Source organism: Labrus bergylta, chromosome 8 (assembly GCF_963930695.1).
Source record: "Labrus bergylta chromosome 8, fLabBer1.1, whole genome shotgun sequence".
Classification (NCBI taxonomy): Eukaryota; Metazoa; Chordata; class Actinopteri; order Labriformes; family Labridae; genus Labrus; species Labrus bergylta.
The window spans coordinates 9,879,027-10,452,047 of record NC_089202.1 but is presented as its reverse complement, the minus strand read 5'-3'; the positions used below and the strand labels follow the sequence as shown (position 1 = coordinate 10,452,047).

The 573,021-nt window shown below is 39.7% G+C and overlaps 31 protein-coding genes, 1 long non-coding RNA gene and 1 pseudogene across 74 annotated transcripts; 19 read left to right on the top strand and 14 right to left on the bottom strand.

Annotated features, from left to right (window-relative positions):
• The first annotated feature begins 14,769 nt into the window (after positions 1-14,769).
• On the top strand, positions 14,770-55,323 carry nphs1 (NPHS1 adhesion molecule, nephrin). 3 transcript variants are annotated; one of them, XM_065958356.1, is made up of 31 exons: positions 14,770-14,874; positions 16,253-16,286; positions 18,235-18,328; positions 21,441-21,635; positions 24,894-25,016; positions 30,360-30,482; positions 31,218-31,299; positions 34,112-34,215; positions 35,965-36,086; positions 36,304-36,475; positions 37,792-37,949; positions 38,905-39,046; positions 39,418-39,542; positions 39,695-39,863; positions 40,054-40,183; positions 40,389-40,561; positions 41,309-41,449; positions 42,004-42,144; positions 43,875-43,996; positions 44,613-44,772; positions 46,007-46,163; positions 46,555-46,706; positions 49,680-49,791; positions 49,879-50,060; positions 50,180-50,230; positions 50,555-50,677; positions 51,221-51,269; positions 51,829-51,961; positions 53,490-53,571; positions 53,991-54,151; positions 54,945-55,323. In XM_065958356.1, the coding sequence occupies exons 3-31, from the start codon at positions 18,265-18,267 to the stop codon at positions 55,035-55,037; spliced, it is 3,741 nt and encodes a 1,246-aa protein (XP_065814428.1). In that variant the 5' UTR covers positions 14,770-14,874; positions 16,253-16,286; positions 18,235-18,264; the 3' UTR covers positions 55,038-55,323. The 3 variants fall into 3 exon arrangements, with proteins under 3 accessions (XP_065814428.1, XP_065814430.1, XP_065814429.1); XM_065958358.1 differs by having other exon boundaries at positions 14,771-14,874; positions 54,948-55,323; XM_065958357.1 differs by lacking the exon at positions 14,770-14,874 and having other exon boundaries at positions 16,205-16,286.
• A 4,707-nt stretch (positions 55,324-60,030) lies between these two features.
• Positions 60,031-68,117, top strand: fxyd5 (FXYD domain containing ion transport regulator 5). Of its 4 annotated transcripts, none has more exons than XM_020637321.3 (11): positions 60,031-60,193; positions 60,286-60,363; positions 61,976-62,021; positions 63,117-63,206; positions 64,477-64,602; positions 64,688-64,738; positions 65,356-65,403; positions 65,808-65,837; positions 65,920-65,994; positions 67,221-67,266; positions 67,721-68,117. In XM_020637321.3, the coding sequence occupies exons 1-11, from the start codon at positions 60,116-60,118 to the stop codon at positions 67,743-67,745; spliced, it is 693 nt and encodes a 230-aa protein (XP_020492977.1). In that variant the 5' UTR covers positions 60,031-60,115; the 3' UTR covers positions 67,746-68,117. The 4 variants fall into 4 exon arrangements, with proteins under 4 accessions (XP_020492977.1, XP_020492978.1, XP_020492976.1 ...); XM_020637322.3 differs by having other exon boundaries at positions 60,035-60,193; positions 61,979-62,021; positions 64,474-64,602; XM_020637320.3 differs by having other exon boundaries at positions 60,040-60,193; positions 64,474-64,602.
• A 547-nt stretch (positions 68,118-68,664) lies between these two features.
• si:dkey-262k9.2 (uncharacterized) lies at positions 68,665-81,562 on the bottom strand. 6 transcript variants are annotated; one of them, XM_065957643.1, is made up of 9 exons: positions 81,354-81,562; positions 79,959-80,004; positions 75,920-75,977; positions 75,491-75,526; positions 74,658-74,690; positions 73,149-73,220; positions 72,966-73,034; positions 72,708-72,750; positions 68,665-71,444 (listed from the first exon to the last, which is right to left on the bottom strand). In XM_065957643.1, the coding sequence occupies exons 1-9, from the start codon at positions 81,545-81,547 to the stop codon at positions 71,384-71,386; spliced, it is 612 nt and encodes a 203-aa protein (XP_065813715.1). In that variant the 5' UTR covers positions 81,548-81,562; the 3' UTR covers positions 68,665-71,383. The 6 variants fall into 6 exon arrangements, with proteins under 6 accessions (XP_065813715.1, XP_065813716.1, XP_065813720.1 ...); XM_065957644.1 differs by having other exon boundaries at positions 75,920-75,974; XM_065957648.1 differs by lacking the exon at positions 79,959-80,004 and having other exon boundaries at positions 75,920-75,974; positions 81,354-81,484.
• A 2,720-nt stretch (positions 81,563-84,282) lies between these two features.
• Positions 84,283-99,453, top strand: LOC109986603 (IgGFc-binding protein). Its single transcript, XM_065957875.1, has 22 exons — positions 84,283-84,312; positions 84,421-84,500; positions 84,858-84,982; positions 85,579-85,878; positions 86,400-86,638; positions 88,772-89,348; positions 89,569-90,152; positions 90,302-90,869; positions 91,297-91,868; positions 91,989-92,550; positions 92,650-92,849; positions 93,028-93,163; positions 93,241-93,572; positions 93,664-94,234; positions 94,317-94,909; positions 94,997-95,564; positions 96,373-96,917; positions 96,999-97,551; positions 97,632-97,831; positions 98,550-98,924; positions 99,024-99,295; positions 99,374-99,453. Exons 1-22 carry the CDS (start codon positions 84,283-84,285, stop codon positions 99,387-99,389), a joined length of 7,998 nt encoding a protein of 2,665 aa, XP_065813947.1. The 3' UTR covers positions 99,390-99,453.
• Positions 99,454-112,650: 13,197 nt separating this feature from the next.
• On the top strand, positions 112,651-120,699 carry LOC109986695 (FXYD domain-containing ion transport regulator 6). Of its 5 annotated transcripts, none has more exons than XM_065958108.1 (10): positions 112,651-112,893; positions 114,862-114,918; positions 115,072-115,098; positions 116,665-116,688; positions 116,915-116,938; positions 117,904-117,978; positions 119,717-119,753; positions 119,850-119,887; positions 120,331-120,367; positions 120,453-120,699. In XM_065958108.1, exons 2-9 carry the CDS (start codon positions 114,867-114,869, stop codon positions 120,333-120,335), a joined length of 282 nt encoding a protein of 93 aa, XP_065814180.1. In that variant the 5' UTR covers positions 112,651-112,893; positions 114,862-114,866; the 3' UTR covers positions 120,336-120,367; positions 120,453-120,699. The 5 variants fall into 5 exon arrangements, with proteins under 5 accessions (XP_065814180.1, XP_020493113.1, XP_065814178.1 ...); XM_065958106.1 differs by lacking the exon at positions 112,651-112,893 and adding an exon at positions 113,777-113,846; XM_020637457.3 differs by lacking the exon at positions 115,072-115,098 and having other exon boundaries at positions 112,653-112,893.
• Positions 120,700-121,356: 657 nt separating this feature from the next.
• On the top strand, positions 121,357-123,832 carry LOC109986696 (uncharacterized). The gene is made up of 4 exons (XR_002278080.2): positions 121,357-121,515; positions 122,350-122,385; positions 123,354-123,391; positions 123,484-123,832. It is a non-coding gene; the product is annotated as an uncharacterized lncRNA (long non-coding RNA).
• Positions 123,833-124,083: 251 nt separating this feature from the next.
• Positions 124,084-133,262, bottom strand: LOC109986694 (NF-kappa-B inhibitor delta). The gene is made up of 12 exons (XM_020637456.3): positions 133,122-133,262; positions 130,297-130,433; positions 130,165-130,198; positions 129,307-129,491; positions 128,995-129,173; positions 127,906-128,011; positions 127,015-127,161; positions 126,850-126,901; positions 126,350-126,507; positions 125,932-126,048; positions 125,622-125,786; positions 124,084-125,522 (listed from the first exon to the last, which is right to left on the bottom strand). The coding sequence occupies exons 1-12, from the start codon at positions 133,135-133,137 to the stop codon at positions 125,451-125,453; spliced, it is 1,368 nt and encodes a 455-aa protein (XP_020493112.1). The 5' UTR covers positions 133,138-133,262; the 3' UTR covers positions 124,084-125,450.
• A 3,397-nt stretch (positions 133,263-136,659) lies between these two features.
• hcst (hematopoietic cell signal transducer) lies at positions 136,660-139,832 on the top strand. Its single transcript, XM_065957874.1, has 7 exons — positions 136,660-136,689; positions 136,775-136,921; positions 138,048-138,077; positions 138,484-138,559; positions 138,755-138,775; positions 138,928-139,062; positions 139,549-139,832. The coding sequence occupies exons 1-7, from the start codon at positions 136,660-136,662 to the stop codon at positions 139,590-139,592; spliced, it is 483 nt and encodes a 160-aa protein (XP_065813946.1). The 3' UTR covers positions 139,593-139,832.
• Positions 139,833-141,803: 1,971 nt separating this feature from the next.
• tyrobp (transmembrane immune signaling adaptor TYROBP) lies at positions 141,804-143,228 on the top strand. Its single transcript, XM_020637444.3, has 5 exons — positions 141,804-142,049; positions 142,135-142,155; positions 142,265-142,408; positions 142,493-142,560; positions 142,678-143,228. The coding sequence occupies exons 1-5, from the start codon at positions 142,013-142,015 to the stop codon at positions 142,732-142,734; spliced, it is 327 nt and encodes a 108-aa protein (XP_020493100.1). The 5' UTR covers positions 141,804-142,012; the 3' UTR covers positions 142,735-143,228.
• Positions 143,229-143,253: 25 nt separating this feature from the next.
• Positions 143,254-146,497, bottom strand: LOC136179764 (uncharacterized). The gene is made up of 10 exons (XM_065957536.1): positions 145,745-146,497; positions 145,574-145,629; positions 145,400-145,432; positions 145,215-145,262; positions 144,983-145,030; positions 144,756-144,812; positions 144,096-144,542; positions 143,952-143,990; positions 143,767-143,835; positions 143,254-143,542 (listed from the first exon to the last, which is right to left on the bottom strand). The coding sequence occupies exons 1-9, from the start codon at positions 145,759-145,761 to the stop codon at positions 143,777-143,779; spliced, it is 804 nt and encodes a 267-aa protein (XP_065813608.1). The 5' UTR covers positions 145,762-146,497; the 3' UTR covers positions 143,254-143,542; positions 143,767-143,776.
• A 129-nt stretch (positions 146,498-146,626) lies between these two features.
• LOC109986668 (casein kinase II subunit alpha) lies at positions 146,627-154,643 on the top strand. 2 transcript variants are annotated; one of them, XM_020637415.3, is made up of 15 exons: positions 146,628-146,717; positions 147,415-147,506; positions 147,836-147,912; positions 148,076-148,204; positions 148,295-148,406; positions 148,514-148,615; positions 148,722-148,772; positions 148,887-148,946; positions 149,091-149,174; positions 149,301-149,411; positions 149,563-149,664; positions 152,483-152,583; positions 152,691-152,839; positions 152,994-153,083; positions 153,793-154,643. In XM_020637415.3, the coding sequence occupies exons 4-15, from the start codon at positions 148,104-148,106 to the stop codon at positions 153,906-153,908; spliced, it is 1,179 nt and encodes a 392-aa protein (XP_020493071.1). In that variant the 5' UTR covers positions 146,628-146,717; positions 147,415-147,506; positions 147,836-147,912; positions 148,076-148,103; the 3' UTR covers positions 153,909-154,643. The 2 variants fall into 2 exon arrangements, with proteins under 2 accessions (XP_065813605.1, XP_020493071.1); XM_065957533.1 differs by lacking the exon at positions 147,836-147,912 and having other exon boundaries at positions 146,627-146,717.
• A 1,134-nt stretch (positions 154,644-155,777) lies between these two features.
• LOC109986593 (serum paraoxonase/arylesterase 2) lies at positions 155,778-160,915 on the top strand. Its single transcript, XM_020637301.3, has 9 exons — positions 155,778-155,935; positions 156,098-156,168; positions 156,256-156,311; positions 156,996-157,158; positions 157,694-157,820; positions 158,719-158,922; positions 159,028-159,109; positions 159,203-159,331; positions 159,419-160,915. Exons 1-9 carry the CDS (start codon positions 155,859-155,861, stop codon positions 159,578-159,580), a joined length of 1,071 nt encoding a protein of 356 aa, XP_020492957.2. The 5' UTR covers positions 155,778-155,858; the 3' UTR covers positions 159,581-160,915.
• Positions 160,916-161,461: 546 nt separating this feature from the next.
• On the top strand, positions 161,462-165,577 carry LOC109986595 (serum paraoxonase/arylesterase 2). 2 transcript variants are annotated; one of them, XM_020637302.3, is made up of 9 exons: positions 161,462-161,608; positions 161,841-161,908; positions 162,159-162,214; positions 162,422-162,587; positions 163,569-163,692; positions 163,784-163,981; positions 164,087-164,168; positions 164,841-164,969; positions 165,057-165,577. In XM_020637302.3, the coding sequence occupies exons 1-9, from the start codon at positions 161,526-161,528 to the stop codon at positions 165,216-165,218; spliced, it is 1,068 nt and encodes a 355-aa protein (XP_020492958.2). In that variant the 5' UTR covers positions 161,462-161,525; the 3' UTR covers positions 165,219-165,577. The 2 variants fall into 2 exon arrangements, with proteins under 2 accessions (XP_020492958.2, XP_065813606.1); XM_065957534.1 differs by lacking the exon at positions 161,462-161,608 and adding an exon at positions 161,627-161,734.
• On the bottom strand, positions 165,574-169,119 carry LOC109986594 (potassium channel subfamily K member 5-like; annotated as a pseudogene).
• Positions 169,120-172,554: 3,435 nt separating this feature from the next.
• Positions 172,555-204,956, top strand: LOC109986625 (uncharacterized). Of its 14 annotated transcripts, none has more exons than XM_065957530.1 (33): positions 172,555-172,625; positions 182,282-183,744; positions 184,522-184,806; positions 184,905-185,009; positions 185,114-185,232; positions 186,353-186,571; positions 186,806-186,893; positions 187,173-187,325; positions 187,950-188,047; positions 188,433-188,611; positions 188,710-188,826; positions 189,472-189,702; positions 190,013-190,132; positions 190,266-191,081; positions 191,364-191,621; positions 191,724-191,948; positions 192,091-192,309; positions 192,396-192,638; positions 192,770-192,964; positions 193,067-193,300; positions 193,435-193,605; positions 193,697-193,903; positions 194,124-194,315; positions 194,902-195,107; positions 195,417-195,485; positions 195,614-195,658; positions 196,297-196,359; positions 197,711-197,890; positions 201,240-201,635; positions 202,177-202,299; positions 202,521-202,637; positions 202,720-202,800; positions 203,190-204,956. In XM_065957530.1, exons 2-33 carry the CDS (start codon positions 182,290-182,292, stop codon positions 203,217-203,219), a joined length of 7,239 nt encoding a protein of 2,412 aa, XP_065813602.1. In that variant the 5' UTR covers positions 172,555-172,625; positions 182,282-182,289; the 3' UTR covers positions 203,220-204,956. The 14 variants fall into 14 exon arrangements, with proteins under 14 accessions (XP_065813602.1, XP_065813601.1, XP_065813600.1 ...); XM_065957529.1 differs by lacking the exon at positions 172,555-172,625 and adding an exon at positions 174,841-174,983; XM_065957528.1 differs by lacking the exon at positions 172,555-172,625 and adding an exon at positions 175,699-175,859.
• Positions 204,957-205,020: 64 nt separating this feature from the next.
• On the bottom strand, positions 205,021-208,398 carry LOC109986627 (casein kinase II subunit beta). Its single transcript, XM_020637349.3, has 7 exons — positions 208,263-208,398; positions 207,771-207,846; positions 206,890-206,992; positions 206,687-206,802; positions 206,526-206,601; positions 206,229-206,418; positions 205,021-205,905 (listed from the first exon to the last, which is right to left on the bottom strand). The coding sequence occupies exons 2-7, from the start codon at positions 207,840-207,842 to the stop codon at positions 205,815-205,817; spliced, it is 648 nt and encodes a 215-aa protein (XP_020493005.1). The 5' UTR covers positions 207,843-207,846; positions 208,263-208,398; the 3' UTR covers positions 205,021-205,814.
• A 359-nt stretch (positions 208,399-208,757) lies between these two features.
• On the bottom strand, positions 208,758-210,087 carry LOC109986628 (allograft inflammatory factor 1-like). Its single transcript, XM_020637351.3, has 6 exons — positions 209,985-210,087; positions 209,780-209,841; positions 209,643-209,709; positions 209,500-209,541; positions 209,245-209,410; positions 208,758-208,973 (listed from the first exon to the last, which is right to left on the bottom strand). Exons 1-6 carry the CDS (start codon positions 209,998-210,000, stop codon positions 208,886-208,888), a joined length of 441 nt encoding a protein of 146 aa, XP_020493007.1. The 5' UTR covers positions 210,001-210,087; the 3' UTR covers positions 208,758-208,885.
• An 884-nt stretch (positions 210,088-210,971) lies between these two features.
• On the top strand, positions 210,972-213,300 carry LOC109986677 (junctional adhesion molecule-like). Of its 2 annotated transcripts, XM_020637427.3 has the most exons (8): positions 210,972-211,081; positions 211,370-211,699; positions 211,789-212,058; positions 212,149-212,181; positions 212,291-212,473; positions 212,558-212,608; positions 212,719-212,778; positions 212,865-213,300. In XM_020637427.3, the coding sequence occupies exons 1-8, from the start codon at positions 211,006-211,008 to the stop codon at positions 212,873-212,875; spliced, it is 1,014 nt and encodes a 337-aa protein (XP_020493083.3). In that variant the 5' UTR covers positions 210,972-211,005; the 3' UTR covers positions 212,876-213,300. The 2 variants fall into 2 exon arrangements, with proteins under 2 accessions (XP_020493083.3, XP_029133787.2); XM_029277954.2 differs by having other exon boundaries at positions 212,291-212,608.
• Positions 213,100-215,677, bottom strand: LOC109986678 (uncharacterized). Of its 2 annotated transcripts, XM_020637428.3 has the most exons (8): positions 215,436-215,677; positions 214,903-215,175; positions 214,516-214,800; positions 214,153-214,425; positions 213,798-214,061; positions 213,592-213,696; positions 213,482-213,507; positions 213,100-213,386 (listed from the first exon to the last, which is right to left on the bottom strand). In XM_020637428.3, the coding sequence occupies exons 1-8, from the start codon at positions 215,506-215,508 to the stop codon at positions 213,264-213,266; spliced, it is 1,422 nt and encodes a 473-aa protein (XP_020493084.3). In that variant the 5' UTR covers positions 215,509-215,677; the 3' UTR covers positions 213,100-213,263. The 2 variants fall into 2 exon arrangements, with proteins under 2 accessions (XP_020493084.3, XP_065814357.1); XM_065958285.1 differs by having other exon boundaries at positions 214,153-214,800.
• A 134-nt stretch (positions 215,678-215,811) lies between these two features.
• Positions 215,812-220,413, bottom strand: cyp21a2 (cytochrome P450, family 21, subfamily A, polypeptide 2). The gene is made up of 12 exons (XM_029277958.2): positions 220,282-220,413; positions 219,891-220,082; positions 219,674-219,763; positions 219,360-219,514; positions 219,102-219,197; positions 218,802-218,912; positions 218,619-218,705; positions 218,300-218,383; positions 218,026-218,139; positions 217,772-217,938; positions 216,256-216,359; positions 215,812-216,161 (listed from the first exon to the last, which is right to left on the bottom strand). The coding sequence occupies exons 1-12, from the start codon at positions 220,400-220,402 to the stop codon at positions 215,908-215,910; spliced, it is 1,575 nt and encodes a 524-aa protein (XP_029133791.2). The 5' UTR covers positions 220,403-220,413; the 3' UTR covers positions 215,812-215,907.
• A 339-nt stretch (positions 220,414-220,752) lies between these two features.
• On the bottom strand, positions 220,753-228,450 carry tnxba (tenascin XBa). The gene is made up of 15 exons (XM_029277960.2): positions 228,294-228,450; positions 225,957-226,951; positions 225,154-225,285; positions 223,854-225,065; positions 223,609-223,731; positions 223,348-223,491; positions 223,127-223,246; positions 222,891-223,046; positions 222,687-222,799; positions 222,456-222,588; positions 222,219-222,370; positions 222,023-222,119; positions 221,769-221,930; positions 221,512-221,675; positions 220,753-221,249 (listed from the first exon to the last, which is right to left on the bottom strand). Exons 2-15 carry the CDS (start codon positions 226,822-226,824, stop codon positions 221,151-221,153), a joined length of 3,675 nt encoding a protein of 1,224 aa, XP_029133793.2. The 5' UTR covers positions 226,825-226,951; positions 228,294-228,450; the 3' UTR covers positions 220,753-221,150.
• Positions 228,451-231,975: 3,525 nt separating this feature from the next.
• Positions 231,976-246,210, bottom strand: c4b (complement C4B (Chido/Rodgers blood group)). Its single transcript, XM_020637424.3, has 41 exons — positions 246,101-246,210; positions 245,629-245,818; positions 245,350-245,527; positions 245,181-245,251; positions 244,998-245,086; positions 244,821-244,903; positions 244,644-244,731; positions 244,212-244,335; positions 243,962-244,106; positions 243,408-243,520; positions 243,175-243,327; positions 242,902-243,069; positions 242,618-242,809; positions 242,179-242,322; positions 241,973-242,096; positions 240,754-240,825; positions 240,431-240,643; positions 240,194-240,308; positions 239,845-239,915; positions 239,607-239,746; positions 239,316-239,531; positions 239,002-239,053; positions 238,783-238,872; positions 238,485-238,691; positions 237,804-237,882; positions 237,457-237,649; positions 237,268-237,363; positions 236,369-236,531; positions 235,865-236,058; positions 235,573-235,731; positions 235,416-235,475; positions 235,258-235,348; positions 235,010-235,172; positions 234,805-234,895; positions 233,614-233,688; positions 233,435-233,537; positions 233,244-233,333; positions 233,017-233,118; positions 232,806-232,889; positions 232,557-232,689; positions 231,976-232,442 (listed from the first exon to the last, which is right to left on the bottom strand). Exons 1-41 carry the CDS (start codon positions 246,169-246,171, stop codon positions 232,301-232,303), a joined length of 5,127 nt encoding a protein of 1,708 aa, XP_020493080.2. The 5' UTR covers positions 246,172-246,210; the 3' UTR covers positions 231,976-232,300.
• Positions 246,211-250,593: 4,383 nt separating this feature from the next.
• Positions 250,594-253,902, bottom strand: LOC136179829 (macrophage mannose receptor 1). The gene is made up of 5 exons (XM_065958000.1): positions 253,733-253,902; positions 253,155-253,514; positions 252,713-253,051; positions 252,118-252,567; positions 250,594-252,027 (listed from the first exon to the last, which is right to left on the bottom strand). Exons 1-5 carry the CDS (start codon positions 253,794-253,796, stop codon positions 251,666-251,668), a joined length of 1,575 nt encoding a protein of 524 aa, XP_065814072.1. The 5' UTR covers positions 253,797-253,902; the 3' UTR covers positions 250,594-251,665.
• Positions 253,903-255,198: 1,296 nt separating this feature from the next.
• On the top strand, positions 255,199-262,636 carry rxrbb (retinoid x receptor, beta b). 4 transcript variants are annotated; one of them, XM_020637355.3, is made up of 12 exons: positions 255,199-255,365; positions 256,450-256,643; positions 256,879-257,032; positions 257,249-257,428; positions 257,855-257,908; positions 259,149-259,309; positions 259,454-259,583; positions 260,166-260,292; positions 260,400-260,441; positions 260,526-260,617; positions 260,728-260,833; positions 260,954-262,636. In XM_020637355.3, the coding sequence occupies exons 2-12, from the start codon at positions 256,503-256,505 to the stop codon at positions 261,099-261,101; spliced, it is 1,335 nt and encodes a 444-aa protein (XP_020493011.1). In that variant the 5' UTR covers positions 255,199-255,365; positions 256,450-256,502; the 3' UTR covers positions 261,102-262,636. The 4 variants fall into 4 exon arrangements, with proteins under 4 accessions (XP_020493011.1, XP_020493014.1, XP_020493013.1 ...); XM_020637357.3 differs by having other exon boundaries at positions 255,203-255,356; XM_020637356.3 differs by lacking the exon at positions 255,199-255,365 and adding an exon at positions 255,420-255,591.
• A 104-nt stretch (positions 262,637-262,740) lies between these two features.
• On the bottom strand, positions 262,741-348,747 carry fhod3b (formin homology 2 domain containing 3b). Of its 3 annotated transcripts, XM_029277967.2 has the most exons (27): positions 348,499-348,747; positions 342,124-342,233; positions 335,370-335,434; positions 299,044-299,111; positions 297,739-297,844; positions 284,545-284,639; positions 283,523-283,634; positions 282,589-282,683; positions 281,926-282,069; positions 281,559-281,806; positions 278,607-278,669; positions 277,993-278,103; positions 277,720-277,854; positions 277,263-277,313; positions 276,293-276,483; positions 274,855-275,394; positions 273,869-274,770; positions 272,505-272,663; positions 271,597-271,779; positions 270,944-271,063; positions 269,881-270,042; positions 269,573-269,763; positions 268,917-269,109; positions 267,972-267,995; positions 266,562-266,748; positions 265,311-265,472; positions 262,741-265,165 (listed from the first exon to the last, which is right to left on the bottom strand). In XM_029277967.2, exons 1-27 carry the CDS (start codon positions 348,661-348,663, stop codon positions 265,083-265,085), a joined length of 4,665 nt encoding a protein of 1,554 aa, XP_029133800.2. In that variant the 5' UTR covers positions 348,664-348,747; the 3' UTR covers positions 262,741-265,082. The 3 variants fall into 3 exon arrangements, with proteins under 3 accessions (XP_029133800.2, XP_065814069.1, XP_065814068.1); XM_065957997.1 differs by lacking the exon at positions 278,607-278,669; XM_065957996.1 differs by lacking the exon at positions 267,972-267,995 and having other exon boundaries at positions 348,499-348,746.
• A 1,716-nt stretch (positions 348,748-350,463) lies between these two features.
• slc6a19b (solute carrier family 6 member 19b) lies at positions 350,464-356,173 on the top strand. Its single transcript, XM_020637465.3, has 12 exons — positions 350,464-350,775; positions 351,570-351,710; positions 351,783-351,920; positions 352,024-352,205; positions 352,290-352,400; positions 352,527-352,639; positions 352,737-352,865; positions 352,973-353,129; positions 353,253-353,457; positions 353,534-353,693; positions 354,062-354,224; positions 354,356-356,173. Exons 1-12 carry the CDS (start codon positions 350,577-350,579, stop codon positions 354,548-354,550), a joined length of 1,893 nt encoding a protein of 630 aa, XP_020493121.2. The 5' UTR covers positions 350,464-350,576; the 3' UTR covers positions 354,551-356,173.
• A 2,921-nt stretch (positions 356,174-359,094) lies between these two features.
• On the top strand, positions 359,095-364,841 carry si:ch211-254p10.2 (solute carrier family 40 member 1). Its single transcript, XM_065957998.1, has 9 exons — positions 359,095-359,323; positions 359,652-359,757; positions 359,863-359,930; positions 360,078-360,237; positions 360,554-360,669; positions 360,859-360,985; positions 361,204-361,476; positions 362,366-363,046; positions 363,298-364,841. Exons 2-9 carry the CDS (start codon positions 359,655-359,657, stop codon positions 363,555-363,557), a joined length of 1,788 nt encoding a protein of 595 aa, XP_065814070.1. The 5' UTR covers positions 359,095-359,323; positions 359,652-359,654; the 3' UTR covers positions 363,558-364,841.
• Positions 364,842-369,235: 4,394 nt separating this feature from the next.
• Positions 369,236-390,895, top strand: LOC109986613 (rap guanine nucleotide exchange factor 5). The gene is made up of 18 exons (XM_020637325.3): positions 369,236-369,686; positions 375,424-375,563; positions 376,270-376,370; positions 380,947-381,025; positions 381,263-381,407; positions 381,499-381,596; positions 384,609-384,639; positions 384,841-384,919; positions 385,938-386,075; positions 386,727-386,824; positions 387,124-387,246; positions 387,390-387,568; positions 387,814-387,904; positions 387,999-388,049; positions 388,345-388,432; positions 388,605-388,669; positions 388,773-388,827; positions 389,276-390,895. Exons 1-18 carry the CDS (start codon positions 369,507-369,509, stop codon positions 389,392-389,394), a joined length of 1,860 nt encoding a protein of 619 aa, XP_020492981.1. The 5' UTR covers positions 369,236-369,506; the 3' UTR covers positions 389,395-390,895.
• A 152-nt stretch (positions 390,896-391,047) lies between these two features.
• On the bottom strand, positions 391,048-430,506 carry si:dkey-233k19.3 (dynein axonemal heavy chain 11). Its single transcript, XM_029277968.2, has 82 exons — positions 430,291-430,506; positions 429,972-430,115; positions 429,659-429,852; positions 429,380-429,569; positions 429,173-429,272; positions 428,839-429,050; positions 428,441-428,662; positions 428,175-428,339; positions 427,940-428,056; positions 427,685-427,822; positions 427,480-427,595; positions 427,210-427,396; positions 426,941-427,045; positions 426,400-426,795; positions 425,681-426,013; positions 425,072-425,326; positions 424,816-424,985; positions 424,513-424,735; positions 424,263-424,379; positions 424,064-424,150; positions 423,811-423,969; positions 423,540-423,623; positions 423,253-423,411; positions 423,025-423,147; positions 422,393-422,515; positions 421,606-421,830; positions 421,430-421,521; positions 421,215-421,341; positions 420,959-421,111; positions 420,637-420,870; positions 419,425-419,556; positions 418,804-418,964; positions 418,532-418,688; positions 418,296-418,441; positions 418,103-418,219; positions 417,882-418,020; positions 417,562-417,654; positions 417,280-417,474; positions 417,130-417,207; positions 416,911-417,043; positions 416,663-416,790; positions 416,237-416,385; positions 415,885-416,035; positions 415,655-415,786; positions 414,977-415,150; positions 414,179-414,383; positions 413,315-413,480; positions 413,080-413,182; positions 412,098-412,337; positions 411,858-412,019; positions 411,550-411,743; positions 411,070-411,232; positions 410,773-410,896; positions 410,456-410,598; positions 409,371-409,532; positions 407,880-408,113; positions 407,551-407,697; positions 407,323-407,436; positions 407,096-407,239; positions 406,132-406,314; positions 405,908-406,009; positions 405,677-405,811; positions 404,176-404,349; positions 403,776-404,011; positions 403,519-403,641; positions 400,829-401,033; positions 400,543-400,707; positions 400,191-400,331; positions 399,792-399,962; positions 399,244-399,366; positions 398,921-399,114; positions 398,697-398,845; positions 398,489-398,616; positions 397,634-397,861; positions 397,337-397,528; positions 396,198-396,326; positions 394,725-394,967; positions 394,252-394,434; positions 394,053-394,168; positions 393,732-393,844; positions 393,500-393,640; positions 391,048-393,392 (listed from the first exon to the last, which is right to left on the bottom strand). Exons 1-82 carry the CDS (start codon positions 430,504-430,506, stop codon positions 393,145-393,147), a joined length of 13,374 nt encoding a protein of 4,457 aa, XP_029133801.2. The 3' UTR covers positions 391,048-393,144.
• Positions 430,507-477,228: 46,722 nt separating this feature from the next.
• On the top strand, positions 477,229-482,293 carry sp8b (sp8 transcription factor b). 3 transcript variants are annotated; one of them, XM_065958292.1, is made up of 2 exons: positions 477,229-477,321; positions 479,943-482,293. In XM_065958292.1, the coding sequence occupies exon 2, from the start codon at positions 479,976-479,978 to the stop codon at positions 481,281-481,283; it is 1,308 nt and encodes a 435-aa protein (XP_065814364.1). In that variant the 5' UTR covers positions 477,229-477,321; positions 479,943-479,975; the 3' UTR covers positions 481,284-482,293. The 3 variants fall into 3 exon arrangements, with proteins under 3 accessions (XP_065814364.1, XP_020493075.1, XP_020493076.1); XM_020637419.3 differs by lacking the exon at positions 477,229-477,321 and adding an exon at positions 479,335-479,468; XM_020637420.3 differs by lacking the exon at positions 477,229-477,321 and adding an exon at positions 479,554-479,739.
• Positions 482,294-487,943: 5,650 nt separating this feature from the next.
• macc1 (MET transcriptional regulator MACC1) lies at positions 487,944-495,711 on the top strand. The gene is made up of 5 exons (XM_020637336.3): positions 487,944-488,081; positions 490,190-490,311; positions 490,412-492,459; positions 493,669-493,857; positions 493,989-495,711. The coding sequence occupies exons 2-5, from the start codon at positions 490,197-490,199 to the stop codon at positions 494,190-494,192; spliced, it is 2,556 nt and encodes an 851-aa protein (XP_020492992.2). The 5' UTR covers positions 487,944-488,081; positions 490,190-490,196; the 3' UTR covers positions 494,193-495,711.
• A 15,078-nt stretch (positions 495,712-510,789) lies between these two features.
• On the top strand, positions 510,790-512,183 carry twist1b (twist family bHLH transcription factor 1b). 2 transcript variants are annotated; one of them, XM_020637434.3, is made up of 2 exons: positions 510,790-511,369; positions 511,653-512,183. In XM_020637434.3, the coding sequence occupies exons 1-2, from the start codon at positions 510,956-510,958 to the stop codon at positions 511,689-511,691; spliced, it is 453 nt and encodes a 150-aa protein (XP_020493090.1). In that variant the 5' UTR covers positions 510,790-510,955; the 3' UTR covers positions 511,692-512,183. The 2 variants fall into 2 exon arrangements, with proteins under 2 accessions (XP_020493090.1, XP_020493089.1); XM_020637433.3 differs by having other exon boundaries at positions 510,791-511,488.
• Positions 512,184-535,925: 23,742 nt separating this feature from the next.
• hdac9b (histone deacetylase 9b) lies at positions 535,926-572,110 on the bottom strand. 4 transcript variants are annotated; one of them, XM_065958031.1, is made up of 11 exons: positions 572,056-572,110; positions 553,027-553,268; positions 552,522-552,699; positions 549,112-549,235; positions 548,859-548,980; positions 543,165-543,296; positions 542,702-542,817; positions 541,260-541,382; positions 540,478-540,655; positions 540,126-540,340; positions 535,926-537,890 (listed from the first exon to the last, which is right to left on the bottom strand). In XM_065958031.1, coding segments are annotated over exons 1-11 (1,770 nt in total). In that variant the 5' UTR covers positions 572,057-572,110; the 3' UTR covers positions 535,926-537,551. The 4 variants fall into 4 exon arrangements, with proteins under 4 accessions (XP_065814103.1, XP_020493064.1, XP_065814104.1 ...); XM_020637408.3 differs by lacking the exon at positions 572,056-572,110 and adding an exon at positions 560,032-560,536; XM_065958032.1 differs by lacking the exon at positions 572,056-572,110 and adding an exon at positions 559,774-560,025.
• Between the last annotated feature and the right edge of the window lie 911 nt (positions 572,111-573,021).

Sequence of the window (573,021 nt, the reverse complement as noted above, 5' to 3'; positions counted from 1 at the left end):
AAAGGGGTTTCTTTATCTGATTCAATTGCTGCAAATCCCTGAATACTCTGGAGGTTTTGTGTATCACAAACTCCCATGAGGTTATGCAAAAGGGAAAACCACAAGTGGAAGTATGTATTTCTTTGTTTTAATTATGAATGTATATGTTTATGTGTGTGTGTGTGTGTGTGTGTGTGTGTGTGTGTGTGTGTGTGTGTGTGTGTGTGTGTGTGTGTGTGTGTGTGTGTGTGTGTGTGTGTGTGTGTGTGTGTCTTTATGAGGGTATTTTATATGTAAATGTGACTTTATGCATGCAATACACCTGTATACAATGCTTACATATTGATATAGTATATAATGGATTTCTGTGTTGGGGTGTTTGTATTAATGCAAATGTTTGTGTGTGTTTGTGTGTGTGCTTCAGGCAGCGGAGAATGACTGCGCTGAGGAGAAAGAAGAAGCGGAGGAGAGGTATAAGACAGAGACTGTGAGTAAACAACCTGCAATAGCTACAGCTCGTGTCAGTCTTCCTGCCTCGCCTCCACTGCTGCTGTGCCTTCCTCCTTTACTTTCCATCCTCTGCACTTAAACAAACACACGCAGCGATTGTGCTGCCAAGTTACTGAAAAACTTCCGGGCTTCTGCAGCTCTGCTCAGCTTTTTGTGCCTAAATTGATAATTGAATTGACTATCGCCATGTAATCAATTAGGGTGTTCATCCCCGGCTCTGAATCAAACAGTTAATTGGCTTGTGCCACAGAGAGGCTGAGGCGTAGAGCAGACTGGTGCAGGAGGGACTGTTGGATTACTACAGATGGGCTCTCAGTCCTATTTGCATTGTGTCTGACTTTAAGTCCTTGATTGCCTTTCCTGGTTTAGAAATTGCCTGGGTGCGAGCAGCACACAGGTTGTGATAGGGCCTTGGAGACAGATTCTGCCTGTTTAAGTGAAGAGGGCAAGGATACATATAGAGCCGGCACAGCGGGTTATCGCTCGGCTTTGATCACAATCTTTCAGACAGATGCATGCAGGTTTCTCTTCCATTAAACACCCTTTGTTACTTTTTACCCAATGTCCGGAAAAATTCTTTGCCACCTGCAGTCAGCAGTGCTTTGTCTGAGCACACAGAGAGCAAAGCATTTCAAGTCCAAACAACCCTGCGGTATTGATCCACCCCACACCTTATTCCATTTTGTCCTCTAAAACATGCCTTTTCACTCGGTTGACTTCTATTCAAAGCTATCCAGTGAGACCTGTGTCAATGGGGAAGCTTGACTTCATTCCATAGCTCTGGAAGCCCCCTGAGGGTTAAGCATAGGCTGCTAGACCATGACAGGCAGGGGGCTAATAGGCCGGATAGGATTGGATAAAAGAAGTGGGGGGGTTGTTGCAAAAAAAGTTTTAAGACCAGGACACAGCCATCTGCTTTTGTGGTGATGAGCATCAAAGCCTGAAGGAGCCCTGTTGGGTCCCTCTTTCAGATGGCCGTCCTACATATGGGCTTCATATTTCACCAGGACAGACAGCCGGCAAGGACCATTGGGCCACAGCCGAGGCCGCTATTCTGTCTCCCTGCATGGTTTCCAGCCTTTGAGAAGAGCAGCAAGATTACTTTTATTTCTCCTGAGAAATGTGGCTAATAAATGACCAGGCTTGACCCAGAGGAGTCGGGCCTGCTAACCCACCTCACTCAATGGAGGTATGGGGAAAGAGGGGCTCTGTGGGCATGTTACTGTTGAGAAAAGTGTACAAGAAATGGGTCAGCGCATGGCTGCAACGACTTGCTCCCAGGGTGATTAATTATTGAAGTGACTAATACTACATTTGCCTGGCAGCACCAGGCGCTTCAGTCCACATTGGTGGCACCATAACAATAATCAGCCCTGCTGCATCTTTTATAGCTATCTACCCCTCTTCACTCCTCTCAGCCTCCCTGACTTCCCTTTTATTTCATCTCTTCTTGTTATTTTGCCCTCATGTACTATATGTCTCTTCTGTCTCTCCCACTTGACGAACACAGGCTAATTGTGCCTTTTCACTCATTCTCCCCATCTCTGTCCCTCCCTTCCGCTGCATATTTAAGGCCCCTTCTCTTTTTTCCTCTCTGTCAGTAGCGTAGCCTCTATCTATAAGTGTGCTCCTTGTTGAGAAATGTGAAGGCCAGACTATATAATATCAGTGCTGATGGAAACCAGTCACTTATGTCTAACTCTGCTTTTCTTTTGCCTTTTGTAAGACTTTGCCTGCCTCAAGGTAGCATATGGCATTCTCTCAGACTGCTGGACTCATTGGCCTCCCACACAACACAGTGCATCCATCTCTCCCTCACTCACAGCTCCTTTATGGGCTCTCCAACAGTTATTTTCTCCCGTACCCCCTCTCCCCTGATACTGTGCAGAGCCCCATCCCTCCACATTCTATTTCACACAGCCACACTTCAGTGACGTTCACTGCAGAGATGGCTCAGGTCTGGCAGTTGGTGAGAGGAGGGCGGTCGAGACTGGAAGGCACAGTCATTAGTTAAATATTAGCCAGACTGTGCTCTATTCCCCCATCATCCAAGGGAGGGGTGCAGGAGTCATACCCTTCCAAAAACAATGGGCCATAAGGGGATGGCTTTATGCCCTAATGCTCAGATATATTGTGGATGCACACGCGCACACACACACACACGCGCACACGCACACACACGCACACACACACACACACACACACACACATATATATATATACAGACAAAGCTACCTTCCTTTCAACACCATACAGATGGTGTTGTCTTTGTTATATCTTGTACATGAGGTACAGTACACCACATCCCCTGAGATCGGTAAACCTCACCAATGGTTCAAGCAGAAGGTGTTACAACAATGAAGGTAGGGCCACAAAAAACAATAGACAAGGCCCACAATTATACAACAAAAAAAAGAAAACATGACCTAACATATAGTGAATACGTGTTGTGCCTGCAGATGTAAGGGTGAATGTTAGGTCCCCCTGTAAATTTGGAAAGACGGGTACACACAGTGAAAGCTGTTTAATTAGGTGCCCATTTATTGTTGTCTTACAACTGAGGACAAAGGGGAGGAGAATGTAGAAAAAATAATTTACTGCCAGGCAAAATGTTTTAAAAAGTTTTAAGCAGGGGGAGGTGTATTCGTTTCTTGGGTATTTCTGACATTGGGCAGCGTTATCTTTATGCAAGATGTGATGACACTGTGTGTGTTGTGTGTGTGTGTGTGTGTGTGTGTGTGTGTGTGTGTGTGTGTGTGTGTGTGTGTGTGTGTGTCTATCTCCAAGGCATGGAGTATGGTGTGTGAGAGCCACAAGGCGTAAGCATGTGGTGCACAGGATTCATGCTGTTTGTGTGGTAAAGGGTGTGTTGAATTCATGCTGTGAGACTCGGAGATCATCTCTGCTCTGCCCAGGAAGCCTCTGGTCAGAAAACAGCTCTCAGCACACTTCTTCCCTACCACTCCTACATCCTCTTCTTGCGTCCCTGTCTATTGTTTCCCTTCAGATGGGAAGAAAACAACATTTGAAAACATTAAATTAACCTTTCTTATGTTGATATTTTCAATACAACATCAAAATAAGGTGCAGGAAAAAAGTAAAGGTAGTGGTTATCATGTCTGTAAAATGTATATCAGCCTTATGTTCTGAACCAGAACTCGAACAGGATTTCCATTTCAGCTGCCTTTTGTATTTATGTACTGTAACCTCAATATAATGTCCATCATGTGGTACTCCACTCTTTAGTTAACTAAAAGCAGACGGTGCTGAAATTGGAAACAGTCTGAAACATAACTCAGTTGTCCAAAGTCAATGCTTTCTTTCTGGCAGCACCTGAGCAGTCCCCTCATGTAGTTTTCAATCTTTTTATTTTCTTTATGACAAGTGGGGGCAGGTAGTTGAGGTTGGGTTTTTTAGCTGGTGACAAAACAGGCCACTTACATTTGGCAGCTTTCAGACCCAAAGTGCGCAATACATACACTTCTGAAGGCACCAACTGTTACTGAGTGCAAGCCGACACGACTGTACAACAATACACTTGATCCACTTAAAAACACTTGTCAAAAGACCAGCAAGCTATGACCAATCCACATTATGATGGATGGATGGATAGATAAATAGATGATAGATAGATAGATAGATAGATAGATAGATAGATAGATAGATAGATAACCCATATGTTTCCAGCTTTGCTCTTTATCATTCCCTAGCATCCCCAGCAGTGTACTGGGCAGGCACAGGTGTGAGCAATTAGTTGGATTCAGTAATGTACTCGGCTGCTCTCAGCTCCTCGCTCTCTTGAGTCCCAGACGAGGTCCATTGGGCAGGCAACAGTGCAATTAGTTCAATTTGGTAGCGTTGATTCATCCAGTAGCAGCCCCTAATGCATATTCTCAGTACAATAAAACACAGCACTATGAAATAGCCGTAATCCTCACTGTGGTACCAAAGTTCTGCTTTGTATTGAATATATCCACTGTGTCAGACTAAAATACACTCAGTATGCAACCCATTTTTGTTGTTGTTTCAAGCTTTGGAGTTTCTAGAATTACAGATATCTGTCTCTGTTACAGCTCATATGTGGGCTTCAAAACCACCTTATATTGGTGGCTCAGTTTACAGTTATTGATTACCAAAGTGAAAACATGATTAAATCAATACACGTTTTAATTTAAACCCATTAGCTTGCTTTTGCAAGGAGACTTATGATTGTTAATTCATTATGTAGCTAACAATTTGTTTTGAGATCAAGATATATGTTTAATGAACAGTTTGAGAAAACGACGAGAGTTAGATGAAACCAATCTCTGTGAAATTTTAGCACAGCAGATGTTAGCTTAGTTTAGAAAAACTAGTCGTCTCTGGACAAATGCTAAAAAAAATATGCTCCTACTAGCCTTCTTAGAGTTAACTATTTATAACTTATTATAATATTATAACTTATTGTCTAAGCTGTACAAAAACTGTAGTAAAGGAACAACAATGTTGTGTTTTGTTTTTGCTTGCGTCAACCAAACACCCTGCTGGTTAGCTCGATGGGCTTCATTTTATTGCATTACATAAAATATATTTTTTTTTTCTGGCCTCAACTGAGCTAACTTTCTCCATGCTTCGTGTCTTCATGCTAAATTAAGCTAAACTAAGCTAACTGCCTTCTCTTTGTGGCTTCATATAATCAGATATGAGACACGTACTCTTGCAAAAAAAATCATAAACATTTTCCATAAATATCCAATTGTACAAATAAACTTAAAAATATAAAGTCAAAGTCTTCTTTATTGTCAATTTTTGCCATCCATACTGGACATACAGAAACATCAATATACAGTATATTCCCACATTGGTCATATTGACATTCCGGTCAATAGCCTATTATCATATCTGTTGAAATATTTGGTATGTGGTTGTTTAGTAGTCTACAATATCCCCCAGCCAGACTGTGAAGATTAAAGCATGTAGCATGTGAGTCAAATGGGCGATGCTAATACATACTGTAGCACACTTGCCCTATTCACAGTAATTGAGGTTCAATCCCTGCTCCATATGGCATAGATTTGCCATGCAGACATGCACTCTCAATAACATTTTCATTCATGTTCTTAACCCTTTAATCAATTAGACTATGGATTGCATGAGTATGTCAGCTGGTAGCACTCAGTTTCCCCCCCCCCCCCCCCTTCAGTTTCTCACTTACACACACAGGAAGATCCTTCGACTGGATACTGTCTGCAAAGTCCCACAAATTAAATCACAATAATGCACAGATTAAGAAGTGTAAACTTAAAATGGGTAGCTGATATTGTTTATTGAGAGAGTGGACAGAAATCTGCACTTTCCTTGCCATATGTGGCCTGTTAACATAAACCAACACTTGAGGCTAGAACTGTCTGTAAATAGACCCTAGCCACCCACCCAGCACATCCCCTACTCTCTACCTTAGAGCTCAGGCATGAAAAGCCTGTAATGTTCTTTACCGTTTGCTCAGTTAATGCAGCCTGCACACTCATTTAAATAACCTTGATTACTTTATTTCACCGTGTGTGTATGTGTGTATTTGTCTGTGTAAGTAGGTGTATTTTTTCTTGTGTGGGAGAGTAGAGAGAGAGAGAGTGAAAGAGGCAGGTTACAGTGGTAATATGGTGTTACCAGGCACTTATAAATGTTTTTGTCGATTATGACAGGGTGTGCAGCCTGCCTTATTTGTTATTATATCATAAAGTCTGTGTTTGTTACGATAAGGCTTATAATGAATGGCACTGTTCAAGTGCTGAATTGAGGAATGTGCACAGGCGGAACAGCAATGATTGCCCATTCAGGTTTCCCACCCTGTTTTCTTAAAGGGGGGTTGTTGGGGAGTTATGGAAGGTTCTCAGGACTGATTCTCATTATAATTAAAAAAATGTCCAACCATCCATGTGCGGTTTGTTTCTTTATCTGTTCAGCATTGGAAGGGAACCATTGCGTGTCCGTGCTTGTTATTCTAACTTCATAGTGCTGTGCTTCAACAGTTCACAGCAGCAAAGTAAAAATCGAAACAACAAAACATTAATCAAAAGTTTTCAGTCAAAAAAACGATTTATTTGTGGTCCAGTTTGAAAGAATTCACACTCCCCTCTGCAGGGCCAAGATGCAATCAGAGGTTCTGTTTGTTTGTATATTTGGATCTCCATTAGCTTTAGCATAGTGAGAAGATATTCTTCCTGGGGTCCCCAAATACAGACTTTTAATCAAACTATACGTTATATTTCACATTTGAATCCCCTTTGGATATTCAGTGTACCTTTGAAAAGAGATCACTCAGATGTTGTTTAGGATTGCAGCTTTAATCAGCTCACTCTCCTTTGTCTTTGCTGGTTTTCTCACACTTTTGCAATTAAGCAAGAATTTCTTTTGAAGTTGATTGCCCCCTTCCCTCTCATAGCTTTTGTCTGTAGTTATTCAAATGAGAGCACAGCGACCTGGCATACCACCCTGCATTGTTCATGCTGAGTTTATACTACTGCTATAGAGCATAAACAAAGACTGTTTAATTAGGTGCCTTGCACTTTATTAGTCCTTAACTCATACTTAACACACATGCATGCATACACAAACACACACACCAGCATCCCTCTCGTATACACACACACACACAACACTGCCTGTATTACAGTCTTGAATAATGAGGCTCTTGCTTGGCTTGAATAAAGAATAGTTAAACTGCAATGAGGGCCGACTTTTGTGTGTGCATGCACTTGGGTTGGTGTATCTTTTTGGATGCTGACAAAGGGGAAGAGCTTGTTAGGAAAAATGTTTTCTTGGCTGCAAAACAGCAGCTTTTTGCTAACTGGTCTTTTTTTTTGTGGAGATAACAAAGAAAAGCTGAAAAATGCAACATTTAATATCTTAAACTGGGGAAACTTCCTCCATCTTTAAACATATGCAGGCACATGTGCTGTCATCCATCGTCTAAACTGCTCGCTTTTCTCTAACTTAGCTCCCTCCTTTGTCCCTTTGACAACTCTGGCCTGGTAGACTCTTTAGGGCTGGTCACCATGGAGATCCACCCCTCAAGTGGTGTGGGAGTGGTGCGGGTCAGGAGAGGTCAAACCGAGGGACTGTTTTGGCAAACGGAGCACGCTTCATTAGGCCTTTTGGCTTGGGGTTCATTAAAACTGCAGGAGAGGACATTCCAGGAGACTCTATTAACCAAGCTGTGCAGTGTAACACTGTCAGGCCAACAGCTTTTAAACATCTTGTGTTAAACCGCCATATCCCTGACCCCCCCCCCCCCCCCCACACACACACACACACGCACAAACACAAAGGCACAAAACATGCTTGCACACACACAAAAACAAGTGTAGAGTCCTCACACACACGCACAAACCCACACACTCTCACCAATCCCTGCGTCTTTGCCTGCCACACTCTACACCCCGTGCCCTCCCTCACACAATGGCCTCCATCTGTTGGCCCGTTCAACTTTCCCTGACAATCCTCTGGGGTTTGTGATCCCGCCTGCAGGTGGAGGGAACCTCAGTCGCCCTGCCATTGCTCCTGTGTCACCTAAAAATCAAAAAAAAGATACTCAGAAGGAGGGCAGAATAAGGTCAGAATTTTTGGGAGAACACTTGAAAGAAGGAAAAAAATATACATATGAGGGATGAAGTGTCAAAGAGGTAGGGTTAGATGATTAGGGCAGAATGACAGGGTGGGAGAAAGTTGTATGGGTGGTTCAAAAAAAGTGATGAAAGGCCACAGGGAAGAATAAAATTAAAGCATATTCTCTGACAACCCCTACCACTTCATATATTTAATCTTTTTATGGAGCACATGCCAGGTAATGCAGCTGAAATGGCTTAGAGAATCCTATCAGATTGAGCCACATGATATACAGAAAGTAAATCAAAACACTTTTGTTTGATCAAAATGCAGCCCTTTAGAGCAAGCTGTCAGATCAGTGCTTTTGGCTGTCCGCTGCATAAGCAGGTATAACTGGATTATACTCGTGTTTCGGTTGGCAAGCCTTATCATGTAGGTTCCACGGTTGGTCAGTTCAAACTGGGCAGATTACAGTTTGCAGAGAAGAGGGTTTAGCCTCGTTTGGAGCTCTGATATGTTAATTAAAATGGATTTTCTCAGAATGGAACAGGCAGCATGGAAAACTCCACCTTCCCAAACGCCAGAAGCCCATCTGTCGGCAGAGGTGTATCTGGGCCTGATTGTGTGTTTTTAATGTCTGTGTGCGCTTATATTTCTAGTCCTGTGGGAACCATGTTAGAGCGTGTTTTTGATCATTTTGGCTGGTGATCAGTTTTTTTTTACAAGAAGATAGTGTACAAACAACAAGACTCTACAGAATGCCCTTTTTCTCTGCATCATAGATTTTTATATGTAGTTTAAAAATGTGTCATAAACATATTTTATATGCATCTCACATCATTCAACATCATTTCTGAAATCTTTTCACGCATCTAGTCATCTGCACTGCAGTGCGTTGTGCTTATGGTCAACTTTGGCCTGCAGCAGGAAATGTGTATACGTCAATCTGCAGTGGCCTATTGACGTTTTTCCCTTGTAGCTCAAAGCCAGCGGAGCTGAAATAAAAGTCGGTCAGTTTTGTGAGATGGCAGACGATAAAATATGAGGCACACTAGCAGGAGACAAAAGTCTCCTCTTGCAGGTACAGGGATCTATGGATGGACAGTTTCTGAGATATGTTGTGGTATTTATAGCTTACTGAGTTTTTTATTTATAGTTTACTGAGATTTAAAAGAGACTATAAATCTCAACTGTTACTTTATGTGAAGAGCAAGAATTGACACTTTAGTTGTAGCTACAGTAATAGCATGTAGCATACGCAAAGTGAGGCTAGCTGATGAACAGAATATACCACATCTCTCAAAGAACATGTTGGGTCTTACTTAAACACCGTCTGCAACTCATTCTCACTAAATATTTTTAAAAGCCAAATTCTTACTTTTTGCTGCAGTGAAGGCACAGCCGCATTTTGAATAAAATAACAGGTTGATAAGTAGACTATGGCTATGCCCTGGACAATGATGCTGAATTTAAGCTCAGTTCAAGAAATATTGTCTATTCAATGCATTATGTGCACTGAATATAGAAGTGGACTACACTGTAGCTTTGTCTTGGGTGTCAGGGCGAGGTGAGGAAACTCCTCCAGGAGGAACCTCACTTGAAAATAATCAAAAATAATGTAAACTATATTTGAATCATTGAGTCACTGCCTGACCTGACCTTTGGTAATAAAAAACCCTCTCTCCTGAGGTAAAAATAAATACAGTGCAGTGAAAGTGAGGTGAGGAGGACCAGAATTTAAAAGCAGGAGTGGTGTGAGTTATGGTAATTGTTGGTAGAAGACAGAACCCAGTCACTGTACAAGCACAAACATATGTGTGGGAGTTTAACTTGTTTGTGTGTGTGTTTGTGTCCAGTGTATTTGTGGACAGCAGAAGATATACTATAGCACAAAGGTTTTATTATGAAAGTGCCCTTTCATTGCCTAATAGCTTTTTGTTAACGGCTTGCTTTGGATCTATTCAATATTGTTTCTTTCCATGCCTTGTTTTTTGCCCTCATTTTAAGCTCGCCCAGATTTAGCTCAGTTTCATCCTCTAATCCGTCTGTTTTGTTAGTGACACTGGGAGAACAGCCTGGGCTGCGTGGCTCAGCCTGCCTGTCAAAGCCTATAACATCTCTCACCAGGATCAGGTTATTGCCTGAGCTCTGTGTATCTTTATATTGAATTGCTTGTGATAGGAGGCTCTGGTGCTGTGCGCATAAATGTGTATGTGCCTCCATGTACATATGTTTGTGCGTGTATTTATAGCACATGGTAGATGAGGTGGCTCTGAATTAGTGAATGGGACGCACAAGAGTGACTACAACAATTGACTTTTCTGACCTCAAATTTCAATATTGTCCCTTCACGTCTCTGCAGTTTCCTCCTCCCCACCAGCCACCGTGTTCTCTGCTTTCACTCGCCATTCGTCCATCACCACAGCCGGGGGTGATAGATGGGGCGGCAGAGACGATGAGCGTTAAAGTTTGTGGGCCGTGGACAGACAGTTCGGCATGAATATCAGCGGTGCAGAGTAAGCGCTGGGAATTGGATGAGCGAGGGAGGCGTCAGCACTTTCCCTCCCATGCATTTTCACTCATCCGGATTGAGTCTTATTATGTGACCCAGCCTCTCTTCCCTCAGTGACCTAATAATATTGTCTCAGCGATCCTGTCCAGCCTCTGACCTCATGACTTCACACAAGAATCTGTTTTGACAAAGAGTTCCACTTTCTCTCAGAAGCCTGATACTTAGCTTTTGGCTTTTTTTGCCCTGATGTGATCACATGCACGTACAGCAACTTTAACACATTTCATTTTTCCTTCCATCTAAATGTTACCGCAATCCAATACAGCCATCAGTGAGATGTAATGCTTTTATTAGTACGATGAAGATGTTATCTCAGTAAATCTCCTCATGTGGTTCTTTACCAAGACAAAGATCAGTTTAAAACCTCATCAACAAGCCCTCGCTTGATTGGCTGACAGTGTTTGTATGCTGTTAACAGTGGAATCAACGTTGCAATATCAGTGAATTAACATGGTTATGTTGGAGCTTGTTAGGCAGCTGAGGTAAATGGGGGAGATTTGGGAAATAATCCCTCCCCAATCTGGACAACACAGCTGGTTGTCTCAAGCCCCTCCATCCATCCCAACACACACACGCATTCACATTTGCACACATATACACACAAACACACAAAAGCAGCTCGGAAGTCTATGTTGCTGCCAAAATGTACTGGGACACAGGGTTGGGGAGTGAAAGGGAATTGGAAAGAGTGTGTTCGTGTGTTTAATTGGGTTTTTCCAAATCCGTCTTTACCCTGAAACATGTCCCTCCACATGCTCCCGTATCGCTCGGTGTGCAGGTCACTCAAAGCAAAGAAACTTTAGTATATTTTTGTTCAAACCTGCCCTCTGTGAGACACGTTTCATGTCACTGTTCAGACTTCAACAGACTTGTGACGAACGCCTTGTTGAAGGGGATTAAACAACTATCTTTGCTGTCAGACTTTAGGAAGTCCTCTTATCTCTGTTTGCTCCCATTATTTTAGCAATGCTTGTAATTGTCCTTTCTGGTTTGTGGTGATGCATTCTCCCAATCTGCTGCTGCTGCTGCTGCTGCCTGTTAAATCTGCTGTGATGGTGTTGGTGGTGGACTTGGGAGCCAGATTGGCCTGAGTAAAAAAATAAAAAAAACATGTTGACCTTGTCTACAGATTTAGAACACAGAAGCATCACTGATATGGCAGCTGAACAGTGGCAGGCAACAGAAGCCAGGGTTCCAATCAGATCATCAGGTCAGACGGCTGTAGTTAATGCTCAGGCTCAGAGTGTGGATGCTTTACTCTCCAGCTCCAGCCACAGAGACAATTTTGCAGGTCTTCATTGGGGCCTTGAGAAGTCTTGAAAGGTTTATAGGCCATTTTTTCCATTTAACTAACCGCTTCATAAAAGCTGTGGGCGCTGAGCAAATTAGATCCTTCTCTTTTGGTGGGTTTGCATAGGGGTTACAGATTTTATTTATTTATTTTTATTACATGTTATTAATCCCAAGGGAAATTGCACTTTACACTCTGTTGTTGTGAGACATGCTTCATACACACATACACCCGAAAGCAGAGATAGGACCTATAGAAGTGCGTATGAACATGAATTTAAATTAGCATTCTTGCTAACTCGGACATGATACATGATGTACTTTTATACTGATGACAAAGAGACATTGAATATCACTGAAAGTATTGACCAGCCTATAGAATCTTATGTATGGTGACTGCCATGGGCAAACACTTTGGAGTAGCCTGAAAGATTTCCTTAAGGAGTACAACAAATACAAAAATACTCAAATCCAATTCAGGACAAACCCAAAAACATGCTGCAAATAAAGACTTAGGCCTGGAAAACCTATGTTGTGACAACTTGTCATAACTGGATAGAAAGGGATTTTCTGTTGATTTGTATTCTTGGATAATTTTGCTTTGAATTGTTTGTGTTGGTAGCGCTTTCATTGGGTGCATTTTTTAATGATTGTATGTGTTTTTTGAATGGGCAGCATTTCTTATCTTTCAAAATGAATCTGTCATGTTTTGCCCGTGTTGGCCAACATATTTAGTTACTGACTCCAAGCCTTCATATCCATTCTCTTATAGAACATGAGTGACGGCAGCGATACAAATGCTATGAAGTCTCCTACCTCATGCACCTTCAGAATAAATACTGTACAGATCAAAACACATGCATATACATTCAAAAATGTAGCGTGCAGTCTCAATCCATTCCTGTTTTCCCAAAATCAATCTCCTGGACATGACCCCATCTTTCCCTCTTCCACATATTGTGTTGCTTTCCACTGTGTTGCTTATTGCTTTCTTTGATTAATCTTCCTCCTTGCTTTCCATTCCGCACTGGTCTGAGTCAGTAGACTTCCTGTTGGTTTTCAAAACAACTCTTCATGTCAGCCTTCCTTCCTCCCTCCCTCCCATCTGCCCACCTTCCCCTGATCCTCCCTCTTATTCTATTCATCACTCTGCAGCCCATTTTACAGTATCTCTCTGTCTCCTTCCTCCATCCGTTTCTCTCGCTCCATTACCTTACCCGTTCGTGTCCCCTTCATCTCACCCTCTGCCTGTCCAGCCTTCCTGACATGAATTCTTTTCACCCTCTTTCCGTATTTCCCTCCTCTTTCCTGCATTCCTCCCCTCGCCATTCATCTTCAGGTCCTCTGTCCATCTCCCTCCCTCCCTCCCTCACCTCCTCTCTGTCAGGCCCCATCCCTCTCCCTCCTCTTCCTTCGTCTGGCAGCGGAGCGGCTCCACTCTTGCTGACAGTGCTATTTGTGTGAACTGAGTGCTGAGCTTCACAGCCCCCTCGCCTCCCATTGCCCCCCTCCTCCTCTCCCCTCTTCCCTCACAGCCTCTCCCTCTCTACCTCCACCTCCCTCCTTCCTTTCCTCCCGCCTCCCACCTACATACCCCTCCAGGCGGGGGAATTAACCTTCCAGCCCTGGGCTGCTGGGCTTAATGACTGTCTGTGGGGCCAGCCCCGACTACACAACCCAGCTGCTAACATCTGGGCCACACACACTTGCACTACCTGTACAAGCACACAAAGACACACAAATGCTACTAGCAGAACAGTTCTACACACAAAATGTCCTTGAATTCGTGTCACTATGAGTGTACCGTTTTCATTCCTCAGTCATCTTTATTTTCACTCTTTATTGCCTGCTGCACAAATGTACGAGATTCTGTCCATTACTTCAGTCATATAATTGCATTGGTGACCCATAGTGGGACAAAAGATGCAGCTGTATAATTGCATTTGTGTTTATACTGAGCAAATAGCCTGCACCTATGGTGCACGGCGAGCCACAGCACTATGTGTGCCGGACTATCAGCAGATCAAATGAAAAATACATGCACAGGGAAAATAAACGTGACCTTTAAGTCTGCTTGGTAGAGAAGCTTTCAATATGTTCCACTGAGCAAATTGTCGTATTCTCCAGCCACCATTCAGTTGGAAGTATATAATTGACAAAGAGGGACAGAGAGGAGAGATGCAATATTCAGGGGGAAAAAAATCAAATATTCCAGCGTGAAAGTGAATTCTTCGGCCTGTCTCTGTCTCTATCTCTGCAGCTGAGCAGATCACCCCAGGAGTATTCAGTATAGGAAATACAGTTATGGGGATACTCTTTACTCTATTCATAATGTATGAGCATAAATGTTACAAACTAGCGTCTGTGAAGACGTCCATGTTGCATCTGTGTCTTTGAGGGCTGCACTGCTCCTTCCAACCCAGCACAGTGAAATGCTAAATAATGGGATCCATGAATACTCCCCAGAAAGGCAGAATAGACGGAAAGAAACTGCAGGCATGTTCCTCTGCTCTTCGAGGCGCCTCACTGCAACTTTATTAAGCTTTTATTGTTATTTCATTCAAATCTGCTGAAACAAAGTTTTTAAACGGCCACTTTTTTTTGCAGTGTCGCTCTATTCGAAATTCTTATAATCTAAGTCAGCCATGACTGTTTTGTTGTTGTTTTGTTGTTGTTTTGTTGTTGTTTTTTCTCAGGTGACCCCCTTGTAACAGCTGCCACCAACACTTTTCATATTCTCACCTTCCCTCATTCTTCCGTCTTTGCTTCTTTCTCTCTCCCTCTCTTTATGTTTGTCTCTGTCTCAGACTAAGGAGTGAGAGAAAGGGGGAGTCCCATTGGCATTCTTTAACATCTCCGTTGCTGCACTTGTGTTCAGAGAGCCATCTGTAGATCAGGAAGACAAAAAGACGCTCCTGTGCCTCGGCGTCACTCAACAGGTAAGCACAGCTCTCTTTCCTCTCATGCAAATCCACACACCTATTCAAAGATTCCTGGCTTTTTCTCTTCTTCGGTTTTTTTTGTTTTTTTTTGAAAAGGAGATACCCCCTCTCTCTCTCTCTGTGTCTGTCTGCCTCACTCTCTTTCTCTGTGTGCGCACCCTAGGCAGGCAGATGTGCTTGAGTCGGTGGAGGTTGAAAGGAGGTTTTTTTGCCTCGATGTCTCTCAACTTTATCCTGAGGAGAGCAGGAGTGCGAGTGTGTGCAGCGAAGTCAGAGTAATCCAGTAAACTTGGAACACTTTGGAGCTGCAGAAGAGAGGAGACAAAGCACACAAACACCCACGCTGAGTTTCTCCGAGTGCCTTATATTTGAACCGGACATGTCACTGTCAAACTGCTGAACTGCACGACCAAGCTTAGACTGTATGATTAAGTCTCTCCTCCAGGCTGAGAGCTTTTCTGTCCAGCCTGGGTTTAATCAAAATGCTTAAAGAATATGATGTTTTAATGCTCAATCAATGATTGGGTGGTGATTAGATCCTGTTGATAATCTAATCTCCGTCTCTTAGAAAGCCTCTTTATCAGCATTTCAGTGTTAAAGCTGTAATGGCTCAAAACGCAGCTTCTGTAAGATCCAGTAATTGGACCCACAGGCAACTGGTGAGAATGGAAAGAAGTAAGCTTGGTATTAAGATGTAGGACCACATCTGAATTGGATGGCTGCACGGCAGTTGAAACTTCATTTTCTGCACATTGACTGATTTCACGGGGTTTCACGTTAAATTGGCCCTGGATTGAGCGTATTGAGTCGTTTGATGATGTTATGAAAGACGGCATTAAAAAATCTACCTGTTGGGGTCACGCTGAATGGTTCAGCTACCTCAAATGCCCTTGCGGGGAGAGTGGCAGCCTTGTCTGTGAAAGCGAATCAAATTTCAAATCAAACTTTCTCATTTGCATTTGTAAGGAGCTGGTAAAGAACAGGGTCACAAAAAAAAACCTGTGGCCATGAGTGCTGCTGTAGTAAGATATGGGTCTTTTGTACATTTGAAGACAAATTAAATCTCTTTTCAGCCTCCCCATTTATTTAATGTTACATTCTATTAACTGTTAAATGACGAATCTGTGTAATCTGCAAAAGCGCTACATTATCCCAGATTTTTCACTCAAAGAAAACAAACATTTTTGGTAAATCAACATCCATGTGATTGGCTGTTGGTGTAAAGCAATTAAGGCTGTTGTTTGACTAGGTAATGGGAATGTGGGAGGTCAGACAGGCGGTGTCTGCCTTCATTAAGGGCACAGATGAAAATGGTGACTCATGAGTCCAGCCACAACCTCTTGTGTGTTGACCAAACACTTCTCTTCCTCTTCAGGGAATACCTGCTGTTTGGACTCAAAATCCCAAAGGTGAGATGACATTCTTTTACCTTTTTTTTTTTTTTTTTGTGTTGATGTAGTGTAGATAAATGAAAGGAATCTGAAAGAATTACTGTGACTTCTTTAATGCATATGAAGAAAAAAATGTCTGCATAAGGCAGGCGGGCTTCAATGTCAGTCTTAGTGTAACCGATGTGAGGCTTTAAAGGAGACAGAGATAAAGAGAAGGAGATCACTTTTAACCTAAGTCAAGAATTTCTATTTATTGAAGAGGGGAGTAATTGCCCTTGTGTGTTCAAAGAGTATAGATGTTTTGAGAGTGGAAAAAAAAATAATTGCGTGAGTTAATTCTTATCAAAGCCTGTTGGAGTGCAACTAATCGACTGAGGGGAGATGCGTCAAATAGCTGTTGCATTCAGTTCATTTTGTCTATTCAGATGAGAAAATATTTAGTTTTCAATTAAATAAATCACTATTATTTGTTCCACTCCTGCAGCAGATAAATTGAAGTGATTACACACTGACTTGAAAATCCACAGAGGGCTCTTCCAGGTCAAATAAAAGAGAGTATTGGACGCAATGTGGCACAGAGCCACAGCACGGCCTACAGACTGAATCCCAGACTGTCCCTGAGATTGACTTATAACAAGAGTATAGCACTATCTCTATGGAGGATTACACGTTTATACTCCACTGTAACTTATCTGAACAAACAAATTCACATTGGTTATTGAGATTCATTTATTGTGACATTCTTATAAGACCATGTCTTTTAACACCTCAACAAGTCATAAGGCTTTTACACCCGAATATGAGGTCTTCTTCTCTACTGACTCTAATGTTCAGGAATAACTCACAGAATTGTTATCCCAAATAGAATATGCTACTTTCAGGAACTTTTCAAACTTGCACAAATCTCAGGGGAGCCCACTATATTGTCAAGTGTGCATAAGGCACCAACATTACAGTATCTAAAGTACAGAATGAGACGCTGTCAAAACACCTCTCTGCATGTCAATTGTTTTAAAAATATTTTGAATAAATGTCTGCTGTTTTGTTGTCTTTACCACGTAATAGTTTACAGTTTTCCATGAAGCCACTGGTTTCCATCCATTCAATTGGATTTTGGGAATGGACTCATTGAGACGTGGCTCTCTTTTGTTGAGGAAAATATATTTCTATTTCATGCTTTCTGACTGCTAGAGGCAGTTCTTAACACTGTATAATATCTGTCTCGTGGCCGCACAGGTAGAGTATTTAATATCAACAAAGTCACATGTGACATGAGAGACGTTCCTACAGAATCTTCTCGCCAAGACTCTGAGTGACAGAGAACACTAGCGGTCATCCACAATTCATAGAACCGGAGTTACATACGTAACTCTCGATTTGTAGTTTCTCAGGGTTTACAGGAGCTCATTCTCCTTCAGCTACTCCTAAATGATTGTAGTTAAGAAAAGACAGAAGAAAACAATAGTGTATTCATTACAACATGAAAGACAAAAAGTATCCCAAAAATGTAACATATGTGTCACAAAGCTACTCGGCCTGCTTTGTAAAATTGATTTAGTAAAGAAATACATTTAATATGCATTAAAGCATTTTAAAGTGACCTCTCTTGGGTTTTCATTGCATGCTAATAAACTAATGATGGACTGCTTAATCTACATACAGTATAATCTATATTGGTAGATTTATTGATTGGAAAATTCTGCTTTAATGGAGGTAATCATCTGCTTTTAAGAAGCTACTGAGCCTTTGAGATTGAATTCTTAAGTTCATGGTAAACATAATTTAAAACAAGAAAAACAAGCATATAAGACTTATTTTAATTTGATACTTCTTCTGTACTCCAGCATGAAGTCAAATGTCTATAAAAGCACATGCCCTCTGTAGTCATCATTTAGGTGACATTAGGTTTATTCTTTGTGTTTCTTTCACCGGGGTTTCCTTTTTTTTTGTTCTTTGCTTGTTCCAGGATTGTGGAAGGTCGGGTGTCAGCGGTGAAATGGACTTCTTGTCAGCATGGATTATGTCTCCTTCAACTCTACCCTTTCTGTGCCTCATCTGGAGTAAGAGAATCAAATGTCACAATGAAGCTATCTTTTCAGTAACTGTGCCCCGTTCAAGGCCCATCTGTGTTGTGTGGAACCTTGAGTTTATTGAAGCTTTATTTAAATGTTTACTATGACCTAACGGCTGCTTTTGTGTACCTGCACCATTCTCCTGTACCTGGCTCTTTCTCAAGTCCTAAAGGTTAACAAAGTAGCGTGTGATGTTAATGTGAGTCAGTTAAAATAACCTGGTTAATCTCATTACAACCTTTAAATCTTATACGAGGAGATCTTGTTTAACTGGGTGTACTGCAGCATCAATGAGCTAACTGTTGCATCTACTTATCTTCATCTACCAACCCCCCCCCACTTCAATCTTTCAGCGTCTGGGTATATCAGATGTTAGATAGCAAATCAAAGCTGTTAACAGAACCAAATATGAACAGTGTTTATGATAGGGGGAAAAACAGCTACATCTCTTCACTGTTTTATGTCGTTTAATATGTTCCCAGTGAACACAACCTAAGCTGCAAAGAAATATTTTCTTAAACCATTTATTCATGCTACCAGGGGAGTACAGTCCCAGGGTATAAGTGTTTGATGTAAATAATTTAATCCAAACACTGCCTCAAATGTTTTAAAGCCAATAGGGTTACTGCTCGTGACCATGGTGCCTTTTTACCACCAGGTTGTTGTTTGGCTGTTTACTTCAAGGTAAATCTTTCCAGTGTAAGCGGTATGATGCTGTGCGTTATCCTTGACAGCATATTTCCCTCCTATTTTTTTCCCTCTGGCATCAGATTTAAAAAAATGAACAACACCGAGATCTTTTCAATTCTGCTCCTGAATAATTCACTGGCTTTAATCCTAGAATGAAATTAGAGGAATATAGTGGACAAAATTAGTCGACATTTAATCATTTGTGTTTCTTCTTAATGACCGAAGAAGATGTTTCTTTAAACAAGCTGACATGAACCAGTACCTTTAAATAACCCAGGTTCATAAGTGTGCCAGCTAATGCTACTGTTAATAATGAATGTAAGAGTGAGGCTTCACAATCATTGCATACGAATGTTATGTCGACGTCCACTCTTGAATAAAGAATGGAAATCACTGTGACAGGTCGTAGCAGAGAGGCATGCAGGTGTGATTAATGACATTAATTAATGATGGCTGTGTTCCATTTTGGTGTTGCAGACTTGCACCTTGATATTGTGTATGCTTGCTTACCTTACTGGCTAACTGGGGCACTGAAATGGAACGTAGCAGTCATTGGTGTTCTTACTTAAACTTGTGCAATAAAAAGTCTGCACTGAAATCAGTCAGTTTGTTCAAATATTCATGCTGACTGCCTTTCCTCAAAGCAGTAGAAATGTATATTTTCATTTCATCTGTTGGTGAAATGATTGTCATGTGAAAGGATATGATCCAAGTGATAAACTCACAGGAAACAACCACCTGTCTCCAGAAACTATCTGACTTTTACTGGCCAAAAACCAGGAATATATACGAGTTATGAGTGGCAAAAGGAAGGATGATTCAGCAGTATGAGGCATTGACATCATCATTTAGCAGCCTTACTGAGCGAGGAGGGTGGTGAAAAGGGAGCACAAGCAGGAAGCAACAAAAACCTGAGTTTTAAAAAGTACTCTCTCTGGGGCGCTGGTGGACTAACGGTTAGTTTGCTCGCCCATGTACAGAGGCTGTAGTCCTCGAGGCGGGCGGTACAGGTTAGAGTCCAGCCTGTGGATCCTTTCCCCCATGTCATTCCCTACTCTCTCTGTCCCTGATTTCCGACTTTATCCACTATCCTATCTCGACAATAAAGGCATGAATCTTTAAAAAGCAATATGTTCTCTCAGTCATGCTAAAATGAAGGCCTATAGAAGCACAAGTTGTAATTAAGTCAATAAACAGACTCATTAACAGCTATACATTAATATATAATTCTGCAAACATTAGCAAACCCTGTTAGCTTTTAACATAAAACCCCTGGATGTAAAAAAAATGTGAGGGTTTGATTCTTGCTTGTATAAGCATGTTGTAGTAGGAAGCGTGTGTTATTCATTTAAAGGTTACATACTCTCTTTTTTAGGACACTAAAGCCTATCACTGGATATTTATATGGTGTTCTTTTTTATTTTCTTATCTCACAATCCTACATTTCAGCAGCCCCCCGTAGATCACTGTTGGGTATTCATTTATGTAAACTGTATGCAAATGTGCTCCTGTGTTTGGTTGTTTGTATGCATCCACTGTAATGGCCAATCTTGCCCTTCATTTTTGACGTGAGGTGACTGGTTCAGCCTTGATCTGAGAGCTCTGCCTCTCACTCATGTTGTCAGGCGCAACAGAGCATGCACTTCACAAACAACTTGGTCATTGCTTCAATGAAGGTCAAGATTCAAACAGCCGAGTGGAGTCAGCCAGGCTTCTCTGTGGGGCATTGTTTAAACAAGATCCTCACTTAGATATTAGGCTTTAATTGGAGTATGCAGTTGGTTGCATTTGGCTCCTTGAACTGAATTTATTCATAAACCCCCATGTATAATAATCATATAATCCTAGCCCCAATATTAGAGGCTCAGGGGTGGTCTGCTGTAAGGTTACCTTTCTGAGTCAAGTGCACCGCACCACAGAATGTCACCTAGAGCCTGGTTAAAGCATGGCCGACCCCACCTATGAAAAACAAGGGGGATTAAAGTGATAATCATTACTCTTCCCAGGAGGAATTAGCTGGTGGGACATCGACATTGAAGAAAAACCGCAGGTGAACGAGGTCTCTGATACCCCATGTTTTTTCCTCCTCCCAATACCCTATCTGCAAGGCAGAGGGGGGGATTTAATTCGCAGTAATTACTTTATTGACTCATTTTCAGGGCCGTATCACTACAGCTTCCCATCAATAAAACATATGCCAGGATGAATAATGTGGCCAGACTCCATGGGGTGCCCTCTCAGACCAAAGACCACAAGACTGTTTCCCTGTGGTGTATGTTTATGTCATGCTCCCACTACTCCCTTTTAATTCCTCTGCAGACATACTCATCTCTTGTTCCCCCCCCCCCAAACGCTTTACATTTGATCCCTTGACACCCTTCTCACTCCTCTTCTCCCGTTATATCTCCAGGCACGCAGGCCCAGCAGGCCTTCAGGTCTGAGCCCCGGAACCTGACCGTGCGGATGGGAGCCACAGCTGTGCTGAGGTGTGAGGTGCTGCGGGCCTCAGGGACTGTGCAGTGGGTGAAAGATGGCCTCCTCCTGGGACCTCAGAGAAGCCTGCCAGGCTTTCCACGCTACAGCATGATTGGAAACCCCAAGAGAGGTAAACAGTGACACTCATGGAATAAGGTCTGTGGCCACCTGGGTTTTGATGGAACTTTTGAAGCAAAATAAATAAACACGTTTGATACAATTATCACAAAAAAACATTCTTCAGAATGTATCTTCATAACTTGCCCTATAGTAGAGTTAGAATTGCTTTTATGGGTTTAGCAGAGAATAAAAAAATCACTAAAATATGATCGATCAGAGTGAGAGTGTAGATCATAAAACACTGGCATAATGACAGTTTAACCAGTAATTGAGCTTAAACATGCTGAAAGAATTTAAAAGGACAAAGGAGAATGTTATGAGACATAATTATGTTCTGCTAACAAAAGATTTTACCTATAGATTTCTTTATTTTCCTCAGACATATAGGCCATATGGTTAACAGTAATTACAGAGTGCTGGTGTCACTTCGGGAAATGTTGAATATACAGCATGTCGGCTACTCTAAAAGTAAATGAGATGATGTTGATGCTATGACTTCAAAGTGCTGTAATAAAGCAACACAGGCAGTTCGAGAATCTTATGGCACACACATTCTCTCCATAGAGGGAGCATCTGGGACAGACGAGGTGATGTGATCGTCAACACCCTCACACATAACCCCCCCCCCCTGCTGTCACTCACATGTTAAGAAGATAAAAAAAAAAGATATTAAAGCAACAGAGTGTCAGCAAATCAGTGAAATGTGGCAGGGAATAAAGTGTGTTGCAGAATCTGCACCACAGTCTATAAAAAGTAATAGCCAATTAGAAGGCAATCCCGTGTAAGGGAAGAGCATCTGTTCCTGATCAGCCTTCTACGAGACAAGCCGCTTTTCACTGTTGCACAGTGTGGGAGACCACCAGCAACACATTAACCCCTCAAAGATGCAAAGATGCCCACACAGTGTGCATGCTAGCTTATGCCCGGTGTTTACATAAAACTTTGGAAAACAACACAGTGAAATGTTGTTTGTCAGCTGATAAGTTGTCAGTGAGCAAATAAAATTTCATGAAGCATGAGAGCAGATCAAAGGTTAATAAAACCTTTTTACATGAACAACAAAATAAAAATATATACAGCATATGCATGAACAGAAGGGAAACAAACGCACACAAGCTGCCAAGCCCTGAAACATGCACTCATGAATAAAGTACCCATCAGTACAGGTACACTTTACTGGGAGAAGAAATTGCAGACCGCACACTGATGTATGCAATCACTTTACACTGCACAAAAAGAGCAAAATCATTTAAGATGACTCTTGACTGCACTTGATACTCCACCACTTTTCACTGATTGTAACCATCAGCAATGCTTAAAAAAAGGGAGATTTCACTCATTCACACAAAACACAGGGGAGTCAGGCGCTGATTCCAGCAGGTATTTATAGTCACCTCATCAGTTTACCCGACAAAGAGCGATACAAAAACATGTAGGTGACAAGCAATTGTGTGCGACAATGTGAATTGTAAAGACACACAGACAATTGAATAAAACGGCTTTGTTCAAGGCACACAACATTAAGCCAGTGTTTATTTATTTTCAGTGATTGGTCCTCGATGTGTTGTTTAATTTAGATCATGGAATGCAGCCAGTTAATCAAGTAAAATGAACACTTTGGTCACATTACTACACATCCTCTGAAAGTGTTGAATAAAGTGAATATCAACTGACTAATAAAACATTCTAAAAAATGTAATCCATAATTGTCCATAAGTATTGAAGAAAAGCTTCCTGTTCGTGTTATGATATCTTTGCAAATGAGGTTATCTATTTGAATGAATCTATGAAACATGATAAAGACCTGTCAGTAGGTTGACACCTGTCTTCACATTGTGAAGATAATTCTATTCTTAATATGAAGCCTGTAGAGCATTCCTTGTGCTTTGAATCACTTTGTACCAGCTGTAATAAGGTAGCTCTGTACACAACACTTTAAGGATTTCTGAATGGGTGCTTGACCTTGTCAACAGTCTCAAACTGTGGAAACAACTTCTCTGACATGCCTCCAGTTTTATTATCGTTTTTATTTTAGATCAACAAGGAGGACCTAATGTTCATATTAGTGGCTAACGGAAACATTGTAAAACATTGTCCAAGAATCTGCACCAATTATTATTCTCTCCATTTGTCTCAAACTTCGCCTAATAACAATGTGCATTTTCAGCACTTAGACCAATACAAAAATGCAGATTCACAGAGAGGACAACATACTGTGCCTAATTGCTATATAGATGTACTCTATATCTCAACATTTGGAAGGCCCTTGCTGAAATAAATACACAGTAATGGACAAAGAGGCAAATCATGAAGCAGCCATCCACCATCTCCCCTACCATAAATACACACTCTCTGCAGCTTGATTGCACTATTTGTGAGTAATTTCAGGAAAGAGGAATATGATTAATAACTTCAATGTCTCTCTCTCTCTCTGCACTCAATGATAACTTAGATGTGAAAATTGCTTCTGGTTGGTGTTAATTATCTTGCCAGCTTAGTTGACACGTGCATTTTTAGGCCTGGGTGCTTGTCAGACCAAGATACTATTTTGCACATGTTAGTAGGCTGTGAGCCAGAGAATCAGGAGCTCGAGAACCAACACTGAACATCATCTAATCCCCATAGGTTATGGCAGTGCATCAAACAAATCACGGCCCTGTTGGCATGCCAGACTATCAGAAGAGAGATAGAGAGGGAAGGACTGTGTCTGGCGTCAATTAATAGACAGTTTATTCAGTCTGTGTTGTGAATCTGGGATTGGATTTCATTTACCGTACAGGAAATTCATTCTGAAACAAAATGTCTCTGCAAGGGCGATAGACAACCACTTGCATGTCAATGAAAATGCCTGCAGCAGGAGGTTCTCAGCAAGTGAGATGTTTTCATTTTACACAAATACAAAAATAGTCCATTTATCATCAAATCAAACAGCCAAACACCAGAACTAGAGAATATTACCTTGTTGAATTGAAATGCCAGAATGTCATTGTACAAATTGCTTTTATTGTTAATTTTTCTATTTCCCAAGTTGAAAATTGCCTCTAAATCAGACACTCTAAAATCAACAAAGGAGAAATAGAGCCTGCAGGAGGTACTTATCGATACACATGCAACAACTCAGAACAGAGAGAGTTTTAATAAGTGGGCTGTAAGGAAAAATTAAAACCTTCTTCTTGATAATTACTCAGAAGTATTTACTGAGCACATCTCACTATAATGACATAATGTGTATCAAAAACAATTACAACTCTTGCTCTCTTTACTCCAGGGCAGAATCACCTTCAGATCGAAAAGGCTCAACTGGAAGATGAAGCCTTCTATGAATGTCAAGCAGGACAATCGGAAAGCAGTCTGGCCATCATTTCCAACACGGCCTTGGTCAACGTGTTAAGTGAGCAAAACCCCACAGTTTGCAAACAGAGGGGATGAAGGAGCTTTCAATAAAGTTAAATAAAGTTAAAAAAATGAACAACCTCAGTACTCCTGTAACATACACAACCTTTTGACCGGTAATCAGCATATAAAGAGCTGTTACATATTCATTTCTATTGATAAAAAAACTGTCATTTGCTTAAGATGACGTATTTGCATCCGAAAGCGCCAACACTTCAATTTCGAAACTAAATTTAAAGAGTCCTAGTTACGGTTGAGCTAAGCGCTTTCCTTCAAGCCCAAATCACATTTGAATCAAGTGTGAAGCATGAAGAAAGTCCCAATTTTTCCAACTTTTCAAACAAAATGTATTTCTTATGTCGTCCCTACATGTTCCAATAGGTCTGTGGCTTTAACCAGCAGCTGCACAATATAAAGTATAAGCAGAGCTTGGATTCCCTGGCAGCCTCAGGGTGATCCATGTCTCTCCCTTGCACAGGAATATATTATAACACAAGTGATTGAAAAGTTCTTACTCAGACATGCTGGAATAGATGTAATTGTGCGACTACATTAGACCACCTGTTGTCACTCTGTTGCACTGGCTATCTCTCTCTCTCTCCCTGTCCCTCTTCCTTGTGGGAGCAAGCCCATATGTGGCAAGGAAAGGACTCTAAAGAACCTTTCTTCTCCAGGCGCACTTCAACAACCCCCCCTCCTGTCTCTCTCTCTCTATTCCTCGCTTTAAGGCTTTCTCTTTGGTGACCATGGAGAGGGGAGGTTGCCGTGGCGATCCTTGCGGCCAGACTCCTCTGGGAAGAGAGCAGGTTTTTCTGACATCAATGAGGCAGTGGGAGGGATGGCGGGCGGTGTGGGATGGGAGGAAGCACAGACCACTGACGTCTCCCTTTTATTGGCTATGTTCTCCTCTGTGCTGCAGCAGCCTCATGTCCTACAGCAGGCCTACACCTGCAGCCACAGCAGGCTCGACTCCCACATTTATTACCTCTTCAATGCCAACAGCATGTGCGCCCACATACACAAAGTCAACACAATTGCTTCTGGCTTTGTTGAAAAGGTCAAAATGTGTGGGAATTCTGCTCGTGTTGCATCAGGGGTTGCTGGTATTTGTATTTGCTGTGACTGAAACCAACTGCTGCCCCATGTTCCTGACATGCTCAGATCCGAATCCTCTTAGCCGGTGTGTTTGTTCAGTATCTTGGGAACACTTCCCAGCTGTTGTCTGTTGAAGACGGACAGTTGCAGGTGTACTGTTGCAAAGGGCAGCAAAGAGTGGAAGCCGCTGACTTAAAAAGCACTCCACAGCCTTGGTCCTAAAGGGTCATTTGTTCCAGTCCACCAACCCAACTGATTTAAAATATGTGACTAATCCGGGCTTTATAACGAGCTGATGAATTCAATCTTCTGTTAGTGCTGATCTGGGAATGGAAACCGTGCATCCTTTTGAAGAGTACTGCCTCTGATGAGTTCCCTGCGGACTTCTCCATCACTGAACTACAGCTCCCAGGGCCCCACACCCCCCCTGGCCACTCAACCATGGATGTAGCCCATCAAGCCCTGCATCAAATCAAAACACCATAAAACTCTTTATGAGGAGATGCGGCAGGGGGAGAGGGGAGGTATGTGAAAACAAAACAGAGATTGCTGGTCAAATAATTGGATTCTCAGGTCAGAGGGAGTGCTATCATGACCGGCTAATTCAAGATGGATCACCACAGGCAGGGAGTAACAGGGATGGAGGCACAAAATGTCAATAAGCCCCATCCATGGGCTTACAAAGAGATGTTTTCAAGACATTTCCATTGGTGCTACATAACTCCTGTGTGTTTTTGCCTTCCTGCAGAGCTTAGATAGGGGATTACTGCAATAGGCAGATCAAGTGGCAGTGAGTAATCCATGACAATAACAACCTCTACTCTCTCTGCTGGAGCCCCCCTCCTCTGCCTAAAACTTACTCCGCACTGTGCCCGTCACATACCTGACACATCCTGTGTCTCGGTTTATACCATTAGCCTTAGCATTTAATCCTATTAATGAACAACTCTCTCCCTCACCGCAGTGCGTGCCCGTACAGATGCCCCCTGCTAATGTTCAAAACAGTCATCTGATGTGTTCTGGTTTTAGACTGCGTTACTCATTCAGTCGGGTCTTACAGAGGTAGGTATGTGCGCGCCTGTGCCTATGTGTGTAAGCTTATTACCAGCATTGGTTGGAGGTTAGAGGACATTTTAGGAAACAGAGCTCTGGTGAGGTTTTTTTGCGGTAGCTAATGAGTTTAGCACTTGAAGAGTATATAATGAGCCTTCATTTTGTGATTCCCTGTTATGAATAATGGAACAACTTATAAATGGGGGCACAAGCAACATAGAACACGGCGACTTTCTTCATCTTCATTCAGCAAAAGTTCTGACAGTTGCCCGAGCTACAACCCCCATCCGAGGACAATGTGTTATATACAGTAGTAAGACAGCGTGTGTATAACAGTGCCACACAGTGCCAGACCAGTATGACAGTATCAGTGAGTTAACAAAGGAGGCTCGGCTAAATAGTAAAAGGAGACACTAAAGGGACAAATTAAATAGTCTTTCTCTTCATAAATAGGAATGTATCTGTTATATAATGGACCCCCCAAAAAAAGGAGAAACAGTAGTAATGGGTCAGGGAGGAGTATTTGTGTGTTGGCAGGTTAGGGTGTGAGGGTGAGGGAGGGGGTGTTGCGCCACTTCTCCCCCAGGGCAGAGGAGACGCAGGCGGGAAGAGGGAGACAAAGAGGAAGGGAGAGCTGACAAAAAAAAAACTCTTTTAGAGGCTTTCATCGCCAGAGATCACACACCTGAGACCTGCAATGTGTGTCTCTCTGTGTGTGTGTGTGTGTGTGTGTGTGTGTGTGTGTGTGTGTGAGGGAGCGTGTCAGTTTTTTATGCACATCTGAGTGTAAAAATACATCCCTGTGCATGCTCATGTGCCTATTTTGGACTCTCGCTTATCTCTTTCTTCCATAGATAAAACTGATAAGTCTGTCTGCTGTTGAGAAGTCTGATCTTCTGGTCTGTTTAATTTCTTAATTCGTCATAATAAGCTTTTTAGAGACTATCATATCCTCTGGGCCTTTTGCAATCATTTCCAGAGAGTCAGCTTGGTATCACATGTTGGACTGCACACACACTGGCGCTTGTTTTTGAGAGTGAAGCGAGATGAATGTAGCCTGTCTGCACATTCACTCACTCGCCTGTGTGTTTGTGCGTGCAAATCTGCACGCACTGTATAGACTTGAGTTTATCTCAGGGTGTTTGCGAGCAAAGGAGAAAAAGCGAGTGTGTGCATCTGTATGTGAATGAGAGAGAAAGCGAGATAGGTGGAAAGAGCTGCTTATGCATATTGATGTGTGTCTGCTAATCTGCTTCTTATCTGTTTTATCCATCCATCCATCTGTATTTGTCTAATGAATCGAATTTTGCGGCTCACTGTTTCACGAATGAACGGCAGGAGCGAGTCCTTGCATGCTTGTCTGTTTTGTGTTCATATACAGTATGTTCCTAATAAGAGAGATAGGGCTACAAATGAGAGGGAAACGGAGAGAGATAGAAGGCAAAATGAAAAAATCCGACAGCCAAGTAGACAAAGGAGGGGCAGAAAGAGTTAATTAAGGGAACGGCTTGTTTGCTGTCTGTTCCTTGCTCTGAGTGCATGTCTAGTAAATTGAATAGAATGTGTGTTTCCGTTGTTGTCCGCTTGTGCTATCACATTTGTACAAATGTGTGTGTGCGTCTAAGTTCATCCTGAGCGGGCTGATTGGGTCACATGGTTTTCAGATGTGATGGATGGCAGGTTGTAATTCCCAGTCTGAGATGTAACACACCTTCCCCCGCACTTCTGCAGTTTAACTGCAGTGGTCAAGAAGGATGGCGCAGTGGGGAGAGAGGGCTGCTAGAGAGGGATGATGGAGTGAACGAGAGATAAAAGGAACAGGCCAGCATGAGCGAGCGAGGGAAAAATTAGATACCTGCCTGCCTCATTTGCGAACATATCATTATTCTTATTTTAGGATTTGTTAGGCTGCCAGACGCTCCCCAAGCACAACAAGTGGTGCGTCTCTGTGAGTCGTGCGGGCCCAAGTAGATTGAGAGTGCCGGGGCTGTCAATAGATGCATGGCCCAGTCATCTTCTCAGGGAAGAGTGGGGGGAAAAAAACAAACAAATGCATCTCATTATTGCAGCGCGCGCCTCTGCAGTGCTCTGGGTAACCCATCACAGTCCACACAGATTCAATTGCTTCTTTTAAATCAGTTTGAAGCTGCAGCCACATCTCATCTGTCTCAATAGAAGACTGGAGCCAATGGGCGACTCTGCACACAGCAATAGCTCCTCCTAGTGGTCGGGGATTGTTTGTTTTGTGCCAAAGAGATGGAGAGGAGCTGTATGGCTGGCTGCTTTGGCTGCTTGTGGTCCAGCTGTTTACCCAAACATTAGCGGATTTATCTCAGAATTCAGCAGCAGCTATCTTGGTGCCCCTGCTCCCTTCTGCAGCTTGTCTCACACTCACTTTCAATTCTTGCCAGATCTCTTTTCTTCTGTGCCAGTCTTTCATGTCTTCCTCCACATGTAACCATCTCGCAAACATGTATCCATCCTGTTCTTTCCAGCTCCCCGTTCTGTATCTGTGCTCAGGCAGCCTTTGCACTTGATCTTTGATGAAAGACAAACAACCTGAACGGTAACCATAGTTTCTGATTCTTTGGGCTCACTCACTTGCTGAAGGCTGGCACAATACACGACCAGGTTTCTGTAGTTTGTGTGTACATGATTGAACCGACAGTCTACGTAAAGAGTGGTTCAGAAATCTCTTTGATGATTAGTTGGTGACAGATTTCTCCAGTTACTGCCAAACAGTTTCAAGTCCCTTGTGTTTTTTTTCCTGGAATTCCTATTTATGGTCAGATAAAAGGATTGTGGAGTAGAACAGTGGAGAAGTGAAGACGGCTTTGATCAGTCCAGAAAGCACATATTTAGCTTGGGGCTGATCTGAGAAGAAAAGTGTTTGGTGTTTGCTATGATAGATTAGCACTGGATCGGTTTCATCACTATTTCATCCCTGAATTCTCTTCTTGTCCACAATTTGTATTCTAACTCAACAGAACATCAAACCTCACTGTTGTAAATCACTCAAACGCTGACAGCATGACGTTCCAGTCACTCCCAAATCTTACAGGGGCCTATTATCATATCATTGCATAAACTAATATCCATCTGTGAGAGAGACTGCTTCCACTAACCCAAAATTAGTTTGATGAATATGAGAGGTGATTAATCTGAAACGTGAGCTGTTTCTTTTATTCCTCAGTTCCTCCTTCCAGGCCATATTTTGAGGTGGACATGGCAACACCTTGGGTGGCAGGCAAAAAGTACACTTTCACCTGTATAGCGCCTGACGCAAAGCCTGCAGCTGAAATCACACTTTATAAAGGTGAGTCACCCTTCACGTGTACACAATGTGACAGAGATGGTCAGCCTGACAGAATAGATACAAAGGGCAACAGACCTTTCTGAAATCCCACATCCTGGGCTCTCCATAGGTCAAAACCTGAATATTTAAACATGAAAACATTGCCGAGGATGAAATGAAAGTTCAGTAAAGATTGCTTGTTTCATAGTCTTCGAGCAGCAGATTTGAAATGAGCAGACTCTGTGTGGGAGGAAATAGCCTGAGCATTTGAATTTCCAATTTCCACCGACTTTACAATTGCGTGTACTGTGAATGCATCACAAGTTCCAAGTTGTTTACAAAAACAAACTGCAATTTCCTCATTTCCCGTTTTTTTTTGCCTTGTGCCGACCAGTCACACCTATTATACTGTATGTTTGTGAAGTAGAGAAGAGGAGATGTTGTACTCTTTGTCCTGGTGTCAGTTTGTCTTCAGGTTTGAGATATACAGAATACGCTTGTTAAAATGTGCATCTTTATTTTGTTGAGCAAGTCGTGATTTTGTTGTGGTGGTACGTTATCTCAGCACTGATTTGATATCATTTGAAAAGTAGCTGTAGAAGAAGGACACAACCAAACATAGACATATTTATCGTATTCCTGTATTTACCATTCCATGTCAGAATAACGCTGATGTTATTGTTTCACCTGTACACATTTACACTTTGTATTCTCCCTTTTTTTTTTTTGGTGCCTTCCCCCCATTGTGTCTTTCAGATGGAGTCAAGCTGACAGGTGCAGAGTCGTTCACTGTGTCTGGCTCAAAGGATAAGCTCCTGAACACGCATGCTGAAGTAACGTATGTGTTCGCCCGCCTGCCAGACTCATTCTCCTCACCCAACCAGCTCAATCTCTCCAAGTCTGTCTTTGTTACTTGTTTCCCTTGTTTTCACCCCACTCTTATTTTCTCCCTCTGTCTTGGTGAGCACAATGAATTTCGGCACACAGCGAACTGTTACTTGGCACTGTGCGATTGAATTAGCTTCTGTCAAATGCACAAAATTACATTCCAGTAGCGAGACCGATCGGATCCTCGCCGGTTTGCCAGGTGCCTATATATTAAACAGGGCCATAGATTACTTTAATCCTGCTTGTCTCCACTGTGTCAAAGATAATAACCCCTTGTCATATCCTGAGATAACACTGGTACTGAGGAGCTGCAACATTGTTCAGCTCTATTGCAGAGCAGCCAAGGTCTTAAGCAATATTGATGCTTCTTCCTCATATTCACACTGAGCGTACACAGCAGTGGGCCGTGTGTGATTGTAACGGTTGACATTGTGCTGTAATTTGATATAGAAGACAAACTGAAAGGCTCAGAATAAATTTACTACATTGCAGGGACTAGTGGATCTTTCTATGATCATTATGTAGAGCTTTTCTTGAATTATTGTCAAATGGCCCATGCAAGTGACCTGACACAGTGATGGAGGGCAATTAGATACATTTGCTCAAGTACTGTATGAGCAAGAAATTCACGTTCTTGTCTTGATATCCCCTGTAAAGAGTATTTTTTTAACGCTTACCAACTTCCTCAACAGACTCAGCCTGGTGACTTTATACGACCTACAATAGCAATATTCTTTTAATGCCTCACAGTGTGCTGCTTTATTGAGCCTTTATTTACATTTTCCAAGGCAAAGTTTCACAGTGAGTGGTAGGTTAGCTTTATAAAGGAAAGCATTAGAAGGTTATTCTTTAGAGAACTCTACAAATGTATGTGCAGGACTAGATGAACAAAGAAACAAGATTCAGGACCTTGACCACAGGGTCCAATAAAAACAACACAAATGAAAGTACCGGTACTATATACTTCAACTCAACTAGGCTACTTTTACACTACATTTTTCATTCAGCTACATTAGCTTCTATTATTTCAAATTAAATTGGGTTTTAAGGTTTTGAAGGTTCCCCTTTAAAAAGACTAATTGTCTATTATGTGTTCCTGCTCTCATTGCAAATCGCTATAAGCTGTTTGCACTTCCACAAAGGACACGCTCCAATATTCTTGATGTTTATTGTAAAAAAAACTGTTCAAGGACTAGAGCAGGGGTGGGCAACTGGCGGCCCAGGGGTCACATGCGGCCCCCATCAACCCTCAATGTGGCCCTCAGGTCAATTTTTTACATATCAATTAATTGGAAACATGAAGAAAACATGACAAAATCTGCTATGAAATAATGAAAACCAGAAGTATGTCCATAATAATATTTGATCACTGGTATATGTTGAGTTATATTTGAGACATAATTGACTGTAATCGTTTTTGTATTCTACAATTTGGCCCCCTGGCAGTGAGAGTTAAATGAATGTGCTGTGACCGAAGTTGCCCATCCCTGGACTAGAGGGTAAGTCAAAAAATATGCTATTGATCTTTATGGCAGTGCAGTAGCAGCTAGCCTGAATTGTCTTTAAAGTAGTTGAAGTTAAGATCAATATGATTAGATCGTAGCGGTGGTTGACGTGTAGCTGGAGTTAGCTAGCAGCAGCTTAGAGTTAGCTTAGCCGGAGCTACAGGTTAGCCTTAGAGAGGTGACAGAAGAATTGGGAATACCACTCTCTGACTTAATTCTATGGTGTAATAATGACAATCCAACTTGACAGATTTTAGTATGAATTTGCTACTCGTACTAAAACAGTAAAACAGTGAAGAGAAGGGAAGTCTGTGGGCTACAGTAAGAGAAGCATGTTACATGTGTCACTCTCTTTGTGTATATCACAACTTAAAATAGGCAGACATCTCCTTTTGGAACTTTACGCAATTACAATTTTAACAAATTCAACAGATTCTTTCCAAGCCCAACACAGTTTCGGCAGATGGCCATTCAACATGAGTCTGTTTTTTTTCCAAATTTCTACCACTTAAAGGAAGTTTTTCCTTGCCAATGTAACAGGCATTACGTCTTAAGACATTCATTTTGTTTCCTCAACAGCGCAATATTGCCTTAAAGCGTTGCGAAATTGCAAGAGCGCACAGCACAAAGGTACAGAGGTAGCTCCACATACACACACAGTCAGACATGTACATACACAGCGTTGCACTCCCCTGCTGGCTCCTCTGATCCCGTCTCGCCCCTGTGACGATTCTGTTGCTACCTCTGCAGACGGTACAGAGGGATCACTTCGTCCCCCCATTAAGACTCCACGACATTTATATTGAAGGCAGAACATCATTTGGACATAAGTATCACACCTTGAAACGGCAGTCGGCTAGTGAGGCTTTATCCAGGAAAATGAAAACTGAGGCCTTCATGTAATACATTGCCTTGTCGGACACTGACTTCTTTGCATCGGTAATAGGCATCAAAGATAACTATCGAGATTTAGTCAATCATTTTGCTGATTCTCGTTTAAATTTGTAGGTCAGATGGAAGTGTATACATTTGATTACAGTCTGATTAATAACTAGCTATAAACTCCTCAAATGAGCTTTAAGTACGACTTTACCTGCTGGACTTTTAATATAACATATTGTTACTTTTATGTTAGTAAGTAAAGGAGCTAAACAATTCACTAACTAGACATAATGTGGTGTTTTGAGCCTTAGTACTTTATATGGCTCATGTCTTTCATCCTTCTTGTTTCTTCTGTCTTTCCGTTTCCTCTCACAGGGTCACCGCTCTGAGCTCTGACAACGGGAGGCAGCTGGCATGTCAGGCAGGGAACCCCGCCCTTTTCCGGCCCGTGGAGACCACGGTGACCATGAGCGTGTACTGTGAGTGTCTCAGCCTGTTTCAGAACTGACAGTCAACACACCGGCTGTTTGAAAAACACCTCTGTGTTCAAACACACTCAACCACAAAGGAACCAAACCTTGGGCCCAAGGGTATCCGGCCTTGTGAACTCAGTCTGTGTTAGCGGCCCAAGGAGAAACATTCAACCTGAAGGCAAACTCACACCTACTTGTAGACAACACGAGTGTGGCTGCCTCCAGTTCACAAGGCTGACTCTGGTGGGCTGAGATTGATATGACTAAAGAAGGACGCTGTTTTCTTACTGTAAAACTACATAGCATTGTCCGCAGTAGTGGGTGTATAATAGAATCATACACAAACTCTTGCAATTCATTTTAAAATAGTTTGACTCAGATTCATTGTTTTATTCAGTAATCTTACAATAATTTGCACCCTAAGTCTTATTTCCCTGATGTTAAAGAAAACACACCCTTCATTAGACCAACAGAGATGGATTATCATCCTCAGCAAGGCTTCAAGTGCTGATTAATTTTTTAGCAATATTATAATAACTAATAAAAGAAGCTATGGCCACCTCAGTTAATAATGATGAATCTTGCAAAACTAAACCCAGCAACTTTTGTGCTCATCAGCTCAAATTAAATTTAGAATCCACTGAGGCAGGAGGGGCGGCAGTGTCTGTTGCTTTTTTCTTGTCTTTTATTATCACAAACCACATGACTTTATATAATACAACTGTTTCTGTGGCATACAAAGATGCACTGACTAACTCTCGATGCATTTGCCATTTTCTTTCCCCTTTTTTGCGACGCAACTGTGAAAGTCCTTTTTTTTTTAATGCACAAACAGTATGAAACTGCAGCTACTGTTTACCACAGTCGGTTTAGTATTTTCTACAGTGTTGATCAGTAAAAGTAATTGATTGTTTCAGGCAGAGAGTCTTCCCACCTGCTTCTCCCAGGCTTAAATCATGCTGTTGATTAAAGTGGAGCAGGGCTGCTGACACATTTAGCAGCAAGCGCTCCCTCCAGATCAGCTGCCGTATTATCCACAGGCTGACTAGACACCTAAATGTTGCCGCTATCTATACTCCTCCGCTGCTGCTGTTTTAACAGTCACCAATAACTGTGAGCTCTAATCCCTTTTCCTCTCTACCTCTGTCTTCTGTATTAAACAACATGGGCTCTGTGCTGAGTGCTAATGTTGCAGAACTCAGGACCACCGCTGCAGTCTTACTCAGCATGCAAGCCTATCAAAGCCAGCGCGGTGGCCATTTTCAGCCAGCCAGATTGTTAGCAAGGTGGCAATTTGTCACACTGGCCCAGGGTCTGCAGCCTGCTCTCTGAAACTGATTGCAGCAATAACAAAGGCCTGCTCCTCCTCTATTTACTGCATGTATTTAATGCAAAGAGGCTCAAATTTATTCACATTTCACATTGCCTTATTACTGTTTGAACATCTGTTATTTTGCTTTATGAACTGCACCCAGCTCAGTGCTCCTTTAATGCTTAATGCTTTCATCAGATCTGAACCTCTTATCCCACAGTCGTGTTGAGTGTACCCAATTTACTGGCTCCATCTGAAAAAATAGTGATGCTACCTACTCAATTGCCCAGAGTGTTCTCATTGCAGTGCTGTTTCTCTTTTATGTTATCCAATTGATGGTCATTCTGTCTCCCTGTCTTACCGCTATCCCTTCTCTTCCCTCACCTCTTTCTCTTCCCCTTTGTAAGAGTCCGTTTTTATTTTTGTCTCCCATTTCCCGGCAGTCCCACCTCAGCCTCCAGCCATTGTAGGTCTGTCGAGAGAGGAAGTCAAAGCGGGGAGAACGCTCATGCTGGAGTGTGTGTCTCATGGTGGAAACCCCCTAGCCAATCTCCACTGGACCAAGGTAAAATCTTCTGCACCATCTGTTAAGGAGGCTTTGTAGAACACTATCACACTGAAAAGTCTATTTTAGTTTGAGGACTTGCAGTGTAAGTGTCCCACTGTTTTAAGCTTATGTACTTCATTGCCTGCACCATATGGGACCGTGCAACTATTTAGACATTCTCTTGACGTTGCTTTTTTTTTTTTTAAGAAGATACAAAAGTTCATCTGTTTGTTAGAATGGGGAAGTTTTGTCCACGACTTGGGAGGAGGATTTCGTTGCACGAAAGTCCAGCAGTTTCCTGAACCTGAAGATCGGCCCCGTGGATAACCAGGCTGTTCTGTGCTGTGAGAGCGTCAATCTTGTTTCCCTATCGCCCCTGTCTGTCAGCCGTAGAATCACTGTGCTATGTGAGTGAAAATAAAGCTTAATACAGTGCACAGCTCTGGAAAACACACACACACACACACACACACACACACACACACACACACACACACACACACACACACACACACACACACACACACACACACACACACACACAAAGCCCTGGCAGGTCTGGCAGCACTGGATTATTAAGAATATGGACATGATGCAGAGGAATATAATAAGAGTCTTACCTCTAAAACCAATTCTTTTGCTGTCCCAGCATATTTTCCAATGCTAATATCATTAATGAAACTAATGGTTATTATGGCTGCGGCCCATATTTCCAACCGCCTCCAGATTAAAATCGTTGCATGCTCTTTCATAGCTGCTACACTTATTCAGCTGAATTGCTTCAATGCACAATCCTGAGGCGGTTAAGCCTTCACTCTGTGCGACTGTAACGCCCATGGTTAATAGATTATACTCTTCTCTCTGAATTTAAAATGTTTGTTTCAGCAACAATAAAACAAATACAGAATTAATATTCAGCAGCTGTGGAGCGTTGAGTCTAACAATAGCCTGATTTCCACTACAGAGCCAGACAATGTAAGTCAGAGCTTTAAATGCTGCAGGATTGGCACACCTATTTTATGCAAATATTCTCTGAATTAGGACAGGTCCTTGCAGAAATTTCTCGCTGATATAGAGGTGGCTGAAGATGCTCTTGTGCCCCCTCTTCTCCGCCCAAAGCCCCAAACAGGCCCCGGTGCCTTGCCTTCCAGTCATCCATTCAAGGATGTTGAAATGGCACTGCTGACTGTCTGACAGTGCTCTATGGTCTGGTAGAGGCTTGAGGGCACAGAATACATCTCACTGGTGTAATATGAATCCGCCTTTTTTTACCTAAAGGCACCAGTGTAATTTCAACATTCTTTGTGTGTGACATGCATGAATTCATCCTCTTCTGTGTCTCATGAGGGACAGACACAAAAACGTATAACATTTACATACATGACCCCTCCTTCCACATGTCTGCCAGCTCGATCCCCAGTCTTTGTATCCCCCGGAAGGCTTTATGCGGCTGCGTCACTTCGCCCGCAGCTATTGTACCCCATCTCCCCCCTGTGGTTAACACGAGGCAGACTTTTGAAACCACGTTGAAAACCTCCAGAGAAAACAAGTTGCCACTCAAAGTGATTTTCCTTCACACTCTGTGTTTCACATCCAGAAATAGTTACGCTGCCACTCTGATCAGAATAGGTAGCTGTTGAATGAACTATTCTTGGGTTGATATATTTTACTGACTTGTCTTTTCTCCGTTACCCCCCCCCCCCCCTGTGTCTGTGTACATCAGTTGAGCCCACAGAGGTGACACTGTTGGGTTCCTCCACAGCCATAGAGGGGCAGGTCTTGAGTCTGTGCTGCATCGCATCATCCAGTAATCCCCCTGTGCAGATCCGCTGGTGGCTGGGCTACAAAGAGCTCAACACTACTTCTGTCACCGTGGAGGAGGTGAGACTGCGTGGCATATTATTACTGCGGCATAAAGTTTAAATCTATCTATCTAAGCAGGTGGATAAAAACTTTGTCAGCGATACAGAGTGCACAAAAAGTTAGAATTTGGGATCATGCTGGTCAGTTTTTAGAGTCTGCAGAAAAGGTTATATATTTGCCTCTTCTGTTGAAACCCTGAAAAAGGCATGAAAGATCAAGTGTAAAAGCTTTGCCCTGAAGTCAAGCTTGTCTTCTGGGAAGCAACAAAAAACTTTAAAATGCCTGCCATCAAATTAAAATAAACTCCAATATGAAATGTGACCTTATGTGAACCTTTCGGAGATGAAAGAAAACAAAACACATGACCATGAGCAGCCTCTGAATAGGCCTGCTGCTGCTTTTTTTTTTTTTGCAAATGAATTAGCAGCTGATTCCAAAAAGAGTATTCTGCTGCTCTTCTCCTCTTTTGTGTTTGTTAATAAGATCAAAGTGAATAAAAGCTGACACAGAAGATGAGCGTTATTAAACAAGCTCTTTATTCATCTGGCAGCAGCGTTTTCATTTGATCTTACACGAGGCACTCGCCATGCTGTGTGTGCGCTTTAATGCATCAGAAACAGTGTGAGGTTAATGAAGACTGACGCTCCTGTCCACTGTCTTTGTTAGTCTTTCTGACTGCAGCTTTTACAGTAATCACCACAATAATGGCTTTAATAACCAGATGTGCTGCATAGGCATGACCACTATCAGGCAGGTGCAAAATGATGCTTTGCTCAATTTATAACAGAGAGTCAGATGAATATGCTGATTTATCACAGACCATGCACGACATCAGTTATTACAGCAGCTAATTTGCCATCTGTATTCACCGAGACTAACCAGCGTAGGGTTTTTATCTCCCCCTCTCTCTGTCTTCTTGGACCACAAACGTCTGTCCCCGAACTGGACTGATATGTGTGCTTTCTGTCTGCAGGGAGACCATGGTGGGATGACAACCATGTCTAACATGACTCACCAGGTCTCCAGGGAGGAGGATGGGCTCAAACTCACCTGTGAGGCTTTCAACAAGGGCACACACTTCTCCAAGACCCAGGTCACCACAGTCAGTGTCTATTGTGAGTGAGCTCCAATCTAGTTTCTTGAAACTTTTGTATTATCTAATAAACACAACCTGCATCTATGATAAACATGGAGAAGAGAATTATATTCAGTTCTTTTATCACATTAATCATTCTTCAGGAGGAGTCAGCTGCAATTATAATGCTGTTAAGAAATGCAAAAAGGCAATAGCTCTTAACAAAAACAATCTTTAAAAAAAAAATGTTTTCCAGGTCTGCTTTTCCTTTTTTAAGCAAGTGACTATTCATTAAATACAAACTAAACAGCAGGTCTACTTAACATGCAGGAGACCTGTGTAGCCACCAACATTAACTTAATGCACATGTGTATATCCCATTTCAAATCCTTGATGGTCCTTTTTCAACAGACCCCCCTCAAAAGATTTGGCTAGATGCTCCACCTCAAGATGTCCCTCTTCGTTCAGGGACCACAGTCCGTCTCACCTGCTTCGCGACTGGAGGGAATCCCACCGGATCTTTGACCTGGTTCAAGGTTAGTGTGTACTGTGTATGTTTTCTTATGTCTTTGTGTGTGTGTGTTTGTGTGTGTGTGGGTGGCAGGGGGGTGGTGGTGGGGTGGGGGGGGGGGGGTGTATACCTAAGCGAGTACAATTCTCAGAGTAATTTCTGTCCTTCATGTTTCAGGATGGAAAGGTTGTATCAGATGCACTGAGTCAGACGTCCTTTGATCGGGGTGTCGCTCGCGAGCTGGTTTTGGTCTTGACGGCCAGTGACAATATGGCTACCTACCGCTGTGACGCAAGAAATGAAGCAAAGGAGGCCATCTCTGCCTACACTAAGCTCATGGTTCAGTGTGAGTTAGACACCTCGAACTCATAAACACAGTCTGATTTTCATTCCACTTAACTGGAAGTCAACTAAAATGCAAAATATCAGCTAACTGAACTAATCGTTCATACAGATTCTCAGACACATCATACCCTTCCTCTTTACACTGTCTGTTGGATTAAGATGATGTCTCCTGTTACACCGTTGTTCTCCAGTTCCAGCACTAAGTGTCACGATCACCATCAAACAAAAGGAGCTACGTCGGGGTCAACTGCTGAATCTGGAGTGTCAGTCTGGAAGCAGTAACCCACAGGCTAGCGTCTCCTGGAGCTTGGGCGCCCTCAGGTTTGGCATCACGTTATATGGAAAGACCCATAGAAGGAAAACATACATCTTTAAGGGGGCCCGTTTCCTTAAAAGCTTTTTATTGCTGATTTGTGGTCTGAATTACTGAAGTTTATCCTGTTAAATATGACAATATGCATGAGTTCTTTGTGAACTAGAACTACAACCCCCCCTATTTACTGGATTTTGCTGACATGTGTCCCAGGTTCAAGGGAGAGGAGCAGCCGCCAAAGAAGGCTCAGTATGGTGGTGTGTCAGTGCGCAGTTCTCTATCCCTCAATCTGACTTCACAGCACCACAACCAGAGGATCATTTGCCAGGCCTACAGCTCCGTGCTAGCGGAGGGCCCTAACACATTCTTCAAACTTAATGTGCTTTGTAAGTAGAGCGGGAATTGTTTGTAAATGTTTTTTTTTTTTCTTGGTTTCTTTTTTCCTTCTTTCTTCTTGGCGGCTGACCAAGCGATGTGGTTTGCATAAATCTTAAATGATGCGTAACGATGATCAATGATGGGGGCACATTGAAGCTGCTTTACTGGTGTACTTTTTGAACAGAAACGTCAGAGTATTGAATGTGAATGTGTGCGTGTATTCTGTTTACTGGAAACCTTTGTTGTGATTTGTGGGTCTGTTGAGCTCTGCGGCACTGTGTCCTAATTGTGCATTTGCTTTGCTGCATGGCCATGTTTGTCTTTGATGCCGTTTCACAGGCAGCAGCCAGCCCATGCTTCAAAGCTTGGTGCTGTGTACGAGCATGAAGGAATGTCACTGTGTGTTTGTATGGAGCTGCAGTTGGACAACAGCACTGTCACTCGTTGTTTTAATGCCTGTCCCTCTCCCTCCCGCGCTGTATTACTCGTTGTATCGTCGTATGTACCCGTTGTTGAAGTACGTGAAGTTGGTTGGATCTGGAATAATTGGTGGGATGTTGACTTTCTACTGGTTTGACTCTCATAAGTGTCTCTTACAGCTTTCATGCTCAACATGTTTTGTGTCTTTGTGATCTTCCTCACTGATTCTTGACATTCTATCGGCCTGAGTTTGTGTTTGCACTTCTGTTCATGTTTCCTTTTCTGGTGTTCATCCAACAAACTGCAGCTGTGTTCATGTGCTGCTTGTGTGTTAGACCCACCAGAGTTCAGCCCGGAGCAGCCAACGCAGGTCCAGGTGGTGGAGGACGACGTGGCAACCATCCCACTGCTGGTCTCAGCTAACCCCGAGGAGGTCTCCTGCATTTGGCTGCATCGCAGGGAGAAGCTGGTCAAAGGTGATCTGGGGCGATGTGATGGCTATATAAACCAGGTCCTAGTTGAGCTGAGCCAGCAAGTAAGCACTCAGCTCTGCCATTCAGGGCCTGAATAAAACATGGCAGGTTAGCCAGCATGGGACCCTGCCAAATGTGATTCTCATTATGGCTCTAATGTATGCAGTCTAAATGAGGATTGCTGTCTCTCTGAATACAACACAACGCTTCTAAAGCTGGCTTCTCCTCCAGGCCCATGTCATCAGGGTTCTGCTGCACCCACTCTCTTTCTCTCTAAGCTCCATCATACGCAGCCCCCACCATTAAACCACTGTGTACTTAATGCGGAAACCCACCTATTACATTTTGAGTGCTGTGGTACAGGAGGTGTCGCTCACACAGCCTATTGTTGGCTTGATGTGGGAATCCAGCCAGGCCAATCAATAATGCAGGATTAGATGTCACTTGGAGACCGGTGGCCAGAGGACATGCGGTTGATGAGCGTGTAATGAATACTTAATTTACCATTAGTTTGGATGCTTGTGTGTCTCTTTGTGTGTTTCCATGTTTTTGTAAAGAGGGGGACCTGCGCTTCCACTGGTCAGACGACAACTCGCTGGAGATTGAGAATGTGACGAGAAAAAATGCCGGAGTTTACACTGTAAGGTGCACAAATGATGAGGGTGTCAGCCAAATCTCCATCACGCTGGATGTTCAGTGTAAGAACCTGCAAACAGAGAACAGAGGAGCACATATACACAACCTAAAACCAACACTGATGTTAAGAATTGATCAGAAACACCGCTCAAGAGCTTTGTGTTGCATGGCTAAGGCTTTGTTCTCTATAATCATGAAAACAAAGTAAATTATATATTTGACCAAAAGTAAAAAAATTGAATAACAATATTGTAGATCAGACTCATTTAATTGGTGCCCAGTGAGAAAAATTCAGCCCTTTAATGATCTCAATCTGGCTCTTTGATCATTTAGTGTAGAAGAACCTATTTTATTTAAACGATTGAACTTCATAGATTGTTTAACTGGGGTGGGGGGAATGAATAAAAATTATTTAAAATGCAACATTGTGTTTGTTCAAACAACAACACACGTCTACATCTTCTACAAGATTGAAAGACACATTGTTTAGAACAATGTAAATGCCTTTGTCTCTGCATTTCACAATTTGTCCACTTTTGGTGTATCTGAAAAAAAGAATCACCTAGGCTTCCCTAGACTATGTTATGTATTTTAAGGACTCATAGTTGATCATTTTTTCATGGGTTGTGTTTTTTTTTAACCTTTTAAAAGGATTTTGATCATTAACAATAGGACTAAATACATGTAACCCAGAGCACCTATCAGAGGACAAATGGAGTAACCAACAAATAAACACATAAATTAAGAATTATAAGATGGTTTATTTTAACAACCCCTTTATGATTTACTGTCAAAACATGTCACTTTTGCAGTTATACCTGCAGCTCAGGCCACATCATCTAAATCGGTAGGCTTCTAATACCACTTTTTTGTACTTATATAAATCTGGCTTGAAGTCAGAGCCATCAGTGCTTTCACACTCACTGTCACTCCCAAACACCAACATTGACTTTCAGCTCCTGCACAGCAAACATGCCTCATTCATTAGGCCTCCATACAAGGCCGAATACCCCAACAGCTGCCCCAGGCCCAGCCTGGAGCACCAGGCCTGCTGCTCCGATACTGATGATTTAATAATAGAAGTGTTGAAAATGTAGGTCTGCCCGTTCCTCTAAAGCCCATGGTACATGCCTAATGGATTCTGTCGTCCTGATCTGACTGGGCTTGACAGTTGTAGATATTCATTATGTATGGAGTATTGTAGTAGCTTTTATGGGTGGCGGTGTAGCCCACTTAACACTGTCGGTCTTGGTTAGCAGGCCATCATGGGTGGATCCCAGCGAACACCAGAGCTATGAGTCTCTGTAGTGTTTTCCACCACTGTTCTTCAAGTGTGAACATAGGTTTAGACAAGTAGGCACTAATGGCCTTAATGTTGCAAGTACATGGCACCCACGGGAAGAATAAAAAGCTTGTGAGGTAGAGGCTGATAAAAACAAAAAAAAGAGCAGTGCAGTCAGGAAGGAGAGATGATGTAATCAAGCGAGGGAGGGTTGGTCAGCCTGTAATAGTTCATTTGAGGATATGGGGGGGCCTTTTGGGTCACATGACCAATTCTTGGTTTGCAGAAGCATCTGTAATCCACAAACGTATAGACAAGTTAATGGCCTTGAATGTGAAACGCAGAGGCCAATTTAGAAAGGGTCATGAACAAGTTCAAAAACAAACAAGTTTCAAAGTAATTATATAGCAATGCAGCAAGGTTGTTTAATGGATTGGCAAATGATTTGACCCAGGTTGGCATGGTAACCTTTGGTCCTGCCTTAACCGCTTCCCGTTTTCTTGCTCTCAGATGCTCCCAGTGTTAAAGCAGAGAAAGACCCTGTGATCGTGAACCTTGGGGAAACAGCAGACCTGATATGTGTGGCAGATGCCAACCCCATTATTTCCGGCATGTTCTCTTGGAAATTCAGGGTGAGGACTTAAATATACACACACAAATACACACACACAAACAGGAACACAGCCATCTCCTGAATTATATTTCCTTTATCCGGCTCTTCCTTTCTATTATTTTACCCGTTCTTACCGTTTATCACTGGCCTTTCTAAATGCACAGACGCACCATATTTCACTGGCTCTAACTATCCTTCCACCCCACCTCTTCCTGCTCCACACTCAGCCCAAATCCAGAAAAATAGCTTTCATTACTGCTGCGTGACTAAAGGGCACATTTGTCAATGTGGCGTGGTCTCTGTATCTACTGATGCCTTCGCCGGTGTAACCCACCCCCCAGCAGTATTGTGTGTCCCACTTTCAACCAGCACTGCCCCCCTCCTTTTCCTCCTTTCCTCCCAGCTCTACAACCCATTGGCATTATCTTTGTTTGTCCTTAGAGCTCGTTCCACCAACTCCCTCCCGATCCCCACCTCAAGCCCTGATTGTTTCCTGCTTAGCTGTCTACCTGTCTTGCTCTCCGACAGCCCCCTCCCCCTTTCCCTCCTCAAGTCCTTACCATTAAAGAAGGGGGCTGTGAATTGAGGGATAGCTGCTGTCTGCCGCTTATCCCCCCTCACTCTGTCTTCCACAGGGGGAAGGGGAGGTAGAGACGGGAGAAGAGACCCAGGAAGACGAATCTGGCCTTTTGACCATCCATGATGTGACACGAGCTCATGCTGGTTTTTACCGGTGCACAGCTAATAACGGTATAGCCTCCCCTGCTGCTGTGGATGTGCAGCTGATAGTGCAATGTGAGTTTGTTGGATTTATACCATAGACTGTATAAAAATGGACGTAGTCACTGTGATATCACACATTGGTATCTAAAGAGACTTTATAAAACCCAACAATAGCCGTTGCCATAATGGAAATGCTATCTCCACCTAACTTTGGATCAGTCTAGTAACAGGCAGAGCTGGGCACACGACCGTTAATCCATTAACAGTTAAATGTCATCAAAAAATTTTAAATTCATTTAAATTTTTTTTTTTTTTTTTTTTTTTTACTTAAAAAAAAATATTTTTGGAACAGTTAACTAAATTTTACAGTTTGTTTCCGTTAACGTAATTATTTGGGCTGACACGTCTGTATCATGTAATGCCGGCCACGGAGAAGAGAGAAAGAAAATCACGCTTCTTCTCAAGCTCTCATTGGCTATAGTAGTCTAGGAAGAGTGAATGGAAGGTCCTGAATGGTCAAAATTAGTTGTCAGCTGAAAGGTCAGAGAGCATGCAGTAGTGCAGCGTAAACAGCAGAAGACACAGACACATGTTATGAAGAGATTTCTGAGTCATTGTGCTCTCTTTAGAACTAGGATCTGTTGACATTTTAAAAAGCTGATGTTCATTTTACCTTCAGTTAAATATTAATGGAATGAACTCAGTACCTGATATTTTAGTTAAAATCTTTGTTAACGAATTGAAGGTAAACAGAGTTACATTATTAATTAACTGCCCACCTCTGGTAGCAGTCAAACAGTTGGAGTCAAAGAGGGCCTTAAGCCTTGTGTCAAACAGCAATAACCTGCCTGTGAGTCAAATTAGACATTCCCTTTATTATGCAAATGTGTGCAAAACTCTTGATTTTTAAACATGAGTTTTAAAAAGTTATGTCTTTTCAGTGTACAGTGTGTACAAATAAGGAAGTGAGATACAGTAATCAGACTGTAACTGTTTTTTGTACCAGATCGTAAACATGTTTAATTCAGCTTAAAAATGGGCTTTCTAACACGGCTGTCAAAGGAGTTGGAGTAAGCTTCAAGTAGACAGTCGAGGAACGGCACTCTTTTTTTAGCACCTCTTCATTGGCTTCATTCTTCAAAACTGCAGGTTCCTGTTTGATTTATGCTTAGACATGCATGGAGAGTTACCTGTGGGAACATGCACTTGTTTTTCGTACTTGTCAATAAATACACATGTACTTTTACTGATGTGTTGTGTCTACTTTCTGCATGATTAACCTCCATGCCCATCTTGTCTCGTGTAGTCAAACCAGTGCTGCAGAAAGGAGCCCAGTGGAGGAAGGTAGCAAGCAGAGGTGACGGCACAACCACAGCTGAACTAGTGTGTCAGGCAGAAGGTATTCCACGGGTTGAATTCTCTTGGGAGAAAAATGGTGTACGCATGGATTTTGCTAATCCCAGGTCAGAAAAAAAAGGTTTTCCTAGTTTAAATTCCCTTTTGTTCCATGCTTTTTACAATAACTTTCAGTGCTACTGTCAGCATTTGGTTACAGATTGATGAATCCACACAATTAAATTAGGGTTTACCCCAATATAATATATTCTATTGCCATTTCCTGCTATTTCACCATTAAATCCAGATTAAGTGCATTTTATTCTCTGCTTCTCACTATGCAAATACCTGTTTAATGCTTCTTTGATGTGTGAAATTGGGTGACTTAGTGCGATCTGCAGGACATCACAATCCTTGCAGTCTCCTTGCTCAGGATTTATCTCTCTTTCTGTGTGTGTGTGTGTGTGTGTGTGTTTTCGTGTGCTAATGTGTGTTTGTGTGCCTATGTGTATGCTGCAGGTATGAGGAGCGGACTGTGAGGGAGGGCTTCTTCCACACCAGCACAGTTCTAGTCGTGAATGTGAGTGCGGCTCTGGACTATGCAGTCTTCAGCTGCACTGCTCACAACTCACTCGGGGAAGACAAGCTAGACATCCAGCTCGTCAGCACAAGTACTGTATCTAAGTACAATTTTGTTGATTGTGTGTAGGGCTATGTTTCTCTGGCTGAGGATCTTTTTTATTTATTTATCTATACATGCTTTTTCAATGTCACTCAAAAAAATACGTGCGTCTCTGAAACTTAAACTCAAGACTTAAGTAGCAATGCAGTTTCTGATAAATCTGTGGGTGTTTTTATGATGCATTCTGCTTCAGATGTCTAAGTTTTCTTATTTAAAATAGGAATATTTGATCCTTAAGTTATCTCTGAAAACACCAAACTTGTTTCAAATGACATACAGCTCCAGACTCAGGCATGGAGGTCAGGTATTTTAGGGTTTTTTCCAAGCCCCTTACCTAAACTATTCATATCACATCTTCTGATATGTTCCTGACAAGATACTGGCATGGAGGCCGGCCTGTCCACCATCCAATGCCTGTAGGTCAGCAAGATGCCTGGCAGAGAAAATACACACAGCCAGCATCCTGGCCGGTGTCTAATCCACAAAAGTTTACCCTTGTGTTTCCCCGATGATAAGATACATGGAGAGATGGTTGGACTCGTCTGTCTGGTCAGGGTCATAGATGATGTTTATCCATTGGGTCATTGGCTTCCTCCATGATATTTACATTTAAAAAACTTCATTGTAGAATAGTTTGACACGAAGGAGAGGTTACAGAGTAGTTCATGACCCATAGACACATCACTTTTGTGTCCAGTGTTATGAGCAAAAGCACATCAAAGATGAGCAAAAAGCATTTATAGTACAAAGCTACCAAGGCTAAAATAAAACTGAATGGATCAAGTGGCTGTTATGTCAACTTGTCTCTTATAATACCAAGCATCTGAATCTAAAGCTCTGCTTGCCCAGTCTGCAAAAAGAAAAAACACCAAAGTCAAGCCTCTTAGTGATGAATCACCCAGAATGAGCAAACTAAACCAGAACCACTTGATAAGTGTAGCTAGCCCCTTAGTGTCCATCTTTGCAAAGTGTGTGAGTAATTGCATGCTAAAGCAACACAATAAATCGTACAATCTTCTACTTTAGGCCCTTGTTCCCTCAGTATCTATTTGAGTCTTTCTACCCTCTAGTGGTAAAAAAAACAAAAAACTAATGCAGCTTTAAATCAGTGGCAAATGATCAAAGTCAGTTGTTAGGGCACACAACATGTCGGGATTATGCATATCACGTACTTGGCAGTGGTGCACAAAATTTTCCTTTGGTTTAAATTTGGCAGCATCTCAGAATAATTGTGTCTGTGGTGCTTTGTCCAAGGTTTTATCAGCCTTTTACAGCAATGTAACAATAGTGTGGGAGTGCCATTGAACATGCAGGAAACTGGAGAGAGTTGTTGCTTCTGAGTGTCGGCCCTTTAAGGAACTTATTCCAGCGCTTTATCTCTACCTTATCATTTAGCCCTTAGCACTACTTCACTTCTCCCTTAGATAATGCTGCAGTGATACGCTTTGCTCTCTCCGGCGTGCTTAGACTTCTCTGCCTCAAAGTGTATCCTTCCACCACTATCAACACAGTTCAGCTCTCAGCAAAGGCCCACAGCCATCATTGGGCATATTAAATGTTTACTATAAAAAGCATAAAATACAATCCAATATTGGCCCTGTTTTTCCTCAGTTGTTTTTTTCAGCGCTGTGAATATTCATAATTAATCTGACGCAGTGATAATAAATTTTATATGCTTCCTTATCATTTGAGAGCCCAAGAGGAAGAGAGTTTTTTTTTCTCTGCTTGGTGCTTTTTGGATTTGGAGGAGACTAGATCCAAATAAGGCTGACCTCTTTGCCCCAGAATCTTATGACTGGAGCTGATAGTGGGAATTATTTACTCTGCAAACTGGGCTGCAGCCCGGAGCCAAAGACGAGAAGAGCATCCCCTTCTCATGTTGCTCCTCAAATATCTCTCCTCCTCCTCCTCCTCTCCTTCACTATCTCTCCCTCTGCCCCCAAAACCACCCTTCTTCTCCTTTTTTTCCATGCTCTAAATGCAAAATAATCCACTTTCCCTCCACTACCCTGACTGAAGAAGTGCCTCATGTCAGACTGAAGGCCTGGTTAGTCTGCTTTGATCTTTGTCCACAATATTGATAGTAATCAAAAGGCTTCTTCCTTCATTGCACGACTCTGGATGCGTAGATTGGACAAATTGCAACAATCAACCGGAGCTCTGCTCCGTCTGTGTTTTTTTGATCATTCATACAAACAACAAAGCTCAACCTTTAGAAAACACAGATCAAGAGTGATGCACTGTTAAAAAATGCAAAGCTCTTGCTGTCAAAACGATGTTCTGCGGAAGTCTGTGGAAACTGAGAGAATAGATCAACTGTGTAAAAACCTAGAGGCTGCAAGCTCATAGACAAGTTAGGACCATGTTGAACATTTGTCCTTCCTGTATTTTATTATTTCTCGTCAGCAGTTATGATCCTTTAATATCATTATATCTTCCAGTCTTAAAATACTGTAGTTCTTATAAATATGAGATCAGTGCCACAGCCTGAAATCATTAAGTTGGAGTAAATCTACTAAATGCTTTAAGTTCAACAGTAAATACTTGTCCTTTTGATACAGATATACCCTATGAGAATAATTGTGTTTACAACTCAACTGTGTGATCAATGGGAAAGTAAGAATATCTTCAATTGCTTTATTTCTATTTCTATCGAGTAGAACATCAGCTCTGCACTTACTTTTAGTCATATTGTATCTATTTATAACCACAGCAAGGCAAAGAGGCTGTAGGGAAGAAACAATCCTAAAGGACAACAGAACCTCGTGTGTTATTTTTTACTCTGCAGATACAAAAAAAAAAACGACTATCTCTTTTTCCCAGCACCTCGTTGCATTGTCAAATAGCCACCTGATGAGGAGCAGAATCTTAGTTTGTTTTTTTCTTCAGTTTACAATAACACACATGTCCTCCTTCCTTTCGAGTCCATTTACTTTTTCCACATTCTGTTTTTCACCCTCAGATCACCCAGATCCTCCTTCATTGTTTCGCCGAGTCAGTGTCACCCACGACTCAGTCACTCTGGAGTGGATCCCCGGCTTCAATGGCGGCTTGCGGCAGAGATTTCGTATAAGGTGAGACTTCAAGACAAGAACACTGGTTGAAGAATGACAGCCTTTAAAAATAAGACACTACTTGACAGCATTTGTTTTGGCTGACAGATATTGTTGGGATCGGTCTGCCAGCTTTCTGTACATGGACGTCTTTCCTCCCAGTGCTACCATCTTCACTGTCACTAACCTGCAGCCTGTCACCACCTATAACTTCTCTGTCAATGCCCTCAATGCAATGGGAGAGAGTGGCTATGCTGACAATAATGCAGTTCTGACCGTCACCACCAAGGGTCAGTTTGGAGTAACCCCTGCTTGACATTGAAATTAATCTACTGTGCAAACTTCACATAATCTAGAATAAATTAAATATTATGCTCAGTACGTTTTCCTCTTTTTTTTTTCTCTACAGAGAGGACAGAAGAAGAAAAACTTCCACCAGACGATGACTCAGTCTCACCAAGTAAGTCTTTTTATCACAACTCCCTGAAAAAGCTCTTAAGGGCAGTTGGAAATTGCTGTTTGCACAGCAGCTAGCTTCATTTGGCTAAATCATGTTAATGTATGCACCTCCAAGGCTGTTAATGTTTGCACTACGAGAGTAGTGGTTGTCATGGCAGCCACCCTTTACTTTTTCCCCTCTGCTAGTCTTTAATCAATAAAGACAATTGAGAGAGCGGTTAGGTCTGTCTCAGTCAGTTTTTATCTTTCCCAATTTCCATATTACTTAATCTTTAACTTTCATTGGTATGCATTGAGCTGATGTTTCTGCTGCTGTGTGAACCAGGTGCACGAGGACTGCCGGCCTACTTGACTGTAGTTTTCACAGTGGTGTTTGGAGTCCTGCTGGTCTTAAACTCATTGGGTTGCTACTTTGGATTGAGGTGGAAAAGGAGGCGAGGACAGACAGGTAACCGGAATAATCTCTCATCCATGTATGTGAAAGTATTTCTGCCATCACACTTTGTCACCGTAATGTCCTGATTTTTTAACTAAACCCTAAAAATGACTGACCCATGATGCAATTGTCAGCACAGACACTCACTCTCTTTTCTTTTCTTCTCTCCATGTCCTTTTTTCTATCCTGTCTCCTCTTCCACTGTTCATTCTTTAAGCCTCTACCTCCTGCCACATTCATCCTTCAAAGCTGTCACTTCTGTCTTTTATCCATATCTTTTATCTCATTTACAGGTTTGATGTCCTTCTTCTGTCTCTTCCTATTTGCCCTTCAGTTTGACTGTCAGGTTCTTCTTTGTCTATGTCTCTTTGTCTCTTTTTTTTTCTTCATTTCTCACCTTCCCCTCTTTATACAGATTTCAACAGCTTTCATTCTTACTCTCTGGCCCTTTTACTGCTCTGATCAATTTTGGCCCTCATGAGATGATTCACCCCTCTTCAGTTCTAATTTCTTAACAGTAAGCCTCTTTCCTCCTGTTTCTGTCCCCCCCTGCAGGGGATGGAGGAGGCAGTGTGCTAGATGTGAAGAAGAATGAAGAAGAGGGGTAAGTTAAGACCCTGCAGTATAAGTAATAAAGGAACACACATCCAATCCACTCTAAGAAGTCTGAGGCCTGATCCATTGGCTGACCCAGCTACTAAAACAGCCAAGCAGGCAAAAGGAGCCTCAGTCAATATCCATTTATATTAGTGTCATCAAACTTCCAGCTGAACCCTGAAATACAACATATAATACATTATGAAGAACTCTTTTTTGCAGAGCAAATGTCATATTTGTGCCAAGTGTTTTATATTTTAGTTTTTTTTACATTTTTTTATATTGCAAAAAAACAAAGAATCCATTGGTGTGACTCCTTGATGACGGGCCGTTGCCCAAAAAAGTTGGTTTTCAGGTCTACATGAACAAGCTCGAGCAAAAAGGTATCTCAATTGTTTGGAAAAACATTTATTTGATTGTACAGGTTGATATTCTAAACTTTATTTTGAAGTTAATTGAGTTTGAGTTTAAGCAAAACCTTAAAACATGACTCTTTGGAGTTTTTTCTTGTGATTTAATGTCTAAAATGTGTAAATCAGATGAAATAATCTGATTTCTTCATGCAGGTCCAGTCAGTCAACTGTAAGCAACTCCAATAAATATGAGAGCAGAGAAAAGATCAACGCTGCTGCCCAGCGCACCCTCCTCATCGACTCTGGATCTGAAACGGAGAGCAATGTGTACGAGAGCTACGCAGCAGTGAGTACAGGAGACATAAGGAAGTTGGGGATTAGAAAGACAAAAAACAATATTAGAGGAAATCTGCACAGAAGCCGGGAAGGCAGGGTAAACAGATGAGTGGAGAAAGGAGGTTAGACAAGGGCTAAAGGGATCTGACAGAAAAGGAAGCGGAGAATTCAGCTAGAACAAGGAAAATGGATAGATAAACTAATGAAACCTTGAGCTGTGCATAGAGATGGAACACCAATCAATACCTCACTGTTAGCATTCGAAGTACACATCGATCCCAGCGAAATCATAATTTTGTTGTTAAAACAGGCCGACGAGGAATTGGACCTTAAAGAAAACTGTTGAGTGAGTCAGAAAGAAACAGAAACAGCTCTGTGCTGTCAGGATGTGGTATAATGAAAACTCTAATCCCCACAGAGGCAGGCTTTATCTCTCCCCTGATTTAAAATACCAAATACCTGAAAGGCTTGGTTCAGGAAAATTACCCCAGAAATATATTTCTCATTTACCTGTGGTGATATTTAGCCTTGGGTGGTAAGAGTATTTTTGGTTGTATTTGCTCCAAATATCTGCCCTTGAGATTTCTGCCTATGCTGGAAAATAATGAGGGTGGTCCTAACAGTATTGAAAATAGCAACGTATCCCATTACTGTAAATATTCCACAGACTTCCCTTTCCATAAAGGACTGTATTTTATGTCTTCTTAAAATTATCACAAGCAGGTCTTTCACCTGTGATCTGTTTGAGAGGTGCAGGAATCCCTCTAAACTCTTAACAAATTTGATTTATGAAGCAGAGAAATTCAAGCCAAACTTAAATAAATGGTTGAATTTTCTAGAGAAGTGACTCCTAAAGCGTCAATCGCACCCTCCTGGTGGACCCTAAAGGTACTTTAGATTGGGCCGCAAAAGGTCATTTACAAACAATTCACAACAAATGTGTATCTTTTACAGTAAATCTCCTGTTTTCATGTCTGAAATCGCTGCTGCAGGTCAGCCTGACGCCTAAACAGTCTTTTTTCAACACAACTCCCACAGAAAAGAAAGCATGACAAGATTTTTGTACAAAACAAAACAAATGAAATTCTTACACATGTACAGCTCAGCAATGACCTCTTTCTCCGTAGGGGTCGCCCAAAATGGACACAGACTAAAAGTTCCTCAAAGGAGCTTTAACTTTAACAAATTATTATTTGCACACATGTTGTTGCTTAGAAATGTTAACTATGTAAAAGTAACCTTTGGCCCACTTCACATAGACTTTTCTGTTAATGTCATCAAAGTATATTGGAAACTACTACATCTCATCAGAGTTGGTGATCAGAGTTGGATGGTTATAGGATTGGGTGTGTCCCAGAATATTTTAGGATCTGCCTGTAGAATTCTTAGATTTGGGAGTGGTTTTCCTAGAAGTAAGTTAAAAAAAAGTGAAACTTCTAAAAATTACCTGCAACCTCCTGCACAGAAATGTCAGACATGTGATAAAGTCATTTTCATGACACTGATCAGATACTGTCGCCTTTGTTCTTGAATTTCAGGAAAGTGCCCATTATTATTATTACCCCGCTGGTGACTACAGGCCGCCTCTCAGTCCTCACACAGAGGAAACACGTAGGCTTGGTAAGACACAAAAACACTTAAGAGTAAACAAGGTTATAGTGCACAAGCTCATGATGCAGTTTGGGCCAATCTATCAATCAGCTCTATCTGTCCTTGTTTGAACATGTGGTAAACAACTTGGGGCAACGGGAATATTTTCTTATTTACAAAGTTGACTAAGTGCTTTGACAGAAAATGAAGATGCAGAAATCCAAATATAACAATAGAAACCCAAACAATAGGCAAACAGACGAAGTACAGCACAAAGGTTACAGTTAACATTAAGTTAAAGCAAGATGATATTGACATCTTCAATCTTGATTCATTATTTAATGACTTAATTAGTAAATATTCACGCACATTTTATTGTGAATTACAGCATATTTATTTGTCGTTTTATTACACTTTTTGTGTTTTTGTGTTTCCCTTCACTCTTTAAGATGTTACCCACCCTGACAATCAAAGCCATTTGTATGAAGAAGTAAGAGACACGGGTCTGTACCAGGAAGTCCTGGCTTCCTCTCCTCCTTCCCATCAATCCTTATTTGACCACAGACTTCCCTACCAAAGAAACGAGTGGCGACCCCCCACCTACCCTCAGGTCTGTTAGGCAAAGATGTTTTTTTAACTTAAAACATATCTGAAAAAAAGTGGGATCGTCTTATAAGTGAGGTCTAGACTTTGAAAATGCCACATGAATAGACGGAGCCACCTATCTGTATAGTGATTGTACCCACACATGACGGACCCCAGCTGTCATTCTCAGCTGCAGTGCCAGGGGGAGACACGGTGATCGTCTGGAACAAACTGGCTCAAAAGAGGGTCAAGTTAACCAACAACTGAGTTGGAGTCATGGTGCCAATTTTAAGATAATGGTTTTCAATGCAGCAGAGTCATTAAAAAACTGTCAGGCAGCCAAGAAATATCATGTTAATCAGAGTAATATCTGAAAATTGTGGGCCTAAAAAAAGAAGAGAAATCCATGATTCTGAAGTCTACTAGAAATGACTGAATGATGAATTTAATCAAACTAAATGTGACAATTCAATCTAAAGATATTTAAAAAAAAACTTGTATGAAATCACCGCTATGATCTCAGTGCACGTAATTAAATGTCTGCATTATGTTTTCTGTTCCCAGGATGTTATTTTCCACTTTTTTGTTGACATTGTGATTCCGCTAAACTTCGCATAGCATTGATTTTAAGGAAATGATTCTCATTATAGTATCGTATAGCGAACTCTGTTGTTTTGTCCGACACCTTCGCGTTGTTCTTTTTGCTGCATATGTGAACAGCCAGGTCAGGAGAACTTTAGGAGCAGTCCTCCTCAAATGATCTAGATACTTCCAGGAGTGCATATGTGTAAACAACTTACGATTCATCTGTCCCTCAGCAGGGTGCCGAGAGAACAAGAGACTTCATGGATGTTCAGCGGCCGCAGAGAGACTCTGATCTTCCTTTTGATCTACGAGGTGAACTAGTGTAGAATGAGAAGGTCAGCATAAATAAACGCACTGTGACAGCACCAGTGACTCAACGCTAGTCACTGGGGACAGTGTTGTAAAGCAAACACTGAATATGGGGTTATTTAGAAAATGCAGTTAGTTAACTTGAAGGAAAGAAGGAGGTTGTTGATATCACTCAATATTGTCTCTCACTTTGAGCTCTGACTGTCTGTATAGTAAACATGAAACAGTGTTACTTAAAGGACTGAGCTGACCTGCAGAATGATTTTGTACATCAAAATAAAAGTGTGGAAGTGATTATTCTGAAAAAAAAAAGCCTCAGTATCTTTCATTAAAGACTGTCACAGAACGCTACAGTATGCTACTTCAGTTTAAACAGGCTGCTCCTTCCCCGCTGCCACCAGCTGTTTTTCTACTCCCTCTCAGATCTTACTTCATCCTCCTCCTCCCTTTGTCCATGCTTTGTTCCTTCACCTTTACCCTCTTTCTTGGAGCCAAGTCATGGTCACTACCCACAGCCCCCTCCTTCTTTGTCCTGCAGGTAGACATGAATCACTCAGTTAGAGGCAAAGATGGACTGACATCGCTGTGGTTTGCACTGGGGCAGAGGAAGCACAGACTCGTGGTGCCACCCAAGCAGATATCATCCCTTTTTGACCCCTTCAATGTCAATGTGTTTTCAACATGTAACCAGTTGAGTACCTGACAGCAGTGTCCTGTTCCTCCCCTGTGTTATACAAAGAGTTTCAGACCTCACAGTGAGTCCGTGAGAATCCCTACAATGGGATTGTACTGAGTGGTATTTAGCACCGGTTATGTCTCCAGGAGGTAAAGCCATATCTAGGGCCTGACTCTAATCCTGTTTTCTCTCGGATTGAAGTTCAGCTCACAGCATCAGTGAGAGAGAGGAACCATGGAGGGAATTTGTCTCACTGAGGGTGGACAGTCTAAGATAGAGAAGGGAAGAGAGGGGTTAGGCTAAGCTGCAACTGTGGCTACAGCAACATAAAAATCCACTCAATTTTCTTGGGTTTTCACTTTGGAACAAATTGTAGAGGCAGGAAAACCAGACTTTTCAAAACTGAAGTTGCTATTCACAAACATCAAATTTATATCCACAGATTATGAAATGAGGGGGGAGGGGAGGGCAATGAAATAGTTTGTTTACTTTTTCGGTTTATTAGATAGGACAGCTGCTGAAGAGAGACAGGAAATGCCGGGAGGAGAGAGAGAGGGATGACATGCCAAAAAGGGCTGAGGTCGGATTCGAACCCACAGCTGCAGCCCCCAACAACCGCCAGGCTAACCAGGCTAGCACCCCTGGATTAACTTTTTGAAAAAAATCACCAAAAGTCTAATAATATGTGATTCATGAATACAGAGAAAAAATTAACCTTAGTTTAAAGAAGACTAAAAGTCTGTAGCCATGCTAGCAGCTCTGTGAAGCACCGTAGTGTTTTAAGCTAAATGCTAACATCTGAATGCTAACATACATTTGGTGTAGGGTGACTTTATTTTTTTTTATAACTCCCGAACATATGGATGAGCTTAAACATTCACCATAGGCACTTTCATTCAGATGGATCAGAGTTATTTCAGTGCTTACAGTAGCAAAACGCTGAGTACACCTTTCAGCAACATGTACAGTGTGAATGAGCCACAGAAAGCTTGACCTCTTCAGAGAGACAACTTATTTGTTAGCATGCAGTACATGTTTTAACCGACCTGATGGTGGCGCTGGACAAAAAAAGTCAGATGTGCAAAAAAAAAAAGTCCGGAAGATTCACTCTGAGAGGGATTGAAATAATTTCACAAATTTAATCCACGCAATGGCTGCAAAAATATTTCAGTCTAGATTAGAGTAGTGCCACTGCCATACATAGAGCTGCATTAATAACAGGTAAAATCATTTTTTCAAGCCTTGTGTTCGTGGCCTGGTTAAACAAATGTAAAGAAACTAAACAGCAGATATAGTGGTATATATTAAAGACAAGTTTATGTGCAAATGAGCGGAAAACTATATTTCAAGAAGAGATATTTAAAACTCTTGACTCAGGCCACTGTGACTCAGTCATCTGTCCAACATTTAACATCTTTTCATTGGTTCATTTTAAGTTCTCCAATTGATCTGCCAGCTACAGTGTATACAGTACAGATGAGAAATAGATGGTTAGGATGTGTATTATACTAACGGGCAGTGTGCTCTATGTAATTGTGAAACTTTGTCTTTTGTTCTTTACCGTGCAGAGATCAGACAGTTCCTCAAATTTGTACGAACTAAAATTCTTTTAGGTTCCTTCATGGTGTACACAAACAGTAACTGGTCTCACACTGCGCCGCCATGCGTGCACATTGTTTCTGCTCCCAGCTTCTGTTTTCCCCTTTAGTACAATTCGTCACATCAGTCTCATCAGCACAAACACACACACACACACACACACAAACACACACACACACACACACACACACACACACACACACACACACACACACACACACACACACAGATAGCTTAGTACAGTCAACACATACTGTACAAGACAACACTGAATAATCTTCATTTATTGTTCCTCTAGACTTTTATTTGATAAATAGAATCTGATCTGCTTCATGAGTGGTTGTCCAGCTGTACAACATAACTCCACTCTTTTTTTCCCCTATCATTTCCATGATATTATCTTTATTGAAATATTCCCATACAGATCATGATAGGTGATATTTAAATCTTGTCTAGTTTGTTTTTGTCAACACATTTTTCCAACCTACAAAATGTGTTTCCTCAATAAGGCCTGACTGCCTGGATGGAGATTAATCTCAGTGTTTCACAGAGCGGCGTTCCCTCAATTAGGCTCGCTATTCTCCATCATGAGCTGTCAAGGTATGTTTGTCTCATTACTGAACAGTTGTTTAAGTTCCTGTCAGGCTTACTGCTGTGTTCATAGCAAAAGCCTGTTCATGAAGCATCATTTGGGCTCAGGTGGGAACAGTAATCTGCAAAACTGAAGCCTTGACAGCTCAATACTGCGTGTCAACTTCTATTTTTCTTCCCCTCGTGAACATTTTGATATGTTGTGTTGGAAAGGATTCTCATGGGAGCTCAAACATACAAGCTGCATGAGTGCACAATTAAGTCAAAAGAGAAACAAATAAGAGACTTTAATTACCTCAGCTCCAGGAATGTTTGCACATTATCTGCCTGAATGTTGAGTTTAGTAGTTTTATTGTTTGAAAAACAGAAAAACAAATATAAAAGTGAATCATACTCCCTTGTCACTTTTAACAGGTCGTGCCACCTGTGGGGAGCTAACTCACATTTGTATTCAAACTTCTTCGAGCCCTGCCGTTGCTCTTATTATTCTGATTTTTTTTTAGATTGAACTAAATAGAAATCAAATAAAAGCTACCACAAGTTTCTGCAAATTAGAACATTGTTATACTGGCAGTTATTATGCTCTGCTCTCCTGTTGTCTGTAATGAGGAAGTAGTTTGCCCTCCGATGTGGATGAAAGACTACAACTAAAGAAATGACAAAAACAAAAAAGTCAGTCCATGAGAGATAATGATGAAGTAAAAACACTATTAGTTGTTCATTTTCATGAGGGCAGAGCTGAAAGACAATGAATACTAAAAAGAGCATGTGCCCCCCCCTACATAGAACATGATGTCTATGTATACAAGGGAGACTCCTTTTTAAATTTAAAAAGGTTAAACTTGAACCCGAGCCGCTCAATTACAATTACAACTATTTTTTATTATGAAAAAGTTATTTTCAATGCCGCTGAGACCAGTTCAGTGTTAGACCATGAAACACAGCAAAGGTTTACCACAGATATATTGCATTTAACTGTTGCATTTGCATTTAACTGAAAGAAGGCAGGAACGAGGAACCCACTACCTAACAAGTAAAGTACAAGATCAGGATAGCAATAAGACATACCCCTTTGACCACAGGGGGCGCCAAAACTGACTCAAAGGGAAAGTTCCTTACAGGAGTTTTAAAAAACTTTTAAAAAAATATATCAATTCAAGATAGCTTTTGGCGTTATGGAAAACAATTTAAATCCAGGCAAGCATTACTCTCCTGGTATCTTTTCCTACAGGTAAACAGTCACCACATTTGTGTTTTTTATTTTGTGTCTACATCTACATTTTTTTACTGGAGTCAAAGATATTATATTAAGATACAAGTCGATCATTATTAGTCACTCAAAATGTAACAGGTACTACCCCCATATTGATGAACGAAAGGATAAGATGCTTGACGGAATTATTTATATTTTAAAACCTCGTAAAATCTGAACATTTTACTTTCGTGAGTACCAAGTTGTTGTTTTTTTAAGGAAACCATAGAAATGTGAGTTACAACAGGCTGATCCAAAAGCATCCCAAGCACTCTGGACAAAGACTGTCCTCTTGACCCAGCTTGTAAGCATGAATTGCCGTCTTTGTCTGCTTTCACAGTCTGCGTTTGTGTTTCTGGGTTGTGTAATGCTGTTGGGTCACAATCACACACACACACACACACACACACACACACACACACACACACACACAACACACACAAATCAATCCTGCAACCTTGAATCAAAAGTTGAAAAATCTGATGAACAAAAATGTCAATTCAGCAGCCTGGCTATGTTTGCTTGGCTGCAAAAACGTTTTTCTGTCATCCTATAAAAAGGAAGAATTTTGAAGCAAAAACATAAAAGTTTGAAAGTGTACTCCTGATACAGTATTGCCTCTTTGGCTTTAAATACCAAGCGGTTTGGTATCTGAAGTGTCCACTACAGGCACACATATACTCAAACTACATCAATATCTGTTTTTAAAGGATAGTTAATAAAACACTTTGAAGGAAGTCATATCATTCAAACTTCCACCAGCATGTACTGCATTTTGTAGTGACAATAAACACTGCATATACATGACTTCTCATAACACACACGTCACTTATGTCTGGTGTGTAAGACAGCAGTATAGAAAAAGATTAAAGATGGATCCGAGGACAAAGATAGTAAGCTAGACAGGATGACAGACAGGCAAACACACAGGAACAATAAAAGATGGTAAACTGCGGGGGATAAAGACATAAAACAGTATGACGAGCCACCATGCTGAGAACTGCAGAAGCCAAAGAGCAAGAAGAAGGAGGAGGACATGTCATGAGAAAGAGTGGGTGAGTGAGAGACTGAAACAGTTCAGACAATTGAATGAGGAAGTAGAGGTTGTGAGCACATGGGTGTGGTTGTTTAGCCGTGACTCCATCAGCCTTTCAGATACAGGAAAGCAGCGAGGATGATGAGGATGAGGATGAATCTGTGGACTCCACACAGGATGGATACTAAGGTAAGTGTAATTGCCTAGAAAGGATGGATGGACTAAATATCAGAGGGGCTGAGGGGTGTTTTAGGTGAAAGGGAATGGAAAAAAAAAAAGATTGATGGAGGATGACAGACAAACGGATGAACAGACAGACAGAGAGTGAGTGAGAGTGCTAGATGTGACAAACGGGCAGGCGGGTCAGGCTAGAGGAAGGGGAGAGACGCCTGTACAGCCCAGGGGAAACAGGCCTCGTCTTGACATATGCTCTGGAGTGAAATGAAGATTGGCATGACCTGCTAATCTGAGCTGTCACAGCTCATGACGGCCACAGACGCTCACCTGTCACGCTGCTCCCAGCCCGGAGGACGAGCTGCCACCAGGATAGGTCAAAGATCTAGAATCATTTTGTGCTGAGGGACGATTCAAACTGAGCCACTGGCCCAGACTTCCATCTGTCACTCCACCCGCATCGGCTATACCTGCCTGCCAGTTGTTCTCTAGATTGTATTGCTATAAAATAACAATACACAACAGCGGACACGTTTTTGCCTGCTTTTGTTTGTCTATAATGTTTTGTTTCAAGCTAGGGGCGATATGTTGTGAGGGGGAGGAAAGAGCATGTTTTTCCACTGATTCAGAAAAGGCTGCTCACCAGTTCAGCATTTCCATTATGCAGAAAAAGAATTGTTTTGACACATCCGCCAATGCCGTTTTTTAATTGGTGACAGAAGCAAACTTGTGAAAAAATAAAGACAAAGTTTGATCAACAGTGCCATAAAGTTGAACACAGACACGTGTGGGAGGATTGCAGACACAATATGCGGCCTCGATCACTCATTTTTGACAAATGTATAAAAATAAAAAATAAAAGAAATGTTGGTTATGATGTGTGTATATCATACAGTTTGACATCTAAAGTAAGAATCTGTTGTGTGTCATGCTGGATGAGGAGTGTGGGTGATGTTGTCTGTGCACTTTAGAAAGGAGAAGTAGCCATGTTGTGCCAAATAACAAACTACAACTTCCTCTGGTGGTGGTTTTTGGGCTGTACAAAATGTTCCAGAGTCAACGGTTCTTTGTGTCAATCCTCTTAGCTAACTTTAAATAATCATCAAGTGTATGTTTACCTTGTGTTCATGGCCTAGTTTTTAAACAAATTTAAAAACAACTCAACAGCACCTATAGTGGTATATATTAAAGACATGTTTGTGTGCAAATGAGCAGAAATTTTGCCTGGAAGTTTTGTATCAATTTTGTTCAAATTCTGTGCAGCAGATGCACATTTATATTTATTTGTGCACATTTATATGAACTGGCTTCATTTACTCAATCACTTGTCAAATCTGTATTTATTTATTTATGTATTGTATAGCTTAGATAAAGTAACTAACAGTACAAAACATAACACTAGTCTTGAAAAAAGACTATTGTGCGCACATCCATGCAAATTGCATATTGGTGCAGGACATAAAAGGTTTAAACTGCAGACAAAAGGGACAGGTCCGCACTGTATCTTAACCTCTAAACCACTATGTGACTGTGTTAAAAGTGCAAAAGTTATAATACTATTCTGGTTTGGACTACCTGCACTGTTTTGTCTCCTTCCAACTGAAAATGTTTTTTTTGTTTCTCTCAGAAGTATTTGGCTTCCTTAACCATTCTCCTGTTTGTAATGTTAAAAGGTAAGTTTCATAAAATCCTACTGGCACTGAATTGGCTCACGTGGAACTCACATTTGAATTGAAAACCCTAAAATTTTAAGGTTAAATTGTAGCTCAATGGTTGTTAACTTAGAGTAAAAAATCCTAAAGTCACGAAACTGCCTCACAATCTCACTTACACAGCTAAAGCTAATCTATATTAGCCTGCATTATCCCCTTTCAGCTACTGTGATGAACTAAGTAAGGCTGTAGCTGAAAAACTGCAGACTTTAGACAAACTATGCTATTTCATGTCTTATGTATTCATTTGTTAATTTCTCAAGAAATGATGTGTACACGTGTACACGTGTTTCATTTCTCAGTATGAGTAATTCTTGAATTATGAAATATGTGGAATTCCCCTTTAAATAGAAGAATTTCCATGTGTTAGAAAGAGCAATATGCTGAATTTGTATCAGTACCACATTAAAGTAACTTCTACCAAGCATACTTCGTGATTTAGGGACTTTGATCTCCACGCGTACATAAAGAAAAAGGTGTTAACACCTCTCACTCAGCTGCTGCATATTTCAGTGAATGTCCAGTGAACTCAATCTTAGTCCAGATAAGGGATTAGCTCACACTAAAACACCTTAGACCTCAACCATTGAGTGTATCTGCTGTAGATCATCACACCCTTTGTCAAGAGCCTTCAATGGGTTCATTAAAGTCGTGTTAGCCCAAGAAAGTGGAGGTTTGGTAGAGCTGCAGCATTAATTGGAAGGTGCTGAGTGAGTAAACAGACAACGGCCCCACTGTCCCGCAGACTTGCACAACAATCACGCTCTGTTGTAGCCAGAGGTTTCGTAAGAGCTGCTTCTTTGTAACTGTGCCGCACTGCCCCACTCACAGGACTGTTACTGTGACATGCTCTCAAAGCATCTGCAGGCCTCTCTCCCCTGCAAGGCCAAACACTTTCTCAAGGAATACATCACAGCATTGTTTGTGCGATTCACAGGAATACACAACACTGTCCTTTGTTCTTCCTCTAAAGTGGACTGTATCGAGGCCTCTCTTTGAGGCTCCATCTAAGTTGGTTCTTAGTGATTAAAATGTGTTTTTTCTTTCCTCTTGCAGTGACGAGGGCTCAGCCTTTCACACTGGCAGATCAAATGGGGTCTGTGAGCAGCAACACATCAACAATGCCCACTGAGCCCACTCCCACTGGTACAGTACATGTGGCTATTTTGAGAAATTTCACTTTGAAATCTCTCCTGTCTCTAGACTGGTTCAGTTTTAAAAGTAACTATTCATATTCAGAAATGCAAGGAGTTGTAAACTACTTTCATTTCAAACTTCATTAAACAATATTTAAGTATAAAAACATTGCAGACATGTTCCTCACAGAAATGTTGTACAAGGGAAATATTAATTCAACTGTACTTTTTGAAAATACATCTTTCATAGATGACTTTTGAGACGTATTGCCTCTATTGATAAAACTGCTAAACAGACAGGAAATTTGCGAGGAATGAACTGAGGGTAGACATGCATCGATGACTGTAACCTCTGTACATGAGGCACCTGTTCTACCAACTTGGCTAAACTGGCGCTTCAAAAAATGAAACATTCAAAAATCGAGGGTTGGGGCATACACGTTATTAATGTAAAGCTGAACAACTATAAGAATATGTAAAACAAGAAAACAAAATGTATTCCTCTTTTAAAAAGAGCTCCTCAAACAGTTTTGTTACTTTTGTCAGTTTTTATTAGTTTTAGCATTGATGTATTGTTTATTTTCACACTTAAACCGGATAAAATGGGCGACCTGTGGCACTGACAGCAGGGCTGGCATGATGTTTGTGGGTCCACGCACACAAATTAATTTAATAAATTTATGTCTAATTTGTAAAAATACATTTATTGGCAATTAAAACCATTTCAATTGAGACAATAGTGCAGCAGTTTTTGCTTTGACATTTTTATGTAAAAAGCTAAGTTTTTAGTATCAGCTGAAAGTGCCAACTACCGTTAGCATGTTCAAAACAGACAGAATAGTTGATTTGTACTCAAGTCCCGCCTATGATTAGGCAAATAGCCAATCATAGATTTAGATTTTGGGATGGCACCTGGGGTCAATCAGAATTCAAGGGGGGCCCATTACACTCCTGGCCACCCCTCTGGACACACCCCTGCAGGTCAATTGAAGGATGCCTTTTACCATATTACTTCTATGAATATGAAATTTACAATACAGTATCAACAAGCTAACAATGAATTCTGAATTAAAGTTATCATGTTCAAAATGCATAAAGACTAACAGTGCCTAACACTTAATCTTAACATTGTGTTAATTGTACACCATATGTTCTCTTTTTCTGACTCTAATAATAAGTAGTTATATAGTTGTATAAATATATTTTTTTATAACTTCAAAAACAACTCTTGTGTTTAATATTCTGAGAGATACAGGTTTGTTGGCCTCTCTTTCTAGCAGGAGGAAGAGTGATCGGAAGATATACCAGAGACTCTGACTCAACCGTGGAAGTTTCGTCTGCTGAACAAACCACAACCATCAACGTCACACGCAACAGCAACATGACAGAAATCAAGACTTCATCAGGTAGTCTGGTTCTGTGAATGCTGTCAGTACAAAACATCATTTCAATTGAACTTCATGTGATTTATTAATGTTTCTGTTCCTGAAGCTCCAAGAGAGGGAACAACAAAACTACAAACTAAGGTCACGCCTACTAAAGGTAACTGTCTCGCCGTCTTCCACCCTACTTTTAGCTCCCAGTTGGTGGAGCAATTTAGTCTGGCTGGTTGATAGACTGTGTATATGGCCATAACTCAAACCAATATTAAAGGCTTACAGTTAGTGTCCTCACCAAGGATGCAGGAAGCTTTAAAGCTAATTATGAGGTAATTACAAAATGCTAAACTACCTGACATTGTGCAGATATACAGAGGAGTGTGTCTGCTGTACTTTCCAGCACAGGAGAAAGAGAGAGAGAAGAGAGAGAGTGCAGATAAGCCTTAAAAAATGTCAGCCAAAATTTCCTCTGAGAGTCATTCCACTGAAATACTCAGAAATTCAATTAAAATAGAGTTAACTAAAGGGATGCAGCTGGAATTTTATGAGAAGTAATTATGGATTGTCCTATGTGGCAAAGATAAGGACTCAATATTTCCCAGAAAAAAAAATGGTCCTAATATTTAAATCATGCATTTGTATTATAAATATCTGTATTATACATATATGAGTATCAAACATTTGATGAATGATTTCTTGTGATGAAATAAAGGTTGAATGAATAAGGACAGAAAATCCTGAAAATAAAAGAAACTAATGTTTTTTTCTCTGTTTTTTCAGCTTCCAGAGTGACAGCCTCCCCAACCGCAACTGAGAAAACCAAACGAGGTGAGAAACATTTGTACTATTCCATAGTTACCTTAAATGCCACAGGCGTTGCCGGTTTATTGTTATCTCGAGACAAACTGACAGAATCACAATCCCCTGTCTTCCATACAAAACCCTTGGCAGAGTGGTAGAACAGAGCATGTTGCTTCCCCTCTTTTGCGACAGATTAATGCTTGATTGTACCTTGTGCACGAGAAGATAAGAAATTTGTCCTCATGCTGTGCTGGCTCACCAAAGATATGGTTTTGATCAGCAGCATGTCAGAAAGGCCCGTAGATCTGTCATGCTATCTGTGACTGTTGTTCCCCCGTGGTCCCAGCTTCTTTTTTCTTCCTGTAGAGGCTTCCTGTGCTCAACAGTCAAACATAATTCAATAATTTTCTTCCTGCTTCTGCTTCTTGTAGATCCAAAGTGGGATCAAGATTTCACCTATGGTAAGAAGCTACACTGACAGTGTTTTTATATGCCATTATCAATTTGTTGTGTCTCCAGTTGATTTCAGTTGTATATGTTTAGATTACAAGTCCCTGCGCATTGCTGGACTGTCCATCGCAGCAGTGCTTTTTATCGTGGGCATCATGGTGATCTGCTGTAAGTATGACCCTTATAATAGGGTCCTACATTTGACCCTAACCCTAAACACTTTTGTTTTGTACAATGCTTTGTTCAACACTGTAATGTTTAACTGGCCTCCTCACTCAGATTTAGAGGCACTTTATTGTTTTCACAGGGAAATTAGAGTTGCAACATATAATTTAAAGCAACAATATGTCACTTTTCCATCTGTAAATAGTTGTTTCAAATGTTGATTTAATAGTACAAGAACTTTCAACAGGGAGTATGGCGTCTCTCACATGTCGACAGCGCGGCCCAATCGCCCGTTCACAGCAGTGTAATGTAATGTAACTTTAGCCGTGGGCCGAGGTCATCTCATGTACAGCTTTAAAGAACTAGTTCATACACATGCCAAAAAAGCATGTTAGCCTGTCTTTGTTCAGTTTGATATCATGGTTGGTGCTAAGAGGAAAAGGAGGTTGATGTGTGAAAATAAGAAGAGTGACAGAGCAAGAAGCAGAGTGTACATCCCTGCAGATATTATGCATAACCGATTGTGACACAACGTTGGGCTGTATCATTACTGGTGTCATCATTGTCTCAGGCTGAAGGCACTTACAGCATCATAGTTGCACAAAATGTGGTAATATTTGGCTACTGTACCTTGTCAGTCGACATGGTTGTTTCTTCTTCTTCTCAGAAGATTTTTGCAGGCTTCGACAACTTCTGCTTGTCAACAGATACATGTTCTCTAAGAGGGGCATAGGCGTGACTTCACTGTGTGTCTTACATGTGAGTGCAGTTGCACCCAGAGACCTTCGGTGGGTGCCAAAACGCACCAAACCAAATTACTACATATTATTGCGTTAAGTTGCAGAGAGAGAGAAGAGAGAAAGAGAGATACACATAATAAAATTCAGTTTAGATTTACATAGACATACATTTACTTTATTGATCCCAAACTGGGAAATTGTGGTGAAAAGACAATTAAAGCTCTCACTTAGCTCAAGTGCTTTAAAGTAAAAAATGCCTATAATGATATAACAGTGCTATGTTATTGGTTGTGCATGTAGCTCTGAAGAAAAACTGCACGTTAGCTTGAATAGTTAAAGCACATTGCACTCATATTAAGTGAACAGATTGAATAGTAGCAGTAATGGTTCTGTATTGCTCAACATGAAATAGTTGAGAAGGGTCAGATATGTATTCCTGATTGTGTCTGACTTGCAGCAGGAGAAGTTAAACTCTTTGCTCTTTTGTAGGTGGCAAAGTCTGTCGGCTACCCAAGTGTAAAACCAAGTCATCCAAGTAAGTTTATAAAGCTTTTTTTTTTTTTTATAATTCCAGTGAATGTTCTTTGCATATATGCATTGTTTTCGCAATGCATGATTAGCACACGGATGTTTAATTTAAAACAATGAAAGCTGACAAAGTGATGTTTGACTGAATCACAGTCCATGCTCATGAAGGTTAGCTGGGCTTATTTCATGCTGTTGACAAACTTCAGCTGAGTGAGTTGAGCAATTCATTGAATACAGGCTACTGGATGATGTATGGCAAACAATCAGTCACTTCAGACATATAATAGCTCAACAGAATGCTGACTAAAACCTCTGTGATGAATAATAAATCAAAAAGATTATTATGGCGCTATTTGTTGGCCGAAAGCATAACAGATCGACTGTAACCAACGCTGTGCTATATTTGTTTCTGATAAATAAAAATGTGATTTATTCTTTAATTTATTCTGTTTATTTTACAGGTCATATCGAGTGGTACAGGGATAAAGAGAGAGAGAGTGTGTGCACATTGATAAAAACACAGAGCTGCAAGGAAGCAACCAGGAGTCAAGAGAAAAACACTGGAGCAACACCTGGCTGTGTGTGCTCAAAGACTGTCAGCTGCTTAGATACAGTTTCAATCCATGCATCATACTGACGAGTGAGGAAAGTTGAGCCATCACCTGCTTTATCTTTGTCAAATGTTATTTCTGTACTTGGCAAAAGTTCACCAAAGAAGTCAAGTTATTATTTATCTTGGCAAATAATGAAGAGATGATTCATATTTTAATCACACCCTCAACTTAGAGGAAGGTTTGTTTCTACTCAACAGAGACAGTGTCCCACAGCCAAGCTTATTATTAAAGTTTATGAAGAACATTGTCTGATTTTGACTTGTTTGGCACAACACTCGAGTTTTGATATGTTTTGAAAAGTAAAACTGGGTTAGGTACTTTTCTTGATACATACTGTACGCTCTTTACACTTTCAATATCAACATAAAAACAACAAGTTTGGTAAGTGGTAACTAAGGCTGCATTCACACTGCAAACAGAAGTGACCTGAATTTGACTTTTTTGTGACTCAGATTTATTTTTTTTACAACAGTGTGAACAAGACATGTGATATTCAATCAGATCTTTTCAAACCAGATTTTGGCCACTTTCATACAAGGATTCACACCGGAGTCTGATACAGGCCACATTTAGAAGCAATGTGAACAGCCAAACAAACAAAAAAAAAATCAGATCTGAGCCAAAAATCACAATCTAGCATTATGACTTGGAATATGAATGAAACCCAAGCCTCTTTGTGACGTTATGCTTGTTAGTGAGTGTTAGTAAACCCCGAGATTAAACAAGATCCACTGGTGCATTATCATTACATCCAGATGGCTTTTAAATGATGCAGACCGGGAGAAAACATGCAAATTTTACAACAAATTTAATGACACAAATAACAATTCAGAGTTCAGCACACCTACATACTTAACAGCAGTATCCTAACATTTAAATTCAGGAGACAGCAAATGTGCAGACAGAATGGAATGCATGACATACAATGACCTTCTGCCATTGTTTTTCCTGTGAGAAGTACATTCATGTTTTAGACACTTTGTTAATAATTACATCATTACCACCACTCAATGTATTTGGCAAAAAAAGTATGAATTAGTCTGGATACACAACTGCACATAAACACAAGAACTTAACATAAGGTCCAAGCTTTTTTGTTTTGTATTTGCTGCAATTAGACGCAAAAATACGAAAATCTTATAGAAAATACAATTTTTGCAAATAACATGACTTCAGCCCGCCACATATTTGAACTGAGCAGAGGAGAGAAGACCTCACCCCTATAATTCAACAGTTATATAAAAAGAACATTTAGCCAAATGCATTAGTTTGACCATAACAAGTGACAAGGCACATGATAGCTCAGTACACATTTTAAACAACACATTATATATAACAAAAGAAATGAGGACAATTGGAAAAGGTCATGTATTGTTTTAAGGGCCGTGTCTCTAAAAGCCCAACACACTGTAACTTAATAATATATCTAAAACAGGATATTTTGACCAGTTTATGCAGCTTTAACAAAAAGAAAAACTTTGATGCAACAACAGAAAAGTATTTTTGTAATAACGGTTTGATTAATATGATGTTTTCTCTTTCCATGTGCTTTCTTAAGTTGAAGTGTGTTGAGCTTTTGGGGCCACCATACTTTAGCCTGGACAGAGACAAGAGTCAGCTAATTTTAAAGTGACAAATAAAATAACCATTGCAAATACTCTACTTTGAGAAGGGGGGGGGGGGGGGGGGGGGGGGGGTAAAGGTTTAATTTGCTGCATTTACATTAGTAGTGTCAAAGCAGAAAGGGGTTACAGGAGGAAATACTTTTTTTAACTTGAGGCTGTACAGTAAGTATGACCTTAACACTAGGTTTTTCATTTTGACCCTAACTCAATACTTGGAGCTACACGAAACTAAAAACATTTTGGATTTTTCTGTGGACGATTGCACAACTTTGTTAACTTTCTGAATGGACAAAAAGTTTAAAAAAAAATACTCAGCTGCGTTTAAATGACCATGCACTGTGGTTTGTTTGCCTTTGAGAAACAGTATATATAGATAAATACAAAAAATAGTAGACAGGAAAGACTTAAAAAAACCTGAAATGTTTTGTACTGCAAATTTTGTTTAATTGTCCTCACTTTGAAATGCTGACGCACACTGAAGGATTACAAACTGTACACACAGTGCTCAAATAGAACAGTAAAAAACACAAACAATGACATGTGCTACTGAATTGTGCTAAATAAACTGGAATACATCTTTTTATAGACTTAAGCACTGACATATAACCACTGTGCACCCTGATGAAGACATGACTTCACAACTGCTTTTTGCTCTCAAGTCTATCTGGAAGGAAAGCCTGCCCACAGTGACAATATTAGCTGCAAGATTTAGTGGAAGAGCAAAGTGTGATTGTGCTATGACAAATCCAGTGTTTAACCCCATGTTACCATTCCCAGTGCTACTAACTCCATTATAAGTGCTGCTCAAAGAGCCACAAATGAAATACGGTCATGTCAAACAGGGGCATGTCCTCTTCCCCTTTCCCCATTACCACACAAACTTCCTCACTCTGCAACAAATAAAGCAACCGGTGCCTTTGGAGAGCTCTCTTCTATACAACATGATTGATTTCCATTGACATAAAAACAGAGAACCACCATGCTTTTAGAAATTAAACAAAAGGCATGTATTTTCTCAATCATCCCCAACACTTATTTTCATTCGTGAGATTTTATCCAGCTTCTTTCAAAGAGTGTCTGAGGCATTAATCTAACTCTCTACAGCATTCAGAAAGCTATTTACAATCTGCAAGACTTAAGTGAAAGCCTTTCAAAACGAAAAAGAGGGGGGGGGGGAAGAAAACATCATCACTCATGGCGGTCGATTAATTTGCTGCTTCGCCTAGAATATGTTCAAACTGGTTATTTCAACTCGATTCTTATTTTCCTGAGGTTCAGCAGAGGGGGAACAGGCTTTTTATCTTCTTATAACACTGCCTCCTGTCAGTCCTAATGGGCCAGGAACAGAAGATGTCAGACGAGTGAATAGGAGAATGAAGTGAGTACTGGGCTGGCTTAGTGTGTGGATTAGCATGATTTGTCTCACTCATCGACTGTTTCACACACAGGTCTGTTCCACTCGCACCAAATCAAACGCAAATTCACTGCATAGCTGGTGGGAATAATTTCTTGTTTCAGGTAGTAAAAGAAGGGGGAGCTGTGGCTGTGCTAAATTATCCCTTTTAACAAAAGAAGCTTTAAGCCATATTCACTGGCTTTGATTTGGATTCCTCAAATAGAATCCAATTAGAAGGTTTGAATGCTTTCCAAATGTCCCGGGCTAAACTGTGTATGTGGAGCAGAAACGGCAGGGACAGAGAAGTAAAGTATGCAAGAGTGAAACACATATTGCAAATGTACTCATAGGAGTTTGTGTAGGAGTAAAGAGTGAACTGGAATGGTAAGCAGGCATTTGTGCATAGAAGTCAAACTGTCCTGAGTCCAAGAGTAGGAGGTGACACAGCCCTGTGCTGTGCTCTTTTCTTGTTCATGAGTCATAGGACTGCTACTCCGCCAGGAACGGAACAGCTCTTTTCTGGTCCTGCTCTGTAGGCACGGAGTAGATACTGAAGAGAGAGAGGGAGGACAGGAAAAAGGAGAAGAGGGGAGGTGGTACGGGGGTACGGGGGTACGGGGGTACAGGGGTGAGACAGGGCAAAAGCAGAAGTATGTCATCTTCCAGATATTTTTAGGTTGTTTCTCAGTTTGTTCGCAGAAAGAGAATAGAAACATCCCCACATGTCTGAATCCAGGAAAAAGCATGTCTGCCTCATGCTGCGGGGCTCTGACAGGTGCACGGCGACTGCATCACCTCAAAACACAGCTCATCCCCAGGTGGGACTTATAAACATGGCAAGGCACTGTTGATCCAACAAGCTAGAGGTTGCTGTGTGATTAAGCCTCTTTTCAGCAGAGCGATCAGTCAGCACCAAACACTGCCAGAGTTGACTGCAGCCCCAGGAGGCAGCTGGTAATCCTGCAGAGGAATTTAACCCTCGCAGACTGTCTTGGGTGTCTGCTCCACAAAGGCAGTTCTGCTGCTGCTGCTCAGAGATCTCAGGGGACTAATTTGAACTCGGTAACCCCTCTGACCCAGTCTGCGGGTCGTGTAATACTGCACCCCAGAACAAATGAAAGTGATTACTGTGTAGAAAGCCTTCCTACAGCAACGTGAGGTTAATAAGCCAAGTGTGGTTGTAAAACTGGTTAAGGCTGTTCTGCCGTCTGATTGCTGCTGGCAGATAGTTGTCATGACGCCAGGATCATTGTTTACAGGATAGTGTTATTTCTGAGTAGAGTTGTGTATTCACGCCTCAGTTTATGAGGTAAGCTTTGGTACAGGCTGGGTCCTGTCGCGTTCCGTCATACAAACATAGTGGCTCTGTCTAACTGTCTTAAGGCTATTGTTTGATGTGGAGATAGAGTGGTTAGAGTTTGGGTGTATTCAGAGGTGCTGCTGGAGGGCCTCAGGCTGAGATACTAATTGCTCTACAAGTCCAGACAGGCTCAAATGGGTGGATACTGGTTGCGTTCTGTCACCCGGTTGTTTTTCTCTGGTTTTGCTTTTGAAGAGTTTGATGACGTAGAACAAATTGGGAAAGCAGCAGAAAAAGCTGTTACCCATTAGACTGGTTCTGTCACCTGCATGCTGACTTATCTTAAATCAGGCCATCTGTCAGACATAGATGCAGTGTGTACAGAGGACATATGACAATGATAAAAGTGTAGTTTTGTTTAATGTGAAAATAAGACTGCCCAAAAAGCTATTTATAGATTTTTAAAGGTCATCTTTAAATATAAACATAAAATCTAAGGAAATATTAACTTACCCTTGCTCCCGATATTGCATTTTGCGTCTTACTAACATTATAGCTGCAAGAAAAGACAAGAGAAAAGGTCACACAGCTACACAAGAGAAACATTTCCATATACTGAGGTATTAACAGCTTTAAGAGGCACACAGGGAAAACAGCGATTCAGGCCAACACTGAAAGGCATTACAGCCGTACATTTGTCAACTGTAAGAATGAAAGTCGGGCATCATTTCACTTATGATGACATTTGGTCAATTTGGCCTCAATACTTACTGACGATTGCTGCGACTGAAAGAGTCAACACGGTCACAGCTGTGATGACGATGATCAGGGTGAACTTATCTGAAGGAAACACAAAATGAAAGTATATTTAACAACAAGGGATAAATTATGAATCCATTTTTTAAATGGAATAAGACATTGAAACATCCACTGTTTACCATGAATTGTACTTACTGTCTTCTGATGTCTCATCCACACCTGTAGTTTTATCTGCATTTGAGCCAGAGGGATGTTCCCACAAAACACCTGAAATCATTGACCAAATAGAGAACAATACAAGAGTTAATAAAACAGCCAACTTCATAAAGGCTTATTTTTTTCCTCTTATAAGACAATTATAACAAGTCATGCTTGTTTCAGGGGAACTGTACATTTCAAACTTTTTATGTCGTTCTTCTTTACAGTGAAGTAAAAAATAGCACAACAAGTCTATAAAACTTCTGAAGTCATTTCCTTTTATGGCCAAAAATAAGTTAGGAAAAAATGGATAGTAATCTCATGTCTGAAAGGTAAATAAGAAGCTACAGCCAGCAGCATAGCTTAGTTTAACATAAAGTGTGGAGACAGAAGGTGACAGCTAGCCTGTCTCTGCCCCAAGGTTACAAAAGCTGCCAACAAACATCTCAGTTTATTATTATTTTTATTATTTCAAGATTTTTCAAGGCATTTATGCCTTCCTGAGAAAGGTAAAGCTAAAGAGACACAGGAAAGGCAGGTGCAAGGAGAGGGGATGACACATCGCAAAGGGCCTGAGTTAGAACCGCATCGAGGCTGCTGTGAAAATGTTAAAGCAGAGGTATCTTATCATTTTTAACTCACTGTATGATTTTAACAGAGAGCAAATGACTAACTTTTCCTCGCAAACAAAAGTCACCACATGTAAACCAGATGTCAATACTTTTTACAATTTGCAAATACTATAGATTAAACAAACAATGCTAAATAACACTAACTAGCCTCTGGCTGTGGCTTCATATTTACTCTGTATACATAAGCGTTGTACACATCCTCTTAAATAAGAGGAAAGCAAAAGCCTGAATGTGTGTCCAAATGTGGTCCTATGTCTTGAGGTCATGCAGGCTATTGTTTCCACGTGTGTGTTGCTTGAATTATTCAGAATTTACTTGAGAAATTAAAAATGATTCCAAAATGAAATGAGGTAATAGGCCCATGTTTCTAAAGAAGTGGAGACGGTTAAGGCTTCAGAAGAATTGTTTGTATTTGCAGAGAAAAGCTGACTATAGCTGCAGCTTTGTTTTAAACAGATCTGTAATTCTATCAAATGTCCATCAAAGTGAAGATGAGGAGTGACTGGGGAGGGGAGGAGAGAGAATGAGAATGCCAATGTCAATTAGCTGACCGGCAGGATGGCAGAGATGTCGACATGTTCGCTGGCCTTTCAGCAGGTTCTAAAGGACCCCTCCAGGGAGCTAATTGATTCCATTCAGGGCTTAATGGTTGAAAGAGGGAGAGCCAACTGGGGCCACAGGCCTTCACATATCTCAGAGGACCAGAGCACCCTGTATACAATGCTGACTTACTGACAACAATTAAGAGGCCATAACCTTCACATACTCTCCTCTACACGGGTGCCTTTACAGTGTTTGTGGGTGTGAGGCTGAAGAAAGTAGAAAACCTTTCTGCCCTCCAATCTACTCTTGGGAACCGAGGCAATAAACTCACCAGCTCTCCCAATGAGATCCTCATCATCCACACCTGAGAGAGAAGCAGAAAGAAGATGATTGTAAAGACCATATAGAAATGCATGCTTCTCAGAGTGAGCATCTTCAAATGATAACAGTGAGAGAGTTCATCTTCTGTACAATAGTCTTGTTACAGCAAACACTTTTAATCTTTCAGCAGCACTATAGATTGAGGGGTTTGTGAAGTCGGTTTAGGACCACAAGGTCTGGGTTAAAAAATAAAGCTATAAAAAGGAATAAATATTGCATACACAAAACAAAACAAAAGTTGTAGGCATTAAACAAGCAAGAAACCAAAACCTGCATCAACATGTGGCCTAATGTGTGAGTACGTATTGAATCAAATCTAAGGATGTGAAAACTACAAAGTGAGAAATAGGAGATTTTGAGTGGGTGGTTATATCAAACCAAACAGCGTTGTTGTGTAATACGAGTTGAATTGAGCAGATAAAACACCAAAAACATTTTTGTTTCTTGTCCAGCAGGCTGCATTATTAATCTACATCGTGTTTTGAAGTTATTCTATTTGACTTTGAATTTAGTTTGGAGAGAAATATTTGTTCATGTCACAAATATGACTGTTGACAGCTGTTGATTTCTTCATACACTGCCTTAAGAAACCCACTGAGGCTGAGCTCACCCAAAGTTAAAACAAGGAGGAAATATTAGAACTGATAACAGTACAAGAAACAAGTCTAAACAAGCAAGCTCTGTAGAAATAAATCAGAGTGGTAACTCCTTTAAAAACAAATTACTAATGAAATCTTAACATGGTTAAAAGGATTAAAAAAGGCTTGTATCTGTATTACATACCAAAATCGCCTGATCCCTCTGTCACTTCTGAAACAGCTGCAAGAAAAAACAGAAATGAAATCCAATCACAACACTCAACATAGATTTTAAAAGGTCAATATTCAACACAGGTGCAGTGCAAAAACGGTTTCAGTGTTGCTCAAGTAGAGTCTACTGCTGCTTTTTCTGGTATCCTCTACCAAGAAAGAATGGAAACAAAAAAACTGCTGCTAATTTCACTGTTTTACTTTCATGTTATTCTTATATGAGCAGAGACTTCCTGTTTCACTGAAGCCCCTTCTTCTTTAGGTAGCTGTATAATTCAAAGGGGGGTGCATATATTAATCTGCAGATACGTAGGTAGGTGAGGGAAGAGATGCTGGCTCCGGGACGCATAGACCCTGATTAGATGTTTATCACCTGAAAGCGTCACAGATGATGTGAACGTACCAGTAGCAGCTGGCAGCAGCAGACACAGGAACAGCAATCGCATCATCTTCAAATGCTGCTGGGGGGAGAAGGAAACCAAGTTAAAAATATCTGCTATTAATATTCTGCCATTGATGTGTGAAAAATCTTGGTGTTTTGGTTCAGAGATAGGGTGTGATGATAAGTAGGGGTGCTGTCTATTATTGGGGCTTGTCTGGCGCTTTTTGAGTTTCAGGATCACACATTGCTAGTCAGTGGAAAACTAAGAATTCCAAGCCAACAAAGTTGAAAACTGTGCATGCAAATGTAGATTGTAATCTGAGGTGGGTGTTGGTAAAAGGGTCAGTGGAAGACAACCTTATTTCCCATAGTGCTCAGCAGAAACTAGTGTTCTGAGAAGTCTGTCACAGTCAGCTTGCCGCAAGTGTCTATTCGACATTTTCCCTTCCCTTTGCAAAAGCCCTGCTGCTATGCCAGGTGTGAAGCATCAAAAAGTGTCTGATGACTTCCACTGGCAAAACAAAAAGGGATCAAATTAATCATATCAATTGGTTTTGTCCATTGTTTCCTGCCTAACCATATTTTTCTTGTTCTATTAAAGAAACTAATTAACTATTAACTATTCTTGAACTGTTTAAGAAAAGGTGCGTTTAAACACTGACATATCTTTCATTTTGATCCTATCACAAGAATTTATTGATAATCTTTGTGTGCCCTTGTTGTAAATGAGTAATCTCATTCTACTTCCTCGTGGCAAAAGTCCCAAAAACAAACCCAACCTCTGCACTTCACATCACCACCAAACTAATGTGAAACACAGATGTCCCTTGCCTGCTAAACAAAGTGCCAGCTGTATCCAACACAATAAAGTATGAATGGTGGTATTTTTAAGTGGGAAAGCATGGGAATGACCTCTTCTCCGGTCCAGGTCCCGGATGAAACCTCTTTGGTCAGATTTAGCCACTGAGGCAGGCATGGGATCAGGAACCAGTTGCTGTATTGCCCCATGTGCCAAAAGTTATACTGTAAGTGCCTCTTCATTGTTCGCCATGCCTATTGTGTTCATGTTTCCTCTGTAACAAATGACTACGTAGAAAGAACCTAGGTGACCTGCATTGTTGAGATGCAGATTATAAAACTAAGGAACAGCAGCAAGGTGCTTCACACCCACAGTACACCTTCAAACAGAGGTAGAAAATGAAGGTTTACTGCTCATAAGTACTTTTAGGAAGTGGATAATATTCTCTAAATGTCAAGTAGGTTCCATTACAGTATGGTAAACAGAGGTGAAAGGGAGGTATAGGCATAAAGAGAGGAGACAGAAGGTCATAAGCATCAGCTCTTCTTTAAAAAAAAAAGTTTTTGACATTTTAAGAAACGACCTTTGGTATCAAGAATGACTCCAAAAGATCTCATCCATAAATGCTGCTATAATATCCCAAAACTATTTCCTGCGAGACAAATGTCCACCCTGTTGGGCCACATTGAAATGTGTGCAATCCAGTCCACAACAAGATTATCTTCATGCTAAATTAGCAGCACAGCATTAAGAACCATTTCTGTTGATTATATTGGAAAAAGATGTTAATCACACAACTGAGGCTGATTGGAGAGGGAGTGTAGTGTGGGCTGTTGGCCTCTTGAATAGTTGCAGTAAATCTCCAAACACAAACAACCTTAGAAGCTGCAAATAAAATCCCCTTCTGTATCCAATTTGCTTTTCAAAGTCGCTTTGGGTGAAATAATAAGCCGATCCAATTTGGAAATATTTATCAACCCAGTCTGCTGCCTCTGTATCAAAACCAGTCCTGACGCCTGTATTATTTTTCAAATTGGGTAATATATTCTTGTACATTTGAATGCCAATTGAATTTACTCTTTAATATCAGACCCAATTTGCGACATATAAAAATAACCAGTGGCTTGCTTATAAAGCAGACATGCTGGCTGCCTTCTGGCATGAGATGCAAAGATCACAGAGGAGGGTATAAGTAGAAAATCTACAAATCATCACATAACACTGGAGTGTGGTGCTGCAATAAAGGCATACACTGTGCTGTAGCTGCAGGGCGAACGTGTCTTGTTTTTGTTCCATCATCCCAAATGTAGTTTTCCACTAACAGGATTAACTCTGAACCTCATACCTGTCTGTCCAGGCCAGCCCAAGATACACTTAAATCTTGTTCACCAGGCTTAATTTTGATTGATGAACAATTTCCACTGCTTGCAACTCATCCAATGCAATCTAGACCAAAAACACACCACACACACACACACACACACACACACACACACACACACACACACACACACACACACACACACACACACACACACACACACACACACACACACACACACACACACACACACACACACACACACAAAAGAGAGAGATTCCTTTCATGTGCATGAACAGAACTACATGCAGAGATGCACAATATCTCTTTCTTATCTGCCCGCACTGATAACAATCCCCTGCTCAACCACTGTGCACAACTTTGACACCAGTGATAATAACAACTAAAGTGCAAAGATATTAGAATTACTCTGGCCTGAAGAGTTCAGAGTAAAACATTTATAAGTAAAAACAAATGAGAGAAGAGATGACAGCAAATAAAAACTTTGATTATTGTGAAGATGTGTCACAGTTAAAACCAACCTGCTGCATAAAGAATGAGCCCGATGACAAGGGAAAATACTGAGCAAGAGAGGAAAAATTCCCCCAGATCATTTCTTAGACATTGCCATTCAATTTTACAGAAGTGGTAGCTTCAGTGAGGAGAGAAAACATTCTTATTGAAATGTTTACTTAACTCTGGCATCTCTACAGGAGCAGTCTTTTTTTTTCTCCCCCTTTAACATTAACATAACACTGCTCTGCCACTCGAGCATATAAACGTAACAAAGAAACTACAGTTAAAATGAAAATTAAAACAAAACCCACACTACCTTAGTTGGTGCCAAGCAAAACAGGGAAACATCCAGCATCAAGATACAGTGATTCTGAGAGGGGGATCAATTATTTCCAATGCAAATGTAGTGTGGATGACTTGTTGAGCATCAGGCCAATAAGGCAGACAGTAAAAAATAAATAAAAAGAGGATTTGAGAGTGTGGCTGCATATGACACATGTCAGAGACTCATATCCTGTATTTGCCTGCCTCTCTCTCTCTCTCTCTCTCTCTCTCACACACACACACACAAGAATGACCAAATATGTTTCTTCAGGGTGACTTAAACAGCAACAAACAGACTCAGGACAAACAGGACTCAGGCACGTACACCTTGCGGTTTCCTTTTTTATCAGATGGAGACAAAGCCGTTCTTCTCTGTTTTGTTAACAACATTATCACAAGACCTATCCCAGTCTCATAGAGGGGGTGTGCGGTTTAATCTGTAGGACATGCAACCTCATTACTCCTAGAGACACTGAAGTGCAGAAAGTCAAAAAGTAAAATAAAATAAAAAGCTAAGATGAGATAAGGTGCCCCCCCCCCCTCCCTGCTTCACCTCTGACATAGCCAGGGCAAGCAGTTTGAATTAAAAACAGCACTTTGTTATTCATTTGCAGCCTAATATGTAGGTCGAAAAGGCACACTGAATAGTCTGGTAATCTTACACACACACACAAGCAGGAAGTGAGATAAGGTTTGCCGCAGTAAGCCAAGTCATGATATATTTTTTTTTAAAAACACCCACACGTTCTGTAACGTGCTTCCTGAAGGAAGGAGTCTGCACATTTGAATGGATGAAATCAAGTGATTGTCACATTGACTCACTGTATAAAAAAAAAACACTGCGGTTGTTTAAGGGTGAAAACTTCCTCCATGAGTTACACTAGAAGAGGGATTAAAAAAAAACAACTCGTACTTGGTGAGGAAGCCAGAGAGGCTGAGAAAATGAAATATGGAGGGAAAAGCACTTCAGGCTGATGCTCATATGGTATAGTTTGAGTCTTTAAATATACAAAAGCAAAGTATTGGTAGCACTGAACTGACCATTACTACTGTCACAACATTTAGGCTACTCTGTGAGTGAATATTGAATAATTTCCTACCCTTGAGAGTCTTTCTTCGTGAATGTCAGCCGACGAGTTGAGTCTTCTGCAGTGCCGACAAGTTAACAGGAAAATAAGTTTGTTGCTGTGTGAGCTGAATTTAGGGCAATTTTATTCTTACCAATACTACCAGGGGATTCACAGTCACGTATTTGCCTGAGACTTCGGAAACTACCCCTGTGCGTCTGCTAAGAAGTGAAGTGACAGCAGTTTCCTGAAAACTAGGTTCATGCGCATCTTAGAACAACTATGAAAATGAATAACAATAATGTAAAGCAGCAGCCTAGGCAACGCTTTACCGTAAGAAAAAAATAAATAGGAGCCTAATTATTGGAGAATATTCAATTTGAAAAGGACCAGAAGTTGGCAATTAATAGTATTTCAATAATACATTTTACAAGTTAAATGACCCGCTAGAAGGTATATAGCCTATTCATTACTGATACATATCATCAGGCAGTTTCAGAAAATGAGTCGAGAAGGGATGACGTCAAAAGGTAGCCGGCTGTTTGACATGACAGTTAGCGCTTAATCAGACACAGGTGTAATAAAAGACCACCTTTACCAGCTACCAGTCGTCGCTGTTCATTTGCTGCTATTTGATGGTTTCCGGTTTCCCAGGCATGCAAATACAAAAAGTTTTAATTGTTGGGTGAATAGACTCAAAATAGGCTTTTCTTTTTGCAACGTAGTCATGCAGCATGTACTGCTGCTGCAGGTGTGCCTCTTGATTCTTGGTAAGTGGCATTGTCTTTTGACATTTTTTTTTTTTTTTTACGAGTTTAAATTAGATTCAAAGGTCATTATTTGCACAAACCTTACTGGTGTGTCAGCCAGTCTCAAATCTGGAACACATTTGGATTAGCATGAGGTTATTCCTTTATCACCTGCAGCACTCAAGTCTCAACAGTTCTGCTTTCTACTTTAAGAAGTTCTATTTGTCTACTTTTGAGTGATGAATGGGGTGTGGTGGCTGTGTGTCAGACCCTAGAACAACATGAGATACTTATTTGTGTACTGTTGAAGAGAATTATGGGGTTAAGAAATCACGATTTCTGTGTTGTTGTTTTTTCCCACATTAGGATGTGTTTAGAAGGTATCATTGTATTTTAAAAATAAGCAGTTCATACTACATAAACCATCAATGCTTTAGCCATGAGTTTAAAAAAAAAAAAAAAAAAATTACTTTCCTCTCCAGACACACCAGTCATGTTAGGCCTACATATTTGGTTTATCAAATAAAATAAATGGTCTCTTTCATATTAACGTTTGCTATGCTGTCAAAAATAAATAGGCTGCATATGGTGTAACCACAGAGTTGATCTACATGAGAACAAAATGCATTATTCAGTAACCTCTTAATCATTTAGGAAATTGTCTGAAAGCTGCACTTACATTTCAAAGAGCTGTTGTTGAGAGTTGTTTCTGTACACTGCTGCTAAGTCGTTGCTCCCACGCCAGAGATCCTTGTTATCTTGGAAACTGCCAGCGTAAGGGTGCACAGTTAACACAGGTGAACTCAGACTGGAACCAGGAACTCTGTTCTTCATTGGCTGCTGAGCTTGTTGAAATATGACACCACCAATCATATCTGTTACACAAGAGTACTTCTTGAGCACACTGAGGCATTATCCCAGTACTCGCAGTAGAAAGATGTAATCACAACAGTGCAGGTGTGTTGTTTTTCATGTTGGCAGAGAAGTTGATATGTATTTTATAAATCAAGCTATTGTTCACACCCAATGTGTTTTTCTGCACTTATCATGTGGGAGCCTCATAAAATATTTAACTCAACTTTACATTCTCCTCTGTAGGCCTGGCTTGGGCCACGCCGGGTACAAAGTTCCTGATGATGTTTCCTCCTCATTATGGCCCAACATTAAATCTCACCCATCAAGTGACCGTCACAGCCACTGGATATTGGACCTCAGTCACTGTACAGGTTCTGGAAAGCAGCTTCATGCAACAAATCTTGCTCTCTGCAAGACAATCAAAGACTATTCACCTCCTGCCACCTGTGGGAATGATCAGCGATCACTCCTCCCACCTCCTCAGTGTGACGTCTGCATGGCCAGTAACAGTCATTGCCTCATTCTGTACCCCCTCTGGATGTGACCACAGTCTTCTTCATGATGTGTATTCCTGGGGGACACACTACTACCCCATCACTCCTCACTTCCCCAATGAGAATGCTGTTAGCCAAATGGTGATCACAAGCTCAGACCATGAGACATCAGTTGAGATCTTCCTCTCGGGGGAAGTGCTCTTCAAAAGCAATGTGCACCCCAGAGGAAGTGTCCTAAAGTTGCATTTAGGTGCACTGCAGAGTGTTTACATCCAGAGTAACTCCAGCCTCTCTGGCTCAGAGTTAAACTCCCAGAAAGCTGTAGGTGTTGTGGTTGGTTTTACCTGCTTTAAAGACACATTGGGGCATTGCCTGTATGGCTTTGCTGAACTGAAACCTGTGTCTCACTGGAGTTTTGATTACATTGTGCCACCTTTGCTAAACACAGGAATGAACTACAGTCTCCTGTTGGCAATGGCAGCTTTCAACTCTCCACTTGATGTCACCACCAGCACCAGGCAAACCAACCTGTATCTTGTTGGTGGTGATATGACGGTCATTCCAGTTGATACATCAGATAAAATCCAGATTACGAGTGACAGCCCTCTTCAGCTTGTTTACTTCAGACATTACATCGAACAGCGTCCTTCAACTCTAACAGTCCTGTCATCTGTTGATGATATCTGCTGGACTGATCATATGTTTGATTCTGGTGATATCAGTGAGCTGCAAGATAGCAGTTCCCACACACGACATTTAAAGTCTGGGTTTAAAGTTTCCCACAAGCCAAACTTTAATCAGCTTCCTGAAAATGCAGAGTCCAGTTCTCTTCACACGGACACAGATGTGGGACACTATCTGAGTATCATGGACAGACAGCTTTACCCAGCCGCGTGTGAGACTGGTATGTTTTCAGGCTTTATTATTACATTACATGTTGAGATTTATAATTTGGTGTCTGTATTTGTGGAATTCAAACTTTGAGAATCAATGTCCAGCTATAAGACAAGTTGATGTTTAGAATAACTTGCAAAAACACGTGTGTGTGTGTGTGTGTGTGTGTGTGTATGTATATAAAGTCTTATAGAGAAACTGCACCCACAACTCAAGACCTGGTACTGTCTTCTTAGGCATCAAGCAGTGAGTGTCATTTATAGATTTTCTTTAAATGTCTCACAAATTGAGTCCTTAAACCACAGATTTTCCTTCACTACATCTGTTAGGTGGGGGTTGTTTCTGTTTGTATAAATCCAATGAAGAAATCGTGAAACAGACTGGAGATTATAACACCATTTAATTGGCCGAGGTCAGACAACTTCATCAAACAAGCATGCTTCCAAATCACTTGACTGACAAAGTAACAGTGTTCACAGTGCTGCTTATATTCTGTCAAAAAGGTGCAACCCACAAATTCCTTTCTATTTGGGTGCATCACCATAAACAATGAAGATGACATGACACTGATTTGTATACGTATCAGATGTAGACTCTGTCTAGCAAACAGTTGCTGACAACATATAGTTGGCTCCTCTCCATATATAGATCTGCTACTACTTAGGTGCTTCGCTCATAGAAGGTTACAGCTTCAGACACCTAAAGGTAGGAGTGTTGACACGTGGTAGACAGACTTGAATAATACATTTCACGAAGTTACCAAGATTAATGAATTTCATGAAAATTCGTACTAACAACATCATATAAGTATCTTAAGTAATATTTGTGTAGCATCATTATTAACAAATTGCAGTCTATCATCATCTTGTCGTTTGACCATGTTTGTGCAGTGCCCAGAGGTGTACAATGAGCCCTGAAGAGAGGCATATTTATTCCATCTGTATGCATACTAAACCTGCATGAGAGAATGTTTGGTTGTGCATTCATCTTTCAGCATTGTCTGTAAATTGTGAAACATTTGCATGTAAATGTGTACTAATTCTCTCTCTCGCCCTCTCAGCTGCTGCTCCTTGTGCAGAGGTGCACTGTGGTTCCAAACAGGAGTGCTTAATGGAAGATGGAAAACCAGTCTGTTCTTTGCAAACTAAAATATGCTCAGCATGGGAGGACTCTTATTATCGCACCTTTAATGGAAGAGATTTTGTCCTACAGGGAAACTGTAACTACACTTTAGTTCAGACCACCTGTCCAGGCTTAAATGCTTCTATTCCACTTCAGATTAATATAGCTCGAGCATATTTGAACAGTGCAACTGATTCCACCATCCACTCAGTGCAGATAAGAATCCAGGGCTTTAATATCTCCATGGTTAAAGGAGACAAAAATCATGTCAGGGTGAGTTGTTTTGAGCATATTTCGATTAAATTTGCACGTTATGTAGCTATCAAATTGCTCTTTGCAGACGGAGAATTTCATTGTCTGTTCTTGTTTTTAAACTCTCAGATTAACGGACAGAAGAGGAACCTGCCCCTTCTCCTGGGAGATGGATCCCTTTACTTTCATCCAAGTGGTTCCAGTGTTGTGTTAGAAACCACCTTTGGCCTGACTTTATATTATGACTGGAGACACCATGTCCAGGTTGAAGTTGGCACAGAGCTGTATGGGAAACTGTGTGGTTTGTGTGGAAATGCTAATCACACTGATGGGGACCAAACTGTGGATTTAACCCTCCCGTGGGTGGTGAACGGTGACACTGGCTCGTGCATTGAGGATTGTGGTGGTGATGGTGCCTCATGTCCAGTGTGCACTCAAAGCCGAACCAAATCTTTTCCTGGCACTAAAGGCAACTCGTTCATGACAGGGTGCACGCTGCTGCAGTGGATGGATGGACCTTTTGCCAGTTGTCACTCTTCTATTGATCCTGAGCCATTTGTTCGTAGTTGTGAGAACAACCTGTGTATCACTAATGCTGCCACTTCAGTGTGCAAGATCTATACAGACTATGCCACCACGTGCCAGAGGCTTGGGGCAAGGGTCCATAACTGGAGGACCATGGCAGAGTGCTGTGAGTTTTATCAAGACTTTTTGTATTTTAAATGAATATGTATTATTGAGCTCCCATTGGGAAAAAATTTACTTTTTTTTTCAGCACATCACATGTTGGATTGAGGAAAAATGTCATAAAAAGTAACTGACACTTAATGATATGAATTAAGATGGATTTAAAGAAAAGGTCAAATATTTATTTATACATGGTTAGCGCAATTAACTACACTTAAAATATTGGAAAGTAGTATTGCATAGTATCTAAACTTGCATGAGAATATCTGTGGTAGTGTTTTGTGTATAAATAAAAATGGTCATCTTGTTGACCAAAATAAATCAAATCTATAGATGATGAAATGTGAAACTGTTAGTTTCATATGAATGACACAACTGTTTTTTTTTTTGTTTTTTTTTTATTTTTTTTAATAGCCATGGCATGTCCTCTGAACAGTCATTACGAGGTCTGTGGTTCTGCATGTCCTGCTACCTGTGCTGACCCAGAAACACATCGTAACTGTACCCTGCACTGTGTGGAATCATGCCAATGCAACAGAGGGTTTCTACTGAGTGGTGGTAAGTGTGTACCACATGGCGAGTGTGGTTGTCTTCACCAAGGCTCATACTATCTCCCCAAAGAGAAATTCTGGGTAGATGAACAGTGCCAGGAGGAATGTGTCTGCCAGCCGAACTCCAAAACCGTGACGTGTGCACAGTCTCAGTGCCGGGACGCCACAATGTGCGAAGTTCTGAATGGAGTCCTGGACTGTCACATGGACAGGCCTGGCTGCGTTCATGATGGTGTTTACCATGAAGTCTATGAAGACTTCTACCCTGATGAGTCCTGTCAGAGTCACTGTGTCTGTGTCGGCCACGACATCGTGCAGTGCACCAACAGATGTCCAAAGGGAACGGAATGTACAGTCAGGGATGGCCAAAGGGCATGTTATACATCGCAGCCTCCTCAGTGTACAGTCATGGGTGGCAGACACTTCAGGAGCTATGATGGCCATAATTTTGACTTTAACCCCGGGAGATGCGCTTATGTTCTGTCTCACGCTTGTGATGAGGAAAAGTCTGCTCTTGATGTTATTTTACAGCATGGAAATCTGTACCTAATGCTCTATAGTGTGACCATTTCCTTGGAGATGGAGCACTTGGGAAAAGTTAAGGTAAGCAGTTACTCACACAACAACATAAACACAATTTGTCACTGTGGGTCATTGTCATTTTTATTTTCCAGGTTGATGGTGTTTTGAAAGGTCTTCCTGTCCAGCTTGATCACATAGTGGTACTGCAGTCTGGCCTTCTGACTCATGTTGTTGTAGACACTGGGGTTGTCATCACTTACGGAGGGCCTAACCTGATACATGTAGTGATTCCTGCCTCCAATAGAAAAATGTGTGGCTTGTGTGGAAACATCTCTGCTCTTGATACAGATGACAAACACAGCCCTGATGGAAGCCCAGCCAGTGATGTTTCCATATTTGCATCATCCTGGATGCTCTCACCATCTGGAACAAACTGCTCTCAAGAGTGTGAGCTGTGTTCTGTGTGCAACTCTAGCATGGCAACCGAATTTGCCTCTGATAACTTCTGCGGCGTGCTGCTGGCTTCTGCAGGATCATTTAGTGGATGTCACTCCACTGTGGACCCAAAGCCATTCTTTAAGAACTGTGTGAGCGACTTATGTATGTCAAATGGGAATGAAGGAACCTTTTGCCGTAGTTTGAGTGAGTACACTTTTGCATGCCAGGAGGCTGGAGCTGAGGTTAAACCATGGAGGGGTGAGAGGTGCTGTGAGTATAAATCATGACACTCAAACATTTACATGTGTTGTTTTTATTTGGATTTCATGCACTGGCACATCACAATAGACATGCAAGTCTGCACAGAAGCTACTGTTGAACTTTTGGAACTCTGGCAGGCTCTATATGGGGGAAGTTTCCAGATTGATGTAATGTTTTTTTGGCCTTTGTACAGTATATGAATCTTTTTTTTTTTTTTTTTGTCTTTCCCCACAGCGCTCTTATGCCCTGAAAACTCTTACTACAATATATGTGTCAGTGCGTGCCCTCAGTCCTGTGTTACTTTATCCGATTTCCCCTGCCCCTGGGCCTGTTATGAAGGATGTCAATGTGACTCTGGGTACATGCAGAGTGGAAATGGCTGCATTAAAGCTGAGGAATGTGGCTGCTTCTTCCATGGGCAATATTATGAGGCGAGTTGCAACAGATGTTTTGCTCATACCTTTTCCTTTAAAATGGCAACAAATGTGTTTTTTGTTTTTGTTTTTTTCAATCTAGTGAAACTATCCTTTCAGTAAGTGATCGCACCAGAAAAAACAGCTTTGTTTGCCTTGTTGTAAACTTTTCTTTGTTAGGGTGTGTTTTTTAATGACAAATCTGCATGTGATCTCATTGCACATTCAGTTGTAAACAAGTTGCAACGGTTGAGCTAAGTGAGTGACATGCCCAAGTTAATCCATTCACTGGTCAGAACATGACTCATTAATATGTTGGCAAATTGAATATGCCTCACCTGTACTTGTGGCATGACTAATAAGAAAATCCTGTGCCTTTGTGTCTCTGGGTTGTTTGTGTGCATTGCCCAACTGTTCCCAAACACTGACTCACTTTCTGTCTGTAGATTGGAGAGAGATTGTGGGCTGAGGGATGCTCTGAGCACTGTCACTGCTCTGCCACCGCCACCATGTTCTGTGAGCCTGCCTCATGCCCTGAGGGAGAAAGCTGCACCCTTAACAATACTTGGGGCTGTGCAGGGAAAGGTAGGCTAAGCTGGTTCTGCTGCTTTAGGTGACACTTCTTCACAGGTTATCTGTTGATGTCAAATGAAAATTCATGTCAAACTGTATGTGTCACTTTGTATTTATGTGGTTGCAAAACAACCCTGACAGCAAAACATAGGTTTTTATTTTAGTGTCCTGTCATTTTACCTTAAATGCAGTTAAATCCTTATCCTGTTTTGAATAGTTGATTATGTACTTTAAAATCTCCTCTCTGCCTAGGGGTTTTAGCAGGATTTAGCTGCTTGTCAGTCATAAGTAATAAGCCTGTGATATAATGTGGCCTGTCACAAATAATTGAACCTGTTTCAAGATTTGATCCAATTCAAATTCACTACTACAGAAATGTACCTCTTAAATACGCATATCAGACTTCTTTATGCAGTATATTGATTTATTTCCTTTTGTTCCTAAATTTATTTGCAGCTGTCTTTTCATAAAGGGTGTTGTGTCTGCATGTTATTTGTGGCTTTGAGCTACATTGCCATTAATCTTATGCTTTTCTTTTTTTCAGCTAAAAGTGATGATAAAATATGTACAAATGAAGCTACTTGTGGAGGCCAGAGCCAACCTGTGCAAACTCAGTGTTTGGTACTGGGAGGTGCTCACTATTACACTTTTGATGGAAAGATGTTTGAATTTCAAGGAAACTGTACCTACACTCTGATGCAAGTTATGAATGACACCACTGGCAAGGATGCATTTTGGGTCGGCATACAAAAAGACAGAACCCCGAATGACGCCTCCTCTATTAAAGCTATTCATGTCAAAGTTGCTAAACACAGTGTTGTAATCTACAGAGGGGAAAGAGGCCATGTTTGGGTAAGTGTGCCACATCCTTATTATCCTTACCTTGTTGTCAGACTTGCTATAACATTCTTTATTAAAAAAGAGTTGATAATACTTAAGTTGTTTTTTTTTGGTTTTTTTTGCTTTGCCATCTACAGTAGATACACTGAAACAACAAGAATTAAGCACAAAATAATGTGTTCATCCTCTCTACAGATCAATGGAGAGAAAAAACTATTACCCTTGAATCTACAGTTTGGATCCATAAACATTGCCCAGAGTGGTTTCTTTGTTGTTGTGGATACAAGTCTGGGCATTCAAGTTAAGTATGACTGCTCTCATTTTGCCACTATCTTCCTCCCTAATACCACCGCAGTCAATGGTTTGTGTGGGAATAATAATGGCATTGAAGAGGATGATCTCAGGAGCCCTCAGGGTAAGGCTGTGGATGCTACCACCTTTGGCTGGCACTGGAGAGTTCCTGATCAGGAAGCCTGGTGTACAGCAGACTGTGGAGATGCTTGTCCACGGTGCTCTGCTGAACAGCTGCAGGAGAAAAATGTAGCAAGGCAGTGGATCTCTTTCCATGAATACATTTGGTCCCCACAAAATCCATTCTACCTGTGCAGAGACATTGTTAACTACACCAAGATCTCCACAGCCGTGAGCATATTTGACCTGTGCTCTAGTGATGACCCTCAAAAGACCCTGTGCCACATCTTCGAGGCATATGCTGCAGCCTGCCAAAATGCCCATATTGAGGTCGGGGAGTGGAGGAAAAGCACCAACTGCTGTAAGCTTTGTTTTCTGTTACTGATAACTTGCTTTCTTGTTTGATTTTTACGATGTGTAGAACAACAATGCTTTAACAGAACTTTAAGAACCCTTAATCTTAATGAAAAGTTACTAACTACACATGTGCGTCACACCAAATCCCTCTAGATTATATCTGCTGCATCAAGAATGTTTGTGAAGTTTCCTTAACATGGTTACTGATTTTTCTCTCCTATCAGCGATATCATGCCCTCTGAATAGTCATTTTGAGTCCTGTGGCACAGCCTGCCCCGCCACCTGTGAAGCCCGTCTAAATTCAAACCTCTGCACCCTGGCCTGTGTAGAGACCTGCCAGTGTGACTCAGGATTCGTCCTGGATGGTGACATCTGTGTCCCGTTGTCCCAGTGTGGCTGCAATCACAATGGCTACCATTACCACAGAAACCAGACCTTTTGGGCTGATGAGAGATGCACTGAAAAATGTTTCTGTGACCCCCACACCCACCAGACACAGTGCCATGTGGATTCTTGTGGCCCTGATGAATCCTGCACTCTTGAAAATGGAGTCAGAAGCTGCATATTTCACCCGCAGCAGACATGCATTTACAGCGGTCATCACATACTGACCTTTGACCAGCATGACTATGATTTGCATGGCACCTGTCAGTACCAGGTACTTGGCATGTGTGGAAACAAGCAGGGTCTACATGCCGTTCAGGTTCATGTGCAGACAGATGGACACCTGGAGTCAGCACTTCATGTTCTGGTCAATGTGAGCGGTGTACTTGTAGCGCTAAACAGCAAAAACATGGAGAGCTTAGAGGTAAGTGCTTATGAATGTTTCAAAAGTGCATTTTTACCCTGTTATAGGTCATAAATGCTGTAATAATTAAACCACACTTCACAAAGTTTACTATGGCGAATGTGTTACTGTATGCTGTGTTTCAAATGTAATGTTGGCACCCCCTACAGGTTGATGGTGTCATAAAGAACATGCCCTATCACCTGGGCCCTACTGCACTGGCTTTCTCTCTGGGGATGCACACTTACATCTACACAGATGTGGGCTTTGAATTCAGCCTCAGCACAGAAGGCGTAGTTAACATTCAACTGTCCAGTAGATATGCTAATGCTGTGTGTGGCCTGTGTGGTAACTTCAACTCTGATCCTGCTGATGATCTCACAGCAAGTGGTGCAGAAGAGCATCTCAGTCATGAGCATTTTGGAAGAGCTTGGAGGAGTGGGCAGAATCCCTGGTGTGTGGACGACTGTCTGGGAGGAAGTTGTCCAAAATGTTCAACTGAGCGTCTGGCCCACTTCTCTGACCCAGAGGCTTGCGGGAAGATTCTGGAAGTTAATGGACCATTTAGACATTGTCATGGCAAAGTGAACCCCTCCATCTTTTACAAGCGCTGTGTCAGTGACCTGTGTCTTCACGGAGGTCTCCAGCCTGCACTGTGTCACTCCTTGGCAGTGTATACTTCTGTCTGCCTCTCCCACAGAGCTACAGTTTATGCCTGGAGGAGTCCTGGATTCTGCAGTGAGTGTTAATGTGCTCCCAGCCACTGTTGTGCTAGTGAATTACATTAATATCCTCTACAATTGTAACTGTGCTGTTTGGAGTTCAGCATCATTGCACACCAAATGAAATATGGAGTTTGGAGATGCTATTTCATGTTTAGATTGTTGATATCGATCATGTTACATTGGGAAAAGAGGCTAGAGTTTATTTGCATACAAATCAGATTAATGCCTGTAGGTGCTTGATGTAAAGTTTATCTACTGCAAGCTAAGATGTTAAGTATAAATTCTACAGTATGCTTTGACTCATTGGTATTGAGGCCACAACCTTTAAGGTGCTATTGTACCACTAGATGGTACTAATGCATCACTGGTCAACCTTAACCTTTACAGTATTGTCCTGTCTTCCTTTCCTAAATAACTGATGTCTCTCTGTTTCTCTACAGACTCTCCCTGTCTCTCCAGCAGCAGTTACAACATGAGTTCTGCCTCTGTTCACCTCTGCCTCGGCTTGCAGAATAACACGGTAGAGATGCCTCTGAACACGGGGGAGAATTGCCTCTGTGAAGCAGGTTTAGTTCACAGTGGCAGCCAGTGCGTCTCTGCAGAAAACTGTGGCTGCTTTCACCAGGGAGAATATCTCCAGGCAGGACAGGAGGTGTCAACATGCGAAAAAATCTGTCGATGCAATGCTGGGGGACGCATGACTTGTCGTAATACTTTTTGTGGGAAGGATGAGGAGTGTAAGCTTCTTCGGGGCGTTCAAGGTTGCTACCCCAAACCCAAACTGGCACGCTGCTCTGTTGATGGGTCCCAATACACCACGTTTGATGGACGGGCATTTGAATTTCATGGTTCATGTAACTACACCCTGGTGCAGACGTGTGCTCTCAAGAAGCTGGATGTGAAGCCGGTTTTCATAGCTGCGCTGCAAAACCATAGCAAGGGAAGGCAAATCTCCTTGCAAGTCAATAAAATGTATTTTGAGATATCAGCAGCTTTTCCTGGAAATATTCTGGTAATTTATGTAATGATTTCACAACCTTCAACATGATTTATTGTTCATTGTTTAGTCATTTTTCACAGTATACACAAACTGTACTGTATATTGTGTTTAAAAATGATTTATTTCATCTAGGTAAATGGAGTCAATGAGAACCTGCCGTTCTCCCAAAGCAATTTCACCGTGCACCAAAAAAATGGATGGATAACCATGAAGATACCTCAGTCAGTTGAACTGATTTCAGACCTTAAAAACCACATTCTGGTCAAGATCCCAAACATTTACCACCAGACAACTTGTGGCCTTTGTGGAAACTATAATGACAATCCCTCAGATGACCTGCAGCTGCCTGATGGATCTGTGATCTTTGAACCTGAGGTGTTTGGGCCCTCTTGGAAGCTACTTGATAATAAGACATCCTGCAGCAACGTATGTGACGGCACCTGTCAGCGCTGTCGGTCACCTATGCCAGAGTACACCTCTGACCTGTACTGCGGTCTTCTGACTCATCCCAAGGGACCCTTCTCTTCTTGTCAACATTTAGTGGGGCCACAGAAATTCTACTCGCTCTGCATGAAAAATCTCTGCATTTCACAGGGGCAACACTGGGCCCTGTGTGATGCACTGTGGGACTATGAGGCAGCCTGCAAAGAGGCTGGAGCGATGGTTGACCTCTGGACAAACACAACAAGCTGTGGTGAGTCTCTACCCGCTCAGTGAAATGTTTCAAACAATGAAGTGCTTTAAATGATTAGTAAGAGTGAGTAAGACAGACTTGTGCATTTTTATTTTGCAGCTCACCAATGTCCTCAATTCAGCCACTACAGTCAGTGTGCCAATGTCTGCTCGTCACTGTGCCCTGAGATAAGCCAGGCAGTTCAGTGCCCTGGAGACTGTGAGAAAGGTTGCCAGTGTAATTTTGGACACCTTTATGATGGCAATGCCTGTGTACCAGCAGAGCAGTGTGGATGCATACAGGACGGGAGGAGGTTTAAGGTAAGGTCATGATAAAACACTGTTCTGTGTCCAGGCCAGTTAGAAAATGTTCATTTAGCAAGTTTTGCACTTTTACTTACAACTTTTTTTTTCTGGTGGTAAGCTTGAAGTTTTACCTCTTCAGTAGCAATCCAATATTTTTAATTGGCTTCTTTCATGTCATTGTTTCTAATTCCAGGCTGCTGAGAGCAAACTGCTACATAACTGTGCTGTTAACTGCACCTGTGGGCCTCCTCTAGTATGTGAGCAGTACTCATGTCCTCCACTGCACAAATGTGTTGTTTCAAATGGAGTCATGGGTTGCCACAAAGATGGTGAGCATTTAAATACATTAATAATGAATTATTTGACATGTTGCTCATAGTAAAGTGAATGTATTTTCCTTTTACAGAACAAACCTCAGATCCATGTGAGGGAAAATGTGATGAAAAGGAGAAATGTTACCTGAACAATGGTGTTCCTGTTTGTGAGAGCCTTGGGGGTCTGTGTTGGACCTGGGGAGGCCAGAACTACCATACCTTTGATCGCCTAGACTACAACTTTCAGGGTACTTGCACATATCTGCTTGCAGCCAGCAAAGGGGGAGCGAGTGGGCAGACACCCTTTCGTGTGTCCAAGAAGAATCTCTGCAACAGCAGTAGTGCTGCACCTTCTACAGAGGTGGTCACTGTACAAGCTTATGGGTTCAACATCAAGCTTGGTGGCAAAAATGGAAGCGTAAATGTAAGTGAAGGCTGGTGTCTGAATGACCAAGTTGCTCAGTATTGGTCTTATCGCTTACAATTGTCCTTATTCATTTTTTTTTTTTTCTCAGGTAAATGGCCAAGTGAAATATGTTCCTGTTAACCTGCTGCAGGGTAAGATCCAAGTCTCTCACAAAGGTACAGCTCAGCTGAAGACTGACTTTGGCTTGCATGTTGTCTTTGGTGGGAACTCCACTGTTGTGGTTACACTGAGCCCATGCTACAAGGGCCAAGTCTATGGTCTGTGTGGCAACTTTAACGGTGATCATCAAGATGACATGCCTGTAACCATGCCTGGTTCCCCTCCTTCTAACTCAAATGCTGAGTTTGCTCAGGCTTACCGGCTCTCCGATGGAGACGACACCTGTTCCACTGGCTGTAAGCGGGAACCTAGAGTCACCATCCCTGCAGATTCTGTTTCTGAAGTTGCTGCTAGTAACAGGAGACTGTGTGAAGTGCTTAAGGATAAGAGGGGTCCAAAGGCCTACTGTCATAGTCTGATTGCCCCTGATTCCTTCTATGAAAGCTGCTTAAGCATCCTCATGCAAAATGGAACGTTGCAAGCTGCTCTTGACCAGGCAATATCTTCATATTCCATCATTTGTGAAGCATCCAGTGATGGCTACTACAGTGACATAGTTGGTAAGTAGTTGTGTTGAAGGATTTTTTTGTTTTTTGTTTTTTTGTATGGGATCTCTAAATTAGAGAAACAATGTCATTTCAGATGTGCACTGTCCACCAAACAGTCATTATAAGACCTGTGGCACAGCCTGTCCTCCTTCCTGCGAGTATAATACCATCGCCTGTACAATGGCCTGTGTTATGGGCTGCTTCTGTGACCCTGGGTTTATCACGAGTCCGACTGGCTGCGTGCGTCCACATCAGTGTGGCTGTACTGAGTCCACAGGCAAATACCACAGCCTCAACTCAACTTACTGGACCCCAGACAACTGTGGTCAGCTCTGTACATGTGGACCAGCTACTGGAGAGGTCCACTGCCAACCAGCCCACTGCCCGAGAGGAATGGTCTGCAAGCAGCTACATCGCAAGAAAATGTGTCAGCCTGAGAAACCCATGAACTGCACAATGGTTACAGGGATGCATTTTACAAGCTTTGATGGACATCATTTTGATTACAGAGACAGTTGTTCATACTCTTTGGTTCAAACTAAGTCTAATGTGACAGAACTTACACCGTTCACCATCACTATCTCTGATGCCATTTGTCACAAAAGGCTTTTTAATAGCCTCAACTTAAGTCTCTCTGTCTATGATTTGGAGGTTGTGGTGGGAAAGCATGACCCAGGAAAGATTTTTGTAAGTACTGTTTAATCTCTTAACTTCAGTCTTACAAATCAACAACTATAAAAGCATTTTAATGTGTTCTGTTCTTTTCATTGGCAGGTTGATGGACTTCATGAGCCCTTGCCATACTCCCACCCCACAGGCCATGTTAATGCCTACCGCACACCTTCATCACTTGTCATTCACACCGATGTGGGCCTACAGGTGGTCGTCTACAACTCCGGCACTCTTATGGTTATTCTTTCCAGGAGCTATGCCTCATCCGTCTCTGGTCTTTGTGCAAATGCAAACTCTGACCCTAAAGATGACCTGATGATGCCTGATGAAGAGCAAGCCCAAAATATACTGGAGTTTGTCCACAGCTGGAGGTCTCGGGGAGCCGAGGCCTGCAGGGACGACTGTTTCTCCAGACTGAAGCATTGTCCTGCTGAGACGCTGAAGCTGTTTGAAGGCAGCGATTTCTGTGGGGTGTTGTTGAATGAGCTTGGGCCCTTTGCAGACTGTTCCTCAGTTTTAAATCCCAAGCATTACTTTCACAGTTGTGTAGTAGATGTCTGCTCTTATAGCGCACACTACTCTGCACTCTGCAGCTCCATTGCATCTTATGCAGCTGCCTGCCAAGCAGCTCGGCTACCAGTGAGGCATTGGAGAAGTGACACTTTCTGTCGTGAGTACATGGTTTAATCTGTGTTTTCATCTGTGACATTGTATTTAGCTTTAACTGCTCACAGCTGATTAGTGTCCAGCCTCAGACTTAAGACATTTGATGTGTGATACTTAAAATGTCTGTCCGTGTTCAGGACTGTTCCACTGTGAAATTGGCAATTACTTGAGAGCTCACGTGTTTACTGAGGCTTTAATGAACATTTTATACTAGGCAGTAATCATGCAAACTTTGTGTAAGGGGAAAATCCCGACAAATGGACCATAGTCCATAATTTTAACAAGGATGGGAAGGTCCCTTGCTAGTTTAGTTGGAAGGGGCAATTGAACAAAGTACAGGGCGCTGCAGTGTCACTGGTTAGATTTTAAACCCTTTCCCTAGATGGGTGCTCAATGTCTCCTTCATGTAGCCTGCCATGCAGAGAAAGAAAGCACCTACCTGAAACATGGCAACACACCGTAAATGAAAAGAGGCTTAGAAGAGGAGAGAAGTACTGTGCAGTTGTTCAAATGTGTGTTTTTTTTATAAATGTATCAAATTAACAAACATTACAACCTCCTTAAATGGCCACAGCTACAAAAATGAATCAGGTTGCCCAAGTTTTTTTTTTTTTTCATTATTTAAAAAATGTTGAGTATAAGATGATTAACTCGATATTTTAACCATGAAGGTCAATATGTTGAATGGGTTTTGGATGAAAATATTCCTATTGAAGCTTGAGTATGAATTGAATGCTTAATATTTTAGATCCTCAAAAAAAAGTCTTGTTATTCAGTGAAATTGTTGACTTATTTACTTGCTCTCCCTCTAGGTATGTCATGCCCCAAAAACAGCCACTATGAGCTGTGTGGACCTCGATGCCCTGATGGGTGCCATGGACTGTCCTCTCCAGCAAACTGTAGCGGAGGTTGTGAGGAAGGATGCCAGTGTGACCACGGCTACGTCTTGAGTGATGGTCAGTGTGTGCTGGTTTCTGACTGCGAATGCATGCATGAGGGACACCATCACCCCGCTGGTCCCTTCGTGGAAAACTGCCAAAAGTGTAACTGTGAAAGAGGACTGCTCACCTGCGTTGCCATCGAGGACTGTTTTGTAGAGAAGGGCCCTGCCTTGCAGTATGGTGTGTGCCAAGTGTTTGCTGGTTTTGGCTACATTACATTCGATGGTGTTATTCTGCCTCACCATGGAGCTTGCACATATCTATTGTCAGCTGTCTCCTCTAAGGCTACTCCAGACTACACTCTTCTAATAAGCTTCAAAAATGAAAGCAGTGGAAACTTCACAATCAGCAAACTAGTATTTGATATGCTTTCTCTTGAGGTGTCTATTGACCCTGAAACTCTATGGAAAATACAGGTAAGTGCTGCATGTTGTACACATTTAAGTGTTGGAGAAAAGTTAGATCAGATCTTTTCAGCTTTAACTTTTACTGTTTAGGTTAATAAAGAAGAGCGCAGCGTCCCTTTTGACAATGGTGAACTTCAAACATACCAAGATGGCAACAGACTGATTATCAAAACGCGATCCGGGTTGGAAATGTCCTTGTCCTCTACGCAATACCTCAGGTTAACTGTACCCCAGGTATATGATGGCACAGCTTCAGGCCTCTGTGGGAACTTCAATGGGGACGAGTATGATGACATGGAACTGAGAAATGGTCGTCTCACCAGCAGCTTTGCGGCGCTCTTGCACAGTTGGGCAGAGTTGGCTCCTGAAGGACACTGCACCGACACCTGTGGGAGAGAGTGTAATGAGTGCAGCCCGTCCCCACATGACAGCAATGTCTGCGATGTCCTGTTGATCATTGGTGTTGAATTCAGCCAATGCTTGAACAGCAGTGTTGACTGGGAGATTTACACGCAAATGTGCATAAGGGCAGTTTGTGCTGGGGCAGGAGACAGGGCCTTATGTCTCACACTGGAAGCACTTTTTTCAGCCTGTCAAGCTGAAGGAATACCAGTAGGACCATGGAGAGAGAATACTCCATGTAGTAAGTGAATCATTTTAATCACAGCTTTAATCAGGACTATGAGATGCAATCTGAAGTACATTTTTTTTTTCTGCCCACAGCTCTTGACTGTCCTGACCGCAGTAGCCCAAGTGTCTGTGTTGAGGCCAGTTCCAGTTCATGCCCTGCTTTGCTCCAGCCTGGTTTTCCAGCAACCAGCTGTTCAGAAGGCTGCCAGTGCCATCACCATAATGTGTTTGATGGGGGAAAGTGTGTGCCTTACAGTCAGTGTGGGTGTCTTCTTGGTGATAGATATATAGAGGTAAATATTAAACCTTACCACTGACAAAGAAACAGTTCCCTTGAGAACAAACCTGGCATTTATTATCTACAGTGAGGGGGGTCTTCTAGATCCTTTACTTAAAATATTTTACATACCTTTTTTTAAGTTATTGCAGGATCTCGAAAGTGCACTTTATTATTTAATATTACTTTTGCATTCATGTTATAGATTGCATTTACTTCTGAAGTTTCTTTAACTTACCTTAAAAATATTTGAGTGCATCTATTGTGTTTGGTTGTACTATGAATTCATGTGCTAATTATCCACATCAATTGATCATACGCTTAAGTGACGCTATGCTCATAAATCAGAAGTCCAGGGTTAAGATTTTGTGTTTATCAAGTTTCTTATGTCAAACAGTTGCTCCAAGCATCAAGTCATAATTTATGAAGATGGTTAAAATAAGTTTTAGTAGACAGGAAAGGATTTAAGGTTTTTCTTGAATATGCTGTTGGGTGGTTTATTTTTTTACAAACTATAATTTTGTAGTGTTTGTGAAATCTAAAATTGTGAAATAACTTAAGCTGTCAGATTAATGTAATAGAGTAAAATACTTACCCTCATAAATGAAGTGAGGTACAAAAAGAGGAGAGACTCAAGCACATGTGTTTTTTTTTATTGCAGCACTTAATGTCTGTCAAAGCTCACAGATGGTTTTCAAAGCGACTTTCTAATCTTCTCTCTCTCCACCCCTCAGGCTGATGAGCTCCTCTACACAGAGGACTGCACCCAGATATGTAGGTGTCACCCTCTCAGTGGGGTGCTTTGTAAGGATGCAGGCTGTGATTCAGAGCAGCAATGTACTCTGAGGAATGGCTCTTGGAGCTGTCGGGATAGACCTGAAGTTTGTGAGCTCAGGAACAGCCTCCAGGTGTCCACCCTCAGTAGTCAGCAGCTAATCCTGGAGCCCAGCGTAGCTTACAGTCTGATGTCTCTGTGCAATGAAGCCAGTGCGCAGTGGTTCAGTGTGATGTCCTACTATGGACCTTGTAATGGCAGCTCCAGATCAGTCAGTGTGTTTCAAATCCTCCTGCACGGATCATCAATCACCATTCAGGATGGTACAGTAAAGGTATAACTCTGTTAAAGGTTTTGATGGTAACAAACTAAAAGTCATTTTGAAACCTTGTATGTTTGTGTGAATTTACCATCCTGCTGTCGTGCCCCACAGGTGAATGGACAGTTGGTGTCCCTCCCTCACATTTTGCCATTCGGGTTCTCTCTGAAATCAGGAATGAGCCAGGACAAGTCAGAGGTCACTGTGATTCTGAGCAGAGATGCTAGGATGGAGAAAGAGCTGGACGTTGAGATTGGTGTTACCATGGTGACAATAAAGGCTCCTCTTTGGTGCTCAGAAAAATTGTGTGGTCTATGTGGAAACTTGAACGACCTCCACGCTCTCAGTTCGGTCAGGTCATGGGCCCTCTCTGACTTTCCAGGCTGGTGAGTAATGTTCTCCGCAACAACAGAACTGTGTCTGTCTGTTAAACATTTTATAATGAGTGTTTTCTCTCCTCACAGTGGCTTCACCGGTTGATTGCTGTCTGTTTTGATTTTTCTGTTGATATGTATTGTTTTAAATACAAAACAATTTAAACAACTCTGTAGTGGCTTCATTGAAACTCTGGCTATCTTGACTTTATTGTACATTTATACATTACACTGGATGCTCTTATCAGTGAGCCCATATACCTTTTGTAATCAGGTCCTCTCCTGCCACTGTTGTTTAGGTTTAAACTAATAAAATAATGAGGGCAAATGTTATCTTAATCCACCATGTGTACAGGAACTAACAGGAGTAGTATTGCTATGCCCAGAGGGTTCTGACCAGATGAATCTCAATTAAACATTTGAGGGTTATTAAAGCCTTGTTTAATTAAAATCTAATGTAAACTTTTTAGGGCTGGATCATATTGACTTAATACAATTTTTGATGCAACCTCTGCTAGATTCTTGGGTGTCATCCAAAACCAGCCGTTTCTTTTACAGCCCTAATACAGCAATTGAAAAGATTAGGTTGTAAGGGATCGTTTGGTTTCATGCCATGTTCCAAACATTTTGCAAGAACGGATGTTGGACATATCATTTGTTTACAAGCATAAGCTGGCATAAAGGACAAAAGATAAACCTGGGTGTATCATGTTTGTTTAGCAGGGCTTATATATGCTTGACATTTGTTTTTGATAACTAAAAATGTAGATGACAAACACAAAAAAGAAGAGTATTTTGCCAGCAAAGACCAAAAAAATAGGGAAATAAATTGATATACTTTCAAATGTTTCAATGCCAGTAATTTTTTTTTTTAACACTTTTTAATGACAGTCATCAGAGGTGAATCATTTCTACTGTACATATCTGAAAAAATGAACTGCCCTTGCTAGAAAAAAGGCATAGTCTATGAAGATGATACAGAGTATTCTGCATCTTAAGACATCCCCATCTCTACCACTATCATTAAATTAATCTGAAGTGTCTGTCTCTTTAATATCTTAGAAGATATGTTGAGACTTCGCTCACCACATTTCTGTTTTTCCTGAGAGGTATTCCATAAAGTGTTAAGCCTTCAATGAGTCTCGCTCATTTCAGTGAGAATCACAGTGACTTATGAGTCTCAGCTCAGTTACCATGGTAACTTAGTCATCAGAGCTAGCCTGCTCCGGGGCAGGATAAATGTCCAGCCTAGTCTAGCTGTGTATCAAAGAATGACTAAAAAAGCTAATCAAAAGAAGGTTCTGCCATGTGTACTGGGGTGTTGCTGACATATTAAATTACGCTACATTCAAATAATGTTTTTATAACCGCATGATTGAGTATTAAACTTAAATTCTGCCTTTTGATACACAATGCTACCATGTGTTAATGCACGGTTTGACTTTAGTTAACTTAAGACAAAACTATTTTAATTAAAAAATAAACATGTCACTACATCATGAATAAGAATCACTGTTGTATTTATTTCAGTAGCACAAGTCATGCATGAGAGAAAGTTCAATTTAAAAAAAAAAAAAAAAACATTTAGAAAGCAGTGGGTTAAAGCTTAAAATGAGTTACATGATCTGGTGGGATATTAAACAAAAAAATAAGATTTTACTTGTATCTAGATAAGTAAATATCATTATGTAAGGAAACATCCTATGTAATCCAAGAGGCATGGAGGTGTAACGCTTTGAATAACATCGAATTATACTTTCACTGTAAACTGATTAATTTAAGAGAAGGACAACATACGGAGTCATTTCCTAAACATGTATTTAATTTGATGGGGGAATCAAATTCTTACTCGTATTAAAGCTGAAAAGCTCCCTGACTGTCAAAATTTAATATGAAAGCTCTGATTTCTTGAAAGCCGAATTGCAGACATAACTTTTAACCAACTAATTTCTGATTTGACATTTCGAACAACAAGAATATTCTCTATTAAATGTAACTACTTTACAAGAAGTGGGCTGACCATGATATTTTTGGGCTAAACTTGAGTGGAATTGACTTAGCAATGAAGAGTTTCATTCTAAATTTCAGAGAGTCAAACAAAGAATACTTAATTGTTTTAAATATGGATTTATTTTTATTTGAAAAATAGATGTGACAGAGAATAGAGTATCAAATAGATACATATGTAACTACTTACAAACTGTTAATCTGTCCTCAGGTAGATTTTCTTAAAGGATTCACTTTATAGGGAAATTAAGTGGTATAAAGTATAGTTGGTTAGTGATACATTTTGGTTTGGAAATAAAGTACACGTGAAAATAGAGGTGAACCTTCAAGCCATTAAAAATTTCTGCCTTCATTTGTTTAGGAGGAACTTGTTTTTTTTCAGTTGTTCCAAATGGAAGTGTAACAAACACACTCATTTATCCTGCACTTAGTAGTAAAGCCCTGTCATCCTGAAATGCTTTATGTTGGCTAGTAACAAATATGCATCCATATTATTGCAATGATACAAGATAAATACTTAAAAATGAAAATGTCACTAAAAAAAACTATCTGTGCCTTTAAGCAATTGGGACTCTTGTTTAAATAATTTGGGTGATTTGCTCAGCTTAAGCGTATTCGTTGTTTTTATCTCTGAAACACAACACACTTTAATTCTACTATTTAAAGTACAATCTATTCTTTGTGGCATACTGTAAGTTAAGTGTTAAACAGAGTGTGTTAAGCTGAACAAAATCAGGAGTAGTAGTGAGGGAAATCTTTATATTTAGATCAGTATTTTTATAACTCTTCTTTGAAATCCTGCTGACCTTGTACAAATTATGCATCTTACTAAATGTGACCTAGCTCTATTAGTCAATCACTGCCGTATTCTTACAAATCTTGGCTCAGATTTCCCCAGCAGGACATGCAGCCAAGCGAACGCTCAATTTGAAGCAATTCCCTTCTGTGTCAACCCCATCAGTTGAGAGAATTGTTGTGCGGTCAAACCTTTCTGCTTGTGTGAATGATGCAGAATGTTAAACGGGAAAAGAATTTGAGTGTGCAGCAAATAAAGGATAGCCATCTAAATTGAAATTTTCTTTTGTTGGGAATACCATTTACCTTCAGCTGCTATTGAGTTGGACCCATTAAACTGAATTGGTGAAACAGGAGAGTAATCTAAATCCTGCAGGCCCTGACTGAGCCCGGAAAATGTTCTTTTCACAGCAAAGGCGCAGATATTGATAATATTTCCATTATGCAATTATATTGTCTGTGCAAGTGACTTATTGAGTGCTGCTGAGAAGCAGTCAAGTGACTATTTCTCAGTCTAAATCCCTCACAATGGTTATCAAAGGGGAAAAAAGCAATCCATCCATTAAAGGCTAGCATTCATCCCTGCTTTTTAAATTCAAAATAAAGGTGTTTGCAGGCAATTTATCTGTGGCGTCATATTCTTTCTTTGAACTGTTTCAGTCAAGGCCTAGTTTTTTTTCACAGTTTGATTCCTTTGATTGCCTTGGCACAAATAGTCTAATCTGTTTTCAACAGTTTTTGACATTTTCTTTTCATACATTTGATTTGTAAAGCACAGTTTTGTACCTGTCTCCTTCACTTTAAGTAACTTTAAAAGAAGATCCTTTTGATATGCTCTTGTCTTTTTAAATTCAAGCCCTTCCACCGTCTAGCAGGTTCACCTGGTACTAGTTAAGGCGGCAACTTACTATTTTGATTGTCAACTTGTCAATGATTATTGAAGTGATTGATTAATTATTGGATACTATTTTGAACAATTAGTTATTTTCTTTAGCTTTCAGTGTTTAATTTAACATAACTCTTTAAAAATCTAAATATGCCATTAAAAATCTTATTTCAAGCCATATTTTTTGTCTTGGCTTCAAACATTATTTTTCTTACTGAGAGACGGGTTCTTTTGATTTAAAGTGTAGTCAAGTTACAACAGTTTATTGTAAGAGTTTGCTCCACTGTAGAGGTAGGAGTGGAGGAAGAAAAAGAGATGAGAAGGGGTAAAACAAAAATTAAATGTAATGTTTTAAGGTAGGAGACTACAATGTTAATGAGAAATAATCACAGTATGACTCTAACTTTGAACTGTAGTATTTCACGTGAGATGTCAGCATACATAAAGTGGTCTGGCAACATTTCTTAAAAATCCTGGGGAAAATTGCCAAATATTTTCAATGATGGATTCTGAAATTTTCAGGAATTCATCTGAAAATGTATTGTTTCAAAAATGTTCTGGGAACATTTCCCCAAAATTCAGGGAATTTCCTTAAAATTCCTGTGAAAATTCTGACAGAAGAAATAGTTGGGAGAATTCCCTAGAAATACAAAAAAAAAACATAGGAAAATTTAAGTTTCAGAATTTCCCAAAAAATTCGATTGCTGCCACAATTCCCAAAAGTTCCTGGGAAGAGTCCTAGAAAGAAAATGTTAAATTATTGGGAACATTTCCAAGGAAAACTCCTGGACAAGTTTTCAAGAATTCCCAAGAAAATTTTGAAAATAATTCCAATTATAGTTTTCAGAATATTCATGACAATTCTGGTAAAATTCCCCAAAATCCAAGGGGAAATTCCTAAAAGTTTGCAACAACAGTTTTTAGACAGTTCCCAAAACATTCATGTGAAATTGACCCAAATGTCTGGGAAGATTCCCTAGAATATTCCCCCAAATATCCTGTTGAAATGAGAGAAAATTCCCAAAACATATTCAGGAAGCAAAAGTGATTCATCAAAAATAATTTGAAAGTTCTCTGTAAAATGTCAGGTAAAATACTTTCAGGATCATTTCTGAAATTCCAGACAAAGAATTTGAAAATTCCCCTAAATTTTGCCCATTGAAAAACCATGAAAAACCTGAAAACATATTTGAAAAGTATGCTGGACAATTCCCTACTAGAATTAGATAATTCTCAGAAAACTCCTGGGAGAATTCACCTAAAGTTCCCAGACTTTTTTGGAAATTTGCGGGAAACCTTAAGAAACATTTCAAGTTTCAGGGAAATTGTTTTAATTCAAATAGTTTTTGGAAAAATCCCATGGAAATTCCTCAAACTTTCTGAACTAAAATGTAACAATTTCACAGATTTCAAGATTGCATTTTTTGGGAATACTAGACAAAGAAAACTCCTGGGAAATGTCCCACTTATTATTATTTTTTAATCTCTCTTGTGAAAGGTTGGAAAATTTCAGCAAAAATGTTGCAGAAGAAGATTCCCATATACTATTTCTGGAAAATTCCCCAAACTAACAGGAAAATAATATTTTCCAGAACATTTCCTAAAATTCACAAAAAACTCCCAGAATTCCACAATTCCAAACTTCTAGGATAAATTCCTAATAATTCCATGGAAAATTCTCAAAAATATCCAACAGAAGTTTCCACAGAATCAGAAAATTCCAAATGAAAGCTTCAAAACGTTTCTAGAAAAACTACCAAAGTATTGGACAAAGGTTCCCAATAATATTTTGGGGAAATTCCAGAGACAGCTGATTCTGAGTTGGAGAAATAAATGTTTGCCTTAAGCATTGTCATCAATGAGACCCACATACCCTGGTTATGCAGCTGGTCGACACAACCTTCAACCACAAAGTCTCTTAACTTCAAAAGCACTGAGTTTGTTAGTCCTTCAAGCAATTACATGGAAGCAGTTTGTGTCCTCTGTGGCAACCCAGACAGCAAACCCCAGGTAACCTGATTCGAAAGAATGGTGGCGAACCAGTGTCAGATTGTGATGCCAGCTGGCAAGTGGTTTAGATCCCAGGCTGGTTTTAAGGCAGTAAAGGGTGTGTCTTGATTGTGACAATGCTGAGAAGGTTGAAAATGAGAAAGTAGATAACTGCAGTATATTTAAAAACCTAAGACTGCCGTTCTGATTGCCTTAGCAAGCTGGCCTTTTTAAATTTGTGTTGTTAATCATGTTTACCTGTATAGGGTTAGAGTAGATTTGCTGTGTCAAACTATTGCGTCATACACTACTGCCTTCCAGGCTATTTGGAGCAAGTTGTACAGGTGGAGAAGAAGTCAATTCTGTGGTAAGAACTGCATTTATTTTAATTAAATCTTTAATAAAAAAAAGTGGCAATTATTTACAATAAGTAACTGTTCTGTCTGGTAAGCCTCTGTTTCAATGTGTGTTTCTTTTTTAATTTCTGGGATTACATTGCCTGCATTTAAAGTCTGTGAAATAAAAGGGTCTTGAGTTAATAAGAAAGACATCCTCTTTTATGTCTATTGTGTACTTTTTCTGATCTGCCTGTTGGCAAGGGAATGTGTCAACTCAGATTACTTCCATTATCCCTCCAATTTATGGGCAAATTCTGAGGTACGTACATGTGCACACTTTCCACAGTATTATGACTAGAAGGCATCCACCTGACAGCCTTTTCTGTTCATGTGGAGAACATGCCACTGAACACAATTATTAACAAGAAAGGGATGTCTCTCACAAAGCAGGCTCTCATCATAAAGACCTACCAGAGTCCTGCAGAGTAAGTGAATAATGTTGTTAATTTGAACCATTTGTATCCATTATTGGATGCAGTGAATATTACAGTTTGAAGCCTGCAACAGTTGACGGTTAAAACCCTAGTTAAACATTTTTAACATCCTAAACACCAGGCATCTTTTTCTTTTTAATAATCTACTTGAAATATCCTCATGTAAATCTTTATAAAGGAACAGTTTAGGTCTGTCAAGGAGGCATGAATTATAGGTTACTGCAACAACTCTGCTGTAGCTCATGAACTGGTCTATAAAGTGACAATCACAGCACCAGTGGTTGACATGGTAATTTCCCTTGCCTGTGCACCAAATTTAAAGGTATCCTAATGGGCAGCTTTCAGCTCACCATCATTGTAAATATGTTTGGAAAAATCAGAGAAGGACACCATCTCTAATGTGCTATTTGAAAACGGCTGTAAAGGGGATAACTGCCGTAAATGTTATGCAGCTCACTAGGCTGTCCACTCACTGCTGTATGCTTAAAGCACCCAAAGGTCCATTTGCAGTGTTTCATACTAAACTGGACCCAAAGCTGTACTTTGATGACTGTGTGTTTGATGTTGGGGGGTTCCAGCAATGATTGAAAGTTGCTGTGTAACAGCTAAGCCCCTATGCATTCAAATGTTGCATGGCAGGAAAAAAAGAGGAGCAGCATTGTTCTGTTCTAAATGATAAAGAGAATTTGACCTTTTCCTTTTATATCATTCTTTAAAAGTAAATATTGTTCATTACTTGTAGATCTCTAACAATTTAATTTTAGCTTTAAAATGCCCAGCTGGCTGTCACTATGACTTGTGTGAAGAATTTACATCCAAGACTATGGATGTGATGATTGATTATTATTCAATGGGCAGATGTATATTAGAAGCAATAGAATGAGTGCGGCTGCTATGTTCATATAAATACAAGCGTGATACTATTCAAAATCCTTAGTAGTAGTACTTATGATGTCATGGCATTAAAGTTGCCTTTGTTTTTTCAAAATATGCACTGAGGATTTCTCCTGAGACTTAATTAGTAGATTGTCTAAATATTTTCTTTCTCCCCCTTTTTATTAATAATTAATAAGCCTGGTTTATGTCCACAGCCTGGTGAGGATGTGCATGAAGAAGACTAACAGAAGGAGCCTCTGTAATCCTGAGACAGGCGCCGTACATGAAAAGTATTTCTGTCGTCTAAGAAGTAAATATATGGTAAAAAAAGGACTCAAGTCATGCACTTACTTGGGTAGGGAAGAAAATTGTGTATTTGTGTTAAGCAGTTTTAAATAGTCTTCATTTTTTAAAGATTAAATACTGTGTTTTAGTTTTTGTTCCATTTGCCGTATGTAGATCCCTTCAAAGAGTCCCAAGTGTCATGGAGAAGTGCGTCATGATATGTTGAGTGATGGTATTTAAGTTTCTGGGCTCATGTGTTTGACCTGTAGTATTTCTGCTGTTAAAGTCAGCAGTTGTAGAGAAAATACTTGGTCCGCTACTCTCTAAAAGCCATAGAACTAGGATACGTGTCTAAATGACAGAAACAAAGATTCTGTTCCAGACATTGGCCTACAGTAAGATGTGTGATGAAGGAAAAAAGATTAATGACTGGAAGGGGAAGTTTTGCTGCCTTGAGTTTTTCAATGAGCTAATTTGCTCATTTTAATGAAAGATTTCAATCAGATTTTTTTTTTTAGGTTTCCTGAATCTCTTTAGATTTTAATTTCTTTCTAGCAGTTTACTGTCAATGTCCCGGCCTTTATACAAACTAGGGATGTGAATGTGTAGTCGACTCAGCGGTTAAATGTCCTCAACCTCGCTTGCCGGGACCAGAATTACTAGACGGTTAAACAAATTATTAATATTTGTAATATGTTGGCCCTCGAAGTTCAACGCAGCAACCTACTAGTCAGGGCTGTAGCCAGACTGGCTGTAGCTCTGGTTAATGGGCCTACTTTCCCAGCTCTAAAGCCGGATGTAAACAAGAACAGTGAACAGATAGCATCTCATAGGAGCACTGCTGTTGAGATAAAAATGTTTGAAGGCTGTGTCAAGATAATCTGGCATATCGACTGGAGCAATGCGTAACCACATTTAGCACAGGAATGTGGACGTTAACCTCCACGGAGGAGAGAAGACTGGTAGTGCTGGCACTGCTAGAGTTAGCCGCACTATGCAAACAAACGGACATTGTTAAAGCAACAATATGTAACTTTTCCACCTTAGAATAGTAGTTTCAGAGGTCAATTAAACAGTACAATAACTTTCAACAGGGAAAATGGTTCCTTTCCCATGTTGATAGCATGAACCAATCTCCTGTTTACTGCAGTATGTAACTTTGGCAGCAGGTCAAGGTCATAGTGCAAGAAGTTCAAACAGCTTTACATCACTAGTTCACACGAAAGTCTTAAGTTATAAAAAAGAAGCCAGTTAGCACATCTACTGTTTGATATGATGGCTGAAACCAAGAGGAAGAGGACAGTGATGAATGAAGCTAAGAAGAACTAGTCAGTTTGTCTGAGTTTTAATATCTGTTTTATCAATTAAAAAATAAGCCGCCTATAGGAACATTCCTGGAACAAACCCCATCACTACAGACTTCCTGCTCAAAAGCAGAACTGCAATGGTGCCTGTGTGGAGACCTTATTGGTGAACAAGGATGCATCCACCCCACTGGTGTCTGTGTATCTACTACAACATGTGGATGCTCCTACCAGGGCCCCTCTAACAAGCCAGACTTGTACATTTGGCTTATATAGCTTTGGGTCACCTATATCTGGATGTCATCCAAGTCTGGACAAAGTGGCAAGCCATGAGGCATCCTGCTCCCCCAAGTAGAGGTGCAGTTTAGTTGATAGATAGTGTGCTGGCCAACACATCAGTCATGCCAAATCCATAGCACTTAAATGGCTGCAGGTATGACTCCCAGGTTACAAGTTTATATCTGCTGGAGTACTGAGGACAATCGGGGAAGCATGAACGTGTCCTACATACACGTTTCCATATGTGGCATTTCCCGCACCATGAGAAGAGAATACCTCTACAAGGTACTGGTTAGTATGTATGTCGGAAAGACGATGAGAATGAGGGGGATGTGAATGTGATAAAGATTAAATAAGTAATCCACCATTTGTTTTCACATGGATTTTTGAAGAGAAAAGAAATGGGACACAGTATGTAGCCACAGTATTAAAAATAAAAACAGGATGGATACTCTGAGCCTCATTCAAATGAGGGGATGATAACTCCTTCTGTCATTGTGCTAATTCTGACATCCCTCATGCTCTTCTGAATATATATTTAATTGCATATTAAAATTTTGATCCAGGCAGACTTAATTAAACTAAGATTTAACTCCACATTAGATTGGATTAGCAAGGATGGCAGAATTATTAAATCTATAATCTCCTCCCACGTTTTCTGCTCTTCAGCTCAATGGGCAGCTTGTTTTGTTACCAGTGGATTACAATAATGAGCTGATGGTGTTTCTCAGCAGCTGGACAGCTGTGGTGGAAACTGTTGTTAGTATCACCCTGACCTTTGGGTGTCAGAGCACAGTTAGCGTTACTCTGCCCAGCAACTACCAGAGTGTGCAGTGGTAACTACAATGAAAAAGCTGAGGACGACATGACCATGCTGAACAGACTGAACGCCAAGACCAGAGCCAAGCTGGAAAAGGCTGGCAAGTGGCCCTTATACCAGGCTGTTCATCAGTCTGCCAGGGTCTTGGTGTCCAGTCTGTGGGGAGTTCCAGAGGAAAGGGAACCACACCAGTCTGGTATTATGGCTGACAAGGCAGGGCCTTTCAGAGAATTTCACAGGAGTATGGACCTTGCCCCTTACCTAAAGGACATTGTGTATGATGCACCTCTGTGCCTGTGAGGAGCTGTTGTTTTTCCATGTTGGGCACTACTACAGAAGAGATGACCTCTTCTACTACTCACATTCTCTTTGTGTGGAGTTTTGCATCTATGCAGAGAGAGTTGCGCTGTTTTGACATAAGGCTAAATGACAATTTAGCCTGTAAACGGACCACCCTTGAGGGACAAGGCAGGTATGAATCTACAACTCCTTCAATGGACAGGAGTTTGATGGACAAGGTTTTTTTTACGTTAAGGTGGCTGTGCTTTTTACGTAAGATGGTCTTCTTGGCAAACAAAACAAGAGGGATTGTGTTTACATTGGACTACCTTGCAGAAAAACAAGCAAATGTATTGGTGTTGTACCTACCTGAGGATGTGTGTGTGTGTGGGCTGCTAAGGCCAGTGTCCAGTAAGTGTGTGTGTGTGTGTGTGTGTGTGTGTGTGTGTGTGTGTGTGTGTGTGTGTGTGTGTGTGTGTGTGTGTGTGTGTGTGTGTGTGTGTGTGTGTGTGTGTGTGTGTGTCATATAAAGACCATTTCCTAGAAGTTTCTTGGCTGGATAACTGGTCTATTATGGGTATGTGTGTACATGTATCAGAACATGACCTAATGACCTGGGTTGGATTACCATTGGTTTGGTTTGTGCCTGTTGCTCACCAGATTGTGTGTTTCTGTTATGATTCAACCTTTCAAACTACAACAGTATCTTATTAGAGTGAGTTACATGTACCTTTTTCCCCCTATTTTAATGTAAGCCAAGTTAAGGGCATAAAAGTGACTCTTACAGGGAAAGTGATGAGGAAACCATTTGTGAAAATCTCACCAAGTGCTTGAGGCTGTAGCGATACAATTGACAACTCCAAAGATGATATGAGGACAGATTAAAAATAATCATGGATGTGTTTGGGGTTGTTGACTCCTGGAGGGTTGGTCACTCTGCTAAATGGTGAGAATTTGAAATGTGTGCTATAACATCTTGTCTGTAGAGCATTAGTCTAGATACATTTAGTGCTATGATAGTAGCACTCTTGTTCACAACATGTTGTCATCCAATTATTCCCCAACTCCTGATGTAAACTCTAATAGTTTCAATAACGTAACCGTTGATTATTGTTAGAGTTGAAGCGTTAATCTTGAACTCTATCTTGCCCTTTATTATGCAAACCGCAAACTTAATTTGACCACCAAAATAATCAAGTACAGATCAGCGAGAGATGGGACAGTGTTATGACCATTCAACCGCTTATTCTCTTAACAGCAAGAACTAAACAAGGACTCCACAGAGCCCTTTTAAAGGAATGAGAGTGTGGTTTTTAATTGCATTTGGTCCAATTTAATTAAGAAATGCCAGAGAATCCCCTATGGTAATTACTGATTAAAAAGCAGGTGAGGCTGACAGGCATGGCCATCAAAAGCTACCAAGCTTGCAATCCAATCACTGCTTGTCATCCAAGGACACTTAAGACACATCTGGGTGCCATATTAATTTGAGCCCTCATCTTTAGTTCGGTGTTGTAGCCTTAAGTCAATCTTCGGGGGAAATTGAGTTTTGTGCATCCCCCACTTTCTTTGTTCATTCAATGCAGTTGTCTTTCTGTGTCCGTTTTCTCATCACAAGAACCCAAAAGAAAATACCCCTAAAAATCAGAGCGGTTCCTGAGTGTTTGCATATGCCTTTAAAGTACTATTTTCACCACTGCTGCTTCTAATCTATGTGGTGCCTGAGGGAACCTGACTTTACTTTGCTCCAGTGCCCCTTGACTGCAAGTTTTCTTTTTCATTTCGTTGGCCTGTAGAAATGTCCGTCTCCTTTGACTGAAAGCATCTGGGATTCAGGTAAAAACTGCAACTTTTAAAATCATGAACATGATGTTTCCATCTGGATGAAACAGTGGTGCAATGTGGCGTATATCATGCTTTTTACCCTCATTAAACAGGATAAGGAGGATGCAAAGTCATTTGGCTGGACTTGATGTTTACAGCCAGTCTACCTTATCATACTTCAGCACTTCCATTTGGTTCAGGAAATGGTTTTGGTTTGTTTACTGGCAGTCTGGTCCTCTTTTGTTCACTGTGGAGATGTAGAAGATACGAGGTCATTCTTGACCCACACCTCCATCTAGTGGAGGAGGGGAATATAGCATCTCTTTTGCGCCTATATGATTTTTAACACAACGGACTTGGCTTGTGACAATGATAGTTTTAAAATGTTTCTTCTATGTTCTGTGCTATAAAACGTTTTTCTTTTTTATATTCCCTAATCATTTACTTTGTACTTATACACAGCAAATCCATTCATTTACAAATTAAAAACTCTTAAGTAGTTTTACCAATGTGTGAGCAGCTTCCCTTCCTCCGATCACCCCTGGTAACAAAAACAAAGTGCAAACTTAAATGTAGGCAACTATTGGAAAGCTAACTTGACTTAAGGTCCTCTTGTGTAGGAGGGAAAAGACAAGTGCAAAAATAACAAATCTCAATAGCTGTTGAAAACTGTAGCCAGAGCAACCGGATCTTATAATCTCAATTCAACTGAGATGAGACCTGCTGTTTTTAAAAAGTTGACTCCATTCAACTCTGTATTTGCAACAAGAGGAGAGGAGCAGCAATGTCGCAGTTTGGTGAGGAAAAGACCTTGGGAGGACCGTTTTCATACAGCTGAGGGAAAACTGACAAGACTGCACAGTCCACGGCATTGAAAGCACACAAGTGTTTACTCTTTGCCTTCACTGCACTGAGCCACCCTCCAAAACTTGAAAATGACACCCCAGCACAAATACAAACTCACTGTGTCTCTTATATGAAACTGTGCTTAGGAAGTGTAGCCTACACGATTTATAGTGAAACCATACTTTGTCTACAAAGGTGGGGACTATTTCCTGATTTCTGCTGATCTTGTTTACCTCTGAGCAGGGCAAGTGTCGAGCAGGGCAAGTGTCGTTTTCAGAAAGTGGCTGAGCGTTTCCGCCAGCACCACCCCTCCTCCTCCTCCTCCTCCTCTCCTCCTCCTCCTCCTCTCCTCTTCCTCCAGTCCTGAGAAAAAAACAACAGAAGCAAAGAGGAACACAGCCGACAACTCAGGAACCTCTTGAAATGTCCTTGTTTTAATTATCCAAATAAGTGGTTGTCTTTTACGAGAAAGGTTTGCATGTCACGTTGCTTTCTTTGCTTGAGTAACAACAAGTGAAAAGTTTGAAGCAAAGTTCGGCTCACTGGACGGAGACAAAGTGTAACCAGTTTATTGGAGGCTGATACACGGTAAGTGTTTTTAAGTTATATCCAAATTAATTAACTTAATGCATCTTCTGTAACAGAGTTGCCATATAAATACAGAGAGAAACGAGTTTAAAACCGCCAATCTGCAGGAAAAGACGTCTGGGTCCACATGTTTTTGTCTTGCAGAAGTGTTTCTCTCTCTGGGTGATTAGCCGGGTATCCTGAACACGACTTCCAACCCCCCCACCCCCAATGTACCAACACTGACGTGAACATGTGGCTACTTAAATTCCACGAAGCCACCGCCAAATTTCAAGACGCAATTTTTTGTTTTGTTTTGTTTTGTTTTTAAACTGCGTTAGTCTATGAGTTGTTGTTGCCACGGTTGAATCCTGCGAAGAAGAAATGTTACGCCATTTGAGAAGTTATATGCAGTTTCTTTTTGTAGGCTTCTAAGTGGTACTTCAGTCAGTGCCACCAAAAACTCTTTAAAATGCTCTGATGTGAAGGCTATCGCGTTAACTGGCGAGAATTACGTGAAAAGTCATTGTAATAAAAAAAAGTTTCAGACTCGATAATTGATTCTCTCTTCCATCCAGGTTATATTTACCATATAGGGCCCAGGTCTGTTTATTTTTTCTTCTTAACATCATTTCTTTGACTCAAACTCATGATGAAGATACAGAGTTAGTAATACTAACACCAAAAATTTTTTGGAAAAGAGAAGCTTACAATTGTAGAAGCTACTTGAACCAAAGACTGACATGTATGGAAGTGTCCTGCTATCATACGGGTTGTACTTTTAAGGGTTAATTTAACCTATAAGCAACCCGTATTTCTAATTATAAACCACCAATGTAACTCCCACTTTATTGTAATCCATGCTTGTTTATTCCTTGGAGTGTTGTTTCATGGTCTTTCTTCCTGCAATCTCCCCATTATGTTCCTCTTCATCACTCAGAAGGCCAACAAACAAGATTATTGGATTGGTTCATGTAAGAATAACTCGCCCTGTATTTGTTTGATTAAACCTGATTGGCAGGCCTTTGTTGTTAATCCTGCTCCTGGGGTTGAAGTGTTCCTTTCTGAGCTGTAGCTCCTTGCTCACACCCCCAGTTTAGTCATGCATGAATCCACAGGACTGCTTTGGGCTCTGGAAGAAACTACTGCTTTGATCATGGCAATCTAAAATATTTTTATTCCACTGTGTTGATTCTGCAAGTGGTGTACATGCGTTGTCTTTTGTCGCCAGTTCTTGGGGTTTTATTTGTTTTATGTGGCAGTGAAACAAAAATGCATACCCTACACTCTTGGGTTGTGCAGGGAACTTAAATTGAGCACCTTCTGAAAGCTCTTTGGCGGTAACTGTAGACTGTACACACAGACTATTGGGTGTAAGAGAATCTCAAAGAATGTTCCAGATACTTTATAGAAAGACAGCTCCAAGTGGCTTCATGTGCCGTGCGTAAACTACATGACCCAACCAAAAGATGAATCCAAGACCAGTGACCAAATATCACTCGCAACTCAACACCAGCCTTGCCTCGCACCCCTCCCCTGCCAAGTTCCATCAACTGAGATGAAGAGCCTGAAATAGACCCTCTTTCCTTTCCCAGAGTCTTCCGCTGTCTTGTCTCATAAAGGCAAAAATGGCCAAAAAAGATATTGCTTAATAAAACGTGTACGTTCATTTACGATCTCTTGCAGCTCTGTAAAACAACAAGTAGCCCTTACTAACCTTAACATGGCAGGCTCTCTGAAGAGTTTGAAAACAGGCTCCCCCTTTTGTAAACAAAGCTGTTTCAGTTGCTGCTGAGTTATTTAAGTCCAGAGGGAGTCGGCGAGCTACAAAATGTTATCTGTAAATCACGTCAAAAAGCCTCAACCTGCTGTCACAGTAGCACCATACCCTTTTTAAAACTACAACGACCCAAAGTGTGAGCACATTTTTCTAGAAGCTTTCAGACGAAGACTTTCATAAGTAACTAGTTGTGTGCTTTTTATCCACAGGTACGATGGTTGTCCTGGTGTTAGTGGTGCTCTGCTCCTGGTTGGCTCCTGCACTGGGTGAGCATATTGTTTTTTTGTTGAAACCCGCCTGTGTGAGAATACTGTTTTTTTTTTTGTTTTTTTTTGTTTTTTCCAGTTGCGTCTTCTTTTCTGTAGCTTTGATTTGATAAGTTCTTCTGTGCTAAACAAGCTGCTGTGTCTGTATAACAGGATCAGGGTTTGGTAGGGAAGTGGCGGGTAAGTTTGCGGCATTGGAGAGTGCACAGCCGTTTGATTTAAGTTACCTTTTTGGTTGATGCTTGTCTTCTTTTTTTTTTGCCATGCTCCCTTTTTGTTACGTTTTTTGATTGTTAGCAGTGTACAGAGGGAAGTTTTCCAATTTAAAAATCATTGTATGTCTGTTCCTCTGACAAAGAACACGTCAAACTAGTGTAAATGTTTGCTTATGCTGCACTTTAAGCAATCACTTATTCTGACTCTTGCCAAGTTTTTCCATTGTTGATTCAGGTCCTGGGCTTTGGTTCTCCTCTCTGCACGCCCTGCTTGCCGTTAGTGGAGCTCGATGTTAAGCAGCTTTGCCTCTACTCAGAGCCTTTTCACCTCCTCTGACACTGAGTGCTGTTAGTGTCAGACCTTATTTTAAAAGCTTGTCAGTACAAATATGGTAAAAAGTGTTCTTTGCATTAAAGAGGGAGAGATTAACAGTCATATGTGCTGCCTGATATTGAGGTCAGAGATAACTGTAGCTCTCTTACCCTGACTCTGCAATAAATAGGATGTGTATATTATTATGCAGCACAGCATTCTCTATCATTTATATGTGTCAGATTGATTGACTCGCGCATATTGATAACGTGGTCTTTTCACTTTTTCTGTTGATGAACTGTTGGAATGAGTTCGAACAGACAAACTTCACTTTTTATAAGATGAACAGATTAACATTTCACTTGTCAAAGTTAAGAGATAAGCACGACTACTAGGACTGCCTGACATTTAAAAAGCCGCACAGTCTGTTCAATATTTTAATGAGAGCTGTTAAAAAAAAAAGAAGAAACAACATTAATGATGCGAAATGTTGCCGAGCACGAGCAGAAAAGTATTTATCTGACCTCCAGTGTGCTTCTCCAAGGTCACATTGCTCTCAATCCAACACTGCTGCTAAATAGAAAAAACGAAGTATTTATGTGTTAATTATTATTCCAAGTCCAGTTTTCCCTAATTATTCTGGCTGTTTACTCCATCACCAAACATAAGGCAGAAATTGTGTTTTGGCCCGTACCCAAATGCAATATGCTCTCTAGTAAGATTGCAAACACCCATGAACACAGCCAACGGGTTTTTCCACATGGAGAGAAGAGGTGTGAAAGAGCAGACGTGTGTGTACTTTGCCATATCCCCAAGTGCATGCAGTAAAAAAGTAAAAAGTAATGCAGTAAAGTATACACACAAAAATAGTGGAGAGAAGAACCATTGTGTTTTTTTCTGCAACATGGAGCTGAACACTTCCATAGGATGGTGGAGAACGTGGTACATCTACCCCCCTTTTTCCAAACCTTTGCATGCACGTCAAACACGTGCCATGGATCTTGCATGGGTTTCTGAAGAATGTGTCATGCATAAAAGTACATTCCTATAGGAATGCATGCACTGCCCATAAATACAAGTAGGATTTAGAGCTTAGCCTTTTGGCCTCTTAGACAACTGAATTCTGTCCACTAGCACACAACTTACCGAAACTGTTTTAGACCACGGTTCCACTATTCAGTATTCTGATAACTAATTATGTTTCTTTTCTTCTTCCAGCGTCAGGGGGCGATGATGAAAAAGGTGGGTATTATTTGAGCAGAAGCTCAGAAAAGTCAAATTAAGAGAACCTGCACTCTTGTTATAGCCAGCATGTAAATTCATCCTGGAGCTAGAGTGGCTAATGACTAGATGAATGGCCGAGGCTCGAAAACTGCTGAATGGCTGTCGCATCACAAGCTCTCTGTGAAGTGTTTGAGCGGCTAAATCTGCTTCTCATTTGTTTCCTCTCTCTGTTCTCTCCTGACAGACTATGACAGCGCTTTTGAGTACGGTGAGTGTCGAGCAGGAAAAACTTGTCCTTTTAATGGCCGACTATCTGCGCAGGAAACATCTGGGAGGTCGAGAGAAGTTTTTGCATTTTCCACTTGTTTTTTTTTTCCCAGGACTGATGGGAAAACTTTCACCCCAAGGCCAAACTTATAGGGCAGTCCCACTGCAAATACTCCTAATCCTATCCTCTGCAGGGCTGATTTTCACTCTTATTCAGGCAGCAAAGTGAAAAGGCGGACTCAGATCTCTCACTGCTATGTTGTGATTGTCTGCCATACATTGTGCTGTTGTTGTCAACTGTGACATTATTTAGGCATGAGGCCTTTCAGTGACAGTGTTCTCCATACTCGTAGTAGGGTACTGTTTCAGAACACAGACCACAGAAACAGCGGTTGTGATCCTGAGGTCAGGCTTCTCAGGGTCCCAAGATGTGAACAGGGATTTGAAAAGAATGTGTAAATCCTATCAAACAGAGTTCTGTTTATTTTTCTTTGACTTCTTTGGTCTGATCTTTTTTGGGAATGTCTGGGTGCTTTCATCTTCTCAGGTCTGGAAAAGTTAATCTAATAAAAACTTGAGAAGGAAAAATAACTTTTACAAGAAATACAAGTAAACAACACTTAGTTTGAAATTAGTAATATCCACTGAAGAATATACTAAGAGAGAAGAGAAAAACTATTTGACTTCATCAAAATTGTAGTCAGTTCTTTTAAAACTTTTTTCTTTTTGCTGATGTCGGTAATTTAGCCAGGGTTACAGGTGACCCTGGGGTCACACTTTTTGTGACTGCAGCCCACACTGGTTTGCGGTATTCACTGTGGGCTGCAAATCATTTTTGCAATGCTGCTCTTGGATACAAATGCCGCCTCATAGAAGCCTTTGAGCATATAGTATTTTGTCAATTATAAATGTTGATGGTTTAACATTTACTCCGGCCCGGTTGTATATTATTTGATTTCATTTCAGATTATGAATCTCTGAGGATCGGAGGCCTGGTGTTTGCAGTTTTGCTGTTCGTGATGGGTATCGTCCTCATTGTCAGTAAGTGTTTAACTCCGTCACATACACACACAACAGATGTGTTTATTAGGATCCCCATCAGCCTTGGCACATGGCTGCGGCTACTCTTCCTGTGGGTCCACTATGTGCAATGCTGAGCATTCAGTGTCACCACACTGTGATCCCTGAACATGTGAGCCGACCTCACATTCTCTCAACTTCGTGCGGTGCTGCAAAACAAGCAGGCTTCTGTCTACCTCTCAGACACAAACTGATGCTTCTTGCACAATCTCGGCAACACAACACTCCTGCGATCTCGGTGTCACTGCAACTTGCCCTTTCTACCTTATCCCTTTCCTCACTTCCAAGGTCCCTCCTCCCTCCTGCCAGTACATTCTGTCAGTGCCAGTGGTAGCCCTGAAAGCTAAAACCAAAGGATAAATAATTCATTTGAACCCACGTGGTCTGCCAAACGTCTAGCTTCTGTTAGTTAAGATCACTTAGGATTACTTACTGCACTCTGTGAAGAAATTGGTGTAGGCAGGGGAAATATTTTATAATAGAAAAGGTGATAAATGTATATTTAAATGTATGAGTAGGTTGATAGATGAATCATCAAATAAACATATTTCCAACCGATAACAGTAAAAGTTATTAACCTTGTTTGTAGGCATTTTCAATTTCCTAATTTTTTGCCAAAGAAACATAAAGTGCATGTTTACCATTAATTTGAATGGCAACAGATTGAGTACTGCATAAGTTAAGTGCTGTTGAAACAATGAAAGTAGTTGATACAGTTGGATTTAAAGGTTCAACATTTGTGAAAGGATGACAACAAATGCTACCCATGAGCAGAATTTTTAGAGACAGAACATTTAATTGAAAGACATGCAGATACTGGAAGTTTATTGTTTGCGATTAAAAAAAATATTAACAACACCAACAACAATTTGGGACAGTATTTGGCGCCTCCCAGTGTCAGAGTGAGTGCATAGCAGATGTGTATTATATGTCAGGATCAGCTTCTTGTCGAGAAGTTCCCAACTTTATTCTTAGTCTGGACAGCATGTAGGTCAACAGGCTAGTCTGGAGTTTCCCAGCTGATCTTTCTTGTCATGCCAACTATCCCAGCACGTTTTAACAACTGTTCTGTGGGCCAATCAGGACTTAGTTAAATTTGAACGTCTTTACTAGTAGATCAATGAAGAATGCAGCATTGAAGAGCCTCTGTGCTATTAGTTAATAAATCAAATAGACTTTTCATAGTGAGAGGGGATCAAGTTGCTGAAGGTTTTTTGTGAATGTATGGAGCGTGGTAAGCACTGTTCTTCTGTGCTGTTTCATAGGCAAACTGAAGTGGGTCTAAATGACATAACAACAGAGGTGAAATGTTTAAACTCTTCTTATAGACGTGCAGATGCTGCGAGCTGGAAGTTGTTCAAAAAAACTGACTTGTGTATTTTGGGCAAACAACTAAATTTTGCTCTGATTTAGGCACATGAAGAGAGTCTTGAACTCGTGCCAATAAGCTGCTAGCTTATAAGGCCTCGCAAGGCTCGCAGCCCAGATGGGCTTACTGGCACAAGCTCAAGACTGTTCATGTACCTATCCAGTCGTGGAGCAACATCCTCCTCCTTTAGCCATGAAGGTGGGGTTTGGGGTGTAACGCTGACTGTTGACGCTCCTTGTGATCTGTTAATAAAATCTCTTATACAGCACCATAGCCCCTTTTTTGTACCTGTGTAACCTTTTTTTGTTTGTGTGTTTTCCTTCAATACAGGTCGAAAATGTACCTGTTCAAAGAGTGATAAGCTCAGGTAAATCCAGACAGAATACAGAAACGTCCTAAACTGTAATAAAAAATGATGATCAAAATTGCAAGGTTTCCATCAATAATTATTGATTTTCCTCAGGTCCAGAGGTCCAGACGTGGAATCAGGAGTTCCAAGGGGTAAATATTTTTTCTTCATTTTAAATTTAATAGAGCCTGATCGATTAATCAACCAGCCGGTAATATCGGACGATATTAGCACATCAAGTCACTGTCGGTATCGGCTAATTTTAGCGCAGATGTGCACAGATATTACTAGATTTATTCACTAGTCATGTAGCATTTCATTTGAGTATCTTTGTGTTACACTAGCACTTGCTTGCATTTGAGGGTTCAACGTAAAACGTGTACATGTATATCTATCTATCTCTACAGATCGAAGATAAATCTAAGAAAGATATCGGTAGATATATCAGATTTTTCTATACGTAATATCAGTTTTGGACCCAAAAATCTCATATCAGTTGAGCCTTAATACTTAATAAGTAGGACATTTTTTTATGCGCATCAAGTTCATGCACTGCCCCTTTTTCAACTAACAATGATCCAATCTCGTCCTGCAGCCTAGAAGACCCAGAAGCAGAGCTCAATGAGGATCTAGTAAGTATATTCTGAATAACTCCATTGAATTTGTTTCACAGCAAGATAAAGAAAATCACACTCACCTTTATTCTCTTCTCCACAGTGTTACTGACTGTTGCCACCAAGGGGCAGCAAACACCTTGATCACAGCTGACGACAATCTTTCCACAAACACACAAAGCTTCTTTCTATTTCATATTAATATGGTTATTTTATAAATGTTTTTCCCATCAATAATTTTTACTAGATAATGTGTCAACTTTATAAGGCAGCAATAGTTTGATTATCACGTGTATTTTTCTATGACTTTCAGTTTGATACCAAATAAATAAACCAAACGTTTCAAAAAGCTTTTGTCTTTTGTTTGAATGCAATCATTGTTTCACTTTGTGTGCCGTTAATGGTAGACCAGTGAGTAGTCCTGTTCTGCTGCACTGCTGCTTGTGCTGACGCTGCAAACAGTTCAGTTACACATGCAGGAGTAACTACCAGCACTGAGGGCGTGAATGATTTATGTGCTGCATTGTGCAGCTCTTAGAGAAGGCTGCCTTTAAAGAAATGCATTTAATTTTACCTCCCTCCACATTCACCGTTGTTCATTCTTCAGGATTTGTACCATAGTGAGTAGTGAGTCTGGCAGCCTCTACAAATGTTAAAGCTGTGTTTTCTCCCTGCAGGAACAGGTTGACTGCACTGCACAAAAGACAGAAACTGTAGCAGGTTCTGCATGCCAGCTCTGGTCCCTTTAGTGAAATAAATAAAATATATTTTTCAAGCTCAAGCTCCAATGTGCTGATAAATTCTGGCAACTATTTATATTATTTTTTAACTTATTCCCCAAATTACTCACATGGGTCAAACAACACTGTAAAGAGATGAAAATTGCTCGCCTTGTAGTAATATTATTTGCTGTATAGTCTCATCTGTGCTGACCCACTACCGCATGGAGTCGACATAATTGCAGATCCTTACCCCACCTCTGTGACTGCAGTGTTTCACTTTGGCCACCAGAGGCTCCCTGCTGAGTTAACAGAGATGCTCTGAAGCAGCTCTGCTTTCTTTCCTGTTCAGCCTTATCCAACCTTTTACTGCAAACCATCAACCTGCTAAATCACTGAGAGACGGAGCTCTTCAGCATCTCTGCATTGCAGCCATGGCAACCACAGGTTTGATTGTTTATTCTTTCTTATTTTAATCTTTTAATGGTTATAGATTCAAAAAGTTCCAAGTGCTGCAGCTTGTATAAAATAAGAAACTGGCTCTTTTTTTTTATGTTTGAAATTTGATTTAGATAAATAAACTCAGTAACAGTTTTTATACTAATCTTTAAGTAGTTTATTAGCCTGCTGCATTGTTGTTACATTGCAATAGCTAATGTTTTGCTTATGCACGGTTTAGGGGTGTAGCAGAGGGAGTTCTAAACTTTCACTTTGATAGCAATATGAGAACAATACTATACTAAATATATTCTTAAATATAGACTGAGCGGTTTTGTGGAAAAGAAACCTGTGGGAAGAATGACTAACTGCCAGCTCAGCCTTTAGGGAGTAAGGGTTCAGCAACATGCAAGCTGCATTATTGATACCCAGATATCCTAACAATCTGCAGCCTGGAACACACAAGAGGATTTTAAAGATCTGGGGGTTTTTTTATTAGTAGAATTTGATTAGATTTGTTGAGCTGACTATTCAAGTGGTTATTTGCATAGCACTTTCTAGAATGCAAGACCATTTTTCCCCCCACTGCTGTGACACCCCTTTATTCTGCTGCTGGCTTGTAACCCACTTTTTGCTGCTGCATCTTATTCTGCTGAGCAAAGATGCTGCATTGAGCTCCTCTCAGTGGAGCGGGGGTGAAAAAAACTCCTGATGAGTTAAGGAGCCAAGCCTGCAGATTGGAGAGCTGCAGACCTTGCTGTGTATTGCTGTTCATGGTGCTGCACTCAGCATGAACACCTTCACTTATGATGCTCTTCAACTGATTAGACTCTTTCTTTGCAGAAAGCATGTTTCCAGATCGAAGTGACTTTGACTATGGTAAGATTTTTTCACCATCTACTTATAGTTCAACATTTAACGTGTTGAAATAAATCAAGTTTGTTTATTTTGCTACAATAACTACATGAACATCAATTCATAAGGGTTTCATCATTGAAGTCCCCTGCTGTTTTGTCCTTTTTAGACTATGAGACACTGCGGACCACAGGGGTTATCCTTGCTGTTATTATGTTTGTCTCTGGCATTTTAATAGCCTTGAGTAAGTTTAGAGTTTTATTATCACTTGAATATAGAGACGTTCATCACCTTTACATAAGCACCTGTACTTTTGTAACTAACTTGTAACTTCCTCAAACAGGTAAAAAATTCACAAAATGTGTAAAATCCTCATCCAAGTAAGAGTTGTGCAAGTCTTAGTGGATGATCGCCTGTGCATGCTGTATGATTTTGACTTTAAGGGGATTACCCAGCTAACATAAAAAAAAAAGAAACAGACACATTTCTCCACTATTGTTCCTTGACTAAACCTGAGTTTCCCACAGCTTTTCCTCTCCCTGCCCTGGATGCCTCTTCTGTGAATCCCCCCTCCCTGATCTGCAAAACCACACCTCCAACACATGAAAGAGTTTACTCAGAAATACCTTGTGTGACAAATCACAAGTGGGCGGTGCTTTTATCTCGTCTTTATCTCAGTGCTTGATCTAGAAAAGCAATTTTTTCATGTGTTGGTGGTGAGTGGGCAGTGAATATTGTCAGTCTATCGCATGTTGCTTTTATGGCAAGACGAGAAGAAAGACGAGAGCTGCTGTCTGAGCGGGACAAAACGCTGCATTTTGGTTCTCTGGATGTAAATCAATTATTTTAGAACTCTGTGGCTTCAACTCAGTTTTGTAATCCAGATCATAAATTACATTAAATTTTCAAGTTGACGTTGTGGCCACAGTTTTCAAACTTTGAAATCAAAGTAAGAAAACAAACTAAATTTTCCCTTTTATTTCTTTTGGCAGTACCAACTCATCTGGTACCCAAATTCCAAAGACAGAGGGTGAGTTCACTGTATTGGAGGGGGCAGTTGAAGGTCATTCTGTTTGTCAATACTGTAAATCTATGTGTAATATTTTCCCTCTTTCCATGCAGTGCCTCCTCAAACTGTATAGAAAATACTGAATGTTCTGGGGCGAGAGGAAGTCGGCAGAGGAGCCACGCCACCAAAAGAAACTCAGCATGGTGATGCCTACTGCCTCTTGGCTTACATACCACACTACTTGCTGGAAGATCAAAAACAGGGTTTTCAAAATGATCCTGACCTGAATTCATGGAGTCTATGCCAATATATTCTGTAAAAAGTCCCCATGTGAGCAAAAAAAGTATATCAATAGTTTGCTGTGTTTTGTGTTCGTGTTGGATTGAAAGCTTGTCTAAGACAAACAATAAACATCAGATACTCATATTCATGAGCCTTCATGAGGCCCTTTTAAGAAAAATATTTCTTTTGTCTGTCTTTTGTTTTACCTCCAGTGAAGAAAATACTTACAAGCATGATAATATGTATCTTTAGACCAGAAGAACTACATACAAATAATTATAATAGCTTTTGTTTCCTTTTTGATGTTTCTACACTTTCTGAGTCTTTTAAAACATGAAGTATAAAACATGACAAATGAACAAACGAACCAAAAGTAACTTGCCAAAATGAAACCGAAATAAATAGATGACAACATTCAGAAACAAACAACATTTACTCGTGAATTTCTTTAATTTGAAAACTGCTTTAAAATACAGTAATGGACAATTTGATTCAGTGTTTTATCATCAGGTAAAGGTATTGAATATATAATTACATGTGAAAATGACACAATGATACCACTGTTACAAATAAAGGTCCTGTACTCAAACTGATCAGTGTCCCTAAAAATCTCATATCATGTGACATTATGTAATCTTCTATTAAGAGAATGGTCTACTGATGGCAACAGTCTTTCCACTGTGCTTTACAAGAATGAACAGAGGTGACATGAAAGTGAGAGCAAACCTTATTAATGACTCAACACAGTCAAATACAAACCTCAATTAACCCGTGATCGTCTTTGTCCTTGTAGTAAACATCTTAAATATTGTTCTTGATTGATTCATGCTCTCTTGTGGGATACCACCCCACCACCACCACCACCACTATATTCTGTTAATTTCTGTAGACAACATCAAAACAAGCTGATGGAATTTCAAAGACAGTGTTATTGTACTTTTAGTCATGAGTCATGTTTACAGTTTACAATGTACAGTCACACAAACTGTCATCACACCCACTCATCTGATGTCACCGATAAAAGCACTTTCTTTGTCACATCAGGTTCACATACACGGCCTTCTAACACAATAGTTGTTTTTTCACAAAGAAAAAAAATGTACCCTGTGTTACACTAATACGTTTGATGCAAAAGACAGACATGAATAATAATATATTATTCTTACCATGGGCATACATGCTGACTGAAATCAAAAGCATCATGCAGTGAATCAATATGATCACTGATCATGATGGGGGGTTTTCAAGAGAGAGTCAGAGGGCTTTCAGAGACATGGTCCTGAAGGTCAAACAAACGATTTCACAGAAATCTGCTTTATAATGGGAGTATATATAGCTTACTGGGAAAGTCAACATTACTCCACCTTTCACAGCACTGTCTTTACCTTCTATTTTTTTTTCATCTAGGAATTTAATAGACATTGATAACAATGATGTTAAAAAAACAGTTACAATAAAGAAATAAATACATGAATGAGTATGTCTATAAAAAAAAAAGAATCAAATGGTGTGAGACTAATGAATGGAGGAAATAACTGTTTAAAGTGAATTTCTTTATCTATATGTAAATACAATGAAATAAATAAGTGATTTCAAAGTTACCTTATACATTTTAAACTGTATGCACTAAAGCATCATTTGTGTAATCCAATGTGAATTCTAATCACTGATTAATCAGCTACATTGAAAAGAATATGAAAGCCACAGACTCCCAAAACAAAAATAACAATAGTTTCAATCCTCTTCTCAACAGAGGAAACATCATTCCCTCTAAATGGGGATTACATGTGGTTTTAAATCATTCCTGGTCCTGTAAGGACACGTTACGTCGACGGGAGGAAGCACTTCGTTTCTTCAGCATGAGCTTGAGCTGGGACACAGAAAGAAAGACGAAAAGATGAATTAGGAAGAAAAAGGGATGATAAAAGTGTAACAGCAGGGATAAATGGTGCACATTTTTTAGGCTCACCTGATCTCCCTGGGGGCCGCTCTGCAGCAGGTGAGCCGGCTGGTCATTCTCCAGGTTGCGGATGCTGGGATCGGCTCCTCGGCTCAGCAGCAGCCGCAGAATCTCCTCCTGGTGGGGGTTACCATGGAGACCGGCTGCCATGTGTAAAGCTGTGTGACCATGAGCCTGTGGGGGAAATGTGGGGAAAACACCAGCATGACTCAGTCTGTTTACAGTCAGGTGTGTGTGAAGTTTATATTCATTAACAAACACACAAACAAATGCATGTTTGTAACCCGGTTATGAGTATTATGTGCAGTGTGAGACTCACTTTCAAATTGACAAAGTCTTTCATGTTCTGCAGGGGAATCCTCAGCAGATAATGCACCAGATCAATGTTCCCCTCCTTCACAGCCAAGTGAAGCACAGTCTTGTTGCTTTTGATTTCCTGGAAGTAGAGAGTCAGACTGATAAACTTGCGTACATGTAAAACAAGAGAGAGAAAACAAAAGAGGGAGTAGGGTTGGGAACTTATGCTTAACTGTAACTCTATCAAGGTTAGATTACACCTGGGCACTCCCCCCGAAAGGTCAAGCTTTAGCATAAACCACCTAATTGCTGTCCAACTGATTACTAATCTGTCGATTCATCATCTACTACTTTTATGAGACATATTCACAGGTCTGTTACATGCCTGTTTCTCAAGCAGCTCACCTGACGTTCAGAAAAGAGAGAGAGTGTTACTGTACCTGGCTGAGCAGGGATGCCCCCGTTCTAAGGAGTATCTGCACACAGGAGAGCTTCTCTGCAGCCTTGCTTTGAAGACTAACATCTGCCTGCGTGCTGCTGGACAGAGCCTTCATGGTGACGCTGTGAGAAATGGCTGCACAGTGCAGAGGAGTCATACCTGAGGCAATGGAGAGGGCACTGTTATATTTGGATTAAGGCGCCTATGGTTTAAAGTGTTCTGATTTAGTAATTCAATACAAAAATACAATGTAAGGCTAGGCTAATCCAACGTGCCTGTCATCTTAAAAATGTTTTCAAACATTTGAATCAGGTTTATTGGCCATGTATGCTTACACACATAAATAATTTGGCTTCTGTGAACTGTGCTCTCAATGTACACAAAGTACAACGTTGAATATAACATTAAAAAACCAAGACTAATGTATACAAGGCTAAATTTGCATAGTTATAACAAAAAAATGAATAAGAAAATGCATTTCTAAATTAAACATTGAGTCACCTTCAAAATTGCGGGCCTCCAGGTTGACATCCGGCCTGCTAGACAGAATTTCCTTCAAAATAAAAATAATTATGTTAAGGTTGCTTTCTTAAAGATAAAGATTTTTTTTTTTTTGACCAGATGGGTGAGTTTTTCCAAAGTAATTTAATATTTTTACGCCTTTACCTGCAGAACCACCGGTAAGCCATAGTGGGCGGCCAAATGGAGTGCAGTCTGTCCTTTAACATCACAGGCGTTGATATCCGCTCCTAACAACAGCAGATCTTGTACAATCTCTGGCTGGTTTGCCGTCACCGCCACAAGTAAAGCAGTCTGCACAAACACATGCATATTTTGTTTCAGGAAATGATAAGTGACATGCAAAGGTACTCGCCCCCTGTGGAATTTTCAAGCCTGTATCCCCTATTACACACAACCCTAATGAATTTAAAGCTCCTGTGAGGAACTTTCACTTTGTGTTGATTTTAGTGCCCCCCCGTGGTCATATCTTCTCTCTCTTTATCTCGCTTGTCCTGTGAATGCAGAAGTATTGTTTTCTGAGAGTGAAAAAATGTATCATTCAATGTGAATCTTTGCTGTGGAAAACATAAACAATGGCTGTTTCTGCTGCCTGCTTTTGACCCTGTGGTAGCAGTTACAGACTATTATAATCATATTGAAATACTCAGTCTTCTTACGTATGATCTTGTTTTATTTGGACCATTTTTTTGTAGGTCCAAATAAATGTCTGTCTGCTTCATAACAAATTAAAAACTCCTCACAGGAGCTGACACTGTCAGAAAAGTAAAATCATCTGACCAAAGATTTCTGTCTGTCCAGAGGTCCAGGACGAATTTATATGGGGACCGGGCCTTTTTCATATGTGTCCCAAAACTATGTAACTAACTTCTGCCCCTTCACTCAATTATCCCCTAATATTGAGATCTTCAAGAATATTCCCATAACACACTTCTCCTCATTGGCATTTGAGTAACTACTGTATGATCTTTTGTTCAAGTTTATGATTTAAAAAAATACAATGTGGCACTTTAAGGTGTATCCTTTCTCTGTTTTTACCTTTCCCTTGTGTTCTTTGGCATCCAGCTTGTTGACATCCCTGAGCCTCTCTGCTGCGGCAAAGGCACACTCTCTGAGCCCCTTGGCCGTGTAGATGTGCAGGATGCTGTCAGAACAAAAGCTCATTATCAAACAGATTTAAGACAAGGCTGGAAAATCTTAGTCAACCCCACTACCAGTTTCACTCTTTTCCCTTTTCACAGTCGAGTTCGTCTTATCCGAGTTTCTAATCATTGAGTATGAGTGTCGAACTCATTGACATCTTTTGGTTTTCTTAAACTTCCTAGCTAACCAGTCTGCATGTGTGGCTCTCACTTTTGACTAAAAACGAAACCCTTATAGAAGTCAATACATTTTGCATTAGCATATTATGCACATGCATACTCTCTGAGCAAAATATAACAATAGTGTGTCTGCAGGCACATATTGAAAGAAAATTAGCATGGTTTTGAATCATTAAAGGGGACATATTATGAAAAATCCACTCTGACAGTGTTTTTGAACATATATTTGGGTAACCTGAGTGTCTACTGACCCACAAAATGTGAAATAAATCCATCCAGTCTTTTGTTTGTAGTCTGCATAAGTCTTACAACACCTAGAAAAGTGCTCCGTTTCAAATTTGCTCAGCTTGCGAAGTCACAAGCTGGATTCTGGTAAAAAAAAAAAAAAAAAAACCCTCCCCTCCCCTGATCTCCACCCATGGACTCAGAACAGGACCCTGCCTAGAACAAAACTTTTGCACTGGTCTGTCATTTTTAGTCTTGGGACAGAGGATTGATGTCTATTGATGTCATTGCATTTAAAGAGACACACACACCAAAATGGAGCGTTCTGAGAGATCTGGTTTATACAGAGTCACAAACCTCCTCTGGTGCTTGATTCATGTTATATTTTGACCAGCCCAGATGTTTCATTTAGACCGCAGGGGAGTGTTTGAAAAGGTGGGAAAGGGGTATAATATGTCCTCTTTAAGTAAACTGAACACATTAACGCAGGTTTTCATTTGCAGTCTTTTCTGGGGCACACCAGTCTGAAACACATGTGAAACCGTCCTATAATCACATCTCTCCACTCAGAAGAACTTACGTGTCTCCGTCTTCATCCTGCCTGATGGCTCGGCTATAGTCCATCCCATTCAGCAGCAACCGGGCCTGCTGCAGTTTAGACGCATCCATCGGAGGTCTAAAACTTAGCTGTGCGTTCTGACTGGGAACCAGAACGGACCAGGAAGGATCCAAATTGGGATCCGTGACTGGCATCGGCTCCTGAAAAAAGATACAAGCTAGTCATTTTAACGAACAACTTATGCATGTACATTTTTTTTTGTTTTCATTTTACTAGCAATAACAGAAGTACAATGTGTTAGTTGAAAGTCTAGGATGATAGGCTTTCTCTTACATATGTCTGAGGCATTGTGTCTCCAAATTCCATGACCTGCTGTGAGTATTCAGATGTCATTGGGTGGCTGTAGGCTGGGGTAAAGTTTGATCCTGGAAGGCTGCTGTAGTAGCTCAGTGTAGACTCTGGTGTTGGAGTCCACTGCTCAAAGCTCACCGCCATGTCTGAGTAGCTGCTTGATGCACCTAAAGGGAGATGAGTATGCCCATGAAGGAAGGAGATGAAACACCTCTCTATTAGTGTACTGTTGAGTGATACTTTCATTTAGTCCTTCTCTCGTTTCTCATTAAAAGAGAACCAATTTTAATCCATGTGTTGGGACATTATGTGGGGAAACCCTAACACCCCCGCCCCAGTAAATTAAAAAAACAACACTTCTACTTTTTAGTTCTTCAATCTCATGAGTAAAGACCAAAACCAACAAATGTTTCATTGTGTCTTTCAGTGCTTCCCTGCCCTGTTATTTGGATTTCAGCTGCATGTACATATGTCCCAAATGAAGATAAGAATGAACATTATAATCAAGTCACATATACGTAACTCAAAAAGGGGGGGCCCAGTTGATTTTTCTGTTTCTAAACATGTGTAAATCGTGAATTAGTAAGAGACTCTTCTTTCTGTAATTTATTTGGTGCATGAGTGGGTGTGTTCAGCTGCTTGACCGTGTCGAGGAATTGACTGATTAAGCTGCCGTGCTGTCCATCATAATGAAGGATCACATAGCCCAGAGCAACAATGAAGCTCATTGCCAAATATCTGGTCTGTAGTTACACAGAAGTCTTGTAAAGATCAAGTAATTGTAATTATTTTTATTAAGATAGCCTTTTATTGTTGTAAAGAAAAGCATGCTACTCTTACCTGCACCGAGAAATGGTTCAGATGAAGACGATTGCTGGGAGATAAAAAAAAAAAAGAAGACATAAGCCATTGAATCTTTATGATATCATATTTAGAGTTATGCTTCACTCCTGTTTGTGTTTACTGTCTTACTGTAGCAGCAGTCTGAGGAGCAGGACTTGTGCTGGCTGTAGAGCAGGAGGCCGACACAGAGGACGTCTCACGCCTTCTCTTCTGCTCCAAGAGCTTCTTCACTGTGGGCAGAGTGCAACACGGCTTCTCCTTTGGCGCTGAAAAGACAAATGTGCCAGTGGGGTTAATTATTTTAATATCTAGATGAACACATGTGAACTAAAAGATATGAACGCACTTTTACCAAACAATGAATAGCCTGCTATTCTATTTACTTCAGTCTAAGAAATAACCCTGCCTGTAATTGGGACAGGCGTCAAGACAAGAAGGACCTTTAATTAATGTCAAACAAAATGAATGCACAGCAAAGATGGGAAAGGCTATGAAATTTGTAAATTTCTGTTTGAGGAAAATGAGGATAAACAAGCTAAATTACAAATCACCAATTCAAAATCACAACCTGCTGCACTGGGTGCTGGGGGCTAAGAGACTCTTATTTATATAATTACTGAAGTCTTTATCCAGGATCATCATGCAGGAGTCTCTGAGAGGCACGACTCACATTCTTTGGATGCACACACATATGAAACTCCAGCTGTAACCTTCTTCCTCACACTGGTACGCAAACTAGCATTATTCTGTTTTTCTTGGACAGATGTTGAAGTTCATCTTTATTTTTTTGTGTCTTGCTGCTTTTTTTCTCTCCAGATTTGAATGTGTAATGCCTCTATATTTATGACATGCCTCTGTGCATCATTGACTAGCAAAAAGGGACTGAGCCATTCATTGATTTGGGCTTTTATAAGAAGTTTTACAGGGTATTCACACTGTAGAAGAGGAGCTTAAGTATTGTTTAGTGTTTTTTTTGTTGGAGATTTCTCAAAGATATCTCAAAAGATTATTAATAGTTTTTAATTTTGATAATGGAATCTGAATTTAATAACATTAAAATGACATCACTTTGAGATGGTTCTGTCAGCTCAGTTTCTCTATAGGGGCGTCTCTCTGCTCTCCTTTCAAATACAAATACATACATAATACTATGAGTGTTTTCCCTTTGCTATTTAAAGAATCATTTCCATTAAACAGGTAAAGGCAATAAGACAAATAGGAAAAACATAATCTTATCTTCCAGCTGACAAGATATAACCACACAGGTAAGTTTCCTCAGAACTTCACCCCGTACGTAAAAAGATAAAGAGTTATTTCCACTGTGTGTGTGTGGAACCAGCCTGCAAAAATAAAACCTCTTCCATTAGGAGCGTGGATCGTGCGGCCGCGCAAACCAGACTAGTTCATCAGAAAATCTGTACCATTGGGATTACCACTGCTGATTTTCTATGACATTTCTTCCTGTCTCGCTCCGTTACGCTAACAGAAAGGGAAACCACATCTTCCTGCCTCTGGTGTGTCACAGGCACGTCACAGCAACACGTGTCGAGGACCTACGACATGTAAGTTGAAGTACCTACATGTCTGGGAGGCAGATGAGAAAAAGAGTGACATGTTCTTATGTCTTCTTCTCTTTTATAAAAAAGTCTGTTAAAGTCGGCTGCTGTGGTGAGAAATACAAGAACAAGGCCGATCTGAAGATAGTGTACTTCTAAAAAAAAAAAAAAAACATGTGCAAATTCAGCCTGTTAGAGTGAAATGTACGTTTGTTTCTGGTAGATTTTTAGCCTCGCTTTTAACCTCTCAATCATTAAGCCCCTGTGCCGATGTGTGTGTAACCTCAAATCAAAGGTCAATTAATGAGAATACATGACATCATTTAGAACATTTCAGTGTCACCAAGTTTCATTTTCAAGTTCAAAAGGTGTTACTATAGGTTACTGAATCCTGTCTCATTTGATCTTTACAACCAAATGTCACCTTTGACCTTTAAAAAAGGTGATGTAATTCTGCAACATGTATGACGATTTATGAGCTCATTGAAACTCAAAGAATGTTTTTTGTGGATTTTGAAAGAGAATTCAGATATGTTTGTCTCCAGACATATAAACATGGGATTTACAATAACACAGCTTTGAGTTACTCTGCCCTATTCAAATAGGATTTGTGGAAACCCCTGGACACTGACTCATTTTGCGTAGGAGGTTCCGGGGATTCCAACGACCTTTCTCTTTTGGCCTTTCTCTGCACAGAAGAAAGAAGTAGTACACAGCTAATTTCCTCATTTTTGTGGTCTAACAGACCCAGCACACACAACGTATCACATAATAATGCAGGCCTGTGCTAAAGAAGCAACAAAGCGAAGAAAGTAAGGGTGTCACCTCGCACACTTTGCTTGTCTGGCTTTAATAAAAAGAGGAAATGAAAACAAACAGAGCAGAGGAGGAGGTGTTAGGGTTTCCCCACATAATGTCCCAACCCATGGATTCACCCGAAATGTGTTTTCTTTTAATGAGAAACGAGAGAAAGGCTTAATGAAAGTATCACGCAACTGTACACTAATAGGGAGGTGTTTCATCTATTGGCTAAAAATCACAGTCCAACTGGTCAATAAGCAGGTAGTAGTACAGATCAGCCTTAGTCACAATCAGATTTAGGATAGAAAAGTTCAGAATACAGTAAAAAAAAAAAAAAAAAGCTTTTCTAAGATCCATGTGTATTCTTGTTGGCTTACAAATTTTTTAAAAATATCACTGAGAGTCTTTCTTATAATAATGCTCCTAAGACCACTAACTACAAATCAATCCTGAAACCAATGACATCACTGTATGCTGTCCAGAACTCAGTTTTACTGAGCAATCAGTAAAGTAAAGGAAAACTGAAGTATATGAACAAATAAGACACAAGCAAAACTTTGACATTCATGCCATAAATAACAAAGGTCATGTACTCACATTTATCAAAGTGCATGTCAGAAACGGTGTTGCTGTGAATTCTTCAACAGGTCTTCCTCTTGGTCAATGCGCTGTTCAAAGCTGGATAAAGTGATTTACAAAGTCTGAGGAATGTGTGATAATCAGCCTCTCTGAAGTCACGGCTTGTTGTTAATGTCATTTCTGTTTGGAGAGCATGCTGTTCCAAATCACCGCCCCCAGCAGGTTCACGCCCTCAGGCAAGAGGGGGAAGCCACACGTTTTCATCTAACCACACACGCGCACACACACACACACACACACACATGCTCGCACACACACACACACACACACACACACACACACACACACACACACACACACACACACACACACACACACGCATGCACGCACGCACACACACACACACACACACACACACACACACACACACACACACACGCACACACGCACACACATGCAAACATCCAGACTAAGTCTTTCTCTTAAGAATGTAGAAGAAACATTTAGATTATTTCATTGAAAATAAAAATGCCTGAAAGGAAAAAAATATATACATAAAGGTCCAAATTCAAAATGTTATTTGAGTAAGGTCACAGAAGCACTGTGAATAAAGTATTTAAATATGTCAAAGCACCTGTTATGTAGAGCAGCTAATTTCTCTGCCTTATGATTATAATATTGGATATGGTACTAATTCCCACCCTCCCCCCACTTGTATCGAAAATGAACTCACTGCTATAGATCAAGATTGAAGTTATTTAACAAATGAAGATAGTCATTTTTGGTAGTCTTGTCCATTGTAGTATATGATCTGTTTTTGATTACTAATTATTAATGTCTTTGTCAAAATGATTAAAACTTATTTTCTGTAAAGTGAATGTAGTGGAGTTTTAGGTTCACTCAAATTCTCTGAAACCTAATGAGAGTCAATCAATAAATCAGTTAAAAGAATTTGACTTTGTTGAAAGTTGAAATCAAAATGATAAAAAAACAATTAACCTCTATATTCAAAATGAATGAATGAATCAATAAAAGAGGCATACTTAACAAAACATGTTAAATAATAAAATAATACAAATGGAAAAATAAATGTTTCTGACAGACTTTTTCCTGTTCTCATAAAACTCTTTATTATGATGTCACTAAAATCTTTGACTAAGACCATGGAAAGCATGCCTTGAGTTTATAACTGTGTGGTGACTCAATGTTCTCACTGAATCATCATAATAAATAAATATATTTTCAGCTTCATAAAACCCTGATAATGACATGAATCAATCAACATGAGCAGGAGCAGGTTTTGAAACATTATTTTGTTTAATAGTTGGACTTCTGTTTTATTTATTTGGGTCACTGATTGGTTGTTTGAAGTAAAACAATCTTTAAGTTTCCATATTAAGACAGGCATACAGGAACATACAGTATGAAAGACCTATAAACAACACCGATTAAAAAAGAAAAAGAAAACAAAGGAAACCTCCAAACAGAGGGGTAATTCCATTTTTCTTTGTTTGTGTTTGCTCCAGTAAACTTTGCCAAAAAAAACAATAGAGAAAAATTGAGAGATTCAAAATAGAGGGGAATTCAACATAATTTAACACAAATCAAATGATTAAATAACAAGTATTTCATTAGGGCAGTGAATGTAGTCAATGAAATTTAAGGTTTGTTGTTCTGGGGAACTTTTGTAGCTTCCTCATACAGCTAGACAAATACATCCATCCCTTCAGTGTTACTCAGAGGGTCTACACTCCTAATTTCACAGATTAATTTCCAGGGTAAATACAAATAGCTCATTACAAACTTTGCATCTCAATTATGAGGTATAATTCCATAGGTCAGCCTCAACAGGGGAAATTATTTCATTGATAACAATATTGTATTTTCTTGCTTTTATAAAACATAATTAGAGGAGAGAGTCACCACGGCAAAATCTCCGAACAACAAAATCACAGGTTGAAAATATAAGTATAAAACTGAAGAATAATATGAGAGGAATTGGTATTGAGAACAAATACTTCCTGTTGCTCGGCTGTAGAGGTGTGGAAAAAAATCGATTTGTGTAATAAAATCTAGATTCTTATCTTCTGAGATTTTAAATAGATTCATAACTTCCAAAAATGTATTTATTTATTTTGGCTAATCAGTCACCCCCTGCTCAGTGCTAAGGCTAGCTCTTTAACTCAGTACAGTAGAATGCCAAATGGAGCAGCAAGAAATTCAGCCAGTCTCACAGATGACTGGAGTAGATCCTGAAGTATGTATTAATAAAAAAATAGACTTTGAATCATGAATCCACAATCGTTAATAGATTCTGAATCGAATCGTAACCGCAAGACTCAAAATCAAATTGAATTGTCAGACACCCAAAGGTCCCAAGCCCTTCACATTTTTAGAGCCAGGACTTTACACAATCACATGATTCTTTTTGTAAAGCATCACCAACCAGAATAGTTATTTGCTGTTTGTTTGAAATAAACACAATAATAATAGTAATAATAACTTAGATTTATATAGCGCCTTTCATGAAACCCAAGGACGCTTTACAAAGTGTGTGTGGGGGGTAACAAGAGATAAACAAATGAAGGAACAAATGAAAGGAAGTGGGTGATCAGCTGGGGGGAGTGTTAAATGAGGCTGAATGCTTTGGTGAACAGGTGGTGTTTGAGGAGGTTTTTAAAGATGACTAGGGATGCAGCAGTGCGGATTTCGGCGGGGAGAGAGTTCCAGAGGGTGGGGGCTGAGGCACTGAAGGCTCTGTCACCAAAAGATCGCAGTTTGGTGTGGGGGGTGGAGAGCAGGCCTGTGGCTGAGGACCGCAGCTGTCGGGACGGGGTGTAGGGATGGAGGAGGTCGGTGAGGTACGGTGGTGCTAGACCATGGAGAGATTTGTAGGTGAGTAGGAGGAGTTTATATTGAATGCGAGACTTGATCGGGAGCCAGTGGAGGTGAATGCGGGTGGGGGTGATGTGCTGCCGGGGCTTGGTGCGTGTAAGGACCCTGGCAGCGGAGTTTTGGACATATTGGAGTCTGTTCAGGGCAGTGTTTGGGAGCCCGAACAGAACTCCATTGCAGTAGTCCAGGCGTGAAGTGATGAAGGCGTGAAGTGATGAAGGCGTGAATGAGGGTCTCTGCGACGGGGTCGGGGAGTGAGGGCCGGAGTCGAGAGATGTTTTTGAGGTGGAAGAAGGCGGATTGGTGATGGACTTGATGTGGGATTTAAAAGAGAGGGTGGAGTCCAGGATGACGCCTAGGGACTTTGGGTGAAGGGTGGATGGAGCAGTCGTCCACAGTGAGGAGGAGATCTCCAACCTTCCTGAGCAGTGCCTTGGGGGCCACAACCATGAGCTCAGACAAGATAAATTAACCTACCTAATGAAATAATAAGTGCTCAGTGCAGACAGTAATGCCCCTATCCTACTGAAAAGATACATAACCTACCCTATGGCCATCAGCTGCCACCTCAACCAAAACAGCATTGCGATCTTCAACAGACCCAGGCTCTGTCCATGAAAGCTACAGGTAGTGAGAACACTAAAACTACCTTCCCTATCACATGGCTCCTCTTGGCCCCCACAACTCAACCGTGCAGACCCATGGGCAGCAAGAGCCATGACATCACTGGGGTTGTCTAGTGGGAACCTCCCTTTACCGATGTTTCGTCCAATTAGTCTCCACGACACCACGGGAAGGCTGGACAGTTAACTCTGGCGTCCCAGAGCCACTACCCTCAATTCCAGCTCTACATCTTACCTACTTTACCACATGGCTATCACAGCCCCAACAGCATTGCCTCCTTCAACAGACAGAGGCTCAAGGTAGTGACAAAGCTGATACTACCTTCCTACCACATGGCCTCTAATGGCCCCCACAACCCGAATGCAACTATTTCTGGTGCCGACCTTAAAAAAGAACAACAAAGAGAATACAAGAGAAAAATGTTAGTGGATTGAATCAGAACCACATACCCCCTTTATTATGGTAAGTTAAAAATTGACATAAAAAAATTATAAAAATGAAATGTCTGCATAGTCTGCTAGATGTTAAATGACAGTTGACCTTGATGGATGAAGTTTTGGTCAAAATAAAATAAAAGGACTTGTTGAAGAACACTGGCATTAAAGGAGTGTGAAAGTGATTCACTCCAGGCATCAGTCCTTTGTGATGCATGTTGTTTGTCAAAGACTGAGAGCTCCATCTGCTGTTCACAGATGTCAAATCAATCTTATTTAACCACAAGACACTGCCGTCTCAAAATGAAAATGATGACAAACTATAAGGAAATGATCATTTTTAAAGTTCCGTTTGAGGATTTTCAAGATGACTATTGGGCTGGCTGACTAACCGACCAACTTTTGTTTTGTGAAAAAGGTTTGAATAACGTTGATTTATAAAAACCAAACATTGAATGCCATAGAAGGTTCAAGAGTGTGAGTATGAACACAGTGGTGGTCTTTTAGCTACGTAAAGTCTTGTGCATTGTTGTGTCATGATGATCTTTGAGCATGAAGGGGACATGAGGATGATCCAGCTCATGTTCTCCACTGTTTCCACCTCTACTGTCTGACAGAAGATATGCCTTTACTTAATGAAGAGAACAGCAACACCCAAATTTAGTATCCAGATTTGTATGTGTTTGTGCCAATTTAACAAGAGTTGTTCATTGTTTTCTTTTGTATTTCATTTTATTATTTTAAAAGTAGGGTGCAAATGTCAAGACCATCTTTTGGGGGACTGTTGAATGTTTTCATGTGTATTCTATAGTTACCCTGCTTCTGTCACGATTAAACCATTAGTAATCACACAGATACAATCACTGAGCAGACACCAAAAGAGACAGGCCGGGTTTCAGCCCAGCACAGGAAGTCAGAAAATTTGACGTCAGTGCTCTCAAAGGAAAAAAACTCTTGAAAAACCATAATCATTTCATCTTTTGGATTCCAGGCAGCACATCAGCCCGGGGGGAGAGAGCAGGTAAGAGAATATATTTACTCACACGGATTTGAATCAACCCAACTTTTAACCATTAAAGTTCTGAAAACTTAAAGACGCAACATGTGATTTTGTGTTTTAGATTGAAGATGTACAAGCAGAATATCCTGGGAAACATTTGTTTAATATGTCTATGAATCTTAATCTCTTAAATTGTTTTTGAGAATTTACGAAGGATTGAAACCCTTTTTTTAAATCTTTCTTTCAATCTTAATTTCTCTGTCTCCTGTCTCTACTTCTCTACTCGTCTGAGAGATTAAACTTTGATTTAACTACTGAATGACATTTTAAAGTGAAAACATTAAACGGTGAAAGTGCATCAAGCTAAGTTCTTCATTTATAAAGGGATGTAAAACAAGACCAACGTTGGTCTCTCTTCTGCTTTCAGAAAGTTAAAACTGGGGAGACAACCGTGGCAATGGCATATAGAAGAGGCTTCTATGTGGTCCTCTTCTTTTTATGCAGTAAGGCACAATTTCAAACCTTTTCTACCCTTCCTACTCACAAGCACACATTTAGGTGTTATTTTACAGGAAAGTGAAACCACAATGGTGTTGCATGACAGGAACTGACAAAGGTGTTGCAGATTGACACCTACATTATAAAAGTTTATTTGCTAATGTCTTTTTTTTGTGTTTGTGTCTTTTTCTGTCTTTAAGACCTGGCTGTGGCACTAACAGGTATGAACAACAAACACACAACAACTTATCTTATAAATGTCACCATTACAAGAGAAAAAGTTTTTTTCCGTCCAGTCTTGACTTCACATTATGCATCCCACTCTTCTTTTTCTGTCTGACTCTTTATTAAACTGTCCGCCTGTGCTTGTTAGAGAGCACTGGGCCTTGCTACAGAATCGAGCCGGGGACAGTAGCAGGCATCATCTGTGCAGACGTGGTGCTGACACTTATCATTGTCATTGTCACCTACCGGTGTGCCAGCTTACGCCGTCAGAGAATAGACAATGGTAAGAGCTGAAAAAAGTCAGACCCGTTGTGTTTGAATCTGTCAAGATATGTTAAATATATTAATTTCTTCATAGATTAAATGTTTATCAGTAGTTTGTCTATCAAAGACCTTTCAGATCTGCTAATGACCTTTTCAACTCCCATTTTATTCTGATGCATCTTGAACATTTTGAAGGGGGGTTACATCTTTAGGTTTTATGACCTATTTGTGTGTTTTTAAAATTAAACTATACCTCCTGCATGGTGCCTTTGATCTAACTCCATTTTTAGTATTTTTTTGTTCCTGTTCATGTTTCTTTAAATGTATCTGTCGGTAAATTTGGTTGCAAGGAGAGTCACAAAATAAAATACAGACAATAAGTACAACATACAAAGTGTAAATTCATGGTACATGGGTAAAAATGTGGAAGCAGATAAAGTGAGCAGCTTCCAAATTGTACAATCTGTTTTTGTGTATTAAATGTATTTCTTTCATCTTTTCACAGCTAACAAAGTGTATATGAATGTCCGGGCCAACTGCAAGAGCTGATCCAAAGATTGTGCAGAACAATGGGAAATGATATTCAATTTTAAAATTCTGTTGTTGTTTTTATAAAAATATCTTTCAAAACGTTATAGAAATTATGTGAACAATTTAATTATTTTTGCAATAAGCAGAATAACACTGTCTTTAACAGGCTAAATGACTTCTCAGTTTTTTAGATTTACAATAAATACAGTATAAGACAAAAAAACTAACTGTTTTGAGTATTAAAAAACTTTTACTATATTTGGTCACAGTGTGTGCTTTTGTACTTGAGCTCTCAGCGTGGACATATTTTGAGCATCCTTAATATTTAGAGGTGTTTCAGACTTTTCATGGGTCAAAGTGAAACCATGCTAATCACAAACAAAAACCTTGTGAATAGAATATTTATGAGTCCTTTTAAGTTAAAAAGTAACTAAGTAAAACCTAAGTAAAAACACCCCACAGCACCCTCTGCAGGTGGACTTTATGCCTGCAAAATGTCTGAGCACTTCGTTTTACAGGCCCTGGAGTTTTAAACCATTTCAATCTCAAAAGATGTATCTGTATAGGTGATTATCAAAAAATCTAAGTGAGTTGATGAAGAGAATTGTTAATAAAGAAAAATATGTCATGTGTTGCTAATTATTACAATAAATTAAAAAGACAAAACAGAACATGTCTTTCAAGACTTATGTTGGATGTTGTTTTTATTCAAATGATACCATTCTTGAGCATGTTTGTCAGTGCGTGTGTTTGTCCTTTTTAAGTTGTGCTTATTTTCTTTGTCCTACTTTACAACAGTGACATTTGAGCCAAGTGACTAATGCAGATGAGTCGGACCTGATAAGATTTGGGCCTGATGATGTGAACTCTGTGTTAAGTTGACACTGTGGTTAAATGGTTGTCTGCTGCATCAAACAAACAAAGAAACAAAGCATGTTGACCATGCTGTTAAGATCAGCCAGAAATGAACTGCCAAAGTGATCATTTTTAGCTTTTACAAATTTGTGAAAATCTTCTAAAAAAGTTAGTACATATGGTATTTCCCCTCATATATTTTTGGGTATTTCACAAAATGTACAGTTCCTTAAACTGTTAGCAGACACCAGCAGTTTGTCTGATTCAGCTTTGATTCCCATTTGGCACGTACCCTATAAGCTGTGGAGTATCTCAAGGTTCACTTCTGGGACCAGTTGTGTTTATTGATTTTTTTCTGTATTTCTGATATGGGCTTAACACTCTTCCCGTAATGACAAGATTTCTATTAAAGTCCAGCTGGCCATGTGCTACTAATAAAAATGACCCTTTGGCCGTCAGGTTGTTGAAAATCTGTCTGAGTAGTCGATAGTAGATCTTAAATAAAAGGTGACATGATTGTCCCCTTAATAGTTGAGTCATAAATAATTTACAACTACTTACTTTTCAATGATAACAAAATGGGCATGAGGATAATTGCTAACAAAATAAAACATTTTTGCAACTTCCTTTAACTGTTCTGATTTAGAGATTTATATGTTTTTCATTTTTAAAAGCATTAATTACAACTTGTTTTTTATATATAAAGGATGAGAATAACGCATTCCTAAAAAGAAATACATTTTGGTCTTCTATTTGTTTGTATTTTTTTTAACTATACAGCCTAGTTATATAAGAGTTTAAATGCACTTTTAAGACGTTCCTATGGCAACATGTGTGTGAAGCAGTCTGTCAGGAAACCACTTGCCACATAATGCTTCTTTTCCATTAAACGTCTTTTTAATTGTATCCTTCATGAATTGTCATTGCTGATATTTAAAATAATGTATTTGTTTGAACAACAAGTTAAAATGTTTCAATTGTATACTTTCGTGCTTTATGAAACAAAGAAAGTTTTTCTTCACACAAACAATAAAATGGTGCTTTCCTTTTCGCTGACAGTATCAGTGGATAAACACCTGTGGTTGAACAATGGCCCAAATTATAGGTAGCAGTGACTGAAGCCAACCACTCGCACTAAACCACAGGTCATGAAGAAATACATAGTGTTAAGATACAATCATGTGTATTTCTGCTGAAACTGCAGGTGTAATGAATCTGCCTTTGCTCTGCTCCTTATCTTGGCATCACTTGGAAAGCTTCAAAAAAGTGTTTAAAGTAAAAAAAAAAAAAAAAAAAGATCCTATAATTATCAGATGTTACATTTCTATGAGACATGCATACGAGAAAGAAAACAGAAACACCAGCTTCCTCTTATTTGGGTGGACACCTTCCTCTTCCTGGCTAACACCATCCAAGCAGCCCGCACAAACACACTACAGAGAGTATCGCCAGTGGACAGGTCTTTTTCTGTGAACCCTCCCACTATGCGGCGCAAACATCTTGTTAACATTTGAAAATAAAAAAAGGAAGGTCCCTCAACCTTTGCTTCTCATTTCCTCCTTTACCAACAAAACAACACCGAGATGTCTGAAGCTCTTTGTATTGCAGGTTCTTTTTTTGGTGAGTGGCATTTAATGCGTGTGTTAACAATTGCAGTGATGATATAATAGTAACTGTGAGGTTTCATTCATTCTTTTTCTTCCAGGGTCAGCAGAAGCACAGCAAGGTATGTGTTTTCCCTTGACCTCTATAACTCCTGTGGCTAAAGGCATGCTGCAAAATTATGTTTAATATTTTGTTTTTCTTTTAACATCTCTACTTCTGTCTGTTTGCAGACTGTGGATCCTGTTACGTAATAAATATGGGGTCGGTTTTGGGCATTATTGCCTCTGATATCATCTTGACCATCCTCATCACTTTTACAGTGTTCTGCTTTGCGTCTCAGCACAACAAGAGGAGGGAGTGGGATTCACATGACGGTGAGCACCAGCTTTGTGTGTGATGTTGTTTATTTGAGGTCTAATCCCAAGTGGAAGTAACTGGACTCTTAAATGTTGTGACAGGAAAAAGAAGTCAACCATCATCAGTATCAAAGAAAATGGCAACTGAAGTCACCGAATCCCCCTACCAGGTAAAACAGAGCTAAATTGTTCTTTAAAGCTCAAGGATAGTTATATAAGAAAAATATCAAAGGTTTCATCTGTTAATTGTGTATTTAAGTTGAAACGGTTATTTGTCTGTTTTCAAGGAGTTACATGGAGTCCAGTCAGACGTGTACAGTGAGCTTCAGCACTTTAGGAAATGAAACAACGGATCTAAAAATATCACCTCAGTGTCTCCATTGTAACTATGTTGTGAGACTCTAAAAGGTGTGTTAGTTTTACACTGCTTTAATATCATCACTGTTACCCCTATATCATTATTAAGGGAAATGAATTAGTACCTGTAACGGCTGTTTAAAGGGTAGACCTCGATGTTTGTTTTGACAGGTATAGAGTATGTCAGGTTATTATTTTCAATGAGCAATTCTAGAGATAGTTTCTTGAATAGATATCAAATAGAGTTAAATGATGTGCTTCACATTTATACTGTGAGGTATCTGGTAGTTGGTGATTACGTTTCTAAAGCTTTGATTTATACCTTACTCACTGTGTCCTGTTTTGTTGAAAATGTTGTTTGCTGTATCACACTTTTTGGTTTTATGTGAATCTGTTTTTAAGAAGTATTTGTATTCAGCTACTTATAAATAAAACTACATTTAAATCAAGGCAAATAAAAAGGATGCATTCTTCAAACTGACCTCACGTTTCTTTTATTTCAGGTGATTACTTACACATTTACACAATACACAGGATGTATAGGTGAAGACAGACCACATGAAGCAGTGTAGTGGGTCACTCTCTTGAACCATTTTTCCAAGAGTCAAACTAAATTGTCAGAACCACTTCATTTCTTACATTTGTTCCACATGATCACAGTACACAAAAAAAACATGTAAAAATCTATATTTGGATGAAAAAAATTCCTCAAGCCACTGTTTTTGGATCATCCTCCATGCCATCTATGACTCAACAGATGTTGGCGCCTGACTCATAATGAGGAAGAAAAGGAATCTAAAAAAGAAGAGGGGAAAAAACATTTGTATTTCAACCCCACATTCAAAACAGATTAATGGTGATGCAAGAGCTAGGAAACCATTTAACTGTGTTTAAACTAATCTAAATGTGATTTATGAGGTAAAAAAAATATCAGCATGTTGTGTCTGTTGTTAACTTCAAGTGTAGACCAAGACAGATTATGGCAGAACATTTGTCAGATTGAAACACAGGAAACAAACCTTTGTGTTATCAGGACGCTCGTCTCTTGGCTAGAACAGACGAGCCACTGGGTATATTCTTTGGAGGAGCTAAATTGAAAAAAAAGAAAAATGAGATTACAACAAATGACGGCTCTTTTACAAAGTACTGTAGTAATCTAACAACGTGAAATACATTCACAAGCTGAAATAAAACCATATCTTACCAATCGGATTAGTTTCAGAGCTGATAAATTCTCTCGTTTCTGTAGGGATATAATATATATAAATAGTATATAGTTATGTTTGCTCAGAGTAACATGTTGGGAAGAAAGATTTGGATTTTTTACGTCATGAGGAGAATATCTTACCGTCATAGTCTATAGGTGGGCCTCTGTTGCCAATTGGAGCTGGTCTGCCATTGTTCTCCTCCAAACTATCCAGATCCAGCACTTCTCCGCTCACGCCTGGGCGTAACATACCGTTTAACCCATGAACTCCCCGTGGTGCTGCCTTTCTTTGGAGGTGCTTGCCTACACTGGCCCTGTCAGTCACTTGGCCTCTCCTTAGACGGAGAACTTGTTTTCCTGACAAATTGTAAGCATTGCTAGGATCTGCTGTCAATACCTCCTGGCTGTTAAGGTCAACCTGCCCTCGGCTGGCTTGCTGTGCTGCAACTGGCCTAATGTGCTCTCTGCTCCCCTGGTCCTGAACCGGCCTGCTGCTCACATCCACCGGCCCAGAATTGTCTTTGCTTATGCTTCCTGTTTTCCTCCTAGAATTCATTACCTCATGGCTGTCCAGGCGTTTGAAAACATCTGGGTAAAGAAAAAGTGACGTTATATTATATATTCAAGTTATGTTCCTTGAATTATTGCAAATATTTTGATTTCAGTCCCCTATCTGTAGGTTATGTGACTGTTTAACCCCTGTTCTTGTATCCCTTTTCAGGGTTTGACATATTTAAGTTGTATTTATAAAAATAAAAAAAAGATGTACAACATGTGTACATAAAATAAAGCCATGCATACCTGTATGTCCATTTGTGTAAAATCCCTCTCTGGATTTTGCATCTGACATATCTGACACTGATAAAAAACGATTTTTTTTTAAATAAGTGTTATCAATTCACACCTGTTTTTTTATTCTGATGTGCAACACCAATGAAAAGAAAAAAATTAACAAATCTATATGTCAGCAGATAATATACTACTTTTTGTTTATTACTTTAAAAAGGAATAAATGAACAAAAATGTACCTGCAGAATCTTGCTCTTTCACAGGTTTACCTGAAGGGTTTCTTTCTGCTGCAGGTATGAGAAAGAAAATGGGGATGATCACCGGGATGGTGGTGTACAGTAATGATCAGATCATGAACAAAGTTTTGCCCCAGTCCATCCTGAAGTGTAAGCTGAACTTCAAAGCAGCACAAATACCATGTATGTCGCTGTTGTTGTTTTTGTCTTTTCTTTCTCCAAAATTAAAACAAACCTGTTATTGTTGCAGATATGGGCTTTGCAGTAGTTGGGTCGAGTGCATCTATGACAACAGTAATGAATAGATTATATGTTAAAAAATTCACCTTACTTATTCACACAGACTCACAGATTTCAAAAAGCAGAAATTTGCCTTACTATAGATAATTATCAATTGAACTAAGACGAGAATAAACTCACCATTTAGGAAGCTTAACACATTTTCTTTTTGGACTTAAGAAAAAAACAAAAGAAAGAATGAATGAGTCATCTTAATTGTCTGTTTTATAAATCTTGAACATGCACAGTGAAAGTTGAGTGAGCTTAAATGCACATATCAATTAATTATTAGTTACTTTCTTTTTACTTGTGTACCTCTTATTGGAACTGTTGCCACCATGGTTGCAAATGGAAGAAATATACACATAAACCTGAAACAAAGGAAATATTCATACAGGGTTTACTATAATGGATATGTTAAATATTACAATATTGTTAAATGTTTGCCAAGACAAACATGTAATAAAACAAAATACAGAAACTTACATCTTCATGGCTGACATGGGTCCCCTGTTTGTGTCCAGTGTTTGTCGGTTAGAGTGCAGCGGCTTTTATCTGGAGTTTTTCACCTTTAAAAAGACCTGACCTTTAATTATAGACTGTAGCCAAAAGTATCAGATTCAGCTGCAGTCAATGACTATTTCTGTGGGTTTAACTGTGCATGACTTGTAACCAGATGAGCAACAATTGAGCTACAGGAAGAGTTTTAAAAGGGTCTATTCATAATTCTAAATCAAGATAAAAGCAAAGGTTTAACATTCAAAGTCACAGAAAGGGGGACTCTGTTATATGTAGGCCTAAATGTATTAATTAGCCAACAGGTAGGCTAGTTTACTTGGGAAAAATGCCCCTGGTGTTTTCCACGACTGTGGCAGCCTTTCAAATGATGCTACAGAACATGCATTGTTTTCTGTATTTCACCATTGTCCATTTACACAGTGAACCCCATATTTTACTTTAACAAAGAGCTTTTTAAAACAGGACCTATTGAGCATTAGTCTATAGAAATGTCCCTTGGTAGAATAATCCTGAAATGGATGGCACAAGAATGCATCAGGTGATGGAAAGAAGATTCTTTTCCACAAACTTGAATTATGACCTTGTGTATACTTTTATTAATCAATATAAAATTAAATCACATGGGCCAACAAAATGAATCCACCCCTCAACAATCAAACAGCATATAGGCCGGCTCAGGGTAAATCACAGGCTACAGATACTTTTCATGAAAAGGAGACTTACAAAAAGTTACCAACATTTTTCAAATTTACTAAAGGCACATCAAGAAACATCCAGGTAAAAAAAAGTTTAAGCTGCGATCAAACCTGTTGGTGACAGAGGAACCTGCAATGTCCCCACATGAAACAAAAAACGGAGAGCGCCCTCTGCTGGAGAGGCTATTCGCACTAAGCTCTTGATCCCAAGCATCGCCATATTGACGTCCCAACAACGCTGAGAGGTAATCGTGTTATTTAAGCACAAATCGTCGTATATTGTGAACCACTGTTGATTGTTTTACCTGACAGGAAACCCCGGGGACAAGTTACACAACCGCGCCGCTATTCTACTGCTCGATCACAGTGTTTTTTTTCATGTTTTTCAAGGCGTTGTCAGTCAGTTGCCTCGCCAGCCAGCAGGCTATTCACTCCCCTAGCCTGTTAGCTTAGCACTTTCTAGCTTTAGGAAATATCTTTCTCGAAGCTTGTCGGTAGGTCTTTATTGTTTAAGGCCACCATACTGTTATGAATGGTTTTTTTTATGTAGAATGATTGTATTAGTCACGGTTACAGTCCCATAACGAGGTCGAGGCTAGTTGTGACTTTCTAACCGGCTTTTCCCTCTGTTGATGAGCTAATGCTAGCCAGCTAGCAGTCGAACCAGCTGCCCGGTTAGCGTGCTAGCTTGCTCTTAGCTTCGCTGCACTTGTGCAGGCCGTGAGCCACAGAGGGTTCGTGCGTACACTCACCTTTTCATTACATTAGTTAGCGGGTAAACTGGCTATGGAGTGATTAATTGCCGATTGGATGTTGCTCCTTAGCCCATTTATTTCATGTAGCCCTGCTAGCTATATTGTTGCTGTAGTACGTTAGCTCACACAGTTTGCCTAATTGACAGCATTGATTTTAATCAACCTACTTCTGGCTTTTTTTCAACAGGAGATACAGCCTTGGTGTAGCCCCCAGTGATGACTGTATTGAGCCCTGTACCTCCTGATTAAACTGGTTGGATGCCCCCATTTAACATTCAGGTTTCTGTATTCCTCACGTCACCAGAACTACACAATAAGCACTAATGATTCAGTACAAGTTTATTTTGTCATTTCACTCAGAACATAATGCTGCTATTTTAGTTTTTTTAAGGATATTTCTGCTCTCCCATAAGATATATTTGCATTTGAAATCCTCTCTGTCAGATCAACACACTTTTGACTATTTGAAAAATCATTTTCAAAGTGATGAATAACATTATTTTGTTAACATTGCTCTGTTCTTTTTATTTATAGTTTAAGTTACGTCTTTAATACTAATGGTTTAACTGTTCGCTAACTGTGCGCTTTTTTAATTTTTGAATATCTAGATTTCTTACCATAAAGGCATCTCCATTGCTCCTGTTCTAATTCATCTGTCACCATCATCCTGGAGGGAATCTCCCAGGTATTTTGTAGTCCTATAGTACATTTAACCATATATCATCTATTTTTTCAGTTTTATGTCATCCTCATGCACAAGCAAGTGTGACCTGACCGTTGTTTTCTCTAATGTGTCTTGCTGTTATTATAGGTAATTAAATTAGGTTATATTGTTTATTTTGTTTTAGGAGATTTAGAGAAGATCCTGTGTAGAATATGTCTGGCCCTGTTCCAAGCCGTTCTCGAGTTTACCCTGATGTAAACACACAGAGACCTCGGGAATATTGGGATTATGAGTCCCATGTTGTTGAATGGGGGTAAGTTATTTGTGTTTATATTATGTTTTCTTTATTTGGTTAGTCATCTCTGCATTGTTAACCATGGATTTCTGATTTATTTTTTTTTAGAAACCAAGATGACTATCAGCTTGTCAGAAAACTAGGGAGAGGAAAATATAGTGAAGTGTTTGAAGCCATAAACATCACAAACAATGAAAAAGTGGTTGTCAAAATACTGAAGGTATTAAATCAACTGATTAATATTTTTTTATTTTTTTACTAAGCATAGCCACAAGTTGAACATACCAATGAAGATTTCATTTACATTAAAATACTGTCTTCTCACAGCCCGTCAAGAAAAAGAAAATCAAGAGGGAAATAAAGATCCTGGAAAATCTTAGGGGCGGCCCTAATATCATCTCACTGTTAGATATCGTCAAGGATCCTGTGGTAATATTTTTCTCCTTTTTTTTGGACTAATAATAAATGACTTGTATATGAAACACTGATTAATTCATATACATGCATGTCATTTTGTTTCTCATTTTCTGTATAGTCTCGAACCCCTGCTCTGGTCTTTGAACATGTGAACAACACAGACTTCAAGGTAAGATTTTCTCTTGTTTTTTTACTCAAGATTTTCAAAATGATAAAACTAAATCACCCACACACCTCCAAATGGCTCATGCATTTTTTTTCTTTTTTTTTTTACCTTTTACAGCAATTGTATCAAACCCTTTCTGACTTTGACATACGGTTCTACATGTACGAAATCTTAAAGGTAAGAAATTGCTTATGTTGCACTTCATTTCTTACACTGTTATGGTTCGCACTGCGTGTTATATATTTGCTACAAACATGATGGTACACTTGGTTAAGCATCCATTGTAAACTCTTGACTCCCCCCTCCCTTTCCACCTGATAGGCCTTGGATTACTGCCACAGTATGGGGATAATGCACAGAGATGTCAAGCCACACAATGTCATGATTGATCATGAACACAGAAAGGTATCGTCTGACACAGGGACTCTCTTCCTCATGTCTTGTATGCTGTGGCTACAAGCTAAGCAAACTGAATTCAAATATCAATCAAAATGAATTCGACCACATTTTTTTTTTTTTTTTAACCTCCAGCTTCGCTTAATCGATTGGGGTTTGGCAGAATTCTACCACCCAAACCAGGAATACAACGTGAGAGTGGCATCCAGGTACTTCAAAGGACCTGAACTGCTGGTAGACTACCAGGTGAGGCTCCCATACTGCTCCTCTACATGTTTACATTCCTGTTACACACAAGTTGTTCAATATACGATTTTTAAAGCAGAGAATGTAGATTTTTTTTTTTATGTGCCCATGTTTCAAATTCAGGCTTTTCACTTCTATGTATCATTTTTAGATGTATGACTACAGCTTGGACATGTGGAGTCTGGGTTGCATGCTTGCAAGCATGATCTTCAGAAAGGAGCCTTTCTTTCACGGACATGACAACTATGATCAGGTATGTACCATGTATCTTGTTATTGAGTCCTTTGAGGACTAAAGAGCAGTGTCTGGAGCTGGGTTTTTTTTTTTTTAATTGCATCATACATAGTATTGTGTTACTTTTTCAAACCGTGTAGTTGGACACATGGCAGCTCCGCCTGAGAATCTGGGATTTTATTTCTGCAGGTATTGCATACAGGTAGACATGCTTGATGAACTTTTTGGGAGTTTGGTGTGCTAAACGTCAAACAAAATGTGTAAAAGACAAACTTCTGGATGTACTAGTGGACAGAGACTGTAACATGTTTCACTCCCATGAATGTGATTTGTGTGGTGGGCTTCCTCAGTATGACAAATGACACAATTGTTGAAATGGTTATTGAATTCTTTTAGTAAACAATGGAAACTTTTGATTTAACCTTTCACATTTCAAAGTGATCTTTCTGTTGAATTTAATATCTGCGCCAAGAGAAAAGTATATCACTTATAATCAAAATAAATAACCAAATCAATCCATCAAGGGAATGTTTAGTGTACTGGAGGGGTGAAACCGTTTGTTCATTTGTCCCACGGTTAGGACGTTATGCTTCAGTGCATGCAGCCGTTTGACTAATAATTCTGAGTGGAGAAAAATGCACTCACACATGGAGGTATATACAACCCAATCCAAGTGGTGGTAATACTCCTAACTGTTCCCCAACCGATATTAAACAACAACACAGAAGAAGAAGCTGACGCATCAAACACGTCAAGCATGCTAATGAATATTAAGCCCCTTTTCCACCAAGCAGTCCGGTATGATAAACCCTGAACTTGCTTGCGTTTCCACAGCCAACAAAGTGTAGCCAGCTGTAGTTAAAGTTCAAGAAGAACCGGGACGCTGTAAACAAGGGACCCTTTTAGGGTCAGATCGGTACCCTTGGCACCCCAACAGAAGGGTACCAAAAATGTAGGACGATACGGATCCCTTATTTTGGTACCATTCCCAACTTTTAACGGTGAAAACGCCAATAAATGGGTAACGAACTGCAACGGACCGCTCGGTGGAAACATGGCTTTAGATGGCATCACCCACAGGTGCCAATCACTGGAGTTAGGCAGAAGAAAACAAGTGTCCACCAACTTATCCTTGCTGTTTTTAAAAAGTCTCTGGATGTGAAAGCAGAGAGGTTTGCAAACATTACCGAAGCTAGTTGAATTTACATTTCAACAACGATGCATGCATATGCAGAAGTACAGGACCCTGGCTGCAAATGTGTATTACAGTTTGAGAATCTGGTATCATGTCCCCTCTCGTGTGCTATCACTAGGTACACGGATTTGTAAATTGTAGCCTACTCACAATTTATGAAACTGTGACAACAGTTTGCAAATCTGTGCGCATGAACTTATAAATCGTTGGTATGGTTTTTTAAATGACTTTTTATTTTTCCCTATCCGGGCCTTTGGGCGCTTAATGCAACACATCAAAAGTCCCAATTTAAAAAGTTTCTAATGCGTCTCCGCTCTGTTGTCACAACAGGTAGGGAAGCTGGTTATCAAGACGCAGCAAAACCAAGAGAGCTTCAAAGATATTTAAGCTAAGGCTCAAAAGTCTTGAGTTTTGACATGGATCGAGTGTTTTACCTCAATCAGTGCATTTACGCGAGGGGTGTACGGACAGCGGACCTTTCTCTCCTGCGTGCAGCTATTTTATGAATTTATCTAAAAGTCTGAAATATAGGCTACATGGGCGGTCATATATGTATTGTTTTTTATGTGTGGGAAACACTGACGTGTGTGCAGCTTGTTCTGAAATAGGAGCAAGTGAATCGCCATCACTCAGAAATAAGATTGCTGGTATGTGTGAATCCAGATGGTGATTTATTTATTGTTTACGATTAATCATGCAGCCCTACAACACGCACACAAGCCTATCAATGGTCCCTGCTTTTTACTGGCATACACGAGCGGTAATTGAACCAGGGTATTCTGCTGCACTCACTGTTGCACTAACAAAGATGGATGGACCTCCCTCAATCTTGAAGCTATCTCAAAGTGGCCGCACACTTCATCTACTCAGTGTGATCATTAGGTACCTTTAAGAGGCGCATAATAACTTCACAGACTCATCGGTTAATCATAAATATGATGCAATGCTTCTAAAGGCACATTTTTGATTAATTCTTACATTTCGCTGTGTATTTTTTAAATTATTTATATTAATTTCATTCAGGAGATGTTCTTGAAATGTGTGTTGCTTTTTATTTTGGGTCATTTTGTTTTGGTTTCCTCTGTTTTCTGTCAAATGTTTAATACACTACGGGCTGTAACAACTGTTGCAGGTTAGTTCTAAACAGCATTAGAGGCAACAGACGGTAACTTTCACTGCTGTCAATTCATGATAAATTAGAGAAACCTAGATGATGCATTAGAAATGTGTGTCTTTTTTTCTTGTCGCACGAAGCTTGAACCAGACTTTGACCCCAAAACTGAGGTACAAAGTATGAACTGAACCGCAACCTCTGTACTGACACACGCTCAATATCTGCACAATACAAATGTGGAAAAAATGCCCCCTCAGGAAGTTGGATTCAAGTTTATTTTGCAGTTAAGAGTAGATAATTAAAAAGGAGATGAATTGTTCCAATTAAGTTGGATATCTAAATGAACATATAATTATTGCAACATGTTTGTTGTATGTATGTCAGTTTTTTTTGAATGAACTTTTTTACTCCCATGATATACGTTTCTTGTAAATATACCAACTTTTTGCAAATACCACTATATACTGCATTACCATTGATATACATGAACAATTGTAATTTTTGAATTTTGTATCTTGTAATCTGCAGCTTGTGCGAATTGCAAAAGTACTTGGCACTGAGGACCTGTACGACTACATTGACAAGTACAACATTGAATTGGATCCTCGGTTCAACGACATTCTTGGAAGGTAAACAAGAACTGTAACTGTCTGACTCTTCATTTATTTAATTATTTACATATGTTCACCAGACTTTCTGACTTGTATCTCACATTAATAATTGGTTTGTTCTCCAGACACTCCCGCAAAAGGTGGGAAAGGTTTGTGCACAGTGAGAACCAGCACCTGGTCAGCACTGAGGCTCTAGACTTCCTGGACAAGCTGCTGCGCTATGACCATCAAGCCCGCCTCACAGCTAGAGAGGCCATGGATCATCCCTACTTCTGTAAGTTTTGTTTTCTACATTTTATCACCCCATTGCATGTCTTATTTCTTGAGTAAACAGCCTCAAGTCCAAATTTGAGTGCACTATTTAAAGTGGTGAGGTTGTGTAAACATGGTTTAGTTTGTGAAGTGCTCCGATCCACGTTTGTTCTCAGATCCTATCGTGAAAGATCAGGGAAGGGGGGCCACTCCTGGAGGGATGGCTGCAAGCTCCACACCAGTCAGCTCCTCAAGTATGATGGCTGGTAAGCATTCCTGTGTACAAAGTATAGTTTACATTTTTAGTACTATAAAGTTATAACTCATGTTTAAAGTTACCCTGACTAATATCACCAGGTTGTCTTTGCAAATTTGTGATTGTCTGGAACCGTTCAGTTACTTTTCAAGGGGAATATGCAAGAAAGACCCACAAACAGTCAGATCAGAGAAAAGTGTTGCACACTTGTAGCCTATCATGTTGGTAGTTCCATCATCCAATTGAACTTAAACGAGTGATTTGCCTGATAAGTAGTCACACTTGCAATGTGTACTCAACATGAACTTCTGTTTGTAACTTTCAACTCTCGTACAACTTTAGTCAGAACTTTCAATACCAGAGGCAGCCATCCTGGTTGTCTATGACAATTAGAGTCATTGTTTTAAACTCACTCCATATTAGATATAAACTAGTGTTTTACTTAGTCGTTAACCTGCAATCAGGCAGGATTTACAATCTGTCTGAACGGGAGGCATAGAAAGTTGCAACCAAAGTCTGACTCTATTTTTAAGAGTTAGGCTTTTCCAACTTTTATTTCTTATTAAATATGTGGTCAAATTATAAGAGGAGCATATTTGATGGCTTTGAATTAACTTCTTAACCAGACTGCTTCTTAAGCAGCAATGCCAGTTTAAACTGTCGTTTGAGTTGATGTTGATGTGTAAATAATGGATGACTCATCTCCCCGTCTCTCCCAGGCATCACCTCAATGTCCTCCTCACAGCCACTGGCTAACATTGCCGGATCACCCGTCATCTCTGCTCCCAACACTCTGGCCACACAAGTCCCCGCAGCCACCGGGGCCCAACCCTGAAGCCACTTCCTTGCCCGTGTTTCCGTGTGCTCATGGCCATGTCCTGCCCAGCCGTCACCGCGGCCCGGGCCATGGCTTCCCTTTTTATGTTGAGAAATAACAAAGAAGAAGATTTAAATTGCTTTTCACATTCAGTTATATTTTGACACCTGGACTTGACAGAAATGTATTGTTGCACCTGTCAGGATTATTAGAATTAATTTGGGTGTGTTATTTGACAATGCTATTGTCTAGAAATTCTAATAAGATGTAGACTTGAAGAGAATGGATAATAAAATTTATTTTGTATGTTCCAAATATACAGTCTTGCTTGAAACTGTTTGATGGGGATCCTGCTGTATTACACTGTGAACCTTTACACGACTTCACATGACAGAGTCAGGAATCTGGTGTGCCCCACCTAACAGTGCTCGCTGGTTGCACACAATGTAATGTGCAGGAGTTGTTGGTGTTTTGAAGTTGTTAGATGCTATAATTCTTTAATTGGACTTTTTGTAGATATTCTACAGTTACTGTCAGGTTGCATGCACCCAATGCTGAATATCACAGGGTCAATAGTTTGCCAATTTTATGTTACTTTCACTTCTATATGTGTATGTATGTGTTCATGTTTGTTTTTTATGAAGTCTCTTACACATGATTTTGATTACATAGACAATTTTGTAACTTTTTGTTTTATGTTGGGAGGAGTCATCACCTACAAAACAACTTCAAAAATAAACAATTTAAACAGGGCTTTGCAGCCATTACATGTTATTGAGTATACCATCTGTTGACTGGTTGCATTGATAATATGTGAGTGAATTTAAAGCAGACCAGCAGGCTTATCCCAAAAGACTTTCCCGGTTGATTCCCAGCTTTGAGTTCATCCTCTCACATCTCCACTAAGGTGTTAATCAATCCTTCAACATTTCCAGCATTTTTTTTTTTGTAATTATGAAGGTATGAAACACCATGAGGTGAAATGCTATTGAGAGCTGGGAAATAACAGAAATACAGTTCATGAATAGGATCGGTGAAATAAATGACAGGCAAAAAGAGATTGTTCCGTTCAAGCCACATACCAATAATAATAAACATGATACCACGTGCAGAAAAACACATGATGGCTGATACACAGCGCCTTGGATGACCCAGCATTTAAAAAATGTGACCTGGATAACACTATAAAATACATATTATATATTCTACAGTGAAGAGAAGTCCAAGGTCAGGAATACCAGTCTAGTGATCATTAACATTCACAGATTGACGCTTATTTACAAAGATTCAATGCTTTACTGACTACAGCAATCCTTTAAACCTCAGTAGACACTTTCACTATCTTGTGCAAATAAAATCTCGAAGTGTAATAATGCAGACAATCGAAAGGGTCGCATTTCAGCAGTTGTTGGATTGTGCTTGGCTCCGGTGTAGCGACTCCTACCATTTGGAATCATGCCATATTTAGGTGCGTCAGTAAAACTTGAAGATAAACGTGTGTTCACCATAAACTGTGAATATTAAGATGTCCACGTTCTTTAGCGGGAGCATTTTGCAATAACAACTTTCAATTCTTAATTTTTTTGTAACAAAGGAATCAAGCGATAAACAGGGGCTGCATTGCCCTGCGACTGCTTCGGCGACACGGAATTTGGGACAACCAATCCGCTCATCTCCTCTAGGAATTTCATTTTGTACGATTGTAAGTAGTTGTACGATTGCAATCTTGTTTTTGTAAACCTTGTCTGTGTGAAGTTGGACATGTTATTGATTCTTGGTAATACTCATATTCAAAACGGCAACTTTAATCGGCAATATCGGATATAATCTGTCACTGTTTACACATCTGTCTTCTAATTTCCTACTATCCTGAAGGCATCATTAGTCACGCCCGCTCTGGTACTCCTGGGCTGCAGAAGTCGGCCGGTTTAAAAGCTGTCGTAAACATTTATATAGCGCGACTTCAAAATGGGAAAGTTAGTCTGGATCTCGATTATTATAGCTGGCTTGTCCGCGTTTTTAGGAGAGAGGGTCGTCAACTTCAGGTAAAAAAAAACAAAACTGAGGCAACTCAATTACTTTTTAAGTTAAAGGGATACGGAATGTTTGGGCATGAGATGTTTTAGTAGCCTAACATTTAACATTGGGTTTAAGTGTTTTTGGTTACTTACATACTTCACATAACTTTGGCGTTGAAAACATTGCAGGAAAAGGGCACTCGCTTCAAGGGAGCTGGTTAAGAATCATCTCCCAAACTGTGTCCCACTGAAAAATCTGGGTATGCATCGCCAGAAAACATTAGGCTACATTAAAAACTCAGGGGGGGGGGACAAGAAAAATAACTGTGCAACTTTTCTACTTTTAGATCATGGCTCCGAGGACATCACGATTCTTGGTAATGGGCTTGCCCTCATCAGCACTGTAAGTAGGCCTATTTGAGTTGAAATGCTGTAAGTAAACGCCTGTGACATTTGGCATGGCGAACACAACACAAAGTAGCTGAATAAATAAATAAATAGTAGGCAGACGAACATCAATTGAAAACTTTGTGTCGTTTTTCGGTTATGTTAACAAACTGATACAATCAAGTGTATCCTTTTGACTGCTCACTTCATGTAGATCATTAGTGGCTTATGTATATTTCTAGATGTAGGCCTAGACCCTATATGTATATGAAGTTAAATGTGTATGTTGACCTGTGTACATTTATATTAATGTGTTTATGCATTCAGAAATTGAAGTCAAAACTTTGTTTTTGTAAAATACTTAGTCACACAAATCCTTGTTCTGGTACCAAATCTTTTTTTTTTTTTTGGAAATGCTTGACAAAAATTAAATTAGTATTTTATTTTATTCCCTGCAAAAAGCTTCAGAGACCAACAAAAGCACACACATTATTCTTCAATTAACCACATGAACTGGTTTATCTGCTTCGTCTTCACTGTTCCCGTACAAAGGTTATGCTACTAAATATGGCGTAAGAGCCTATCCGTTTTCCCTGATCAAAGGGGATTCTTACGTTAACCGTTACAATTGTGTCATGATTTAATGTGCAGTGTTTGTTTTTATTGTTTAATGACTGAATATATTTTTGGATATCTTAAGGGCCTGCAGTATCCTGGCATGCCAACCTCAGATGGGCCCGGGAGGATCTTTGTTCTTGACATGAATGATTCCCGGTTGAAGCCAGTGGAGCTGCGCATGCCAAGAAACTTTGATCTGGAGTCTTTTAACCCTCATGGCATCAGTGTATACATCGATCCAAGTGGTAAAAAAAAATCTAGTTATGTGTTAACACATGTTACACTTAAGTTTCTACAATATAGCACCTAAAGGGTATAATAAACCATATCCAAACGCTTTCTAATGCTTTTCAATATGATTCAGATGTATCCATATTTATATTTATACAAAGACTCATACATAGCACACATTTAGGTACATTGTGCTAAAGTATAGAATAATATCATCACCTCAGCTTCCTATGAAAGGTTTTATATTTCGGTGTTTGTGAACACACACACTCGCACACCTTTGAGTGTATGCAGAGTATGCAGACAAACCTGCTTTGATAATCCAAGTAGATACCTTTTGGGCACCATGGGACTAGAAAAGTCTGTTACACTACCCAGGGCATGGACTTAATTTATACACAATAAGTCCGTTTCCTGTTTGAAACCAGTAACTTCAGAAAGTACGTTACCATTAATGTATGTACCTCTTTCATTGAGGACTATCTAGAAGCACATATTCTGACCCTTTTTTTCCTCTTTTTCTTTTCAATCATTTTCTTTTCTTTTCAGATGACACAGTAAACCTCTTTGTTGTCAGTCATCCTGAACACAAAAGCCAGGTTGAACTGTTCAAATTTGTTGAGGATGACTTCTCGCTGGTGCATCTGAAAACCATCAAACATGAACTTCTCCACAGGTAAAGTATTTCTCAATGAAAAATTCAGTCTGTCTATTTTTATTGACCATATTCGCTTCGCGGTTGGTTGGGCATTTTCCTCTGATGTCAGACTCACTGTAGGAAGCTCAAACGCTAATATGATGTTACACTGCTGCTGATGCACATCATAGAAATGCAGAATTATCACTGAAGTATTTTTTGGATTGACCATTAGCTACCACTTGACAATAGCAAAAGCTTTCAACCACTAAACAGTCAGATAGTATTATCTTCAACCAGTAAAATGTGTTAGACCTTTAAAGCTAGCTGATAAGTTACTCTCTTTCCTCTGCATAGCTTTTTGGCTGCTACATTGTTAAAATAGCCTACCTAGTTAGCAAGCTGATTCGCTAACTGTGATTGGTTGATGGTAATTCAAGCTAGGAATTTGTGCTTTTCTTTTGTGTGGTTTTTCACAATTAAACAACACAGTTAGCTCAAATGTGCTAGCTTAACTAGTTAGTAACTTAGTGTACTAAATTTAGTAGTTAATGTTTTTTTTTTTTTTAGCTAGGAATGTATGCCCTTTCCTTTTAACCCATATTATAATCAAATCGTAATGTTAGCTAGGAAGTGGTTGAATGCTAAAATTAGCCGTAGTGTTGCAGTCGTCTCTCCAGTTGCTGATCAATTAAGAAGCGGTGAAATGAATTACAACTATTTTCCAGAATCCCTAGGTTTGTGCTTGTGGCAAAGTAGCAGAAAACTTTCATGTCATTTAAGTTTATACCCATCTAAGCAAAAAAAGGAAAAAATATAATAAAGTGAAAATTTGTGAAACTAGCTTGTGTTTTGATAAAGTTAAAACAATAAGCCTATGCATTTTGTATCGTAAAAACTGTATGAATAATGTCAGATTTTTGTTTTTTCTTTCCAGTGTAAATGACATTGTTGCGGTAGGAGTTGAATCCTTCTATGCAACCAACGATCACTACTTCACAAATCCATTGATAAAAGGTCTAGTGGAGCCTTTCCTGGCCCAGCCTTGGTCAAATGTTGTGTACTACAGCCCTGAAGATGTGAAGGTGGTCTCAGAGGGATATTACTTTGCAAATGGCATCAATATTTCACCAGACAAAAGGTAAGAATGATGTGCAGAAGTTGGCATACTGTATGTTCATTTACGCCTTTTATTATGTTTTAAATAACATCCTTTTTTTTTTTTTATATTCTCTTGCATTCACAGCCATATATATGTAGCAGATCTCTTTGACCATAATGTGCATGTGCTTGAACGGAAAGAAGACAATTCATTGGTCTCTATAAAGGTAAATTTATTGCTCCAAATAGTTCATGCTATCTTTTAAGGGTTAGACACTATGATAACTATGATAATAACCTTGTTTGTGACACCTCACCAGTCTGTGGATGTTGGGTCACTGGTTGACAACATTGAACTCGACCCTGAAACTGGGGACCTGTGGTTGGGCTGTCACCCAAATGGATTGAAAGCTTTCATGTTTGACCCTAACGACCCAGCTGGATCAGAGGTTTGTCAAGAACACACTGAATATTGTCTGTTTTTTCCTGATCTGTCTTTTCATGCTTTTATATCTCTGTGAAATGTGTTATCATAGGTCATCCGCATCCAGAACATTCATTCTGACCAGCCAGTGGTGACTCAGGTGTACGCTGATGACGGCCATGTGCTCATTGGCTCCTCTGTAGCTGCTACCTACGGGGGAAAGTTGCTCATCGGCACTGTTTTCCATAAAGGCTTGTGCTGTGATCTGAATTAGGCACTGAAGAGTTTTATAAAAATCCTCAAAATTCAACGACAGAAGAGGAGATCTACATCTGCCTTTCCACAAGTCTTCCAGTCAGTTATTGCAATGATGATGTGAAATGATGACATGCATTGATGCAACAGCACAAATTCTTCTACCAGACTTAATCTGATCAAAGGTTGAGAAAATCTCTGATGCAAGAGCCTAAAAATCGACTAAGAGGAGCTGGAGACAGATAGATGGTGTGGTGTTAAACTGGATAATTGAAATGGCCCCTGGTGCAGTGTTTAAAGTGCTCAAGTTACTGACCTGCAGATACCCGAACTGCTGTTTGTGTACCGTTTTTTACTGCTAGCAAAGCATGGCAAACTTTGAGAGGACTTCCACCTTAATATAAGGCAGAAAATACATCTACAACAGACGTCACTAATTTGATTGTTTAATGTTGTAGCATCACTTTTAGTTGCTTCCTCTTTAAGAGTGACTTGTTACTTTTTTCAGTTTGTTGGCCTTAACTGAAGTAGCTATTCTGTACTTTTTGCTGCCAATATCTGAGATAATTATAGGAATATGTTCACAAAGTGCGTGACTGACAATGTGTTTAGTATGAGGTGTATAAATGTGTATGGGTGGGGGTGGGGGACTTGAAAATATTTTCATCTGCCAAAGGGGGGCCTGCTGGGGACCACTGTGTTAAACAATATTTTCTTTCTATTATTGGGATTTTTAAAGTTAAACTTGCAGTTGAAAGTAGGGGAAACGTTGTATTATTGCTGATATAAAGAAACGTCAAAAAATATCTCGTGTTCTGATCATTAAGTCAGAACACAAAGAGTATTACACAATTGTTTCCATTGTAATAATTCTTTGTAAAACAACTTGATAACGGGGGAAAAACAAAGGATTAGAAAAAGATGTTGATGGGGCGCAGTTAAATTGAATGTCAAATTGGTCAATTTGTTTCTGATTTAACCGGGTTGTATGTGAGGAGAGTGAGGGTGGGGTGTTTGAGGACAGTTATAGAGGACTGCCAGATATCTAATCTGAATTTGTCTTGACACCCTCTTCATGGAATTGTATTTTTTTTTTATAAATGGGTTGCTGTATGTGTTTGCAGTCAGTTTAATAATATCAGGCCTTTATACTTCTTTCCAAAATCAAACATGTAAGACCTTCAAAATCAGTTTGAATCATTTTTCTTTGCTCACCTTGTAACGTGATATAATATATACATATATATATAAAATATGCACTGTTTGGAAGTGACTTATTTCTTAATTTAATTTTTTTTTTTTTAATACAATAATTATTTCCCATATTTGATTTGAATAAAACAGTGAAAGGTGCCATCATGGTTGTAGTTTGTCTTGTTCTTCAACATTCTGTATATGCACTTGAAAATGGTTGTGGTGTGCCTTCAGACAAATGAAATACAACATAATCCTCCCATACAAACCTAAACTGTCAAAAGTGTTTATGAGAAGCTGTGTCCCAGTACCTGCTGTTGTAACAGTAGATCAAGATATACCATCTTTTGTTATCTTGTCTTCAAGAAATTCAAGTCTGTCCATCCCTTTGCCTACTTTTCTTCAACTTCTCCACTCCTCTCAGTACAAACAGTATTCATACAACACAACTGACACCCTAACTGTTTAATATTCCTTTAAGCCTCCTTGCTTTTAATGTGTTTGTTTTTTTCCAAGGTGTGGTTTGACTCGGTGAGTGCAATGCCTACTGACTTGACCCCATGGTCCATATCTGCTGTGGGCGGAGACGTTTTGCAACTGGAATAATTTCAATGCCAATTTGGACTATTCCATCTGGGTTTTGTAAACTCTGCATGAACAAATATACTGACATAGGTTTGGCACTTTGGCTCCATCTACAGTGAACCTATGTGAATGCAATCAGGAAGAGTTCTCGTATAACCCCTGTATAAACTGACCTTTGACTTCTAATGGCTGCCATGAGGAAAGCACTAATTGCTGCTCTTGTCGCTGCTTTTGCAGCTTTTATTGGACATCAATACCTTAAATTAATGTAGGTAATTTTTAAAGTAAATTCGAGACATATGGAGGAATACAAGTTGATAACCTGTACTTATTTTGAATTGTGTCAGCTGTTGCTTACTACATTATGTGTATGAAGGAATTGAGGACTCTGGATGTATGTATACCTAAGCTCTGCTAATAGTACAGTTTTATGTTACAGTGCTTGCAGGTTCTGGTTTTGTTTACCAAAAAGGCTTTGTTATATTGGATTTTCTCTGCAGGGAGTTCAGCCTTGCTTACAGAGAAGTGTCTGTGAAACACCTCAACTGTCAATCCTTAAAGAATATAGGTAGGCAATTCTGTCTACTATATTTTCATGTCAGTGTCTTAATTTTGAGATTTTTTTTGTCAACAAATGTCATGTGATTTAAACATGTTTTTGGATTTATTTAACCGTACTTATGTGTCAAATGTGATCATACAACACAAGTCTAAAGTCCTGTTAGCAGACAGTGGGTCAAGTGTGGGCAATGATGTAAGCTTGAGTAGTAAAATTAAAGACGTTTGAAGTATAATAACGTTTGCTTTGCTTTGTACAGAATATGGGGCAGAGGATATCACAATACTAAGAGATGGACTGGCCTTTATAAGCACAGTATGTTATTAACATATATAGTTGTAAATAATTATTTCGCTGTTTTCTTTCTCAACATATTGTTGCAAACAGATCAGTACTTTGAAATAATTTGTGACTATCAATGACTTTAGTTGACATAATTCAGGTAGTCATGTTTGTGTAACAACCTCCTCGAGGTAAATCACAGCTCTTTCCCATCAGCTCACATCCTATGTTTCCACTCAGGGGTTACATTATCCTGGAGGGCCTTCTTTCTCTGATGAACCCGGGAAATTGTACATTTTGGATCTCCTGCACCCTAAGCCAAAACCAGTGGAGCTCCAAATCAAAGGAGAGCTTGACCTCAGCTCTTTTAACCCTCATGGCATCAGTGTGTACACTGATGAAGCAGGTGAGGTACAAATCAGGTGCAGAAAACACAAAAAGGAAGGATGTAATAATCATCCCTGAGTGAAAAATATTTTTATTCAAAACATTGCTCTTAAAATGGTTAATGATCATAGTTTCCATATATATCCTCATATCTCATACCCATTTTTAAAGGCCACAGTAGGAACTGTGATCTTAAAGTTTATACTGTTGATGAATGGAGTAAAAATTGCCTCAAAAGTGAGAAAACGCAAAAAAGAAAATGACAGAAAATACCCAAGAGGTAAAAAGTTACTTGCATCAAAGATCTCTTCCAGTGGATGTATTTTGATGAGAATTCAGGTAATGCTCATCATACTAAATGGACTGTTGTTCTCTGGTTTTGCCGTTTTCTGTTGAAGAACATCATAAAATCTTAAAATAAAGACTAAGCCAGTTAATTAAAGAGCAAGAAGTAGAATGGGAAATAGGGACAACTGTAGACCAAACATTCTGCTATCAAAGTGAAATAAATGTAAAAAGAGGAGATCTGCATGTATATGAGTCTTAAGGTTTTGGTTTTTTTTTTTACAAATAAAATTCATGCATTAAACCTATTCATATAATTTAAAGTAAAAACACTTAGGATTTTCCCACAATCAAGCAGTTTTTGTGTTTATGACTTGCATTTTCCCTGCAATAACTATTTCCCATATCTACTTTTATTATCACATTTTTACAGTAGTTTTTATTGGTAGTGGTGGAGTCTTCCTTTCCCTTTAAAAGACTTACACTTATCTTCATGAATACAGGGTATACGTTTTTTCATTGGATGTCATTGATATTAGATTGCTATCTACCATTCTACCTCCTCAACATGCAGACTAGACAACGGTTATTCTGAGGGACTTGGTCTGTTGTGTTGCCAAATTAAACAGGACTGATATCTTCGGGTAACATTTAAAAACAATGGTGAGCCAGTATTTTCAGATCAATAATGAAAACACAAATGCTTGTTTTCCAGATGACTCTGTTTACCTGTTTGTGGTCAATCACCCTCAGTACAAAAGCCAAGTAGAGATCTTCAAATTTGTTGAAGAGAACACACTTGTGCACCTGAAAACTATCATCCACCCCCTCCTCCACAGGTATGTAGGCCTAACTGTATGACTCAAATAAAATGGTGTGACACATTTTTTTACAAACTTAACGTATTTTACCTTATTCAATATCTTTCAGTGTAAATGACATAGTTGCTGTTGGAGTCGAGAGCTTCTACGCCACAAATGATCACTCCTTTCCAAATGATGCACTTCACCTGACTGTCCTCCTGGGTCTCCGCTGGTGTGAGGTGGTCTACTACAGTCCCAATGAAGTGAGGGTGGCGGCTAGCGGCTTCCTGAGTGCAAATGGCATCAACATTTCTCCGGACAAACGGTGAATCCCACTTTATTTAAAACACTGCATGACTTTTTATTAAAACTGGATGTATTTCCAGACCTTTCCAATAAAACACTAAACTAATACATCTCTATTTTACAGGTATATTTATGTTGCTGATAGTATAGGCCATGACGTACAAGTTTTTGAGAGGAAAGAAGGGGAACAACTAGTGTTTGTTAAGGTAATGCAGTATTGTCTTACTTTGTATAAAAGAAACCAATTGGTTTGATATTTTAAGACATCCTTTTTGTTTTTATATATATATATAGCCTATATAACAGGAAAATATGATGCTACAGCTAGCAGCCCGTTAGCTTCACTTACCTTAAAAATGGAAAAACCCTTTGTAAATCTGAAAATTGTAATATTTAAGTATATGTACATATTAAACAAGCAATAAGTAATAATAATTACTGAATAATGAGGTATTCTGTTAGTAGATAATGTCACATTTGGCCAGAGCCAGGCTAGTATTTCCCCTGTTACAGGTTTAAGCAAAGCAAACTTGATACCAGATTTAGCTTTAGATCTACTTTAAGTAGATATGTACACATTATACAAACAAAACAACATTTAACAGCCAGGCTAGCATTGTGCCTTTTTCAGGTTTAAATGCTAAGCTAACTCTTGCTGGCTACAACTTTATGTTTAGTGTATTGACAAATGAGAGAGGGAGAGAGAGAGCGAGAGATGGCCCTTTTGATCAACCTTGGCAAGAAGGCAAAAAGGCAAAGCATATTTCCCATAAAGGCAAAGCACTTTTAACATTATTTTTACTGTGCTTTTCCACAACTAAATCTTAAAAAAGCAATTGACATTCTGTAGTCTAATTTGCTGTAACCCTTCTCACCAGTCTGTAGATTTGGGGTCACTTTGTGATAACATCGAGGTGGACCACCGGACAGGTGACCTATGGCTGGGTTGTCATCCAAATGGCATGAAGCTTTTCAACTATAACCCTAAAGATCCCCCTGGCTCAGAGGTTTGTGTATTCATTTTTCTTTTTCTTTTTTAAAAATAGTGTATGTGAACAGTTAAACATGTGTGTTATATTTTAATGTTCCGCCAGGTTATCCTGATCAAGAGCATTCACTCGGAGCAGCCAGTGGTGAGCCAAGAGTACGCTGATAATGGCAAAGTGATCATGGCCTCCAGTGTGGCAGCTCGCTTTGAGGGAAAGCTGCTTATCGGCAGTGTTTTTCACAAAGCCCTGTACTGTGATTTGAAATAATCTGTGCATTCTGTAGGCCTCACAATGTTTAAACACATAAGTTCTGTTTTTAAAAGATCTGGCTAAAGAAACTGTAGGCCTGTTAATAAATGAAACTTTGATTTGCCATTTTAAAAATGGGAGTAATGTTTTACCTGATGCGTACAGCAGCTCACTGAGTGTGGCTAATGCATAGACTGCATGGTTTACAAGATAAAGTATAAACATATTTGCACTACAGCCTTAGTTTGTGTAGAACAAAATCGTTTTGTTATACAGTTTATGAAATGTAAAAGTTATAATGCCTGAAAATTGTTATAGAAATTGCACTTGAAATGTTTAAGTGTGATAAATTTAATAAATCCCAATAATATAATTCATTTTTGGAATTAAAACTTTTTTATTTTAAATGTATACAATGGCTCCATGCCTTACAAATCAAAAATGCTCAAAGGAACATTAGATAGTTCTTTGTTTTAACTTTTTCTTTTACATTTGTAGTTTAAGCTTTTTTTTTTTTACCTTTTACCTCACACTCTTGATAAACTTGGAACTAAACTACTGCCGCCAACAGGACAGAAGCGGAACAACAGAAATGGGCAGGAATAGGACATTTCTTTTTTTTTTTTTAACTTCATTACTTTTTTTGAACCAAAGATACAATGAAAAAAACTGTCTTTATGAACCCTAACGTTAATTTTACATTATTGGGTTTAAGTACATTTTTTATCAGGTTAAGGGCATATTTATTACAATTTGGCACCATTGCTTTATCAGAAAATAACAATTACAGGCAACAGGAATCATTTACACTAAATTCAGTTCCTTAAAAAGTTAACAGTAAATACTACATTATTTTATAAAACAACACAGCCTGACTGGAAGTGACGTTTTGTTAGAGGTAAGGAAAAGTCACCCCTTTTCATCCTTCTCCATTACCAAATGTGTCTCTTTTACCTTGGAAATTGTGAACCTTGTCCCCCCACCATTAGGATGCTGCGTACTCTCTTCTTCTGCAGAATGGTCCGGTACAGTAGGTACAGTTAAGATTATAATTTCTGAATCAAATGCACAACTGTCCTTGTTCTCATCCTTATCCTTCCTCATGTCTGCTGCAGGATCAGGGTCTATGTTGCTTTCTTCTAGTATAGTACACACCTCATTTTGTTTATCCTTGTCCTCGTTAGCCTTTGCATTCAGAAACACGTCACTAATACTGATCAACCGTGTGTGCCGAGGCGAGTGATCCAGGGTCTGGATGTTGAGGGCTTTGATGTCGCTGCAGCTCCTAGAGCGATTAATGTTCTCTAGAGGACTTATTGTGTTGGTTCTGTCTCCGATCTTCTTGATAATTGTGCTGTAGTCATCATCCTTTGGGAAGTTGAAGATGTCGATAGTTGTCGGTTTTACATTCGACTTGGAATTTTCCGCAACAGAAGGGGCATCCTCATAAGTGTCTGTGGCGGAGTTTCCTTTTTTTCTTTAGCACCTTGTGAGCCTCCACGACCATGTTGACGTTCCAACTGAAGAAGAGAGACAGCCAGGCCAGGCCCATGTAGATCCATAACTCTGACAATACTCTGTACAGTCTGGGGTAATCTATGTTTGGATTTACACCTGAAAGGAGAGTCCGTGCACCAACATATGAAGAGGACACAACAAAACAGAAAGTCCAAAACCACTTTTAACCTTTAAGTAACAATAAACAAATTAAGAGGAGATCAAACCTACCTGCTACATAATCTCCAAAACCAACTGTTGTCAGTGTGATGAAAGAGTAGTAGATCCCTTCCAGGTAGCTCCATTTTTCCATAGACATGAAAACAAATGGAGGAATCAGCAGGTGCACAAACAGCCCCCATAACAGGAACAAGGCTGTACAGGTATACTGGACCTTTTTCTGGCATAAGGGGGAAATAAAACATTAGAACTTGGAGTTTACTCATTCAAAATAGTATTCAGAAAAATACCACTGCTTTCAGTAAGTTTCTTCTTACCACCGAGATCCCTTTACGGATCAGAACTCCAGACAGACGCTTGGCCCGGTCTCCAAAGAACGAACCCAGCTGACTGATCCAAACCAGACACAGTGGGATCCCACACAGGCCGTACAGGATGCAGAACACACGGCCACCTTGAGTCTTTGGAGCAACATTACCAAAACCTGCAGATGAGATGGAAATGTTATTGAACCACTATGACAGGTATTGGTTTACATTATCAAAGTTTTTTTTACAAATACTCTTTTGACTTTGTTAATGATGATTTTCTCATGCTTTATGAGATGCTTTATTCTTGAAAGTCAATGACAATTTGGCAAGAAGAACCTTAAAATGAATCTTGAAATTCAATGTTTTATTATTGTAAGCTACAATTGTTTTTTTTTTTGTTTTTTTTTTTTAAATACTTTATTGCAGGCTGTTTTACTTCATTACAAGTTCTCATATTTCATCACAAATTCTGTTCATCCTGGCACATTTATATATATATATATATATATATATATATATATATATATTTTTTTTTTAATCATACATGAAATAAAATAAAAATAGATAAAAATCCAAAGAAAAGGTACGAAGAGAGAAAAAATAATTAAATTAAGATTTACAGAAGAAAAAATAATACTAATAATGAGAAAAAAAATAAAAAAATAAAGCTACAATTGTTGATGTTGGAGATCAAGCTCAACACTTTCTCTTTCTCTTATTTTTTAATAACTCTTCAAGATGATTTCCAGACCTAGAAAAGTGTTTGTTTGTTTGTTGTTGTTGTTGTTGTTTCTTAACTTTTAATCAATCTTCAATAAATCACTCATCTTTTTTCTGTCGTTATTGTTCTTCATGTATGCAAAGTCCATGTAGAGGCTTACTCTGACAAATTAAAAAAGTAAGTAGGCAAGATCTTCAGCACAAACCTATAGTAGTGACGATGGTGGAAGCAAAGATGACAGAGTTGGCCCAGTCCCACGAGTTCCGATGAATTTCCCCTGTGATGGTTACACCTTGTCCTGCTGCCTCAGACACGATCTGTGAGTGTAAACACAGGAACAATTCTCTCTACTCAAACAGGTAAAGAAGGCGTTTATAATGACTCAACTAAAATACAGGAAACGCTGCCATTACAGCGACACACCTTTACGCAAACAGTAAAATATCTGTGGTTCAGGGAGACATGTTCCGTCACGCTTGAAACAAACACCATGTTTTTCAATCAGAATTGCTAACAACTTTGCTGTATGAACATTTTGAGTCAAATTTTAGGCGTTTTATTGTAATGGTCCGCTTCTAGACAGATCACTGCTTACTGTAGGGTAAAGCAGAAAAACAGGTTCAGTGGTGTCATGATTTAGCCTACTGATAACTTTACTTTGACTCTTTGATAACAAGTTATCGCTAGTTAAATTACAAGTCTATAAAACGCTGTCTATGTAAGCCTAGGGACACTTTTTCTTTATGGCGTTTTAGAACTTGATGAGAATTGATGATAGTTATTTGTTCATCAAATGAAGCCTACTCTCTTCAAGGTAGCCTAATGAAAGAATTATTTATGTTGTCAATGAATCATTAACCACCATGTTTTGTTTTTTTTGTCAGACCAATGAAAACAGTTAAATATGATAAAGCCTAAATGCTGCATACCTCTAAAATCTCATCCAGACTTTCTTTGGTTAAGCAGGCATAGTTCTTCAAAATGTTCTCCTTTGCTAAGATGTATTTGTCCTTGGCTGATTTCCAGTTGGGCTCCTCGAGAATCTGAAATATTGCGGCACCGATCGACAGGTAGAAAATAATACATGACGTTAAAAACGGACCCGAATCTGCCATTTTTAAGTCATAACTTCAGTGTAACAGCGCCGACGAGCTCATGTTCACACTAAGAGACCGCGTCGTTATCCAACCCACAGGGCTCTCTTCCTGGTCAGACACAATGAAACACACTTCTCTGGCTGAAGACTGATTCAGCTCCATAGTTCAGCTCTGAAGGTGATCTGATCAGTAAATATGTAGGATACTTTCCCTTTATAAATCAATAATTACATAAATGTCCAATTGTTAATTACCAGAGTACAATTCAAAAATGACATATATCAATCTATGTTTCTGAATAGGCTACTTGCAAGAAGCAGATGTAAACATTCAACAGTGGGCATTGTGGTGGAATTTCTGTAGTTATTTAGATTATAATGTACAGATGTCATTATGTTTATTCACTGTTTTTTAGTGTCAGTCAGACCTGACAGAGTTCAGTTGTTATTAATACACCAAGTACAGCTTAGAGAGTTTCAACTGTTTTTCCTGATATCTGCAAGGATGTATGGTAGACTTGTTGTCTGCTCCAGTGTTATTGACGTCACAGATTAGTCTAGGTGGGTCAATGTGACACGACCCTGGTATGTCATGTCTCCTCATGAGTATTCTTCTTAAGTATAAACTTTCATAAGCCATCTTGAGTCGTATTGTGTGGAGTCAAGTCTTAGTAATTTCCTCAACAGGCATCATGTCCTCAGTAGTCTAAATCAAGGGTTCCCAAACCTTTTGGCCAGTGACCCCCAGAAATAAGGTGCTAAGAGACTGGGGACCCACACTGTCCATGGAGGTGGTTAAAACATTTTCTCACAGTAGGGCACACTTATTGGCCTAAACACTGGCATCAGAACAACACACATGAACACACCAGCCTGATCATTGTGATATTATTTTAGTAATTTATTATAAAACAAATGCTAGACATACAACCTAAGTCATTTCTTGAGCTAGTGTCTTTGTATATATATTTTTTACAATAATGTTTCAAATATGCACATTTTATGTCCTTTTTCATTTAATGTGTTTTTGGAAGAATTCTCTCGACCTCCTTCTCACTGTCTTGCGACGCCCCAGGGGGTCACGGTCCCCACTTTTGGGAACCACTTGTCTAAATAGTTATGCACACGTGTGCGTAAGCCGATGTGTGTTGCCTGTGACGGTTGCTCTTATCTTCACGTGTGGAGCATCCAGAAGGCTGGCGTGAAGTGTGTATAGTTATCAGACTGGGTGGATCCTTGCTGCTCAGCATGATAATAGATGAGAGGTGTTGTCCTCTCTACAGTATATGCTGCATTTGAAAGGTGAAGGCAATGATGCTGATAGTCTATTTATCCCTCTGTCTTAAAAAAAAACCCGCCTTGTTTAAGTTCCCAAACTGAACGTAGGCCTATAACACTCTATGTCTAATATATTTGACTAACATACTTTACATGGCCAACAGCAGCAGTGACAACATGAACCACAGTTTTTTTTAGGTAATACTGAGACCGATGTTCCAGCTGTGGCAGCTCGACTGAGGTGAGCTGTGCCCTTTGGAAGTTCACTCTGCTTTTAAAGAATAAAGTCACTAAATGGAGCCATATATTTAAGCCTTTATTATGTCCAGACCAGAAGTCCTTATACACATTATTGTTCTCTTATAGTTCTGTATATGACTTACAGTATGGAGGTAGAAACCATAAGTGGAAAAGCATGCAATACAAAGACCAATTCTCTATTTAACTTACAGAAGAAATGTACAAGAATTGTGAATTGATCAACCTATGAACAAACCAACACTTTTTATTAATTCATTAATGTACAGCCTCCTGTGTTTTATGATTGAGTTGATCTGAAAACTGCACAGCTAATGTAAAAAGCACAAAATAACTAGAAGCACTCATGTACTAAGGGGAATTAATAGGCTATAGCCTAGTCCTATAATAAAAAACCGGAACATTTTAGGCTAAAGCAGAATTGAGTAGCCATTAAATCAATAAACGTGTGGAAACGCTTTGTTAAAGAGTTTGATATACGTAGACAAAGGGGAAGGCTACTTTAAAAAAAAAGTTTTAAGATCTATCAACACATGCACACACAAAATCAGTGCCCCCTTGAGGATTTACAAAAAAATGCAGTGCAGCACAATTGCACCATTACCCCATACCCATACACAAGAGAAGTGGCTGTGACTCTTAACTATTATCAGCCTGTCTGTGACTATTCACCGTTTGACTGGCAACATAGGTGGCACAGGTTAAACAAAAAGCTTAATATTTGACCACTGACCACACATTGTTCTGTTACCCGGCACTTGCACTCAACATGTAAACAACACCTGTGCGTATTTAACACTGAGCTGACATTTTGGTAAGACTCATTTTCGTAACCTATAAATGAACATTATTGTCTTCATCCTTCTTTCAGTGCAGTCAGCTAAACTAAAGTAGCCTAGTTTAGGTTACTTCGCCCACTAACAACCATTGTGCTGCAGGAATTAGCCTATACCAGGAATTATACCAGACCTCACCTGACTCACCTGTTAATGTGGTCAGAAATGCCTTGTGCTTGTACAGAATTTTAATGTTGCATCTTTCTTCCTAGATGCTAATGGCACATCATAACTTTTTAACATGAACTGCTTATCTGCGTGTGTTTTTAAAGTAACACTTCCACCTCTGATCTCCACCCAGCCCTGCTTTTAGTGCTTCGTCATTGCTGCGACGCCGCCTCTCTTCTGAAACCTGATCGATAGTCTCCAACTTGTCCTGTAGGGAAACACCGGAATTATGGCACCTAGCTCAAGGTGGAGGAAACACATCTGTTTGCACAGGTAAGACTCGCCCTCTCAAACACTGTTGTCGTGTTTTTATTGCACACCTTTATTACAGTGAGCGTTTACATTTCCAGTTTCGTCACGGCGGCAGTTCGTTCAGAGTTCAGTGCAGCGTATTAGAGGGATTAAAAAAGAAGAGGTCAGTGATGTTTATGTTGTCAGCCTTCAAAGAAGAAACACGGCTCAAATATGAAGCCTTAGCCTAACGTAGCTATTTAGCAGAATTCAATACAAAAATTATAGTGAATGTCTTTATAGTTGTTGTTGTTGTTTCCCTCACTGGGAAGATACTCTACTGTGACTTAAATACTTTACAATACACGATACCTGGCCTACTTATCAGAAAGAATTTAACAAATTGAAAGATTATCTTATCCTACAGTATGAGCCAATAATGATGCTGATGACAGAAAAAAAAGGAAACGAGAGGAAACCCTGTTGACTTGTATAACCTGGTTACTAAGTTATGTTTATGAAAAAGATGCTAGGATATTTACACAAAGCTTTTTATATTGTGACACTTCAATTATGTTATTGCTAAGGCTACCTTTAACAGTCATTGGGTGATTTCTTTCAGATAGTTCGGGTAATTAGTCTGAAAATAAGGGTCCCCTTTAGGACTATACAACTCCTTTATGTGGCACCTTTTATTTTTATTTTCATTAACTGGGATTGTATCATCCTATGTCCTATCATAACCTAAGTTTTTTTTTATTTTTTTTTTCCCCCCTCTCTCTGACCTGGTCATGAACACTGTTTGGGATTGTCCATGCGATCTACACTGATCTTCAACATGGATTTAATGTGAGTATTACGTTGTTTTAGAGTGAAACTGTTGTTTTAGAAAGGAGCAGATTGAACCAGATCTATTTTGATGTTATTGTACTGTTGTTAGCATACAATAAATAACATAGTAAATACAACAAATTGTATAAAAATGCACATGTCAAGATGAGACCCCCTTAATATGATTTAAAACAAGGTATGACTTTAATTATAGAACCCTGCTCTCAGCTGCAGAGCAGCTCATCAGTCTTAACAGAGACTATAAAATATTAAATTGTTCTGGCTTCTGCTTGACGAGGCTTTCCATCAGGGATCTCTGTTCAGACTCCTTGTGTGTCTCTTTCATGCAATGTATTGGCTGCCTCTCTATCACAGCTTATTCTTATTTGTGTAGAATACGGACACTTTTACATCAAACTATCTCTTTATATTCCAGGCAAACATGTTGTTACACTTAACTGAGTGATTCCATTATTGTTTGATTAAGTCCAAGAAATGTATAATACTTTTCAACATTCATGGGAGTGGTTGTGCAGCCATGTAGCCCTCAGTGAGCTCGTCACAAACACTTTATCTCGCATGAACACATGCTCCCAGCATGCATTACAACTCTGTGATAACTAACATTGGTACTAGTGGGGATTCTCCCTTACAGCAATATATTAATGTAGCCCTTACTTGATATTTTACAAATTAGTTTTTTATCTTAATTTTTTAGGAAAGTACCAGTGTGCAGGAGAGGTGGTGCATTATTTTTTGATGAGAAACCTCGTGTTTTTTGAGGGGTTAACATGAGGGGCTCATTTTACTGCAGACCTGCAACACTTATTGTTTAGTCCAATAAGCAGCATGCATTTAAAAAGCTCATACATTCACCTCCTCTCCACCAGGTGGCAGTGTACACTAGGAAGACGTAATCTGTTACAGTAACAGCAGATGATCAAACTCAATGTAGCATGTACTTGCATGGCCTAGAATGTCCACCACAATCTGTTCAAAGTACTGTGAGCTCCAGGGCTTACAGGGTGATTTTAAGAGATCTCACATTAGTGCATGCTTATTATTATAAACATTGCATTTGCAATATGACTAATTGCGTTGCAAAATATCTTGATGTAATATTTTTAGTAGCTACAAAGAATCCATGACTACATTTTGTGGGGAATTTGTCCTGTCCTATTCTCTGTATTCTGTATTATATTATATTCAAAATCCCTCACTTCAAAGAAACAACATTCTTGAACTCACTGAAGGGGAGGGTTAGAATTCAAATGTCTCCTTAAAACAACAATGATGGACAACATGTCTGCTTGCAGAAAGTGGTAGGAGCATGGAACAATCCTGGTTCATAAATTCTTCATAACATAATAGTGCAGTATGAATATTGATGCACTGTTACCATCTATCATGTCAGTGCTCTTGGAAGCTCAAATCCGGAGCACAAATAAAACCCCTGCAGCCCTGCTTTTATCACATGCACTGCATCACTGCACGCAAAATTCATATTTAAAGCCTTTTTTCCAAGTTGTTTTACATAAGATCCTGGCAGAAATGCGGCATGTTGTGTGATGTGTACCCAGATGCAGTGCTGAAAGTCACAGTGAGATGAATTGGGTGGAAGTGGTATGGGACATTATGTAATCCCTGAGTGATGGAGCCAGAGAGGGATAAAGATGTTCCAAACAAACATAACCCCCATGCACTCAGCTGGAGTACTGCACTGCAGCATCATGTGTGCGTGTTTGCCCGCGCTTTTGAACAAATGAAGAGGGGGGAAAAAAACAGAAAGTGTGTGTCAGTGTTTTGGGTGTGTCTGCTGGCTCATTTCTGAGTCTGTGGTTCCAGTCTGTCACTGTCTCAGGGGACTGTGGGTCTGCCAGTGCTGCTGCTGCTGCTGCTCTTTTGCTCCCCTCTTTTCTGTTTCTCCTCCCTCTCCTGGGTCCAGCTCAACACCTGCTCCTTGGGCAGGGCAGGGTTCCTAAGCAACTGAAGGCAACACAAGCGGTTCACGAAGTCATTGTTTGTTTGTCTGTCTTCCTGAATTTTCCTTTTTTTTTTTTTTAATCAATCTGATATTTCACCCCAAACTAAATCCCAAACAGAAATTATCTACGTATCAGAAATAGCTCCATCTTTGGTTGCACCTGTCCAGGTTCTTTCCTGTGAGAGCACTGTGTTACTGTAAATGTTTAACGCCAACTGTTTTTGTAGTGTAGCGCTGCTTGTGTGTCATCACTGATCAAAGTCTAAAAAAAAAAAAAACTTTTTTTATTCACTGTTCTCTAGCATGTTCTCCTACCATTGCGCGTTGTTCCCCGAGCTTTTTGACTACTCATTTGGAATTTCTAACACACTTAGGAAATCCCAATTGAACTGGTAAGACTTTTTATTCAAATAATTGTATATAAATTGGTCCGAAATATTAAACATGTCAGAGACAAAGGTGGTGGTTCCTCTAATACCGTGTGGGTGAGAGAATAATGAACCCCTTTACCTCCCCCCCCTGCCTATGAGCTGTATGGCCCTAATGGGGTCAGACAGATGGGTGGGGAGCATGCAGGACTCCATAAACAGCTTGTGTGTATGTGTTGTGCACATTATAAGGCACACATGTGTTGACTTGGAGTTGTGTTTTTTTTCCCTTTAAGATAAGATGCTGGATGCTTGAAACATTGCCTCTTTTAATATCTCCCGAACTGGCTCCAGTTTGTAGTACTGACTGCTCTCATACTGTGCACTTGAATGCACCACGTTGTGGCCTGAAAAGACTGGGCAACACTGTGGGGAGTAATGATGTCGCCCCTGAGCCTCCCTCCTGTTTCTGGACATTGTACTGTGTTAATGATTGCTCCATGCCTGTTGGGTAGGCCTTTATCTGTGACGAGGCTACTGTTCCAACATTGTAATTAAACTGTGATTTGAAACTGAAAAAGTAAACACGACCGTTTCCAAGGACAAACATACACCAACACTGGCAGAAAATATATTCGAGCAGTTTTATTGTGAGGATAGTTGTGCTCGTCTCCTTCACCTCAACATGCGGTTGTGAGGCGTGCTCGCGCTGCTCAGTTGGTCAACTCAAGTCCGATCCTCGTTGTGAGACTCCACCCATTTACGAGCATCGGACACCTTCAGCAGCACAACAAAGCATGTGCCGCTCCGCAACATTGTTTCTCCTCTGAACGTGCGGAATATTGCATTTTATCGGATTTTATGCTGTTTTCGTCTCCATTGATGCGAATCCTAGAGTAGGTAAGCTATATGTAAGATGTATAACCCTCGCGCGCGCGCACTGTGATGATTTAGTGTTTATTTGTTTTGTTACTTCATTCGGCGCCATTTTTATACACAGATTGTTTAAATACCCTGGCACGCAGGACCCATCCTGTAGCTTGACTGTTTTAAGGTTCGTTCCAAAAAAAAAAAAAAAAGTTGAAAATTTGACTAATTTTAAGCGAGACAACGATGCGATATTTCATATATAATTTCCTGACTCAATTAAAATAGTATAGCTTTTATATTTCCCGACTTGGTCTAAATAAGTCGGCACTCATCACCGTAAATCAAAAGTGGTCCGTGTGTACGGAGGCAGCAATTGTGCTTCCAACATGTGCGAGTTGTTTTTGTGAAAATGAATGGGCATGCAGGTCGTCTCTGCTAAAAGAGGGCGCACAATTTGGTTACATTTTAGAACAAATCATTTCCTAATGCAGCCTATTTGTTTCGTTTTGAGACACGCGTTGTAGGCTATGTTGTGGTAATGCAGCCTTATTGTTGGTAGCATTTTAAGAGTTATGGGGGAAAATATTTTATATGGGGTCCTCTTAACACAAAGTAGCCCACACTGCAGAGGGTGTAAAGTTTTCAATACGATAAAAAAATAAACCCTGAATGAAGATTTAAAGTGACCGAATGTGCCATTTTTATCACGTTTTCTCTCCTAAGTCTTATAAATGTGAAACAGTTATTGTTCCTGATGATGCACTTTCCTATGTCAGGATGTTCTTTGTGTCAATGCTTCTCTCTGAGGTGCGTTTCTTCTCAAATGTACAGTTGTTGTTTTTTTTTTTCTGCAGTGGCATTGCTTTGGATTTCATTTTCTGCTCGACAAGTCTTGCTTTTACCCCCAGATACTATGGGTTAAAAATATCCTTCTTCTCTGGAGGGCAGCATATGAGAAAGTGTGTCTGTGTTCACAGTCCTGCACTTAGGAGAAACTCATCCAATAAGCCTCATCTCCATTGATGATAGCTCTGGATATATATAGTTAGATAATCTTTTATGGAGCTGCAGATGTGACGTAGGGAGGACAAGGCAGAGACAGAGGCAGCATTAATGCAGTGGGACTGCCAAGTGCTTACATGAGCAGTAGAAGTAAACACAGAGGTTACAATATGGTGAGGCCTGGGTGCTCGGGGTCTTCTGTAGTGCTGCCGAGTCAGCAGTGTTGTGTACACACAAACGGCTGAAGTGATGCTGAAGGATGTTTTTGGCTCTGCTGTGTGAGAGTGAGGTCAACAAGGTCCCAGAAGAGCTTGCTGGTGTTAATCCTCTTTTGGGAGTTATGATGCATTGGTGCTGCTAGACTACTACTCTGTTGTGTGAGCACGACTAAAGAGGGAACTGACTCCACACACTGTACACAGTGGTTTGTACGTGTTCTTATGAATGAGGGAGTCTGTGGATTCGACTAACTTACAAACCATGTTTACGAAACTAATTCTCTTAAAATTAAGCAGAATTATTTCATTTAGATGATGAAAATTTATCTCACACATTTACATTTCTTGACACACATCTGGATTTTGCACATTTCCAAAATAAAGAGAACACTGCTGTCATAATGTGCACTTAAGTTCTAGATATACCATTAGTCCAGTGGCTGAGGTGATGTTGGGAATGGATTCAGAATAGCTTTTAGGGAAACCGCAGTAAATCAATAAAGCTACCTCATTCTTTTCCCATGTCGGTTCATGTTACAGCATCAGGTTCACACACCATCTGTGTGTATTGATTAGTCAAAGACCTGGTCTGGGATAGGTTTACCCAGAGGACAAAGCTGAAATAAACCTTTGTAGCCTGAAATCATTTTGTCAGACTTCATGAAGTGCACTCAAAAGATATGCCGCTGTATAGACGCCATGATTACAGCACTTAATTCAAATGTTACTGTGTTTGTATTACTTTACATGTCATGATGATTTAATGAGGTGATTATGTTGTCTCCTAGAGTTGTTGGCCTTTTTGTTCATTAATAGCTGAAAACACAGTTTATTGTCAACTAGTTTGATAATAGATTATGTGGACCAAATGAGGAGTAGTTGCACTTTTGTGCGTGGGGGGAAAAAGCCTAGATTAAAAAAAGGGTACATTTTATACCCTGATATTTAAGGAAAAATGTTGAGGATTGTCTGCTCTTCTCGGTCATAAATGACAGTAAATAGAACATGAGCAGTTGTTTGTTTTGGATTGTTTGACAGAAGTAGCAATTTGACAATGTGGCTTTGGATTCTAGGAAATATAACTAAGCAATAAGCATTTTCACATTTGTGAAGTGAAACTTGAAAACAAATCAGTTGCTTAATCTATAATGCAAATGGGGCCTCACATAATGCACTAAAAAGGTAACGCAGTGCCTTCCAATTTTGTATGTATAAAAATGATGTTACTGGCCAGGCTTGTGTGCACTAAAAGAACATGCATACTTGTCTGCAAGGCACGTGTTAGCGTGTATGTTTGCATGTGTGTCTCTTAGTGAGGTTAATAGCAGCCGCCATGTGGCCAGAGGACTGATATCTTGGCCTTCAGTTCATTTCTGTTGATATTCAGCCAGGTAGGCGGGGCTCCCCATAAACCATGAATCAGCACAGCTGATCGCCACTGTGCTTCTGCCAGCTTTTCTCTCCCTCCCACATACAAGGCACGCACACCCAACTGAAAGACAGACAGAGAGAGAGAGAGAGAGAATCAGAGCGGAGGGAGACAGTGAGATGGATACAGTAGGCAGGTAGATAGATGGAGATAATCTCACTTGGTCACTTGGGGGCTGATTAACTCTAAACTCCTTCTAATTCCTTAAGCCTACTCTCAGTACCCAGGAAACATGCTTTCTTTTCGTTCTACTATTCCTACATGACAATGTTATTTTTGATCTCATGTAAACGTGTCACCAACTGTGGTGAAGAGGATGTAACCAAATGCAGTCTCATCTGTCTGCTTTCATTTTTAGTAATGTGTGCATCTGCTGCTGTGCACACAGGTATGCACATGTGCATATGCGTGTTGTGTGCAGCACACAGCGAACAGAAATAGATCTGAGCTCGTCTGTAAAGTCTAACTAATGAGTCCCTGCATCCTGAGCACACTATTTATATACTTTTCCTCCATGTCCTCCTCTGCAAGCTCCTTCCTCATTCAGCCATCCCGTCTTATTTCATTACACATATAAACAATTGCTGACACGCACCTCATCATCACAGGACATGATACAGAGGCCGTGGTGTCTAGCCAAACTGGGGAGCCAGCGTAACACAAAGTTTAAGGGTTAGCACCAGTTAGGTCAAGAGGCTATCATCATTATGAAGCTGTTGAATAATTTGAAGGGAAAAATTAATGCGTTTGTTGCTAAATTCTGTGATACTTAAATTAAAGCATGCAAACAGATATGAAAGAAGCAAGTTATCCAAATCTTACTATTTTAGAGTGGAATTCATTGGATCAGATTTCAAAATAGCATACTGCTGCAACATTAAATTCAATTTGAAGTCACATCAACTCTAAATCAGATCCTTATTTAACTCAAACCCTTGTGTTTGCACCTGATCCAGCTGCTCTTTGCTAGAGGGCGGCCCACTTCATTTATAATTTAGCTCATTAGAGACTCTAATTATGTAGGATTGAGGGCAGGTTTCCTTTTTTTCTACAGCACGGCAATATTTCATCTAATTATCTCCACACCCAAAAAGAAATACACCTCGTTTCATGAGAGACGGATGCTTTATCAAGAGATCCCGTTGTGCTACTGCCACTATCTCAATCAGTCACGATGCAGGTTGGTCCTGCTCAGCTGGCCGATAGCAGAGATGTTAGAGAGGCGACACAAAATGGAGGAGGCAGCAGACACAAGCTCAGCTGGTCCATTAGGAGCATGTCTGTTTCCTGACAATCACAATTGAGATGACAGAGCATTAAAAGACCCAGAGGAGCCCATGAGCAATGATGCATACCAGTGTGTGTGTGTGTGTGTCTGTGTGTGTTTGTGTGGTGACCTAGGGAATACGCCTATGGGGGGTCTCGTGGGGGGAAGGGTAGGCAGGATTAGTTATAGTACGCGGCACAGTTATTGGTCACTGGACACAAACAATGGGAGGGCTAAAGAGGATTTTGTCTGTCAGTTCCCCCCTCCTCCTCCTCTCCTGCTGTCCTGCACTGCCAGTAGGAAGTGTATGGTATAGAGGGCTGGGCTGCACCCTTTGGGGAGGCATGGTACATCTGGAAGATTGGCCTGCCTGTCTGCCTGTCTAGCATCACCCCTCCCCCACCCTGTACAATGCAGGCGACTTAAACTACATATGGAAGAGACAAACACCGCCACATTAGTCCCCAATTAGACAGACCGCCTGCTCCAGATTGAACGCAAATGAGTCAAAACGCAATCAGTTATTGTCGTCGATGAGAGCCAGTGTAACCGATGAGGCTGACTCAGGATGTTTGATTGCATAATATGTGAGGTGTATTTTAGTCAGTTGTGCGATTTTAATCAGCTGGTTAGAAGTTTCTAAATATACCAGCTCTGTCCTCTTGTTGCCGCTGCCTCACCAGGGAATCAAAGAGATGTTCATTAAACTCTAAGGCCTTATTCCCTGACTGTGAAGCACATCACTGATGTCATGCTCTGACAGTATGTAACAACAGATTCTCTGACATAGTTATTGCTATAACCTTTTTGACAATGTATTTATTTATAGTTTAAATAAACTAGATGCATCACATTACACACACCTTACTTTCAGTATAATGTTTGTGTAGCAGCAACTGCATACCAATTGGCTTAAATTTTAGAATTAGTTTTCTTTAAGCTTGTTTTTTATACCAAAGAAAAAATGTGATTGTGTGCCACAGATATACTAATACTGATAAGTATGTAATAAGCTAATATCAGCCTATTGAGTAGCCTACCCAAATCATTTTTCTGAGTCTACAATGTATTTAAGATGTGATTTATTAATATTGATAAACAACTTAATTTTTTTATTAAATAGCCAGTTTTAGCTAATCAAGCAATTCAAATACTCATCAAATTACGTTTCATCATCTTTTTATCCACAAAATTCCCACATTGCCATAAATCTGTCAGCCTCCTGGTTTGTAGCACTGCCCAATCCACTAAGAAATATGAACAATTACTTCATTATGTATCACCTCGGGGTGTATCAATACATTGCCTAGCTGTCGTACCTAAGCTGACCTGTACATGGTGGGTGCAGTGGGTGAGATGAAGAAGACAGTTAATGCTTGTTGAGGATGATCCTGGGCAGGCGGTGCTAATATGAAGCTTCAGTACAGAAAGCCTCCTTTGTCTCGGTGGGATTTAATGAGTCTGCGATAGTCCGAGTTGTGAGCTCGCCCTCAGAACTCCACGCAGACACAAACACTCTCTTCAACAAGGAGGGCTATTGTGTGATGAGGTGATGTTTGTGTGTGTCTATGTGTGTGTTTGTATTTAGTATGTGTGTTTATAATCTGTGGGTGGCAGTTGGCTTCATGTTTTATGGAATAAATCTCATTCATTCCATTTAGAGTTGGCAGCTAACAATATATTTAAGCAGCCGTTTAAATCACTTATGTCAAATAAAACTAAGTGAGATGAATGAAACATGGATTCAGAATACCTTATTTGCATGATAAAAGCTAACATTTTCTATGATATAATGACCATGTAATGAAAAAAGATGTTATTACTACTTTGTTTATACAATCGATCATTAATACAGATAAATATTTCAGCTTTTTTTTTTGTTTTTAGAGCCACAACTGATGATATTAAATATTATATATAACTATTACTATAATTGATTGATGTGACTTCTTTTTTTTTAGAGAATCACAATATTTCCACATCCCACAGTCCTTCAATGACTAATTTTGCATGATCCAAAAAAACAAACAAACAGATAAAAGCCTCCTGTGGGCAGGTTTTGCAAATAAGCATTTTGTGATAAACACTAAGAGCAGTGTATCTGAAACTTGTGCATGGTTTTACAGCAATAATGTTATTGTATGTCTGTGTTAAATGAATAAATTATACTTTCATGTGAAGCAGAAAAAAGCAAATTTACATATCGGAAACTAGTATTTTTCCTTTATGATTAATTGAATGAAACAAAATAATGCACAAACATTTTCTTCAAATAGTTCTGTCACTACTCTAATTTGCCATAATGCTGAACATGATCAATTGATCGATGAACTAAACTATTGCATCATTGAAGTACAGTCCTTACTGGACATATGTTTGTCATTCACAGCAAAGTTAAGTAAAATGTTTCCTTCATACTCTCCACAGCTCCTAATCGTATTTGTTGTGTTCCAAGTATAGCCACTCTGTGTACCGTCACTCTGTACAGCGCTGTGACCTTTCTCCATCTCTGACTCCCTTCTGTCCTCCTTCCCAGTGGCTACCATGACAACAGAGGCGAGTGCGGTGAGCGAGGCAGACACTGAGGGCAAGCAGAAGGCCAGTGGGGCAGAACCAGAGCCAGAACCTGAACCAGAGAACAAGCAGAAACCAGAGGCGGCAGTGTCTGACCCAGAGGGGGAGCCTTCAAGCAAGAAGGCCCAGGAGCAGACCTCCGAGCCTGGGACTGCAGAAGTAGCTACCTCCCCTGAGGAGGAGCAGCTGAAACCTCGTACCCGGACCTCGGCTGGCAAAGGTCTGTCACGCCTCTTCTCCTCTTTCCTCAAACGGCGCTCGCAGTGCTCTGAGGGAGAGGGGTTTGAGGCAGAGAAAGCCAGGGAGGACAAGGCAGACACAGAGGAAAAGGCCGACAAGGCAGGAGAGAAGAAGGAGGGAGAAGTGAAAGGTGAAGAGGAGGAGGTTAAGGTAGAAGAGAAGAAACCAGAAGAGAAACCAGAGGCAAAAGAAGTGAAAAAGAAAGATGAAGCAAATGTAGAGAAAAAAGAGGAGAAAAAGAAAGAGGAAGAAAAAGTTGAGAAGAAGGGCAGTAAAAAGAAAAAAAAAGAAGCCAAGAAGAAAGTAGAGAAAAAGGATGCAGACAAAGTAAAACAGGAAGAGGTGAAAAGGGAAGAGGAAAAGGTGAAAAAAGAAGACAAAAAGGATGATGAACAGGTGAAAAAAGATGAGGAAAAGGATGAGGAAAATGTAAAAAAGGAAGAGAAAAAAGAGGATGAAAAGGTGAATAAAGAAGAGAAAAAAGAGGATGAAAAAGCACAACAGAGTGTAGAAAAGGAGGAGGACAAGTCAGAGACAAAAGAAGAAAAGGAGCCCACCGATGTAAAAGACAAGGAGGCAGAAGCAGAAAAGAAAGAGAGTAAAGAGGGAGAAAACACTGACAAAAAAGTTGCAAAGAGGAAAGAAAAGGAGGAAAAGGTAAAGAAGAAGGAAGAGGAAAAAGCAAAGAGGAAAGCAGAGGAAGAAGAAAGGCACAAGAAGAGAGAAGAAGAGAAAGCTAAGAAGAAAGAGGAGGAAAAGGCAAGAGAGGCCGAAAAAGCAAAGAAGAAAGAAGAAAAAGCAAAAGAGGCAGAAAAGGCAAAGAAGAAAGAGGAAGAAAAAGCCAAAAAGAAGGAGGAGGAGAAGGCAAAAGAGGAGAAAGCTAAAAAGAAAGAAGAGGAGAAGACAAAAGAGGAGCCCACAAAGAAGGACGAAGAAAAGGTGAAGGAAGAAGTGAAGAAAAAAGACGAGGAAAAAGAGGAGGAAAAGACAGAGAAAAAACAAAAGAAAGAAGAGGAAAAAGGGAAGAAAAAGGAGAAAGGGAAGAACAAGGGAAAAAAGGAGGGGAAAAGTCAAAGTGACGAGCAGGTGAAAGCACCGATTGCTGCTCCAGAGCCTGAACTTAAAACTGAGCCAGAAGCTGAACAAGCTCCAGATCAGCACTCAGTCAGCAGTGCAGAGACACAGGTGAGTGTGAAACTGAAAAAAAGTCAATTATGGTTTCAATTCTACATTTAGGTTTTTTTGTTCCGGAGAGGTAGATGAGGAGACTGATACCACACTCATATCTGGATATTGAAGACTTAAGTCAGCAGCCAATAAGCTTAGCTTAACACAAAGTGAGCTTGACTTTGTCCTAATGTATCAGAATCCTACCAGCGTCTTTAAATCCCTCTCATTAACACCTTACATGTTGATACATGTTGTCTGTTTATCCGGCAACAAATGATTCTACTGGTGCAGGGAGATGTCAAAGTACCGGCTGGTTGCCAAAATGATAACGAGATTTCCGGAAATCTCCGCTCCAGGCCAAGAAATAGTCACGCACTTTCAGTATAACAGTTCTTTTAATCATTTAGTCATTTAATCAGGAGAGGTGGGAAGGTTCAGGAAAGGACACAATCTCAAACACTGCAGCAGATAAAGGGCAGCTGCAGGGCGGTCCAGTGTACAAATCCCTGCTGCAGATTTGACTTAAGTAGAGGAACACATGTTTTTTCCTTTGTAATGAATTTTTTATGATGTGGACAGCTTGCTCAGCAAGAGTAAACCTGCTGGTTTGAACGGAGAGCCTGAAACAAAATGATCTGGCTTTTTTGAACCAGCATCATCAACAGCAGTTTATCTGCTGTTTGAAAAGGTCTGTTTTAGTTTTGATTGAGGGTTTGCACTCATTTTGCCTTTCTTTAATTCTTTCTATCTGTACTTTCCGTATGTTGCAAATGTCTTGTGTTGTATCTCCAGCCAGCTCAAGAGAAACACAAAGACGAAGAGTCGATAAATAAGGAGCCAGACGCTGTGGAAGAAGTGAAGGAGGACGACACAGAGAAAAAAGAGGAAGAACCGACTGAGCAGAATAACGACGCCGAGGAAGAGGAGAAGGCAAAGGAGGTAACGAAGAAAGAAAAACCTGCGAAAGAAAAGAAGACGGAGAAGAAACCAGAAGAGGCTAAAGGCTCCAAACGTCTGAAAACCATGCAATGCAAAGTCACCTTACTGGACGACACTCTGTTTGAGTGTGAGCTGGATGTAAGAGACCTCAGAATTGACCTAATGTAATGTCTCTCACCCCTGTTCAATATTTATACGCTTGTTTCCCTCTGCCTGTGTCCCTCTATCTTGTGTAGAAACATGCTAAAGGCCAAGAGCTTATAACAAAGGTGTGTGACCATGTTAATCTGCTGGAGAAAGATTACTTCGGCCTCGCTCATGGGGAAACCACAACAAGCAAGGTGTGATTTTAATTTTCTTTAGGAATGCAAAAAAAAAAAAATCATATATATTTGATGCAGGCCAGAACCTGGTTTGTAAATATTGTTTCCTTTATTTTCTGCAGACTTGGTTGGAAGCCACCAAAGAGATCAGGAAACAGGTTCCAGGTGCTGTTTATGAGTTTACGTTCAACGTGAAGTTTTACCCTCCAGACCCTGCTCAGCTCACTGAGGATCTCACCAGGTGAATGTTAGAACAGTAAAAAGGCAGGGATGTGATTCTACCAGATTGTCCGACCTGAAATGATAACTCACAAGTCTTAATTTATTTAATTTATCAATGGCAGTGTTTCGCGAACATAGACTTTGTCACTGATAGTGTTAAATTTACAACTGCATAAATATATTTGGGGACCGTTTTGAATTTCCTTCATACTAACTATGGATAAAATATTGGACCACAGTATGTACACTAGCTCTCTATCGCTCCAGATTGTGTGGCAAGTAGCATCTGAGTGCTGTGCAGTGGATCGGTGAGAGAGACTTCCGCTGTCACAATTCACTCTAGATGCAGAAGTGTGACCTCTCACGCTAATTATGAACCTTCTTTTGCCATTATTTCATTTGTTTTGTGCAGATAATTGCTGTCCATGTTATTCTACACTCTCTCAGTTTGGCTTGGTCATAAATTGCCTTATGAGAAGCACACCTGTGGGGGGTGCTGAATTGTAAAGAAAACCTTGTAAAGGCGAGGTTATGTTTTTTGGGGCGACTTCATAAAAACATTCTTTGCCCCGACCCTGCCATTAATAAAAAAAAATCTGGTTTTCCGTAAAACAGAACTAAGGTCATCTCTTCACTGTGTCACCATGTTTCATGTTTTTAGTAATTCTTTGATGTGCATAAACAAAACTTCAATAAACTACAAATTGAGAGATTTAGAAGTTCTGCAAGCCAAAAAAGTGCAGAGTCACAATAACCTTTTCAGTCCACATGTCTTTTGGACAGTGGAGCAGAAAAGGCAAAATTGGTGCTAAAAATGTGTCAGAATGCAGGGAATGTTTGTTGCAGGAATGTTTGGTGATGAAGACGTTCAGGTGGAGACCACCAGACCCCATCTCACCTGATGGAATTTTGAGATTCAGAACATGTTTATTAGTTATCTATGAGGCAGCTTGGAAGCAGACCTTGTTGTTTTAACCTGCTACCAGTCTTAATGCTAAGCTAATCTGTGTCTTGCCTTCATCATCCAACTCAAAAGAAAGCATGTATTTCAAAAAGAAGGTCATTACAGTAACATGTTCTATAAAATGGTATTACGTTTTATATTCTGCACCTACATTTTAATTTAACATTTGTTTCAGGTACTTTCTGTGTGTCCAGCTGAGAAAGGACATCATGAGCGGTGTTCTTCCCTGTTCTTTTGTCACACTGTCCCTGCTGGGTTCATACGCAGCCCAGTCGGAGCTCGGAGAGTACGACCCGGAGACACATGGGACAGACTACGTGAAAGATCTGAGCCTGGCTCCTGGACAGAGCAAAGAGCTAGAGGACAAAGTGATGGAGCTGCACCGCACATACAGGTAATCAACGTAGGAGGACTATGATTTGAGCAAAAGAGTAATGGCTTTATCAGTCTTCTTTTTCAAGTATTATTAAATGAGAAAAAACAGAATAGAGCAGACCCAAACTGTGAATTACCCCTGCATCTTTTACATTTATAGAACTGTTTACATAGACTATTTGTGGAGTCCTTTGAATAATCCTGGCAATAAAACATATCTTTGAAAAGACCCTTCTTATCTATGCTTTTCAAGGTCAATGAGTCCAGCTCAAGCAGACATGTTGTTTCTGGAAAATGCCAAGAAGCTCGCCATGTATGGAGTTGACCTGCATCAGGCCAAGGTTGGGTTTGTTTGAATTCTGTGACATAGTATCAACTTACTTTTTCTTTGAAATGTTATGACTTTGCAACACCATGCGTGTACCAGTTGCATCCATATTTTTAATTACAAAATCGATGTTAGCCCCTTTTCAGAAAAAAAGGAAATTAATGTATTTTTTTTAAACTCCATGACCTTTAAGCCCTGTCCTCAGGATGTGAGGAAGTGTGCCTCCCAGTGACCGTTTATTGTAAATGCAGAGGGAGAAATATCATGACTGCTCACTCCTTTGTGCCTGCAGGATCTGGATGGTGTTGACATCACATTGGGAGTTTGCTCCGGTGGTCTGATGGTTTACAAGGACAAGCTGAGGATCAACCGTTTCCCCTGGCCTAAAGTGCTCAAGATCTCCTACAAACGTAGCAGCTTCTTTATCAAGATCAGACCATCGGAGGTAAATCTGACTTTACATAGTCCACTTTTATTTTTCATTATATTTAGATTTGATGGTTTTGTTACCTTTCCGCTCATCCAGTCCACCACCAATTTCTCCTAAATTCCACCTTGCTGGTCTGGTTTCTTGGCTAAGGAATGATGTGACAATCTAACTTCTATTATTCACCTTTACATTAACATTTAGATAATCTCATGGAGCTAATCCTCTGACTCATTTTGAGTCCTTTATACTTCATTTTACAAAAGACAACAAAATTATTAATGATAAATGATTATCCTTTTGATGAATTTAATGTAATTTCAAAATCTTTTTGAATTGTTGCTTCATGGGACTTTAAAGCCCATGAATATATTTTATTATTAAATATCCTATTAACATACCTTTAATAAGCAGGTTGGTCAATTTCAGTCCACCTCATTCAAACATAGAAGTGATAAGTAACATTCAATAGTTTAACACATATAATAAATAAGACTTCTCATATTTGTATTTAATACTTCTAGTATTTTTATTAAAACCAGGTGTGGGTTAGGATGCACTGCAGATTAATGTCATGAACTCAAGGTCATTATTTTTTTAAATTGAACTGTCACCGTTTGTGTGTTGTTTTTCCACCCACAGCTAGAGCAATATGAAAGCACAATCGGCTTCAAACTTCCCAACTACAAAGCATCGAAGAAGCTGTGGAAAGTTTGCGTTGAAAACCATACCTTCTTCCGGTAAGTCCCAAGTTGTTCTTCGCTTATTATGAATGACACTTTCTGCGTCGCAGCAGAGGTCATTCTCAGGTTCCTTTCTTACCCTGAGATAATTGGCTAACTGGTCTCTACAGCTTAAGCCCTATATTGGCTCGCTGGTAGTTTAACCAGAGAGGAAATGCTACGTGCCTGTGGTCGTGATCCTGAGAATTAAACCTCAAAGGCTCTTTATACCTAAGATGAAGGTCAGGGAGGGAAGGGAATTCTAACATTGTTGTATAACATGGACTACTTTTAAGGGATACCAAATCCTACGATGTCACTTGATTGAATCTGTTTTTGAGCATCTGGTTTGCTGGTCTGTCGCTTTAAAGATTAAACTTAGATCTTTTTTTTTGTCCCCCAGTGTTCCCACAGTAGAGCCTCCATCATCTCGTCGCTTCCTCGTCTTGGGATCTAAGTTCCGGTACAGCGGGCGCACTCAGGCCCAGACCCGCCAGGCCAGCTCCATGATCGACCGCCCCGCCCCTCGATTCACACGCTCTGCAAGCAAGAGGCTGTCCCGTAACCTAGATGGAAGTATGTGTAAGTGTGCGAACCCATGTGGGAATCATTGTATCACGTGTAATCTTGTTTTAATGAAGCACAGATTCAATACGCTTCTGTGATCTGTTTCACTCCAGCAGCTGGAGATGAAACTCTCCAGCTCCTGCAACAACTCTCAGCATCAGTCAGGACTGAAGTTGATGATTGGTCACTGATGACATCTGACCAACCCTGGCCTTCTTCTGTATTCCCAGGTATCAGGAACTGTGTGGAGCACCAGCGCTTCTTTGCCATATGTGCAGCCTTATCACATCATTTAACACGCTCGTCCGTTCTCGCTCATTTGCTTTCATGCCGGAAAACAAGTCCTGAAAAATATCGTGTCAGCTGTGGCACATCTCCTCTTGACTTGTGGGTAATTTTACCCACTTTGTACTTTCCTTGGCGTTATCACAGGTTACCTTTGGTCTCTGTGAACAGAAGTTGTGCAAACTTCCCTCACATCTTTAACTACACATGGGCATTTCCAGTCTTGAGGCTGCAGTTCCACATTTTTTGGCAATTTTAAAGTTGCTGCTTGTTGTGTGTTGCATACCGGCTTTCATTTGCTTGCAGCTTGTAAACTTTGTGTTCAACACTACAACAAACTGACTCACCTATCACTGCTATAGTGCATTAAAACAGGATGGCATAGGAACAGTCTGTTTATGTCTTCTCAGTGCCAAAGCTTTTGTGATAACTGCAGCTTTTTGGACTCACAACAAACTGGCTTGAATGCTTGGCATCTGACTTGGTCAAAACATCTTGCTTGAAGCACTGTGAAGCATTCATCCACAGTGCCGCCGTCTCTCCGGTAGAGAACATTACATAACCGCCATCACCTCGTCATCTCTTCACAGCCAGTGGGGAGTCAGAGCAGACTTTCATTCAGTCCTGGGAGGAGGGACAGTCTGTTCACACAGTCAGAGTGAGCCAGCAGGACACTGAGACGAGCTCTCAGACCACCACAGTGACAGAGCTGTTGACGGATGAGCAACAAGGATGGAGAAAGGAAGACTTGTGGTCTGCCCTACTTGATCGCCATCCTCCTTTTCCCTTTGCCCCACCTTTTGATTATGTGAAACAGCCAGGTATTTGCACTTTTGATACCAGCCAGAGGTTCTTTTTCAGTTTGCTATCACAAAATCTCATCCCAGAATCTCTGAATCTATCATTATGGCTTTGATTTCAAAGAAAAAAGCTGCTTAAAATGTATTTTACTGCACCAACCTTGCACTTGATGACATCACTTAATGTACATTTCATTTTCTCAAAGCCTTAAATATAAACCAGACATGTGCGAGTATTTAACCCTGCTTCCAAGCTTTTTCAGTTTGAGGTCTGTGCGTGTTTGCTTATTTGGTATGAAAAATGTCTCTTATGTTTCTCTGACATTGTCAGCTAAGCTCAGCTTGTCAAAAATGAGCTCAATGGATAGACTACTGCAACCATCAACAGCACAGCAAGATGATTGGTTTGTTTACTTCGACCACATCCTGAGCCTTCTCTCCCCTGAACAATGTGAGTTTCTTTGTGTGAAAATGTGACTTCTGAACATTTCTTCAGAAATTAAACACAAAACAAGAAACCCTTCAAAGATTTAAAATGTTAAGCCTTTTAAGGTTCATTAACTTTCCATTTTTGCTCCTCCCAGTCCCTCCCTCTGCTCAGATCGAGCTTCGGGAAGAGGATGAGCAGGTCGTCTATGATTCAGAGCAGGAGCCGACCAATGAGGAGAAAATTAACAGGCTGCAGGAAATGGTGATGTTGGTAGACAAGCTGACAGAGGCAGAAGTTTTAGAAAGGAATCTAAGGGAAGTGAGGTATTTGGAGGACAGGCTCCAGGAAGTGGATGAGATGGCAGAGAAACTTCAGGAAGTAATAGAAGAGGAATTAGGTAAGGAGGAGGTGGAAAAGTTAAGAAAGGAATTTGCAGAGACAGAGCTGGAGCAACATGTGCGAGTGGGAGGTGTAACAAAAACTGTGGTGATAAAATCCATAAGGAGCATAGAAAAAGAAGACGGTGAAGAGGATGAACTGGAGCAGCAGATAAAGGAGGTGTTCTTGAAAGGCTTGTATGAGGAGGAAGAGGCCGAGGGGGAGCAGGAGACTAAAATAGAGGTCATAGGTGAGAGTCAGTTTGATGACAACTTGATAGAGAAGCTGCGCGGGATAGAACAGGAATGGAAGGAGGAAGCTGAGGTCAAGATGTCAGGCGTCCCTGGTACCACTTCTGTAGTAGCTTACCAGAAGGTGGAGCCTAGGATCAAGAAGAAAGTGACTATTGTGGAAGAGCGAGAGCCTAATCAAGAAATAATGGTCGGCAGGATGTTAGAGGAGAGCCTAGAAAAAGAGGAGGCATGGTGTGAGATTGAAGGGCAGGCTGAGGATGAACGTGAGGCGGAATATGGCGAAATCTGGTTCATACTGTTTGACCGTCCTCCATACACATCTGTTGTCAAACCACAAGGTACAGTGTTTCATTCTGCAAACTGCTTTACATTGATACAACCCTCTGTAATACTTTTATTTCACCGTATTTTCCTTCTTTAATCACACGTAAGCTGTAAAAGTAACAGTAGAGTCTGCCAAAAGTGTTTGAGATGCTGCGATGGATTTGCAATATTTATTCCTTTTAAATGATTTCATACAAGTAAAAACAGTTAACACTGTCCTGCTTCTCTTACTGTGAGGTTTTGGACGATATTTGTGCCAAGGTTCAAAGATTCTCTGTGTTTACTTCCATCATTAGTTGTGACTGTGGAACGTGCTCAGGTGGATGAAGGCGAGTATTTCACCTCAAACAGCGAGAGTACAACCTTTGAGGAGAAAATTGAGATTACAGCTCTTGAGAAAAAGACCAAGCTTTTTGTGGAAGAAAGGAAAGTGGAAGAAGAGGAAGTATGGCGTGCCTCTGAGATTCCTCCACAACAGACCGCCATAGAAAGAGACGATGACTGGTTTATTTTGCTGGATGTAATTCCCAGACAAACTCCTTATGTACCACCAGGTATTCTTTGTGCTGCTTTTGGCTTGGTTCTCTTGTGCTTGATTTAGTGCCTGAGGAGATATTTCTCACTGCTTGTATTTCTCCCGACTTTACTTCTATCAGTTTCTTCGAAGAGAAGAGGCGAGTTAGACGCAGAAAGTTTTGTCCTGGTGGTGGAAACTGCAGCTGTGCAGGAGATTGGAGAAGAAGTGTCCGAAGAGAGAACGATAATAGAAAAGGCACCAAGAGAGCTACAAGTAATCCCACTGCAGCCAGTGACAGACAGAGATGATGACTTTTTTGTGTTGCTTGATGTTGTTCCCAGAGAAACATCATATGTTCAACCAGGTACTTCAAAAATAAATGATTTGTGCTTCTCTCACAGCTTTATCAAAGCAAGCAATTATCCTGAGCTTCGCAAACATCCTTAAATCACCCTGTACAGTCTAGTGTGTGAGGATTTTCTCTCTTGTCTTACTTACTGTTTTAGAGCGTGTTGAAGTGTCTCCAGAGGAACGTGTCTCTCTGGTTGAAATAAAAAACGTCAAAAAACGGGAGGAAAGCTCAGAAGTTGTGACATCAGGCGTAGAAATGAAACACCCGCAAAGTGAAAAGCAAGTAGTAGCCCTTCCACAGTCTGTGAGACAGATAGAAGATGACTGGTTTTTGCTGCTGGAGGCTTCCACCAGAGAAACATATGTACAACAAGGTATTGTTGATTTTCCCTCAAATCTCACAGTTTAAAAGCTATATATACACATTTTTCACATCACAGCTTCATTCTTTATTCATTAGTTACCGCAGAAGAGTATGTTCCTGAAGAAAGCATTTCCGTCCAATCTGACATAATCAAAGTGGCGTCCAGAGAGAAGGTCGTAGTGGAAGAAATTGCAGGAATTGTGCTTGAGAAAGAGGACAAGAATCTTTCCGAGCAAATCCTTCCAGAGCAGAAAATACCTGAAGCAGTCAGGGAAAGAGATGACGACTGGTTTCTTCTGCTGGATGTCATTCCTAGAGAAACTGAATTTGTGCCTCCAGGTACTTGCCTCCTTCAAATAACTAACTGTCAACAACTATTCAAGGATGATTTTTCTTTATAAAATATACAGCACTTGTCCAATTCTTTTCCTTTTTGCTGAGGCTTGAGTGTAAGTTGTGTTTTTTTACAGCGTCTCTGGCAGCCACAAGCCAAATGTTTGCAACTGTTCAACCTCGAATTGAAGTGAAAAGCACAGAGCAGACGTTGCAGCAGGTTGAGTTTGAGCAGATTAGACTGCAGCCTTCACAGCCTCTGCAACAGAAAGATGATGACTGGTTTGGGCTGTTTGATGCTATTCGCGAAGAGGCAGTCATAGTACCATCAGGTATAAAGTTAATAAATGTCTGCACCCTATCATAATTAGTTTACATCGGGTGGATATACTGAAGTTGTTCAGCTTCTTTTGAACCATCTCTGTTTGTGCCAGTTTCTCCTGTTGAGATTGTTCCGGATATGAGGAAGTTGTCGGAGGTTGAGGTGAAAACCACAGAGACCACAACATGGAAGGAGATGATAATTGGTGTGGAGACCAGACAGGTTGAGACACGTTTGTCTGAAATTAGAACAAGCCAAGCTGCACTGCTTTCCGAGAGAGAAGGAGGAGACGATTGGTTTGGTCTGTTCGACATCGTGCGTGAAAAGCCTTTTGTCATACCACCAGGTACATTTACAGAAGAATCTTCTTACACTATGATAAAAGTTGTTAAGAGGTTGCTTAATCTGATTTTTAAACTGAAATAGCTCAAACAAAAAACAGTTTTAAATGCTATGTATTACCTGCATTTCATCTGTTAGTTGCTGTGGTTGAGCGTTTTGTGGATGTGGTAGCAGCTGCTGAACAAAAACCAAAACTCTTCATGGAAGATGTAAAGCATGCTGTTAAGTTTGTGGAGATTGAAGCACCACAACCAAGACAGGTGGATGATGACTGGTTTGTGCTGCTGGATGTTGCAGAAAGGACATCAGGTATTCTATTGTTTGAATTATCTGTCATATATTTCACATTTTTCTAAATATGTGTTCTGACTGGGAAGACTTTGTGTGCATTCTACATCAGTGGCTGTGGATGAACGTCTCCGTATACCTCCTGAAGTCAGACCAGCCAAAGTGTTAGAAGTCAAAGAGCAGAGAGCACAGCAAAGAGTTACGGTAGTGGAGGAGAGGTGGCAGCAGGGTAAGGTGGTGCAGCAGAAACCACGCCCGGAAGTGAGAGAGGTGGAGGATGATTGGTTTATTCTGCTGGACGTGGCCACTAAGAAATCAGGTATTAATAAAATGACTTAGTCTGTTTACTCATACTAACAACTATATATGAGTTTATTTATTTTCTTACTTAGTAACTGTGTTACACAAAAAGGAATCATTTAGTTTTTAATTTAATAGTTCTGCTTTTATTCAGCTAGGCGGTCTGTTTACTTGAACTTGTAAGAGTACTAATATTTGTTGTATTTCCAAAATAATACCTACTTGTGTATGTTATTTAGTCGCTGGCCTTGAGCGCGTCCAGTTCCCAGCAGAGAAGAGAGCTCCACCTGCTGCAACCAAAACACTGACTGTTATTTCAAAGATGAGACCTCAGTTTGAGGAACGGATCCTGGATGAAAGACGTCCTGTCACGCCTACACACATTCATGATGATTGGTTTGTTCTTCTAGATGTTGGACAAAAGAAGTCAGGTATTTTGTTCACAGTGTTTGTTGTTTTTGCAGATAAACGGCTCGCTTTCTTTGTTTGCTTCAAGAAACACTTCTTAACATTTGCAGCACGTCAGCAGGTGTCTGACTGTCCTGCACAAGAGGATATGTCCTCTGATGGCAACGCCTTTCAGCCACGCTGTGTTTTACTACTTGGAAAAAGACGTCTTCTTAATGTCAGCTTTTCACTGGTTTTACAACATTGAGCTGTGTAGCTCACTGCGGCTTAACATCTTCTACCTTTGCGTCCTTTTTCTAAACTTTACCAGAAATAAGCGATGCTTTTGCTCTTATTCCACTTGGTGGATTTTTGCTTTTGGTCCACTCTTTTCCAGCAAGAGGCGTATCAGGTACAGTATTCCCCTGCAGCGTGTGTGCGTTTAACACAAAGGCTTGAGACTGTAAGTATAATGTGGCAGTTCACATAGTTGCACTTTTGGCTGTCAATGTGTTTATATCTGTATCTGCTCAAATGTGCAATTCACTCTACCCCCCTCCCCATTCCACGATGCATTGATTTAAAATATGTTATTAAATTAACGTTTCCATTTTGTCTGTATCCCTTTAGTGGTGAGCACACACAGGGGCACCCGTCCCGTCAGTGCTCCGGTCTTCTCCCAGGCCGCTCTGGCAGAGGCAGGCATCCCCATGGCCCCTTTCGATCAGCCCCAGACCTCCACCCCCATCAAGACCGGCCGTCTGGAGGAGAGGAAGCTGGAGGTCACCGTAGAAGCTGTGGAGCCCTCAAAGGTCGAGGCTGTGGTTGAGGTCAAGGTATTGTGTTTCTCAATCTGTTTCTTTTAATGTCTGTAATGTAATTTTAATGTAATACATGTTTGCAGTGAAAATTAAGCATCTTATGTGTGTAGACCATAAATATCTCACAGGGTAGACGGTGCAAGCAAAAGGATAGAGAATGTTTTTATTATGTCCTCCTGCCTTTTTGATAGATAACTATAAAGGATACATTTTTAAATGTAATTGCTTCATATTCTTCATCTTTAAACTCTCATTGAATAATAGTAGTGAGCAGAGACTGTTCTCTGTGTCTGAGTATGACCTGTGTCTCTCTTGCTGCTGTAGCCAGCAGCGTGGAGAAACCAGAGAGAAGTAAACTCTTCACTGATAACCACCATCAATGGGGACATTCAGGTTAGTGTCAGACACTGGCCTCTGAACAAGTTCGCTGCTCACAAGACTTGTTTCAACTTACAGCTGAGGTGTGTGTGAGTTAAAGCAGAGGATGCTAACACGTGTCCCTCTCTCCTCCCCTGGGTTAGCACGAGTCTGAGGCCATGAGCACGGAGGTGGTGCGAATGCGAAAGGTCAGACTCTTTAGCCTCGTGTGCGTCTCCGTAGCCATTTCTCTACCTCCATTCTTATGATGTTGAGCTTCTCATCCCAAACGAATTCCATCCTCTTCTCATGTTGTGCTTCTGTACAGCTAGGCCTTTAATGAAATCCACAGCAGGTTTGATGCTCATACAGTGTATCTAAAGAGGTAGACAAAAGTAAAAAATGAAATACCAGTATATGAAAAGTCATATACTGGTATTTGTATGTTTTTCTCTCCAAGAATGTTTTAATTCTCATCATTTAGGTTCATTTTTCCTCATTGCTTGCTGTAGTTCTAAACCCTTGAATGCTCACATGCATGACAATAGAATAAATGTACCTTACAAAAAAGGCATGATATGTGTTTATCACTCTAACATTGTTGCTTTCTCATCATAAAAATAGAAAACCTAAGACTTAGGTTGTCAGTACTTTGCAGATTGGCCTACACAGCCACTTAGTCCAGAAATATTCTGCATGCAGTCTCATCACAGCTCTCTGGTCTCTTCCTATTAACACTGTACTGTATTTTTGTAGTTTGCATGTCTCGGAGGGGGGGCAGGTTGATGCAAGCACACGGGGAAACTGAAACAAACCCACACTCTTTTGTTCTTTTCATTTTTCACAGAAAAGAGCTAAGAAAATTGAGGGTGACTCAATTTATATCAGACATAGCCTTTTAATGTTGGAGGTTTGTATTCCTTCAGGAGGCGTCCGTCTCTGTATTTTCTTGCTCTTTGGCACATCGGCTGCTGTTTAATAACACGCTTGCATGTTGCATAATTCACACTTTCTGCGTCAGCTTAATCGATGGCTGTAGAAATATTTTAAATGTATTTGTGTGTGTGTGGCAATGTGTGTGGCAATTTGACTCTAATCCTGGTTTTTCAGGAGACTGCTGTTGAATTTACAAATAACCAGTATAGAATTATGCTCTAGATTCACCTACTACAAACTTGTTGAGGATGTCTTGCTCTATGGCATCCTAAAATGTTCCTGAATGATCGGCACTGTGATCAGTTAGGATAGTAGGGGAGTGAAAGAGCTTTACCAGGGTCCATTTATATATATTTTTTCTTCCAGATCATCAGTATTCTCCTGCTCTGCTTTTGCTATTACTACATCCATCACATATTGTAACCTGCCATTAGCCATTTTTTTTTTTTTAGCTGTTATGCAAATGAAATGTTTTGGCAATAGAAATTGAAATCCAAGTAATGGCACATCTTTGCTCTTGTTCATAAAAGAGATGATGTTTGGATAAACACTTAACATGAAGTTGCTCTTTTGCACCACAATAAGCCATAAATGATACTACATTTGGAATTAGTATCTTGCTAATGGAGACCAACTTCGTGCTAAATGTTGAGAAATCTGCGCTGCTTCTTTCGCTTTTGATCATGTGTGTGAGATGATCAGTTTTCCGTTTATACTGACACTTCATCTTTGATGACTTGTCTGCTGTCACCACCTCAACTGCTCTTTGATTTGCAGCCTGTCTTAATAATGTGTGTCACTGCCAGCCTAATGCTTTAAGAATAGCTGTGCATAAACTTATAAACTATATAGTTTATATCTCCTACCCATCCAAGTAATTATCAACTTTGATAAATCACAGCACTGTCTCCTCTGAATCTTTCATTTATCAACACTAGTTTGACAGCATGAATAAACTGCTGGGCTTGATTTCTAAATTGTATAAAGGAGTTGCTGTTCATCTATCAAGAATCCACATAGTATGATTAAATAGACCAAGGTCCCTTCTTAATTAATGATCCTGTAGAATCACAAATTAATCCTGCTTCTGCTTTTTATTTAATCTGCAGTAAAACACAGAAAGCATCATCTGACTTATTTTTTCTCTCCATGTGTTGCTCTCTCCCACCTACGAACATATCCCCAATCTTTCCTTTCCCTGCTCATCCAACTTTCACTTCTTACTTGTATGTCTTATTTTCCTCCCTTTTTTGTTGTCTTGATCAACCTTACCCCTCTCCATGCACCCTCCACACCGTCTGTCCCTTCACATCTTTCCTGTGTAGGAGTTTGATAAACCTCAGGAGGATCTGCTCAAGCATCATGCCAGCATCAGCGAGCTGAAGAGGAACTTCATGGAAGCCGTCCCGGAGCAGAGGCCCAGTGAGTGGGACAAGCGCCTGTCCACACACTCTCCGTTCCGCACCCTGGGGATCAATGGTCAGCCTCTGCCCAGTGCAGATGGGGTAAGTCTCCTCCAGTAACCATCCACCATCAAGTCCTTTTTTAAAAGTTGATTATTCCTTTACCTCTCTCAGTGTTAGAACTGGTGAAAACAAAGAACTTCATGAAAATATCCATCATGTAGAGTAAAAAAATACTGAATTGACTTGATAAAAACTGTATTTACATGTTTTCATGGCTCTGCATTCTCAGGGATTTTTGTAATTTATGTTAAACTACAGTGCACTTGTGAGAGCAGTGTGCATGGATTTTTAATGGAATAGAAGAACCTGAAATTTTCGCATACATGAAAGTGTTAGTTATTTTAAGACTGCTCTGTTTGGCCTCATTCTATTTTTAAACGATGAACACATCCAAACAAAAGGAATTGATTGAAGAAGGGATCAGGCTCTTCTAGTCGATGTTCTCATCTCTCTTCTAGTGTAATGGATTGTGTGTGCATGTACAGACCTATTCAAGGCTTTAGCATGTGGATAACAGAACAGCACACGCATGTGTATGATGAATGCAATTGGACTCGTTGAATGAGGTCTGTACTTTTGTTCTTCCCCTTGAAAAAAGACTAATGTGGGCGAGGCATCTTTTGGGACAGGTTGTCCCCTTTCTGAGAGCACACTTTAGCTCATCTTATCTGCACTGGATGCCTCTGAACCTTGACATGTTTGTACTGCATGACTGACTGACCCGACGATCAGAGTGTACTGCATGACCAAAAGTTGACCCTCTTTTCTGCACGTTCTGTCTCTGGGCAGAATGAACTCTTCCCCCTTCCTCTGTCCTTCATTCATTCTGTTCTGTTTATTTCGTTATGTGCACTTGCACTTTCTTTTATGCACCACATTTTTGGCTGCCGTTTCCTCAAAAGCCTCAGTTTCTTTCCATGATGAGACAAAGCCTCATTCACAGTGATATCAGCTGTTTTTTGCCCCATAACTGACAATAAATGCAACAATAACATGATTCTGGTATTAAATAGTATAAAACTATAATTTTTAAAAGCTTTCAGCAAAGTTATTCACCGGATTAGAAATATAACCCAAGTCTAATGGAAGCTGCTCTTACATGAATAAACAAATGTGATCTACTGAGGTTCAATGAGCATGCCTTTTGGCGAGACGTTTACTCAACTGCCCCATAACTGTTTGGACCAATTACACTTTTACACTCAGATTAATGCCTCCAAGTTCACTATTCTGTCAGGAGGCATTAGAGCTGCACTTGAATCAGGGCAAAGAAAAGCTGACAGCTCAGATTGTGTAGTGAGGAGATGAATGAGGACACAAATACTACATGTCAAATGTAAGCAGTCAGCAATGTGACACTGGTCAGATGCTGTATGCCTAGTGGAGTGGACACACACCAATTCAATCCAGTTTTTCATCCACTCATTCCTCAGTTGAGTTTTAAAAGGACCTCCTGTGAGAAACACAACATTGGAAACAGCAGTAGAGTTATTCCTGCTAATGCTTAGGGGCTTGAATACCAGGGCTTATTAATAATGAGCTACAGCAGGATGCTCAGATGCTAAAGCTATAGGCTCTAAGCTCCTGACAATAACAACATCTACCACTGTTTTCTGTTAACTTCAGACTCCAGATTTCCAGTTCAGTGCTTTGTTGCTATCTAACTGCCTCCAGCCAAAACAAATGTCATTCACACACAACAACTCACTGCACTCCACTGGCACTCCAAAAGGAGCATCTGCACATTAATGCAATATTGAAACTTTATATTGCATATGGCACATTATTCCTATATTGTGCAGGCCTGCTGCCTGAGTGGATGTCCTTCTGTTTTTGTTTTCTTGGACATGGAACAAAACAAATGCATGTTAACATGCATGTGTCAATAACATTTCCATGCTCTGAACTAAAAGAATTACAACCAAATCCCTTTACTGCTCAAATGATGGCTCTGCCATGCCTTATTATGCAACTTATACTTTAACTAAGTACATTTTCCGTCATTGAAAACATTTCAAAATTCCTCCCTGTCATCTCTCTTCCCTCCTCCTCCTCCCCCCAGTTTGTCATCCGTCTCCCACGCGGCCCCCTGCTAGACTTCTACTCCAAGCGCAGCTGAGGGGCCGTTTCGAGCCTGCGGAGCTCCCACACAGGTGTGAGTGTGACTCGTGGAGACCGGGACTAGTCCATCTGTACCCATCAGCCTCTAGCTCACTCTTCTCCTCCTGTCCTTCCTTCGTCTCTTCTTCAACATCACTGTAGCATTCTTCCATCTCCCATCCTCTGCTTCACTTTAGAAGCTGCCCCCTTTTTTTCGGGCTTCTTCGGAACAGGACGTTTGTTCCGTCTGTTTCCAACTGCAAATCTAAAGACTTTTTTTGTCCGACTAAAACTGTTCTCCAAAGACTGATTACGACTGGATATGACAATCAACAAACTCTTATACATTTTTGTGATTTTTGACGTATTTGTTTCTTAGACTTTTATTCAACGAGTGTTATCTAACTACTGACTTTTATCTAGAGGTTTTTAATGTCATACCATATCACTTTGAGCCTGCTTTTATACACATCTTGAGGTGCATTTATATATTGGTTGTGTTGGATAAGCTGATCACTGTGATGACATTTTTGGACATGATTTTAAACACATGAATTATGCACTATACACAGCAGTCTTGTTATCAGAATATTCTAGTATTTCTAGTATTTCTAGTATTTCCTGTGATTGGAGACCTGAGGCAGCTTTATTGTAATACTTCTTAACCTCCTCGTCCTGCACAAGTCTTTGGCAAGGCAGTATGTAGCAAAATATTCCTGGTTGCATGACTTCTTGACAATCAACTTTGACCAAGAATAAAAGTCCTCCCATATACAACTCATATTGTAGTTTTGTTCCTTTCAAGGACCCTGGGATTGTATAAATGCAGTGTCAGATTATTCATCACTTTTCATTTAACTATCCATCAAAAATAGTCATGGGCATGCCATTTTTTAATTGTAAATACTTATTGAAAGGAAATTAAAGCCAAGAACAAATATCAATATTAATATGAAAGATATTCATGGATGAGGTAAACAATATGTAGCAGGACTTCTATGTAATAGCGATCCTATTTAGAACCTGAAGCACAAGTTGGAGCATAAGTATGAAAAAGAAAACTGTGGTTATAAAGGGATACAGTTTTGTTCAGCAGTGGAATTACAGCAGTGTCTATATCGTCACATACCATGTAATGCAGTGTGTTTAGATACTGTACATGCCATTGTAAATAGATACATATTTTAAACATGCATGCATTTATGTGAAAATAAGTTGTAGACCGTGTAAGAAGAAAATGCTTGGCCCATCCCATGACTACATAGTGACTGAGTTATGTCTTTTTTAGAGTGCGTGCATTAGTCTCCTTTGCAATGGTTCAGAGACGAAGGCTTCGCATACCAAAACCAGCACCAACGTGGGCTTTTCAGGCAAAACGAGTCCCACTGTGAGCCACACGAGTGAGCCTGATAGTGGTGATTCCCTCCTCGGTGATCCAGTTGAGGAAGAGTCTTTTGATCAGGAGGAGGTCGTAGTGTTTGAGACCTCCTTACTGCCCATCATAGAGGAGGAGATGGCGCAGCTGCCTTCCTCCCTCGACCCCTGCTGTAGAGGTTTAAATGAGACCCAAGAAGAAGAAGAAGGATCAAACCCAGAAGTGATGGAGGGCTCGGGGAGGATAGTTGGATCTTCCCAAGCTTCCTATTTCAGGAGCGATGGTCCACAGGTCATATGCTGCTTCCAGGTAGTCTCATGACCACCTCAGGGTGACACTGACTCTTTCACTGCTTGCCTGCTGTATAATCCAAAAGCTGCCCCACCTGCTCACTCCCTTGCAGCACCATGACAATTAAAAACTTGAATTGGTTCAGCTCAATAAACAGTGTAGTGTGATTAACCAGTAAGATTACCATGTTAAAATGTAACTGATTGCTGCAGAGGGGTGTGCTAAGCTCTCCACTATGGTGATGGGTCACTTTAACACCAGCACATTCTTCTCTGCCCCAAAATGACATTGACATCACTTTTGTCATCTTTCTTATTGCTTTGACAATTTCCATTTCCCCGTTTCTTTGGTTGTATCTGGTGGTGGGAAGTGAAGCTACAAGGTGATTCTGTTGTTTCTAAAATAATCAGCTGGTATGAAATTGGTGAGAAGAGAGGGCTGTTTTGGTGGGAATCAATCCACACAGGCTTAGTTGGGCTGCATGGTGTGAATTTGGTTACTATGAGGTGCAAAGTGTCTGGTTTAAGAGACACTCATGGGGCTGTGCTCCAATCCACAGCCCCCTCTGGTGCAGACCCAGACTGTCACCATCACAGCTGTCTCCAACTCCTTATCCAGTGGCATCTCCACCACAGAGGTCCCTGTCGTCCCCACCAAGACCTTCATCTATGCCTCTTCAAAGGTAGGGGCCTCCAGCGCCTGCTCCGACCAGATCTGTCACAGCTATAGGTGATCAGTTTGCATGGAGGAGATGTTAGCACAATAGAGCAAAACAGGTCTTGGAGAACCAGGCCTCCAGGGGCACCAGAATGAGCATAAAGCAGCACTGCACCTTCCTGACTGATGTCCAGGGTTTCATGGTCTAAACCTTGTTACTTAGTCTTCTTTTGGGTCTTTTCTCAGGAGACAGATGATGGAACAGAAGACAAAGATGGCACAACCACGTCTAGCTCCAAGACCGTCACCACGGAGAACATCGGTGGCACCTCAGTCACCACCACTACCACTCACATCTCAAAGGTCAGCAGATCAGTCTTGCAGTGTTTTTATTTGAGTTTTTATGTTAATGGCCTCTCAGTTATATTCTTCTTCTCTCTACCAGGTAGTGAAAAGCGGATCTTCGGAGAGTCGTGTGGAGAAGAGAATCGTTATAACTGCAGACTCTGATATGGACCAAGATAAGGTACAAACCTGCAGCCTATTACTGATACAAAACTGCAATTCACCACATTCACAGGACGGCAATATTACTCCGACTTTAGAGTGGAACGCTGAAACGCTGTCATAATGTTACACTATTTTCTTTTTTACAAAACTGCTTTAAATGCTTGCTTAATGTAAAAATATAGTGAAAAAGACATCAAGTTGACATCTTACTGACTTCCTGGAGCCAGAGTAGCTTTTTCATTATGTGTAACAGTTGAAGCTATATTAAAAAAAAAACACACAAGTTGTACAGATCTGCTCATCTATCTCTCAGCAAGAAATCAGTTTCCTCAAAATGTCCCAACTTTTCTATATAACATTGGCCTACTAACACTAACAACAGTGCATTTAATGTCTGTGTTGCAGGAGAAGGCTGACGGAGCATCAGCATTGTAACTGAACCTGAACCACCATCTGCATCCTCCCCCGTAAATCTTTGACCGCCATTCATCAGAGCGCAGCAATCATCACACAGTGACCAGCTCTAGACGCACACGCATATCCAAAAAATAATATCACATTAATGCACACCTCAACTTTTGGATAATTGAGTTAGTGGATCCTCTGCATTTTTTTTTTTTTTAAATCAGTTGAGCTGTTCATTGTAGGTCGAGTGCTGAACAATGCTCATCCAGGTGTTAAAAAGCTTGGTGAATACACTTTGTTTAAAAACAGCATTTTCTGTTGAGTTACATTTGCTTTTAAATGCATTTATGTCCTAGTGGTTTTTAACATTGTTGATTTTATACAAACAGACTGTTTCCGTTTTAGTTTAGACGCCATCATCAGCATATTTCCCCTTGGTGCTGCTTGGGGAACGTTAAGACTACATTCAAGGGAACTCTTATTTTGTTGTTGTTTACTTGTCTATTTAATTCAGGAGAGACATTTTCTTCAAAATGAAATGACATACCTCACATCATTGTGTGGACAAAGATATTCTGTGCTCAAATCTGAACAGTAGTTTGGCTTTGTTCACTGCTCAGGTACAAAAACAAAACAAAATATCAAATCTTTTTCTTCCCTAACCAGCCAGGAAGCCTGTAGCCTACACATTATTGTAAAGTTTGAATTAAAAATTGATCTATTTTGAAATATGTCTCTGTTTTATAGAATTGATGTTTTTATAGGATTTGTACAAAATTGAGGTTTTTAAGTTATTCATATCCATCTGCATCCTTACGTTGTAGGTTACCATTGTGCTGTTTACGGAATTTTGAGGTCTTAATTCCAGACCTGCTTACCTGTCTTGCCTGACACCCTGAATCATTCTTATTCGTTTCCTCTTGTAGTCCACCAAGCTTATCAAACCTTTCACAATGTACTAAGCAGTGCTTCCCTCTGCCGTGTTTTCTTTAGTAGCATAGAAGTCAGATTTGCTTTGAATATATTTGGTTGATAAAATAAGTTTTACAAGTCGGGTCTGTTTATCTCAGGTTTTGATATTCTTTGTAAGACTACAGACCTCCATATGATTGTATGAGGAATGTTCATATATGTATATCCACCCCTACTTTAAATGTACATTTATGTTCAGCAAAGTGAGGTCAATAAGTACAAAGCTCGTCTGTCACAGTAAGCACACATGTATGAGGTGAAGGCAGTTGTCCCAGCACATGTGGCTTTTCTCTCACAGGAGCACAAAGTTGTCTTTTTTTTTTACATGTTCTACTATACAGTAATTTATTTGTAAAGTAGGAACCGTTTCATGTGATTTGATGTACTGTGATGTTTCAACACAAGCTGGTTTCCAGGCTTCCACTAGAGATGTCACTGTGTTAAATATGACATTGATTATGAACCAAGTTTGTAAAGCCTTTTTACCACATAGTCTTCGAAATAGATTGCTCTCTCACCTGCTGTTTCCTGTACGTTTTCATAGAAGAGAAAATACTTTTAACTATACCAGTCCCTTTTAGATAGTATGTTTGGTAGCAAAGTTTTCTTTCTTTTTTTTTTACACAAAAAGAAGCCATTGGTATTGTAGCTACATCAAAACAACAGAAACCTCTCCTGGAAAGAAATGTAGAATTTCACATCATGAAAGTTAGATTTTTAGACCATGGAAAATGTTGTTGCTTTGTGACTTTTCCTGTCTTTTTATGAAAAAAATAAAAGATGCATTATTTTGCATTTTGTTGGGCTGTCAATGTTGAAAACAAGGTATGAACAACAACAAGGTATCACTAAGACATAGTTAATGTTGGTCCCTTATTTATTGTATTCCACAGAAGTTGCTAATGAGTGTTCAATCAACGACATACTCGTGAAAAGTGTCACATCTGGCTAGAATATGAAACTACCATACAGGACTATCAGGAATATTGGTAGTTTCCTTATAAATAAGTACTTGCATTGCCACTAAAATTCATTGAGACTGCATGTTTTATAATAAGGTCAAAATCAGACATTGTCTTAATGTAACATGTTCTAGATCTCTTCCTCTTATTCGGTCGACTTTGTTTCTTAGCACCTGATCACAGTGACAAATATTTTAGTGATTTAATAAAATAAATTTGAACAGAATTTAATTTTATGCACAATCCATAATTTATTTCTTCACAAATTTAATATGGTTTGATGCAATTTAATGTAGACTTGAAAAAGAACCGTGTGACTTTCACTGGTAAGGCAAATCCTGATACATTCAATCCTCTGCTCTGCTGCCATAGAGCAATCTGCAGCTTTCTTTATCACTAAGTCAAAGCCACTTTGTGCCGCAGAGGGACAACTCTAACATGTATTGACATCAATTAAAGTAAAACTATCAGGAGATCAACCATCTGGGGAAATGTACCTATTTAATACAAGAAATCTAACTTCAACCGTAACAGGTTTCCACTAAATGAGAGGAAATGTCTGAATCTGATTGTGTCTATAAACGGAGGTCAGTTTGGGGAACTGTACAGGCATTCACTGGAAATATATAACCCTGCTTCAAACATATAGAAAACAAAGTCTTTGAATTCACTCTATCATCAAAGCAGAGTTCTAGCGAATCGTCTTGACGGGGCTTTTGAAGGTTGAGGCAGCCTGAAGTTGGAGTTGATAAGCCATCGGGTGGATTTTGAACCCATATAACCTGGAAGAAAAAAAAAAAGAATAACAATCACTTCCTGAACAAAAATTATTTTCGCTGTAATCCTGAGGTCAGGGGTCAAGTTTTGAATGACATTTTTTAAGCTATTGCCTATTTGTTTCAGAGTTTTAGTACAGATATCAAAACAAACTGTAATTTAAATTATAATGGCACTTAATTCAAACTTTTAGTACAACAGACAGATTTTGTTTTGTATCATTTAAATCTAAAGCCAAACATCCAGCAAATCAAACAGCTGTAAAGGCATGATAAAACAGTTAAAACCATACCAACATTAAATCAAAAAAGTGTTGGATCAAACATACCTTGGCACAAACTGGTTGGCTGGTCGCTTTGGACGATACTCCGGATGCACCATGAACAGCATGTGGGGGAAACCTGTACCAAAGTAGGCTCCATCTGTGTGGTGATGTCTGGAGGATTTGGGGGTGTAAACATCCATGCACTTAGGACAATAAAGTTTCACCATTGCTTCTCCAGGGATGTCTGACAATCCTACATGAAAAATGAGAACAGAGACAGCTGAGTGAGTACTCACTGCTACTAAATAAGGAAAAACACACATTTCATTTGAGGTTAAGAAAAAAAAAGTGAAGACTTACCAATAGGAAGCATTGGCTGATTCTCACAATAGACTCTGGGGCAATAACCAAAATCCCCTTGTTGATACTTTTCCAGCTACAGAGGATATTACATTTTGAGATCAATGTTAAATCTTGTCATACAGCATGTAAGAATATGAGGTTATTAGGTAACAGCTTACCATCTGTGCAATGCCTCTGTTGGTGAGGATGTAACGTGCGTGAATCAGCCCGTAGAGCATCTCCGCTGCCTGCTCTATCAGATCACTCTGATTGGGATTATCTTCAAGTTCCTCATCTGTCAAATTACAACATGTTGAATGTTTGCTGGATGTGCTTCAGTTCATTTTATACGGGAACTGCTCCTTCTTTGATATTCTCTCACCTGGCTCCAGGTCAAGGATCATGTCCAAAGCCTGCCGATAGTGAGGCACCTGCTCATTCAAACCGGTCAGGTTAAACTTGTCCTGAATGTAATCTTCATCGACCTGCAACACATAACGCAAGACAATGGAAGACAGTGAATAAAGAAGGTGTCAATTGGGTTTGCAGCACACACTCATGTGGAAGCATTACACAAGAATTTAACAGGATTACTCAAATTCTGCCAATGAAGACAACAAGGGGTTAAGATTAGAATTGGATTGGGCGAGGGCTAACCTTTCGGATGTGCCACCATTACACATTGTTTACCACACAACTCCTGGTATTTTACTTAAGCAGCTTTGAAGAGTGCTTCAGTTGAATATATTAGCAGAAAACAAACGAAGGAAGGAAGTCTCCGTAACAGGCAGCTCAGGCAGATTGAGTAGGATTTGCTGTCTGCAGATTGTAAACACAATGTTTAAAGTTGAACCCGTCCTTCCTACCAAAACAAGAGAAGCTTCTTTCCTCTGAGATGTATGCTTAATGTCTCACCTGGCTGATCATCATCTCACGATTGAGACGAGTGATTTGTGTATGAGGGAATACAAAGTTTGTTTGTTTGTTTGTTTTAAAAAGCCATGCATATATTCATGCTGGAAATACAGATAATAAGAAAGCATGATTTCTGGACCAGGGATAAATGTGATGGTACAGGCATTAAATAAAACTGAGAGCAATACAACTGCAGAGTATTTACATCCATAATACACTAACAGACAGGTTATTATACAATTGAAAATAAAAGGACTAAAGTGTCTGTATGTTTATTTATGATGTTAGGCACTGGTGAATATAAACATGATTTTAAACAGCTGAAGATGAGTAACCCTGCAGACTCACCTCGCAGAAGAACTCATTCCCTCTCAGGCCACAGAACCAGGAGATCCAGGAGACCTCCTCTGAGCTGCTCATCCTCCTGACAAACCAAAACACGGTTTATCTTCATCTTTAAACCAAAACACAGTTCATCTTCATCTTTTAAAAAAAACCCAATCACATCCTCCTCAATGCTCGGCTAGCTGCTAACAAGCGGCACTTCACATTCTCGACTTCACCGACAGAAATTCAACCCTTTGTTACATCATAAAGCCAACAGATTGAAGCCTTTATATTGGTAACTTTAAACTTAAATTGTGATATAACCATTTATAATCTGAAATGAATGCTGAGTTTGCTTCTATAACCTGCTACCTACGTTAGCTTACAGGCTAGTTATTTGCTAGCGTTTATTGCCATTAGCACGTTATTGCATATGAAGTCTAACTAAAGAGTTTAGCTTTGATATATGTTAGAGGCGCATGTAAATCACAACACGTGGACATATCTACTTACCCTTCTGTGTATTAGTTAACACATTAACTTGAAAGCTCAGCTCGTTGATCTTCTCGATCCTGAACGAGAAATACTGTTTCCGGTGGTCGGACTTAACAAAATAAAATATCTCGTGACCTGACCGCATTATTTCATTTAGCTGAAGTGAAACCTATTGTTTGCAAAAAAAGTATGGTTGATGAAAACATTAATCAAGAACATAAAAAATGTATTTACATGTTAATTAATTTCTCAAAGAAGGTGACATATCATTTTGAGTAGCCTATGTGCAGATGTCTTCAAATATGTTCACATAGCTCTATCAACCCATTTGATATGTTGGTTTCTACCAAGTTCCCACCTAACATCAAACACGGTGACATTAAGATACTGTATTTTTATAGACCTAAAGTAGAAGTAGGCTCACTTGAAAAAAAAAATAGCCTAGGTAGGTGGCCTACCTATGTTACATATGGTCATACAGGTCTACAAAAAACCGACCAAACAGAAAGTCCAAACATTTTAGACAGATCACATTTATTCATAAAAAACTGCAAATCTTGTGATAAGTTTGACGTTTCTTACTGCTACCAACAGAGAAAAGTCACAATGACAGTCATTCCCAGCTGGGATGGAGATATCCTTCAGGGCAGGTCTGAAAAGGTTTTGCGACAGGGGGGCCCCACATGCTTTGGCTCCTGCTCCTTCCCAATACCTTCAAACATCAAGATCCTTAAATGAGGAAAAACTGCATGTCAGTGCATACAAAACTACTTTAAACCAAGTATCCTACATGTGAGCTACTTGGGCTTTGTTCTTTCAGGTAGGCCTATATGTTTTTGTATATTTATAAGGTTATTTACTTGTACTTGAGACTTTTGGTTAGTATTCATACTTTAGTACAGCTAGGCAAAAGGCCATCGGTACAAAGCTTAACATTTTATGACTCCAGCACCACCTTTTGGTCCCCATCTTTTCTTGGAATTAAACAATATTAACTCACAGTTTTAGAATGGCATGCTTTTTTCCCAGCATCATATTCAGGAAGTCAGTGTAGCTGATGGTGTCTTTCGATTTCCCTCCAACCACCTCTGACATCATTTTTTTCAGCTCTAAGTGAGTCTTAGCCAGTCCAAGTTTTTCCAGCATTCGTTTTAAGCCCATTATATCTGTCAAAACGATAGTTCAGGATTAGTAGATGATTTAAAAAGGCTCTATAATCTGTGAAGCAAGTTTTGTAAATGATTCAGATATTTACCTATGTCTCCTTTGTCGTTAAGATCAAACTCCATGTATTTCCCTGAAATAAAGCAAATCAAATATCATTTCAAACCTTCTGGCTTTGCACTTAAAACAAAAACGATTCACTATGAAGTGATAGCTCCTAAATAGACTACTCACGTTTAAACATTTCGAGCTGTGAGCTAAGATCCTCCTCTTCTGCATACTGAGGGTCTGAGAGAAATGCCTAGGGGGGATAATTAATTAATAACTAATATTATCAGACATGTCATTTTTTTTGACACCCCTAAACTCACCTCATTGATAGAGTTGAGTTTCTCTTCCTGTTGAGACTTGAGTAGACCATAGGCTTTACCTCCTGTTAAAACAATACACAGGAGATATCATCAATTGTATATAAACACAATAAAACAAAAACAATATAATCTTGTACTGACTTCACAATTAAAATTAATCAACAATATACAAGGCAAATACTGATGTCCAATGAGTAAAACTAACCTTGAGAACTGTCCATTTCGGCCTGTGAAAGTAATACAGAGAGTGAAAAGCTCTGATGCAGTTTCTTTAAATAACTCCAGAAGAGGAAGTGAAGTGAACCAGTTTCAGGAAACATTTGTGTGGTTCCTCTGTTGTATTTAAGGCTGATGTGAACTGAGGTCAGGTAGAGGATGCATGTCATTGTCACTGACATACTGTCTAAATTTCCCCAGATTCAGAAAAAAACAAATGTGTTTGTGTATTTCTCAATAGGTGAAGTTTGCATACAGTATACCTGCTGTGTAACAGCGAGGATGAGCTCATTTAGAACTTTTAGCTTTTATGAAGATGACACAGAAAAAAAGTGTTTAAGGAAGGAAGAGTGATGCAGAAGGAGAACTGAAATCTTTGGAAACAGAAAGTAATGCAAACTACTCTAGAGATATCATTTCTTGGGTTGTTTGACAAATAAAAAATATAGGGCCCCAATACATCCCACTGTTCTCCCCATCATAGCACCCACGAGTGTCCACCTATCCATCTATTTTTATTCATATTTATCTTATCTATTCTGTTTAAACCTTTTATTTTGTATGTCTTTCTTCTTCTGTCTTTGTGCTGCTGCAACACCCGAATTTCCCCACTGGGGATTAATAAAGTATTGTCCTTTTCTGTCCTAAATTCAGCAGTTACTCACATTCCCAACTTGAATTTGATACTGAGCTGCTGTACTGAACAGTTCAGGGTTAAATGTTTTGCACAAGTGCATGTTTGGATGATTATGGAGGAAAAAGTGTTTTTCTTTCACGTTCATCACACACGTTTACATTTGTAACATCAGCCTTTAAGGTCTTTTGTCATGTCGCCTAATGTCTTGCTCTCGCCACATGATGGCAGTATTTAACCTTTGATTGGGTATTCAAGAAAACTAGGTTGACATTGTAGGTTTCCTGTGGACAGCTCTGAAGAGAACTGAGAATAGGTGGAGACTGTATGGTGAGCTTAAAGAGAATAGTCTTTTGTCCCTCCACTTGTTAACACAATGCACAAAATGGCTCATGTTCATCCACAAGGTCTCCTCATGTTAGTTCTGTTTGTGGTCATATCAGAGTGCAGCGGTGAGTAGGTCACTAAGTATTTTCTTAACCAGTTTGAATTCATGAATATCATAAATGTTTTGATATTGTTTGTAGTCAAAAGACACAGAAATAATTCAGTATACATTGTGACTATGATTGATCGTAAAATGTAAGCACGCTTATGCTACCAACTGAAAATATTGTTGAAATATTAGCCGTTTTAAAAGGTTGTCTGCGTTAGAGTTTAACACTAAATGCTATACAGTACTTTATCTTAATAAAACATCTTTGACTGATCCTAATCTTTATTCATCATTATTGTTTAAGTTGTTTCACCAGTGTCTGAGACTGTGGCTGCCACTCTACAAGAAGATGTAGTTCTGCCCTGTTTTATTTCTAACCTGACGGATCCAAAGAGCTGCTACAGAATCAAATGGATGAAGAACACCTCAGGTGCCAATCAGAAAGTTATTCTTGCCAGGCCTAAAACAACAAACATCCGGGATGCTGAGCGAGTAAAATGGGAAACTAATGGACGAGGAGAAACGTCTCTTATTCTGACCAAACTACAAAAGTCTGATGAGGGAGTGTACACCTGTGAAATATGCAAAGGCTGGGCCTGTTCAATTGTCAAAAACATAACTCTAATAGTAAAACGTAAGGGTCTCTATTTATTTTTTCGGTATTCTCTCTTTATTTTACTAGTAGCCTACATATATTGTTCACGTGAATCCTCGCTCTTTCAGAATGCAAGTCCCTGACGGCCATGAAGGAACCACCTGGTAAATCAGTAAACCTGAACTGCCATGTGAACATGACATCAGGGCAACAAGGACCCCTAAAAATCTTCTGGCAAATGCTGAAAGGAGACAACCCTGTTAACATTACATCTAAAGCAGTTGGAATGAATGGCAGATCACTAACTATCCAGTCTGTGAATTCCAGTGACAGTGGCTGGTACAGATGTAAATACATGCTTGGACAAACTCAGCGCTGCTTTGAAATAAAACTTCAAGGTAACATTTTTGACAATTTAATATTAATATCATAGATACAAATGACATGATTGATCAGTCTTTTGTATCTTTTCTATGTCCCCTGTGAAGTGGAAAATGTAGTTGTGACCTCAACATCTCCAGGTATTGCAGTAACAGCTCCTTAAAGAATTTACATAAACTTCTTTTGCATCAGTAATCTTCTGTACGAGGAGTTATTGTAAATGCATAGTTGTTCTTTTTGTCTCCTCAGCAACGATAACCAGTGGGGTTCATCTGGAAACCAGGAATGAGGGGAACAGTGGAGTATTTATCGCAGTTATCGTGTCTTCAGTCATTATAGGGATTGCCATAATATTTGCTCTGATACTACTGGCCATCTACTGCAGACGTAAAACCCAGAGAGCTGCACAGCAGACACAGAGACACCTCACAGGTTTGAGCAGTCCAGAAGTGATGTCTTTTTTCACACGGATACAGTTTACTAACATGTTTATTTTTGTCTTTTATTTCTTATCAGCTGCTGAGTCTAACCATTTGTACGAGTTTGTGACTCTTACACTTTCTGAGGGTGAGCACCTTTTTCTCTTTCTCGCTACCTTTCCTGAGTCTGACCTCTGTGACCTCTCTTCCTACTTTTTTTTATATCTTCACTGACAACTTGTTATCTTTATTTCATAGATCCTCTACACCAGCGAGTTAACAGCTTTTACCAAAGCGAGGAAGACGGCTTGCATAGTTGTAAGTGCTATTTCAAAGTATACTGTACACTAATTTCTCATTACATATTAAGAAAACAAATAACACTTTTCCTTCCTTCATTACAGTCTGTTATTAGTGCTGTTGTGCTGAAGACAGATACAATTCTCCAGCTGTCTGTTTCCAGAAACAAAATGCAAATTTACCTAAACCTGATTATTTGGAAAAAACTTCTTCAAAGATCTATATTGAGAAAAATGGACCTCTCTGTGTTCATCCTCTGTTGAAAATACCCCTCATCTCCACGCTGTCTGTATCAATCTATCCAATAATGTTTTTAAAGATGAAATGACACGTTTGCAATTATAATCTTACAATACTATATTTAATTCAGTTTAAACCATATCGTTGAGAATGATAAATGATTGTGATTAAGGATACATAAGCACTAGTCTGCTTTTTCTGTATGCTACAAGTAAATCTTTCCATAAAAACAGATCATATCGATGTAAAATCAATCACTTTTGTTAGTTAACAGCCTGCAATAAATCATAGAAACTGTCAGTAGTGGTTGCTGCTTCTCTTTTTGGTCGTCGTTTCGGGGGTTGTTCCTCATTACTATCGTCTTCGATGTCCTCATACACATGAGTCTGTGAAGAGAAGTACGGAAATGTTACACTGGGATAGTTCAGCCTAAGAGAGGAAAGATTCTTTAAGTGCAGCTCGTTTATGTGTTTTGTCTTACCATTCCAATACTTGTCAGTTCATTCTCTTTAAACAGAAAAGGGTAAAAAGATCAGGTCTTTTTTTTTTTCATCAGATCTTCTCTACATATGTGCCTTTAACCAGACTGACCTGCATCCTTGTTGTGCTTCCTCTTCACGTACACGTAGAGAACTCCTGCACTTATGAGCCCCAACAGGCCGATAGGAAGGATTAACCATGCAGCTGTTGACAGAGCTGTGGACATTAGATTAATACAGTGTTGTTTACTCAGACATTAATCCTAGATTTGGGGTTTATTTCAGACAAAGGGCAACAAAGGCATCATGTGTACTTACAGTTCACAGTGTGCCACCTCTTTGAAGCCATCAATTCACCCTCTCTATGCACAGAGCAAGTTAATTCATCTGATGCCATGGACAAGAATGGTACATCTATCCTTTTTATTAAAGTGTTATTTTTGGTGTCCATGAAGCCACTCTGCAAGCTATTTGAAACGTTCCCAGACCAGGTTAAATTTAAGTCTTTTCCACATTCTTTGGAGCACTTAAGCACACAAGTCAAGGTGACATTTCTGCCTCCTGGGCTGCTCTCTGAAAAAACTAAAATGACAGACATAAGAGAAAATGTTTTTAAAAGACTGATGAAAAAAAAGTTAACACATTTTGTTTTTGCACTTTTTAAAACACTCACCATCTAAAGTATACAGCCAGATTTTATTCAAAACCTGACCACCAGCTAAACATTGGTATTCCCCTGCATGCAGAGGACTCACGTTCATAATTCCATGTGATGAGATTTCATTCTCACGAGATGCCTCTGTTTGCTTTTTATCAGGGGACATAGCTGTCACTGGTTGTGACCCCATCCTCCACACCAATCTGCTACCCTCACTGAGGGAGGAAGTGTTGCCACAAGAGAGTGACACTGACTCACCCACTGCAGCAAACACTTCCTCTACACCATCTAGGGTAAAGGGAAGCGGGTTACACTTTGGACTTGTACAACCACTTTTAAAATTATAATTTAGGAGAACTTCAAGGTTGCATTTGGTACCTTTTACTGTCGTTGCATAACTGACGTTGGCTTTAACTGTGCCGTTTAGACTCAATTGGCATCTCCATTTTCTGTGATGGTCTGTCAGTTTGTATCTGATGATCAGCTTACCGAAGCATGCAGAGATATTTTCAGATCGAAACCTGTTTCCATTTAAAGGTGTGTTGTCTTCAGTAGACCAGGTGATATTCATTCCTCTGGTGTTACAAGGTTTATAACCTTGATGTGTGTTGAGATAACAGTGAAGCTCTATCTTGTCAGCTGCTGAATTTGAATTTTCAGAAACTAATGGATGAAACAAAGGAAGAAAAAAAAGTAGGAAAAAACAAGTACCTTCAGTGATATTGTCGCTAACTTTACTAACAGCATATACAGTAGATCACTCACTCTGAAGAATCCTAAGGGAAGCATTTGAAGAGAGTGCTCCACTTTTACAGGAGTAAAGTTGAGCATCAGGGAGTTCCATGAGACTGATCTGCAGAGAGCAGTCCTTCTGCAGCCTGAGTCTACGGACGTACGGATCGGTCACCTGTTCAGCCTTCACCAGCTCTGTGACTGGATCAAACCTGCTCCAGATCACAGAGGAGCACGATGTGATGGAGGGTATGCCACATGGCAAAGTGATACTATTTCCTAGTGTGGCAATCATCCCCAAAGGATCTGTTGGAGAAGCATTTTATTCAGTAGTTCTAACTGCATCCCAGAACAGTGTTCACAAAATCACAGTGACAGAGTGTAAAGTTTGTGAAGTCTGAATTATCAAGATAATGCAGTTGATTTTCATGCATGATTAGAAATGGAATCTTTTGAAAAATCTCACCATTTTTAAATGATCTAAGCGCATAGAGTTATGAAGGTGTACAACAAAAAAGATAGATAACAGGTCAACAAGACACAAATGTATGTTTCTTCTTTTTTACCTGGTGACTGAAGTCCTGCTGCTGAATGTGTGAGAGAAAGAAGACAGAATCTGAATAGTAAAAAGAAAGCCATTCCTTGTTCAGAAACGAGCTCCTCGCAGATCCTTTTCTCCGTCCTATTGCTTAATCTGCAGATCTTAGCAGGAGTTTTTCAAAACACATTTTCAGGAAATGACATAGTGAACGCTTATTGTATGTGACTACCAGCCCATAAGAGAGGCTGATGTAATCATATCATCCTGTTGTTAGAGTGTTTAAATGTTCAAACTTGATCACAATACTTCAGACCATTTGGTATGGATTAATAATAAATTTAACCAATTCAATCAGAATATGCAACACAACAAGGAATTATATGAGGCATTCACAAGAAACATGAATGGGAAGGTTTTTTTTTAATACATTTCAGATAATACAAAAACATTTTTGCATATGAGTGCTCAACATTTAAGCAAAGTAGAGTGTCATAAATTCAGGGGTTAGTCATAGGTCTTGGAAGTGCAATAACTGTGTAGGACTGGATCTTGAGCACAACACTAGCAACTCCTTTCAGGTCGGGCAGAGAGGCCCCACTCTCAGGAAGGAGGAACTGGAAATCTCTGAGCAAGTAGGCAGTGAACAGAAAGAGCTCCATTTTAGCAACCGACTCCCCCAGGCAGAGCCGGGCCCCCCCTCCGAATGGGATCAGGGCACGGGTGGTGCCTCCTCCTCCTTTCAGGAAGCGCTCTGGAGGAGGGAGAGATTGATTTGGATTTCTTAATTTAAGACCTGGTGAGCCAAGTGATATGAATGCACTTTATCTCAACCGTCAGGGCAGTACCTGGTTTGAAGGCGTGTGGGTCAGCCCACACTGCAGGATCATGGTGAGCTCCAAAAAGATTAGGAATGATGATTGTGTTCTTAGGGATGATATAACCTGCAATACTAAACATAGTTTGGGATTAAACATCAACCCAAAATGCAAATACACAATTAGCACTATTGTTAAGAAAAACATAAAGAATAAAATACAAAAAAGAAATAGCTACATACACTGCAAAATACCCAATTTTTTAGCTTGCTAGAATAGAAACAAGAGTCCTTTATCATAGACTGCCTAAAACATGGATGTATTTTCAGTGACGGCCGTTTTCTGAAGAGGTTAAGGAAGCCCAAAGATGTTGGTCGCCATGATGAATATACTGGCTACCTAACTTCCAACAGCCAAAGAAGTGCAGTGGAGATGTGCCCAATGAATATCTTGGTTGCTGAAACACATCCATCTAGGGAGCCTAAGATGACGAGCAAATAATAAGGCGGACAGTTAAAGGTCAGTAACAGGATTTAGCTGGAGTGAATCCTGTCCTCCTGATAAAAACATGCCTGCCCGTCAAATCGGCCACACCCCTTATATCAATTTAATTAAATTTCATTTAATTAAAATGGATCGGTTAAAGAAAATTAACCCAATAATCAATAAAGCCGAAAACCTTCCTACGACTGCTGAACTGCAAAAAACTGCAATCCTTCTAGTGTCCGCTTGAGGATGGCTGCAAAGACTCATAAGTCTCTTACAGACAAAAAATATTAAAATATCCTTTTTGTCAGCAAAAATGTAAATGTTTACAGCCTGATAGAAATAACTATTTTGGTCTTATAATCAAACAATCTTTAATTGTATAGCACCAATTCATAACAAATGTTATCTCAAAACCCTACGATGGACACAAAAAAGCAGGTACTGTTTTATTAGTTAATGTTTTTAGCGGCACATACTGTATGGGGGATGCATTTGTAGATCTCACGCAGTGTGATTTTTTTTTAAGGATATGAGTTCTGCATAATTAGGATGAATCTGACTCCTCAATTTCAGCTCTTTGCCTGTTGTTAGGTTATCCTTAAGTTTGACAGAGTCAGCATTTACAATATTGCTCTTCAGAAACCAATCAGTGGCATCACTCAGGCTTCATACAGGTTCATTTAAAGTCTATGGTCAGGAGGCCTTAAGCAGGCCTGTATTATTAGTTTAATACAGCATGTCAAATTTGGCGACACCCACAGTGGATTTAAAAAGTGCGATTCAGAGACCAATGGGTGACTTCACGCGAGTCCATGTTTAGTAGTCTGTAGTTTTAATGGAGGGTCCTAAGCTTTTGGAGCCAGCTTCAAGTGAACACCCAAAGAATAGCAGGTTCTTGCACAGCATTGGCTTCATTTTTCGGCTCTTCTGTGGTTTAAGGAATTAAAAATAAATCCTAAAAAAATCCAGTTCAAATGTTTGACTGTCTTGGAGAAGAAAATGTGCACTTGTCATCATACATAAAACCACCAAAGTTTAACACTTCTGCTCAGCTGACCTGCTGTCTCTGATGGCTCTGTGTGGCACAGCTAGTGGAGCAACAGGCCTGAGTCTGAGCACCTCACTGATCACAGAGCACAGGACTGGGAGTCTGTGTCTGTCACTGTACTGAGGGTATCTTCCCTTGAGTACTGTGCACAGCTCTTCATACACCTTTGTCTGCACCTGGGCGTGAGGGCAAAGAGGAGAGAGTCAAGAAGCTAACAGCAGGGGGTGTAATTGTACATGTATATGGAAAAGAAAGTGCCCTGCCTCTGGTCTGTGCAGTAGGTAGGCCACAGTCCAGTTAAGCCAGGCTGCAGTGGTCTCTGTTCCCCCGATGAGAAGGTCAACAGTGGCCATGTGAACATGAACATCTGTGAGAAGCTATAGAGACATGAAGGTTATTTAGTACACCAGTGCTGTTTTCAATATATGAGTTAATTTTGTTATATAACATCACACCATCTGTTTTACACAGACAATAAACACATCCGAAACAACTCCATACAGATTAGAAAGATTGTTTCAATTGCTGTGTACTTACTGCTCCATTTTCTACGTTTTGATGTGCGTCAAGGCCATGAAGCAGGGATGCCGTGATGGCCTCCTCATCTTTCTTGTCTTGCATCTTCACAGATAACACAGAAACAGCTGATAAAAAGACAGGCCTGTGTAGGATTCATATGTTGCTTTTTAAACGGTGGCAGTCTGATTTGACTTGTGTCTTTTCAACATTTTGGCATTTATTTTTTATTTTTTATTTACACAAGGCTGTACATAATAAACCTCTGACCTAATGAAGTAACACTTGTTTACTTTTTTATGTACATTTCCAGCCTTACATTCTGTGAAATCATACCAACCTTATAACTGTTTAGATGTTTCCTGATAATTCCATCCCTCCTGGCCACTTCTTTTAGGAGACGGGCAAACACAGGATTGGGTAATTTCTTTGAAAAAGACAAATGGCATGTCAAAATTTCCATTTGAAAATATTTGCTTGTCTTTCATGTGAACTAGTGTTAATAAAGTGTATATTTACTGACTCTAAGCAGCGGAAAAGAGTCCAGGGCAGAAATCCAAGTGGAGCCCCACAGAGCAACGATCTCATTCAGACAGCTGTGCAGCTCCTGCAGCTCCAAGGAACTCTTATCATACTGGAAAGCACAGAGGTTAATGTTTGGATAAATCCTGTTTAGTAACAGATCAGCATGTTATGCTTGCACTTATATAAGCGCCTTAAAAAGAAAACGTTAACAGAGACAACCAAGTACCAGTCTGAAAAACCCCATAATTCATCTGTGCTATTGAAGTTACAAACAAGCTGCAGGAGGAAAGTTACTCACCTCCTTTCCAAAAGCCAAAGTGGTGATGACATTACTGGCTGCAACTGTGAAATCCTCCGAAAGATCAACAGCAGTGCCTTGGTATTGCAACAAAACCTGAATAGTGAACAAGCAATGGCTTATCTTTTTATGTGACTGCTTTGGAAATCCCCCCCCCCCCGCCCTCATTTGGTTTGCTGTCTGTGTCACTTCTGTCACTTTAGGAGAAATTACATGTTTATCATATGGTATTTAAATTGTTCCTCTTGTGTTCTGTACCTTTCTCAGATGCAGTGCCTGTCTCTCAATCACACCATGCAAAGACTGCTGGCAGCAGCGCTGCAAAGCACTGTGTACGAGACGACGCTGTGCTCTCCACTCCTCGTTGTAATCACCCAGAGAGATAGTGCGTCCTCCCCCAGACACAATATCAGCTGAAGTGTCAAGTACATGCAATAATGCATGATTATCAATCAATCAATTTTATTTGTATTGTGCCAATTTATAACAATGTTATCGCCATACTATGGACAGAAATTTGCATCAGCAGAAACTGAATCTGAATGTTGTTTATTTATAATTGAGTTGTTTACCTGTATAAGACGCTGGTCTCCCTGCAAAGTCTGACCATTTTTTCACCAGTGCTTCTCTTATGAGTTCACTGCTGTTAAGTACCACCATGGCTGAAAATACACATCAGGCTTTTACTGTGGTGGCAATCTGAAGTCTACAGTACAACAAAAGAGATTTTAGATGTTGGTATTCTTAGTGTATATCCAATTTGTGATCAATCTGAAATGTAGGCATTACTTGTGTTTCCACATGTCAGGCGGTAGATGTTTCCATACCGCTGTGCCAGATTGGTCAAGTGAATTGGCAGATGATTGTGTGTCAGCTCCATCATGTTGCCTATAAGGAAGAGGCTTGGAGGACCTGGGATGGAAGGAGATGAGGAGCAGGGACGGAGCCGAGACAAACACTGCAGCAGTCTAGATTCAACTACTGGATGGAGAAGAGAAGACAAAGACAATGGTAATACAGATAAACTTATTATTAATCATTCAAAATGTTTAAGTACGGTAGTTTAGTGGTATACAAGTTGCCTATATTACAAAAAAACACTAAAATACTTAAATGTACAACCAGCATGCTCAATATTCGAATGAAATAAAAATCTGTTTAAAATTAGCAGTAGACTTACCTCCCCTTTGGTCTGTGAGCACAGATTTGTCTCTCTGACCTGAAGTACAAATCAGAAATATCAACAGCAGCACAACCAGCAGCACAGCCCCGACACTGATCATTGATACTTCTAACGCCATGTTGTGTTTCCTTGTTGGTGTCCCACTTCAGAAAGCTAATCAGCACACTGCTTGCCACATTTATAGTGTTCTCATCAGCGTCAGTGATCAGTGTTTTCATTCAAATGAAGGCCATCTAAATATTTGTGTTTGCGTCACCCTATCTGATAATGAAATTCAGAGCAAAACAAGAGATAGACTGCTAAACAAGGCTCTTCTGAAGGGTACAATAACACAGCACAGTTGATGCAACAGTCAATACTGCTGACATGTTTTTCTTGTAGAGGAAGGATTAAAAGAACTGCTTCCATCAAAGGATTTGGCTGCTATTCATTTACTTTGACAAAACAAAGAAAGAAGACACTTCAGACCCATATTAGCCACTTTTATTCCAATGAAGTGAGACAGTGCATATTTTATTACAGTAGTAGTGGGTTGGCTTACCAAGGTGATGCACAAGAATGTAAGAGTCAGAATGTTTTAGTTTTTTTAATGGACGGGTCAGGCAAAACAGTAGAAAAGTATACAAAAGTTGCAATAAAACATTTTTTTTCACTTTTTGGTACATTTCCAGAAAATAAAAGAAACTTTCGCATTGACTCAAATGTACTGAAAGCTGCGAATACAGCTGTCAAAACCACCGTACAATCTATTTCAGTTTGAAAGTTACATGCAGCAATCATGAGATCCGCTGTCTTCTGGACTCCTCAAGCTGTCAGATGTTAGGTTTTTCAGGACGGAGAACCCAATGACTTAGGATGATGTTTTCTCAGCCATGAGTTGCAGGAGAGAACCTGGACGGTCTGAACTTCATCTCAGTGAAGGGAATGGATGAGTCTTTACCTTTCCAGTCTATCCAGACTATTCCCTGTTTTGGAAAACAAATATTGATGATACTTTGTTAGTGTATTTATCAAAGGTAATAAAAAAGCAGTGAATCTATGAATGTATTGCTAAATGATGGTTCTGTAGTGCCAGCTTGTAGTTTAAATGTACAAATTATGAAGCCTAAGTTACTCCTGTGTACTCAACACCCTTTGTTAAAAAAGATTACCAAAGCTTTATCTATTTGATTTCCAGTGGCTTTGAAAATACGTTCTTAAAGTTTGAATTAGAGAGGTTAAATGTACCTGATTATTACTGTTGATCCCATAAAGACCATTGAGGTTGGTCTTGTAGCAGTTTTTGTACCACCAGCCTCCAATGTAAGCCCTGGCACAGTGGATCCCCAGAGAATCTGGATCCTTGTCCCGGGTCGAGAATGGACGGCCATTATGGTACCTCATAGAGTCCCCTGAAAGAGAAACACAGTGATTTTAGTATTGAGTTACAAGGCATTTGATGTACAATACAGTGTGCACTGCTTATGTCATGAAAAAGTTTTTACCTGCAGTTCCGGTATAGCCTGACACCTCAAGACTATAGTGCCTCTCTGCTGAGTCGATGGAGAAGTTGGCGTAATGAGCGTAAGCAGTATCATTTCCTGAACGCATATCCACTCTCAGACTCACAGGGCCGACACTGGTGAGGTTGTGGAGAAGCTCGTTTCCTAATGTTGGTAGACATAAAGAACAAAACGTTTAGGCTTATTAAACCTTTTTGATATAGATGTGAGGTTATAAGAAGCTTCTTGGTCTGTACCGAGCCAGAACTCTTCGCTAAGGTTTCCGAAGCCTGCGCTGTATTCACTCCATGTTCTGTAGAAATCTGTCTTTCCATTCATCCTCCTTTGGAACACCTAAGAACAACAAATGCCAGATTTTTTGCAATGGTCTAAATCAAACATGCCAAAAGCTTCAGTTTAAATTTTGTTAAGATAAAATACAGTTTCTCCCACCGTCCAGCCGCCTCCATCAGCCTCCATGTCACAGTAGACTCTCACTGCTCGGCCTTCTTTTCCTTGTGGGTAGATATCTACCTCTCCTGACTGCAGTGCCCCGTTCAGCAGCTCCTGAGAGCACTCAGTAGGGAAGGGAAAGCGCAGTTTTCCTATTGGATGAGATATAAGAATCAATAAAAATATCGAAAAAGGGCAAATAAATGAGCAGAATCTGAAATATTCAAAATATAATACCTGTAAGAAATTCTGTGGTGACAACAGATGTGTATTGTCCATCTCTCTCGCCTTGTACCAGAACAATATAACGGGACATTGGCAACAGTCCTGTAAGCTTATACTCTGTGATAGAAGAGTCCAGGGTCAGCTCCTAATATAAAAACAAAAACATACACACAAAGTTGATCTCTTAGTTGCTCCTGGGTATTTTGAGGCTTTTTTATATTCTGATGATGATATATAAGTCACCTTTGTCTCCTCTCCTGCCACCTGGTAGATCAGTCTGTAGCTGTGATAAACAATAGTGGTTGTCCTCCATGCTATCACTGCAGAGCGAGCACCCACCTCGTTAGCTTTAACCACTGAGGAACACAAAATGACAGTTTTAGTTGATTCACTTTAAACACAAACGCAAAAGAGCCTCATCATACTTAACTTATTCTCTCTACTTGCCATTGGCCGTAGTAAATGAAGTTGAGATGGCCATGCTCTGGAGACTGTCCTTCTGGCTCAGGACTTTGACTGTGTACAGGGTACCTCTCTGCAGGCCTCTCAGCTGGTGCGCCACTGAGTTTCCAGATAGCATCACTGTCACTGTCACGTTAGGAGCTGTGACAAGGAGATTTAACAATTAGCTCAGAAAGCCCCGCGTCAATAGTCGTTGGGGTATGGTTGCAAGCCACACTCACTCTTCGAGGACTCATAGCTGATAATGAAGCGGTCCACTTTCCCCAGACTGGGTGTCCATTGAAGCAAAGCTCTGGTATCTGTCACATTGACCACTTGCAGATGTGTTGGAGGGGCGGGCACTTCAAAAAAGAGACAATCCATTTTGTGTTTATTGCTGCTTTCACATGCTAAAGCAGAGAAAAGTAGCAAGTCAATACAGTAAGCAGGTCTAACATTGTACCTGTGGTCATAATGGATATAAGGCCGTCACTCTGCAATCTGCCGTGTGTGGTTGTTACAGTGATGATGAACGAAGATCCAGCAGATAACTTGGACAGAACCGCATAAGATTGCTGGGTGTCCACGGTCACAAAGCTGCTTTCCCCTAGCAGGACCAGACGTCACATTGAAACATTAAACACATAACATTTCCGCACTCACTGATACTAAGCAAAGGAATTCTGAGGGATGCAGTACAGTGTACAGACAGCCTTTCACAGACCTGTGACAATGTTGGTGTATGTGACCTTGAAGCCTGAGAATGTGGTCTTTGGTTTGGACCAGGAAACAGTGAAAGAAGACTCTGTGACATTGCTGAAAACCATCTCTGTGGCTGGCTCGGGACCTGTTGGGGGGACAACAAGTAGATTTGTCCTACATTTCAGTATTCATCAGTTTAGGCCCATAGAAATAATTGCTTTCAGTACTAGTAGCAGTGGATAATTACTCATGTACAAACTTTATTACCTGTGATTGCAGTTACTCTGTGAATCTTTGATTGTCTCTCAGCTGTTGTACCATATACTTGCAGGACATAGCCTGTGTTTGCACGAAGGTTACTGAACTCCACTGAGCGTACATTGCCAGGGACAACCATAGAAATCCTCTTGGTTTCAGATTTGCTTTTGGATCCAGCGACTGTACCAGAGGCAGCAGTTGAGTTAAGGCTCTCACTCTGTACCTGGACTTCAGTTGTGTTCTTGGCTGTGGAGACCTTTTCCCTTTCAAAAGATTCTCCTTCAAACTCATCATGGTCCTCTTCCTCACCATCTGCCCTTGGCTCCCTTCTGACCACGGTAAAGTTCTTGAACATCCCTTGGGGTGCAGACCAAGTAATTGTAAAGCTGTAGGAGGAGATGTTTACAACCTTTACGGAACCTAATCCAGATCCTCCTATTCTCCTTGCGCTCCCGGAACTGTGGCTAGTTGTTTTGTCCTGCAGAATCTGAGCTTCACCTGCTGTTGTTGCATTGACTAAGTACTGACTCCTCTGTGCACCTTTGTCCTTTACAACCTTGCTGTTGTCAGTGTTTCTGTTGTCAACAGATTGCACATTTGAAGTTTCTACCTTGATGCGTTTGTGCCCAGATGATTTAGTAGCATTCTTCTCAGTAAGTGTTGACTGCTCCAAGGTCTCCTTCTCTGCACGTGTTTTGTTTGTTCCTGCAACTTTGGTCAGAATGGTGACAATTTTGGCTGTGCCATTAGATTTCCTAACATTACCAGCAGTTACATTGGCATGAGGTTGGTCTTTTAGTTGGTCAGATTTGGGATGTGTTTTACTGGTAGTTCCTTCTTTAACAACCTTGAGGTCAGTTCTTTGAAGGACCTTTTTCGAGGTCAGGACTGTTGTTTTTCCTTTGCGGGCCTCTTCTTGCTTTCTTCCCTCATGTTTCAGCAGAACTTGACCAACTGTTGGGCGACTAGTTCTTGTGCCAGTTGAAGTTGAGTCTTTGGTAATCGTAATTTTCTTAACAGAAGATTCATGTTTTGCTTTAGCACCAGTAGCCACTTTAGGTTTGGTGTCAGTCACCTTAGCGTCAGACCCCTTTTTTTGGTCCTTCTTCTGGAAAAGTGTCTGCTCCACATGTGTGTGTTTTTCTTGCATGTTTTCCTTGTCTTTGCTCAGCTGCAGGGTCACTGTTTCCACTTTTACCTTGACATTTCCTTTAGCAGTCTCTGAAATCGTAGAGCAGAGGTTACAATCAAAGTAGTCAAATCAAGAGAAAGAATTAGTTAGAAAAGATGTGATTCAGTTTTCACTTACTTTTATTACACTCAGCCCCTTGTGCACATTTACTACAGTCCGGACCCATGAATCCCTGTTGGCAAACACATTTCCCCTTCTGACATTCCCCATTGCCACTACAGTCACGTGGACAATTTCCAGAACATGGACCTGTGCAGAAACAAAAATACACAAATGATTTAATCTATACCTATTTCTTGCAGTAACCATAGTTGAAGTCGTATTAGGGAAGGGAATTTGGCGATCTTTAATCTTTTATCGGGTTGTGATTAATTTCACTGAGTTGATTAACAGCAACTGAAAAAAAGGAATGGTGAACATTTGGAGGCTTAACCAGCCATCTTCAAAACAAAACAACATATTTGTGATCCCTATACAGTTAGACAAAGTCTAATGTTAGCATGCTACCACATACTAGCTTCTTTTACCACTAACCTAGCTTAAGTAGCTTAATGTTAACCAAATGTAAACCTTAACTATTGTATTGAGTTACCAAACCTTATTATCAGAATTCAGCCACTTCCTACCAAGTGGCTTTTTACAAATGCTAGCTGTTGTTAAGCCATGGTAAATGGATTAAATGTTGTTTTAATATTTTCAATTTTCATTACCTTTTAAGGCTAGGATTAACCAAGAAGCTGTAAAAATATAATGAATTCTCAGAAGCAAATGTATTCAATTAAAACCTGTAACAGAGCAGTTGACACAACAGCATTTAAGCTTCCCATCCAAAGTTTGTCATTAAGTGGAAAGTGGCTGCTGAATATGGTCAATAAAGTTGTGTTCACTATAATTATCAAGTGAACTTGACAGAGTCTTACATTTGTCCTTGAGGGAGGACATCTCCATTTCCAGTCGCGCCACACGTCCTTTCAGCGCAGCCATCTCAGCATCACATCCCCCAACGCAACCACCAGGCAACAAGCTGATTTTATGAGTCATCACCAATGGAGCACCAGGCTTCAGCTTCAGCTCCTGCTCCTTGGCTTTGCTAGACTCACAGCCATTGCTTATGACCACCTTGATTGGTTGGGAAGGGGCTGGCTTTTCTTTAGTGGCAGTGGAGGTGGGAGGTTTAACTACAGCAGTCTGATTGGCAGAGGGTGTTGCCTTATCAGGCTTGCCTTTTGGGTTCTTGGCGTCGCTGGTGGAGGAGGATTTAGCTACAGCAGACAGATTGACAGAGGCTGTGGGCTTGTTTTTGGTGGTAGTAGCTCCACGGGCAAGAGCAGATTTTGTGGATGTTGACTGAACATTTTGAACTCCAGTTGGTGCAGGTTGGACTTTCTCTTTTAGGGTTTTAGCACTGCTGGCTGATGCAAGCTTGTCTTTGGTAGCCTTAGCTAAAGCAGTTTGATTGACAGAGACTGTGTGCTTTTCTGAAATCGTATTGGTGTCACTGACTATAGTGGCCTTTACTGATGCTGATGGAGTGGTTTGAATTACTGCTGGGCTGGGCTTGCTTTTTGCAGCTTGAGGGGTCGAAATAGTCTGATTGACTGTGTTTGGCTTTAGGGTTGGGCGAATGGTTTGTCTAGTTAGAGCCGCAGTGGTTTTTGGCTTTGAAAGGGTGAATACGGCATTTGGTTTGGATGCTTCACTTCCTGTTGAGTGTCTCCCCTCATTGGTTGGGGTTTGAAAGGAGGGGAATGGGGTGAGAAGGAGGAGAAGTCCTAGTGTCAACAGCATTTTGAGCCAACAACAACAGCAGCCAGAGATGGTATTGGCTTTGGTGGATCTGATGTATGTTACCGTGAAATGTCTACTTCCTCTTTACTTCTGTTACCACTTGTGGAGGGAATATGCCAGGTCTCTTCTAGAAATGGAAAAAAAAGAAAGAGCTCATTGTGAATGAGTGAAATACATATCACGTTATGCCAAATCATTTAATAACTCATCCCAAGAACGGCATTGCTGAGCACACATGGTTTTTTCAGTCTGCTTCACATTCACAAAGTTCCTATTCACACATTGACACTTCCTTGTACAACCTTCTACAGCACTTTTAGGTTTTATACATTCCTTACAATTAAGCTGGCAAGAAATGCTCAAACGAGGGACCCTTTTACTCCAATTCATATTGAAAACACACTCGGTAACTACAAAACTACCACTACACAATATTTACAGGGTAATAGTTCTCTAATTTTATTTGCTGTAATATGAGATTTAAGATGACTCAATAAGCAATAACAGTAACAATGGATGGCAGAACACGTCAAAACATTACTTAAATACACTTTTGTGACATCAAAAGTTAGTTACTTCCTGTTATTTCTCCAGCTAAATAATGTTGACAAAGTTACATTGCAAAACTTTTTTCTTAAATGTTACACTTTAAAAATGTAGAAAACCAAATAGAAGTTGGAGAATTACAACAGTGTTCCAATGAACCATACTAAATACTACTTTTTTTTACTTGCTTGGCAAAACCAAGTCAAATCTAAATGAGCTGATTTGGAACAGGAAGGGAAGGGGTGAGAAGAGCGGGAAGTCTTCAGAGTCGCCTGCAGAGACTATGCAAAGAGGTAACAGAGCGTCACTGTATGGAACTGAGGGACACTGTACCTCTTTCACTATACAGACAGTTACATAATCCACTGCAGCCACAGCTTGTAAAAACATACAGAGAAATATGTGCAACCTAAGCTTTAAATCTGGTGAAAGTCAAATCAATCATGCAGCATTCAAACACATTGGGATGCAAGCCAAATCTTATATCTTGCCTATCGGGGCACCTTGATTACTTGTCTGCAAGGATTCATTTATCTGCAGTAGTTAGCCTTCACTTATAACATCATGGAGCATCAACTTTCATGGCATTGATTTTCGTTGGACTGATAATAAACCATAAGAAAAATGTTGGTACTTTATAGAGCTTACAACCATGAGAAATTGTTAACACTATAAAAATGACACATCATGTTCTTCCTTCATTGCAATAAAAGCAGAGTAGCTGGTTAATGTGTTTATAACCACTAAAACACAGCATTAAACACCAACATGAGATTTCTGACCACATGAAGTCTCATGAAATAATTTAAAAATGTCACTAAAGAGTTAAACTTTGAGCATTATCAGCAGATACCTCTATTTCAAAAGCTAAAGGTCCAATATGACTTCACAGTTATATTGGGTGTAAAAAAAATCAAACTTACCAGAATAATGAATTAATTCTTAGCTTTATGGCTCCCTTTGTGTTGCTCCCTCCATCTGTAAAGCTGGATATGATCTGGGAGGATAGAGGTGATAGAAGGACTAGAAAGAAGGAGCGTGATAAAGTCTGCTCCTACTTAAGGACCCCCCCACTCCTCCACCACGCCTAGTGGTCCCACTCGCTCAACCACTATGGAAATATTTGTATTGGACATACTAAAAAAGAGCAGCATTTTTAAACATATTTGTCAAATATTATATCTTTTTTTATATTCCACTTTTTTCTTGTTATATTGCAATAATGAGTGATTGCTCTAACAGCTAAATTTTTGCTGGAAGATTTTTACAATTGAACTTAAAATAAATCAAGATATGACTGATTTATTTTTGATACATAAATATTGCATATTATTCTAAGTTTTTACATTTGTTATCTAATATCTGATATGATTGCACTTGTATTAAACATGCGGTCTTCCCCTGACACTTTACTGTTCATGACGAGTCATTTTTCATGTTCTTTCATCTGGCTATATGTAACTGCACATTTGCATGTTTCAGCTTTGCATTGCTGATGATGGTTATTTCAGTGTCTGCTGTATGTACGTTGACTTTTGCCAGACATTGCTAACACTTAGACACAGCATTGATTGAATAGGGCCATGGTCTGAGAATCATGATTCAGCTGGAATACATAGCATAACAGTGCAGGTATTCAGTGCTGACTCTGGGGGACAGGAACCTCTGGCTATATGAATTGGCTGTTTGTTGGAAGTAATGAGATGTAACTACGTGGGAGTTATGTAAGTGACCAAAAATCCAACCAGACTTAAGGAATGCTCTGTGAAGGCCCCGAATCCCTGACCAACTGGCCACCCACCTTCCCACCTTCCCACCTTTTGTAAACCACATGAAGACAAGTATATCAGTGCTTCTTGAGAACTCAAGAGTCTTGAGCAAACAGGACATAAGGGAGATTTTACTTTTTTTTTTTACAGGGGACAAAAACACAAAAAAGTTGATATTTCAGCTTTAAACATTTGGAAAGATAATGTAAGAGGTGCTGACATTGATTAAAATTCAGTTGTCTTTTTTGAAAACTATTGTTATTCACAAATGGTAGATTCTGTAAAGTTGTGATTCAGTAAACTGTAGTTTGAGTGTTCACACAATGGAACCCAAGGTAAACCTTTATTAATGCTAATTCTAGATTCAGCTTTAATTAATAGTCAAAAGTTGAGAAGAAACTCTTAGATCTCTACTGCTTTTAAGATTACAACTATTCTCTGTATGTCATGGTCACTCGCCTACATGAGTTTCATGGCTCGCTCTAATTGTTTAATGTACAAAGGATAAGGTCTAGTTTTCCATGTAATATAACATTTGTTAAAAAAACATGCAGAAAACATGCAAAGCTATTTTGCGTAAAAATGGTGAAACTGATTGAAGAAATAGCTTGCTCATATTCTATTACTGTAAAATGAACTGCCTCTATATATGTTACAGAGGAAGTATGTAAGAAGCCACACAGTAAGTATACATTAGATATTTTTGTTGCTAATGTGTTGAGCTAAAATATTTTTCTTGGCAAGTACACCATGTTCTGACACTGACAGAGAACAAACCTAATGTACATTAACTCAGCATCCAGGTCTTTGAGCCGAGAATCATGATTCAGCTGTAAGATGTAACAGCTGATGCTGCACACTCAGATAGTCTAATTGCTCTAAAACGTATGTTGAACACAGATAAGATAAGATAATCCTTTATTTATCCCACAATGGGGAAATTTACAATGTGTAATGAATAACTGTTATGAGGCAAAATCTTAGCTTCATTAAAAAAACATACCTCAAAGTCCAAATATGAATGCCTACCAATTACTTGGTGCACCTATCCAAAGACAGTTGACTTGCATGCATGCCCAGAATAATATACATTATCCAATTATCGTGCAATATATTTTTATTGCTCATAATTGTGGACAAAATGAACTCAAGAAATAAGTCACAATCATTACCATCCGGTGAAAGCTTCTACAAAAGACCTTTTGCACAGCAGGTATTTTAACTTCTCACTTTATCAAAGCATGTGTGCTACTAGTCAATTTTGTGATGGGATCCATGCTTGTGTTTCAGAAGGTCATGGCAGTCACGATCAGCAAGGATGAAAACTACCAGATCACTTAAACTGGCACAGCTTAACACACGGTCATCAAAATGTCTACTGCGAAGCTTGCACATTCTAATAACAGACAAAGTCACCTCTATATTGAGATAAAATATCAACTGTAATTGACAGCAAATTGTGTACCAATGAGTGGGTGGTCCCACTCCATCAGTGCCTCCATCTGCTGGCAGCCTCCAGAAGAGCTCCGCCTTTGCTTTTATCCTTTCTGCACCTTAGACCACCCTCAAACCCTTGACCTCGTGTTGGCCTTTGGAAAGAGCTTAAAAACGAAGGCTACTGCACACCTAACATAACACACCTGGCCATATACGAGCATATTTCCAAATCCCCCAATTCCTACTTTCAGAGTTGATATTGAGGCATATTTTGTTTTTGTTTACCTGAGCATCTTATATGTTGTATGTGTATTCAGTCAATATATATTGTGGATATGTAAAATACATATCTACAGTATCATTCAATCACCTAAAAGAGAGCCTGTGCACTATCACTTCTACTTCTACTAATTGACTTCTCTTGATTGATTGTGACTCTAAACATAAGCACAACTCCACACTGCTTAGTCATGACACACCATTGATTACTTAAGAAAGCTTCAGTAAAAGAGATCACTTTTTGAATGTGATGTTGCTGTTGGCTGCTAATGGTGCACTTAAGTAATCCCAAGATGAAAAAGTGTGTGATTCAAATTTAATGAAATGTCTAATGGCAGAGGCTGAAACAGTGCAGGCATTGATCTGGCTGTGATTGAAGTGATGGTCAGTACTCCCATGTTGCTTACATTGGGCCTAGCCTCAGAGATTAGAATAATATGAGCACATAAGCCCTCACTTGTTCCTCTCCTCTCCGCCCATGCCCCCCTGTCTCCTGCACTGCCCCCTCCCACTGCCCCTCGTTCTCTCCCATTACTGCTCCCTGCATCACCTAAAAAAAACAAAAAACTTGTTTTGTATTATATAATTGCACTAAGCATCTTCTGTAGCATGTTGCTAAGCACATTTGAGGACAATGAGATAATTATTGATTATAAACTGATATTATTCTACAATGTAATGAAAGTGGCAATGACATATCACTATATTTCTCTACCAGGGGCAAGTAAACAAGTCTTATGTGCAGACTGTAACTGTCACTTTATGTGTATGCACTGTGCTAACCCTAAAACCAACCCTCCCTTTCCTCATCTTGCAGATGCTTAGTAAAAAGGGGAGGGAAACTTTGAGGGGGGCTTGAGTCAAGCACAGAGACCCCTCTTAGGCCTTTCACTGCCAGTAAAAGAAAAAAAAACCCTGAAAAATAAATATATATTCAGCAGGAAAGCTAAATCAAACCAGTTCCCCAAACAGAATCACACTCTTTGGAAAGATATGAAAGAGAAAATGTTTGTTTGTGCATGTACTTATTTTTTCAATTTCTGTTAAGTTCCATTTCAAATCATTGTTGCAACACATATACACAGTAAATGCTCAGAGCAATCAAACAGATACAGCGACATTTGCTTAACAACAGTGATGTTTTTTTTAATTTTTATAACACATTTAACTGTATGGGACAAAGAGAAATGGTAAAGGGTAACATTATGTGTTGGATTATTTTAAACTTTCTGTGATTGATCGATTCTTCCACCTAGCAGGCAGTAACTCTCAGTCATCATGGATGGTCTTACACAATGCTTACATGACTCTGGTTAGATGTATAATGAACAGTAAGAAAAAAAAGCTCTCTGATTTCTGTGCAGCTCACAGGAAGCTGCTGTAACAGAGCTACACTAAACAGAAAAATAACGTTTTAATAGAACACATTGGTTTGACAGGGCTCTTCACTGTCTGCAGCCATCTATCTTGTACCTCTGTGTGAATGTATGGAACTCTCTGCAAGCACCTCTGTGTGCACTTTTGTTACATTCTTCCGCTGAGGGCTCTCTTTCAACCCAGGTGTTTGCTTCCAGTAAGTATTGCATCCTACAAAGAAATGGAGAGCGAGTTTAATTCCAATCAGTCAGTGTGAAGTTATTAAGGTTAAGGTTAAGGATTCTTTATAATTCATACTGTTATGAATAGTCTAGCAAAACTTACTTGTTATTTGAGTCGGTTGTGGGGCCATCTTTGCCCATTATCAGATACTGTTTTCCCAAATCCAGCTGTCCTTTACACTGACGTCTCTTAGCAAACACTCGAATTGAATTCCTGTCTACAAAAGTATCTCCATCTAGCAGACAGATGATTGTCATCATAGTTTTAATATGTCTTGCAACAAAAGTGTAGTGACATAAATAGCCTCCGCGTTTAAACATCACTTAAGTTTTAGGGTTTTAATGTACTTACGTGATTTGAGTTCCTCGATTATGTTCGTTCTGTAGAGCTCAAAGTTACTCTTCATGGAAACGTTGAGGACTTCAACCATGTATGCTTAAAAAAAAGAGGAAAATTCACTTAAAAATTCATTTGTATAACGTGTCCATAATGTCACTTGTAAAGTAAAGATGTAAGACTTTTTAGAATCAAGTTTATATCCTTTCTGGTGTGCACTACTGACCATAATCAACGGTAGGAAAGAAGCAAGCGTGCATTAAACGCCTGTTCTCTTTCTTGTTTCTTCGTTCTGATATGAATGTGTTTTGTATTTTATGACAAGGTCCTAAAGAAAAGAAGAACAATGACATTTTAATGATGTACACATATTATCTACATTAATTCATCATTCAGTTCTTCATAGGGATGTTTTTTTTTTTATCAGCATGGCTCTTTAGAGTAATGGCCTACTCTCTGCACACTGGCACACGTCCTCTGAACACAGTTTAGAGATCAGCTTGCTTCTCTGGGGAGCCGAGTAGAACACATTACACTTTACATCTGAAAAGATAGCACAAACATTGTAAATTGTTGGTTAATGAAACAAAGATGTCCTCTCTATCCTGAAAAAAAAAGCTGAAAATGTCAAATAAAAAGCTTACTTGGTTCATAGTAATCATAGAACACAGCGGGAGCAGGCTGGAGAAGGCCGATTGGGACTCTCTGTATAGCGTCAAAGGTAATACATTCAATCCTATCAAAGAGCTGGAGGGTGAGAAGAAATCTTTAGTATGGGATGCCCATCTTATTATCTTTGTATTTTAATAGATCACAGCCTTACCTCATTGAAATATATCAGGACCCTTCCATAGGAGACCTCATAATGTGAAATGTATCGTTCAGGTTCCTCTTTAAGCTGAGAAGACAAGAAATACACTTTTTGATTTTCTTGTGTAAAATTTCTATGTAACATGTTTCTTAAGGTGTGTTGGATGTCCACTAATATTGCAAATACCAGGACTTTCACTCACTGCAAATATGAAGAACCAGCCAGGGGAAAATCTGAACAACAGTGTATTCAAAACCCTTTGTGAGTGCAGTTGAGAACAAAACAGTGGTTTCAATTTTCACAAAACTGTGTGATTTGAAGAAACATCTCTGGAAAGTGGTGATGAAGAGATTGGCACCACACTCATGTCTGTACGCTAAAAATAAAGGCTAACTAAGCTCAGGTCAAAAAAAAAAAACTGGAACTAGCCTGGCCCAGCCTGCAGGCAAATATCCATTGCAAGCAGACCATTGTTAAGAAGAACAGTAAAAAGCAGACATTAGAAAAAAGTCTGCTGATTATTAGTTGGTTAGTTTACTGTTAGGAAAGGAGAGAGGAAAGGACAACAGCAGAAAAAAAGAAGTGAAGAGATGTAAAAACGGCTCTGACTGAGAAATCAAAGAGAGCACATGAAGGCAACAGGTAGTGGATCATGGTATGCGATACAGTGGTGTTGAATAGAAGGGAAAATGTCAACAGATTGACAATGTTGGGGCATAAAAACTCAGTCAGGTGCTGGACTGATTAATGTTGATCTGTTCCCTCTGTCTCACTTTACTGTCTGTCAGGGGCGTGTCCAGAGGAGTGACATGGGCCTCCCTCGAAATCCGATTGGCCACCCCAAAACTATGAACGGCTGTTTGCCTTGTCAGAGGCGGGACTTATACATGTCAACTACTCCGGCTACTGTTTCAGCAGGTAGTCGTTTTCGTAGAATATTCTCTTTTGTTAGTACATTTTTCACACGACAGATGCACAGAAAAGGAATGAAATATAATGTAATATAATATTTTTTTTAAATTGCAGGCACACTCTGTGCACTGTCGGGGCCAGTAACTTCCTGCAGTCCATGCTGATTTGCCAGGTAACAAATATGTGGTTATCTTTTCATTTTAAAGATAAAATAAGGAGCCCAGAAAAGAGACTTCTCCTCTTTCTACTGATTGTGACTATGAGAAAGTGGTGTAACAAAGACCTACTTACTATGTCTAGGTCCTCAGTTTCAACCTCAAATCCACTGAGAAGTGTGATGTCAGCAATGGCCATTCCTGTGAGATTACGATGCAGACTGTGACTATGTAAAATGAAGAAAAGACAAAAAACAGATTAAATCTAAGGATTTGTTGTATTTTAAGCAGAGATTCATAAAAAGTTGGAGACAAAGTGGTTTTAATGTCACTGAACTAACCTGACACAGACTCTGTAAGTAAGAGTGTCTTCTGATTTTGAATTATCTCTCCTGTTTTTGGTCTGAACATCAAACCACTCAATCTCTGATTGAGGAATTGGCACCTCCTTGTCCTCGTTGTTTCCATAGTCCTCGTAGTAGTCATAATTTTCAATGACCTTAGCTGGAGACATAGAGGTGAATGTACCTTTGTTGCTTTTATTAGCTTTACATGTGGTTGTGATTTGTTATCAGTAACAAAAGCTCACCAGTATACTTCACTTTTCCTTCTACTGTGACTGTGATAGAGACTTGTTTACACTCATCCTTGGGCTCCAGTAGATGATATGCTTTCACAACCTATAAGCAGATTCAAAGTAAACTACAGCTCTTTTTCAGCATAAAAAACTACAGTAATCAAAGTTACCTTAAGTTTGGTTGTCCCTTTTCCTGTTAACTCCACATTAATGTTTTGCCCTGCAAGTTTCTTCGACAATCAACGAGAAAATTACAAGTAATGTAAGGATGATGTCAATTTTTGGAAATGTGCATTCAAGGGTAAAGCTGGAAATGTTCAATGATACCTTAAGGTCTTTTTCCACTTTGTCCTTCTTGTTTTCTAGTTGAAGCTTTAAAATATCTCTCTTTCCTGGAGATGTGAACACTGCATTTAGACTTGCTTCAGGAGTGACAGGCCTCTTTAGCTCATACTCTGCCAGGGCTTCCAGTGCCATGACCGTATCCTAGACATGACAAAAAACATCTCAACTCTGATGGTTTGTCTGGACTGTTTGATGTGGGACCATGCAGGGGATACAGATCCCAAAGCAGTGATGTTTCAGGTTTAAACACTTCTCAATTCAGCATCTGAATAACCTGTGTTGATCTGAAGCCTCCATCACTGTTTTCTTGGGTGGTTAACCAGCAGGCTGCTTTGTTGGCCCACTCGCCTTTCCCAAGTTCCACTGCAGCAAGAAGGGCATAGGCTGTGGTCTCTATTGTGATGGCATCTGCATTAACTTTATTCTTCGGGCTGGGATTGGTTGTCCACAGATAACACCCATTCTCTCCTGATAATTACCAAACAGATATAATAAAAATCCCAAAAAGTCAAAAGAGAGAGTAAAATAAGTGATATATAAGTATTTGGATTAGTGAACTCACTATTTTGAATTTTCTGTGATCTATATTTCACATTTGGGTTAAACATTCCATATCGATTTTCACATCAATTTCCCAGTTTAGGAAAAATCCAAAGTCTGTCTGTCTGTCTGTCCATCCATTCATCCATTCATCCATCCATCCAACAAACCAATCAACTAACCAACAATCCAATCAACCAACCATCTCTCTCAAACCATTTGTTTTGATTGGACATGCCTTCAGTAGCGAGATCTTGAAGTTTTGTCCAGATAGATGAATGGTCTGTTCCTGATGGAAGGCAAACTGCGAGGCAGTAGACTGTAATGGCAACAGCATATGGATGCTGAAGCTCCTCAAGGTGTGACAGGAGATATAATGTTGAACTTGAAATACTTGCCTCCTGGGAAGTAGGAGAACATTAGTCAATACTCCTGAGTGTAATATTAGTTTGCAGAATTTATACACTTCATATAAGAAAAAGAACAATTACAAGGACCTCGTCAATGAACGAGCCAATGAATAGGCACATTCAGACCCTAAATTTCTGGGATCCCTCATTCAACATGTGCAAAGTTTTCAAGGCCACTGCAAACTGTTTTCTCTAGTTCCTGTGGTCAGGATCTTGAGGGGTTTAAGTCACTCACCTGTGGTTGTGAAGAGGACTGGTGAAAGGACTGGTTTGGGTGGGAGATATAAAAAATGTACCTGCTGACTGCCTGCTAACCATTGACACTCATGCTCACTGCTCTTTGACGCTCAATGCTTAAATGCAGACAAGTAGCACGCTCAGTGTTCTCCATTGTAGCAATTTAGTTCTAGCTCATAGCATGCTAACATTCTCTTATTATGCAGAAACACAGGTTGCAGGTAGACATAATTCATTTTTCAGGTATTTGGACAACAAAGTGTATCTTGTGTCTCCTACAATTCACCTAGCAGACACTTTAATTCTAAAGAAAAACACATCAGAGAGAAAGTACAACACAAGCAAGGACCTAGAAACGAGGAAACAACGTCAGTAAGTGCATGAAGTTGATCCAATACATTTTGAGATATTTCAAACCAAACCAGAATGTCGGTTTAACCAATACTGACACCCCAAAAGTCCATTGATGGAAGTCTTTATATTATCTTACCGCATTATTTTTTCCTTCAGGATTTAGAAATGGAAGGGACCGTTGCAGTGCGAGCGCTACGAAAGCTGTGATGGACATGGCTCGATCTGCGCCTTTCTACACGAATGACAGACATGAATGCATTCAATTAACCACTTACTTTTAATAAGTTTGCATGTTGTAAGATGTCTGTCGTAGCCTAGAGCTTACCAGAACTCCTCTGTGTAGCACTTGATGCTGGTCAGTGAATGAACCATCACCCCACTGCGCTGATAGCAAGAATCTGACTGGATGTCTGATCTCTTCTTCTGGTACAAACCTTGCCCTCCTGCCCTGCAGCCCATAAGTCTCTGCCTGACGTTGTGCAATAAACGATAGCAACTTCACTACAAGGGCAGTGACCCTGAGGACATGAATGGGAAAATAAGATGAAGAATGGAAGGAAACAATTATTTCAAATTTGAGATAAGGGAAATGAGGAAATTGTATTTTCTGTGTGACAGTAGATGTAACTACCTTAACTCCAAAATCAATAGCAGCATGACACATGCACTCACCAATTACTTTGTGGCACAGAGCGGAATGATGAATAAGATCCATCGACTTTGTTCTTGAAATTTATAATGTTTACATGACCTAGCACAAGAAGTTAAAAAACAATGAAAGTATATTGTGCTATTATTGACCTGTTGAAGAATCAAACAAAATATCCAACAAAACTTGTAAGAACTACCCAGGGCAGGTCAGAAAACTCAAATGAATATCATTATATAGGGCTTTTTTTTCCTCATACCATATTTATTTATGATACTTTCCTGCCTGGTACTTAGCTTCTCAGCTTATAAATACTAGCAAATACCATATGTCAAAAGTCTAATGGTCACCAAAAAAAAGCTCAATCGCCTTCTTCACTCTATGTGTGTTATGTGTTTAGTGGAAGAAGAGAGGCCCGCACACTTGCTTAAATGCCACAAAAAAGTTTTAATTCATCACAACGTTTCAACCAGAGGTCTTCTTCAGGTGATAAAATGTAAAAATGATCACCTGAAGAAGACCTTTGGTTTAAACATTGTGATGAGCAATTGTGCATGCCTAGCTTCTTCCACAGTCTGCTGATTTTCGCACTGCCCTGCACCAATTTGATGTGCGTATAACTATCTCCTATTTCTTAATGTGTTCAGTCACAAAAAAACAGGGTTAACAAATGCGTAAAACATTTCTGCTTGATGTGCACCTACCCTGCTCAACTTCATTCAGGGCTTTATCTCTGGCACCAGCAGGCAGTTCAAACCACTGCTCACTGAGGTCAAGGTAGCGGATGGCTGAAACTGTAGGAGCAAGTTTTCCCATTGTCTGTTCTAAACAGCCTTTAGGCAACCTGATCAATTTGGCAACTTTCTCAGGAGAAAGTAGGTTCTTTGCCTGTACACTGCCAAATCCATCTCCTGTCAGATATTAGCAAATATTATTATTATTGTTAAGCCAGTGCTATAATAAAGGTTTGAAAATTTAATATCTGCATCTAAAAACACATACCTTCCACAGAAATGAATATATTTGAGCTGGAGTCAGGGACTGTTTCACCTGGTAAAGATCCATCAATAGTGAAAGTCTCTGTGCTCTTGCCTGTCAGGATGAGGAAGGCAGAAGGTGGATCATTAAAGCATATGTAAAGTAAAGTAAAAAGTAAAAAAGATTATACATCAACCATAGAACAAGCAGCAACCACTATGTAGACATTTTGAAACAACTTACCATCTAAGTTAATCAGTTTGGTTTCTTCTATTCTCGTTTCCATTCCTTCTGTCTACATATGAGAAAATATCAGTGTCCCTTGTGTTACCCACTTATACAGGTGGACAAAGCATGTTGATTTGAGTTAACATTACTTAATTTTGTTAATAATTTATTAATAATTTGTGGTTATGAAAAATTGTCACATACAGTATGAGAACTCATGATTTACTTAGGCACTATTCAAACATGACTTCCAATTAGTTATATCCAAATGTAAGTAAGTCAGGCCTCTATTGTAAAAAAAAAAGTTAAATTAAATCATCTGTCCTCACCAACACATTCAAAGTCTTCTCAATTGCATCCAATCCATATTCATTTTCAATATCATAGATACGTATTTTGATGGGTATTGAGCCGGTAACCATGGGGACAGCAGAGAATGACACAAACTGGGAGGACTCTGGATTCAAAGTGATGTTAACAAAGGATGTGGTGGTGGCCGAGCCAGGGGAACAAAGCCCGTCAGTTTGCTCCATATGAACTGCCAGCTAAAGAGAAAAAACACATTTTTAAACAATATTTGAATCATGCAGTTGTTTGTAACAGTGTGAGGTTATTTGTACCTGTAGTGTCTGTTGGCCATAGTTGTAGATGACAGGTGAAATAGAGAGTTGCTCATATTTTTTCACTGAGTAAGGCAGTCTCAGGGACACGAATACCTCCTGAAATGCTCTGACCTCAGACGGTTTTACTACACAGAAACCTGAAAAACAAAAAAAAGGTAATAATCTACAAGTTTTAATAAAAAACGTTTCAGTTAGATACCCATGATGCATTTGTGAAGAGGAAATCTTTTATTACCAGTGGCTGCAGACAGAGTGACGACCTGAATCTCCCATGTAGTGATGGAATCTGGTAGAGCTATAACATAGCTAAGGATTTCAATTAATTCATTAATTTTAAAATGTGTCCGGCAAAAGCTCTGTTTATGTTTATGACAAATAAGACTGAAGGTCGTCACTTTGGATAAAATCGTCTGCTAAGTGAATTGTAGAATAAAGGTAATGTAGACAGGGAAATTGCCATTGCCAGAAATTGCCATTGCCAGTATTAGACCCTACAATCATTTAATAAAGGTTGATATGTGTATAAGTGGCTGTATCACAGTGGAAAAGAAAATATTGCATAAAAACTATCTCAAACTGCTTACCTTTCTTTGCCATTTACATCAAATTCTTTGAAGTCAAAGCTTGGGGGGAAAAGTCTTCGAATGTTACGACCAGCATTTTCCAAGAAGTACTGTTCAATATCTTCTATTGTTGCAGCTTAAAATAAAAAAATGAAAGTAGTGTAATTACACTCTGTTAAAACTGTGCTAGATGTATCAAATGCTATCTACTCTATAATTGTAGTAAGTTAAATGTCCACATAAAAAATGTAATCTCACTCCTTCCAAGTTCTTTCCAGGCATCTTCTCGTGTCTTTTTCTGTCTCAGACGTTCTCCTTCAAGGCAGCATTTTAAAAATGCTTCTGCACATAAAGGATTTGCTTCGACCAGAGAGACTCTCCTCACTCTCTCCTCACAAGTTTTTCTCATTGGGATTAGAGAAAAGCCATGAACACAACAGCCTTTTAACTTTTCGTCTGTAAAGTTAGATCCTGAAAATGAAAACAAGATGATGGTAGACGACTTTTGTGCATATTCTAACCAGATGTATCTTACATTTAGTTAGACATTTGTTGCATGCATAGTATGAATATTATCTTACTTAAAGTTGTAATTTCCTGTTCAAGGTCCACAGCACGTCTTTGTCGTGTGGATCGTGAATTACAGCCAAAACCTTTGAAAGTGTATCGTCATTAAAACTTAGCATGTGCTTAGTTTGTGGAGAGATGTAAGTACAGCAGGAGCAATAGATTCATTTTGAATATGTCAATGTGAGTGTTTTCCTAGTCTAGACCAACATATGGGTGTCTCAGTAGGCAAGAAATGTGACAAAAAGGACACTGCAAAGGTCACAATGTAATGTTTACCATGTATCTCAGATGGCAGGCCAAGCAATTTGCCTTTATGATAATGCAACGCGTAGGCTTGGGCGATAAATGGATAACGATTATTATCGCAATACAAAAAATGGCCGGGATATAATTATCACAATACTATATTCCTCAATATAAATATAACAAATGTTTGATAGATTTAAACCTATAATTACACCAGAAGACAGTTGAGGCTGGTGACACCACAAACCTTTTCCACCATTTGAAGCCATATAACCTACATTAGAACATACCGAAGGAAACGTCCCAAACGAGTGCTAGTGGACCCTCAGCAAGCACCGGGCCAGTAAACTGTGTTACTCCGCCACAGCTACTTGTCATATTATCATTTTCCAGCACCGTGCACTGTGCTTATGACACGGAAATGTTCCTCTGTTCAAGTATAGTTGATCATGTTCAGACAATAAAGAATAATTAAACCACAATTAACCTTCTGATTTCTTCAACTTTCACTCAGAAGCAAATATCAGACCTTAAATTTAAAAGAACTAATGATTTGACATTAGTTGTGGTAATTATGATCTGTTATGACATTTTTTAATGTTATAACCTTTTATGTCATATCGCCCAGGCCTAATGCAATGTGTAATTGGCCGTATTCATGGTATAAATGAGTGGAGAACATGCTAGGGAGCAGAAAAGAGTAGGAAGTAGCTGCCGCGCACTGGTCTATGGCTAAAAACGTCATCACCCCTGCCCGTTTGCTTGTGCTGAGTAATCCAATACTTCTTACAGAAATATGCGATGGGGTGGCAGGAAAAACTCTGGATAAAGTCAGGAGGAAAAATTCAGCAGTTTGGGTATACACATGCAGCTCATCCCACCAATTTCAAGAAATGTTCAGGGTTATTTCGCATGTGTGAATATCCCTTCTCTTTATTATATAATTTGTATTCATTAAGATGAAGAAAACATGTTTTGTCTTACTCATTCTCCACTTTGACTGTGAGTTAGATACAAATGAGAGTCCAGCATCTGTTAGCACTGAAGCAGGGTCAGATCCTCCCGTGTAGGAGCAGCCAAGGTCATATGACTGCATAGTTGAAAATACCTGTAAGGTAGGAACAGGAATACATGTGTTATATAAAAACATGAGTTTGTTCTAAGACATGGTAAAAGTGTGAACGTCTTACCTGTTTGGCTGTGAGTCTATTGTCAGTTTTGAGAGCGTAAATGGCCTTATCAACGGCCAGCAGAGCCACTTTGGCTTTTTGACCATCTAAATCAAATTCAAGCCTAGCCTGTTGTCGAGGTTTAAACGGTCCTTTGGGTACTACCTAATTGGGTTAGAGTCACACATTAGATTTTCAAAAGCACTTCAGACAACAAAACAAAACATATAATATAATAAAATATTTATATAGTAATTGAAAATAACCTAAAATAAACCAACATATCTAATGTGTGTCGACAAGAAATGGTTAATGGCACGTAACAGCAGTATTTTTCTTTAAATTCAAAGTTTAAAGCATTCTTATGAAACCAGATCATCCAACTCAAACACACACTCCTCTAACAGACACAAAATTCTGTCTATTTACTCTCTCGCGCTTATCTGTGCTGTTTACTCACCTTGACCTTTATCTCACATTCATCTCCGACATCAACCCACACCGAATCAGCAATGATGTTACCATGCTGATCATAGAAGTAGCCAATCAGTCGGAACGATGGCACCATCTCAGTTGTTATCGGCAGGTGGACTTTAACAAAAGTACCAAATTTGAGAGAATCCTGTTTTATTAGCATCCCACGGCTTAAGATCTACAACACAGTTTAAAAAAAAGTTTGAATATAAAAGTGTTTTGCTTTTCTTTGTAAAAAAAAGATGGTCCATGCATTTTGTTATGACTCACCATATAGTACATAAAGCCATTATTTGGGCCATTGACTGCATTTATATTTACAGTGAGTAACTCCCCCACAGAGTATAACCTATTGGTAAAACTCAGGTAAAGGTAGCTGTTGCTTGGAGATGAGGCTTTTTGTATTTCTTTCCGTTGTTGCAGACCATCTGCAGACACCTAACGCAAATGGAATTCATACAGTTAATCTGAAATTAAGGAAAATACAGTGCTTTATCAATGTTATAAACACATTTAACTTTTAAGATGTTCAAGGACAATTACTTGCACAGTAATCTGAGCGTCAGTGTTAATATTAAACACAGGAAACACTGCCCCCTCCTGGTTAGTTGTGCCTTCCCAATGCTCTGTGGATGATACTTCAATCCTTACAGGCACACCAGCTGCTGGGGAGCCATCAGGGAGACGTAAGACAGCCTTGAATAAAAACAAACAAATGATGTAATATATATCATAAAGTATAAGTACTTAGCTATGCACCCATATTTGGTTCATACCACCACATCTAGTGGATATCCAGGGATGAAATATGAACGTGTTCGAGAGAGATCAATGGAGTACTTCCGGGACATGATAGGAAGGTAAACTTCAGCCTCTTGTATTTCACCACCTGGACCAAATAATAAAAATAAAATCTGTGATGCAATGAAAATCACAAAGATATTCCCAATACTATCTTTCTTAAAACCTCTCAAATATGGGATATTTCAAAGGGGTAGTCCAAGCATTTTGGGATTAAATTATTAGTTTTACTAGTATGTCTACTAGTAGTAGTAGTAGTAGTAGATACAGCCATAGTAATAGTTACAGTAGAGTTAGAGGGGGCAACAGAAGAATGTTATTATTTTCAGAATATCAGACCCTCTGTGATGCTAATCTGCCAGTTAAATTCAATAATTTGTTTGACAAGGGGTCATCCATTCTTCAAACAGTAATACAAAAAATATAATCAGGAAACATAGTGAAGAGTAAACATATTATTTCGTGTCAATTAGTTCTTTGACACGTAGCTGACTCTGATATTGGTCTATTGTGACAGAGTTCTCTTTACTTTGTATGTTAGTGACAAACACTCCCAGGTAGAGTTGTGATCCTGTGTTCTGTAATCCAGAGAGGGTTAGGTTTTGTTTTTGCAGTGTCACATGTAAGTCTGCCATCAGGAGCGAAGCTGTTGTGGGCACAGTTCCATTCTGGACCTGCAGGAAAAGATAGATTGTTTTAATAAGTGGTTCAATATGTGATCTGATCTCATGTGTTTAAATGAGCCATATTATAAATGTAAAATAGATATGTTTCCTCACTGAACCAGTCAATTCCAGCCCCCTGAGAAAGACAGGCTTCCCTTTTTGGCCATTTCTTCTATTTTTTTCCACCACACCAAACTGGCAATGGTAAGCCCCTCTAACTTGCTCACCATGTGAATACCTAGAAAAATCATTCAAAACGGCAAAAAGGGACAAAAAAATAAAGTCTTTAAGGAATTATATCCGACAAGGTGTCCATTAAAAGCCAGGAATGGACTGTGTGACACCTGTTTGTGTAAATAGTGTAAGCTAATGCTAACAGTTGGCCGCCTGTAATCCTAACAGCATTTCTAGCTCTACTCCAAAAGTCAACGAATTAGCTGGGGTTTTTTTTCGACTTATTTTTGTTCCGTTGGCAGAAAGCATTAACGAAAGTAGCCAGAGCAGAAAAACTTGACAGTGAAGTAGGTTAAATGAATCAATACTTACTTGGCTGAGATGGTGAAGTTTAAGTATTCAGCGTTCAACAAAATAAAGCTCTGCTCCAGTCCAATGTTGACCTCAAAACTTGGTAAAACTAGGAAGGGCAACAAGAAGGTGTTCTAAAGAAGATATTTAAACTGTGAGGAAAAACGAAGCAAAATATGTTAAATTGAATTAGCTCACCAAATTTTTCGACTTTGAACTCTCTGGTAGCTGCATTTTCTTTATCTCCTTCAAAGTGTGCTGTTATCTTCCATGTTCCCAATCTTTATCAAAAAACAAAAAACAAACACATGGGTTACCTCAAAGTTATTCCACTGTGTTGGATCCAGTTGATTGTAAGTCTGTTATATAACATACTTCGAGACATCAGGTATCTGGATTTTGCCTTGGATTATTCCTCCTTTTGCAGTTATAAGAGAATTAATTATTCTGTTTCCAGCTGCATTCTATTATTACACAAAAAACATGAATCATGAAATTAAACAAAGGAGGCTACTACTGTATCTTTTATATCTTATTTGTGACTAAATATGGACTCACAAATACTGATAACTGGAACGTTTCTTCATTAGGTCTGAGTGTCTGGTCAAGAGTGAATATTCTGTACCTCACTAAAGAGAAGGACAAAAAACAATTGTTTTCAGTCTTTAGAGTGGATGCTGAATACTTCACATTGTTTTACAATGTATTCACAGTTGTTGATTTTTACCTGTCTGTGTTGGGTTGTAGACTGGCTGATGGGTCTGAATGAAGATGTAGCCCCTGTGTTTTGATATCAAGACCCTTGTGGACTTCCTGCCACTGAAGGATGGACTCTCTGCTATAAGGTTAAAGTAGGGTTGTTTACTACGTTGAAGGGGAAGTCTTGAAAAAATCTCACGGTCTATCTGTAAGACAAAAGTAATACGTTTGATTAATGACATGCAAGCTCCATCAAATTGTTGTAGGCTATTATTTACATGTATATGAGTTGGGAAGTTTCTCTTACCATGAGCTCAACTGTTTCGATCTTTCCTTCCACTGTGCAAGTGGCAGTTTTCCTCTCAGACAACACAGTATTGGAAGTCTCATGCTCCAGGTAGAGAGTAACCTCATTATTAAGATGAGACCGTCCCATCTGGACAAACACTTTCTCCTTAACACCCACATGAAACACTCCAGGGCCTGAGATAAAAAATCTGTGCACAAATGTAACAAAACAGCATTTACTTGCATTTACATTTATATAGAGTATCTTTTATTCATATTATTAGAATTCATTGACTCCTATGCTAGAAGAAAAGCACACACACTACTGCATTCTATATTCAATTATCATAAAATGATAATCAAAATAATTAAATATATATCAATTGTTATTGTGATGGTCTTGAAAGAAAGAAAGCATATTTCAACCAACATGTAAAATGGCAATACATCACATTTTATACATTCCACTCATGCAGCTATTCTACAGTTACCCGTTGTCCGGCGAACACTGGGATTCCATGGTCAAGACCAGGAACAGTATGGAAAATATGTAGCACTCCATGGTGCAGCTCCTTTCTTTCTGCCTGCTCGAACACGGACTCTTTATTAGGTTTTGTTATTCAACCACCCCTGTATTTCACAATCTTGGGATCTTTTAGTGCCCTCCCTCATTCCTGTTTTTGGTTTTTTGTTTTTTTACCTCCAAGACAACTTTGAAATATCATTCCTCAGACCTAAACTGAGATAATCATCATATAGTTCAGTCTGCAGGCTGAACTGTATACGACATAACATTTAAACTAATGTGTACAAGTTTTGTGGTCATTTCCACACAACAACAAAAAACCCAGTAAGATTTAGACAGATGAATTTAATGCAGATCAGATCATAACGGACTAAGAGATGTATCGTATATCTGCTTCTGTTGTGTTCTATTTTATGAAACTTAATTTTATATCACTGCTTGGTTTGCAACATAGGATGTGTTTGTTTTTGTTTCACAATGTGTAACTAAGCCCTCATTGGTTCCTGCAGGACCGGCAAATTTCCCCCAAATCATGTGATTTACAAGAAATCAAGTTTAGGCTCACTGGGTTTGGGTTGGAGTGAGGGCTGTTGACTCTCGAACACATGGTTCAGGAAAGCACAGCTCAAGTATCTCTCAAATGAATAAATCAATTCCTTCATCTAAGTGACTCAGGATTTTGGTTAGATTATCAACAGTAATTTGAGCTTCTTATCGTACACATAAAAAAAATGTATGCAGCTCTTTCATCTCTCTTCTTACTTTACGATCCCTGTCATGCATGTGTTCACCAGAAAATATATTGCATGCCAAAAACTGCCAAACTATGTTCAGATCTGGAAAGATGGAAAAGTAGTGAGATTAGTGACTAAGACAGAGATTTTCTTTTTCTAACCATGTGATCCAGCAAGCAACAGATACACAGAGGCAAGATTGGAAACATGTTTTTTTTGCATTGCAGTTTATTTTAATATGCAATAAGAGTTACAAAAAACTCCAAGTGAAGCAGGATACAAGAATAACAATTAATATAATAATAATAATGATCATAATAATAAATTCATTTATACAGCACTTTGTTTTGCTTTGTTCTTATGTAAAACTCACTGGTAGTGAATGGAGACAAGGACAGGTGTAATGTGGTCACATCTCTGGCTATGCGTTGAAAGCCTTGCATGTTTTGATTACTGCCCTCAACAATATACAATCAACATTAAATGGATTGGCCCTCTTTAATAGTATACAGTATGAAATGACTGTTAAATTGTTTGTTTCATTTATAACATGGTTTTAATGTCCAATTTATATTTTGTATTAAACACCTGGATCATCAACATCAGGCTCAGAATTGCTCAGAAAACTGTAAAATATTGGCTCCTGTAAATTAACCACCTAACTAACTAGCATCTAAACTCATCTAGAAAGATATCTAGATATTTGCACACAAAAAAAAATGGGTCATGCACTGGTGTAATTCGAAGACATATTTGACGCATGAAAGAAGCATCTCTATCAGCCTTCACGGTGTAAGTGGCCCTGTGCCATGTCATCACCTCAATCATGAACAATCTGATTCTTCCTGCATAGAGACAGATACTAGTAATCTTTTTTTTAATAAAAACGAAAGGAACTGATACAAGTGGGAACCTTTCATGTTTCTTATATATACTGTAATGTAATAATGAAACACATTACCTTTTTTTTTTTTTTTAAGTGAACATTTTAGCATCCTGCTGCAGCCTTGCCAAGGTGGAAGGATCGCCTACAAGACGGAACTCAGGGAAATCCTTTGAATACTTTGAGTTGAGAAACCTTTATTTACTTAGTGCTTATATCACCAAAGCCACTTCAATTTTAGCATTTAAAAATATTTTTAACAGATCAATATATTCACCTTCAACAAATAGTTTAAAATCCAGCATGCAAAGTCAGACTGTGTTGACTGATTGTCTATTAAATCAACTCCCATGTGACCTCTCTTTTATCACAGTGAGAACTAAGAGGGAGGAAACGGGAGACTGGGGCAAGATGTCCATCCACAACTCCTGGACTGGAGAAGTTACACAAGAATTGCGTTTGGACAATCAACACCAGACTCCCTGTCAAACGTGGGATGAGGAGCAATTTCATCTTGCAGAAGTCAAACCTGCAGTGGATGGATGTTTTTAAAAAAAAAAAAAAAAAAAATCACAATCAAAGAATTTAAACAGTTACAGATATATCTATCACAAATATACTGAAATCTTAAAGGTAGTTGCTGTTTTTTTTAGCTAGAAGAGTAAGAAAGTAAACTATCAAATGAAGTCGACTTCACTCTCAAAGGTGTGACTCATGAAATGCTGCTTCTTAAACATATTTAAAACTAATGTTTGTAAAACTTTAAGTTAATGATTTTTTTGTTAAAAATACTCTTAATTATTATTATATTAACAAATAATTTTTTCTAATCTTTAAAAAGTTTGATATTTGTATTAACTCGTACAACAAAGTGAAAAAGTATTTAAATACTCACATAATGCACCATTAATAGGTAATAGTAGTCCAAAAGAAGCCACTTCTTGGAATGCATCACTAGCATAGAAAATATAAACCTCTTATTTCATCTAGTCTAACATTCTCAAATATTGTAAAGTTCTCTCTCCTTTGCGTCCGACCTCAACCGCTGCTCGTTCAGTTTGCCTGTCCATGTCCCCCTCTCGATCTCTTCCCCTCTATCCATCTCATTTCATGCAGGAGTGGGGTTACCTAAGAGATTGGGCCTGAATGGAGAAAATCTCTTTTCTACAATTAACTGTGAAAGTGACAGAAGGAAAAGAAGGGAGGGGTCTTTGGAGGGGTGTAGACCCGGAGAAGAAAAGGGGAGAGGGAAGGACACAAGTGCGCATGGCAGGTAGTGAGTGAAGTTTAAAAACGAATATTTGCACTAAATATTCAACTTCAGAAATTTGAGTGTGATTTATTTTTCTTGAAAGTAGCCACACTTCTTAAAAAGTTTAATTTATATATGCAGGTCTTCACACTGCAGCATTTGGTTGCTGCATTTAACATTTTAATTAACTAAATACATCCTAAATGATATGAAGGGAGGGTAATGGTTTATATAACTTTATTTAACTGACAACTGTGATGTTACGGGTTGATTTTATGAGCTATATTGTCAGTATTGGTACAAAATCTCTTAATAATTATTTACTTTTCAGGTTTGGCCATCCTAATACCTGAAGTGGGATCAGGCCCAATAAAGTTGCATTACACTGATCCCAGTGAAAGTGAATTATGCCGATCCCCATAATCTCTAAATATGCAAAGGGAGTGACCACATGGTTTCCATGGAGCGATGTACACAAAAGGGTGTGGCGTGGGAATGTCCTCAGAGGTCAGGAGTGAGGGTGAAAGGGTCAGAGGTCAGAGCCAGCTGGACAGCACACAAGAGGAGATGAGGGTGAGAAAAGAAGGCGAGAGGGGAGTCCACAGACGGACTGACTGGACCCAATGGGACATTAACATTGAACTGATGGGCAGCTCACTGACCAACGTCTTTTCACAGAGAAACTAAGCTATGACACACTCATGTGTAATGGTCCGTGGTAATTGACAAGTGACAAGACCCTCATTGGGGATGCAAAAACAGTTTTCAAAATGCAGCGTTGGATTACAAGCTATACACACAATTTTTTCTGTGGTTTAATGGGATTATTTAATTCAAGGATGCAAACAGACTCTCAGTGTTATAAAGTTGTTGTAAACACTAAAACTGGATTATTTCTAATTTGTTGAAAGAATAAAAAAATTAACTTCTTTCCAAAAAGATGCCAAAAGCATATATGCTTAAAAGCACGAGCTTGGGATTTAGAAACATATATTTTTTGTGAGATAAGGTTTAAGGGTTCACTTAAGGATATTGCTTAAATAACTGTCAGTCACCATTTGAACATTAGTAATAATATTCAGCCAAGAACCTTTAGTGAGTACATCTCACTTATTTCACATCAGTTGGGATTCAAAGTCATTGTGACAAGTATGCCTTTTTGTAACGGTATAACAAGACCCAAAAATGTTATTTTTATGTTTAAAATTATTTTCTTAAGAGCCACATTGACCAAAACATATTTCTGCAAGAGCCACAATCAAAAAAACTCTTTCTTTCCTAAAATATGTGTGCGAAACACAGTGACATGACTTACAAAGAATCATTTCTGCTGACAATGTTTCCCTTTTTTAAATAATTAATTTGGATTTGTTTCTCCAAGTAGGACCCAAAAGAGCTACAACTAGTCCCGAATGAGCCACATGTGGCTGGAGAGCCTCGGGTTGAGTATCAATGCACTAGATGGACTGCATTTATACTGAATACGAGCACAGCTGTGTAAAGGGAAAAACCTCCAGCTTGTTATCGCTTTTATAAAACAGTTCCACAAACAGAAAACAAGTTTAATAAAAACCAAGCAAAGATACGGTTATAACATTTTTATTTTTTTAATGTTCATTTTGCTCCACCAATCAAGAAGCTCTGTAGCTTGACAAGAACTGGCCTGTTGCACGCCACCCTTTATTTTGATGCACTCTGATGTGTTTGTACTGCAGATCTACTTGTCCAAATCTCTTGTCCAATCTAATTACTTGTTCAGAACTAACCGGTGTAAAGTAACTTTCAGTATCAAGCTCCTATTGTTTCTTGTCATGTATAATTCAGCAGGTTTTTTCTTATTCCACCTTAAGTAATATGTGATCTTCATCAACAAGTACCAACTGTAAATTAAAGACCATTCAATCCTGTATCCAGAGGCAATACGTTTAAAAGAAAATGTTAAATGTCTCAGGGGAAAAAATGAAAATACAAATTCAATAGAAGATGTATCTCCAAAAAAAGGGTTTATGGAGCAGTCTCTAAAATACTAAACTTGCATTCACTTCATACAGTTTCAGAGATGGATTAAATAAACATTTCCTGTATGAATATGGTTGATAATTTTCCAGTTCACATGCTTATAGATGCTCTGCGCACATCAAGTGTGCAGACAGGAAGGAGAGCGTCTGTGAGCTCTGTGTCTCTATAAGTTGCTGCTAGTGAAGGTCAGGTCAGTGAGGGCAGCAGGCAGTCTGAATCTGGGGCCTTACTCTGGTGGTCTCAAAAAGACAATATTGGGGCCCAAGCCAGGGGGTCAATATGCAAATAGTAACCCCCGAGTGAAAGGCGAAGAGCAGATCAATGTTCTCACATTACTCTTGCTACCCATGACTGTGAATGTGGACGCCTACACACCACAAGAGGGTTTCATATCTAATGAAATTCAGGCTTGACAATTGAGCAGCTGTGTTTCAACAAAGGTAGAAGAATGACGTTATAAGTGAGTTAAGATAACCATGATATCCACTGAAGTCCATAGATCAGGGTCTTCCAGCTTGATGTTACAACTGTAAAACACATTAACCTGCAACATTGATCTAAAAGCAGACATGTTTTCTGAACACTGATATGTTATTTCTTCATTCAAAATGCTGAAACATGTAACATGTTAGCTCTCTGCCCTCAGTCAGCACATGTGGAACAGAGGAAGTTCAGTTTTTCTGTCTGGGACAAGCCAACCCACTGCTGCCCCCCAGTGGCCTCAATGGCACCTGAAGCCTCACATTCATATTTCCCCTCAGGTCCTTGTCCAGGTGCCCAGTTCTGGTAGCAGCCTGTACTTGAACTGGTCCAGAACCAAAAGTTCAAGTTACATGTGTAGCGTAGGCCGAGCCACACGTGAACAGATGTGGCGTTTTTTGCCTTTTCAGCCACCTTCACCTGAATATCTTCAGTTGTAATGTGTACAAGGTCAACATGGTGCCTTCTGCAGTAACTCATAGCATCTATCCATGTCAGGTTTTTCTTGATTAGGATCAGATTTCCTATAGGAAGATACAAAAGTTAATAAAATATATTGTACTTTATTTCATTTACTTTCATTATCCAAATTAATTAGTAATATCATTGTATACCTGGAGGCCAACTCTGACTGTTTTCTGTTGGCTTGGGGGGTAAGGGTTGTGTAGTTAGGTTTAGTTGAGTTGAGGTCTTGGCTGAAGTCCCCATCAGTGTTGTTGTTGAAGAAGCATCACCTGTAGTTGCTTGCACAGTAGCATTAGGAGGGAGCTGTGTAGCTGTTACATTGAACATTTCTGTAGTTGCATTGTTGAGCTTTGTAGTAAACCTACTGGACACCGTATCTGCTGTATTTGGTGTCAGACCTTTGACAGTGGTCGTCTTTCCTTCTGTGGTAACATTAGTAACATTTGATTGATTGGAAAAAGTCACAGTAAAATTAAATGTTGTTGTGACCTCTTGGGATGAGGTGTTTGGAAGAGTTGTCAGATTGGTTGTCTGTTCCTTTGTTGTTTGGCTCAGCTGGGTGCTCGGTTGAATGGTGGTTACTGGAAATAATTTCCTTGCTGTCAGATGAGAAAATGAATGACAAATAAAGTATGACAATAATCAAATTCAAAGTAACACGTTGTATATTTTGTAAGCAGTGAAAATAGCTTGAAACAAATCAAATTTCAATGAAGAAAAAAAGCATGTAACACAGCAACTTACCCCCACGACAAATAAAACGTTCTTTGCGCGTACATTTCAGGTCGTTCCACCTCCCATCTTTTTGGAATATAGCCGTAACACAATCCTGGCCTTCAAGGTAGTTCGGCTGACTTGGTGTCCAGAAACGGAACGAGGAGTTGCTCCCGTCAGACCACTTCCAGGGGTCTCTGAAGAGGCCAATCCACACATTTTGTGACATAGAAATGTTAAGCACTGCCTTATTCTCCTCCACTGATTGTATGCTCACTAGCTCAGATGATAAGTCTCTGCAGTGATTCTGAGCATTCCTCCAGGATTTGGTCTTGGCAACAAAAATGTGACTACCACTGTCAACATTTCCTGAAAATCCGAAAAATGTGATATTTTAAAGACAAAGAAGCAGTGCGTAGAAAATTTGACTGCTATCCAGAATAACTGCCTGCAGCACCTTCGTGTCGCTTACCCTGACAAACAAAACTTCTTTGAGTTCCACATTCACTTTCAAACCACTCGCCGAGTGGATCCATCACTGCACAGGCATCTTGATCCGCATTTTGTGGTTCTCCTGCCTTCCAGTTTAAAAAATCCAGTTTTTGATAAGGCCGTGACCAGTGCCACTCCCGCACGCCCTCACTCTCCAGTCCTATCCAGGCTCTCTTAGTTTTATTTGAAACTAAAGTGATCAAATTATTTATATCTGTTGTGTTGTGAACTGAGGCCAAATCAGAGAACATCTTTCTGCAATAGGTCTTTGAGTCATTGTAGTTCTTTTTTTGATTTATAAAGTGAAAATCTGAAGATCCTAATGCAAAGGAGAAAAATCCTGTGAAATGACAGGTAGCACATTACGTTAGGTTGAACAGCAACAGTTATAACAGTAACATTCTTCTAAGAGATATAGTTTTTCAATATCATTAAGATTTTTCTGTATTTTCCCTTTTAAAAGGATTAGTGCCTTTACAGATATGCAGCCACATTAAAGTTTTTATGTTATAAATGAGAAACAATGAACAGCAGTAAAAAAGCATGTAATGTCCAAACCTGAGAGAAAAAGCAGATGAAGAGTTTGAGTCCTCTTCATAACAGTGAATCTCTTTCCAGTCATGATCGTGGCAAATAACTAGACATAGACAAAAGAAGAAACATTAGTCCATATGATATTGTGTTATGATCAGTTGCTGATCCTGCAATGGTGCCTGTCAGCTGCACAGTGTTTCCTGTAAGAATGCCACTCGGCTTGTTAAGGGACCTCTTAAGAAGCAGACAGAGACAAAGCAGTTTTTCAGGATTCTTTCTCTCTTGCATAAACTGTGTGGTACAGGGTTTCTGTTCAGTTTAGATTAAATCATTCGCTAACAGCTACACCTTCTAAAACAAAATGAGTTTTATGAGACAATTCTTTGAAAATGTCAGCTTGAATAATCTATGCTTTTTTGTATTTATTATTATTACTGTGTGATATCAACAGGTTGTGTAAAAAATAATGTGGGTAGGTTTTGAAGAGATACCCCCACACCAATTCCACTGGGCTAAGAAGCCAAAAGAAAGTCCATATGAGCTACAGTACATGCAAAAATATTCTCTTTAATTAAGACATGAGTGGTCAAAAATATAGGTGCTCACAGTGCAAAAAGGGACAAGTTTAAAGTCCCTGACCTGGACAGGTTTTATAAAAGCCACCCACACATCTCTAAGAGAAAAGGTCAAGTATGAATGAGGCTTTTGACATGTTGTCCAACAGTGACGTCAGAGGTGAAGACTGACGCAGAGCATCTTGTTATGAAATGTGTAAAAATGTAAACCACTCTCCCATGTCTGCAACCTCCTGTCCCATATAAAAGACAATACTGACAAAGGATTATTGTGAACACATATTTTTAAATTTTCCCCATCAATCCCACTTGAATTTAAGATTATTGATAAGCATTGGCTTATTGCAATTTCACACATGTACAAACAGTAGCTTAATTCAGCTGAACTATGTAAATAAATGCAAGCGATTTGATGCAAGTAGCCCTTGGTCACTTTAATATTTTGAAAGTAGCTCTCAGATGAAAAAAGGTTGGAGACCCCTGGCCTGCAATATAGCATCACTGGAGAATACACTATATGAGACAGTATAAATACTTTTAACACTCCTTCTAGGTGTGGCGGTCACTTAGTTTGCTCTGATTATGTATTTTGTGGCATACTTACAATTTGTAAGTAGGTCAGAGTCATGTGTCATTTTATGAAAATGTTCTGTGTATCATTTTCTATTTTTTCATATAATAATGTGATGTGCAGGTGGAAAGTGTCTGTATGATTTTTTTTTTTTGTCATTAAAATGTTATAACATTTCGGTAAATAAAAAGTATAGTCTACTGCGGTGTCATTTATTATTATTTAGATGTAACGCAGAAAAAAACATTGGACAACAATCAAACCGATGAAATGATGGAGTGCAGCTGAAGACACAGTGCAGGAGACAGTGTCATGTGACAGTGCTGCTATGGGTGGTCCCATGAGACATTTTGGCTCTGGGGATACTACTGGCCCTGAGCCATCATGGCCTGTAAACAACAACAGCTTCAAGTTGAAGTAAACTAGATCCGAGTGTCGACCTGTCTGCAGCTCGTCTGCTCTCAACGACTGAAATAAAGTGCTTTCCCACGATGCGTCGAAGGTGTGTCTGGTAAGTTATTCCAACCTTCAAACGACCATGAGCTATTTAGTCAACAACCACTTCTTCAGACTGTCGCCGCGGTCCGTGCGTTTGGCTAACCCTAGCCATATTGGCTAAGTTAGCTTCAATCGCAGCTAAGAAGCTATTCCTAGCTAGCTGGAAAACATTACGTTATTTGTGCGGATTTGCCGGAGTTGTTCGATGGCCATCGCATTATCAAGATCCACATTTCTTGGTGACTATCGTGGTGTTTTAATTTCGAAGTTTCAAGAGGATTTAGTAATGACAGTATTCGTCAGACATTTGGCACTGACGCTAATGTAAGCTAGTTGTTGCTAGGGTAGCGTTTACAGCTAGCTTACTAGCTAACCGTAAACGCAAACCCCTATGCGTTACTTCACCGCTGAGATCCGACTTTCGTTTATATTTTATTTATTGATGATTTAGTGATTAACACGCGTGTTTCTGTCTGAATTCAGAGCTTTACAGTAAGCGGGGCTTAGTTCTGTTTTTCAAAGTTACTGCGTAGCGTTAGCATCATTTAGCAAACGTGTTGGGTTTGTGCGATGCCAACACGGTTTGTAGACATTAAAACACCGCAGATTATAACATGTTTCTGTGTGTGTTGTTCTCGCACCAGACGTGTTTTGTTTTGTCGTTTCGTTTTCTTTTTTTTAAATGATTGAGACGGATAATTTTAATGTACGGGGGCTTTAGTGTAACTTATGGTTCAAAACACATCCGTCCATTAAATCGACAGTGTTGTGTTTCTGGTTGTGTTTAAGGGATTTGTTTAGTTAACCATCTGTTTTAGTGTTTTTATTTGTAGCGTTGACCTATCCACACACCAAGAAGTTACACTTTTAGGGACTAAAACCAGCAAAGCAAAAATCCTGTAAGAGAGTAATTGAAACCAGACAGTAAAAAGCGGCTTTGCTTTTAAAATCCAAGTTAATTAATTATTTAAAAAAAGAAGAAGATGATAGCAATAATCTCCTCTGCATCTACCTGCAATCACTTTTAATTACTGCAAACACACATGTCCGATTTAAGCTCAAGTAGATTTTTATTTTTTTGAATGTGTCCCCCTCAGATTGATCTCCTTCAGACGGGTCGTCATCCTCTCCACTGGGTAGCTCACTCGCCATGTCCTCACAGCAACCCAACAGCTCAGCCTCCAACAGCCCCACAAACATCTTGGGTTCTCCGTTCTCAGTTCTCAGTCCTTCTCTTAACTCCCCTGTGGTCTCCCCCTCTCTTGGATTTGGACCCATCAGCAACAGCCAGGTATCAGATCACTCACCCACAAAGCAGTGTCGTACAACATGTGCATAGTGCATCGCAAAAGACGGGGTACAACATTTGGTGCATGCAAACTTGAGACTTTTTTTTACCGTATAGCGTTTTTAAATACGATGTAACTAGTAAGGAAAATTAACAAAAAGCTGTATTGTTGTTATGCATGCATTTTCAACAAAATACAACATTTTTTTAATTTTTTGTTGTTGTAATTTGTTTTCAGATCTCTTCTTCGGCACCCATATCAGGGATGCACTCAATCAGCAGCTCTGAAGATATCAAACCTCCTTTTGGCCTGAGGCCCATGACACCTCACAGCCCTGGGATAATGTTGTCTCAGAAACGCATGTGTGTTATCTGTGGAGACCGATCTTCTGGTGAGTTGGTGCACTGAGAGCTGGATCAGCAGCAGTAAAACATCACTTTTACTCGGTGCCAATTTTAATGTCAGATGTTGTTCTCCTGTGTTTCATTAGCATTTATCTCTGTTGCTAATAAAACACTTCATATGTGTCAGGCTGTTGTATTCATTTAAAGTTATTTTTGAATACTATGTCAGCCTCTAACTTGTTGTTATTTGTTTAATTTTACAGGCAAGCACTATGGAGTTTACAGCTGTGAGGGTTGCAAAGGTTTCTTCAAACGTACAGTGCGAAAAGACCTAAGTTACACCTGCAGGGACAACAAAGAGTGTCTGGTCGACAAACGCCAGCGCAATCGCTGCCAGTACTGCCGCTACCAGAAGTGCCTGGCCATGGGCATGAAGAGGGAAGGTATGCAGGAAACAGCAGTGGAATATAGTTTGACAATCATTTTGAGAACCTGTTTTGCGGGGTTTGACGAGGGTTTAGAATCACATTTAGTTGCAAGCTGTTTTACATGCAACTTTTCAGAGGGGACGTACATCTAAGTTTTTTTTGTTTTTTTTTGCAATATAGACTGAACGCTGTATTTTTAGAATGAAACATTGATTGCAGTAAACAAGATTTCCCAAAATAATAAAGGTTGCAAAAGGAAGCCCAATTAATTGATTAACTATATTGGATTAGTGGAGTCTTGCTGGCGTAGCTGAGGTGGATGCTGGATAAGATAAACCAAAGGGTAGAGGAGGGTGTATTGGGGCTGGTTTATATAACTAACCCCTCTCCATCTCTTCTCTTCATTTTCTCCTATTCTGCCCTGTCTCCGTCTTTCAATAGTGATCAAACATGTAAAGGGGATAAAAGAAGATGGAAAAGATGAGGGATGGATGAGTATGTCATTGTAATCTTAAAGATATTGTATTTAACTGTTACTTAGAGAGTTAGCCTGTTGTGTTGCACATATACACATATGCACTAGGAAACGATGGAGGGTAAGCCCCGGTGTGGTGTATTGGCGTGTGCTGATTGAGTGCTTGTTTACAAAGCAGTCTATCATCTGTAGGTGTTTACTGAACTGTGTTTCAAATCTGATGGAGTGGATTAGTGTTGAAGCCACTAAGGATATAATGGACCACAGTTTAGTATTGCATGAAGGAGACATAGATATTATGTGACAGTGTATCTACATTGAGATTCTGACAACGCTTTTTATTTCTTTAATTTGAAGGAGCCATTGTTTTAAATAGACCAGCTGTAGCTCTTCCACTAAAGATGACATGCTGACAACATGGACTCACTCTTTTCTGCCATTAACAAACTTCACATGCCAGCCTCTAGTCTCCTCTCTGAATGCTGTTTAATGCTACGGTTTCATTAGGCGTGGTCAAAACCAATAGCCTTTGGTTGCGTTGTGATCCTGTCTTCTATTATATAGTCATCAGTGGTTAACAGGGACTATGTCTTTTCCTCACCTACCATTGTGGTTAGATAGGTATGGCCACAATATAGGTCCTTATTTTTTTTATGTTATAACTGCTTACAAATACATCTATAAATATGATCAAACCCTATCTGTAACCTGAACTGTCATTCTGTACCCTGCATCTGACAGGTAGCAGGTGTTAATTCTCTGCTGAATCGTTCATTTCATGCATGTTAGCTTCCTTGAGGGCATGAGAAACAAGTACAAGTTAATCCATGTGACGATGAACGTAAACTCATCTGATCTTTGTCATGACAGTGAAAACAAAATGTTTTAAGACTCAAAGAAACATCTCAATCAGTTCTGAGCTTCTTAAGTCACTGTCTTATATTCAGATACACACTGAGATTGGCAGCCCTACATTTCATCTATTTATATAATTGACAGCGATAGAATACAACACCTTCAAAATGTATCTCATCTGGCAAAGTCTTATTCACCATAAATAAATAAAACAACAACTCCTTAGGCTCTCCTAATCCCCACTGTATGGAGGCGGAACCTTTCAGTCAAACTATCAGTCTTCACAACCCAAACTCATCCCTTTTCTTTTGTCTTTTCCCTGAATCTTGTCATTTTCAGTAGTTTCCATCATCTCACTCTTTTTGTCCCTCCCACCTCTGTCTCCTTGTATTCTGTGTTACACAGCTGTCCAGGAGGAGCGCCAGAGGAACAGAGAGCGTGAAGGAGAGCTGGAGTTCAGTGTGGGAGTGAACGAGGAGATGCCTGTGGAGAAGATTTTGGAGGCAGAGACCGCTGTGGAGCGGAAGACCGAGCTTCACTCTGACGGCGGTTCAGCAGGAAACTCAGTGAGTGGTTACATCACTGCATCAATACAGTCATCGAACTAACATCAGCCTGGAGGGTTTCATGGCTCATGTTTATGGATCAGATTTATAAAGGATGCTAGATGTACCAATAAGTAATGGTCATGAATTGTTTGAATGTTTCAGCCCCACGATGCAGTGACTAACATCTGTCAGACTGCAGACAAACAGCTGTTTGCTTTGGTGGAGTGGGCAAAGAGAATCCCTCATTTCTCTGAGCTGCCTCTCGACGACCAGGTCATCCTTCTGCGTGCAGGTACGATCCAGAAGCTGCTTTCATCAAAGATACGTATGGGAGTGCACCACTCACCCTAACACAGAACACAAAGATGATCTCCACTGCATGTCTTTGCAGGCTTCATCAGGGAGATAATGAATAGCTGGAGAACTTTAGGATTAGTTTTGAGAGTAATAAGGATAAAGACCAATAAATTAGTCTTTGTAAATGTAAGGCCTTCATAAAAAATTCACAAAGAAACTCCAATTTCCCACTATTTGTCAAAAGTTAAACCAGGAGATATATTTATTTCCTCATTACAGCAGGGATGCTGCTATTTGACCTTTTAATGCCCTTTCATTTTAGATGACGTGAAAACTTTTACAGCTTTGGTATGAGGGATAGAAAAGAGTCTCCTACAGTATGAGTGCATGTATAGAAACACAGGAACTATTTTATAAAATGTTTTTGTGGTACTGCTTTCAACGTCAGGAAGTCGATCAGGAAGGGTACCTCTTTCTTTAAAACCTCTTTTTAGAGTTTAATTCCACCTGAACAACTACTGAGCAGTTTTTCACTGATATTATAAAAGACATGATCTAATAACATTTCTTTCTTCAGGCTGGAACGAGCTCCTCATTGCCTCGTTCTCTCATCGCTCCATCGCTCTGAAGGATGGAGTCCTCTTGGCCTCCGAGCTGCAGCGCGACAGTGCACACAGTGCAGGAGTGGGAGCCATTTTTGACCGGTATACACCTATTGAGACACTCGATTTTTCCTGACATATAAAAAACAAATTGTAACACCACTGTGTAAGGTTACAGTGCGCGTAATAACCTGCTTTATTTCATACAGGGAGAGTGTGCAGAGTGCAGAGGTCGGCGCCATATTTGACAGGTAATTTTACACTTATCATAATCAGTATCTTTGACATAATTTTGGAATTTTAAATAATGTTCATTAATCCATTCCATTATTAAGGGTCCTCACTGAGCTTGTCAATAAAATGAGAGATATGCAAATGGACAAAACAGAGCTGGGCTGCCTCAGAGCCATCGTCCTCTTCAACCCAGGTGCCTTCACAATGCTAATATCGAAATATGATTCATATTTCATTTGACGAAACAGGATCGGAGACAAGTGTCCTGCCCCTAATGGACATATTTTGTATGTTTTCTTGCAGATGCTAAAGGACTCTCCAACACTAGTGAGGTGGAGCTCCTCAGAGAAAAGGTCTATGCATCATTGGAATCCTACTGCAAACAGAGATACCCCGAGCAGCAGGGAAGGTAAAGCTTCTACTGTTACAAAATGTACATTCATTTTACATCTAGAATGTCGGAGTGAAACATCAGGTGTGAATTGTTTATCTTGGGAAAACTAAACATGATCATCTTTGCTGCACACAGGTTTGCTAAGCTCCTCCTTCGACTGCCAGCGCTACGATCAATCGGCTTGAAGTGCTTGGAGCATCTCTTCTTCTTCAAGCTGATTGGTGACACGCCTATTGACACTTTTCTCATGGAAATGCTTGAAGCTCCCCATCAGTTGTCTTAGATAGGAAATGTGTACTGTGGTTAGGTTTAGATAGCTGAAGTCTGGGAAGCTGGAGTGGGACTGGAGTGGCACTTTAAGTTCTTTGAAGATTTGTCAGTTTGTCTCACTGCTGTCTGCGTTTCACATTTAGTGCAACACAGATTTGCTCTTTTTGACCAAACCCAAGGCTTGGCATGATCGACAAGCTGGTGCTATATGTTGAAATTACTTCATGAGTAACTATGGTTTAAAACAAAAAAAAAGGTATTTTAAAAATGTAAACATTTCCATATTTCCCTCACAGGAGCTATAATTTGGGTATACACTTTTATATAAGCTTTTTAGACACCTCTAACATCCAGCTTCGGTTGTTAACCAACTGAGCCGATCCCCCACACCCTGTTTTTAAAACGAAACGAAGGCAGCCTGAATCATGGGTTTGCATTAAGGATGCAGTCTCCTTTTTCTAATACGAACCAGATCTAAAACTATATTATTGTACCAAACAGCCACTAGGAGCTGTGTCCGACAGCAGCTCTGAGTTTACTTGTTTCCATTTCAGAAGATTAAATCTTAAAAGTGACCCTGAGATAGATGACAAGTTCTGAGTTTAAAAGTGTTAAGTCTGACTTGTCTGTATTGATTGAAGATCAGCTTTATGTGTCCAGTAATATACAGCTAGTGTTGTTTACTTCTTAGCCATTTTATAAATCTAATCACTTTGTGGTAAAACGATTGAACTGCACTGCACACTTGCTATGTTCTATTTCTAAACTTTAACTTTGAATAAACACCTGGCCTGTAAGCAGTCGGGTGTTTGTCTTTTGGTGCTATTTCAGATATAATTTGACATTATTGGTGCAGTTGCACACCAAACCACAAACCTAAGAAAATATGCAAAACTTATAAATCCCTTTGTTAATCTTCGTTAAAAAATGTAGCAATATAAAATGTAACCTGCATAAGAGCTTTCTGCCTGTAAAGTTATTCAGGGGTTTTACAAAGTAAATCATTTCTGGTGGAAAGGGAATACTCCATTTTGTAATTTATCTATACAATTCTAAGGTACTGTGCAAAAGTAATTGTTCAGGGAACATGTACATTGAGAAAATTCAATTATGATCAGGAGAAGCAAATTATATAATTCTTATTATGTGCCCTTGTTTTTAGTTTTCAGCTAGGATAAAGCAGAACATGTCTTGGGTTGCACTGGATTTGCTGAGACTGTTTCAGCTGAATTATTATTTTTTTTTGTGCTTTTTTGATGCTCAGTTGTATTTTTCCGCTCCCCCCCTCCCCGCCCTTTTTTTTAGGTAGCTGTCTTGTTCATTGTAATGTCTGCAATTAATTAAAAGCAAACCATAATCACGTTTAGTTCCATAACACCTGTGGACATATAGGAATTTAAAATGAGACCAAATGAGGTCTGTATGATGGCCATGTGTAAACACCTGATGAGCTGTATTGGCGAGCTTGTCAATGACCTCTATGCTTTTCAACATAAAGTGACTTGAAGCATGGGTTGTGTGGACTGAAAATAAAGAGGCTTAAGTTTTTTGGTTTGTTTTTTCTTCCCCAAAAAGTGTACAATGTGAAGCTCATTATTCCCTGAACAAAACAGATTTTCGAGTAATAAGACACATTTGAAACACGACGAAGGTTATTTTAATGAGCCTTTTTATTGTAGATGTTACATCGTTTTTGCCGTGGGGCACAGTTGCAGTAGAAGCCTTGGTTGTGTAGCACTTGTGTCCAGGTTCCACAGTGATGTTATGGCACAGGCAGCAATGTGTTTGTGTGTGGTGTTCTTGTTTTAAATCAAAGACAAGAAAATGTTGAGTGCAATGAATTCAAAGGCTTCTTAGGGGTTCACAGGCGAGCGGTGACGTTAATCACTGCGTGTTTCTCCATGTTCATGTTACAGTCTGTGGACTCAAAAGGATTAATAACACGCACACTAACCTTACAGCTCAGCAGTGAACCCTCCTTTGTATCAAGTGGAAGTCCCACCTTTTCCAACAATGCATGGCCTGGTTTTCTTAAATTATATTTAGAATAATACTGCTTTTAGTCTATAATACACTATCCTACACATGGAGCAAAACAAAGAACACAAATAACAATGTCATGACAGAAACATCATTTTACAGCCTTCTCCTAAATAACACATACACTCTGTCTTGTTTATGACTAAAGTCAGTACAAACAAAACACGATGAGCTCCTCCCCCACTATAACTACTAAGCTGCATGCTACACACTGAGTGTCTAAGGTGCTGAAGAGGTTTTCAGTCGATTCTAAGCAAAACAACAAATGGACTGCTGGTCGGGATTTCTGAAGCTTTATCATGGTGCTGCGCTAGCTTCAATCAATGGCTATGTTTCCATCACAGTGAAAACTTGCAAGTGGATACATAAACCTTGACATGAACTGAAGTAATGCATGTTATGTTAGCTAAGGCCATTCCAAATGACTTGATAGCAAAATGAGCTCATTAATTGTTCTCAAACGGATGTACACGATCAACAAGTTAAAACTTTGGGCTCCTTCTAATCCACTTCAATAGAGATGTTTTTAAATAGATAAATAGTGAAGATTTTATGTGCACCCTTGTTATTTATTATCCTGTAACCCCTGATGTTCACATTCATAGTTTGGATTCAAAGTAAAAGTACTCCATATGTTTAGTTAATGACAGAGATCTCCAGTGATGCCGGCTGAACTACAGAGTCATTTGTCAATGTTCAACTCTTATTACACGTTGATCTCCACTACAGTGGAACAGATGCATGTTCATACTCTGCAGTAAGGCACCTGGACACAGCTAATGTGCACACCCAAATCCCTATGTTGTCAGAAAACCTTTTCCCGGGACAAGTTTTAAAAACACTGTTTTAAAACAAATCACAGCGCTTCAATGATGATCTTCTCACCCCCTCACAGACAGCACACCTGTAGTAACATTTTCTCCATTTGTCCCTGAAAACGTCTTAATAAATATCTGTCTTTAAAGGCACTCTGACATGTGCAGCTCATAGTCTATAGAAAATTAAACCACTAAACTAAATGAAGGTTGCTCTTCTTTAAAACCGCTCCTGCCCTCCTTTAAATTGTGAGAATAGGTCACATGATGCAACGTGTGTGTGTTTGTTTAAGCTGAAAATGTTTGCGTGATGAGTATGAATCTGAACTCCTGTCACCAGTCTTACTGAAACTGAATGTGATATTTTCCTTCTTATACAATTGGACATTTGACAAAGCTTCAAACACAACTGCCTGGAGTCTGCCCACTTAAAATAGACATTAAAAACTGTGCTACCTTTTATTCGCTGGTTAAAACTGTTGAGTATATTTTTAGATGTTGGAGTGGTTCATCAGTGTCGAAGGATTTCACATTCCATTGATATCCAACTTTTACATCCAGTGCAATTGTTCCTTATTTGAGCACCTTCTTGAGAAAAAATGAAAAGAAACACACAACTACAACAGTAGTATTAAACAGAAAACCCCTCTGCATAAAGCCATCTATTCAATAGATGTACAGTTTTCAATTCAATGTGTCGCTGAAGCTGCAGGACTGACTCTGAACCCAAACAGCAGAGAGTTTAGTGTCTGTTTCACACTTCAAGCCCTTTGGATTCAGTCAAGGCCACAGAGGCTAGATCATACTAACCCTGACTACCCCTTTTGATGCCCTTACCCTTAAAAAAACACACTTTTTATTGTAGCAATGCTGTGTTCATAGAGCGATTGTGATTTAGGCTTGTGGATGCACTTCATTGATGTTTATCCAGCAAAAGCAAAGCCAGGTGGTTTTGAACGCAGCTCCCCGTTTTATCCACTCTTCAGGAAGCACTGGAATCATGCAGAACACATGACTACAAAGTCAACTCATTAAAGCTAGGAGGATTTAAGAGCCAAGCCAGAGCGGAGCGGGTTGCCGGGTTGGGTATGGGCATTTGAGGGGCAGTGAACAGGCTTTCAGATGTCTTTCTGTCCAGCTCACACCTGCATCTCTGAACCGCTGGACAAGCCGAGTGCGTTTGCCTCCTCTGTTGTCAAACCGTTCTTCAGTGTCCTTCTCACTGTGCAGACAGGAAGGAGAAAATAAGGAGGAAGGGGGAGGAGAATGACACAATGTTGATGAGTTCTGGTTGGTGCATTTACAGTGTTTGACATGCGGCTGATTTCTCTGCATGTGACCACATATCAGGCCATTTGTTGACTCACATGACTTTCGGTTGGCTCGTGATCGTCTCCTCTCCCGAGGTTGGGTCCGGGTGCTGGGCCCCTGAGTGGCTGACCTCACGATCCTCTCCATGATCTCGTCAGCTGTGTCGTCTGTGCAGTTCACCGGGTCATCACTGGCAGAGCACCATGGGGGAACACGCCCTAGAAAAAAAGCAACAGGCATATTTACTGAGCCAGGGAGGTGACATGGATAGGCTTTGTATTTTAAAACACACCTGGCTTTCTTTTCTGTGCAGCTGTTTTATAATGTCCGCGCATGTTTTATTAACTTGCATGTGTGTTAATTAAAGGTGTATTTGATTTAGTCATCTGCATGCACATTATTAGTATTTTGCCAACCTGATTTAAAAATTGCCTGTGCATTTTATTAACTTGCACACACGTTTTATTTAAAGAGGACATATTATACACCTTTTCAACCTTTTCAAACAGTCCCCTGTGGTCTAAATGAAACATGTGTGCTGTGCTTTGTTCAAAATATAACATGAATCAAGCACCAGAGGAGGTTTGTGACCCTGTATAAACCAGATCTTGCAGAACGCTCCGTTTTGGTGTGTGTGTCTCTTTAATTACAATGAGCCCCCCCTGAGTTTTCTCGATAGACATCACTCCTCTGTAGCGAGAATAAAACTGGCAGACCTGCGCAAAAGTTTTGCTCTAGGCTGGAGGTGGAGTCCATGGGTTGAGATACCAGGGAAGGGGAGGGTATTTTCTTTTTTTTAACCAGAATCCCACTGTGATGTCACAAGGAGAGCAAATTTGAAACTAAGCATTTTTCTCTGTGTTGTAAGACTTATGCAGACCACAAACAAAGAACTGTAAGTGTTTATTTCACATTTTGTGGATCAGTAGACACTCAGGTTACCCAAATTTATGTTCAAAAACACTGTCAAACTGGATTTTTCACAATATTACCCCTTGACATATTAAACTAATAGACGATTTCCCCCTAGTGGCCATGTTGTCATGAAGCCCAAAAGTAGTTTTCTTTATGGCAAGATATTTATGGTATTCTGTCAAAATGTTTGTGTAAATGTTCCACTCTAAACAAGTATTACCTTTGTTAACCTGTCAGACAGACAGCTAGCATGTCTGATAATACCAGTCTCAGCAAATATCAAAGCTAAGACACCTAAGGATTCAAATATCAGTATATTTGATTATTGATGTTACAAATACAGAGTTAAGTTGAGGTTTATTACTAAACATGTTGCATGTTGTGAGACAGACCTCTGGTGCTGCTGGCTCTGGTGCGTGTTCGTAGGCCGGGCACCGTGGACGCCCCGCTTTCTCCTCCCAGCACACCGCTCTTTAGCACAGCCTTCATGTTCTCATGTTCAGCTGCATCTTCAGCGTACTGGATCCCCTGAGGCTGGCTCTCCTGCGCCTCTGATGCGGCACTGCCAAATTTTCCACTCTGGAGGAGGGGAGGGGGACAGGATTAGAATATCAGATGTTTTATTAGCAGGAGACAGTAAAACTCAACTGACCAAATTCACACTGTGGCATATTTGTCTCTGCCTCCACGCTCAGGGTGGGAAACTTAACATTACATTGTCTCACTGTTGTGTTCCGAGCTGTAGAACATATAAATGTAGAGAATCTGACGGATCATTCTCATTTTACTGCTTCCTGATTGAGCAACAAGTTCAAACAACATATTTTACAACTTGCAGACTTCAGTCAGGCAACTGCAAATGTTGCAAGCAGTTAGCTTCATACCAGTTAATCTGAATATTAGCAAGGAACTGGCTTAAACCTTACATTCAAGTTTTTAGACGAAAGGAATTTGCTTCATTTGCTTCCCATGTTAGCTTCAAATTGGTTGCTCTAACTTGTTTTAACTTGAAACATGGCCTGATGTGTCTTCCGATGTTAACTATTTGTCTTTTCAGTTGCTGGTCCAACAAAAAACTGACTGCCAATATTAAAACCACATTTATAAACCCTTGATAACACAAGTATGGCCTTATAACAGCCAGCGATCTTCTCAACCTGAGCATAATGTTTATATGCAATGAGTTTACAGTCGTTACTGCTCTGGTACTTGTGTGGTGTAAGTGAACCATGTAACCATGAGTAAAAGATTCTTATCAAACGTGTTGTACAGGTTAATCTTTACTAATGACACAGCACGTTCACTTTCATGCATAAAAAAAAGAACAGTTTGTTAATTCAGAGGTTCAGCTCCCACATATCCATTTAAGAAGTGTCCCCCCCCCCCGACACACACACGCACACTTAGATGGTTTCTTGCAACAATGCAGAGAAGACAGGTTAAAAATATCTGCTTTGGGTCCAGTTATTTGTTCCAGGAAGTAGCTGTGATACTTGTCCCACCCAGATCTTGTCAGCACTCCAGCAAACATCATGCAGTCACCTTTTTTCTATTCTTGTTGTCACCCTCAAGCTTCCTCATTCATGTAGGTCACACACACACACACACACACACACACACACACACACACACACGCACACACGCACACACACAGAATCTGTCAGTCTAACTGATGACCAGCCCTTTGTTAATCCTCATTAACACAACAGTCATTGTTCAAAGTTACGCCATCACATTCTTGTGGAATATTAGTCAACACAAAGCTCACATGCACCTTGTTTGCAAACCAAGTTACCCCCTACCTCACCATCATCGTCATCCTCACTCTACAGAGACAAAGGACAAGAATGCCAAAAGGTGTGTTGTAAATATAAATATAAAATATTGCAGGTATGAAGGTAAAATATTTACAAAGCGAACATATTCAGCAAAGTAAAGTCTTTTGTGTCATGTTGTTTGTGATATTTGAGTTGAAAACATTAGGAGTAATAGTGAAATAATTAATTAATAATTATAAAAAACTGACTCTGGTTAGCCTAACTTTGCATCTGGACTGGAAGCAGGGGGACCCGGCTAGCCTGGTTCAATCCAAAGGTAAAAAAAAGTTATTTCTCCTCTGTAAGTCATTAGTTGATATGTTTTATCTTGTTTGTTTAATTCATACAAAAAGACTCCATGTTTTTTTATTTGCGATTTACTGGGGCAATGCTAGCTGCTAGCAAGTTTCGAGACAGAGCAGCATCTTTGACTGAACATCTTTGTATGAGTGTGTCTGCGCTGTTGGCCCCTTTTGTTTCTCCTTCAGGGACATCCAAAGGTTTGAATTTTCACACAGTGATTGAATTAGGGTCCCTTTGAAGAGAGAGGGGCCCCTGCCAAGGCCTGAGCAGGAGCCCGCTCTGAGCAGCCGGCTCCTTAGGGTTTTAACAGGATTTTAATCATGCAGGGAGGTGTTTGCTCTGGCCTTTCTGAGCCTGCTGCAGCGACAGAATGCGATACACTAAAAACACTTCACTGTTTGTTGTCACAGAAATCTAGACATGTGGATACCGAGGAACTCTCCTGATGTCATTACAAATCTATGCTGTTTTCCAGAAACAGCTCCGTTTGGTGCTCTAACCAGATTAAAGATATAACCAGTGTCCAGGGAGTGATCATATTGTGTCAGAAGATTGAGAAAGTCCTTAAACTAAACAAAGACGAAGATCAGGAAATGGAGAATCTTACTCGCGCTGAAGAGCACTTACATCTGTTATCATTTTTCCTCTGGTCTTGTTCCTCTCACGGTGGTTGGCCCTCTTTTGTTTCTGTTGTAGCACGCGCTCTCTTGTTGTGCGATACTCCAGGGCAAATTCACTCAAGATCTTGCTAAAGCGATGAATGCTGACCTCACGTACCGCATATATCGGATGTCCCAGGAACAGCAGAAAGGCATGAAACCTGCAGATGTGTGGGGGAACATAACATTACTGTAAATAGATCCGTTGGTTGGAAATAAAGATGAAACGTGGCAAAAGGGAAAGAAAGTCTTCATAAATTAACACAACATTTATTTTGGCGCCCCCTGTGGACAAAGCAGTTCCTCTAATCTCTTTGCACTTTTATTCTGTTTGTGTGTTTTCCAACAGTCCAAATGTATCGCTCATTGTGAAGCTTTGCCGTGGAAAATCAGCCTGTATCTTCAGTGTGCTGTAAATCTCTACAAACGGACACCTTACACCTTAAATGTGCAATATGTAGAATTTTATGACAATCCCCGCTAGCCTCGACGTCATCTTTGTCATTGTAGTATTGATTGAGATACCCCTGTCGGCAGAATCTACTTATTATAGCCAGTTGAAAATTCTTTACAGGAGCTTTAACGTAATCCAACATGAAGTCTTTGATCAACAACTGAACTGACCTGTTGATAATCCTTCGATGTACAATCTTCAGAATAATGATTCTCTCTGCACAGTCCTTCAGGAAGTCGGACAATTTTTGTTTCAATGCTGGTTTCATCTCATGTTTGGCAATGACTTTGAGATGATCCCATGATGCTTTGCACCGTCGCTCCATCTGGGCCAGATTGTCTTGAAGCTGGTCAAAGTCCACCTGAAAACAATATCCCACACAGACTGTTCAACATTGGCTTCAGTGAAAATGACATTGGTATTTACAGCTCAGCTTTAATAATGATAAACATGCTGTGGAGTTTTTTCAAAGGCACACCTTTGTTAATCGCGTTACAGCTCCTATCTCAGAGTAGAGGTCAGTGCTTTCTGGAAACTTCTCGACCACGATGGCGCAGGCGTGGTGCAGCAGGGACTGCTTGTGAACCGTGTCCTTTACCTCTGGAACTTTTTCCAAGTAACTCAGCTCAAAGCCTTTAGCCTAGAGATGCATGAACACACAAGAACACAGTCACAATGTGGGACAGAAACAACTGTCTGGAATTAAAAATCAAAAGGGGACAAATTGCAGTGAATTTCCTTTTTGGCAAGGTCAGAAAGAAGCGGGACCGGCTCAAAGGAGTCCTCAGAGTAGATGTGTAGTTTCATTAGGCTGGGGATTATCAGAAACCACAATCTGCTTCAGAACCGACCGATTGTTCCCCATCACCACAACCGAGCTTTAAGAGCAGGAACACATCATGAAAGACACAATCCCGACAGGATCTCCTTGTTCTTCTGCCAGTTTTAAATGGCTTACTGCAAAATCTAAATGCAGCCATTATTTACGGGAACTGCTTGTTTTGATTTTGATAAATTGTGTTTCCCTTTTGCATTTTTTGGCTCTCATGTCTCAGAGGTCCATTCATACATGCAGACATTTACACAGATGCAGGAACACAAAGGCACACGCGAGGCCACGGAGAGTCTACAAGTGAGATGTAAGAGAAAACAGACACACAGATGCAAGTCGACACACAAGTTGCAGGACAAACACAAACTATCAGGAAACACACAGTCTCAGACAGAGAGATGGAGCCAGGTTCAGCAGAAGCCCCGACAAGCGATTTGACTGTAGAAGGACAGTGTCTGCTGCACACTTTTGGCCAGCACATTCTTCTACACATAGAGAGTCCACTGTTATCCCTGCCAAATAAATATGTTGGCGGGGGAGAATGGGGAAGAGGAGGAGGAGGAGGAGGAGGAGGAGGAGGAGGAGGAGGAGGAGGAGGGGGTAGTGTGGGAGGAAATGGAGAAAGTGAGTAAAAGACACAGAGGATGTAAAAAAAAAAGGGGGGGGGGATCCTCTACTCCAAGCCTTGTATGTCTTGAGAGTGACTCACATTTGTGCTGTTGAGGAAGTTGCCGATCGCCAGCAATGTGGTCAAGATGTAGCGGAGTGTTTTGTTTTTTTCGAGCTGGTCCATCCCTTCCTTCAGGTCCTGCAGAGGCTCTGCCACTTCCTAAAAAAGCATGAAATGCAGTCAAGAAGAAAGTCATCTGGCTTTGCCTGCACCTGTTTCCTCTTATTCATTTCATTCTTCTTCTCTACTTAGAAAGCCAGGGTTTAAGTAAATTAAAATATAAAATAGACACATTTACACACTATGTCAAAAGGCCTCACAGCCAGCGCTTTTCTGCACGTAAAAAATTTTTTTATGTCACAGTTATTTGTTAAACCTTATGGTTTCCCTAAAGCCAAAAGCTGGCCCAAAAAAAAAGTTCAAAATCCAGAATCTTTGTTTTGGAGACATTTCAAAGTGTGAGGAAGCAGATTGTTTTGTATTGTATATTGAAACTTCAGGCACAAGAGTGGTATTGACCTTTACCAGCCAATACATGTTACAAAAGTTTATCTGATGTGAATTTCAAATATCCATATTTCCACATGTGCACATTCATTGCAAAGATTTTTTATTTTTTTAAAAATGTAAACTTATATAACTTCCTAAGGTGTGATGTCTGCATGTTGCATGTGAACAGAAGAGTATCCCACTTTCTCAATAAGCTCGTAGTCCATCTTGAAAGCCCACAGCTGCAGGCGAGCAGACAGCTCAGTGATGGAGGAGAGGGTGAGGAGGAACTGTTCAGCGTTGCCCAAGGGAACATCAGGGTTGACCAGCTGAGCCTCCTGGATCCTCTGCTTCTCCTCCTCTGTGGGGATCATTGTCAGGATTTTCTGGGAAGGGGAGGAAGAAACAAGACGAAAAAAAGAAGAAACTTACTTATCGAGTCATTCATCAAGAAAAGTTTTTCAGTGCCTGAGTACAACTTTGTCACGATATGTCAGTGAGTTTATCACAGGGGAGGGGGGAGGGGAGGGGGAAACAACGTGATTCTGACATTCCCAGCTCTGTTTGTCTGTGATGTTTCCAATTGTTTCCACAAACTTGTGTGACAGGTGAACTTATATTCCCCTTTTATTGTCTGGCTGTAAATATCTCCAGAGACGAAAGGTGGAGAGGAATACCTCTCTCTGCTGAAAATGAACTCAAGGTGAAGCTCTGAGAATCAGCGGTTATATAAGAAGGATGATGCTCCATTAATCTTTATCTGCTGATAAGAAAGAAGTCCTTCAGAAGTCTAAAGAGTGCTTTTTGAAATTAGCTGGAAATATGCACATCTAGCTAACCTTTACTCATTGCTGTGATTGATTACATGAAAATAGTCATCCAGACAGAAAATAACATGTTATGTCAACATTGTTGGGCTTTCCTATTTGGATGAGTTCAATCTCTCTTGTTTTGGGAAATCTCCCAGAGTATTTTTCATGTGCTGAGTAAATATCGTTTATGAAACCACGTTTGTTTTGGACCCAGTCAGCCTGAGTGGGTTGAATCTGATGGTCGAGGCAGTGATTATAATATGCGGTCAGTTAGAGAATCTCTGTAAAAAAAAGCTTACCTCGATGCCTTCCTTGTTCAGTGCGTACTCATCAAAGTTGAGGATCGCGGTCTTTATTGTGCGTGGAGGAGGTAAAACAGTCAAACCAATATTTATAGCATTGCTGCGTTTTGAATCCAGGACTATGATTTCTTGTCGTTTGCCATCAACAGCTGCTTTCTGTAACAGAAACAAAACATCATCACAAATCCAGCCAGAATGATCAACGGACAAGAGAAGATTAAACTGACGTAATGAAATGGAATATTTTTGCTGGAGGATGATGATAGTGTGATAGGTTTTCTAACTATGTACAACTGGTAATGATCTTTAGTACTGTGCTACTGAAGACATGGATATAGTTTTCCTCTGGGTTACATGTATTTACTTACAAACACAAGATATTATTGTGTAAACTTTGTTTCCTCTCTGATGCATGACTGACACTAATTGATGAAATGCAAACCTGCAGAAGTCTCGGCCTGGATACAAAAACACTTTATAAATCATGCCATAACCAGGTTGTGTCGAGCTGAAGCATTATCATCTAAGCCTGGCATTTATTATGTCCTTAAAGATTTGAAAGGTTTGAAAGTCTTACAATTGTGATGATCAGAAAATAACTTAAACCAGATGTTCAGAATGCAACTACATAATAAAAAGAACAGCTTGTTATTACACACAGATGTAAAGTATGTTTGCATTGGAGAAGTTTGACTTGTTATTGAATCAGATCTACAACTACTTAGTCTTTGGTGTTCTAGTTGGAGTAACCAATATTAACGCTTGTTTGTGAGTTGGATCCATGTCGAACCAAAATGATTCGGGTTCTTCTTTTGGCCAGTGCTTCACGTTTCCACAACTCTTCATCAAATCAAGCTTTGTTTGGGCCAAATCCTGAAGACAACATACAAAGGCACTGAAAACATAACTGAGCTGTCTCCCCCTCCCTGAAGTTGATGTGCATGCAGGTTGCTTAAAACCACTGACCTTCTCTGGTCAAAACAAAAACAAACCATTCCCAACTGGAATGGAAACTAAGGAGGATGTCAAACTGGCCGCTGCATTGTTGTCAGAGATGTCAGCACTTCAACATAGAATGTTTCCCTAATGTCTGATGATGTAGTGAGGTCATTTTATGATTTAATTCAGTAGATATCTGACATTGTACATATTGCTCCTTTAAGCTTGAGTAGAGTGGTGGTCCCAACCCTCTCATTAATTTTGAGATGTATTAACCCCATTTTAAATGCTGATATTGCCCTATGTATCCTCAAATTGGAGACAACCTGGGAGACAAGTTTTATCAAGCTCATCCCCTCTCCCACAAATAATCCTGTCTCATATGGTGCTTGAAAGCAGGAAACAGTACAACACTAAGTTACCTTTGTGACAGGCAGCTCTTTGGATTTGGACTCAAACAGCTGCTCCAGCTTGGATGTGTCCAGTTTCACAGGCTCCAGTTTGGACCAGAGGGACTCCTTACATAATTTATGGCTCTTGCACTGCCAGTCCATTGGACGCACCTCGTTCCAGAAGAGACGGATTGTCTTCTTCTTCTTTTGGAAGAGAGGAACCTCCCCTCGACTCAGCTGAGGGGAGGGCGGCGGAATAGGGGCCATGAATGGCGGGGGTGGGGGCATCATTTTGCCAAGGATGGGTGGAGGAGGGGGGCATCCGAATAGGGGTGGGGGTGGTGGCAGGGCAGGTGGCGGAGGTGGTTGTATCAGGTCACCTGATCCCATCACACTGTCTATATCTAAAATATCCATATCATCCTCATCCCTCAGGTCAGTGAAGTCCATCTCTTTAATCCGCAGCTCTCTGGGTGTGGCCATCAGCTGGTCCCAGATGTAGTCCGACTCTTTCTTTGGGGGTAATGACGGGGCCAGCGACGATTTGTCGGACTGCTGCTGCTCTTTTGAGGCCTCAACCTCCGGAGAAGACGTCAGGCTTTTCACTAAATCTCCAAACTTCTCGGCCACCGCTCGGACACTGCCCTGGTTGTCCAAATGTCCAACCTCCATTCTCTTCACATTCTCCTCTCGCGCCTGCCGGTGAGCCTCCAGTGTGGAAATTCTGCTGGCCAAGCTGGCCACAGAGGAGTCACTGGCCTCTGTCTCCTTCTCACATTTACACATGTCTTTATCCGCTTCGTCTACATTCTCTTCATCGTTGCCGTTTGCCTTCTGAGCGTAGAGCATGTCCAGCATGAAGCGCTTGCTGTTGATTAGTTTGTTGCACTGGTCATTCACGTCTGCGTCTTTAATGCACTGGGTCCACTGGCCTGTAAATGTGGAAACATTTTTTTTTAAATCAAGAGAGATACAGTTGATAAACAAAGAAACTGAATAAAGTCAATCCACCATACCTGCTTCATTGTAATTGGTGAGTTTCTCCTCCCGCTCCTCCCTCTCCAGAGTGCTGCTAGTGGAGGAGATGCTGGACGCAGAACAGTTGTCTTTTTCATTCACTTCCTCGTTCTGTCTCTCCTTCTCGCTCAGTAGTACACTCTCTTTTACATCCCTTTCTGTCGATTGCTCCTTCTCAAACACCTCCTCTAACTCTACATTCACCTCCACATTTGGCTCTTCAGCTTCTGCTACATTCTCTACTTCTGCTACTTCTACGTGCTCTTCTACTGCCACCTCAGCCACACTCTGGTCCTCTTCCTCCAGCTCCTGTTTCTCTTCTTTCTGCATGCCTGAATGTTCATCTGACGCCGGCACTGCCACAGCATTCTGTTCAGACTCAGCAGCATCCTCTGTCTCTGCAGACGACTCTGTCTCAGTCTGTTGCTTGTCCGGCTCAGAGGGAGATGTCGGGGAAGTCTGTGATGCTGTTAACTCTGGTGCTGGACTTTTAGTCCTGGTCTCTGTGTCAAGGTTTGGCTCTGAGATGGATTCTGTTCCTTGAAGAGGAATTTAAAAGGACTTACTTTAAAGTACTTCAAAATGATTCTGGTTCATTATTACAACAGCTTTAAACTGATTCTGTACATATTCATATTTTCATTATGAGATTGTCGAAGCTCAAAACAAACATTTTCAAACTTCAATAAATCATAAAGCAGTTATCAAATTCTCTTTGAGCAAACATGTGTTATAAATCCCACATTAATGGCTGTGAGAGACTATGTGAGAAAATTATCCCGAAGATTGAATCTAATTTTGAAGTGTTCAATATCAACACTTCAGTAAAATAAACTCTTACTTTGGAAGAAAACATATTTTTTGATTGCAGCCATTGAAAAAATGATCACAGAGGCTGTTAAATCAGAACCTCTTATAAAACATTTCAAAGTAAGAAATGTAGATCTTTGTGATAAACCTTTCAGACCCTGTCTCACAATCATCAGGCAAGCAAACACACCACAGACTAAATCAAAGAAGCGGACAGAAAGTCTATTGATTTCAAAACCAGTGTGAAGAACTTTAAACCTGCATTCTTTCTAAAGACCTGCAGAGGTTGACTTCATGCATACCTCCAGTGTCTTCCATATATGGTCATTTCTGGCTCCAAACAAACAAACATGGGGGCAGCTAAAATACTGTATTCAAAGCTTTACAACATTAGTTCCCAAACCTAAGAAGACACCATGGTGGCTATGCTATAAGTATTTCACAAGTGTTTCAACTGTTCAACAGTAATGCAGCTAGGTCTATTTTTTGCAATAATTATTTTCACAAACCTTTAATGAGTGTGAGACAGTGCAGCATTGTCTCACCAGATACCCAGGCAGGCCTACATAAAAAGTCCATTCATGTTCATCCAACTTCATCCACTAATGATAACTAAACACCATTTACCTGATGTCTGGAGTGCAGTAGTGACAGTGTCTTCCTGTGAGACAATAGACGAAGGCGTAACGGAGCGGGACACTGAGCGGTTTGCAGGCATGGGACTCAAACACAAAGTGATCTCTGTCCGCCCTCTTGTTGTCACTCTGGGCCGCTCTCGCTCAAACTCTTCTGCGGCTAACCTCTCCACGGCTTTGTACCTGTAATTAAAGAATGTGGCTTCAGATGTCTACACACTCTGGTTTCGATCCATGCAGATCTGAAAAAGATATTAACAACTAAACTCTTGGATTAGATATTTTGAAAAATGTGGGATCAGATGAATGTAAGTGTGTTTTTATGTGTTCTTATGTGCTGTCCTGTAAATGTTTGTTTGTATTGGGTTTTTTATGGCAAATTCATTCATTCATTCATGTAAACATGTCAATGAGAGGGTTGTGAAATGTCGTTTTCCTCATATTTTTAAACATACAGACATTAATCCCATCATCAGTCTGTAAAAGACCTTCAAAACTGGAAAAATTAAAAAGTTTTTTAATTTTTGAAATATTAGGATTTTGTGAACAATGGGCATCATTTTTTTCTGGGTAATTATGGGAAAAAATCTGTCATGTCAGCTGTTCTTTTTTAAATTGTGAAATAGTTTTTAAAATTGAATGAAATACATTTCGATTTAATGAAGAGAAAAGTGTGCGGGCAACGAATGAGCTGTAAAATATGCTCACACTCTCACACAGTCTTGGTGCTCATGCATGCCGAAACCCCATTACACACTTGTCCTGTTAACTTTGGAACGTCTTAATGGTGAGCAGGCCTAAAGGGGCTCCAACACCTATAATTCAGCCTCAGGCTGGGTGCTAGCGACTTCACATCTGCTATCGATTTAAAATAGGATCTCAAAGCATTCAAAAGCCGCCAGTTGTTTGATCTACTTTCACAACTGCAGCATTATAACCGTGAAAAAAATAAAGAAGCTCACCTTTCTTCTCTAGCTTGTCTTAGCTCCTCCCTTTTGTCCCCATAATCCCGACTGAAATGGAAAGACAGAGAAAACATACATGCATCCAAATGAATATAATATTTTAAACCGTTTGATAATTTTAATAGACTACCCAAGACCTATACAGTTTATCTTATATAACAGAGCTTGATAAAAAGCTGGTGCACCTGAGCAGAACATACACAGACTCCTGCTATGATTCAGTGCATCTAATCATCCCTATAAAGAAAGACAGACCAGCTTTTTTAAGGCTCATGGAAGATTTGTGGATGTCTCTCTTGAGAAAGGACTGGGGCCATCTGTTTCTAGAAATGACCCATGCCAGCATGTCTTTATTGGCTTTACAGCTGCCTACAGTACAAAGTAAAGAAATATATATTCTCTCTGACATGAAGTCATGCCGTGTGTTGGGTCTGATTCTTAAGGTGAGACTAACTTGAAGCGGTTCCTCTCCTCTCTTTCGATTCTCTGCAGTCGCTCCTCTCGTTCTACGCGTCTTCTATCTCTCTCTGCAGCCAGAGACTCCTGATGCTGTCTGTACGATGAAGTCAGCAAGCCGCCTAAACCAGGTCTACATGCAAAGAGGATAGAGAACATTCGAATTTGTACACTTGTTCAGATAAGAACATTGCAGATTTACTGAGTGATATTGAATCAATTATGTCCACAAAACGCTGTGCACTAGCTGTGGAAAAGCTGAGTCACCAACCTCTCTACGGGTTTGGAGTCAGGTGTGGATGTTGCTGAACAGGAGAAGCGATGGTTGGAAGATGTAAGAGCCTGGTGCCTGCCAGGGTATGGAGTGCCATTTGCACTGATTCTGTTGAAAGAAGGAGAAAAAAGTGCTTTGTTCTTTTCCAAAACACTTTTCACTAAAAGACAGAGAAGAAGCCTTGACATCAATTCAGAATCTGATATGAATTCTATGATCATACTTTACACTGCTATATGACAGTGTTGAAAGAACAGTGCTCTGAAGCTTCTTTTTGAAATACAACTGAACCCTCTTGGGAAAGCGTTGCCATCAAACGCTTCAATCCAAGTCTGTACATTTGGATCAATCTTTTAACGATTTTTTTCTGCACTTTTCTCAAAGAACTCATTATTTTGTATGGATGCAACATTAAGTCGTGCTCATTTGGCTTTAGAACAGATGCACAATAAAAAAAAAGAGATGTTACAAAATAAATGACTGTAAACTGTTTAGTGCTCATCCACAAAACTTCCTCTAAAGCTTTCCATTTTAGTCACAAAACCTTAGACCCATCATCATCTTTTCCCCACATATTCATGTTTTCTTGAGCTGTTGACTCCTGGCCTTACCTTTCAGCCCAGCGGGGCTTCCTAGCTGTGTTAGATGTAGACAAGTTGTTTGAATCAGTCAGACTGATTGATGTGAGAAGAAAAAAAAGAGAGAGGAACAATCAGACACTCCAAAGAGGAATTAGTGGAATATTAGTCACACGCAAAAAAAGATAGTGAAACAGATATGTGAGGTAGGAGGGAGGGCTGCAAGACCACAAAACAAAAGATCCAACAAGGGAGAGACGAGAATGTGTCTGTACGTTTTACAAAGTCGTGCTGCTGTTTGGAGGCAATCAAGCACTAAAATCCCATAAATAAAATGGTTTTAGTGGCATTCCGTTTTTCCTGCATTTAGGAAAGCGAAGCAGGCTTACATAGCAATAAGATAATAGACTTTCTGGCCTGTTTGTGTTGCTACAGATCTCTGCAGAAACATGAACCACCAAGAGACACTGACTGGGATCTGTGCTTTTTTTTTTATTATTATTATTCTTTGATGCTTTTAAATAATTTACTGACTTAGATTAACTGTGGAACAGAGCCACAACCAAAGACAGATGAGATGTGAATGTTGCACAAAATAATTCTTTCCAGCAAGTGAGAAAAGGAAGTCATAATGAGTTCCCTTTCTCTGGTGCAGTATGTCATTGGAGATGACACATGCAACATAAATCACATCTGATGGGACATGAGGGCGCCTCTGTGCGATACGACTGAGGAAACCTTTTTTTAAGGGGCTACAGCATGTGCAAGATGAAACAAAAATGAAGGGTTACTATTAGTATTCGCGTGTGTTGCCGTGTGTGCAGTGAGATACATAGAGACACAGACACCAGTGATAAGGACAGTGTGTTTCCACATTGTGAGGCTTAATGGTAAAACACTAAACTGTTGCTCCTGCCCTGAACCTACAACATTTTTCTTCTGACTCTTCTAAGCCCCAACACACATGTAGCTCTGGTTGAAGTCTGGGGATGAGGGGGGTGAAAGGGGGTTTGAAGGTGGGGTAGACTGACACTGAGTATGTGCAGAACCTGGCAGAGCAACAGGGAAACACAATCATGTGGGCATGGAAGAACGCACCAAGGACTAAAGGTCCTCTTTTTAGGTGGTGCTGACACAGGAGAAGAAGTTCTGCTCTTGGTGCTCAGATATTTTCTCTGCCCTTCAGGGTCACTGGCTTTAGGGAGGATGTTGGCCATACACATAACGTTCAAACACATGTTAGGAGTGTCTGCTACAGCTGGAGCCACACTAGGATGACAAAGTACAAGAGAGGAGGAGTCCAAAGGGAACGAGGAAATATTTATACTTTGAAATGAAGAGGAGAGACTTTATGAGGTAAAGTGGGAAAGCCATATCACCACCCTCTCTAAAATACCTGTGAGCGCCCTGCCTACAGGACTCAGTGACTGGATGACTTTCATCATCTGCTTCTTCCTCCTCCTCCTCCTCCTCCTCCTCCTCCTCTCCTTCCTCCTCCTCCTCTTCCTCCTCCTCTCCTTCCTCCTCCTCTTCCTCCTCTCCTTCCTCCTCTTCTTCTTCCTCTTCTCTGTTACAAGAGGAGGGTTGGAGGGAGGAGACGGAGGACGTAGGCAGGCGAGAGGAAAGAGAAATTGGACAGAGACAAGATGTAAAACAGACAGCAGAGACAACACACATACACGACAGATGCTTGTTAACACCAGCATTAGAAGAAATGTTAGTGTAGAGAAGATACAAACATTGAAGGATGTATGACATGGTTATTAGACACTTTGTTGACAACGTTATTAATGTAAGAAATGGATATGTACAGGCAACAGTAACAGCAGCATTAATACAAAGAAAATCAAATATTATACTGATGAACAGAAGTTAAAGGCCGCAGGAGATATCGAGTGCGTCTGAACTGATATTCTGGAATACATGGTCATACTGGAGTCTGTGGACAGTAGGCCGTTCGGATCCCTCCTGGTTGTCTGGATTTCATTAACAATACAAAAAAATGGTGAGCTTCAAAGGCGGCTCGAATTTCCTCTGTTGAACTGGAAGAAGCAAGGCTCGTATCAAATGACATGCTGGACTGAATTTAAGTACACCTAAAGACCTGAGTGCTACCAGGATTATTAGTGCATGTGCTACTCTACAGAAGCGTGTATTTTATAATTGGGATCAAACCTGTGAAACCAGGAATGACAGGAAAAAGTGATTTTAAAAAGACAAAAGCAAGTTAAAAAGTAATCCTCAGTTTAAAATGAAAGCCTTGTTTTGGTCTTCATAAAAACAGTGGAATAAAATGGTTTATTTTGATCAAAAATACATTTCTGACTACATTTTAGTGCTTTAGAGGGTGCAGGCCAGGCTGCTGTATAAATAAACAAAGTTGAAATGTGCTTCTTGCCTGAATCACCAGTTGTGGTTGCTGTGAGTTAGTGTAGTCACAAAGGTTTGTGTCATATAACTCAGATGGCTCTGAGGAGTTGAAGTGTGATGCACTCTTACTAAAGGAAGCGAGGCTTGAGACGAAGAGCAGATAGCTCATATCATGTTTTTACAGAAGCTTCCTATTTCCATCAGGGGAAGAAGAATGTCTTTGACGCTGGAGAAATTAATTCAAAATTCACTTTTAAGCAACAGTCAGTTCTCCAGGTCTCCTTGCCTTTCTTTAAATGCCTCTATAATTAAATTTTCTGTTTGGCTCTGACAGAAGAGAAGCATCCCTCCGAAAGAGAAATATAAGACAAGACTTGCAGTCGAGCTGTTTCCTGTCTAACAGAGTTATACTTCATGGATCATTTGTGATTCTCTTTTAGGTACAGCTATCTCTCAGGGTTTAAACAAATAGGATCAACCAAGAGATACATTTAAGCTCAAATAGAAACAGAAGCAAAGAGTACGTTTCATGTCTTCTCTTGAATATCTTCCACTTTTCCTTTTCTGTGCGCCCCCCACCCCCCACCCCATTCCACCCCACCCCACTCGTCTCACCTTTCACTAATGTCTTCCACACGTTGGCCGCTGAAGGGCAGGAAGCTGCCTGCAGGAGTGTGAGGGCTGCTGGGTGAAGCTGGGGCAGAAGCGTGGCCTCTGCTGTTCTGAAGGGAATGTCTCCGGCTACGTCTTCTCTCTAGGCCACGCCTCTCATTCGTGCCACCAACGCTGGCCCGGCGGCGGTCTTTGCGGCCGCTGGGTGGCAACTGCGTTTCATCGTCACCGTCTTCATGCCGGAGAGTCATCTGGATGAAAAGCATCATAGAGAAACTCAGTAAATAAATGTTTTTCTCCCCTAAAAGTGAAACCTCTGAACACACTACTGACTCTTATGTGTTAATGCAGGCTGTTCAGGCTCTCTCACCTCGTAAATATTAAACTGTTCAACGAGGTCAAGGTCAGTGCCCTTCCTGCTCAGGTGTCTGTGGGCCATGGTCTCGATGCCCTGCTCCTCCAGACAGTCCACCATGTCATAGTATGAGTCCTGGTCTGGGAGGCCTGCCAGAGTCTAAAACAGATTCAAAAAACATGAGAAGGGATCTAAACCTGTTCCTGCAATAATTATGATCAACTTCGAGAATTTTTTTTTTTTTGCACAATGTAGAGCAACAGAAAGGGGGTAAATAACTTCTGAAGCAACAAGATATGCTATCTGAATAAACTTCAGTCACGTTATTAAATACTCTTACATTATACATTTCTATATTCTAGTGTTATAACATCAACCTGTGTACTCTGAAACACAGGGTAGGTTGATTATAAGTTTGATAAGAGTGGCACTTTGTCACAAACTCAATCCCAACTTTCAGATTCAATTTGGACTTAATTCAATCGAGCTTGTAGATCTGCTCAACTGTGAGCATTTACACTCCAATCATTAACAGGTTTTTCTTAATTCTTCCAGTAAGAAACTCAAATGTAGATTAAATCTTAACATGCGGTGTAAAAAAAGGATTGAAAGAAAGAAACTCAGTGAAGAGGAACAAACAGAGATGGAGCAGACATTTAACATTAACCCTTTACTGACCTTATTGATGAGAGTCATTGCATACACCAGCAGCTCTGTATCCACTCCATCCTTTTCATCCAGGATTTCCGTTATGTTTGACCACAGTTTTGTGTCTGCAGCAGCAAACGTTATGCAACAAGAGGTACCGTTAATCAAAAGGCAAACACAAAACAAAGACGAAACACACTGCAATCTTCACATATTCACGTAAATAACTCTCTACAGATCCACTCTGTCACCTTAAGCATAAAGAACCCTGCAGCGCCAGCGTGAAGGATTAAAAAAAATGTTCCGTCATCTCATAACTTGATTAAAGAAAATGTAGTAATAGAGGTATTCCTTTATACAAGCGGGCAGTAGAAAAAGAGAATGGAGCAACTTGAACTCAAAAGACAATGTGGCTGAGTCCATCTCCTTCTTGTCAGGAGACCTGGGAGGGGGGGGGGGGATCAGGTTTAGTCATCTTATGTAACAGCAGAGGTGACAGGATAAGACACAGCACAGACAGAGGGATACTTGAACCTCGCAGGCTGATGCTCAACCCCTGTTTTACACCGGAGCAGTATGTGAAGCATTTAGAGCAGCAGGCTTCTCTATAAGCCTTGTTTGCATGGACGTTCAGGGATCTGCTCAGGGTAACTGATCTGACTTCTGTGCAACAGGAGAGTCTGCAGTCAGCTGAAAGACACTTGATGGAATTCAAGAAAACTGAATTTGAAATAATCTGTGGTGACTTTAAAAATCAAAATATCCCTGCAGACATACAGCATGTACTTTATTCTAAATACAGAATACAAAATGCGCTTCTGTAGAGTCTTTTCTTGTAATTCCACGTCTTTTCATACCTATGGTATTTCTGATTAGTTTTGAGGTTCAATTAAAATACACCAGTTAGTTCAGCCTGCTAACTAAAATGCTACCCTGATGATGTCTGGTGAGCTTGGACCCTTACCTCGTTTTGCATCCACAACATTCACAGCCTTTATGAGCAGGGAGGCGTTAGACTCAGTGTACTCCACAAACACCAGCAGCAGCTTTAGAGCCGTCTTCACCACCAGACGGAACTACACAAAAGTCAAAAACAGAAAGAAATACAGTTCACACAGAAATCAGAAACGGCTTTTTTTAACAGTACAATATGTTTCAATTGTGAACAGTGTTTTTGTTGAAACACATGGATGAAGACTGCACAGAGTATTGGTTTGGGTTTATATTGTCTTAAAAAAAAATGTTTCCTGTTCTCAAACATCTTGAGGGGTTTGATAAGAAACTTGTGTGACGATGAGGCAGAATTAAAAAGACATAATGTTCTGTACACAGGCAGTAGAAATACGGCACAAAATCTAACAAAAAATATATATACATATAGTAAAAAGTCCAACAAGAACAAAAGAGTTCTAAAATACTGAAGTACTCTGTTAACTTTCAAATCTCCACTCGTCCAAAAGTGTGAAAAAGAGAGAAAAAGATTAGACAAAGGAGTAATAGGCCCACGCTGTCAATGCTAATTAGCTTAAGAGTGAAATAAACATCATGTCAGTAGTCATAAAATAATCAGAGTTAATCTTATACCTCTGAACAGCTGCCACATCTTGCTGAAATGAATATTAACAATGGAAATGTGCCACAATGAAGAGAAGACAGGCAATTGATTAAATACAAATAAAGTGAGTGCCAAATATTTTTTCAACATTTACACAGGATGAAAAAAAATTCATTAGTAAGAACAAAATACAGAGGGGGAAGAGAGGCTGGCTGATTAGGTTTCTTTTGATATGCAGTAACATTTCCAAATGTGACCACTAGAGGGCCGAGGTGACCACTGTGCTTCAATGTTTACACAGCAGTGAGGTTTCAGAGTGTGTGATTATTTGAATTCTGTCGGAGCAGAAATAGAGTTGCTATAAAATTAAACAGTATATCTTCTTCTGAATGTCCATATTACTTTTTTTCTTTTTCCTTTTTTCTTTTTACCTTGGATCCCACCAGGCTGTACAGCCACTGTACTGTTTCATTGTGAGATATGAGGCCGTTCATCCCGTCCACATACAGCATTATCTGACCAAGAGCTGCAGAGAAACAGAAAGACAAAGGTAGGGTCTGCTTAATCATCTGCAGTTTTTTTCTTCCTTTTTTCACCTTCAACAGACAACCACATGTTCGTCCTTCTCAGCACCCAGAAGAAGAAGATGAGCAGGTAATGTTTGCAGAGTATTTAGTGTGAAAACTGATCAACATATGCAAAGTAGATGAAAGTTTTTCAACATTGTGTTTTAGCTAATTGTTAAGTTTTCATATGAATCAGACACCAGCAGATATCATCATTAGAACAACAAGCTTACATTATATTTATATTAACAGTAATATTTACAGGTTTATGATAAAAAGTGGACTCAGAGAATGTAATGTTGTGGTTGAATTTGAAAGAATAGTCAATCAATAAACACAGACGTGAACTGTGAGTGAAACGGATTCATGTTATTTCTCACCCATCATGACTTAAACGTCACACAAACTTGAGCTGCAGAAAGGTCACTTTTCAAAAATCCAAAGAAATAAAATAAAAAAAACAGCACTTCACAAACATCTCTCAAGTCAGTGGACACAAATGTAGGGAAAATATTTGAGCGGGGTGCCTCACTGGATGCTGACATGACTTCCATCTGTAACAGGATACATAAATACGACCATAATAAGAGCCAAGGGATCTCGATGGGGGGCAGTAAAAGTGAAGGGCTTCTGTGAAAGGAGGAGAGGGGGGGGGAGGGAAATTAACACTGCTGGACATGAGGGGAACACACAAAAGTCCCTTTTAAAAAAGTATTTTTTTCCCTTTTTTCTTTTTAAAGAGCATCTCAGTGGTCGTCCACACAACGGGGGTTACTGCATTCACACTAAGTTGACAGCAGCAGCATGAGCTCAGCTTGAACCCTCTGAAACTTTAGGTGATACATTAGCTGACACGGGGGAAAAAGAGCTGAAGTATAAACAAGTGAACACATCGAAAGTGGAACATTTTTTGGAAGGCCTGTTTGACTATTTCTTGGCAGAAGCCGAGGTTTTGGTGGGGTAGAACCTAAGAGGATTTTCTGAAAAAAAAAAAAAAAAAAAAAAATCACGAGATTCCTCAGTTGTTTTTGAACATGACTAAAGGTGATGAGCTTGAACTAAAAGATGTAGAAGGAGCTGGAGATTCCTGAATGGACCGCAGAGGCTTACAACCTGCATGTTTTGGATCGTTCAATAGAAATAACAGCAAAGAAAAGTTCAATCTTCGAGCAAGAACTTGATTACAACAAAACAACTTCTAGCGAGTTCTTAACGAAAGGTTCTTTTGACATGCTATGATGAGAGGCTGCAGCTCCTGTCATATAGTTCTCCTCCCCTCCTCTTCTCTGGAGGAGCATGAAAACCGTGAATATGCTGAGGACAAGCCAAAATTCCCAGGTGCAGCTGCTGTGTGCATGCAGCAAGATTGTGAGTGTATGTTTGTGTGTGTATATGTGTGTGTGTGTGTGTGTGCATGCTGCTGCAGTTCATCTTTTATCAATCAGGGTTAATTACTCACAACATGTCTGGCCAGAGCATTCCTAACAGTCCTCCCCTGCTGGGCGCTCAGAAGCGCGCGTCACAGCAGTCAGCAGCTCGGACAATGCAGCGAATCAAAGCCGACCACATCAGAGTGTGTTTATGAAAACATGATTAACCCCTTCAGTCAGCGAGGGCCAGAGTGTCCTGCTCTCCTGCGAGTCCCCCACTCTGTATGGGACGGCTGCTGACAGATGAGCGACAGCAGCAATGACATAACGTGCAGCTGGCGCACAGAGTCCAGAGAGCATCCCTCAGGAATACTGCCGACGAAAAAATGATTAAACTAGCATGTAAAAAGTGGCCAAAATAACATTCTTTAAATAATGCGACTCTTGTTGGATGAGTAATACGCTGCATGCCTCCTTTCAAATCGGTAGCTGATGTCTGACTCACAGACTTTTATCTCTCGCGTGCACCTGTGTACAGTATCTCTCCTCCTTTGTATTTAGAGGAATGCCTTTTGAAAACAGGGGTGAGAAAAGATAGGTCAACTTAATGAGGCTTTTAAAAGGGTCATTACAAACCTGAATGCTCAGCTGCTGACAGATCAGACATTGCTGATGGTTCCCAAAAGTCAAGCTCAAAATAAAAAGACTTAAAACGGACGTGTAATCTTTGATCATTATACGAGAATAGCATCAAAAGGTTATGGGTGTTTACTAAAAACAAACCTCTGGATAAAAAATGTAATCTAGATGAATGTCTGTATCATGTGTGGATTTAATTCAGAGACCAGTTATCACACTCTCACAGGCTTCAGTGAAACACGCAGGTTAGCTTCCATTTTGGTGAGCAGTTTCACAGCTAATTTAATCACAAGTGTGCGGAATAAGAGACATGAAATTGATATTGAAACCCTTAAGAAGCATGCCAGAAACCTCACAATCATTATCTTTTTCTCTCAGATTGATTACAGTGGCTGCTTCCTGGAATGATTTGATTCCAGCTGTTCTTTTTGTACAGTTTAACTTTGAATCAGATAATCCGCGTGGACCGCAGTCACTCTACTAACAGTGAGGTCAAATGATTTTGTAACTGTGTTTAAAAGAAGAAAAAAAAAAAAAAACACAACCTTCCCATTATTGGGAAAGTGCAGCCAGCAGAGTCTGGTAAGAAACCGTTAAAAAGGAAACATCTAATAACCCTCAGAGTAATCACCTTTGTGCGCTTCAAATAGATTTCCGCACGCTTGTGATTAAATTAGCTGTGAAACTGCTACAGGAAAATGGAAAGCTAACCTGCATGTTGCACTTAAGCCCGTGAGAGAGAGTGTGATGAAATTGTCACACTGCAGTGCACTTTCCCGGCCTTGTTGCACTTTTGTGAATAACTGAGACTGTGGCCGTGGGACCTGGGATTTGTTTTGAAACTCCACAACTGACAGTCATCAATAACTTTGGAAAAGAGTTAATAAGAAGAGCATGTGAGTGCCGAGTCTGTCACTGATCTGGAGCCAAAAATGTGGGCCTCCATTCGAGTAATCATGAGCAGCTCTTCAGTACCTCACACAAAGTATAACAATAACACTGCTTAGTCCCTCTGCATGTTTGTCACGTAATGAGAAGCTGGCAGACAATGAGCTTCCTTCAAAGCACAGTGATTAGAATTTAAATGTAAGGCATTATGCAGCAGGATAGATGGAGGAAACTTGGAAGTGTTCAATGAAGCAGTCTGGCATCTGTGCACCGCTCTGACACTCTATTTCCTTCAATACTGAAGTATTGTTTTTTTTTTTGCTGAAGTGCAGATTGAAGATTTGAAGGTTTATCAAGCTACAGAGAGGAAGAGACAGACCCTGTTTCTGTGTCCGAACCAGAACTCTGAGAAGTAAAACCTTAAGGTCTGGTGGAAGTGTCTCCTCAGGGCCTCTCCCTCTCATAAACAGCAGCAATTATCTTCCACAGCCCCAGGAATGTGCAGGAAGGGCTGCTCCCTGACCACTGCTGAGGTGAGAAGTACTCCGGGGTCTGGGTGGCAGTACCAATGCAAGGCAGCAGACACACAAAAAAAAAAGATGTAAGAAATCAATTCAACAGCTTCAACTCTACACAACTGTTCCCCTCACCACTCTGCCCCTTTGGTTTCATTTAACATTTTGGAATTGATCAAAACTGGGTCAGCCAAACTTTCTGTCAGCGTGCAACAATTATTCTAGCAGGGCATTGGGATGGAGGCCAAATCTCCATCTTTTACAGTGCAACTTAGGGCCTCTTATCTTATTATGGTCTGCATTAGCCAGAAGCTGCACTCAGGTCTGAAGTGTAGCTCCCTGTACCTACGCAAGCTTTGTATCTTTTACTGCAATGTCTGGGGAGAAAGCTTGTTATCGATCCTTTTTCTGGTTTGTCACTATAATGAAAGTAAGTTACTTGAATTTCTAAAGTGTGAGCATCCACACTGGATTCTAGAAATATATGGGATAATAAAATTGTAATTAGTTCTCATTCCCACTCTACTGGCATTCAGTTATGATAGTGAGTCATCACAGAATAATTCCCTCCAACTTCACTCATTATGTTTTTGGACCAGCTTATGACCCACTTTCAGTTCAACGTTTGATCTACGTTTTAATCATTGACGGTGCTCTGACTCTCTCTGCATAGTTCCTTTAGTTTTTGTTTTTACAAAACTCGTCCTTGCATTGTGATTGGCTGGTTCTCACTTCAAAGGAAGGGGGGTAGGATTTATTTTTCTTGCAGTGATAATTTGTAGTTGACAAAACAGCTAAGGGGTACATAAACTGCTATTAAGTGGTCAGAATAAGAACAAGGGGGGTGGACTTTGCTTAACTATGCTGAAAAATATTGGGGGTAAATGAAAAGGATGCTTTAAAGACAAAGATATTGTGGCCTGCTCCAATATTCAATCCCCTGTATCTTTTGGGACTGGACCAACTGATAGAGTAAACATCCAGTAAGTCATCGTTTGGTGCTGGGCTTGATGGGTAAGTGCATTTCCCAAAGGTTGATCATACCCGTGAGAGTGACACAACACAGCTGAGCTGCAGGCCATTAAACCGCTCAAATATCCCAAGAGACTATGTATGTAAAATATATTGATTAGTGCAGCTTTAGAATGGACAGTTTGGATATTTCGGTAGAATTGAGTGTAATCAAAAAGCTGTCAAATATTAAGAGCAGCCAGGTAACTTCATGGTCCTAACATTTATCATTCTGCAGACTGTCTGCTATGAAGACAAGTTTCTTAATCAGGCCCATTAAACAGCTCTTGAACTGGATAAGACTCGTTCCAGGGTAACTTTCCATTTGTAATTCAGCTAATCACCCAGATCATTAGAGCCAGACAAACTGCCTCTGCCAGACCGATTCACCGAGCCAGCAGCTAGACTTACGTTGAGCCGCATACAGTAAAACAACAGGGGGATGCTCCCATTTCGGTCCTGAGATACATGTCTGCCAGTGTTTGACACAGTTTATTATGGGCTTAAGCCCAAATACATTCCCTGAAGACAAACAAACGAACCTAATGGAACAATGGCATAAAGTGAAGCAAGGGGGGGCCTCTCCAGTAGTTTGTTGATAAAGCTCTGAATGAGGTGCTGCAGACCTGATGAACTACTGCAGTACTGAGCAGAGCCTAGTGAGCTGAGGAGATTACAAAACTGTAAGGAAATAAGAAGGACATAGCATGTTCCATTTTATAAACTTCTCTATTTCTTCTGTATATAAAGTAGTATAAAGCTTATAGAGAAGATGGCACCAACAGAAATATTAGAAAACAGTCATTTAAGGACAAAGACAACCGAGGAAAGCCCAACATGAGCCTTTCCCATCCCATCCAAATGGGGAAGACTTTTGAGAAAAGTTACTGCATGACATCCACCCACTTGAAAAGCGAACTGAAAGATGAGCTGGGGTAAATTCTTACTGCTCTTGAGAGAGCAGTGGTGTGATTCGCTTTGGTTCTGGCCAGCCATATGAATTCAGTCCCACAGTACAGTCAGCTCACAGGAATCAGCTGTAAAACCCACTCCAATACTCAGGATTTCAGTCTGTTTGCCTGTGTGCTGCACAACTGCAAAAGATTTATTTTTTCTCCAAATCATAGTTTATGTATCTTAGACAGCAAGGTCAGAGATGACAAAATGAGAGCTTGAGAAATGAACCAAGTCAAACAGTCTTATAATTGGCTCGTATACTGAATTCTGCTACAGTCAAACAGGCTGCAGTGCAGGGTTGTAATTCTAGTGCCAGTGGGTTTGCAAAGCCTGAAAACTCCTGCAGATGACAGGAGGAGAGAAAAAGGAGGCAGAATATAGGTCAGCCAGGTGGGGTTGAATTGGGTTCAGATGCAAATGGTCGGCTCTTGTGAGAGGGGACCAGAAAGGGTCTGAGGGGGTCTGCAGGGTACGAACAAGGCTCTACGCTTAACCAACAACATGACACCTTGTTCTGTTTTTCTTATCAGTATGAGGTTGACTGGACATTGATTTTCACTGTGGTGCAGTATTAAACAGTTGATGGAGTATACAGTAGTATATGTTTTAGTGCGGCAACAAGTATGTCAGTCACTTTGAAGGCTGGGGATTTAATTCAATAGAGAGAGGCCAGACTGCAGGCAAAGACAAAATATTGCCAGCAGAGTAAAGAGAGCTGAGCCGAAACCATGTGTAGCGCTCATTTCCTAAATTTCCTCCGACCAAATGAAGTCATTTCTGTCATCCTGGAAAAGTGACTCAGACCTCAAATTGCACATGAAAATATTATTGGCTTTCCAAAATATAACCGGCTTTAACAAGGACAAGACCTCGTGAGCAGTGAATGTAATTTTTAGAATTTTTTGGTGGTTCTGTTGGTTTATGGTTTAGGAGTTAACTAGCACGTTTGTAATGAAGTAAACAAAACAAAGACAAACAAACCAGCCTCCTTGTCAAGTGACCTTTAGAATTTACCATGAGCGTTTAGACAGAAAGTGTGAATGAATCAACCTTTGAATGCACCAGAAAGGTGTCATTAGTGTGAGAGTGTCTGGAAATAAAGAGGTGTTTTTTCAGATTGAAAAGTGTGCACATACGAGGAGCAGTGACCGGCTCTCAGACTTGCAGGAGAGCGAGTGGAAAACATGCACATGTTCCCATGGGATCTCATTACAAACCAGAAGTTCAGGTCTCTGTTGGTACGATGGGGGCATTCCTGGAGATCTTCTTCGCACTCCAGACACAGCGCTTGTCCACATATGTGTCAGCAGTTCCTATGTTTTCCCTCTCAAATTTCCTTTATCCTGAAGGATTAACCAGAACATTTGCTCAACTTCCCCTACGTATACTTCTTCCTTGATTACACAAACAAGGAAATGTTCACTCCTACAATAAGCAGCATATGCATTGCTACATTAGCAAAAAGCCTCTTGACCCAGCCGAGACAGAATGGAAATGTTTACACAGACGATGGGCCTTACTAAAGGTTTTCCCCTTTGCTCCAGAGCTGACGACCTATAACACAGCCAGACAACACAATACGCTGTTTCCAACAAGGGCTTCCAACAACGCTGTTAACCCAACTATGTCTGGGCTTTCACTTAATGCTCGGCAAAACAGCCAGAGCAGCAAGAGAAGAATTTAGTTACGCTCTGTAAAATGTTTAAAGAGCCTGCGTCAGAGTATTCCACGAAAACAAAGATCCCGATTTTAAGAGGAATGAAACATCAGTCTTACAGTATATGCACTGGTGTAATTGAAAAAACTGTTGTGTTATCAGATCGCTGCAGAGTCAGTCTGTGATCCAAATGTGTTTTTCTAAAAAAGGTAGATTTAAACAAACTATGTAATGTTTTTGTTTGTTTTGTTATTTGAGTAAATACTAAACAGAGCACTGTATGTGAGCCTCGATGTTTCGCCTGGCTGATCCTCCACATATAAGTAGTAACGACACTTCACTGAAAGACAGACCAACAGAAGTTTCAACAAAAGGGTTTTGTGTTTCAGGTGCACTTGAGGCCTTGTGAAAAAGACTACAGTTACTGCTTGTGTGACAGTAAAAGCTGGATTGAGTCCTGTATGGCCACCAGTGTTCCAGACCCCAGACACTAGCAATGGCAATGAAACACTTGACTTGGACGCATCCCCCTTTCCTTTTAAGGCCGTCAGAGCAGCCCCCCCACCCCCCTTTGGATACCTGGAAGTCAAGGTGCTTTAACCTATGGTATTATAAGTGCCGTGGCATTAAAAACAGAAAATGTGAAAAAGGTAGCAGGAAAAAGAAGGAAAGAGAGAAATACAAAGGTAGAAGGATAGAGAGAGAGAGAGAGAGGAGGAAAGGACGAGATAAAAGCATGAGATGAAATATGAGCATGACTTATTTGATACAGTAATACTTTTGGAGCGTTTACAGCACAACTCCCATTCCTGTGCTAGCTATAAATCCACAAATATAACTTATAGCATGTAAGCCTGTGTATATACAATAAAATACAGCATGTGATGAGATATGGCCTCCTGGGAATAAAGGTTATATATGTTAAGTTTAAGAATGTGTTTCTCCAAAATGTAGCCAAGGCGTAATAAAGGGCTGTTTCTCTAAAACACTCCCGTAGATTACGACCCTAAGCTTCACTTTCAATTTGATCCTACAGAGGCTTAGAGATGGCAAGTGTTTAGTCAACAACAGCATGCAGTGACAGAAATGGCATGGCCTTTGAGGAGTGAAAACAGAGAAAGTGTTGCTAAAAACAAAGCTTACGTTGAGGAATGTCAGTAAGCATTTCAAAGCGGAGAGTAATTGCTTCAAGTTGACTGTAATTGTTTTTTCTTTAATCTGACCGCTCTCTGCTGTTCATATTTTACAGTTACCAATTAAACACAGTTGTTACTTTTGGTGGTTGGGTAAACCCTACAAGAGAAACAATCAGTCAGGTAAAATCTTTTCATTTTGTTCGTCAAGCTCCTCGCGATAATTAGCACAGCTGACATCATGTTCTGAGATTAGTGAAACAACTTCTCTTGCCTTATGCACAAGGTGTTTTATTTACAGGTGGTAACGCTCTACTGTGTGTAGACAACCAGGTCTTTTTAACAGAAGCACACCCCTTACAGTGTTTGCACCTTGGGAATTATATTTGTTCACTCACCTCTTGTCATCCTCAGTGAGTTAAAATAGTTTCTTGTTAGACTTCTAGTAGGCATGTATTTTGTTCAAATGTGCTCACACAGAGAAGTGGAATTAAGCCTCCATATTACGGGGGGTGTACTCGGAGTACTGAAAGAAAAAACACACTCAACTCCCTTTCAACGTAAAACCACTAGGTGCTGAATCCCAAAAAATGTTAAAACAAGAAAAACAATTAGGACAGCGCTCCAAAATTGTATTTTAATTGCCACACGGACGTTTAGAGCAGACGCTCTTCTTCAGCGTGTAACAGGCAATTTTCTTGGGTGTACTAGGAGACAAGTCTCCACATATGCAGGTTTTATTTGAGTGACCTGGCTTCACAAAGCCTGATGCTCCATTTAAAACATCGAATAGCATTAAGCTTGTAATGAACTTTCTCTGAAAGCTTTCTGCTACGACCTCTGAGAGCGCTCACATTAAAGGAGACATCGTATGTGTCATTTGACTTTGACAAAAAGGAATGAATGGCAGTCTGCCTCAGTCAGACTGATATAACGAGAAGAATTGAGGAATATATAAAAGTTATGACAGTAAAAAAATGGCACTGCTGCTGCAATTAAGAATCGAGAAAATTATTTTTTTAATGTGAATGAATGTTAAATATAAATATATCAATTTAACCATCTGAGGAACTGTAAGTAGCTTTGATAAACACTTAAAGGCAGAATATGCCATTTTTTGATCCAGCAGATGTCGCCCTTGAGCACCAGCATGAAACCAAAACAACTCGTGCTGCATTGTTGTGTTAGCATGCTAATGCTAGCGATCGTTATTATGCTCGTATCTTTACACTGCATGTAAATTTACCTGAAATGAGCGTGATCTAGAAACACAGTTAAGCAGTGAGTACAGTATGTTATTCTTCTTTTCTCTAGTCCCTCAATTAAACAAATTTTATATGAGATGAGCCGGCCGTCGTCCCGGCGATGTAAACAAACTGAAGATAGGACACGGAAAGCTTGGAAAGCATCACAGACAGCGGGACTCGGGTGTTACACCCATTGTAGACAGTCATGACTCACATATAGGATATACTTGATTTCTATTACATTTAAGTGTGAAAAATCACATATTCTGCCTTTAACTACTTATCATAGTGTGCCCTCGACAAAAAAGTACAAATTACCTCAGCTGAGGATCTGTGATGCCCATGGAGAACATCGGCAGGATATATTTTTATGAAATGTCGACACTTTACAGCCGAAATTCTGAACATTACTTGGCGCACACCAGGTTATGAGTTTGGAGTAAGTTACCATGGTGATCAAGCCAGGTTAAACGGCAACCAGTTCATAACACGCAAGATTCTGCCTAAAGGCTCAACTGACTGACCTTACCCTCTAATCTTGATTCAGAGCACTCCCCCCCCGCCACCCCCAGGATGTCATAATAATTTAAAGAGTAAATCTGCATCACTGATCGTTAACAATGTTCACAAGGACATTCCCCATTATAGTCTCAGAATACTAAAGGCTGTTTTTATTTCAGTTTTGCACAGCAAATCTTAAAGGGAAATGCCCATGTCAGCATGCTTAGCTGCTTACAATTATTTCATATTGTCTCGCTAACATGTTGAAATTTAGCTGGTAGGTTTGTTAGTATGAAAACATAAGTAAAAGGGCTTTAAAACCACAGTCACAAGCCAAGTATTTAGTAACCTTTGACCTGATGAGAGCACAAAATAAAAGGTGAGAAGTTCAAGGTTTTCACAAATCAACAGTCAGCCAATGATAGTGATGTCTTTACCATGTTGGAGCTACAGTATACCCAGAATAAAAGTTGCTGCGATATTTCCTTGAAAAACAAAATTGTCAACCTTTTGACGGCACTATAAACTGATCCGTTTTGACAGCATTCATTCAAGTAGATGTTGAGATAAATTAAAAAAAAGTGGGGCTACACGAAACTTCAGGTGATTACCAACAACAGTATAAATCTCTAAACTACAAAAACCAAGTATGACACCAATTTTCAGATTTTCACTTCATCATTTCACTCCCATGTTTTTTTTCCTATATATCTTTGGGCCACTTTTCGTCTCCTTTGGTTAGGACGGGTGGGGAGAGATAGAAAATATTAGGAGGAGATGGTGGGGCATGAAATGCAGTAAAGGGTCGAGGTTGGATTCGGACCCATTGCCAAAGCGACGAGGACTGCAAGGACGGCGCACAACAAAACCGCCCTGAACCTTGATGTTTTGTGTTGAGCTAAACACAGCATCAGTGCATCAGTTGTGATGCTAGCATCATTTAAATGCTTATTTCAAACGCAAGAATGAAAATCCCAAATGATCCCAGCATTACCTCTGGTGCTCCTGTGTATCTGCAGCACCTTAGCAGGGCTGTGAGTGTGAGGCCTACAGGAGTACCAGATGGCACTGGCACCTCTGAAAGAGTGACCTCACAGCCTTTCTCACTGATGGGGTGATAAAGGCATACAAGCTTTCCCTGGAGCAAACAGCGCATGCCTCCCAGGAGCTAAGCCCAAGCCTGGAAGCCCTCCGAGCCAGGTGTGAGAGGCCCATACTAGGGGCCTGACCCTAGCCATGCAGACCCAGAAAATCCACACATCACTGAGGGAGCACTAACTGGCCACAGACACCTCCAGGGCTTTAGGAAGACGGATGAAAAAAAACGAGAAAAACAAAAAGTGAGATGGTGTAGATTGGTTGGGTGAGCTTTACAATGACGGCTATGTTCCAGAGAGCTCCGGCTGGGAACCTGTTTTTGTCCAAATGCAGGAAGACTGGTGTGCACGTGTGCCTTTTTCATCTAAGAAGGAAACACAAGATTGATTTTTATTCATGAAAGGCAGCAAGATTGTTTTGTCGAGAGGCTCTTAATGCACACCAGACAGATGGGTTCAAGGCCACATTCCTACTTTTTCTCTTTTTTTCCCCCCTTTCACGGGCCTGAACTTGAAAGACAAAAACAGCCAAAATCCCACATTAGAAGTGATCAATGTTTGATACCGAAGCAATTACCACTACAAGGTCCTCACTCTGTCTATCTTCCTTTATCTTTCTGCACGTGTGAACATTTCAGGCATTGGATTTACGCCCCTCCTGGGATTTCTTATGACATAGCTCCTCTTGGAAGTCGTCAACAGTAAAGCAGCCAGACCTGTGTACATTTCTGACATGTGCATCTGCGCTCCGGCACATGCTCGACTTGCTTTCTCCTACACACAAGGGAGGGTGACCTGCTACACTCCACATTTCCTCAGCTGCTCCATCGAAAATTAAGTCAGGAGTTGAAACAGGTTAAAAGGGCTTTTGGGAGAGTGGTAGTTTTTTTTTTACTTTCTCATGGTGATGTCGAGATTCATGAGGGGAAACTAGAGCGTGCATGGATGGGGCTATAAATTAGCACTTACACCTTGTTTTAGCCATTTACCCCATGTGATTTATCAGCCTGAGTCAGAGACTAGGCAAAGTTCAGATGAAGCTCAAACATTAATGACCAGAGTCTACAGAGGTAGTAGGTGGGGGCCATGTTCATGTGTATAACGGGGGGGGGGGGGGGGAGAGACCTTTGCTCTTTGATTTTTTTAAACAGGAAAGGTTAACAAAAAGAAAGTTGGAAAATGAGAGGCTGAGTAGTTAATAGACGCTAATAGAACAAACATGAGGAGGGGGGGTTACTTCTGATGGAAATGTGCACCACAATTATAAAGATTAAGATCACTGTGATTCCTGTTAGTGATGCTTAATGATGAAACAACAGCAAAAAGGATCTGTTATATGCAATTCCAGGCTTAAATGATTTTTTAAGTGTGATCCAAGCATATGTCACATTGATAGTATGTAGATAAATGAAGCAGTAGAATAATAAAGCCATTACGTGGTGAAATAAGTTGATTAACAGAAGTGTTGCACATTTGATGAAAAGATGAGGAAAAACAAAAATGAGAGAATAGAAAACAGAGAGAGAGAGAGGGGAGGGGGGTTGTTTTATGACCCGCAATATCCTGCCAAAACTTTTATTGGCCACTTAAGCATGTGTGACCTGCCCCCTCACAGCGGGCTGTTAAATGGTAGTGACCTTGAAGTGAGTGCTCTGAAAACCCGTGGTCCTGTAGTATGTCCTGTAGTATCCCTGTACAAACTGCCCCAGACCCTGCAGGACCTTAATGAAAACAGTGTGACCTTTCACCTCATCAACATGGGACAGATAAATCAACCAGCTGCTAAACTTGGCCTTCTTTCAGCATTATCCTCTTCACACATTTGAGTATGTTTATGTGCTTTAAGTGTGTGAGTGTGAGAAGGTCATCAGGCAGAATCATCAATTTACATGGTGTGTGTAAACACATGTGTTTCTGGATAGGTTAATAGAGGGGGAAGTGTTACATGATTGATTAATAGCGTCCTTGATTAGCCAGCATTGTAAATTCAGTGTGAGAAAGTAGAAATGAGCTGTGAGTGTATGCTGCTCTGTAGTGGACGTACCCCTGAGGATGTAATTCTGGTAGTTCTGGTCTGCTTCAGCCCCCACTTTTATCAAACATGTCAGTCCCTCTGCCACCACAAACTCATGCACCAGGTCCTTGTCGTCCTGGAGAGAGATCAAGGAGAAAGAGGGAAATGTCAAGACAATTAGACACAATTGTCAAATGTAGAGAATAAATTCATTTAATTGATTTGATTGATTTAGTCCGGCCATCCACTTCATACTGACCACAAAGTTCTTTTCATTTTATTAGTTCTCATAAGATGGTTGCAAATCATGAATGAGAGTTTACAGAGAAATAATGATCTAGAACTGGATGTTTTACAGCTCTGACAACTGTCTCCCCACTCCAAAAAATGTTTATGTGATAAAGATAGAAATACAAAAAGCATCAGGGCTTTGTTCATTATTTCATGCCACGGCAGATGCTTAGAAAACAGGAAAAGTCTACTGATACATTTTCATGCTTAAATTTGGACTGTAACGAGACAACCAACCTTTTCAGGTGCCTAAGCTTTAGCGTAAGCCTTTCAAAATAACTTTTACTTTATTCTTAAGAAGTCATGAACAAATAAGTTGTACTAAACTGAACCCTCACTAAGACAGTTACATTGCATGTAATACAATTACAGGATGGCTTCCTGCTGCCTGCTCAGATGGACTCCCCATCGCTGTGATCCAACCACTACACACCTTATATCCTGGATTTCAAAACCTGTACCTCTTACAATGCCAATGAGTAAGTCATATAAGCCTCATACTACTTCTGTAGTCTAGAGAAAATAAACAGCTATCAGGACAGGTGCACTCTTTAAAAAGTATTCTACAGTTCTGCAACCCTACAAAGCCACTCATGTTGTTAAGAGCGAGGTGAACTCTGATCTATTCTGGGCCTGCACCAATTCTGTTGCTCTCTTTTCCATCTAACTGTTGGTTAACCCTCCCCCTCTGTGTCTGACTGCTCGCCAGGCCAGCTCGGCCCAGCCCAGTGTGTGAATTGTGACCAGACCTGAAAGCTCCGCAGCTGCCACGAAGGCAGACTCTCAACAGCAACAACTCTGCCTCAAGAAGACAATGCTGCGTCCAACTGTCAGTGCGCATGTGGGCACTGATGTATATGCGCCACGCACGCTACATGAAGTTCTTGCATGTTAATGTGGCCACATGCATAGGCACATTCATTACCTCCGAGCACTGCAGAGGAGATTTTACATGCTGGTTCTGATCATGAACAAAAACAAAAAGGAACTGGTTCTCTTAGGCTTAATCATAGGAAGATATTTTTTGAAGAGAATCATAATTACCTGAAAAATTTGCTTGAGGGAAAAAAGGGCTCGCCGTAGTTCCCGTCCAGTAGAGTTGTACAGTTTTTCTGTGCAGGGAGAGAAAAGCACAGAGTGGGGAAAGAAACAGTTAATAGTCACACATGTATCTTTTTATCAGACTTTCATATTTAAAATGAACAAACAGATTTCATCATTACATTTATATTCTTGAAAAATAAAGTGCCCATCTACCAGAGGCTCCAGAGTAAACTGCTTGCATCATACTTAATGTTTTAGGGGTGGATTACAAATATCTCCTTCAAACTTACTTAGGTCGTGCAGAAAATAACTGGCAGCAATTATTCAAAGTAGCTAAATGTGATAAATACCCTACAAAAGGAAGAGTGAGAGCATGGAAGTGGTGGGAGCAACTCAGAGCACATCTGCAGAGAGTTAGTGAACAGTGGTTGTTTCCTGCTGACAAAGCCATATCTGTAGTTTAATAATAGCATAATACAGAGTCGGGGAAGAAGCATGAGCCAAAAACCACCACAATTCTAAGAAACAATATACCGCCATTAATCTGATGCTGAATCACCACAGAGTACTATAGAGATACGACGGATGACAGATGCTTGTGATTGAGGCAAACATTTCCTGCAACTGCTTTAACGATCCCTCACCCTGCGTGCCGTCTGCCAGGGGAGGGCAGCACTGAGCGCAATCCTTGTGGCTCACTCGTCACTGCTGCTGAGTGAACTCTCTCTGACTCAGCAAAAGCTGCTGCAGATACAGCGACATACTCTTCAGCACAGTCCAGTTCTGTCCAGTGCAGTGCAGTTTGGTACTCTGCTTTTCTCTCAGCATTTTATTTTCATTCACACATTGCTTATAAGTACTTTGCAAAATGGCCCTTCTTGCATATACGTGTAGACAGATACTCTCTCTTGCTTAAAGGCTTGATGACCTTCTTAAGTCAGCAAAACTCTGGCATGTACACAAACATGCATTATGCAAAGATAGGCAGTTTCACCCTTTCTCTCTTTCTATCACACACAAACACACATGCTCACACACACACGCACACACACACACACACACACACACACCCTTCATTAAGCAATTTGCAAGGTGGCGGTGTGCTGCATCCCAGCAGATGATGCAGTTGCAGGAGGATGATTAATCACTATTGACTGCATGACTGACTTTTAGTTAGAACTTGAATTGACAAACATGCAAATGGGAAAAACAAACAAACAGACCCTACACAAGTATCTGCTGCCCTCTAACGTCACTGTAACACACAAAACACACACACACACACACACACACACACACACACACACACACACACACACACACACACACACACACACACACACACACACACACACACACACACACACACACATAAATCAGATCCTGGTCTTTAAAAACAGCTGACACTAATTCAAAATTGGTAGTGTGAGAAACACATACTAATGAGTATATAAGAGTGTGAATGAGTGTGTGTGTCTTTGTGTGTGTATGTGTGTGTGTGTGTGTGTGTGTGTGGGGGTGTGTGTGTGCGTGTGTGTCTGTGTTGCCACTTCCTTTGGCACACACAGGACCGGACCATCTGATGTCTCCCATGCCGTTCGAGTGGGACACAACCTTTGAACAATGCAAATAAAACCTCTGACTCATTACACAGAGGCCCACTGGGACTACTATCATGCAACATCATGAAATGCAACCCATTTAGAAAAAAAGTTTCAAGTCTGGGTAGAGCTGACAGTAGTGGTGTAAGTCACACTGTATGTTATCGGAGATGCAATGCAGACCGACTCGGACTGAGCCATGTGTAGTTCAAACGCTCCCATTTGATCTGTTTTCAGATTGTGATTAAAGTGCTCACACTCCAGTTCCAACACATTTCTTCATTAGATCTTGCTCCTAATTTATGACTCAAATAGTATTCAGTATGAGTGGAGCAGAGCTTTTAGTGTTTATGCATTCAGTGCCATACATGGCTCAGAAACGTGATGACTAGATGGTCGCTGGTCTTTTATGGAAGACCTCTGGCCAGTTACTGGCAACAACATCCACAAGGGATAAATCTCCCTCCAGAGAAAAGTCCAGCGGTATTAAAGAGGAAGCTGAGCAATGCTGGTGATTTGTGTCTTTATAAATAACAGGAAGGAACTGTTTTAAGGCCTTTTTTTTTTTTTTTTTTTTTTTGGTTCAGGAGTTCCACAGCTTGGGGGCGGTGGAACTCCCAGGCAGTTGACCTCAGGGTTTCCAGGTCAGCATCATCTTTTAAATCTCCTCTGTAAACATACCCACTGTGACTACAGTTTTTAGGCTGCAAAATATATAAAATCTTTAACACATGACACCATTCAATTTAGTGCAATCTCAAAAAATGTGTCCTGTTGTGACTTGTCGTTGCTTTCACCGTGAGCTATTTGTCCAAATGGATGCTGGTTAGCGTGATTCTGCAAAAATATAAAACAAGTCCTCAGGTGCAAAATGAAATCTTCATCATCTAAAAAAAAAAAAAAGCATTTGAACAGCTGCACTCTCCCCTGCAGGTCAAGGATAGGGCACATCCACTGCTCTGAACCTCATGAAGATGACTAGGAGAGTTGAGATTAGGAATTTCTAAACAGACAAGCTCTGTGATCACTGAAGCAGAAAGACAAGAGGAAGATGCTCAGGGTTACTCATCACACATTGAGCCTACAAAGCCAGCTTGATTTGTGATCCTACTTAAACCCAAGCCTTGACTCAGTGTGTGCATTTTTCATCTCAAAGTCTTAACTGCACTTCCTCACGGATTCTGAGGGTTAATCAGTCAACAGATAAATTACACACAGCGCTGCTGAACAACCAGCAATGATCATGTCCAGATCACCGCACAGCACTGCTACAGCGAGGTGTCCGTGCCTGGGCTGTCACGGGGCTGAATGCTTTTTTCCTATGTGTATCTGTGTCCATCAGCTACAGTGCAGCAGAAAAATGTTTCCTTGAAGAGATCTGGTGGCCTTGGAAGTTTAGTGATCCTCTATCAAAAATAAAGTTGTTTCTTCCCAACACCAATCAGTTCCTTCACTGTGCCTGGCTGCAGTCCACACACCACTGCACCTCTGAGAGGCCCGATTCTTTTGGTAAATAGCTCAGAGGAGATTAGTTCCATACCATTTGGCACAAATATGCACCTAAAAGTTTGGGTCTACAGGGTAGCCCTCTCTAGAAAAAGAACAAAGGCACCTGTTTTTTTATCAGGGGAAATGTTTGTGACCTACTATTCTCATATTCACATGAAACCCTGCAACCACCTGAAAGTACTAAATCAATGGCTCTGAACAATTTTCATGGGTTTGCTATTGGTCAAGGGAATCCTAGAGGTCGAAGAAGTGTAAAAGATGTGATGGATAAAGGAAAGTCAGGGCTTTTCAGTAGCTTCTTTCAATTCTTACCCAAGGTAATAACAAACACAATTTGCTGCAGCAGCAGTAGTTTTCCACAGCCCGGCCCTAAGAATATTAAATTAGTCATCCAACTATGTAGTAAATTACTCTTTACACCACACAAGACACCCTTCAAATTAAACAATGCATGAGTGCAGCTGAGGACATCAGCAGACTGTTTTTTTCTCCCCCTGAGGCTTTTACTGACAAAAACCTGACAGTAAAATGACTCATCAAAGTGAAAGTGTTTTTTTACGTCTCATTTTTAATGTACCACCGGGAACAGCTGTTTTCTCTTCTTAAATTGCTATACACAGGCACGTTTTCTCAGCTGGAATAGCTACAGGGATGTAATGCTCTCGTAATTATGACAATCATAAAGGTAGTAGCGGAATTTCTATAATCATCAGGAATGTGCTCGACTACCAGGAGAAAAAAAGAGTGAAAACCTGCTGTGGGGCCTGATTCCCTTTCGACAGACAGGACTGTATGAATGTTTGTGCTGAGAAGACAACTTTCAAGAGCGAATCCGTCTTGTGCTGGTCTTGACGTCTTCTGATTCTCTGTGACAGTGCCAGCACATTATAGCGATGCTGCATGGTGCGAGGGTCAATATTACATCATCTCTTCATGGCAAATCTCATAACAAAAACCATCCCCCAGCTCTCAAGTCATCAAAATCAGTGTTCAAATAAAAGCTGCAAACACATCTCTCATGCTCAGTTTCTCTTCTGTTCACAGGCACTTATTTCCAGAAAGTGCCATAAAATGATAAGGATGACTACCTCTGCTCATACTTGACGAGGAAGGCGGAACCCATAAACCACATCCAAAGCAGAGCCAGGAAACCCACTGAGACCCACTGGGCAGGATACCCTGCACGCTGAACAGTAAATTAAAAATGTTCTTGCTTTCAGGAGTGGAGCGGTCAGACATGAAGCTGAAGAGGAGGATGCCTGGCACACTACAGGTTATAGTATATAAAGCCTGGAGCTATGAGGAATGTGGAAGTGATAAGGCTGAGAAAGTGATGGTATGATATCAGACCAACAATTTGTAATAGGTTTAAATACATAAACAAAGGAAAAACAGGCAGAATAGTAAATACATAATCAAGATAAGGACCAACTATTGTAAACTATATCCGATCTGTCTTTTCTCCATCTTTCTAAATCAGTATGTGTCATGCCAAATAAAAAAAAAAAAAAAAAAATCTGATTTGAACAAAGGATGTTCATCATTATGCAATGACATCAATCTTTCAACACTCAGCCAACCCTTTGTGTTCTGTGTTGTTATTGATGTTGGCGCAAGCTAGCTTACACAAGTAAAAAGTATAAATTAGACAGCCCAATAGAAATGATCTATTGCACATTGTTAAGCTGTGCTGGATGACAACAAAATGCTGCTCCACCGTCTTTAGTTTGAACTCTTGAGGCGGCCACTAGACCTATGCCTCAGATGTCCTCAGGGTCCTAGATGGTTCATATGTCACAAGCATGTCAGAGGTGCATTTGGGTGCCAAGCCACTGAGAGACTTGAACACAAGCAGAGGAATTTTTTGAGTAACAGGTAGCCAGTGTAAGGTTTTTAGAACTGGAGAAATGTGGTCATATTTCTTAGTTTCCGTGGTTTCTTGCGGCTACTTTTTGTACACGCAGAAGTTGTTAGATTTGAGAGACCATTGAAAAGACCATTGAAGTTATGTTACCTGCTTGAAAGACGACCAAAATGTAACTATGAATGTTGAAAAACATCAGTTAACAGGAGTGAATAGTGAATCCAGGTGAGAACAAGTGCCAGCGACATTAATCAAATAGTATGGCAGCTCAATGAGGATGAGATCAGTTTGGGTTCAGGTGTGATTAAAGGTGGGGACCTGTGAAAAAGTAGACTATAGTCCAAAAGCCAATACACTGCCCATCTGTGCATTTAGCTTGGTCTCAGAGTTCAGAAGGCGCTCCACTGGTTAAATTGTACACAGGCAAACTGAAGCCCTCTGGGAGAGCACAGTCTTGTGTGAGCCAGCATCACCACAACTCTGCTGCTGATGTCTAAGGATAACAGGACCCATCTTTCATGTTTGTCTCCTGGTATTTTTATGAGAAACCCTTGAGTTTACGTTATATGTAATGGCCCTCTGGGTCACAAAACACAGCAGCAAAAACAACATCCACTTTGCCTCCTACTCATTTTTTCCTTCCCGCCTTTCTCACTCTGTAAGTCAAACCTCCTGTTCCAAAATTTAAGCAGAGAAAACATAAGTAATTAAGGTGGAAGACCTCCCACCATGTAAATCTGCTTGTAACATACTATAGTACTTTGCAGACTGAGATTTGTTCTTCTCCTTTATCCCATTCTCCCTTAATGAAAACAGAAGGTGAATGATGGGTCAATAAAAGCAGATTATAGCACTCAGGTGGAAATTGTTAAGCGGGAATTCAGGTAACAATGAGATCACGGTCAACATGTTTGGTTTGGAGAGCAACCAAAGAGTGGATTTTATACGGACAACCTGCTTGTGTGTATGCATTTCTGTATTTGTGATCATAAACATACATAGCACTTAGAGCCCAAATGCAGGCGTATGCATGCACACACTCACACAGACAGTTTACAAAGTGCACAGAGGAACAGACATTAATTAATTTGTTCCTCTTGCCTGGAGTTTATTCAAATGCTTTGGAAGTCATGATGGAAGACACATGGCGAGGATGGTTTAGATTAGAAGAAAATTGAGTAGGGCCACACAGAGTAAAGAAGCCCTCCTCATTGGGAGCTGCCCTTAAAGGGAGGGAGGCCTTGATTGGCCCAAGGGGTGTGAAGGTCTCTTAGCAGACACACAGCTAAGGCCTGGGACAAGATCAAAATAAGCCAAATATCGAATGAAATCTTGACTTAATCGCTGTAGCACACTGAGTTTACATTTGTATATGCGATATCCTATGTAAATAAAATTATATTGGATGGATTTTATTAGTCTAGTGAAAAGATGAGTGTTTATATACAGGGCATGATTTAAAAACCAAAAGTTAAATGGGTGCTGTGTTTGTGTGCTTTTGGGCCATTATTAGGGGAATTACTATATGAGGAACTTTCATATGAGAAATGTGAAATAAAATAGTAAGAACACAAAGCAGCAACTTCCGGTGTTGAAAAATCAAGCAGATGCACAAGTGCAGTTCCTTGAATGTCCACTTGAGGCTGGCTCCAAAAAGCCAAGAATCCACATTGAAATTCCTGGTTTAAACAGCAGAAATTAACATATTACAGCGAAGTCGGAAGAACAAAATTTGGTGTCAATAGCCCATTTCTTTCTTGGTACACACTGCACCACTTTGAATTTGTATTAAGCCTTAGAATTACTCATATATTTGTATAGTTAGGGACATGGTTGAGTTGACTGACAGGTGGGGTTTTGTAGCCTTATGCCAAAAGGATTAAGGCCCACCCCAACTCTACCTCCCCACCTGTTTTTAGATTGATTGAAAGTTTGGTTGAGATACCTTGTCCAATATGGTGATCGGCTTTTAAAATGCCTCTTCACAAACCCAACAATGATGTCACTGAGACTACGACCAAGTAATTTACCATCTATGCTGGACACACGTTCTTTAAACGTAGTTGATGACAGTGTTTGGAACATTAAAATTAACCACCCTACTTTTTTCTTTTTGATTTACCTCTGTTTTCCTGTTGTACCAGAACTTCCTGTCCTCATCGTGGGGAGAGCTGGGTTTGTTAAATCTCACAGGAGCAGCCAGCAGATCAGGTTTCTGTGCTGTGACACTCTATCCGGGCAGGGACATTTGATACCTAGGCATACCACAGCTTAGTTCCAGTAAACAGAAAAACTGCCTGACAGAGCTCAACGGTACTCATTGTCCCTCATTGGAAATGGGGAAATTGGATTGTTGTGTTTATTAAAGTGTTTACATACGAATTTAAGTGAAAGTTTATGTTTTTGTCAGTCACAATAATTCTTCTGGAAGGTAGCAGGGGCAGCATTTGTCTCTGAGCTTTGAGGAGTTTCAGAGAAAAATCCTCCAGTTAAACATGGCCCACCTTTTCATTAATACCTTGAGAGGTTGCACATGTTCTGCACAGCATTTAAAGGCCATCCTTGGCTAATCATCTCCTCTCTTCAATAAACTGTATGTTAACCAACCGTCAAGATGCTATCAGACTCTGTCAAATAGAAACAGCAGAGGAAGGCGAAGGTGGAATCTGCAGAATTCCAGATGAAGAGAGAGACATGACAGCGAGGCCAACGTGAGGACAGACAAATCTTTCATTAGTGGCTGCCTGTCTAATGAGTCATTCCTTAGCGACCAGGTGGGGAGACCCTCACTAGACTTCCCCCAATAAATGCCCCCTCCTTTTCGCTACTTTTTTGTAGCCCACTGCCCCCTTTCACCTCCTCAGCAGGGTTTCCCCACCATCGCCAACACTGACATAGATAGGTAGTGGAGCGGAGAGCCGAGTGAAGGCATGTTCTCACTCAGCAGAGCAGACAAAAGCCTGACACAGATATAAACTAGGGGATCAACAATTGAAGTGGGTCTGTGTGGGGGTTGTGAGAAGGACAGCTTTAATACAGTTAAAACAAGTCACCATGAAGTTATTGTAACTGTTCATTAGTGGTGCATCTGCCGCTCTGGAAGTGAACGCTCCTCCTCTGTTGGAAGAAGGTTGGGTCAAGTTTTTTTTCCGCATGTGTTGCTCGGCAGCTCGTTCAGCCAAACACATTTTTTTTCACTGTAGTAAAAACCAGTCGTGCAAATAGATGCAGAACCATATGCTTAAAGATTACGATTTAAAGTATCACACCATATTTTTCCCTTCTATCACATGTGTGCGCAGCACTTTTATACTTTAGGAGTTTTATCGTTTTATCCATAAAACAGACAGGTCCTCAAAGCCAAGTGCTTTTCTAAATGTATTCTTTATGATCCTTGAAATCAAAAAAGTTGAGTTTCATGTATAAGATACGATTAAAAAAAAAAGTTTTTCTCTAAAGGAGGTTTGGAAAATATCTCAAGAACGACCTCAGTGACCTAATTCATTTCCCTCCTCGTCTCTCACTCCTCTTGGCTGTCTCTCTGCCCATGACTTACTCCGCTCCCTCTCATTCTTAACAACCTGACACGAGGGGAAACGCACCAGTGCAAACTCTGTCCAATAAACACAGTTGTGCTGGGACCACATCTATTTCAGACTCGTCTCTAGGAATAGGAAGCTGACCGATGTGGAAGCACACATATCTGTCAGAGTTCACCATCTCTGTAACTTTGGGTAATAGAAAGACGGGCTGTAAAAATCACTAGAACACAACTGCAGTCTTCTTCTTATTTCTCTCTTCTTTTCTATCAAGCCAACATGTGTTTCCTCCCATCTTCTAAATAGTGAAGAGGAGAACATTTGGCAGCTGTCTGTCAGTGGCTTTAATAAGGACATTTTCTAGTTAACTTGACATATAGTGTATTACAAGAAGCCTCCTGTCATCAGTGTTATTTAGATTATTACTTCCACTAGTCTGGCAAATTGACACCTACTGTACAGACACCTTTGACATAGAAGTGAAAATATTGTATGGTTAAGAATGTACGAAGTGTTACTAGCTATGTGCATGTCAGGGGAAACAGAGATGTTTAGAGTACAGATAAGTTCAGATGTTGGAGATTCATGGTTTCCAAATAACAGCAAAATAAAGAAATAAATGCATGAAGTGAAAATAAGTGAGTTGCAGTAAAAAGCATTTTTAAACTTAACTGAAAAAAATAAAGTCTAAACTGAAAACCTTCCTTAGCACGGCTGCAAGTCTTTTAAGAATAAGAACATTTTTTGAGGCAAAGTGAGGCAGTAAACTGAGCACAGGACTGTGAAAGTATAGACAAAACTCAGAGTTATATAGAGAGAAACAACAAAAAACCTCTCTCTCTCTCTCTCACACACACACACACACACACACACACACACACACACACACACACACACACACACGTACATATCTTCAAACACAACTCATTTCTTGGCTATGTGAAGGCCATTATCTTTGATCCAGATCCACAATCAGCCTGGCACAGACTTCACCTACAGTACGATCATCAAACAAGCTAGTGCATGCGTTTGTTTTTATAATATGTCCTCCTTCAGATTTGGCCTTTAGAGCCTTCAAAGTGAAGTTATTCGTCCATGGAGGACGATCCATGAGGAACAGGCTTCATCAAAACGCTGTCCAACTTTAAAAGATAAGGCTGGACATAAAATGATACTCTTTGGTGATGTATGATCGAAACCATCAGTTACCATGACTATCCTACCTTTGCATGAGTGCTCTGTCATGTCAGATTGTTTCACCTTGGCACCCGCTCTGCTATGCCAGGCGGGATGTGAAGTGTGATCTGACTGCTGACAGCTGGTAGAGCTCTGGGAAAGGGTCAAGTCAGCACTGCTATTGACAACCAAAGAGGAAAGATATAATGGACTTACATGGAAGGAATACTGTAATTAGAGAGGTGTGATGTTCGTGCTTATAGTAGATCTGACAGTGTTAACATTAAACATGCAAATATTTAGTAGACAATAAATGCACTAAAACAAAACATTTCTTATGTGTATGAGACCATTTCATCCTGAAACATTAATTACCTCTGATATCAAGGAGATGTTTGTTTGCATAGACTCTGCTTTATTCTGAGTTGTCACTTAAATGAATATAATCCATGCTTGGCTCAGACAGTCAAGGACCTGTTTTGTCCTCTGGGGCCATCCTGTTTTCCCAACTGGAACAAAGTCCCAATCACCTTGACTGACTGCTTTCTCCTCAAAAATCCTCCTCGACATCACCAAATGATTGATGTGTTTGCAGTTATAGTCCTGGTGAATCATGTTAGAGCTGGCAGATAAGGAGTACATATGTGCTTGGCAAACTGAAGGAGTACACCCAACGGCCTCCTGTTGGCATAATATAATGTTTTGATTGAACTCCTTACTGTGACTAACCTTTACAGACCGATGGGGGATATCAGATAAAATGTGGTTTCAACATCTTCTTCAACACTGGCATGAAAAGGGATTTCTTTGCAGTTTTTCACAGCTACAATTTGGAACCTCAATCACATGCACTACAAAGAAAGATACAATTATTCTAGTTCTTGTTTTTGTTATATTGTGCCTTAAAACATGTTGTGATATCTAAAACATTCATATTTGTTCTGTCATGTTACGACTGGTCTATAAGAAATGCAGTGCTAAAGAGGCTTCAATAGCTTTTTCTCCTTCTCTAAAGCACAAATGACAAGGTGCCATTACTGTGGTGGCGTCTCCCTTTAAAAGCTGTGGGTTTGACTCGAGCTGTGCTAAAAATTGAAACTGTTTCTACTTTTAACATGACTTTCTATGTAACTTCACTGTTTCCAACAATGTAAAGGACTTCAGGAGGAAGCTGTTTGTCGTGACAAGCTGGGAAAAACAGGTGAGTGGACACATTACATACATTTAGTGGCCGGGCAGAGAAGGAAGATATTCTTCAGAGATGGATCCAGACAAGAATATTATAATCATAATAATTTCAGCCCTCGCTGATCGATCTGTAGATGGTATTGAGTCGTCCATCACCAGGGGATCGATGAAGTGATCTTCTGTAACCTTCCTCTATTAGCTAGCATAATCAGGTAAGAACTGCAAGTCATTATTACAGACCAGTTACATTAGCGAAACCCCCCCCCCCCCCCCCCAAAAAAAAAACATGCTCATTAAATATCTAAATGTATTTCACAATGAAACTAGTCCACTTAATTAAGCTAATTAGCTTGTAGAATAAAATTACATCACAGAGCATATATTATTATGTTGTGGATGGTTGAGTTTTTTCTTTATTTCAACATTATCTAGTTTGCTGTGCACATGACAAGTGTTATACCTCTGTGTACCATTTATTATATTCTTGCTAATATGTGTAACACAAAGACATGTGTGTCCTATGTGATCTCATGGTACTTTGGGAAAATCAACATGAGATGCGTCGGTCTATGACAGTAGGCTCCTTGTCTACATTTTTCAGAAATATTTTAGGCCTCTTTCTCATCCTTCATCTGTCATGTAAAAAAGTAATCCAACACTCTTTCCGCTCAACTGCGATGGAGAAACCAAGGCCTTCCTACCATGAATAAATGTGGATGAATTCATTTAACTACAGAGTGCACTGTAGCATGTCTCAAAAGTTTCTATACTGACATAAATTAAATATATTTAGTTACACAACATGTCGGAGATAAAGTCAACAAATGCAAAATGTTGTTTTTTCTTGGTTATCAAAGGAGAACCTGAATGGGATAACACCCTGCCTTTGCAGATCAGAGCTCATTTAAACAGGAGTCTAGGATCTTGTGCTTCATTTATGAGGTTCACAAGTTGACAGCCTTATCAATGTCTTCCAAGAATATTTTTTTAAAATAAGCATACTTGGAAGATTAAACAAGCCCATATCATGTTAATACAAAGGTAACAAATCACTGCCTTAATGACAAGTGAGATGAGAGAAGGTCTGCTTCATCACAATTGGTGCCCACTTTAAAGACAGACATACCTGGCTGTCATCAAACATGCCCTAGCAGTATAAATCACGCTATGAGATTTTTGGAAAACCACCATTAGGAGCTAGTCATGCATCCTTTTAGCATGACAGTGTCAAGGTGGGGAGGGATTGGCTGGCACAACTAAAGAGCCCACAATTTCTGATAAAGAGGTATCTGAGCTCTGCAGCACTACTGAGGATCAGCCCAGTCTTTTGGCAGGGAAGAATGTAAAATGTTTTCTTACCTTATTAAGCCAAAGCCAGCATACATATCAAAGTGTGTGACAGGGGAAAAAAAGGGAGAGATTGGGCCAAGATAATGATCAAAAGCTATAAAAAACAAGGTCAACAAAACATACCTTCATGTAAGGAAAAGGCTTTTGTGGAAAGGATGACAAAAGTTGTGCACAGACCGACGCTCACTTTATACAGGGAGGAACTATAGAGCCTTCATAACTTGAGTTTTGAAGGGGAGGAATGAGATGAATAAATGGCACCTCTACAAGCTTTAAGTGAAAGAGTCATTCAATGACTTATTCCAGCAATCTACTTTTAAATGCATAAAGTTGAAATTTTAAAACATAATAAGAAGCGCAACTTCATATTCCAGCTTATGATACTTAAAATACGACTTCTGACCTTCATTACAGAACACAGACACAAACTGAAAGACTGGGAATTAAAGATGTTAGAAAACAAAGCAAAGGTCAGATTTTTCAGTAAATCCTCAACTGAAGTAGTAAACAAATTACTGATCTATGTAAAATGGGTGTTTTTACAATCACAACCCCTAGAGGTCTCTCTCTGGTGTTTTTTTCCCAAGCTTCATCATATGTTCAGTAGAAGTAGAGTTAACAGGCTTAACTATTTCAACAAGGGCAGGAGGCCGGTGTAATCAAAGGCGAAGAAAAAAAAAAAGAGAAAAGGACCTTGATCTGTGCGCAGCAGGGGGTCAGATTAACGCATGGCTGAATCTACTTCTATGGAGACACAAATGAGAAAAAGAGCCCTGTATAGCTTTGGTCATTGCGTTGGCATTGGTAGTGTTGTTATTTCATCCATGTCCTCCCAAAATATTGACTCCCTGCCTGGTATTGGTTAATCATAGATTCAAGATTGGTTTCAGCATTTCAAACAAGTTTCATATAGTCTGCCTCTTATGTCCATGTGACCCGTATCATCCAGATCTGAGTGACATAAAATATCTTTAGTACTTTCTTTTATGGTATTTCCAGTATGGTTAACTTTGGGAAACTTAATTTTCTTTGATATTAAAGTTTATCGTCACATTTCTCTGGTAACTCAATTCAACAGATGGATTTGGCTTCTTTAAAATACTGATTGAAATACAAGAAATACTCTTATTATTCCTGCTGCATTGTGTTTCGTGCATATAGTGATGATTATTTCCAGAACATATTCACTGAAAAAAAAAGAAGCTTGGCTCTGATAACAAACAAAGCTGCCTGGTTTGGACTCTCTTACACGGTGCATGACCACACATACCTTTGCAGTATGGTTTGCGTGAGGCTGTGGGTGCAGAGGAGGGTGTAGCCTTGATGCCTTTCAAAACAGACGACTTCATAGTTGGGATAAAAAAAAATAATAATAATTCTCTGCCCCACTTGGCTTGTTGTGTAGAGACGATGTTGGATTGTACATTTTACAACTCACCTCATTTGTGTTTCATCTTGATTGACATTGGCCTGCTCGTAAATTTTGACGGATTTAAAAGCTGAGACTTGGAAATAAAGTTTATTTCTTTGCATAACTAGCATATAGGCCTGTTCATGTACCCCGTTCTTCCTATAAAAGGTTTAGAAATGTTTTGCAAAAGGCAACAGCCCTGCATGATCACACCATAACAAGTTCAGACACCTTAGCCTAACACTCTGGTACCAGATTGAAATCGTTTGATGTTTTCACATTAAGCAATTCTACTCCTCTGGTACTCAGCCCTCTCTCCCACTCCTCTTACTCCCCCCACCCCCCCGTCTTGACCCTGTGCCAGTCTCACCAAAACCTTTTCAAGCACACCTGGTTGTGGTTAGGCTCAATCACAGTGTAGATCTCCTGAGCACTGCTGTAGATGACAGGAGCAATGTGGCAAAAAAAAAGGGTGCACTCATTAACACATCGACACTAGACTGTAATATAGTTAAATGTGTGTGACTGAATGCACTTTTTTTTAAAAGCGAAATATTGAACATTACATTGCTACTTTGTGTTTTTGTGTAAAATGCAGTTTGACCTCAGACAACAGCAGTAAAAATTAACTGTCAGTGAGTGTTGCCTGCGTCAGGGAAAACAGATCTCTTTCCTTAATTTTACAGGACTAGTTAAAAATAATGGTCCTTAAAATAGGTTTGATCCACATTCAGAAGGTTGTGTTTTTGTGACAGTTATGAACAGAAGGGCAGGAGGAGTCATGTTAGCATGGTAACATTTTGCCACACCTATAAGAGTTCATGTTCTTCAGGATAGGAGTGTGTTTTCATGCTGCATCAAGGTCCCAGTTTCCCATTTACCAGCAGCTGCATCAAAGCTTATGGATGCTTTAATATCACTGATTCCAAGAGCCTCCCTTACAAAATAAGATGAGCATCAGCACGTTTAATAGCTACTGGTGAGAAAACATCTTTATGATCCGAGAGTTTAATCTGTACAAATGAGTTTATGTTCTCTTTAAGTCCTGGCTGCTTTGAAGGCTGCAGTGGGTGTCTGACTGGACTATGCTTGGCTCTGATGGGGTTCAGATAAAAGAACAACTTTGAAAATGTCGGAGCAGGCCAGCTGGATTTTATAAAGGCCTCAATGCAGCATGTGCACTGTGTGAAAGCCATGGGATTTAACCAGCGCACAAAGTAACCTCTATATATTCTAAATATTACATGATTAGAAAGAGAAGAGGTTAGATAAGTACAGCAGACTATACCACACAACTACAGACTTACAAACACAAGCTGTGTTTGGACTGAGAACAATGGCGGCTTATAAATGACTGCTATGATCTGCATAGTATTTAAGTATGAAGAGGAAGAAAGAACACTTTTCCCTCAATGATTTAAACAAACACTGAAAAATTCCTAATGGCTAGACATGTTTGTGTACAATTTGGAGGTAATGGCTGCTATTTTATTTGGTCTCTCCTTCAAGTGGATACGTTTGATCATGAGTGGACACGTTTGATTATTTTCCTCCAGTGATTGGACAGACATACGTTTTGATGACCCTACTGAAGCACACAGTTCCACCAGCTACTCAAGATACAACACACTCTCTTAAAACTTGCAAATAAAAACCCGTCCTAATTTGAGGCCCAATACCTTGTACTAGCTATAGCCTAGTGTGGCTGCATATATTTACAAATAAAGCCATAATCTTCAACGACTCTTGGATGAAAGCAAAGAAAATGCTCAATGTCTCCTCAGAAAATGTCATGGCTGACGGAGGTATCAACCATCTGATCGAAATAAGCTCAGCTCATAAATAAAAAGCCAGTGATGTTTTCCCACTGGAAGAGCAGGTTCCTGCCTCTGGCTTTTCCGCTTCACAAAGTGACCTTTGACCGCCTGATATCAACAGCTCCCGAAGTGGAGCTGCCTCATCAGGAGCTAATTGTCTCCTTTAAGAAAATACACTATGTTTGAGGATCCACAGGGGGAAGCCCCCCTCCTGCAACACAAAGTCATTTGTTACCAATCATTTCAGCAAGCCAGTCCCCCCTTCTTTTCAACACTTTCAAGAATCGACTGGAGAACTTTGATGGAAGGAGTCAGAAAATAACTTCGGGAGAAATCTAACTAAATATTTACTCCAACAGCTGCATGATGTAGTTCAAGAGTTTTTATTTAGCCAGGTGACTAAATCTGAAACTGGCACATCACGTTCTGCAGTCACCCAAGTGCTACATCATGTCAACCTCTGATTTAGAAACAATTCAGGTGTTAAGAATAGCTGAATTTACGAAGGTCAGACTTATAATTTGATCTGAAACTGGAGAAGGGACAGGGGCATTCCTCAGGAGGCTGGCTTTGAATTTGAGAAACTCATGCTGGAAGGCTGGCTTACTGTGCTTGTGCCCACTCCTGCCATGGACCATGCACAACATCTAAACTGTAATTTCATACTGTGATAAAAAACCATTACATACATACACGGTAAACCCTTGACCTGTAAAATGTGTTTTCTTACCCTTTCATCCTAACGTTTACATGACTTCTTAAAGCCACAAAAAATGTCTCTACATCTTAGACTCTCCCTGAAACACATAGTTACATAAATATAAAGAAATCTGTCTCCCCTGCTGTCCATGTCAAAATGTGTATAATTGCAGCAGAGTGAACACTTTGTGTTTGCATTGCGGGAGAGCAAGTCTATACTTAACATGTTGTTTTTAGCTAGTCTTAATGTCTACCATGTCTGGGCCTATTTGTCTCTGGGTTGACTGGGCCACATCAGTGGGGAGCGAGAAGGAGAAAAGTGAAGTCTGCATGTGTGTAATGTGTGTGACAGCTGCAGGCCTGGTTCACAGGGCTGCTGTGGTCCACTCTGTCACACCCGCCAATAAACCCCTTAGATGTAATTAAAAGATCCATGCTGAAGTTTTCATTTTAACCATGTAGTTTACCACTCAGTCTTTTGTTTTGACAACATAAAATATGAATACAAACGCTTTAGGAAGTTGAAAATAAGATTTGAATAGTGTGCTTGCTCCTTTGAAGTATTTTTACATTGTCAAAATGTGAGTACAGTAAAAAATAAAACTTCGATTAAAAAAAGGCACAAAGTACAAGGTGAGGAATGAGGTGCAGTTTAGGTGTTGGGAGGCTGGAAGTGCTCACTGGAGCTGGAGGTGATACGTGTCAGTCTGTTTGACAGTGAGGTCAGACTGAGTCGTTCTCTGTTTATCCAAACTGCCATGCAGAGGGCTGATGGAGGTGAATGTCTGATTCCTGGTGCTTTATTTGCCTGCTTCCATGTCTTTTGTTTACTGAGAGTGGGAAATCAATCTAAAAACCTATCACTGAATTTGGGGCTGCAGCTATAGTGCAATCATTATAATGTAGATGTATAGTGTTTAACACACTCTGCTTATCTACTGTATATAAAATATCATGTATATATATTTTGAATAATGTGTTTGAAAATGTATTCAATTTCTTTGAAACCTGCTTTGCATGTTGATGTTTTCACTGAACATGAGCCAAAATGCAGTGAATGAAAAGCAGTTAAACCATAAACTGTATATAAAAGTAAGCAGCCACTTAGGGTGCTTTCACAGTAGGCTATCCGTACCGTGCCCAAACACGTTTAACCCCCCCCCCCCCCCCAAGTCCAGTTCTTTAGAATAGTGTGAGTGCTCCGTACCATAACCAAGCACAGTACACTTCCTTTGCCTTGGCATGGATGGAATTAAAATTGGTGTGCTTCGGCACCGCACGGTTGCTCTGATGCACGAGCACAAGGACGGGAACGCAATGTGGACAGGAAATCTAATCGATCCCTGCCTTGTATTAATCCAGGAGTGTTAGACAGCTCTTTGACAGCTGCTCAAAACGTTAAGGTGGAGTGTTTTCTTTCATGCTACTCAGTGCATGAGTTGACATCGTGAATCAATCAAGTCGCCTTAAATGTCAAATTGATATCTGACCATTGTGTTTATTTTTACCGTCCCTCTTGCATGACATACACTTTAATGATGATGATTGGAACTTGAACAAAAAAAATTGTAGGCCTATATGTATGTATTTGAATATTATGAAAACTGAAAATATGTTATTTCCTCACTTGGAGAAAAAAGTCCCAGAATGCCGTTCTGGTGTGCTCTGGCAGCACTACACTTACGGAGATGATGCATGTATAAGAGGTTACCTTGCTCGGGTGTTGTAATCTTTTCAATCATGTCATTTTTTAACACATGACTTGCGTAACCACTGAGATACTGCTACACCACCACACCCAACAAATAAAGAGATGTCCTACCACAATTATATGAACTAGATGGACTAGAGTCCAGTCAATTTGTCCATTCTGTCACATAAATGTGAATGCCAAGTCCACCAAAATACCAGAAAATTAAACAATAACAGGGTTAACGTTTTCAAAATAGCTACATAAAAAGAAATACATATGAGTTTGACGAGGTCATACTGCTCATCAGAATATCCAACAGAGATCAAAAGAAAATGACAGCCTCAAGTAGTCTTTAGTGCATGGAAACAGACCAAATATGTCCACCCCAGCAATCTGTCACCACAACAGTATAACAAACAAACAATAAAATAACTAACATAGTATCCATTACATCTAAGTGACAAACACACAATAACAGCCATAAACTTCCCAGGAGCTCAGCAAGCGGACATGTGAATTCACTCTGTGTGAATAGATTTGTCGGAGGATGTGTTAGTTGCCAAAAGTTTCTTTTATGCCACACAGCTCTTTGCTACAGTGCCACAGACATGTTTGACACTGATTTGTTTGCCTGCTTTTCAAAGTGTTATCTTCTGCCAACATATTATCAGTCACAAATATCTGCCTAATTCAATTTGTTCTAACAGTTAAAGCGATTAGAGTTTTGAAACTTTTTGGGTGTGCATGGAGTTTGGGCCTATTATCTCCCCTCTGGACACCAGTAACTTTTCCAAACAGCTGTATTAGCTCATATGGCTGAACAAGATAAAGGTTTCTTACAATACTGTGAGCCATGAGACACAATCATCAAATTCTGCTGACCCATTTTTTTGTGTTGTTGCATTGTTTTGTCCCTTAAATGAAACACAGGGGTGGGGGAGGTACTTTCCAGCTGTTCACTTTTTCACATTTACATCTGTCTATCACAAACCAAACCTCTCAATTATCCAAGCAGCATTTAAAGATACATGTCTAGGCAATACAGTGCTATAAATTCAGGTATGGTATAATATGGGGTAAAATTTGTCATTGTCTAGACTCTAGGTGATGACCACATAGTTGGTGCACACAAACTGGGTATCACATTATTCAAAGGGTTTTTAATTAAAACAATAATAAACTTCAAAATTATTTTATGTTGTAAGAAGAATATTTTTTAGGTACAAAAAATGTTGTCATCACAAGTAAAGTAATTCTGTCAGGTGGGTAGACAGTTGATGATCTCCAACTCTACAATTCATTTAGCAGATGTTTAAGTCCAAAGCAACTTACATCTGAGACTAAGTGCAACACAAGCAACGATCTAGAGAGGATGAAACAATGTCAGTAAGTGCTAACGAACACCTTTAAGTCTGATCAGACACAGACTGTACTGACAGGCAATGCCCAGAGGCAAAGCACAGTTTTTTTATGTAGTTATCAATCATCAGCACCAACACCATGTTAAATATCACCATCGTCATCATCATCAATACCATCATCAGTCCCATCATTATGATTGAATTGGGAGGTGTAAATGAAAGACCAGGGTCTTTAGATTTTTCTTAAAGGTGCAAAGGGACTCCGCAGATCAAATTGAGGTTAGTAACTCATTCCATCATTGGGGAACTACAGAGGAGAAGAGTCTAGCTAGAGACTTAGGGCCTGTGTTGTAAACCAGGCGCTTTTCCCTGGCTGAGCATCCCTAGTGGGCGGGAGGGAGTTTAGACCTGGATGAAAGACGATGAAAGGGGCTGATTTTGTTGCTGTTTTGTAAGCGAGTAGCAGCGTTTTAAATTCTATGCGAGCAATAACTTGGAGCCAGCCGAGGGATATGAGTTGCAATAGTCAATGCATGATACAGCAAGAGCCTGTACCAGGAGCTGTGTAGCATGTTCTGACAGATAGGGTGCGATCTTCCTGATGTTGTGATGTTTTGCAAATAGACACGAGCAGGTAATCAAGGCCACGTGAACCTTAAATGATAGCTGGTCATCAATCATGATGGTTCCAGACAGACTTTGTAGGCCTGAGTTTGTTTGTTCCAATCTGGATATTGATCTGTGGTTGCATTTTGGAACCGGCTGGGATGACAAGGAGCTCAGTCTTTTATAGTTCAGTTGAAGTTGGCATTCATTTATCTATTTAGTGATGTCAGCAGGTATGACGAAATTCTTGCAGAGACTGTAATGCCATCTGGCTTGAATGACAGGAGGGTATCGTCAGCATAGCAATGGTAAGAGAAACCATGGGAGTGAATGATTGCACCCATTGAGGTGGTGTAGCCTATTCAGAGAAGAATAGGGGACGTAGCACAGACTCTTGAGGCACCCCATGGATAATTTATGATCTTCAGACATGTCTCCCTTCCGAGACACTTTAAAAATCCTTCTGAGGGGTAGGACACAAAACAGCAGAGGGCAGATCCTGAGATGCCAAGTTCAGAGAATGTGAATTTGATGATTGATGAGGATTTGATGGTTAAATGCGTCAAATTTAGCTGTGTGATATATTGTGTGATTGGTCATTTTCACACTTGCTCTATATGTATTGGTAGTGGATGTATACCAATGTCATGCCAGTGTTAGTTCTAACCCTAGCTCAACAATGTATAGTAACCTGCATGCCATAGAGGAGCAGGTGCACATTTAGAAGCATTGTTTACCAAGTATGTTAAAAAAAATGGCAAACTCCCCCATTCACAGCTTAACTAATTCCAGAGTGATTTCAAGAACATCAAGGTGAATTCCAGCCCCTTTGTGGTCAAGTATCCTCATACACGGCTCAGGACTTGGATTGCAGCATTCCTCTGGAACTGAAGATGTTAGAGAGGCTGAAAATGGCTCCACTCCTTTTTAGGCAATCAATATTCACAGGGTTTTTTTGTGTTTCCTTCACTTCTTTTGTTGAAAAGCACAAAAATCTCTAAGACTCTGGAACAAATAAGTGAAATAAAATTAAGTTAGCTAGCTATTAAATAGCTAGCCATTATAGTACACTAATGCAAAAATGGAAAACAGGTCTTAACTGTTTTTCCTGCTCTCCTCTTTTTCTGAGCTTTACATAGAATGATTTAAATTCCTTGCACATCCTGTAAAGTTATCAACCTGATTTCCTCCCTCATGTCTGGATTTAATAGGTGTAGAATACTGTAGCGTTGCACATCCAGGCTCTGAGAAAACACTAACTCACTCTAGGCATGAAGAGCAGTGTAAGCAACTTTGTGCTACACTGTGGCAAGTGTACAAGTGGAGGACAGATACAATGTTACATAATACTTAAAAAGATAGAAAAGCCAGATTTTTTTACTTCCTCTTTAAAGCTATGATTGTGGGAATCATTTAGCAATTATTGTATGACATCACAGAATTTGAATATGTGACACATGGGATTGTGAAGCTATGAACTATTCCTGGCTAAATAACTCACTAAAGAAAGATCAAGCTATGTAAACTAATCACCTGGAGAGAGCTGATACCGCTGGGCTTGCTTTATGTATGTGAGGGGAAAGTGACACCTGTCTACACCCTGAATAAATGTGGGTAAGATCAAAAATAAATTAGCACTGTGGCAAACACTCTTAATGAGTCACCAGCTGAGAAGTGAACACTAAAAATAAAGACAAGCACGTGTAAAAGTCGAGGATAAAAATATTGCACTTGACATGCCGTATGTATGTGACACATGGCAAGTCTCCAAACATTTCCCCCCCCCTGCTGCTGATGTTCAGCTCTTCTCAACCAGGCCCATGACAAAGCCTCTCTGTTAATATTCAGGTCACTCTTTCATTACCACTCTTTATCTCACTGAGAATGTGGTCTGTATCTTGAGCACAGCTGATGTTATATTTTTAGTCACGCAAACGGATCAAGTGATAAAGAGTGCTTGGTCTGGTGATGAGAGGAATAATAGTCTCATTTAATTTCCTTCTGCTTCCAACATTTTTTAAATAATTCCCCAAGGAAACAGGAGGAAACTGAACTAAAGGGACAGTACTGCAATTACATAGTACAGGGATTTTAAACTAAACATACAGCAGAACAGCATAATGAACAGCAAAAAATTAACTAAATTGATTACTTTTGAGATTTTGTTCAAATTGTATAACTGGATCTCATTTGTCCAGCTCAAATGTAAATATTGTAAATTTATGGTTAGGCTATATAAGATAATACTTATGTACAATCATTTTTTATTAAGACTTTTTTTTAAGAATTAAGACTTTTATATATTATCCAGGTATTTCATGTCTTGGGACACCTTTGACTTCATAACATAGAATGCACTGTACAATGTGTATTTAAATAAAATTAAAGTCTACTATTAGTAGACTTTTATGAGGCTCCAAATGGGAAGCACAACAAACTACGATCAAAAAGTATGAAATTGAGTAATAATAATAAGACAAAATTTGGCAGATAATTCGAACAGAAGATGTTATGAGAAACCGTTCCTGCCTGAAAGTTGTATAAATGTTCCTTTTACCAGATTCTTCTGCTTGCCAACTCAGGAAACTGCCATGCTGTTTTGTTGAGACAAACATCCATAGAAATTCACTATTTCTGTAGGGTGCTAATTTGTCATGCCCCGCCACAACATGCACAATGTATAGGCGGCCATCCAATCTCCTACTGGGGTCATTATGAAGGGGAAAAAAATCACAGCAATATAGACAGGCAGAATGAGATGGATTCCTGCATTAAGTGGATGAGGCCCTCTGCACTGCAGGACTTGGGTTACACTACAATCTTCTGCACATATGGAGCTCTTTGTCCCACATTCCCTCAGCTTTTTCATGACAGAAAAACCAGGACTCTGTCAGCTGAAGGCAACATCCAATATTGGACCATCTCATTTGATCATGTAACTCTCGTGTCAAATAGTGCTTTTCATGTCCCCATATCTCAAATACAGCCAAAAAATTGTTTCCCCTCTTAATAAAACAGTATTGAGAGTCCCCTCATAGTAACGTTGTACTATTTGCTTCAGATTTCATCAGCTCATTTCCATTCTGGTGCAGAAAATTGTCTCCATCTTTGCTAAGTAATGGTGAGCCTGGGATGTCTAGCTGACACTGGACTCCATGCTCCTGGGTTTCTGTGGACTCGACACTTTCCAAAGATAACACGGGCCAAAGATTTCCACTCACGGGCAGGCTGAGGCCCTGCTGAGGCAGCCCGTCTGATGGCGAACAGACGAAAAAGAGCTGGCTCAATACATCACCTAAGATCCAAAGCACTGTAGTATGTGATACGCCTTCAAGGTCTATCGTAAATGTTATGGAGAGAAACAGGGAGCATCACTTTGAGGATAGAGAACCAGACACATCATGCTCAGGCTTGATATCACAAGAATAATAAAGACGTCATTCAAAACAAAAATGCAAACAAATCAAAACCCTTTCCAAGTGCATGTGCCTCCTCTTACTATAACTCATCACTAATAGCTCATGTTTCCCAATAACTCTCTCTCATGTAGACATACGGTTCATATTTGTGATATATAGTCTATTTTCTATTATTTAAAGGTAAATTGAGACTTCCAGGAAAAGCTTGTCACTCTAAAAGGGCCTAGAAGCCCGGCCTGGCGGTGCACGCAGTCGTACACCACATGAGGTCTAAGCAGGGGAACATTCCTCCATGCCTTTCCCCCTCCCTCTAAAACCATCTTTCTCCATTTAGAAACAGGGGGCATTAAAAGTGGTTAAGCGCAAAAAAACTATGGGGCAGCAGATTAATGCAAAATTAAGCCATAAAAAATCTGACATATGTGAAACGTCCCAGTCTGGGGATGAAATATCATTTCTCCTATTTAGGAACTTTCCACAGGAAGAAATACATGAGACTGAATTCCACTTAACCCCGATCTTCTGTGTGCAATTTCAACAAAAATGGTTGAAAGTTGCCAAACATAACCATTACCTAAGAGAATTTCTCTGGAGGGGGGAGCTGCTATGTACAATATGTCCAGTAGGTAATGTTTTGGAGGGAAGTCAACACATCTCATGGCAAACAGTCAGTTTTAAAGATTTTCTTTTCCAAATTTGCCCGACTAAACACCAAATAGGACAGAAGAGGACGGAAGTAATGTTGTTCCTTCAGTATTAAACGCAGCTGACAGGAGCTGGGATTGTGTCTCTTCTCCATAAATCATTTAATTGTGACAGGAGGTGGTCCTCTAGTCACTCAGCCCGCCCCCACCAGCTGACCTCAGGGGTGACAGTTTCCCTCGAGCGTCAACCCAAACAAAGAGGGGGTGCAGCCAGCTCACATAGCCACAGCTATAGAGGTCACACAGGCCTGTGCCAAACCAGTCCTTTCATCCGATAGCATTTACAGGATCTGCATCAAGCATCAAAGGCACAGAGAAGGAGAGCGAGAGAGAGAGACACAGTAAAGAAAATGACCTCTATGGCCCTTTATATGTGTGCAACTCATGTGTAGGAGGCTATGGGATAATCCTGGTAGGCTATGCAGTGGGGGTCTCCAGGTGGCCCACAGTGTTAGACAGGGTTAACCCAAGTTGACCCTGGCTCTCTGCTGTCAGAAGAAGGACATCTGACCTCAGCTTGTCAAGGAAACCAGAACAATGTGGCATGTCGCTCACAAAACACAGTCCATGACAAGAGTTTAAATGGGATACATCACTTGTATGTGCTTAGAGGTCGCCAAAGAAACAGAATATATTTGAAAACAATGGCCATTAATCATGAACACCTACCTTTCATTTCTTTTTGTTCATCTTATCAAAACTTTTTAATTAAACCCATTTGTTCATGCTGTCTAAGGATTAAATGTCACACTGGCAATATGCAGTCATTCCAAAACACAATTTTTCAATCCAACTCGTATTATTGTTTGCCAAGTTTGAAGAGGACACCAGTTGTATCTGCTCCAATAAAGTGAAATGATAGTCTCGGTCTCAGGGCATGCCCCAGCAGAAGCACACGGCTGGCTGACAGGTTGAGCTTAAACGCTTCCTCTAAATGCTGAGACACAAAGGTCTCAGATGGCAGCACATGGCAGGGTGGTGTCTCCTTTATAGCACGTATTAGGTAGTCGGGAAGTTCCTGCAGCCTGAAACAGCTGACCGTTGGGAGTGAAAGGTCACAGGATTACTTTACTGATCAGTAAAAAGTCTGGGGGAAAGAATCATTCTTTAAACCATGTTCAGACATCCAGGTGAGGACAGATGTTTATTTAGACAATGTCTGAAGATGCTTCCTGAAATAGAGAAAATGTTCCAGAAGGGGAAAAAAAGATTGTTTACTGAAACTGGCAAAAGGTTTCTTGCTGCTGCAGGCAAAATGAAAGTTACTGTATTGTAACCCTTTCTGCTGGCACAAAATCATTGGCTCAACTAAAGAATCTTTTAATGTATTAAACACAGATGTATTTGCTTTAACCTATGTGCTCTTTCTAAGACAAAGTCTTTTGTTTTCTTCTTCATCCTCGCTTGAATAGCTCTGCAATACAGCTGTTGGGAGAAAATTTGTGATTTGGAATGAAAAACGGAGCCGAGCGCCATAAACATTTTCATAAGTTACTCATATTGCTGTAATGTAGCTGTTCTGATCGGAATTTGATGAATGTGTTTGTGTGTGCAGTCTGGCCTCTCTCCTGTGACACACTCTCGTAAGGACAAAGCCGAGCAGACAGCAGCTGTCAGAAAGCAGGTGCGTTCACAAACTAGCATGTGTAGACTTTTGGCAAAATTGGGTCAGGAAAAACGTTTAGTTCCGAAATGTAGGACAAGAGAGAGCAAATCACTCACTAGCTAAAAATTATTTTAATAAGTCTACATGCCTAATGATGCATGAGTGTTTGTGTGTTGTGGCTAAATAGTACATGACAGTTATGGATTATAACCATGTTATCCTCTCGTGTAAAAAACGGTAATGTGTACATTTTACAGTAATAAATTGTCTTGCAACAGAAAAACACCTAACAACTCCAAGAGCTTTCAATCTGATGGAAAAACTGAACCTACTGGTCTCATTTTAGCAACAACGAAAAACATAGATGCTCAAAAGAAACCACACTCGGTTTCTCCATGACTGTCTTTTAGCACTGCTGCTCCTGTTGATGCCACAGTGGGCTGAGCCTTGATGCAGGAGTTTGAGGCTATCATGGTTCATGATGATACACAAGACAGCACAAAGGTAGTCAAAATAAAATAAAGAGATCACACTGAAAATGATTGTATGATGATCAACCATGGTCTGTAGAAAGGTTCTGCAGCTCTATAGAGATATAAGTGAGTGCATTAATATAGTACAGCTTTTTATAAGAATGTTAAATGCAGTTTTTACTGTTTATATGTAAACATTGTTGTTATTTTCAGATGATATGCATCTATTTGTTGTGGAGTCGTTTGCCCTCCATAAGGGCATGCAAGCCAACCAAACCTGTCAGTCAACTATTCATTTTTGGATAGACAGAAACGTTATAAGCAGCTTGTTTGGTGATAGATTTAATGATTAAGCAGATTAAATGTCAAACATTTTACATACTTCTCAGTTTGAAGGATTGTATAGTTGTGTATTCCTTTAAAAGGATCTGATGGATATCAGCGTTACAGGCTTACAATGTAATAAAGTAAATATATATTTATGCTTTGGGCACAAAAAGCTGTGTGAAGAAATACACTTAACATTTTTCAGTTTCTTGCTATTTTCAAATTGAACAGGAAAGAAAGAAACCGGCAGGTGAATTCATAAAGGTTTTTTTATTGCAAGGTTTACTATACGTAAAAATAAAAGTTACTATATGTTAATCACCCTAACAACTGTACATCCAGTAACTCTAACTCTATATTTAGATTTTTTTTTTTAAATTTATTTACTTTATTAATCCGTAAGGGATTAGTAATATTGACAACAGAATCTCCTTCTGTTTTTTATGTCATTGGTCTTTTATGTTTCATATTATGTTATTAGACTATGTGAATGGGATTTTAGTCTGGTTAGTTGCCCATCGATCATTGTCACTGAGCTTCAACTTGGGACAACCGCCCCCCCATTTTACAGTCTCTATTCCCAATATAAGATTGAGGCAGAGCATCTTTATTTAATGGAAATAAAATGTTTTGCCTGCCAAACCTTTTGATACTTTTTAAAGTAGATGTGCTTGGTGTCAGTCCTCTTTTAAAGCATATGGATGACGCGTTACCAATACATTTGACCTTAGTATGCAGGTGGTACCATTTAAAAATATATCTGGGCCAACATCTTGTTATTCTTTTTATAGTAGTACAGGGCTAATAATACACATACAACATGATTTTTGTTGAACACTGTAAGACAGCTGTGTATTAAGGAATTGGTTTGTGGTGCTGTTTGATTTGATTGCATTACATTTATAGGCAGACCCTTTTACTCCTTAACTCCACTTCTGGAAATAATACTAAAGTAACATAGAGAAATAACATTGGGCAACAGAGGATAATGAAACAGATTTTCCTTGTTTACAAATTGTGTCCAACTCCTATACTTAGTATCTGTGTGAAAAGCTAATTCTGAATGAAACCTGATCTTGCCTCCCTTGGCTTTGCATTGAAACTCCAGAATACAAAAGGCATTCATCAGAGAACAAGCATAGAGAGCAGCCACTGATGTCACTGAATCTTGAGGGCCAGACACCGGGAGAGATTCAAACATTTTTCACAATTCAAAAACAGAGATTAAAGGCTTATATTCAAGCTTTCATCTTATAAACAAGAGGTCTAAGCAAAACATTTTAGCGCTTTGTATGTTCGATGATCCTTAAGTGACCGCTAAGAAAACCACCACGCAACACATCTGAATGGATCACAACAGAGTCTGACATATCCACTGAAAGATGAGACTTAACTTTACACAGCTTCAACCACAACAATGATGCAAACATGGCTCGCTTTCCTCACAACTTCAGAACACATCACTTGTGATTTATACCAATAGAGATTTTCACTCCTCTTTATATCTCAGACTAAACAAAAGCAGACGATGTTTCTTTTGCGCCAACCACAGAGGAACATTGGGTGAGCTGTCTGTTCAAAGTAATAAGTGCTGAGTTTATCATTTACTGCTATTGAAATTGGACAGTTTACTGCTGAATTTAAGACATTCTCTACTTGTAATGTGTGTTCCTTTATTCACCTGTTAATATACTTTTTACATTGGTGCACGTCATTTCAAGCTTTCTTCTTGTAACTATGCTGAGCCATCCCAACCACACAACATACCTGAACTGATTAAGTGTACTTTTGGCTAACATTCACACAACGTATTGGGACCACTCGTGTTTTTTTCTTTATCTACTGTATGGCTCTTCTCTTTAGCTCAGAAGGAAGTGACAAAGGTTGACCAATCTTCTCCTGCTAAGGCCACTCAAGAGTGTTCCCTTTCAAAGTCATGGGTGGGCTGCAAGATAAGATTCTCCTGGTGCTTGAGCTCTTTATTTTAACGGGGCTCTTGAATCACCCAACAACGTTGGAATGAAGGTGAGTGCTTTGAGTACTCCAGGTTCAGATGCGGCCTTTATCCAGAGCCAAATGAATAAAGAGTCGGCAGTTACTTTTTTTGTAATGATTAGTTATTGAGTTTATTGGAAACATAGTTTGATAACCAAACTTCAGACGGCGTTGTCTTCTGGGAAATGTCTTCTTGTTTCATTATTATCAAATTATGTTGTGTATATTGCAATTGCATCTCATGCTCTAGATTTTTAATTTCATTGAACTACTCAACCCATACCGCACCAACGTTCATTATAAATTGAAAAGAACTTGACCTCTTGAGGATAACAGTGAAAAGATATTTGGTTTCATTACAGGTCCAAAATTAAAAATGTATCTATGCCTATTTCAGTGGACTCTGGCTTACATCAGCTCTAAAAATGCCAACTCTAGTTGTTTCTTGGCCTTGAATATGTTTGAAACTGATAAAAAAAAAAAAAAAAGAGGCATCTGATGGCCAAGCTAATGTTTACAATGGATCACACTTTGGTTGGAAACATCCTCGCCTCCCCTCTGGGTGATTACACAGAACCTGAATGTGAGTGGACTGATATCAAATCATTAACACATCACCACAAAACGCCACATAACTTTCTACCTTTGCAAATAGCTCAAGCTGAATACCCCTGAAGTTTCTGTTGGCCCATGGCCAGTCACCACAACACAATGTGAAACATGGGAAGCCACAGGTGCCCCAGAGCCACAGCACAGAGAGGAAGCATGTAGAGATTATAAAAAGGATATTGTTAATCTGTCATACACCGTGAAATGAAACAGCTACCTGTTAACCTGATAAAATAGAAACATAAAACCTGCAATCATCATATTTGCCCAGAGCCCGAGAAGCTGTGGGGTCAGAGGGAGGAGGATGAAATGAAAGAACGAGCCTGGAGACAGGGGGAAGTGATGTTGTGTGTTGTGAAAATCTTTCATTTCAAGAGTTTCAAGAGTGACGTCTTTAAGGTAAAATGTGGATACCTGGCAAAAATTGAGCTCTGCAGAAATGACTGTCACAATCCTTAAAACTGAGGCCTAAACAATTAGTGTCAATATGTATTTTTCCAGCTGATCTCAGTTCAAGACTAAGTCAATCATCACACATGAATGTGACAAAAATCCAATAAATACTCCTTCAAAATGAAACTTAAACAGTAACTGGTTCAAAGCCAGCCAGCTGTGGCAACACTACTTGATCCAAGGTGAGAGAAGAAATAACAACGCTGTTTCACAGAACGCTGCATGAGTGACAGTTACTGTAACGACAAACAGAGAAAATATGAACTTTTCCGCTTCTCTTAAGCATTTCTCATATTCTCTTGATGGATGCTGGGAGGGAGAGAGACATTTACTTACAAAGGCATTGACATCAAAGTTGAAGTCGAGAAAAGGAGACAGCATGACATGTGAGGGAGGATGTGAGGAGGAATTTCATGGCACACTGGGATTTGGCTGAATGCCAGAAGGTGACTGAGTTATAGGTCAGAGATTTTTATACTGAATACTGGCACACAAATTCTTTCTGACCATACACCATAACCACAGCTCCAAACTTGAAATTCAGCTATTACAAAAGCAGTGAATTAAGTAATGTCTGAATGTCTGCTTGGAATTTTTTGGACTGTTGGAGGAACAAACCCAGCTACAGTATTTTAAGACATTACCTTGGCCTTAAGAACTTGTTAGGGCCATTTCTCACTATCAAGTCAAAACAAATAATCACCTTATAGAGAAAACAATTATCATATTGTATCAACTGAAAACAATATTAATTATTAATTAATAAAAGTTGCTGCCCTTAACTTGCTCATTTCATTTCATACATTTCTTAATTTAGGCATTGTAATGTGGAAGTACTGCATAAATTCACTGTAAAAAAATCGAATGTTCTTGTCTTCTAAGCGTTCTTGTTCTCTCTCGGTTGAAGACACACCAAAAAGGACAAACACTGGCCGTGCAGATTAGAGGCACCTCAAACCTCAGCTCTAAACCATCACTGATCATTGTGTAAATATACAATAAAACAACTCTCTGCAGACATCAAGTAAATATTGGTTTGGGCAAAAACAAACTCAGATTCCTTCCAATTTCTCTTTCCTGTGAGTGGTCAGATGTTTAGAGTGTGTGGCTGCTGAGGTTACACACCTGTCCATTTCAACAGGGGCCGCTCCAGTCTCACAGCCGAGGTAAACACCACAGTGGTCTAGTTCACATGTCATCCACTGAGTGGTCAGATTTATGTGTGATGATGGCCCACTTCAAAAACTGTATTTTGTAAAGAGCTGGCTGTAAAATGTGAACGGATCAAGAGATTTTCTGACAGGAGTGTAGCTTGTATTCATGAGTGAAAAAAAGAAGAATAAGATGGAGTGAACATCAAAATTTACTCCACTGAAAATTCAAAATAAAGCTATATGACTCATTGTCCTCTAACACAGTACAGTTTCTGTGCAACTGTCAGGCAGCCTGCTCACTCCTCTACTTCTATCCTGTAAACACAGCGAAGAAAAAGTACTCCCCCCTTAGAGGGGAAACTTAAGGCAACTCTCTTCTTTTTGGGGGGCTGAGGAGCAGAGCTTACAACTGGAACCAGATGGCTTCTTTATACGTGAATGCCTTTGCATGAGTGTGTGCTTGCCGACACGAGTGTGCTTACATGACTTAAATTTATAGAAGCCAACAACCTTGTGCACTAGGTGAGGTAGATATCCAAAAACAATAGGCAACAATTAGCCCTAATCTGACCGCACCATGGAAAAATGCTGCGTTTACTGTGGGAGGGCAGTGGGACAAAATGAGGGGAAACATTGTCCTTTACTGTTACCTATAAATGAAGAATGTTGTTATCTCTCTGCATGTGAGTTCTTGGGCTCCTGGCCAAAACAGAGAGTATATGAAAACTGAATGAGAGAAAGTGTGAGGTGAGTGATACCATCAAACCTTCTGCTGATCTACTTTCGCTATCAGCTGTGATTTGAAAAGCATGACCTGCCCTTTGCCCGCTTGTCCCTCTAAAATGTTTGCGGCCTCAGACTTCTCCTCTTTGGCGTGATTTTGTTTAGGTTGGCCTCCCGAGGTGACTTTAAATCCATGATCCAATTTTGGGGTCGGTTTGCAGGAAGTCAAAAAAAAGAAAGATAAAGATATTTGATCTTCCCAAGTGTCTCATGGATGCACGGGTGATTTGCACGTTTTTAATTATTCCCTTGCTTGCTTAGCAGACAAATAGATAGCTGAGTTGATCGCTTTAGTATGACGCTTTAGTGTGCTTTTTGCTGACGATCCTCTGTGTTTGATCAGACTCAAAGTTGCCATGTGAAAGAGCAATAAAACAGACATTTGTGACAATATAGAAATGTCAAACATATGTATTAATATAGATTGAAGTAAGCTGGATATGAGCCACAACCTTTGGCACTATAAACTCTCTTGGCTCCTTCACAATGAGAGTAGACATTAAGAGCTGATATTGTGTTTAATAGGCAGGAATAGTTTTTTAAAGGTCACATATTATGCAAAATGCACTTTACCATGTTTTCCTAACACTATCATGTGTCCCTAGCCTGTCTACAAACCTCAGGCCTCCCAAATAAGAAAAGTCCATCCTCTCCGTCTTTTGCCCGCTCCACTTTTCAGAAACGTGTGCTCAAATAGCCTCTTTGGAGATTTTCCCTTTGTGACATCACAAAGGGCAGTAACCCCTCCCTCAGGCGGGTGTCACTCCCACAGCTAGGTGTTTGTTCTGCCTTCTGAGTCTGCCTTCTCACCGTTAGCAATTGGGATTGCTAAGTGCATGAAAGCCCAAGACACCCAAAGCTCTTCCAGGGGGACGTGGTCAGAGTGGATTTATAACAAGAAACTTCGCAGACATGTTTAAGGGAGCTCTGAGACCTATTTAAACGTGGTAAAAGGGAGCATAATGTGTGAGCTTTAAAGGTGTGTACATAAAACTGAGGATGGTTTAATGCAGGTCAGGCAGAGTATGTTGAAAAGATAGGCACCACTAGAAAACCGCAGGTGATTTTATTTACTCAAGTCAATGTGCCGACACTCTACATACACAAACAAACAATAGACACACACACTAAGCACACACTCGTAATTATACATGAATAAGGAAAGTGGCCCACTGTTAACAGTAAATATAACCATGCAGCTATGTTGTTAGCTGCCAGGAACTCATATTCCTACAATGGTTTGCAGAGGGAAAATCGCAGAGAATTTACTGCTCATCTTCTTCCATCTTAACACCCAAAGCGTTTGCAGTTGTCAAGCTGTAGGTCAAAACTACCAATTTAAAAAAATTATAGTTCGAACAAAAAAGAAACACAAGTCAACAGCGGTCGCAATGAATCATATGCTGAGCCGGGATTATAAGAGGTTGTAAAACACAAGGCGGATAATCCACTAAGAATGTGTCACCTCTGATTACAGCCGTCACTTCTCAGCCAGGATCAATGTGTCGACAGATGAACCTGCTGTTAAAGGAGAACACCAAGGAATTTCAGGTTTCAAATTTAGTTTGTGAATACTTGCCATGCATCCAAAAAAGGGACCTCCCAAGGCTCTCTGTCGGTTGTGTAATTCAGCTGGGCCCCACATTAAATGATTTGTAAGAGTATGGCAAAGTTCAAGATCATTTTCTGTGGATCATGCCGAGTTATCTGGATTGCGCTTGATAGATTGACCACATCAAATCTTAGTCTAGCATCGCATGGACGTCAATAATTGCAAGAGAAGCAGCTTCTCACTGTACATCTGTATGAACTCAAGAAAAGCTTTTGGTGTCTCTCCGTTGCAAAAGCTGCTAATGATTACAAAACACATGGGCCATTTGTTCATTCTTGACTTGGTATCCCTATTAAACATGTATGCAGCCCACATCTTAATGTCTCTTTGTCTTCCAATTCTCCATAGCATCACCTCACGGCAACTCAGTGAGCCTGAGAAACAAAAGGACTCAGAGGAAGAAGATGAGAGTGTACTCCATGGTAGACAACGCTAAAATAAGCACAAGGCTGCTTTAATCAAGCCCTCGCTACCACATCTAGTGCACCGACAACAATAACAGCCCAACAATTTAGCCAGACTGTGGCCAATGCTAACACGCAGAGAGTTGAGTTGAGTTTATTTTCATGATCCCAGGCTGTAGTGATGGTCAAACAAATATAAACAAACCCTCTGGTTCCCTAAAGACAAAAAAAAAATCAAAAGCCATTATTCTTTCCCCCATGCAAGACTCAATGCATACATCAAGTAATACAGTATAACAGTGTATGGATCCAGAGAAATATCCAGTGAGCTCAATGGTGTCTTCATACAGAGGCTTACATCTAGTACTAGGACTTCATTATTGTAAAGGTTAGTGGATATAAGGGTCTGCATAACATCAAGAGATAAACAAACAATCCATGACTTCTTCATTGTGCATTAACAACAAACTAAGTACAAGAGGTGGATCAGTAAATAGCTGTTTGATAAGCTGTTAGCTCTCTGGTTTGCACTTTTCTTCCTTCACTGCCTCTTCTGCAAAGATTTCCAGACGGGTCCATACAGAGCCATATGTATGTGAGCGCTAATGCCTCAGATTAGGCGAGCCAGGATTAAGTCCTCCTGTGGTCCATGTCACAGGCACACTGACACACAGACCCACATGCTCACACACAAACATACACGCAAGGAGAAAGCTAGTCCTGTGATGTGTGCGTTTGGGAAAACCCGAAAAACCAAAGGACATAAACAAAGTTATGTGCTACTATGTAAAAGTTAAAGTACATTTGATGGGTTTCCACAAAGCAGTGTTTAATGACACAGACTACATACATGATTGTGACCAGCACATCACTCATGTTAATGGAGGGGGCCTCTTGGATAAACAAAGTATCTTGACAACATGGGTGTGCCAATTTAGCATCCTATCAGGAGTGAGGTAACAGTCAAGGCGTGGGATTGTATTTAAACAAATGACATCAAAAGTAGTGTTTGGTGAGAATAAAACAAGAGCGGAGATTTTTTTCATGCCTGCCAGCTCTCGCAAAAAGAAGCAGTTCTTAAGGATTTCCAGAGATTCATTTAATCATGTAGTCAAAATCACCCTGATGCCTCCACACATTTTGTGCTGGCTATTCTCCAAAAGCAATTCATTTTAACAGAGTGCAGCTCTTTTTCTTTAATAAAAACCCTCATTACAGAAAAACAAAAGAGAATGGTTCAATCCTGGACAATACGGGGGCTCCTCTTTGGGGTCCTTTTGGTCTTTGTGAAACTGACAGCAGAGAAATGCTCAATTCCTTAATACAGTGCAAGTGCACAGCCTATAGAATAGCATGCCATTTGTCTTCAGAAGACTAACAAATTATCTCCTGTGTGGAGCAAGAAAATCACCCAGTAATTCTGCTCCCATGGGGCTGCGAGGTAAGCCCTCAAGTCAGATAAAATTAGGCTCAAATGTCTGGACAAGTTACAGTAACGGTGACCACCTCGCCTGGAGGAAATAAATCAGCTGGCCTCGTGGGCAGCCACTGAGCAAGGCTAGAGAAGGGCAACAGGTGGCTGTCAACTTAGAGGGAAAGAGGGTCATCATCCACTTAGGGAAGAGCAGCAAGTCTGTCTGCTGCTCCCCAGGTTTCCACTAAGCTGAGCAAAGAACCAGCAGGAGGAGAGAAGAAGGTAAAGCCAGTCCAGAGTAGTGTGTAGACGAGGTACAAATATTCACAAGTCAAGCCATGTTCAGGCGTGTTACATCAGGCAAATATTGGACTGCCAAGTATCCACAGTTATAATATCAGGGAGCATCTGCCTGGTGTATTATTAACAATAACAATGTTTGAAAGGCCCGCTAATAATCACATGTTATAGGATTACTGTATCTGTTACATTATTAAAATGTCAAGAGCATCAAACAGAAAGCTTCTTTAATGAACGCGTAAAACTAGATATTGTGGACAACAAGCTAAGGCTGTCTTATTCTCTCATTTCTCATGTGTCAAAACGAGGAACACGATGGAACAATCTAAGTTTAATATTCAATATTCACGCTGGAGTTTCCAAGCTTTTATATTGCACATCATGCATCAGCAGCAGGAATAATAAATAATCACAGACGACCATCAGAGATACTTCTCAGATCAAATTGACTGCATTCAAATGAAAAATGTCTGGGCCTTCGGTTCACTTCCATTGCATTAAAGAAAAAAAACGAGCAAATACTGTCGATTTACAGTCTAATAGCTTTACCAGGCATTGGGTTATTTTTACACTCAGAGCCTGTGAAGGAGGCAGCGTGCGTCTGTGTGAGAACGTGTGCTTCTCCACATTCTGTTTCTGACAACCAATGGTGCTCTTTGACAAACTCTACAATTTACAAGGGCTTTAGTATTTATTTCTCACATTATAGACGTCTTAAAACAAGGTGACAAAATGATTAACACCTATTTATCAGTTACGTCTTTCTAGAAAGATGCAGAAAAAGTGAGCATAAAACAAGCAACTAAAACCAAAATCAGAAAGATTATGTAGTTAAGAAAAGCTTAGGTAATTCACATCTTTAGTTTAATCAGAAGCCAACCCCTGATGAGCCCAGTGTGTCTGAATGTTTTCGCACACATGTCACTTGCAGGCGTGATGCATATTTCTTCCCTCAGCTCTTTGAGAGAATACCCCCCCATTACCCAAAGACACCAGGAGACCCGACACAACACAGAATCTCCAAAAACTCAAAGTGTTTTCAGTCTCCCTTACAAGTCACAGCTTTGCTTTTCACAGTGTTAATTAATTCTAACTCAAATTAAGATTCTAGGCTATTTCCCAAAAGTGCCACTGTGCAAGTCCAACAGGGACCTCCATGAAATAGTCCACCATGAAATAGTCGTAATTAAAGTTCCCAACTCGCTGGTGAAAGAAACATAGAAAGAAAAGTTAAGATTACAATACAGTGTATTACTCACCAATGCAGGCGTGAACTCTGACAGACAGCTGAGTCCGCAGAATAACACTATGCTTCTTGCCTCTCCTGTGAAGAAGACAAACAAAGAGAGAAAGAGAAATGTTATTTTAACACAAACCATGCAGAGGGTTAAATATTTATATATGCTATTGTTTTTGTGTTTGTGAGTGCATGGGACACACAAAAAAAACTGCATTTAAATAAAGAAGCAGAGTTTCTCTCCTAATTTTAGACAGGCATACGTATGTCACAGATAGGCAAGGGACCACCAAAAACTGGAGCTTAAAAGCTACCAGACAAAAGTTTAAAATTATTTTTAAGCTGATAGGCACAACAGGTTGAAGAAGAGAACATGTGAAAGGTGTCTAAAGGTAAAATGAAGTATGGGAGCAGCTCAGAGGTCAACTCCGCCCCCTGTGTTAATGGAGATATGCCAAGACCCTATCACCATCCTGTCAACTGCTTACAAAGACTGAATGACAACCTTAAACAAAGACGACAACAATGCACCCCAGTTCTATTCAGCCTGGAAACTGAATATGAGAGAGTTGAAGTTTGTTTTGCACAAAGGACAATTTGGCTGTAAAGAACTGCTTTCCAACCTACGCACAAAGTTTGATATAAAATGTTTGTTTTTTTTAAATGGCGCAGGCATTTTCAATGTTGTTTTAGTCCCATGAAAAAAACCAAACCATCAGTGTGTCGGTCAATTTGTCGGGACTTCCCCACCGTGTCTGTTGCAGTTGGCCCTTCAGTCATTACGATGGAAGATTTGTATGCAAATGTGGTCACAGGGGGCACCAAGCAGTTTCTTTGCGCTCCCCATGTACAGAGGCTGTTGTCTTAAAAGCGGGCAGCCCAGGTTTGAGTCGGATCTGTGGATTGTTTTCCGCACGTCATTCCCCACTCTCTCTCTCTCCCCGGTTTTCCACTCTATCCATTGTATTATTTCAAAAGTGTCATTAAAATAGCAAAAATAATGAATAAAAAACGGTCACAAAGGTATACTTACATCCTTTAAAAAAGGACTGAAACTGTAGTTTCCGATGTTGTAGTGCTTTTGTTTAAAGTTGATTAAAAAGTGTCACTCTAGGACACTATTCAGCCAAATGTAACCATGGTAACCACACAAATTGGAAGTGGTAGTTGATACTTATGTCAGTAAGACATTGTATGCAGGATTGTCAAAGAAGAAAATGCATTTTACTGATGTTAATAAAGATCAAGGTTACTACTGCAAAAAAATTCTGAACTTTGATGTTCAGTATTTTTTTCCAAAACACAGTTGATGATAAAACGTGGAAAAAAAACATTAATTTCTGTGTGTGGTTGCACGCCAAATTTAAACATGCCTATTGTTGATTGTTTGTTTAATATCTCAATTCATTTGATGGATAAAGTACATTCCTGTGCCATGCTTAGAGATTTGGTTGCGGGGCCCATCGCTTTTGGATCACAGATTGAGCCTTTAACCTCCTGACTAGCTGAAGGAGCATACAAACAAACCCAGTAGATACAACTGTGGACAAGAGCACAGCAGGTAGAGTTGCTCAACAACCCCCCCCCCAGTTCGTCCTTCTGACAAATGGGCTTTTATGCCGTCTGCACAAAGACTGAGGGATTGTTCAGACTAGCCTGGTGCGAGCAACAGAGTGTTGCTGTTAGTGAGAATCAGGCAGCAGTGAGTCTAAGACACAGAGAGGACAACGGATATCAGACAATATTAATTCCACTCTCTAAAACACTCACTTCACTGAAAGAATGCTCCATCAACCCCGGATGACACACCGATATCTTTCCTGCCCCGACTAGTCAGAGGGAGACTACACTGACCTGCAAACAACCCATTACAAGGCAGGGGGTCTGTATATGCTCACTGTTTTATCAAATATAATATCCATCAACTGGCAGAGGCGACAAAGGAGCAACATCTGTCAACGTGGACCCTCACTAGTGAGAGGAGACAGCAAACAAGAACTTAATCCTCCTTGATGCTGTAGAGTCTAACGGGTAACCAGAGCCATTTTGTCACGAATGTCTGCTTTCTCTCCATTCAACTGCAACAGTATCCTGATGCTTAACCAAGACCTGAGGCTACACAGGCCAACATACTCATTATCAAATTAAACAAACCTGCATGGAATATGAGTGAGGTTTCAGAAGCCCCCCCCCCCCCCCCCATCTGCAATTAAACATAAAAAATTGGACACTCCTACAGACAGTGCTGCAGGCCTGTAAAGAAGGCAGAGCCCAAAGTTACAGAAATAATCATAACTATAATGAAAGTCACCTAATCAACCAATTGGCATCATGTTGGGATTTATAACCTTATTTCTCATTTGTATTCCTCCGTGCCAGAATGTTAAGGTTTCTTCTATTGTGTATAATCAATATAAGCCAAGCTGCTATTAACCAAATCTGATGAGTTATTCAGGATATGATGCTTTTATTATTATTATACAGATATAGCAGAGACTACTTTTAATAATCTAATGAACCGGCTAAACTTGTCCATAAACCCACACAATACTTTTTACCTAATTTTTACCTCATGGTCATTACCCTACTGGTCAAAATGAGACGGCTTTATAAAAAAATAAATGGAAACATATGGGCTTTTTACTCACTTTGTACATGAAAAGAAGCAGTGCACATAAATCTTTTACCTAATAGCACAAATCTGATATTCATCATCATCCCTTTACCAATCAAATGTTCAAAATAGGAATGCAGCTGGGGAAACAAAACAGGCAATAAGATCAACCCCCACACTATTTTCTCCTCCATTCGCCTCTGTTCTCCCATCACTGCACTGTTGAACAGCATCCTCATAAAAGCTCCGTCTTAATCCTAAAACCCAGGGCAGCAACAACCGGACAGATGGATGCCTGCCAGCTCCATCTACGGGAGCATTACTGGCAGGGTTTATAAAACAACACAAAATGTGTACAGAACACACATAGCTGGGATACAGTAAAGCCAGTATTTCTCCTCTGAAGGCCAATTAATACTGAAGGCCCCACAGAGGTCGACTGACTCAGCAGTCCTTTGAGAACACCTCTGCTAGGAAGAGTCCTTCACCAGTGTCTCTAGAAGGACCGCCTAGAATGAGCCAGGGGGTGTAAGAAGCCTGAGGAACAAGAACATATCTATATCTATAGACTATCTACTACTGGGTTCATTTCCAATAACAAGACCTCACACTCGCACACTCAATCAATCAATCAATCAATCAATCAATCTTTATTTGTATAGCGCCAGTTCATAACAAATGTCATCTCAAGACACTTTACATAAAGCAGTTAAAAGACTTTAATCATTGTTATATTATCTACAAAGACCAAATGTTAATCCATCATGAGCACAGCACTGAGCAACATGGAGCAAAGTAACAGTGGCAAATAAAAATCGTCCTTTTAGAGGCAGAAATCTAGACCCATGATGAACACCCATCTGCTGAAACTGCTGAAGCTGTTCTATTCTCTCAATAAGACCTGTAAATAACTGGTGTAATAACGGGAGGAGAAGAAATGGTGTTTTATTTCCCTCCTTGAAGTTTAAGCTGCTCTTCGTTTGACTTTGAGATTCTTTTGTTTCTATTCAAATGTGCCTTTTTTAACCTCAAATGAAAATCTTGTGTGCTTTGAGCGTCTATGAATCAATGTCCAAATAGGGTCCGAAAACAATGAAAATAATGAAAGCAGATCTGTCCTAAGAGAGATAAAAGGATCCGATGAGAAAAGCTGAATAGTTGAGGCCTACAAAGAAAGAACAGTTTTGTTTTAAAGACCAAACTAACTGGTTGTCGAACACATCAAGAACACTCAATAAAACCAAGAAGGGCATATTCAGCACAAATATGTTGGCTTTCAGATGTGCTTTGAGGCAGTGAAAGGCAAAAAAAAAAAAAAAAAGAGCATCTTCTTCTGTGCTCTACGACAGCAACACATACATGCTGAATTCATTATAGAGTCAATAATGGTACTTCATGTTATCTTCTGAAGACAGGCCGGGGCGTATGTTCTTGAGGATTTACGAGTTTACTAATTATCTGCCAATCAATGTCAGATTTGAGCAAAAAAAACACCCAAAAGCCTGAAAACTTCAGACCCAAGTTCCCCTAAATTATTAAAACAGGCCCCACTTCAATCCATGTAATCAACACAAATATTCAAGGGTTGTAAATGTCTGTAAGGCCATCTGATCCCAACTACCTCCCCCATTCTCCATCAGGAAATTATGTGTATTTTGGTCAATCAATCCATCACAGCTACAGACCCTTAATGACACACTGACTGACTAAAACTGTGCAGATATGTCTGAGAGCATGTCTGGGTTATTTTGTCAGTTTATAACCTGAAGTGAGACTGTATCAGAGATGGGACAGGGGGATTTATGAGTCACAATCTCCTATAGCTGCGCTTCAAACACGGTGTGGAAGTGATTATGGCCCCTAAGCTTCCATGACATGGATATCTCCTGGCTCTGCAGCGCTCTGTCAGAGGATCATGCTTTAATCTGTTTGTAAAGACACTAGGTATGACACAGGCACCTCAGGAATGTAACCTGTCATTAATATCAATTACAGATGGATCAGATGGCCAATGATCAGGGGAGTTCAGGAACTCAGGCGGTACATGAAAAATATTACTGCTCTCTTTCCAAAGGTACATGGCTCGGCTTAAAGGAAAAAATAATGAAAGCCCAATTGTGCTTGTTAACTGCAGTAAGTGTGGTTGCGTTACTTTGACATCAACTTGTTGAATTCAGAAAAAAACTCAAAACTAATTTCTTTGGGTTAAATGTGTTGGACTTGGAGACTGCTGTTGACAGATTGTATGCAATTAAAGGAGCCTGAAAAACAAAAATAGAATGGAACAAGTAAAGGTGAAATGCCTCATCAGACCTTTTATAAGCTCAATAATCATCAAATCAACAACATTGAGCAGTGGGGGGTGTAATCATAGGTACATCAGCACCATAAAAAGCCAGCAAGCAGAACTGCCCTATTTTCACAAAATAATTGGCTAACCACCTTCACCCCCAGCCTCCTCAGACAACACTGTGTGGGTTTAATGACACACATCCATACCAGCCTGTGCCAGCTGGCACGACTGATTCTCTGGCTGGCTAAGTCTTCGACGAGAGAAGAGGTGGACCACTTTAACCTCACAGCTCTCAATAACCTCCCATAAGCTCCTAACAATTTCAGATGGAGCTGGGAAAGGACGGCACTCCCGACGTCCAATAGAAACACCAAGCCAGAGAGCAGCTTATGAGTTCCAAGTTAGACAAATAAATCCATACATGTTTGTGGTCCAGCCGACCAGGGACTCTAATGCCAACCTTTGGGTTGTGTTCATCTGAAGTGTGGCAGCATATAAATAATACATCAACATACTCTGCAGTACATGAAAAAACATATGGAGTCAATAAAGTAACTGGCCAAAGAACATGCATGAAACAAAATGAATCTAACACAATTTTGAAACCTTTCTCTTCTTTTTCCAGGTCTGGCAGTAATGTCAAGACAAAGCCTCATTTAAGTACATAATACAGGGAAACAATGCCGTTAAATTAGCTAAGCTGAGAGGTGTGCTGATGTGAGGGAGAAATTGTGGTTTGGCCACTTCTAATGAGCACACTAAGGTAACATTCAATAGAGATGAGGGCGATTACTCATGAGACATGTCTACACCATAGACTGTAAATATTACACTACACCTCATAAGTGGATAGGATGACCTCAGTGCTGCCAGGGAGACCAGGTATGTTAAGGTACATGGATGAAAACTCAGAAATTTATATTTAAAAAAAAAAAAAGGTCATGAATACCACCTCAGAAATGATCCAATAACTTGAAGGATAACTTTTTGCACATATTTTCTTTACTTAATAGAACATACAGAAGTTAGCAACAGGTTCAACTTGCTTATAAGCTCAGAATTGGATATCCTGAGCCAAAGAGATTAATGATTGCCAATGAGTTAGTTTTTCGTGAGTAACTCACAGAGGAAATAGTGAAGCTAAAGATGGTGATTTTCAGTTTTTATCCACTAGAATCCCATAGTGCTGAAAGACTTTTGAAGCTAAGCGTCACTCAGATGGTGTAAAGCCTGTCCTCTCAGCTCTGCCGCAGACCCCCACCACCTCCTTAGAGCAGCTTTTGAGCAGAAGAGCTCAACCAGCTGAGGCCCAGAAAAGGGATTATTTCACTAATTCATCCTGGAACATAATGGGTATCATTATGATTCAAATCACTATAATAGAATCAAAGTAGGCAAAGGAATATAGCATAGGGATATTTATACGTTTCCCCATAGCCAAGGATTTGAATGCTGTATCTTTTCCCTCTTATCTTGCCAACATTTTTTATGTGTCTCTCTCTGGAAAAACAGTAATCACATTGTACTGATTATCTCTGACTGCTAGAGCAGGGAAATATTTGGGATGTTATCAAAAGTCAGATTTTTTGTAAGGCAGCCTGGGAAGTAACTTACACTTTCAACCTGCTCGTGCTATCTTCCATTTTCGCTCGGATCTGCCCCGACCCAAATAAAAACAGTGTATGCAAAGAACACGTGACAAACTTTTAAAGGGGTATCAAACTTTATACCAATTTTTAACTTAAAATAGTTGTTTTTTCTATTTCAGTATGCTATGTCTGGGCAACTGTATGCTTTTGAATTTAGGCAAGATAGTGAAGGAAAAGCTAAAACAGAGAGAGACAGAGACAGAGGCGATTCTTATCTTACCCTCCTCCTTCCTCTTGAAATCCCTCCAGCTCATCTCTCTGCTCTGCCAGGGTGGACTCCAAGTCCAGGTAGCTTCCATTATGGGACAGCTGAAGCGCACAATCATCCGCCTAGAGGGAAAAGGACAGAGTTAAACACTGATTTGTCTTTAATCCCTTAAAGTGCACATGAAAAAAGTGAAACAAAAAGTAAGTGGGAGCTGTTTATAGTCTCTTTACTTTGAAAAGCATTTTGTTTCTGATCAGATCCACAAATCAGCTGAACAAGGTCATAAGAACATGCATATCAATCCTGACGGGGTCAGACTTTTATTCTTTAAATCCTAACTTTGGTTGCCAAAAATGACAGTGCTCATACATAATGCCTCTAATTTACTATAAAACAACTTTGCTCTGTTTTGGGGACGATTGCAAAGAGTTTGAGAGGCTGATGTCTTGTCTGCAGTAGACCAGAGAAAGTTATTTTATCAGCTCCTGTCGGCGCTCTACAATGACAAGCCGGGCAAGGTTGATGAAAAGCCATTTGAAATAGTTTGGGAGTCTGGTGCCTCTTATCTCTCTGCTCTCACTGTCTGATAAACTATCATCAGACGAGATGATTTTGCAGAGGAGGGCATGATTTGTCTGGTCTTGAACGCTTGTCATCAGCTGGCTGTGGTCAAGGAGCTGAGGAATGAGTCTGTTCACTTGTGTGGTTGACCTCCAAATTGGAGATATTAACCTATTTATATTCGGCATCTGTCAGCTCCGCAGGACAGCGGCTCCAACAGTGAAGCAGACAGGAAAACAAATACCATAACGGAGGGGCGAATGAAGGTGGAGATGGTGGCATTGCTCTGCTACATCCAGAGTGTCTAAAGCAATAACATATTGAACCCTGTATTATTATCTTCCCAGGTTGTCAGTCTACATTGAAGGCTTTGTCTAGAATCATATGATACACTTCATTAAATCATTATGGCTACATTACAAAAAAGCAGCCTGCAACATTCTTCCAGTGAAAGACTATAACAAGTGTCAACATGTATGTTGCATGAAAAACCATGTGTTTTTAGAATTAGACCAATTATTGCAGGATCTTATGCCTGATCTGATTCCCCCCTTATATGACAGTAATTTAATTGAACGTGAAAGCATAAGGCTGGGAAAGACATTATGGGTCTGCTGGTTTGATCTGTTGGGCCACTCTGTTCGTATTACTTTATCCCAGCACGAGACAACTGTGTCATGTTTAAGAAATAAAACAAAACATGTGGTTTGAAAAGATAACTCTTTCTCCAACTCTCTCTCTCGCTGACTTTGAGTTGTCTTGTTTTTTTTCTCAATGCTTCATGACCAATCACATTTTCAAACCAAAAGATTATTGGTAACATTACAGATGTAGATTTTATGAGGCTGAACATCTTTTTGGGGGAACATGAGACAATTAAAAAGCACAAGGCCAATGCTTTAAAAATATGAAAGTGAAGTTACATGTGCAGTAAATCTTATTGTTTATGGGAGAGATTCATTTGAGCTAAATTGTTGTTTTTGTGTTTGTTTATCAGTTTCAGAGATAGAGACAGATGGAGAGATTGTACAAAAGAACGGAGCCAGGTTGACAGAAAATAAATAAACAAGGTATACTGTAAAAAGGCAGACAAGGGAAACAAGTGCTTCTCCAGATTACAAAAATTCCAGACATAAGGGCCAAAGTTAGGCAAAGTATTTTTATGCCTATGCTCTGACATGCCTTTTAAAATAATGGGTGTGACAGCAATATGAAATGAAGCATGAAGGAGAAGACAACTTAAATCACACACCCTGACCAGTGGCTGGGCCCTACTTTAACTATGACACACTGAACCAAGCAAAGGGAAACTTATTCAACTGACTGACTGGATATGGTTGTTCTTTAAAAAGGGCCATTGATTTCATTTGTTCATTAATGAAAGAGATTTTTCACATTCTTACTTTTGAACTGATTTCCCTTGGTCACACCTTTGGTGTTAAAGTAATACATCTCGTCACCTCTCTAGAATCAATGATGCAGACTGAGGTGGGGGAGCAAGAGAGGCTTGGGGAATCTTATCCGTGATGGGTGCAGACGCCCTCAGGAATCAGCCCACTGTACTTTATGCTCTGTCTTTGTGTCTGTCATCGCCGAGCACAGTGTGCACTGTAGTTGTTTCTGCTGATTGCTTTTGATTTTCCTTTCTGAGTCTTATTTTGTCGGACTGTCACAATAACTGTTGTTTTTTGTTCTTTAACCCTATATACAAGTACCGGTACTAAAATGGATGTCACCAATATGCCTGTATTTACTTGATACTGAAAAACTCAATAAAATGGGTATCATTAAAAAAAGTGATACATCTTGCTTATCACAACTGCCAGGGATTTATTGCCAATGTAACCATCTGGAACTAATTTAATTTAAATCTGCTTAACTTTTTCATTTAAAATGTTCAGTTTGTTTGACTTTCAATAGTTTCTTCGGTTTTGTTGTTGAGATTAAATTACAGAAGCTTCCTAGAACTGGGTGTAAATTCCGTGCTTTGACAAAAGTTCAGGTTTATCATTACAGTCCAGTCCTTAGGTTTGTACAAGTTATAGCCTTTTTTTAAAGATAATTTTACAGGTGTATTTTTTTTTTACTTGGGTTCTGACAAGGTTTGTGGATTTGATAAAAACACAGAAAATGTTAGGTTTCTTTCGGCGTAACTTTTGGTATCACAACTAAAATAGTAACTAGCAATTAACTAACTGTGGAAAAACAAAAAATGCACTTTCACTCACAAAAAGCAAAAACAAAATGAAAAGGCAAAAGCAAAGTGAACAACACAAGTTTGTCATAAATTATTTTCCATCTGTATGTCTATCCACTCAACCATAAATCCAAACATCCATTTATAGTAAGAGCCACTTCAAGAACCTGGATTACTCTTTCCAAGTCTTCAGGTGTATAACCTTGGCATGCTCATAAACCAAAATGGCCCTTAATCCAGGAAGAGTTCCACAAGATCAATAGTAGCAGGGGCTTCTTATACTGTCCCCCACCCAGGACTTGAACCCACAGTGGCCCTGCGAATGGCCAAGCCAGAGATGTAACCACAAGCACTCTGCTCACACACTGAGGTCTGGCCTCTCCCTTCAACCATCATTCTGTGGTCCACTGACCAGAGGCAGTAAAGGCAGAAAGAACTTAAAATAAACACCATGCAGTTTCCAATTAAACCTGCTATCTCACTCCAAACTTCTTCAAACTTCCTCCCCTCCAAAAAGGGAAAGACATCTGGAAAGAGAAAGCATATATACTGTGTGAAAGTTACATATTTGAAACTCAATAGCCTTACAATAACAATAATGTCTATCCGTAGTGTAACCCAGATGCTTACCCTGTTGTTAGCCAACCTTACACATTTTTACAATTAACTGCACCATTCTACACCTACTTAATCAAACAAGAGGAATTACTGTTAGCCACTTTAAAGGTTCAAATTCTTTGATAAAGGTGAGAACAGTATTAGTGGTCTATCTCTGAGGGAAAGTGATTTAAAACATTTTACAACACCCTTGATGTATGAGAGAAAAACCACAATAGTAATCTCACATTTCTGTCAAGCATGCAGAGGATGAGTCTACCTCTACAGATGCTGCATTCTTCTGAAAAAGAGTCCTGTGCAGAGACAGACAACGCTCCAAAATGCAGAGACCAGCAAAACCTCAACCCTGCATAACAATGTGTAAAAGAATTCAAAGGAGTTCTGACAGGCAAGAAGTACGAACCTGTATTTTACAGCATTTAGCATAACTTCTCATTATAGGACTCTGTAATTTCTTTGGGGGAAAAAATGCAGGAAAACAACCGGCCGAAAAATTGAAATTGGTGAAGTGAGAGTCCATTCTCCAAGCCACATTTTCCCTCCCTTAAAGTCTGTACTGGAATTTCATGCCAGGCGTCAAGGCCACCAGGCCAAAACCTACAAAACATTGATGGAAAAGAAAGCATGTGAAGGACTATTGATTTGTGTGTGACATCTACTGCAGAAATGGAATAACCCCAGGATACTTTCAACAGCATGTGCACTTCCCCATCTGAAAAGGACAATGCACTTTTATGACAAAATCACAATCCTGAGTCAGGTTACGATGACTTCAGAAGCTTTCTATCTATAGATGCAATGAAAAACGCCTGTTTATTGATGAGATCTTACAGCTAAATATAGTATTGATTTAATTAATGTGAATTTATTGGAAATTATTCAAAATATTCAACAGGGATATTGTAATAACACAATGGATTACAAACTGCATGACAAGATTTGCTGGCAAAAGGGTTTCATAGTGTTTATGCTATTCTGACAAAGCCTCTGTGATTTAAAAGCAGTGCCATCAAATACAAAAACAGTTAAAGATCGCTTCTTGTGTTTTAAACTGACAAATGACTTCGTCCTTATTAATGTTTGGTTCTCTACAGCAGTGAAGTGAACAGTGAAGTATGAACAAGAACTACACACACCTCTTGAGACTGTGGGGTGAAACTGACAGGAGACAGCATATGTTAGCTGTTTTGAGTCCCTTGGCACCATGTGTTGGCAGGGTGCTATTTATACCAGAGTTGCCTGCATCATAAAGACAGACAAAGCTCAAAGACAACAGGTTTGTCATCAAAGGTATCTCCAGGGTCACACCAAGGTCACTTTGTCCAACTACTGAGGGTGTGAATCAAAAAACTAATAGCTCAAATGTGTTGACAAAGAGTTGTCATCAAACCTGACAATTTTTTGTTCATGTAAAGCACAAGGGCTGCTGCTTACTTAGGGTTAACCACCAGTACCCATGTGACCAAATCTAACAAACCAGGCACTGCAGAACCTACAGCTGGTACTCCCTCTATGTCTAGTTTGCGGTCCAGCTGGCCTCCTGCTAAACTGGGACCAGTCGACTGTGCAAAGTACATCAGCTCTTTGTTTGTGTTTTTAATTCTGCCTGCTTCCCTCTCCTCTCTGAACAGGGAAAAAAGTGTTCCCATCCCATCCTTCTGGTTGGACTGAGTGGGCTTCAGAATGAGAGCCAGACTTGTGGTGATCCACAGCATCCTGAAGCTTCTATGACTTATCTCACCAACTCTACTCAAACAAGATGGAGAACCATTGATGTGACAGAATGAAGAAAAACCATAATTAACTTTCTATTTACTCAACTACCCAACCAGACTGATTGCTCAGTGTAAGACTCAACCTAAGATGCTATGCCTCAACTGCGCTTAGATTTGAGGGTCAGTAGATGAGGTTTTTTTTTTTTTTTTTAATGGGTTTGAGTCAAGGTGTAATCAGAGGGCAGAAACTGGAATTTAATGGGAGATATCCTTCAGAGGCACATCAAACTCGGGTTCAGGTTTACTTGATTTGGCACAGTTTTTCTTTGTGAAGCTAAAGCCATTACAAACCAATCCAAGGAGGAACCAGTCATTTTTAGCAGCTAATAACTAGCAGTGCATTGGTGGATTTTGGGAAATCCAGTTTTTGCAACCAAATCAATATGTACCATTTCTTTTATTTGTATTTTTCCTTGTAGAAGGAATAAAAAAAATTCAAATTTTCAAACAAAAAATGGTGGGGGGGAATTATTAAGTTTGTATCATGATTTCAAAATTGCTTCAAGAGTTTAGATTGACGGATCAGATCAGTCACAGAAGGGACTTACCCTCTTCCATTCCTCAACAGCTGACCAACTGGACATTTGACTCCACCTACTAATAGAGGCTGTGTGGTGACTTTAGCTCAAGTGGTTTCCTATTGACTTGATGGATAAAAGCTTGCCCATTTATACCACAAAAGGAAAGTAGACTATACACTATTTATAGCTCCTTAGACGAGAATAATCTGATTAGGAGTCGGTGGAAAAGTAAACCGAAACAGATACTTTAAATTCAAGTTAAAGTAAAACATTTGTGTCTTTGCCTTTATCAATTTGTGTCTTGCCAATGTATACTGATATAAGCAGTTGAACTGAAGGGAAGTTTTGTTGTGGGTAAGGTAAACATTAACAGAGTCATCCCTGCACTCAGCAAAATATCCTCTGCTGTCCACTTTAGCATCACCTAAATCAACCCAATATTCATTAATATCAGACAAAGGCATTTTGAGCAATGCAATTCAATTAATCTCTGCTATGTTGGTGCTCCTCCAGCAGCATCCCCCATCACCAAACTGGTTCAAGTCACTGACTCAGTAAATGGTCCATTAGATTTGTTTGGTAGTAACCCCAATCAACACGTTCAAGCTCGTTATTAATTTAGCATTTTTCTGGGGTTAACTTTTCACCAAGCCTAGCCTATTTAAAGCAACAAGAACACAACTTTAATGAAGAGATTTAAAAAGTATTTCCATACCTTTTGTGGGGCTTTTAGCAGCCTATGGACTCCAGCAATCTGATTAATCAGAGGAATATCTTCCCTGAACGTGTAAAGAGGTGGTCTGGTGGGCTCGGGGAAATTGGTGCTGTTAAAAGGATCAGTATCATCTAAGAACTGAACTCTGTATATAAACGTAGCCATGATGTATCCATGCAAGGCGATTTGAGGAAATGAAAATAGTGGATGCGACACCGCAGCCTCTGACAGACAGGCTGCTGCCCCCCCCCACCCCACCCCCCACACCCACCCACCCCTTCCCCGGGGCAGCGAACTACCGGCAGGTCTTCTGCAGTAGCAATCCTGCACCCTCTTGTTATCCTTGGAGCTTCTCCATTGGCTTCACGCAGCGCAGATGACTCGGGACAGTGGCGTAAAGATCCAGAGCACCTGGTTTAGAGGGTCAGAGCGGTGCGGGGTTGAGCATGGCGGTAGTATCCAAGGGCATTGCGAGCGTATGATGTGCTGAGGCAGACTGCGGACGGGACTGCTACACTTTAGGCGCCTGGTCTGTGAGAGCGATGGGAAGCGGCTCCCTCCTCCAGCATAAACTCTGCCAGGGGGGGGGGGGGGGGGGGAACAAGGCAGCCAGACCTCAGCCGGACGACAGAGCTGATACTACAGGCGCAATGGCGGCCTCTAGCGGCGGCGATGAAATGTGCACAAGACGTGGAGGCACTTGTGAGGCTGGCAGTGACTCAGCTATACAACGCAGTGTGCAGGTACTGAAGCAGTGTATAGCCTAAGCAGCTAATGATCAGTCGATAAAACACCTACGAAATATAACATTTAGGCTATATCCGACCAAGAAATATGATTGGACAGGATGATTTCCATAAACACTGATATGAAGAACAATGATACTGAGACTTTTATGTAGCATGTCCCTCTGCCTGAGGTGAGCTTAATACCCTAAATCAGAGTCACATGACCAAGATAAGTGACTCAGAACAGTGTTATTCCACTGGTCACACTACAGAGGGAACCAAACACACAAAGTGGGCTACAAATGTCGAAGTAGGCTACTGTAGCTGGTCTAGGTTCAAGTAAAAATACAACAAAAAGCAGGTGCGCAGGAAAATGTTTGTATGGTTAGACTACATGGTCCATTCACCATCAGTTGCAGAACAAGTTGGTGGAACAAAATTAATAACTGACTGACTGAACAAAGAATAACTATAGTTGCTTACATGTTTACGACAACATGATAAAACATGGAAAAGCTCAAACGCAGTCAGTAAGGCACTGTCAATTTCAGTTGGAATAACAACTGGGGAATATTCAAATGTAGGCTATATCAATCTAATGTACTGAAGATCTAAAACGATTTCTCCAGTCTTCAGCTGATAAAGGTCATGGCATATAGTAGCTTCAGATATAAGGAGAAATAATGTCTTTTATAACAAATGTTAAAAGTAAAACTTCTGCAGTTTTCATACATTTATTTTATCTAAACCTGTATGTATGTTGATCTAAGTACACAATTGATAAGCTTATGATAGAAAACTGTAAGATTTATTGATAGTGTTTTTCTTTTATTATAGCAGGTGTTGTTTAATATTTCTATAGAATGGTCACCATTGCATCCTTATAGCTAATAATGAATTACATTGCTCAAAAGAAGTCGGCATATATATTGCATTGTAAGATTAAGAATGGTATTTAGACTTAGACTTTCTTTATTGTCATTCAAATTGTACCTTACAGTGCAGATCAGTTATATCGTTGCAGTATATTTTCAATGCTATTATATTATCATATTGTAGCTGATATTACCCAAGATTTTGTCATTATATCAAAATAAGTTACCTCTGAGCGCCAACTCTTCCTCATCAGATAAAGATCAGATGAGTTACTAGTTAACTGTCATGTATGTTCTTGCCCATCCAAGCTTCAAAAGCTACACACCACTTGCTGATACTCAACGCCTATGCCTAGTCAATCTATTACAGAGGTCCAGTATATAATGGGATCTCACGCTGTGAGCCACAATTTACATTGTAGCTCTGCAGAGTGCTCTTACTGTATCACTGCAATACTACGGTGTTTCAAACATCATGAAGTTAAAACTACCCAATCCGGGCCTGGAAGACAGAATATTGACCCATGAGCAGCTGGACAAGCTGGAGAAGGAAGAGGCTGGAGACAGACCCAAATGGGACAACAAAACCCAGTACATGTTGACATGTGTGGGGTTTTGTGTGGGACTTGGGAATGTTTGGCGTTTCCCCTATCTGTGTCAGAGTCATGGAGGAGGCAAGTGATGCTTTCATGGTTTATTGGAATTATTCTGTGTTATTAATAGATACAGTTTAACAGTTAATACCAATTGTCTTTTTTTTTTCTTTTATCATTTTATATGCAGTGAGCTTTATTTATTTATTTGCTGGCAACAACACTGTCTTCAAGAAAGCATTTTAAATTGCCTGTAGGAAAGAAAGAAGGAAATAAAAAAGTATGTGTGTCTGTGTTGTTTTGAGCTTAGTTTTTTATGAATAAGCTTTACAATGTCTTGACTTAGTTTTTTTTCAGTTTAAATAAATAGGTTGTTATGGTTTGTTGTCAAAACTCTGTGACTCAATTTTTGTCATTGGGACAAATTACTTTGAATTGACTCAAATTCAAATTGCTTTTCTGGTATGATCACATAATATGATACCATATGACAGAGGAAGTAGCTTGAATTGTTATCAGCAGTGTAGGCTGAAAGATACCTTATGATTGATCCGGTTGGATAAGAAATATTTATATCCTTCTACATAAAATTCTCGTAAAGAGCTCAGTGCAAAGGTTTAAACTGCTTGTATATTGCATAATCAAACTAAGTTCTTTCAACATCTCAGCACGAGCTCACGTGTACATCCCAAATGATTAACATCAAAATGCTGAGCAAGTATTAATGGTTTCTGTTGTTTGTCTTTGGAAAAGTTTATACTCAGCACTTATGTTTCTTTTTTGGTGATTTCAATCCAAGTTAGGGATGTGTGATATGATTTTTAAGATTAATAATCATCATGAAACTAAACAACTGTATTTTGTTTGTCTTCTAGGTGCATTCATGATACCATTTCTAATCCTGCTGGTCCTTGAAGGGATCCCACTCTTGCACCTTGAGTTTGCCATTGGTCAACGTTTAAGAAAAGGCAGTTTGGGAGTGTGGAGTTCAGTTCATCCTTATTTGACTGGCATTGGTAAGAAAACATTTTTCAAAATGCTTTTTAACAACTTGACAACAAGATGCCTTATCAGAAAACTCTCGGCAGGTATTGCATCAATGTGCGTCTCTCTGACGATCAGTCTCTACTACAACACCATCATTGCCTGGATTTTGTGGTATTTCTTCAACTCATTTCAAGACCCTCTGCCTTTCAGTCAATGCCCCATGAATGCCAATCTAACAGGTAGGTTATACTGTACATCTGGTAATGTTCTTTGCGATTGTGATCGGAAGTTAGACACTCTTGATTTAGGCTAAGTGACACCCATTGTTGATCATTCTCTCAGGCTTTATTTCAGAGTGTGAAAGGAGCTCCCCTGTAGATTATTTCTGGTACAGGGAGACCCTAAACTCAACTCCAACAATTGAAGAGGATGGTGGTCTGCAGTGGTGGATACTGATTTGTCATATTTGTGCATGGTCTATGCTCTATGTCTGCATCATTCGTGGTATTGAGACCACTGGAAAGGTACAACACGTTATACTACAGTGATGGAGAAGTTCTAAACTCAGCTAAATAACATTTATGTGAATACTTCATTTCCCCCCCTAGGCTGTGTATGTGACTTCAACCCTTCCATATGTGGTACTGACAATATTTCTGATCAGAGGATTGACCCTGAAGGGCTCTTTGAATGGGTTAAAGTTTCTCTTCACACCAGATGTAAGTAGCACTTTCAAGTAACTTAGATACAAACATTTAATAGAGCCCAACCTTAATTATAAATTGGAGGAAATAGCCCTTTCAATGATTGGGTTGTTTTTTTTGTCAACTTCATAATTTTTACAGTTAGCAGAGCTGGCAAAGCCAACAACATGGCTTGATGCAGGAGCTCAGGTTTTCTATTCCTTCTCTCTGGCTTTTGGTGGTCTTATTTCCTTCTCCAGTTATAACTCAGTGCAGTAAGTTTGTTCATTTTTCTTTTAACCTACAGCATTGAAAGATATCGAATGAATAACATGCTGTAAAGTTGTTTTTTTAAATGTATTTTTCCTTGAGTAACAACTGTGAACAGGATGCAGTGATTATCTCCACCATCAATGGTTTTACCTCTGTCTTTGCTGCCACTGTCATCTACACCATTATCGGCTTCAGAGCAACGGAGAGATTTGACAATTGTGTCTCTGGGTAAATTATGCCTTCTCTGTTAAATTTTACAATGTATTAAAACATCCTCTTTTTTAGCAATGCATACAAATGTGAAAATGTTCTAACGAGACAAATCTGTGTTTCAGAAATATTATAGCATTACTGAATGCTTTTGATCTACCTGAGGGTGACATCACAGACAGTAACTACGATCAAGTATTTGGACATCTTAATGAAACATTCCCGGCGGTTATTCAAGGGCTGGATTTAAAGACCTGCAACTTAGATACTTTTCTCAGTGAGGTAAGATGTTAGCAGGGCTGTTTCAAATGCACCAGCACAGCAGCATATGAAAGGAAAATAAAACATTTTCAAATGATCCCTGCCATGCTTTGCTTTGACAACATGCTGTGCTTGGGCCTATAGGGAGTCGAAGGAACCGGGTTAGCCTTCATCGTGTTTACTGAGGCTATAACCAAAATGCCAGTTTCACCTGTGTGGGCCGTTCTTTTCTTCATAATGCTCTTCTGTCTCGGCCTATCCTCTATGTTTGGGAACATTGAGGGAGTGCTGGTGCCACTGCAAGACCTCAAAGTTTTCCCTAAGTCCTGGTCGAAAGAGGCTGTCACTGGTAGATCCCACATCTATCTCATTTTACATACTAATGGTCTTTCAGGAGATTTGATCAATTCTTTGCTCTCCTTCAGGTGTAACTTGTGTGCTGTGCTGTCTGGTGGGTCTGATATTTGTCCAAGGATCTGGAAACTATTGGCTTTCACTCTTTGACATCTACGGAGGGTCTATACCTCTACTGGTTGTTGCATTCTGCGAGATGTTCTCAGTGGTTTACATATATGGAATAGACAGGTGATTTAAATGTTTTTTACTTGTTTATTCCTACATGTACTTGCATATTTCTTGATAAATGTGTGTTGATGCTGTTCTAAACTTTTAATGTCTGGTGTTTTTTTGCTGCTGTGTAAAAACAGCTCTAAGAAAACTGTATGATAATAACATATACTTAGTTTATTTAGAAAATGCACTATTTAAGCCCGGTATTTCATGCACTCAATAAAAAATAAGAATATGAGTTTAACTAATTAACAAACGTTATATAAACCTTGTATCATGGTATCAAAAGCATTGGGTAACTTTAATTAAGCGAGGCTTTTTATTGCTGTTATCTTGTCTGCTCACTCTTAATCATTGCAGGATGTGTGTCCCTGTTTTCTTAGGTTCAATGATGATATTAAGTTCATGATTGGACACAAACCCAACTTCTTCTGGCAGGCATCGTGGAGAGTCATCAGCCCGCTCATTATGTTTTCCATCTTGGTGTTTTACTTTGTGACTAAAGTTACTGAAAAGATTTCTTACAAAGCCTGGGATCTTGAATCGGTAAAAATGAAATTTACTTTCAATACTTATGGATATAGTTGTTTTTAAAACACATGTTTCATACATATTGTATTTATATTTCATATACAATCATAAACCAAAAAATATCTCCCTGTCATCTATGTTTTCAGGATAAATTCCCTGCACTAGAAGAAAAGCCATATCCAGTGTGGATCTATGTGATCATCTTTGTGTTGGCAGGACTACCCAGTCTTGCTGTTCCTTTCATTGCTCTATGGAAATGTCTAAAATCAAAGATGAAGAAGAAGTCACATCTCTCTGACAAAATTCAAATGGACAATGAGATCACCAAATCTTACGCCTAGAAGTGGAAATCCTGGTTTTCTCTCTTTGTTTTATCAATTTAAATAATTTAGTCTTGCTTTTTGCTTCCTTGCAATCTGCTTCCTTTTAAAAAAAAGAAAAACCTTTAGTGAATTATGATGGCTTAGCCTTATTTACATCACTTCTGTCTTTTTCTGAACTGAAACTTAAAGGGCTGTTGCCATGTGCTTTACATCAGTCTTTATTCAGCTCAGTATTTGAAGGACACTCTGTACTGGGTCTTACAATGGACAAGTGGAAATTCAGGAAGAACTAGATACCTTAATTGTTATTATGATGTTGGACTTCACTGACATGGCTTTGTTGCAAACACTTTGGTTTTGGTATATCTTTTACAAAGAAATTTAAAAAATGCAAATCACGTAAACTAAGCTCTTAGTATATCCCATAGTAGATTTCTGTCACAGGGTGGTTTTTCAGCAGAGGAAGGTGTGATATGGTAGTTATTGTCTAACACATTATTATCCAGTTAGATTTTTAAACTAACAGGTGGTGCTGGCCTTGGAGGAAACTGACTAGGGCCATTCAGTGAAGTACCCCCATCTGTCCAGCTGGGGTCACTGTTGTGTTAACAGTTTGGTGCATTTGGGAAATGGATTATATATAGATTATAGCAGCTGCATTTTTTAACGGTTAATTCCTTTGTTTCTGCATATGCCTACTTTTCAATACTGTGTGCTTAATGAATGCATTCTGTGTTTTTTAGTCACCTAAGAGGGGACTGATGCATGAGACTGAAAGTATTCTGTATTTATATGATATGAAGTTGAGATGACCTTGGCTGTTATCCTTTTGTAATTGTTCCAGTCCTATCAAAGTCCACTTCCATAGAAAGACTGCCCATTTAGCTAGACTACTACTGGTAATACTTATCGGTACATAAGTACAATATAAATACACACACATGTTAAATATTAAACCAAAGGAGAGGAAAGAACATCCCCATAATGAATTATGATATGGATAATCTTTTCAAATAGGCTGTGTGAATGAACATGAAATAAAACTCAAACACTTAAAATAACCCTAGACATTGAGACCAGAGGGTCCAAACACTTCTTGCTTGTACTTTAACATCTGCTTGTTCTTCTTGGCTTTTAAACTATTGATGGGATCTTACATGTTTGATGAAATGCTACATATGTTTTTTGTTTTTTTTTCATTTAATTGTATCTGTATATGGTACAATTCCTAATTTTGCAATATGTGAGTAAAAACTATATCTGACAGTATCAGCCTATGAGACGCGAATAAAGGCTTTTAACTGTAAATCTATTCAAATTGCTAGACTTTAATCCTGGTTATTTGTAAGAATAAAATAGTTAAATGCAACAGCTTTGGAAGCTCCTTGTTTACAAAAGGGTAGAATAACAATAACTTCTGTAAAGGCAGAACTCATAAACAAGTTTTTCACTTATGTTACGCAATCTAAAAATTACACTATGGGGAACCGAGGTGATAGCTATAGATTGTGCCTTGTAAAAGCCCAAAATGTAACAACGACCGGAAATGTTGTAAAAAAATGTAATAAAACCCGAAATGTAATAACTGGTCAATAATGTAACAAGATGCTGAGCCCAAAACGTAAAAACTTTTTGCTTACATATTTTTCTCCTTATTGTGTAATAGTTTTATTACATCATAGAGTGAGTCAATAATAAGTGGATTTAAGGGCATATTGCTTCAATGTAGAGTGTTGTATCATACACAAATGTACCCAGATGTATTTAGATCATTTAGATTTACACTTCCCTATCAATATTTTTGAGGTGGATGTTTATGATGTAATGCTTCACATAGAGCATCCTGTGAACGAGGCCTGCCCTAAATATTTGGAAATCTCTCAAGGAGTCCTTACTCCTCTCCTAGACCTGCACATGGTACCAACCTGGATTCTTAAGGAAACATTTAAATGAAAATTAAACATCATATGACTTCATATATTCTTTGCAATTACTGGTTTTTCAATAACAACAAGACAACTTTGTATTGTGTTATATTATTACAAAACCACAGACACATAATCACTTTCCTGTAAGTCTAGTACTTAAAGGAAAGTGATTATGATGCTCATATATAGAAGTGACATGTTGAAAGTCCACCTGCTGAATCAAAGTGGCTTTTTTGCTACAGGAAATTTAATAGAAACCCGTTATATTATGATTACCTGTGAAATCTTTCAGTATTTACAAATCATAAAAAATTGCAATGATAAAAATAAATTGTAGATATACCGTAGGTGGTCTTCAAATGTCTTACATTGTACATGTAGAGTTTTGTATTAATTCAGCATCTTGATAATTCAAGCTTGAAATTAAATCAGAAATCTAACGATTCCTCTATTCCGTTTTTTTCACACATTACTTTGCCGTACCTCCTTAACTATCTTCCCCTGTCTTCAGTTTGGGTTTTCAGAAAACTTTTGACAGGAGATTTCCTTCAGCTACCTCAGGTCTGTGCCTCTGCACATCACAGCACTCTTTGAGAGCATCAGGAAAATATACATCTAAGGAATAAAGCAAAACATTTTTTTATTACTTTTTCACTTTTTATTATAATTAGAAAAACAACATTGACTTTCCACTCAAATACTCCTACAGGTGCACTTTCCCCTTGCTGATGTTCTGCATTATCATGAAGGGGTTAAGTTATCTGTGTGTTATCTTTTATCTCTGTCCTTCCTTTTGTATCAAGGCCACTTGCATTGTATCATCACATTAAAGCAGGCTTCCTCAAGAACCATATCCTGAACAGACACAACAATAACATATATGCTAATTCTGTCTGGAAGAATTGTAAATGAAAAAGAAGAGCAGCTGTTTTATCTGATCAGTGGTCAGAACACACAGAAGTGCATGGGAGATATTTTGTCACTTAATAACATTGTATTGTGCAGTTTCATTTTGACAGCAAGATTATTCAAATTAGTGTCAATGGCTTTGATTTTTCCCAGTAGCAGATGTAACTTCAGTATCATTTCAAATGAAAACACTTTCATTTTGTCCCAATTTGCACAATTGTATTTGTATTGGTGAGGAAATGCAAACCCTACTAGCCAGATCAAATAAATGCAGTACAATATCCCTGAGCTTGACAACCTCATTTCCAAGAAGTGGAAATGAGGTTTGTGTTATATTCGATTAAAGGAAGACAACAGTTCATTTCCTGTGTTGATGTTTGTTTTCTGTTGCCCTCATTGATTTATTTCACAAATTGATTCACTTTTTTGTAAATTTCTTGCCAAAAATTGAAGCCAAAAGAGTTTTAAATTTAGTATTTTACAATTGTGTGCTGCTTGCTGCACTTGCACGTTAAAGTTTGCACTGCTGGCCCAATCAGTGCAGCCTCTTGTATTGATCATAAATTCACATCTTCTAGAACGTACTTTTCTAGGCACTGAGAAAATCTTTACATACACAAAAGCTTCATGAATTCAAACCTTTAATGTAAAGAATATAAATGAAACTTGTGGCAGCGCTGAATTCTGTCTTCATTTTCATCCATGGTGTTCCTAAGCATACACTGTTCAGCCATTGCAGTCATTATTGACATCCATGTGTTTGCACAAAAATACCTTGTTCACAAAGCAAAACATGTCTTTGATTTGTAATGTGTCACATTTTCTCATCAGGACCACATGGTGGATACCATATGTAGGGAAGTCTGGCGATGTAGTCTAGAGAGCTATGAGGTCAGTTTTGGATGGGGCTTTAGAGTTGATTGAAAGGTCACAAAAAGACAAAAGCTTTCAATAAAGAACCTGAATTTTGAGTCCAGAGTGACACTTGAAGTCCAGATTGACTTTTTACTTAATGTACTGCAGTCCATAATTTGTTTTAATCCAGCTCATCTCATTTTAAGCCCAAATCAAGTCAGTTTGTGGTTTATTCACAATTCATGAAGATCTGACCAACCTATGACCTTTATCAGATAACCACGGTAGCTTTTCATCACCTTGTGCAACTAACCACCACCACCTTTGCTTTCTTTTTTTTATATAGATAGATACACCGGTACTATTTTATTGAAGAAAAAATATAAGATATTAAATGTACACTTGAGGCAAAGAGTTTCTTCATTTTTTTATTTTGTCTTGATTTTTTAACCCAAACAGTAACATAGGTTTGTGATAAGGCCATTTAAATAAATTAAATAAAATAATTAGATTATTATGCCACATGATCCAGTAGCATTGCCGATTGTGTGTTCCAATAACATGTATGTTGTCATTTTTAAAGTTATGCATCACCTTTAAAACAAATCTCCAAACACAGCTCTAGTTACATGTTGAACAGATTTTTTCTGCTTTCTACCCTCTTGCCTGCATGTTTGAGGAGTGATGTGGTGTTGCATGATGTGTCCTCTATGTAACTTTTTTGCATGCCAACAGTGCATGTGGGTGTATGTGAGTAGTACGAGCTTGACTGTTGCATGCATGAGCCTCAGTGGCCATGCGCATAAGTGGAGTTAGACTGTTGTGCTTTATGTGGTGTGGGTGGACGCTGATATTGTCCTCCCTGTGTCACGTGCTGTGGAATATGCTGGCTGCCTTTGTTGTCCCTCTGCCCGTTCTGCTTTTCTGGCACTTTCATTCAATGGTGCACTTGTACACTGTTATGTTATTAAGCCTTTCAAACTACTACAGCTTGAATTCCAGCTCTCAGGAAAGACTAGCATCCTAATGTAGGATATATGGCACAAGATACATCATCGAGGAGCAACAGCAAGGATTAATTGTTACATCTTAAAAAAAGGTGATGATTGACCCTCCATTGACTTGAGAACACTGTAATTATTGACAGTTTAAGGCTGCATGTTAGAGCTATGCTTGGTGTCAAGCTAATGCTATTTTCACTACTGCTGTCAGTAAATTGCTGTTGGAATCTGATTATTTTTAATGCTTATTGGTTTTTATTTTTAAATATTACCCCTCAGGAGCCATTACTTTTACATCTTCTATTTTTTTGTGTCTTTCCAAACATCTTCGTGATGTTGTAGCCTACAGCAAAGACACACTGTACTATCAACTGTGGTACAAGAGCGTGACAAGTACAACAGTTCTTACCTATGATCCTATGCTAGGCAATGTCCCAGCGAGCAGATGCCTCCCAGTGTGGCGGGGTTGTGGTCGAGTTTGAGTCTGGAGAAATCAAGGATGCAAGAGTTAAACAATCCACGAGTATACCAGGTAAACTGAACATGGAGGCACTCTGGAATGTGTGTAATGTGTCTGCAGCATTCTGTGTTCATAATGTGTGCTTATTTGATCTTTATACGTACATTTCCCCTTAAGGTTTAGCTCTTATCTACCTCAAGGGTCCCAAGTTTCTCATCTATGTCAGTGGAGCTTTGTCAATGTGGGTAAGGATCATTTCCTGAAGAAATAGATGAGGGTTTGAAACATATACTGTATAACTGCGAGGTAAACTACTGTAAACTGTGTGACCGAATCTTGCAAAAACAATGCATAATATCAAGCTTTTATTTTATGTAATTTTTTTTAAACAGGGTGACCGTATGTGGCACTTTGCAATCTCTGTGTTCCTGATTGAGCTGTACGGCCGTAACCTGCTGTTGACTGCTGTGTTTGGATTGGTAGTGGCTGGGTCAGTGCTCCTACTTGGAGCTTTGATTGGAGACTGGGTTGATCGTAATCCTAGGAATAAAGGTATGCACGATAATATCAGACCCCTTAGAAAATGTAGCATGCAGTTAATCATAGAAGAGGGAAATTGATAAGTAAATCTCAGCCTTGGGCCCAGAAGTCTGTTGATTTACCAACCCTGTAGGTGGTAAATTGCATTCCGTTGCTGTCAGAAGTGTAAATCAGTCTTGGTTTAAAAGCTAGACTCAGAACCGGCTAGATTCAAAGCACAAGATTAACATACACTGACACACATCTGTAAAGGTTGGAATCTCTTTTTTATACAATATATCATCGATGTTATAAGAGTCTAAAACTGTTTTTCTTGCTCCTTTTTTAGTTGCACATGCATCCCTCTTCATTCAGAACATCTCAGTAACAATATGTAGCATTGTGCTCATGTTGGTGTTTTTATATAAGCAAAGGATTGAACAGATCTGGGATGGATGGCTTACTGTGAGTAGACACTACATATCTGAATAAATACTTTTCATATATCTGCAAACTGAATACTTACCATGATTACACAGAAGAGTTATTGCCGCTGTTGTTCCCTCTGTTTTGTGTCCCTGTTGTCTCTGCTTTTGAGTTTGTGGCAACTCTGTGCTGTCGTAGTAACATGTTGCATCGCAAAACTTACACAAGGTGGTTTGTTATACGGTGGTGATCGTCCTGGCAGATGTGGCAAACCTTGCAAGCACAGCATTGACCATTGCCATTCAGAGGGACTGGATTGTTGTTATCACAGGCTACAACAGAGGTCACCTAGCTGGTGAGGGGATTCACTTATTGTTAATGCACATGCATCACATGTTGCACACATTGCACATATTGGTTTGTAGTCCATGTTTTTCTCATGAGTTGCGTTGCTTCTTGTGCATGGTAAATACTTGACTTTCAGAGAATATCAGGCAGTCGTCCGCTTCTGCTCTTGTTGAGGTTCCTCTAGTAGAAGCCCATTAACCTCTGTGTCTCTGATCCTAACAAAAGGAATGAATGCGACCATGAGGCGGATAGATCAGGTGACTAACATCCTGGCCCCACTAGCAGTGGGACAGGTCATGACCCTGGCCTCCAATGTAGTTGGCTGTGGCTTCATCCTGGGCTGGAACCTTGTGTCTCTTATCGTGGAGTTCTTCTTCTTGTCCCGGGTGTACCGCATTGTCCCTGCTCTTTCAATCAAACCACCAGTAGAGGATGAGGATGAGGATGAGGATCAGGCTCAGGCGTATCTGCAGAGGATGGAGAGGAGGACGTCACAAGGTATGAACTCATCTATGTTTTATTTCCTTTGTAATCTGAACAACTTCCCCTGTTTTATTAAATGTTACTAATGCTTTGACATGTCCTGTTAGGTGCATACAGATCTGTAAGCATCAAAACATGTAGATAATTAAAAAATAAAGACATAACAATAGGTTAAACCTTTTCATTGGGCTTAAATACTGTATGTAATCAATGTTGTCTAGTGGTTGGCAGTAGATTGATAACAAACATCGACTACTGAATGCAGGGATTTATACAAGGCCGGCCTAAACCAGTAAGGAGTACAAACTAAACCCCCTTCTTCCCCCTTAAGTTTCACCTATTATATCACATGGTTCTCTGGAAGAAGGTCAGCAAAAATAAAGATGCTAAAGTTGAATCAACGTACATTTTTAAATCTGAAGCCCCATGTAGTGGGATGTGTGCTTTTTATGTATCTTAAGGAAATTACTTCGATTTCTCAGATGTTTCTTTGAGACAACATCAGAACTGTTTTAATTTCTTAAAAAAATGACAGAGCTCCAAATTGTGAGAGGAAGCATTCAGTGATCTATAAAGTGCTCTTTTAGCCTGCAGCTTTCTTCTATTGTGGACTTCAAATTTAAAGGAACAAATAAATAATAAGTATAAAATGATCAAGCTTCTATCAAGCTTCTCTTAAGTTTATATTATTTGAAGATGCAATCCACAATTGCACAAGCATCTAGCTGCCAATTAGTTTGTATACCATTTGTAGTGCATGTAGATCAGTGTATATGGTCTGTATTTGACCAATGATAGGATTCTAACTGGACATGAAGAAGAAAGGATCCAGAACACAACTTGTGGATTGGGTCTTTGAAAAATTGATGAACGACTGATGGATGACTTTCTTCTCTCTCATCAGAGGAAGGTGATGTAGCACATCCTCAACCTCTAACAGAAGGTAACTGCAACACAAGCCTCAACCTTAAAGAAATCACAAACCTGCCACTGTGTTTCCGGAGGTTTCGATGGCTGGTAAGCACCTGTAAGGACGGCTGGAGGGCCTACTACCGTCAGCCTGTCTTCCTTGCAGGAATGGGCCTGGCTTTTCTCTACACCACAGTCCTTGGATTTGACTGCATCACTACTGGCTATGCCTACACTCAGGGAATAAGCGGCTCCCTCCTCAGTCTGCTTATGGGTGTTTCAGCAATCACTGGGCTGATGGGCACTGTGATGTTCACTAGGCTGAGGAAGACCTACGGCCTGGTTAATACAGGCATCATCTCTAGCTGCCTTCACCTGGGCTGCTTGCTGCTGTGTGTGTGCTCTGTGTTTGCCCCAGGCAGCCCTATGGATCTTAGCTTGCTGGTGCCTTCTATTACCCCCAACTCCTCTACTGAGCTTGGAGGAATGACAAGTCAAAGGCAGAAACACACATATCCTCTGCGGGGAGGCAGTAATCAGCCACTGCTACCAGATCGCTCCTCAATCCACTGGACCAATAACACTGTCCTTTTTGACAACGTGCCCTCGGGCACAGCACCAGAATCATACATCTCCATCATTCTGCTGTTTTTGGGCGTCATCACAGCACGCATTGGTGAGTAGAAAAACGTGAACAATGTAAAGATTTAAACAACATCCACACTTAAATGGGTCAATATGCTATGTTCAAAATTAATAAATAGAAACAGTTAAGTGCAGCACCTGGTCCCTACATTGACTTGTAAAAAAAAACAAAAAAAAAACATCAGCCTGTACAACTTTATCTGACAGAGCTGAAAAGATTTGAGGTTTGTGGCTTGTGTACTGGACGTTCACTTTTTAACCCCAATGAAATGTATGTTTTAGGTCTCTGGTCCTTCGACCTGACAGTGACCCAGCTTCTGCAGGAGAACATCTGTGAGTCAGAGAGAGGTGTTGTAAATGGAGTGCAAAGCTCTATGAATTACCTGATGGACCTGCTTCACTTCATCATGGTGATCTCGGCTCCACAGCCACAGCACTTTGGCATCCTAGTTATAATTTCTGTATTATTTATCACCACTGGGCACACAATGTACTTCTTTTATGCACACAAAGCCAAGAGAAAACTCCGCCTGGACACATAAGGAGCATACACAGCCTGTATGTCAATGTATGAGATGCTTAAACCAGCACTGACTCCACTCTGCAACTGTGAAATGAATGTCTTCCTCCTGTACCGCAGCAAACGTATTGCAACACTCCACTTCCGACTTAGCCATTCATTTCAGCACAACACAGCAAGTGCCTGTCCCACCTCAGTTGCTTTCTTCCTGCAGGGCCCGCGCCAGAGCAGCAAACAACTCAGGTGAAATAGAGTGGGAGACATGCTCTTCCTTCGTGTACATAAGTTGAGGTGGCTACAATAAATGCAGCAATGGTACCTCCAGGAGAAATGTCCTCATCTAACTTACATCAGGACCCAAAGGCACCAGCGCATGCCTTTGCAAAACCCTGCAGGATTACTGCAAGACTTTCATCAAACAAGCTTGTTAACTTACATAGCTATTTGAATGGAAGAGTGGATGGAAAGAGATTTTTCTAACCTTCACTCAGTAAAGAACTGGTGTTGAGTACTTCTACAAGTGGCATTGATGTTACTGATCCGTCCACTTGGAAATATTCCAGGATGTCCAAAAGGAACATAAAGGGAACTTGTTGTAAGATTGTTTGATAAAAGAAAAATCAGAAAGGCAGCCGCCCCTTTTAATGGACAGAAGTGAAAGGACAAAGTTCGTCCTTCCCCTGGTTTGTTTCTCTGTGGATGAATCAAGCAAACATTTGAACTTCTTTTGTGCATGTAAACCTGGCTTATGGATTACAATAACAAAAATATTCACACAATGTACGGTACTTTCAAAGTTTAACGGATTAATTCTAACTGCTTGTACACTTAGTCAAATAAAAATAGATTCCAAACTTTCTTTCCTTCCAATATAGAGAGTGATAATAGTTATATAGAATATCAAGAGGAAAGCAATCTTCTTTTTGTGACATGTTTGAAATCAGTGATAAGCTACATGTTGATAGCATTTGTCAATCACTGCTAATGGCAGTGTTTAAATCTTGCTTCTTTCTTTTGTAGTTCAGATGAACTAAACATTACCTTACCTCAACTAAGAACAAGAACACTGTTGGCAGTATACCTTTGGACTTATTATCAGCTATTGTATGTTTTCATATATCCTTCATGTACAGTGGAAATAACATCAAAGTTCAACCATTTGTCAATCAAACAGAAACACATCTCAATATATTTGTTCAATTTCCCTGTGACCTTTTTGTATTGCATGTTGTCCTTATTCTTCAGACTGATAATTGTGACAATAAAGATGACTGAACATGATCTGGGCTTGAGTCATCAGCTCAACAGAACTATAGACATGTACACCAAAGGGCTTCACATATTAAATACATTTAATCTTACTACACTCCAAAATCTAATTGATGATATTTAATATCTATTGGCCTTAATCCCTACCTGATACCTTAATAAGTCACAAGCTCAACCTTAAAAAATGTTTTTTTGTACTGTAATCATTCCAGTGAAACAGACAGCTACATCCTTTAATCTTTTCTGTCCCTTGTGCAGTCTGCATATTTAAGGCATACATTTACTCCCAGCTTTTACCTTTAATAACCATGAACTTAAACTCTAACTGTGGAATTATATACAACATGAGTAGATTGAGTCAAGCTGTAACACTGAAAAGATTATCATGGTTGTTGGCAGAAATACCGAAAGTGTAAAGGAGAGAATGTAAGTCGAGATAATTAAAAACATTTACAGATTAAAACAAATGCTGAGAACTTAATCATAACAAGTATTTTAAGAAATGTCCTGTAAAGACTTAAAAGAGTTTTTCTGCCTATCCATTGCTCTGTCTGCCCGACCATTCATCATTTAATAGAAAGACATAAATGTAATGTCTCTTCAAGGCCAGTAGAGGTCAGTGTCACTTTAAATTATTATTAGCATGCCAGTATGGAAGATCTCTGTCCTTTTTTGTATGTACTGTTTAATATCACCATGAAACAAACTTGCTTTAGGGGGTAGCTGGGAAATGAATACTACTATCTATAATATTAACACCATGAAGGTCAAAGTGCTTCAATTATACTGTCTACACTTCATGATATTAACAGCAGGCTCTACTGACATAATAAATCCCTTCCTTGGTACATCAAAGGTTGTGATGTACCATTCACAATTACTGGTAGTGTGTACATAGTTACCTTGGTAATAAGCAGAGGCTACCAACCAGGAAGAGCTCTTGTTGAAGTGGGAGGGTGCACTTGAGGCGGTTCATGGAGGAGTTCTGCAGAAAGACATCAAGAATAATGTATCAGTACAGGTCAACAGTCAATTAATTTATGCCCTATGCTGCTTTGCGTCTTTTTTTTTATAGGGCACGCCATTAGAACCCTGTTAATATGTAAAAAATTAAAGGCAATTGCATTTTTTATCCTTTTTGTGACTAATAGGGTCATATTTAAAATTTATTGGAATTATCAATTTATCAGAATCTATGCTAAATCAAACAAACACATCATAAGCCTTGATATAGCCCCAATAAAGCATTTAATTATTTTTTGGGGGGCTGTGGCAATCCCTTTTAGATGTGAACATGTTTTTAACACTAGAAGCACTATCTTTAAATTTAATCTGGCAAGTTGACAGCAGTGCCTGGTTATGGTGGCCGCAGGCATTGAAATGAAAATGCTAACACCTTGTAAACCTGATGTACAGCACAATGAAATTCTCATAGAAGAATGAAAAAGCTTGGAAAACTATGGAAAGAGTGATAAAAAACGTGTCTGATTACATTCATTATATAAGACTGAAATATCAATTAAAATGCCCAGAACCAAAAACATTAACATCATTCAAGCCCACGTTTTTGACTTCATACAAGTCAAATAATCTACATTTCAATTTAAACGCCACTTGTTAAACAAAATGATGGGAATTGATGCAGGAAATACCTCTATCAATAAGTGCCAATAACTGCCATCTACTGTGCTGATGAAAAGCTTCAACATACAATATATAGTGGACATCTAGGAGGCGCCTGTAACAAAGTTTTAGGACCAGACAAATTATGATGATGATAAAAACTTCAAAGGCAAATTGAAGTTCAAGGACCAAAATCAAGTCCAAAGCCACCAACCATAATGGCTTTATGGCTTTTACATTAATTTACATTACATCCATAATTGTGTTTGACTAGACTGGACAGTTTTTATATAACTCTTGGAATATAATATAAGTAATTGTCATATGTTATATAGTCACTATTTCATATACTAAGACTTGTATTTTGCTTAGTCACTATAGTCAGTTAGCTTACAGCTTCTTATAAAACGCCAGTCACCCGCTAACGTTAGCTAGCTTTAACATTCAGTTCACAATGTTCATTACGTTGCTAACATACTGACATACATTTGGAGGTACAGCAACTATAACCGCGCTAAAGACAAACTTCTAAACTCAGTAGTTTGACAAGACTTACCAATGTTTTTCATTACAATTACGGAATCCTGAAATAATTTTCTTATTTTTCATTGGTTTAGCAGTGCTGGGTTTTTACGGTCTTTGCTAGTTTGTTTTTTTGCGATCTAACGTGCTAACTGGAAGTGGTGGATCGTTGTTTTTGTGGTGGTTGATGCAATATTGTTAATATTCCTTTTACCAGTGATAGTTTCAAGTGCATTCATTCAAAGTTTAGGGTAATTATCTTTCAGAAAACATGTACATTGTTTTTACTCAGAGGTGTAGAAGACAGAATATTTTCTAAAGTCATAAATGTTGCTTTGAGGTTATACCGTCTCCCATAAAAAAAGAAACAACATGTCATCAGGGAACACGTTTGAAAATATTCCACATTTCTTGTGTGATATTTTGGTTTGAGCTTGGAAAGTTCAGAAAGATTTCCAAAAGTAAAACACAGGTTTTATTCATCATTTATATGCTATGTGGTGATGTCATTCTTTTTGTTGTTTGGTATCTTCCTTTATTTTCTTGAGGTTGTGCAGGGAATGATTTTTGAAAGGATATTCTGCAACAAGCTTACCAGAATTACATCACTTTTTCCTTCTTTTGCAGCACCACAGGCCCACAGTAACAGTGTACCTCCTATATGGTTGTCATGGTAGTCCCTGGTTTGAATCAAAGCGAGCTAACAAGTCTGACTTTAGGCATTCTCACTTTGCAATTCAGTTACTTGAAAAACTGGGTCACTGTGGCACAATCGAGCTGGAGATGTCCTCCTGGCTTTGTTTCCACTGAGGAGCATTAACAAGGAAGGAGTAGGAAGGAAGAAGAGGTTGTTTTTAGATACTCAAGGGCAGGCCATCAATTTTCTTAATATCCCCTAGTGAAAAGGTATACTTTTTATAGATAGTATAACACACTGCAAAATGGCAGCAGCATTCATTGCAGTAGCTATAGGTTTACTTCTCAAAAAATGAAAATCAAGATTGAAAAACAGATTAGTATGTGCGTATTCTATTAAGTTGAAAACAATGAGAAATACAAAGCAAGGTTGATAACTTTAAAGACATACTGACATTATATTTGATACCAAGTGCAATGCGTAGATTCCCAATCAGTCACTTCTAAAGAAAAATAATAAGAGCGTTGTCGAATGATGAGTCTCAATATTACATGAAAGAGAAAAGAAGCTCCTAGAGAAGACATGAGGACCTTTACTCATTCTGCAGTGTGCTTTATCAGCAGTTTTGAACGGCACCACAATTGAATGGCTTTGCAAGGACCCAGTCAAGCATCACAGTGCTGACAGAGGGGGAAAAGATATCACGCTAATAGATTAAGTGTTCATAGAGAGAATTAATGTCCTTGCTTTACCTTGTTCAATAAATGTAGGATCACGCAGATCCCTCTGAAGCTACGCTTAGCAACTGACAGGCTTCACTATAGCACGTGTCAGACAAGTTAGTGATCTTTTAAAAAAAAAGACGCTTTGTTGGCATTCCAGTTGCGCTGGTAGTAAAAAAAAACCCAAAAAACATTGCAGGGTCTTGAAAGGTAGCATACTCTTAAATAGCTTGTACAGTAATAAGGCCACAACCAAGATTACGTTCAACAATATATGAATCCTTCAATACTAATAGTTATACATTGAATAACAAAGAGTAAGGTCTTTTACCTGCTTTTAGTAAAGTGTCTTGAGATAACATTTGTTTTGAATTGGCACTATACAAATAAAGATGTATTGTACACTAAATGATTTACTTGATCAGCAAGAAAGAAATCAGTGACAATTTTATAGTTTTAAGCCAAATAATCAATAATCTTTGTTCCTGCTTTTCCCATGTGAAATTGGAGTGTTTTTTTGTCTAATGTAATCAAGATATTCAGGTTTTATGCTGTTAGTTGTTACAAATATAAATAAACAAAATTAGGACATTTGTATGTGCATACCTGAAGAACTGTTACATTAACTTCAACAATTATATTCATTCTGACCAAAAACAGAGGAGTTTTATTGCCTGTGCCTGAATAACCCTAAACTCCCACAGACCCACACACTCGCACTTTATAGATCTCCACCCTAACAAGTGTTTGACCTTCTAATGTACCCTGCTCAGTACTCAATGTGGATTCTCTCCTGCTTTCTGGAGATTTTGAAACTTCCTTTTTTGGGGCTGTCTGGCTCACCAGATGTTTCCTGAACACACTGTGTCCCTTACTCTCTCCCCTCCTCAGTGGTGAAAGGCGAGGTATGGAGAGAGGGAATCTATCCTACACTCTCAGTAAAGCCAGGCACAAAGGGATACCTGGAGTCCAACAGAGACAGACTTCTCTGCATGTGTCTTTCTGCAGAGCTGACCGAGGCATTCAGGGACTGGGACATTGGCTGCAGTGACAGAGGACGCCGTAACTCACCTGAGAAGCACACACAGAAACACGCTCTATTCATTACTCTTTTTTTGTAAGTTTCTCACCTGCTCTTACACTTTTTTTTACGAGTGGTGTGAACTCAAGGGAAGGAGTCTTTCTGCTGTTTTTGGCGATGTCGTGGGACTGTGGCCTGAGGCACATGTTCTCCGTGCCCCCTGCGCTGCAGCAAGGGAGCATGTGCATCATGCATGACAAGGAGGACCTATCCAGACTGGAGATGGTCCAAAGACTGGCCAAGGATGGCTGCCGCTTTTTGCAGAACCAGAGCAAGGGCCCGGAGAGGACAAGTGAGGTGAGATATATAACAACACTGATGCAGTCAGAATTGATTTCAAAGAATGTTGCAACTCTTTTTTAAAGAATCTGTATTCTTAGATAGAATTATATATATGTTACATATTATATATAACCACAACTTTGTTGTGAAATGCATTTTCCTGACAGCTATCTATTGCCCTTGTCTATCAAGCTGCTTGTCTGATAGTCCTCTTTATGTCATTATGACCCCTACATTGGCATAGTTTGTTATACTCTGGTCTATACTGTTGTGTTATAGGCTGCAGTTTTGAACAATTGTGTTTTTATAACCGGTTAGCTTACCCTAAAGTGTTCATTCATCAAACTTATGTGAAATTGTTGTTTGTATGGCTGAATTGCATTTTAAAATGTCTCTGCTTTCTCTGAGCCTGAATGTAGATTCTTTCAACTCAAAGCTTTCTCCTGTTAAATATACAGAATAAGACTGCAGAAAAGAGATATGAGATGAAGTGTGATGTATCTCTGTTGTTTTTTAATAGTATACTGTTGAATACAGCGTGCTGATTTGCACAAGAAATTACTTTAAAAATGCAATGGGTTCATAAGATTCAATATTTGCTTGGTCTATTTAGAGTCGCAGTGAAACACAGCACAGCATAGATTTATAAACAGGCAATTACTGGCAGCAAAAATGAATAAAATAATGATTGGTTGATAAGAAAAAGAGCAAAATTCTCTATTTAAAATATATTATAGACCTATCTCAATGCTTCATAAACAACCAATTTATTTTCTTTTGTAAGTAGTACGTAGTAGGTTATCTCTTAAACAAGATGTTAGCGTTTCACAATATTGAGAAATTACCAGTAGATGAGTAGTTTTTTCTGAAGCTAGCATTTTGTTGGTGGGAACTTGTTTGCTTCCAGTAAGATTTGGGGAGAAAGGTGAAATCTTTCCTTTGCCTTTTAGGCATAAGCTCAAGAGGGACATATGTAAATGTTCTGCTGATATTTAAACCCATGAGTTACTGTTGCAAAATCCCCAAGAATGTTGATGATCATCCAGGATTCTCCAATATTCCTTCTAGCAACACACTGAGTATTGAAAAAGGTAACTACAGGTCCTGTATGTTCAGTTAGGTCTGCAGGGCTGACCTCATGGTGGGCTCAGCTTCTCCCTTCCTGCTGGCTGTATCTGCACGCTGAACTGAACAACAATGGCCGGAAAAGTTGACGCAAGTGTTCGGACCACCGTGCCAAGACATTGTATGTTTTTAGGGTGGATTCCAGTGCATCAGGTCTCTGACCTTTTCTGCAAACACAAGTGATATCTACTTATCAGAGTGTCTATTCAACAAAATGACCTTTTATGTGCACTAAACAAACGTCAATCTACTTATTTTAAAGTAGTTTTACATGATAAAACAATGTTTTACCCTGTTGTTTCAACCGACAGTAATACTAAAGTACAATGTGCAAAGTGTACATTTACAAGTTAACAGCACATGTACATGGATGAATTATATAATCCAAAGGATAATGGGCAGATTGCAGACCTTATACTTAATGCTTGACATTATCTGCATATCTTAACATTATGTGAGATTATCGGGCAGTGATTCTAGGATGCTTTTAAAATAATCCAATCACACGTGACACATAGAAATGTCTAAGGCTGGACATAAAAGGGCTTAGAAATCTGTTAGATTGCAGTTGGTACAATCACCGGTGCTTAATACGAAGTGTGCATGATGTTCATATGAAAATATGTCTCAGATTCTTGTGCAGGAAGATCATGAATGTTATGCAATCCCCTGCCTTTGAATCCAAACATGTTTCTAGGTCTTTTCCTTTGGTACTTTATGGACATTCATAATTCATTTAGCTATAAGAAATTAGGAGTTTTAAATGGAGCATCTTAACCTACAGTTTAAACTACTTGTCCCTTTCCTTTATGAAGATTCTCAATTATTCAGGAGTGATGTGCATGATCATGGGTTTTGTGTGATACTATTTTACACCTAACATGACATTAGTTCATGGACTTTCTTTGCTGTGCACAACTGTTCAGAATACAGGGCTGTTGTTCTCAGCCACGGCATGAAGCATGAGATTACAAATATTTTACATATTATGCACAGAATCTTGTTTACAGTATATTTTCAGAGCTTGAAAAAAAAACCTTGAGCTAATTACAGTTGGAGATAACGAAGCGAATCTGGATCAAAGGCTAGTACGAAACAACATTGGTGTATTCCTCATTTTCTCTCCATCCTGTATGATCCACACTATTACTTGAGAGTGAATGTAGTCTTAAGTCAGCAGCCTGTCAGGACTGACAGCTTCCAGGTTTCAAACCATGCATGCCAGAGCTGCTGTAGAAGGAGAGAGACGCACAGACAAAAAGAGTCCCTCCAGCCTGAGGAATGCATTTGGACCTTCGAAAAAGACTGTTAAACATTTGGCAAGACATGATTTTCTGGCGGTTACCACCCACTAACTGACTGTGTCCATGGTGGGACTTCAGGGGTAGCTGTGAGTCCAGGTCACCTCCAGGCTCGTGTAGGAACTGTGCAGCTCAGGCGCTTTGTCTCATTACAAGCGCTCACTCTTGCAGCTTGTGTTTTTTTTAAGGGGACACTGGTAACCTCAAAGCCCAGTTTGCACATAAGAGGGGGCTGCAGCAGCAGCAGAAGAGGCAGGATCAATAATTCATAGTGAGGAAAGGTTTGTTTGCTGTTTGACCCGGTAGCGGTACACAAAGCGAGACACTCTGTTAATTACAGTCAAGGATCCAACCTGCTTCTTTGTCAGATTTAATGAGAAAAACATTGCACTTTTATAAAAAAAAATAGCAGCGCCGTGTACGTCATGTGTTGACACAGTAGAATGAAAATGTCCTATTCCCAAGAATCAGGAAGCTAATCAGAACAGTTTTCCTTTTTGGGAATTTTCTAGTTCATTGTTTCCTTCATTTGACAAAAAAGCCTGCCAAAGGAAATTTAGTTGGAAAATGATAATAACTTTTTTTAATTCTTTTTAAAAGCACACATCACTTACGTAAGAAACTTTTTAGTGTCCTTATCTCTAATCTTTTATGATAATTTGTCTCTGATTTCGCCTGATCATGTGTCTTTAGTTGTATTTGTATACTTGATACATAACTCCTCGTTTCTTTATTTGTTCTCTATGTATCATTGCCCTTACTCTGTAACACCCAATCGGTCCTCTGTCAGGATAATCCAGTGTGTAACTGCACAGGAGAAATCCTCAGGTACATGAGGACAGTTTTTCTACATTTACACATTCTTTAAGATAAGGGATAGTAGTAGTCACTTACAAATATGTCGGTGAATGAACTGCCAGAAAACATTACCGTTATGTTCCTTTCTGCTGGTTTGAAAACATCCCTGCTGTTTATGGATTTGACTCTAGGACTGTGTAATGTTGTAGTAATACTGACAATGTGTCCCTCCCAGTAATGGGCACAGTTGTGTGTATGTGTTCTACACTCTGCAGTTTGTTTAAATGTAAATGATTTCATCTTTGTGTGTTGTGTACCTATAGCATGTTTGTGCAATTATGTCCGCAGATCCCAGATAAGCGTTAATGTGCCAGGAAGTCATGCTTAACTGAAGGGTCCTGGATGCTTTCTGCAAGAGGCAATTAGGGCAGAAAAACTGCAACCACTTCCAGCCTGTCTGCCTGGCTAATTGCATGCATGGAGGCTTGTGTTTGCATTGACTGATGGTTGAGGAGGGGGGAGTGGGGGCTGACGCAGGATGCATGTGCGTGCACTATACAGTGAACTCCTCATTAAGACCAATATCTCTGATCCAGAGCCTCCTTTGTCAAGCAACTCCCAGCAATCTGTGTACCAAAGAGCTGCTGCAAAAAGCCATTTGGTTTCAAATGTGGCTTAAAAATGTTCAGTTTAGATTAATCATGATTGTCCAGGCTGATCATTGATGAACTGAATCCTATACCATTTAAACAATAGAGGGCATAACTACAAAAGTGAATACAATTTCTTTAAATATTGACTGATCGATTGATAGCACTTTATTGTCAAACAAAACATTTCTTGCATCACAGCGGCTCCATTAGCAACATACAAATTAAAGAAATTAAAGGTAATCAACACGCTTACTATGGGATTCAGCTCCATATTCAATATAAGGATTGACTTGTATTCAAAAGAGTGCTTCAGTTTAACATTGATGGTAGTAATTCAAATTCACTGTTCAGGGCGTGGTTAGGGTCAGATATTAGCTTTCAGTGGCAGCCAAAGGGGGTGTATGTGCCTGTTGTCATGTATACTGTATGCTTGATATTTTTCATCTTTAGATTTTTTTGCATCTTTACTTATCAGATTTAATTACTTGTTTTGTTTTTACTTAACAACCCAGTTATTTTGAAAATTATGTGACACTTTTAATATTATTATTATTATTGTTATTATTATTATTATTATTATGATGATGATTATGATGATGATTATGATTATGATTATGATTATGATTATGATTATGATTATGATTATTATTAAAGCCTTTTCTTTACCAGTTTGAGTCTTTTGGGGAGTCCTGGATATGATCGCAGCATAATAGTCTCGTACAAAGAACACATAACAGACTTTAACAAGCAGAAAATACATCAATAACAAATAAGTAGTATTTGGCAGTACGATGTTTATACTCTGATGAAATGATCCTTAAACCAGGTTTAAAATAGTCAAGATAATAAAATGATTTAGTTTAATATGACCCAGTAGCCAAGACCAAGATAAGAGAGGAACAAAACATTAAAATCAGTTTTAGCAAAGATGGCATGATCTGTCCTTGGTAATCTTTAGTGAAAGTAAAAGTACAAGCTTTTGTTAATAACCTTTTTTGTTTTATAGATGAGGCCATTTTTCTCTGCAATTTGAAATTTGATAGATGTTTAACAGATACTGTATACAGATATAAACACACAGTGAACAATTGAAAATACAATACATTGAAACATCGCTCTGACGCAAACCATGAAATGAACTGCAAGCAAATTAAAGTCTTAAGGACAAAGGAAATATAATACTAAATAATAACATATGGCATCAAATGGCAAAGGCCGACTGAAGCCCGGCCACCAGCAGTCTGTTTATAACAAGCAATAATTTGTTTAAAAAAAGGAAATGGAATTATTTGGGGGGGTTTTGCAGCCCTGTATCTTATTAGTTTTAACCAAGTCATTACTCAAGTTTTTATTGGCTTAATGAAGGTCTGAGGAGGATAGAAGACTCTTTTACACTGAGGCTTATATTTATAACATGGAGATATGGTGACGCATGACTGTTGGTGATAGAAAGAGAAAGTGAAAAAAGTTGGACATTGTCTATCTTTCAATCAATCAATCCATAACAAAAGGACCTGCCATGTGAGTGAAAGTCTTCAAGTAACTCTGAACCACTGAACCATTGTTGTTGTGCAGAGTTTAACCTTAATGACAGCATGAAAATAGCCTGTCTCCAGATACCACACATAATTTAATAGGCTCGACACAGAAATCAGTAATTAAAATTTGTTGGAGTCTTTTATGTTAATCCCTGAATGGGCTCCACTGATAAGGACTGAATAATGATGTATGGAAATTCTCTTTCATTTATAGTGCTGGCTTGGACAGAGCATTATGATGGAAATCAGCAGTGATTTGTGTGAGTGAGAGGGAGAGAATTCAGGGGAATCTCCTTGGTGATAACCCCCCCCCCCCCCCCGTTTTCTTTCTCTCCAGCCACAGAGTGACGAGGCAGTCCGTGTGTGTGTGAAGGAGAGGGGCCAGGACGTGCTGGTTCTCCAGAGAGTGTCGTCACAGCAGCCAGCCCCCTCTGCATCAGGGAGGGGAGGGAGGAGAGAGGAGACTAGGAACAGGAGGTAAGCATGTCCACTCCCCCTCCCTCATAGATTCCCTCTCTCTCTCTCTCTCTCTCTCTCTCTTCCCTCCCTCTCTCTCTATCAGCACTCTCCCTCTCATCATTCTCCCTCTCCGTCTCTCTGGATCACACACTCACTCAGGCATGCTTACATCACAACTCCCTGCACATAAATGACTACATTAAGACAGATTACATAGAAGTGAACAGCATGGGACTGTGAGGCCTGTGGGCTGCATCCTTTAAAGAAGCTTTTTCAACTGTGGACAAACCGGCTGAAACCTCAGTGTGCTTGAGGGATTGACAACAGTGAACTCCGGGCTGTAGCAGCTGCAGGTAGAAGATGGATAGGTGAAGAGGGCATGCAGCTGTAACCACGGCAACGTTGCCCTGTGTGTCAAGGCACAGGGACTCTCCAAAAGGATGGGATCTCGTCCACAGCCTCTAAACCTGCAGCAGGAGGAGGGCAGGCTGCTGCATGCTGCCCTGGTGGAGCAGGAGGAGGATGACGATGACGAGGAGGCTTCTGAGGAGAGCAGCAGTGACAGCACGAGCCGGGCAGAGCCGCTGACCATGCCCACCTTTGACGTCCCCTACTTTCGCTACATAGACGATGAGGGGACGGAGGGAGAGGAGGAATGGAGCAGCAGCCGCTCTCTGTCCTCTATCGATGAGGACTCGTCCACTGACTCTGTTGTGTCCGACAGGTACGTGGTGGTATCAGGGACCCCGGAGAAGATCCTCGAGCACCTGCTGAATGACATGACTCTGGACGAGGAGCAGGGTACAACACAGGGCAAAGAGTCAGGTCAGCATGCACCGTTTTATGTCTAAAAACAAAAGCTAATTCTCTGCATGAATAACCTTATATATAAGATGAGTCTTATGCATTTTCAAGAGCAAACATAGAAATATAAAAGAATAACTTCTTGTTAGTTGGTACATAAAGTCTTTATTACTATATAACTGTAAAGGTGGTGTGCTTTTGCAGGTTTAGCTTTTTTTTGTCTGTGTGTTTGTGAAACATAGATAACAAGAGAAATAGAGAAAAAAACTCACAAATGTACTGTCTCCCCACCCTACCCACCCCGCTCTCTCTGTCTCTCTCTCTCAGAGGAGCTGGGACATTAGCCCCCTCAGGGCAACATTACCGAGCTAATCATGTGAAATCATTCCCAGAATGCCACTAAGTTGGAGCCTGTTCATTTAAAAGCCTTTGACAGATATAAACACTGCCCATATCTTATGAGCGATGCTGTAGCGTACTGCATGGCATGCAGTCCAGCCTCCCGGTGACGACAAATCAACACATTTCCTCTCATCCCAGCAGGTACATGATAATGTGACACTGTTGCCAAGGCAGAGGGGGCTGTGTGATTGAGCCGGAAAGACGGTTCGATGGGAGATGATAATTAAGAGCAGAAGAAGAGTCAGACAAACAGAGAAGGAATATAAAAGAGGAAGAATATCCTTTTGCTGTTAACGGGAGAAAGGGGAAACAAGGAAATGCAAATTTTCCCTTGGAGACAGAGGTGGTCACACATGATCTCTCATCGGAATGGAGGCAGGCTTTACCTCATACCAGGGATCATTACTCATTTTGATGAGGAAGTGAATGAAATTGATCTAAATGTCCTCTCAGGAGACGTGCCTGCTGATGTAAAATGGTCCATTTTACAATCATATGAGAGATATTGCTCTAGTTCAGTATTAATATTGATGTGAAGCAAAACATAAATAAATCCCCTTACTTCTTCAGAGCATTCTCTTTAAACTTGTCTGCGCTAAAAAAAAAAAAAAGAGGAAAAGGAGCTTCCATGTAGCTCATTCTCTATGCACTAAGTTTGAGAATCATTCACCATTAGCTCACCTTGCAATTAATGTATTGAAGTTAACCTCCATTGGGAGCTGAAGACCTGAGCATGGTCCTGAACAATATCCAGGGTCAAAGAGCCACAGACCTGAAGAGGAGAAGGACTGACCTGAGTCCTGAGCAGCAATTGATCTCCACTCAGTGATGGTTAATAGTCTGACTCCTGCTGGCCTTGCTTCTTTTCTCTGTGTGAATACTGATCCTCCACATTCTCTGGTGATGCTGCTGAGTATGCCCTTAGAGGTTCGGCTCAGCAGAATCTAACAACATGGTATCCTTAATTTAAAAAAAAAAAAAGAAGGATTATTTGAACATGGGCCAAGCTGCCGTGTCTGGTCATGCAGAGAGAGTTTATGCAGCAACATGACGGATGATTGCAGCAGATTATTGATGTTAGTTTTATGACTTACATTCAGCACAGCACATCAGGAAAGCCATTTGTATCTCATCATTTGCTTCCTTTTATACTGAATACACAACATTAAGAATGCAGTGGAGCTTTCTGGGTTTCTGCAAGAGATAGCAATTTTCTGGAATCACCACAGGCATGTGAGAGGAAAAGCAAAAAGTGAACCACTGTAGTAGACCAAACTGTGTTGAGATCTCCATAATGGTGGTTGTCTCCTGTGGAAATTGTGGGCAGGAAGGATTCACAAGTGTTTAGTGTTGCCTTCTCCCGGGTGCAGCCATTCGTTCTTGCTCTGCACACATTGTTCACACTGTACGCTGCTTGTTCTGAAAAACATGCAGTGGAACATTTGAGTTTTCCTCTTTATGATGCTTCAGCTCTTTTAATGACATGGCACGATTTTAATGCTAATCTTAAAGTAAGAAATCAGCAAAGAAAATAAGAAAATAAGAAATTACATTTATAAACGTATAGTGTCATCATAATTTAAGGCCTTGGCACCAGGATGCTGGCTTCTGGTGGTCACAGAGCCAATAAGTGACACATTTACATTCTGTTTTCCAAGGATGCATTGATCAGTTTGATGAGTACTTATTGGAATGCAACATGGACTGGCAGGTTGATTGACAGGATGATTGCTTAACAGTAGATTGACAAGCTGGATCAATGAATCCATTCTGCATATCGTCTGAAAGAGAAACTGAATATGTTTAGTTGGAAGTGCCTGAAAGCAGGATTCATCCCTCATTCACTTCTCTGTTGCAACATTCCCAATAACTGTTTTCTTGGATCAGATACTTATAACTAGAAGTGAGTATTTGTCAATACTTACGTACTCTTCTGATACTGAATTATTACATAATAAGAATATTTGCTTTTCAATGTTTTACCACTATGCACAATAAACCCTGTTTGATTACTGTCATTGTTGAATTTCCTGACTTAGTGCATAGAACTGGACAGCCTGAAACATGCTAAGCTAACATTAGCAGTAGTTCAGCTCAAGGACTTTTCTTAGATCTGTTGTTTTGAGGAAAAAAATCATTTTCTAAGATGGAACCATTTTTTTTTAACTGGTTTTGTTTGTCTTTACTTAAATGAAAAGAAAACGAGACGGAAAATGTTCAATAGAAAAACAGTAATTGCTCAAGCTGTGCTAGCTGAGACAATGCGACCCTTCGCTAGCACTGCACTGTTTTTGTTTGCTACCTTCACATGATAATTCAACCAAAACCTGTAATTCTTTTCAACTCTAAAACAGTAGCTACTTCTGGCAGCCACAATATATGAATTACTATGTAGTCTACCCTTTTGAAGAGTGAGACAAATGTTCATTTTAAATATTAATGTTATCAGATCGGTAAAATGACTAGCCAGAAACCAACTTTGCATTTCAGGCAGTATCACTTTTTGGATACTGGTATCAAAACAACTTTACTTCTCTGATCCAGGAAAACAAAAAATAATGATGAATCTAAAGAAGAAATAGTTTAATAAATTATAATTCATACAGCACAAGTCTTGCATCATTTTGTTGTGCTTCAGCGAAACAAACATGTCTTCACAGCTAAATTGATTGTAATAAGTAAACTCTGCGGGACATGCCCTGCTTTTGTGATGTGTAACCAAGAAAACTTGAGAACATGACTTTAGGGTGTAAATTTAATATTTATTCTGGTTTCAAACTTGCAGAGAGTACAGCCCGGGGAGTAGTATGTAAGTTGTTACTCTTGAGTTAGTGTTTCACTTGAGATAGCTTGGAGTAAAAACACAAATACCCAGCACTGAGTGAGTTGTGTACAGTGGTGTTTGTAGGGGGAGGAGGTACAGTACACGTACGTGGGTGGGCGATTTATTTGAATTGTTTTCTGGCTTTGTTTTAAGGTGCTGCTGTGTTTTTATTGGAGCTACATGTGTAGCCTCTCATGAGCAGTAAGTGATGCATGCACAGCTGCTCAGCAGGATTAACATAATGATGTAAGGGAGTCCTGTGGACCAGAACGCACACAAAGAGCCTGGGGAAGCCAGTGTGAAATTAAAGAGCAGAATTTACAATTCTGGATCTGAGGCACACTTACAGACGGGTTGAGAAGAGCCTGGCCCTAATAGGATTTGTAAAGGTTTGTCGCTTGCAGCCGGGCATCACGTCTGGGAGTTACTGTACTTCTTTCTCTCTTAAAGCCAAAGACATTTTTGAGAGGCTTTTTGTTAATATCAGAAACCCTTTTATGAATAAAAAAATTACATTCTACATTTTAACGAGATTCTGAGAGAAAGGAACTTTTAATAAGATCATATATAATACACTTGTCCACTTGTCACCAAGTCAAGTCACACTTGGTCCATGTGTATTGACAAATAAGTGTTGTGATGATGTAGACTATAAGTGCACTTCATGTTATGGGGATGTGTCAGCCGCTGAGCTATCTGACCAGCTTTGATTTAATCCATTTACTGACACACTTCTTCATGTGTAACCTTGAGAAGAAACCACACAAGGATACAGAGGCAGAAAATGATGTAAACACATTAGGGTGATGGCTGAGCAACATCAGATTGCTTTTCTGTTTTCAAGAGAATCACACAGAAAACATAGACATCATCAGAGGTCACAGAAAGTCAAAGGAGATGCTAACATTATTGACTTATCTCCAGTGAAACAGCTTGCAATGTGTGAGATTGATAAAGCAAGAAAAGGCTTGTTTGAACTTGTTGAAGAGAAATTAAACCCAAGAATCCCCACAGTGAGGATCTTAGGCTTTTTCTATGAGGAATAACATGCCACTAAAAGAGTGAAGACTAAGCTCTCCTTCTGGGTTTATTATTAAACAAGGGGAAAAGTCTTTCCCTCTTGATTAAAAGTACAGGCCTCTGTGTTTGTGTAGCAGTCATTAATCATACTGTTGTCAAGGTCACTACCTACCCTGCAGCATCGTTTAACAAATCCAATGAGTGGGGAGTTTGTGGAGTATATATGCTGGGCTGCACATACCAAGTTCCTGTCTGAAGTGTTTTGCACGTTTCATTTATCCATGGTTTCACTAACAGTTAAACAATTTTCTGAAGTTATATCACTGAAGTCTTTCTGTCGTCTCTTTGCAGATACACTCCTGGATGACTTTCTGCTCACCTACCCAGTCTTTATGTCAACCAGTGATTTCTGTCAAGCTCTGCTCGGACAATATCCTTCAATTCAGGAATATTATAACATACCCTCACACTTAATGAACCCCCGTGTGAATGTTACAGACAGACATACTTTAGATTTGTTTGATGCAAAAACATGACTCAAAGCTCCCCTTCCATATAATCCTTATATCAACATCACATACATGTTCACATGTTGTTCTGTACTTCATTTGATGTCAGCAAAACGATCTCTCACTCCATCTGGACTGAAGCCTTAACTGAATCCCACCTATTGCTCCAAGCGTTACAGAGGAAAAGAGGACAAAAAGGAGGCTCTGGAGAGGAAGCAAAAAGTCCTGCACCTGGTGTCACAGTGGGTGTCTCTCTGCAGAGATTTCCTGAGGGAGGACGAGCATGTCAAACTCTTCATGAAGGTATGAAATGTTCTTTACAAGGGAAAGGGTGTGGGACCGGCCGGGACTTGAAGTTGATGCGGAAGAAATTAAAATTGACATTTCCTTCCAGACTTTGTGTCATTACGTGTTGGACGATCTGTACGAGCATCCAGCGCTGGAGAGGGATGTGAGGGAACTGCAGCAACTGTACCGACCGCAACGCAGACAGTGAGTGACCACAACCATAATGACTAACTTTGTCATTATAAGTTAGTAGTAACAGGGTAATTCAAAACGTTCATATATCTATAAATGATCAGTAAAATTGATAAAAATGATGGCTGTAGTGGGAGTGTTAACATCAGCCAGCATTGATGAAACTCTCTAAGCTGTCTGAAAAGAAACAAAGCCGCTTGCTGGAAAGATATAAACAGCTTCTTTTCTGCTCTGTGGCTTTCTGCAGCTTCTCATCAATGAATCCATTCAGACATTGAAGAGTAACTGGCAGTGTTCTTGCTGTTATGCTCGGAAACATGAAGGTCATGGAGCTTTTTATGTTCAAATCTCTAAAATGAGGAAATAGAGTCATTTGAACAAAAAATGACAAGTTGTCAGGTCCTTGCTGTTTGGCATGAAAATAATACAGTAATACACTTGTCCCTCTCTTGCCATCATACACTATGCTGTCTCATCTCAATAGTTTAACATACATCTAGATTAGTTTAACTCACTTTAGTAAAAGAAACAATTATATATATAATGTTTTGATGAGGCCATTTTATCTGTAGAAGGCCAAAACAGTAGGTGCTCAGGCCCCTTGGGATGTCTATGTGTGCACGTGCCTGTTAACAGCCATATGACATATGGTTTTAAACCACTGTTGTTTACAGATTGTTAATATTTTAAGAGTTATTTTATCAGTGCAAAGTACTGGCAGAGTTGATGTCAGAAACTTTGAATTGCTTCCCTAAAAATCACACTGTATGACTCATGACTGTATGTCCGGGCACATTATGAACATAAAGCTATCTACCTGAGGTCAACCATTTATTTGTGAAAAATCTTAATATGTCATCAAATTGTATCCAATTGCACTCAGAGTAGCTACTGTACAGTGTGTACTGAGGAATAGAATAAACCTTAAACATGCTGCTTACACAGTCCCAAAACAAAGATTGAAGGACATAAAGAAATGAGTGAGAATCAGTGAACTAAAAGGTGTTGTCTGAAGCAAAACAGTATATTATTACATGTTCACTTATCTCAGTATAAAACACTTAGCATTTATGGAAAGAAGCTCTACAGTTCTGAGAATTAGTCAATGAAGTCAATAATGTATAAACACATGTCTAGACAGGTTTACATGATACTGCATGTCCATGCATTTGTGTTTACTTTGTAGCTTCATGGCAGCTGGTATGTTGTGTAAATACATTTTATGAACAAAATGAAACCCTTAGGGCTTAAAAATATAAAAGAGATTTCAAACAATCCAAATTAAGTGTAATGGCTTCTGTTTTCAAATTTCAATGACTCCTCTCTGCACTCAATCTACACCCTGTTTCAATCTATTTATACTTTAATATATAAATAAATCCAGTTATGGATCATGCTGTATATTAAACATATTGATATCATTCAGCCATCTCGTTTCTTGAATACATCATAGCTTAGCTATATTCATGTTGGTCAAATGCATCAGTTGCCTAGCTACAATTTCTTGGTGTAACCCAGATAAGCATCACAATACTCTTTAACATCACAGTTGAAACAATCCCCTCGGTCACCAGACACACCCATGCCCCCCTCCCCGCCCTCCAACAAGCTTAGCCTCCAATCCGATCTTCTCCCTGGGGAGGTTCCAACCTGCCGCCCATTTAGAAAGCAGTGCAGATAATTCAACCTGACTCTGCTTTCTTTATCTCAGCCTGTTTTATTCATGTTTATATCCACAACACCCACCTCCTTTAAAGCAGTGGACTCTGTGTGGGTGTTACTCACTGACATACTCCACTATTTATGAGCTTTTCACAATCAGGCTCTCGCTGCAGGAGGACAAGGCTGACCGCTTTGTGGCAATCTGCTGCTGAGTGAAGCGCTGAAAGGTGTCATTTTTTATAGAAAGAAGACTCGTCTAGTCCTTTTGCTGCCGTCCACTTCCATCTGCCCTTCATGCAAAAGAAAGCTCAAATAAAACCACTTGATCTCTCTTTATAATTCACTGAGCTCATTGATACACTTTTTTTGAGGACTAGGCAAGTGAATTAGAGCACGCAAGCTCTGTTGTGACATGACAGTATGGATCAGGATTTTCATTAGTCCTGTACTGCTGCTGCTGGCCTGTGAGAGGGGGATCCCTCAGGGCGGGCTTTGTGCCAACACGCCTTTTGTGTTTCAGAGCCCAGTAAGAGCTGAGGGATGATAGCTAGCTGTGCTAACTGATGAGAATAGGAAGATGAAATGAGAAGTTCAGTTTGGAAGGTCTAAAAAAATCTACATAGCACTCAAATCTGGCCTTGACATGTATCTTAAATAATGAACAGAGTGCTGCAGGGGAGTAGTAATGTACACCCACTTTACCCGGAGAAAAGAGTGTGCATATGGTGAATGAAATCCAGCCTGAGGAAAATAAACAGTTCAATCAAACTGCTTCACTGCTTCACAAAAGCCAGAAAATGAAAACAAGGACTACAATAAAATAATACAACAGTTTGAAAAAATAAGATGTAAGAAATCAGTTTATGAAAATCTGTACAAAGATGAATGACAAAATAAAGACCAGGGGAAATGCTATAGTAAAAATATTGATAAAAACTGATTTGGGTTTAAAGATTACAACAAATTTAAATCCAGATTTAAAAGAACGGTCCTTAATTCCCTTTAAAGATACATAGAGAGTTTGTAGTGTAATACCTGGAGGCAGGGAGCTCTAATGTTCACATTAAAAAAAACACAAGATTGTCTTGTCATTGCTTTGTTGCAGCAGATTAGAAAGATTAGAAAGAAAATGTGGAGTGATCTGGGCAAACTATCAAATGAAAGGAGATCTCTGATGTTTGGAGAAGTAAATAAAATAACTTCAGATACCTCTTAAAGAAACTGGTTTACATGGGATGTCTTAAACTTTGGAGTTGTGTGGTTCATTTTCTTTTGTTAAAAGTTTATATTCTGGCAGCAGATGAAGTTCAGTTATTCTTTTCTGATTTGATGCTTTACCGATTTATCCTTTGTTATTCTCAGCACGTCAGATGAATATTCCCCTCAACGAAAGGTGAGTTTAACCTCAATGTTTCTCTCTTTAGAAGTCAGAAACATGGTTTCAGTGAACAGAACTGGTCAGAATTCTGATGTCAGAGGCATTGTGTTCACATTTCCTGTTAAAGACATTGTATGGCAGTCCAAACTGAAGTGCTAAATGTTCTCAAGAAACATGAATGTGTGTCAAAATCCACGCATTTCCCTCCTCTTTCAGAGCAAAGTGCTTTTCCACCAATTGAGCCTGAAGGAGAACGGGCTTCAGTCCAGAGGAACACAGAGGGAGGGCAAGGAAGGTAAGTCGTAAAATATGACGTTAGGCACACATTCCTCCTATCACACGTCGTTTCCAAAGATTGCTCAAAGTAGACATTTAGTCTGAACAGGAGAACAATGGGAAAGTTTCCAGGGAATGACCGAGGAGGTGTGGAAATAAGAATTCCTTATAACATGACGGAATCAGTTTTTGCTTCTTTTAAATATCAGGTCTGATCAGATAGAAATAGAAATAAATGAATGATACCTCTCTTGCTATCTAGACATGCAGATAACTTTTAAGATGTGTTGTAATAGGTTCTAATCAGGTTGGTCTATCTGACTACTTAGCTCTCTGTAGTTTGTCACTTAGTGGTTTGACTAGAGCGCTAAAGGATCAACAGCTTTGCTCAAGGTCACCTCATCAATAAGAAACAGTCCTGTTATAGCCTCTACCTTCTGCTGTTTCAGAGAAAGCAGCAAGCGATTAAATAGAGTGGTTTGTTTCATGTTGAGGGTGAGCTAAACTGTTGGAAAACTAGTCTACGTCTGGAACACAATCTCGCACTAACCCTGCTCTCCACTGATGATCTCTGCTGTAGAGTTAACCCCCGCTCAACACACTCTACACTAGACGTCTCAGAAAAGTGGGTAAATGATCAAGCCTCTACGGGGCATTCAAAGCCCTGGGGAAATCCAAAAGATTTGATTATTTGACCACGTGCACAAATGATATAACTGCATGGATTATAAGATATACATTATTTTCAGATGTTTAAAGTATGCTTAGAGAACAAACTAAGAGCACAATATATAAATAAACATAACAATTGGGACATGAGGTGTTTTTTTCCATTGACCTAATCTAGTTTCAAGAACTTAGCTAAGAAGTAGCTAACATTTTCTCTTGAGTCTGGGACAAGTTGAGATAAATTCAGATAGGGATTCTAAGCATATTTTCACCCTGGAGTCTCATGACTGTTAGTATGGTTAGGGGCAGAACAGGACCTCAATGGAGTAATAGTGTTAATTACTGAAGCGATGGTTCCTCTGTTTCAGTGCTCTGTCATGTGTACATCACCATGGACTCGTACTTAAGTATGAAGGCCCATGAAGGTGTAGTCACCCAGGAGCTGCTGCAGGCAGCGGCAGACAGGATGGACGTCCCTCAGGGTGAACTGGTGCTGGTGGCTGGAGGTAAATATCATTTAAACCAACCAGCTACAGTACATCTACTACATCATCACGTATCAACAACACATACTCACAGTGGTGTCAGTCTGCACAGAAATGAGGAGATGATTTTAAAATGAACGAGACTTTCTGAGATGTAAACGAATGATCAGGCACAGAATTAACAATGTTTATAAATCAATTATAAATATGCAAGGTGACAGCCTCTTTTTATCATTTATACTTATTGTTGAGAATTACATTTCGTTCAATACTTCCATCAATTCACTCCAAAGGAGATCATGAACGGTGATTCTCAAGTTTTGTACTTTAAAAGCAATATGTCGGTGCCGATTATCAAACTGTGTATAAATTAATCAAACCAAAAAAAATCGGATATTTTGAAGTTTTGTCCTATATTGAGTTGTTTATCGAGCCCAGGCATAACTATCTGAGACACAAATCAGCAGCACTAACCTACATATCTAACTGATGTCACTAAAGGAGAAACATTTTGAGTCCGCTGATATAAAGTCAGTATCTGTTATCAGTGACTGAAGTGACTGGCTACCTCAGAGTGGAGGTCTTACCTCTTGCTACTGATAAGTTGCTCACACGCTGCCTGTCAGATTCGTAACAGTTTTCTGCTGTTTGTGATATGTTCTCTCTCTGCAGGTCGGCTCCTCCTGCAGCCACACGACAGAGTCTTCTCTGATTCTTCACGGCCGGTGGGGAGGCTGCATGTGTGCAGGAAGGACCTGGGTGAAATCCTGGTGAGGACATGTGCCCCTTCAACTTAAAAAAGTTGTACATATACTGTGGTGTGAAAGCAGTGTCTCCTGTCAGATGAATATATGAATTAAGAGTTAACACAGCTAAGAAACAGCAAAGTTAAGGTCACCTGACAGCTTCAAAGCTCCATTGTCTGAACAAATGATCAAATCTGCTAATGTGAAATAACTTCTGGAATAAAGATACCTTGAGTATGATCCTTCCTGTGATGATGTCTAAAGAAAAACAAGAGGAGCAAACAGCACTGATGTTATTTCTTAAATTTGTTTTTCCTCCTCAGAACCCATTCACAGACAACTCAGAGCTGCAACAGAGGACAGCCCGCTTGCTGAGTTTGAACACATGGGACGTGGCTGTTGCTCTCACCAACTTTGACTGGACCATCTTTGACTCAGTGCACGAGGTTTGTCCTAAAACTGAATTATTTATGCATTAGCCGTTTCTTCTAAATCCCTCCTGTAGGCCTGTATAGGATATATGGTTGAAAAAAAAAACATCAGACATTCCCAGCTCTGCTTAACTCCTGAGTCTGTTTGTCTTTCATAGCAAGAGCTGGTCTATTTTACCTTCAGCCGCCACAGTAGCAGTGGCCACACGGTGGCATTGGAGCTTCTGCTACAGCGCTGTGATGAGGTCCAGCTGTGGGTGATGACTGAGGTGCTGCTCTGTCCCATGCTCTGCAAAAGAGTCCAACTCATCAAGAAGTTCATCAAGATCGCCGCGCAGTAAGTAGCTCTAATGGAATCCTTCTGCTGTTTCATTAGAGATATATTCATTGAAAAAGATAGGCACTCAGCTAGCCAACACTACAGTTCAAAATCTTCAGTGAGATGTTTAGATTTGGATGGAGATGCTGCCCCCTCTGGTGGCAAATCAGTGTACTGCATGGGCTTTTTTTCTTTTCTTTTTTTTGTACTGTAAAGCTGCTTCCAAGGATATAACTGAAACGTATGCTCTTCTGATTCTTCAGCTGTAAAGCTCAGAGGAACCTCAACTGCTTCTTTGCCATTATAATGGGCCTTAACGCGGCAGCAGTCAGTCGCCTCAGTCAGACATGGGAGGTAAGGATGGCCCTTTTTTTCCCCTGAATTCTGCTGTGCCTCCTCTAAATCTTCTGTACACTATATCTGAAAAACATTTATATTTTCTCTGCAGAAAATTCCTGGGAAATTCAAAAAGCTCTTTTCAGAGCTGGAGACAATAACAGTAAGTGTAGATCATAGCTCTACATGATTACTCAGAGGTTCATCTGTTGTGAAAAAAAAAACAAAAAACAGTGACATTAATCCACTGTAGTAGAAAATACAAGGCTGTGCTTTATTATGTATGATTTGGAACTAACAGATGTTTTCACTTCAAAACATCAGGAGCAACATCAGGCGTTTTATATGATCATTACTCTCTAATGCTGCCATCTTTCAGCTTTAACAAAGCACGCATGCACAGGCACACAGCCCTCTCTGGAGAATTGGACTCATTGTTTTTGACAATGTGTTCACAGGATCCGTCGCTGAATCACAAAGCCTACAGGGATTCCTTCAAGAAGATGAAGGCGCCAAAGATCCCCTTTATTCCTCTGCTTCTGAAAGGTGCGCTCATTATTCCGTCACGTCACGTCCCTGTGACGAGTGTGACTGTAAGAGGAGAGCGCTGGGAGATACATTTCTACCAGGCAGATCTTACTTGTAGAAACAATCAAAAGACATCAAAGCTTAACAACCTGTTGTTGGAGTCTAAAAAAAAAATGTCTGTTTGTTTTAGATATCACATTCATTCATGAAGGCAACAAGACGTTTCATGACAACTTGGTCAATTTTGAAAAGCTGGTGAGTTCATTAGATTGTTAAAGCGCTCAGCTTCAGAAAGCACAATGAGGTGATGTGTTTTGAAATGTGGGGTTTGATGATGTTTTCTTTATTTTTTTTCCAGCACATGATAGCAGAGACTGTGCGCATCATCCGGCAGTGTCAGAAAGATCACATGGGTCAGTGTTCAGCTCACACAGTCCTTGAACTTGAAGTGTTTTTTGTCTGTTTGTTATCTGTGATAGAACTGCATTTTAAACAGTAGGTCAAAGACCACAAAAGTGAATACAATCAGTTGCTTTAAACTCACCATCTCCATAGAGTTTCAATCTGCTTAAGGACAACTTAAGATGATTTCCACAAAATTTTACATTTTTGACATAAAACAATTTTTAATGCCCAAGCATGTCATAATAAGAATGTTTTCAAACCTCATTGTGATGCACACACTTGTCTTGGGATCAAAGGGATCCAAGGTCAAGAAAAGCCTGATTTAACATAATGTTTTAGAATGAGGCCACATCAATAAGGAGATGGTTTGGAGGTGTTTATTCACAGTACAGATAGAGGAGTTGTCCTGGGTGACGCTGTCTTATCTGTAAAGTCAAATCTGTCCTCTCCCTCCAGGAAACGGCATCATGCAGAAGAGCAGCCCAGAAGTGCGAGCCTACATTGATTACCTTCATATCATCGACAATCAGCAGACTCTGTTTGAACTCTCACATAGGCTAGAGCCTCGTGCTTAGAGAGCAGCTCTTACTGCACTACACACGCAGTCCTATCGCCAAGGAACAATCTATCTGTCTCATCTATCTCTCAGGTCAGCAATCAGAGGACGCTGCATGATCCCGGCCAACCACAGGAGGGAGCTGCTCTATCAGGAAACACCATTAGGGATGGGAAAAATAGCAAATAAATCATTCAAGGTTAAAAGTAAATTAGCCTGAATAGATTCAAAACAAGATCACAGTTACATCATCAAACTGTTCAGCAGCACAACACAAGTGTAACTCCAACTGCACAGGTTGGCAGCTTTAGAGCTTTTCTGAAAAAGACCCAACAGCTCTCTCTTGTGGAGAATCAATAGTCAGTGCAGAGGAGCATGTTTTCACATAACATGCGTCTAATCAAGAGCTACAGAAAAGGAGCCAGCTGCCAAGCATGGAGGATATGACCATGAGATCAGAACATGTACGTTTTGTATTTTCACAATCTGTTAGTAGATCTGGCAGGAGAGGTTTGTTCCATCTCATTTAACCAAAGAGTATTTTAGTCTAGTACATCACACACTTCTGTTTCCTCAGCGCTGAACACAATCCAGATGTTCTCTCCTCCAGGTAACAGAGATAGTTATAAATCAGCTCTCAGTGATTGCACAACAAACTGCCGTCGAGCTGACTTAATATAGACAACAGAACAAGTAATGATCGTTAAATTTTCAGCATTTTATTTTCAAGTCTCTTTCAATGCATTTTATCTTTAATTAAGCTTAACATAGAGTATTCAGTGAGGCTTTACGCAAAAGGTGTTAGAGGAGGACATTAGAGGTGTGAAAGGTTGTGTGTCCTGTGTGTAAGTATACTCAAATGTATGCGAGTGCCAAAACTCCATAGGAATGTCAATTATAACAAATGCTAATTGCTAATTTTTTTAAAGCTTGGGTATAAGTTTCGCTGTGGACAATCAGTTCAAATAAGCAGCAGACCAATTCTGATGAGTCTCTGTCTTATTATTATTTCTACTTTACGCTACAGCTAGTCTCTGTTATCCTCAATAAACAGAAAGATAGTACAGCACATTGTAAAAATAAAGGTAGACAAATGTAAAGTGTGTAGTCAAAGATGCAATATTTATTATTTAAATTGGATAACAGAAAGCTGTCAAAGGCTTGAGTAACATCATTTAAAGTAGGCATTGTGAAAGCGATGTAGATGTTTTTATGTTTTTTAAATCATTCTTGAATTTGTATATTTTATTAGTCAACTTGACATAAAGCAAACAGTATTTCTCTTATTTTGAATTTCCTTTGTATCATCAACATTGTATAGTTGTTCATACTGTAAATATGTTAAAATTCTGTGGATTTTTATTTAATACAGAATTATTTATTTGCTGATTAGATCATATGTTTTGATTTTGTGTTTTTTTGTTTTTGTTGTACACACTGATTTGGCTGGTCTGCATGACATGGAAAACCATGGATTGACCACCAGTGTCGACTGTGCATAAAAATATTTTTCATCATGAGGAGGAAGATTGACTCTTTTTCTTTCTTTCTTTTTTGTCACTGCTGCTAACAGACAGGTCTCAGAGAAGGTTGTTTTTATCATACAGAGGGATTTTTCCTGCATTTAAAGGATAATATACACCATTCTCTGCAAGGGTCACAAAGAACTAAACAAAATGAACGTTATTTTTTATTTTACTTGACAAGCTGTTTCCTCACAACAACAGTGATTGAAGAAGGTTAAAAACATGCACCCTTTGTTAAAAAAATGGTATAACAAAACCATCAGTACACAATGTCTTTCTTGGTTGCTGTGAGGCGGAGCTGTGACCCAGATGCCTTTGCTGAATTTAGCCAGGTGTCCTGCATGGCCTTTAACATGACTATCTGTGGCTGGACCCCTGCTGCTCTGGGCCTCCTACCCTGCCATTTCCTCCCAAACACTGCCAGCACTGTATCATTTCCCTGTCACCAAATGACTGGCTAGCTGCCGTGTTGTGTTAATGAGAGGAAGAGAGGGCAGATGAAGAAAAACTACAGGAAACAGGTCTTTCATTTCCACCATGCAATACAATACATGGTGTGTCTTCAGCCAGAGAAATTAAGAGCAACACAGCGGTTATTAGTGTTGGAGAAAAATCTCATTTGAAGAGATTAGAGTTCTGATCTCTATCAACAAAAATAATCACCTTCGATTCAGCAGCTGTTTTTTTTTTTGTTTTACATTAAAAGGTCTGTGTTTATCTTAGAGGATTATATTACACCTCCTTTGACTATTTGTAGGCATATAAACTGATACTCAATAAGCTGCTTTAGAATGATAAATATGCAGCGTGTTATTTTGTATTTCTTCAATGTCCCTATTTAATGTCTGCACAAATTCACATCTGAGCACCTCTTTTTTGTGTTTTGATTTTTTTGAGTGTATAACTTTTCTATATGAGTAATGCCTAGACTCTGGAACGCCTTCAGTATATTTATGCATCTCTGACCAACGGGACATTGGAGGCCATATGAACCATTGTGCGCTATAATCTGCATAATCACACACAAACAGCATTCTTAACCTCTTTGGTTTTTCCTTTAATCTCCATGAAACTGGTTTAAAATGAATGAATGAATGAATGATATTTTAGATAAAATTAAGGTTTCTTTAGACTCATTCAGAGGTTTAATTTGCTTGGTATAAGGTTCATCAGATGCTAACTGAGAGCAAAGATAGATATAAAGTATGGGCAGTCTAATGTGTTTCCTTCTCATAGAAAGCTATCAGTGTCTTTGAATAGGTTTCTCCAACAGGACCGGCTGGATGAATTACACTAGTCTGTTAGTATTCTGCCTCTGCCTTACAAAAGGTCAATGTCAAATGCACCTCATTTAAAAGTCAATAGCGACCATGCACATCATCTCCTGGGAATTCTGTCCGGGAACCCTCCAGACGGCATTGTGTATCATTCAGTTAGTAGAGGGCAGCCAGAGAGCTTTTTTAATCTTGACCTTCCAATAAAATATGCTCCCAATCCAGAATTACATGGTTGAAAATGGAGACATAAGCTCCCAACAAATCATGTCCAGACTGAACCATCTCAGGGGAGAAGTTCAACAGTGTGGGACATAGACACAACAGGTTTTAGAGCGGCTAAACATGCATCTGCACTTCTTAGTTTCCATTATCTTTTAATCTAAAACAAGGAAACATTAACACACTACAATGTCATTATTGTCAAGTATGAACCAAACCGGATACAATGAAAGTAATACAAGATAAAAGAGTATACTTGTGTATGGTCAATTAATAATTACAAGAAAACATGTCAAAAAAGTTAAATGATTACATTACATGATTAAAAACTGTCTGAATAAGAAGATTCTCCTCCATAGAAGATCTGTTTATAACACTGTTTAAAGAACAACTTGATTTAACAAATTTCCTCCGTACAATTCAAGCCAATTTTCAAGCCTGGTGCAGTCTAGGCCTGTGAAGGCTGTTTCATCATGAGCCTGGGATCCGGCCGAAGATTTTAATAAGCCTTTTAATAAGGCAGTTCTTTCTTACCACTGTAACTTTTGCTGCATTGCTTAAGTGCTCACAATGGATTAAGCAGGGTCTTAGTAATATAGCATTAAGTATGGTCTTTTACCTGCTCTTTTGTAAAGTGTCTCAAGATAACACTTGCTATGAGTTGACACTACACAAATAAAGACTGATTGATTGATAGATTGATAGATTGATTGATTGATTGATTGATTGATGAATTCTGCTTATGACTCACACAGACAGCAGCAGAGCTACTCCAGCTACAATCCATTTGGCAGGAGGCTGTTTGGTTCGGAGGTGGAGGGTCCACACATATGTGGGCCCACGCTGCTTGGTGCGATACACCGGACACTCGTAGGTATTCTTCAGCTCCTGCTCCTCTGCAGGCACAGCTCTGACATACAGCACCGGCATGGCTGGGGTCAGATCCCTCAAAAGCCCCTCACAGATGTGTCCAGACTGAGTGTCCCAGCGAGCTCCTATGAGGACACACGACATGTTCAACTAACAGAATTACAGACATGCTCATTTCGCTTAATTACAGCAGAATTTGAAGGAGGGTCATAGTGGTTATAAAAATTCTGACCTTCCATGTATAATCCATGAATGAGGGCTCCTTCTCGTGGTGGATGTCCAAAGTCGTCTTTCGTTTTTTTTGTCACATCCACAATCAGAGTCATCTTGTCCAGGGGCCACTTATTCTTGCGAGCTATGCTCTGCAGCACAGCTGGAAAAAAAAGTCTTCATGTTAATAGATGTCTTTGTTGCACTTTTAATCTAAATCATCTCTGTCTTTGGTTTGGGGATTTTGACCTCACCAGTAAGAAAAGACTGTGGGTTGAAAAGTCCTGAGAGCCAAACAACTGCAGGAAGAACCAAGTCCTGAGTCCAGCTGTCCAGCTCTCGACAGCTACACAACAGATCTCTGAACCTGTAAGAATGTGTGTAAAAACATGGTATGTCACTGTTTGAAGCAATTAGAACAAGACACAACCTTCATGTATGAAGACATTCTTCAACTTTATTCACAATACTATAATACCAACTGATTAGGTAGGTAATAGGAAACAGTAAAAAAGCAAATTCAGAATAAAATATTGAGTAGAATACTGAAGATTGTAAGAGGAAAAAGTGGATACCACAGTGCCAGTGTTTTTGTGGAGGGATAAGCCAGTCGGGCCCAGGAATCTGGAACAGAGTCACTGAACAAGGCTGACTGCAGAGTCTCCATACTGGAGGAGATGGTTAGTTCTCCCTGTGGATAAAGAAATCCTTCTTAATGCTATGCAATATAACTCTTGATAAAGGATGACTGTGTTAATGTCACAATGGCTGTACCTTCAGGCCCAGATCCAGCTCATGAAGGGACTTCCTGATTTCTGCTAGCAAAAGATTCATGCGCTCACACTCCTGAAAACAGACTTGAATGTAGGGGCTTCGCTCTGTTGTCTTTGTGATAATCTCTGCCATGTCATACTCCTCAGGAAGCTTTTCGCAGATATCTTCAATGACCAACTTGACCTGAAAAACAGGACACTCATGTCATGTATAGGTATATGAAAGTTCCCAGTTACTTTTTCTTTTCTTTTTTTTAAGATTTATTTTTTAGCCTTTTTGTGCCTTTAATGGAGAGATAGGACAGTGGATAGAGTTGGAAATCAGAGAGAGAGAGTAGGGAATGACATGCGGGAAAGGAGCCACAGGCTGGATTCAAACCTGGGCCGCCCGCTTGGAGCACGCAAACTAACCACTGCGCAACCAGCGCCCCCCCAGTTACTTTTTCTGTTGTATTTTCTTTTCTGCCTCCTCACCCTCTCCTCTGTGCTCTGAGTGGCCCCATCTCCTCTCGAGGACTCCGGTGGCTGCAGCTCCAGCAGAGACCTCAGGAGGTTTTCTGAGCTGACAGTGAGGCACTCCAGCTCAGCATTTGGATGAAGACCATACAGAGTGGGGTTCTCAGATGGAAGAAGTTCATCTATATAACTGTGGTAACCACTGTAGTCCATGAATGGAGGGGCAAGGAACCCAGGGCACAGAAAGAGTTCACCTTCAAACTGTAATTGGAAATTTGAGGATCCAAAGATTAAAACACAAATGCACATCATTTATTATATACAATAAAAACATCCCAACATACCTCTTAAATCCAAGCAATAATTAATTCAAGCGATGCTTTTTCTGATTTCACGAAACATGATTGATCGCAGCACAAGTAAAAACCTGTTGCAAAACACACAGACAATCTGATTGTCTTAACCACTCCCTTGTGAACCATTGCACATTAACTTGGTAGTACAAGCAGAGAGATATCCGTGTTCTGGCGGGGGAAAAGGAAAATTCCCATTGAAGTATCTATAAACTAAACACACGCTGAATAGCAACACACCAAATAACAACCTGATGATTCTTAAAGTTAATGAATGTAGAATGTAGAATATAGAGAAATACAAAGTACAGTAACAATGAAGATGGAAAAATCCGCAATGGAAAAAATCCAAGCTTGGCATAAAATTGCAGTTTAGGTATACATCCCTAGGGGGCACCCTTTACCTGAACTACAGAAGCTAAAGTTTCAGAGCAGCTCAATGGATTTATCTCACAACTTGGCTCAGTAAAATTAAATGTATGTTGTAACCAGGCATTGATTGATTTGCCAGTAGACAAGAAGCACATTTTTAAAATCTTGAAAATGTGTCATTTAAACTGGTTAAAGTTGTTTTAAAAGAAGATAAAACAAAAGTCCAGCTGTTTTCAAACGCAAAATCCAAACCACCACACCTTCACTTTTCAAGGTGCACAGACGGAAATGTGTTTGGAGCTACAGATATATTCGTATTTTAACTGTTGAATCCCTTTCTTTTACACCTCCGATTCAGCAGCTGGTAAAACGTTTTTTTACTTTTCAGGTTCATCATGAATTGTTATGCCCTCACTCATCATTGTCTCTGTATGCACATGTTAGGTATTCTTCTTTGTTCAAACCTAGACTAAAACGCTGCTGTATTCTAATATATGCAAAACTATCTTCTACTTCTTTTGTTCCTTCTAACCTAATATCAGACAGAGGACTCACTGTGTGTTCAAAAGGTGGGAACTGAACTTCAACTGAAAAGTTTAAGTTTGCTGCTCCCTTTTCTTGGAACCAGTAACAAACTCCTGAAACTGAATTGTCTGGTCTCATTGAATGCTTTAAGGTTATTTTGAATGACATGGAGAACCAAAAAAAGAAAAAGATAAAACGGACCTCAACTCTTCTTACCTTACTCTTCTTAATAAACTCTTACCATTTTGTGGTGCATGAACTCCTGTAGGTAGGTCTTACACAGCCTTCTATCCCAGTCATCAGTGATGTGTCCTCCGTACATGATCTCACCAAAAAGGTAACATAAGTCCTGCCAGGGAACCTGCATGGACTAAATTAAACACAGACTGATATGAATATGCAAATATAAGGTCAAATAAGTATTTCAAAAGGTTAAAAAATAATCAACTGAAACTGAAAACAAGAGAAAAGAACTGTTTGTAGGATACATCAAGATCGTCACACAAAGTATTCAGCACATTCAAAGCATCAGGTCTTTTTTTTTCTTTTTACCATTGCTCTTTTGAAAAAACTTTGAGCAGTTACTATGTGATCCAACACGATAATGATGATAAAGGTAGGGACATGTAACAGAATTATGTTTCTTTACACACACTGATCTAATGTATGACAGAAGAGTCTTTTCCTCAGCGGGAGATTATGATCCGTGAGGGTGAAGGAGGAAGAAAAGAACCTGTGATTCATAACAAATTACAAAAGCTGGAGGTTCACAATCATTTGTACCTGTATTGTTTTGCAAATTGCTTCCTTCATCAGCTCTAATTGCTGTGATCACTTATGTAGCGTTGTGAACTGTCACATTGGCTGCATGTAATTACATTTAGGATTACGCTTCATTGCCCTCCTAATGAATTCTCTGTATACGCACATACAGGTTACTGTTTGGTTAACATAATGAAGGACATTCGTTTTTGGAGGGCAGAATACCTACAAGACATAATTGGTTGTGACCAGAGTAATAGGAGTTCTAGGAAAAATGCATTACGAGTTGTGAGGGGTGCAGCATCTCAAGAATGGATTTTTTGTCTTCATGAAATTAAGCTAAATTATAGGTTGTGTAGTTATAAGAGAAGAAATGTGAATAAAAGAGTAGACTGAACATTTTTCACAAATAACATTAGAACAAAAGATTTCACTAAGTTATCTGCACATAACTCTGTGATTAAACATCCAAGTCTGACAATAATTCCACAGCAAACACCATTAACAATATACTTTTACAGAGCTTATTAAAGTAGTAGTCAAAACAAATTAAAATTGTGATCGTCAATATTTGAACAAAACATTTAAAATACTTCTTTAAAGTAGTGTTAAATTTACTTTGCTGTTGGCCTCTAAGTAGTTGTACAAGACACTGGCTGAGATGGTGAGGTCTCCAGTGCTGAAAGGATAGTTATGGTTCCACCCTTGGGGACCAAATTTACGGCGCTCAGTGGCACAGGCATGAAAGAAGCAGAGGGAGAAGAACATCGAGTTGAACTCCTGTTCTCTGGAACACATATCCAGAGTGTCCTGAAAGAGTACACATCATTACTATGCAGATATATATATATATGTTTAAAAAAAAAAAAAAATCATATGTATACATATTTTTTATATATCAAAACTTTAACACACTTGGCTGAAATTGTTGAGGGCTGCATGCAGACTGGCGTTCATGCCAGTGGGGGGCTCATTGGTGATTTTAATGGCATTCTCCAGTATGCCTCTGGGGATCACATGCTGCGCAGGACTTGGAGCTGGTTCCCCAGTGATGAACACTCTAAAGTTTGGGTGACTGTCCATCGCTGTTGTCTCCAAAAGTGCATCTAGGAAGGGCAGCCAGCGAGCTACCAGGTGCACATTCTGAACAAATAATATTTTAAAAGATCTCAAAGAAATTTTTCAGATTGTTCCAAGTTGACAGAATGAAAGATAGTTATTTTGTGTTCACCTATCACACAAGTATGCATAAGTATGTGGTTGATTAAGGTTCAAGTGCACATATTTGTAAGTATAAGATTACACACAGCGTGCAGTGTCAAAAATTAACACCCAACTTCAGTGTGCTGTAATGTATGAAATCTGATTTAAACTATGTATTTATATGCTCTGCATGGCAAAGCTATTTTTTTTTTGAAAGATGAGAGAAAACAATGATAATGTTATGGGTTGATAAAATACAATTATTTTATGTGCATTTATGTTAGATTTGTTCTTATTTGTAAAAATATATATTTTACAAACACCTTGTTATGCTCTAAATTACTAAGAAAACCTCCAGTGACTTTCTTGGCTGCAAGCTTCTCCTCTTAAAGAAGGCATTCATGGAGCTGATCCAGCCAATTATAGTTTTTATTGAACCAAATTGAGTTTACTTCTCCCGCTCACAGGATGAGATAATATCATTAGGTGCATTACAGCCTGACTGGTAGAGCAGCCTAGAATAACTACAGTCCAGAAGCTTAGTTACTAAATAGAAATGCTTCCTACCTGCAGAATGACCCAGTGTCCAATTTTAGAGGCATTCTTCAGGACCCTCTCAGCTACTTTCTCCTGCCCTTGTCCCAGAGATATATTGTGAAGAGTGCCCTGGTCAATGGAAAATCCCAACTTCCCTCCTGCACAGAAAGAAAAATCTGAAAATCTAGCAGTATTAAGTGATACTGGCTGTGTAAGTGACAGAATATAAACATAGTACCTAGTTTCTCAACATCTTTGAGTGGATCCACTCCAGGGGAGAGGATGAAGAACACAGGGGTTGATGGGCCACTGTCTTCATACAACTTGTCAAATTCCAGCCTGACAGCCTCCACATATTTAGTCCCCATGCTCTCCTCTACAAAGTTCCTGCAATGCACAATAGTGGCAAGTTTGGGGATACACAATACTGGCAAATAGATTGTAAATGGGACATTAACTTACCTTAACGTGTATGTTATTCTATCAGGGCGAAGTGCTCTAAGGATAATAAGCTTCTGTAGAGAACTTTTATTCTTCCAGTCCAGGGGAAGTCTTTCCTTTTCAGGACAGCTGGACTCCATGATCTTCCTCCAGCGTTTTTGTGAGCTTTCCACTTCTCTGTCTAGTCCACTAAAGTACTCCATTGTAGATAGTGTCTATATGAAATGTAAATATATTGTAACAACCTCTGTAAGCAGTGGATATTTGTATGAAGTGATGACCATTTGAAGAGATTGTTTCCCATTTACATGTTACATCACAATTGTTCGAAGGCAAGACTGTACCTTGATGGCTCCCCAGGCATGAGGAGATAGGAAGGACACAGGACTAACTTTACTGGCCTCCACAGGAAAACGCAGCAGGAAGTCAAACTCCTGGGGATCAATCAGGCCTTTCTTGAGCAGAATCTGAGGGGAAGGACCAACATCAGTTTGTAACGATCCAGGTTGCATTGATCTCTTTTCAATCATTTAATAATGATTGAAAACTGCAACAAAACTATTTTAAAGAGATTAGGAGAACTCTTAAAGGTTGAATAATTGCCTCTGAATGTAAAATAGGTGTTTGAAGGACAGCCTTCAGAGCAGCACTATTTCTAAGATGAAAACAGTTGGCCCAATGACAGATAATTGCATTATGCCATCAGAACCAACCCCCCTGTCAGAACCAACTGTCTGAACAGCAGCAATGAGGGATGCTGTGAGAGGTAATCAATAGCAGCGTATGGTGGTGCTGACTGCTTTTAATTGAAGTTAATGTGGGGGCAGAAAAGTGCTTTGATTGATGACGATGACAGGGGGTCCCACCTTTGAGGCGGCCCTGAGTCCCTCACCTGGAAGGCAGTGTGTGACAAGAAGGTTAACTTGTCTCTCTCAAACAGGCCCTGGCTGGTGTGCAGGAATACAGAATAGGTGATGGCCTCAGTGAGGGTGTGCACTCTGGTCCTCACATCCTCATCCCATTCTGCTCGCTCCATTGCTTTTTGAAACATCGAGATAAAAGTCTGAAAGGAAAGAAAAAGTATCACAGAGCTTTTATAAGGAACACATTAATGAAAACAAACTGACATTTTGGTAAGACACAAATTATAACTTTTATTTTCTGCCTAATGTCTCTTTCAGAAAAAGAAAAAACAACTAACAGAACATGCATACAAAATCATTTTGGTCAGAGTAGACTCTAAGCACTGCCAGAAACACTCTAGAGTACACTTCAGGGGTAAAGCTTCTACCTTGAGAGAAAACTGGTACATGAGGTTAATCTTTCTGAGGTCATTGATGATGAAGAAGAGGAGCGACGCTCTCTCAGCTGCTGGACGGTATAGTTCTCGAGCCTCGTTGATTTTTGTCTCATTCTCTCTGGCCTCCACAACCTGTGTGATGCAGTGGTACAACATGAGCTAACCGTCATGCTCCAAAATCTTCTCATGACACATAATCCCAAACATCACATGATTTGTTATTAATGCAATTAAATGAGGTGGCTATGTGACATTCAAAAACACTTTAGTGACTTAAAAAAACACATGAGCTTAGTTACTGGGGGAAAACTGAGAAGACCCTTGTTGCCTTTAATAAACTCACCTTAAGCTGAATGTGAGCTGCTGTGTTTTTTGTGTTCTCAAGTTGCTCCACTAGAGAAATATCACCCAGAAAACTACCATGGGCTGCAGACAGGCGACTCAATAAGTCGTCCTCCAACCTCTTGAGCTCAATCTTGAAGTAGTTCTGCTGTGTTGTCAGCTCCATCTTGTGAAAAGTGCACGAAACATTTCAGACTTTCTATTTGGTGTTAAATAATAATTTAAAAAAAAAAGCTTTTTTGTTGTTTTAACATTCTACATCTTTCATTATTTAACTAAGGATTTACCTTTAGGGCCTCGAGTTCGAGCCTTTCACGAGACACTACCTGTCCCAGCAACTGTTCTTCCAAGCCCACCGGAGTCACTGTGAAGTTGATGAGGGTTGTCTGGGCCTGGAGCTCAGGAGGGAAATGAGGATTGGCCAACTTGGTGTGCATAATGAGTTGAAAGTTACTGTTATATTCACACTCCTTCCCCCCAATTCGAATGTACCTGGATAACAGGAGAGTTCAACTCGTCAAAATTACATGAGGGCCAACAATGACTTGATGGCTGTGTTGTTATGCTTCTTTAGGAAATATTGCCATTTGATAAATCCTCGGAATAACTAAAAAGTACACTACCCTAATGTTGTTATGGAGTTGTCATCAGAAAGGATGTGTAAAAAAAAAAAAAACATGAGACAATACCAGTGGTAACCTCAGTGTTGAAAAATTAGGCCAATGGCTCCAAAGAAAGTTTGAAACAGCATTTCCACTATGGTGAACGCCATCGATGAGCATCAAAAGTCTGCTACAGAAAATAGTAGGTGATGTCACAGAGATAGTCCATACCATCTATTGACAATACCCAGCTTTGTTGCAGACTAAAGTATTTGAATAAACCTTTAGATAATGGTTATCCCAATAGTTTAAACGTAAATGAAGCCCATTAACTAGCTCTTGTCTGTGCTCTAAAATCATATCATGTGATCTTAAAAACATGAGTTTGTACTGTTTAGTCAAACTATCTTAGGTAAGAGCAAACTTTTGTGAGCCAGGAACAGCTTTAGACCTGTCCCTATTGGTTTTGTTTGAACAAAGCTTTTGAGGGATTCTTAAACTTTTGATGTTAAGAAGACTAATGCTGGTAAGATGTCTCTGATGTCTAGAAATATCATTATTGTCTTTTATAAAAGGACATTGTGGATAATTTAACAATCACATTTACAATAAAAAAGTATTTTAAACAAATGATTGTAACAACAACAATGACGATGATCCCATGATAGATGTGAACTGTGAGATAAAACACACTACATCTTGTAAGCCACTTTTATCCATTTTATCAACTTTTGCTCAACTTGCCTCTTCAAAAGTAGAAAAAGAACTTCACTCTGGGTCCAAATGTGACTTATATTGTGGAGAAATAAATCTGAAATATCTAAAGATTATCACCTCAGCAGCCAATATTTATCTCTTCCTACATTTCAATTAAATTAGCGGCTGCATGACAAACCTGGTGGCTTTTCATTTTTCTCTAATTACCCTTTGGAGATCAGGCAAGGCCCCAATTTTACAGCAGAGGTTCCTCATGGCCTGGGTCTGGTTTAACTCTATATCTTCACAAGCCAGAATTAATGTACTATTGATAGAACCATTACTCCACCAAATTAAAGTCCTTGCTGATGGATTGGCTTGTAGTCTCCCGTCAGCCATGAAAGGAATAATTAGTATTCATTACTTCACACTCTACAACATTCCAATTATTAATGAACTTCAGCTGTGGATCCCTACCAGATCCATCAGAGCTGCCCTAGCAGGTTGTATTAATCATCGACAGAAACAAGTGTGTGGGTCATCTACAAGGGATAAACTTATAATCAGATTTACTATGATGAATTGTAAGGTCTGGATGGACAGCACTTCAGAGGAAGTTCGATGAACATACACCAAATATTCAATATTCATGGTCGTTCATAGATCAGAGCAAGATGTAAACATTTTTGAGGGGGGAGTCAAAGCAGAATGTCAATATGTGGTATTTTTTTATGTAGTTTGTTCTCCCATTTAGGACATTTGCTAGGTTTGAGGGTAACAGAACAAAGGTAATTACAGCCAAATTTACCAAATAAAGGTTTCAAACAAGTGCCATTTTTAATGGAGTGCATAAATCTAAAGTATATTTTAAACGATTATTTGCAGCATAGTTGGTGATGCCTTGTTCGTCATTAAATGACAATTACGATAAAGAAGTTACAATAAACACTGTTGTTTATTTTATGAATAATCCAGATGCAGCAAGTTATCTTAGTAAATGTAAAGCTGACATAGAAATGTTATCATTCAGTTTCTAAATAATTGAATGCAGATAAATGCCAACAAATCACCTATCAACGTTATGAATTTATTCAAGCTGAATTGAGTTTGCCATAATGATGGAAGACCACAGCATTTAGTGTGTTGCATGCCATCTTTTTGTGGCTGACAGGAGTCCTTATACATAACCATGACTGCCCCCGATTCAGTTTTTACACTGAGCACAGGCTCAGCTGTTCAATATTCATCACACCTAAAGAATATGAACACACAAATATACATCTATCACCCGTGTTGAGGGGGAGATCAATATGTTGGCCTCAGGGATTCAGAACACGCGCTGCAAATTCATTTATAATCTGAAGAGAGGGCAATAATAATGCATTCAGTCATGTCTTACTGGTGTTTCAGTTCTCAGTGAGATTCAACCATCTGGCAAATCTGCTCCTATTGTCTAACAACAGAGACATTTGGGACAAGTTGTGGGCATATTGACTTGGAAACCTACATGGATACTAAAACCATGTATTGATCTTTAAAGCTCCATCCTAAATAGCCTCTACAGAATGTAGAATTCTCTTTTGGGGAGTTTTTTTTATGGTTCATGTATTTATGTTTGCATGTTTGTGATCTTTTTAAGGGCAACAGTATAAATGTAAAGTTGTAGTTTCAGTACATACCTCCCTCTTTTGATAGTGTTTCTGCCAAGTAGAGGTTCCAGGACTGGGTCTACTTTTTCCGGCAGATTTTCAATCAGAACTGTATGACCACAGGCGAGGGCTTGTTCAATCACATCAAGATACCTTAGAAGATAAGTAAAAGCAACTTAGTTTAAAAAATGACATGCTAATTTGTTTGCTGTTGTTATAAGTGCTCTGTGACTGATTAAACAGCACATTATGATTTCTAACAGTAGATAGACAGAAGCTCTGCTTACCCTTTCTGCCCCAGCTGCACCACCCTCAGCTCTGGTCCGAGCCAGTTTCGAATCCACTTGATGCCCTGCTGCTGTGGGTCAATGATGAGTGGCCAATGCTCACTGGTGGTCAGGATGGCAGCATTTTCAGTGGACATCCTATCATTTGGCAGGCCCTGGTTATGCCAGGCAGCCACAGTGGCATCATCTGTAAGCACGAGGATTGGATCCAGGCCGTCTGTCAGGGGTACAGAGACCTGGAACAGAAAACCAGGAATGATGTCACTATGATTACAGAACTGGTGGCCTTTCAATGAGCTCCAGTTCATAGAATTGTGTCTGTTTGTAGAGAGAACAATTTTACTTTCTAAACAACTTCAGTCTAGAAACAACACGGACTCTGATGCAAAACTGGCCTTACCTTCATAGACTGAAGGAAAGGGATCCATGTTTCATTCAGGAGTTCAACTCTGTATTGCCTGGTGAAGTATCCCATGTAGGAGACGAATGCTGAAGTGATGAGTACATCACCACACAGGGTTTTCTGCTGCTTTTCATACTGGACAGTTGCCTGTGACCAGCGCTCCTTCTCTAACTAAGAGACAGACAAGGTTTGAATATTATAGAAAAATAAAAACACAGGGGACACTCAGAAAATAACCTTATTCACAGGGAATGATTCCAGTTGATCTGAAGACAGTTTATACCAAGAGGAAAAAGGATTGTGTACAGGTTTGGCATTTTCCCACTCAGTTTGTTGTTTAGAATATGTAAGCAATAAAGCATACAACTGCAATTCCCTTAAATAGCTTTGGAAGTTGGCTGTAGATTCACTCAGCATTAATTCAGCATTAATTTAAACCTTCAATAATATGACTGTGACAGCACCAGAAACAATAAATCATGCACGGCATTTTCTTACAAGGGGCAGTGGATCCAGAATATGTCACATAATAAATTCTCAGACAGTTAAAAATCACTATAATTTTACTCTAATGTATTATGGATTGCCTGTAATATCACTCAGTCTGGGGTGAGACATTGTTAATTTCCAACAGCTGTTGAGGCTTTGAGATAAGTTAATGATTAAATATAGACGGTCTGATTTATTAGTCTGAGCACTATTGCTTCCAGGTCAATGCCATAAAGACAAAACATTTATCTTGATATGCTTAAAAGCCAAGCTGTTTCATGCAAACCACATTTATTTTCTGGAATTAGAAAGTCGAAGTAACAAAATGGCCACTGAAATGACCATCTTCTTTTTATATTCACATTCATTATGATAACAGATACCTTGTCTTTAAAAAAAAAGGCTTGAATAGGAAAGCTTCAATTAAAAAAACAAAAAACATTAACAAATTATAAGCATATGGATTGTAAGATTAACATTAATGTATTCTGTATACACATGATCTTTAACTTTCTGTTGATAGTTCATTTTAACTTTTGGAAAAACAAACAAAACAAACCTGAGAATTGATTTTAGTTCCATCACACAAAAACAAGTACACCAAACAGACATGTGCACACTCACATGCCATGTCTAGAGCAAATACAGAGAAAAACATGTCTACTGCACAGGCAGAGAACAGTGTTAGTGTAGTGTTTTGCCATTTTCCCTTTGGAAACCGCTCAGCCAGCCAGTTGCCCTGTTCAGCCATGCGTTTTCTGTGGTCCAGCCCTGTCTACCTGTCTCACAAGTGGCCAGTATGCTGCTGGGCCAGGCTGTAAAATCTCCCCCTGTCTGATCTTCTCCCATAACCATCAGGCTATCTTGCCAGGACATAACAACTTCTAGTCCAGATTACTGATGCAATTCCATCACCAGCTCCTCACCATGCATGGCCCTGGCAGACAGTGTACCTTATGTCAGGTCAGCCACAATGACACCATTAACTCCCCCATCTCTTCTTGTTTACCTCTAAGCCCTTGACCAGTCGGTTGGCCAGCTCAATAGTCTGGTTGGTAAGTGTCACTTCCTCTTGACAGCTGATTTTCTCAGCTGTAGCCTTTTCAAACTGAGCTGTGAGGCTCTGGAGGCTGGTGTCAAGGTCCTAAAGAAACAAACCAAAGGGAATAACACACCATCAAGAGAATCCAGCTTTTAGACTAAGTGACTTAATTGAGTAGAATAATAACTTTGCACTCACCACCAATTTCTTTTTAACTGTTAACATTTTGGCTGTTGCTGTTTCTAATTCAGCATTAGCTTGTGATAATGCATGCCTCTTTGGAATGACCTCACAATAAATCTGAAAAAAAGACATGGGCATGTAATAAAACAAAATAAATAAGAAATCATCTTGCATAAAGAAAAAGGAAATGTATAGACATTTATTAATACAACATACTGTACATGAAGGCATTTTCTGACCTCATAATATCTGACAATGTTAATAGTCCAGGCACAGAGACCAGCTGCAGCTGTAGATTTGGTCCGTACTAGATCAGGGTGGAACTCAGGGTTTTTCAGATACTCTTTTTTCACCACAGTCAAACAAGACTCAGGGATGTGCTCCTTGTCATATGATACCAGAGCCTGCAGGAAAACATCCACCTGCCACACAAAACAGGAGCTACATTAACACCTGCACAATAATTCTAGTCTTACAATGATTTCAGGTGCTGTTGTGAAGAATTTCCTGAATAATACAATCTTAAAATCAGACACATTCAGAACATTTTAAAGATTGAAATAAAACATATACATCTGAAAAACTAATGTCTTAAATTAAAAGGATAATTGTTTTTCTATAAAACAGAACTATGTACTCTTTATATGTAAAACAAACAGAAGGAATTGGATAACTGAATATTTAGATACTGAATATTTATCAAGGTTCATACTAAAATATTTCTCACACACTCTAAAAACCACCATGTTTAAAATAGTTGTCATTTTCCTCATTTATTGTCACTGACCTTTTGTCCCTTTTTTTCACCTGTAAACAACCCACAGGCACACACAAATAAAACCTTTTGTAGGCACAACAGGTTTACAGACACCTATTCATTTTTAATTTTGGCATCAACCAATTCACACAATCTAAAATCTATTATGTTTAAAATGCTATAACAGCACAAAAGCATTGATTCTTTTTTCATGCTAAATTTTACAGGCTTTTTAATAAACAAAATATATCATTTAAGACCACTCTGTATTAATAGCAGCTAAAGGTTGAGACACACTTGCCCCCTTCTGACTGAGCATATTCATAGAGCCACCCAGCTGTAATGTGAACTTTGAAGAGATGCTGGGCAGGGCCAGGGTCAAGGCCTAGACACAAATTAGATTGGCATTAATCAGGCAGATGTGATTGACATGATGACAGCTTAACCTTGCCCATGAAGGCCCGGGCCGCCTTCCAGCTCCGATCTTTAGGCACTCGACCGCGAGGAGCTAGCAGGACCATCACAGCTGCTGCTACATTGATCACTGCAGCTGGAGGGTTGGGAAAGGCCTTCAGCTCAGTAAGATTCATCTAAAAGAACATTATAAAATTTACATTTAATCTTATCAATGACTGAAGATGATTTTTTTTTCCAGGTTGGTAAATTGAGGTACCTTGTTGAGGGTGTTTAGTGCTTCTGTAGCAGCTGTCAGTGAGGGCTCTGCCTTAGTGAGGTCATTTTCACAATCTCTCTGCTTGATAGAGACTTCTGCCTGGATGACAGCAACCTGTACAAAGCAACCATAATGAACTAAATCATACAAAAGGAATGTAGTGAACAGTGTGATACGAGAGGTGCAAACTTGAATTTTATGAAACTAATACATGGTAGCATATCTCACCTTTTGTGCCTCAACATCTGCAGCCTCCCTCTTGCTGCTAACCTTCTCAGTCTGCAGTCCTATCTTTGTAATTAGAGCCTCAGTTTTCTGTTTTTTAAAGGTCAGTTCAGCTTCTTGGGATGCCAATTTAGCTTTTAGATCCTCAACCTAAAACAGAGGGAGAAAAATGAAAAAAGATTACACATACTTAATGTGTAATAAACTTAATGTCAGGGAAAAGTCAACACTGTTAAAGACTAATACTATTCATAACTTTCATACTTCAACCTTGAACCTTAAACCAAACCCTAATATTATCCCCCTCCACTGTATATAATGAAGATGTTTACCTGGGCGGCAGTGGTTTGGAGTTTTTGAAGGCCGTTTTCAAGCCGGTTCATATTGTGGTGGAGCTGAGCCCGACTCTTCTCCAGAAGGTTCCTGTACAGGGTGATTTGCTGGAGAAAGCTCTTGGGGGTGGTGTAATTGTACCTCTTCTCATTGCACTGGTATTTTTCACTTGCCTGGTTGACACTGGTATGAACGTAGGCCATGAAAAGACTGATGGATTCCTGGATGACAGGCTGTAAAAATAAGCAGACAAGGGGGGAGAGGGGAGAACGCGGCGAGTGGGATTGAGCACAGTTTAACATCTCCAACTTGATGGAGGTGAAATATTATCTTCATAAATTTTGAATTCATCTACAAATTTTGCCATCTTACTAGGCTGGCCCTGACTTACTCAATCTGAAATTTAGGTGCAGCTTGCAGGAATGATTAGGCTTTGAAACCTCAGGGAAAATAATATGTTTAGACCACTGACGTGTAGCTTGTAAAACATGCACACTGTTTACATTATGTCTTGTGTCTTCCAACTTTCTGAACACTGTGTACAGCGTCTGTTTTGCTACATTAAAACATGGTATTCATCATATGGAGCTCAATGACACAGAGCCTCTATTAATCACATAGTTAGCAATCAATTAAAGCAAAAACAAATGAGCAGAGAATACAAGGATCAAACCTGACCATAACTCACAAAAAGCCATTGTTAATGATCACAGAGCCAGATGGAAAAAAAATCATTATTAATTAAGATCTGACATAATGCTCTTTGACAAATCATGCTATGTTTACTTGAGATGTGACAGAAGTTCTCATTGATTGGCCTTTTGTGACAACTAATGGTGGTGTGTGCATTTTTAACTTAAAATAAATGATGATTTCATAGCTTGTTTCTCTGCCTCTTTTAAAAGATATACAGTCATTAATTACATTCATAATACAGTAATTTGCCACATTTTGTTGCAACTTTTTGCTACACCTGGAATTCTGAACAAGGACAGATGTCTGCAGTGGAAAGTAATAGTGTGGCACATGTTCACATATGTGATGACACTCTCCTGGGTGTGACAGCTGTGCCTCCTTAGTGGGTCATTATGTGCTTAATCACTATTCTCTCATTAACATGAATGATTCTGGGTTGTGATCGTTCCACTGCTATGATGGAAAACAATGATATGCCTGCACTCACTGTGAGTCTCCAGGCATGTGTTCAGCAATTTGTCAGAAGCTCAGCTGAGAACTAATGATGAGGAATCTATGGAGAAGTTAATCCAGCTGCACTGTAGTAATTACAAGGTGTTCATTAAAGTCTAACTCAGTCGTGAATAAGGGGGTACATGGCCAATTCTACTGTAAGTCAAACCCACAGATAAAGCCTGAAAACACTGAAAACAAATACTGTTGTGTGCTATATTACAAAGTTCTCACATTTTTGGAGTAACAAACTTAAGTAAGGTTTGGTTGAGAGAAGAGGAACTTCAGTTTAAATGTCTGACCTCAATGCCTTCAATCTCTTGAATGAACCTGAAGCTGACCGACTGCAGAGCCTCTGGGGTCCAAGGATAGAACCAGTCAATGGTGGTGCACTGAACAAGAGCAGGGAATCGACGAGCTCTAACACGAAGGCTGCTGCCCACTGGAGACAAACACAGTATCACCTATAAGGTTGGAAGTAGAAAAAAAGAAACAGTCACCCCATCAAACATGCATACAGTAAAAAGGTGTGTACAAACTTGCATCCCCACACATGTGAATGGCAAGATATACAGCCAAAAAGCACATCAACACATGTAAATGTAAATTAACATAGGTCCTAGATGGAGCAGAAATATTAAAAGGGAAATTATAACTGGCAGCCATCTGAGTCCCCACTTTCATGGCCTTGGCATGAGGACAGGCAGCCACATTCCCTGTTGGCTGTAGCAGACGGTGACGCTACCAGAGGCCCTGGCATGAAGATTAGCTGGATGGCATGTGTGTATACTGAAACAAGAATTTCCTTCCCTTTGACCCCCCAGTTCATCTGGCTCTGTTCATTCAGCATGTCAAACTTTAGGAGAGAGAGTGGGGAATTATATGTCATGACTTGAACCTGGGCTGCCCGCTTGGAGGACTATGGCCTCTGTACATGGGGTGCAACCTAACTGCTAGGTTATCAGTGCCCAGAATTCATTCTGCCCTGATGAAGGCCAAGAGCCAAAACGTGCCGGTCTAAATTGATAATAAAGTTGATCTTCTTACTACAAGTGTTGCTGGAGCATTTTGACCTCTTCTAAGCCTTTCACTCTTCATGCACCTTGTCAGTTGGTGAAGTTTGTGCCAGAAAATCCTCTTTTTCTCCAGAATTATTAATTTAAAATGTATTTAGAAATAAATAAATAAATCTAAAAGAGGAAACAATAGGATGTCAGAAAAGACCAGCTCACTACAACACCAGTACAGAACAGCGATGACAAATATTGGAACAGTCTGTTTAAATGAAGGAGCAATATAAAAATCAACAACTTTCATTATCAAAGTGATACAGCTGAAAACACAAATGAATAATGTTGTCTTTAGAGAGAAATTTGAAAAACTAGACCTTGAGCTGTAATTGAACTCGGTTTGTAAAGAATCTCCAGCAGTTCTCCCTGTTGTCCAGCAGTCCAAGGGCACGGACTTCAGCTCTCACACCTGACACGATACCTTCAAGCTCCTCCTCGCTGAAGAGCTCAGGAATTTCTCCTACAAAGGAGGGAACAGACTTAACAGATTATTAAGAACAATATGTTCAAAGGTGTAACAATTTTGATACTTGACTATGCACAGTCATGATGAAAATGATACTTCTCTAATGACAGCAGGTATATTTTTAAGGTAAACACAGCTAGAACATAGAGAGATTTGTATGGTCCTGACCTGATGCCAGCATGTCATTAATAATGACCAGAAACCGCTCATCAGGTATATGTGCATCAGTAAGGAGCAAAACGACTCGCTGGTTCTTCAAACCAGTCTTGACGAACAAGCCTGCCAGATCCATCTGAAAATGAACACACTTCATTCAGCCATAAGGGAGATTTAACAAAATAAAAATAAACCTTGTATAAACATGTCACTCAAAAACTATACATTTTCATTAAAGTATATACAAATAAGTTATACTGTTCTTTATATTCTTTTTCGCTGTAGCATATTAACAGCATTAACATTTACCTTGAGGTCCTTGATGCTGTAACCCTTACTCAGAGTGATTTGGAAGACTTCCACAGAGGATATGAAGGCAGCCAGACGAGTCAAACTCTGCTTCCCGCTGCCCCCGACCCCAACCAATAAGCCATGACCCCTTGGGGACTCCAGGATGCGACTGATGCGACAGCTAGAAACAACACAATCTTTTTTTATGCCATGAGATATCTTTATCAAAACATAAATTTTTTAATCTATCGATTTTTCTTAATTTGTTGTCTCCACTTCAGGAGCATGGTGGCTATATTAACTCACATATCAGCTTCCCTTAGTGCAATCAACTGCCATTCAATTTCATATATAGTCAATGCCTTTTTTATGCTTGTTTTATGCAAAAATTATGTTTTATAGTTTATGTGTATTGTCCCATTCCAGGAACATTTGCAAAGGAAAAATATTTTTGTTTGTTATGATCACTATATCTATTATAATACCAGCCATACTTACACATGCTGCATTGCATCTTCAAACAGCACCAGATTCATGGCTGCATTGAGCTCATTGTAGGTCTCAAGAGCATCAGTGAGGATAGAGTTGAGGGAAGACCAGTCTTTAACAGGAGTATAGGAGGGTTCATTGCCTGTTTGGGAAAAGTGGCAATAGAGGAGGGGCTGCTTTGTCATCTCTTTGTCCTCCAGGCCCTAGAAGAGGGCAAGCATCATAAATCAGTTAAATTATTAAATCTATGTCATTTTTAAAAATTGGAGAACAGCAATTTATACTGTGTACTCTATTCATCAGTATCGGTGTTGCACCTCAAAGCATTCATGTACAGTTTCCATCTGGAGCTTCCGGAAAAGCTGCAGGTCCGTGACATCTACCAGCCTGTCTGAGTACACCCTGCAGGTCTCGTGGATCCATAACAGTGCCAGGTCAGTGCTCTGTTTCACACTCTCAGGCCCAGCAAAGAAGATGCCCTGAGTAACAAAGATAACCTTGTGAAAAATTACCTTTTCCATCAAAAGTCAAACAGCAAATATCGCTGACAACTATACCTGAAAAATGTTGGACAAGTCTTGTAGATTAAATGTGTAGTGAAATTTAATGGCTGTGGGCAGAAAGCTGTGAAGGATCTTGTGATGAAGACTTATAGCAGCTTGGATCACAGCTGTAGCACTACTCTGAACCAGAGGACTAAAGTGTTTCTGCTTCAGGTGCCCACACAGGATTGGAGTGTAGATGGACTTCAGAGCCTCAGGGGAGGGCAAGTTCACCGCAAACACAGAAAAATGTCTCTGTGGGGACAAGACAACACAAGATCAGAAAATGTATGGCAATGTGTCATCTTTTTATAAAAGATGCTTGTTCAGGAATTACTTTAATCTAACTTTATAAACTGACTGTGCAAGTACTTTGAATATGAATTAATTTGGGTGTACATACAGTATGTATTTAAACTACACAAGTCAGGGTTTTTTTTAGTAGTTGCAGCTGCTAAATCATCAAAAGTAAGTCTCCCCATGCATCTACATGCTCAATATAAAATATTGTGTTGATATCTGTTACATTGTTTTTTTTTAAATATTTATCTAAACCACATACAGTAGGGGACTTAAGATCAGTTTTACTTGAGGCATAATTGCTGTGGAAATGTTTTTTATCTACACAGACTTTAAGCAGTCTGTAAAACAGTTAATAAAAAATGAGTTCCTGAAAGGTTTCTACACAATTACTTTTTGCTAAAAGCTGAAATTGACTCAAGATTCTTGACAGCATTTTGGATGGATAAACAATTACCTTTCAAAGCTTAAAAATCAAATGATGTGTGTCTAATTCACACAAACGTCAATCTATACTTACTTAAACCTATACTATACTTAGTACCTTTAAGTATAGGTTATAACTTTAAGAATGTTTATAACACTGACAAACAGGTTATTTGGTGTTCATAACAAATATAAATAATTCTTGTAAAACGTGCCTCTTTTAATCTAACATCAGAATTTAAGATTTAGGCTAATTAAACTGTAGGACAACCTGTAGTCTTGGGTTGATATTGAAGCTTCCAGCAGTTGGATTCATACAGGCAACAAACTGGGTATTGTGTATTTCTTTCAGGGTCAGTTTCTGTCTGTCATACCTGTAAAGAGCAAGAAAGAAAAAGGGGGGTTTATTGATGAGAGAATATTGCAGTTTGACTAAATGTTCTGTTTGGTGATGTGGTCTATGAGGCAAACACATAAAAGAATAACTGTTTGTAGATTCTTCTCACCAGTGACCATAATCCAGATGCTGGCGTATCAGTGTGTGAGGTTGTACTGTTCCAAAACCGTCAACAGCGGGCATGTTCAGATCATCTATAAAGTAGACCATCCTTCTGTTGCCCACAGGGAAGAAGCTTCTGCCTGCTCTTTTCTCTAAGGATTGCTCCAAAGTCCCTACAAAACACAGCGATCAATAACAAATCAACAACAATAAAAACTACTGTTGCCTTAAACATACTGGACCAAAGTTGTTTTTAGTGTTTTTGAAAGGGCTAGAATAGTATTTTCCAAATGACATACACTTCTAACTCAAAGGTTTTCATGAGACTAAAATAATGACAGGGGTGGAAAGTAATAAATAACATTTCCTCGAATCAGAAAATAGACACAATGCTGATGGATGGCCACATATGACTCCTGATTACATTCAACAGTTGCATTTCATACAACACAGATGTTTATTTAATTCATCAGTCTGGGTTGAGTTTCATACTCTCTCGCCTTTTTTGGCACAAACCAGAAAGGAGAGATACTTTTTTATTTACGCCCACACCCCTACCCAACTCAGGTAAAAAAAAAAAGAAAACCTCAGTGAGCAGTACTTTTTACTTTTACTTAGTAGATTCATAGGCCGGTAATTAATTGTACTTGCATTTGGGTAAGACTTTATCAGGAATAACTATAATAACTTTTACTTCAGTATAATATATTTTTTGTTCTCTTTCCACCCCTGAGTAATGATTACAGTAAGAGAAGAGGCAACAGTTTTCTCTCCTTCCGCACTAACGGAACCTTAACATTACCAGCAGATGGTGCTACGGTTTACCTGATATGCTAGTCTCAACTACATTATAATCTGTAAACCCACTAACCCTGCAGCGAGAGGGAGGTGGTGTAGTAGTTGAAAGGTATTTTTGTAGTCATGTAACTTTCTGGAAGACAGTCTAACTTATTCCTGACAAGTGCTGTCTTCCCCACTCCAGCATTCCCCACAAGCATCACTGGCTGTCTCCTCTCCAGCAACAAGTCCATGAAGTAGCGAAAACGTACAGTCTCTGCTGTGTGTACTAGAACAGCCTGCAATCATAAAGCCAGCAGGGAGACAGAGAACAGAAACATACATAGTTATTATGGCTTTCTTTGAGTGTGATTTATTGACAGACATGTGTTCAGTGAGTTGTATGTGATTTATAATTTCTTGAATTTCCCCAGTACACTACAACTATTCTGTCATAATAGCATCATTTGCTCAGAACAAAACCCTACTAATTACGGCTCAGCAAGAGCCTTTGGAGCATTCACAGCTGCATGCAGGAGCATAAAGAAAGACAATAGCGCGTGGGTGATAGCTCAAGCCTTGTTGCTCATGCCTTCACCCCTACACAGTCTGGTATGGGGTGTAGTAGATGGTAATCAGACACAGTGGAAAGCCTATCATCCATTCTTGTACCCCTGCCATAACCTCATGACGTGACTCTGCCCTCTTATTATGTTCACTGAGGCTTATATATATTGTTATATGTGTGCATTGTTCATTTTTGGTAATTTTTCTTTAATAGGGTTGCTTCTTGTAATTGTGTATGTGATTATTTGTCAAACTACTTTGAAAATAGCTTTTGGAGTTACATAAAGCATCCTATGCAGATGTATTTAAGCTTTAATATTCTTACCTGTAATGGAACACAAGTTTCCATTTCAAATGGAGGAACAGTATCACTCCATGGCAGAAACCGTTTGGTTTGAGGTTCAAGGTAGTAGTCAAACACTGTACCCTGTGCTGGAAGCTTCACTGTCTTCATTTCTTTGGTCCACCACTGGCTGAACTCTACCCGATAATCATAGAGCTGAGAAAATCATATAAGGTTCAATATTAAGCAGTAATATATATTATTTTAAAAGACAACCCCACCATTAGTCCAGTTTAACATGTATTATTCTTGGGATCCTTACATGTCTCTCAACAAAAGACACTATATCATTTTTCAACATTAATGTATACCTTTATGACAAATGAATGAAAAACAACACAGAGATTGAGCAGATTGATAACTAAGTAGATTATTATTTAAAGTAGCCTATACCATTATCCAACAGTACTTGATGTCTCCTGAAACACTGACCAAAGTATTGACATTTTTCAATAAAAAAAGTTCAATTTCTTTATAGGTATAAATGTTCAGTATTTAACTCTTACAAAATAAAGAGCCCTAGTGGCTTAAAAAATAGCTCTGCAGAAAATGCCATTGTCATATTAAAGCTAATGTGCTAAAAATATCCCTGATCATTGCTCGACAAGAGTTAATATGTAAAAGAAAATACAATCAATTGGAATCAAACCGTAAAAATACCTGATCTTGATATAGAGCCCCACCAAAAGCCCAAATGCAGGCGAAGGCGAAGTATGTTTCATAGAGCTCTCTTGGAGAATCCGGTGGAATATTTTCTGGCAAAAGGAGGCAGTTGAGCAAAGTGCACAGTGTCTGAAGGATAAGAAAATAAACACTTTATTATGATTTGTGACTGAACAAGCCTACCAAAGAAGAAATAAAATCTCTGTATGTGTCCATTTATTATGTACCTGCACCATAGAGTTTTCTGGGATAGGAGTTATGGTCTTAAAGGTGTTTCGCATCTGTTCTACACAACGAGGAACATACTTTTCGAACAGTATGGTGAGGTGAGCTCTTTCTGTTTGACGTTCTCGTTGGTCGATCCAGCTGGCAACGTACCTGAGCAACAATCCAATAGACAAGTACTTAATGAGTGTAACTTATCCTGGAGTACCAGTCTACTATATGTACACAGATATTTACTGGGTGTTAGACAATGTCCACTACAACACAGTTTCTTCTCTGGAAAAACAAAAGATAATACTATAACAGCATTGCACTGAAACCTAAAAATGCTCTTATACAAACTGTGCAACTCACGGGGTCCAGCCCAGGTCCTGGTGGTTTACATAGAGAATTCCTGCTCTGGAAACAGTGGCAGGTGTGGCCGTTCTTAGGTGACTGATTTCAAACACAAGTCTCATGGAAGAAGTCAGGGGCACACGCTCATTACTGGCCAGAGTAAGAACCTGAAATACGTTATTCGTTAAAAAAAATACAATATTTGAATGGTTGTTTGTGTACAAGACCAAGGCTATAGGGGGAACATCTCCCATCTCATCAAATTTGACAGATTGCTTTAGGATATTTCAAATAACAAGATAACTGTGACATGAAAGACCTCCAAGTAATCAAACTCCAGGAAGTGATTTCCGAAGGAGGGAGAATAACATCTTTTTCCATCTCTCCACCACCTTTGTTGCTATGTGTTGTACAATAGTGTATGGCTGAACAGGAGGGAGGTACCTTGTTGTCATCCATCACTGTGTTGAGTGATTCAATCCACATCGGATCAATGTCTCCATCCAACACAATCCACTTAGGTCCTTTGTGGGAGATGTTTGCTTGCTCTCGCATCAGTGATGAGAGCAAACCTTACACAGAGATTGAAGTACACAAAAGCAGCTGAGATTACAAGATGAAGACATCTAATACGAGTTACAACTGGTTTACGGTGTAATTTTTTTTTAAATTTCAAAATCTGCTCTGTTTACCATCTTTCCACTCTCGGGTTGCAGGATGAATAAAGCCAAACAGTTCATCTCTGTCCACAGTCTTTGGGTTGAGGTCATTCCATACTGGTTTCTTCTTCAAGTTTATATAGGTGTTATGAAGAACTCTCAATATCTATTTCAAGAGAAATACATTTAATCCAATGTACCATACTAATCAAATAGGGCTTTTACTAGACACATTTTTATTTCATCTCCAACCTTGCTTTTCCCAGTCCCTGCATTTCCGAGAACAAAGACAGAGTGACGCACTGCCATGAGTTCCTCCAATTGCACCACCTGACAAAAAAAAATTGTTAAGAATAAGATTCGTTTTAGAACATTGATCAGGCACCCCATATTGTGTCAAACCTTAAGAATGAACGTCTCCTCTGGCTGGAGTCTGAGCTCCAGTGTGGTCTTTCGGATGGTCTTTTCAAATTCAAAGTCTCTCTCTCTCTCCACCTCCAGGCCTGGAAAAAGGTCTCCCAGTAGGCCCAAAAAGATCGTCACATCCTCAGTCACTACTTTGGGCATGTTGAAGTCCCTCAGTGCACGCATAAGCACCTGAAAAATAGAAGTCTAATTGCATATTACACAAAAACAATGTGTCCTCCGCTTGTGGCTGCAAGATGACACACACATGAAATTCACCTGATCCTCTGGTCTACTTTTGTCTTTCCTTCTCAGTGCCCCTGCCACAACCAGAACAGACTTGACAGCACGCAGACCCCAGTCATAGTGATCCTTGGAAATATGAGAATAGACTGTATATGTTTATTCCTGTGCTTAAACTTAAAATACATTCATCATACCAAGTACTAACATACATTGAACAAATTCATGCAGTACTGTGCTTGCATATGTAAAGCTGATTGAATTTATTATCAATTTTCTCTGTTTAAATATTTACAGTGTATGGTTTAAACCAAAGATTATAAAAATATACAGTGCTTTAAGTGCTTTTCTCCTACCTGTTTGGAGAGCAGCTCTTTGCAGAGAGTGTACAGAGAAATAAACTTCCTTGCTAGAGGCTTAGCACCATTGAAGCCCTCTGCCACCAACATGATCTCACAGATAAGTTCAGTGTCAGGCACCACCATGGCACAGGGTCTACAGTGGGACAAAAGATAATCAAGCCAAATAACCTTATGCTAAAGAAACTGTTTAAATAAAGTTATCATATAACTCCTACCTAAAAAGAGCCTTGAGGTTCTCAGGTAGCTCTGTCCTGCCTGCATACCCAGGGTTCATAGTGATGAAGATCCCCACAGAAGGCTTTAAGACAATGTCTTGATCCAGGAACAGAAAACTGCAAGGTCCCACAGAAACTTAACCCATTTTTCACTCTTAGCATAAAGGCTACATGTATGTCTCAATTTGATTACCTTTTCTTCTTAGCCCGAATAGCATCCTGTATAGTTTTGACCTGCACTGCTACCACTGACAAAACATCCACAGCGATACGATTGAACTCATCAAAGCAGCCCCATGCTCCTGTCTGTGCCAGGCCTTTGTAGATATTTCCAATAGACTGAACAAAAACAAATAAAACATTTTGCATTCGCGCAAGTGTTTATTGGAACACCAACTCAATTTTGAATTGTCTACTGAAATGTCGCACCTTGTAGTCCATCTGTTCAGAACAGTTGAAGATGTATACCATGATGCCCAATGCTCTGCCTAGATCCTTAGTGGTCTCAGTCTTCCCTGTTCCAGCAGGGCCTGCTGGGGCTCCGCTCATGGTCAGGTTGAGTGACTGACTTAGGGTTATGTAGCACCTAAATGTGCCCATGGCAACAGCACACAGAGTTACACAAACAAATAGTATACTGTAGCAATGCTGAATGAAGTGATGTATTGAGACATTACATGCATAGAGTGCTGCAGACTCACCGGTCTGTGAGGGGAGTGATGACGAGACGTGGTGTGTTTCCAAGATACTCGTATGAGTAAAGGAAGTGAGCATCACAAATGTTAACAGAGCAGTGATGCTGCTGCTCATACCAGCAATGTCGAAGCTGGGAAAGCCATTGAAAGGACTGTGAGGTAGTTACCTGTGAACACAAATTAATGCTTTAATATTTTGACACCGTTACATTAGACATCATATTTTACAAGAGGTATGGTACAAGCAAGCAATTCATCCCAACTTCTGAAAAAACACTGACTTTTACTCATCGTTTATATTAGAGTCTATCCAATTTAGTGAATATTAAGAATGGCCTCTGTTTTATTTGTCTCCTAAGATTAAACTTCTAATAGTCAGTAACTGAAACATTCAAATTCAGGTGTATCATGTTATCTTTTAACTTTCAATTCAAATGTTAAATGTTTTTTTGTTGTTGCATGGTTCCTGTACCCATAATTTGTATTCCAAGCCCAGAAAAGTAAAACTTGAAAAAATGCTGTCATTCGTTCTTTTTCACATTTATCTAATGACTAATAATGTTTAACCAATGTTAGTTGAACTGGGCCAGAAAGAAAGTCAAGTTAAGGGACGGTGTATGCCATTACTTTTTGGGCAATGAGGCTGGCAACAATGTCTCTCGCATGGACATCAATAGTGCAAATAGTCATGATCTTCTGTCTGTCGCCCGAGCTAAGATCTCCAAGCAGCATGCTGATTAACAAGTTGAGATGAGAAATCTGGGGAAGGAAAGACAGACAAGATTAAAGCTAAGGAATAAAAGCAGAAATTCAGACGAGAGTTAAAAAATGACACAAAACTGAATTGGCAACTATATAATAGATCTCCATGTTTACGCATTCATAATAAAAGCTGTAGATAAAGACACATTTACACAGTCATACATATGGACAATTTACAAAAACACCTTCTCACACTTGACTACTAAGATAAACAAAACTGGTTTTGAGTTCTCGTTTTGACCAAAACATCACTGAATGTCCTGAATTTGTCACTGGCCCTCCTTGACAGCAGATCCAATCAGTGCAGCACAGTGCTTTGAAGGGAGGGAGAGATTATTCAAACAGAAACCAAGGACATGCTAACCTTAAATACTGCTGATGAAACTGACAAGAGTGATAACATTACTGTGAGCTTTGCTCACGATGAGCCTCCGCAAAAACCTGGCTCAGGCCACTGACTATGATGTGCTTATGATGGCATTATGAAAAACATGTCCAGCATCTTAATTATTAACCTCTTTTCCCACAGATTACACACAAATCAGTCTAATAAAATGATATGATTAACATTTAAATAAACAGTATGCACCTCTATCATATATCTATAAGCAAAATCAAATAAAAGGATGAGCTTTTTCATACAATTACATTTCTGTCACAGTAATGTTCCTTCAAACCTAATGTTAATTAACACAATTACTAAAGTTGGTATCAGAAACTATTTTCATCCAAAGAGATGTTTATTTGTGTGAGTTCTTGAGGATCTGATTTGTGGTTTTGTTGTACTGGATCCTATATAACAATATTGTGGTTACATAATCCAATTTAAAAGGCCACAATTTATAGCAGTACTGAATCAATACCCCTGTCTGGCCAAGCGTCTTAAAGTGAGGTATCAGTAACCTTGGAGTGATATGACTGAAAAACAATGTCTGGACCCTATTGAGAAATGATTTACTAATACTTTACTATTCCTTTTTTTTATGATCTCACAACCCCACATTTCACCATTGTTCCCAATAGCTTTGTTTTATTGAGATGTTTAAATGTGTGGGTGAACTAATTTAAAAAATGTACCTGTTTCTTGTTGTAGTCTTTCAGGGCATACTCAAATCCCTCCTCCAGTCTTTTAAACACAAGCTCCATATCGTTGCTCCACCAGATCTGGGATCCAGTGAGAGCCACTTGTGCGGGGAAGTCGAGAATCCATTGTTCTCTGGGCCGATCCTCGTACACAGACACAGCATCAGACAGGTGACCCCTGACACATTCTTGCATAGTCTCCTCCAGACCAGTCAGCCATGCTTCCACCTAAAGTCAAGCATAAATACTATTAGTTGAGTTTTTTCCAGGAATGTGATAACAAATTCAGATCCTTTGATAGTGAATGTAATCTTACCGGCCCATAACAGCAACATTCAGTCTTGAATGGAACATATTCTCTCTCTTTGCTGTACATGCCTACGGCTAGTTTAGGATTATCCAACTCTTTATTTTCGGCAAACTCAAGGTCTGACATGTTGTCAAATAATTTCGAGAGGTGAAAAGTTACCTGAAAAACAGAATTACCAGTAGTCCTTATAATTGGCATTATATGAGAGAAAGAGTGACACTGGATTAATGTGAAAAATAAAAATGTATACACATAAATGTACCTCTCTGGGACGACTCCCTTTAGAGAGAATATCCAACAAGTCTGCAGATGAAATAAAGTAGAATCGAGGAAAGACAAGTCTCTTTGTCTCCAGGTATTCAGCAAGAGCTTTTTCACACAATACCAGCCTGTTAGGAGAGAACATGAGAATAGAGATCAAAATACTACAGCTGCAAACAAAACAAGAATTAAAAGTGTGATGACAATAGCATGAACCTTTGTTGTAGATCATCTAACTTCTCAAAAAGAGCAAGTTTGTTGGTGGCCTCAATGACATTTTTAGTCTGAGCACGGTCCAGCATTAGCTCCTAAAAAAACAAAATCTCAATGTAAACAACAATGACAACAATGAACTGTGCATAACTGCACATAACATGCATTGAAGTGCAGACCTGAAATTCTGAATCTATGGCTTGGAATCTGTATGCATCTGCAGGCAGCTGTTGGCAGATGTCATTACAGCCCTTGAAGATGCTTTGCAGGTACACCCATGTCCTTTGGACCTCCATCCAGACCATCAGCACGGTGTCAGCCACAGTCAGCTGCTTCTGTAGTTCCACTACCTGATGCATAAAGTGATCAACATGCTTGCTCTGAAAGATGCCTTGGAGCTGAACCTTGAGGAGTATGAAGACAGGGAGATATGAGTCATGGTATCCAAGCCTTTTGTCCAATTTAAAACTCAAATGCAACCAACCATCATTACATTAGTGGCAGAGAAAGTCATATCTTGTTAACCTTACACTTATGACATTTGTCAATTTAATTTAAGTGCATAGTCAACCTCATCTGCATACCAGGCCATAAAAAATGGGGGAGGGAAACAGTCTAGTTGCACAAAGATAGAGGAGGTAGAGTGGCAAAACTTCTAATTGCAGGCTATAACCCCCCCCCAATACATCTGGTGTACATGTACAAAGACTGCCTCGGTGTAACAATGCCCTGTGTCCTACAGCAGCAATAAATCTAAGGACTCAATAGGGACCTCTCTTCTGTTGTGCTGTTTGACAGTCAGACAGAGCGGCCCCTGTCTGCACTCTCATTTCTATTCAGCCCTTTACTATCAGTGCTTCTCACAGACAACTGGGCTTGAGAACTTGCCATTATGCATTTTTCTTCGCTTAAATTCTAGACATTAGGTCCTTGTACAACATAAGAAATTCACTTATATACATGTACCTGATGATCTTCAAGAGTTTCAATAAGTTGCTCATCACATTTAAGTAGTGGCACAGGAGTTTGGTAATGATTTTCATATGAAAGCTCCATTGCTTCCCATGTTTGATTTATTTGTGTCACAGCCTGAAAAGAAAAGAAAATTGCCATTCATTAAAAAAAATATATTGATTACAACCTCTCTTAATACTAAGTAGTAGTCACAGAGTAACACTTGAATTCAATGTTTACTCAGGAGATCTGCAAAAAAGTGTAATTTATTTCAGAAGAAATGTGTCTTTATGAAGTGGTAATTTTTTTATTCTTCTAATGAAAAATAAGCTATTGAGAGTCTGCATGATTATTTAAAAAAATACATTGTCATAAGGCCGATTATAGACCTGGAGTGATTTAATTTTTTTGCATGACGGTAGTATAAAGGGTAATAATGTTCATGAGGTGTGCTTCTAGTTTGATGTAATTTATTTTTATATTTGCATCCTAAGATAAAAACTATCAAAGCTAATTCAGTCCAATCATACAGTACATCATACAGTGTGTAACATTATATTATGAATCAATATGACTGGAACTATCTATATTGGTGTTCATTCTATATGTGCTTGACCACAGGTTTTTAATAAATAAAGATGAACCTTTTCTATAGCCATTTCTTTGACTGCTTTATCCACTATGTAGCGGACTTTGTCTTCCAGCAAATGGAGGTGCAGAGCCAAGAGGTCTTTCAACGTGGTGTGGTCAGTCACAGTGAAGTCCATCTGTTTGCAAAAGATTTTTTATTGTTATGCAAAGTCTCAGGTTTCTGTAATGCAGGAAGAAAACATTGCTTTACAATAAGACCTCTGCTGTGCATACTTATGCACCTGTGTTGTTCTGATAAGTTGCACCCAGTGGCGCTCTCTTATTGCCAGGTTCTGTAGCTGACTCACGGCCAGCAGTGATGTCAACAGGTTCTTTACATAAAGGTCTAACCCAGAATATACATCCCACACGCGAGCATCTTTGTCAAGCCTTCGCATGTCCTACACAAACAGAAGGCACGTAAACATAATTAGTTATCAGGGGCATCTGTTACAAACCGCAATGGTGCATGACAGCAAGACAGCAGGAGAGATGCACTGGTGTGATGTAGCTCTGTTGGTGACCTCACCTTGGCAAACCACCTCAATTCTGCATCCATCTGGTCCACGTTTATCTGCCTCCATTTGGTCATTGTCCACTTTTCCACACTGCTCTGTATAGATAAAGACAAATGCAGAGGGGTCAATCAGCTGAGGGTGCTTAATGAGGACATTAAGAGGCTACAGGGTATTCAAAGAATCAGTGATCAGTTATGTATGGTGAGATGGGGCCCATAGCAGTATTTTAATTTCATTTAGAATAGAAACATTTAAAAATACTAAATAAGTTAGACCATTCACCTGCACAAACACAGTAATGTCCCATAGTTTTTTGAGCACGACAATCTCCTGTCTGCAGAGCTTGATGTCTTTGAAGTCAGGAATAGTAACATCAAACAGATTGGTGGACTCCTGTAGTACTGATACCTCTTTCTCCATTTCTCGGATTGCTCTTTCAGTCTAGAAAAACAAAACACATGGCATATGCTGTCCCAGTGTACATATAGTGCAAATTAAAGTTATTTTAATCCTTAATTAAAGCTTTAACTCCTACTTTGTCCAGACTGATGTACGGATGCGCTGCATTGTAACTGAAGGGTGCCATTTCTTTAAACATGTCTCTGAATTTGCTTTGTTTCATCTGGAAAATAAGAAGTCCCACTTTAATGGTCAACACATTAGGATATTTAATACAATAGCATTAACACATTGCATTTATTATTTCTCTGGATATAAGAACCAAAAGCAGTAACCTCAAATGCCATGCATCTTCTGCGTAAAACCATTACTTCTGCATTCTGCATGGGAGCCACATCATGCCTCACTTTTATGGCTAGTTTTTTTGCCTCACTCCATTTCTCAGGAAGTTCCTGCAGAGAAAAAAAAGGCATTTCAAAGGTTGAATAGCTACATCATTAATATACTTCAATCTGATTATTTTTTAACACATAATCATATTGTTAACACATAACTGTAGGAGCATGAACCCGTTCCTTTCCTGACCTCCAGCTGATAGTAGACCTGGTCTGGTATAGTCACTCCGTATTGTTCCAGAAGGATTATTGTGTTTCTAAGTGGCTCAAAAATCTTGTCTGTGGATGCTTGTCTGTCCCTCACAGCCAACAGGTGACTCATCACTTCCACCAAGCCACAGTGGTTTCCTTGTGCCAAAGACTGGCCGAGTCCTTCAGTAGTGGCTCGCACAAACTTCTGCAGCTCATCAAGACTGAAAGGTGAAGCAAGAACAGTGAGGAAAAACTGCTATAATATTGTTTTGGTTTTAAGCCATGCAGGAGTTCATTGTACCTGTTGGTGACATATGTCAAGAGGTGTTTTTTAAAAAGCCAGCTCCACTTCTTCAAAGTGTTGAGGAGCATCTCCTTGAAGAATCTGATATCTACCCGAAACCATCCATTGAATACTCTGAATTCTTCCATCTTGGAAATTTCAGCATACAGATCTTCATAGTAATCAATCTGTAAAATAAAGACCAAAACAGAGATTAAAGAATACCTTTCATATGTAGCACATTGCTATCAATTACATTAAATGAGTTTTTTACCTGTTCTTTGAAGTTACTGATTGTAGGTGGGCTCTCAGGGAGTGCATCTGCTTCATACATTTCCATCTCTTCAGCTGTAAGCAGACGTCCAAACAGGAGGAACTGGCTGAGGAACTCAGCCCTATCGCCTTGCCAGAGATGTGTGTAGCAGTCAAACTCTCTCTGGTAATTTATAGCTTTCTTGAGAACCTTCTCCACTTGTTCCATTATTTTTTGTCTTAGTTCCAACAAATCCAGCATGTCATCCATCACATCCTGTAAAAGTTTCATTTATGATAAATAACATGAGGAGTATCTAGTATTTGTAGAAGAACATTCTGTAATGAGCTGAAAGCGATGAGCACAGTAAGAGAGTAGATTTTTCAGGTTGTTAGGGGCTGACATAGAAAGCTTACTTGTAAAGCTTATAAGTACTATTTTAAAGTGAACCATATACCAACTCCAAGTTCTGAACAGAAAAATGGTTAGTGAGGCAGGTTAAAATATAGGGGTTTACTGTGACTTTGCAAAACTGTCTAAAAAAGTTTTGCACAGGTGAGAATTCATCAGAAGTAAACCATTTAACAATGCATAAATTCAGGCTTAAAATCTAAATTTAAAGTTGTGTACCTGGTAGTTCTCCATGGTTTGATGAGCAGCTACTCTGTAAATATTCTCTGAAGTCTTGAATATGTCTCTGACCAGTCCTTCTATCAGCTCATAGAAGCCATCCCCTGCTTCCTGCTCCAACGATGGCAGGAAGACCATTCCTGAGCTTCTCAGCATCAACTGAGCCTCCAACAGTGGTTTCTGTTTTGGCCCTGATTCCATATTGTCCACAAAGAACTGAAGAGAGTGGCTGATGTAGCTGAAGAGCCCCTCCACCACCATCTCATCCACAAACTCCAGATAGGACCGCCATGCTTCTGAATCAGGGTCAGCATTTAAAAGAGCCATATTCTCCTGATGGAATTTTTGATATAAGAAATGTTTAAAAATAAATAAATACAGCCTAAACAGGGGGGTTTGAATGCTTATCTTTTACAATTGGGCACAAGTATGTGTTTTTTTAAATTGTGTTAGGGGGTACAGAAATAATAAATTTAATTTTTTTGATTAATCTTATAAGAATGAGCAATCAAAGGCCAAATAACCAAAAATGATGAAAGTATTGAAATGAAATGAGATGATTAAGAATTTTCTGCAATATGATTTAAGGTTTTAGAATCAATTATATAATTTCATATTTTTAGTTGTTTAAACACAATAGCAACACAAGTAGTCATTAAACATCTATAATGCATTAAATTAAACATATCAAATACAGTCATAAATCAAGCTGCACTCACTTGGACCAGCTTGTGGATAGAGTTTCCATCCTTCTTCATGGAGCTGTACTTCTTGTTGACCCGCTCACCCCTGTCCTCTAGCTGTATGAGTGAGCCTTTCTTGTTTTCCTTTCTGCAGAACATAGCCTGTTTGATCCATCCCTTCATCATTGACTGGATGGCTTCACAGTTCTCCTTGGCTTTACCGACTCGACAAACAAGTCCATAGACCAGGTCCTTGGAAGTGCTTATGAAGCTCCAGCAGTCTGGATCCTGCCACATTAGGTCAGACTCTGCCCTTTTCAACTGCACGTCTAAGGACTCCATCTCAGCTCTGATGAGAGGAAGTTCCACCTCTAGCACTGTCTGCTTTAGCTTGTTGTACCCCTGCACCAATAGTTGCAGACTGCTCATATACTACAAAATGCAAATGTTGAAAAATAAATGTTTAAGTCACAGAATTTAAAAAGGATTAAAGAAAGAAATATTGCTTACTCTTGAACTCAAGAAGGAATTCATCAATGTAAAAGCAACCACATAAGATGGTGTGTTTGTTTCTTACTTTTGTGAACATGAAGCGCTTCTCAAAAACAGTCATAGCAGCCGCAGGGATCTTGATGTTACTAAGAGTCTGAATATACTTCACATCTTTCAAGACTTCAGTCAGCTGAGGAGGGAGGACAAAAGTGAACAATCAAAGATGGGTTGTGGTTAAGTGTGTCTCTAACTGAAAGCCTAGAAGAAAATGATAACCAAAATTGACTGTTACACATAAATAATTTATCTTTTACAATCAGTCATTCTAGTTTGAAGGGACATACCATAAATTACCTTAGGATTAAAGTTGACTGAGATCAGGCCAGATTGGGTATCTCGTGAGAGAAGGGGCTGGTTCAGGTTGATCAGGCAGGTATGATCTAAACCATTACACCAGTTAGAGTAAATGTCCTCTTCATACTGGTCCAGGAGACTCAGTAACTCCATGTATTCGTTCACTGTCCCTACACCTTCTGCAGGCCTGAACATATTGCATAGTTATTTATCTGTAAGTCTTTTTGACTACTTGTTGTTTCGTTCATTGCAAATAGAATGTTTACTGACTTGTCAAACAGTGATTTGACTCTTTCCCATGGTGTTTGAATGCGTTTTCTGAGAATTTTCGCCCACTTCAAAGCTCCAGATGTGTGAGGAGTATTTTTAGTCAAGCCGCTCTCGATCTGCAAGGAAAGAATGGAAACGGTTATTGCTAGAAAAACATAACATGCCTTGTATGACTATTGTTAATACTCAAATTTGCTAACAGTACCTGGTTGAGCTGGAATTTGAATAGACATTTACATTTCTCCAGCTCTTCTCTGAAATGCTGCTGCAGAAGAAGGAAGTTGTGACTGAATACCTGTCGAATTTGTCTTCTCTCAAGGAAGGGTCCAATGATAGTTAGCAACTAAAGGACAGAAACAAATAGCCTGCTTTAGACTCTCTCTCACTATTCTCTTATTCAGCTGATAATGTCGTCATCATCATCATCATCATCAACCTGCTTTTATCCAGTCTTGCTTACTTTACATGCTGATTCCAGTCCTGAGCAATCCTTAAAGGCCAAGCATAGAAGGCTGGCAAGGCGGTATTCAAAGTCTACAATCTTGCTTTTGAACTCTTTGTACTCATTTTCAAAACCCTTATAACAAAAGAGACAATTTCAACAGTATTAAGTGATGGACTTGAGTGCTAGGCCATGCATTATAAATCACTGAATTAGCTGTTATCAGAGATCTTAATATAACATAAATGCTTACTTGAGTGAGGTCAAATGGGCTGTTTTCACTGTGCTGCAATACTTTGCAATGCTCAGCAAACTCTCTGTACATCTGAGCAGCATGCTCACTGTAGAGTTTTCCTTTCAGCCCACCAAATTCCAGTTTTTCCATTCTTTGAAAGTCCAGCATGATTTCAAATAAGTCCTGTCAAGATAACATAAGATGTAGGAAAGCACAAAACTCAATTCAAAACAACCTCGCTGTGCTAAACTAAACCAAGTACAAAGCCAAAACTCTGATTTCACCTCCAGCTGCAGCATACGCTTTAGGAACTGGTTGAAACGTGCAAATATCATGGCAGATGGGAAATCCCAGGGTGCATGTTTCACATGGTTGGCCAACCTCTCCCTCTGAGTCTGGTAACTGTTTCTGAAACATCTCAACACTTTTATCACCTTCTTCACCATTTGTAGATTTTCCACTGGATCCTCTCTGAGAAGCAAATCTGCAGAGAGGTATGTAGAAGCCTGGGCAGTGAAAGAATTTGAATCTGTTATTAGCTTCACACCAACAGGAAGAAACGGAATAGTTTTTTTTACTGCCTAATATCAGCCAAGTATAGTAAGCATATGGCATCAATGTCGTATGTATGTGTCAATTCATGCAATCACTCAATGCAGGTGTTAAAAACAATGTTTCTTACCTGCTCAATGAACAGATTACACAGTTCCTGTAGTAACACCACAATGCGTGCAGGTCTTTGATAAAATTGGCAGTTGCTCCATATCAGATATAGAGTGTGAAACAGTGCAGGAGTGAATGTGTCCAAGTGACAAAATTCTTCTTTTTCCAGTTTAGACAGTTGTTCATGAAGTGGCTGTAGGTGCAGTTCAATGTCTTGGGATTCTTGAAGTGCTTTTCATTTAGAAAACAAAAGACAAGACAACAAACTCCAAGAAAAAATATTTCTCAGTAATTATATAATCATATATTGCAGTGAGTTTGAAAACGTGTTTGTCCTCTATTTCTTATCTTACCATCAAATATATTTCCTATTAGAGTCTGGATTGTGGGATGATAACTGCTATCCATTATCTCTAATATCTTCACCATTTTCTGAACAACAGGACTCTGAAGCTACAAGGGAGAAGAATCAACGAAAGTTTTACAGAGAATGATATACATTGAGGTGAAAGATAATGAAATCATCATTTAACTTAAGATCCAAGGGAAAGATAGCATGCCTGATGATAAATGTCCTGTATGTTCTTTTTCCTTGAAGCCCAAAACGTCAGCTCTGCATTAGGCCCTGGATTACAGTCTGTCATGATTATGTCTGAGGAATCCTCCTTTAAAATTTTCTGGATTACATTGGTCCAGTTAATGATCAGGGTCTCAATGGCATGGGCCAGTGCCCTATCATAGTTATTGTACCTGAGTATGAAAGTTTATGTTGAAAGCATTTGTTAACTTACAGGATAAACAAAAATCCTAGTCTATGATATGAATGTTTGTGTTCTTACATTTTGATGGTGCTGTTTGAATTGTCAGTCCAATCGGTTGCAGATGGGACAGGGAGGATAGTTTTACCCAAAACCTGCCCCTGTATGACTGATGTCTTACAGCACATTCTCTCAATATGTCGTATGATGTCTTCAGACATAAAATTTGGCCACATCTGATGGTTTTTATTGTTTGAAAGCAGTGGAAAACACACCTAGAAAAAAGGTAGAAATAATTCACTGCTGTGCAAAAAGGCTCCCTTTAAATCTGCATGCTAATAAAAAAAATTTGGCAGTAAACACAACAAAACATAGACGTGAAAGAATAAATCACCTGCTCAACTGTGCATGTCAGCTGCAGTAATAGTGATGGAGACAGAAGTCCAAAAACCAAAAGTTGTCTGAAGTTTTCAGGTGTAACAGCAGCCACAGTCTTCTTAAGGATATATATTTGCTTGTTTTGAGCAACAGTGGGAACCTGTATTAAAAGAAAAAGAAGAAAATGATGACTGTATTAACATTTTTAAACCAAATATAATGTTATGCTCCTGTAAGCTGACGACTTCAACATCCTCTGAGTGCTCTAAATGTAGCTAGCTGAATGGGTTCTCCTAGTATTGTGTTTTGTAGATTCTGTATGAACATAAAGTTACCTCCTTGGAAGCGACCACATGACCCCTGTTTGATGAAAAGCAATATATTACAGAGTCCTTCTCGAAGAAGTCTTTCAGACGTGTTTGAAATTCTTCGTTCACAACACTCTTCTCCCATGTTTGACGGTGCAGCTGCAGCAGTCTACAAACTTTCTCCTCCACGAACTTTACTCTGACATCCTCCACAAAAGAAGGCACACTTTCGTCGTCGGACATGATTTTCTACCACCATGACAGGCTTAAGTTCCGTCACTTACCTCAGCAAAACCGGAAGAAAAAAAAAAGATAACTGGATTTTGTAAGCTCCTGTAAAATCCCCCGTAAGTAATTAGTTAACTTATTGTGGAGAAAGTTACGAAGCTACAACTCTGTGGAAAGAAAAGTGGAACGAGCTCTACAGTCTTGGATGGGGGCGGCTCAGCGTTCCGTTGCTAAGCAACAGCCACTCTCCTCAATCACTGCCTGATCAGCGTCACGTGAGTTTCCCTGGTCTGGTCCACTGTACAGTCTGGGGCCTGAAACAAATGTGAAGCAACAAAAAACTTTCCTATCAGTGGAAGACATGAAGATTTAAAGGAGAATCTAAAAAAGTCTATTCAAACTGGCTGTTATCTAGTTACTAAAATGCTGGTGGTACGGTTTTACTTATTTGTATGACCATATTAGGCATAGGCCTAGCTACTTGTCAATAGCTATTACTTTATAACTGATAGGCCTCATTGCTCTCATTTGTATCCCATAATTCATATGGTTGTTTTAAAATGTAATTACTGGGGCCTTGGGCGTGTGTGCCTTTCCACTTTTTGCACACGTCTAATTTCTTGCATGATAAATAAATGCTTCTTTTTGAATGGCTTGAGTAAGGGCTACATCTTTGAAAAAATAAACAATTGTCAATCTATGACATGTTTAATGTGATTAAGACCTTAAAAAAACCTTTGATTCATAATAATGTGATTTTAAATAATAGCAGTCTTCAAACAATATTTACAATTTAGTTTGAGTACATCAAAGAGCATATCATTTTGAAGGTTTTCCTCATTGGTATTGACCTCAAGGGGCAGTTGACGATGTTGTGATGGTTAGTTCATATAGATAATATAATTGCGCATTCCTGAGTTAAATATCTGAGAAAATCAGTGGTGTCTTTTATCACAGGACTCGACGTGAAAGAGTGTATGCATTGGAGCCACAGACTGTAGTAAAATGCAAGTGATATATGTGTGTGTGGGGCGAGTTTGGCTGTTGTCTTAGCAGCAGAGCACTGTACCCAGCAACTGCCATTTACAGGGCACTTTACTGCTCCTCATTTCAAAGCAGCCAAGGGGTCTGACTGTTTTAAATTACAAAATGATGCTTAGGAGAAGTTTTAAGATTAACATTGCCAAGTTCTGGATTTTTCTATGATAAGGTAAACTGTAGCATATTGTGAAAGCATTCTAATTGTCGATATGTACTTTTTTGGGGGGAAATAGTACTTGATCTGAAGTTTTTTTCACATGGAGGAACAGATCTTTACTTTTTTTTTAACTCAGAGGAGAGTGAGGCTAACTCCTCAACTTTGCAGGTCGAACCCCCGATTTGGACCTCATCCCTAACAATGATAAGACCACCTACAGAGAAGATGTAACCTGCCTTTGTTGTTAATAACAATTTGGAGGCAATGCATCCTGGCAGTTAAGATAAAGATGGCTTCTGATTCATTTTACTATGAAAATCTGCCCAGATGATAACTTGGTTGAGGGCTTTAGAAAAGAAAACCCTTACAGCCTCAAATGGAATGAGATCATTAAAGCAATCATCACAATATGGAAAGAGAGAGAAAGATCAATATCAATCAATCCACACATGTGCAATAATATCTTGGCATGTATCTTCATATTTCTGCATCTTTTAATGCCCCACTCTTGGTGAAGAAATACAAAAATAAGAAAATATATTTTTTAATATCTCTACTTGAAAGCTGCCTCTGGCAAGGCTGCAGCACTTTTGCCCTCCAAGACAAACAAATGCTATTTCTTGGGAGGAAAATACGGTTTACAATCTGGCTCTGTACCTGCCATCTCGACCATTTTCCTGCCAAGGTTTGTTGCACTGCTGAGGTAGCCCTTCTTCTATCTAATTCCATTGTTTGTTAGTTTGTGACTGCAAAACTAAAGGGTGTGCTTTTATCTAATTAGAAAATGTAATTATCACTATGATTCATTGTAATCAAAATTTAATAGAGTATACTGTTTCACCTAATATTTTTATGTGGAAAATAAGATGAAGTGTATATGTATAATGGTCTGTACTCTAAATGTAAATGTTTCACTTTGTCTTTGGCCTTCAGAACTGCTCTGCATTTGTAATGCAGCTCATCAATGACAGACAGCGTCAACAGAGTTTGTTGATGATACTGCATTGATTCCTAAACTGAATCACAGAACAGTCCTCCATCATGACAGGACAGTCAATCCAAGAGGCAGCAGCTCTGAGCGAGAAAATTTGTTATTTGAGACTCAATTTATGTTTTTGATGAAGTGTTTTAAATTCTGAACAAGGTTTTCTTCATTGACTGTAACCACAAAGTTGTATTGTGTTCAGTGAATGAACGTTTTTTGTCATCTCCACTGCGTTCTAAAAAAATATATATTATTACTCCATTATATTAGAGAGGAGAAAATATGTTTTTTACTTAATTCATCCACATGGAAGAATGGAAGATGTTGAGAAAACAGTGACATCCAAAAATGCATTATCTACAGTGACAACACTAGTGCCCTAATGCTGCCATTTTATCTTATCTAATTGTTATTACCCGCAAAAAAGTACACCAGGACAGGTAATAATAATGATAATGATAAATGCAATCTTTATCAAAGTGAATCTTTAACTTAAGTTATTTCAGTCAGAGCTATAGCCTAATCTGTTTCTCTGTCAGTTCCCTGACTTTGCAGTAAAATATGTTCAGTTAACTTAATTTTTATGAATATGCTGAATTAAGAAAGTGTTGTCTAGCAAAGCAGGATTTGTGAAAGGTTCTTCAGTTGCTTGTGTGTGTCTCCATCCTTCACCGTCAAAGGTGTCCTGTAGAGGGCACTGGCTTTTCTCTTTTCTCAGAACCTAATATAGATCCAACAATTTAAAAGTCCAGCAAGAAAATCAGACAGCTAAGAGAAAGTTTGACAAGTAGCCTATGTATGGATGTATTTATGGATGATAGATAGATAGATAGATAGATAGATAGATAGATAGATAGATAGATAGATAGATAGATAGCAGAAATGGTAAGCAGCTGGTTATTAAAGTCCACAAATCAGTAGACCTATATGCACCACAACTCTGACACTTGAACGCTGCGGTGACTTGTTGTTTGGTGATCTCCCATTAATATAGCCTAATAATTGATCACGCCAGTCATCCCGTCACGAGACAAGTATGAGGAAAAAACATAGAAATGATGATTGAGTTTTGAATTATTGGTGGCTAATTGTAACCGGTGAAATAAAACAAAAATGTCCCATTGTGAATCAAAGCCTCTGTAAGGAAATGTTTAAATAAAAATAACTGGACTGCTGTGCGCTCCCCCTGACAGTGTGACTATGTGACCTCTGTTTGGCACATCACTCAAAATCCCAACAAATCGCGCTAAAGCTCTCTGGGTGTTATGTAAGCCCCCAGAATGAACAAATTTGTTAGCCCACACCCGGGGGCATCTGGTGATGGATACGGTGTCCTGGGGGAGCGGGGAAGCCTCACTACAACAGCAGGCCGCTTATCTTGAAAGGCTTGTTTTAAGTGCTGCTTTGCAGGGAAACAAAGGCTTTAAGGGCGCCCATTACCTTACAATTGTTGTACAATCCCCATTGTTGAGTCAGTTCACACACAAACGCATTAGAGCATATGTCGTGCATTAGGTTAAAGCAAACTGTTTAAAAAGTGGCTAAGCAAAATAAATTGAGAAAATATAAATATAGGCCATATAGGCCTATATATATTGTTATTAACGTTGTTAGCTTTATTCATTGTATTTTCCCTAAATGTAGAAATTTGTTTGAGTGTGCTCTATAGTCTCAATATAGGCTACTTAATCTGATTTACATTTTTTATATATGTGTGTATATCCTTGCACTGCTTCCTGTGTAAGCATGTGAATGTGTCTACATGGTGGGGGCTATAGTGCAGGAAGCCAGGCCCAGGCGGTTAGGTAGGACTCCCCTGAGGACAGCAGGGCCACTTGTGTCTGAGGGGGCTGGTTTATCCCACTTAATCAGCATCCTGAGAGACTGGCACTGCCCCCACGGCCATAATGCCTGGGGTCAGCGCGGGCTGCTCAAAATGAAGTGTAGCCTCAGCAGACAATGCTGCTGTCAATCAGCCTTAACCTGAGCTGGGCCCTTTATTCCTCATAAAGTGTACTTGTGTAATCATTCACTCCATAAATGCAAATGATCTCATCAATGTTTTGACTAACACAGGGCAAGGATACATACTGAGGGATTTTTGCATATCAAATACTTGGATTTCTCACAGTACAGTTTGCCTTACTGGAGGCTGCAAGGATAATTCCTGGATATTTCTTACATTACAAACAAACTTAGATTCTCTTAAATGTCTAGTGCAAATACCAAGTTTTTGTTCAGCCTGTCCCTGTAGGGAAAATTATATTTATCTTGCTAAAATGTATCTGAAACACTAACAAGATAATGAAGACTCATGCAGGAAAACACTTCCTGCAATTTGCAGCAGCTCATCTGCTTCATTTAGACCATAATTTGTATTAGTTTGGAGGGTACATACAGTCAGTGGTTTGGGGGTTGTAGCTGTAATGTCCCAGGGGCTTCTGTCAGTCTGCCACCATTATAAATGACAGAGCTGACTGAGCCTCCTTGGCTGTTTCTCAACACGCTGGCTTCCTTGGAGCCTTGTGTAGCATTTACAGAGCGTGTGTGTGCCCTCTTGATTTCCTAATCCCAGCACGAGCAGAGGAATGCTGGCTCTCCGTGAGATATTCCACTCACAGGCTGTGATTTATGTTCTTGTGATGCAGGGCTCAATGGTGAGTGGATCACAGGTGTTGTGGAGCTTCAGTAAAAACTTTTAATATGCACACCTCATGGTCTCTGGCAGGGCCCCCGCACAAGGATTATTGCCATTCAGTGTTCAGTGTGTGTGCGTGTGTCTTTGGGGGGTGGGGGGGGCTGGGGGGGTGGGGGGGGGGGGGGTAGGGTGTTGATGGATCAATAAATGTTTAAAATTCATCTGAGGCCTTACACTCTGATGGCTATTATGCAAACATACATGTTTTCCCAGCAAAGGTACAGTATCACACAGGGTCAATAAAGTATTTGTTGGTTTTATTTTGATATTTACTTCTTTCTTGTTTTTTTTACAACACAGGAAAAAATAATTCTTCAAACCACTCACAAACTAGGCCTACATAAGCCTTGGCACTGGTTCCACCGGCTTTAAATTGGTGCACTGTTGAACGTGCGGTTAATTCTCACTTGAAAGTGAAGAGGTTGACCTTTGCTCTTCTCACAATAAAAAGTCTCTGCATTAAATCAAGAGTGCAAACATTGGAAGCTCAAGTGTTTGTTGTCTCTGCAGCCAACTCTTTATTGGGAATCTCCTTAACATCGGTCTTTTATCATGCAGAGTAAATTGTTTGCAAGGGTTTGTTTTAATTTGAATCTCTTCAATGTCTGACAAGGCTGAAGAGAAAAAATAAAAAAATTGGATTACACCCCACTGGCTTTTGCTGTCAGACAAATGATTGTGCAGATATGCTACATTTAAATCATGGATTAATTAATTCACTTTGGCACATGTTTTGAAAATAAATTTACAATCAATGCCAATCTCCATAGGCTTAGGAAGCTATTATTTGACTATTATTATTATAATGTAGTATTTTTCAAAATAAGGTCATAACGCTGACAAGAGAAACAGATGTAGGTCATCATCAAACATGGTGACACTAATTATGCTGTATTTTCTTTAAAAAGAAAATTCCATCCAGAGATTTATTCAACTTCTTCCTGCCAAGGAGCCAGATTTTTGTCATGACATGTCCCAGACAACTTCATGTGCACTAACAACCTTCCAGCTTGATTTAATAACAGTGATCTGTGTTAATCACCCGCCCTCCTTCTTCCGTTTCTCATACTTTGCCAGAGGGTTTGCTGTAAACTGCATCAACTTACCTGTAACAATCTTGTTATCTAATAGCTGCATTAGACCCCCATTACTTCTTCTCTTTCCTCTTCTTCTGTGACTTGTTATCTCGGTGCAGAGGTCAGTATGGCCTTTCAGTGGAGTGTGTGCTGGAAGTGGAGTGACCTTTTCAACTCTCTTTACTGTCAATCCCTGAATCTGTTGTGGTTTGGGCTGTCTTTTACTCTTCTAAATGCAATATTTTAGATCATATTAAAATTCTAAAATGAAGAATAACGTATTGAAATGTGTCATGTATTTTCTGATAGTTGTTACAGGCTGGAATTTGAGTGTACAAAATTATTTGATTGAAAATGCATCAAAGTGCTAATGTATCACTTTTAATTCAAGTGTTTGTCAACAAAATCTAAGGTGAAGTTTCAACAAAAATATGTGATAAAACATAGTCTGTGACTTTGCGTTAAGCATTTTGTTAATTTGATATGGTAAAAATATTCCTGAAAATCTAAGCCTTGTGATAGTCTTTGTTATTTTAGCCCACTGCTCCAAGACTGCTACAGCAACCTGAATTTCTGTGACACTTTCAGAATTTCACCTCTGAATTTTTGCTAAAAACGTACCTCCCCAAGGTTACATAGCAGATACATTTAGCCCACACTGTGCCTCCCCCCTCCTCCTCCCCCTGCCTCCTTCCCATCCTCCTCCTGTCCCTCTTTCTTTCCCATGTCCATTAGACCTTGCAGACTAATCGAGCAGCACCAATTGCTCCCGTGGTGAGATCATTAAGTAAATTATTTTAAGATCAAACGGTCAGCAGCCACAATGAAGTCCTGTGTAATGGTAAAAGCCTCAGAAGCAGCCACCCACCCCTCTCTCAAATTAAAGCCCAGTAGGGAGAGCGCTGCACCTCTCAGGTGGATGCCCCCACCATTAGGCCTTTTAGCTGCAGGCTAAGGTAGGACCCACTAATTGGTCCTTTGAACAAAACTAACCCACTGACAGGATCTGACTTGTATGCAGCTTAAGATCGCAAAATTGTTCCTGGCCAGAGACAGCAGCTTTAAACCAGAGGAATAGTCTATAGCTGAAGTCTACTGTAGTGTATAGAAAAGTCAAGATTGAATAAGACCGTTAGTATTTTGCCACCTTCCAGGGATTTTTCTAAGAGATTAATAAAAGCAAGTGGATTCAAAAGAGGTGATCATTTTAAATCATGCTTTTTTCAGTCTCTCAAACTTGGGTTAAAAATTTGAATGATAATATGTTAGACGCATCAGAAACATTGCGATATAACTTTAACTCAGTGAAATAATTAATATTTCTTCATGTACCATAAAAGTTGACAGAATTTTATTGGCATATTCTTCAGATGACCTCAGGATTTTAGTTTAATTTTCAAAATGGACATAGAATTAGTGTTACGAGATCATTTTTAGAGTAAAAAAAAAAATCACAATGTAAAGTACACAACAAAAATAAAATTGTATGCATTGAATGATTGCCTGACTGCACTACAATGTCAAAGTATTGGGTGGCTCTAGAGCCGAGTTCATACACAGTTTGGGTTGTAGGATTGATAATTATAGTGGTTGTAACAGAGTAGATGGATCAGTGTACCTCAATAACATATTATATTTATACCATATTTCACCAGGAAAATTATTCAGGGTTTATTTTTTCCTACATTTTCCACAGATTCCCCTTTCTATGTTTGATTCCACACTGTCCATGTGTGCCCTCGTTGAGTATTTCAATACTGAATATGTAAAAAAATAGAAAACCTTACCTCTCTGTGTATCCGTTAAGTTTCTTAACAATTGATCTTCTTTTCTCTAGTCTGCCTGGCTTGCTTTTGGAATTCTGATTAAGAAATAAGACTCCAAATGAAACTGAGCAGAATCTTCAGATGGATGTAAATGTGGACATAACAGCATGTAGGTATGTCTGTTAAACACACAGACTGAGTGTTGAAGTCATTAGACAGTTATTACTCTCAAAGTGCTGTCGCTGGATGTATGAAATGGCAGCTTGCCTTTTAATGGGTCAAAGTTCACTCTGTTTAACACAATGCAGATAATATACAGTACTTTGTGCTCATAAAAGGAGAAATTCATATACATTACGCAGAGATTCATACACTGATGTTGGCCTTCTCAGGTAACATTGTTACCTCAGATTATTTCACATATGACTGAGAAGCCACAGTGCTGAGGACATAACAACATTACAAACACATCATCTGAAACAATAGTGTGTTTTCCTCTTGTTTATTCCCCTCAGCAGAGGAAGTGTTGGACTTACAGTAGCTGATGGCGTGGAGACAGGAAGCAATGCAGCAAAGTGACTGTGAGAGTGATTTATCCTCCTTTGGCATGAAGCGTCAGTGTCATCAATCACATGGTTTTAATTAGTGATGGCTCCCCTTTGTGGCTGAGAAATGTGCATGTAATTCAATTTGGAACTCACTGCTGCCTCAAGAACCCCACACACAGAGTGTCGTCAATCCAGCAGAAGTTCAGGAACACTTGGAGCAGTAGATAATGATGAAGAAAACCAGACAGATCTGCAAAGAAATACACTGCATCCAAAAAATATCATACATTTAAAGACAGACCAATACTACACTGTCTTTAAAAATAATAACAATGGGGTTTGTATCGAAAAAGACAACATTATTGATGATGGAAATTGATTTTAATCTTCATCATCCATTAGAAAAACATGCTAAAAGCCATTAACATCTTATTTGATGAAATGTATAAAAAAATATAAATTTTTTTCTATCTAGCAGAATGAAACCAAAACCGAAACTCCAGCAACACTGACCTTACATAAATTGAATTTTTACATGACCTTACATGACTGAACAAAGTGGAATGCTCAATGAAAACCTCTTATTTTGAGTATTAGGGTTTGAGGCCCTACATAAAGAAATAAGTGACTAATTTGTTGACAAAAAAAATGCTTTTCTAACATTGTGTAGAGAGTTACCTTAGGAGAAACTGGGTTATGGTCTTATTTTTGTTTAATGATGTTCTTTATGATATATTTTCAAACTGTGTTGAGTTTATGCCTTGCCTTATTTTCAATAAGAACATGAAGATGACCATTTGCTTATAAGACTGGAACCAAAATTAAACTTTGTCCTACACTGACCTAATATAAAATGGCTTTTTATTGGTCCACATGTATGCAAACCCTTGTTTTTTTTTGTCTTTTGTGTATGCACTCAGAAAAAGAGATACGATTTTAATTGTGAAGTTAACAGTCAAAGGGTAGATAAAGAGACATGTTTTCAATGCCTGATGATAAGTGCAATTATCAGCCTTTTTCTTAAAATTCCCGTGATGAAATAAAGAAACAATATTGATGATATGCATAATGTGAGCACCGTCACTATTGCCTTGTTTTCTATTGAAGTCATGTGTTGAAGTGGAAATAAATTGATGCAAGACAAAAACAGCTCATTGGAGCTCTTGACACGCAGAAGCCTCTTATCCCTCATTTAAATGTTGGTTTCTTCTGATTTCCTCTTCAATGGGAAACTCATCTGATAGCAGAAGCAAAGGCCTGAAACCTTAAATAAAAACAATGACAGCTTTGAGAGTTAAGGGGGCCATTGAGATGCGACCGTATCAATGGCACTTATCTAGTTCACTAAAGACACTTGAAAGTCTCTTATCTGACACATGCTAATGTAAGTCACCGTAGTGATGTTTATTTCACAGCAGTCTTTCACTTTATAATGAAAGGCTGTTTTTGCATCGGAAGTCTCATGTTTTACTGTGAATTTGACCTGTGACCTCATCACAATAGAAAAAGACAATATTTTTGTTGTTATTGTGCTGTTCAGGTGAGTTATTCTGGTATAGTCAGAAGACAAATAGAAAAGCTTCAATCGAGAAAAAGCAGATGAATCACCTGACTGATTTGTTTTATGTCTCTAAAGAGTAAAAAGGGACATATCATTATGTTGTGCAGTCTATAAATAGTGTTTCTAACTACTCACAGTGTAGATAGAGAGTTTGTCTGCCAAGACGCCCCAAACCAAACAGCCAAACGTTACTGTTTCTACAGTGTGAGAAAATCACTGGTTTTCAGCCTTTATGACAGCCTAATTCATCCTGTTGTCAAAAGACATTTTGCACATTCCCAAGCTGTGCTGCAAAGAATGTCCAAAGTGGTTGTGTGTTTATCCATGAGCAGGACAAAGTCGCCAATATGGCAAAATGGCATTACAAAAAGATAAACTAGATTTTATTTTCAATAATTAATTATTTTAAAATGTTGTTGACATATTCAATGTCAAATGCAAGATATTAGAAAGTGGGAGTTATATGGAGAAAAACATTTTTTTCTGAACTTTATATTTTAGGAACATGTTTAAATATGGATCATAATATCCAAAAAGTTCCTATTTTCATCTGCAAGCTTTTTCTAAGATTGAGACTGAAGTCCCCACCTGTGCTTGGCCGTCTCAAATCTGAATATCAATTCTGAGGTATGTTTCATTTTCATAATATGATCTCACACACAACGTTGTTGTTTCATCACTCTGATTGTACTGGGAGACAAAATGTCACCTTAAAGGCTACTTGTGTTTGTTCTTGGGATACATCAGCTCCCTTACAAAATCTCCCCCAATCAATCTCTTTGATTCTGGTGTTCTTTTAACTTTTAGAGGTGCTGATTATATTCAGCCTCATGGATCATCTCTAACTACACCAAATCAGCGTCCCATTTCCACACAAACATGCTGCTTACAATCAAGCTGTTATTTGATCTATGAACATTTTGGCTGTGCCATTAGTTGATGTGAAGGAAAAATTCCAAACCTGTCTGTCCGTGTGCTTGTTTTGAAGGAAATGTTGGTTTCGCCCCCTGTTGATTGACTCTAATCAGCCAAACCGTGCCAGCATCCTCTGTCCTGAATCCTAGATACACTTGTGGCTGATTAGGTGGGAAGACTGTGGAATTGGAAAAACCATAAATATTTAGCATGTCCTGATGCTCTGCTAACACAAAGAAGGCACTTTTTTTTATGCATACATGTGCAATCTCATATAGTCTGCCGGGCCTATGGTGACTGAAATTCAATATTTTGAAATAGAATAATAATCTTTTCAGGTTCAAACTGTTTCCATTATGTCAATGCTGAAACATAACCAGCATGCTGAGAGTAAAACAAAAAATATATTGGTGCAGCAGAGACCGTTGCTGTTTGTTGTCAAAAAGAGCTACAGCAAAGACAAATACATTGCAAGTGGTGGCTTGTGTTTCCACATGTTGAACAGGTCTAACAATGAAAACATCCCTGACGCCAGGCTTGTGCTGCTCTGTCTGGGTGCACAACAGGTTAAAACACCACAGTGCCACAGCTTTAGGCTATTCAAATGCTACATGCATATTTTAACCCATGGTTGCATGCCGAGCCAGCAGATGACAAGGCTTTACAGTAAACCACTGCAGGTATAAGTCAGCATGAATAAGCATGAGTATTGCACTCACAAACATAAAAATGGATATTACACATGCTGACAACAGGAGAGCGAGTTCAGGGTTGATGTCCAGGGGCTACGACAGACAGGTACTTCCTATATCCTGTGGTTGATGGCGAGGGGCCTCACCTGGGCTGTAATCTGGGAGGACTGATCACAAAGAGGCATAGCGCAGTGAATTCCGCCTGCCCTACTTCAAACGCAGAAGAACAGTAAATCAGACAGGTAGACGACACTAGGCGGTTCACTCTGCACTTGTGTTCACTGCTTCTGTCCCTGAGGGCACAGGAAACAGGTATGCCAACAATGTCCTCTGACAACACCGTGGAGGCTTTTCACCACAAAAAGCGTTTTAAAGGACGGCTATGAAGAGGAGAAGGTGTGTGGACATGACATGTGCCTACAGAAAGAAACTTACCATAACACAGCTTAGACTCTCCCACATGAGCCACACATTACAACAAGGAAAGTCCAATTGTCCACATTTTATGAATGTATACCACCAAATACTGTAAAAGCTGCACAGTTTACTACCTTAATGTTTATCTACTCTAAATTATACTTGAAATTACAGACTTATTACTGATTTAGACTGAGAAGTTTTCAAAAGAGCACATTTCTGACAAACTAGTCAGTAAATTTTATTTTCACTCGTGTTGCTTTTATGTCTGTTTGCATTTGCAGCTTGAATCTTTGTCCCTTTAGATTTATTTATGCAGGTTAAACTCAGACATCGTTAATTAAGATCTAGCTCATCTGCTAAACCTTCATAACAGCAATTCCCGAAATGTGCCATATACTTAAAAAAAAAAAAATCAGCACAGTATATTAATGTTTAAAAAAAAGCTCAAGATGTTTTTTCTTGTTTTTAAATTTCTTATCAAATATATTTCTATTTTCATTAGTCTTTTGTGTGTAAAAAATGCAATTCCAATTTTACATCACACAAAGTGTAATATATAATATCTAACAAAAACAACATTGTGATCCTGCAGAATAATTCAATAGTATTTTATTGCTGAATTAATTTTGGAATTACATTTAGAGCTACAGTGCAAGTATATCAGTCCAAGCTGTAACTATGGAGAATCCCCGTGTGAAGATATGGGGTGTCAGGGAATAAATGAATCAGAGAGGAACATCAAGGTCAGTGTGATATTTCAAGGCTTCTGCTTTACATGGTCGCATAGCAAATGTGGCCCTTCAATCAAGTCAGATTGGGTGGATAGACTATGGTGCACCAACACACAGCACTGAGAGTAATGACAAAGAGATAAATCCTTCAAATCAAGAAAAAAAAAAAAAAGAACTACAAAAACTTTCAGGGTGAACAAGATACTGTTTATAGAAAGATGGCATTAAAGTTTGTTTGGACTAATTTGAATGAAACAAACAGGCACAGTTGTTTTGTCTCTCCCATTTAAAGAGAGTTCCTGCATAATGTGTGGGGCATATTAACATTCTTGTCGTCACTTAAACTGATAATTATTATAGAAGTTAATCAAATGTGATTCATTTCTTAACTAGGCACCATTATGTGCATACTTTGCTTTTTTCCTTGCAGTGTCTCACCCTTAATATTTTCCATTCATATTGAGAAATCTTTCTTGCATGTGCCTGAGAAGAAGGATGCATATTTGACTAACAATGTCATACGTTTCTACCTTGTCATTACTGCAAAATGTTAACTGCTGAACTTATATAACCCAGTGAATTTCAGCTTTAGGTATTTAAAAAAATTACATGTATTAAGACCTCTGATGCTTCATATATTGGCTGCCAAAGTGGAATTAATTCAAGATATTAATAACATACTGTAGGCTTTGATCCATCTCCCCAGAACCATTTATCTAAAAGTTGAGCTACCTATGAGCCAGTGCTTTAACAATCAATACATTATCTTATGTGCAATGTCTAAATGTTCCGTTTTTTTCCCCCCGTGGTATGTGGGATAAATTAGAAGCCTGGCCAGTCAGTAAAGAACCAATTCATAAAGGTGAAAAAGTGGTGCAGCGGCTGTGACGGGGAGGACCAGTGAAAAATCTCTGCTGACCCTCTCATCCCTCCGCTCATCTATCTCTCACTACTGTCCACTGATAGATTTCCCCTCACTGATTTATGGGAGAAAAAAAATGTCACAGTGGAATGGGCTTTTGATAAAATTGTTCAAGAGATTCTGGGCAATAAATCCTGATCTTTACATCCAGGTCACTGGCTACTTTCACATTCTTGTGCCATCAATAAAGAGCCGCCAAACACGACAACTAATCAATAACTTTACAATATTCAGGGCAGTTTAGGAAAACAGTAACATTTATATTTAAGAGAAACGAGCAAGACACTCTTTTACACTCAACAAAGTGCAGATAAGATGAGCTTGACTGTAATGTATGATGAATATAAGTGAAAATAAATGATAAGTTAAAATATGTGTTTCTCACTGTCTGCTGGAGAGAATTTGTTGTCCTTCACACTAGGAGAAGAGAAATATACTGTTTTTCCAACAGAAGTGAACAGAAGTTTAAGAGCCAAGGGATTGAAAATAATGTGTGCTAAACCTTTTAATCATAAATGATGTTACTGTTTTAAAAAAACACATTGCTGCATTAAAATATTTTTTTTTAAATGAAGTTCTACTTAAAAATCCAAGTAAAAGAACTGCCATTAGGTTTGTATGGCTGCCTCAACAGTGTGATCTTTTGATAGAAAAAAAACCTTCTTCCAATTTTTTTTTTAAATACTTATTTCCCAAAAATATGTGTTAAATTACTGTGATTTTACTTTTTAAATTAATTAATCTAGTTATTTTACGAAATGTTACATCTTACACTTGGGATTTTATGACCTGCCTGTTTTATTTTGCTTCCCTTGTGAAGCACTATGTAACTTGTTTTTGAAAAGTGCACTATAAATAAAGATTTTTGTTATCAAAGGGCAGGCTGTTGGGGTTTTATGCCCTTATTTTGCCCACTGGATGCGTATTGAACAGGTCTGCATTAAAATGTCTGCACAAATCTACCAGCTTCTGATATTCTGTTAAATTCCCATTAAGCAAAATATTCAACTGAGAGATCAATCTTTTCCTGCATAGCCTATTGAGTAATGATAAAACGGTAATTTAGCAATCATCCACCAGAATAACTGTATGTTGTAACAGTTCCCAAACATGAGCTTATGTTTCCTGTGCAGCTAAATGTAATGTGGGTACTAACAAGTTACAGCTCTCAGTTATGATGGAGTGTTTCTGACAGGAACTCTTCAGTCAGCCGAGTGGCGCCAGGAAGGATGAATGATTCAGCAAACCTGCCTGCTGTTGTCTCCCTCGTCTCTCAATCTTTACGATTTAGTTGAGAGGAAAACAATGAGCCTGTTGCTCAGTACAGGTGTTTCTCGGAGGAGATGACTTGTAAAAACAGGTAGGTTTCCACTGAGAGCAGAATTGACTCACACAAAAGGCTTCTGCTGCTGCAATAACTCACAGCCGAGCTCTGGCCGCCTGCCCAGACACACTGAAATCATAGCAGTGTTTAATTTGCACAAATATGCTCACAGGAGGGGAAAAAAAAGTCCCCTTCAGACTGAAGGCATCTGACAATGTTTGTGGTAATGTAATCCATTGTTGACCAAGAGATAAACATCAGCAGTGTAACCTCAGATTGACAAAGAGACAAACAGCGAGACACTTAAAGGAACATTTTTTACAGGACCTTTACACCCTCGATAAAGGGCAAGAAATACTCGAACATGAACTTAAGTAGCTCTAAAGACAAGGTTGTCACAAGAGATGAGAGAGGAGGAGGAAGCACAAGACAAATAGAAAGTAGGGTGGAGGGGGGGGGGGGTGTGCTATCTGGTTGACTTTGTCTTTCGGATTAAAACCAGAGCAACATGCAGCAACAAAGACATTTGTGACAGGGCGAGGAAATGAAATGTTTACAGTACAGGGGCTGATAAGTGAGGCCACATGAGACATTCAAGAGCACTTCTACAGGCTGTCACTTTTTGCTTCAGTTGTTCTTTAAACAGGTCACATTACAGGCCGTTGAAAAATCACAAGTTGTGCTCTTCCACATTTAATTCACACCGCCTCTATGTCAACCTACGCCTACCGTTTCAACTCAGTGCAGGCTTCAGATCAATTCAGAGTTTAGTTTTTCAAATGAAATTGAAAAGTTTCTCATTGAAGCCAGTTTTTTTCCACACTAAAATACAATTTCCAGGTCCATACAAATTTAACAGGAGCTACACAAGATGCTATATTGCTTCTTCCAGGACTCCAAACCAGAAAGGATTTTTAAATTATTTCAATTAGTTGTTGCATTTCTAAAACCGCTTTCCTTTCCAGAAATGTTATGTTTTCTCAGGGAAAGGCTGTGTTTCAGACTCCTGCGGGGGGAGGGGAGGGGAGGGGGGGGGGGGGGACGTGTTAATTTAAATTGTCCTGTCCAAGCACAGAATAAAAAAAGAGCTTGTTCTGATCTTTGTAATCACAGCAGCAGGAGCAGAGGCCACGTGTCCCCAGTGTCTCATTTCAGGGGCTAATCTTTCATTTCATAGCCCATCTCTCCATATCAAACAACACAAATGGCTCAATTTGCATGACAGGATTTGTAACACGGCAAATCAGGTGTCAGACTCGATTAAACATTACACCGGCACACTATCATAATCAGCCGGCTAATGAGTGTGGCCACTGGTGTGAGAGACTCGGATGGATCAGGGAGAGGGGCTTCTCCACGCTGCCCAGCGGGGGGGATTAAATCCGAGGTGCGGTCCCTCTGTAAGGGCCAGAGGGGGCTCCTCTGGGTGGCAAGGCTCGAGCCGTGATGCTGATGAGACAGGGGGACACAGGCCACACACACACACACTAACACTTATATGTATACACACATCAGAAGGACTGGAGATAGAGCAAAGAGGCAGCATCTGATGACTGCTTGCTCCCGTGAATCTGCAGCTTTGAATACTAATGTGTGGGGCCATTACAGAGGATAGAGGAACAGAAAGTGACCCCAGCCCAAGATCACATCAGACTATCGCCCAAATGAGGCATCAACATCATTAAGATGCAACGAGACTAAGCCAGACATCGTTTGTGAGACAGAGCTTTGACAAAGCTTTCTGTACATGTTTTTTCTTCATTCCAGTATATATTTACATACAAATTGTTCCACTCATTATCCTGGATGGTGGATGGTTACTTCAACAACAAAAAAATCCATCAAGAGTGAAATTATTTTTTTAACAAAAGTATACATATTTTTTATATTACTGAAAAGTTGGAAAAACTTGGAAGAACAACAAGTTGTAATAACACCATAAATACTAGTTTTGCTTTTTATCCACGACAACACAAAATCACATGAGCTCATGTCACTCATCCTCCGCAGAAATACCCACCCCCCCCCACACCATCCTCCCTGTCTCCACCCCCCCCCCTTGTGTACAGTTTGCCCCTCCCTTTGTCCAGCCCTTATTGTAACCTGCTGATTATACACTGATGCTAATTCTGCTGTTGGCTGTGTTGATGTGCAGCTTTTTGGTTCCTGGTCCACAGAGACTTCCCTGTTGCCACCCTCCTACCACCCTCAGCATCAAGGTCCCCCTCCCCCTTACTCCTTCCCCCCCACCCTCTGCCCCTGCTCCCCATTTGGGGTGACCCGGGTGCTGTTCTGAGGGTTCCTCACACCCCAGAAGCTGTCAGCGGCCCCCTTCCTTCCCATGAGCGGAACACACAATAGAGAAAGGGCTCCGGCTGAGAGGTTCAGTAGCCATTAACCCCTACCAGCTGTTCCTGCCGAGGGTATTCTGTGCCACAATGCATGCCCCCGAGGGGGCCCTCACGTCCACTAATCTAGCCATTGTTGGCCAGGAATGCTGACAGAAGAAAAGAAATTTTTCTTGTGTCCATGCAAGCGTGTGTATCCATGTGTGAGAGCCGAGAAACGTAGGGCTAATTTCTATAGTTGCCTGTGAAGAAGGGAGACCATGAAGAATACCCTATTTAGCTGCTTGACAAAATTCTTTTGCTTAAAAATGGAAAAACAATGGCAATTGTTTTCAAGTGGACTCCTTTATACTGTCCAAGTCTCTGAATTTAACCAAAAAATAATACTCTTAATGTCTGCCGTGCTAAAAAGTTAAATAACTTTATAAAACTTGAATTATTTAGTATGTTTGATTCATTTATTTTTCATGCATGGCCAGACAAACATTGTGAAACCACGATCGGTTCCAAAGCCATTTGTAAATGGATTACATTTCTGGGAAATTATTCCATTTTGGTACTTTCCTCTCAGAATATATTAACAATTAGTCCATTTCAATTAACATGGAAATTAAAACAGCATTTTCCAGTCAATTTAACCATGATGTAGCCATTAGGGGCTTCTGCTGTGCTGAGCATGTTTGTTGCTCCAGTCTCCATCTATAAACGTAACAAAAAGAGAGAGCGATTAGGGGTGCGTAAAAGGAAACCAAGTCTGATATTCCAGGAAGCATATTTTAGATATTTATATTTAGATATATTTAGATATAAATCTAAATAATTACAAAATTTAATTGCAACAATTGGACTGAACTGTTTTTATGGGTTATCTGTTTCATAGTACTCAGATGTGTGCTGAATTAAAAGATAACAAATTATTGAATATTTGAAGTATTTTTTTATCTAAATGACATTTGGTGGAGCACTTCTCACAACACAAGTTGAGATATCTGTTTTTCTCTTCCTGCTGAGTAAAGTCAATTGATATGATATCAACAGTGTTGACAGCAACAGGAAGCAGTACTACATAGCCGTCAGCAAGCAGTAGGATGCAACATTTGCATGAAGGAAGTAAACACAGCAGCACCTAAAGCCGGGGGAGGGCCACTCTAATGTAAACTGTTAGGTGAGTTTTTTAGAGGAAAGGTGTTTTTCTGTATGTTCTCTCCCACAGCCTGCCCCGTGTTGTGACAGGCAGGGGATCTGCATCAGTCAATTATACCTCCCAACAGACTTTTGTGCTAATGAGCCGGTCCAGCCATCGGCAGACTTCCCCTGTCGTCCAGAAAAGATCACTTTCATTGCTTGCAGAACTAATTCAGGGCACAAAAGTGGGAGCTTCACCATTGCAGCCTCTTTTACTGCTCCTTTTGTGGCAGCTTTAGAAGTGCGCTGAAGAGAGGGCCTAGCGCTCAGGCCTCTTCATCTCCAGTCCATTGCCTGTCATTAACATACATATCCATATGAAAAGTGGGGTAAGGCCGGAACAGCTGTCCAGTTAAGAGGCAGTGATTCCCTCTCCCCGAATGCTGACAGAAGCCTTTAGCCTTCCTCGGCCAATAATAAACCAAACCATTTAAACAGTCTTTCAGGGTGGGAGAAAGAGATTGGGCCATAATGCTACATTCACAGGCAACTGCAGGCGCTCATTGGCTTGCAACAGTCTCTGGTGGATTCACTAAGGTTAAGGGACAAACGGGGGGAAGAACCACAAAACTATGATTATGTGAATAATATAAGACAAGCACTATAACTTTAGGCCAGGAAAAAACGTAACAAGCAAATATAAAGTTCTGATTATAGGTTTAAAAGTAAAGGAGCAGTTTTCACACATTTTTTACAAAAAAAAATAAAGAGGGAGGCATCTCCCGGGTATCAATGTTAGCTTTAGACCTGACTTCTGTGTAGTCAATAGATGGGCATTGTAATATAAAAAGTATATTTGTTTACTCTTAGTGCTCTGTGTTTAGGGCTTTTCACCCTGAGCAAAATGATGTGGTCTGAGGGGCCAAGAGGAGTGTATGGGGATGGAACTGAGCAATCCTCTTGTTCAAACTTGGGTGGTGGGCATGAAGACAGAGGTTAAGTGACTTGCCCCAGGTCACATGAGAAGTCGTTTACTTAGGGTGGATTTTCTAATTCAAACCTTCATCCACTCAGGCAAAAAGAGTGTTTATTACATTCCCTAACAAAGATTACATACTTAACTTGTACTGTTATTCAGACTAAAAATATTTTTTAACAGTAAAGTTTTCATTGAGCATTTTTGTCTTTCTCTTTAGGGAAGAAAATACTTGAAAACAAAAGTTTGAAGTGCAAATTCATTAGTCAATAATTCTCATTGAGTGATTTTCCTGAATCATGAAAAAAAAAAAACTTTTGAAAACCTAACTAATCATTTAAGGAAGAAAATGTCCAAATACTGCAAGTTTTGCTTATTGAACAGGTTACAGATTATGTGAGCTCAAGATGTGCAGATACGTTTTCCCATGTTTTTTATTTTATTTTATTCATGCTTATTTCACACTTGTCTCGACAATTACTGAACAGATTGTGGAGATTTAAATATTCCTTTTGTGAATCAAATTCTATACAACAGGAAAATGATTGACAGCAAAACAATACGAACAACATATAATGACAGGCTATATTCTACAAAAGATTTTAAATCAAAACTGTCAATCTTTTGTCATCTTTCAGTGGTCATATTTTCAAGGATTATGGTATATCAATGGTATGGTATATGTTGTTCTATTTATGTTCGATGTGGCAAAATATTAAATGTTTATTTACATCTAATAATCATTATTATTCTAACTCAGTCAGTCATAAAGGGTGACTGCCTGACATTATCCTGAACTTTAGTCCAGGGATCTTTTTGAATTTTGTCTCTTTCCACTGAATGCTTTTCTATGCTTGAGATGGCTCGATTTCTAGAAAAGGAGGTAAAGGGAGAAGCCAGAATCCGGATCTAATGAATAAGAAAGGCCTTTAGTTAAAAGGGGACTGGTTTGTCTCTTCATGGGTTGCTTTATATTCAGCTTTAGAAAGACGAGGAGTCCTGATTGATAAATCCCCTCCGTTGCCCCCCTGGCGCCTGTGACCCCGGAGTCATCAAGTATAATGCACAGCACCGTAAGTTTCTAAATCTGCAATAGAAAAATAGAAGAAGTGAATTTGTGTCTATTGAGGATGCTTTGACATGCTTTTACAGCTATGGTTATTTTAAGGCTGTATGCCCAGCAGGCTACCAGCAGGATTTATTTTCCATCTGATCCTCCGGTGCACCAGTAGCAGACAAAACCTACTGTAATGGCACTTGTTGCAGGCGTTTAAATCCAGCGGAAGTGTTTTTATTTTCATAGACATCCAGCCAACACCTCAGGGTCTTACCTTTCCCAATCCCTCCCTCTGCTCTGTCCTTTATTTATCATGGCTCTGCTGTTTGTTGTCTCTGTAAAGTTCCACAACTCATTAAAACAGGAAAGAGGGAGTGAGGGGGCAGAGGACTACGGAGGAGCAGAGCTGTGAGGGAGCAGGGGGTAGAGGGGAGGGATTAGGATGACTTCTTGAACACATTTTCTTCCTTTTGCTGCAATTAAACAAAGTAGGTCTGTGATTAGTGCAGCGCAGGGAGCAGAGAAAAAGACACCCTTGAATCCCAATGGAGGGACCTGACTGAGCATTATTGCCTGACAATGCCTGAGTTTATTGCTCAAACCTGCTTACCCTCCTGCATGGCAAACCATGGGAACTCCAGTCAGGTGGAAACTTCTTCTCCTTTTCTTTTCCCCGCTCCTTGTTTTTTCTCCACCCCCCCCCCCCCCCCAACCCCATCCCTGCCCACGGAAGCCCCTCCACCCCACCCCACCCCCCAGGAGCTCACAGTGTGGTTGAAGCCGCTATACTCCCCCCTGGTAACTGAGATGTTTGGGATAAGCTCTGCCTGGGTTTTTGTGCATGAGCTCACACTTGTCTGCTGTTGTTCGAACACAGTTAATGATGAGCTTCCTCTGTTTTTTCCACACCCCTTCCCTCTCTCCTGTCCTCCTCCTCCTCCACCTCCTCTCTCTGCTCCTTTTCTCCTTTCTTATTTGAAGCTAAGCGGCTGTTTAAGTGGAGTGCCTCCTCCCTCTGGCTCTTGGGAACGCTCTCAAGGGGCCCTTGCCTGGCACTGTGTGCATGACACATAATGAAAACAATTTTACGCTGCAGAGGGAAGTATGAGGCAATTACGGATGTGACAGCCACCTGCAGACTCACCCCCCTGCAGTCTCCCTGACTGCACTCTCCCAATCGCTGCACCATCGCCACATACTCCACCACCACCACCACCACCACCACACATCCCTCACAAACACACTCCAGCACCGGCCGTAGCTTCATGAATATGTGATGGCTTGATGGTGTTGTGAATGGGCCAGGCAGGTGAGGAGGGGGCTAGGAAAAGTGGGGCTGTAATAAGTCGCCCAGCTGGAGGTGGTGTTGTGGCCCTGTCGCCCTGTGGCAGTCCATAGAGGCATCTCTCCACAAGCGCTGACCCCGGGATCGGCCTCCTGAGGGGAGCCAAGAGATGACGTGACAGGGGCGTGCAAAGCGCTCCCCCAAATCTCTTGTTGGCCAATTTTACACATGAAGCCTGGTCCAAAAGCCCAAGTGGCAGGCCTAACAGAGCCCTGATTTAATTTGATAACCTGCTTAGTGAATGTGAATTAAATGAGTATTTCACATACAAATTATCTCCTTTCACCTCTTTGGTTTAGAGAATTACTTTGCATTGCTAAGCATAGATGTCTCCAAACCTCTTGGGTATTTCTGGGTTGCTTTGTTTTATACACCCAGATAAATCCATTCTAGTTAGCCCTGCTTCTCTTGAGTGAAGTCCAGAAATAAACATCAAACTTACAGCAAATCTTGTCTGTCCACGAGGTCTTACTGTTAAAAATCCAGGAGGTCTGCCAACTGAAAAAGTTGACCCACACATATGATGTGTGACTGTTTTAGTCTTCAACCCGTCAGTTCGCTGTTGCACGGCACTTGTTCTTAAGCCCCCAAGCTATACGGCAAGCCCCTCTGACCTGAAGATTAGTCAGAGTGAGGCCAAAGGGTGTATTTTATGCCTGCCAGTCCTGAAGAGCTGCCTCCTGATAGCTTGATGTGTCCTTAATGGGCCCGCTGAACAGCAGAGACAGGGTCGTGATGAGTGGATCCTCTGCAACAACTGACACATTAGAGACCAGCTGATAAAAGCCACACACACACACACACACACAGCTCATGCATGCACCGCCTCAGACAATGCTGTCCTACATGACACAAAGCACAAGGGTATATACAAAGACACTAGCTTGAGATGTGAGCATGAAGCAAATCATGAGCGCTGATCAAATGAAACATACGGGGGCATGCGGTGAAAAATGGCCCGCTGAAAGTTGATATTATGCAATGTTTTCTGCAACCATCAATCTAATAAGGCCATGAGGACTATATTCTCTCAGTGCTACCAAGAAGTGTAATATAATAGATGAGAAGATCAAGGTGAAACAGGAATGAATAAGTGAAAAGAGCATATCTAAGCATGAAAAATATCACAGGAGACATTGCAGACAGTAAACGGAGGAGCTAAGAGATGAGAAACAGTAAATTAATCTTCCTGCAATATGTGGCGGAAGAGAAAAGTGCACCAGTCTTTTATTTCTTATAACAACTCAAGACAAATGACCACAGCCTGTGCATTAGTTCTGATAAGGGACATGCAAGAAAGACAATGGCTTTCAATTCCTGATTTAATCAACCCCTGGCATGATTTACCTCTGAAAATAACAAAATAGATTAATCAGGAATCGAGACATAGATTGGGTGCAAGGACAAGTGTCTGATTTCTCTGCATGAAATATACATAGTGTAATAAAGGCCCTGCTGCTGCCACAGAGAGGCACCTGTGAGATTGAAGCTGTGGACACAACATTACCAAAACACCCGGCTGCACTGGATTAATGAAAGCAGAGCTTCAGCATGTTGCACATCCAGCCCAGTCTGGGGAGTCTTCATTTATTTTCTCTTTTCAACTCATCCTTTACAAAAATGACAGTGTCTTTTTATTGATTTCACACTCAGAGATCAATCAGCTTTTCCCTGACTCAGAGAAAATTCACAGCCCCCCTCCCCAACATCCACATTCAGTAAGCTTGGGTCTGCTTAAATGGTAGGAGAGGTTATATGCCCCCCTCCACCTCTCACACACACATATACACACACTAAACCCATCCTGTCCAAGTAAAAGCCTGTCCGCAGTTCAAATAAGATAATCTTCAACAGAGGAGATTGTTTCCTTATTCAGACTAATTTGAGTCCTCTCTCTCAAACCCCCTCCACTGTCTGCATTACACTTACACTCCCTCACCTCAGGCAAAGAAAAGAGCACAAAAGAACTGAGGATGAGAGCTGTTTATATATGAGAGCAACAACACAGGGCTGCCAGAGCAGAATATTACTCGACTACAGTAAAGCCTGTCACAGCCTCCAAAGTGCCAGTTTTCTATTTAAGATGACTGACTCTAACATCTCAAAGTCCTATGACCATTGAATCAATCTGGGACATAAATGACAACCTGCTAAAAGTTCTGAATCGTTTTAGAGAAGGGTAAATATATGGACAAAATGAAAAACAAATAGTCTGCACCATTTCTACACAGTCTTTTTCCACGTTGTGTCAAATTTAGTATAGGAAGCTCAAATGCTGTTGTGTGTCTTCCAGATAGTAAGATGTATTTAAATGTAGTGAATCTAACAAAATCTGATTAATCACTAGCTGAAAAGAAAAATAACGAGGATTATGCCATAACTCAAGTAATAAAATCTGACATCTCTAGATAAGACAACATCTAAAATTAACATGAAAGTACTTCTTAGCCATCAGTATAGTTAGAGTGTGCATCACACCACGTGTATGAAGCCTACATTACTTACTTGTGTTATTGTTAGCTGGTAATATATCCAATCAACTAGTTTTTAGAAGGCTGAATTTAAGCATATTCTTTCTAGTTAACAAATAACACACTAAAACTGCACTGCGACTTATGTTCACTACCAAGAATATTGGGCCATATTATACGTTAAAATAATATATTTGATTAGTCATTATCTAACACAAGAAATAGATAACATAAGCATTCAAGCATTCTTTTTAACATGATAGTATTACATAAAATTATGGTAGGCCTTCATTTCCTGCTAATGGTACCAAGATAAAAACCTTTTCAACAAACTAAATTGAAAGCATAGCCTACCAGTTAGCAGGGTAATGGTCAAGTTAGCAACTAAAGAGAAATTAGGTCATATTTCATGTCAAAAATGCCTAGTTAACCAAAGCTAACATTAGCATTCAACATATGAACCAATATGACGGTTAGCTTGTGTAACATTAGAGGAATGGCCAGTTGTGTAAGGAATTGACTCAGGTTTTTATTGTATTGTTTAACACTAAGAAATAGTAGTTAGCTAGGAGGTGGTTGTTGGGAACATTAGCTGTCTAACAGTAGCTAAGGACTTCAGCACCCTGAAAAAGGGAATATCTTGCACCCTACCACATGGCCATCACAGCCCAAACAGCATTGCCACCTTCAACCAACCCAGGCTCCGTACATACAAGCTCCAGGTAGTGACAAAGCTGATACTTCCTCACTGACATATATAAAACTAAAGATATGATAATTGATTTTAGGAAAAAAGCTTACATGAACAAAGCCACTGTAATCAAAGGTTAGACCATCTCGTATGTGCAATCTTATCAATATTAACCTTGGGACAATCTTTGATTCAAAAATTCACTTTAAAATTAGCTTCAAAGTTAATTTTCAACACGACTATCCTCCATATACTTCACAGTTCCCTTCAACTAAGCTTTCTCTTCTTTACACTTCCCAGTTCATCCACTGCCCCTGCTTCCCCTGAGCCACAGTCTTGTACACTTTTCTTCTTCCTCTTGTTGACTGCTCCACTACCAGCTTCCTTCTTTCTTTGGGACCAGCTTTATTCCACACTGGGTTGCCTGAGCTAAGCTCTGTCTCTGCTTATTCTCTATTCTTCTCTGGAACGGAGTGTGTCTTTTTTAATGTTCCTCTACCTCTTGCTTTGATGTTTTGAGTTGCCCTCCCTTTTCCTGACATAACCCTGAACAGGCCCTTATAAAATGCTCCTGACTCATTCCTTCTCCTTTCTCTTTCAACTCAGATCAGATATTCTTCCCTTCTAAGTACTGCTAAATTGTTTCTTAGGTCTCCTTGCAAAACATGAATTCCCTCTCTCTTATCCACTATAGCCTTTCTCCACTGCCATCTTAACCGTCTCCTCTACTTAACTAATTTCTCTAATAAATATCTGAAAAATACATTTTCAGATTCACTCATGCCTGAATTCACACATTCAGGCATTTAAACCCTGGGCGTTACATCAGAGGAAGATGGCCGCCATGTGAACCTGGTTAATAGCTCATGTTCTCCTGAAGGATCTGTTCCCATGTTTATCAAAATGGACACAGGGCCAGAGAGCAGTGCTCCTTATGATCTGAATGGGATGGCATGGCTGAGTATTTTCCCAATCTGGCAGAGGTTCGTGGATGCCAGCTGTACAGAAATGGCCATGCTGTCACGCTGCCCCTCAGATTAATCAAACAGTGCCAGGAAGAGTCAATAGTACCTGGCACTGGGCACACACAGCCATTAGCAAGGGCCATTACCTTGCACCCAGGCCTGGAGGGTTAATCCAGGGTTAATTTTGTTGGCCTGCTTGGCAGAGGAGATGTGAGCAGAATGACAGCATTTGAGCACAGTCAGTACAGGAATAAAGAGTCTTTCTGGCCAGTGAGGTTCCTTCTCACAATCAAGCCTTTGAGACAGTAATAGATGAAAATGATTTTTTTTAGCTAAACATTTAATGGATTATAGGTTTTTATTCAAGCAAAGTAGAAATTACAAATGTTCCTTGCTTATATTGGGAGATTATAAAAGTTTTGAATGTGGCAGTGCTTTTTACTCAAAGCATTTTGAAAACTACCAGACATTAAGATGGACCTCTGCAATGTGTTGGTTGATGAGAGACGATGCAGTGACCCATTGGTAACTGAAGGGGAATTTTGAAGCCATTCGCCATATTGGAAATGCTAATGGAAAGAGGTGACGCTGAGGGGGGTCTTCTAGAGGCCTCCTAGAAAAACTAGGAACATTTTCAGATTTTTTTCAACCAATCAGATAAAAACTTGTGTAGTTTGGACCTGATACAAACCATGTAATAGAACAAAGAAATAGAACAAAACCAACATTTAAAAGGCGCTTCAAAGATTTTTGGTCACAATTTTTGACCAGGCACACATTAGCTACCCACTGAAAACGGCTCCCTATGACCACTCACTAACCACTGACTAAAACACTAACCAAATGAAATGGGCTGTATTGAAATGCAAAGGAAGCTACCCACAGTCTGTTGTAAAACTGTCTGTTGTTTTGAATAAAAGTGCCACCTCTGACAAGACAAACATCTAATAACAGTTCAGGATTTTGCGGTAGCCAATCAAATTTCCAGGGTGGCCCTGGCCAACCCCTGACTCAGCCCCTGCATACAGCATGTGCAGATGAAAACATGAACTATTCAGAACAAAACTGATGTTTTTTACCAGGCTGAAAACAACATTGAATTGGGAATATTTAAATGATTGTGTATATATATCCACAAGCAAACACTGTTTTTTTAACACTTTTTTACACATCTAAATCTCATTATAGGTGACCACCAAGAAAAGCTTAGTTTAACATAATTGCTATTTTCATTCTGCTACCTGCTTCAGCCCTTAAACAAGCGCATTCAAGATCCGCAATCCACAATGTTGGCTTAGCTATTGTAACTTGCCACTTCATGGAATTCAATAATTATTTAAAAAGATTGTGACAGACATAATGACACTGCAAGAAATATATAGATATATAGATATATAGATATATATAAAAGAATATGATTGTAAATAGTGGGATGAATAAGAATAAAAATGCAAAATTGAATTACACTGTAAGGGACTCCTACAAAAGGAGAGATTTGGAAAAAAGGAAGAAAATACCACAGAAGAAGAAATCAAGGGTGACAACACTAACACTGTGGAGGATAGAGGTAGCCCCAGTTATCAGATAGAAACAGGACAAAAAGAACACACATGGCCTTTTCACAATTATATAGGATATAAATAATTCTATGATAAATATAAAAAGTATAGGTTTGCCTAAAGAGTGAAATCTCAGCAACAGGAACACATTTGTGTTTTATTTTATATCTCACCATTAACTCCATTGCCAGCTACTATAAAACCACTACAAATGTACAAACTTAAAGGGCCAAATTCAAAGCTTTGTAAAGCCTGAACAGTCGATAAATGCTGATGATTATAGTGTGACAAAAAATTGCTATATATAAACAAGTCTCTTACATGGACAAGGTTATTAAAGGCTTATAACTGACACACATGAATTGGGTATTACTGAAACAGTTTATCTTTTTAAGCAGAGCTGTATACAATGGAAAAAACCCTACCCTGAACAACATCATATCAAACAAATGACACTTTATACTCTGAAACCAGAAAGTTCATTTACAAAGGACTAGCTTTAGCAATCACAGCTCTAATGTAGTAGTGAGGAGGGGAAAAAAGGGTAATTGGTTTGGTAAAGATTGTTTTCCATCACACCATAAAGCACTACACAATAGAAAAGGTCGTCAATTAAGCAATCATGAATACCAAGTACCATAGCGGATGAAAATAGGCCAGTGGTTTAAATAGATTTGCAAGCAATTTACCTTTTCACAATGTTGGCAATCTGATGCAATTTGCTTGCAATTTTGTCTGCTTTCAGTAGCACTCTGAGCTGACACTACACGGAGCAAATGGCAAAGAGGAGCACATAGAAAATGTAAAACTATCTTGGCCACATCAAGGTATCAGAATGGCGCTTCATCAGGAAAATTACAACAATTAGCATAAGTGCTCCAAAATCAACACTTTAAATGTCAGCGCCAAAGGTTGGGCCACAGATGAGCAAGGGTGCGCAATGTCCTCCAGGATGGACTTGCCATGGAACGCAAAGCAATCAGCCATCATCTCTTGCCAGTGATGGCTCCACAATTGCTGTGACATTCTCTCAGGCCTGTCATTCTTGGTCGCAGACTGTTTTTCCTCTCGTCCTTGATTTGCTCGCTGCAGAATTGCGCCTAAGACTGTCATTTTTTTCTGAAACTTTTTACCTCATATTTTCCTCGTCAAACTCCGGAACAGAATGTAAATTTAAACGTTAAATATCTGTTTCAAACCTTATGTAACTGATTTTGTACATAAAGTGACACAAAAATAAAAAATGAAACTACTATAAGCAAAAACAGTCGATCTATGATGACCTGACACAATTTTAACTAAATGTTTAAAATACATATCACAACAATACTGGACTGAAGCATACAAGATAATAAAAAAGCAACACTTTTCTTGACTTTGCAACACAGCTAACCTATCAAAAACATTTATTTTCCCATCATTGTTTGTTGTGGGACTTTTAAAAAGATGTAGGACCCACTGCATTTAAACCAATATGTGTCACTTTGTTCTTTCACCCTCTGATGAGTAACTTAAAAATAAAACATGACTAGGATTGGATTAGTCAATCACCAATCTGACAAACAGTGAAGAGCACACCTGACACTTGAAAGAACATGAGTTACTAATGCTCGGTACACGACAAGTCATACCCGCCAACTTTCAAAGTAAACATCTGATTTTTAAGGTGCCAAGGCCCAAACCTCTCTGATGTGGTTAAAAAGCACTCAACATTATCTTTGTGTCTCATCTGCTGCCTTAAGGCATCGCTCAAGCAGAACTTCTGCAGCTCCTCCCCTCGTCTCAGAGTCTCTCCAGTTGAACTTGTCAGGTAATGCTGGAGGGGACAGATGTGTATGTTGTCTGACCGAGCTAGAGCCAGACGGAGAGGCTAAGGAATGGAAAGAGGAAGTTTTACTGTGCTGAAGCGAGTGTGCAAGTTAAATTTGAGAGATTCCTAGATCTAGATCATGATGACAAAATGTAAAGCCTTGCATGCAACTGCCTTTCTTTGTAAGAGAAAGAAGGCATGTGCTGCCCTTTCACCTAATTTATGAAGACTTACTGTATAACACTGGTTGATGAATTCAAGAAAGTTTCAAAGCACTCCCACTAAATATGTATGCCTTTAAATGTATTGTTTAAACTGTTTCTAACATAGTTTGGAGAAAGAAAATCTGCAATGGCAACTACAATCTTCTTTCCAATTCAAATTGTTTTGTCTTTGCGTTAAAAAAAAATACCTGGCCAGGTCCCTCCTGAAAAGATTTACACATTTTAAAATTGAAAAGGACGCTACAAATATATTATCTAAAGCAAAGAAAGAACAAAAAACTGTTGTTTGCTATTCCTGTGTGCTTGTTTTTTCCACAACAGGGACTATTGATTAGCTGCAGAAATAAATGACCTGACAGATATTGTGATGACTAGCACTGGCGTTGACCTATAGCAACGGCATATTGTGTACGCAGTTAGTAATGAATGGAATGAGATTGATACAGTTAAGAAGGTCGAAAGGTGCGAGTATAAATCTAATATTTTCATAAAATGTTGCTAAGAATGAACATTTTAAGGAGAGGTTTGGGGAAGTTGAACTAGATGTTTAATCTTCAGGATACACAGTATTAAAACAACACGACACAAAGTGTGTCAATAAACACACCATCGGTTTAAAGTGTCTCTTTGAGGCTCCTGTGTTTGTTAATTTGTCAGTATAGATTTCGACTGATTCCATCCCTCTCATGCTGCATTTTGTCAATAGCTGCTCTCAGTGTTGTCTGTCCCTCACTGAGGTGTATTTAATATTTACCAGCGTCTCAGCCTTATTAAAGCAAGATGAATTAGCCTGCTGCCCATAGATTTTCCTTCAGCCTGGAGTGAAAGAGAGCAGTGTGAAACAGAAAGATAAAGGCAGGAAGGAGTCGTGAGGCAGAGGAAAAAGTTTAGTGTGTTGGGTTGATCAGCATGCGGGGGCCCCGGCTCGGGAGCGGCCCCCAGTGTCGGAGTAGCTGTGAGCCACGCTGATGATGGGGTTGCACAGATGGGCTCGAGCCTGGCTCCCAGCTCGCTCCTTTGTACGGACTCTGCTCTCTAATTACAGCTGATGAGTGTGTGTGTGTTTGAGGGGGAGAAAGGGGGGAGAGGGGGAGGGGACGAGAATAGAGGAGGAGAGGGGGGGAGACAAGCAGGTGACAGTACGAGGAGAGGAACCTGTGGCAGATCCTCAGCACCATCAGGCACAACGTAGCCGCAGCCTGACAGCTAATTAGAAACGACACGGATTTCTCCCAATGTAACAGATGTTGCCTAATCAGTCCAGCTCGGGAGAACCCTGCGCCAGCAACATTTCATGCACAATTTAACCATCTAAAAGGGATGAAATACTTAATGCATTGTAAGGCCAGCACAGCTGTTTCTCTCGTCAGAAAATTTCCCAGTCAAAAATATTCATGTTTTATGTAACTCTAGCCGAGTGTTTATAATGCTATAATAGCTGAGGAAAAATTGCTGCCACACATCTGCCAAAGATTTCTGCTCTATTGGCTTCTATAACATCAGTGGAGCAAAAGACTAAATGCAGATTTGACTTTTTTAAAGACTTGAATAGGTTGTCTTGCCCTGACAAGAAAAATCAATAAAGTTTCATACATCAAAAAGCCGGTCATTGCGAGGAAAATTGCATGTTTGAGTGAATAAAGGCAACATTTATACTTTATAAATTAAAGAAAATTTAATTTTGAAATATTTTGGCTATCTTAAGTTTTGTTCAAATGTGTTTAAACCTCATTGTTTAATTTTTGTATTTTAGTGCAAGCTGAAATTAAAGCTTCGAGACAAGCGATAAAGGCTAATTCCTGCAGGGACATGTGCTGTTTTTTCCTGAAAACTGTCTAAATTTATGCTTATGTAGCGTGTACGCCATTTAAACCACAAACTTTCAATCCTAAATCTCTGTGCCAAGAGGAAGCCATCTGTGATTGTGCTTGTAATAATATGTTGTATTTGCCTCACTATCAGATAAATGTTCATCTGAGACCTCACTGTTCCTCTCACATCCAACATTTCACCCAGATCTTTCTCTTCCTATCTGCTGCAGTATTGGCTGTATCTCCTCAACTCTGCATTTTTATCTGATGCACTGGATGACAGGTAATCTAGCTGAAAGTTCACACAATTGCACACAAAGGAAAAAAAAGACCCGGGCTGATGAAATCTGAGCAGTTATCACACTAACCATTACCTGTCAAGCCCTCCGCTTCAATCTAAGGGTGCATCAATTTTCTGAAGAGGAAATCAAGGGCGAGGAAGAAAAGCAGTGCAGATAAACAGTGACAAAGGCCTCTTTTCTGCTGCTTTTATTTATGATGGGATGTTGCTGTGCGGGGACCGGGGCAGCGGCTTTATCAGACCAACTGATACATCTTTGATAGCCTGGGAGTCTTCACCCTTGATGAAGTATTGCACTTGCCAAAGAAGATTTGGAACTCGAATGACTTTCCCCTCGAAAAAACCAGTGAAGATCAGGGAGTCCCTGAACGGCCACACACGGCTCAGTAAAGTGACAGACTGAACAAACAGAGCTAGTGTGTGTGTGTGTGTGTGTGTGTGTGTGTGTGTGTGTGTAGTCTTGTCTGAGGGTTACGTGTAAAGGTTTTTTTTTTGAGTTTGTGAGAAAGCGTGAAGTCCACAGAAAATAAACTGTCCTTGAAATGAATAGGCTGATATGTGTTTCAGGCTGCCGAGTATTTGAGTGACTTTGTCACCAAGAAAAGGAGCTAATTTTGTTTTTTCCTCCTTGTGTTTGAATAATCTTTATGAGGACTGTTTCGCTTTTGCATTAAAGACAGATTTACATGAAGCGTATTTGCAATGTTTATCAAAAACTTGAACTGCTTGATTCAAGAAATTAACAATCATTTCACTAATATGAGGCTGTCACAAAGATTTAAAGCTAGTAATGCCACAAACAAAATACTGGCTGATGCCATTTTATAAAATAGAAATCAATTAAATTATTTTGTCCAAGGTGCACCTCATTAAACCAAATATAAAAAAGAATGACAAAATCCCCCATTAATAAATCTAACACAAAAAAATGTAACACAACTGACATGAAATCCAACACATCCAGACGAAAAGTCCAAACAAAAATCCACACATCATCTTCATGTCATTGTCGTCTGTAACTGCTAATTGTCTCTTGAAAGTGAATCAAATGTTTCCCTCGAATCAGCTTTTATCTGAAAATGATCAGTATCCTCACACTCATTTTTTTCCCCCTTCATTTGCATGTTTTCCATACAGGGGATTTAAACTCCACCTCTAGGCTTGTGTTTTGTGAATGTGTTAAATCCATAGGATCCAAACATCCTGTGTTGTGTTGATCCTCAAAAAACCTGAGATGTAGTCTCACCGTAAATTAATCTTTAGAGCACTGTGCGTCACACTGTGCAAAAACAAGATGTTGATTGTGTCGTTAGAGATTTTCAGCTTCATACAAACATCATTGTGTGTGTGTGTGTGTGTGTGTGTGTGTATTTTTTTTAAAATCTGGATTTAAATCAGGAAATAAATGTGAGAGAAAGGTAATTCTGTAATTCCTGCATCAGATGTGCATGACTAAGATAAGCCATCACTGATGCTCAACTTAAGCACCAGTGTTAAGCTTTATGGTGGGATGTTGAGGAAGGAGGTGGGACTCTAAACCAACTGTCCTAATGTTGTGATAGCTCTGTGTGTGTGTGTGTGTGTGTGTGTGTGTGTGTGTGTGTGTGTGTGTGTGTGTGTGTGTGTGTGTGTGTGTGTGTGTGTGTGTGTGTGTGTGTGTGTGTGTGTTTGTGTGTGTGTGTTTGTCTGAGCACATACTGGACGTACAGGCTAAGGGCTCCCATGCTGACAGTTAACCGAGTACACAGAGAGGAACCATAATTAGATTCATCTACTGGTATTGACAGATACGACAAGACTCCAGTTTGATCAATACACACACTCACCGTATTGTTCCAAATACCAATGACTGTGAATATCCATCTTAACTGCATTAGTTACAGGTAAATAATTAAAAGTGGCCTTCTTTTGGTTTAAGCATGGAGGATCCTTCCAATTAACTTTACATATCCTAGAAGTCAAACTAATGTATAAACATGTAAAAACATTTGAATGTATGTTCAAATTTTGGTCCACATTACGTTGAAAATTTGTAAAACTAAACAAAATATTCATTATCTAGGAAATTTTTCAGCCGGACATATTTTCACCAGTTAAATATATTTGCTGCATAAAAAACAAAAACAAATCTGGACGCTATTTGTGTTAATAAAGCTCTCACATTGAAAGCATTTTTTTTTCTTTCAATACCTCTTGTTTTTTTTTTAAACCTTGATTTTGGCCACTAGAAAGCATTGAGAATAACCAAGAAAATGTAACTTACTAAGGTTACTTAAGTTAAGACAGACAGAAATGTTTTTTTTTTACTCCTGCATTACCCAACAAAGAGTTGAAACTGACAACATCTCCATTAGAACCACGGCTTGCTCTGCTCTTTCTGTATCTACATGATCTCGTGATCCGGCTTGAGTGACTGAGGCCCACCACATCCCACCCACATAAAGCCTTTCAGTGCATATTCTCACCCTAAACAGAGAATCCATTATTGACATCACTAAACACTCTCCTTCTCCCTGTCATTGACATTTGACCTTCTCACTATTTTTTTCTCTATTCAGAATTACTGATAGCTTTTTGTTTGCCATAACTGCCCCACTTATATATTTCCACTGACGTAGTCCTACATTGATCTGCGCCAAGTAGTGAATAGCACATAATAGCCTTTATCGTATAGCTTTGAACAATGCATTTATCATCTCAATGGTGGTATCAACAAATAATTTCACAAGAAGAGAATGAACTTCAGCTAATTATTGTGCACCATAATGAGAGACAAGGGATAATTTATACCCATTAACCTACCCTACGCATTGTCCTTACAGTCGTGTTGGAAATGTTGCTATTTATTCCCGGCAAATACTTTCACCTCAATAAAACAATGAAGATGTGAAAACTGACAAACTTGCCTCTCTTGAGAGCATATCGCACTTTCATGCATATTAATGAAGTCAATCTTACTTCTGACTGTCAAACAAGAGGCCGGCTGAAGATAGCTCAGACTTCATTAAGGATACAAATTGAACAGTATAGTACTTTTAGAGGTTGTCATAAACAATTAGGTGCTATTTGTAAAAAAAAAAAAAAAAAAAAAAAAAAAGGTTTAAAGATCAGCGAGAAGAAAAAAACGGATCGAAAGTAAACTAGTGAGCGGTATAAGAGGTGGTCATGGCTAACAAACTTTGAGGCTTGGTGAGTTGTGGCAGGTAATTACTCATTTTAAGCACTCGCTGAGAGCAGCAGAGACGCTCATATTTGATGAATGATTCACATGTATTTTAATTTTGTCTGTCCTTTGACCCTGCAGGGCACGCTAATGTCTTTTGGGTCACCCCCTGCACACTCAGACAGACACTGTCTCCTCTGAAACACACACACCCGCACACACACACAGACTGGGAGAGAGGGCTACAGGAGTCACAGTTAATGGGATTACCCCGGCAGTCCTGAACCATCCCTAAGCTCAGCTCCTGGTCCCTCTGTGGCAATCAGAGGCCTCAGCATCCTTAACGCATCATGGAGAGTGCTTGTGATAGCACGCTGTGGGGACCTCTGCTCTCTAACCTCTTAACACAGCAGCACTCTAACTGCGCTGACCTCTGCTGCTTTATAGACCGACCCCCAGAGGAGACCTAAACGCAGCATCCAGCGGGTCACCGTATAAGACACCATTAACCTGAAACCTCCAGACCGGACTGTTTAAAAATCTCTCCTCCTGCAATCACAGCAGCATCAACACCTTGCAGGTTGACCTCCGGCACACAGCGGGTCCACATACTTGATCTTTAATAGAGGGTCACATCTCTAATGGATCTGTACTTGTATGTCTGTGTGTGATATGTGTAGCCGACAATAAAAAAGACATGCTAATTTTTGATGCTGCTTTGATACTGAAAACACAGAAAACGGGAGAGCACATTCCTTCTCATCCACACTCCCAACGCGATTACTTCGAAATGAAGCGGAAAATGGAAGCGATTTATTAACGAGACATTAGAGGCACTTTTTAATAACCTTCCCATCCTGCTCAGCGGGGAGCTAGCGGATTACACCACACAGGTTTCGGTGACACCAGAAAGGAAGTCCCCCGCCGGGTGTGTGAAGAGCGCAGAGGGACACAATACCCGGCCTGGGGTTCTCACATCCCGCTCTGGGCCCTCACCCCAGGGGGAAGGACAATGGGTTAAAAAGGCATGAATGTCCTGCCTATCCAGGATATAATGTAGGTGGCTGCCACTGGGTCTGAATGGGCTGACAGAGCAGCGGAGGGAGAGGCACAAAGAGGCCGTAATAAAAGAGATTCCTCGGGTCAGTAAAGCATTGCATTCACTTTGGCCTCCACAGCTCACAGCCTCTGCCCTCACAGTCACACTTTAGTCCAAACTGCAACAACTGTGGGAGATATTTTGAATAGCAAAGATATCTGTAAAGTGTAAGTGTTGCTCAGAAAGAAATCCAAGCAGAATGTCCTACATTTGAGTACTTTTCAGGCCATTTTTAGACAGTTTTTCAAAGGAGGAAAGAAAAATAAAGCAAAAATCAATGTTGAGACAAGTTTATGGCTCTTTTATAGATAGAAGAAATAAATGTTTTCCTAGTACAAAATTATGAACATTTGAACACACTAAAACACTTTTGTTTCACTATAATAAAGTAGGAAAGATATTGTCTTTGTAGTAGTTGTCCTGGTGTGAAATTAATATTGAAATACTTGTGAAGTTAATATTTAACCGTTTTTAAGAGGGAAAAGGAAAGAAAGCCATTATTAATGCTCTTTCTATTTTTTGTCATTTTAATAAGCAGTAGTAAAAATGTGTCCTGATACAAAATCATTAGTGTGCTAATATGTTTAAGAAGCTATTTCTTAAAAGTAAAAAACAACAACAACAGCCTACTTTGTTTTTGTTATTGTGATAGACAGTCCTTGTAGAAGTTGTCATGGTGCATATAAAGCATCAGTACTAGTCATTTTATAACTTTTTCAATTTAGGAAAAATAAATGGAGACAATATTTATGTTATTATCGGGTGCACATAGCACAGCAACAACAGCAAAAGCTATCCTGGTAAAAACCACTGTTTCAATACTTTCAAGACATTATTTAACAGTTTTTTTAAGAGAAAGAAAGTCAAGTGTGGCCCATCTTAATTATTTTCTGCTTTTGATGTTTTAATATCATGCACAGTACTAGTAGAAGTTGTCCTGATACAAAATGTACAACATCTAAAAGCTCTTCAAACTTTCTTTTTGAAAACACTGTTATTTTAAGCAGCGTCAGACGTTGTCCTGAAACAAAGTAATTGGCTTTTAAAACCTTGAAAATATTGAAACGTCGCACAAACATATTTCTGTAATGTTGTTTTTTTGTACAATGTGTTTTTTAAGTGACAAGCTGTAGTACTACATGGTGTCCTGGTACGATTGTGAATGAGGAAATGTAAGGCGTTCATTGAAGCTTTTTGAGGGCACTTAAGACAGGGAAGGGATCCAGTTTAAAAGGAAAAGTGTCACTCCCACTAAACGTAGGGGAAGGATTAGAGGAATTCCACAGTATCAGGTGACATATGTTCGTGCAGAAGTGTGAGAAATAACTAGCTTGATTATGTTCTTTTTAAACGTGTGTGCGTCTACAATTTGTCAAAGACAAGATGCTCAGGTTAAGGCTAATAGTCAACAAGTGATGTGGATTGATCTTTTATGCACCAAAAAAAAGGGGGGGGAATCACTTATCTAATAGATGCAAGTGTCTCCATTGACTGACTGGAGAGAACAATCATTAAAATGCATAACCATTGTTCTGAATCACAGGCCGGGACAATCAGATAATGCAAGGAGACAAGGGATGATGCCTGCACAGACACATGCCTTTACTGCACCCTTAATCTAATTAAAGTAAATAAACTTATAACTGATCCTCGCCGTGACAAAAACGCTGCTGAGGAAGCTAATTTGCTTCCTTGTTGTGGTTCCAGAAACAGATAATACTGTTTTATTACACAAAAGGTCACCAGGGAAATTAACTTCTGGGCCAGCAAATAAAAGAAAAGGCCCAGGCACTCAGAATAACAAGTACACACTGATTACATTCAATCATGACAGTCCCAGTTGGATAGGACTCTGACCTTTCTGCCGTCTTGTCAGGGAATAAGATATGTAAACGCAGCATGGGCTGCTAACCCTGGGCCAGCTCTATGTTGTATTGTGGAAACAATCTAGGCAGGCAGCCACTAACAGAGCAGATTTTTCAGGTTATCCGTTTGAAAGGAGTTTAATTTTAACAGTTAAATAGAGATTCATTGCTTTTTTCAGACCCGGAGAGCATTAAATTGGATAAAGAGCACTCCGCTGAATTCTCAATGAGTGAACAAAAAGTTTGAGCTTCTTTGTCTCCAGTTTAATACAACAAAAGCCTCGGGTATTATTAGTTACCCTCCATTAATTGAGACAATTCATGTTTTTTCATGTTTACCTTCAATCGACAAACCAGCAATCATCGGATGATTATCGTAACTCATTTCTGCTGTTATTTATTTCACTTTCTCCTCCAAACACCCAGCTGGATGTTTCTTTTATTGTACACTTTCATTTAATTTCGTCCCTCTTCTGCCCGTGCAGTTAGTCACTGTCTCCCTCTCCCTCCATGATTGATGTTTACAGGTCATAGCAATACTCTTAACTCATTAGTTAGAAAGGGAAAGATGGGAGCACTTGCTGGAGTGAGATATTGCCGCGGAACAGAGGGAGCTATTTCAAAAGCAGAAACAGAGAAACTTAGCGTCAGTGTGATAATAGCTCCTGAACTATTGCATGTTTCAATCAATGCAGACAGAAGTAAATAAAAAGCAGAGGGGAAGATTCAACGGCATCGATCCCAGGCCAACACAGACCTTGCTGACAATCTATGGTCTGGGCCAGTAATGCTCCCAGTCATCCACAAAATCAATGAAACTCATCCTTTCAATAGCATCCAATTATTAGCACAAAGTAAAGGCAGCCGTCCACGATAAATCAGAAAACTTTATTGAAGAGCAACAAAGACAAGATAAATGCTAATTGGAATGTGAATTATGTGAAATACTAGCAAAAACACTATTATTATTCTCCGTATGTGTGTGTTTTGCATATACAATAAAGGGACTATAGATTGCATTCTGCTGTTCAATTCTGTATTGAAGAGCAAAAAAAGTTAAATGTTAAAACAGTCACCCAGATATTCAGGAACATTTTAACTTAAATGTTATGGAGGTAAAAAAAACAGTAGATGAGCATTTGTTGTATATCAAGTATATCATTCAAACTGTAACAGTTGTGTTGTTTTAAGCCTGCGTAGCACACAGGAAATGACACAGCTCACACGCATATAAGGAAGGTGCATGGATGGATTGTTAAAAGGCCACAAAGTTAAAGCCCCTCAATTAAAATTAGATTAAGTATTACAAAATGTATTAATTGTAAACAAATATTTGAAGTATTTAAAGCATGAGTCACAACTCTCTCTGTCAGTGTTTTATAATCACACTATTGGATCATTATTGTGTCGTTTGCAGTTGGTTGAGGGAAAGTAATTTTTAATTGATTACTGTAATGTTGGATTGTTTAATCTATAATAATGCCTTACATTGTATAAATGGGTTTATACTGTGGCTGGACCTCGTTCTAAAAAGTAAATACAAAGTGGTATAAAAGTTAAGTACATGTAACTCGTAATTATGCGTAAGCACAGAAGGTGATTGGCTACATTTATTTTCTGAGGTGTTCAGCTTCTTGACTGAGGTGGTGGTATCTTGATACCTGAAATTCAAACAAATCTGGAAGGGAAGTTTTGGATGTATTAGTCAATGTGTTGAGCTGTCTCTCTTTGACAGTCTGCTTTCACCTCAATACAAAGGAAGTGAATTGAATAGCAATGGCAATTTAAAAAAATAAAACAGTAACTTTTCATTTGGCAAAGTAATGCACAAGGACTTCCTTCGGCCAACTTTAATTGGACCCTCAAAATACCCCACTCTCCCGTTTCAAACTGTTGACAGAGTCCTCTGTGGATTAGCTGGAGTAAGAAGGGGAATCAGAAGAGATGCTGCTGTTGATTTTTAACAAAATACTTTCATTCAATTCTATAACCTTTGACTGGCTGCACAAAAAAAGTGTCCCTAAGAATTTGACATATTGGACAAAAAATATCCACTTGTAAGGATAAGGATGAAGGAAAGTGATAAAATGTAATCCTTTCTTGTAACTTTAAAAGCTGAAGGTTTAACTTTTCACATGTCATCAATGATCCATGAATCTCAAGAAATGTGTTCGAGCCAAACATGAGAATGAATAAATAAATAATATAAAAAAAACATTTTGCTATATTTTGTGCAAAATGAGCTTTAACATGAACACGATCATCTACGTGTGAACTTCTCAGTGTGGGTCATTATTTTCTGCACGTGCTCAGTTTGGTTAACATTAGGTGAGAATGTATTCAATGTTCCCCTCTGCTGGCATCCGAGTAATAACCATTAATTTCTCATCATAGTTTGAGTTAATTAAAAAAGCTACATGTTTAATTGCCGTTAAATGTAATGATGTTAGATCTCATGTTCCACTGATCAGCAGCTCGTTACTCAGACTTGCTGGTTTAATCAGATAGAGAAGACGACTTGCCTCTAATTATTTGCTCCGTTTCATCATTTCATCTGACTGAGACATCTACTTGCACGCAGCTCCAGCTTAAAACATGCCTTTACAATGATTTTATTGTAATGTTATTAATGGTTTACATATACTTTTTTATTTATTGTTTATATTGGATTATCAATTTGCTCAGTGATACTAATAATAATGGACTAAGTGTGGTTGGAAAGGCAGCTACAAATTAAGTTAGCAAAGATTTTCATTACACCCAAAGTCACACGCCCACAATTCACGTTCATGGCGGAGAAAAATATGACACCATCCTCCAATTATCACTAGTTTCACAGTAAACAACTGCACAATCATTAAAAAAAACACTAAACTATAGATATCAAGTCTTCTTACTGTACCAGTTCCCATAAATGAGTCATAATCATTTTTTCTTGCTATGCGGAGCTCACTCAGACTAAGAAAGTTTTACATGCAATAGAAAACATGACCTGCCGTCCTTCCAAAGCAGCCTCCCAGGGCAGATTTATTCATTGAAATTCAGTCCCCATAGAGTTAAAAAGCAAATGTTGTGAAATTGTTCACTATGACGGTTAAACGTATGTAAAGCATCTAAAAAAAGTGAACATCATGGGTACTACAACTGTTCTTCACATGTTACGATTCTGCTCTGTCCAACAGCTCATTGACACTTTAACAGTATATGGTCACCATGCACACAACATCAAACATCCCCCCGCCTCCATCTAAAAAAAGACGTCTGGAGATGTCACCATTCATAACAGAAAGCTATCAGAAAGCTGTCACTCATACTTTTCTCATTTGCTTAAAAAAAAAAGAGTCAATGTCAGTGACAGAACCTACATGCTCCAAAAGTGAACTCCCTAACAGAAGGGAAGAATCTTATATATGAGTCTTGAATGCAAAATCCCAAACAGGGATCAAATATATGTATATATGTACATTTCTTGTAGTCACATGACTAAATATGACGTCTCTGCAGTATTTAAGAAGACATCCTAACCAGACGTCTCCCAGACCCCCTCGACACTCTGACATAAAGAGGCTTCTCACCCTGCTTTGTTGGACGAGGAGCTGCTGCTTGGTGGAGCACACTTGCTTGCACGACGGAGGGGAAGAAAATCTGATTAAACAATTAGTGTCAATTAGCCCCGACCAAATCATTCTCCAAACAATTGGTCTCTAGTGCCCGGCTTAATTACAGGCGACTTTCAGCTCCTTATCACCAGCCCTGTCGCCCGTGATTCATGTCCGACTCACGCCTGTCCCTCAAGCACCATCAATTATCCACCAGTAAACAAATCCACCAGGCAAAAAAAAACTACACACAGCTCAAGGATCCAGGCCTGATTAGCATAGCACCATGTACGCTCCTCAGCTGCTGTGATACTATAAGTGATCAACTGTGTACAGTCTTGCAAACTCTAGCATGTTTATGTCTTGAATATTTATTCTGGTGTCCAAAGAGTGCTCTGCCTTTGTCAGTACACTAAACAAAATACAACGTACATAAGCTTAAGGAGATGACGATCCGCATGAGAACAGTCCGTATTAAAGTCAGATTTTATATAGAATCATTATATTTTTGTAAGAAAATGTCCTCATCTGTAGGTAAGACCCTGAAGAATGCTTGTTGATTTTAAACTGGTGTCAGAACAATAGAGAAGATTAAAAAAAACCTGCTTTTGGAAATGAATTTTGAAATAAAAAGATTTTTGTTTTAGAAGAATTCATTCTGCAGGAGGTAGACTACTTGCATGTGAGTTAAACTATGCCTGGCTTTTTATTGGATTATTTATTCATAAAATGCGAGTTTGATGCCAGTCTCCAGAGAGATATGATGTAGGGTTAACTATGACAACAGGAATTTTGAAGTTTGATAGTGCAAACACAACACCCTACAACCACGATCACGTCTCAAAATATGAGGTCAGAGCTCCTGATTTGAACACACAGAAACCAGCACATAAACTGCCAACGTACACAACACACAAAAGGTGTGAAGGGGAGCGACAGCAGGCGCAATGACATGTTAAATTACCCCTGTGATGTATAGCTTAATGAACCCCTTGTGTTGATCACGCTCCACATTAATCAACAGCCATGAACAGATTCCCTTATTTTCTCAATGCTGCCTTGATAAACTGCAATTTCATTTAACCTTGGACAGCAACTTTAATAGCTTCCACAGGACAACTGTCAATACTTCCCTGGGTATACAGTGATTAAATTGCAAGGCGAGAAGTGTGTCTCAGTTTCCTCCTCGTGCTCATCCTGCATCTCCCTCTCCTCACCCCCCAACCGCCTCCTTTGCTTCAAATCACAATTTGTACTTTCACACTTGGACAGTCCACACTTAAAGACCAAAGTCAAAACACACACATCTGGACTCCAATGTGCAACCACATTATGTGCTATGTTGTGTTTTGGTTTTCTTTTGATACTGCAATTAATTTACAGTAATAGCAAGAAAATGTAGAATGATATTAATACATTTTATCAGAAGAATAACCTGTTGATCCTTTCTATACATTTGATTTTATGAGTTGTAAAAGCCTTGATTGGTATCTTTTACTCATTCAGTAAAGAAAAAAACCTACGCTTTAAACGAGTCTTAAATGTTACTTGACAAGGTAGATATTTTTAAAACTTGAGAAGCTACATTCCCACCATATTTAGATGTCTTTTCAGAGTTTTCTTGTTGTCCCTGAGCTCCTGTCTTGACGGGATAAAACAAGCCAGCTGACAGGCAGTGACCTGAGGCCTGTCATAATGATTTTCTGTGATATCCTCCACCCTTGTCAATTTAGCATAAATTACCAGCCGTGAAAGACCTGCTGGCTGATTAAAACCAATTGTCTGGGTAAGGAAGGACAAGGCAACCTCTTTATTATATGATAAACTAAGTTAATGGAAGACGACAATCTCCCCTCTGGGAAATCGGACTGACTCTTAATTAAAGCATTGTGTTTTCTCAGCTGGATAGACAGGCCGACATGCTCTTGAATTAAACTTTTAGGATAATGTGATAAACTGGGGATAAAAGAATATATACAAAGTTATTCCTCTGTGGGAATTTCTGACGAGAGTGAAAAAAGGAGGAGGGAAAAAAGGATCACATATTTGTGCCAATCAGATGAACCTCACTCTCCACAAATGATGCAACATTGTGTTTTCCAACAGATTTGTTTATCAAAAACACAAATGTGACACTTGATCTCAGAACACATTATCACCTTTGGAGAACATGTTTCATTATCACATCCACAGCTGACAAGACTCCAAGTTGTTTGCCACAGATTTAGCAGGAGAGAGTTGGTGTTTTTCTTGGTTTTTTTTGGAGGCAGGGAACGCTACGAGTTTGTCCTACAATGCGATGCAATGACATAACTGAAAAAGCAAACATTTCTCCGTCCTACGCCTCTCGTCGGCTTCCTCCACCCACACTTGAGAGGTGACAGGCGTGCACTCGGACTTCCATTATTATCCAACACAGCAAGAATGCCTCCAGGAGGATAATTACTGAAACTTGAAGAGCCGGGGCTAATCCTAAGTACTTTACTTTGTATGACTGGCTCGCCCGCCTGTCTCTTAGACTGCCGCTCACACTGACAAAGTGCAATGTTGGGCTCAGGGAAAGTCAATAAGAAGACCTCATGGCCCACAAATGTAGCAGGCGAGCTAAATGGTGGCAAGATACACTGATATGTGTGTTTATCATAAGCAGAGTATGTTTGTAACGCTGTGATCTATCATCTAAGTAAGAGACACAAGTGACTGGGAAGAACACATCTTAACAACAAAAAAGACAAAAACAAAAGGGCCTAAATCAGAGGTTCTCAAACCCATACAGCAGGACCCCCTTATAGCCTTAGCCTCTGGCGGCAACCCCACTCTTGCAAGATATCTTAAACTCCTTGTACATTATGATGGCATACATCAAATATTAAACAGATCACTACTTAACATATATGTTTTTTTTATTTTGTTCCATTTACCGCCCTTTTCCCTCCAAGTTTCAGAAGCCCCCCTAGCACCCCTGGTGACCCCCACTTTGGAAAACACTGGTCTAAATATTTGAAGATGAGACTTTTTTATTTTTAACTAAGTAGACAGACCTTTTGGGTGAAAAGACATCACTATATTACATCAAATCCTGGTCACTATTATGTTCCTGTTGCTGCTGTCTGTCGTGCTTTGACTGACAGGTGCAGAGACGGATCATTAGCACCCTGTCTTGACAAATTTGTGTGACAAGACCCATCACATGACACCCACTGCCATTCTGAAAATCTTCGTTATTTAACATACAATTATCTTAATATAGAGAGACAAATCATGCCCGTTCACATTACCATTCACATGGTTTCCATGTAAACCAACAACATGGAAACTGGGAACAAAGAAGCCAGGTTGTTAAAAATAATAAGCAACTTTAAATCAAAGCTTTTAAACAGCCTCACCAGGTCGTTTCATCATAGATTTTTCATGTGAATGAGTAAAAATATATATGCAGAAGGCTTCTTGTTTTGGTTTTCCCTTCCAATAGACACAAATTGAAAAGCAAAAGACTATTTTTTTTTTGCTGTCTCCCTCCATTCATCTGAGGAGGAACCAGAGGCTCCTGTCTTGCCACACAAAGCCAGGAACAGCTGGCTGATCGATACCCGACAAAAGGCTCAGAGGTTAGAGTAGTCAAAAGATTGTTAACTAGCCATTTTATCTGCCAGACATTTATATCATTGTTTATGGTTCAGTGCACCCCTTTCGGTGCAGGTCATGCCGCACACCTGTGCTTGGACCACTTTCAGGGCCTCTTTGACCACTTTATATGACCTCATGGGCAAAAGAAAAAAATGACACATGATCTGCATTTCAAAATAGAGGAATAGATGTGGTTGTTATTTGTTTTTCTGCAATATTTACACGACTGATATTTTTGTCAACACACTTTGCATCATTGCCAGCACCTCATTTGAAATATAAAAGTGTAATCTATATGGAGGTTGCAGAAGAGCATTTCTGTGTATTGTCGAGGTTGAGTGCCATGTGCAGGTGTGAAAGATGAGGGATCATCCTATATTTGCACATTCCTACATATGCATGCGTGTTTATGTTTGTGTGAAAATGAGTGTGGCTCTACCATGCATCCCAGCCGGCTAACACATGGCTCTGCTGCCATCGCTCTGGCTCATGTTGTGAGTGTCCCTGCAGGCTGGCAGAGAGGAGAGGAGAGGGGAGAGACCCTCTCTGCGGCTCACCCAGGCGAAGAGGGGCTTCCTGCACATCTTTTGTCACACCATTTGGGCCCTTGTGTCTGTGGCTGCCCTCGCTCTGCTCTGGACCCACTTGGCAGCTCAGGGTGCAGACGGACATCTGCTGTTTGCAACCTCCTGGTGAAGAGAGAAAACAACAAGCAACAGAGCCTGCTCTCCTTCTGCCCTGCACACTTTACTGCACAGAGAGGACTGTGACAATATTTGATGCAAAATATAACACTACAGTTTTTTTTTGTTGCTGTTTCTAAAAGTGTCCTCTCTCCAAATTGCCACAATTCAATCTTTAAAAAAATATGGCTGAAAAAAAAACTGAAGAAATTTTGACTTAAAGTGCTTTTTGCAGGGCAACAGGACTCTTTTAAATTCAGGTTGAAGCCACAAGTGATTATCTTCCCTTTCCTTCCAGAAAATTATCTAATAGGAAGGCCCTCACATTATCGAGTTGCTTTGTAAACCTTCACATTAAAGTAGATTTCTGCATCTCTGGTTTTGACTCCTTTCTGCTGGTTCTCTAAGCGCAGTGATTCTGCAGCACGCAATATTGAGCACACTTTGTTCCTGCTCAGCGGCCCAGAATAACTCGGTCATTATGGTGTGGAAAGGGACAGGTTTTGAGTTTGATTTCATGATGGTAATATAGCCCCTGTGCGTAGGAGAAAGAAAGCCTTCAATGGGGACATCTGTTCAATGCGGGCTTACAGTTACAGCCGCGCGTTAAAGAACAACCTGTGCGCACCATATGAACTAACACCGACCCTCTAATATGCTGAAAGCAACAGGAAAAAAAAAATAAAGCGTTTTTTTGTGTGTGTGTAGTGCGCTAAAAATAAATTAGACTATTGGATTTTTAACTTGCACGTGGATTAAATAACTCATATAGCCCCGGCAGGAAGACGTTTCCTGTCGAGGAGTTATCACACTGACCTCTGACATCGGTCTTGCTGGGATGATCACTTGGTAATTTGTCACCAGAGGCCAACATGTCCCTTGTATGTTCCTTGTAGCTGCAGCTCAAACCTTGCTCTCCAAATGCGTAAAATCAGTACTACGCAGAATGGTCACAACATAGGAGACAAATGTAAGGGGAAAACCAGTTTTGCGCACAGATTTTACCCAAAAAATTCTGGTAGCCAATATGAACCTGAATGATAAAATAACAACAATATCTGCACATGTATGTACCTGTAAGGTGCTTTGGTGCAAGCAGAGGAAATAGAAGTGAGACGATTTCTCCCCCCAAGTAATACCTAATTGAATATCAAGTGTTACATATCTCCTGCCCGGTGCACAGTCACACCGGCAGCAGGAGATGTTGTGTTTTCCTCTGCAGAGAGCAAACGTCGAGGGTCAATCAATGAAAGCAGTGCGGAGCGGAGCAGCACGGTACGTAGGTTTTATTCTACTTATTACTTTGTCACATTTTTATTCGCCTTTAAACGTACCTTTTAGACGATTTTCACAGGTTGCTAAGATTGATCGACGGGTTTGTTTGATTTGTTGGTTTGACGGGAATAAAAAAAATAATAATGAGCGAGCAGAAAACAGATCGATATGAGTTTCTTTCTTATCTCCAACGTCAATAAGGCAAGTGTGTGTGTGTTGTTTTGTCCGATTATCTAAAATCTGTCCTTGCTTTAAAAAAAAAAAAAAAACATGTCTTATCTTCACCCATCATGGTCTTTTTAATTAATTAAATCGACACTTTACGCGTGAGTTTATAGCAAGAGTAATTATTTAAAGTTAAGATTGACATTTATTCATTAATAAAATTATTATCCGGAAATTGTTTAAATTCTCTACAAATGTTGGATGACATTTGCCACTATAAATAACAGACGTGCTATAAATTAAACATTAAAATAAGTGTATTTATTGCTGCACCTTTTTTTTGTTTGTTTGTTTTTTCCCCTATGCGAAACATTTTGAATAATTTTTGGCCTGTTTTAGTTTTTCCTGCCCCTTCATTTTTTTTTTACAACTGAAGGTAAAGCGGTGTAAATTAATCCAAAAAGCTGTTGTCCAATCCTAGAAACACAAGAATTAATCAGAGAGTCCATCTATCACGCTGTGTAATAAAGGAAGCGACATGGGTTAGGCAGATGATGTGATGAATAATCCCTGGTCGTTTTAATTAACTTTTCCCTGTCCTGTAATGACCAAGCTGGTCAACAGAGCCGGTCAATAAGCATGTTAATATCAAACAAATAAAAGTGCGGATGATTAAAAACCTCCTGCGTTATTAAATTTGAAATTCAAATGAAATTTATGCCTTCGGTGCACACTGCATGCTAATAGCGCCCACAGAGAGTCCCAGGGTTCAACGCGCGTTTAGCCCACAAGTTCTTATTATGTAACATCAGCTTTCCCTATACATTTAACTAAATGACAGTGTGCAAAGTGAGGAACCTATTCAATATAACCAGCTTTTATTAAAGTTAATCTGACACAATAAATGATCTCTGTCAACCTAACGCAACAGTGCCAATAGGCCCAACCCATCTGTCGCGATATTCCTTCTTTTATCCCGTTTTTATTTGGGGCAAAAAAATAAAGCACATTCTTTGCCTCTCATCGTCTTCTTCGTCGTCTGCTGCTTTTAAGAGCATCATAAAATGACTCATCCTCCAACGGAATGCTCCATCTGCCAGTTTTAATCAAAACAGTTGAAGATAATTGAGCACAATTACAGTAATGTGAAAGTTTGAGACGGTGTAATATAGGTCCACTATAGCAGAACAAGGCCACCTTTGTGTCTTCGTGTATTAGTTTGTGTATATTAACTTTGAATAAGTTTAAAACATGAAAAATCCCGCGGGGAGATACATGCCAGAGCCTAAAGAAGTTAGAAAGAGGAAGATGAAAAGATAGGCTAAATAAAGAAAAACAAAAGGCTCATCAACAAGTGTAAACTTGAAAGAATTAATGCAAACTGTTTGGGCTAAAACAGTGATATAGTAGGTTCATTTTAAATGGGACACAAATGTTCTTTAGGCCTACACATTTTTTCTTTTTACTTGTTTGTGTTCCTTTTAGTGTGGGTCACAGTTTAGTGACCTTAGGCCTACTTCAGTCTAACACAGCTCATCGTCCTGCGTCTTCAGATTTATGGAACGTGATTTTCTGTAAAAAAAAAAAAAAAAAAAAAAGATTTCAATAAGTGGACCCCTAATTCCTCCTTCCTAATTCACCCTCATTTAACTTTACCTTCCTTCCGCTGTCTTTTCTTATGGAGGGGGCGGCGGGGGGGGGGGGGGGGGCGGGGGTGGAGGAAGGTGGAGAGCTGTCTGAGGGCGCTCTATTGATGACCTCACGGTGGTTTGTGTGGCAGTGCGGCGGGACGAGGCCGCTGATTGGTCGCCCGTGTCACAGCGGCACTTCAAAGCCCGGAGAGGAGCCTACAATTGTGGAAGAATGGGCGGAACACATCATTGTATTGCACACCTCTAAAAAAACAGTGCTCTGATTCATAAATATAAAAAGATCCTCTGAGGAGGGCACTGTTTTGTGTGATGGCAACTTCACTTCTAGGGGTGAGTCGAAAGGACTTTCTTGCTGGTTTAATTAGTTCTTGTCATTGTCCGGCGGAGGGGGATTAAACTTACAGCAGGCAGTAGAGGCAGTGCGTCGGTTATAGTTTCAGGAAAGCGGTTTGGTGCGGGAAAGCTCCGGCTGTGTAAACAGGATAAAAGTTTTTTTTGCTGGTGCTCAAAACAAACGCATGTTTTCCTCGTTGTCCTGTTTGGCATGCTTTTGTAAGCGCTGGTGTGTTGAATTTCAATCGTCTGCTTTCTGTTTGTCCAGGTAGGAGGCGATTAGAATTTATGCATGATTTTTAAAAACTTTTCAAAAACATTCACAAAAAGCTTATCGAGCTCAACATGAGAAATCCCAACTAACGTATTCTCTTCTGAGGTGAAACTTGGTAGAGGAGTAGCCTATCTGCACTGAACCTGTTTAACTTGTCAGGCTGATCACTATCTCACTGCTTTTCTTGTCTCTTTCAGGAGGAGCCGAGGTTAGGATCGACTCCTTTAGCCATGCTCGCTGCAACATGCAACAAAATTGGGAGTCCGAGCCCCTCACCGTCCACTATTTCGGATAATTCCTCGTCTTTTGGAAAAGGCTTCCATCCTTGGAAAAGAGCAGCCGCGGCGAGCAGCTGCAGCCTCGGATCCGGCCTGTCCGGCTTCGGGGTGTCCCGTAATGGATCCGGCATCTCGGACTCTTTCGGCACCAACAGCTCCAATGGATCCAGCGCCTTTTCTCTCACGTCCGGTGCCTCGTCTAGTCCACACTTTGGAAACGACTACTCTGTTTTCCAGGCGTCGGTCTCGAGCAGCTCTCAGGAGTCCAGTCATCAGCCGGTATTCATCTCTAAGGTGCACACCTCAGTGGACAGTCTTCAGGGCATCTATCCGAGGATGAGCGTGGCGCACCCATACGAGTCCTGGTTCAAATCGTCTCATCCCGGGATCCCCACAGGAGAGGTCGGAACCACCGGAGCGTCCGCATGGTGGGACGTGGGGGCGGGATGGATTGACGTTCAGAACCCTAACGGATCAGCACTACAGACGTCCTTACACTCCGGTGGGCTGCAGACCTCCCTGCACTCTCCTCTGGGCGGATATAATTCTGATTACTCCAGTTTAAGTCACTCTGCTTTCAGCACGAGCCCCTCTCCTCACCTGTTGACAACCGGCCAGCATCTGATGGACGGTTTCAAACCGGTGTTATCTTCTTATCCGGACACGAGCCCCTCTCCGTTAGCCGGGGCAGGGGGGACTATGCTCTCCGGGGCTCCACCTGCGTCTTTAGCGGGGTCTCCGAGGTCATCTGCCCGCCGGTACTCAGGCAGAGCAACGTGCGACTGTCCGAACTGCCAGGAGGCGGAGAGACTGGGACCGGCGGGGGCGAGCCTCAGAAGGAAAGGTCTCCACAGCTGTCATATCCCCGGCTGTGGGAAAGTTTACGGTAAAACGTCACACCTCAAGGCGCATTTGAGATGGCACACCGGTGAGAGACCGTTTGTTTGCAACTGGCTCTTTTGCGGGAAGAGATTCACGCGCTCCGACGAGCTCCAGCGACACTTACGCACGCACACCGGAGAGAAAAGGTTCGCATGTCCGGTGTGCAACAAGAGATTTATGCGGAGCGATCACCTGAGTAAACACGTAAAGACTCATAGTGCCGGGGGGTCCGCCGGCTCTGGCTCCGGGGGCAGCGGAGGAAAGAGAGGGAGTGATACCGACAGCGAGCACAGCGCACCTGGGAGCCCTCCGTGCCATTCCCCCGACCTGTTGCACCCACCTGAGTCAACCCAGGGAGTGGGCATGAACGGCCTCTAAAAAACAAAAACAAAAAACTATACAACAACAGAGTGTTGCAATGTCCGAGCGGACATGAAGGTGGACATACTTCAGTGTGTGCAAAGTGTTGTTACTCAACGAGAAATAGGCCTATTTCTTTGACCATTCCCATGTGTTTCAGACTATTTACAGATTTCTTAGCGGTACCATCACAATCTTTTCATTAATACATCCGGAAGTGTAATCAAGTTTTTTGTACACACTGGGGCAGGGCACAACTTTTTATTTTGCAGTCTGATTTTGAAAACTTCCTTGATGTTTTATTTGCTAAAAGTGCAAAAACGGCTGTGAAAAAAAAAAAATGTAGGCCTGCAATGTGAGTTGTGCTGTCATACATGTTGTTCAAAACCAAACTGTGGCACTTTATTATCGAGCAGGAGATGTTGTTCATTTAGACGGGCTGCTCGGTAAAAACAAATACCTGTAGAGTTGGTACGATAAGGGCTGGGATAGGTTCGTTATATCCGTCTGCTCATCAGCTGTAGGGTTAATTCACGTAATAATACTCACTCTACAGCATACAGTTTGTGCGCAGTCTGTAAGTTAACCAGCTGAGGTTACTTTACAGCGAAAATGTGTTGTATATACTGAGAAATGTAGGTTAGAATAATTACAGCCCCATGTAAAGGTGAGTAATGTATTTGTCCAGGAGACGATGATTTTGTATAGGTATTTCTAGCTGTATATGGACTCTAGTAAATATTTGAAATATACGATGAAATGTACTTTGATTTTTCTTTGACATGATATGAAATGTATTGTGAGGAGTTCTATTTAACCAACAGTTTTCTTGTATTTAGGGGTCTATCATTAGGCGCACTTTGAATTTATTTGTAAAAGGTTTTGGAAATCATTTACTGTTTACCCACTCGTTTAATTTAAGCAAGCATGTTGTAAAGTGATTTTAATTTTACAATGATATTTTTGTTTTTCTCCTCCGAGAATGGCTTTTTCTGTGAGCCACTCAATAAAGTCAGTATGAATTCAGATCCGCCCCTCGACTCACTTTGTCTCATTGTTGAGTCGATTAAATCTATGTTAGTTCGGATGTGATAACATGGCCTAGAATGTATTATTTTATATTAAAACATTTTCCAAGGTGTGAGGCAATGCAGGTGTTGCTTTTTATGACCTCAGTGTAGCTGGTGTGTTTTCATGCCAGGAATGGCATGCATGCAACAATTAGGGCCTCCCTTACAAATGATTGTAATTCTTATAGAATTAAACGAATGCATTCTTGACTTAAATTTAGTCAGTTTTATATTAATTTTAAACAGGCTTATCCGGTTTCTATTTTTCTGTTGAGTGTGAAAACGAAACTAAACCTCTTGAGGCCGAAATGAACACAGGTCAAACACGCGTCATGCTCTTAATCTACCATTTTATTAGAATTCAACAATTGCGATATATCGGCTAGATATCACTAAAATGTATACCGTTTTCCTAAAGGTCCGTACTGTACTTTTTCTGTTTTGATTTGTCTATATTTTCTCATGTTTCAGAAACATAATTAAGATGTGTTTTTTCGTCTTTGTGATCAAACTTTCTTGCTCAGCGGACTTTGTCCAAAATTACGCACATTAGCCTTTTTTATTTAGATACAAATTGGTTTTAATAATATATTCATAAAAGGGTCAGTGTTAACACAATTGATATACCCACATTATGTTATTATATTATGGACCAATTTAAATACAATTCAAGGAAATAGTGGCGTTAAGTCTTGATTCCGGTGTTTAGTTAGGGCTCATCATGATGTCAAGTTGGACTCCATTACTTTCCCTTCACATCATACATAATTATCAGCAAACTGGAACTTAAAATGGAGTTCTTTTTTTATCATTAAAAATTGGTTCACCTTTTTTTTTTTTGTAACAACTGAATTAACCTGAATTCTAACAATTCAGTCTGTTTTTCTGAATTTGCAAAAGCAACTTGGATTTTATATTTTCTGTAAGTTACTTTTCGGCTAATAGACACAACAGCAGCTTGTCATATTTAAAATGATGTTTCTGATGGGTTTTTTTTTTCGCAATAACTTATTAACAATACTAAAAAGCCTGTTTCAAATGATCGTCAGAGCAACGAGGTTGAACATTTAATTGTGTTACAATCACTGAAGCATGGCAAAAGATTTTGAATCATTATATTTGTTAAATATTGTTTTTTCTGTCTTTGGCTGACTGCAAGCGTAAATTGAAGCCGGTGACTTTTAAACTTCTGGTTAGTGCTCTTTGTGCGCAGCTTTTTAGCGCCATCCAGAGCCTATCTTTATCAACAACACCCATTCAATCGAACCAGGATTTAATTCTTCTTTTTTTTGTGCGATTCAGTATCTAAGCAGGCTCTGTCAGTCTTGCTGCATGAGACCATTTTTACACTTCCAGCTGTTTGTGCAGAACGCTGAGACTTTTGTAGAGTGGAAAACTTTGAAGAAGCCAAAGTCTTTTTTCAACATTATGGCACATGTGCATTGCTGAAGACAATGAAAGGGTGTTCATCTGCCTGAGCCTCTCAAATCACAAATCCTGCAGGTCTTATAGTTTCAAGTCAACCACCCTCTAAATATTAAAGAGCATTCAAACTAAATACAATAGATAATGTGTTTAAAACGTTTCCAATATTAAGCTAGTTAAAGTTACTGTATTAGTATTTCCATCTCAAGAGATGGATGGATGCAAAATATCTCGCTCATAGACAATCCCCGACTGTTGGTGCTGGAAAAGGCCAATAATGATACTGAGAAGTCTCCTAAATGTTATCTTTTTACACAAAAGTAAAGGGACAGATGCGGATACATGCAAATATACACACTCAGAAGGATGAGATAGTTCCACCGTTGCAGTTTCTTCTCCCCCCTGTCCACTGTTTATCCCTTTTCTGTGAAGGCGCAGACATGTTCCAGAGATAAAAGTCAAAGTTAAAAGAGAAACCAAGCAACATTTAGGGGAACAAAATAAATGGCTTTGGAGAATTATTTTTCTCCAAGGTCAATAAAAAACCATTGAAGTTTGTTTAAGTGACAGAGGTTTTTTTTTTTATAAAGCTAAATATAACAATGCTATTTGATAAATATTTGGTTTTTCGTTCAAGCTGTGTCTTTAGCACACAGTTTGACATATAAGTGTTTTTGTTATGCAACTGAATTGAAGGAGACTTCAGTACTTAGAAACATACTGGGTACTTATAAAGATGAAAAATGTATTTAGAGAGAATAACTCAACTTAATTTCATAATGTATTGCTCATTAGACAGCTTTTCTAAAAAAAAAAAAAAAAAAGAAAAGAAGAAAAAAACAGTCCTTCAAGTTTTCAGCGGCTTCAACAAATGACCTAAACGTAAACAGTGAAAGTGATCATTTCAGTACAAGTCGTTTCAGCCTATATTCTCAGAGTGTCCAGCTCTGTGTTGTCATGTTATTAACACCTTCCCAGACTGTTGCAGCCTCACCTGGTCCTCATAGGGACATCCTGCCGCTGCCTCGGACAGGAAGTGCACACATGCCAGGATGAGGAGGCCGAGCTGCCAACTGAGGATGATGGCCAAAACAATTCTGTGGTCAGAGCTCGCAGTGTGTTGGAAGCTGAAACCAGCTTTCATCCAGTCACCTTGGAAAATGAAAAACAAAAAATACTTCAATACTTGAGTTTGTGAGGAATTTTTAAGTAAAATAAAATTCAATCTTAACCAGAGTCTTGTCTGAGGCTCCGTGGAAATACGATCTGCTGTTGATAATGAGATTTGATTTTTCTGGCCCGACCAGCCAATCACAGTGTTGTGGTGACACCGCTCACCCATCATGCATCTGTGGACAATTTAGTGGTTAAGACCAGTCACCGCACTGCCATTGTCATCAAATCAACAGAACTCTTGGGAAAGACAATTTGACGAGGCTAGGAGGTGAGTCAAAACAATTAGGAGAGATTGCATCGGCACTGACACGGCTGCCCTTATGACAATGATTTCATTCATTTAGATTCTCTGATGTCACAGGTGGTGTTATACCTGTCTGGATGAAAAAAAACAGCAGACTTAATGTGACAGAGAAAAGCTCTGCTGGTTTAGAAAATCCCAAATCAATGATCGCAACATGTCAAAGTGTCACTTCAGGATCGTTGTTCATACTTTTCTATTTGAAAATAAACTTTTATGGTCTCAATGATTTTCATAGGAATGTGACCGACCGCTCTGCCAAAGAATCAGCTTTATTGGCCATGTATGCTTACACACACAAGGAATTTGTCTTTGGTAAACTGCTCTCAATGTACAAAAGTATAACATTAAATATAAACATAAATAAGCAAAGAATAATATATACAAGGCTAAAGATACATTTTTATGTAGCTGATAAGGAACGGGTCAGCATCTTGATTAAATTAATACAAGGCCTTTGCTGTTTATTATGTTTCTATACTTAAAAATGCAGCTCGGAAATCATGTTTCATTGTAAGCAACTTCAACTTTATGGCACTGAACTTAACAGCCTTGGAGAAACAACAGTGATCCTTGACTGATGCTTTTCCATTATAGAGAATAAAGTGCTAAAATAAAGGTCACTGATTGTCGTCACTAGTAATAACACAATTATTCAAGACAAACAGACCAAAGGGACACAGCCAAGGTCAGATACAGGCTGACATAAAACAATTGCATCTGCGTTATTGGTACAGACAGCTATTCCAACACAACACAACACAACAAACAACACAACAAACAACACAACAAACAACACAACAAACACAATATAAAGCAAAAGTCTTGACTTTCAAATACAAGCTTATCAAAATGCTCAAATTCCCACAACACTGGCATATGGTGTAAATATACTCAGTAGAAAGATAATTTATGGATTTATCAAGATATTTCTCAAGCAAACATGTCCAACATCTGATGGTTTAAAAACATTTAGGACTGACATTTAGCTCTCTCTTTTTATAGTGAAAGATTCGAGTTAATTGAGTTTATTGGACTTTTTTTTAACAAATAGTGTTTTTTGACTATAAAGATTAAGACTTGTTTTGTCTTTATGTCATTTTTCATCAGCCCATAGTTTTACCCAGCTTAAAACTTTCACAATCTCTGCCACAGCTTGAGTGTCAGCAGGCAGTTTCTCACTAGATAGATGGAGTCTGACAGAAACAACAATGGAGAAATGGCTCCACCAAGTGGCACTGACATGTAGGTTTAAGAAATAAGAATGAGCCTTACTCATTACAGTTTTTCTGTTACTCTTAACTTGATACAATTGGTAGCAAAACAGGTCTCATGTAAATACTGTAGTCCATTTTAATTAATTAAATTTGTATACAGGAAAAACAAAATTTCTATCTTGCTGAAAATGTGCTCTATTTGAAATATAATGCCAAAGTTGTAAATTACAAAGTTAGGGATGATACCTATAAGTTGAATATGATAAAAAACAGAATAATTCCTCTTTTTCTGATAACATGTTTTTCATATGTAATATACTGCAAAAAAAGGCAATTTAAGGAATTCTACCTTTAGAAGACCTAGTTCCTTCTTTTCACCAATGGACTGGATCTGAGCACCTGTGACTCAGACAGGAGAAATCATCAAAATGTGTTTTAAGTCTCTAACATTGTTAGCTTTGATAAGCTCTGAACATTTGTTTAAAAACTAAATAACATGTCTACAACAGTGCCTTTGATATTCTCAAAACAGCCACAAGAGAGCAGGCTTGATTCAGAAGACTGTGTTCTGTTTCAGAAACAATAGTTAACATAAACATCTGACAGTGCTGATAATGAAATTACTGCAACTGTACTATGGTGCGATATGGAGGGATAGAGATAGCTTACCTTGTTTCTTATGAGCATGAAGACTGATACCAAACTGACGGACATTCAGCTAAAAAGAAAACACATTTAGCTTCATGAGGTTTGGTCAGCGAAGTTAGCAGATGTAGCAAAACAGTAAACTTATCCCAAAGGGTTATGCACACATTTCTGACATCAAGTGTGCAAATGTTACACCCTACAGGCTGTAAGCATTTGGATTAGGGTTTTAAATTATGACTAAAATGATCAAATGTGATACAACAGTCTCAACTATTGATTCATTTGTGCATTCATCACAAGAAACGAGATAACATGACTTGTGTCCTTGATGAGATCAACTTCTGTTAACCTCTCAGTTCATTAAGGCTTTAATCTAAAATCATTGGAATCAGCAGTGATGACAGACTTAACAGAAATAATAGGCTATATGATAGAGCAAGTAAATTATTTAGAAAATACGAAACTAGTTATTTTGTTGTCTATCGTATATAAGCACCTGCTTTTGTTGCCTAATTGTCTTGATTCTGTGTGTCAATAGGCTAAATAGGCCATTTGTCTTATAGGCTAACTTATCTGTGTGCTAAATGCTAACGCATTAACCTAGTTTTTATTTGTCTCCTTGCCACATTAGTAACCTCCAGTATGTGTCACTGCATGCTTATCACTTCTGTCAGACTCTTGTCGATACTACAAGTATCGCTCAGGTGTAAAGTCTCGTGCCTAAATAAAGCGGTGCTTTGTGGGTATTGTAGTTTCTAAACACGATAGGCCACTCCTCCGCTGGGCTCCCTGTCTCCTTTTAAACTCCCATTCCCAAAATGCTCCATGCTCCGAGCTCGAGCGCACACAGACGAGTGAAGAGCGCAGGTAAAGAGTTGTAACATGAGGAGCAGGTACGCCCTAGAGAATAAGAGTAAGTGATAGTGGACTCTTCCTGCCAACGCGCTCAAGTAAAACTACAAACAATCTCGTGCCGACGGTGAGATAAAACTTGGATTTCTTATCTCGGACTTCATAGGTTTGCTTTTCATATTTTCATGATAGGAAATGGCCTGCATGTGATCTACTGTATTAATGTGTAGGCTACTGAGAAAGCTACACCTGTTTGCTGACATTGTTGAAGTTTTAGTTACAGGAGTTGTGTCAGAATCTTTTCTGCTGCTGAGGGTTTTATCCTCTTTGAATTATTCATAAACATTATATTTTTCTGAGGAGAGTTTAATCTGATTGAATCTATAAGTAGTCTTAAAGAGAAACACGGAAGAGGTAATAATTTGAATTGATTTATACTGAGAAAGGGATATTGTTGTACAGGACTCATAGTGCAGTCAGTGTATACTTAGTGCGCCTGTTATGCAAATATTAATGAGCATAGAGGTTTTTAATGTCTGTATTACAGTGTTACTGCACTTGGATCATAGCAAGAAGCACTGAGAGAAGCGACTGCTGTGTCATAGACTAGACAAGACCAACCTGTTTTTGTGCAGTGGTGTAAGAAACCAGATTATTAATGACTGACTCACTGTGACAAGTCATGAATGGGTAGTGTCCTTTTACGCAAACAAGTGACAGGCTGAAGAGTTCAGGCTTTATTCTGTGTTTGGGACAGTTTTCTGTAACAGGCAGAACGCCTGAGGCTCACTGAGCTGAAGGAAAACAGTAGAAACAGAACACTTCCTTTACTCATATGTCTTTTATAGTCTAGGTATTGATTGTGGTCATGTGACAAAGCTTTACAAAATCTGTCATATGCTTTGTATAGGCCTAGTCTCTTTTTCATTTTCTTGTGTAGTATACAATGATACAAAATTCCCTTTAGAATCTATGATGACCCAAAACACGAGAAACCGTTTGATACATTTTCAGTGTGCTATCAATGATGTAAGCAAATTGTAAATTAACTTACAATTCACAAAATAACAAATGGAATTGTAGTATCATAAGATCTTATATTGCTAGATTATTGCCCACATAAAGCCTAATTAAGTATGACAAGGGGAAGAAGAAAACTATTTAATATTGACAGTTGTGAAGTTCGACATCTTTATTTAAAGATGACAAACATCAATATGTATACAGTGTAGCATATGTTTTAATCAGCTGTTTGCATGATTGACCATGGTGTCAAGCTCTCTAGAAAACTTATAAGGACGATTAATGTATAAAAGTATAGGGTATGAAATAGGGTACAATGTCAAGCAATTCCAGTTCCAGTGTCTTGATTTGGGAATAAAATAAATGCAAAATAGGGTACTTTATGATCTTGACTTGAAGATGTATTTGGCGGTAGGAGACAGCTTCAAAGTGCTGTTAAAGTTTGGTTGATTTCTGTTTCATACAGCATGTTTATGCACGAAACTACTGTTCCCCACGATGGTAAAGCAAATACTTGGTCACAACATGCCTACCAGAGGACGTCCCTTAAACCAGAGTCGTCCACAATCTTGACTGGACTGCAGTCAGTTGCTGCCAATTTAACAAGCTCTGTAGTTAACTTCTTCAGTTTAGTTTCATCCACAGGTCTGTGGCTATTCACACACTCTGAAATAGTGCTGCAGTTGCCTGCTGACATCATTTGGATTAGCTGCACCTGTATGTTTAGCTCATGGGTGGTAGCTCAAACTACAATTATCTTGGTGATATTTTAATTCTAGCCCTGTATAGCCCGCCTCTCGCCCAATTACAGCTCGGATGATTCCATTATTTCGCATTTAAAAAAAAAATATATATATATATATATTTATAAACTTTTGTATACCTTTCGGTAGATCGAAAGTTAAGACATTAACTTAACCAAGGAAGAAGAAATTAGTTACTGATCAAAAACTAAATGAAAACAGCTAAAATGAGCAGTAAAAAAGTGAACTGCTAAATGGAATAAGGGTGATATTACTTATAACTTAAAAACTGAGCTCTCTAAGAGTTTTGTTAATTTCAATGAGCCATTTAAAGATTCAGCAGTGTGTTTTTTCCACAAGTGTTACTACACAGGGAGAAACAGGCTTATCGACAATGAGCCCAAAATATGATGCGATTAATTGCAATAAAACTACTTAATGCTGACAGCCCTCATTTCTTTGTTTACAGATGTAATATGGCAGCTGGAAGAGCAACATCCTTCCAACGTGTTGGGAGTCTAATGCGAAGTAAATCTGAAGGGACACTGATCGATCTGAATGACAGTACATCAGCCACTAACATCCTGAAGGGTAAAACTTTACTGTTAGCATAATCAGCCTGCTTTTTGATTCTAAAAAAATGGTTAAAAATATTCACAGTCATCCTGAACAAATTCTTATATTTTCACAGGTGGGTATGTAAAACCAGTAACACAGAAGCTCGAGTGGCCACTTATACAGCCAGAAGTTGCACTTTCATCACAGTCAAACAATCCTTTTTGGAACAAACTGTCCAGTTCAAATCCATTCTTGGATGAAATTGTACACAACAGTACTGAAAAACACATTTCCAACACATCAAATGGGAAACAAGACATAGGAAAACATGTGGACCCAAATACCGATGATGCCATCAGCACATCTTCAGATGAAGGCAATGTAGGAAACTTTCTGCAGAACAAACACAAAGTGAGCAACAGATCTGGGAGATGGAGAAGTGCTTCAGACATTTTGGACGATCTGGAGAGAAAAGTGCCAAAACAGGAGAACAGCTTCACACCACCTGGGACGGTGCTGAATCCAGATTTTGAGTGGCTAAAGAATGACAGAGAGGCTTATAAAATGGCCTGGCTAAGCCACAGGCAACTCACACGCTCATGTTTGGACTTAAATCTGATGAGCCAGAGCCCAGGGTGGGCTCAGACCCAGGCCTCCAACTTTCAGGTCATCTCCAAGATCGGCCATACTGGAGGTATAGTACAGTTACCAGACTCAGAAATCAGGATCCATATTCCAGAGGGCAACGTTCCTTCTGGAGAAGTCCAGGAAGTTACACTCAAAGCAATGCTAGACCCTCCCCCTGGACTCAATAACAACTACGTGACTACCATGAGTCCACTTCTAGAGGTGGTCCTTAGCAAAATCAACACAAAGGAGTGTATCTCTCTGGATATTAAACTGTCTGGAGAGGTCAAGAATGATCCACTTAGTCAGATGATGACTACTGTGGTTGGACTGGTGTCTAATAAAAGAGAAGGACCTTATGGTATAGTAAACAACTGTTACATTCACAAAAACAAGATGCAGATGAAGCTGCAGGACTTGAAGACACATTTTTATGTGATCGCAGTTGCACAGGCCTCTGCAATCCAAGCCCCTGCAACATCAATTTGGGATTACCTTGAACGCCAAATCACAATAGCAGTTTATGGTCCCAGATTCATCCATCCTTCATTCAAGGTTGTCATAGTAGTTTGCTGTCATGAGGATGTTCCACCCAAGCTTCCATTTTCAGCAATCTGCAAAGGGAACAAAAACCTGCCTCCACTAGTTCTTCAGCTTTGGGGAAAACATGGTTTTAAACCAGACAAACTGAACAACCTGCATGTCGGAGTAAGCCTCACGGAATCTGAGTTTAAAATACAACCTGAGGACAACCTGAAAGAAGTTAGACAAAGTCAGCTCAAAATAGGCACAGTTCTGCATCTGCCAGTAGCAATATCCTGTGCAAACAATACAGAAATGACTCCCTTCAAACTAGATCTAGAGGTTAAGGAGTCCAACACGACCACTGTTGCAAATTTCCAGGTGTCTTCCCCTCCCGCAGCACCCATCAGATCAGAAAAGCGAGTTCAAAAACAGTCAGACAAGCGGATTGAATTGGCAAAGACAGCACCTATTCCTGAGGAATATGTTCAAGATTTCCCCAAATTTACAGACAGACCTGTGAAACTACAGTGGTACGGTGTAGCCCTTAAGTCAGTTCTCCGTCAACCACGTGTAGATTATCTTCTAGAGTACTTCAAGGGGGACACAGTGGCTCTCCTATCCAGAGAGACTGTAAAGTCAGTGGGTAACTCTAAGGTCAAGGAGTGGTACATCGGATTCCTCCGAGGCAGGACTGGTTTGGTGCATTGCAAAAATGTCAAGCTCATTACCAGAGACCAAGTGATCGACTTCACTGGAATTCAAATTACTACTGAGGTCCTCTTGGACAACATGATGCTGCCCTTCAAGAAGCTTACCTACATGTACTCTGCTATCCAGACATTGGTCACTGAACACATCACCACCTGGAGAGGATTTGCTAATGTTTTGGGGTATAGAAACCTGTCTTTGGACACCATCACACGGAGCTACACTGAGACAGAGGCAGAGAAAGTGGCCAGTGTATTGGAAAAGTTGAAGGAAGACTGCCATGCTGAGAGGATAAGGAAGTTTCTGCATGAGCTCATGGTGGTAAGTTAAGGAAACAGTATTTCTATAAACTGTTGATATCACATTGTTAATGAGTATATTTTTATCAATTCCACAAAAATAATGGAGATGTATGCACATACCACTCATGTTATAGTTAAGTCACAGCCTGTATGACTATAAGCTGAAAATTGTGGTTGTCCAATGCAGTGGTTTCCATTTGTAGTCTAAGTAGTATTGCCTTCAGGCACTGGTTTTATGCAGGAAAACAGTTTCAGGTAAATGCATGTGCAGTAATGTAATTCAAGCACCTATTGGTGGAAATCTCAGGTTACTCAAGTATTAGATTAATCTTTATTAACAGGTATCTGCAAACAATTTAGGCTAAAGCTCCAGTAGTAAACGTCATCTCTCACGTACAACTCAGTTGTCATATCTCAAGTTGCCAATCAAACTTTTAACAATAACAAGTACATGAAAAAGTCCTGACCTGGAAATCCTTCATCCCTTACGGCAGGACATGCACTGTGCCAATTGAGGACGTTTCTGACAAAAAAAATTGAACCACACTGATTATGAAGTCAGGCCAAATTTCAGCTCCATTAGTTGGGTATGAAGGGTATTCACGGCTGGATCAGATGCTCTCTAAGGATCAGTTGAATTTCTGGTCCATCGACACTCTTACACAGTTAAAGCAGAGCCAGAGGCGGATTCCCCAACTTCAGTGTTTTTTGTGCAAAATGACAGACAGCCTCTGAAAGCACCATAGCAGAATGCAGTGAAATGTGGACAGAAAATTAGGAAGCCAGGTTGGTCGAGCTGTGGCAACAGCAGGCATGCCTGTCATGACATATATAAACAAGAAAAATGTGGCTAGTTAGCAGTGGACCACCAGCTGCCAGGTATCATTATATGATTTAGCTTGAGAGTTTTCACAGGAAACTTTATTATCAGTTGTCAATGCTGCGTTAGGATTTAACACATAAAACATTATATCACAATGACATAATGATCACTTAAGTCATGCTCGACAATGGAACCGTGCAGTGTTTACACATTATTTTGTGTGTATTGTAAACTTTTCACTCATACAGTGTGAGTTGAGAGTCCATCATGACATAGAAAAGTGCTGGCTACACCACAGCCCTTATGACGATGATAGTCGATGGGTTCAAAGAATGCAGCATTTGACTCATGGCCAGTACATTTCAATGTTTTTGTTACTGTTCCTCTTTGTGTTCATCATTGTAGGGTCTCCTGAAGATGGATTCTGTGAATCTTGCAGCAGGGGTTATCCAGAACACGGTCATTCTGTCCACTGCTGTGGAGCTAGGAATTCGATGGCGGGAGCTTGCTGAGAAGATGGGAAAACTCTCCAGTTCTCAGATAGCCGCCTATGAAGCACCCCATTTAGGGAAGAGTGGAGACGTTGGTTCCCAGGTCAGTTCAATGGCAAACATTAACACAGCCAGTTATGGGGTTTAAAAGACTATTCTGATGGGAATTCTGTTTTGCTTTTGACATGAAGTGCAGCTTATTATACCTATTCTTTATTTCCTTTTCCGTTTCAGTCAATGTGGAAGCCAGCGTATGACTTCCTGTACTCCTGGAGTCAGCGCTATGGAGACAGCTACAAGGACATGATCCAGGATCTACACCTGGTCCTGGACAAAATGAAAAACCCTGTAACGAGACAGTGGAGGCAGCTGACAGGTGCCCTCATCACAGTGAACTGTCTCGATATCTTCAGAACCTCTGCATACCCAAATTCCTAAATCGCGATGCAAAATGCCCTCTAGTGATGACACCAACATCCACGCACTTGAGAAAAACAAATACAACAACATTTTTTTCTCTCCTGATACTGCTTTTAAGAAGTAGTGGTAGGTTGGTTTCAAAAGAAAGAAAGAATGTAGCTTTAAGGCACATTCACGTTGTTTTCCAGAATGGAAAGGAAGCACATATTTCTGAAAGAACCCTTATTGTGTGAAACCATTTAAGAAAATAACCATTTTTTTCAGATGATGTATTCTCACTGTAAACATTTACCTATCCTGGTTCCTTTTTGTAGTCAGAGTGGTATTCACCACTAGAAGTAGCAATGTGTATACACCCTGGCATTCAAATACTCGTAGTTCCAAAAAAAAAAAAAGGTTAGTGACCTTGAGGCCTCATGATGGGATGTTAAGAACCAATCAGTGAAGTAGAGGTGGCTACAGCTACTTTTTAATACTGTCTAAGCATTTGTTACACTAAAATTATTTTTGTTACTTTTGATGTTACTTGGCTCTTTTCGACATCTTTTTTTTTATTTTTATTGATTTATACTTATTTGTACATATAAGCATGAGAAGAAATGTTTGAAATTCACCAGCTACTTGCACTATATTTTGAAACCTCACTTGAGTGTAAAATATGTTGTCACAATTTTTGAACTGTGAAGGAACGTCACTTCATCTTTGGAACAGAAGAAACTGAAGTGCTGTCACTCACTTTTTACTATATGTCTGAGCAAATGTGATGAAGTCGTATAATAAGATGTCATTTCAGTGTTTCATTTACGGTTACATTTTTAAAGGTCAGCCATCCTGGATATCAATAATGTTATCTGTTAGATAGATTTTTCTATTCTTCATGTGCACAAAACATTTACTTTTTGAGACTCGGCATTAACTCAAGAGCAGGTTTTAAAACGATCTATCGTAATAGATTTCACCAGTACGATTTTAATGAAGATCTACATAATGTGTATGAATCCTGTAAAAGTTTATACCAGTGGGACTTTTAGGTTATAATTGTTTGACGCTAAACAGACAAGGGACAGCAAACTGATCAATGTGAACTTTTGTTAACCGGGCCTGCAGGTTGGTGCAGTGGTTAACGCTGATTCCTCACAGCAACAGCATTCCTGGTTTGAATCCCCGTCAGACAGGTGTGGTGTTTGCATATTCTCCCTGTGCATGTGTGGGTTCTCCTACAGGTACTCTGGCTCTTTCCCACTGTCCAAAGACATGACCTTCAGGTTCATCAGAGATTCTAAAATGTCTCGTAGGTGTGCATGTGCATGAACATGTGAGTGTTTGTCTCTGTAGGTCAGACTTGTGACATACTTTTCTACTGAAAGAAAACATTCCTGATGCCTATAAACAAACTTTTTAGATTCTTGTATAAATGTATCATACTGTACATCATTGATGTATTAATGTATGTATTTGCTATTTTTATACTGTGATGTAATGTTCTAGATGTGTAAAAAGCATATAATTTCATAAAGTATTCAATGGGACACTTGAATTATTACTTTGCTTGTTGATTTATTGCCAAATAGAAACCTCATTGTTTAGAGGGGAGCTATATACATTGTGAAGTGCCTTTAGTCACTGAAACAATGCAAAGTGAAATAGACAAGAAGTGTTGCATGAGATTTGAAAAAATATCAAGAGCAGGAATAAGGAGAGAGATTAAATAACTGATGTGAAGTAGTCAGGGGTTAAATTCTATTTATTTATTTGAATTATAATTTAAAACTTTAGAAATGTGACAGTTGTAATCTTTCCAGTTGAGTAGCAAAGAAAAAAAAACCTTTTCCTTGAATGTTTTCCACTGATTTCTTCTGTTTGCTCTTTCAGACACTGTTTGTTTAAGCTAGTTTCAGCTGAGAGCAGTGTTTGCTGCTTCTCTTTCAAACAGAGGCTAGAGAATGTCAAACTGACTGTTGCACATTGAAGGCCCTGGGGAAAACAAAACACTTAATGTAGATGGTATCATGGAACAACGCTGCAACGTTAAGTGATTTAATCTCACAGCTGAGATTGAACAAAGTCTGTCTTGTGCTAGTTTTAAAGATTTGTCAGAGCTGATCACAGACAGTGTGTGTTAATTTGGCATGAAGACAGAATTTATTGGGAAAAATCTGTTCTATGAACATATATTGGACATAAAGTCAGAGGTGAGACACTAACAAGAACTTATTTATATGTAAAGAGTTTTTCACATAAAATAACACATTTTCTATAAATGTCCTCTGGGGTTTGTATTCATATCCTTCTTCCTTTTATGTATCTTTAATACATCATTTACCTCCTGGTTAGCCAAAATAAAGGCAATAAGACTAAAGTTAAGATTATTTCGTATTTCTCCTAAAACATTCAGGAGTTCGGCAGCAGTTGTTGCAGAGAGGAACTGTTCCAAAACTTTACAAGGTGTTAAGAACATTCAAACATACAACAAAGAAAAAAATAAAATGTCATGTGTCCAGACTAGAACTGTCTTGAGAACAAAGTAACCAAGTGTCAAGCGTTGAATTGTATTAAATAACTTCCTTCTGAGAGACACACAAAGCGGTCTGTGATTTCTCTCACTGCATCATTTACTCGAGAGGACAAAGGTTCACTGTTGTAGAGAGAGTTGACCTTGAGTGAGGGTCAGTCCAAAGAAAAGATTCTCTATTAGTTTATCTACCTGAAGCTCAAACATATGACTCAATGACAAACAATGAGCGAGAGAACCAAAGTTTACTGTGACAGCATTTGGAGCCCATTTGTACTGTAAAGTATCAAAACTAACTCAAATATCATATAGCAATGTTCATTATACAATTATATTGTTCAATTAACTAATATACATGTATGTGCTAGAAGCAAATACAGATTATGTATACAGAAGTAATTGAAACGTAAAAAAAAGAGCTTGAGAATTCATCTATATTTCAACTAATATCCTATATTTAGAGAGAGCATAGATTTAGTAAAGTGTAAAAAAGTGTTCATGTTCTTATATTGTGATGGATGTAGCTTTCTCCTACAAAACAAGATACAGTGTGAAGCCCTGATTCTGTTCTGGTGATATGAGTAAAAACAAATGCTAAATATCAGGACCCTCACATTTTGAAATGGACAATGCCTTTTTAGGCCCCTGTTTTTCAGATGCAGTGAGGCGCTCAATTTTGTGACTAATGAAATGTGACTACTTTTGTTTTGGGAGCCTTTTATAGCTGCAGTCTGACAGTGCAGACAACAGTTTATTAGGGTGAATGTTGCTGCCTGAGTGCCTGTTTGAGATTTTACAATTTGTGCAAGACATTCAAAATTTCACAGCGTCAATTTGTCACCAGACATTGCTACTGTAGCAGAGTCATTAAAGAAAAAGATCACATTCATATACTGTTAAAGCAGCTTATATAACACTGTTCTATACTTATTTCACCTTTTATGAAGTCAAAGTAAACAGTAACAGGATTACATTATCCAAGTGTCTGCTTCAAGCACTGCTGTGTTCCAGTATTCATTTTGGCCAAAGGGAATCAATGGCAGCCTCACTGGTCATGAAATAAAAATAGCCGAATATTCAGGTCCAGCCCTAGTGTTTATGAATTACACAACCACCAACTTTACTTTGTTTAATGCTTCAATAAGCCTTTAAAAAAGAGGACGACAAGCAGACGCTCTTTTTAAAAAGACAACGAATACTAAGCTGGATGAAACATCAATGATTACGCTCTATAAGTTATGAATCTGCCACCAAATCAACAGAGTAAAACATCACTAAGGCAGAAACACTGAGCTATAATAAACACTCCACAGCATCTACCACCCAAGTCCCAGATGTCATAAAACAAGATAGACAGTAACCCATAGCATTCAAAATAGTCTCATAAACAATACATTTAGGAGCTGTTTACAGGAGCTGACTGTTATCTATCAGGTCATCTTATGGATAAGCATGACAAGACCTCTGGATTCTGACAGTTTGATGAGATAATAAATAAAAATGACGGCACTTAGATCTGAACCAATATGTACAGTCTATGATCTGAACATAACCTGGTACCGACTAGGTCGAATGTTAATGTATTGTGGTGATTTTTTATTTTTTATTTCATGAACTGTAGTTACTCGTTTACGCCACCAGAGGGAGTATCCTATGAAGTTGTGGTGAGGCTGCACTAGACTGTAAATATGCACTAGGCTTCCTCTCCTTATACAGACCATCACCTGAACAACTAATGCCTCCTCTCTTTGTTTTTGCTGTCATTTAACATGACCCAAGTTTTTTTTTTTTAACCACAGTATCATTATGTGAGGCCCATAGACTATAAATATCAAGGTGCGACCTGTAACAATAACATGGTACTGTCTAAAAGGAAGAGAAGGGAACCAATCAGAATGAAAGGGCACTGAAGGCCCACCCCCATTGAACGAAACATTGAGGGGTTATATTTTCACGTTAAGAAAGGAAAACAAACATTCAAATTGAAATTGCGACTTTTCTCCCAAAGAACATAAACAAGCATAATTTTGTTTAGTTTTTTCATAAATTGAAAACAAAAAAACGACCTGTTTCTGGTTTCTGTCTGTGTCAATTACTGACAAACAACCTGTTAAAAAAGTATCTTGGTCAGTACTCACCTGTCTTAAGAGTCTGTAGTCCAATTTGTTGAGCCACTCAGCCACTGTCACTCCTTAAAAAATGTCAAACATTTTGAGCATTGACACGCTCTAAATGTACAACTTTTACGTGTGTTAAATATTACAATGTGTAAAATCGTCTCGCATGATGCACCTGTTCATGATGCTGGTCATGTTTGATTTGGTCACTTGGCCTGCTCGCCGGGTGGTGCAGTAAATGATTTACCTCCTCAATTGACGTGATTTCTAATTGTATAGCATTGTTTTAAAAAAAAGTAGGCTATATTCAGCTAGCCTAATGCAACCATAGACTGTAAACAACATATCATAAGGAAAAATAATCAAAACAGTATTTTGTCACCTTATGACACGAAGCTTTTCGTATCGCTGCCCTCTTGTGGCCACATTATGCCACAGCAGCTTTGTGTCTGCAGCAGCGGCTGATTTCAGGCTGCCTGCTTTTCTGACTCTTGTATAACTGTAAGTTTCTTGTAAAGTTAAAGGAAATGTCACTAGTCCTTTTTCATTGTTATGGGCATTGTAATTCTGAGTGAGTCATTTCCCATCAAATGATTTTTGCTTCTTTGAGTTTTCTGGATTTTACATAGACAGTCAAGGGAAATTAACTCTGCCACAAACAACAGAGAGACCACACTGACTCATCCTCTCTTTTTGAGTAGGTTGCAGTTTTGACTCTTATTTTTTGTTTAGGCTACTTCTTAGACCACACACTTTATTATTATTGCTGCATTCCCCCAATCCCCCCTCAAAAAAAAACCTATATATATATATATAGTTCTCTATAATCCAAGAACGCATTTAGCATTACTCACCACAGAAAGTGTTTGTGTCCACAGCTTCTCTGCTGTTATGTTTTTGTCAGAGCTGCGTGCCAACAAGAGCCACTGCTGTTCCTCATCACACATCAACACATTAACACATTAACACGTTCATATCACTGTCACTCCTCCTGCCTTAAAGCATGAATATTTAACTGTATGAAGGAAAATACATGTTGATATATCCACTTTCTCCCCTGAATTATTTGCAGAATAAAATGTGACACTCTTGAATATATATTCAGTATGCAATCCTGGATGTTGACAGCAGATTTAAAATTCCAGTTATGCAATGAAGTATATAGGCACACTTCCAAGATGCTAAGGTTCATTCTGCTATGCACTTTATGTTTTTTCAGGAAACATCATGTAAACTTTAAGGTTTCTTGGTCACTCAGGGCAAATACTCATGACAGGTAATATTTCAAGATGTTAATATTCATCCAGACAATGGACAAAGCCCATCCCAGCCGCTGGATCAGCTCTGGTGATCCAGGAGGGATTAGATGGACGGGAGGAAAAAATGCTGACATTGCTGTCAACTGGCTTTCATCCCAGCTCACTAACATCCAAGAAATTCTTCAGTGCTTCTTAGAATGATTAGGTGATGTACTAACTGAGAGCATGTTGACAGCTTTTCATTTTATGGTGATACTAACTGTGGTTTAGTTCTCCCTACTTCACTATCAGATTTTTTTCCAGTAAAATAAAAGAGATCCTGGCAATGAGCATAACATTAATATGTCTTTAAGTTGTATTATACATATACATGTATTTTCTGATTAATGAACCGATTTGTGTTGAATATTCAAAATCATTTTTACTAAACGCTACATAATATATTAAAACTATACAAACAATACTTTTTGTTGGATTCTAAAACCTTGAGGAATGGAAGAACCCGTCTCAATCCAGTGGGTGGCTCAAAATAAAAAAAACACCTTCACACATCCATTTCAAAAGACAGCTGCAGGAGAGCAACGTGTCCATCAAAAACTTTAAGGTAAACTCCGACACACTGTCTAACTTGCAAACAAACATCTATTGGCGACTTCAGCTCTGAATCAACAAATTAACAAACAACTAAATATCAGCCTCATCATTTTAAATTTTGGGAATACAAAAGGTCCCAAAATATAAATAACAGTCCAAACAGAAAATCAGAAACATTGCAGTGAATCAGAAGTTCAAAATAGTGAACTAATAATATCATATATATATATAAGAATCAATATTCTTAGTCCAGAGAAGTACGCACAAACCATATAAGCCTACATAAATCCACTGGGTGGCGCCATTGTATTGATGTTGTGTGTTCAGTTTCTTGGCTTGGCACAGATGCCCATTTGAGTTAAATCTCATGTGCTTTTGTTAACCAACACTTGTTTAATTATATTACACTGCTGTCTCATTTTAATAAGATGAAGGTATCATCATGTGTTTGAACAGATAAGGAATCATTTCATTTCATTTTTAAACACAAAAAAACAACAGTACATTCCCTGAACTTCTCAGCAGTATGTCACACAAAAATAATTCATTATATGAGATACTCGTTTAATTATACTTAGGAAAAATAATACTGTAAATAAAACAATAAGAAACTGCAAATGTAGAGAATTTAGTAGATATCTGTAGTATCACTTTGAAAAAGATTAAATAGAAAGATGTTGGAATTAGGGGTCTTTTACTATTTTTTATATACTGATATAGGTCTCGTATAAACAGCTCTTTCTAGCATGGTCTGAGTCCAAACTGTTAAATTGTGATTCTGCAGCCAGCAGCCAGGGGAGCCATCCACAAATCACTGTTATGAACAGAAGCATTCCTCTGTCCTCTCGGGTATATAAAGCTTCATTTGGTTTGCGTCCATGATATATGTTGAGGGCAAGAAGTCATTTAGCTTTCAATTTATTAGCCTGGTGATTTATGTGTGCTGCAAAGGTGCTACCGCTGTCTCCTACACCCCACCAATCCACCCTCCCTCCCTCCCTACACCCCTTTTCTCATTGCACCTTAATAACGTGGTAATAAATGATGTGAAAGCTGAGAGAGTTCAGCAATTAGAGAAGTAAGGAAAGTTAGGGTTTACAGTTTTTAGAGCTGCACATCATTTATCAGTAGTGTTTTAGTAACTCACAACAATAATTCAGTTGCCTTTCACCAAAGGGTTAGCTTTTAAAAAAAAATAGGAGGTAAAACGATATCTTTTGAAAATATGAATGGCTAATCTTCCTGAAGAGTTTTTTTGGAACACTTCAATCTTAGATCCAGTTTGATCATATCACAAAGCTACAGCCTCTGTTGTGGTTTTGTAGATTTTAGTCGTTTCAGTGTTTCCATTTTTATCTGAAAATGTTTGTGGTGTGTGTCACAAGGTGTCGAATGTTGCCCAGAGTTCAATGCCTTTGTGCTGACTAACAGCCTGTTTGGAGCCTCTTCCTATGACCACCGCTGGGAAGGAGGAAGCTCTGTTACTAGAATGACTCACACAAAGAAAAAAAAAGAAACAACCTGGAGTGTTTGGCGGCGTTCAGAGCAACTTTGTGAGTAATCACCAACCACATCCTTGGACACCTCACTTTGCTTTTACTCTCACTTTTTCCATCAAGGACAGACAGAAGAGAGTCTTGTAATAAAGAGGACAACCAAAAAGACACAAACAAGCCCTAAACATTTCTAACAAACATCCGAGGAAGCATCTGCACCTCAGACCACAACACAGGGCCCCAAATCGAGAGATTTCTTTGCAGTCAGTGGATTGATGGCAAATTCTTCCCCCTCTTAGCAGACAGTTTATTTGTGTTGATGTGATCACATCCTATGTCGCAGTTAGAAGTTTTGTCAGCTGTACCATGATGGTTCGGGGGAGTTGCAGGGTGTCTGCTGACAGGTCTGATGTACCAACCGTGACATTCCTAGTTTGACAATAATCCAAAAAACAGATGGAGGACGGCTGGGAATCGGACAGGGGAATGTTAAGGATTTCAGCACAACATTGTGATAATGAGCACTTCACAACTACTCAATTCTGAAAAAACAGCCACCTGTGACTTATTAATATAATAGAGATAATGCATTCATGTGTAAGCAGAATTTGACTTATGTTGCAGATTAAGGAGGAGTCAGTATTAGGTTTGTATATATTTATGGAGTTTAGTCCAGTGAGTCCTACATAAGACCACCAGTCGAATCCAAGTCGTCAAGCATCTTGTCCTCACCCCTTAGTGACAGAATAGTTGATATCTAATGACTCCCAAAATGTCACACAGGACTTTAACATGTGGTTAACATTGTAAAACAGTCGCAGTTTGATTATTGGTTGAGGCACAAAACTCAATGTAAGACTAAATAAAGTTAGTAACATATCTAAAGGTTTGTTACTTACATTACATTACATGTGGTAATGTAACTCTCCGACATTCCTCAAAGTTGAACTCATGATTGGTGGAACTGCAAACTCATTAAGCAACAAGCTTTTTTTATAGCCCCCTTCATACATTAAAGTTACTTTGGTGAAGTCTACATCCAAAACATTACAAGTGCCCCAAAGTAGACACTTCTTTATTGGAATGGGTCACAAGCCAATAGCATTCATTTTATACAATGAAGTAGCCTATATTTTATAAATATTTTTCTATATTGGCTCTAAATCTGAAAAGCAGTCTGAGCCAACTTATCAATATTGGAGCATGAAGTGTAATATTTCTGTTTGGCTTTGTATGCAGAAATAGTAAATTAAAATGTATCAACATAAAGAAGTTTCTGAAAATTGAAGAACGTATTTGTACTTTCCTTAAGAATATCAAACATTAGGGGACCAGGGTAAAGTTTTCACTACAAATACTGCTGCTAATTTTTTTAACGTTCCTTTTACCTGCCTTTAACTACAGCAAATGTAAGCCGTAAGCTGCAGGTGTCTACATTTTACAACAGAAAATAATGTCTTAAACAGATATGAGTCCTCTGTACCTGGATCAAGTCCAGACAATCAAGGTCCACTCAATAACAACAGCACTAAAGGTAACTCTGATAGAGAAGTTCTCAAATGGTTTATTGGTTATACAGACGAGGGAATCTATTTATTTGTCTGAATTAAAAGAAAAACACTTGAAGTTATTATAGACTTCTCATTGCTGTTTTAAGTGGAGACATTGACATCTTAAAGAGATCCTAGGCTGGGTGGCCATTACAACACAACTTCCACTTTGATGAGTTAAAGAAAATAAAACATGAGTGAAAATGAAACTGCATTGAGCCGAGAGTGATGAGATAAATCCCTCACAGAAGAGTGTCTTCTTGACTAATTTCTGTCAACCAATTGAGGGGAGAACAAGCCTTGCTGAAGGGTTCCTGTTCCAAAAATAACAGAGCCGGAGAGGTAGCCTATTGTGTCCTGACAGATCACTCTGACTGAAAGCGGAGGAGGAGGTCGCTTCTGACTGACACACAGGGAGGGAGCAGAGGTGAGCAGAAATCTGGGGGAGATGGGAATGCAGCTGCGTTTCAGGGGAGAGTTAGTGCTGTTACTACCTCAGATAATTCAGAATAGACAGCTTGCAAAGGTTTTGTGAGGGTCTTCAAATGTATTGTGCAGTGAGCGTTTGAGGCTGGAAATCGCTGAAAAAGAATCTGACAGGGTAACAGGGAATCCATCCATCTATCCATCCATCTATCTATCTAATACAATGTAAAGAACCTTTCAAAAATTCAATAGCCTATTCAAATGAAAAAGCTAGAAAGAAAACAAATTATTATGTTAACATAAAAACAGGTAGGTGCACAATAGAACTATTGCAGAGAGAAGTGAGACTATTCAGGCAAAAAGTAAAGTCTGTTAATAGGCTGACTATAAGCTATTTGGCAGCCAGCTATCTGGAAAGCTGGCTAAATATTTAGCTAACGACATTTCTTTCTATCTGTACAAAAAAACATTTAGCTAGCTACATTTATATCAATCAGTCTGGCTAACTGTTAAGCTTGCTACTTTTTTTAATCCATGAATCTTTCTGTTTAGCTTGCAGCCTTTCTATCAATCTATCTAGCTAACAATTTAGCTACTTTGCTATCCTACATACCCCTAACCCTATCTACCTATTTTTCTATCTTATATTTTATTATCTTTCTGTCTACTATTAGTAGCCAGAGTGATCCTCCACACTATTTTTTTTTTTTGTTAGACCACTGGAGACACTTCCACAGTCCTCTGATGACTCCCAACGTCCGCACCCTTGTCGCCCCCACACCTCTGCCCGTGATCCCCCTGAACACTCTTCATCCTCATGCACAGCTGGAGCACTCTGTTTGACCTCCCCCTCTCCTCACAGAGCCCTTATTAACAGGGACTATGGTAGGAGTCCCAGAAGCACTAGTGGTTGAAAATAAAGAACCACACCAATCTACTGACATTGTGCAGCTCATCACTGACATAAGTTGATGTGACATTGCATGTTTTAATGCTTTTCAACTGGGCACTGTTGAAGATAAAGACAACCGCTGTTACACTCTCAACCGTTCATTCTCGTTCTGTTTTATTTGGAGCATGAGTGATAGCATTCCACCAAGATGGCTTTGCCAAGTCGGTCATGCTCAATATGTGACACAATAAAAATACGAGCTAGCTTGTGGGAGCATGACATCATTGTATAAGAATAGTCTATTCACATGTGTATCTTTGTCACCCAGCATGCACCTGCAAAGCCCTTTTGGATGTGGGCATACACTTGTAATGATAATTTGTTCCAAAGAAGCCATGGTTTACCTTAAGAGTTTTACAATATAGTACTTTTAGAAGTTAGATTCCAACATTGGGCTGATATCTATAAGAACCCAATGTTGGGCTGATATAACATTTTGATGACAAATGATAGATCCCAACATGCTCTGATATAACATATTGGTGTTGAATTGACATTGGATCCCAATGCTGGGTTTGAAGTCTAATTGCAATGTTTGGTTACAGTGTACTCCAAACTTTGAATTTCAGATCCCGAAAGGCCAACATCAAACCCTAACATATTGACCTCAGATACCCACGTTGACATTAAATACCAAGGTTGACTTGATGCTTGATGTCAAATCCTGATGGTGAATTGGCATCCGATCCCAATATTTGCAGGACGTCATTAAAGTTGGACTGATGTCACTTTAAAGTTCAATTTTCTGTGCTCCTGTATTTTGGGTTGTTATTTGAGGTTTTTTTTTGGTTTTTTTAAACATTCAATTTAAGGCAAACTGCAGTCATAAAGTAGAAGGCCATATTTCTTTTTATGTGTTGGCTCCCTTCTTCAGCATTTTTTTTAATCTGCAATTGAAATGCATTTACTATGAGCTAAGATTCCGCTTTTGTTACTTTTGAGTCTGCAGCAGATAACTGTGCAGGATTTGGCCTGTTTGTGTATACAAATAAACGTGACATTGGGTCTGTTTCTTCAGAGTTCTTCAAGTTGACAGAGTTCTTCTGTGGATTAGCAGAAGTAACTAGGCCACTGTTTCTGGAAAGTTATGCCGCTGCTCTCTTGTATTTTTTTCACAATGTTATGAGCACCCCACACAAAATAACATTGTGTAAATATGGCCTCAATCACATATCCAAGAAACAGAGGCCTCAAACTTTGGCACATAAAACCACACTTTCATCATAGACACTTAAAGCATTGATACTGTTGAGCAAATGTCATGTGAATATGGTTATTATAATTCAACAACACTTAAAAAAGCAAAAGTTGAATTCACAATTTGAAAAAAACATCTCAACCAGTACAGATCTCCAGGAAGGAAGACTTTATTGGACTTGAATTAGGTGTGCTCATTGAAGGGTATTTCACACCTTGTTGTCACTGATAAAACAATCTCATTTCCATATGAGCGACAGAACAGTATTACTGTCATATGTCAGGCTGCTATGTTCTGGCCAAGGTTTGCAAAAGCAACTGTAACTGTGATATTCTTACTGTACAGGTCAGTGCACGGGTCTATACTGGAGCAGACTGGCTGAATGTGTGTGTGGTCTGCTGGGTGAATGTGGATTTACAGACAGCTGAAGGCACAACCAAGAACTCTTGAGGGTTAAGTTTAAGCAGTGGCAAGGGCAAAAAAGGTTTAAATCTGATATTCAAGTTAAAATCTTCTTAAACAGACAGTAAGTTTATGTTGGTCACAAGCAGAATTCAGTGATTCATTCAGTTTTTATTATTCCTTAATTGTATGGTGTTTTTGTTTTGTGAATGAAGTTAAACTAGTGAAACTCTTTCTCAAACCCTTGGAGGAAGCCCTGTGTTTGTTTAGTGTGTGTGTCAGTCTTTGTGTGTGTGTGTTCCTTTGAGTAAAACAGAGATTATACTGCTAGGATGCCAGGTCTTCCACAGACCCCAAATCACCCTGTGCTTCAAGCTGTGAAAACATACTGGACGTTTGTTGGCTCTTAGTGGCTAATAAGGTGTCATTGTGTGGTAGAGTTGTCTGACATCCCAGAGTCATTAGGATGACATGAATAGATTTAAAAGAAAATCTACACGCACATGCACAATATCAATCGTTTGATCGAAGAAAATTCATACTTTTAACAAGATTCCAGGAATGGGTCAACTTTGGTATCTGACAAAGTTCAATTGTGCTCTGTTGCTGAAATAAGGACTTGAAACCACGATTAGAACCTGCAACTTCAAAGCACCCGGCTTTCAAAGGCTTTCTTTTACAGCTAGCTTCAGGAGTCCTGGCTCCTATGTGTCCAGACAGCTTATAAAGGGCTGTTTTCATCCTCACCTCCCAATTCAACACCACAGATCTACTCTCGCCAACACTCCACTGCTATTATCAGAAATCCCCTGATACGAAGTCTGGATTTCTCTTAGGTACGAGACATTTAGACAAGGAAAAAATGCTGTCATCCACCTCTGCTGGATGACCTTGTTAGTCCCGAGGGTTGATTAGAGGCTATCTTGGACTACTCTTTGAAGAAAGCACTCCCTGGGTTTTCTCATGCAGAGCATGTTGATCCATCTTGGCGAGCGGGCACTGCACTCATTGCGGTTAAACTGTTAATGGAGTGAACATGAATATCACTGTCAACTGTGGGAGACTCGTACATGTGGAGGACTGCGGTTTGTTATTTCAATAGATATGAGTAGGGTGATAAAGAAACACGGCCTCGCAGGGCTCTAGCAGAGAAAAATAGACAGGTCTCTGTGGATCTGGATCTGGCTCAGGACTTACAGAGTGAGAGCCTGAGTTGTGTCTGCCTTGATGTGACCTCTGGGAGGGTTCGGTTAATGACACTCTGGGGTCGCTCATGACTGGTGTGTCGAGTTGCATGAATCAGTAATGTACACTTGACTTTATCATAACACCCACTCACCGCTCATTGATAAGGACAAAGGCGTTCTTCATCTGTTGTTAGCTGAGCAGACAAACTGTATGGTAAATAAATCACAGTAAAAAACAATCAGCACTCTTTATCTCTTCTGCTTATTCTCTTGATTTTCAGGCACTGATGGTCTGCAACTGACTGATGAAGGATTCGTCTTTATTAAAATCAACACAGGAGGAGTTGTCCTGTGATGACATCATATTCCCGAGAAGCAGCTGTGTTTTCTCAGAGTCACTTCAGCAGCAAAGAGCTGAACTCTGCAGAGCGATCTGCCAAGAGACGTAAATGTAGAGTAGGTATCAATACAAGCTTTTGCATTACCCTTTTCCTACAATAAGGGATTAGGGAGTGCTCTCATTGCTTAAAGGATGCCAACAAAACATCACTAACTCAAATGCGGCACCTGCAAATTGGCTGATACTGCTGCTTATTTTTGCAAATCATGATAAAAGACATAAAATCATGGCGCTCAGCTGATATGTCCAGGACAAGAAAGAAGCCAGAGGGCTCCTACAAGTCCCCCACCGCTGAAAAAAAGATTCCATAAAGTGGAGTTGTAAAAATTGGGCATCAAAAAAAAAAAGAAGTGGAAAAAGGTGTTGGATCAATATGCTTCACAGAAAATTAAAATACAACACTGTTGAAATACTCCCTTAAAGTCCTGAATGTGACTCAAGTAAAAGAACAATTATTACAAAATGCACTTCAATATTAGAAGTATATGTTCTAACAATGCACAATGCCCCATTATTTTATAACCCATATCAGCTCAAGCTTAGGGCAAGTGACTTCAATTTATGTACAAATTTAAATTGCAAGAACTGTGCTTAAATAAAAATCGACTACTCAGCTACTTTTCATAACAAAAGAATCAAATCATGAGAACCACAAAATCCTTTAAAAGCATATCAAATCAAACTAAATAAAAGTTAAGCCTTGCTTCATATTTGCATATATTGAACCACATAAATCATTCCAATGAGAGTAAGTTTAAGATTCTGTCTGTACATGTACTGACTTGTTGCTGTTTTCAGCGAGATACAGCGGGGTTGGGGGGGGATGGCTAAAAGACTCAAATTAGGTGATTTGAGATGTGCCTGTTTACCTGTGCGGTGTAGCAGGTAGGGAGAGCTGAGATCAGCACCATGGACAGATCCAGGGCAGGTACTCTCACCTTGAAGAGGCTTCAGCTGCTATTTTTCAAGTTATTTCAGTCAGCATCAATATCCCCAGAAATAAGAACATACCAAACTTAAAAATTCATGTTGAGTTTGCAGCAGAGTGATGTGCATACTTGTGTGCACTTTTGAAGCAACACGTTACTAAAGTGGTAGGTACTGTGGCTGAAGGTAAAATGTTTTATTTAATAAGAAACAGTTTAACAAGCCTGTGTTTCCCCTGGAACAATACTTCAGTCTCAGACCTCCTCGAGGATGTAAATGTTCACTGGTGTTGTGACCTCTGACCCTTACTGCCCCCCTGTTTCCTGAACCAGATGCTGCTCCTGTGGACCACAGTCTTCTCAACCTAAACAAAGTAATCCTCCACTAAACAAGATGGATATTGTATCACCAACCAAGTAAATACCAGAGGCTCTTGAACACAGAGCTGCTCTCTCTTCATGTCTGAACCTATGAGGGAAAGATGAAGTCTTGTATTGTTTTATGGATGAACAAAGAAACTTTATTTTACAGCTTCACATAACTTTTGTGGAATAGTACTGTATACAAACACATGCCAATCTTTGGGGACTGTAATTAGAGCATACAGGAGTTCTGCAAAGGGAAGTGTTCTGGCTGCATGTCAGAAATATAACATTGGGATCATATGTTGCCTATACTGTATAACAGTCCTTTGATGTTGCTCGCAACTATAGGATGGAAACATCAATTCAAACATCCATGTGGGTTAGGCCTACAGGGATGTGCCAAAGTTACACAGTACTTAGTTTTAAGAGATGTTTACTCACATCTGAGATTACAGCAACCATATAGCATGCATATGAAGAGAAACTATACTAGAGATGCCAATATGTGAATAAAGGATAGAAACGTTTTGTGTGCTCTCATACCAGCAGGAAATGCCAAACTGTAACAACAAGTTACTTAAAACTAAAATGGCCTTTGAAAAGCCTTTCAATGTAATTTGATTTGGAATTTTGGCATGTGTATGCAATACATTCAAACTCTGCTCACACATGTGAACTAATGTAGATTGTTTTGTTAAATTAGCCTATATCTCTACCTCTAAATAAATACAGTCAGTACAATGTCAGACCATAGGGCATTAACACATTATAAATCTACACTGAGTAGGTTCAAACACTTTTCATGCACACAACTGGAATGAGCTTCAAAAGAAACATTGTAGGCTACTATTGTACTTGTAATCACACATGCATGCTATATTAAATGTTGAAATGTACAACAGATCAACTATACAGTGTATTAATGTTTAATCAGTTTTTTGTCAAATTATTTCTGTTTGTCTCTATTCAAGACCAGTGACTCACTATTTTAAATAAAGGACATAACAAAAACCTGTAATAATGAATATTGTGTTTTCTACTGCTTTAACATAAGAAGGGTATTATATTGTAGTTGTCTTCTCTACTCAGCCTCTGTATCAGGAACTTTTGTGATAGCTCCTCTGATGCTCCCACCCCTCTCCTCACGTAATTCATCTTCTTAGCCAATCATGTCCCTCCCCAAAAAAGTTTACGCCATGCAGCCTATAAGAAGAGCCTTAGTTTCTCAAGTATCGGAAAAGACTTGTCCTCCCAGGATCCCATCTATGGATACTTCGATGTCTTCACAGGAAGACAGTGGACCTACAGGTGGACCATAACGCCGTGACTTCATGAGAGGGAACTAATTTTTTTGGGGGGTGGACACTTTTGTGGGCGCCATCGACCCAGAGTGCAGATGTCTGAGGAGAACCTGGGTGAAGAGTCGGGCAGCTCGCCTGTCTCTCCTGAAGACAGCCTGAGCAACAGCGAGGGGGAGCTGGACCGAGAGCCGAAGAGATGTGGGAGGAAGAGAAGACCGAGCAGGAAGAACGGGGAGGACTCAGATAGCCCTACCCCTGGGAAAAGAGGGAAGAAGTCTAACAGCAGCAGCCCCCAGTCTTTCGAGGACCTCCAGTCGCAGCGGGTCATGGCCAACGTGCGCGAGCGCCAGAGGACTCAGTCTCTCAATGAGGCGTTCGCGTCGCTGCGGAAAATTATCCCCACTTTGCCCTCGGACAAACTCAGCAAAATACAGACGCTTAAACTCGCAGCAAGATACATCGACTTTCTGTACCAGGTGCTGCAGAGCGATGAGCTGGACTCCAAAATGGCAAGTTGTAGTTATGTGGCTCATGAGAGGCTGAGCTACGCCTTCTCTGTGTGGAGGATGGAGGGCGCTTGGTCCATGTCAACATCTCACTAACATCTTGAGAAATTATGCCCTAAATGGTACGCTTATTGTTTAGACTATAAATGCATAATTCAGCCTTGAAAACATGCGATCAAATAACCCACTAGAACTATGTGTGTTCCTCTTCTGTGGACTTATGCAACCTGAGAGATTTCTGCACACTTTAGTGTTAAGTAGCCTAATGCATTTTTTTAACCTACAGGTGACTGCTGATTCTACTTCTCAATTTCTGACGGGATAAATCTGGAGTCCAATGCTGGATACATGGGATCACTCCATTTGAACCAAAAAAACGACTGAAGCTTTTTTTTTTTTTTCTTCTTTTTTCCAAGAGGCCTGATAGGGTCTTTCAGCCATTTACACCATACACCCCTCATTCTGATGTATTTTATGTTGATGACGACGAATGTTAAAATATCATGTGTTTTTAATGCATGCCTTTGGGCTTATTCCTGGGCTTACGCCGAAATGCATTTGAAGGATTTGTCTCAGTTTTTGGTGTGAGACTGTCAACTGGTGGTGTAGCTCACATTACAGGCTGTCTGTGTGGATCAAACCTGTGCAAAATAAAAATAAAAATATTTTCAGATTACATTTATTTATTTATTGGCAGGACGTGTCACATTGAGGAAAACATCCTGTGTCTGAAATAGTCAAAAACATTCCTATTTTGTATTATCGCTTTTTTTGTAAATGTTTGTACATTTTTGCATTAAAAAAGATGACGATGAAAGTGTTGTTTTTTTAACTTTTTTTTTTATACTGACTAAATATTATTTTGAAATAATATTTTGGATAAAAAAAACGGAATTTTATTGACAAACTAAAAGGAAAAGACAATAAATGATTTACTTCCTTGCATGAAATATACGTGGACTACAAATTCACATGAGATTTTATTACAAAGGCGTCAGTCACTTGGGAAAACACGCGGAGTTATTATTGGCTCACTTCAATACGTTGGAGACAAACAGCTACAATATTATAATGTGTTACACGTCCAAAGTAGAAAAGGAAATCTGGATTTGATACAAGAGTTACCTCATTTCAAACTAAAACCAACAAGAAAGGGCCAATGGGAACACTATAAACGTGGATTTAAAAAAAGTGTTGCAGCAAAAAAGAAAAAAGAAATCTGCGGTAGAAAGAACAACAACGCCAGTCTGTAGCCTATAAACTTTGTCAAAATTCAATTTTAATTAAAGATTTTGTCTCCTGGTTCTCTATCTCTTTTCCTGAGTTTGTTTACAGATGGATTACGGACTCGACCTTAAACTCGCCAATATAAATCAATCAGTTACAGTGGGGTCAACCTGCTCTTAGGCCCAGCAGTTTTTCGGCATGTGAACAAAAAATATCAATCAGTTAATTGTTTTCAGATATTGTGTCTCCCTTTTTTTCAATTGCAGCAGAAAAGTGCTTGCCAAATTTAAAAAGACGATAACAAAAAAATACAACAACCTTAAATGTGGTAATGGAGCCAATTTTCTTTGTAATAATCCCATGTAATTGTGTGCTGCACAACATATCTTCAGATAAGACTTTGTGCGTCACGTAGACACGAAGCTACCCCGATTATTGTCACTAAATAAATCTTTCATAGTGTTATCGTGCCGTGATTGATCTCAGTGATCTGGGAAAGTGTTTCTCACTGTCCAGAGTGTGTATCCGTTTGAAGGTGTGTAATTGGCTTGCGAGGCATGTATGGAATTCCCAGATGTCTATGAAATTTAAGGAGGAGGCCGTGAAGGTATAGGCTGCAGGTCAGTACACATACACACACACACACACACACACACACACACACACACACACACACACACACACACACACACAAGATATTCTCACTTAAAGTTTGGGTTGCCTCACAAACAAACACACAGTCTAGATCAATAAACACACTTTCTTGAAACTCTAACGTTTGAGGAGTTTCACTCACTGCTAGACACATGCAGGCCTATATTACATATTAGCTGTGACCTATTAATGGCATATAAAAAAGTCCAGTTTTTCTTTTATAAAATCATTTTCAGACCTTATGCAACGGGCCTAAATACGTTTCCTCTCCCTTTCTGCAGCAGAGGCGAGTTGGCAATTGACACGATGTCGAGGCACAGAATGAAACCTATTTAGAACAGATGTTAGTATTTTTTAAAAGTCACGTGAAATGAGCAGATGTTCAGAGTGAGCAGCCGTGCTGTGTGTTAGTGCTCTGCAGGCAGAGGGAGAGCTACGAGGAGCTTTGCGTTCATATGTTCCACTCTGCAGTTTTATAAAACTATTTACCTCTAAGTTTGATGACAGTGGATTTATAGAGGGACACTTGGGGGGGAATTATTCTGAATGGACGGCGCTAAGAGAAAGGTAAGCTGAGGGGAAAAGGACAACAAGTCTGTAGCACTTCTTACTGTGAAAATGTTAACTTGTTGATCGTTTCTTTGCGAGGTGATAGCTGTATGTGAGGTTAAGGTTTTTTTTTTTTGTGTTGTTGTTTTTTTTATAAATCGAAGCTTCAGACTTTGAAGATAACTGAACTTGCGTGTCTGCGTGTGTGTGCGCGCGTGTGTGCACGTGTGTGGGGGGGAGGGAGGGAGGGAGGAGGCTTGGAGGAGGGAAGTACATCTGAAAAACGAGCGAGAATTTATCATCCAACTATTGGGAGAAAAAAGAAATGCATGATACATATTTTCCCCTGACTGAGTCTGAACTGTGTCACACATGGACGATAAGTTGAGTAAAAAAAAACAGTGACTAACTTAACTGCACTATCAAAGCAGGCCTACTCCCCCCCCTCTGATCTGAAGAAAATGAGACAAAACAAATCTGGATGATTAAATTGTTTTAAAGTATTAAACTAGTTGCTACGTAGGCCTATAATTCCGATCATGTTTAAATACGTGATTTGAATTACTGTAAATGTTGTCAAACACATGAATTAACGTTACTTTTTGTTACCATAACCATAATAGTTGAATAAATGAATGCACTTGTTTTTTTGTCTTTTTTTTTTTTTTTTTACATGGGCCCGTTAATTGGCTGGCGAAAAAAAACCCATCCGATAAATAGCTTATGATCATGTGAAATATTTAAAAACTTCTCGTTTTTGTAGCCATCCGTTCACGTGCAGCAGGAGCTGCAAGTGATACACAACGTCCGAGTTGTGTTTGACCTTTTTTAGTTGTTTTTTTTAACCATAAATATATTAGGTTACAACAACAGTTTTTCGTTTATTACTTTGTCATACTGCCTCTTTCTTTCTTCCCTTCGCCTACAACGGTTTCAATTTGTCGTTATTTTATTTTTTTAATTTTAAAATCTTCATTCGATTTTGTTAATTTCATGGTTTCACTGATAATTAATGGAAAAGCCCAATCTTTTCAATAATACCTATACTTAACACGTTTAAAGATTTTTTTAAATGATGTCGCATGTAAACGTCATTTCTAAGTTCAGCACACAGAGCAGGTGCAGACTTTACAGCCAGCTCCAACACTCAAAGTGATTTTCCAGATTTTTCCATGTTGAGCCTCAGTGAGACATAAAAAGCTCTCTCGTTGATAATCAGCCTTTTTCTGGCCCACACACAGTTTCATCCACACATTTAACAGCCCATCATAACAGAGAGATTGAACCAGAGGCTGTGCTATGGAGATCAAATCAGAACGTGGATCTGCACTTTAAGGAAACAGAAGAAAATAGACTAAACAGGGCATTTCTCCTGCATCTGCAGTCTGATTTTTGAATACATTTACATCTATGATGCTCAGGGGGCAATTTTTTTTTTTTACATGTCCAACGTGGCATCAGTTAAAATCTACAGCAGTCATATTGCACACCATCCCTTTTGTAAGGATACACATTTTTCTTGTTATTTATATAAATAATAAATCACATTTAAAACCAGACACTTGAATTTTGGTGTAAACCGTTAGTGGTGTGTGATTGCCTGTATCATACCAACACTCCATTAATAAGACTAAGTAGAATTTTCAGCAAACAGATTAGGAAGTGGGAAAAAATACAAACTTTTTGGTCCGGAAATATGATAAAAAAAATGTTGAACAATTTTAAATCTCAGTACAACTGTGAGCAGACAGCAGCTGTGGCACCTGTTTGGTCCACTGTTCTTTACAAATCAGCAACTTAAAATCACACATCATATTAGATCAGTGTCAAAGAATAAAGGACGCAATGTCATTTATAATCCCCCTTCGTCTCTTTGATAAAGTGTGACAATCATAAGGAGAGTTTGAAAAACCAACATGTGGTTTAATCTGTTTTGGTTTTAATTTTTAAAACTGAAAGAAAATCAAGTCTAAGAGAGTCACGGCGCCTTGTCAGGTTAATTTAACATCTGAAATGTGACTGAAAGTTTTACGTGCACTAAGAGAATCCAGTTTTTACTTGAGTAGTTCCTGCTCATATCAGGCTGCAGGTGTAATGTGTACCGTAAGCTTTTTTTTTGTTTTTAAAGCCTGGAGTAAATCAAAAACCTGTTTCTGTGCATGCTTTATATTCTTTTGTGTTTCTCTGAATTCCTTGTGCGGACTTTCATCCTGAAACAGGATCAAATATACTAAATCCCTAAAGAGTTGCAAGATATGCATTAAGAAATAGTTGATTTGTGCTTCCTTTTGTACTTAATTTAGAAAACTCAATGTATTTTCTTGAAATCATCACAGATTTAACTCTTAAAAACAAGTGTGTCTCCATTCAAATCAGAATCAAATAACTCGTCTCTCTCCGCACATCGAGAAGAAGCATGAGAAACATTTCTGTGCAGGTTCAGAAACATTTCATGTTTTAATTCCCCTGACACCCTGGTGCTCATACTTGAACATAGGGGGAAAAAACAGTTCCAGGAGATGACAATGAGTAGAAAAAACTAGAGGTTTACTAATTTAGGCTTGTTCTTTCTGAAACACTCAAGACTGTTATTTATTTCTCACATTCAAAAGTAAAAAATAGAATACTTGAATACAGAATACAGTCCCTGGGGTCATTCATAGAGAACTGGGGGCTGACACAGGCTGAAACATTTTAGTCACAGGAAAGCATAAAGCTCTGAACAGTTGAATGAAACTTGAGGTAAATGATCACTAAGTAACAATGTTAAGATAAAGGAGGACACAGCAGACTTAATTGATGTCTTTGGCTGTTTGAGAAATGTTAAATGGATGCTTAAATAAACCTGGTTGAAGGCTTGTGGACACACACTGTGTTTAAATTGGCAAATTACAGATTTCAGCTGAAAATGTGAAGCCATGACAGGTCAGTGTTTCATCACAGTGAGAGGCTCATGCAGAATGACGCCATGATGAAGGCATGAAACACGTTTTATTTTAATCCAGTAACATCCTTTGATTCTTCAGTCAAAACTTGTGCACCTCTTATTTATACCTTTGTGTGATGTGTGCCACCCAGGCTGCAGACAGACATGGATCAGTGTGTTTTTACGGGATACACAATGATGTCACACACAGGAAAAGGACTGGAGAAGGCTTGGCACCTTCCAGAATTGGCCCGATCCCCATTGGCTGAGCAGAAACACTGTAATAATAAACAGGCAATCAGAAGGCAGCATGAGCATACACAAAGGCATCGCAAAAGTTTGCAGATAATAAAAGCAGATTTTTCACCCGAGGAGGATGATTATTTGTGTTCTTCAGTTGTCCATAAATAGAGGGGCCTCTCACAGGAAGTATAAACACACAGATGGAGTGGAGGCGTGTCGTAGTCCAATGCAATTTTCAAACATTAATGTTTATGTTCAATCAAGATGGAGCGTATATGTAAATATAAAACTGTAGAGCCAGTTTGAGCTTGTAAAATAAAAGGATTATTTTCTGAGGACAAAAGAGGGAAAAAGAATACATCAGTACAGAATGTAAACTGTGTGATGAGTGTGAGCCACACGTCTTATAACCCACGCACATCATTTTCCTGTCCTAACAGAGTGAAACGTTTTTAGATTTGTATAAATTCTGTATTATTTCCTAAAAAAGAAAATCACGCTTTGTTTGAAACATGCTAAAAAAGTGACTTCCTCTTGGATGTGATGAGATGCAGAAGACAATCCTTCCCTTATTGAAGCACTCAGTGAAACATGCAGTCTTTGTGAATGACTCGGGGGTTAATTTGGCTCTAATGATGCAGCATCCCTGAGGGCGCTCCTTTCCTCCCTGGGTATTAATCCCATTGGCTTCATTAACCTGCAGGCCTACCAGTATTCAACCAACACCAGGACTCTAATGTCACGCTGATAAATGACGTGTTGTTACCTAGAGTTACAATGACTTCCTTATTCCCTTTTAGGCATCTTACAACACTCTGTTCCTATTCAATTTAGGGAATTCTTATCAAGCAGCATCTTCATCATGTCAGTGCAGGAACAATCAACATAAGCACAAAAACGTGTTCTAATACAGACTGGTGGTGGTTAGTCGTATTAGGATGAAAAGGATAATACTCAACAAACTTTAGTATAACCACTTCAATGTGCAAGTAGCATAGAGTTAAATTTGAGGAACATGCAGTTCATGTAGGTGGCTATGGTAAGCCAAAGTGGACATAATTCATGCCAATTTGCTTTGAGAAATCCTTTAAAATCCCCTCCTCTCTGTCAGTGAAACTCAAAAGGTAATTTGTTCCTGTAGTTTACGGCTCAGAGGATTGTGTTTACCCTTCACAGGCTCGAGAAGTACAATATGGAGAAAAATAAACTGTGTGGTTGAACTACTTTTGGAGAATAAGCAAATGAAATTAGAATTATGGACAACTAACTCTGACATGCGTTGCCTCTCATCCCAGCAGGTTGTCGCAGCACAAATATTGACTCCTCACATGTCAGGCATCAGGACACTTCAGTCCACCGACGGAGGAGTCACCCTGGTCAGAGGAAACAGACGATGACATCAGGAGCAATAGTAACAATGTGTAAACTCATGTTTGTGCTTTCATATTAAAGCAGCTATGGTAAAGATGTTTCGATGATGTTGGGTGTATTTCATTGTGTTTATGAACTTTGTAAGATCAGCAATGGAAAAAGTAGGATTGAAGTGTTTTGGTGGTGCTTTCACAAGGTTGTTGTCACTGATTTCACAGGAGCATTACTTAAAAAACAGCATGATAGTTTTACAGAGTTGTGATGTAAGCATATCTACAAATTGCACATACTTAAAAATCTCATATAAAGACAAATGAAACAAATACTTAATTTTTTATGAAAGTGAAATCATGCCATGGTTTATGAGGAAAAAACTGCTTCAAGAGCTAAATCTGTTTGAGACCCCTTTAAAGAGCCCCCCTGATAATCTGAGTGTAAGATAACATAAACCTCTCTTATCTCCTCTATCTGCATGTCATCAGGGTGCTGGCTCATCCTCCACAGCAGAGGTCCGGCTGTTTGTGACCTCAGCACTAAATCAAGTTCAAAGAGGACCACTGGTGTTTGGCAGATATTTTTACATCAGGGCAGAGAAAGAAGAGTGTGTTTAGTCAACCTCTGACTCCCTCTTTGATTCACAGATCTCTATGACCCCTCACGGAGCGGAGCGACAACACTTCATTCAGAAACACTGCTCAGTCTGATAAGCGCCTCTGTTACACAACTGACTAAATGTTTAAACTCTGGTCCCTTAAACAGTTTTTAAATTACTTGAATCCCTTTTATAAAATGTTGAGCATTCAAATGTCCTTTGGGCAATCACAAAACACTCCCACTGTAGAGGGTAAAACATAATAAGTAACCATCAGTGGTTTACTGCAGAAAAAACCCTCATTAATTCACTTAAAATGCTTTTATCAATGCGTTTAATAATAATTTTTTTTTTTTTGCACAAAAAGTTTACATACTGTCTGAAAGTTCCCATTGAAACTTGTTGCATGACTTTCCATACCTGCTTTCTGAAGTGGCCATTGTGTATTGTTGGCATGTAACTTTTGGATTTATCCTGTTTATATGAAAGACGAAATAAATCTTCAATCACTGATGCAATGAAACAAATCCCTTTTTATCATTTGAACTGTACGACTTACTTAAGAGCTGGTTATTCACTTTTTTTGGCTTTTTGTGCCTTTAATGGAGAGATAGGACAGTGGATAGGTATGGAAATCTGATAGAGAGAGTGGGGAATGACATGTGGGAAAGTAGCCACAGGTGGGATTCGAGCCTGGGCCGCCCGCTTGGCGGACTATAGCCTCCATACATGGGCCGTGCGCACTAACCACTGCGCCACCAGGGCCCTCTTTTTCTCTCTTTTAACAGAACTATGAATAAGATGTTACACCCACAATATCTACTGTGTGAAAGCAACAGCTAAAGCTGGGCTTTGTTCTGCAAGTTTTGCATCAGAAAGTCTGCTGACATTGTACAGAAAATCTTCAGAGTAAAAAAAAAAAAATTACATGTGGCACATTAACTTTCCATGGATGAGGTCTGAACACAACTGGAAATGATCAGGAAAAACAGCAGTTCATTTACTTTGTATTACAACTGTATGATCACATTAAAGGAATCATTTAAGCTGTTCAGACTGCAGTTATTCTACAGTAAGACAAAACTTAAAGTGCAAATGCAATACACTTTGCATAAAAACCTCTATCGCAAACACAGTATGTAGAGGTTTGAGAGGAGCAGAGTTTTGATGTTTGAAAGACAAAGCACCAGCATACTGGGGCAAAAACTAGCAACACAATCAGTTAAAGCAACGGTAACGGTACTATGAGGTACTTTATTCTAACCTTGATACAATACTGCAGTTTTGGCTGTACTTGAGAACACATGTTTAGTGAGTAATTCAAGAACTTTTCCCAAAGTACATGCACGCAAAGGTTTGCTCTGCAGTGTTCCTCTTATGTGTTATTTTGGTTCATTTCCCTGACCTTTAACACTTGCCCTAGAGAAATGCAAATGCCCAAAGAACATAATGGTTCCCTTCCTGTGTAAAAACGAGGCCATAAAGGAAGATAATTAGAGTTGTCATGACAACTGGTCCAGCAGGCTGACGGTGCCGTGTTCGCTTGCAGAACTTCAAACGGTATCAAAGCTCCACCAGGGCTGGTACACAAGCTCTGGTTTGAATTAAGGACCAAACTTCCAGTCTCTCTCTCTCTCTCTCTCTCTCTCTCTACAAATTCAAGATCAATATGCAACACCCCCTTCAAAAAAGGAGAAAAAGAGAAAAAGGCCCAGCTACTTTTGGTCCAGACAAACCTAGAGATCTGGATTTCATTAGAGACAATTATCTTATCTGTTTCATCTCAGCGCTGCCCCAAAGCGTTGGCAGGCAGACCAGTGGGCTCTTTGCAGTTTGAGAAAGCCTGCAGCCAGCCAGGGGCCTGTGGATCAGGTCATTTAAACACTCCTGCCCCTGCTGCTCCTGATCAAATATTTTCATGCTTTTGTAAATAGATTTTCTTCTTTCAACCCCACAGGACACAAAAAACACAACTTTCCTTCTATTGATATCCCAGCGTAAGGATGTCAGAGATTTTGAGGAGTCAGCCAAACATTGTTGTTTTTGCTTTCAGGTGAAGCTGCACGGACGCATCTGAAACTGATATCCTCTCGATGAACCTATGGCTACTCTTCATCATCGTTGTGGACAATGGTTGCCTCATTGCCTAGTCCACTTGTCATCTGGCACCGAAACCTTTCAAAGCAGCATGTACACTACAATTACATCATTAGAGGCACTATACACTGAAAGTTTGGAAAACTCCACTCAGGCAATGATATTGGTGACATAGAAAGTGTCACAAAAATAAATATTTTTAGAAAATAAGCCTGGCTTTCTTTCTGAAAGTTTGGGTAAAGTACTGAACTCTGTGATGTTGTTCCATTCAATATGAAGCTGGAGCCAGGAGGCAATAAGCTTAGCTTAACATAGAGACTGTAAAGAGGGAGAAACAGCTAGCTTGGCTCCGTCTAAAGGTTAATAAATACACCTTTTAGCGCCCCTATAAGATTAAGCACTCTGTCTTTTTCAGTGTCCCACTGATCAATCATTGACCATTTCTTTGGAGCAAAGTGTTATTTCACTTTTGTATGGATATGTTTATGCACTTACATCATTAATTTAACATGAATCCACATCAAAATCTTTTTTTAGAACATATGCAACATGTTAGGTTGTGTATCTTGTATTTTACTGTGACAAGTCCGCAGCAGGATAACTTTGTGTAAAGCTTGAATATAAAAAAAAGATAAATATGTTGATTACTGAGATGTAGAGGTGCTGGTCAATCAAGTTTAGCCCTTAACAGATTGTGGTTCAGCAACAGGGCCATAACTAGTTCTTCAATCATTAAGCCTTACACAGTGCATCCACAACAGCGTAATATAGATGTCCCACTGCATGGATTCACATTGCATTACTGCAGGAGCTCCTGCAGATTCTTTTTTGCAGACTTTTGTCCTAAGCAACATACATCAGAGAGCTTAATAGTTTCTCTCCATCTCAAGACTTTGTGCTAAGCTAACAGGCTGATGGATGTGTAATTTTCAACCAACAGAAATGAGAATGGTACAGATCTTCTCCTCCAACTTTTCTAATGAAAAAAGCAAAATGCTTAACTTTTTCTTCGACGAAAGGTAAAAGGTACCTTATAGAATATCATTGCATATTCAATACCTGATGCCATTTGCGTAGAATTCTGGACAGGGGTTGGAGGAGGTGGTGGCTGATGGCAAAGCAGCAGAGAGGGATATGAGGCCCAGGCAGGACCTGCAGCTGAAATTGAGACGCCTCCTCATCAGGGGTTAGGGATCATGGGCAGAAACTTCCCTTCATCACAGCCAGGTTTGGAAATGCAGAGGACAGCGTGGGTCAGCCGAGACAGCCCGCTGTGTGCCGTTACCATGGCAAACATCCCAAGGGCCAAAGAAAATAGATGACAAGCACAATATTATGTGGTGCAATCACAAAGGTCAGTTGCCTGCAATGGGCTGCCTCAATTCCCATGGCCCCCTATTCTGCAAAAGTGAAAAAAAAAAAAAGCCAGTGTACATTAAGAGAAAATGACTCGATAATGTGGTCATTTTTCCTTCATGCCTCTAGAAATCAGGAAACCTTGAGGGACATGCTCTACAGACTCTCCATGAGCCGCCACTGAGAGATTCCAGTCCACTTCCATCTCCAGATATTTACTTTCCGGTTCTTTGTACTTGGTGCCCTGCAGATGGGATCTAGCATCCTCTTTAAGGGGAAATTTTATGACTTATTAACTGTCAACAGTTCATAACCTCTGAGGAGCTATTAAACGTCCTCCTGTGGTCACTCCAGAAATGCCTGTGTTTGATTTGGACAAGGGAGATATTTGAATGTTTATGGTCTTCTCCACCCTGCGTGAAAGTGCAACAAAATACAACAATCATCTTCAACATCAGAGGACTTTGTCAAGATAAGAATAATAATGTTTGTTTTATTATTAAATTACAGAAGGAACAGCGTGGGTTTTATTGTACAAGTTAACAGTTTATCATAAAAGAGACAGAATAAGAAACAGAGCACTTTTACTGGTGATACAATCCTGCAAATATTTTTTTTTAAAAACAATAAGCCATAGAATACTGCATAGAATATAAAATAACAGCATTGTCACACATTAAATATTACATATATACAATCATAAATTGAGCTATTTCATAGATATATTTGGACTTGTGCAATTGTGTCAGCGAGGTGACTAAATCATTTATCACCAGCCAAAACCAACCAGAATGAATAATTGAGTCCAGATGTGGCTGATTCAAGCTTGATAGCAGGGTTCATTTCCTGTCTGTGCTTTGTAAGACAACCTATTACACCTCCCAGGCAGCTGCCGGGTGTACAGCCCCGCCTCAGGATCAACACTCCTCAGGTGTCAGTGTAAGAATCACAATACACACAGGAATGCTATAAACTCCTATTTTTAAATCATACACTTCATCACTGAGAAATCTAGGAGGATGTTACTATGTCCTAAATCTCTGTTATTCATTCCTAGATATACCCTGGGAGCTGGAATGGAAAGAAGAATTTACAAAAAAGTGAAGACACTTTTATTTTACTCGAGTACTTCCAGTTCATGCAGACTTTGTAGGTTTTTGTTTCCAACATTAAAACGTATAAGCTCATTAGATATGATGCATTGCAACGAATTAATGAAGTTACAACTAGCTTCACTTCAACTAGAGATATTAATGCGCATAAGTAACAATAAGTCAATATACTGAAACACTTGGTCTGAAGCCTTTAGGTCACTAAAAGAGCGCTTTTCCTTTAGTTACTTAACCAACACTTTTCTGCATAGTGTTCATTATTAATGCTGAATTTTTACTTATAAAGGAGTAGTATTATCTGTTTTCACTATAGTAAAAGAAGTCAATAGTTCTTCTAACAACTTGAATTAAAGATTTTGTGTCAACAAAACTTAAATTGTTTTTCATCAACAGGCACAATGAGGGTTTCAGACAAATAGACAGTTATCAAAGAGGAAAAATGAAATTAAAATGGAATGAAATGCAAACTTGCATGCAGTAGCAGTCCCCTTGTTTATTTTATATTCTGAAGATCTGGGAGAGCCTCTTAACTCTGGCTGCCTTAAAAGCATTCTCTTCCGGCCCTTTGGCTCCATGTGGTTGTAATTACGCCGTCCGGCTCGGCCATGCAGGTGACTGACACTGAGTGACCACTCCTCGGCACCCATGCATGTGCTAATAAAGCGCAGTTTCCTGGTTGTATGAGTCTGATATTCACTTTTGTGCTCTTTGCTTCCCCTCATTGTAGCCTCACTTTGACAGTCACCACTTATATATAATATACTGTATCTGCATATCTGCGTATCTGTATATACTGTAAGTTGAACATTGGTATTTTCTCCTTTTCTTCTGTAAAACCTGGTTATTCTCTGATAGAGTGAAATAAAGTTACAGTTAGCAGGTGGGACTAACTGCTGTCTTTGAAAACTGAGCTCTGGTCTTTCGGTATCCATCCATTCCAGTGTGAATTGCATGCAAGCTTCAAAACAAATAAACACCAGCAGAGGCGGTTTCTAAGGAGAAAATCAATCTGCAGAGGGATGTCAGGATTGTTAGTAAGAAAAGGTAAATAGTGGAGCTGAGTGGCCTGCAGTCTTTAATGTAGTGTTTACACTGTAATTAGTCTTTGCAGAATGAGATTCCTGACAGAGGCTCAGGGTCGGCGTGGCATGATAAAATAAACTCTAAACAGAGCTGTTTCAAGACATCCTTCGTGGACCATAAACTAAGACAGCCTCCACAGACTGCAACCAGACTGCTAATTTTCTTAATGGGTGGTCGTACAGTTCTTCATCTCACTTCTTTTTCAACCATTTTGAATCAAATTTCTGCCCCCCCCCTCCCCCCACTCAATCCCCTCTTTGCATTGGCATTTTCTCTCCATTTTTGTTTGTTCCTCCGAGTGTTTGCCCCCCTCACTTCCTGCCCCCCCCCTCCAGAGTTAACCTTAGTCGGAGCTCCAACTTCCAGCTCTCTGCAGGCCCCTCTGGACCCTGACTCGATGACACAGTCTACATCCATGCATGTTGAAAAAAAGGGGGCGCAACTGGGGCTCATTCAGAACTATGTCACTGTCCACCTGAGCAAACAGAGTGCCGGGGAAGCAGAGAGAGAGCGAGAGAGAGACAGAGAGAGGGAGGCAGGGGGGAGAAACTGGTCGGGAAACAGGGACCCAATTGGTGAGGGAGTGCTGGCAGAGTGACAGCTAATGTACAATAACATTAGTCTTCCGCTCTGGCCTGAGTTTGTGCTCCTTCTGGACAAAACTATGCCTTAACATTTCTTTTTTTCCCTTCTTTTCTGTTCTCCAATGGAAACACATTCCTGTCATGCCTGGCTGCTGCTCCCTGTTTAGATTTCTCATTACAAACAGCATTACACGCATAAGCTGGAGCTGGACGGAGCTCGAGACAGGCAGAGGCCGAGGACCTGAGTCGTCCACAGCCTGCAGGAGACAGATGAAGGAGCTGGTTCCATCACCAAACATGTAATCCAAAATATTAGCTTTTTTCCTCCATTAGTTGAGAGGATAACCGACATAGCTGTATTTTATGTCCATCACACGAGGAAAATGTTTTTTTCCAAACTGAACTTGTATTGAACTCCAACCATTCCACAGCTGCCTTTTCTTGCAAAACTTCAAATAAAAGCTAACAGAAACCTTGGGAAATTTCAAAAATGTTCCTTTCATATTAAAGTGTCTCAAGAACCGCCTGTCCATCTTTTGATTTTGAAACTTCCCTGTTATGTTGGGATACGACGAACCCCCAATTTCCATTCCGACGATTTATGATTATGAAGTGAGCTGCAAAACTTTATGGAAAGCAGGCCTCCTTCTTTTCTCCCGGCGCTCTCTCATCTCTGTCCAAGTGCAGCACCAGAGGAATAGAGCTGCCATGTCTCCCCTTGAATTCTGGGTATGGTTGACTGACACCTGACTTTGACTACTTGTGTGAAAAACTTGGGTTACAACATACCTGCACAAAAATGAAGGTAAAGGGGAAAAATGCTCTGAAAGAATTGCACAGGAACTAATTGGTTCCAACGATATATTTCTGTATATCTGGGGATAAAAGCAACTTTCCTCTTAATGCACTTCAGCCAATCAAATGAGATGTCAGCCAAACTTGGAACTCAATGTGGGTTTCACTCAATAAACAACCCAAACATTGTTTCCTGCTCTTTGGATTTATGCCTGAAACATTTTTGAAACACCACATAGTCACAGAGTAAATGAGCTTTCTGATCCCCCCTCCCCCCTCCCTCCCCACTTTTTACAAAAGTGCATAGTCTATAAAAGGGGAGGGAATCCAAGAGTAACTCACAATACATCATATGATATGATACAATACACGACATGTGGCCCATCATAAAGATACTATCGAGATTCAGCATTTCTGTGATTATTGATGGTTTGCAAGACAATAATATAATTATACAGCACAATATCTAATTAAAAGAAGAAGAAAAAATGCCCTTAAAAAAGTAAATAACAATTTTGGCACCAGCAGTTAAATAAGTGCATCACAAAAGTCAGGATAACATTAAAATGTCATATCATCTATTTTGTTCCACCCTCAGTCTTGATGTGTTACTATCCTTTTTCAAGTCTCACAGACAATCTGCTTTCAATTTCTACAAATCAGCAGAATTACCCTCAGCGTGCTACAGCCAAGATATAAGTGATAACAGTGCTCAGGGTCTTTTGAAGATATGACGAGGACATTCCTTCAAAACAGACTGTCTGCTGTCTTCTAATGTACAGAGGGAGTAATTTATGAACAGAATTTTATGTTCTCTTTTGATCTTAGGTGGAACAATAGAAGTTTTATGTTGAAGTGCGTTTTGACATCCAGGAGGGATCAAGCGACTTTTCCTCAGAAAGAGTTACGCATTTAAACAAACATCACATTTGTATTTTCTCATATGTGGCTATCAGAGCTCTGTTCTGAGAAGGTTAGGATAACTTTTAGAGAAATCTGTGTATCTTTATGAATGGGATGGGAGGAGTAACATATAGCAGTCAAAGTTAAATGCAAGAGATGACCATGACACCACAGTGTATTGGAAATGGGGAGACACAGCTAACCTAAAATTGCATATACTTACAATAACCTCTAAATGGTTTAAACAAGTTAACTATGCGGCTGTCACAGTCACAGGCCTGTGAAAAGTCAGTCAGTCATTCAAATGAGATGATTATATGGCTGCATGCCTGTCTTCATCACTACATGCCTGATGTGTGAACTCTGCACTCTGTAAGGAAGAATAGTCGTGAACAAGTTGAGTAGTCCCAATAGTCTCTTCATTATTACTGACCCACTGGTATGGATGCACAATTGGGAGACTCAGGCCAGCTGAATGCACGTCCCACTGGCCCACTATGCTATTCAAATACTGCCTTTAAAATTAAAAAAATACATTGTTTTTATTGTGATTCTGATGTTTTGTCAGCATCATTGTCAGTGTTTTTTGACAGCATCAACATGTATCATATTTTACAGAATTTCCCCCTGGGATTAATTAAATATTTCTGATTCTGATATTTGAAAGGCAGCGGCCGCCACCGCCGACAGCTTCGCATGCTCACTATTCTCGGATTGTAACCCTGGACACAGATTGTAGCGAGGGATTTTTCTCTTATAAACTAGTAACGGTTCCTGGACATAAATCAACATTTAAAGAAAATAAGATCAACAGAAGAGTCGAGGGAGTGACAGAGAGTATGAAAACAGAAAGAAGAGAAAGTTCCAACCACACTGGTGAGACCGCTGATGTTGGCTGGAAGATGTTACCATCTAAAACTTTAGTCTTTTGCCAAATCTGCTGATCAATGTCGACATATGCTGACAAGTAAGTTGTGTATTGAAAGAGTCGGCAGTTTTGCTCAGGAATCAAAAGTCATTTTCCCAGGCCAGTGGTTAGAATGGTGCGGACGGTGATCCTGAACAGCCAATGGCAAAATTTATCTTAATGTCATCCCCTACCAATACTGATGCCAGTATTATGATAGACCTTCAATCCTGCCTGAAATGTGTTTTAAGCGAGTACCACAGTCAATGCATCGATCTGATACAATTATTTATTAGTCCTGAGAGAAAACTACAGCTGTCTGGTAAACGATAAAGTAACAACTAACAACAAAAAAGTGCAGCGCTAGCAGAGAGTAGGCTACAAGGTTATCCAAAACTAGCACAGCATTCTCCACATCAGCCAGTCCCCATTCTATGTATGGGAATCCGTCTTGGAAAGGAACAAATAGTATAAGAACATCTCTAGCAACAAGCACACAACATTGGCCAAAAACATTATTCAAATAAATATGGTTAGCAATGACAATGGAGAACTCCTCTCCTAAAAACTCTCTTGTGGACTTGTTTCTTATAAAGGTTTCTTCAGAGGTCCTATAAGCATATTTTGTTATGGAAAACAGCTACACAAGCAGATAACCTATTTCCAGTCTTTGTGCTGACTGCTGAGCTGACTGCTGAGCTAAGCAAATGAACTGTTGGCTGTAGCTGTATATTACAGTATACAGACATGAGAATTACATAATTTTTCTCACATATGTACCAAAATAACTCTAAGCCAATTCCCTAAATTTGAAAACTATGCCTTGCAAAAATCCACACATGTAAACACTTGAGTAATATTGGAGGTTTATTTTCACTCACTAATAAAGTGCCTTGGAAGGAAATTCCCCCAAAGAAACGCAAGCTGTCCAAGTTCGTGTCCAGAAGCCAGCGCTCAGACCAGGAATGGGAGAAAGTCAAGGCCACCTGTTTCCCACTCACTTCTACGACTCTCCGGCATAATGCAAGCTTGTTCATGGCAGATTAACACCCGGCCGTACGAGGTGGCAGTGCCAGCTGAGCTACAAAACATGAGCAGAACTGACATTAACTCCAGTCCACCACAATTTGCGGCATCCTATGCATTTAAATCATTTGATCCCCTCATGTAGATGGTGATTTCCCACTTTGTCGAAAGACGTGCTCTGTCACGACTCTTAGCACCAGCGTGGGCACACATCCCCGTCTGGTTGGGTAACACATTCTTACATTACATTAGTGGTGGGATATGTTCAGTCGACAACGTGCCTACACTGTGCTGTTCTGTTAAACTGTGATGTAGCAGCGTTGATCTGTCACTGTGCTTGTTCACAGTCTGACCACGATTCAAAACAGTCGCACAAATTTAAACTAGGTTGTTCAATCCTAAGTATGTGCTTTGCGAATGATACAGTGGAACATCAAGACTTTTGTGAGCTCCGATATTGTCAGACATGTTGACTTTAAACATTACTTGTTGTTTCATTCAACCAATTTATGCTGAAATAAGAGATTTTAAATAAACTGCTGACTCATTGTGTCAGAAAAACATATCAATTTAATATAGCGTACCTTATTTACGGACTTTAAATATATTTGGTTATAAACATAAATGAGCCAGTTGTTCAGTTTGACTAAAGAAACGCACGTTTAAAAACTGCTTGAATCTATTGTTGGGCTGTAAAATAAACAGCTGCGATATTAATGTAAAAAAATTAAACTTTGTTTCAGTAATGTTTGTTCAACAAGTTTACACAGCCTATGTGTTGCTCAGTAATAGCCGAATTATTTTTGAGAAATTATAAGTTAATATTATTCCCTTGTGATGCTTAAATAAGAGCAAGATAAAGCATGGAAAAGGGCAAAACTGAATGCTTTAACAATCATGGACTAGGTTTACCTTTACAAAACCACAGATTTGTAGTTTATTTATCAAGTGAACTTCTTTCATACCTGTCCAGGAGGAAGAGGGGAGTTTTTCACCATTTGTGTCTTCCAGCTTCTTCCTCACACACATTTCATCTGTTTTCTTAACATTTCCCGGATGTGCACGTGTCCTGCTACCTAAACCTGCTGCAGGTAGTCTCACGGGGAAATTTTGGCGGGGAAGACGTAAACATAGCTCTTCCGGGTACATTACTGTACTTCTTTACGGGCCTCTCTGGGCCCAAATCATAGTCAAAATATGGAGGCAAAAGTTATTTGAAAAATACTAACTATATGTAACTATATAGTTGTAATTGTTTCATGGTGTGGTTTAGTTTTATAGTTAAAATACCTCATAATGGGTTTTACCTGTTTGGTTTACCCATACACTGTAAGTTTATGAACGTAGCGTGGTACTCTTCTTCTTCTAATGAGTTTCTGGCAGTCTGAACTTTGTAGTAGAGTGTAATGCTGCCCTCCACAGTCTGGAGTCTGTACTCAATTCATATCTTATGATACAGGCCAGTAGCATTTAAGTGTGATGTAATCTAAGAACTGCGCCCCCAACAGATTGAAAGTTTGTATCTTCAGATATATTTGAAATGACTGTCCGTCACGCCTCTTTTCCCATCATGCTTTGCATCTGTTTTTTATTCATTTTTTGCTGTAGCCTATCTTTTAAACATGCAAGTTATTCCTTACTTATTGTCTTTTTGTTACTGTCAGTATTCAGATGATGTTATATTATAAATCTTAATGCCATTTTGTTGTGGTTTTCTATTTTGAGCAGAACTAGAGAACTTGTTGCATTTCCTTAGTCCAGCACTTTGCATAATGCCTGACTGTGTCTTATAGGCCTAGTCAAAGTTTTGTCTTGTCTCTACTCCTTTTAAAATTGCCACTGTGTTTCAGCCCCAAATTGTATTTTTCTTTAAAAGTAAATGTATTACAGGACTCCCTAGGCTTCAGAGATATGCTATATAAGCCATATCTAAATTGACATCATTGGCAGCAGTAGCATCAATGGAGCTTGGAGTCCTCTCTCTGACCTGCTGCTCATTTTAAGTTTTACCAACACGTGCCTCATGTATTCTCACACAGATGATCCCCACAGAGATTAGCCTGTGATTTGTGTGGCATGAACCCCATTGCATGCTGATGCCTCAGGGACCTTTTCAGGGGCCCTTGTTTTATTCTCTCAATATATAGTGATAATGAGAGAGCCCTTGAACCCAGCTCAAAAATATCTCCCCAAAGTTGCATTCCTCACACCATGATATCTTTTGCCTGAATCCCCTGAAACATCCCAAAATGTAGAAATGATTTACAGAATAACAGGTTTGTCTTCCTTGAATGTGTTACATTTATTTTCTCTTAGTGATGATTCATTTGAAAGTTGAAATACGTTTTATTTGTAGGTTGAAGTATGATGTTGATCTGAATATTTGTTGAGGCACGATTCGTCTTTGAAGATTATGGTTTTAATGAAAAGTTTCAGTCAGGTCATAATAATTGTTTTTTTGTGTTTCCCATATTATTAACACAGCATTGCTGTGCTGTATATATCATGAAACAATCCCCAGTGGTCCATGGTCCTACAAATGCCAACATTTTAGAAGAACTGGGCTGGAATACAAAATGGTCTTCTGGAATGAGCTCAGAGAAGAAATCACAAATCTTATGAGCCCTTGGGGTGTCATTTGGCCTGGCGGTGCATTCAGGCAACACATACAAACACGTCCTGTTCAACTAGCTGCAAAGCGGCAGACTGGCTTTATGGGCTCTGGATTTGACGGTGTGAGGGAGGTAGGTAAGTAAAATTGCCAGTTCACAGGAATCAAAGAAAGGAGACAGCATCTCAGGGACGCCAGTGCCCCTCTTATGGGATCCTTTCAGACAGCAGAGGCCAAGTTTGCTGGTCCCCATCTCCTGAGAGCAGAGGCCACTTCCCCGGGTTACTGTGGTTCCTCAGTATCACCTATCAGCCGGGTCAATCAGCGGCTGAGATAAAGCAGCTCCTCAGGTCAGATGGTCTTTGAACACAGCAGGAGGAGAACTCCCCCAGGTCCCTTATCTCATTAAACTTGAAAAGGTTTATCAATCCTTGAAAGGCTGAGAAAACAATATGGATGACACCAGTCGGAGAGAGTGACAGTAATACAAACATTATCTACGTTGGATCATCAATGTTTCATCTCAAGAGAAAATTCATTTTGGGCTGTTTTCTTCTGTTTTAAAAAAAAGCAGTCTCCTGTGGGTCTGGTTGTTTCATATGAAGAAACAGGGTCTGTGTCCGCTAACAGTTTCTCTCTTTTTAACGCAGGCAGTGCCCATAACTTCAGTTCCAGAGCACTTCTCAATTTAGTTTGCTATTGCTAGGTTTGAAAAGTTGACTTCTGCTTGCCTTGGTAGTGATCATTAGGTCTGTTTTAAATAATGGCAAGAGTGGATTGAACAACACATATTCCACTCCTTCATTCACAATTCTTCAGTTCAGAAAAAGCTTACGAAACAAAGATTAATTTGTGAAATAAAATTGTAGATGTGGTTCAGCTGTTAATAAGGTAAAATACATGATTTAATGTTAATGATGAGGAAGAACTCTTGGCCTTACACACATTAAAGAATCGTAAAGAAAAGTGCCCTATGTTTTAGCACTATGTTTTAGTTGTCACTGTTATAAATAATGAGACTTATTCCCAAAAAGATATTAAAGCAGCTTTGAGAAATGATTTCATGATGATTTCATGATGTGATGATTTTGGCAGCCCCTGTGGAGAAAAATGCAATACACCAGTTTCCTTCTTCATTTTGTTAGATTGTTTTTTCTCGTTTTTAAACAGGTGTTTACAGGATGCTTAGCAATGAGACACTATATCTATCTTTGAAAGATAAGTATCCTTAATATGACGATGCCGAAACTTTGTTAACTTTGTTCTGTTTATACACCCAGTTATAAAGTATTTTGTTATGTCTTCATATTAAGACACAAACAGCATGACCATCAATCATGTAGTCAAGCGTCACATCACAACAAAAGGTAACTCATAACACTTTACATAAAGAGAATGACTACTATCCTCTCTGTTAGGCTTATATAACTTAGGTACAACAATAATTCACAATGAGCAGTTAGCAATGTTAGCTGGGAAAAACCTTCTTTTAACAGGCAGAAACCTCGAGCAGAACCGGACTGATTGATAGACAGCCATCCATGGAAATTGAACATTAGCATGGCCAATGTTAGCTCCAATGCTATATCACTTACTCTTTAGCTTATTTTGTGCTTCAATTCTTTGTATCTCTGACTTCATGACCATATTTTTTTAGGTGCAGTGTTTCAAAGCAGCAAACAAAACAGTTTCCTCTGTTTGCTGCCAGTTCTGTAATGTGTAAGACTTCAAGAATGGTTAACAACATGGAAAGAAAAACACCACACTGTACGACTAGATGCCAGAATCCTAAACGCTGACATGCACTCAAGAAAGCTGGAAAATGTCCTTGGTATGCTGCCTTAGCGCTTTGTCATCTTCAACGTTGGTGGTCAGGGTTCAAATCGTTGACATTGATCTAATATAAAAACGGCATCCTCTTTTACCTCCCAATAATGCAAATATTTTGAAACATTATAACTTTTCATTTAAGAAAAACAATTTATTTGCTAACAGCTAGCATTTAACACTTTCTTGTAGTTGTTATGCCATAGATAGTATTTTTGTTAGCAACAGTACACCTTCTGATTGATGGATATACTGTACATTTGTAAAAGAAACTGGGAAACAAAGGATAAATTCAAATATTGGCAAATACTAAATGATAAGTTATTAAGGTGCATGGCTAATAATAATGGAACAACAGAACTAATATATACAATATAACTGTAAAGGTAAGAATGAGATAAATAAAGTGACCGTAGTGCAATGATGGATAAGAACAACAGGAATAAATTAACCAGAACTGTATGAATACTGATATAAAATGGACAGAATAAAGTGAAGTAGTGTATGAGACCAGATAAAGCAGAGGCAGTTAAGGTGCACTGCAAATATAAAGGAAGTAAAAAAAACAAAGTTCTATGTAACTGTAATATATGTAACTGATACACCTTTTAATAAAAGAAGAAGAAGAAGAACGAGTATTTGAGGTCTTAAAAAAGTACAAACAGCAACATGCTAAAGTTGTTTAGGATAGGATAATACTTTATTGATCCCCAGAGGGGAAATTCGGGCATTGCAGCAGCACAGACAAGAAGAAGAAGGTCATACAAAATATAGATTTAAACAGAATAGATTAGATAAAGATTAATAAAAAATAGCTTAAGTTACTATCCTTTGATTTGTACTATATGCATTTTTTGAGTTTTTGCAGACATGATTCATTTTGGTATCCTCCACAGATTTAAGTCAACACCTTACACAGAGAAATGAAACAAAGATCTGAAAAGCTTTGGTGACTCTGTCTCGATCGTTCAACATCTCAAATATGACTTTACAGATTTAATCCGACTGAATTTTTGTCAGCTGTTGAAGTGCTGGTATTTTTTATTTTTGGGGTTGTGCTCTGTGAGTTGAGTCTAGAGCAGTGGGCTGAAGAAAGCACAGGTGTAGATCATCCAGGTTTTCCCCTTTTCTTCAGCTGAGCTGGGTAATTACCAAAGATGTATTCGCTAAACTTGTGCCAAATCCAGAGGGTACTGGAATGTTTTTAGTGGCACATACTGACCTGAGAGCATCATTAGCTGACATCTATTAAATATAGACTGTAGAAAGTATACCTAACAGCTGTACTCTGTTAACTGGGAAACTTCAGCTTTGCATAGTCAGGTGAACACATGACTCTGATTTAACAAATCGTCCTTTTTTCTCACATGTAGTTTTATCTGCAGCTTTAGTCTGTTTTGACTGTTTTATTCTTGAGTTTGGTTTATTACCAACCAAAAACATCTAACCTTGAGCAGTGTACAGATTTAGTTCTTATCTGGGGAACATTAATACAGTTGACAAAGTTAGAGTCAAATTATATTATCTCTTGAAAGGTCCTGATGCATCATTAACAGAGAACTTTAAAAGAATCTAACTCAAGTCACAAGTTTTGATTACTTATTTTTTTATGGTGTGAATAAACATCAATTAACTGGTTTTACGTTTCTGAAGGCAATACAGGGCTTTGTGTGCATTTTATCCTGACTCTGTATCAAGCTTCACACATCATTTCATGAGCTGAGGTGATGCTGTTTTAGAGTCATCACCTCAGTCATCTCTCAAACATTCCTTATCCTGATACTGCATCCAAATGGCAAGTTTTTGTAGCTGTAGTAAAATTGAGGCATTGTTAAAGTCTGATCCATTAGAGGTAATAAATGTTTTTTGGTTTTGTTTTTATAACTGGCTCCAGGACAAGAGGGGCAGCTAAGATGGATTTTGGTTTTATTTTTCTTTTAAATAAATTATAATAACACATTTCATATAGATTATAACACACTTTACATTTGAACTAAATCTCGTAGTGCTTTTCCTGCCTTTGTAACCGCTAAGATGCAATTACAAGATGCTGAAGGAGACAGACGGACTCTACGTTAGAAAGACAGCGTCTAATTGAAGTCAGTTACCTGCTAATGTAAAGTAACTCTACACCTTCGTAAGAAGAGGTGAGAATTGCTCATGAAAGTTTCTTAAACAAGTTAATTTAAAAAGTGGAAAAACAAGTGTTGCTCTTCTCAGAGTGGTGTTTTGCAGAGAGCTGTGTTAGATCATGAGTGAAGTTTTCCAGTCTCATCATTGCGTGTATAACATATCAGACCATTCAAATGGCCTAAGCTTGCTGTGAAATTGCTTAAGCTTGGTTTGAAAGGACCTGCACAAGTAATATATCACTCCCTCGCAGCTCACCTTATCTTGACTGTTCTAATGCTGCCACAAGAAACCTCGCATGCTCACATCAAAGAAATGTTTTGAAAGCCTCTTAAGCTCCCTAAAGGGTTACAAAGATCGCCTGGAAATAAAGAGCTGGGTTAAGGACCCAGTGTGGGAAAATGGCGGGGCTAATGATTTAGGCAGTCCATTTTAAATTATGTCCAAATTTGTGAATTAAAGTAAAAAATGTGAATAGCTTTTCAAGGAATAACGTGTTTTGATATGCATGTCATCTTTTCATGAGATGGATGTTTGTATAAATGACTGTAAATGCAAAAAAAAAGTCAGAGGTAAATTAACTTTATTTTAAAAAAGAAACGTTTTTCACACAAGGCAAAAAAAATAGAAGAAATGCAAACTGCTATGAAAAGACCACAGGACCCCCGACCCCCCTCTGCCCCCCCACTGGCAGCAAAGGGGTTCTCGTTACAACCAAATCAAAGCAGCAAGACAACAAGACTCACATTGTTCTGATTGTGTTTACTTACACTAGAAACATTAAAGCCGGACAATCTGAATGTACAATGTATAAGACAGACAGTTTTGATCATCACATGAATCCAAACACAGAACCTGACACTAGAATTTTGTCTTACATTTAGTCGACGGTACAAATGAAACAGGAAGGTTTACGGCTATGCAATACATTTGATTGATCACTTTAAGACAGACTATACATGTCGCAATGGGCACTTTAAGGGGCAAAAAACAGGCTCGAAAAAAAGAAAGAAGAAGCAAGGTCCCATCCAGGGTTTTCTTTATTGAAGTAACATCAAACCTGCCTGTTGAGGTAAGCATGCCACAAGGGAAAATGAAGGAAGCGATTCCCTTTAAAAGGGACTCCCTTAACCATATCCCCACTCACTTTGTAATTCGCCTTGACAGTAAATCAATTCTTGAGCCTGGCCCCTTGGACTCCTCCAACCCCAGGTCCTCCTCTCTCAACATTCCTGCACACATGAATCACTCCGAGTCCTGGCTTTTAGAAGGCATTTCCTGCCCGGCCCTCTCTCTCTCTCTTTCTCTCTCTCTCTCCGTCTGACTCCTCTGCTGAAAGCTGGGCAGGAACCCGCCAAGCTTTGATTTGGACCCAGAGGGAGAGAGGGAGGAGACCGCTGCTTAGCACGAGGCCCTAGCTCTGGGACTGCTCTTGGAGAGAGAGAGAGAGAGAGAGAGAGAGAGAGACATGGAGACTCAGGGTGTGTTAGGAGAATCCTGCACACTGAGGCAGGGGTTTAGGGTTTTATCCTTCGAATTGCAATATCAACAGCCGACCATGTTCCAATGCCAATATCACTCCTCGTGCAGAAAAAGTCCACCTGAAGGGAGCGTCCTCTGTTAGGATTACATTCTCTCTAAGACGGCTGCTCATTATTATTTCAGCTCTGACACCTCTTAAGAAGGAGAGTGTGTAGTTTCAAGTTCTTTATCACACTGTGACGACTTTGTGATAACTCTTAAAAGTGGGTACAAGAGCATTCAAATATTGTATGGCAAAAATGTACAGAATGGGACCATAATTTGGCTCTTCAAGCTGTACACCTGTGTAACTGTCCCTCTAGAAATCATCTTTAAAGCTAAATCGACAATATATGTACATACAACTTTTCGTCAGTTAAACAGACTGGAGACAACCAAAGCAGCTCTAAAAAAAAAAAAAAAAAAAAAAAGGTCTAAATTGTCTTCATAGTATATACACAGAAGTGAAACATACATATTTTACAGAGATCACTAGACAAAGATCAAAAACAAGAGAGTCTTTAAATGAAAACGGGATGTGTGCCATGACAGAGAGGGCTGGACTCCTGTGCATGTGTTTGTGTTTGTGTGTAAACTGCAGAGCTGCAGTATATGTAGACACTTGTATATTTGCGAATGTTGCGAGTGTGTGATCTCATCCTTTTCCGCTCTCAGATCATGGCTCTTATCACCAGTCTGCCTTTGACCTGGTGCAGATAGGTGCTCTGCTCAGACGCTAAGCTCTGATTGGTCAGGGCTTCATCCTCACTATCAATTGGCTCCTCTTTGACCTTAATGACCCCGTAGTGGGCGTCTGGGAGCTCCGCGCTTGAGCCGCTGCTGCTGCTGCTGCTCCTCAGTGTGTGCTTCCGGATGACTCCTCCAGGGGGCAGCCTGTCCTCCTGCATGCTCTCTATTTGCTCTCTGCGCTGCTGCTCCTCCTGCTCCTCCTCAGACTCCTGCAGGTGTGCACTGGGCTGACGTAACTGCTCGATGGACTTGGACAACAGCTGCAAAACAGATTTGCTCCGCATTAATGATGACATCCTGCAGCCAATGATATTAAACAATCAAACTGTATCTGAACAAAGCAAAACAAATAATCCAATAGAGGTTTCTAAAACATAAACAACAATGAGATTACAAGAGAGCTGAAGAGAATGATTACTTTACATTTTAGAAACAAAATGTGCGGTCAAGGTCTGACTGACTACAACCAAAGAATGATTCTTAAGTATTTCTAATCCACTTGAATTTCAACAATATACAAAAGACACATACAGACAACGCTAACAACTCATCTTTTCAAATCAATCCCATCAAGCTTTATAACTCTATCTATAACCCATATTAACAAAAATATAACCAATTTACCCATATTCACTTCATTCTTATTTCTTCCAGCTGTCTCATCAGTACCACACACCATAATGTATTATCATCAAATCTGAGGTCAACAGATATAGTACACTGTGTGACCACAAGTTAAAGACTTTTCATGTTGTCATAAATCTGATCTTTAAGAAACTAAGTTGTTCTTCTTACCAATAAACAAAACACTAACTATGGGAGTTTTGAAAAACAAATTGACATTTGCATTTTTAAACTGGTTTAATAAATACACCCCAGCTGAACCCAGAACTGCTACTGACCATCCGTTTTAACCTTAAAAAACCTGACCTGAAGGGAAATGTCACCCTGATAGCTTCTAGCTGAAGGCTTGGTTAAACAACGTCTTTTAGAGGTTTAGGATCAGAAGCAGATAAGCTACTGTTCTGTTCTTTTCATTTGTTTTGACAAAATTCAGTCATTACAAGTAAAGGAGATTACCTACCATCAACCTACTTTAAAAGGGATATTTAAAAAGCAGGAATTTTTAAGGGTAAAAGTGCAAGTTTATTGTTGAATATTTATTGTAGAAACAGAGCGTGTGTTTAAATTCAGCCTGACAAAGAGAAGGATATTTAAGCGTCTCATCAGAACTACTTTAATGGTTCCAGGATTTGATCGCTCTGCCACAAGAGGGCTCCAAGAACAGGAACGAGGAGCCCAGATCTCAGCACGTAAGCAACCACATTAAGGTCTCCAGAATTTAGGTCTTATATAAATATCCCTCCAACTATTAGAATTAGCCTCCTTAGCTTGGTATTAGCAAACACTGTTCATACCTCCTTCTAAAATCCCTAAGCTCTTGTAAATTTCCATGAGCTCCCCCTGCTGTTGCAGGCACTGAAGGACATTTAAAAACAACCGCAGACAAGCCTCTGCTAGGAAATTAATTAGGGCAATGTTTCGGAGATCCCTCTCAATAAACACTGACGGCTCATCCCTGATTAGGGGCCATTTATAACCTCCAGTTAAAGAGGCTTTATCTGCGATCTCATTGGCCCGAGTGATTAGAGCATGGCCTGTTCACATGTTCCTAGACAAGATTTCACAATCACTATAAAGCTTTTGTCAGATCAAACCAACTTCATAAGAGTCCTTTGGAATAATCAAATCTGATAATGATACGTGTTGGTTATTTTAAATGAAAGACATGAATTGAAACCAAACTGTTGGTTCCAGTTAAAGCTGGACATCATCCGCACTGTAAAACTCAATAAGTCCTCATAGTTCTTTGTGCTTTTTATTACTTCTAGGTATGATTTGCTAGATGGTTCCCATGGCTCTTTTAGGGTCCAGCGTTGGGACACATCAGTATGTAAGCTCACACAATGCAGCCTTTCACAGTGTCTGCCACCTCACACACGTCCCTCACCAGAATAATTACACTCTGTGTATAGAGAGGTCACCCCGGCCAACTAACAGAAACATAAATATTGCCACAGAGGAACAAAATGTATTCTGGGCACTTTTCCTTCATTTGAACTTAGCTGAATTGGATTTCACAGAGTTAGCATGTGAACAGCGCTGATGCCTTAAGCTACGATAACAGAATTAGTGCAGGGGAAGCATTTCTTCTCCATTTGAAGTCAGGCAGAAGTCCTTCCCTTCGCAGAAATAACACCAGGATTCCAGGGAAGAACAGACAACAGCAGGGTCTGTAAACCTGAGCTACCACGGATGCTTTTACAAAAGGCTAAAAATAGATCACCATCTGTATGCTTAAAATGATTAAATCAGATTCCCTGCAGTAAAAAAAAAGCCTCACGAGACCTAAAAGGAATAGAGAGGGTTTCGAAACAGAATCTAAAAGTCAAAATCCGCTCCTGTGGTTAGAGTATTGCTAAAAAACACAATACCTTATTTATATGGATTTGCTGCTGGTACTGTTTCTGTTTCTCCAGGAAGTGCTGGTGTTGCTGCTGGATGACAAGTTGGGCCAGTGTGTTCTGAGGCAGCGGCGCAGACTGGGTCCTGTTCAAGGGTCTGTGTTTTGGTAGTTTAGGCCGACTGCTGGATGAGCGATCCTTCATAGCCAGAGGGGACTGAGGGTGGGAGGACATGGAGCTTTGGCCTTGAGATAAAAAAAATATATATATAAAAATCCAGCCTTGAATCTCTTATACAGAAACATTGACTTAAAAAAACTCCAACTCACTGGATATTTCTATGTAGCATAATTCAAATGAATGTAATGTAAGGCCGTCTTACCAGAGGAGAGAATCTTCTGCTGCCTCATCTGCTCCTTCTGCAGCAGGTGTTGGAGGAGCGCCTGGTGACTGGGGCTCACTTTGGACTCAAGGCCTGTCTGAAGGGGCACAGGGCCCAGCAGGTGCCCAGGAAGCCCATGTCTGATTTCTGTAGATCTGTCCTTCAACCCAATGGCAGCCTGAGAGAAGAGACACAAATGATGAAGTAGTGGTCATTCTTAATTCTCCTCTTTGCTCTAAGTTTGGATATTATTTATAGTACTTTGTAGGAAATTAAAGTCTGCATTTTAATGAAACATTCTATAATCTTTTTTTTTTGTGTGTATGAAAAAGGGTTTTGTAATCAGAAATCAGTAACTAGACATTGTTGAGCTCATCATTGGTTTGAAGTCAGTGCAGCTGATGAACAGGCCTTTGTGGAATGTGCCAGAGAGCTAAAATGTGATTTATCACATGCTGTGTTATCAGAAGTTGCACTTGAGTGGACTTGGCCTTTTTTTAAGTTGTGATAAATGAGGTATTAGAGAAAGATTGGAGCATGCCTGACACAAGACACTGCAGAACAATATTTATCTAAGGGCGATAAAATCATTTGGGGCCGCAGGTCGGTGACCTGTGGTCGTACAAAGAGTCCAGACAGCCACTGATAGCTGTTTTTTTTTTAACTTGTATTCGAAGTAGGAAATCTACAAACACTGCAATGAACTGATATATTTAACAAAAAAACAAAAAAACACAGGTTATTAAGGAGTATTTATAAATCATCACATAAATTGTACTCACACTTAGTGGTGAGGATGCAGTTGAAAGCCCCAAGGAGATGTTGGGTAAGGATGGAGAGGTGTATAGGCTCAGCATGGACACGGAGCCCTCAGGTCGGAATAATCTCGGCTGTGAAGGCCATCTCTACATCAAACACAGAGAGAGGACATGACAGATTTAGAACTCCCATGATGGACAATTTTACAAGTCAACAGGAACAGTGGCACATGCACCATGACATGACAACAGCACCACTTGCATATGGTAGATGGTATGAAGGAAGGAAACAGCAAACGTTTCCTGGAGCTTTACAAAATGGCACCAGTGAGATGTATATGCTATTATAAAACATTTCAAACCTATAAATCTACCGCTCCACCCTCAGTTCTTTAGTCCCCTCAGTTCTTCCTCCACAGTCCACACCCTTGGGCTGCTCTCTCAGAGAACATCAGCACTGGGGCATACTTCCTGTACCCAGCAGAGCAGCAGACCAGCATGTGGTTTTGGAACAGCCATGTTTATCCTTCCAACCCCTACCAGTACTCAGTGACCTGTGTGTGGATATCCGGCCCATATTTGACCCGAGGGACCCGTTCCCTCTGAAAAAGGATACCTAATGTAACGGTGCACAAACATGCCTTGCTTTCGCAACAGGCATGAGGTCTACAGGCAGCTCTGCAGTCTACCAATGACTTTCATGAGAGCCTCATCTTGGCACAATACAATAGCAATAGTCTGTGTGTTTATGTTGTTAGCATGTGGATGTCTTTGGCTACCAGCGGCTGGGATATCAATTAAACTGAGCCCCAACCTTTCAGCCCGCTGTCAGGGTGTCTCTCCCCTCCCTGTGTCACTGGAGGTCCCAGGGAGCGTAAACAGTGACGGTTAAGGAAAACACAGCTGTTCTGTTAGGATTGTTCAGAGATGTGTCATATCTGCCACCCTCTACAATAGTCTGCTTTGTGTGCTGGGTCCAAGGGGAGCTCAGGTCAGTAACTCAGCCATGAATCTATTGGGAAACGCCTCAGAACCTTTCAGAACAGGCATGCTGCCAAGCCAATGACAGAAATACAACGTAGAGCCAATAGCAACCTCACAGCCAAGCTAAAGATGTTTGGTTTTATGCAAACACAAAACTCATTGTACAGTACATGAAGAAAGAAACGTCTGGTTAAAAAATGTGCAGCTCTTTAATATTTACGTGTTGGTTTAATGCCTGTTTTTAAAGAACCTTTTTATTTTTGTTGCCATTTTGCATTTATTTGATTTACAAATTTTAAAAAAAGATACAAAACACATGAAGGGAAGATGTAGAGAAGGAGGACGGACAAGTATTTAGTGCACCAGAGGAAAATGGAGCCTTGATACCCATATAAATTACATGAAGAATAAAGGCTGCAGCAAGACTTTCTCTTCCTTTTTTTTGGCAAATCAATAGCAGTTCTTATTATTTATAAACATACCTCAGTTTTTGTGGTAGTAGGAAGAGAGGAGGGTCCGTTTTCAGCACCCAAGGCACTGGAGGCCCCTATGGGAGAGCTGGGGCCGGAGCCAGGGGCACTGTTAGTGGGCGTCGAGTCTATGAAAAACATCAAGGAGTTATGACACAGTATGCATGCTCACACTCTACACACAACACACACACACGGAGGCTTGGCAGAACACTTGAAGCCTAAAAACAGTTTCATGTGTACGGTCACAGCTGCATGATTACAATGGTCTTTCTTACATGAAAATCTAATGAACATAATAAGCTACTGCATTGCAAAGCAGCTCATTTGTATGCAGGTTTGTATTAATAACATGACAAGATCTAAGCTTGAAAAAAAAAAAACAACAACAACCACAGTTTTAAAAATGTAGACAATTTACTGCACACATTATAACAGGAAAAAAAGACAACATGTCGGCCGCAATATAACATACCCATTAGCTCCAGGGCCCTCTTCTTGTAAGGAGTCATTATGTTTCCATCTCTTCTCTTAAGCATCGGGCTGCTCCTCCTCTCTGCCACTTTCTGCTTCAGCCTGGATCGTACCTTCAGGTTCGGCTCAGACGCTAATAACGAAAAGGAGATTTTGTTCAACTCCACTGTTTGGGTCATTAAGAAGCCTCATCACATGGAAATTAACTTCATGATCATGTGATTTTTAAAAACTATTTTCACAGAGGTAAACAGTGTGCTTTCCTACAGCCTGAGTAAAATACATGAACACAACAATAGCATCATAAAAGAAGGGAAACATTAAAGGAGAAATAAAGATGCTATAAATCAATTTTAAAAAATCATTTTTGTCACATCATGTAACAATTTCATTTTCAGTGAAATTCAGAGCAGGTTTCACATAAATGAAAGGAGGAAGGATTGGGCCCATTTCCACCTCATCTGGATGAAATTAGGTTGAGCAACACAGCGGCTCTAAGTGAAATAGTCCGCTACCTGCCACCCTGGTGACCACAGTCTGATACAGTAGCAACAGTTAAACTAACACAAAAACATGGCAGATGTTTCAGGCTCTCCCTACACCTCCTACTCCTAATGCAAAACAGAGATACCCCGATACACACTGAGTACACACGCCACAGTCACACACACACACACACACACGCACCGCATGGCCTTAACTGATTGAGACTTACAAATCCAGTACTTCAGTGTTGATGGAAATGCTGACCTAATGTTTTCACAACAGACATATTGCTTTTAAACCTTTAAACTGGTATTATTTATAGATATAAGAGTGTTTGTCAACAATTGCTGTTTTGTTTCCCAGTAGATTATTTCATCATTTTTAAACCTTTATTTAGTCCGAGCAGATTTACTGAGCATGGACGTTTTTTTCCAGGAACTCTCTAATCCCCACTAACTCTGTTACACACAGCTGATTATAGCCTTCCCGGGGTACCGGAACAAAGCAACATTTGATGATATTGTATTTAAAGGTTGAAACAAATAGGAAGTAAATTTCCAAAGTTTATTTGCCTAGACAATTGTTTTTTAACAATCACCACAAAGTGTGACCAGGCGTGTAAAGAGACTCAGTAGAGTTAAGGTGCATATTTTGCAACTCAAAATATTTATAGGTGATGAATGCTCAAACCTGTAACCTGCGTTTCCTTACATACATTAAAGATGCAAATTAAATAAGTGATAATCAAACAACATTGATAACTCCATTTGGAATGACATGAAGTTACGTAAGTCCCGGGGACAGGGTGAGGGAAAAGGGGATATTTGTGAACTCTTTGTTATTTAAAATTTTACTTGTTGACCTGTCTGTTTACTTGTTGTTTTCTCAAGTTTAATATTAGGACAAAACTGTAATATCAAATGTTTTTTTTTATACTTTAAAACTTACATAAAGATGAAAAGATATTCAAATTCTTTCCTAAAAATGCTTTCAGATTAGGCTTTAAGATATAAGAATATAACACTGTATGTCAGAACAATATATCTTGCTGAATGAATGATTCCTGTAGAATAAAAAGAACTGAAAGGACATTAAAAAAATAAGTAAGCATACGAGCTCTGAGTCGTTTCAGATAATTACAGCCCTGCCAACTTCTGACATAATAAGAGGATGTCTCCAACTGGTCACCTGGTCTGAAAAACTGGTCTGTGTGTTACACAGATGTGAGTATGAAGAGATTACATAATACAAAGAATGGAAAACAAAGTGCAGGTGGAAGAAGGCAAGACATAGTAAGACTCTTTAGTGTAAATGAAAATAAGTTACCACAGTCTTGTCACACTGACAGAGACTCAGTAGGTCAACAGGTCTCATGTGGACATAGATCCCACAGTGAGCCTTACACTCTCAAATAAACCAGCAGAATAGATCCGCTTGTCCTTTGACTGAAAGCCAGAGCACAAAGCTGCATTGAAGTTATGTAAACTGTTACACAATAGCCAACCTGCTTCAATTATTTAGTTCCGATCAATAATTAAATAGGTCCTTTTCTCTGTGCACAACATACAGCTAGACATGATGAAGTGGGGCTGTGACGTGGGAGCACTGCAGGGGGGATGGGGGGGGATGGGGGGGGGGGGTTGGGACTGAAGGGGGCACAGCTAGGAGAGTGGGCCAGATGCTGCTATTTCTGGCTTTTGTCAAAAGCAGCAAAACCCTTTTCCCTAATACGTGGCACAGACCTCTAATCCTGTGGGTGTGAGGTAGAATGAAAGAGAGCGAGGGAGGAAGAAAGGAGGCAGAAGAGATAAATGGAGAGAAAACGCTGTTGGGAGTCGTATGAATCTGCTTCACGCCCTGCTGCCTTGATTGCTTTCTATTTTTACACGCTGCTGCCACCAAGCTACGCATCCCATTTGGTCGCCACGGGAACGCGAGACGGCAGCACGGGAACAAACACTTTCTCGCTGGTCTCCATGGAAAAAAAATGCCCTGGTGCTCGGTGCAACAGGAGGCAACGATGGCGGAGGCAAAACCTATACACTGAACACCTGGGTCACTTCATGAAAACATACAGTAATGACTGCAATAAACCCAAATCAATCATCTTATTACATTTAGAAAGTGAGCGTTTGAGCTATCTCCTGTGAGCGTCCGTGCCCATTAAAACATGGACCTGAACAGATGGCTGTGTGAAAAGCTGAGGTGTGTGTTCTGTACATTAGGAGCTGCTATGCATTAGTCCTGACAGTGCTGTTCAAACTGGTGGCATAATGAATGAATACAAGCTCATTGGCTGCTGCTCCTTTAAAAGAAGAAACTAATCCTAACTTAAAGTCACTCAGAGTTTTGAAACAGAACGCCATAAACCGATGAAGTTCAGTTCTGTCGTTCACATTTCCGACAAACATGATCAGATGATATTTTTGACATAAAGTGTTCACACACAAACTTTACTTCCTAGGGCTTTATAGTTTTACCTTTGTAGGATTATTTTGGAAAATCTTTCCTGCACCTGCTGAATGCACCCGTTTGGTAACTGGGTCAAGACCAGAGAGGCTGTTGCACTTCTTAAAGCTAAGCTGCAACTATTCTTGCCGCAGACTATCGCGTGCACCCGGTCAACTCTATTCTAGTCCCTGGAAGTAAAACAAAGAGGATGTATACCGAGTAAACAGGTTAATCAAGTGACATTCTTTAAACTACTCAGTAAAATAAAGCTCAGAGCATTGCAGCTATTCTTATTTTGAGAGATGATATAACCATGGCACAGGTAGATTAGTTTGTATACAGGACTACAAAATCATCTCTGGATATAATTTGTAATTGTATTTTGTGTAGTCTTTGCATTGTTTCTATAATGACTTGGCACTTAAAAATGTTTGTTATGGAATTAAGCAAATATCAATTTAAATGCATTTTTTGGCCTTTGGTATAACCTTGACTGACTGTATATTCTCCTTTTCATTGAAAAAAAGAGAATAACTAATTTTCTATTAACAAGTAAAATAAAAGAAAAAATTTTGTCAACCACGAAAATCATAAACCTCATTGTGAACCTAACGTTCAACCAGAGGAAGATGTCTCTCAGCCCTCTTGCCTTATGAAACAGTGGGGAGTCTTATGCCGAGCATTCGAGTCATCTCCACTTTGTTTTCAGAGAGCTATCTTTGCTTAAACAAACAGTCCTGTCGGGTTCATCCAGCATGCGCCCGCCTTAACTCGGCAACACCTGCCAATCAGCTATTAGCGACAGCCAGTGGCTCGGGGAACAACACTACCTTTGTGTGTCCCCCTCGGGTGCAAAGCTCTCAGAGGACTTTAATGAAGACAGACAGGAAGTGGGGGAGGAAGGCCTGAGCAGGAAATTACCACATATAGTTTCAGGAAATCAAAGAGCAAAAGATAGTTTTTATAAGTGCGAATGAGCCAGGCGATGGAGGCGATGATTTAACCCTGAATCAAAGGATGAACATGTTTGAGAAGCATTGATAGAAATTGTATGCATCTAGATGTTTGTTTAAAGCTGTCTTCAGTGTTAGCAGAAAAAGACAGACGATGCAACCTTGAACAGTTTATGCTCGTTTAGAAAACGGTCTCTAACTGGTTATTACACTTGTGAGGTACCTCCTAACCTAATGGATCTGAAGGCAGGACCATGAAGTATAAATACAAATTTACAAGAGGTTTTTTTTCTGCTCTGAAGAAAGTTTAAATCAAAGAGATTACAATAAATAAAAGCTCCCAGAGCTTTCAGTTACCTCTCTTTTACTTATCCCGCTGTGCAGTGACTTTGTTTAACAAGAAAACATTCCTTTGCTTGATCTGTAAATTGTGTATACATGCAAAATGACAGGCCTGCAGTTAAAAAACTCAACAAGTATAATTGTTTTCCAACATAATTAAAAGAGACGCGGAAGGGAAAAGAACATAATGTAATTTGGTGACCTCATTGCTGAATTATGAAGTTTTAAGCTTGGCGAGCACTTGTGCTCATGCAAAGCAAGGGTCAGGAATTACTCTTATTTACACAGCCATCCCCAAAGGGATCGCCAACTTAAAACCAACAAACCTGAGCTGCTTTCTGGTGGGAACCTGTGTCTTTTCAAAATAGTTCTTAAATCCAGTAACTCAGGAGAAATTATTCTGCTCTAATTCTCTCATTTACGACTAAACAGTTGAAAGTGGCCTTGGTACTGGCTTTATTATTGAACACTAATTTGGTTCTGTTTAACTAATGGGAAGGTCATTTCAGTAAATAACACTAGGTAAAATGGTAACTTCTGTTATAACTGTGTTGTTGCCTGTGTTCAGCTGTTGTGCTTGTGTTTTATACAAATAGGAGTAAGAAAAGGTTTCAAAGTTACTTTTCTGGCATGAGGAGGAGGGTGGAGGAATGATCCCAGTGAGCAGCAGTCATGATAGTTGTGCAGAAGTGTCCCATTAAAAACTGAACAACTTGAAAAATGTAATTTAGATATGGAATATGGAATGCATTGCTTTGAAATGATATTGTCTTTGTTCTCTTTAATACTTATTTTATAGATTCAGTCAAGGATCTAGCAAGCAGTTTTGGCTCAAATATGTCATCAGTCCACCAAATTATTGAGTCATGTGTCACCAATTGGCAAACCAATCATGCGATCACTGATTTAAACCTTTGTAAGCAACCGCCTTGAAGACAATGTAATGTAGTTTGTTTTTTAGATGGTATACTGTTTGTGAAGTTTGTATTGTCTTTAAATGTTTGATAGATCTTCCTGCCTAGGGACCACCGATGTAAATTGGCTTTATGGCTAACTCTTACTCAACAGTTGGCCCCTGTCAAATAAACGAACAAACTAAACTAACCCCTTATGAGAATTTGTGTTGAGCCCTGGAGGGATGGAAAGGATTGGTTGGGGGGGGGGGGGGGGGGGGTTTATAACGACCCTTACTGATGTTATTAAAAGGTCATCAGCAACCTCAGGAAATACTCAATGGGTATTCTAACCTCTTGATTGACAAGGGTCAAAAAGACATTCACAGTATTTATAACTCAAAGAAAATGGAAAATACTGATGATATAAAACAATATAACTTTAGCTGTGCACCTGGTTTATGTATGTGTGTTGTGTGTGTGTGTGTGTGTGTGTGTGTGTGTGTGTGTGTGTGTGTGTGTGTGTGTGTGTGTGTGTGTGTGTGTGTGTGTGTGTGTAAATTAGCGAACCTGTCTTTCTCAAGGGGAAGTCGTCCTTGCTCTCTATGGGTGATGGCAGAGTGTACTGGCAGGTGGGGGATGTGCCACCCAGAGGTGGAGAGCTTTGGTCCAGCGATGTGTGGTGAGAGGACCTGATGGCACAAAAATAAATCATATATAAGAGGGAGCAATATGAGGATTGAGCTAATGATTCTATCAGATGTATTAAGAGAATCTTTATTAGTTTCACAATCTCAGGGGGAAAAAAAATGGAAATACTTACGTGTACCAGAGTTTTGGGTGATGGAGGAAAGAATGATTGGCTCCATTGATGGAAGGGTCCTTAGCTGATTTGCTAAGCAGAAACTCTTGGAGTTTCTGCTTCACCTCGGTACTGGCAACTGCCCCTGTGAGACCAACATACCAAAGCAAAGGGATTGGGGTTACCCTAAGGCGACAAACTGTAATCAAGCAAATCAATTTCTAACCCTTTTTGAAACTTCCAGATTTTCAAATTATGTTATTATTCAATCATTACTCTCAGATATTACACACTATATATCAGAGTAAAAAAACCCATGCAGGGACATCTCCCCCTAGTGGTCTGGGACCACTAAATTAGTCTCAAGCTGCTAAAGTGATACTGCAGAGAGATGTTCTTTCCATTTAGCGGGTCACAGTTACAGGGCACAAGTTCAAATTACCTGACCTGACAGCTCATGAATCTTTTCTATTATTAACCAAAAGGTAAAAACAGAAATGAAACCCTATATCTGAAGCTATTTTGATTGTGCTATTGAAAGACATTTTCTCCTAAATTCTGAACTTAAATGTCACAGACTAACTGTCTGTCATCATTTGCTCACAAATGTTAAGTACCATGTCATCAGAATCAACAGTAATTGTTTTTTGCTCTGGTGGCTGAAGTAATTTCCAGCCTTGTTCTTCCACAAGAGTTATATTAAACATTAAGAAACTGTGCCTCCCATAGGCTGCTACATGAATACAAACAGTTAACCCTGCTTGTTAATGACATGCTGATATACAGTGAGAGCAATATATTACCCAACATGAATTATGTACTGTTGCATTATCATGAAATTAGACTAACAGACTCATTACCCAACATTACCTGACTCAAAGAAATATTAGTAAGTTAAGTAAAATTAGGTTAATCTTAGAGGGAAAAACAAAAAGGAGCAAACCAAAAAAAGTCTGTTACTTTTAGTATTTGCAGATAAAAGTGTTTTGTTTGATTATCTTTCTGTGATCATTTTTCAATAAATTATGAAATATTAGATTGACCCATTTATGCCCACTGGCAACAAAAGTTACTGAAGTGCTTGATTGTTATTTTCCACTTAAAAACATTAAGTAGGCCTACTGTACTTGTTTTATATATCAATGATAATATATTTCTATCAATGATATGTACTTTCTGTGAAGTGACAGTGTTGAGTTCCTAATCCATTTGACCAAGCCTGTGGCATTGAAAACCCCTCCCAAGCAAAGCTTTTTTTCATATTTTTTCATACTTAATCATGAAAGTCTTTAGAATCAGCAAAACAACACAAATGTAACATCGGTTGAATAGTTTTTTTGTGTATGGTATCATTTGCCCACAACTACTGTTGCCGCTGGGCCTATGCCTTATAACTAACAATGTGAAAACACAGTTAGCAAGATTGCTCCTATTTTGCTCATTTTTAATGCTAGAGTGGTGCACCATATCCATCCAGAAATGTAAGCCCTTTCTAAGGTACTAAATATGTCAGTGTTCACGTCTTTCCCCATGCTTCCCCTGGGCTACCCAACACTGCAAAGCAGCAGTTTCAGTTAGTTGTTCGCTGCTAACCAACACACCAAGAAAGTGAAATAGTAGCACTTAAAAGTGTGGTGCTACTTACATTGGATAACTAAAAGGTTTAATATCTGGTGACAATGGGAGCTGTAATCAATATTCAGGCTTGTATTTGTCAGCTAGCACTAACTACTAGCTAACTATTAGCGCTAGAGTAGCTAATGTTAGCACTGACTGCTCTGCACTGTGTGGTTAACCGAAAGAACTGGATAATGTCAAATACAGGGAGGACACTGTCTCTCCATGAACAGAGATCTAGAAGTAGAGTTCTTTTGTTAAAGTAAAGCTATTTCAAATTGAATTACTTTCACAAAATGGTGCCTCCCTGTGATATTGACAGCCAACTACTCTGTTTTCTACACCGCAGCATAAAAACAAGGAGCATTAGAGAAAAGGCCAAAATAACTGTCTTTATTGTTGGAACTTTATAAGTAGATTTTCATTTGTGTTGTACACATTTACATTTAATATTGGCTTTCAGATTGTGTTGTTTAGACAGTAATGAGGTAACATTTCATGTGAAACACATTAATCATCTGTTACAATGAAAACTACCAACTCTAAACATTAATGTTTGTTCTTCATTGTTTTCTCAGGTATAGCTTGGCGGACAATTTGGAAACCCTTCTTTCAGATGATCTGTCTGCAATAATCTCAACCATTTCAGTTGGAACAGAATCCGAGAATAATGCTCGTAAAAAACATTAAGCATCTCATGAAGGTGTGACCAATAATGCTAATTAAACGCACTAATTTATTATTTTCAAAGATTAACTTTTTTGTTACTCAATTTATATTGAAATGTTTTCCATGTACCGGTATTCACTAAGTCCAAGTCATGATGTTTAAGAATGTTAAGCACTTTTCTAAAAAAAATATTTAAAAACAAATTAATTTGTTCAAATTTGTATGTTAAAAAAATATATTCATATAATATATACAAACGACAGGTTGTCACACTTTTGTCATACATCATAAAATTGTTTCTAAAAAAGCAGCTCTGTTGGAAAAAACAAACCCCAGAATTACTTGAGGTCATTTTTGGTACTCTAGTTCCCATTTCACTATTATAGTGGTAAATACAGGGTATGTTGCCAATGGCAACAATAGTTGTCACTCATTAGAAAAGAGAAATTAGAAAAGAGAGAAAAGAGAGCACAAGATTTGGGGAAGAAATATAGAAAATGTTTATGTGGGCTTCAATTGGGGCACCGGATAGCCTAAAGCGCACCATTTACAGAGGCTACAGTCCTCACACAACGGCCGTGGGTTCAAATCTGACCTCAGCCCTTAAGCTATCCTATCCAATAAAGGTAATCATGTCTCAAAAATATCTTCAAAAAATAAAAATACAAATGGGTTAAATGTTTTGTCATGATGAGTATCTATTAGTGTTATAACAGCTAACATAGATTTACAATCAGGAAAAGCAAGCCCTAAATACAGCAAATGGAAACAAGTTATTATAACAGTAAAATATTATTTTAAGGCTTACTAATGACTACAATGCTCACAGAGCTTATAAGGGATCTCAACTGCAACCCTGTCATACAGCTAGCAGGCTTACATATAAATTATTATAAGGACGACAGAACAAGTACATGACCACATGCAAATAAATTCACAATTAATCAGTAAGTGGAGAATTCAGCTAGTGTAAAGATTTCCTATCCAGCTGTTATATTCACATTTCAAGCTGGTACTATGGTAATTTATAAAAACATGGATTGCAAAGAGGGTTTTCGGCCCCATGCTTGTTTTTGCCAAGGGCCAATACATAGTCTACCCCAAATGCTACAAAGATGGTTGTGATGATGGTGTTGAGCTCTTACTCTCACGGGAGCGCTCCTTTCCCCGGAGGATCAGGCTAGAAACATGCTGCTCTCGCCGATGCCTCTCCTGCTCCTTCTCCTGCTGGTTCTGCTGATGCTGCTGCTGCTGCTGCTCCAGACGGCGCTCCTTCTCTGCAAGTTCCTGCTGCTGTTTCATGGCCTGGAGCTCCTGCTGGAGCTGAAAAACATAAAGGCTTCAAGTCAACATGGAGAGAGCACAACAAAAAATAGATCTGGAAGCGACAGTGACTTATGTGAACTTCTGCAGTTTTTATTTTGCTGTGATGGAGTATTCTGAAACAGACCTCGTGCTGTTCTCTAATGTATGGCTCAACTCCCTGCCTTGCTTTGCTGAGTTGTGTGTTATTTTCTGCATTCTAATGTTTTTTTCCTGAGCTATATTTTTTCTCCTGTTATTCTAAACTATACTGTGGTGCTCTGCAGGGTTTACTGCAGGGTTCACTGCTGTGCTATCCTCCATACAAAGGTTCAGTGTGATGCTGACCTTGAGGTGCTCCTGGAGCTGAGCCTGGTGCTGACGGGTCAACTTCTCATGCTGCTTCTGAAACTCGCTGATTAGTATCTGCTTCTGGATCTGCTGCTGCTTCTGAATGAGAAGCAGCTCCTGCTGCAGCTGCCTCTCCCACAGTCCTGGGTCCGAGCCTGGCCCTAGCATCCTCAGGTCTGTGCGCAGGTCCAACGGAGACACAGGCTCCACAGTCAATGGAACGTCTTGCTTACTATCCACTGTGGGCCACAGAGGAAAAAGCAAAGGAAGGAAAAAAAGGACAAAAAAGATTTGTCAGTCCCTTATTTGCTACCTTACTCTTCAAATCATGAAACACAGTGGCTGCGTAGGGAACAGTACATCTGTATATTGCCACAAAACAAAACATGTTGTTCAGAGTTAAAGAGGAAAGCCAAAACAAGGATTCTGTAAGTGAAGCATTGAGTTTAAGAAGGAAAAAAAGAATGACGGAAGAGAGAGAGAAAAAAAGATCAGAAATGAAGAGCACAGCTTTCCTTCTCGTGATCCTCAGAAACCTTCAATTATAACAGTTTCTATAAACAAACATGGGATCACATCCGTCAACATGGAGACTACTGGGAGCAGCTGTACAACGGACCAAATGGACATTTGGCACGAAATGTTCAAGTTGATTATTTACATAAATCTTATCTTCCCACTGTTTGAAAAAAATAAATAAAAGATGTCCCTCTCAATTTCCCATACAAGGAAATCATAGCAGATATCCCTTTTAAACATAAATCATTTGCAGCAGATAGATGTGCAAGTCCAGCAACCTGCATGTATTTGTGAATTCATGTCTCTGTGATCTTTCTATCTCTGTTCTTGTGTGCAGATGCTATGATGCTTGCATTGGTAAGAGCTGCCTTTGACAACTACCTCCATTATATGTAATTGCCAGATACAACGTGAGAGGGCATCCCTTTGGTCTCTGAGCTCTATATATAGGTTGTTCCACAGAGAAAAATCGATTGCCAGTCGAGAACATAGGAGACAGTGCTACTTCATCTCTCAATTCCACAGAGGTTGATTAGTGACTGTACAATATTTGTCATTATCTTTGTTACAATTTGGCTTCTTTTCATATTACTGAATCCAGTTGAATCTTTGCTACAGTAGAAATCTATTGGCAGCAGAATTATATCATTGGACCAATTTTAGATATCAAATAAGGAATTTAGCCGTATGCTCGTAATTAAATAATAATAAAAAATCCTGGAACAAGACTCATCATCAATGCTGATCATGATGTGACATTCAAGGAAGGGTACACATCGTCCAGACTGTATAATGTCTTTTCTATTTTGAGACCAGAGAAAAATTCAAAGCTACTTAAAATTCCAGTGGCAGGAGGGAGATTTATTGAGTGCATTCATTGCTGTAATCTTCTCTAGGGTCACATTTGAGGTAACAAACAGAAGCAATGTTACTACACCACCTGTTCTTTGGAAGCATGACAAAGAGCTAACATGTAACATTTTATATGCCTACATAAATAATCTTGTGTCTGTCCTATCTGTAATAAAACTGTAATGAAAAGCCAATAAAAATGAGTTTAAACCAGCACTGTCAGTGCTCAGTAGCCATCAGGAAGGCAGCAGTGCCCTCCTGTTCTCTGATGCATTTGTTTTGTCATGAAGCCTGTTTTTCACTGCCACCATCCATGTGTATGCGGCGCTGATGATTATAAATAGAAACATAAAAGCAAGTGGCGCAATCCTGGTCTGTGACAACCCCCACACCCTAGTATCCACCACCCTAACTTGCCGCTGCCATGGCAACGCTGGCGACGTAATTATGTCTCCCCATCCTGCAGATATCGAGTCTCACTGCATGTCGTCTCCTGCCTACAGTGGCAATATGACATGTTGACTATTATATCAGCCCCTCAGCTCTTATATAAGCAAGGAGTCCCCAGCAGAGAGAGGCAGAGAGAATTACAAAAACCTTCCAAAACACACACACACACACATACATACACAGCGTAGATATTCAATGATGTGTTTATAACTTGTCTTGAAACATGTTCAAAGAGAGAAGACAGTGAGAGGGGACTCCTGTGCGGTGATTTTTCTTCCTGTGATCTAAAAACAGCCCCTTCAAATGACAGGAGGGCAGCGGCTCTGCAGGCGCAGTGAACAGGCACCTGTAGAACAGAGCCTTCTCTCCTGACAGGGAATATTAATCTTAGCTTGTAAGTACTTGACAATGAACTCTTCGCTAGCCGGCTCTGTTCCAGGGGCAGCGGTGAACCTGTGAACCATTGAAGGGCTCACAGAGTCAGACAGCCTTAGTGCTACTTTTTGCCTAATGGGCCTAAATATAGCAACAACAAAAAACACCTGCTGCCTGGGAGAATTCACCACTGAGATATCTAATTAATCTCATATTTCATCCTGTACCCTCACTGTGACTGGCATTAAGGATCTTCACTTTGATCTGCACATCAAGCTGAGTCTCCGTCAGAAAAATATCAGACAGAGCTTTAACAGGATGGGAAGGGGGAGGAGGAGTGTGAAAGCTTGAGCCACCTTTGATAACAGAGGCTAGATGAATTGGCCCTTAAGGGAACGACAACAGCCTCATGTGCCCGTTCTTTTCTTGTCCACTGAGTCCACAAGAATAACTAGGGATGGTATGACAATGTTGAGGGAAGATGACAGGGTCCTACAGGCAGGGAGGTATTGTTTTGCAGAAGCTTCAACCTAAATGTATTTATGTTTGACATTATTCTCTGTGCTGGTTGTAACAGAGAAATGTTAAATATTGCTGCTATTTTGGTATTTTACTCAACCACTAAATACATTAGAGCCACATGTCTACAACCTCAAATTTGCAGTTAATTTATTTGTGTCAAATGCGCTCTCAAACTGCATGAAACTAGATTCTTCTGTTTCTGTTTTACAAAAATACTCCTCAAGCAGAGGAGAATACGGAACCACCAGTAACTAGGGCTAAATATAAATGGTTTTCTGAGCAGGGTCTTAATATAGACAATGTGCGAAAGACTGTCACAGTTGTGATGCCGCCTGCTCAATTTAACACGGGCAAAAAATAAAACCGCGAGGTTGCATTTATGTAACTTTCGGGTCTCTTTTTCTATGACCACTGGTCCTGTAGTCCAACCATGACCCCTTGATAAGAATCCTTTTCTCCCAGTGACAGTGAGGTACCTTCTGATTGGTGGAAAGTTCACAAAAGTGTCTCTAGGCACTGGTAAACAAGAGATTTATGAATGACAGGTCCCAAATTTGTTTTTAGCACAAGGGAGCGACAAGCACCCTGCCCCATGCCCAAATTCCTCCCTGTGGAGGGCCTGCCGAAGGGGGGGATAGGGTGACTCATGGCCTGTGACCATGCTCCCACTGCAGCATCGCACCGCCAGTGTCCCCAATGTGTTTATTTCTATAACCGATCTGCCTCTCATTAGCCTTGGTGGCGGTTGGAGTGACAATCACAGCCTTAATTTGAGATGTTGGATTGATGTTTTTTTTTTTTTTGCCTCAGGCCACATTAGCAAGCTCCCTACCCCGGAGAGAGAGCAGACACACATCAGCAGTGATATTACTGTTACATGGGAAGTGTTTGAAATACATAGATTTACAAAGAGGAAAAACATGATCAAGATCAGTCACTATGGAGGCTCAGGTTTATAACAACAAGTTTTAAAGAGCAACTTCCACATTGTATTGTAATCTTTTTTTTTATTTCTCTGGCTAGCACATAAAACTGTCAACTAACTTTACAGAGAGGTGTTATTATCATCATAAACATTTCCCACTGAATTTAAATGCTGCATCTATTTTCACAGCCAAACAAGTAAGTTTGCAACCTTTTTTCTGACGCTAATCGAGATAAGATTTTATCACATAATAAAACAACTGCTTTTACACTCCAAACACATTGTTTTTAGTGCTGAAAGAAGTGTTTATGATTTAACAACACTAAAACAGTCTCACTTGTTATTAAAGGAAATCTTTGGAGTTGAGCATAAGTGTCTTTGAAGTCTAACAAAGATGTTGAGCAAAAACTCAGAAGGTAATTCTAAATATTAACATTAATGTTTATTTAGGCAGTTGACTTAACTGAGACTTTTTTCAGTATCTTAAGAAAATACACTATTTCACTATTTAAAGACAAATTCATGACCTGTTGCTCCATTTGTTTTCCACTGAAATGTTGTACTGCGTACAAAGGATCAGCGCTGACACTATTTGACCAGCTGTGATGCCGATCATTGATGAGAATTTTAACATATTCTTTATATTATTAATAATGCAGCAGTTTTGGCAAAGCACACTTTGTGCTTACTCTTCGAACATGTTGTATGTTTAATCCACTTGGTGTGCACTAGGGATGGTTGTTGATCTAAATTCCCTGTCTGACGGTATAAATAGAACCAGAGATACAGAAGATGTTTGAGGGCAAAAATAAGCTGATGCTTGGGACTGCAATGTGGTGCTGGATCTCTCATTAAGTGCCTTGTTATTTTGAGCAGCTGGCATGTCTAAAGCAAGAAACAGGTCTTTATTTTTAAGACTCAGGCTCGTCCTTGTAGCTGAGCCAGAGCTGCGGCTTGCACACTAGTTGATAACAAAGAGAGCTGAGCTGAACCACCACGAGGCTTTCACTGAGGAGAGCCAGGAGTCCAGCCCTCTCCTGCCCCCCCCCCCCGATCATGCCAATCCATCCAACAACAAACACATGACAAAAACAAAATCTCTATCTGATGTAAGAGTAACTACTAAAGCCCTCTTTCATGACGTGAATCATTATGATCATAACATTTACACCCGATCCTACCGTCAATAAAACGCCTAATAAATTCATGAATTGTCTTAAAGCCTTGAGCCACAGCAACCAGTAAAAGACAACCCATAGTAACCCCAAAAATACTAAGCATGAACACAGTTTCCCCACAACTTTCATATTAAGAAAAAATGGTTTTTGTTTCATTGCAGTACACAACTGTTGAACGTGACTGAAACAAAATCCTGATTTGTGTTATTCTGCACAGCCTCTCTGGAGATGAGCACTTGGAATAAACACAGGGAAGCGATCAGAATGAATACACGATACAGAGGAGAGGACTTGAAAGGTGCAGCGCTGTTGTTGTCTAAAAGGTCTTTTGATGGAAGCCAGGATGATATTTTACATAATATGTTGCCCTCATGTGAAGCTAATTAGTTTTCCCTGGTTGGAGAGCCATTCTGAGAACAGTTTTTGTCTGCAGTTTTGCATGTGACACTATCAAAATAAGATTGGATTGTGGGATTTTTTTTCATGTTCCATTTGAAATGTTAATACAAATTTTATAAGATCTCTACACTTGTCAAAAATACATGTAACAATAGATTCTTGTAATTCTAACATTAGACAGCACACACACAAAATCTTCTCCTTCACCAACAACACTTCCATTACATGACGTCCAGTAAACTCGTACAAGTGCATCCCACAGCGGTGTTTTTAGACAGATATGTTAGTCACTGTCATGTGATTTACTATAAAAAGTGGAAAGAACAAATTAAACACACAAATGACAGAATTCTCTATAAATATCTGAACCAAACGACAGTTATATCAGGAGCATGCTGAGATGGAATGATAACGCACAGACTCCTAATCTTAGCAGGCTAATGCCATAAGCTGAAAATAACTCACCTAAGAATAGCTGACCCACAGAATAAGCAAGGAGCTCAAATTCAGGCACTCGGTATATCTGTTGTTTGGCTTACAGGCCGATGAAACGGAAGAAGAAAGCCCTGCTCCTGTAGCCTGAGTAGTCCAATAACCTGTTCTATTGACAGAGATGCAGTGTGTCATCCTCCTTATTTATTTTAAATGTCTTCACGATTAGCCCACTGCCTCTGGATATCATCACTTTCCCCTTTTGCTTGCCCGAGGACACACTTAAAGTGTTTTTTATTATGTGACAGATTTTAGTAGTGTAAAAAAAAATCTCTATTTCAGAATTCTAATTAACAATAAGAAAAACTTATCTTTACATATTGATATCCCCTTTTACTGCTGGCAAACTGTAAATACTGTCGAAACAACTCAAAGTTCATAACAGACTCTTTAGAAAATTAAGCGCTCACATGACGGTCTCCACTTTCTCATAACAAATGCTCCATAACAACTCACATGACAATGTTTCCACTGAGCACCATGCTCTTATTCAAAATTAATTTCCAGAGATTGTTTTTCTTTTAACGTATTATCAATAGCCATACATGTTACAAAAGAATCAGAACAAATAAGGTGTGACTCATCTTGAGTCAATACAGTGAATAGAGGTTACTCATACCGATGTCATCAGCGCACTTTTCTATTCAATTCTCAGGTCAAAAATAGAACAGTCAATGTCTGTGGTAAATATCCTGACAGCAACCTTTCAGTTGTCCCCACAGTATTTCTGTCACAGTTTTTCCTGTTCCTGTAAAGTGCATGCTGACATGGAAGCTCGCAAAACACAACATCCCTTTCATGTTCACTGTGACTCATTTTAGGCAACTACTGTAGAGCCTGGGAATAACGTTAACACAGTTCCTTATTCTAGTTAAAAAAAAACAACAACACTCCATGGATGTTAAACACATAAGGATAAAGAACACTCTCTTTTAGCTTATTACAAAACACATTTTTAGAAAAAGTAACAAAGCCATCCCAAAGAGAAAGTCAAATCATACAAGCGGTCTTAACCATCGTAAAAGCAAATACCTTGTTTCAGGAAGAAGTGCCTGCTCCTACCACGCTGCTGCTTTGAGTTCTCTTTTCACACAGAATGAGAGACCAGCTGAGCGCTAAGAGTTGCGAGTACGTGAGAGAGGGACAGAGTGAATGTGTGCAAGAGAGGCACAGAAGATAGCGGAGAAGTAGAGGGAGAGACAGAGACTGGAATGCAAAGGGAAGGAAATAGAAGGAGGATAAAAACAGATTTTCCTCAGAGGGAGTAGAGACGCCAGGCTGTGTGATCACCTGAGTTGTTCACGTTGTGCATCTTGCTCTGGTTGGGGAGCTGCTCGTGTCCACCGCGCTGTTCTGTTGTGGAGAAACTTGACTCGCCCTCGTAAATCGTCTGCAGCATACTCCACTCAGCGCTCAGGTCTCATTGCAAGCCTTGCGTTTCCTGTCACCAAGAGCCACCCCTTAGCCACTCAGGGGAGAGACCACGACAACAGGCAACTCTCTCCCTTCCTCTACTCTGCCTCCTCCTCTGATAAAACACTCTCACTGTAGAGCTTTAACACAAACGGCACACTCTCTCTGCTAGGCTGCCTCTCTGCCGGTGCCTTGTGTCAGCCTGCTTCAAACACTAAAGTGCAATTTGAGGAGAATTCTTACAAGCTTTCTTTAAAAATCTGCCTTCAGTCTGAGGCTTTCTTCCTTTACAGAGTGAGAAAAATGCAAAGCGGAGTTGCTAAGAAAGCTGTGTGCTGTGCACTGAGCACCTCGCTGAGGCAGTAATGCAAGCCAGGGAGGGAGCAAGCTTCATTTGCATGTGAATCAACAACTGCGTGGCCCACAGGTGACAGAAATAGAACAATGGCCAGCCCTGGCTAAAAATAGGTCATGGGAGGCGCAGGGATTGGAGCAGCATTGATGCGTTTAAAAATACCACACCAAACACAGCTGTCTTCTTCAGCTCTTGCCAGAAGGCATGTCTCCTGACTCCCTCTCTGCAGATGGAGGCTTGATTCCCCTCTCTCCCTCTCTCCCTTTCTCTTTCTGATTTGTTGAACCTCAACCACTCTATTTATGTCTTCATTTTGTTCTCTCAGGTACACGGGAGCAATGATCCATTTCTGCCTGATGTTCTAAAAGGGGAACATGTAAAGTTTGCACTGTGCAGCATATCATGTCAAAGGTTTTTTAAACAGCTGCTTTTTCAGTGATTCACAATACACAAAAATAGTGTTTAGGGATTTTTTTTGGGGGGGAGGCAATAAGTTAAAAATAATAAATATAATGATGTTTTTCAACAAAAAAGAAAACAAACACTCATGGAAGCATGTAGTTTAAAATCTTATCTACAAGTGAGAATCAAACCCAAACAAGGCTCGTTAAATAATGCAAGACAACACACAAACACTGTGTTCACTTAAGGCTGTGCATTAGCCGACTGATACGTGTGGGGTTCAGTGTGGATCCAGGGCAGTGCTGCTACTCGGGAAGCATGCTTTTAGCTAGCCAAGGAAGCCAACTGTAAGATGCCATAACTGCATGATGGCGATTACATAAAGCTCACTAACTGTGTCAAGAACACCTCGCCGAGATTACACACCCCATTGCCTTGAATTACCTCTTAATAGTGTATAAAGAGTTATCCAAATAAACACTCAAAGCACTGCAATATTGAACAATACATTTTAAGCATTGTGTCATTATATGAAAAATACTTTTCAAATTAATATTACATCCCAAACTGGCTATGATCCATGGTTAATATAACCTGACTGTAGTCCATAAAAGTCAAGTCAAATGTTCTATCTGACCACTGATGAAGGGCTGGGTTTGTGGCCAAGCAGCCTGTGCCTTTAAATTTTTCATCTTCCTTCATAATTTGACCTGTCCCCCAGCCAGGGGCGTGGAGCCAGCGCGGCTATTTTTAGTTTCTGAGCTCTGACGACTTGGCTACAGAGACATAGAGAAGGAGTTTTTACTGTGTTGTTTCAGCTGGACAAACATTTAACCCCTCAATCCTTTTAACACAGCACAACCATGAAGCCAAAGAGGAAATGCACAGCCTGTAGGCTCGTCCCAGACATTAAACTAGTCTGCAGCCAATGTATGCTATTGTGTTACCTGAATGCTCATAAACAAAGACAACAACAGGACAGTGCCTAGGTGCACTTTGAATCCATACTCCTTCTTTGTAATCTTCAAACTCAAATTAATTACCCAAATTAGTTTTGGCAATCAAGTTGGAATCAGATGGTGTTAGAGATAACAAGCTTTCAAGTCCAAGTTAATGATGGCTAAAGACCTAGAGCTCCATCTGTTGCAGTATCTGTCGGAGCAGGCCATCTCTGACCCTGTAGGCTGACCTCCACATCGGCTAAGGCATAATTAATCAAAAGAGGAAGTAGGCCTGTCACATGAATGAAATTATCATGATAAAGGACTCCCTATTTATACAACATGACAATGTGATTTTCTTTTTGCTGAATCCCAAAAACAAAAGGTCAAGAAAATGTTGCAATGTTCCTGTTACAGTGATTTTACAAGATTGCACCATAAGAATACCATACGCTGCAAACTTAGAGAGCGTTTTGTCATCTAATTCTGGTCGTTTTCATCTGCATTTGCTTTGGTTTGTTTATTAATTCATTGATCGGTTCCAGAATTTTCTGCACAATAAACATAGATTTGTGCTTCATTTAGTCTTATTAGAAATGAAGTTAGTTTCTCTGAATTTCTAATTGAATAATTACTTTCCACAATCCTCTTAACTAACCTTGATTAACTGCCCTATACTGTTCCTGAAATGAAACCAAACCGAGACATTTCAGTGAGGCATGTTAGCAGCGATTAACCTACACTTTTTATTTATAACTAGCTTCCTGAGGCTGATGAGGGATTGTGGGATTGGAAATAGCTTTGTCCGATAGGCACAGTCCAGTAAACCTGCAATGTGGCAAGCCCATTATAGCTCCTACTGCGTCACCAGCGGCCTTTGTCTACTTTAGTCCTATTAAAGCATTTAAGTGTGAACGTCAGCATCCCTGCTGGAGAGCCACTCCGCTCTGCTCTCCAGGGCCGGGGCGCGACTGTCTGTCACCTCCCTCATATCAAACACAAAATCTGTGTGTGTTGTCTGTGTATGTGTGAGTGTCCGTGTCCGTGCGCGTGTGGATGTTGTGACATGAGAGCAGCGACGTGGAGGGAGGGAGTTTAGAGATGAGGGAACAAGTGGGCCAGACCAGCGAAGTGCCCCCAGCACTTTCTAAATTTAAATGAAAGGCCATTATAGCCTATTTGATACAACTAGGCATGACAGTACACAAACTTGTGCACATGCAAACACACATAATTATTACTCCAACCTTGTCAATTTAATTTAGTGATTTGGACAAGAAATATAAAAATTAGATCCTTTCTGCCATGATTCTCTTTCCGCTCTATTCTTTAAAGCTGTAGTCAGAACCTGAGGATTTGTTCTTTTTAATAAAGACGCTGACTCACAACACTCCCATTTGTACAGCCAGCTCCAATTCAAGTCCCAAGTTCTGTAGCTTAATCGCCTGACTTGTGACACACTATGAATGATGAAACCCAGCAGGGAGTCAGATGGGAGACGGAAGGGAGCTGAACTCAAGTGTTGCAACAGACACTAGGGCTGGACAAACACCACTCCTTCTAACTAATTTGATCTGGCGAGAAAATGTTTTGTTCCCCTTAATAGCGGATGATCCATGTGTGGGAGGGAGTGAGTCAGCCATGTTTTGTTGTTCCTTGTTCTCTGAACTTCAAAGCCCTTGTGCATCTCAGATGAGAATGTCTATTGTTAAAAAAAAAAACAATCATAGAGTGACTCTAGCCCTCTTATGTGATCTTAAACAATATATATGTGTTATCATTGTCACATGATGATTTCTCCAGTCAGAGGGGATGTTCCTCCCAGGAGAGGGTCTACATATTAACAGCAACTTCTGACGTAACCCCCCCCCCACCCCTGTTCCCTCAGTTTCATCTCTCTGGGGGCTACACCGCCAGCTCTTGGGGCAGCCCTGACAGGAGGGAAATTACCTCTCCACACCAATTACCTCAATGCCCACTATCTTACTTACATCAGCCCCTAATGAGCCATCGTTGCCAACTGTGGAGAGTTCCTGGATCAGTTTAGAGAGTAAAAACACATTGCGCCCCAAGCATGCTCTGTTGACAACCAACCTCAGCCAGCCTATGTGCTAAAAGCCATGGGTGAAGCTTTGTCACTTCAAACAGCCCATTTTCCCTTTACCTTGCGGTCAGTCTCATAAAAGCACAAAGGCGCTACAACTGTTGATTTAATGGTAAAATCCAATTAGCCGGTACATCTGGATGTGTTATGTGAGCGTGTTTCCCACTAATGATTTGGGCGCTCTTACTTTTATTGGGTTACTCTGTCTGGCGTCCTTTGGTATTTCCTGTTTGAGCTTCAGGGTGATATAGAATGCACTTAACAGGTTGGATCAAATATCATGAAAACACATTTAAAGAGAGTCATGTTTGGTACTTAGTCTTGAACCATTGCTGTCAAAGTTTTGCAAAACAGCTAATAAGAACATAGTCAGTCGTCACTTTAGATGGAGCTAAAGTAGCCTTGTGTGTTTTTCTTGTGAGAACAAACATGGGAGAGAGAAAGTGCTATTGCAAGAAAAACAGCACACATCTTTCAGAAAACCTTTCAGAAAGATGTGTTCATTCTTCTGCTTTGAACCTTCTCTGTGAGATTTCAGAGACGGACGGAACCATAACAGCGTTTCAAACAGGCAAAAACACAGTTTCAAAGCGTCCACTTATTGTGCACTGACCTTGGGGTCAGTTTACTTTCTAACTTTGAATAGGTCCCTGATGCCGTGTCTTCATCCGCTGCCATAGGCTTTCTAAAAATAGCTGCAGCACAACGGCACACTGGAAACAGAGGGCAGCTCTCAGAATTTTTCCTGATCAATGTGCTCATCGCTGCTGGAAACCATTGATCCGCTGTTTGTTTCAAACTGACTATGTTGTTGTTGTACAACTTCCACCCTACATTCAATCAACACAAGCCTATTTTATGTTCCACTTAGGCCTTCTCGCCTCGCACCTTCTCTCAAAGCAACGCCAGTGACTGATGCTCAAACACCAAAAGGCTAAGCACTGATTTGAGCGTTTAAAAGATAATTCTAAATGTCAGCTGATATTTTAACAAGCTTTATTTACAGATGACCATGGGAATGAGTAAACCTTTCTGTGTAAAACCACAGCATGCAGAAATATTGCATCAGCAGCTCAAAGACCTACATCATTGAACTGCCCTCAGGAGTCAAATGCCTCATCTGTATCAGACAAACACACAGGCCCAAACAGACACATGTGACTTAGATGGAACACGGCCAAGCTAGCTGACCTTAGAAATCCCTGAGGGATTAATAAAAACAAAGGTTCTCTGTTCAGAGGCATCCTTGCAATTCACATCCTGCTAGTCCAGCCAGTTTATGAGTGGTTAATCACAGCATCATCCCTCTCAAGCGGCCTGCAGCTATTATTTTAATATGATAACATAATATATATTTTTGGTATTACCGCAGCTTTTGAGAAATCACATTTTACGAGGCTTTTTTGTCCCTTTAGTATAATACCAGCGTTGTTCAGCAGCAGGTTTTGCTTTCTCCTTTAATGTTGTTCTTGATTTGTCAATGACCTTTAAGAGTTGGATAAAATCCCATTCATGGAATTTAAAGGTTTTAAAAAAAAATGCAACAGGAACTCAAGTTTACTATGGGAAGGGCGGACTGATGCTTATTGTCCAAGCCACTTCCACCTACGCCACCACTTCTTTTACTTGGCCACAGCACAGTCACAGCACTCTCCTCCTGTGGTGTCTCAAAGGTCTCGGACACAACAATACCTCTGAAAAATAGCTTTTCCTCTGATTATTAAGGTAGTGATATGCATACCAGGAAATCTCCCACAGTGCACCCACCATGACCGCCTATGTTACAATGTCAATTCCTTTGCTGCTCCATCTGCATAAACCTGGAGGGGCTCCAGATGTATTTTTAAACACATTTCTAGGGTGACCTTGAGCTTCAGGGTCTTAACAGCATCATATTCATTCTATACATGTTTCCACCAGAGTTACATATTCACCCTGATGATGGGCTACCATGTTCGTATGCAGTGGGAGTTGCATGCTGATGTTACACAAACTGCTAAGTATGTTAAACAGACAATGTTCTACTTCTGCAATTCCTATGAGAGAGCCTAAACAAGTCGAACAGCTCCATATTTCCTTTCTCCCCTTGAGAGGAAAACACAAGGCGGAGGGGTCATCTCACTTGTTCGATGGTAAAACAACCTTTGTCCTACCTTTGCTTCATCACAGCTCAATTTATGTGCTGAACTGGCACTACAATTATACATTGTAGGTAATGTTTTTTTCTTATACACAACAAAATCCTTACCCGTCCTTTAAGCCTCTACAACCAGTTTTCCTGTTTGTGAGTTTCATCACCTTAATTGAGGCTAAAGAGCATAGATGTAACTAAGGCACCAGGATTTGTAATTGTGGGCTACCGTCCAAGCGGGGTAAAACCCCTGGTGGATCCTTTAGCAACAGTGCACCCTGCAGGTGGACTAAAATAGAAACAAGAAGTCCAGAAACAAAGAATCTCTACAGCTGCAGCAGATATTATTATGAACTTTACACAGAAAGCTCCCAGGACCAGGAAGACAAACACTCTGACACGCAACAAACACTGTGCCGAAGCAACAATACACAAGTAGCGATGTTAAAAATGAACCTACAGCACAGAGGTCCGAGAAGCGCTGATACGTACACTCACTCAGCAAATAAACATTCACAAACAAATAAAACAGGCAAACTCTAACCCTACATGCACAGAAGTGTACACAATACACAGTATAATGCCTCTGTGCTGTGTTTGAAAATAGCTGCTGCATTCTTCACCATTTCTTTTTTCACTACTCCACTAATACAGATATTTACAAGCTTTGGCTTGAACACATTTAGTAGAAATCATCAGCAAAAAAGCAAAACTGTGAGCTCATCAGAGCTGTGTGCAAATTGAAGTTGAGAATGAGGGTGTTTCCTTTTGAACTACAAAGTGTGGAAATTCCTCCTAATGAAAAATAAAAATAGACCCAGTGAATTAAAAAAAAAAGAATTATTTTTTGTTCTACTCGCTGTTAAAACGTGCACTGTTGTTACGCCGTGCTTTTTTGTAAATTCATCTAAAGGCCATGAATAAAGCTTCCTTTTGTGATAACTGTCATTTCTCTTGTCTCATGAGAGCATGTTGTAGCTTTCAAGCCTCACCTTCAGTCAACTTTAAATCTTGTCAGTAGACTCACTGAGATAAGGCTTGTTAAAGCTAAAAGGGAGAATTTAGAGAATGTTGTCACCTCAAAGGGGGTAAAATATTCTGTGATAGGGAAACAGATGGGTCTGGTAAACCTTTCACAGCTCTCTGGCCGCGGGGACCTTTACGAAGGCTCTGCTTTTAGATATCCAGCCAGTGTGTCCAATCTCTGTGTAATTTCTGGATCCGTTTGTTCTGCACATTTCACGCCAAGTTGGAGGGGGTTGCAGCCGTAACCTCCTGCTGCCCTATAACTCACAAGATGAGCTGAGAGAAGTGGCAGGTACCCTCAGATGAAAGGTAACAACAAAGAGATGTTTAGCATGGCACATGGCAGCACAGTCAGGGCCCCAGAGGATCATGGGATTGCACTGAGTGACAGACTGGTGGGCCTGTGAAGTCTGAAGTTGGTCTGTTTCTGCCATCAGGAAGCACAGCCCCATCCTGTGACAGTTAAGTGACAATCTGCCTGATAGACTGGGGGTACCAAGAACTCTGAGACACAGCTCATTCATCAACTTTACTGAGTCCAGCATGCTGATCTGACAGACCAGGATCGAGTTAGGACAGGAGGACTCTGACAGACAGCAAACTGAATTGATAAACAATTGGTCATGAGTAGATATGTCAATACACGATTCCGATAAACTTAAACAGCAAGCCTTTGAACAGATCTCTGTTTAATCAGAAAAATGCTAGTATATGTCAAAAAATGGTTAATTGATCAGAAATCAAAGCATACTAATCTACCTAGAAAACTCGTGGCAGGAGCTGAAAATCTCTGCATTTTTCATCCACTCAAGTGGCCCCATGAAGTCATGAATAATTCATCTCTCTAACTCCATTTGGACAGGAAGTGAAAACAAATGGAGGCAGGTCTCCCCGGAGAGTCCAAGGTTCTGCAGTGTAGCTGAATGAACAACACTGAGAACATCAGGCTACACCCACCAAGCTCTGAGCCTCAGCTGCAACAGGAGCCACATTCCCCCTCTGGGCCACTGATCTTCTCCTACTGTCTATAAAGAGAGAAGACTATTGCTCACCCAACTACCAGCTCCTTCATTCACAAACAGCCCTGGCCACAACTCTGCAACTCTTACCTTTTAACCCTGAATGAGTGATGCATCATCAGGATGGTGAGGGATAGATTTTAATGTTCAGTCAGTCCCTCAAACAAGGTGTGAACATGGATCTCCATTTTATTTTTGAAAACACACTCTAATTAAGCACAGGGCTGCACTCCACATGATGTTATTTAATCTGAAAACACATACAACATACACAGAGAAGACTTACCAAAAAATATCTCTAAGTCTGTATAAATGATGACGTTATATCACTTACATTGTAGAGGGAAAATCATATTAATGCAGATAATCAGTGTGTTTAGAGGCTTCTGAGTTCTAGTTTCACCACATGCATAGTCTGTAAATGACAGGGTCATTATATCCTCACAACAACTTTTAACAGGAACTCACCATCCCATCATGAAACAGTTTTTCCAATCTTTGTGATTAGAGATGCACCGATTGCCATTTCTTTGGCCCATTCAGATTTTTATATTTTCAAGGACTAACCTTCTGATTCCAAAAAATCTGGTTGGTTTTGATTCTTGGACGGTTTGTGATCCCCAAAACGATCTACTGCATAAGTAGGAAGTAAAATCAGTCTTATTCTTATTAATACACTCGGCGTTTCGTCAAGAAGGATATAAAAAAGATTTCTATAGATTTCAGCAAACTTGTTATTTAAAGAGAGATTTCTATTTTTGTTTGTGAAATTGACAGGGGTTAAAAAATACTATTATTATAATAAATATGATTATGATGCAGCTCTTTGATTACAGACTGTTGTACTCACATTTTTAAAGATAATTTCTAAATAAAAAGGGAGTGCAGGTTTATCAGTTTGCAATATTATTATTATTGGTATTGTAGCAATTTGTAAAGCCTATAGTGAAGAAAATAAGGATGTGATACTTTACTAAGATTCCTGGAGATGCTTTTTGAGGGCTGTTAAAATGCACAGTTTGAGTCATGGCTAGCTATATTTTTGATTTTTGGCCGAGCCAAAAAGAAAGAAAGATCTGTGACAAAAATCTGTGATCCAAACCGTGAGATTTGTGATCGGTTGCACAACTACGGGAATTAGTCTCTGTGAGGTGAGGTGCCGTTTCAAGTGTTGGGAAACAACACCTCATGTCCACAATGCCAACATGTTATCTCATGTGTTTGTGTTTGTGTGTGTGTGGCTGCCCTGTTAGTATAGCATAGAACGTTTGGCTCGAGTGTGTATATCTTTGATCTATACAGAATAAATGGGATATATTTTAGAGGACCAGGGGGTAAACAATCACTATCTAACAGACTGAAAATCATCCGATTCCAGTCAACAGCTGGTCAATCTGTGCTCTTCTACTTATGTTTCTAACAATTCATTTTTTCATTAAACAGGACACACCTGTTTTCACGTGCTTACAATTAAAATACAACTTTTACAAGGTTTATATGAGCTGAAGAGATTAAAAAATCATCTCATTTATTGCATCATTATTAAACAACAAACTGTGACAATTTGTCCAGCTCTTATAGATACTTTTTATGATTTAGAGTAATGGTTATCTGTCAGCAAAAATATCTAGCCTTTTATGTATTAAAGATAGTTATTTATTCCAAAACATATAATTGTTATTATTACACTGTCATTTAAACTCCTCAGTTTGTACAGATGAAGAGAACATAACAATGAGCCGCTGCAGAACAGAGACCAGCACCTTCCTCCGGGCATCAACAACATCACCCCTCCTCCCTCGAAAAACTCACTGACCCAAACCCGTTCTTTCCAGTCTCAGAGAAATGTCAAGTCCAGACCTAGAATTCGTCTCTTCGAGGGGAACATAGCAGCCAAATATAGCCTGCTCGCCTCTCCGCCTTCTGACATACATCAGGCTCTAAGGGTTCTGCTAACAGTGGTTAATTTTGGCTGACTGCCATGAAGTCACTTACTATTAAACATCATAACTATACAAAGAAAATTATAACCGAGCAGTGGAGTGTACACTGTTGCCTGGTAACCTAATGCCATGTTGAGGATTCATCTTGTTATGGAACAGAAAACACTTACAGCCAGAGCCAATAATAGATTCTGGACGCCACAGAAATAGTTTAAGGTTGTCAACAAGCGTGGCAAACATGAAGCTGAGAGACATGTCATGAGTGATGTACGTTAAAGAAACACTTTTTGCTCCTTAGTATGGGTTTGAATATTTTTTGTATGTGTTGTTGTCTTTGTAATTGTAACCGCTGGTGAAATTATATAATTATTATTCATCTGTCAGTTTTCTAGGGAAAGGATGGATAGACCAAGAGCTTATTTCCAAGTGTGAAATCCAGCTGAAGCGCACATTATGCAGACTGGCACTGGGTGCCGAGTACTAAAGCCAAGTGATTGAAGTCTTTTTATTTATTTTTTTTAAATCAAAATGCACAAAATGCATACTCACTAGAAATGTGTGGCTCATGACAGATTGTAAAACGCTTACGTGCAAATGTATTCCTATACTTAAGTCTCCTTACTACTAATGAAAAGATATTAGAAACATGATTCAAATAACATTATGTGCTAACAATCTTTAGACATATTTTCCATGAACAGAGTTCCTTCAACAAAGTAAACAATCGTACTCATATTTCATTGTATGCCTATTATCTTTGAACATTTCAACGTTTCACAAGCACACCTTGCCACAGAGAGTCATGTACAGGACTTACAAACACCCCCACACACAGAATACACACAGTCACACAAATTGTGTTTTTCCAACATGTCCTTTGTTCCCATTTCAGACAGAAGATTGGCTCAATCATTTTTTTCATGTTTTACTTTTTTGTCGCCCGGCACAAAAAAGCACTGCATCCTTTTTCTCTATTGAAACCGCAATTTCTGCTGAGTGACATGAAGGCTGCATTCCCACTGTCACGGTCAGTCAAGTTTGGCACACAAACACAGGAAATGAATCCACAGTGACAAAGTGCAATTCATCACTCTCATCACTGGAGTCGTGAAAAAAAGGGAAAAGGCATTGTATTCTTTTCGCTTCGATAAACAGGCTCACTCTCACTTCTTACGTCATCGCATTGAGCAACTAAGTGATTATTTCAAAGGTTCTATCAAATAGTTCTGACTTTAAATTGTCCATTTCTAGGAAAATAAAAGTTAACATGCATTATCCAGCAGGGATGTCATACAACACGCTGCTTCTGTGAGCATTGCTTGCCAATCGTTAGTAACATGCCAACTTATCAGGCCAGTGAATAATTCACAGATGCCTGCCAAGACTTGCTCTATCAAAAACATTTTGTCTCATTAACACATTCATTGGTACTATGAAATTATGTGTTAGGCTAAGTGTAAGGTGCTGCTAAAATGACTTTCTCTCCCTGACACAGCTCAGATGGTACCTGCCCCCTCAAGCCATCTGAGCAGTGCAGACATCTGTGAGCATTAACCTGCCAAGAACAAGTCCAATGTAAAAATATTATGAATTTTCTGAGATGGAAAGAAAGCTGAGGGTCATTTGAAGTGGCTGTAAGAAGTTTTTATGTCAAGTACGAGCAGTGTTTTTCTTGTGTGGCTGTCTAAGTGAAAATGTCATGTTTGTACACTTGAGGGTCTGTGGTTGCTGTGTTTTCTTATTACCTTTTTCAGATGAGAGTGAAATGTTGTCATCACAACAACACCTGTTGAAGGAGCACTTGTCACCAAAGCCATCAGCCATTTCAGAATAATAAATGTGCTCAAGGTTTGAAGTGGCCCAACGTCCAGCAAAACAACTGAGATCCAAGATGACTGTATCATTACAACACCTACACGGTAACTCGCATCTAGTAGCTTGTATGTTATGAGGTATTCCAGACTAAAATACGCTTCTTACTTGTTTTGACACTTCACATTGCTGTTCAAGTCTTCATCTTCTTGTGTTTTCAGTTTTGGTTTCTTATCTGTAAACAGAAAATTAGCACAAAATTAGCTGCAGTTACAAAGATGTATTCATGTTATTCATATTTGTACACTGTACAGTTTCTATTGATCTCCATACACTCAGCCGTTGCCAGTATATTTTAGTATGTACAATGTGGCAGGTTCTTAAAAAGTGTGCAGGTAACATGGGATAAAAAAAACTGTCAGCAAATGTAAGACAGAACATTTGATTTCAAATAAATAATTATTTACTCCACTGATACACCTTAGTTTAATTTAAGAACTTTACATTACTGCTTTCATACACTACTAGAGTAATTATTGCACATTTTACTCAATATTTCACTTGGTAATTTTCCTTCAAATAAATGTATTCGACAAGATGCAATGTTAAATGGTAAATGGACTTGAGCTTATAGCGCTTTTCTAGTCAAAGCCCTTTAGAGCATGTCACACCTACCCATTCATACCCATTTACACACTGATGGCAGTGGTCGCTATGTAGTGAGACCATCAGAAGTAACTAATCCCATTCATATGCCGCCGACGTAGCAGCGGGAGCAATTCAGGGTTAAGTGTCTTGCCCAAGGAGCTGCAGGAGCTGGGGATTGAACCCTCGACCTTCCAGTTGAGAGACGAGGAGGACTCTACCAACTGAGCCACAGCCGCCCCTAAAGATAAAACTATCAGCCAAATGTATGAATCAGATAAACATAGCTTCAACTTGACCACCTGCATCAAAAAAAATGCTTAAGGGAGTTGTTCTGCATTATGAGTAGGCTTAAACTCAGTTTAAAATCTTGGTACAAATTTTTCCAAATAATTTCAGTAGGCTCGTTTGACTTAAAAAAAATAAAAAATAAAATAAAAACAGTGACAGTGTGATAACAGTATGTGGTATATGCTAAAGTAATTCACT

Excerpts from the sequence above, each read along its gene's own strand:
- nphs1 (XM_065958356.1), top strand. The coding sequence starts at position 18,265 with ATGGACTTCTTGTCAGCATGGATTATGTCTCCTTCAACTCTACCCTTT. Across the intron at positions 36,087-36,303 it reads CCAATCTCCACTGGACCAAG|AATGGGGAAGTTTTGTCCAC; the intron begins GTAAAATCTTCT and ends TCTGTTTGTTAG. Across the intron at positions 37,950-38,904 it reads CTTCTGTCACCGTGGAGGAG|GGAGACCATGGTGGGATGAC; the intron begins GTGAGACTGCGT and ends TTCTGTCTGCAG.
- fxyd5 (XM_020637320.3), top strand. The coding sequence starts at position 60,116 with ATGACGAGCCACCATGCTGAGAACTGCAGAAGCCAAAGAGCAAGAAGA. Across the intron at positions 60,364-61,975 it reads CACACAGGATGGATACTAAG|AAGTATTTGGCTTCCTTAAC; the intron begins GTAAGTGTAATT and ends TGTTTCTCTCAG. Across the intron at positions 65,995-67,220 it reads GGGCATCATGGTGATCTGCT|GTGGCAAAGTCTGTCGGCTA; the intron begins GTAAGTATGACC and ends GCTCTTTTGTAG.
- si:dkey-262k9.2 (XM_065957643.1), bottom strand. The coding sequence starts at position 81,547 with ATGATTGGTGGTGTCATATTTCAACAAGCTCAGCAGCCAATGAAGAAC. Across the intron at positions 80,005-81,353 it reads CAACAACAGCTCTTTGAAAT|AAGACTCAACTCGTCGGCTG; the intron begins GTAAGTGCAGCT and ends TCGGCACTGCAG. Across the intron at positions 74,691-75,490 it reads AGAGGGATCAGGCGATTTTG|GTGTGGATGATGAGGATCTC; the intron begins GTATGTAATACA and ends CTTCTCTCTCAG.
- LOC109986603 (XM_065957875.1), top strand. The coding sequence starts at position 84,283 with ATGGTTAAAGGAGACAAAAATCATGTCAGG. Across the intron at positions 91,869-91,988 it reads CTTTTCCTGGAAATATTCTG|GTAAATGGAGTCAATGAGAA; the intron begins GTAATTTATGTA and ends TATTTCATCTAG. Across the intron at positions 94,910-94,996 it reads ATGACCCAGGAAAGATTTTT|GTTGATGGACTTCATGAGCC; the intron begins GTAAGTACTGTT and ends TTTCATTGGCAG.
- LOC109986695 (XM_065958106.1), top strand. The coding sequence starts at position 113,792 with ATGTTCCTCTTCATCACTCAGAAGGCCAACAAACAAGATTATTGGATT. Across the intron at positions 113,847-114,861 it reads AGATTATTGGATTGGTTCAT|GTACGATGGTTGTCCTGGTG; the intron begins GTAAGAATAACT and ends TTTTATCCACAG. Across the intron at positions 119,754-119,849 it reads TCAAAGAGTGATAAGCTCAG|GTCCAGAGGTCCAGACGTGG; the intron begins GTAAATCCAGAC and ends GATTTTCCTCAG.
- LOC109986694 (XM_020637456.3), bottom strand. Across the intron at positions 129,492-130,164 it reads TGAACCATTTCTCGGTGCAG|GTGCATCAAGCAGCTACTCA; the intron begins GTAAGAGTAGCA and ends ATCTCCCTTTAG. Across the intron at positions 129,174-129,306 it reads ACACAATGCCTCAGACATAT|GAGCCGATGCCAGTCACGGA; the intron begins GTAAGAGAAAGC and ends ATCTTTTTTCAG.
- hcst (XM_065957874.1), top strand. The coding sequence starts at position 136,660 with ATGGCTCCTCTTGGCCCCCACAACTCAACC. Across the intron at positions 136,922-138,047 it reads TCAACAGACAGAGGCTCAAG|GCAGCACATCAGCCCGGGGG; the intron begins GTAGTGACAAAG and ends TTTGGATTCCAG. Across the intron at positions 138,776-138,927 it reads CCTGGCTGTGGCACTAACAG|AGAGCACTGGGCCTTGCTAC; the intron begins GTATGAACAACA and ends TGTGCTTGTTAG.
- tyrobp (XM_020637444.3), top strand. The coding sequence starts at position 142,013 with ATGTCTGAAGCTCTTTGTATTGCAGGTTCTTTTTTTG. Across the intron at positions 142,050-142,134 it reads TATTGCAGGTTCTTTTTTTG|GGTCAGCAGAAGCACAGCAA; the intron begins GTGAGTGGCATT and ends TTTTTCTTCCAG. Across the intron at positions 142,561-142,677 it reads TCACCGAATCCCCCTACCAG|GAGTTACATGGAGTCCAGTC; the intron begins GTAAAACAGAGC and ends TCTGTTTTCAAG.
- LOC136179764 (XM_065957536.1), bottom strand. Across the intron at positions 144,543-144,755 it reads TTACACAAATGGACATACAG|ATGTTTTCAAACGCCTGGAC; the intron begins GTATGCATGGCT and ends TTCTTTACCCAG. Across the intron at positions 143,991-144,095 it reads CCCACCTATAGACTATGACG|AAACGAGAGAATTTATCAGC; the intron begins GTAAGATATTCT and ends ATATCCCTACAG.
- LOC109986668 (XM_065957533.1), top strand. The coding sequence starts at position 148,104 with ATGTCTGGCCCTGTTCCAAGCCGTTCTCGAGTTTACCCTGATGTAAAC. Across the intron at positions 148,616-148,721 it reads ATATCGTCAAGGATCCTGTG|TCTCGAACCCCTGCTCTGGT; the intron begins GTAATATTTTTC and ends TTTTCTGTATAG. Across the intron at positions 149,665-152,482 it reads GACATGACAACTATGATCAG|CTTGTGCGAATTGCAAAAGT; the intron begins GTATGTACCATG and ends TGTAATCTGCAG.
- LOC109986593 (XM_020637301.3), top strand. The coding sequence starts at position 155,859 with ATGGGAAAGTTAGTCTGGATCTCGATTATTATAGCTGGCTTGTCCGCG. Across the intron at positions 158,923-159,027 it reads AATATTTCACCAGACAAAAG|CCATATATATGTAGCAGATC; the intron begins GTAAGAATGATG and ends TTGCATTCACAG. Across the intron at positions 159,332-159,418 it reads ACGACCCAGCTGGATCAGAG|GTCATCCGCATCCAGAACAT; the intron begins GTTTGTCAAGAA and ends GTGTTATCATAG.
- LOC109986595 (XM_020637302.3), top strand. The coding sequence starts at position 161,526 with ATGGCTGCCATGAGGAAAGCACTAATTGCTGCTCTTGTCGCTGCTTTT. Across the intron at positions 162,215-162,421 it reads GACTGGCCTTTATAAGCACA|GGGTTACATTATCCTGGAGG; the intron begins GTATGTTATTAA and ends GTTTCCACTCAG. Across the intron at positions 163,693-163,783 it reads ATCCACCCCCTCCTCCACAG|TGTAAATGACATAGTTGCTG; the intron begins GTATGTAGGCCT and ends AATATCTTTCAG.
- LOC109986625 (XM_065957527.1), top strand. Across the intron at positions 202,638-202,719 it reads CTACCACTCACATCTCAAAG|GTAGTGAAAAGCGGATCTTC; the intron begins GTCAGCAGATCA and ends TCTCTCTACCAG. Across the intron at positions 202,801-203,189 it reads CTGATATGGACCAAGATAAG|GAGAAGGCTGACGGAGCATC; the intron begins GTACAAACCTGC and ends TCTGTGTTGCAG.
- LOC109986627 (XM_020637349.3), bottom strand. The coding sequence starts at position 207,842 with ATGAGCAGCTCAGAGGAGGTCTCCTGGATCTCCTGGTTCTGTGGCCTG. Across the intron at positions 206,803-206,889 it reads GATCCTTGACCTGGAGCCAG|ATGAGGAACTTGAAGATAAT; the intron begins GTGAGAGAATAT and ends GTAATTTGACAG. Across the intron at positions 206,602-206,686 it reads ACAGAGGCATTGCACAGATG|CTGGAAAAGTATCAACAAGG; the intron begins GTAAGCTGTTAC and ends TATCCTCTGTAG.
- LOC109986628 (XM_020637351.3), bottom strand. Across the intron at positions 209,710-209,779 it reads AACTCAACTCTATCAATGAG|GCATTTCTCTCAGACCCTCA; the intron begins GTGAGTTTAGGG and ends TATCCCCCCTAG. Across the intron at positions 209,542-209,642 it reads ACAGCTCGAAATGTTTAAAC|GGAAATACATGGAGTTTGAT; the intron begins GTGAGTAGTCTA and ends GCTTTATTTCAG.
- LOC109986677 (XM_029277954.2), top strand. The coding sequence starts at position 211,006 with ATGCACAAAATGGCTCATGTTCATCCACAAGGTCTCCTCATGTTAGTT. Across the intron at positions 212,059-212,148 it reads CTTTGAAATAAAACTTCAAG|TGGAAAATGTAGTTGTGACC; the intron begins GTAACATTTTTG and ends TCCCCTGTGAAG. Across the intron at positions 212,182-212,290 it reads TGTGACCTCAACATCTCCAG|CAACGATAACCAGTGGGGTT; the intron begins GTATTGCAGTAA and ends TTGTCTCCTCAG.
- LOC109986678 (XM_065958285.1), bottom strand. The coding sequence starts at position 215,508 with ATGGCTTTCTTTTTACTATTCAGATTCTGTCTTCTTTCTCTCACACAT. Across the intron at positions 213,508-213,591 it reads GAAGCACAACAAGGATGCAG|AGAATGAACTGACAAGTATT; the intron begins GTCAGTCTGGTT and ends TTCTGTTTAAAG. Across the intron at positions 213,387-213,481 it reads AACTGACAAGTATTGGAATG|ACTCATGTGTATGAGGACAT; the intron begins GTAAGACAAAAC and ends TTCTCTTCACAG.
- cyp21a2 (XM_029277958.2), bottom strand. The coding sequence starts at position 220,402 with ATGGCGTTAGAAGTATCAATGATCAGTGTCGGGGCTGTGCTGCTGGTT. Across the intron at positions 218,913-219,101 it reads CTTTGGCTTTTGGAAAGGAG|TATGATAAGAGTTCCTTGGA; the intron begins GTGAGTAACTTT and ends TGTGCTTTCCAG. Across the intron at positions 217,939-218,025 it reads ACCTACTGCACAGACCAGAG|GTGCAGACAAAGGTGTATGA; the intron begins GCAGGGCACTTT and ends CCTCACGCCCAG.
- tnxba (XM_029277960.2), bottom strand. The coding sequence starts at position 226,824 with ATGCTGTTGACACTAGGACTTCTCCTCCTTCTCACCCCATTCCCCTCC. Across the intron at positions 225,066-225,153 it reads AGGGGCTGAGTGTAATAAAA|AGACTGCTAAAGGAAATGTC; the intron begins GTAAGTGAAAAC and ends CTACGATTTCAG. Across the intron at positions 221,250-221,511 it reads GGATCAACAGTAATAATCAG|GGAATAGTCTGGATAGACTG; the intron begins GTACATTTAACC and ends TTTCCAAAACAG.
- c4b (XM_020637424.3), bottom strand. The coding sequence starts at position 246,171 with ATGGAGTGCTACATATTTTCCATACTGTTCCTGGTCTTGACCATGGAA. Across the intron at positions 243,328-243,407 it reads GATATCCACTAGATGTGGTG|GCTGTCTTACGTCTCCCTGA; the intron begins GTATGAACCAAA and ends TTTTTATTCAAG. Across the intron at positions 235,173-235,257 it reads AGGAAAAGTGAAGTATACTG|CTAAGGTCATTGAAAATTAT; the intron begins GTGAGCTTTTGT and ends CTATGTCTCCAG.
- LOC136179829 (XM_065958000.1), bottom strand. The coding sequence starts at position 253,796 with ATGACTGGAAAGAGATTCACTGTTATGAAGAGGACTCAAACTCTTCAT. Across the intron at positions 253,052-253,154 it reads AAGAAGTTTTGTTTGTCAGG|GAAATGTTGACAGTGGTAGT; the intron begins GTAAGCGACACG and ends TCGGATTTTCAG. Across the intron at positions 252,028-252,117 it reads CAGTCAGAGTTGGCCTCCAG|GAAATCTGATCCTAATCAAG; the intron begins GTATACAATGAT and ends ATCTTCCTATAG.
- rxrbb (XM_020637355.3), top strand. The coding sequence starts at position 256,503 with ATGTCCTCACAGCAACCCAACAGCTCAGCCTCCAACAGCCCCACAAAC. Across the intron at positions 260,442-260,525 it reads GTCGGCGCCATATTTGACAG|GGTCCTCACTGAGCTTGTCA; the intron begins GTAATTTTACAC and ends TCCATTATTAAG. Across the intron at positions 260,834-260,953 it reads TACCCCGAGCAGCAGGGAAG|GTTTGCTAAGCTCCTCCTTC; the intron begins GTAAAGCTTCTA and ends TGCTGCACACAG.
- fhod3b (XM_029277967.2), bottom strand. The coding sequence starts at position 348,663 with ATGGCTACGTTTATATACAGAGTTCAGTTCTTAGATGATACTGATCCT. Across the intron at positions 283,635-284,544 it reads ACAGCCTGGTGGGATCCAAG|TTCCGTCTGGTGGTGAAGAC; the intron begins GTAAAAAGAAAA and ends ACTTTTGTGTAG. Across the intron at positions 276,484-277,262 it reads AGACAAGCTAGAGAAGAAAG|GTACAAAGCCGTGGAGAGGT; the intron begins GTGAGCTTCTTT and ends CTTTAATTACAG.
- slc6a19b (XM_020637465.3), top strand. The coding sequence starts at position 350,577 with ATGAAGTTAAAACTACCCAATCCGGGCCTGGAAGACAGAATATTGACC. Across the intron at positions 352,866-352,972 it reads TTTGACAATTGTGTCTCTGG|AAATATTATAGCATTACTGA; the intron begins GTAAATTATGCC and ends TCTGTGTTTCAG. Across the intron at positions 353,694-354,061 it reads TACATATATGGAATAGACAG|GTTCAATGATGATATTAAGT; the intron begins GTGATTTAAATG and ends CTGTTTTCTTAG.
- si:ch211-254p10.2 (XM_065957998.1), top strand. The coding sequence starts at position 359,655 with ATGTCCCAGCGAGCAGATGCCTCCCAGTGTGGCGGGGTTGTGGTCGAG. Across the intron at positions 359,931-360,077 it reads GTGGAGCTTTGTCAATGTGG|GGTGACCGTATGTGGCACTT; the intron begins GTAAGGATCATT and ends TTTTTTAAACAG. Across the intron at positions 360,986-361,203 it reads CAACAGAGGTCACCTAGCTG|GAATGAATGCGACCATGAGG; the intron begins GTGAGGGGATTC and ends TCCTAACAAAAG.
- LOC109986613 (XM_020637325.3), top strand. The coding sequence starts at position 369,507 with ATGTCGTGGGACTGTGGCCTGAGGCACATGTTCTCCGTGCCCCCTGCG. Across the intron at positions 387,247-387,389 it reads TCTTTGACTCAGTGCACGAG|CAAGAGCTGGTCTATTTTAC; the intron begins GTTTGTCCTAAA and ends TGTCTTTCATAG. Across the intron at positions 388,828-389,275 it reads GTGTCAGAAAGATCACATGG|GAAACGGCATCATGCAGAAG; the intron begins GTCAGTGTTCAG and ends CTCTCCCTCCAG.
- si:dkey-233k19.3 (XM_029277968.2), bottom strand. The coding sequence starts at position 430,506 with ATGTCCGACGACGAAAGTGTGCCTTCTTTTGTGGAGGATGTCAGAGTA. Across the intron at positions 429,570-429,658 it reads TCAAACAGCACCATCAAAAT|GTACAATAACTATGATAGGG; the intron begins GTAAGAACACAA and ends TTTCATACTCAG. Across the intron at positions 422,516-423,024 it reads AAGAAATGGCTATAGAAAAG|GCTGTGACACAAATAAATCA; the intron begins GTTCATCTTTAT and ends TTTTCTTTTCAG.
- sp8b (XM_020637419.3), top strand. The coding sequence starts at position 479,448 with ATGGCAACTTCACTTCTAGGG. Across the intron at positions 479,469-479,942 it reads TGGCAACTTCACTTCTAGGG|GAGGAGCCGAGGTTAGGATC; the intron begins GTGAGTCGAAAG and ends TGTCTCTTTCAG.
- macc1 (XM_020637336.3), top strand. The coding sequence starts at position 490,197 with ATGGCAGCTGGAAGAGCAACATCCTTCCAACGTGTTGGGAGTCTAATG. Across the intron at positions 490,312-490,411 it reads AGCCACTAACATCCTGAAGG|GTGGGTATGTAAAACCAGTA; the intron begins GTAAAACTTTAC and ends ATATTTTCACAG. Across the intron at positions 492,460-493,668 it reads TTCTGCATGAGCTCATGGTG|GGTCTCCTGAAGATGGATTC; the intron begins GTAAGTTAAGGA and ends TCATCATTGTAG.
- twist1b (XM_020637433.3), top strand. The coding sequence starts at position 510,956 with ATGTCTGAGGAGAACCTGGGTGAAGAGTCGGGCAGCTCGCCTGTCTCT.
- hdac9b (XM_020637408.3), bottom strand. The coding sequence starts at position 560,140 with ATGCTGCAGACGATTTACGAGGGCGAGTCAAGTTTCTCCACAACAGAA. Across the intron at positions 548,981-549,111 it reads CACCCAAAACTCTGGTACAC|GTCCTCTCACCACACATCGC; the intron begins GTAAGTATTTCC and ends TTGTGCCATCAG. Across the intron at positions 537,891-540,125 it reads AGCAAATCCATATAAATAAG|CTGTTGTCCAAGTCCATCGA; the intron begins GTATTGTGTTTT and ends TCTGTTTTGCAG.